General features: G+C 38.5%; 11 protein-coding genes, 2 long non-coding RNA genes and 1 other non-coding gene across 39 annotated transcripts in view; 4 read left to right on the plus strand and 10 right to left on the minus strand.

Annotated features, from left to right (window-relative positions):
• Window positions 1-62569: 62569 nt before the first annotated feature.
• On the minus strand, window positions 62570-121706 carry LOC143174264 (uncharacterized). The gene is made up of 5 exons (XM_076364939.1): window positions 121699-121706; window positions 120625-120772; window positions 120038-120483; window positions 100111-100338; window positions 62570-63242 (listed from the first exon to the last, which is right to left on the minus strand). Exons 1-5 carry the CDS (start codon window positions 121704-121706, stop codon window positions 63239-63241), a joined length of 834 nt encoding a protein of 277 aa, XP_076221054.1. The 3' UTR covers window positions 62570-63238.
• LOC116424646 (uncharacterized) lies at window positions 95711-197015 on the plus strand. Its single transcript, XM_031971356.2, has 4 exons — window positions 95711-96207; window positions 96410-96831; window positions 177334-177410; window positions 196644-197015. The coding sequence occupies exons 1-2, from the start codon at window positions 95728-95730 to the stop codon at window positions 96758-96760; spliced, it is 831 nt and encodes a 276-aa protein (XP_031827216.2). The 5' UTR covers window positions 95711-95727; the 3' UTR covers window positions 96761-96831; window positions 177334-177410; window positions 196644-197015.
• LOC116426164 (uncharacterized) lies at window positions 122788-137635 on the minus strand. 3 transcript variants are annotated; one of them, XR_012998003.1, is made up of 4 exons: window positions 137537-137635; window positions 135626-135769; window positions 135192-135268; window positions 122788-122963 (listed from the first exon to the last, which is right to left on the minus strand). It is a non-coding gene; the product is annotated as an uncharacterized LOC116426164 (long non-coding RNA). The 3 variants fall into 3 exon arrangements; XR_004234856.2 differs by lacking the exon at window positions 135192-135268; XR_012998002.1 differs by lacking the exon at window positions 135192-135268 and having other exon boundaries at window positions 135541-135769.
• Window positions 166906-257552, minus strand: LOC116425041 (uncharacterized). Its single transcript, XM_031972263.2, has 4 exons — window positions 256492-257552; window positions 230391-230592; window positions 228196-228313; window positions 166906-167703 (listed from the first exon to the last, which is right to left on the minus strand). Exons 1-4 carry the CDS (start codon window positions 256564-256566, stop codon window positions 167700-167702), a joined length of 399 nt encoding a protein of 132 aa, XP_031828123.1. The 5' UTR covers window positions 256567-257552; the 3' UTR covers window positions 166906-167699.
• A 1151-nt stretch (window positions 257553-258703) lies between these two features.
• Window positions 258704-260652, plus strand: LOC116424100 (uncharacterized protein F13E9.13, mitochondrial). 2 transcript variants are annotated; one of them, XM_031970182.2, is made up of 6 exons: window positions 258704-259402; window positions 259495-259577; window positions 259654-259794; window positions 259864-260063; window positions 260147-260274; window positions 260356-260652. In XM_031970182.2, exons 1-6 carry the CDS (start codon window positions 259387-259389, stop codon window positions 260547-260549), a joined length of 762 nt encoding a protein of 253 aa, XP_031826042.2. In that variant the 5' UTR covers window positions 258704-259386; the 3' UTR covers window positions 260550-260652. The 2 variants fall into 2 exon arrangements, with proteins under 2 accessions (XP_031826042.2, XP_031825953.2); XM_031970093.2 differs by having other exon boundaries at window positions 258704-259070.
• LOC116424317 (uncharacterized) lies at window positions 260547-262923 on the minus strand. Its single transcript, XR_004234442.2, has 2 exons — window positions 261732-262923; window positions 260547-260688 (listed from the first exon to the last, which is right to left on the minus strand). It is a non-coding gene; the product is annotated as an uncharacterized LOC116424317 (long non-coding RNA).
• A 78-nt stretch (window positions 262924-263001) lies between these two features.
• On the plus strand, window positions 263002-297276 carry TP53INP (Tumor protein p53 inducible nuclear protein). 6 transcript variants are annotated; one of them, XM_076365151.1, is made up of 6 exons: window positions 264191-264281; window positions 275914-276033; window positions 276117-277125; window positions 282929-283119; window positions 284961-285346; window positions 286957-292090. In XM_076365151.1, exons 4-6 carry the CDS (start codon window positions 282957-282959, stop codon window positions 287110-287112), a joined length of 705 nt encoding a protein of 234 aa, XP_076221266.1. In that variant the 5' UTR covers window positions 264191-264281; window positions 275914-276033; window positions 276117-277125; window positions 282929-282956; the 3' UTR covers window positions 287113-292090. The 6 variants fall into 6 exon arrangements, with proteins under 6 accessions (XP_076221267.1, XP_031826261.1, XP_076221266.1 ...); XM_076365152.1 differs by lacking the exons at window positions 275914-276033; window positions 276117-277125; window positions 282929-283119; window positions 284961-285346; window positions 286957-292090 and adding exons at window positions 295669-295924; window positions 296156-296313; window positions 296454-296521; window positions 297014-297276 and having other exon boundaries at window positions 263002-264281; XM_076365150.1 differs by having other exon boundaries at window positions 275914-277125.
• LOC116424923 (uncharacterized) lies at window positions 293324-296173 on the minus strand. The gene is made up of 4 exons (XM_031972005.2): window positions 295903-296173; window positions 294652-294789; window positions 294087-294251; window positions 293324-293712 (listed from the first exon to the last, which is right to left on the minus strand). Exons 2-4 carry the CDS (start codon window positions 294761-294763, stop codon window positions 293399-293401), a joined length of 591 nt encoding a protein of 196 aa, XP_031827865.1. The 5' UTR covers window positions 294764-294789; window positions 295903-296173; the 3' UTR covers window positions 293324-293398.
• Window positions 297199-310103, minus strand: LOC116424705 (uncharacterized). Of its 4 annotated transcripts, none has more exons than XM_076365154.1 (6): window positions 309837-310103; window positions 307899-308211; window positions 304247-304416; window positions 298031-298115; window positions 297906-297955; window positions 297199-297542 (listed from the first exon to the last, which is right to left on the minus strand). In XM_076365154.1, the coding sequence occupies exons 2-6, from the start codon at window positions 308147-308149 to the stop codon at window positions 297400-297402; spliced, it is 699 nt and encodes a 232-aa protein (XP_076221269.1). In that variant the 5' UTR covers window positions 308150-308211; window positions 309837-310103; the 3' UTR covers window positions 297199-297399. The 4 variants fall into 4 exon arrangements, with proteins under 4 accessions (XP_076221269.1, XP_076221268.1, XP_076221270.1 ...); XM_076365153.1 differs by having other exon boundaries at window positions 307899-308208; window positions 309718-310103; XM_076365155.1 differs by having other exon boundaries at window positions 298031-298109; window positions 309718-310103.
• On the minus strand, window positions 298880-301226 carry LOC116424981 (uncharacterized). Its single transcript, XM_076365149.1, has one exon. It carries the CDS (start codon window positions 300301-300303, stop codon window positions 299539-299541), a length of 765 nt encoding a protein of 254 aa, XP_076221264.1. The 5' UTR covers window positions 300304-301226; the 3' UTR covers window positions 298880-299538.
• A 3350-nt stretch (window positions 310104-313453) lies between the features above and the next one.
• Window positions 313454-325438, minus strand: Ack (activated Cdc42 kinase). 4 transcript variants are annotated; one of them, XM_031994296.2, is made up of 5 exons: window positions 325297-325438; window positions 323940-324482; window positions 322633-323859; window positions 320674-322545; window positions 313454-319637 (listed from the first exon to the last, which is right to left on the minus strand). In XM_031994296.2, the coding sequence occupies exons 2-5, from the start codon at window positions 324461-324463 to the stop codon at window positions 319538-319540; spliced, it is 3723 nt and encodes a 1240-aa protein (XP_031850156.1). In that variant the 5' UTR covers window positions 324464-324482; window positions 325297-325438; the 3' UTR covers window positions 313454-319537. The 4 variants fall into 4 exon arrangements, with proteins under 4 accessions (XP_031850156.1, XP_031849881.1, XP_031850062.1 ...); XM_031994021.2 differs by having other exon boundaries at window positions 320674-323859; XM_031994202.2 differs by lacking the exon at window positions 325297-325438 and adding an exon at window positions 325149-325285 and having other exon boundaries at window positions 320674-323859.
• Window positions 325439-325480: 42 nt separating this feature from the next.
• On the plus strand, window positions 325481-348277 carry LOC116435139 (neprilysin-1). Of its 8 annotated transcripts, none has more exons than XM_076364598.1 (16): window positions 325481-325560; window positions 326796-326932; window positions 327245-327433; window positions 332300-334095; window positions 335843-336074; window positions 339229-339267; window positions 342802-343047; window positions 344198-344406; window positions 344598-344777; window positions 344978-345189; window positions 345245-345461; window positions 345522-345704; window positions 345783-345945; window positions 346372-346688; window positions 347093-347361; window positions 347660-348277. In XM_076364598.1, the coding sequence occupies exons 4-16, from the start codon at window positions 333988-333990 to the stop codon at window positions 347661-347663; spliced, it is 2379 nt and encodes a 792-aa protein (XP_076220713.1). In that variant the 5' UTR covers window positions 325481-325560; window positions 326796-326932; window positions 327245-327433; window positions 332300-333987; the 3' UTR covers window positions 347664-348277. The 8 variants fall into 8 exon arrangements, with proteins under 8 accessions (XP_076220713.1, XP_031825307.1, XP_031850458.1 ...); XM_031969447.2 differs by lacking the exons at window positions 325481-325560; window positions 326796-326932 and adding exons at window positions 326939-327099; window positions 332154-332236; XM_031994598.2 differs by lacking the exons at window positions 325481-325560; window positions 326796-326932 and adding exons at window positions 326939-327099; window positions 332189-332236.
• Window positions 348278-360611: 12334 nt separating this feature from the next.
• Window positions 360612-576716, minus strand: part of Ecr (ecdysone receptor) — a 233166-nt gene continuing 17061 nt past the window's right edge. Inside the window, exons 1-8 of one of the 5 annotated variants that reach the window (XM_076364576.1) lie at window positions 564686-564763; window positions 564541-564602; window positions 507315-509133; window positions 454410-456036; window positions 370823-371232; window positions 369626-369883; window positions 368943-369318; window positions 360612-368488 (exon numbers count right to left, since the gene is read on the minus strand). In XM_076364576.1, coding sequence (XP_076220691.1) covers window positions 368244-368488; window positions 368943-369318; window positions 369626-369883; window positions 370823-371232; window positions 454410-454881 — 1761 coding nt within the window. In that variant the 5' untranslated portion in view covers window positions 454882-456036; window positions 507315-509133; window positions 564541-564602; window positions 564686-564763 and the 3' untranslated portion in view covers window positions 360612-368243. Of the gene's footprint in view, window positions 368489-368942; window positions 369319-369625; window positions 369884-370822; window positions 371233-397673; window positions 399869-454409; window positions 456037-507314; window positions 509134-545666; window positions 546604-546667; window positions 546927-564540; window positions 564603-564685; window positions 564764-576716 lie in introns of those variants that run through there. The other 4 variants (XM_076364574.1, XM_076364573.1, XM_076364575.1 and 1 more) reach the window with 4 other exon arrangements.
• TRNAL-CAG (transfer RNA leucine (anticodon CAG)) lies at window positions 553173-553256 on the minus strand. The gene has a single exon. It is a non-coding gene; the product is annotated as a tRNA-Leu (tRNA).

Below are 576716 nucleotides of genomic sequence, written 5' to 3' on the forward strand. Positions count from 1 at the left end.
AAATTGCAAAATTCTTCTTTTTCTTTTCACTCGATGGAAGCGAAATGGCGAGAGAAATGAAAAGACGCGAATCCATGAGTGTTCGTAACTTTTCTTTTGCCAAGCGAAATTTTAGACTAGGTTTAGGAACTATTAAAAGATTAATAAAAACATTTAAAAAATTCTGAATTTATAAAAGAAACAAAGGAATTTAATTCTATTATTTCTTCTATCTTCTCATTATTGCTATATACTATCTCTTAATGAAAATGATCATACAAGAACTCTATTCCCACGATTTATAAAGAATGAATACTCAATTCCAAAAATATTTTTAAATTAGAATTTCGTTACCAATTTGAATTGAATAATTTCCACTTTTTCTTATTTCTGTAAAGTACTTCTTAACAAAACCAACAAAACGAGTACTCTATTTCCTTACAAGAAAATAAATTCGAAAAAAATTGTATATTAGGAATTCCTTACTAATTCAAGTTTAATAATTTTCGCTTCTTCTCGTTGTTTTTATAATACCTCTTTAGAAATTCCTGACTAATTTAGATTTGATAGTTTCCACTTCCTATCTCTAGCTGTTTACTCATTCTAACATAAAATCTCGATCGGCACGAGAAATATAAGACCGATGATATCAGAATCACAGCAATCCGTTTCTAAGCAGCACTTTCAATTCTACAAAGCAACCCCCGCCACACTGGCAGTCCTAAACTTCAATACAAATTTTCCCCGGCGTTCAATCCGGCGGATAGCATCGACCGTTTCAGCTCCAACAAAAATTCTATCCCGTCAAATCCAATTTCCTTGTATCCGTTCGCTACGTCAGCCACCAGAAAATCGCTTATGCTCTACAATAGGGCCAGTTAAAGCGGCAGTATTCGCGACACCTCGGGGGAAAATAAGAGAACGTTTAACCAAGACCTGCAGATTTTATGCAGTTCCTCTAATAAAAATTGTAATGAATGTTTAATAAAGTTTCTAGTTTGTTTAGAGGAGTAGAAATGTTTCCAGGCTCGCCGACGAAAGCACGAAATGTGTGTGTTAATTAAAACTTCTTCCATTAAACTTTCTGTGACCTAACAAGCAACGTTTTTGTTGTAACAAATAAACGAAATCACAAATGGAGTGTTTCAAATTTATTTTAAACTCGACGAATTTATTCTGTGGGAAAATAGTGTTACACAAACTTCTCTCTGGCATCGAGTGCTCGAGGAAATATATGTTGAATAAATTGCAGGTGTATAATACATATTTTAATATTTTATGATAATTTTTAATATAAATTTCTTCGAATAAATATCTTTGTTTTTTTAATCTTTCTATCCTCACAAACAAACAGATAATAAACACATTAACATAGTATGAATAATTCTCAACATAAAATTTCATCTAACATCTATCTCAATATTTTAATCTCCCAATTTCAATCCCTACAAATAAATAAATAACACATTAACTTCTTACCACAACAATTCACATCGCAAATAATTCAACTCCATTGAATCATTTCAATTACCAAATATTCCGACCGTTCGAAGAAAGGATTTGCTAGGTTAGGAATCATCAGTGGTTCTCACTCACCCGCAGATCCAAGAGTGGCGCCGCCTAGGCACGTTGCTCTGCGGAACTAGCAGCAATGGTACGGTGCCCTTCGTGCTACCGCCGTTTCCGCCGCCGTCACCGGCCGGAAGCCGAAGCTCCGGTACCTGAAGGCTGCTCATCATCGACCCTGTCACGCTTCAGGTCACCAGAACGACATCTCCTCGGCGTCCCCCCCGCGGTGTCCCCTGTCGCTCATCACTGATCCCCTCTCGCCGCCCGACTGCTTTCACCGAACTGGTGCTCCCCGGTTAAGAGAAACTCCACCGGGACTAGGAAACTGACATCCTTCGTCTGTACCCGGGGATTCGATACCGTTTCACCTGGCATCCGGTGCCTGGGCCTCCGGGGGCTAAGGTAAACCCGAACCTCGTGAGTCTCGAGGATCTACTAATATCTCAGGCTTCGGAGTTCTGTCAAACTTTCGTAAAAGTCTGGTAATTGAGGACTTTAACCAGTTAACTGTGGAATTCAGTTGGAAAAACCTCTGGCTCTGCGCGCAATGAAATCGAAAAATGGAGCGTGTACTCGTCGAACGCAGGACGAATGCGCGTAGAGTACATTTTAACCCTTTGCACTCGAGAGATGACTCTCAGTCACCATTTGATTCAATGCACGGAAACTGTGAAGTTGAATATTTAGTACTTTAAATTAAACTTTGTATTGCTATGTGAAATATTTAAATAAAATAGCTCCGTTGCTCAATTTATCTGTGAATTATATCTCTTTATATCTCTTCGAAAAGTCTTGAATATTTCCAGTGAAGAACTTTCGAGTGCAAAGGGTTAACACTAGAATTACCGAGCGTTTAATACGATTGATATGTGATCTCTATAAAAATCCTAACAATAGAGTATTTCCAGTTTCTTTGGACATTCATAGTACTGAAGTGAAACTACGTCTAAAATCATTTCAAATATTCAATGCTTTTAAGGTATTAATAACTGCGAACAAATCGAAACTAGTCATTTTGACTGGTACGGTAGTTTTAGTGTTAATGAAGGATCAGAGTGAAATGAAGAAGAATTACATGTTTATGTGAAAAAATAAAGAATTCATCGCTGAAACAATTAGTATTGTGTCAAGCTTTACGATGACGTGTATACTCGTCAAACACAGTTAACTGGTTAAAGTTAACTGATGAAATTTCTTGAGATTCGAAGCTAGATTCTTTAATACATTGAGCACCATAGAAATTTCATCAGTATACTCATCAATTACATTATTTCACAAAATATTCAACAGAATTCCAGCTCCTCTTTCCAGTATCAGTGCTAAGTGACCCTCTAAATAAATCATAACCAAGGACTCCTCAAATATTCACACAACAAATCCACAATAATTAAGAAGCTTAATTTCCAGCCTCTTTGAAATCCGAGGTTTATGAACATCACGTTACTCCGTTCAAACTCCAACCCTTTGTAATATTTTTCATTAAACTTCATCCTCACATCATAAAATTTGTTCTATTTCCTACATCGAAATAGTTTCTCGATTCGTGAGTATCTCGATTATTAAATCCTTCTCAAAGCGTCCTTTATACTATATATCTCTCTCTCCCTCGAATCACGTCCTTTAATTTACATCTTCCCTATTTTCTCACATTATAAAATTTGTTCTATTTCCTACATCAAAGTACTTTCTCGATTCGTGAGTATCTCGATTATTAAATCATTCTCAAAGATCCGTTATATATATCCCTCGAATCTGGTCCTTTAATTTACATCTTCCCTATTGTCCGCGATAGGAGCTCCACATAGCTGGAGGCTGGCAGCAGCCAGCGTTCCCCAGTCGGAAATCATTGAAATTCATAGCGATTAGCGACAACGACACGCCTCATTAAGACGGATGACAATTATTAAACACCGGGTCCACTGCTCGTTAACGTCAGCCGCCGGGCCTCTACGTTCGAGTCGCTCCCTGATGAAAGATTCTTGGCTCCTCTCATCGACCGGACCACAGCTCGCTACCCCTTCCAACCGGCCAGTTTTTGCCGAGGATAAAACGTCAATCCCGGCCATGAGGCATGCAACGTTTACATAAGTGGGCTGATCACGAACATTGTGCGGCGTGATACACACACATACATCTCTACTGGTCCGCGATAAACAAATATTGCGTTCGGGTGAACTACTTGATCGCTGATTTACCGTTTCGGTTGCGGCTTATCTTGGATTCTTGTTAAGGGCTCGTAAAAAATAATTTACCGAGTCGTTCCGAAACTAGAACATTCATCAACAATTCACAATCCCAGCAATCTCTGCTTTTGATTTGAATTTTAGGTTGTACTTGCTTTGTGAGAGAAGTTTGATGAGTCAGAGTTTTCATTATTTAATTGTAAAATTGCATTAATTGTAACTTTAATTGTAGTCGCGATAGTTTTATTGTATTAAGACTGATGAACAGTTGAAAGATTGTAACTCTCTCTCGATTTTCTATGATATTAGGTTGCAGCTTATCTTGGCTTCTTGTTAAGGGCTCGTAAAAAATAGAGATTGCTGGGAATGTGAATTGTTGATGAATGTTCTAGTTTCGGAACGACTCAATCTTCATTTGAATTTTAGGTTGTACTTGCTTTGTGGGAGAAGTTTGATGAATCAGAGTTTTCGTTGTAGTTATTTAATTGTAAAATTGTTTTAATTGTAACTTTAATTGTTATATTCAGTAATCAGTTTTATTCATGACAGTATTAATTAAATTAGAATTAATGAACAGTTGGAAAACTGTAACTTTCTTCTAATTTTCTGTAATATTCATCCGGGCATATGAATGAACATGTTAACCCATCTATTGATTATTAATTTGAACCTAAATTGTTACTGAATTATATACCTACTTCCTTCAACATCCAGTCATTCATTATATAGTTTCTCTAATTAGAGAGAGAAGCCAAATTATCCATTTAATGTCAAAATTATTTCGTCAACACTGTCAATCGATACATCGATTATAGTGACAGTATTCTATGGTAGATAATCGATTGCCGACACATCCTTCCACGCATGTTGATCGACGACAAGCGGACGTTTATTAATAAATCACGTAATAAGGGCGTTGCAACGCGATGCGACGCGATGCACATTAACCGCGCAGGCAGAAGCCTTTCTTTGACCCTTTCCCTGGCAGCAGCACGTGCAGTACAGCGCGGTTCACCGAGATAAAATCACAGGTTTATTATTAATTATAGGAAACTTTGCATCGTCACCGATGCACCCGACGCGATCGTACTCCGCGATCGAGCCCCCTTGTTTTGTCGCCCCTTGTTGTGATTTCTACTTTGAAAACATCTTTTTGTGCAGAGAATAGAAAAAAGTTCGATCAGTCTATAATTATTGGCTTTCTGAATATGTTAACCCTACCATCGAGAAGTTTCATCTTGTTAATTTATGACAGACACGAGGTTGACCAATTAGGTCGCCAGAGACGTAAATTTAAATGAAAAACAAAGAATACAATTTTATTGAATCTTGTGTTGGAAATTAATTTATCGATTGGCTGAAAGAATTAAAAAAGTTTTTCAAGGAAAATTAACATTTTATTAATATTATATATCTGTAACAAGAGTTATTATTATTTATGTTATTTTATTAATATTTTTAATATAGACAGAAGGTTAATTAGCTCTAAATGAATATTGAAATTAATATTTGAAGTTAACTATATTATATTACATAATATTATTAATATTTCTCATGTAATATAGTAAGTCAAGAAATTAATTATCTCTAAATTACACCTAAAAATCTATGATACGTATCAAATCCATGCAAATGCAACGAAGTTGTCCTAATACCTCATTAACCACGTCAAATTTCAACTACTCTAGGCGATCACTAATCCCTTCCTGTCACTAATCCACCAAAAACCTGTCGAAAGTGCCAATTCTAAACATCGCTTCCCAATATTCCCTCTGTCACTAGCAAAATCACCCAATTATCCACTAATTACATGTCGGAAATTCTTCCAACGCAATCATCCTCGAAACCACCAACCACTCATCTCTAATCCCAATTCGGGGTTGAACATTTTCGTTAACAAGCGAAAGACCGTTCCCATTCTCTTGAGTCAAAGGTTCGTCGAAAATTGCAGGTGGCAGCTGGCTAATGAAAGAGGTATCCTGTTTACCGTGTAATTATCGGCACGTTAACGAAGAAAATTCGTCGTTAACGAAGGAACGTAAGTGATGGATCATGTACTATGGGAAAGATCCTAGATCTTTAACACATTGACATCTGGAAGTATCATTGTGTAAGTGACAGAGAAGGAAACATTACTTCATTAATATTTGTAACATTTTCAATTCAGTCTCGATATTAATTGAAGATGCAAATGTTCATAAAGAGAAAGTCGTTTTGCAAATACATATACTACTTCATCAATATTTGTAATATTTTTACTTTGGTATCAATATCAATTCAAGATACAAATGTTCATAAACAGAAAGTAATTTTATAAATATATTACTTTATTAATATTACAACACCTTTACTTTATTATCAATTTCAAGTCACAGATCTTTATAAAAACAACAGTAATTTCATAAATATATTATTTTATTAATATTCATAATACTTTCACTTCACTTTCAATATCAATTAAACTAAACATCACTTAAATCAATTGAATAAAAGAAACAAGATATCAAACCGTCACAATCATCAGAGTTTTCGACGAAAACTTCACAATTAACAGATTAAGACGTGAATAATTGCAAAACAAAAAATCCGAAACCAGTCATTCCGACTGAATGCGCTAGTTCCAGTGTTAATTGCGAAAATAATTGACGTCAATGTGTTAACTTCATCGTCGGCGCGCCTCGTCGCAGTATAACGAAATTACGGCGAGGCACAAAGCACCGTGATTATGTTCTTAGACGCTCAACGTTGTCAGGGATGAGACTATTGATCGCTGATAACGCGATCTCGATGATCCGCCGAGAGCAACGATACCGCTGCTTCTGGGGACGAGCCGGGATAATTGAAAGGAGGGCCGGAGTTATACGGTTTCGTTAATTAACCGGTGAACGCTGCTGCGTCTCCTTTCGACGAAGTTTCTTTGGAGCCGCTGGCAACTGTTCTTTGAGCTCGTTGATGAATCCTACGCGATTCATTGCAGTTTGTGCAACGTGAATCGCGTTTCTGTAGCCTTTTATGGACTGCGAGGTTCGCTAATGAAATTATTAATACTTCCTTAATAGCAAACGTGGGCAATTTTTGTGAAGCATTCGGGAGCTGAATGTTTTTTTTTTAATTTTTCTGTATTTATTATGATATTTATTATAAGGTATAATAAAAGCGTATATATTGAAGGTTATAAAAGAAAATTTATGTTCTCGAGAATTAATATTTCACAGAGAAATTTGCTTTATAGGAAATTATTAAATCTGTGTGCTCGACGTAGTATTTGAAATATTTTACGAGAACAAACTTTGAAGAATATTTATGGAAAAAGAGTAACACATTAGAGTGACGTAGTTCCAATTATTTGTCAAAATTAGAATACTTGAGATTCGGAGGGTGTTGTAGCCTTGTATCTGTGCAAGTACACCAATTTAATTGAAAATCGCAAAAACGCCTTCATAATTGAAATACTTGCAAAACAGTGTTAACCCTTTGAAGGGTTTTTACTCATTAAACTTTTATTCATTAAACTGTTGAATGCAAGGAACCAAAAATACTAAAGAATGAAATGGCGATAATGATGCACCGATCTTTCGTTATTTAAATAAATAAACTATTCATTAAAAATTTTCTATTCTAAATACGAAAACTCGATGTCAATATGCCGACACTCCTCAAAGGATTAACCCTTTGCACTCCAAATTTCTTTTAGATCTTTCCCTCGATAATTGTATTATTACGAAATTTTACTTGAAATGCATTTGAAAAATAGATAGTTTGCAGACAGCAGATTATTAACGACAAACGATTCTTACTAATAATATCTCCAATAACGTAATAATACAATCTATTTGAAAAATATCTTGGCAAAGAAGCACACCCGTGAAACTGATGTTGAGTCACGCGAGTCATCCATTATACAGTTTATTCTATTGTTCCCAAGAACATTGATGTTCGCCTGTTTAGATCTAGAAAATCAAGTGTTTGAAAATGTATTAGTAGGAACCATAATCAAATAATTGAATGAATCAAAATCGACGCAAACATTTACCAAATAACGTATAAAATTCAATGTGAGTGAAATTGGCAGCCGTAAATCTAGTATCAGAACTTCTGTCTCTGAGAAATCGGTGTGTTTTGAAAATAATAGGAATTTTCAGGTCACTGAAATATCCTAGTTCGCCAGCTGAACATCGAATTTATATTCTGTTTGATCAGCGCGTCACGAATGAAAAAGCTCGCGAAACAATTCCCCCGGAACATTATTTGATTTCCCATGTTCGGATGGAAAAAATGATTTTTCTGAACGACCTGCCTCGGGAGTTCTTTCAGACCCTGTAATATTTATTAAACTGGGACGCCAGGATTCCCGGCGGTACAGCTGGAACCGGGTTTTCCGTTGCAGTCTGTATCGAATCACGGGACAGGCATTGTGACATTCCCATTTCTGCGGTAACGAGCATTAATTAAACAACGGAGCCGGCCGCGAGGATCTCGCGCCGGACGACAGTCATTAGAATTCCTCATTCGCGGGAAGGAAATGGAAAAGAATTAATTAAGCTTCATGGCGCGTCTCGTTCGTGGGCGATTCTATTTCACCGTTGATTGATATGTAATTTTCTTGGTGTAAATAGCTGGCTCGTTTTTACAAACGAGCGTTGATGTTTCTTGCGTAGGATACTTTGATTAAGGGGAACGTTTGTAGTGTGAAATACCTTTTGAATTGGTCATTTTGAGAGTTGCTAATGTGAATTATAAAAATGGCACTTTTACTGCACTCTTTGGGTAATGTTTTCAACTGTTTTGCAGTGGTTAATGTTTTGGAATGGGTTTTGAATAATATTTTGTGCTATTTGGTGTTTCAGGTAATATTTTGAGTAATATTTTATGACACTTGGTGTTTTAGGTACTATTTTGCATAATATTTTATGATACTCGGTGTTTATAATTTTAATATAAAATATTATTCAAAATATTACCTAAAACACCAAGTGTCATAAAATATTATTCAAAATATTACCTAAAACACCAAGTGTCATAAAATATTACTCAAAATATTACCTGAAACACCAAATAGCACAAAATATTATTCAAAACCTAGTCCAATATTTTATGCTTGATAATATTTGAAACAATATTTTATATGTAACATTTTGGACAATATTTCAAACGGTGTTTTACACGTAATATTTTAAACGTTTTAAATACTTCGTAACAATGACTTTTAATCGAACTTCTATTAAAATTTCATCGCCCAAACAATCTCATTTGCAAAAAGACATCTTTATCAACTAACTCGAATCGTAAAAAGATCTCACTGAATTTTCTCAAACATACTATGTCACGTTTCCTAAGACTGAAACCGATATTAAATTTCCAAAATTTCCCTAGTAAGGGAGAGTAAGCGTTCACATCCGCCATTATTCGTGCAAAATGGCCTAATGTTCGTTGACCAAGAGCGAAAAGCGCAGGTCACCCGGAAAATCCCCTGGAATATCAAAGAACGAAGTTCGCCTGGCCATCGAGGCCATGAAGTAATCTCAAAATGTAAAACGTAAACGTTAAATTTGATATAAAGCATCCATACGTGAAATATTGAAAGAGAACAACTTCCTTATTAACTTATTTATGTTTCCTCATTATTTACTTGCAAAGAATGTCATCTGTATCTCATTAAAAATGTAGGAAATATCTAACGAAAAACATTCAACTGCAAAAAGTTAATTTTACATGCGATTTCTCGTTAATATTTTCAAAAAATATCGTTTGTCACATCTAAGAGTACTGAATATTTTTAATTAGAAGCTTTCGAGTGCAAAGGGTTAAAGCTAAATTAATTATGATTGTTCAAAATTCAATATTATAAAGAAAAACCGAAATATTGATGAGAAATATTAACTTCTATCAATTTTCTTAAGATAGAAGATTGTTGATCATTTTTCTCGTGTACTTTTTCCTTCTACAAGGTTTCAGTTTTAAGTAGTTCGCTTTTCACTATGTAATGATCATTTTAAAGATTATCATAATGATAATAAAGTCTAATAATCATTATTAAGCTTATTTACTGTAAAAATGTAGACCACTATCTTTCGTTTTAATTATCACACGTAATTTCTAAGTAAAATTGGAAATAAAGAAGCTATTGTCACGCGATGATACGGACTGCCAGTTAAACGTCCCGGATCTATGAAGTTAATAGCGTATGCCGAGATGAGATGCAAATGTTAATTGAAAAAAGATTCATCGTTCTATTTGAATTTTCTCGAAAGTTCATTGATTTTCACGCAAAAAACTATCGTTTTTCTTGTCCGTTCCCTTGACATCTTTTTTCAGCGGAGCACAGAGCACAGAAAAAGACGAAGAAAAAGGCAAGAAAGAAGCGGCAGTGTCAGCTTAATTACTTTTTTTCCTCGTGGACCGTCCCACGCACGCCCCCTTTCGGTTCGCATTTTATTTTTCGGTTCGGGAACGACGCACACATGGAAGACGGGACGCGACGGTTGATAATTACTGCCGGCCGTGAATTTCTGGCGACCTGAATTTCCGGATTTTAAAGTGGATGGACGTGGACGGCTAGGAACAAATAACTAAGACACCTGCTGCGCAAATACTTGAAACGTGCCTTTCTGGAGAAGATTGGGGAAAGAATTAGCTAATTCCTAAGCAATTTTAATGCTTAGGAATCAATTATTATCTTTCTATGGTAATATTTGAGAATCAAAGAAGACAAAATTGAAAGATTTTATTGTTACTGTTCATGCAGTCTTGAATCCTTTAATACTCGAGTGTTGAAATATGCAATGTATAATAATATTATTTAGCAATACTTGCTATTATCTTTATTTTTATGAAATAAGTTTCAAATTCACTCATTTTCTGAGGCAACTATTTCAAATTGTATTTTAAAAAAAGCTACTAAGCTACTAAGCTACTAAGCTACTAAGCTACTAAACCACTAAGCTACTAAGCTACCAAACTACTAAGCTACTAAGTTACCAAGAAAATTAATCTACTAAGAAAAATCAGCTCAAAACTCAAAAATAACAAAATTCCCAAATATCTCTCGCCTCAAAACCACTAATACCTCATTAGACACAAAATTATCCAGTACCTACTAAGACAATAAACCCAACAATTCCAAAACTACTTATTTCCCAAAATATTCCAGAATAACTACCATAAAAATTACGAGGTACCTACTAAGATAATAAGCCTCAAAATAAATTCAACCAAATTCGAAATACGTAGGGCCAGTGCCGAAATATCTCTAGCCCCGAAACCAGCGATGTCTCGCTGGATTCCCCACCGCATCGCTGAGATACGGAGGAACGTGTTTCCCGGATCGCAATCATCCCTCGCGACACAATCGGAATTCGCAGCATCCTAATTATCGGGGAATCCCGATCCGAAACCAAAATCCCTCGGCATCCGAGATCACGTCACTCGCAGCCGTGCCACTGGTCGAGGCCCGGGCTATCGATTGCATCGGTTTTTCGCGAGGCGATCACCGGGCAAACCAGTCGGAACGAGTTTCTCCATTTCTCAGCCACTGTCGGCTGCACTCCTGACCCGGTTCCTCGAGGATTCCTTTGGCGGGCCGCACGAGAGCCACGGGAGACCGGACCACAATGGGTTCCCACCTTTTTTCCCCCCGGACTTTTTCCTTAAACCGTGGACGTCAGCCGCGCCGGGAAAACTCGCGGGAAGAATCGTTTACCTTTTGCGTAATTTGCCGGGGAAGTGCAGCGGAAACGTCTCGTGGAACGATGGCGTTTGACTGGCGAGCACGGACTTAGTTAGAGTACCCTTGGTTTGAGAGGATATCTTTTTTCGGTTAGAGAGGCTGGGAGTCAGGTTTGAGATTGGTTTGAGATGATTGTTGTGATGTGTTGAGATTGGTTTGAGATAACAGTTGTGATGTGTTGAGATTGGATTGAGATAACAGTTGTGATGTGTTGAGATTGGATTGAGATAACAGTTGTGATGTGTTGAGATTGGTTTGAGACGATAGTTGTGAAGTGTTGAGACTGGTTTGAGACGATAGTTGTGATGTGTTGAGGTCCGTTTGAGATATTAGTTGTGAAGTGTTGAGATTGGTTTGAGACGATAGTTGTAAAGTATTGAGATTGGCAGTCAATACAGAGGAATTTATTTGGGAATTAGTATATGTAATTTACGATTTTGTGTCTGATGTTTGATAGTATTTGATTTAGTAGCTGGAAAATAGAAGTTACGTTATATCTCTGTTTTCTTTAACTTAATATGAGAAAGACTTTGTCTTCAATAAACTTCAACAAAATATTGCCAACAATCATCAACTAATATCAAAAACGATTAAAGTAATTTTACACTGGTTTATTGTGATCAGTGAAAGTTAATAGTTTGGCACGATGTGAATGAAAAATATCATTCCCACTGTACTTAACAACTAAAAACACCATAGACAAATACATCAAAATTCCTTTCAGTCCCTATCTACCATAAACATCCCCTAGTGCTACAGTACCTCCCACAAATCTCCTGTAGGATACAATCTTTTAATTCACGAAACCTTTAATTTTCTTTCCACGGAATGTTCCCCTGTACGAACAACAAAAGCACTCCGTGGCTTGCCAAGAAAGATAACCATTGCAATGAAGCATACTGTATTCGTCACAGTAATGGCTGGAACCGCTCCAAAAGTACTGAAGATATTGGAACCCACTATTCGACGACCTTTGGCCCTGGCAATCAAAATGCTTTCGAATCGAAGACCTTTTAATCTTATTGCATGGAACTGCCAATTACTTAGGATCATCCGATTCCCCAGAGGCAAGGTCCGCGGCTGATAAGCCGGTTGATTTATCTACTGGGCTGCACACGTTGTTCCATCAATTCGACTTTGTCAAATCACGTGCACCGAAAACGATCCGTTTCACGACGGATTAATCGAAAATTGAAAAAAACTGCTTGCCATTCAATGATAATGCGATCACAGAACGGTTCGCTTAACGATCCCAGAAAAAAAAAGGCAAACCGTTCAGGTTTTGCAACAACTTCAATTATCCGTTTAATGTGAAATATTCTGAAGCAATCTAACACGGCCGGCAATGCATTCGAGCCGCTAAGTGCACTTTTTTCCAACTAATTTCCATTCATCAGACGCTTTAATCGCGATCCGCGCAAAACACAAATGGCGCGATAAAAGTGTTCGATCGGCTACAATTATGGCACGTAATTACACTCATTGATCGGGTATCATAGGTACAAATAATTGTCTCGCAGCCAACAATTTATTTCCATTATGCTAATAACCGGCGTCGCGGCGTTTATTACCGTCGAGAGTTCAATTTGCGTGACAGACATGTCAGGGTAAATTTTTAATCGTCCGCAAAAACCGACGTTTCCTCGGGGATCAATCGGTAACGACTACACGGATGCCAAGATATTAATAAACGATCGTGTATGAAATTATTCACACTTTTTCTGCGATCGCAATTCGAAGACGCCACCGGAGCTACTTGAAATCAAGGAGGGATTATTCTATCGGCCGATCTAGATCTAATCTTGCTCTAATTAGCGTGTCATTGGAGATATATCGATCGCTATTTAAATTCGAAGATATCTAATTAGCCGAGATGAAAATTTCCATTGATTCTTTCGCGATTAATTAATTAAATCAATTTCGTAATTACTCGCTGCCATTCGAGTTCCATCGCGAGCAGATCTAAAGCTCTTATTACTGGACTGTTATCCTGAAAGCCATGGAGCCGGCAGCAAGATAATCCCTTCGGAACTCGTTCCGCATTCCCTGTGATCCTGTTCGCAATGGCAGCCAGCATCGTTCCATTATTCATCCTGTAGCGTATCTCGCGATCGGTGCGTCACGATAACGGGATTCGGAAACATTTGTTTCTAGATACGGTGCATTTTTTCCACCAGCCGAGTTTTTCGAAGTCACTGGCTCGAACCTCATTTGTTACCATTGAACGATGACTCTGTTCAGCTGGATTCAGCTAGACCACTTTTGGCTCTGGGCTATTTTTAGAGTAGACCTGGACGAGGTTTAGATTAGGTCTAAGTTAAGTTCTGAACTGTTTCTAGCTTGTGCTAGGTTTGAACTAGGTTGAATTGGGATTAGACTCCTAAATAGTTAGATACCCGGTTCATTATAGAATATTCATTTAATATGGATTACGCCTTTGCTAACTTTGATCTACCAAGCTGATCAGTCCACGTTAGATCCAAATTAATTTGTAAGACGTAGTAAGTTTAAGTTAAATCACTGGCTGAATCTGGACAAGTTCCAGTTAGGTCCAGGCCATACTTTGGACCAAGTGAAGTTCAAAATATTATTGTATTTAGATTATAACTACATTCAGCCTTAATGATGCTCAAGAGAATTGAAGATACAAGCTAATCTACAACCTGAAATATTCCAGGCTTGGGCTAGAGCCTTGTAACAGCTGGACTACATCCAGAACGAGTCTGAGTTTATGCCAGGTGTAAGATTCACCTGGATCTCGTATAGTAGGTCTAGTCACAGGTACGCTAGGTCAAATTTGAGTCGTATTTTAGTCAGGTTGGGATATACACTAAGCTTCGTGAAGATTCCATTTGGATTAAGTTGCCATGTCCATGTCAAGTTGAAGTTAGCTTAGCACATGAACTAGATCATGATTAGGAAAATACTGGATTCGGGTTACATTTGAATGAGATAAAGATCAAATTTGAATGTATGGTAGGCCCATGTAAAATCTAGATCACATTTTAATCAGGTCACAGTTAGGTCTAGTTAGGTATGACCTAGATTCAGCTTTACTGTGTTAAGGCTTAGTCGAGTCTACATGATCCGCAAACAATTCCCTGACTTACATGTTGCAACCCGAGAAACTGAAGTGAAACTTGTTTTATTGTGTTCGGTTGGTGTTCTGCAGCAAACACGAGGCAAAGGTTCCCTCTTCAGTTATTCATGGCAATTTCCACCGAATCGAGAAGCAACGAAAGTTACTCTGTGACGAAAGAATATTCCCGTCCGGTTTTTTTCCTGTTGGCTGGCTGCTTCTATTGGCTTCTGTACTAAATTTAGTTTCCAGCCGGAGCGATCTCTTCATTTCATGCTTTAGTTGCGACTGTGATGCACGTTTTTTCCGCGGAGGGAACGCGTTACTCGGTTTCTTTGGTAGAACATGTTTCGTCGATATTCCGGGACAGTTCGGTTTGAATACAAGTCAATTCGCCCTACATTAATCGGTGCAAATTGAATCTTTTATAGACACGTCCTTTTATTCGTTTAAAAGGGACCAAATATTTGAAAAATATTTAACTTTCGTATAGATAGAATGATGAAGCAATAATTTGAAAAGATATTTTCTAATTAATCAATTTCTCTTCAATAGTTTCAATGTAATATTTCAAATGTTCCAAAAATATATTTAACTTTCAAGTAAAGAAGATAAAAAACGATTACTTTGAAACTTTATTTTGTTATTGATCAATTCTTTTTCAATAGTTTAGATATAATATTTCAAATATTCCAAAAATATATTGAATTTCCAAAGAATGAAAAAGAAAACGATTAATTAAAAATTTTATTTTGTAATTGATCAATTCTTTTTCAATAGTTTAGATATAATATTTCAAATATTCCAAAAATATATTGAATTTCCAAAGAATGAAAAAGAAAACGATTAATTAAAAATTTTATTTTGTAATTGATCAATTCTTTTTCAATAGTTTAGATATAATATTTCAAATATTCCAAAAATATATTGAATTTCCAAATAATAAAAAAGAAAACGATTACTTTAAAACTTTATTTTGTAATTGATCAATTCTTTTTTAATAATTTAGATATAATATTTCAAATATTCCAAAAATATATTGAATTTCCTAATAAATAAAATAAGGAACTAATCATTAATATATAATTATTTAATTATTGCTTTCAGTACTTCAAATACAATTTTTGAAACAAAAGAAATTGATAAGATCCGCCTATTCTCCACTCACTCCTGACCAAATTCCACCTTAACCGAATTTCAAAGAAGAAAGTGCGAAAGTTCCACATTAACTAGAATACAAAGTGGCCATTTTCATGCTATCGTAATCTCGTTTCTGCGCAAAAGTGCGGGGACAGGTGTTAACGACCGTCCCCTGTCACCGGCGACACGACAATCGATTATCGACTCGGATCTTGCTGCTTTTTCCATTCATTGGTATTCAAGGTGTGCAGCTCACGTGTCGATGGCTCCGTAAAACGACGCCCCAAACGGGAGCGAGTTCCTTTAAAAAACGTCATTTCACAAAACTGCGCAACTGAAAGTCCCCTGTGACGAAAAGATTGTTAAAATTATACTTGATTCTAATTCGTTCTTACGATCCTATATTTTTCTGTAGCTAAGAAAACACTTTAATGGCGGAAAACAGGTACTGATAACGATTTTACTATCACCGATAATTATTTACATTGTATTTTTGAAGACAAAGTATCGTGCATCTGTTTACGTTGGCATTTATTATTACCGATAGGAAATTATTGTATTAAACATCTTATAATTTATTTATACCTATACGTAACTATAAACTGAAAGACAAAAATGAATTTTTGAAAACAAAGAGGATCTTGTTACATTCACGTTTATTATTAATAGGAAAATTATTGCAGGATATCAACACCTTAGAAACCTAATGATTTATTTATTCTAATTTATTTATACCTATATGTAACTAGAAGATTCAGAAAAATATAAATGAATATATAATTACTGATTTCTTATTGATATTCAAACAAATTTTGTCGAGCTTTTTGTCAAGTTTTTTTAGTTTTCTTATGGTGTTGAACGTGTTAAAAAATAATAATGGAGTGTTTGTTGGGTTCCAGTAATCGATTGAAGACCGTGTCGATAAGGATTCGAGGTAACAGGAAGCCGAGAAGATATTTCACCTGTCAGCCAGCTCACGCGAAATAATTCAACGTATTCGATTAGGCGAATGTTTATGAGCGACTGGTTATTGTTATCGCTGGGACATTATTCATTCCTTCCGGCGTGGCCGCGCGGCAACCGTACAGTTTCAGAAACTGTATTCAGTTTACTGACACCTTTTATTCCCCGTTAAATTACATTTGTCCCATTGTTTTCAATATTTTGATTGATTCGCCTGGCACAGGTGTTCCATGTCCCCGGAAATTATAAATTGCTAGTTTTAACATTAAAATAATTATTCTGACATTTCTATGCGACATTAAAATAAACATTGAACTTAACTCCCTTAGAAATGATAAATGAATTGCCGATTTCACCAGTAAAGTGACTTAACGAACATAAACTAATTAAACACAGAAATCAATTTTCAGATATTCCTTGTTCTATTAAAATAAGCGTTCGGTACCTTCAGAAGTTCTAACTGAGTTATGCTTTTCAATAATAAATCAGTCCAATCTTCACAATACTCATTAAATAACGAAGTAACCTTCAATTAAAACAGACGTCGAATATCTGTAGAATTTACAAATTAACTCAAGCTTCTCTCAATAATCAAACGACCTAATTCATTAATGAAGATGTTCAACAATAAAATAATACTTTCCATAAGACTCTTCATTATAAAAATGGACACTTCCATTGAAAATCGTGTCACGAAGTTAATCCGTTGAAAAAATAATTCTCTTATGGAAATCATTTAACCCGTGATATTTATTCCGTGCCGAAGCTATTTAATCGGGATGACAAATGTGTAATGCGAATTTGCGGAAAGGAACGGCGTGCCCGAAGTAATCAGGGCCGTGCTGGAAGTCGCTTAAAACCGGCCGCCGCGAATTTATAGTCTGTTGCAGTATCGCGTTGCGATATCACGTATGCATTTACACATTTATGCCCAGCCAGCGAAAAAGGATCAGATAATACGTTACCCGCGGAGCCGGCGTACGCGTACACGTTCCTGCCTTCCACGTTTTATCGTCCGTGAGCTAAATAGTTCGATTTGAATCGCGGCCAATCAGTCTTGTTACTCGAAGGTATTTGCAAAATTTATCAAAGTCCACCGGCTCGATCGTAACTCGCCCGAAAGAACTAAATTAAAGAGCGCCCGGCGAGGAGCTCGCCTGAAAATCACGTCGGAACACGGAATAACGAATTCGGAACTTGAATTTGATATTTTTGAGAGTTCAAGGGGATCGGGAATATCGTTTCTGGATAAGTTTCGAAATTGAATACGTTTCGACGGCGAATATGGAAATTCGAGGCACTATTTTTGCTACGTTTGGAAATTGGGAATATTCTTTCTCGTAAATATGGGAGTAGGAAATATTTCTTTCGATGCGTTTGGAAATTGGGGATATTTATTTCTTTGTAAATATGGAAGCAGGAAATATTTCTTTCGGGGCGTTTGGAAATTGGGAATACTTTTTTTTGGTAAATATGGAAGTAGGAAAACATTCTTTTGAAGCGTTTGGAAATTGGGAATAGTCTCTCTGGTAAACATGGGAGTAGGAAATATTTTTTTTATGTGTTCGGGAATTGGGAATAGTCTTTCTGGTAAATATTGGAGTAGGAAATATTTTTTTTTGATGCGTTTGAAAATTGGAAATAGTCTGTTTGGTGAATATGGGAGTAGGAAATATTTCCTTTGATGCGTTTGGAAATTGGGAACATTATTTTTGATAAATATGGAAAACGAAAGCATTTTTTGGCAAATTTAGAAACGAGCAATACTTTTCTAATAAATCTGGAAATTTTCAAGTGCAGAATCGCACAGAATGCAATCGATTTGAGGTAAAATAACCAAAACGCAAAAAATCTGTATATTTCTTAGAAAAGGCTATTATCTCTGATCATTTTATTTTCGATTCAACATTTTCAATATAAATTTCCTACTTTAATAAAATTCCCTTCAATTTTCGTTGCGAACTCTAACGTTTTGCATAATTCGAAAATTCTAAGGATATTATGACACCGCTTCAGTCTGATCCATAGTAATTACCACATTTTCAAACTCGAAATCGCTTTAATAACGGCAGCCGGCAGTTTCAAAATTGTTCCACAATGTCCATAATGAACGCTAGCCCCTCGCCGCAGCATAACTGCGGTAATAGCCGGAACTTCAAAGAACCCTGGACAAAGACACCCTATTCAGATGGCAAATAGTCTCGAACGCATCCCCTGGTCCCCAGGGCCAATGGGATAACAGCGGCGTTTCAGAAAGCTCATCGGGGCAGTTGGTCCCGTTAAATGACAATTTTGACATGGAAATTCGAGGCTTAACACCTAAACTATCATTCACCTGGATCAGAGTTCTACGTTGTTCCTCGGTGTTGGTAATCGACACTTTAGCAGGAATACTAGGGGCTACGACTTTAGCCTATTTGGATCAACATATTATACTATATGTTCCTCGAGATCTAACTTTCTGGTAGAACTCTTTGCACTCGAAGGGTTTTCACTAGAAATATTCAATACTTTCTAATTAGATGCAGACAGTCTTTTTTTAAGTTATTTTATCAAGAAATTACATAAAGTACAGCGGTATTTTCAATATTTTATGTATTGATGAAGTATATGAAGGTTAATAATAAATATCAAAGTTTATAATGTTCGTCTATCAAATCATTGAAAGTCGCCCCTCGAGTGTAGGATTAATTGTCTTTCATTGGATAACAATGTTTGAAAATTTGGAAGTCTTAAATATTATTTATGGGTTTTTATATATGGAATTTGTTGATAGCTTATTTAGGTTAGGTCTGAAAAGTTTATAATAGATATAGGTTAGATCTAAGATACCTACAATATATACTAGTTGTATCTAGAAAGTTCATGGCAAACACTAGTTAGGTCTACTACTGTGAAAACATTTCCAAATATAACTAGCATCTATAACAGATACTAGTTACCTAGAAACTCCATGACAAACACTAATTAGTTACCTGGTAAACAATGACTACGTCTGAATTGTACAACATAAACAACCCAGTAAGACCTAATCAAAGATGAAAATAACTAAGCAAATAATTTTCAATTTCTTCAGACATTCATTATAGTACTCAAATGAAACTATGTATTTTCAAAATCATTTCGAAAATTCAATGCTTCCAAGATACTAATAATTGCTAAACAAAAAAATCGAAACCAGTCATTTTGACTGGTACGGCAGTTCTAGTGTTAACTGGTTAAATCTACAAAAGACAACCAATACCCTACCCACGATAATCGCTGATACTCTGTCTACGATCATTTTACACATAAACATCGCTGCCTGAAAGTATCAGCTCTCGGTAATACTCTCTAGATCTCGTATGCAGCGTAACAGCTTCGAGAATACTTAGGGTATCGAAGATTATCGGTGAAGAGCTATTACACCGTCCTATCGACAACAACCGTCTCATATTAGTCGCTCGAGCGGATCTATAGCCGACGTGTCTATACAGAATCGCGTTTCCCGTGTCCCGTGTTCTGTGTCGAACCGTGATATGCCCGCCTATTGTGTCGGGAAACGGTGTGTCCCTCCCGCGCCACTTACTTATCGATCAAACGGACACACGATACACCAGCTTTAAGGCTTCCAGCCCTCGAAGGACGCGTTTTTCTTGCGAGGAAAGACAATACTCGACGAACAGCGGAGGAGAGGTGGAGCCACCGACGTCCGCCCTACTCCTAACTCGATTTAGTGTAATTCCTAATGGACGGGCTGTGCAACTTTTACGGGTCTTCTGAAAGGGAGCCGATGAATTATTGAGGCTCGCGTTGCACCGAGGACCGTGTATTATAGCCGACGACAGAAGATCCGACGATGATTCACAGAAAGAGCTGTTCAAGTGTTCCGCTGAATATTTAATAAGCCTTTGATGGATCGCGGCAAAAGGCACTGACAATTAAACTTGCACCGTGGCGGCTTGATGCTGGCTTGCAGGGCTCGAGGACGAAAGCTACTAAGATAGCTCAATATATGGAAACATGAATGATACTTAACCCTTTGCACGATAAATTTCTTTTCGAATTCTTCTTAATAACTTTGTGTTATTGTGATATTTTATTTGAATTTTATTCCTTGACAACTCTGTGTTATTACGATGTTTTATTTGAAATCCGTTTTGGAAAATGGATAGTTTGTAAAGAGCAGTAAATGATTCTTCTTGATAATATTGAAAATAATGTAACGATAGAATCTATTTGAAATATATCTTGATAAAGATGCACATTCTTTGGTTACATTAAAATTATTTTGGAGATTTGAATGAAGACTATTGGCTGTTCGAAATTTAACTGATGATTAGGATCTTAATGAGGGTTGTGTAATGGTTAATTGGAAATTGTAAGTGACATTATCAATGGGTAATTAGAACCTGATCGAGGGCTGATCAGAAACTAATTAGGATTTGATAAAGAAATAATCAGTGGCTAATTAGGAAGTTGACTGGGAATTAATCAAGGCATAATTGGGGGTTGATAAAGAGTTAATCAAGAATTGTGGTTTGGGTTAGGTGTGGGAATGATTAAAAAATAATCTCAGGTTAGGTAAGGTCTGTAACAATTAGAAGAATGATCTGGGTACAAGCAAGATGTAATGTAAACCTGACACAGATTTGATAAAATACTTGGGAAGTCATTCGGAGTTCAGAGTAAACGTTTATTCAGTTCCCTTGTAAAAAAGGAAAGAAAACATTTGAGAGCAAAGAGAAGAAAAACGAATTATTGTGATAGTAAAGGGTTCCTTTGAATAGAAGTAACTTATAGCAAACGAATGTTGAAGCATATTGATGATTAATAATCAATGTCTCACGATTTTTTAACGAATTTGTTCACCTGTTGTTCTAAAAACATTTTCTCATACGTTAGTATATACTACTGGGCTAAGAAAGTTATTAAGCTGCTAGATATTAAAATAGTCGAAATATAAGAAAACAAAATAATAGAAGGAAACTAAGAAACCTAAGAAATATGTAAGTATTGAGTACTTTGAAAATGTCAAGTAATACGTGAGTACTAAGTACTATTAAAATACCAAGTACTATACAAATAGTAAACACTACAAAAATATCAAGTAATAACTGAATACTAAGCACTACTAAAATACCAAGTACCAAGTAAATACTAAGCTCTATGAAAATGTCAAGTAATAATTGAGTACTAAGCACTACTAAAATCCAAGTACTATACAAATACTAAACACTATAAAAATACCAAATAGCACACTAGCACTAAGCAAACACTAAATAAATACCAAGTACCAGAAAAATACCTACTAAATAAGCAACAACTCCCATTAAAATACCAGTTACCACTCAAATACACAAATACCACGAAAATACCATCTATTAAGTACCAACTAGCATAAAACTAACTATAGTATAGCTAGTAGCTTACAAAATCACTGCCAAGGATTAACAATCATCCGACGTGTAAAGTATTCAAACGGGATTTCAGAGACACCGTACATAAAAATACTTTTACCAGCCAATGGAACCGTTCCCTGTCAAAGCCACGCTCGGCGCCAATAAAATCTGCCTGTCCGTGAAAACATGCGCGAGACAGGGTCACGTTCACGCCTGAAAGGGACCGCGGGAAGTTCAGCCTCGGCGGTAATGCGAGTTGCATGGATTCCCGATGCACCGTGCACTCGCCGGCCGGCGCGGCGCGCGGATACGTAAAAATATCTACTTTGTTGCACGGAGAAGTTCCATTGGCCGCCGCAACCGCCGCGAACTTCCACTAAAGTCCATAGTTCAGGGACAGGGGAACGGTTGAATCGATCGAAAACGTGATACGCAATTCCACAAAGTTCTGACTGATCTGCGTCCCATTGGCCGACGGGGACCGGTCGCGATTATCAGCGCGAACATCGCCGAACCGATGTCTCAATTAACACGAGATCGGGCTAAATTGGCCGACTTTCAATGGAGCCCGCTAATTTCTTGGAATAAACCGACATTGTTGGTTGGTCCCATGGGTGTTTATCATCTCGCGACGCGAACTGAAGGCTCGATTAATTCCGCGCCGACAGATTGCGCCGTTAATTGGCTAATTTTCAACTCGTTCGGGTTTCGCGAGATGTTCGACTGTACCTCGAGAACTGTTTAATTAGAATTATCGATTGGTTTTTATATCGTTTGTAATTTCACTGGAACACTTGACTGACAGTTGATGTAATCATTCTGTCAATTTTTATTTGTTATTCATGAAATGAGTGCTTAACTATTGCAGATGAGTTTAAGAGAACTCTTAGGCACTTCGGGTTTCTCGTTTGGTATTGTACACTTTTGCCACTTGCTAATTAAATACTACAGCCACTTTATAAATTATATTAAAATAAACTATTACAAGTTTGTTTATATAAAATACTAATGTCATAAAACACAAACTTTTTCTGTTACTTTCTACTTTTTGGCAAAGGATTTTTGAAAAATTTTCGAGACTCTAACTCGATAGTTAATGCTTAACCCCTTGGCGTACTATTTACTTCCGTTACTAAGCTCGTGTAATATTTTACTATCGACAATTTGTAAGAAATACAACAAAATTTTCCATTCTACCTCAGGTGGAAATTTCATTTGAAGATAATACATTGATAATAGCAAAATAGTTGTTTGCTTTGATCCGTGGGTAATAAACAACGTTGATTCTTGTTAAATTAGTTTAGAAATCTTCATCACGAGTCTCACTCGTCATTGTACGGCAAGGGGTTAATTACAATAACAAATGAGAACGAAAGTTTTTAAGGGTGACCTCGGTATATCCTTAATCGAAGGATCACGTGGCGAGCTAGGATAGTTAAGGGATTCTTTTAAACAGCCAGGAGCCCGCGGCAGCAACACGTACCGCATTATACGCGTACACACGACTGGCAACGTCAACAATGCCGGGAAAGTTGTCTGATGGAAAGTTCACAAAGCGACCTCCTTTGACATGTAAATCTTCAGGCGATGCATCCTCGCACAGGCAACCGAGCCACAGTTCTGTCAAGACCAAAGAACCGGTGTACACCGCACTAAATCCATAGAGTCGTGTTATAATATTACCGTAGAATTTGCAAGTTCTCGCGGAATTCCCTGAGTAACTGGCACCAACACGATGGTAAACGATACAACTTGCTTATCATCGACGACAGATCACCCAACGAGGAGCAACACCGCTAATTCCTGTTGCTCGAGACGCTACTAGCTTCTCAGTTGTGTACTTAAGTATTACTGCCAATGCCTGGGTCTTTGGTGACCCGTAGCATTGTTGTCTTTTAGTGTAGTTTGAAGTAGATTAAAATTGGGATATGTAGAAGTAATTGGAAGTTCATTTTTGGGTCCTGAAGTTAGTGATAGTTGATTTCTAGCTGCTTCGAGTGGTACTGCCTGTGACCGGGTCTTCAGTGACTCGTATTCTTTTCCTTTTTTAGCGTAGTTTGAAGTGCATTAAAACTGGGGCATGGAAGAGTGATTACAAGTAAAGTAAACACACTAAAACATCGATGAGTCACTGAACAACATCGAAAAATCTCGAATTCCAAAAGGTTAAACGTTCTGACGAGATTTTTCGACAAAAACCGACGCGAGGATGAGAAATTAGAACCCGTTCAACGATTTGTCTCAACGGACGTTAAGATCCGTCTACCGGGAACGGAAGACACGCGTTCCCCGGTTTAACTGGAGACACTTGTCCTCTCCGCTGACAGACAGTTTCGATCGACTGGTTCCCGCAAACAAACCGTCGAACGAGGAGAAAATACTTTGAACAGTTTGCCAGGTCTGCGCGCTGTAAAAATGGCCGATCCTTAAAACACTGGTGAGCGTCCGATCAGTTTAACTGCTGGCGACCAGCGTCCGCTTCGTCGTTCTTTCCTCGATTCGTATTTTCCGGCGTTCAACGTAAATAACGATTTCAATAATAATTGGAAAATTATGAAGTACATATACTTTGGAAATCGTTGATCAAATTGTGGTGCAAAATACCTGGATAACTGATTTATTGGATAGTAATTTGTTCAAAATTCAGAACAATTTTTATGAATCTTTTCGAGGGACTTCATTTTCCAAGGATTTAAGTAAACAGTTATTTTTCTGTTAGATCGACTGACAAAATTTTGTGTTAGATGTAGTCATTGTCTAATTAGTGTCATTCGATTTACTGTATATTAATATCCTCGTTCATTATTAGACTATTACTAATAATCATTATACTGTAGATCTTTATGCAAATTAAAATTTTGGAGAACGTAATTAGAATATAATTATGATGGAAAATGGTTTTTCCAACATGTTATGAAAAACACTAGACTTTCACGATCATAAATCATTCTACTACAGATCTTTATGCAAATTGATATATCAGAGAACACAATTACAACATAATGACAATGAGAAATGGTTTTCCTAACAAATATTATAGAAAACACTGACAATTAAAGTATTTTACGTATCCTTTCGTATCGTGAGCATTCTGTGCAGTTGCGAAGTTTAAAATTTCCGACGAACGCATAAAGATCAGTTCAACAATCGTTACCCAATTAGATCTAGTCCAACAGATCGCTGTTTACATCGATCATTCGATCCATCGTTCGCTGGGGAACACGGTCACGGTGAATTTTACGCGAGAGTCGCCTTTTGTCGGACCTGTACAGCCAGGTAATAGTCTTTTAATGGTGTTTGGCGATAGTTAAGAATCGTTTGGTTCAGCCGCGGGCCGCGTAATTGAAATTGATTTCCCGAGTCCCGGGCTACGCTGGTTTCGAATAAACGAGAGCTGCGAGCCTGGCTGCATGGAAAGAGAAAGATGATTGTTCTGTTAATAATTAGAGCGAATTCATTGTTCCATGAATAATGTCCTCGGCGTTGACAACGTTTCTATATCGTGTTGTCGAAAATCTATTAATGATTAGACAGTTTGATGCATGCTGCCTTTGTACTTCGATTACAGGTGGTTCTTTTATTATATGATGCAGCGTGTAATGTTTTTAAACATTTTGATAGTTAACAATGCATTTCATCAGGTTTTGTATGTACTGTTTAGCAAATTAGAGTTTCATGTTAGTTTAGAATTTTCTGTAATAACTGTCCATTTTGTAAATGGAAGGGAGACTTATTTATTGTATTATATTTCTACGAAAATATTTATATATATGAATATTTGAAAATTATTTTAATATATATATAAATATTTTAGAAAGATAGTATAACAAATAATATTCTCCTTTTATTTATAGAACAGATGATTATTACAGAAAAATATACATATACTAAAATAATTTTAATTATTCTAAATGTATAACTTTTCATAAAACACGAAATTCGACAATTCTTGAAGAGATTATTTCTAAGCTACCTAGCTACTAATTTCCTAACTGAAACTTCAATCTTTACGTTACAAATATAGATAGAAGCAAAAATAAATACGTTGAAAGTAACCAATTAGAAGTAATAAGTCTTCAAGAATACAAATCGTTGAATTTCGTGTTTTACGAAACTCTGAATATTCTCCTCAGCAAAGCAGCGCAATAAATTGTTTACCGAATTGTCACATTCAGCGTAAATCATTGAAAATTAATGATCGATAGCCGTAAATTTGAAACTGTCAACATGAACCCCACGAAAATGAAATTCCTGATCACTAGGGCGACCCTTACGTAACGAATCGACGAGCGACAGGAGTCACGAACTCTCGTTTTTCTAATTTGCTTCGATCCCGTGTCTCCCGTGTAACGGGTTATGCAAGTCTCGTACGAATCGTTGCCGAAGCGAGCGTGCCGGCACGATATCCAGCGATTCGCGGGCACGTTGGAACGGTGACTGTCCGCGGAACGTGTTTCACGCGAGCGTACGCACACAGTCTCGCGAATAAACGCGGAAAACGTGATACGTTCAAGGACGAGTCGCGTTGCATGGTGTCCCGTTCGGAGTAACCGTTTCTTGGGAAGAAGATTCTAAGTGGAAGTGTTGAACTTAAGTAAAAGTAAGTATGGGTAAAGACATTAATGATAAAAGTAAGATTTAATGAAATATTATTTGGCAGAGGTAAATTAGAGCCCAAAAATGGGAAAATGATAATTAACGAGACGTATTGGTTTTCTGGAAGAATTGAGTTTAGGTAAAAATAAGTATGGATAAAGATATTAACGATAAAAGTAACATTTAATGAAATATTATTTGATAGAGGTAAATTAGAGTCCATAAATGAGAAACAGGTAATTAACGAGACGTATTAGTTTTCTAGAAGAATCGGATTTAGGTAAAAGTAAAATCTTTTTGTAATTTTGAATAAGGACATTAATAATAAATGGTATAAAATTTAATGCAATATTTTCTGATAGAGATTTGGTACATGTAAAAAAATTTGGGAACTAGATAATCACTGAGACGTATTGGATTCCCGAAAAAATCGCATTTAGATGAAAGTTCGTCTGCAATTTTGGACACTAATAATAAATGACACAAAATTTAATGAAATATTATTCGGTAGATGTATAAGTTATTGAGTTATTGAGTTTCTCAATATATTGTCATACATTGTAACTTTAAATAACAATATCTATACTAATAACGTCATTTTCCTCGCGTGAGATATTAAATTGTAATCGTCACAAATGTATGATTTCACTAATGAACGGGTTAATTACCGACATTTCCAAAATCTCGCGTATGTAAAGGAATCTTCTATTTCCGCCGCGACGGCGGGTTCAACGGAACCGGCCGCGGTTGTTAAAATTTTCGGCAAATAAAAACACCACGCGGATCACGAGAATAGAACCGCGTGCGTGAATTTTCGTTAACGCGTCCGGAGATTGAACGATGGATCCCCTAAAAATAACAGGATCGGGATGAATACCCGTTTCGAGAATTTCGACCGTGATTTTTGTTAAATAAACTTTCACTTGAGTGGACGGCACAATGATAAAATTGATTCTACTTGTTTATCTTTTGGAAGTACGAGGGTTTTCAGAATGCGCTGTCGGAATTTTCTAGCGGAATTCGGGACAGTTTGTTTTATTGAGTTCTCGAGGATTTGTTTAGAAATATATTTCTATGATTTAAGCTCCTAAAAATTGTAATAAAATATTTCTGTATAAAAATAAAATCAGAAATTTTTAATTTTTAATTTTAGATTCGAATATTAAAATACTTTTCTTTATATTAATAATTATCACTAGTGTGACATAATTCTAATTTAACTGGTCAAAGGAGTAACAAGAAATAATGAACTAGATTTTAATTTTTAGCTTTAATATTTGGAACTGATTTCAATAATTCTTTAAAAGTATATCTACTCATTGTTTTTGTACATCAGATGTCTAATAAATAAACTAAGGAAGAATTGATATTACGGTTTATATTGTTCAATAAAGGGTGGAATTAAAATAAATACTGGGTACTTTTTAAACTGTTCCACTAGAACGACCCTTGAAGTGGTTCTCACATAATTTTCTGAGAAGATTGCGATACCAAGCCGTATCTCAGGAATTCGCTGTGTATATCTTGTTCTGCTCGCGAGCCTTAACCCTAGGAACACTAAGCCTCGAGGCCAGGTAAGTTATCTAACGACTATTCGCTTTGAATATTTTCATCAGAAAATTACGTCTCCGAAAAAAGTCTAATAACGATACTTTATTGCCGTATTACTTGTTTATTAAATATGAAAAGCGAACTAATCTTTCTCAGATATCTTAAACGAGATAAACAACATACTTTTCACGTCATTAAACTGGCAGCCTTAAAAATCATGTAATAAAATCTGTTTAGATGTAATGTTTAACTGTTAAAGTAAATGTTGATCCTCTGTAGTTACTTTTGTAGCCAAAAGTAGAGAGAATGAAATAAAAGTAAGATTCGAATAATTATTTTATTATTCGTCTTATTAGATATTTACTTTCATGTTTTATTATTGTTTTTCTTGCTGCTATTGTCACTAGTATTTCTATTATTATTGTGACTATTGTTTCTATCATTATTTCTATAATTAGTTGCACTATTATTTCTATTATTAATACTGTTATTATTTCTATCGTTATTTGCACTATCATTTCTATTATTATTTCTACCATTATTCCTATAATTATTTGCACTACCATTTCTACTATAACTCTATTATTTCTATTATTATTTCCATGGATATTTCTATAATTATTTGCACCACTATTTCCACTATCATTCTATTATTCCTATTACTATTTATACCATTATTCCCACCATCACTCCGCTATCACCCCATCATCATCAAACAATTCCCAAATTACCGAATCACGCAACACAATGTTCACCCGAATCGAACCCAACGAAATTAATAACACTCTATTCAACTTCCCCGTCAATGCTGTTTTCCTTCGTGATAACACTTCCCGTCAATCAGCGAGTGGAACCGGAAGCCAGTATTATAATGAGTGGAACTCCGCGAAAAGACTTCCGCGATAAGCCAACGCCGCAACCGTGAACAATCCCGCGAAAACTTTTCGCCGGGCCGCAAAACACGAAGCATTTTCGCACGATAATAACCGCGGGTCCCGGTTAATAATTAATTACTACCATTTTCTGGCGAACAAACTTGGCCGCGCGAGATTATCGCCCGGAATTCTCTAACAGCGAGCGGAAAAAAAAGACAATGAGAGAGGAGCTCGATAGGCGGACGACGAGAAAAAAAGAGGAAGAAAAAGATAACCACCCAACATATGTTTCCATTATTGAATTTTATGCTTGTGAGGAAGAAGAGAACGCTGCGAACATCACATATTTTTCTTTTCATTCGCTGAGGCTGACTCTGTGCGGGAACTTTTGTTGGAAATGTAGCGTCTCTCTTGTCACGTAGCACTGATACTTTTTAACCAATAACACTTATTATCTATTTATTTATTTATTTATTCCTTTTTTCTTTGATAATGTAAGTGGATAACAGGAGATATAAAATATAGTTGAAATCGATGAGATCAGTTATAAAGTGGATGTGTAATTGAGACATTTCACATTTAATGGAAATGTTGGTAATTTTTGGGAATATAATTTATTTAGTTATATTTAAGATAAGATAAGATAAGATGCTTTTTATTATTGTATAGTTTTTGTATTGTTGTTATATTTATATTATAGTAAAATTGGAAAATTGATGTTGATTGATGGAATTTATGTATACATTATGCACTTTCTGATCTCATCGATTCAATTACGTTTTTTTTATGTTTAATTGACGTAACAGACACTTTCTGGGAAATACATTAGTACTGTAAGAAGAATTTTAAGCTATGTTCTGTCATTTATTGTTCGTGAAATGTGAAACGGAATACTGTTGAGCTTTCTGTTAGCGAAATTAGTGGATTCTCCTGTCAAGATCAGACAGCCTGACGGGAATTCTTAGCTTGACGGTCGAAAAACGTCGGGTTTCATTTTCCCAGTGTTTTCCGAGAATCTCGGATCGTAAAAATATAATTCTAGCGTATTACAGACGGACTGGGAAAATTGGCAGTGCTACAGGCATCGAGATGAATCGCCTTCCGTGTACTTTATAACAGTTCGTGAAACTTTAAACACGTTCTTCTTAAGAGGATATACTTTTAAGTAGCTATCGCGATAGTTTAAAACCCAGTGATCCAATTTGTTTAACGAAACTTAAGCGTCGAGATTTTAAAAACAAGCTAATTCTCAGGTGAACGGTACATCCTCTTTCAAACCTTCTAATTACACACGGACTCAGTATTATTTCATTAAAAAATTTGTACGTATTCTCTAAACATATATAAACAACTCTATAAAGTTTGAAAATTCTACATCCACCACATTTGTTTAAACAAAATTTCAAAGACGATCAATTTTGCAATAATCCTTCAGAAAAATTCCTTTAAAGAGCTCCTACCAAAATCTCCACAACTCCAAACAAAATCTTCATTATCACACGAAAAAATTCCCAAGCATTCTCGAGATATCACAAAACAATACTCCAGAACTCAAAACCCCCAGCTCCACGGTATCCATTGAAAAAAAAAATGTCAAGCATCGGTACGACCGTCAAGCCATCAATACCCCAAGTAGAATGAGAAAGTGTGTCGACAGACGGTCCAAGTAAATCGCCTTTCTCGCATTATCTCTCCAAAAATAACCGGCGCTCTCGTCAAACCGTCGTCAAGCTGTCCCCGGACCTCCCCCGAACCCGGAAACCCAGGTGCACAGCGGTAATTTCCCAAGACGAAGTGTCTGCACGTACGATCCGCACAGAACCGTTCGAAAATCTCACTCACATGATCCTCTATCGTGCGTTCTTCACTGAACCTCTCCTGTAAACCTCGGGGAACCACTTCGAGAAGCTACAACATCCTTCCACAGATATCACAGAACAAGGGGGGGCCTCGAACGGGACGGGTTACGCGATAGGACGACGCTAATCAACAGAAGAAGAGCCTAGAAACGCAGAAGGCGAGGCTAGCAAAATAGGGGATACCGAAGGGGACCGTGTCGAATCGCGGCGAACCGTTGGCTCCAGGATTGTCGTATCGAGCGGGACCAGCGGCGGGCAGCATGGTCTCACTTCCTATGGCCTCAGCGTGTCACACTTCCGGTCACTTCGGCCGTGATCCGCGCGCGACGCGTGCATCGGCCGCGGTTGTACACGACTGACTAGCTAGACTGGCCGCGGCTGAGACCCGACGCGCCGCTGCCTGAGCGAGAGACAGTGCGTGTGGCAGAGCGAGGGAGAGAGAAAGAGAGTGGCAAGGAACGAACGACGAATGAACGGTGGCCGCCGATTTCACGGCAGAACGCCGTGACCGAGGCGACGCGACGCGAAGCGCCAACGGCCGCTACCAGGATGAATGAAAACGAGGATTCCACCGAGGATGCACGCACGCACGCACGCACGCACGTCCTTTGGGGCGCGTGCGTTTTCGCGCGGGTTCGCCCACCGTTTTCAGCGCGAAGCCGAGGCACCGATCGACGGACGACCCGACGACCGACCAGGCGGCCGACAGCCGGGAAAACTACCCGCGCTGCGGCGCTGCTGGCTCCGCGACGGGTCGCGGCCACGGCTCAGCACGAGCGGCCACGGAAACGCACGAGATTCGGGGGTCGGCGAGTACTTAGGCGGGTAGGTCCTACCCTTATCCCCTTTCCCTGTGATTTGCTTCCTGAACCCTTGCCCTATGATTTCTTTCTGAACTCTGATCGATCCGACTGGTTTATTGTTAATGGTTTAGAGAAAATAAGAAATTCCAGGGTGAAGTTTTCGATGCGCTTAGGTTAATTTTGATGAGGTGCGAGTATGTTGTTGGGAATGTGATAGGGAACGAGTTTTTCCTTTGTTTGTAAATTTTGTGTGATTTTTGATCACTGGAATGGTATGTAATTTGTATTGGAGGACATTGAATATTATGTTGAAGGGTAATAACTGATCTTTAGGTTTTTAATTGTTCATAGGAAATCAGGAATTGGTCATTTTGAAGCATCTCGTTATTCTAGGGTTATAGTATAGTTTGGTGAAATTCTAGTGTTATAGTTTTGATTAATGTTTAGCGAGTGGTTTGTTGATTAATCGTTTCAGTACTCGAAGGTAACTGAAAGAAGTATTTCTTCGAAACTCAAGTCCTTATCCGAAGTAAATTGACCGTAGATCCTTTTATTACTGATTTTTATTTCGCCCTTTAAGCTCACCCTTTATTTTCTGTAATTAATAGCCTATATGAAGTACCTTCTTCCAGAAAACGTACTATGAGTCCAATATCGTCGCAGGCAGCGAACTTATGAAACTGATATGGGATATTTGCCGAACTTGTAACTTCACGGTGAACTTCTCTTGTCTTCTTATACTTCCCATGAAATTTCTACCTCGACGTACGGTACGTACATTGAAGAATATAGAGGGGAACTGTACTCCATAAGATGTGTGCGAGAATTGGATTATCGCGGTAACCAAAGACGAAGAGAATGTTTCTTTTCAAGTGGCCCCTGAGTTATTGCCTATACATCAAACTAAAATAGAGAAAGAAACATGCCCTTCTTTACTTCTTTGGTATCAATTGATAAAGCAAATTGAACAGGAGTGAAGTAAATAGTAAGGGAAAAATGATATTCGTGTATTGAATGTTCTCCACTTCGTCCAATCCATCAACGAAGCCCAAAAAAATACTTTTATATCCCTTATATCTTAGATAGATCCGAAGAAAATAAAGAATGCCTCGCCCACTGCAAATATGAGGTTTGGGTTATTGCTTTTGCGAACGTTTCTCCTGGCACTCCCTTTTAACAATGCGGTGGTCTGTAGTAATTGTATAGGGGTTTAATATTAAAAAAAGTTAAATATGAGACAGAATTTGGGAAATATTCTGTAATATTTTGTATTAATGGTTGGAGGGCTTAGTATTTAAAAAAGTTGAATATGATAGAGTATCAGGATAGTTTAGAATATTAGAATATTAATATTGGTATTATAGAAGTTGAGAATATTAACATTAATATTATAGAAGTTTAGAATATTAACGGTAATACTATGGAATTTTAGAATATTAACATTAATCTTATAGAATTTTAGAATATTATAAAATATTGTAATATTGTAATATTGTAATATTGTAATATTGTAATATTTTATAATATTGTAATATTGTAATATTGTAATATTTTATAATATTGTAACATTGTAATACTTTACAATACCTTTTATCAGTAGCATTAAAGCTTAATACTTAAAAAGCAAGCCAAGGATAACAGAGTATTTACAAAATATTTACCAATAAACCGTTCATAATATTTTATTCATAAAGTTTGTATCTTTCTCGCACTCTCCTCACTTCACACCATGAATACTGGATTTAATTAAAATGTTCTGTTTCGTTACAATGTTTCGTGCGATTGTCCATCGTCATTCTTTTCAAGACACTGACAATTCATTAGATAACTTCGTAACGAAACATTGAACGCGTCAAATGAAGACGTTCGAATATTTGTAATGTTCCAAACACGTGGATCATCGTTTATGCTCGACGACATTCGTCTCCATTCAACGGGGACGGCATCAATGCGTAATGAAAAACACGTGATTGTAATGCCTCGAGGCATTCCTCACAATCCAATAATTATCATCGCGCATTTTTCATTCGCTGCTGTTGCACCGACGCAAGTATATCATTAGAAACCAACTAACGCTAAGTCGAACTTCCAAAAAAACTCGAACAATCATTTTTCACCGAACATCTCCAAAAACTCATTCGAAAACTTCGAAAACCTTCAATTTTCCTCGTATATACTGTTCCAAACATTGGTTTATTGAATGTTTAACACAAAATTTGAAACTTTTAACTCAAAACTTAAATTTTTAACTAAACGTATGAATTTTCAACTGAAAATTTGTATCTGTAACACAAAATTTGACTTCCTAACTATCCAAAATTGTAAAAACACAAATTTCTACGTTGATTAGGCATTCATTAAAAAAGGAAGTATAATACTTGGTAAACACGTGTACCAAAAAAACTGTATTTTCAGGTGGATAAATATAAAACTCTGATTAAGCGTGTTGTTCTGAATTTATGATATTGTAAGCCGGACGAAATTTGAAATTATAAACAGCAATTCTCGTAAAGGAGATCACTATATATAAAAGTATCGAAGGAAACATATGTTTTTGTCAGGAACGAGTCGCATAACTTTCCATCGCGAATGAAGCGATCGCGACGTTAAGATACTTTGACACGCGTAAGGGAATTATGAGAACCAGATGCCGGTTGTCTCTGTTATTAATATCAGTGTTCTCCGGTTATCTCTGTGCCTATGTGCATACACTAATCAGTCGTTGTTTGAACGTGCGGTAATTTAATTATACTCATTACTGAAACCTGCGACCAATTAATCGTCCACGTGATTCATGGGGAATAAAAAACATAATGGCACAATAAAAGTAACTGGATAACAAAGTTAATAAAAATAAGCATTATCAGATAATCAGAAGTATCAATGAAACCTACGACCAATTAATGGTCCACGGAATAAAAGAAATAATGACAATGAAAGTAAATGACAAAGTTAAGAAAAATGAGGTAATACGAGTAATGCAAGAAATAAATATTAAAAATGTTGTACTATTCAAAAAAACAATTAACGACGAAAGTAAGAATCGAAAATTCAACGAAATACCAGAATAAAAGAAGTAAGTGAAAGTAACAATAGTGTCCTAAGAGATAAAGTGATAGAGTCTCTTAAGTAACGTAAATAACACAAACATCAACTATCAAAGATATAATATTATTAAAAAACTGAATGTGTAGTAAAAATAATAAAATAATCGTTAATGCTGAAAGAAAGAATCGTTGAAGACTTATACGAAAGATTAAGGAAAATAAGATTAGATTAAAATAAATAAGAATATCATACCAATCTCTCTCCTTCCCTCCAGAATTCGGCCATCTCTCCGAAGAACTGGGAATGGGGAACCAGAAAAAAGCTTGTCGAGTAAGTAGATTTCAATTCTCGACCGATACTTTTTGCTACGGAGCGAAACTTCCGCTTCCAGCCCCGAGGTCTTCCCGGAGAAAAGACTGGAACGCTCTCCTCCAATCGGGAGGCCAGAGTGTTCTCTATATTCCTAGGATAAATTTCCTTCCTCGATTTCCCTAATAATAACAATAGGTAATGACGCATTACTTTCTCTTGCCACTAGGCTTGAGTAATTTTTTAGTATCAACAATCTGGAAGAAACGCAAAGAAATGTTCCATTTTGTTACAAACGAGAATTTACATTGGAGATAATCAGTTTATAACAGAAAACAATTGTTTGCTTTGATGATTAATTATTATTGGTTTGTAATTATCTAATGGTTCGGTAGTTAATTATTTAATACAAAATAATAATGAATAATTGATTACCAAATAATTATTGGAATATTATTAACAGCAATAAAAAAGTTTAAAGAAATATTTATAGATCTATGAAATTGTTATAATTGTCAGTAAATGAATTGTATTGTTTTACTTTTTTTCTATAAAATCTCAACTCACGTTTCCAAAAGCCGAATTCATAATTCATCGATTCAACAAACGCGAATTACAATTCCCGATGCCGCAGCGAAGCGATTAAACGTGGACGAAGATTGATTGAAGAAATTTCTGTCTGATCTCTTCTCAGCCACACGCGGTACCGTCTGTAATGGAAAACCGTTGTTCTTGTTCCAGTAATTGAGAGACTGCCGGTGAAGTCTCCTCCACGGCGGAAAATTACGGAAATCTCTTGCAGAATTTAAATCGAAGGACACGAAGGAAAAACAAGTATATGAAAATAAGTCTGTCTGAATCGTCTGACACTGATATTACCGCGCGACATGTATTCGAACTTAACGAATTAATGTAGTGAAGTAAATGTGCCAATTGCTAATCAGTTAAGGTTATGTAAACATAAATATTTAATATTTAATATTCAGTATTTAATACGTAATACTTGAATACTGAATATCGGATATTAAGTATTAAGTATTACGTATTAAATATTGAATATTAAATATTAAATATTTATGTTTAATAATCAGTACTCAATACTCAATACTCAACACTCAACACTCAACACTCAACACTCAACACTTAAAACTCAATATTCAATACTTATATTTATAATGTGCCGTCTTTATTAACCTTAACTGATTATTACTACATTCACCTCACTAAACTCCAACAATAACTCCCAAAAACTCACTCAATTCCTTACTCTCCCAAAATTCCACGGCAAACCGTAGATACTTAAATCTTAAAAGTCACAGATGACCCCAGCTGTTAAAACAACGTTATAAACACTCGTTTAAAGAGAATGAAACGTATCGAACGACAGAATGTTATCAAAAAAACTCTTCATTTAGCTCTCGAACGCTGCGTGAATCAAGCGAGGAAAAGTCCAACATTGTAATTCCATTTAATAGCAATCGGAACCAGTCCGTGGCTGAGCAATTAAAATTCATTTTAACGATAATGCATTCACATTCTAGGCGTCCGAAGCAAGTTTGCCCATCTGCTTTCGTGTAACTGCCCGCGGCTCGACGGTTTCGTACCGGGGGATAAAAGACCGAAAATTTCTCCCGCGCTATCTAATGCATAAATTACTGTACTATCTTCTGGGAACAGGCTCGTGGAACCCGTTGCGCCGAATATGAATGACTTGCGGCTGAGACGCCATTGCTAGACAAGAATTTCGTGTGTTTCATTGCGGTCCGGTGAATTTTTAAGCGATTCTGTCAGCACTAGACCATCGAATATCTTTCCTAGGGAATATTATCAGACGAAACAGTTAAAAGTACAGGAATTTAAATTTGAATTTGAAGTTTATTTTGTAAATATCGAAATAAGAGAATTTAAATACTAAGAATTCTATTTGTAATTTTTGTTTTTGAATATTTCCAAGTATTAATATTTCGTTTCGTGAATAATAAATATACAAAATGTATATTCCTTACATTTTCGAATAATTAAAAACATTGATATAAATGTTATGCAACAGAAATTTTAAATATTATAAATTTCTATTCATTATTTTCTATTTTTAGGTATATAAAAATATTAATATCACGTTTTATAAGTATTGAATATAAGAAATTCTAAGTGCTACAGATTTCTATTCGTTACTCTGTGTTCTTGAATATTTAAAAATATCAACAAATATGTCACGAAATAAAATAAAATATTCATTAGTACTATATACACTAATTTGACACAGAGAATAAATAACAAGACTCATCGTTTTATTTTTGAATATTTAAAACTGTCAACAAATGTGTCACGAAATAAAATAAAATATTCATTAGTACTATATACACTAATTTGACAGAGAAAATAAATGAGAAGATTCATCGTTTTATTTTTGAATGTTTCAAACTGTGAACAAATATGTCACGAAATAAAATAAAATATTCATTAGTACTATATACACTAATTTGACAGAGAAAATAAATGAGAAGACTCTCCGTTCGATATTGTACGAGAAATTGGTTCTAGTCTCCGTGGAGATCATCGAACGCAAGTATTGAACTGACACCGTCCGACGTTGCACGCGTAATGCAATTAATGCTGGCCAGACGTTTAATCCTATTGAGCCGTAGCGCAGGAAAGGCGTCGATTCCACGACAGGTCACGGTGACATAAATTCCGCGCTGGCAATGTTTGCGTCTGAGGCGACAAGTTCAATATTCACTCGTTCTACGTTTAATTAGCAGGTGTCGTAACGTGTGTGCGTTACCATCCTCAAAACACCGTTTTGCAAATTGTCGGAGTGAAGTTTTGTCGAGTGTGCAAATTGTTGCATATGGAGAGCCGCTCTCGACCCAACAGAAATTGCACGACATTAAGTGTAATGCAAGTAATAAAGGACAAATTGATTCTACAGTTAAATAATAGAGTACGATAAGATCAACATTTAATGGGGACCACAATTATTCTAACTTTCCCTTCGACTGAAATTTTGTTAATAGTTTTCTCAATTTTTGAAAAATTTTTAATTATCTAAATATTATTTTCTCAATTCATAAGAATTTTTAATGATCTCAGTATTATTTTCTGAATTCTTAAAGAACATTTAATTATCCAAATATTATTTTCTCAAGTTTCGAAGGATTTTTAATTACGTAAATATTATTTTCTTAATTTTTCTTTAAAAATGTTTAATTATATAAAGTTTGAATCGGGTTTGTGTCACGTTTGATATAGTTTGAGCTAAGTTTGTGTCAAAACTACTCACAGTTTAGATTTCAGATAATTCTGGCTGAATTCCGAGTTATTTTTAAGTGAAATTCGAGTTAAACAGATCGTCATTAATAACTTACAAACTGGATTGACTCGCTCATTCGTAAATATCCCTGGGCATACCACAGATATCACGATCATCCTTTCCCACATCTCTAACGCGACAAACATCCAACAATCGGCGTCGTAAACACATCAACGGATAAATTTATTCTCGACGGGATCAACAGTGATAAATAGGGTTCACCGACAATTATCGTCGATCGGATACAAGCCTATTTGCATTCTATGCAACGAGCTGAAGGCTTGCGTCATTATAAAAACCTCAGTTCAAGGACTGCAGGCATAAAGAATAAGTCCGCGATCAATCTTCGACTAAAAAGAAATCAGCGATGTGACTTCTCCTCTGCCTCGAGAACTTACGCACCTTTGAAGAAAGTAGTTGCGCGCTCTTATTCATCCACCAACACACTTCCCGCCCACGGAAACAAAACCAATCGCGATCGTCTCGGAAAGTTCCGTATTAACTACTTTCGTAGTGATTAACACTGGAACCGCTGCACCAGTAGTCAAGATGACTGTCTCTGTTCTACTTTGCAGTGACTGATATTAAAAAAGTGTCCAAACATTGAATGTTAAACTGTGAATAGTCGGAATTATTTTACAAATCGATAGCTTCACTTGGACAGTATAATTGATGTCTGCTGAAATTTAAACAAGTCTATTATTATAATTTTTATAAGGATTTACAGTATTGAAATAATATCAAATATTAATGTCAAACGTAATAGATTAATTATTATTAAATATTAGTATACTAAGTACTCTGGAAACTCTATAAAGATATAAACTATTTTAATCAAACACCAATGAAATAAAGAATTGACACAAACCTTAAATAAATAAACGAACCTTAGACATAGAATTGACATTAAGTGAAGTCCTTAAATAAATAAGGAATCTTAAACACAGAATTAATACTAACATGAACCTTAAATAAAGAAATATAGAACCTCAAACGTAGTTACCATTAAATCATAAATAAATAAAGCTCGTCAAACATAGAATTAACATTATAAAAAAAAGCTTCAGAACGCCAGGGCTAACCGGAGACGTGGTGACATTCATTTCACGAATTGAAACTCGTTGCATAAAACGTCCTCCGCGAGACCGGAAGAGAGCGAGTCCTAAGAATACTTGAAACCTATATCACTAACGGATAATCCACCGCGAGAACCGAGTAATTATTATCGCGGCGCGGGGAATAATTATTTTCGGCATTCGGGCCAGTCACGCGAAATATCTGGGAAAGTCTCGCGCGAGCCGAACGCTGCAACATTTAATTGCGTAACGCGTTAGTTACGGCCGGGAGACGTAATTCATGCCGGGCTGTCTGCGCGACTGTAACTCGCTGCGTTAATTAAACGCTCCTGATGCCGCGATGCGTGCCACGGGAAAATGTTTGCGAACGGAATTTCGGTCGGGATTGTTCGACGAGGATTAGGGTGTCTCTGGAACTGCTATTGTCGTTTGAGGACTTTTTTCTTTAATGTTTTCTGTTAGTTTGGAATCATGTTTGGAGAGATCGGCGTGGAATATGGGCGTTCTTAACGTAAAATTGGTTAGTAGCAAGGGGATGGAGTTGTTAATTGGACAATTAATATGTTGGACAATGAATTTTGGTTGGTGAATTGTTTATGGGAAGTTGGTAATTGTGTTTGTGGTTGTTTGTAGTTGTTTGTCCTCTAATATTGATAATTCTTCAATTTCTAGAGGATTTATTTTCAGGAATGTGAGAAATTTGTTCTTTATGAATGTATTATTATTGATTATAAAGTTCTTGAGATTTTAAGAAATTTGGTTTGGTAATTTTAATCTGAAAAGTTTGTTATTATTGATTGTACAGGTTTGCGAAGAAAGATGTAACATAAAGAAACTAAATGACAAGAAGCTACTAATGTAATTAGAAATAATTATATTAGAAACATCTACAGAACTCTTTTTTTTAAATCTATCACGATATTTTTCATTGCAGTTCGCAATAAACGGCTATCAGGCCTCAGAAACTAGAACTAAGTATGCAATTTGAAATGGACGAATCATAACTAAGAATTTTTGCATTTCATTTAATGCGAGAAGCGAACTGGTTACCAATTTTTGAATAATTGGTAGAAAGTTTCCCCGGCAGAAGCGGGCTGCTACAAAAATCTCCAATGAAAATGAAGGTAGAACCGGTTGATTACAATTTGAAATTGTAATACACCGAGCTGGGGAAAAAGAGCGTCTCGAAACTTCATCACGCTTCTCATTATTTATTAACTTCGCCGATTCGTTTCCCTCGATTGTGGAATACATTGGGAAATCTCTGAACGAACCGCAATTATGGTAGAGCGAGGCGAATCGGATCATTCTCTGTTTGACAATCAAGAAATAAAAGCACTTGAACATTCGTAACGAAAAATGAAGTATTTTTAATTTTTCTTTTGGAATTCAGAAATAAAGATACTTGAATAGTAGAAACTAAAAAAGAATTTCTTAATTTTTGGAAATAAGAAATAAAACGACTTGAATATTAATAGTAGAAGCTAAAAGAATTTCTTAATTTTTGGAAATAAGAAATAAAAAGACTTGAATATTAATAGTGGAAACTAAAAGAATTTCTTAATTTTTGGAAATGAGAAATAAAAAGACTTGAATATTAATAGTAGAAACTAAAAAAGAATTTCTTAATTTTTGGAAATAAAAAACACTTGAATATTAATAGGTAAAAACCTAAAAAAGAATTCTTTAATTTTTCTTTTGGAATTCAGAAATAAAAACACTTAAACAATAATAATAAAATTAGAAAAAAATCTTTCAATTTTACTTCTGAAAATAAGAAACAGAAAATGAATAATATAACCTGCATCATAGCAAATGTAAACTGAGTGTTTCACAATGATTATTATCATTGATGGTAAAATAGGTATTCCTAATGACTACCCCGCCATCGATTATAAGTGCCTCGTTGGTTTACATATTTCGATTTAATCACTCGGAGCAATTCGTTACACCTTCGACAGACACGAATTTATATCGGCGTATAATTTTAAGCAGATTAGCTTAATGCATGGCGCTTCCGGAACATAATGGAACTGTTGTGTGCGATTTTAATCCCGAGATAACTATTTGTACGTTCGTGAATCATTTGAATCGGTTGTTCGGAAGGAAATCGAAATGACGATACAGCTACGAATATTTACCGGAATCACGAAATATTTTCTTCAATCATTTTGCAAAATTCGAAAGATTATACTCAAATGATTATTAAATTATTTCTGCAAAAATATTCGGAATATTTTTGACAAACACCTCCCAAACATATTTCACAAAATTTCAACCAGATTTAAAAGTCAAAATTTAAATTATCAAATTACTCTATGGAAATATTATGAATATTCTCGAGTTATTTTACAAAATTTCAAACACCGCGTGTAAATTCAAAGATTAACATTAAATAATTATTCCACAATATTTCGATCACCAAATTTAAATTCAAATATTAACATTACTAAACAATTCTACAGCATTACAAACATCCTCGACAATTCTTAAAATTATTCCCCTAAACCTCAAACGCCAAATATAAATCTTCAATGAAATTCCTTCTAAAGAAATCTCCAATGAAATTCTCCTTAAAGAAATATTCTACATATCTTTAACTGACATCTAAAAATTCGCATTTTCCAAATAATCCCGCAAAATCTCCGTCGGACATTTTCAACAAATTACCCGCGCGGGCATAAATGTCCGACAGATTCCCTATCAGCCGCAGAAAAAAATCCACTCGAACCTTATGTAGAAAAGGTTCGCAATTTGTCAGGCTTCGCGGCGCGGGGATTGAATCTTCGGCAGAACGGAAATAGATTTTTCGACGCGGGGAACGATTTTTATTCAGCCGGTGAAAAATCGAGAGCAATCGTCCGTTCACGGAAGGTTATTATTTCCGCAATCTTCTGCATCGTGTCGATGGGTAACGCGCCCGACGTTAGCCGGGTCTCCGGCTTTCAGCCTTTCGAGCAGGCAGCTTCCTCTTTTCCGGGCACCGTGAAAATTCACGAGCGATCCGCGCCGCTGCGAAGACGATAAACAAGATGACCGCGAAACACCGCGATTGGCAACACTTCAAGGCAATAACTCGGCGGACACGCGTTGCTACATATTTGCAGAAGAACAGAGACCAAGCCACGGTTGGATGAGCTTAGTATTTCCGTCGTGAGAGGAATATCGATGACATTGTGCTTTCGGGTTTGCGCGCTCGGTCTGTTAGGCTGCGAGAAGTTACGTAATCGATTTTGGAATGTTAAGTGGAACATTTGGGATAGTGTTATCGTCGGAGAAATGGGCTTTGGGAAATTGAGTTGTTGTATTGGCGATATTGTTACAGAGTACAGAAATTATGTAATCGTGTTTTGAAACATTACATAAAAGACAAAATAATATTTTCATTGGAGATCTAGTTTTCGAGGAAACTGAATAATTGTATAAATGAAATTTTATCCTCATTAAATTGCGAGAAGCACCATTCACATAATATAACGGGCGAATTTAACGGAGAAATTAAATTAAAAATAGAAAACGCTTTTCCACGTGAGAACCAAGTTTCGAGTAAATTAAAGGTGAATAGTTAACTACCACAGAGAGCAATTAACTAATTGAAATGGCTAATACAATCGACAGAAGGTAATTTCAGACAAAAAATTAGTCGACAGTGTACAGTAACAGTTTTTCATTTGAAACCTCGGTTTCGAGGAACGGTATTTGATCTTCTGTCGGCAAACAAATGTACATGGTCCGGACCAATTTTCGAACTGAGTTTTTATTCGAAAACAAAGCTTCAAACGAAAAGGAAAAGTTGCTTTGTTTTCACTCATTTTTCCATCTAGAACGAAAGAAAGGTTCATTCTGTTGGTTTAGAGCTTTTTTAAAGAAAAAACTTCCCTTGGAACGTGCGTCTATTTGTTCTGTACGCTTTGGACATTGTATTAGATCTAAAAATAATTTTGTACTTCAACATTTCGATGCACGTTGCATCTCAGACTGTTTATCCGCGAAGTTAATAAGAAATCTTAGTCACGGGACTCGTTTCAGCATATCTTTAACATTGATGACAAACGACTCACGTGTCGTTTCGTCTAGTACCTGCAAATATCCAATAGTTGGCAACAGCGTTGATCAAACAATTTCTGTGCTCCATAAATACTCTAAATTATATATAATTTTAACGTGCTAAGAATACGCTTGGAATCGAATTGGTTCCGTGCACGTGAAGTCACTTCGATGTTCATTGGCCGGCATTACACCTCACGCGAAACGATATTTCAACGAAGTACAGTGTTCGGTAAGTTAAAATAAATAATAAATACTTAAATACGTGTGAGAATCTACTGTGTCTAGATCTTAGACATCAATCTTCGTGAGTTAAATTGCGAACGTGAGATATTTCGAAATGAAGATCTCGAATATTTGAAATTACACTTGCATTGGAAATCAGATTTCGTATTTAAACAGAAACTTAATGCTAGAGTAGATTTTCATTAAGTTCATTAAGAAATTTTTCTAGAGTTTGCAAAGAAAAACATTCTTCACTAGAAAAATTTAACGTTAACAAAAATCTGATTTCTCAATTCCTTAGACTAGCATAATATTGCTCTTTCAATATATTATCCAAACTTGTCCACTATAAAGTTTTACAAAAACCTTCACAAAACCCGTAAAAATACAATTTCTACAAAAAACCACTAAATCCTCCAGAAACCTTATATAACCAGACTAACTACAATGTAGATTTCCGAATACAATATCGATTAACTCACTAAAGGTTCAAACCACCACAAACATTCACCGCGACACGCAACACATAAAAACCTCTAGAAAACACGCAAAAGGGACATCTCCCACCGAAGAGCCCTCGAAATATCAAGAAATCTTCGTCAGTAACCGCGCAGATTAGGTCAGGGTTAAGTCTCGGGCGCGATACAGCTTAACTTTCGGGTCACAAACGCCTCAGATCAAAGCAGACGTTCCACGGATCGGTGGAACGGCTCGCGAGGCCCTTAACGAGGACACTTTCCATCCGAGGAACCCGTGGAACCTCGGAAAGTCGTCGTCCCGGGGTGCTCGCGGGTAAAAGCAAACACAAAAGAAATCTCGGAAGGAAATTGCATCGCGGATAACCACGGTTCTCTCCAGCCCTTTATGCGTCGCGGGCTGGATCGCTGTTCCTGAAGTTGCCGACAAAGGATTTTAATGATTCGCTCGATAGACTGTGCTTCGAATTCCCAGCGCCGGTCGGCTCCTACGATTGCGGCGTCTCGTTAAAAGCTCGGGATTGTTACAAAAGCGCCGGCTCCTGGCGGAGTGTCTATCCTCGCTGAAAGTTTCCACGTGTGCGGGATAATGAGGACGTCCGCGAGACACGACGTTGCTTTGGTCATTCCATCCTACCGATTTACGCGGAGCTTCTTGCTCGACGGAGTTGTCCGCGACCATTTGCGCTAACTTTCGCGAGCGATAGGCTTAATATCGAGAGAGTTGTTCGTTTGAATTATATGTGGTTTGGTGTAACGGTGGTCTGGTATTTTTGAGTTGCCGAGGAAACGGAGAAATTGTTGATAGTATTACTGATTTATTGTTAACCCCTTGCCCTACAACGAGTGAGACTCGTGGTGACGATTTTCAACAGGATTCAACAAATATATATATTACTCAGTTCATTCGAATTCAAAGTAAATGTTGTTCCTCTGTAATCAATTATTATACTCGAAAGGAAATATAGGTGTAACATATGCTTAGAATTTTTCTCTTTTTCCAATAAGTTATTAATGACAAAGCAGTATCGATCGGAGTTAAGAAAGAAATCATAGGCCAAGGGGTTAAATGAATATTATTAAGTATTACTGATTAGTAATTGTTTGTGTTATTGCTGTAAACTGTAGAGTACTATTATTATTAATAATAATTGTAACGTTACTGTTAATAATGATTATTATTACTATAATATCAATATTAATAGTAATCATTACTATTTATTAATTAGAAGAATCGTTACTAAACGAAGTTGTTGGTAATATTAATTATTATTCACCACTGATAAGAATTCGAATATTAGTAATCAGGGTGTACAGCTACTATAATAACCTATACAATTAATTATTTTTCAAAGATACGTTCTATCGACTAATCAGTCTTAACTCGCTAATGAAGCTGTATTATCACTAATAAAAATGTTCCATGTTTACGCACTTCCTCGTAAATCTGTAATATGCATCCGAGCATTCGCAGCCGCCTGAATTTTAATTACCCCATCGTTTAATAGCAAACTTCCTGCATAATGCAAGTTCACCAAACAACCTCAGGAAGCACTGCGATCTTCTAATTATCCGCGATACACTTTGTTGGCAAAGCTGCGTTATTGCTAACGGGAGGCTCCATTATTTTCACCCCTTCCCTGCACGCCGGATCGATCCTTTTTATGCAGCAACATAATTATTGCAAACAACTTCCCGGGTTTCTTTTCATTATTTTCGTGCCCGGTGCCCGAAGGACTGACTCGACTTCCTCGAGCGGAACGTCCTCCATCTTCCGCGCCCACACGCCCTACCTGGGAACAATGGCTGGTTGCATAATCAGTACCGTATCAACGAGCCGCTAGATTCCTCTGCAATCTCCTAATAGGGCGACGTTTACGCAACACGTCCGAAGAAGAATCGGTTAAAAGGAGAATTTCGTTTGCGAAGCGTCCCGGGTGCATCGCGTCGAACAGTGTGCCGGATGGCTGTTATAGGTGGACAAATTTATTTCACCTCGGTAATGCATTTCTATGGAATTCTATTGGCGACAAGGACACGTCGGTATTGTTTCGAGAACGTCAGTCTACTGACTATGGAAACAAATGAGGAATATGTAAAAAGCATAGATGTGTCGATCTATATTAACACTAGAACTACCGAGCATTTAATACGATTAACATGCAATTTCTATAAAAATTGTAACAATAGATTATTTTCAGTTTCTTCAGACATTCATTATAGTGCTCAAATGAAACTATTTATTTTCAAAATCATTTCGAATATTCAATGCTTCGAAGATATCAATAATTGCTAAACAAAAAAATCGAAACCAGTCATTTTGACTGTTACGGTAGTTCTAGTGTTAATGGCACTGCAGGTCTTGCCATAATTTCTTGAGACACTATGAAATTTAAGCAATGACATCTTATATATGGTTTAACCCTTTGCACTCTAGAAGTTTCTCACTGGAAATACTCGGTATTTTGTATTGAGATGCTAATGACATTTTCTGAAATTGACTTATCACGTACATTGAGGGAGAAAACTATCTTCTTTCAATACTTTACACATCGATGTGTTATACGAAATTTTGGTGTTTAGTACAAATTAGAAAATCTCAGCTTTTCATGCGTCTATGAATCATCCCACGGAGTTGTAATAAATCATTGACGCAACATTACAAACGTCTACGTTTCTATCGAGAATTTATTACCTGGCTGTGCGTACAACTTTTGGTACAAGTGGAAAAGTTATTAGTAATTTGAAATTATTAGTACTAAGGTATATGGTTATAGGTACTATATCCATCATGAATTTGAAGTTTAGATGCATCTTAACAAACTCACAAGACATCCTTATTACCAAGTAAATCAACTGTCAGTGAACTGTCTGCCTCTCAGTCGTGCTTTGTCCAACCGGTACTCATTAAAACATAGAATTTGTAGTCTTAATGTATGAGAATATTAACACATTGCGTACCGGAAACGAGAAATCTCGATTTTATTTAAACCTATCGTAATTTTGCAAACTACCACACCGTTTAAAGAAATATTACATTTTATTAAAACTGATTACTTGTTTAATACTTATGAAATAATAAGATATTTGACACATCATGAACTTATAAGTTGATCTCATTGAGAAATCGGCCAGTTTTCTAAGAATTAACCGGTACGCAACTTGTTAACATTTAGTTATTATAGAATGCAATGTAGCAGTTTTTGTTTGTTCAAAAGTTAATCTAGGCGATTTTGTCATCCGGCACATTGCACGCCACCGCGAAACGTTTGCGTCTGTCACGGGCGCATCAGCGGCAAGGCTGCTTATCTGATCGACAAGGCATTAAGAGTGAACCATTGCGCGAGTGTGTCGTAAAACCGGGGACACATCTCGCGGAAACGGAACGGGCGATGAAGGGAATCCTGACGAGAAATTAGATTGGATTAGCTGGACCCTAATGGCCAGCCGAGGTGCTCGCAGTAAATATTTCCCGGTGATTTGGATAAACTGCTGTTCCAACTTAGTTGCTATGGCTTTCTGGTCCGAACGACTCGCGTTCGGTGCAATTCCTATGAACGAGGGGATTTGGGACGCTGTGACGTGAGCGGAAAACGTTTAATTTGTTTTTGGAAAGTTTCTGGGAACGATCTGTCGCGGATCTGTGGGGGAAACGTGTGGTCTACAGACTTAGGGGATGCTCCGTGTGTATTGCGACTCTTTGAAGTGGAATTGTGCATTAATTGTGGTCCAATTTGGATTTTAGAGGATCCTGTTATTAGAAAACTAGTTGCTGTTCAAAGGATTTTGACTTGAAAAATTGTAGATGAGGTTAGGCCTAAAATGCTGAATGCTTAGGGTATGGGTCCAAGGAGACTTTAGAGACTTCATGCGATTTTTGCTTGGAAGATCATGATTATATGTGATTCGAAATGATTTTCACTTAGGAGATCATCACTGAATGGACTTTATGGATCAATTGTTTACATTATTTTATTATGTATTCCCAAATTATGTTGATGAACTTGCCCTCATCTATCCAATACGTCCTATTAATTATCTAGAATTGTACAGAAGGAAACCTAAATTTTAAAAACCTTCGACCAGTTTCTACTGAACCAAACAATTATCATCCTAACCCGGACAACAGGACAACACATGTTACAATGTGAACAAGCCAGCATTTCCGAAAGCCATGACTGCCACTGACCGAGACCTGTCCACTAGTGCAATGAACAACGGGACAATGACGTTTCGACGTTGTAAATATCGTCGAAAATGTCGGCGACAGGGCGGTTTGTTTGGAATGTGGCCAGCTACGCGTTTATCTACACTCGCGCGGGAACGTCAAACATCAAACGTAGCAGAAGTGACATTAATGCACTCTCCATTGTCAGCTGAACTGAACCCTGGCGCGCGTTGCGTTCAGAGTACCCTAAGTGAACATCGAAGAGCGAAACACTACTCTCTGATCATTCTATTTCAGTGTTTTGACCTTTAAACGATGATCGGTGGATCTCTCCTGACCCAAGTCTTTGAAACTTCAACTAAATATACATTAATCACGAATCATTTAAGTTTGCCAATTGTATTAGAGAACATAGAAGATTTTGGGGGTTCAAAATGATGCATCGGCAGTCAGGAAAAATGTCTTTCAGTGTCCACAAAGTACTTCGAAGTACTATAAAAGTTGCAACAAACATTTGATTTAATTTTGATAGAAATTAAAATTGAAAAATTTCGAATGTTTTAGAAAGAGATTATTATTAAGAAATTTGATTATATTTTGCAGAATGAAATATGTTATAATATCAACACCGTCAGTCTGATCAGTGCTAGACTACACAAGTCACTGGAGACCAACGTCGAACAATTTTTCCGCCGCGATGCCGCGCAAGAAGAGCTTTCTATCTATCGTAAGACGAAAGCCGGCGATTTATCAGATAATTTGCGAGCACGAACGAATCTATTTTCATTAATTACGCCTTCATTCCTTTCGCTGAGGGAACCGGCCTCTCTTTAAATGTATCCAACGATCTTAATAAGGCAAGCAGAAGCTTTCCATTAAGAGACGAGGAAAACTATGACGCTGGAAGATGGTCGACCGATTTACTAAGACCACGACCTCTTTACAACAGTTTCAATGGCCTTAAAAATCTCACTGATGCGTGACTACAAAGTGATTATCAAGAATTATTACAGTTGCCTAGCAAAATTGAGTCAAATTTGTACAAACAACTCAGTTGTTGTCAACAAAAGACCCTAATTCAGTATTTAATTTAGCACTGTCGAACTAATATTTGTCACAAACTCGGTACTACGTCGGTACGAGACGTTTGCTTTAGTTTGAACAAAGCTGAATGACCCAAGAAGCTTTAAAGAAGCTCAACGGTTCATTCAGAGACAGAACAATCACGCGAGAGAGCTCCATCGCGCTCATTCAACGAGAGAACTCTGCGCCTGAGCCAGAAAGGAACACGAAACTAAGTCTGATGACTGGGAGGATCCGATACAGGCCAGCTGGGAAGCTGTAAAAGCAGCGCAACAGTTGGCCGATCTATGATCAACCTGAATTTATGATTGGCCACGCGGTTTTGCGTGTGCAACTTAGCAATCAGCCGTGGAAGCCATTCGAGTAGATTTCCTTGGTCAGAAAACCGGTTTACGAGTGGCGGGTTCACTGGCTGTGATCCGGCTGGCTGATTACACCGCCACCACTTATCACCTCGCCTACGCCTGCGTCACTGACACTGCTGATATAACGAGATTCGTGTTAGCGGAGATGCTGTTTGCAGTTGGTTGCAACTGAAGGCGGATGCAGCCGAGCAAACAAAGGAGTATACGTGTCAAAAGTTTGTTTGGCAGATTGTGGACGTTATTGTGTAGTGTTTAAAGAAGATTAATCTTGTTTGGCAAGGTGTTCTTCGCAATAAGTGCTCTCATCAGACACACCAACGACTCTTCGAGTGTTCTGGCTTCGTCATTGCTGGCCAGTTGTCTTCAAACACAGGCAAACAACTACAGATTGATACAAAACCTTTATTCGTAATATTATTCGTAATTGCTTGTAGAAAGACTGTATAAAAATGGTGCCACAGCTTTATTTACAAGAGCCAAACGTACGTCGCCAAACTATGGGCCAATTAGGTACCCCAATCTTCTAACTGTTCTTTAGTGTTCAGTGAAGACTCAGATGTTAATGTAACATCTAGCCGACCAAGGCAGCTCTACGATTGCTTGACAGTTAACACGTATTAGTCAGCAGAGTTCCAAGTATTCCTCTATCAACTCGTTGATCAAGAAGACTCAAGTGTCGAACAGGAAATCCTCGGGTGAACTCCTCAAACCAGGGTACACTCTCTTTCCTTCCTTCTTCGTCGAGCTGGAACAGGTTCTGCTGCCAGGAGTGCTGTCAGAGATCATGCTACCGGGACTCTTGCCTCTGTGAATCCTGTGACACTTTTCTGACGGTTTCAGGACATTGGTAGACGTTCTCGAGTGTCCTTTGCTACAGAGTAGCGAAGGATTGCGACTGACACAAGACAGAGACATCCCACTGTTCCAGTGGTTCTTGGTGATCAACCTTCGTCGAAAATAGTCCTGCATCTCCAGAGACTCAGCACTGTCGGATAACAAGCTGCTTCGAGTGAAAGTGTCCCCTTGTTTCAGCTTCGCTACGCGTTGAGTTGGTTTGGGTAGTGAACATCTCGATTTAGTGAATTTGAAGAGAGGAATGCTGGGAGGATCCGGTACGCCGTCGACGAAGAGCACTGGAACGACGAAGACCTTTTCATCAGCTTTAGCTACCTCTACACTCCTTGCCTGGTCTGAGTTCGATTTAGCTTCACTGCTGTCTTCAGACGTGGATGGCTTCAATAGACTCTCCACCGAACGACGAATCACGAACTCCTTCTGGTGATACCTCAGATTGAACCCAGAACACTGGATGTCCAAATCCCTGACGTTCTTCTTGGAATCCTGCTGTTTAATCATACGATGATTGGAAGACTGATTAAATCCGTCCGACGTCTCCACGCTCTGGCCCTTCTTCGAGATGATCAAAGACGTCTGGCTGTTCACTTGGGTATAGTTCACGTAGCGGGTCCTGTTCCTTCCCCTTGATCCTATCAGCACCACCGAGGAGACATTCCGTGAAGGATGAGAACTTGTTTCACAATCTTCCAACGATCCTGAATTGTCCCTTAAAGTTTCTTCCGAGTTTCTTGCCCCTTCGCGGTTACAATCGTCGCCGAAAATCCTGCCAGTATAATGTTCCTCTACAGTAGTGTTCACACTGATAACACGTACTCGAGGAGTTCTGCTTCCAGAAGCTGCGCACAGTGATAAGTTATCTGACCCTGCTTTTCCTCTAACTCCAGAAACATATCCACTATCAGTCGCCTGGTGTTCAGTATCACAGACCAGTCTCTTGTGCCTAACATTATCCACATGTCCAACGAAGTTCACGTTGCCAGCATATCCAGAAACATTGTCATTGAAAGATGAAGTCCTACTTGGCTTGCCAAAGCTATAACTAGACTTGCCAGTCTCCAAACCAGTAGAACACCCAGGCACACTATCCTGCCAGTCAACAGCCCTACGTCTTCTACACTTGTAGCAAGAGCTACTAACAGAGGGTATCAAAGATCCAGAAGGATCCTTCCTAATGCGTCCAAACTCCATCCAACTGTTCCTCTCATCGGTTAGCCAGTTGCTGTTAGAAGCATCCCAACCAACACTCCTGTCGTCATGTCCAAAGCGGTTGTCTCTGCTAATAGCTTCCGTCATACAGAATAAATCACGGTTAAAAGGGTTAGATTCGTTCTCCGATGGCAAGAGCGATCCACTGCCAAGATTTTCAGTGTTCCCAGCTTCCCAGGAGACTTTGCTGGCCACCTGGCGACTTGGGAGCCGCATGCCGCCCACACGGATGGGGTTGTTGGTGTGCGGATCACGGTCGAAAGTTTCTGTCCGGCGTAGATAGTAGCCGGACACGTTCGAAGACGGCGAGAAGTAATGTCCCTGACTTACCAGGGACGGGCCGGCGAGATTCATGGCTCGGAACTTGCCGGTTATCTCGTTCAGCTTGTGCTGGAGAGGGCCCAGCTCCCCATCGATCCTCAGAAGAGCGTCCAGGTCTTTCGCGCCTCTGCGCTGGCTCCTGGAGTCCTTCTCCGATGGATTTGGGGGGAAGTAGAAGGATTTAATGGACGAATGAGGAGTCTCAGCGATGTTTATCAGCTCTCCGTCCGTCTGCGACTCCTCGTGATTGTCCAGGGTCTCTGTACTGCTGCTAGGTGGTCCCTGTCTCGTTTTCACTGACAACTCTGACCCCTTCCCCGGTGAACCGGCGACGTTAGACGCGTCGAGGAAGGTTACCTCTTTAGAGCAGGTCCTCAATACGTTTCCCTCGTGCTAGGTAAAAGGGGATGAGGATTTTGGATACTGGGATTTTTCTATGTGATCACTAGACTGTTCAGATCTCATTTTTGCATGTAGTACAATTCAGGACAAAAAGATAGCACATCTTTTATATTTCTATGCTTCGCGTTATAAACTGGAGGAAATGTATGCTTTATTTTATGAATAATTTTGGACAGCGTTGTGTATAGTATGCATCGTCTGCGATACTGCTGCCCATAAAGTTCTGTGAAGGTAAATGTAAATATTGTGATTCGCGAGGGGGACAGAATAATAGCATTGCCCTCAAATCTATGATTCTCAGTTGTGCATAAACTGCAGAGTAGTAAACATTCCACGTAGGTCGTAATTAGTACAGTGGGTATTATCTTTTACTATATTCTATTAAAAGTAAACGTTCATTTGTTAAGAATGGAACGTGGCAGGAAACTGAGTGAATGCGAAGTACGTACTGTATTAAAATTACAGAAAGAATGTTATTCGGTGGTAGGAATAGCGAAAGTTATGAACGAAAGCTAGAAGGTCGTTATGAATTTATTAAAAAATACAAAGCTTATATGAAGAAAGAGTCCTGGCCGTTTGCGAGGTTTAACATAACGAATGAACGAGCAATTTTCAGAGCAGCGTCGATTTTTCACACGACTGCGAGGCAAATTGCTGAAAGTGTTGGAGTAATGTGGAGAACGTGAGACGTGTTTTACAAAGTGCAGTGCGGAGGAAATGATTGAAGAAACCTCAGTTAAAGCACGAACGTAAAATAAATCGTTTACAGTTTGCGGGAAGGTATATAGGTACGAGGAAAAACTGACGAAATGTGATATTCACAGATGAAAAAAATGTAATCTATGCAAACCTGAAAAATGGAAATGAAATTTATTAGTGGAAGAATGAATAGCCAAATGTATGCATTGATTGATCAGCAGATAAATTACATATGCTACAAGAATCGCTGGAAATAAATTTGTTTTTCAGCATAACATACAATGCACACAGTGAAAATATTAAAGGACTAGTTTGTAAGAAATGAAATTTGTATTTCAAATTGGCCAGTAACATTGGAGGATTTAAATATTGAAAATTATTGCCAGTTGTATATAGAAATGGTGGACAATTTCAAAAGGTTAATGATTTAAAATAATGCAACTAAACTGAATGGAAAAAATCAGAACAAAAACGTATTAATAAATTAGATGTCTTTGCTGAAAAGAATAATTTTGAGACATTTTATTTTGAAAATGTATTTAAACGTGCTATCATTTTGGCCAACTAACAGAACATATATGAAACAAATGTAATTGTAATGTAAAATAAATGAAAATTAATGTTCATTTCACAATGTGCCTATTTGTCCTGGGCTGTACTCAGGAAATATCAAATTTAAGTGTTTTCATAAATATATTTTAATATTTCATATGTGGGATAATTACAGTTTCATATTATATTAATGTTTATATGAAAAAATGCCTTTCACTGACTAGAAGATCTCTTTAAAATCAAAATACTGTTAACCGGTTACTCTACAATTACTTCTATAATAGTATTTAATGGGACTACCTCTTTGTTAATATTTTACTTGAAAACAGAAAGAAGTCTACGCTTATTCTACATTTACATTTGTTTTATACTATAACAGTTGGTAACAGGAATACGATACTTGATTTCATTGCAACAGAACTAAAAGACATACATATTTAATACATTTTTTAACGTAATCAATCTTTACATTACCATAATGTAAATTTCTGAAGCTTTCTTTGGTTAATTGATATTAAGATATTCCTTTTAGTATATCTTACCGTATATACTTGCATATGAATACATGAAGGACAGTCTAATGACCACTATAACAGTTTGGTACGCAGGAAATAAGTACAAACAAAATACAATTGATATTCTAATACCAGCTTTAAGTACATCAACTTCTAAGAATATTCTAATAGTTGTTTAAGTCTTTGTAACACTAAACAATTGTTTTCCAATATATCCAAAATTGGCAGGCTCAAATAACTGTCATCCATTACAGGTTATACTTCACTAAATACCAGTTAAAGTACTGGAATATTTGATAACAGATTCAAATGATAATCAAAATCGATTCGGCCGAATTAACACTTTAATTTACTTACCGCGAGCACAGGCAACCTGATTCTGGATTCCAACTTTCTTGCACGATAATTCCCCTCTGTCAAATCCGTCTTCGAGGTGTCCGGCGTCGTTGCTAAAGTGACGTTTGAACAGGGAGACAATAAAGGCGCCATCTTCGCGACAATCACTTTGATTTTCCTTTGGCAAGCCAATGACGATTCGGACGTGTGGATAGCATGTTCATTTTCGATACTCTCTTCGTCAGAAGATATTTTATTCAACACTGGCATCGACTTTGACATGACAGTAACAGATCTTTTAGTCGACAAGATTATCTCTGAAGGATCTTCTTCTTTTAAATTGAAATTTCCCGCTCGATCGTGACACTCAGAATCCGTCTGCGCAGGTTCGATACGAGGTTTATCGATAATCGAGTGTTCAACGGAAAATCGAATGTGTCCTTCGCTGGATGTCTCGTAGTCACCTTCTGCGCTCGGGTGAGTAATTATTTAAGTATTTTAATTAAATTAATGGTCTTATTGCGTTGGAAATTCGATGAGATGTAAGATAATGTTTTATTCAACACGCGTGAAAGATAGTTCGACTTTCTATTTACTATAAGATACCGTTTAGACGGTATCAAAAATGCTGTCCCCTAGTTTGAACCAATTGCATCATTTTCGGTAAATCAATTAACAAAATTGAGAATTTTTACGAAGATATACAGTTTTATTTCAATGTATTTTAATGCAAACATTAGTTATTAATTAAAGTACACATTTACTTTTAAAAAATAATCTCCACTACTTCTTTACATACTCACTGGCAACTGGCAAACATTAATTACAATAAATCAACTTATTTATTGCAATTACAAAAAGATCTCTGTTTTTTTAATTATTCCTGTCAATTAATTTCGAATAGCAGACACGAAATAGGTGCACGGTAGTCTAACATGGGGTCACATTTGACCCACATCAGAATATTAGTATACAATTTGTTACTTCAATTATAACCTAACAAAATTTGAATTGTTATATAAGAGAAATAATTATATAATGATGTTAAGAAGGATATTTTATATAAATAATCAATTTAATTTGCCGGAATTGAAGGTATAAATTAAATTTTAGTACAAGGAGATGATTTAATGAGGAAATTCAGTTTTAAACAAATTATAAAAACAAACCGTCAGTTTCTGAAGCGCAAGTGTCGCTGCCTTTCTTCCCCACTGACATCGTACTGAGATATGTTTACTATCGATACGCCTGCATCTCGGTTGTTTCTGCCCTCTTTCTGTGCCACTAATATCCTCGGCGAATGGAGCGCGTCTTCATTCGACTTGTTGGTAGCATAATTTAATGAAATCGCGACGCGGTTTGACATTCCTGTGTCCCGAGAGAAGTTAACGCGGATCGAACGATTGTTTTCGAGATTCATCAGTTTTCGACTACCTTATTTCAAGATAATTTCAGTCAATTCTCCATCCATGTCAAACAACAATAAAGAAACTTTAAATAATAGGTACTGGACCACTTAAATTTCAAATTAAAGAATTAGATGACACATACATATTTCACATAATCTTAAATCTTTCAATTTTCGCGTCAAATCATTCAAATTTCAAAATAAACAATTTAAGTAATAAATATTTTGATTGTACAATCTTAAATTTCGAAATTTTTGCATCAAATCATTCAAATTTTAAAATAAAAAATTCCGATAACATACACTTTAAACAATCTTAAATCAGAGTGAACAAAATTTCTATATTTCTACTCAATGAACACGACAGTATTCCGTTTTGAATTACCAATGATTTTCAAAACACAACAATTGTTTAAACATGAATAATTATAAATTATCCTTACAATAAACGATACAAGAATGAACACAAAAAAGAATGATCAATATTTACATTTAAACAAACAAGAATGACGTGTTAATGTTCCCAGCTGAACTTCCAAAATATTTACAAACATGTACCGATCAGCGGTTGGAATTTTGCATTAACCACCCAGCGAAATTGGATACCGAAACAGTTCGAATTATTTTCGATTCTCAATCGTTCGTGCATTTCGCCTCGCGCCACCCACGCGACGCATAATCGGAATGCATAACCAGCCTCGCAACCGATGAACGAAAAGCGTTGCGCCGCACAGTGCGGCTGCCTGTGGACAAAACCCACAAAATTCGACTATTCGCATAACAAGTATGGAAGGTCACCAATATGTTACTAAATAGTCCTTGCCATATAAAATGATTTTCATTTGAAAAATACAAATCTTCTGCAAATCAATTCCGTTTTTCTATTCATATCACATTGGAATCAAAACGCGAAATATCCATTGTCATTGAAAAAACATCATAATATCCCCGTAATGCAAACAACAATCTAACCACCATATATTTAGCTGTATACTTTACAACTTTTGTCTGAAGTATTTTCTTTTATTACTTATACTTTTTAAGCTTTGTCAAGATAACGGGCGTTTAGCCGCACTGACAATGAGTGTCGCTGCAAAGTGACTGGCCATGGGAGATATGAATGATCATCGCGATACTGCGATTATTTTTCCGAGCGTGACGGTCGAACGAGCCAAAATAATCGCGGATGAACTTTGTTTATGCAACTGCGAACACGGTCCGGTGACCACGATACGCGCAGGATGACGCCGACAGGGTTTCGGATTGAAATTTTTATTGGCTCCGACTCTACCACGGTTTACTCTTTTTAACACTACAACTGCCGAGCAGTTCAATCGACTTTTCGAAGTTTCTCTACAGAAACTACAAGAGTGCATCTATTGAGACTTTAATTGAATTACAATTCAGTTCACGTATTGAAGCAATTTTTAAAATAATTTCTTGGGGAAACTTCTGTTATATTTTTAATAATTGCAAACAGAAGATACCAGGAATCGATCATTTCTATCTTCTAGAAGTTTGTTAGAAAAGGAACACATTTTGATGCTTATTCTATCGTACGTTTACTCCAGAGGATTTATCATTGATAACAGAAAAGTAATATTCAGTTTATATTTTAAACAAATGAATAACACTTAAATTTGTCAAATTCTGTGTAACATTTTCGTAATGAGTCGAATGATTGAGGTTAAGTTCATCAGTGTTTTGGGGTTACAGGAGTTAAACGATTTCTGAATTACAATTTCATAATCGGAATTATTTCATTAGCCTGAACAATCGTATTAAATAATCGAAAGATATTCAACAGAATATTTGTTAGGCAAGGTTAGAAAGAGAAATGAGAGGTCGTTGTAGCAATCGATGGGAAATGGCCGGACAGCGCAACACCTTTCTCGTGGTTTCTTCTCTCCTGAGTCATTTGACAACCGTCAGACTCATCGGTCTTCTCGGCGGAAATAAATTCTACTGTCGGACAAGTATGAATTGAACCGGCCGACGCCGGACCACGCTGTGTGGTAGACGGCAAAAAGAAGAACAGGTGCGACGATGCCCGTTCCAATGACTTACGAAATTTCTTTGAAGATGGAGGATCTTGTTTGCGAATCATTTGCGACAGATGTCACGGGTTTTCTGGTGCGAAGCACTTGTCACGGCAATATTTCTGCTGGCACGATTCGTTCGGGCTAAAATATTAATCTCAGAAAGTTAATTAAGCTGAAGACGGTATTTAAAAATAGGAAAATTCGCCATTAACAAAGTTTCAGGAATCTTTAACGCTTTGACAGAATTTTGCGCCAACGCGTGTTTCTAAGAAAGTATATTTAAACTATGAAAACACTGAATTGCAGTAAATTAAAACAAACTGAAATAATCATATTTATATATTATATGACTAACGGAAGATGTGATTGTTGAATTAGAATTCAATTATTGTCAGTAAGTAGCCGAGAGGTTACAGGTTGGAGTTAGATGGATTTTAAATTTCTTGAGAAGTTTAATTAGCTAGTTTTAAATTTATTAGAAAATTGTAATGTCATATTTGAAATTTGTTGCAATTAGAATGATTCTGTGAAAGATATTTTTGGGTCAGTGGTAGGATTAAAAGGGATTTGAAATTTTTCACTAATTAGTTGGAATTTCTTTGTGACACAAATGTGCATATTTAGAGATTGAACGTTCCATCGGACTTCGTCAAAGTTAGGGAACGCCATTTCGAGTCTCAATTTCCGGTGTTAGCCGGCGAATCGCGCGAAATTCAATCTCGAAGATGAAGTCAAAAAGTGAAGTTTTAATCGATATTCCCTTTGACGCGGATTCAAAGCCTCGAGTTTCCGATTGAAGCGGAACTCAATGGGTAGAGTCACTTGAATCAATTAACGCAAGTGCCCAGCGCAGTGTCAAACATTTTATCACACGCTTATTAAGAGCCAAAGCAATTGTACGTCGGGAAAAAGCTGGTACAGAAAGGCAGGAATACTTGAATTCTCTACCATTGAAGCTTCTACAACACTTCTGGCTAACATTTATTTTCTGTTCCGCAATATATTTACATATTTACCTCCTACATGCAAAAGACAATTATTTGAATTTACATGGAAATATCTAATTATATATAATTATTCAAATTTAAACACGTTCGAAATATATTCTCCTCTGTTATCTATACATTATTTACATATTACAATGCGTTTAAAAACAGTTACATTTATTTTAATTTTCAAAAAACTGTATTATCTTAAAAAACTGCATTACTTATTAGATTGCCTAATATTTATTTATGACGATTTAAGTTTAGGTTGAGTTATATAGTAGTCGCAAAATTTAGGTTAGATTGAAACTGAACATAGTTTAGACGTCAACAGTGAAGTAATTTCTAATAAATTTTAATTATCAGATTTACATTGCTTTGAATTATTGATTTCAATAAATTCTTCAGGTCAGATGTCAATTTTATTAAAAGGAAGCAGGACGTGTCAGTTTTGTATACATTCCCAAATGGTGATAAACGTGGTTTTATGGTTGTAACATGAAGGAAAACATATCGTAGAACCGGAAGTAGGGTGCAACCTCCCTTGCCTCAGCCATTTCGCCTCCTGATTTCCTCAGGGAATCTGTCGGAGTTTACGATGCTGACCAATATCGACGATTCAATTGATTTATGGCCACGTTTTCGAACTGTCGCTGTACACCCCATTCCATCACACGAGAAGTTCGAACGTGAGAAGTGTTTTGATTAGCTCTGACTTTATTATACAAGCTTGTTGATCGATACAGAAATACGTGTAGTAAAGCGCGTTACATATTTTTGAATAGATTTACCATATTAATTACTGTTTGTTTGTGAAATGCAATATTGTGAGTCGTGAAAAATGTAAATTACACTCGAGGGAAGAAAAGGGAAAGAAAAATGTTGAACATGGTGGTGTTATTTTAAGATTAAACGATTTCTTCGCGTTTCTTGCAAATTTGAATATTCTGGAATTTTGTAATTTCAATTATTATTCTTAGTTATATTCTAATCATAATTTTCCAATTTTATAATTTTCTAAATTCTAGTTTTCCAATTTTATAATTTCCTAAATTCTAGTTTTCCAATTTTCCAGCTCCCTAAATTCTAACATTCTAAATTCCTAATTTCCTAATTTTCAGATATTCAAATTGTCAACTTTTCAAATACAAACATTCAATCTTCGAAACTTCAAAACTTCCAAACACAAATTCAAACCTTATTCGTCCCAAAATCTCAAACATCCATCTACACCCCGCTCAATTTAATATTTCAAATCCCCTAATACACTTAAACTCCCCAACCACCGACCACAATATCAAAGGAACCCCAGCGAATAACAATCGCGAAAGAAAAAGGCAAAGCCACAAACGAGGCGTCGGAATAACGCAAAATTGGTCCACGGCGGGTTGCCGAATCGATAAAGGGATGCACGTGGATGCAGAAAAACGTCAGAGCACAGTTGAAAAGAGGCACTGGTGCGGCAAGGATTCGTCTCACCTTGGCGGGTTAACGTTCCCAACGGTGTCGGAACAATCGATGCTAGCGCGCGATAATAGGAACGCCGTTTCCGTCATGAGCGTCGCGCTCGCGTCGCATTAAATTGATCGACGCGTCCGAGATGACGTTTTCACGGGCTAACAAAACCGTTTTCCCAATAACGAATTCGTTCGCCGGAAAATGAGGGACGCTGGGGAAATGGCGACGGTGTGACGAGTGAACGTTACGCAGATGAGATTACTACCACCCCCAGCCCTGCCGCGTTTGACAGTCGCATTGATTGGCAATCGCGACGCGTTTCGCTCAATTTTCCTGGTGTTAAATTGCTGGGACACCGTGGATACTGTTAAACCGTGCTTGATGAGACTTCCGTGGCGCTGCACCGTTATCGTGCTAGTTATCTTAAGCTAGAAACATTTTATTTAAAATTGTTTCGTCTAAATTATCTATGGTTTATTGATATTATAGAACATAATTAGATCAGTCCTATTATAGAATTCATTAGATACGAAAATTAATTTTCTTTGAAACGATTTTTTGCTAAGTGGCTGTAGCAATCTTGCTAATTGGATATTAAATTCTAATGAATTTTGTCTAATATAAATGGAGGATACTCTTATTAATAATTAATTTAATTCTTATAGGATGTAGGGTATTCTTATTATCAATGATATAGATTAAATTAACTAGAACTTTATTTTAGATTGTAATCTATTCAATTGAATTATTAGATTAACTAGAACTTTATTCGAAATTAACCAAGACTCCAAAGTCAACTTTAGTAAACGTACTCCAGAGAAACCCCAAATTCATTTTCACACCCAATGTTCAGCACTCACTTGAAAAAGTAAGTTAACTAACGCTAAAATTCCGCAGCCACTCGGTTTCCCCGGGGGCATAAAGGGCGCGCGGTTCCGCGGCACGTTTTCGATAATGGCGTCGACTGGATGGTACCTGGCCGAAGGTACGGCGATTTGAATAAAACGTACTTCCCGCGGAATACACGTCGTGAATACAAAGTGGCGTTCGCAAAGCCCGTGAAATTCGCCCCGGGGCCGCGGGGGTGGGATTTACTTCTTCTTCGCGGGCCAGTTTCCCGGATGAAGAATAGCGCCGCCTGCATCGGCTGCAAATTTTTAAGTAGCCTCCACCGGTAGGGACTTTCGTTATCTTCGAACCAGAGCCGGCGCAGTCCGGGCTTTGGGATTTATTAAGTGCATCCGTCATGGAAGCTGCGACACAGTGATTATATCGGTGGGACGTGTCGGGGACATTTTAGAAGTTGCGCTGTTTATTCTTGTCGGTGTTTTAATTAGTTCAGCGCGCTCGAAGTTCTTTCCTCTTGGGTTTTCAATAAATAATAACACTTTTATTGACTCTTTGCACTCGGGAGGACACTCTCCGTTGCCGTTTGCTTCGATGCGGTAAAATTATCGAGTTTGATGTTTAGTATTGAACTTTGTGTAATGCGTCATTATGCGAAATCTGATAGTAGAATACTTTTGTTCCGTAGTTTATTGATTAAAGTGGTTACATTAGTCGCAAATATCGTCTATGTTTTATTAAAGAGTGTTGAGTGCTTCTAGTAAAAACTTTCGAGTCATTTTGGGTTAAATACGCAAAAGTAACAAGAACAGGACACCGAGAACAAACAAGCTATAATATGAATGTAACACGATGATAAAATCGTTATCTGAACAATAAATGAAATATGATTTGTTAAGTACGTCGGTATATATCGATTCGTATATACTTTTCTAATACTTTTCTTTCAAGTACAAACCTTTGCCTGATCGATGAGGGGTCAGGTTTTCATTTCTTTGGTGTAGATGTTTGCATCTAAATTATTTATTTTATGGAAGAATTGTTACCTTTCTATGGTATATTGAATAAATGGAAGCCAATTAGAAATTAATGCATTCTTCATTCAAATTTTATTTGAGAAATTTGTCAAATACAACAGTGAAAAAATTATTGTTAAACTGAATACTAGAAAAGTTATGCTTTCGTTCCATTTTTTAAGCAACATGTAATAATAAGCAATTACGATCATTTCATAAAAGTGAATCGTTGCGTCATCTAACACGAATCTGTCAGACAGTGTACATTCTTATCATATTCTCGTTTCTACCTTCTGATAGTAAATGTTACTAAACACAATATCATCCATAGGTACACTGCTGACTGATCCACAGTAGATAAAGATGTTCTGCACCTACAGTCAGTAACATCACACGCTCAAGTCGACACTGCAGTTCCCTGCTGTTACCACAACATTCTGTCTTCCCTGCTGTACCAACAACAGATCCTACAGGAACAGGTAACTCACGCAATCCTCTATCTAATACTAACAAATTACCTCGATAACCTACGTTCATTTCAATCGTGACAAAAGATTCGTATCTAATCAACTGACAAAACAAACGCTTAAATATCATGTCTTCGCTCAATCAATTTCTCTTACACGTTATCATTAACATGAAAAATTAATTAACATGTGTCTTACACATAGCATCACTATTCAGTAATAAATTATGTACAAAAATCATTAATTATACGAATGAACAAATGATTCACTTACGAATGGACGTGCACCGACTACCGTCGACAGAATTCAGACTCACCTGAAACAGAAAATGGAAAAATCTTTCGTTATTCATCGTATTCTCCGTCGAATCGCCACGAAACTGAGTTTCAAACCGGATTACAAAGCGCCCAGACCCCTTTCGCCGCGAAACATTTATTCCGGCTTTGAAATGACGAGCAAAAGCAATTGCATCCGGCTTGGTGCACCTGCTACCGGTCCTGCGCCCCTCGAAAGACACCGTGAAAAGCGACGCGCATAAAAGCCGAGTAATCTTCTTCCTCAGACCTCGTTGCCGTGTTAATTACTTCAAAAAGCGTCGTTGTTTCCCCCGCGACCGCTCCCTACGTTCATATTACCGGGTGGAACTACGGTTTACGACTCGCCGCGCGGTAATTCTTTTCTTTTCCCTTTTCTTCTGCGCGCCGCCGGTCCCTTTCGGGGTAATAATGCCGCGATGATTCGTCTTTAAGAAGTTTCCTGGGGAACGGACACGCGAAATAGGGTGAATTTTTTAAATGTTTGAAGCTGTTGGATCGTGGAATGTTTAAAGCTTTGCATCGCTGAACTTTTAGACCTTTGGGTTGTTGAATTTTTAAACTTCTGCACTTTGGAACTTTTAGACCTTCGGATTGTTGAATTTTTAAACTTTTGAACTTTGGAATTTTCAGATCTTTGAATCGGTGAATTTTTAGACTATTGAATTTTGGAACTTTTAGACCTTTGAACTTTGGAATTTTTAGACCTTTGAATCGTTGAATTTTTAGACTATTGAGCTTTGGAATTTGTTGACTTTTGATTAAGCTACTGAATTTTTTAAATTTAATGTAGAAGGGTCGTAAGTCTATTTTAAAATCTTTTCAAGTTCATGATTTTGAGGATAGCTTTCATTTTCAATTATATTTACTTTGAAAATTTATTTGGATACGATAAAAATTATATAAAATATCATTACAGTACTACAGGTAATACCAACATTTTATAATGGCCATTTTTTAAAAATTATTTCAAATATTCCGGGAATTGATAGATGGTTAACTACTGTTCGCAAGTTCAGTAGATAATAAGTTAAAGAAGACGTTGTTTAGTTCAGTTGAGATAAAAAGTAAAAAGTCTGACGTTACGAGTGAACGAAATAATTCTTCTTTATCCCTCAACAAGAATGCTGGTTACTCCTTATATATACTCTCTTGCGTTGTTCCTCGAGAAAGGTAAAGCCGGCTGCAAGAAACGTCGGTCGATGGATTTGCATATTTTATTCCCGGTTACTGCTACGGAAGCTTAGGTACAAGCCTTGTATAACTTTGTAGCACAGACTCGATGTTAACCCCTTTAATCATCATCCGAAAGCACATTTAACATTCCTTTATATAATTATAATATCTAACACCATACAATTACATTTTACACTATTTCTTTATAAATTTCAAATTTTACATCACCTTTGTATATTGTTTTTGTACATTTTTACATCTTTTTCTATAATTTACTAAAAAAACATTCCAATATCTTCACAATCTTCATAAAAGTTTTAAAAAAAATTCGCACAGATTATTTTTTTAATATTAAAGAAATCAATTAATATGTGAAAGGCATAAGAAAAATTCAGAAATAATAAATAAATAAATAGTAACTTTTTAAGTTAAAAAAAGGTTAATTTTTAAGTAGATACTCTGTCGAATTAAATTCATAAGTTAAGATTGTTTGATTCGATAATTTTTCACTCTCATTTTGTTTGTCATTTAATTCGCTCCCTTAAACGCTTTACACAATCATCCGAGGACGATAACAGAGGATCCAGCCAGTGATTAATTAATCATGCGTTCAAGACTTCACCAACCGACCGCCGTAGTGATTCGTATTATTAATGTAACCCGTTCGCCGAGCGATCATTAGTGGATCCAACGATCTGCTCGATTATTTATCTTTATCTGGCGTAGGGTGCGTTAATTTACCCCCATGGGCAGACGCGAGAGTTGAACTGACGACTCGATGAACAGTTCGGATTTCACTTGTACATCGCTGAGATTTCACAATTTTTCTGTCTCTCCTATTTTCAGTCGAACTTGTGCAAATCTTACGAAAAATCTCCAAATAATTAAAATTTACAGAATCAGAAAATTAATAATCAAATTAATAATACCAATAATATCTAGTCTCAGTATTCTGTCTTTAAAATATTTGTATGTGCACTTGCAATGAACAAATAGTTTCTTCATATTCTCACAAACAATTAATGATAAAATACACTTAACGATCACACTCATGTTTACAATTTTCTTCTCCCTTAATTCTATAAATTCTACAAAGTCTACAAATTTTTCCTATTCTTCAATTTCTATACATTCTACAAATTTTATCAATTCTTCAATTTCTATAAATTCTACAAATTCTACAAATTTTTCCAGTTCTTCAATTTCTACAAATTCTACAAATTCTATAAATTCCACAAGTCAATGATTTCAGTCCCTCGTCTCCCGCACACGGAAGAATCAAAACATTCGAGTGTACACGATCGAAGGAGCGAGACAATACAAGCGTCCGAGCGAGCGTTCCCCGTATCAAAGTGGAAATTAATATCTGCGAACGTTGACGTCCATCCCCGTTGTGAGCTCGCAATAACGTCGCGTCAACGGTGTTCAACGGTCGACGCGATTATTTCGACGTCGTCCTCGCGGAATTTATTGTCGCCAATCTAACTTCACGCTCTCTCTTCTCTCTCCGTCTCTCTCTGTTCGATAAATTCTGCGGTTCCGCCAGTCGGATCGACGACAAAGAGTCAAAGTGATGGGTAGGGGGTGGGGATCGAAGAATCCCGTGGAAACTGGGTCGTCGATTGAGGCTGGCGAGGTAAATTCTGACTACGATTCCATTTTCGCTATCGATACATCCTGCTAATTATCTGGGGTTGTTGGTTTTTCTATATTTAAGCGGGGTTGTTTTTTTTATCGAAATCATAAATTATCGACTGTGCTCAATGTTGGAAACGTTTCATACTGTATTTTTTGCATTTGGTATTATAGACTAGAGAATTATTTTAATATTCAAGTTCATTAACACTAAAACTAGACGAGACAAAATAACCAATTTCTGATTTCTTTCTTTTGCAATTATTGAAAGATAACATATTTATCTGTGAAATTATTAGAGAAATTGATTTAGCAATACGCAAACCGAATTGTAAATGAATTGAAGTCTCAATAGATGCACTCTTGCAGTTTCTATAGAGAAATTTCGAAAAGTCAATAGAACTGCGCGGTGTTTTAGTATCGATTGAAGATAAACTGAAGTTTAATTAGGATAAGAACAGAATTATTCTTCCTTACATTGTGTACATGAGGAAATCAATTTTCTAATAGTTTCAATGTTTATATTAAGTATCAATACATTCAATATTACAAGGATCTATCAAGTGTCCCTTTAAACAAATTCTAAAACAAATACTAAATAAAAAGTAGATAATTCCTACGAGCGTTCGAATTTAAATCAACCAACCGAAAATGATCTCGCAATCAACTAACTTACGAATTCCCATTTACTAACATCCAATGAAAAACTCCTAACACTCAGCCCCAGGAATCCCAAAAACTGCAAAGTTCCTCAAAAGACATTTCTAAAAATCCAGCTCAGCCGTAGCTTTTGGCAATTCAGATCAACGTGGACCAACACGACCAGTCAAGCTAACAAGCGATAAAAATTCCCGGGCCCGTCAAAAGTCTTTGAAAGGCTGCGAAAGAAAATTCGATGGTCCAATACAGAGGGAAGAAAGGATAGTGAATCGATGCTGTTCGGGGGTCAAAGTGGACAGAAAAAAGGGGGAATCTTTTTTTGAAAGGAATCAAATGACACCGTGGAGTGAGGACCAACGTGGCCATGGAAGCGTTAACGTAACACCTGCAGCTGGTATCAATTTATCGCATGAAGTATCACAGCACCAACATCATACTGTGTGCACGTGTTAAGCAAGACAAGGGGATGGTTTACTTGGAGTACTTTCCGCCCCCGTCCCCTGTCTTTCACGTTGTCAACGTGGCTGCGCCTATATAGGACGCGGCCTGACACTCTGTATACCCGGTGTGTCCAGAACACTCACATCAAACTAGTTCAAACACACGTACACGCGCACACGTGCGGGTTTCTTTGTCGAATTCCAGGTCCTCGTGGTTTCGTTTAGCAACAACTACCACGCTATAAGTTATTTGTAAGTAGTACAGGCGACTATCGATTTGGAACTTAGTTTCCCAATTTATACACTGTGATTCCAGTGACACCGATGCTACTGAAGTTCCATTGGAAATGAAGTTGAAGGAAAGTTTTATGAGTCGCGCTTTCCTCGGATGGTATTGTGTCGTTGTTTTATGCTGACTTGTACTTTGAATTGTGGCAAATCGAATTGGAAACTCCTTAGTTGGCTCTTGGATTCTGTTATTAGAGAATTCAGCATGGAATGAGTTTTTAATTTCTTAGTGGTATCGCGATGAAGATATTTTTAATTTTGCTTCGGCTAAAGTGAATCGCAAAGCTTTCGAGAAGTATAATGAGATTCTTGCGGTTCGAATGTCTGAGAAGCAATTGGAAGTGGAACGTGAATTGTGAGGTATGGAGGTTGTTATCTGTTCGCTGTTTCTTTGGACAGTATCCTCCCTCTTGCCACATGAGTCATCATCAAGATTAGAGCTATTCGAGGGAAACTTTTCGAACCCTCTTTTCTCGGCACCAGTGGATGCAGAATTCAGACTGAACGCAGCACGTAAATTCTGATGTTTCCACCGAAATACAGGACCTAAGAGACACTCCATCACAAGCTATGCTTATAAAATTGTCAGCCGCAGGCTTCCGGGTGTTCTGAAATATGTGGCCAGGTCGAACCAGACTTAACTCGTGAATTTCTAACCAGGGCATAGTTAAGGCAAGCCGAAATATGTGGGTCTTAAAGTAGGCTACCCAGACCTAACCTGAAACAAAATTTTTGGTGATCGAATGAACTATGAATATTTAACTGAGATATTCTAATTGCAGATCAGTTTAAATCGAGCAGATCAAATAATTAATCTGATCAGGAAATACTTAATTTAGGTGTAGACGTTGAAAATTTGGAAGTTATACGAATCTTGAGATTACAGAGCAAGGGAATAGATAAGTCCTTGTAAAAACAGTTTCTACTAAATGAAATTCATATTAGTCACAGGAAACCGTTGAGATCTCCAATCCTGTTAGTTCAAAGCATCAGAAAAGCATAATCTAGATCTAGCCAAATATTAATCTTAGCCAAAAATCCTCAATCTATATATATATATATTTCATTTGTACAAATGAATAAATCTATGAAACAGAAGTTTCTAGCAAACCAAGTCTAACATGCTCAATCAACACAGAGGCAACCAGATCCGTATTAGCCTAGATCTAGCCAAATATCAATCTCACCGAAAAATCCTCAATCTATATACACTCATCACAAACTTCAAATTTGTACAATTCTTGGAATTAGGTATAAAACGAATAAATCCTTGGAACAGAAGCTTCTAGGGAACCTAGTACATCGTGCTCAATCAACATAGAAGCAACCAGAACCATATTAGCCACAGAAAACCCTTGAAACCTCCATCCCCATCAGTTCAAAGCATTAGCGTCCACGTAGACAGCTTAATTACTCGCGACGATGAGGATCTCCTCCATCAACCCGTGAACAGGATACATCCCAGTGTACCCGTGTGCGTGTACACGACGTCGTGCCACGGATTTAAAAGAGTGTCCAACAAGCAAGCTCAATCAGCTACGGCTGATGAACCCTGGAACACTATTTTCACCATGTACAGCGGCCGACCATTTCATCGTGGCCTGTGACTCGGCGCTGGAGGGTGTTTCACACGGTTTCTGCATGTGTCTGTGCGTGTGCGGCCGATCAAAGAGGCCGTGGAACGTGGAAAGAGGACGCAGCGATAGGCCAGAGTGAAGAGGACGATAGACGAGGACAAACATTACTACGGATTAGACAAGGATGCAACTGCTGCTGAAGGGTAGCTATGGGAGGGGAAAGGAAGTAGACGGATTCAGATGTCTGCGGGGACACCGGGGAGAAAGGAGGATTAAGGGTGAAGGGATTAGCAGCCAAGAAAGGAGAAAGTAACCAGGTTAGGGCAAATGCGGAAACAATGGGGGTGGAGAGGAATTTTGGGGGAGTTGGGCTGGCGGTAGGTTATATGAAATGGAAGTGAATAATGGGGTGGTGAAATTAACTTCGGATCGAAGGGGATGCTTTGGTATACTTTTTGCGTCTCTTTGGTTAGGAGCTAATCTGTGTGGAATTGTGAAAAATTGATATTTGCTTGATATCTTGGGTATTTCGTGATTTCTGGGGATCTAGCGAGAAATATTACTGTGACTATTGTTGCTAAAGAGAATTGTTATTGAAGAATTACAGAATACTATTGTTGAGAGATAGTATTAGTACAAAATATTATTATTGAAGGATATTGTTAGTAAATAGGGTCAAGTTGTCGATATGTTCATGTTCCATTGGCAACATATGAAGGAAAAAGCTGTTCAAAATATCCCCAAGAACATACTTTGAGAATCATCAAAATTAGAGAGGGCGAAGCACATCGACTTTACCAGAAATATTATTACATAAACAATACTGAAAACTCTTAATCGAGTACAAAATGGGTTACATTTTGTTTCGGCGTAATTCGAACTTGATTGACTTAATTTCGTTCGACAGTTCGTAAAAAAAAGGAAGAAAAATATCCAAGCGTTAAAAGACAGGATGAATTATGGAGGGGATGACAAGGGAGCCTGCAATGCGGGGTGAATAATAAAATCGGGTGGGGACGAATTAAACGGACGAATATACAACGAAAAAGTAGCGAAGTTAAGCGGAATGCAGAAACCAGGGTGCAAACGTTGGGAGATAGTTCAGGTCCGTGCGCTGAGCAAACGATGACGAAATGTGTGACAGAGAATTGCACTTCTTCTGCGATGAGCGCGTCTCGTTACGGTTACTGTTCCAGAATGCCGTGGTAATATGCGAAATTCTGACACAATATTACTCTCCATGTTTTGCGAGGTCTCTCCAATTTTGAAGTGGCTTCATTCTGGTTTCAACTGTTCGAGGATTTATCTGGACCCCATTATCACAAATTACTAGAAATATCAGCTGTATATTAAAAAAATAATGATCTCAAATTCATTTGACACACCCAAGAAAAGGGAACATCATATGAAAACATTAATCTTCAACTTTAAATCAATCTTTAATTGATAATACCTTTTAATTTATTTTCTAATCAATTTCTCAGTTCTTTGAATTTGCTTAAATACTCTGAATCAAATTCCCTGAGGGTGAACTCAAGGGTAATATAATTTTAATATAAGCCTAAGGTAATGTTAATAATTTTTAATTAAAAAAGTTGTGGTTCATGTGTAAAAATTATATTGCGAAATCGTCAAACATCTTTTTGTAGAATTCCTCCCAGTAACGTTCCTTCGGAATGCAAGAGAACTTTAACAATTTTCCCGGTAGCCGCCGGTGTGCAAACAAAAGCCTACTCTAAAAGTGTTCTCCGTGTATTATGGGGGACAACGGCGTTCGAAAACGAACTGCCGGTAACTTCGACTATGTAACGCATTACCGCGGCTAGTAGGGACAGGATAGTTTTCCATCAACGATCGTGCCGGTGGTCGGAGAAGCTCCTTTGTTCAGCGTACCGCGATAACAAAGTTCGTAGGCTGCATTGATGTCACGTTTCATTAAAGCTGCTTCGATTTTTCATGCAGAAATCAATTGATACCGCGTCGCAATGAATTCTAGTGGATGAAAAGAATTTCATTGAATCCTTTTCCTTTGTCCCATTGACGAGATGGTGTTCCGGGTAGAATGAAATTTATCGAGTGTTGCGTAGGGAAATAAAGAAATGAAGAGTTTACGTTATTGTTGGACTTATGCAATACCTACAACTCTATAATTCTTTATGAGACGATTATTGATAGGATACAGATGAAATATTCAGTTCAAATTTTAATCTCTGATCGACTGGTGAAGTCTAAGGTTAATACAAACATAATTTATAATAGTTTAACGTAAGTTAAGCTATCTAATATTAATCACAGTTATAATAATAATAATAGTAATGATGACAATAATGGTAACAACAGCAATAATAATACTAATACCTAATTTAACTCTAACAATAGCCATTAAAAAATCACTTCCTATGTTCTTATCTCAAAGAACAATAACAACAACATCAATAATATTAGTACCAACGACGATAATAGTAACAATGACAATAACAGTAACAACAACGATAATAATAATATTAATACCTAATCTAGATGTCACAATAGTCACAATAAAATTCATCCCCCAAGTTCTCATCTCAAGGGAGAATAACAATAATAACATCAACAACAATAATACTAACACCGATAAATCTACCAACAACCATCACAAAAATCATCCCCCATGTCCTCATCTCAACGAAAAAATCTCTAAAAAGTAGAATCAAATATTTTTCAACAATTACTATCACTAAACGTTCACACTATTAAACTATTACTAAACAGCGATTAACCATAATTATCCTCCACTGAATGACTCGCTAAACGTTTCAATATCAACTTTACGATGCGACAACGTTTCCACGCGAGTGCATCTCGCTGCGAGTGCGCATCATCCCGTGTCGCTGCGCCGCGGAAACTTGCGCCCATAGATTCCCGGTATCGCGATCTTCATTAACCGGGGAAACCCACGCCATTAAGTGATTACACGAGCAACGGTCCCTCTATCACATTTTCTTTCGCCGGATTAAAGACCCTTCGCAGCGTCGCGTCGTCGCCGGAAAAATTCTGGGCTAAGCTTTATTAAATTCCGGGAAACTCCTGGGGAAATTGCGAATTACACGCCGCCTGCGAAATTCGCGGGCGAAATGGAAATCGAAATTGTACCGAACCGACGGAGGGGGTGCAGCAGTGAGCCGCCCTTTCAGCTCGGAGACAGTTTAGTAACTTTTATCGAGCCTGGGAATTATACTCGGTGTCGAGGGAATAAACTGCTCAACAATGAATCCTGTTAGGAACATTTGTTTTGCTAGAAACATACTTATTAACACTGTGCATTAGAAAAGCTACAGTATTTCCTTTGACATGAGAAAGTTATTAACCCCTTTGCACTCGGAAGTTTTTCACTAGAAATATTTGAACAGTTTCTGACGAGATACAGACGATATTTTGTGAATCTAACTCTAAGAGAAATCGCATGTACATTGAGGAACAAAGCTATTGTATTTCATTATTTCTCAAATTGATGCATTGTACAAAGTATAATATTAAATATAAAATTTTATAGTTTTACTGTTTGAAATCAAGTGGTGAGTGAGAGTCACCTCTCGAGTGCAAAGGGTTAACATATAAGTTCAATTAGAATTTTATTTAATTAGACATGAAGTATTGAAAACTACATTTGTGAATAAATTGAATACCAATGGTTTATATATTATAGTTGCTTCTTGATTTTATGGAAAGTTTAGGAAAATTTAAGAAACTATTAATGTAGGAAAATGATTGAAGGAACTGTTCAAAGGAAATGATGTTTGTATAAAGATTTTGTTTCTCCGAAGTAGGTTATTTCTGCATCACCCAGTGTGTGACTTTCGAGCAGGAATATGTAGATTTCTGTTATTGACACTGCTGGGTAATGGACTTGAAATATTTAAAATACTTCCGATGAAACTGATCCTCGCACAAATCACTTTTCCCAGTTCCTTGTCGCTCCGGTGTAATATCAAAGTTCGAGGGATCGAATCCCGCAGGAAATCTCTGCTCCCTGTGTTTCATTGAAAAACTATGTAGGAATAAGCAGACCGCGTTTCGCGAAATTTTCCTGGAGTTACTGCGAAACCAATGTTCCCCTAGCCCGCATAACAATGATTCGGTGTGAACTTGGTTTTGTCCATGGTCCTTAGGGAAATCCGAATCCTTGAAGTCTATTCTGTGTCAGGATCAACGAGAGTTCGAGGAGGAATGTTGAAAAGTGTACATATAATAGTAATGCCAAGATTTTCAAATAAAATTGCTTCGTATGAAAATTTTGAATATTTTATGGAGGAAATAGTTAAAGACATCGTGTCAAAGTTACGAAGATTTTATGGGGAAAATTATGAGCGTAATTCTTCATACTTTATGGAGGAAATTTTGTTATAAAACTAAGAATATTTTATGAACAAAATGTTATCAAAAATTTGGAATATTCGATGGACAAAATTAGTAGTTACCAATTACCACAATTATTCGAAAAGGTAATGCTCACGAATTTTCGTTTTTAAACGAGAGAATTTCCCAGAAGAATACAAAATATAATTTTGTAAATGGAATTATGAATATTTGATGGACAGAATCGTTACAAAAATGTTATCACAAAATTATGAATATTCTATAGAGAAAATTATGAGCAAAATTTTTCATATTTCATGAAGAAAATTTTGTTATAAAATTGAGAATATTTCATGAACGAAATATTATCAAAAATTCTGAATATTCTATGGACAGAATTATTACAGTTACAAATTATGAACAAAATGAATACACTTATACAGTTCCACCAGCATAATTCGGTAGAATAATACATATGAATATTCTTTTTAAAACGAGAGAATTTTCGAGAAGAATACAAAAGCGTAAATGGAATAATGGTTATCATGATTTTTCAGTGAAATATCGTATTACGTTTCCTGAATTTTATGGAAACCATTGCGGGGAGAATTACACCGCAGTTTTCAGAGAAACAACGAATGTAAATTTCGTATGAATGTCGAAAGTATCAATAGGAGATTTATGTTGTATTTCGGAGGGATTTATGTTGCAACGGCTTGTCCGCGGGGTTAGATGGCCGCCTTTCGTCTGGCACAATCGACACGTTCAAGGAATATAGTTGAATCTAAATATATCTCGAAGTCTGTTGGACCGAAGACACGGAGACTGCACTCGGGACGTGAGAACTTACACGTTCGAGGAGATAATCGATCAGATTGTAACAGCTTCTGGAGGGCGCGGGGCTCGCGACTCTGGAACTGATAAGAAACTCGCGGTGCAAGCAGAAAAGTCAATTCCCGATACGTTGCTGAACGTCGCACTCATTAGTTTTTACATACTCGGAAGATTTATTACATTTAATGACAAAGAAACATATAAAATAGTTAAAACTATTTCTTTTAAATAGATTTTCGTGCGTTTCACTAGAAAGTAATTAACTTTCCATTGTGATAATGAAAATTACATATTTTACATTGATATGAAAAATTTTATTGCTCCCTTTAATTTGATTATAATACTTCAAGTGTTCATAAATAATGGTGCGTTAAGTATATTAATTTTGTTGATTATTGTATAATCGTAATAAATAACACGTTCGGCTAATATTAATTATACTAACGGCACTTTAATTGAATTAAAAGCACGAGGTTAGGAATATTTAAATCGCGTCGGTGTCTTAATGGAAGCGGAGCTTTAAAGTAAGTTGAAAGGTTAAATTTACCGCTCGAGTTCGAATGAAAAAGGGCGTATTTCAAAACCTCCCCTAAAATCTCTTAACGAACCCGAAACTCTGTAACCCTCTCGAAACCCAATCAAGCCTTATCCCCTTCCCCGCGAAAACCAATTTCAAATCCGGCAAACCACGGATCAGAAAAGCAAGTTATAGATCCCCGAATCAAATCCAGCCCGGATCTCGATCACCGCAGGGTGGAAACCGCTAACCTCACCCCTTCCGCGATTATCCGGTGCAGCTTCTGCGATGTTTCACGAATTTAAGTGAACTTGATTCAATTCAAATCCTCCCAAAACAAACTACAACCTATCCAGAAAAATCACCAATTAAAATCAATTAAAAATAACCACTCCCACGCAAGAATTCCAACAAATCAAGCATAAATTATATTCTCAAATTCCTCTGAAATTTCCTTCGAACTATATCATTCCCTGTCTATTACTCTTATTTCCTTTTTATTCTATAACATCTTTCGTTCTATAATATTGCAACGTGCATCGTGCGAACCACGAAGAGCATTTTCCTCCGAAGGGTGCCTAGAGGGTTGTCGAAGGGCTCGCCAGCAGCGCCCCACTTGTTGGACATTAAAGAGGGGGCGATGAAGAGAGAAGGGCACCGGCCACCTGATGCTACGCCACTGCGGCATCGATCCCCCAAACTACCCCACCGACCGTCGCCATGGCGACCAGCTACCCTCACCCGACACGTCCAAGGAACCACGACCCTCGTTTCCACCCTCTCCATCTCTTGAACCGGCGGAGGTGAGTGACGTCAGGTGATAAACATTAACCACGGCGTGAACGTCGCTCGTACGTGCACGTTGCAACCCCCACCCCCTTCGCACGCTAGACTACTAGGATTTTTGACCAATTCAGCTGACCGTGGCCCCCGGAGGCAGGAAAAAGACTGGTCAGAATATTTCCCCTAGTCGGTGTTTCGACCCTCACTAAAGGATCCACCCCCATAATTCAGGGGGTGGTTTCCGATATTTCGCCCGCAAACGATCGGGGCGGTCGCCGATGTTAGCAGGTCGAGATTTTATTGCTGCTTCGATTCCTGAAGGACGGGGTGTTGATATCTCCTTCCAGAGGTAGCCGGGGAACAGGTTTTACATGAAGTTGTAGAGGGTTTTATGGGGTTTTTATGGCTCCAGGTGGGGCTGGGTTCGTTTCAAGCGTGGGAATGGATTCTTTGAATAAAACCGAGTCAATGTTGTCGTATGGAATTTCCTTGTACGACACACCGTTCGCGAGGAAACTCGGCCCGAAAAGAGTCGCAACGGAGGCGATTGAGAACCACTGGCGTGCTGTTATTCGTGCGTACGTGACAAATTTCGGAGTGGATTTTCTCAGGAACGGCGCCTCCTATCGAAAAACTTCTTTCTACAGTTTGTATACAGCATTTTATAAAGAATCAATTTCTGTCGGCAGATTTATGAAATTGCTGTTGCGAATGTTTAAAAAATCGATGAACAATGGAAAAATGAAGTTTTCCAGGGTTCATGATTTCTTTTCAAGCTATTCTATATTAAATCATTCTGAAACAATACGTGCTTCTTTATCAGCGTTCGATAACGCAGTAGAGAATTATTTGAACGGATAGAAAGCACTTAAAACGATTTCCGGACGCATTAGACGAGGATATTTACATCACAGGGAGTCCTGATGAGGGAAGTGTTCCTTGCGCGGAATTTACTTCGGCTCGTATTTAAAAGTATAATTTACGTGGCACCTGGAGGAGGGCACGTTGTAGAACAAGCAAAAAAATTTCATAAAGTACGACAGCATATATAGTTGCATTAAATTTACGTGCCGCCCGATAATTCAGTTTCGCAATTTGTTTAGCGGATCGTGAAGTATGCTTTGCGTCCAAAGCGAGGCCGACGTCTCGCGCGATGAACGGGATTTTAATAAAATTCATCGTTGAAATTTCATTTCGCAATCGATGGAGAAGAACAATGTTTAGGGGAGGATTTCCCCGAGACCCTTTCGCATTGATCATAAATCATCCTCTTCGGAATATTTCCTAGCCTCCTCGGGATCGAAACTAGGTTACCGCCAGCTTCGCCGGTTTACGGCTTATAAATATGTCCGAATTTTTATTGCACGGTATATGTCTGGAGTAAATACGGTGTCATATATTCCGATGGCAGATACTAAACAGCGCGTTTGCCTTCTACATGTTTTCTACGGGGAACCGGTACTATTCTGTACCCAATACCTTCGCATCAAACTACCCCGATTACTTAGGGTAGTTCCATAAAACGAGATCATCCATTTTTATTGTTCCTGGGGTTGTAACGCCGCACGACGATGTAGTACGACTGTTTTACATTTCAGAAACAAACGTTTCCTGTGTTCCTATATCTTCTACTTTTCTACTTTTGCTGAAAAGAGACTTCGTTTTATGAAAGATTCAATTTAAAGAGACATTGCAGACTTCTGTCTATCATTAATTATTAATGGAACTGTGTTTTTCTGATTTCTAAAGTTTAATATCAGAAATAAGATGAAAATAATATTTGATAACGGTACATGGTATTATATATTATGTTTTATTAATTAATATTACAATATACGTATCAAAGTATGAATATTTTGTTATTCCATTCACTATTATTATTTTAATTTATTTTTTAATACAAAACTACCGTGCAGCTCAAATTGACCCATTTCAAAAAGGGAAACACATTCTAATTTTTATACAAAATTAGATATGTCACTCTAATTGCTACGTAGTTCTAATGTTAATTTTATATTTACTATACAATCTTTCCTTCTCCATTTACAATTTAACAACAATTGAACCGTTTACTTTGAAAGCGACTCAAGTTCACTTAAACAAGATTAAAGAATCATTAAAGAATAAAAAGATTATGTAGAATTGTGACTATCATAAGGATTAACTTGATTTTTTTGAAAAATGGACTTAAGCCACTTTCAAAAGGACACACACTTGAAACGTCGAATAACAATAATATACAAAGACAACAATTACAATAACAGTCGATCACTTTTTCATAAAAAAAGAAGCGCAGAAATATCAAAGAGAAATGAGGAATAAAAAACGAACTTGATGTCAAGTGGTTAACCTAAATGGATAATAGGTAGGAATAACCGTGTTTATCAAGCGCGAGCGAAATGCAGCACAATGGAGTTTCTCCCGCGGCAATGGAAAAACACTCGAAGGGGGTCGCGGGAACATAACAGCGCGAGATCATGAGACGCCCGGCCGAAATGGAATTACGCATGCACCAGGCAACGGTTCGTTATTAATAGCGCGTTCGTGGATCCGAGAATCCCGTGCGAACGGAATTCACGATTTTCCTGTGCACTCGCCGCCGCAGGATAAAACGAAATAATACACCAGCCGCGTGGTGTTCACAGTCTATCATCGGTTTTCGTTTTCTGCAGGCCACGCTTCCATAACTAACGTCTCGAAAAATTGAATTCCCGACCGAGCATCCTCATTTAATCAAAAGAGAATACTTCGTATAATTAGAACGAAAATGATGAAACCGCTGCGGTACACCGTGCATTCGAAACAATAGGTTCATTTATTTCAGGGAAGAAATATTACTGTACAATTCTCGGAAATTTCTACCGTATATTTCTATAAAAAAGGAACATCAATTTTCCAGTAGAAAGTATACAAAATTATATTAAAAATAGTTGTCTAATATAGTATAATAGATTAATTTTATATAATTTTTTTCTTATAACATTATTTATCTAATGTGGTATAATAGATTAAAATTGTATTAAAAATAGTTATCTAATGCGGTAGCTGAAGTTATAAGTATTACTGTTTTATTTGTAAATTATATTAATTTCCATTTTTATACGATACCACCGTTACGTGCACTACGAGGTACCATTTTAGTCTAACAGATGGCGGTATAACGTTCGCGTCTCCTTATGTGCGCACCAACGGTCCCAAGAGAGACTCTGCAACGAGGGAACGCTGTATATCCGTATAACCAATTTCTTCCTCGTAATAAAGTTGCATCCGAGATTCCGCGCGGAATAATTTGCCTGAGAAGATGATCGAATCACGCTATTTAATTCCTTCCGCGGAACTATAAATTCTTTGGAACACGTCCCGGTTTATACGAATTTCCCGTAGCGCTTGTGGCCCGGAATAAAATCTTTTTGAATGATGTTTACGTTCCGCTTATCACATCGCCGTCGCGTTCCGTTGCATAAAATAGCTATCCAGCTTAATGCTCGGGAGCAGCAGTCCGCTTTAAGGAGCCTGTAATCCTAAATGTAATTGGACACTCGGTGTAATAAAGTCGCGTTCCTCCGACGGCCTCCTTGAAACAATAAAAAATTCATCTCGTCGCAGATTGGGGGTGGCTGCAGGAGAATCGTAACGAGAAACGAACCGCTTCAAAGAACATCTCTTTCTCCATTAAAAAGATTAAGAATCGTTTCCTTCGTCCCTCAATTACTTCGATTTCATTTCCCGTGAATAATACATGGGGCAAATGAGTAATTTCTGTAATTTGTAAGATTAGTAACAAGCTTCCTTATACTTGAGCATATTATTTTGTGGATTCGTTGAAAAGTGTTCGCGATATATTGCATCTAAAAAAATTAGATTTGAATGATCGTAAATCTTGAATTGTTCGGATATCAGAAGAAGCATTATTTTCTGAGAGGTGTTGATTCCTTTGTTTGGGAGTTGTACTTTACTGAAGAATATAGTCTGACTACGACAGACTGTTTCTACTCCCACGAAACGGCGGACACGGCACGTACACGTTTGCGTGAACATCACAATCAGACCGAGTCGAGCTCTCCCCTTTAATTCGCCACGAAATAAACTAGAAACGGAGTTACCCTCCGCGTTCACCCCAACGATCCAATTACCGAAAGAAATTCCAAGTAGAATCGGCCGACCAATGATCCGACGTCGGTTGATTCCCGAATTCCCGCTTTGATTCGTCGGCGAAATGAAATAAAGACAACGAGGGGTCAGCGCTCGGTTTCATGCGTCTAATAAAAGTTTCGGTAGTTAATTGGAAGTAGGAATCAAACAATTACGTGCTATTCCCTCGCGCGATGGCTAACTTGGATCAGAAACAGTTGGCCGGAGATAGATATGAGTTATAAGTGAGCCCAGATATGAATGAGGCTAAGTTATATCTGTCTTTGATTTACAGGATCATCAGGGTTAGTGGTCTATCGTAAGATGCTTTCGTCTGGGTTAAATTTACTTGAAGATAAATGTGTCTAGAAGAGGTTCACTTTAATCTACGAGTGTCTGGCGATCCATATCTAGGATCGAATTAAATTATGTCTTGGTTGAATCAAGGTTGAATCCAAACTAACTCCTCAATGAGGAATCCTAACTAATGCTTGGAGAGAATCCAGGGTCTACCTTAGCTTTGGGTCTACCGTATACCCTAAATCTGTCCGAACATCTTCGTCGCAGGGCAATACGTTAGATCAAAATGAAATTTACGTACATGAATGTACATTTAGCCGAAATGGACTTCAATTTAGGATAGTCTGCGCCTAGGTTCTAGTTCTATTTAAATTACGACCGAGTTGGGTCCTGAATTAGATCCCGGCTGAACCCGAGAACCGGGGACGCTAACTCCGACGAAATTCTAGGTAGTCTCAGATACTGTCGTTGCTACTATGCTATAGATCAGCGCCGGTTCAGTTCGGAATCAAATATTTCACGCGGACCTCCGGGGAGGATTGCCAGTTCCGGCGCTCGCAAAGTGTTCCGAATCAATGGCCATTCGGACAGCAATCAGGGCTATGGAGGAAGTCTCGGAGACCGGCAATTGGTCATGCATTACTTCGTCACTGGGATTCGTGTGTACATATTTCGTGAACCGCGGTGGATTAACTGCCAGCTAGGTGGTGCTAAGCTTGTTCGACGCTGAATATTACATGCTAGTAATAGAGCCAGCCATCTTCGAGGTTATTGACATTCCCGTAGCTTCCTTAACTGGATACCCAAGCCATTCTTGGAACTATGTTACCAGCCGCGGTGTCAAGTGGCAAACTGTATCAACACGTTGATTAAAAATTCATTAGTACTTGTTGAACTCCGAATCGCAGCCAAACTTTGTCCCCTGGTGCTCAGGGTCTGATTCAAGTGACCAATTACGCTGGGCGATGTAATTTCTCCTGATAGGGTACCGGAGTGTCGCTCAAATTTGTGAAATGGGAGGCAACGTTTATATTAACATTAAAATTAATAATATTCTTACTTATACTATATGATTCTCTGATAATCTAAGAATTGGTATTATTAATATTATAATTAGGACTGAAATATTGCAATTAGCTAGCAAAATGTTTCCCATGTCGCGATTTCAAGAAAGCAACATTCGACAATAGGAATTTCTTTGAAAATCCACAATCCAGTTGTAAGAAAACTATTTCTGAGAATTCCCTAGCAAATCTCGTTCAGATATCCACGAAATTCATTTTAACACTAGAACTACCGAGCATTTAATGCGATTAATATGCAATTCCTATAAAAATTGTAACAATAGATTATTTTCAGTTTCTTCAGACATTCATTATAGTACTCAAATGAAACTATTTATTTTCAGAATCATTTCGAATATTCAATGCTTCGAAGATATCAATAATTGCTAAACAAAAAAATCGAAACCAGTCACTTTGACTGGTACGGTATTTCTAGTGTTAACAAAAGATAGCTACTGCCCTCGATGATGCAAGAAATCTAGAGGACCGAGCTTAAAGAAAACTCGGTGTCCCAAGGGAATTTCAAGTAAGGAGCCCTGTTTATGCGAGGCAAGGTATTAGCTGACTGGTCCACGTAAACTTTAAGGCTGGTGTGCGCGACGCGTGGCGCAATTGACGCGACAAGATAGCAGACAGCGCCGTGTATCGGCGTTTCCGCTCGCGGAACAACACGGAAGGAAAGCTCGTGGGACGTGGAATCAATGGTTCATAAATAATCCGGGCACGTCTCGGTCTCGCGACACGATTGCAACGGTTCCGATGCACCCAAGTACTATTAGTTTGACTGGCGGTATCAAATATTACTGGCGGTAGACTCTGTGCGCGGGTGTGTGCGTCAGGATGTGCAGACGCAGGCTTGGGAAAAGTTATGGGCATTAAGCCCGGCAGAACGTGAATTCCGCCGAGGTTCTGGGATTCGATCCCCCATTTCGAATGCAAGCCCGAGCGCGCGAGCACGTCGTGTCTGGGTGCATTCATGTGCATTCATACAAGCGTTTATGCTAATAGGCCAGCGGGCCGCAAGAAAACGCGCATGTCCGATCGCGATATCGATAGCCTACCCAGTGCGAATTCCAGGGGCTGTGAACAGCCTGTTCTTCAACGTGCAAGGTACTTTGGACTAAAACTAAGGCTAGGGTTAGACTGAAGTTGGAATGAAGTGATTAGGTATGCATCATTTAGAATTTTCGAATTGGAACGAGTTATAGTGGATTGATCAATGTGGGTAGACTTAATCACAGGATTCGAGATGAACAGAGGTGATTCATGATTGAGGGAAGATTAGATTATACCTGTGTTGGCTTTGTGTCTATTGAAGCTAGGAGCTAGAGAGTGTTAATTGGGCCTAGCATGGATTAGCAACGTGAAAGGTACTCTGGTCTAAAACTAAGGTTAAAGTGAGACTGAAGTTGGAATGATTAGGTATGCATCATTTAGAATTTTCGACTTGGAACGAGTTGTAGTGGATTGAGCAATGTGGGTAGACTTAATCACAGGATTCTAGATGAACAGGGGTGATTCATGATTGAAGGAAGATTAGACTATGCCTGTCTTAGCATTGTGTCTACCAAAGCTAGGATCTAAAGAGTACCCATTGGTCCTAGCACAAATTAAATTCCAATCACCTCTAAAAACTCCAAATCTAGGTTTACCTTCAAACTTAGACTACCTCCAGCAAGCATAGAGTCTAACCTATCCAACCCAACGAAAACTAACTCTACCACTACTTAACTTCAACCTGACTGAACTGCCACTCAAACCAGCCTCTGAATTACGTTGACAACTCATTGAAAGCGGAACTGTTAAGATAAATATCCCCTCTGGCCCACATAAAACGTCCCCATTCGATCAAACTCAAACGAAGTATCCTGTAGACCGTTCTAAAGCCCGAAAAGCAGAAACTTCCCGCACATCTCTCTCAGGGAACCCACCCTGTGTGCACACTCGGCACGTAAAGTGCATCCATAGTCGGCGCAGCGCGTATCCTAGCGAAAGCAGCCTAGACGGCCAGCATGCGGACCGCGACCCGCATCAGAATCGTTCCTTCTCTTAAAGTATGTAGGTTACCGGTGACGTCACCGGCCGCCTCGTGACGTGTGCCCGAGTAAAATATGCAATGGTGCAGCGGGGCTTTTCGAGCGGTTCATTGACGTCGATGCAGCACGCACACGCGCGCGCGGCGCCGAATCGTTTCGCTAAATCAATTTCCCGCGAGATCGAAAGTCGACTGCCCAAACGGGGCGTGAAATTTATTTCGCCCTTTTTCCCGCGTATGTTTTATTCAGTTTCCATTCGACGCTCCTTGGAAATTCACGGGGAATCCTCAGGATTTCCGCGGCAGTCGATCGACACGCGAAGATCATCTCATAAACGGATGCTCCGCTTTCGAAATTCGTTCCGGGACGCTTTAATGCCCGGGTCTCGCCGGGGCAACGGGTAAATCATCTCGCTTCAAGTCCAGCAATCAGTTTTCTAAACTGTTTACTGCAATCTCTTGGATTTCAAGAGATTCCTCCGCTTTTGATTGAAACGCGAAGATTACCAGGTAAGCCGAGGATGCAGCTTCAAAATTCGTCTTCTCGGGGACGAGTCTTGCGATCGCTGTTGAATGAACGAGTCGTCTTGCCCTGGCTGTGGCAATCTGCTCTGGGGACTGTTTGCTGGAGTTTTTGGAAGCTTTGGATTCCTTTTTAGCATTGGGAATGCTATAGGGAGCTTGCGATTTGAATTGTAAATGGCGAAATCATCTTGCTTTAAACGTGGGAATTGTTTGATTCAAGTATTTATTGTAGTTTTTATGATTCTTCTGTTTTCTTCTCGTTGGAATTTAGGTAGATTCTGTAGATACCATGAATTAAGCTACAGATGACCAAATTACCTTCCTTCAAATCTAGTAATTAATTTTCAAAAGAAATTGATTGTAATTTCTGTAATTATTTATTTTCTTCGATCATTAGAATATAAATAGATTGCTTAGACCCTATAATTCAAGCTACAAGTGACCAAGTCATCTTCACTCAAATTTAATAATTAATTTACCAAAAAGTTCATCATTTTCCATTTTTTTCTCATTGAAAATGAGACGGCCACTACGAACACCGCAATTTAAATGGATGCTCAAGTTTAATGGCAGAGATAACAACGAGCTGCATCCTCCACAAATTATTTCCTCTTTAACCACAGTCCGCACGATTTATTTCTATTTCAACATTTCAATTGGAAGTCAAATAACACTCTGTTGAACACATACCGGTGTCGCAGCCTGAAAAGAGAATTAATGGTATTCTCCTCGTCGCGAGTAAATTGTACAACCGCGAGCCCGCGGAATCAATTAATTTCGTTCCAGTTGCAACCGAAATTCGATTCTGCTTACGGACTATTAAGGACGACCTTTTCCCTCTGACATTTTCCTAATAATCATGGACCCGTTGCGTCTTCCACGGGGTCCTCGTAAATGTAAGCAATTTTCGACGTGAATTATTCGAAGGCAAATAGTCGTCGGTCCTCTCCAATTACCATGCAATAACAACTCGCTTTCCTGTCCCCGTGGTTCAAGAAAAAAAAGAGAAAGATGGGAAGAGCCGACTCTCTAAATAGTATCGATAAGTTGGCTCCTTTTCTTGAATAAAGTAAACTTGATCTGTAATTTTTAGATGGCAATATTCGCGTTGACAGTAGAACTATTGAACGTTTGACATAATTTATGAGTATCTTGTTACAGGAATTTTTAAAGTTTATTTCTAACACTGTTGTGTATTCAGTGGAATTGAAATAATTTATAAGTTACTTATTATAGAAATTTTTCAACTTTATTCAACAAATCTTTCTGTATTTCATGCATTTGAACTAATATGTAAGTACCTCATTATAGAAATTGTTAACCTTTATTTTTAAAATCGTTGTGTATTTTTTAACGTGAGTATTTCTTAGATAATTTCATAACTTGAATATCTCAGTGATTTCAGTAATAATAAGTAATTAAAATTCTGATCACTAACTAAACAGAACTATAACACAATATCATACAATAAAACACAACAAAACCTTACACAACAACAAAAACATCTGAAACAATTTATAAACACTACAACTACGAACCTATATTCTCTATACCTCTAATATTTCCAACATCACACAATGAAAAATAAATATTCTGTAAACAATTCCAAATGTCGACGAAGTCGCTGCCAATAAAATTTTTAAAAAACCGGATTCACTTCGAAAGGTACACGCAGCGTTGAAAATTGCACGAACTGGTTCAAGAGGAGAACGCGAAGCCGCGGATTCCTTGGATTATTAACAAACCGTTGAGCGTCGTCGAAAATGGCGGCCGCTCGTATCTCGCGAGAACGGCTCGCCCGGAATTGAAGTGAAAAACAATTCTCTGGATCGAGTGAATTAACCCGGTTCCCCATGGAGACTTCGTGAGCCTGAGGCTCTCGTTGCAACGGGAAGACACGCCGAACGAAACAGAACGACGGAATAGAATTATTCGTATAACTTACAGGAGGCGCGGCAGGTCCGTCGTTTCGACGGCGCGCAACTTATTTAATTACGAATCGAAAACTTCACTCTCCTCGCCCCTGTCTGAATAGGACCAATTAACGGGATGCCGAAGTTCTCGAGCAATGAAGAATGATTGGAGCTCCAAGTGTTCCAGTCCTAACAATGGTAATCAACTCGGTGAAAAAAGAATCGAATATTTCCCAAGAAAATCGAAATCCGTTAATATCCAATTGTTTTCTGTGCACATTTCACGCTGAATTTTATTTTATTCTATTTTAGATTTTCATTATTATCAATAATATTTTGTTTCATTTCCTGTACCTTATATACATTTCATGTAACATCGATTTTCACTTTATACTTGTTGTACGTGTTGTTTAATATATATTTCAGTTGTATATTTTATTTGATATTTATCTCTATTTTATGTACGTTTCAAATCTGATGATATTAATATGTTGTACACCTGAGTGTATCTATTTAATTCAATATTCAAGCATCTAGTGAGTTCACACTAAAACTAGCAGTTAAATTGCCATTTTGAAATTCGTCTATAAGAACTCGAAGGATGCATCTACTGAAATTTTGATTGATCAACAGTTTAATTTACACATTACTGAATCAATGTATTTAATAATTTCTCAGAGAAACATCTTCACCTTTTGAATAATTCCAAAAAGAGAAAATCGGGAATGAGCCATTTTGATGCGTCTGGTAGTTTCAGTGTTAAATGGTAAGAAGATGCGAGGAAACGGCCGAGAGAAGGTCTAATGACACGGGAAACATCATTCCGCGATCGCAACAGGGAAATACGAAAGAGATTTCCCAGAGGAAGGCGGGAATTGCTCGAGCGTGATGATAAATGTTTTCGAAATCCGAGGAAATTTGTCTTCGTCCCCCAGTCGATGTTCGTTTTCTCGTTGAAAAAATGGTTTCCCTGCTGCCGCGCGTAGGCGGGATTCAATTATTCAAATGAGTCCATCCGAGTCGTATTACACTGGAAGGTGTCAGACTTTCGGAAAGTTCTTAACGAGTTTCCCAGCGCCGAAGAACGGCGGCGGCGTACAATTTTTAACGATGCGCCAGAGAGGCCGCGGTAACGGTTTTACCCGGCGCTCCTGTTTCCGGTTCAGATGCCGGAGGACGTCGTTCGTCTTCCTGCGGAACTCGCCCGCGGTGGGCTCGGTTGGGGGATCGATGATGTTAGCCGAGATCATAGGCGAGTCTGTTCTGCTCCTAAGCTGGCTACATAGTCTACGAAATTAATTGCTGATGAGACCATTATTGGCTTGTCCGTAACTATTCGAAGTTGGTTTTGCGTCATATTTGGTGTATTGATTCGACGACAGTCACCATGAAATGTCTGCACGTAGGAGTTAGGTCCGGAGAAAGTGTGAATGAATTTGAGTTTGGTGTGGTTGACGTTTGAATGGATGGAGGTTTCGTGTGGGAAAAGTGTGATTTTATTTGGACTAGGTCTGGGAAAAGTCGGATTCGGTTTGAGTTGAATCCGAAAGATTTCTGAATCGGTTTGGGTTAGATGTGGAAAAAGGAAGAACCATTCTGAATTATACCTGGGAAAAGTCTGATTAAATTAAAGGTATATCTGAAAGATGTCTGAATCCATTAGGGTTAGATCTGAGAAAAGTTTGAATTATTCTGAATTATACCTAGGAATAGTCTGATATTGTTTGTATTAGATCTGGGAAAAATCTGAACCATTCTGAATTATGCCTGGGAAAAGTCTGATTAAATTAAAGGTATACCTGCAAGATTTCAGGATCAGTGGGGTTCGATCTGAGAAAAGTTTGAATTATTCTGAATGATGCCTGGGAAAAGTCTGAATCATTCTGAATGATGCCTTGGAAAAGTCTGATCGTCTTGTGTCAGATCTAGGAAAATTCTGAACCATTCTGACTGATTCCTGGTAAAAGTCTGATTTCGTTCGCGTTAGGCCTGAGAAAAGTCTAAATTAATTCGACTTAGATCTGGGGAAAGTTTTAATTAACCTGGGTTAGGCCTGGGAAAAGTTGAAGCAAACAAGTTATATTTCGGTGAAACCTAAATCGCTTTTAATTAGTTTCACCTTTAACTTACCTACGGAATATATCTCTTCTCCTACACAGTTCTACCAATCAAACATCTCACTTTAAAAACATCCACGTAGCAGTGAAATGTCTCCCATCAACTGGAAAGCTCCGTTATGTTAAAAACGAGATCACGATACAAATAATTCCTGTCAACAAAACTCGTCTCCGTTTACTACGCAAGTATACACGCGACATAAATGCATAAGGACTCTCTCGGTCCATGTACATGACCCACTTCATTCCGCGGAGCCAGCCGTCTACCTCGGAATAATAGTCGCCCTCAAAAAACAACTTCAGAATCTAATTACCGTGCAATTGCAGTTCACAGTTACGTGTGCCGCGGCTGACGCGAAATTATCGAAACAATTTTCCGGGCAAGTTGATCGGAAGCTCACGGTCGGATGGAAGCATCGTAACGGTTAGCTTCCGGCAACTTGCACCGGTTCCGTCGGCGCGTGAACTTTCGGCTCTCACGGCTCGGGTCAAACGCGGGATAAACTCGGTACACCGATACTATTGATTTTGCGACGGCCGGGGAAAGAAGGGCGGCGGAGAAAGTGGAGGATAGGTGAGGTCAACCTCCTTTTCAGGCACGTTACCGTTAAACTGGCTTATGCCGGCTTATCCTTTAACGTCTGCTGCACAAAAAATGCATGTTTAACTGGTCGGACTTTTGTTGCTCATAACGTCTCTTTAGCTGTCCGGATATTGGATACTTTCGAGCCTCGCTCTTTCCTTAAAGGAAAATTGATAAGTTACTGCGTTGGCAGAACGTCCTCGATTTTTTCACTTTATTAGCATTATATTTCAATATTCCTGCATTGAACGTTTGGAGTTTTGTTGTTCACTTCAAACAGTTTTTTATTTGTTGCGCTTCTTCCGAACAGAGCATCTAAAATATATTCTGATTATCATTACTTCTACGAAAACACTAAAATAAAAATCTCTCAAACGATAAGGATTCAATGAAGTAGCCAAAGGGTTAATTTGAATAATCACTGAGTATAAAATTTAATTTATTGATAGATAACTATTGATAGTTTACATTCTACTAAGTAAATTTAGAAAAATCCAAAGACACATTTGTCTTAGTATTATTCTCACAAAAATGGTACTTTCAAGTGACTCCCAAGAAAAATAAATATTTACAGTATAAATCCTGCTAAGTAAAATTTAAAAAACCCATAGCCATTTTCCTCGTCATACTATTCTCACAAAAATGGCACTTTCAAGTGACTCCCAAGAAAAATAACTATTTACAGTTTAAATCCTGCTAAGTAAAATTTAAAAAACCCATAGCCATTTTCCTCGTAATACTATTCTCAAAAAAATGGTACTTTCAAATGATTCCCAAGAGAAATAACTATTTACAGTTTAAATCCTGCTAAGTAAAATTTAAAAAACCCATAACCACTTTCCTCGTTATACTATTCTCAAAAAAATGGTACTTTGAAGTGACTCCCAAGAAAAATAATTATTTACAGTTTAAATCCTGCTAAGTAAACTTTGAAAAAGCCAAAGACACTTTCCTCGCAGCACTATTCTCACAAAAATGGCTCTTTCACAAGTGGCTTTTAAGAATAACACGTGTATAAAGAGGACATTGAGACAGTGTGGCCGGGAAGTACAGCGTAACGCGCGACCCAGTTGATAATACAACCGTCGGAAATTCTTCCGTCTTAAACGCAGCGTCCATTATCGTTGCAAGTCATCCAAGGAAAACGCAACGAAGCGATCCTACCTGTAAGTACCTGCGTGATACACGATAGGGAACCTCCAGGAGGTTTCACGTGCCATTTCCAGGGACCACTGAGGATCTTATCCAGAGGTGCACTAAATGAAAACGTTCCCAAGAAACTTGACCGCAATTGCACGGCCCCGAGAGCCGTGCAATTTCTTTCCCAGTGGTCCTGGAAAATTGCACACGAGCGATAATTAAACGACGCTGTTCCTGACTTCTGATTCCTTAGTTCTCCACGTGTCGTGGAAAGAAGATCCCCGGAGATCTTCGTTACTAAAGCTTTCGAATTTCTTTAATGGTGCTTGCCAAACGAGAATTTTTTACCCTTTCATGTGAAATGTATTGTAGATACGAGGTTGACGTTTGTTTCGCAATTTTTGGAGAATTGAAATGGCACAAAAGGACCGAGTTATGAATAATTTTGGACACCCCTTTTGTTGGAGTGTTGAGTGCTGTTGGAAATATTTGTATGGATTTGGGACTTTTTATGGAAACAATTCCTGCACGCCGGATTAAAAATTTTATTGGGGAATATCGATCTAATATTCAGCTGTGCTTCCCGACTGTTGGATGTGGAAATGTAAAATAGCGTAGTTGTTTAATATTTGTGAAACGCGTAGGTAAACTGTGGATTATTCTAAAAATGGGTTAGAATCGGAGATCCTTCTGTAAATAATTATTATATGAAAAATATTTTACTTTTCTGTGGGTTTGTACAGAAATTGTAATGAAAATTATTAACAGTCAACCCAAGAGAAAATTAATAGACAGAATAAGTTTTTTCTTACAGAATTCAGAAAGTTTGAATTCCTTGAAACCTTCCCGCTGATAAATCACTTTAGACAATTTCGAAATTGTTTAGGCGAACGTTCCTTGTTACTGAACGATCAAAGTTGCTCGCCTTTAAATTATAACGACGTTAGGTACGCCAAGACGGGGTATCTTATTGAATAAGGAGGAAGAGCGGTTGTTTGCGGCGTTGAATTCTGCCACGAGATTATATCCAGTAAATTTTGTAGGCAATATTGTTAGGGAACTGTAGTGTAACTATATTAATTCTGAATTCCTGGGTGGTACGGTTAATTGTAAGCTGCAGCATCGAAACTTCATAAGGAATTTATACTTGAGACAACTCCAAACTCCAACGACGGAACGTAGAAGATTTCAATCGAGAGTCGAGCTTTAACAATGAACAAATAAATGTAAAAGAATCTTCGAAAAAATTCATGTATGCGTCGAGTTACTTCTTCGCCACCGTCTGTACTACTTTAGGAAAAGAGTATCGATCAAACTGAATCGAGGAACCTCGTATCTCGCAGTTATCTCAGCAAACTTCAACTCGAATACATAAATTCATGGAGTAGAAGAAATCTCACCGCGTTTCCAGTAAATTAGTCAAATGACTCGACTCCCGGGAAAGGAAAAATCAATGTCGAGTTGTCGGCAAGTGAAATTCACTACGGAATACCAGAAACACTTCGGAAAATACAAAACAAACACAAACATCTGTACCAAAAGATATTCATAAGTTTTCCTCGAAATTTAATAAGAATGGCAGACGAAGAGGACCTCGAAGAGTTCGTAGACACTGAGGAACCAGAATCTGATGATTCAGTCACTCCAACTGAATCAGAGAATCTAACGAGCCACGAAAAATCCCGGACTACAACTGAAAGATCTAAGACAGAATCTATAACCTTAACAAGTGCAGCAAGTGTAAGACAAACAAGTGCCACAGTATCTCAAAATGGCAAAAAAGGTCTCGAAGCATTGGAAGAGACGTCCAAAAGTGACGAAGGCATCATCAGATCCCAGGGAATTTCAAAAACTAGCAAGCAAAGTTCCCTAGACCAGCTGGCAGAGAAAGTATCAGTTCAGAAATCAAAGTTCGCTAAGTGTTATCGCCAGTGCAATCGTCAATTTCGAGAGATAATTGGCAAAAGAGAGATGAGGAATGAGGAACTGGAAAAGCAACAGGGTGATCTTCGAGAACGTTTGAACATATTGGAGTGTTCCATGCCAGCAGTGATGGTTTGGAACGTTTGGAGGATGACAAAGGGAACTGGGGTTCCCAGCCTGAAGAAACTTTTGGAGAAGCAGTTCGAGGGACCTGCTGCAGGGGAAGAGTACTGTCCGAGTACTCCCAGTCGACACTTCGACTGCAGAGTCAGAGAAGCTGAAGCAGAGAGGAAGCAAGCGTATAAAAGGACTGAAGAGGCTAGGACACTTTGGTCTCAGAAGATGGCTACCCTGGAGGAGAAGGAAAAGAGGGTGCAAGAGGCGAGGAAGCTTCAAGAGGAGCAGAGGAAGAGGATCGAGCAGCTGACCAGCGAGGCGCAGAAGCTGAGGGAGGCTAGAAAGGCTGCTGAGGATGACGGCTCTTGCGAGGCTGGTAACTCTTACTTCGTTCTATCCATTTTTTTAGTACCCTGTCACTAAAAAGTGAAGCCAAACTGTTGCAAAGAATGTCAAAGTTACTCTCAACCCCTAATTGGATAGGAGAATGCAGTGTCCTGGAGTGTAAGAAGAAATGGCTGGAGAAGGTACCCAGCAGTGGGTCAATCAAGTCCACAGACGTCGAATGTCTGGAGAAGCTGCAGGAGCTAGCAGAAGCGGAGCTGAGCATGAAAAGGCAGATCGCCGATTTGGAGCGTCGAGAGGGGGCTTACATGAGGACACTCCAGCAGGCGGACGAGCTCTGGGCGAAGCTGGAAGAGGACGCAGCTAGCTCTATGAGCGGCCTGCAGGAACAGCTGGGAACGAAAACCGCGGCGAATCAACAGATGGCGAATCGCATCTGTCAGTTAGAGGATGAGCTGGAGAAACTAGGGTCCAGGTTGGCGACTTGCAGGAACGAGCTAGAAAAGTATCTGAGCAGAGGCAAGATAGAAGCTTTGATAGGCAGGGATGACGACTTTGCTACTGTCAGTGACTCAGCAGCAGTGGCAGGAGTCAGGAAGAAAGACACTACGACGCCAACTCAGTCAGACATGGTGGATGAAATAGAGGCACTAAAATCGAGATTAGCCACTTGTAGAAGCGAGCTAGAGAAGTACCTGAGCATAGGCAAGATAGAAGCTCTAATTGGCAGGGATGACGACTTTGCTACTGTCGCTGATACATCAGCTGTTGCTGGTGTCCCAACGAAGGACACTATGATGTCAGCTCATCCGGACATCCATGATACTGGACTAGGCATTCGCCCAGAAGATTTTGCAAGAGAAGAAGCTGAAACGGAAGAAGTTAGGAAGTTGCTGGCTCAGTTGGGCTCTTTGTCTGAGTTGGATGATCCAGGGAGATTTTGCTCCCCAGATTTTGATTGCAATGATCTGCAGTTATCTACTACAGGATTGACGGAGGAAGAGAAGTTAGCTCTACAGGAAAATCGCGTCACTGCCAGGGAGCTGCTGGAAAAGTGTGGCTTGCTTGAAATTGCTGAGCAGATGACGGATGAACCTGTGCAATATCGGATGGTAGCCAAATCTGAAGCTTCCGAGAGTTTTGTTGCTACTTCGGCCAGGGAGACTTTGCCATCTAGGACTGTGACAGAGGAAGATTTGGAAGATGAAAGATTGGAAAGAGAGGTCTTCTATGAGGATATTGAACCTAGGAAGATTGATGGTGACGATCAGCTGAATGATAAGAGGAAGCTTAAGGAAAGTAGCATGGTTTCAGAGAAAATGGAGAATGCCTCGGTACCTTTAGATCAACTATCGAATTGGCAGAACATGGTGCACTCTATTCGTTCGAAAATAGCAGTACGTATTTTGTAATGGTTAATATTACAAATTGCATTGTAAAAATGTTTAAACACTGTTTTCTCGATTAGAATTGTCCAGACTGCAGTGTCCTAAAGGAGGATGCACGAATCCTTGCAGAGGAGCTAGCAGCATACACTGGTGTAACTGATAAAATTATTATCTATGGTCTACTATAATTAGCACTCTTGAAACTCGTTTAATAAATTAGTTACACGAATCTTCTTGTCATAAAGCGCTCGTAAAAGGAATCTCACTGAGAAATTACCGAGTATCAACCAAAATTTCGTTCCACAGAAAAAGATGAAAATTGAGGTAGAAGAGGAAGTATTCTTGGAAGTTAAAGACGACGAGAGGAATGAGTTGGCTGAGAGGGAAGTTGAAATGAAATTCGTCACAGAAAAGGCTGCCGAGCCACTATCCGGCGAGATGGAGAAAGCGGCGGAGGGGGGGCAGATAGCTCCAGAGGTAGAACTTGAACCGCGCGAGGCGAAAAAAGAAGTAGAGGAAGCTCGAGCAACGATACCAGAACCTAAGGGATCAGTTATCGAAGCGAGGCCACTTGCGGAGGTCGTAGAAGGAGGTGCTGAAGAGCGTATGGAACGGGATCCCAGGACACCACTTCCGGAGGATATCGTTGAAGTGAATGATGAAGTGAAACCTGAAGTAGGTGGTAAAGCAATGGAATCGCCGACGGAGATCGCAGACGACGTTCGGGAACTGCCAGTGACCGAGGAAAAGAAAGCTGAAGTCGAAAAGAAAACTACTGAAGAGACATTGCCACCTGACATTGAAACTAAGGTGCAGAAGACAGCAGATGCAGTTCTTGAAGAGAAAGCAATTAAGCCTAAAGTTGTGGAAGTAGAAGGAACGATTAAAGAAAAAGAGGTGATAATTGATAAGGAATTAGGAAAGACAGAAGATTTGGTAGAAAGGAAGGAAGTGAAAAAGGAAGTGATCGGTAAAGAAAAGGAGATAGAAGTTGATGAGGTAGTGAAAGTGGAAAGGAAAATGGATGAATCTCTAAGAGAAGAGGTGGAAAAGACAGTGAAACTAGAAAAAGAAATAGTGATAGAAGAAGAAGTTAAAGAAGCAAAAGTGAAGGAGGCTAAAGAGGAATTGAGAGACAAAGAAGCTGAGGTTGAAAAAGAAGAAATACCAGTTGATGAAAGAGTTGTATCGGTGAAAGAAGTAATTGTAGAAGTTGAAGAAAAAGAAATGTCAGAAGAAAAGGAAATAAAAGTAGATATAATCCCAGAAAAAGAAATAACAAAGGTTGAAGAGGAAGTAATTTCAGAGAAAGAAATAGAAGTAGATGTAACTCCAGTAGAAGAAACATTGCAGCCTGAAGAAGAAGAACTAGAAGTAGTTGTTGCTCCTTTTGAAGAAATAGAGAAACCTGAAGAAGTTATACCAAAGGAAGAACTAGGAGTAGTTGTTGCTCCCATTGAAGAAATAGAGAAACCTGAAGAAATTCTACCAGAGGAAGAACTAGAAGTAGTTGTTGCTCCTATTGAAGAAATAGAGAAACTTGAAGAAATTCTACCAAAGGAAGAAGAAATTAAAGTAACCACAACTCCAGCAGAAGAAATACCAAAGACTGAAGAAGAAGAAATGCCACCAGAGGAAGAAGAAATAGAAATACCTATAGTCTCGATCGAAGAAATAGAAAAACTTGAAGAAATACCACCTGAAGAAGAAGTAGATCTGATTCTGACCGAAGACACAATAAAACCAATAGAAGAAGTATTACCTTCATCAGAGGAATTAATAATTGTTGTAATACCATTAGAGGAAGCAGATGCTGAAGAGGAAATAGATGTGGAAGTACTAGAGGCGGAGAGAGTAGAATTTGAAGTGAAGGTATTAGAGGAAGTAAAAGTGACTCAGTTAGAAGTCGAAATTGAAATTGGAAAAGTCGAAGTACCCGACGAAATAAAAGAAGAAAGGAAGGAACCCCCTCCAAAAGAAGAGGAGATTGAAATCAGCATTGACGAAGAATGTGTCTGTGATGAGATTCCCGGTGTAGAAGCTCCATTAGAAGCGGAAGACCTTTTTCCCTCAATGGCTGAAGAATTTCCTGATCCAGTCAAAGCAGAACAGCTTACACCCATTTGTACTTGCATGCCGGAACCCCCTATTGTTAGTTCTCAACCTTCAAAGTGATTTCCTTTATTGCAGAGACGATAATGTAGCATTTATTTACAGGCGCCAGTGGAGAAAATAGAACGAGAAGAAACAGAGAAGTCGAAACATCCCTCAGTTACAGTATATTATCAATTTCTAGTATTTCAGTTACTGACAGTCTAATCATGAGTATTTCATCTGATTCTCATCTCATATAGTTCTATTTTAGAGCTAATATTTCATCCAATAGAGGCCTAGTGATATTTATTTCTACATTTATTATCAGCAATTTTTTAAACAGTTCCACAAGCGATTCTAGAATCACATTAATTTATATAATTCCGAGTTGACACTAGTTACTATTGATAAACTGATTGAGAAATACACCTCAATTTCTTTGATTAATTACTGCCTTCTCACCAGAAGGGACACCTAAAGATGGAAGTCACTCAAACAGAGCCCACTCAAATGGAAACCAGCAAAGTCACCACCCAAGCAATAACCCAAACAGTAGTTGACATTGGGATGCAAACGCAGCCATCGGCAAAATTGCTTAGACACCCGCAGCAGCCCAGAATCGTCACCAGAATTATTGACCCAGAACCAGAGATTCTAGAGCGTCTAACTCGCTGGAGAGAATCCCAACAGCCTACCACAACCACTACCACTGCCACGTCTCAGACAGAGAAGTCCAGCTTCCTTCGAATTCTTCAAACCCTACGATCAAGCGGAGCTTACTCTAAGCTTGAGTCTGAGAAGGAACTGAAATCCATTCATTATCAGAAGATGAAGAGAACTGCGGAGGCAGAGGCACGTTGCAACTGTTGTTTATGTGGGAAAACAGTGCCAGACACTATTCCATGTGAAAAGCCACTGGAAGCTCAAACTTCATCCGTGATGAGACTATTACAGGCTTTGCCCCTCTTGGGCAAGGCTGCTCCTGGAGTGGACCAGGCTGTGCAGCATGAATCATTTTGTCCTGAATGCAAGCTCAAGAAGCTTGGGGTAAGCGTGGAATTACAGAAGCGTTGTTTGAATGGAAATAATTGTGTTAAAAATATTTAACTTGTATGTTTTCTGTTGAGTGATATTCATTTTGAAAGGATGAATAAAGTCTTAGGGGTGGGAAATATATTTGGTGCAATATCTTAGAAGCTGCTGGGATTAGAAAAAGTTATAAACAATAAAATTGTATATTTTCTGTTAGTTTCAGCCAAAGGTGACTCAGACCACTCGTGATCAAGAGGTGAACGTCTGTGGACCAACAATGAAGAGACTCTCAGCTACGAGACCAAAACAGAAATCAGATGAAAGTTGTATGGCGAGAATCAGGGTTGAAAAATTTGTGCAAAGGGAGTTAGTGGTTCAGAAGATGAGTGTAACGAAGAGTGTACAGGAAACAACAGTCGCTACGTCAGTAAAGGACGCAGAGGACACAGTTGAGGATGAAAAGGAGCAGGAAGAGTATAAAGACTCAGTGGACTGCATGTGTAGCTCAATGGGGAGTGAGACTGGTGGTGGGAGGAGAGTGCGTTGTGGATGTGGAGATCCTGATTGATCTGCATACAAAGGCTACTGCAGGAGGGATAGAGGATTGGAAGAAGACGAGACGAAAATAAGGACACTCTGGTGAGTAGTATGAAACATGTATCAATGTAAATATTGGTTCACTCGTATATTAGAAACAATGTCTTTAATTTCGTTCATAGAAGACGTCCTATTTCAAATATAGCAATAAACAATTGCTATGTTGTTAAATAGTAGAACTGGGTTTTTGAAAATAAGAGAATATAAAGTGTTACTGTTTTTCTAGAAGTAGTTTAGACTGTATAGCGTAATTTATACCTAACACAAGCCACAACAAACTTGTTCAAACCACTTTATACTACTACATATTACTGTATACTACTCCATACCATTGCATACCACGTCATGTTACGCCATATAACTCTATATTGTTCTATATCACTCCAGTTAGATCTTGTTTAAAGTGATGTGAACTTGTATGACCTGGTATGAACTAGTTTGAATTGATTTGGGCTTTTCTAGGTTTAAGTTGATCTATGTTGCACTGGAATAGAGAAATATAAACTATTATGAAGTTGTATAGAGTGGCATAGAGTAATCTACGATGGTATATGATAATGTAAAGTGGTAGGAACTGGTTTGATGTGGTTTGAAATGGTTTGAACTGCCCAAAACTGCTCTGGAAAGCTTCGTGTTGGTCAGTGCTCAATAACTCACCACTGACAAGACTTTAATAATGGCCAATTTCCTATCCATTGCCTCGATTCACAAGTGGAAGAAAGGTAGCAATGAAAGGGTAACACTCGGGGCACATGAAGAGTGCAACCGAGATATGAAGTATAGGGCAGAGTGGCGGCTTCTGCTCATGCGACCACAAAGATAGAATCGCAGATGGACACAACAAAGGAAATGGTATGTAATTTCCAATAATGTGGCCGTCTCAATGGTACTCCTCTAAAATCAATAGCACCGACCTATTGTACAATAGAACGGGCGGCTCTTTCAAGCGACAGACACATAATAGGATCAAGCATCGGCGTCAAATTAAATTTCAGCTTTGGCTTAGCCAAAAATCATCCGTCCTATCCAATTACCTTGCCACTGAAGTCGATACACAAACTTACGACTATCTAAACAGTCCAACATGCACATGCCTTATAGTTAACATTAATAATAATTTCTGAAAATATTATTCTGTCGTACCCTAATAAATTTACTAAAAATATTAAGAGTATAAAACTGTACAAATTATTGTGTTCTGTGGAATATTTATAAAATATTCAGTAAATAGAAGTGAACAAATTTGTCACATTTGTAAGAGTTTCATAAAGTAATGTAAATGTTAGTCATTTATCTTGATCAAAATTTGTATAGAATATTATAGAAATGAATAACCTATGCTTTGTAAAATCTTTGCAGAAAAATTACAGAGAATTGTTTAAATCAGTCACTTGTGCTTTGTACGATTTTTATGAATTATATTCAATAGAATTCATTGGAGTATCGTTTATACAATATTATAAATTTCGTCGATGGCAAGAGAAACACTGGAAAAGAATAATATTTGACTCGACGTTTCCCTCGAACATTATCTCGGTGGAACAGTTCGCAGCGATTTGCACATTAATAGACCGGCAGTCGTTCGAAGGAGGGTCGCACGCATATGTCAGCATCTCCATGATTCACAAGATTTCGTTACAGCATAGATCACGGGCACGTGGTGCTTTTGGCACCGGCTTATTACAATTTGTCGCCGAAGTGAAATAAGACAGACTCGAACAGACATCTGCTCAAACTTGAAATAATCAGATAGCTCCAACGAAACTCTACACATTCATGATTTCTATTCACTTAATTGTCTCCTATTTTCAATTATGCAAAATTTCATATCTGTTACAGACATTAGAGTGAAAAATATTAATATTCGAATATTAAAATATTTCTATTAAACCTGTTTTAATTCCTCGGATTAAAAACAATAAAATTCAGAGTATTAAAATATTTTTACTGAATCCGTTTTTATTGATAAAATAATTCCTACTTTTCTTTGTTAAGTGAAATTTCATTTATTATTCCATTAAAAGAATAATTTATTAGAAATGAATTGCTTTTAATCTGGATTTTCACGGTGCAGTAATTACAGGAATTATTTTTATTATTTTAATGAAAATTTATTCAGAGTTTAATCCGTTGTTAAATGAAAATATAAAAATGAAGTTTATTCAGGGAAATTGCTTCGGATTAACGGTGATTGTTATCGTCGAGAGTTAAATGCGTCGAAAAGAAAATTCCTAGTTCACGCACGCCTGAACGGTGATTATGGAAACAGTGAATAAACAATCTGTGCCCTCGCCGTGCAGTCTCATTGGATATCTGACTGATCAATACTGCGAGCAACAAGTACTACGCGACGTAAGCTACCACAATCAATCATTTCACAACAGTCGAGCACAATCTGGGCTGTTGCTTATGGACTATTTAACACTCAATGTTCATAATTTATTCTGGGAATCCCAGGGCAGCGTAGGGGAGTGTTTAGAAAACAAATTCGAAACTTCAGTTTTTCCATGAAGTTACTCGCACAGCCATTAATCAGGCTTCGTAACAGAAAATAATGAATTTAACACCTGTGTACCAACAAATTGGACATTATCTAGGTCACCGAATAAAAACAAAACATTTGTATAATACGACAAAGAATAATTAGCAGAATACAATATTCAATTTAATTTAATCTATTTAAAGCTAGTTTATTCAAATATTTCACATAACAATACAAAGTTTAATTTCAAATACTAAGTATTCAACTTCATAGTTTTGCTGTGTTAATCCTTTGCACTGAAATGTTTCTCACTAGAAATATTTAACATATTTTAACACAAAGACAATATTCTTTAGAGCTAAGTCGAAGGAAAACCACAAGTACATTGAGGAACAAAGCTATTTTATTCCAATATTTCACGTATCGATGCATTATACAAAGTTCAACGTTAAATATCAAAATTTATAACTATACTGCATCAAATCAAGTGATGATTGAAAGTCGCCTTCCCAGTGTAAAGGGTTAATATATCATTCGTAACTTCTTGTGAATTTTAATGTGAATTTAATATATAATTTTCAACTTCTTACGGATTTTAATGTGACGTTCAACATTAAATATCAAACTTTATAATTTTACTGCATCAAATCAAGTGGTGACTGAGAGTCACCTCCAAAGTAAAAAGGGCTAATCATTGATCATTGATCCATTGTTTTCCACACTTGTTATATTCCTTAAAGAACACATATTTCACATATCCCTTACCATATAACATTCTTTACATCGATAGAAAACTGTGCTTTGTGTTTCCACGAAAGATTGTACAATAGTTTACTCACCGAACGTTGGCTAGAGTGTGCCTCCGTGATCTCAGGTTGTGGTATCCACGCAGCTCACCGATGCTCCCCTGTTCGGCCTGCATCTTGGCCTGTGCAGTCGCGGCTGCACTGGCGATCACGTGGTGTTGGTGTGCCGGTGCACCTGCTGTTGTGATGCTTCTGCGCGATCGCCAGCCCGTTCTGCTGCCGCCGCCGCTGCTCGGGGTCGGCGATTTCTTTTGGTACGGCCTGTGAAACCCATTCGCCGCCATCGCGGTGCGAATTAACCGTCGACAATCTCGTCTAACCATTCACTGCCAGTTCGTTCCCTTCCCCTTTCGTGTCGATCCTCTTTTTCTATGCTTCCAATTTATTTTTCAATCGACCCTTTCGTCGATCTATTTCAACCCTTATCGGACTTTAGCTTTTTATACATGATTCTCGGTAGGTTGCAGTTGATTTCGGTAAATATGCGAAAATTTCGATGTTAATTGCTCCGTTGCTGATGCTTAATTGACAAGGAAATCGCTCCCACATTTTATAGACAGCGATTTTCGACAGGATCCATTTTGTCGCTTCTCACGTGACGTACGATTGTTACGAACAAAGTATTGTTGTCACGTGAGAGGTGACTTACTGTTAAGGGTTCAAAACTACAGTGCCACTAGAATAACTGATGAGTTTTGAGGAGAAACTTTAGGCAGCGCAGAAATTAATTAGAAATGTATAGACTGCTGATTAGCGTTTAAGTTGTCAGCCATAAGCAGAGATCCTTACAATTTTCCTTTTTCTTTGAGTTTTCTAGTTTTTGGTCATTTATGTTAGTGGCACCTATGTGTACCATAGGACGAAGGGTTAAGGGTTAAATAACACCACTTAGGGACGTCTCGAATATAAGTGAGATTTAAGAATTTATTTTTTAATTACTATTAAGTGGAAACTTCTTTTTTTCGTGTATAACTATAACCTGATTTATATAAATTACCGTTAGAAAGGTGAGATGGATAATAAACAATATGAGAAATAAATAAAGAATAAATAACGAATAAACAGATTTGTAGGATTCGATTGAACTCGGGACTGACTCTAAGTTTAGGTCAAATCTAAATGCTACCCTTGAAGTTCAGGTCAGATCTAAATCAAGAGAGATTGTAATGTCAATGACAGCGTCTGCAGGCTGCATAACGGGTTAAACTGACTCGAATGTGTGTGGAAGCTTAATTAGAGACGTTGGTTGGGCTTAGGTACATGGTGCACGTATTGATGAGGATTTATGATGATTAAGATGCAGCCGATGGATATCGTGGATGATCTATGATTAATGTACTGGAAATTGGGGATGATGATGATCCATATTCGAAGGTTTCAATATGGTGGGGTAGTAGATTGAAGTGGAGTTAGAGGATTTGTGGTTAGCTGCTTCCTGAAGCACTGCTATATTATTCATTTAATTTTTTCAACAATTATTCTTTGCTAAAAGTAGTGAGTAATGTTTCTTAGTGGTTAATAGCAATTTTGAGATGTGTTCTATTTTTTTTTTAAACTTGGATAAGCTCTCAGTAGAAAGAAATTTGAAGAACACTGGTTGAATCATCAGTGCTAACTCGTTAGAGTATGTGTACTACAAAATGATCGCATTTAAATAATATAATATTCCTATATCATTCGAAACTTGTTTATTAGAGAAATTATAATACATAGAGGAAGAGAAATAATGTAAATTAAATTTAAGTCTAGTCTTAATAACTAGATCAGTTTTTCCTCTAAATGATCTAGACTCTCCCAGTTCCCCCTAAACCCATACAACGTATCGACTGTAAGCACCATCACAAACAGAAGCAATAAAAGCACGAGTGAACGTAATCCCCAAACAGGCAGTTCTCTATTCGTCCACCGAAACACCGGCTAAAAGGTCCGTTCCAGCGTCCACGACCGAGGCACTCGTTGATTAAAGGATTGTCCTCGAGGATTCACCGATGAGCCCAGCACTCTCAAATGAAATATTCATGAGATCGGAGTGGAACTATGGGTGTATATTTCAAGGCTTGTTTCCATCGTCACTGAAAAGTGTCGAGTGAGTTGGTTAAACCCCTTCAACGATCATTTCCAATCACCATAGTCATCGATCCAAAAAATACCCCAAGAATCTTGTACAAACCAAAAGTCCCATTCTTCATAAAAAAATTTAATTACAAATTTTTCTGTTAATTTTGAAACCTATAGATTATCTACAAAGTTACACATTGATTTTGTTCAGCCCCTTCAATGACTATTTCCAATCACCATAGTCATCGATCCAAAAATACCCCAAGAATCCTCTACAAACCAAAAATCCTATTCTTCGCCAAAAAGATTTAATTACAAGTTTTTCTGTTAATTTTAAAACCTACAGATTATCTACAAAGTTACACATTGATTTGGTTCAACCCCTTCAACGATCATTTCCAATCACCATAGTCACCAATCCAAAAATACACAAGAATCCTGTACAAATCAAAAATCCTATTCTCCGCCAAAAAACTTCCATCAAAAATTATTCTATTAATTTTAGAAACTGAATATTGTCTAGAAAGTTACCCCTTGATTAATACTCCTTCGCCATAAGTCAGCAATCCAAACAGTTTCCCAAGAGTCTTTCACGGAATCAAAACTTCTATTCTCCCTCAAAAAGCACGGTTAAGAATTTTTCCGTTAATTCTATAAACTAAACATCTTCCGCAAAGTTCAAAGAGTATTATCGTAAATGTAGATCAAGTAGTACAAAGGGCGGTATAGTCAAACGAACGCGAACTGTCTGGCAAATAATGAGATAACAGTTAAACACCAGCGTAGAATTCATTCCGCAAGCACTTCGGACAGTCTCGAATAAACACGCGCGACCGGAACCGGCGCGGATAAATATTTTCATTACGTCCGGCCCCCTCTTAAACGGCCGTTGTGTACAATAGAAAACGGAGACCTAATGAGTGCCTGAAAACTGCTGGCGGTCGTCCAAGTGGCCACGATTGACTTGGAGATCAACCAGATCTTTGTAACCTATGCTGCTTGAACGGTGGAAGTGGCTGTTAGGCGGACGACTTAGTACCCGACGTTGAATTCTATAGCAATTCCGCTGGAGGACTGCGAGATTAGACGGATATGAAGCTTTTGGTAGCTTGAAATCTGATTTAAGTCTTCATTAACCCCTTGCCTTACAATACCGTGTGAGACGCGTAGTGTAGATTTTAGATTTTAGACAGAATTGAAAAAATATGAACATTACTCGATCCTTTCGAATTCAGATTTAATATTAATCTTCTATTATCAATTACTATATTTTGGAGCAAAGATTTATATGGAATATGCCTTTAAATCTGTTCTTTTTCTTAATAAATTATTAATTGCAAAGTAACTGTATCGATCATAGTTGAGAAATCGTAAGGCAAGGGGTTAAGGAAAAATGTTATGTTCGTGCTTGCGAATGAGAAGTGGGAGAGACTTCAGAAAGGAATTAAGACGCTGGAATGCTGTTTTAATGGATAATGTATTGTTAGGTCGTTTTTTTTAGACTGTGTTTGGAAATTAAGACTTTGTTTCAATTTATAATTAGATGTCGGAAGTTTTTGTGAGTGTAATTGAGATTGAAATCTTTCTAAAATATTGACTGATGGTTTTAGAACTGATAATTATATATTGGAATTTTTGGCAGCTCATAATTAGATATTAGGACCTCTTTCAGATAATAATTCATTAGTAGGACCTTCTCCAGCTCATAATTGAATATTAGTACTTTCTCTAACTCATAATTACATATTAAGGCCATTTTTCAGCTCAAAATTAATTATTAGAACCTTCCTCATCTCATAATTAACCACTAGAACCTCTCCCAGTTCATAATTAATTATTACAACCTTCTCCAGCTCATAAATAAATCTTAACACCACCCTCGACTCACAATTAAACATTAAAACCTTCTGCAGTTCATAATTAAATATAATAACCCACCATTAACTCATATTTAATGCCCACAACCTCCTATTAACCGTTAGTTAAATAATCAGTTAGTCTCTGCCTCACACTCAAATTCCTACACCTCACATTAGCTCACAATTCAATTTCACAACTTCCCTCCAACTCGCATCTCACAAAAATTGTAGTAGGAAAACTCGGAGCCAGAAAATCCACGTTACAAATCAAACATTTACGATACACCGTGCCTCGAAATAATCAATCTTTGCGCGAAGTCAAACTTTTTTCTGTCCCTCGCTATGTATGGGACGCGAACAAAGTCTCCAATCGAATGGCGAATGGAAATGACATGAAGCTTCGCGTCCCGGTCAGCTTTGAAAACGAAAACTCAGCCGCGCTGTCAGATAAACGCGGTTTTTCCCGAGCGGACCGCAGTGCTCCCTTCGCTGATCGAAAAAAAGAGAGGAAAAATACGAGGCATCAGGGACAAATGACTCGACGGTCCGGTTATCATCGACGCGGAACACTTTTTATCGATACTGGCTCGCGAAACAATGCCGAGGAACAGTGACTTCCCGGTCCACGCATCAGGGAACGCCGATCGACTGAACGGAAACATCGGGAATCCATGATGCTCGCATTATTCGAGCAAACTAGGAGCTTCTCGACTTGGAAAATTGTTGACACATCGGCCGCTGTGTCACCGAAATGAATTTATACAAATTCAGAAATCAATTCTTGCAATTACTCGTTGAATCTAGGAGTTCTGTGATATGATACGGCTGGCACAAATTGTATTTGAGTGATTTATCAATTAACTAACGAGTTATATTTATTTCATTAATATTGATACAATAATTATTATAACAATATCAATTATTATCTATTCTATTAAAAACTGTTACTATAACTAATTAGTAGTTATATTGAATAATTACGTTATAGATTAATTAACAAGTTATATCTAAGGAGCAATAACCAAATTACATTTAATTCTCACTACACCCTCCAGTCCACATTCCACATGAACTATTAGAAATACGAGTCCCCCGTTCTTTAAACGAACTGAAACCAAGAACTCATTATCCCAAAATGATCCTCCTCCATTTCAATGTGCAAATTATCAAAGTCATTATCCGGAGTCTTAACTTCCCAGTCCTCATGCAGAAAACTGTACACAGTTTTGATCAATGCGACCGCCCCGTTAATCAGATCAGCTGGAATGGCTCGATTATTTATCGGCGGCGCGCCGCAGGCGGGAACAAACAAGACAATGAGAGCCGGGAGACAAAGCTTCTGTTAACACGCAATCGATGATAATCCTTTGTCCCGGTGCCAGCCGCAAGGAACGGGAACAAGCGAACCTTCCGAATTTCGGTTCAGACCCGACTGACTAATGCGGATCGTTAATTTCTAAACCAGCCGATGCGATGCCGGGGAACCCGGTCGTTTGCGTCAACAGAGGAGCATAATGCCGCGGCTGGCGCGTAGACGTTAAACACATTGTCACTGGTTGTGATGCAGGTGTTTGAGCGGCGCTTTTCAGCGCCATTATCCGCGGTGTTGCAGCCGGCGTGGGTAGCGTCTTCGACTAACGACGACGTCGTTAAATGCTGTCTGCGCGGCACCCGAGGAGAGCCTAGGTGACAGCTCGCTGGAAAACATGGTTGAATGGTTGATGAAGGATTTGGGGAGCACTGGGAGGTTTAGGAATAAGGTATCGCTTGTCTGGGTCGTGGGTATGTAGATTAGTTAGTAGGACTGAAGATTTGGGTAGCTAACTGTAGCTATGATGATTGTAGGCTTAGCTACTTCAGTGTCTTTGAAGACAGGGTTTGTTAGTTTGGATCCTCGGTCACGTAGATTAAATATGTAAATTATGTTAGAAAGCATGATTGAATGTTTGATGAAGGATTTGGAGAGCATTGGGACGTTTGGAGATAGGGTATCGCTTGTCTGGGTCGTGGGTATGTAGATTAGTTAGTAGAACTGAAGATTGGGGTAGCTAACTGTAGCTATGATGATTGTAGCGTTAGCTACTTCAGTGTCTTTGAAAACAAGGTCTAGTAGTTTGTGTCCTCGGTAACATAGATTAAGTAGCTAAATTACAAATCTAGGTTAGGTCTAATTCTATACAGTCAAGCACTCTGGTAGCGAACTTTATTTCGATCGCTGGTCTGATTAGACCTCTATTCTAGGTAGCTAAGTCTTTAATCTAATTCTAAGTAGCAAAGTCTGTAATCTTATTCTAGACAGCTAAAATCTTTAATTCCAAGTAACCAAGAGGTCAATGTCAAACCTCAATCCTAACCTCTATAACTCAGGTCTAGAGTAAATCTGCGAGGTAAACCGTGCACAGGCAACAGAGAAGTGACAAACGTTGCGTCCCAAGGTGTTGACAATTTCTCCAAGATGACTATCATAGCAACGAGACAGAAGGAATCGCAGAACCGCAAAGACCGTTCCCTTATCGCCAGGATCGATCTTCCCTGGCGCTGTTTCCGCCACGAATTCGCGACCGACATCAACAGGTTGCCCCACGACGTGAAACAAGTCGACGACGGTTCCCCAACACGAAAGCTCAATATGTCCGCGGACGACCGGTATCAGTTGCCACGGTATTGCTTTATTAGATGCTTGTCTAGTTAACGTCGTAAGAAGCTATACAGACTCGGTGGACGAAAATAATGAGGAACGTCTTGTTGTCTCTTCAATTATGCAACGTTTGGGGTGGGGAATGCGGAAGGACCTCTATTGCGCGTCATTGAGCCAGAAATTGATCCGACACTGATGACGAGACGTTTCGTGAATCAATTATAATCGGTAATCTATCTGAAGTATTATAAATGTGACTGTGGAAACACGATATCGTTGTTATAACTGTAAATGCTCATGAAATTAGTTGATTGATTTAGGTAATTAGTTGATTAGTTCTTGATAATTATTTACTTATTGGTAATTTAGATAATTAATAATTGATCATTCGAAGAATTATCAATCGCTAGATCTTACTAATATCATCAAATACTATTCAAAAAATTGTATTGCCCCAGTGTCAAATATTTCTCAATTACCTGTAATTATTTAATTTATATAAAATCACCTTCAAATACTCAGCTTCGGAAACTACTTCAAAAATCACAAAGACTCCCAAAGTACATATTACAAATTTTCACACGTACTGAAATAGCGAACGCAATATCCATAAACAGCGAAACTAACGAATAATTTACTATACAGAATACTAAGAACATTTTATACATATTTCCTAAAAACCAGCAATACTTCATCTATCGGCCGCTGTCGATAAGTCGATCCAACAGAAACTACGCGCGAGATTTCACCCGTGACAGCCTTCAACGGTTACCACCTCGAGAAGAATCAAAGAGGAATCAATTGGCAAGCGCAGCGGAGTTTATTCTCGAAAAGCGGCCCGCGCCGCGCATAAAGCTGTCAGCGAGGAATTCAATAAGGAATTTTGCAAGAATTCTGTTTCCGTCGTGGACAAACGAGCCCGCGTTCCGCCGCGGCGGCGAAAGAAACAGTCGGTTTCGTTCCCCATTTATCTGTCGCCGCGGATTTCGCGCGAACTTGACACGCGCCGCGCGAGGAAATAAAAGGCGCACTTGCCGCCGCGACGCGCGGCCTACGCGCCGCTCTAATTATACGCGTTTCGTTTCAGAATTAGACCGCCGCGCCGCATTTATAGCTGGAAAGGAAACCGATGGACACCGCGTCTAATAATAAACGTCATTATTTATAGGAATGTCGGGTGAAAGCACTGCTATGGCGAGGGAACACGAGACTCGGAGGTTTCTGAGTCGGCTTCGACTGATTGTTGCATCTATCTGTGGTTTAATCTTTCTAAGTGGGGCTCGAGTGGATGGTAGCGTGCTTGAGAGTAGTGTGTGGTTTTAGTTTGGAAGTGTTGATAGTGATTTGTGTTTGAGATTTAGTTAATGACAGATGGCTTATTACAAAGGATCTTGGGAGAGTGGTTAATTGATTAGAGACTTGTTTGGGGGTGTTTGTAGTTGTTTGTTGTTCTGATTTGTGCTGGTTGGATTTAACTTTAATTTGATGTGTCTATATAATCTGAGTGTTGCATGTATCTTTGGATTAACCTTTCTAAGTGGGACTCGAGTGGGTGGTAGCGTGCTTGAGAATAGTGTGGTTTTAGCTTGCAAGTGTTGGAAGCGGGTGGTTTACGTTTGAAATTTAGTTAATGATAGATGGCTTATTACAGAGGATCTTGGGAGAATGGCTGATAGATTAAATACTTGTTTGAAGGTGTTTTGAAGTGTTTGGAGGTATTTGTAGTTGTTTGTTGTTGAGATTTATGTGTTGGTTAGATTTAGTTCTAATTTGGTGTGTCTATATATCTATCTGTTTGTCTATCTATCTGTCTATTTATTCATATATCTGCCTATCGATCAATCTACCTATTTAATCATCTATCTGTCTATTAATCCATCTATCTATCAATTTCTCCATCCATCTATCTATTTATCTATTTGTATACGTATTCATCCATTCATCTATCCAACTATCTATCTACAAACTTCACCTAACCAAGACCAATTGCCAAGACCCACCTTTCTAATCATACTCAGCTACTGACAAACCTAATAATCTATCCTCAAAGGATGACAGTAGTCTAAGCATCTATCTCCAAAGGTTACTAGCAAAACCAGCAAAATCTAATTCACAATATTTCAAACAATCTATTATTAACCTATGGATTACTACTTAATCTATCGCTAGACCTAACCCAAAACCTCCCCTCTATTTCTAAATCCTAAGTTACCCCTAATCATCTAGATTCTAATCTACCTATTCAACACTTCAACCGAACCGAACATAATACAAACATATTCACACAACAAATCCCAGTAACACAAATGTTAAACCTAACCTATCCATCTCCCAACAGACAGATGTACCAATTAATAACCGAACAAAGGGTTCTCCCACGCTACCACTCGACCTCCCACGAATTCCAGGAACAGTTTAAAAGACAGAAAAATCTATCCCATCCCCTGCATCCGCGCGCCACAAAGAACCGCGTTTCTGTAAGCAGAAAATAATCAACAATCCGGCGCTTTTGTTCGTGTACAAACGCTCGGAATGCGGCGCCAACAATGCATACACTGCAAGATATTGTTCAACGCTCTCTGTCCCGTAACTCGCGCCGCTCCCCCCGTCCCGCTGTCAATCGAAACGTGAAATTTTTGAACACGACACAGCGTCACGTTTAATTGCCACCGAGCGAAGCTAAACGGCGAACTCTGAACAACGCCAGTTAGCAACGACTAGCACGCGAAACTTCCGCTATACTAATGAAAACCTCAGACAGCAGAACAACGTCGAATAGAATATGAACAATCCCTTAATTATCAGCTCGTTGTCCCAGTGGATTCATTAATTCGCGACGGGAATCGGACAGGGCCAGGGGTCAGTGCGTACATGTCACAGTGCGACCAAACGCTCGTTTTATGAACAAAACTCGATAACTTACAAAATATGAGTGATACAAACAAATGTTTCAGACAAAAGTTGTAAGGTATAGAGCTAAGTATATGGTGGTTATATGTTTGTTTGCGTTATGGGGGTAGTATGAAGTTTCTTCAGCGACAATGGACACTTCGCGTTTCGATTTCAACGAGTTGATTTATAAAATTTGTATTTCTCAAATGGAAATGATTCTGTATAGCAGGGACTACTTAGCATTCATTGGTAACCTTAAATTCTCGTTATCCGAATAGTCGAATTTTCAGTGTTTTGTCCACAAATGGAACGCAGTGCGACGGTATCGTGATCGCAGCTGATCACGCAACTTTCGCGTCGCGTATCGGCGCATAAAGTCGGTCGTCGCTGTATATATTACTGTCACGTTCGCCAGGAAGGTCCGCGTCGCCGCTGATTGTTTCATCGATAAACCGGGGGCGTCGTAAACAAGCGGGATCGAGTTGATGGGCTCTCGAGACGACGCTTTTAAGCACATTTCCCCGTCCGAGCACGGGAACGAGGGATTTCACTGATTCCTTTCGCGCCGCGGCAATCCTGCCTGTTCAACGTTACACGACGAGACTGTCTTAAATTCCTGCAATTTCTTCTCGTAAAACATTGAACTATGTGTCGAAGTCTTGACACTAGAACTACCGAGCAATTAGAGTGAATTTCTAATTTTCTATTAAAATTATGACACGTTCCTTGAGATTCGAAGCCTCGCTTCGTCTTATATCTATGAAAATACACAAGTTTAGTTAAGAATCTTTCGCAAAAACACCTTCATAATTTGTATATTGGAAAATAGACATTCTGAAATGGGTTAATTTAACTCGTTCAGTAGTTTCAGTGTTAATAGAACGTGTACCGATTAATTCTTAGAAAACTGGGATGCATGGTCGATGATTTTCGATGAGATCAACTTATATTACTGTATTTAAAGTAGTCGAATATCTTATTGTCATTTGATAAATTTGAAAATAATTTGAAAACAATCAGTTCTAATGAGATTTAATACTTTTTTAATTGATGTGGTAAGTACCTAAGCCAGGTATTTATAGAAAAACGAGATTTCTTGTTACTGGCACGCAATGGGTTAATAAGTCCCCGGAAACGTTCGCTAAGAAGCTTCATCTGCATTTAATTACAACAATGCCCTCCCATGGAACTTTCCATCGTCGTTCTGCATTCTATTTGGCCGTAACTTCTTCGGAAATGTAGACGAGAAGTTAGCGGGGTATTACATCAAAGCCTCGTCGATTAAAATTAACTTCGACCCTCTGAAATTTACAACTTTCCAGCTCCATTTTCCATGGAAACTTCCATTGTCGGAATGCTTGAAAAGGGAACTAGAATATCTCCTTCATTCCTCCATTTTTTTAGACCGAACTTGATTAATCCTTTGCACTCCAGCGATTCATTAGAAATATTCAATGTCTGATGAGATTAAAAGGATATTTTCTGAAAGTAGAAACTAGAAATCGTACAAAGATTAAGCAGCGATCTTTTTGTTTCAATATTTCATGCGTTGGCACATTCTATGAAGCTTAGTATTAAATATACAATTTTGTAATTGTGTGTTAAATTGAGTGACCATTGGGAGTCATTGGAGAGCGAAAGGTTATCCCGGGTTTAGGAAAAGTAATCAATTGTTACAATTTTCGTAGGAATTGCGTGTCGATCGTGTGAAATGCTCGTTAGTTCTAGTGTTAAAACTAGATTTACTGTTAATATATTAATATAAACAATTATACATGGTATTAATATAAACAGTTTATTCTATTGGTCTTAGAAACATTGACGTTCGTTAATTTAAATTTTAGAAATTGAATTTTATTTTAGAAATATAAATATACATTTATATCGTTGCATCGATAGAAATCGACGTAAACGTTTACTAAATGATTACAAAATTCAATATGCGTCGAATTGACGTGTTCTGTAAACGTAGTATTAAACAACAATGTCGATTGTTTCGTTAGAAGAAAAGGATCGGATAGTGTCCGGTGGAATTCACGAATTTCGTCGGTTTCTGTGGCACACGTTCGTCGATTACTCTGCTGGGTTTACATTAGATAATTGCATCGACGTGTCGACCGGCAGCGTGAAAGTTAACTAAAAAGAACCAGAAAATTCGAGGGTTCAGCAAACTTTCCTCGATTCGTGGCAGACTGGGCGAATTTAGAGTCCAGAGTCGTTTTTGCCAGGTATGAAACGTCAGTGCCTCCTGTTGTGCTTCTATCACATGTTTTCTGTCGTCGTAGGAAACGGGAAAATGGGGAGCGGTTATAAAAAAGTGGACGAAAATGTAGGTAAAAATACAATGTGGAAGCGTAGTTCCGTGGTCGTAAACTTGGTCTCTTAGCGAAATGAAATTTTTGTAGGAATTATCTGTAGAATAAAAACTGTTTTAAGTCTGGAAAAGATAGAATTTGGAGTGTCAAGGTTAGATCCAAATAAGTCAAACTAATCTAATACAGTCCAATCAGTTAGGACTAGTGAACTAAAACGAAATTTTTGTAGGAACCACCTTTAGAATAAAAACTTAGGTCTGGTAAGGTGTCAAGGTTATGATGTCATGGTTAGGTCGAAATAAGTCAAACTAATCTAGAGTCCAATAAGTCAGTACCAGTCTAATACTAGTAATAAACGATTCATCCTAGTTACCTATATTCTGTCGATTATACTAGCTTTCGTTAACCCCGTTCGCAGAGCCCTAATTGTCAATCTAGATTTGCTTGGCCAGTTCTGATTTGTGGTCCTGATTAGCCAAAGCTAATTGGTCAAGCCTGCTTTGATCAGATCCTACGGGTTAGGTCTGATTTGGTAAGCCCAATTGTTCAGATCTGATTGATTAATACCTGAAGGGTTGCGACTGCTTTGTTACGTGCCTGATAGATTAAGCCTTATTAGTTACGACTCGTTTAAGCTCGAATGGAGCCGCAAACCCAACTTCAAACTTCAATCTGCACCTGTGACATCATTGCCCAAGCTACCTCGAACTTACAGGTGTAAATTATGGCAGAAGATTCTGAGTCGTTCGTACAAATCGCGGGAATCGGCACTCGCTGAACAAACGAACATCATCAAATACAGTCAATCCTGTTTTTGTGCGGTAGATGACCGCATAAAAGAAACAGCAGAAAACAAAATCTTCAGAGATGTAGTATCGTAGTTTTAAGACACTGGGACAGCGAAAGGGCCGTAAAAGAGAAAGGGACTCATAGAGACCAGGCCCAAGGGTTGGTGCGTTTTTCGAAGGATGCGTAAGCGAGGATGATGAGTGCGTGAGGGTGAGTGGGGTGTGTTTGAAAATTTGTTGGAAGTGTAAGAAGAATGCTGGTGGGGGAGAGAATGATTTTTAGGATGGCGAGAGATTTAGAAAATTGCGTTGACTTGAAAAGAGAAGAGACCTGTACACTGCGAGCTATATAGTTTCTATTTATTTGTATTTTATTCAATTATCTATTCCTATGGTTTTTTAAAAATAAAACATATTTAAATACCATTAATACCACAGAAATGTTACGAAATAGTGAGAAAGTACTTTCAAACAAAGTAAGTAATTAAATTACACATAGAATCATTTAAAAAAAGTTTAATTTCTCATACATGGAGAAATTTTCTCGTAGTCCAAAACGCGCATCTTCTTGTGATGAACTGTTTCAAAATCGCTTTCGTCACTTGAAAAACAACACCGTTGGAATTCATATACCGCAGAAAAAAATCGCACAAAAAATCGCACAAAAACAGGTTTGATTGTACATTGTTCTTTTGTTTATACTTCTGTCTTCCACGCGTTCCTTCTTGTTAGCGTGAGTCGTAACGGTCATCGAGGTTCATCTCCTCATCAGATTTCTACAAAGGATCATTTTATCCGTGTATTCGCGGCGTGGCATCTATCAGGCTGCACGCCCGCGACCAAACTTGAGCCCCGTCTAGCATCGACATAACGCGGCGCAATGTAAACACCGTCTGCCCTAAAGTAAACGTGCCGGGATGCCCGTACTTAACTCGAATCAACAACGACAACGTGCAACGTTGGAAGACGAAATTTGTAGCAGTATCGATTCACGCGTCACAACCGTCGTGCAACACTCGCCCCCGGTGCGGCCGTCTGTGGACACAATGTCTACATTCGATTATTCGCGTAACGAAAATTGAAGATTAGCATTGACAGGTAGAGTTCCTGTTATGCAAAATGATTTTCATTTGAAAGATAAGAATTTTCTGCAATCAAATCGGTTTTTCTATTTATATGACGTTGGAAAACGCAAATTATCGATTGTCATTGGAAAAGTTTCGTAATATCTCTATAATATAAAGAAAAATACAAGCAGCATATTTTTTTTAGGTTAGCTCTAAATCTTACAGTACAGAGGTCACAAGGTTACAGTAAAGTAAAGCACAGTAAAGTAATCAGTAAAAATTAAGCTAGATCACATGAGTTTTAGAGATAATATCATTCTAATTATATTTAGAATTTGTTTAAACATTACTGTGACCTAAGTGCCGTTCAGAATTAATTTAAACATTCTATAATCTCGAAAGTAGTGCAATTTAAGTCTGATCAATGCCAAACACAGAGCGAACTCAATTTAAACTTGCCCCACGGATGGAAGGATTAACCTGATCGAAATCTGACGTTAATCTAAATTGCACCTAACTTGCATCAACCTATTCTATCAAGACACTTAATCTCTAAGTGATGAATATCTTTTAGCCTGTACAAATAAATGATATAAAGAATTCTGGAACTGAATTGAGTTAATAAACCAATTTTCAGAGGAGTCGTATTACTTTCGACAGAAACATGAGAATAGTTCTCATATTCTACGATAGATGGCCACGTTGATGATCTCGTTCTCCAAAGTAACCTCTTGGATCCTTATTTAAACGTCCTTTAGATATTCATTAAATTTGCTAGTGATTATTTATAGAAAAAAATTCGTTAAGACAGATATACTGTGAATTTTGTGGATTCTGTTTAATGGCAACTATCTGAATATATCATGATTATTATATAACATCATTTATGAGGATCACAAACAAATTCTTTTTATAAATAATCACTAGCAATTTTTTTAAATGATGTTATATAATAGTCATGATATATTCAAATAGTTGCCATTAAACAGAATCCAAAAAATTCACAGAATATCTGTCCCAAGCACCTGTGGCTAGAAAAGTGCCATCTAAAAAGACAATGGGTTTCCAATTATCCAGAACGTTTATCGAACCGTCTCATCTCCCCTACGATAGCCTCTGTGTCCAAGATGTCCCGATAATCCAATATATTTTATTGGATATTCGATGCCGATAACCATTAACGCGAAACCGATACCGGATCATCGTTGGTAGACTGTAAAGTTTCAAAAAAGTGTGCAAAATCACTTTTTTTTTTAAATTGTTGTTTGATGATGTTGAAGGAACTAGTATTCTCATGTACATTTACACCTAAGTCAATACTAATTTGATCCAATTCAATGGTAATATTAAAATTAATATATATTCTATATGAAAAAATAAAAGACCTAGGAAAATGTCAAAAAAGCCTAATCCAAACTCAATAAGTCCCATTTCACTGTGAAATATCAATACTAATTATAAATATCAATATTGTTCAGTAATAATATGATCCAACTTAATTACAATATTAGAATTATTATATATTCTATATCAAAAAATAAAAAACCTAGAAAAATTTCAAAAACACCTAACCCAAACTCAATCTACCCTATTTCACTCTGAAATATCAATACCTCAATATTAATTTGATCCAACTTAATCACAACATTAAAATCATACATTACACATCAAAAAATGAAAACCCCATAAAATTTTCAAAAACCCCAAACCTAACCCAAACTCATCTGCCCATTTCACTCTAAACTATCAATACCTCAATATTAACTTGACCCAACTTAATCACATCATTAAAATCATTATACATTACCCATCAATAAATAAAAGCCCCCAGAAAAATGTCAAAAAATCCCAGACCTAACCCAAACTCATCTGCCCCATTTCACTGAGAAAACTGCTAAGGAAAGTCTCCCAATAGCTCTCCAGGATGAAAGGATAAAAACGAATTGCCTTTCGATCAGCATCCAATCGATCGTAACGTAAATCGAACGGGTCCCACTTAGGCCCGAATCAGGTTCGAAATTAGGCTGCGGTACGAGGCCAGGCGGAGCTGTCTACGGTAAGCTGGCTTACGTCTACGCGAGGACGCCGCATGTTAACATCAGACCGGATTACGTCTACACCGAGTTACAGATTACGAAATTAATTCAAGGATTATTTTCCTTCCCTCGCCGGTGAAATATCTCGATTCGTATAATCCCAGCGAAGAATCAGGATTTATATTTTTCATTCCATTCGCAGCTGTCCCGATCCTTTCAAGCGTGCACTTTGCATAATCGACAGCGGATCAATCCGCAATTGCCGCAGAGGTTTCCGGAAGTTCGGAATATATTCAGAAAGGAAACTCGTTTCCTCTCGTGTTTTTATTCGAAGTGCGTCTTGTAATATTCAGGAATGATATTCTCCGGGCGGAACGTATCCCTCGGAACTTCTGTTCCTTTCGTTCTTTTTTTAATTTCTGCGTTGTTTGTCTTGCTCTGTTTACCTCCTCGTTCGTGCATTACATAACGGATTTCGGGGAAAGAAATTTCAGCTGGGAAGAAACAATTTCTGGACCCGCCGGTACACCCATCGAATTCTGAAATCCTTTTCATCCCCTCGAATATAAATTCACTGGGCTGCGAGACTTCTCTACTCTAAATAATTCATCGGATACGATGTTCTATGGTGGGGGAGCAGTCAAAGGAATCTACGTGGTGTTCCACTGTTTTGGAAGTGTATATGTGGCTCTGGTGGGATTTGCGCAGGCTATTTTAGTTTTATGGGAATAACAAGGGTGTGTGGTTAATATGAATTTGATTGTTTTATTTTGTGACGGTTTGGGATGGTGACTTGATTTTTCACTAATTTGTTTGAATGATAACACAATAATATAATAATGTAAGAAATATAATATAATATTAATTATAGTACACTAAAGGTCAGGGTTCAATAATTACTATATCTTAAGTAAGGGGTTGTTTATATTTAAATTACTGTAACTTGGAGAAAAAAAATCTTAGGATAATGTTCTTGAGCTCATTTTAACGACTGTAGCTTCTAGTTTTAATATCCGAAATTCTATTTCATCTGAGATTGTTTTATTGTTAATATATGGGCAGAAAAGTGAAGATAGTTTCTTCTATAAAATTTCGAAACCTATCTCCTGCTGTCTGAAGTGTAAAAAATTTTCGTCACGATTTGAATCACCATGATTCCAAAGACTGAAGTCTCCCCTTTACAACGACCCCATAAAACTTGACGTACGATTTTTTCTTGCCGTTTTATTACTCCTCGAATGGGCATCACCAGCAACCCCCTGCATATAGGTGATTACGATGCTGGCGGCACGCGTGTCATTCAGAGTGCGATAAAACGGCAAGGAAAAATCGCACGTCGAAATTTATGGTGTGGCTGTAAAGGGGAAACTTTAGTCTTCAAGTATATTGTAATTTGAGTTTCGAAGAAAAATTTTTATAATTCATACAGTCCTCAGAAGCTGCGGCACTTCGAACGAAAACTTCACCCTTAATTTTCGACCTAAATCTATATATTACACAATCTCCAGAAAAAAGTAACATAACACGTAAAAGTAGAAGCTTCACCCTTTAAAAGTAGCCCAACTACAACCCTCTACCATTTTTTTAACGAAATTACGATATCTCAAACTTCGACAATACTTCACCCAAAATTCAGTGAAACCTTAATATTGATCCATACTACTGACTGCATTAAATAACCATATCAACCTAACCAAAGTGAATATACACCCATAAACAACACAAATATATAAAGAAACAGCCTACTAACAATCAACCCCCAAGAAATCTCACCATAATTCAAGCACCCAATTTTTTTCACGAAAGAACAAAACCACCCCTATTTTCCTTCGCACAAAATCTAAAGTTAGGAATTTCTGTCAAGTAATGAATAACCCACATGATAAATATACATTAACGTCAAAGAAATAGGCAGTCCCCTGAAACACGTTGGGGGATGAAGTTCGCACCCCGTGACGATTCTTCGGCGCCCCGACATTTTTATGTGGCCTGATCTAATTTAAGGGTCGAACATAAGGTGGTATCCATTCATCATTCGCCCCCTCCCTGCGGACCGAGTCTTTCATCCTCTAGTAATTCGACACGCTCCATTTTCTCATCCATTTTCAAGGCATGCCTGCACGCAGCCCCCTTTATTGCTATCGAACTGCATGACTATGGAGCAAGGGGTTGGAACGGGGTAGCAAATGAGACGAGAAGGAGGGTGGTACATCGCGGAATCGCCGAAAACAAGCCTCGGGGAACGTCGCCCGTCAAGTCAGACATCCTGGGACCGAACTTCTTTGAACTTGCATCCCATTTTATCGATGCACCCCAGAAAGCAGCTTCAGCGAAGTTGAGCATTTCGCTCGTGATATTAGGCGTCTGTGTTTTTGACAGCGAGAGGGTCATTTGGTACAGCGAATTTTTCTCCTGGCGCCAGAGAGTGTAGATTTTGAGAATCCACGTGGAGGATGATAATTAGTTTTTATCTTTGATAAACAATTTTTTCTTAACCCCTTGTCCTATGATTTCTTTATAAATCTGCTTCAAGGAATGTACTTTAACCCTCCATAGGCCGAATTTTATTTCGTGATTATAACAAAATTTACGCAGTATGAAATTAATAAATATCAACGTATGCACACAAATTAAAAATGTATTCAATAGTTTTAATAGTTTTATTAAAACGAATATATTTTGTAACTTCGAAGTTACAATGACGTTGAACGTAAACGCCTGCGTGTATAAAAGTTCAAGTTGATTAATCATTTAATGTCATCCGTCAGTTTGCAATAAAAAGTTAAATAAATCAATTTAACCTAGTCTATTGATGTGTGACTTCAAAGTTACACGGGCTTATAGAGGGTTAAGTAGTAAAACCAGAGACGAATTTGACATTTATTCTGTATCTACGTCTACTCGAAAAATTAAAGATTGATAATAGACAAGTGACATTTCGTTTATATGAAAACTATATGAGTGACACTTCAATTTGTCGAATTTGATTGTAAATTTTCATCACGAGTCTAGCTCGATGTTATAGAAAACGGGGTCAATCTTCACCATTTTTCCGTACAGTTGTCCATTTTATCAAAGAAAACTAGCAACAATTATTCACTATTTGGCGTTGCAATCTTTGCATTACACCATTATCAACTTATTAACATTTTGATTCGATTATCTTGCATGTTACGATTATTTTCAAGTAACTCAGAAACGTCAGTTTGACGACTGACATGTCACTTGTGTTAAACAGTACTAAAGTTGGAAAGTGAAATATTGCTCCTATCGTTAAAGTAATAATACAGCTGAATAGAAGAGGCAATTCTACTAGGAAAGTTTATTTTTTACGAGGAATATTAACAAGAATAACAGTGAAAGGAAAGTATGCTAGTATTTTTAAGTTATGTTTTCTGCTGAAGCTATGAAGCTTACTATTGACGGCTACTAAAAACAGGTTGGCTGTACGTTTCCATGAAATAGTTGAACATCCCGTAATCGAAGTGTCAAATGACCTGACAACAGGGATGAAAATACCCAGGACAGTATTTCCTTTCTCCAGTGGACTTCCGAGGGAATAGAAATACCGAGAAGTCGCTTGGAGGCGTGTGTGAACCCAAAGGAAAGTTCGTCGAAATAAAGGCAATCATCTCTGCAATAGTTGTCTTAAACGTCTCCGGAGCACTTCAGAGAAGTTTTCGTATCAAAGTAAATGGCGAGCTCGCCGTCCAGCAAGTTTATCAATTATTGAGAGCTGAATGGGATTCCGCCAGCTTTCAACTACTTCGGTTAATCAAAAATCTATTTGTACTCTTGGCTATTCTGCCATAGCTTCAACTGCGAAGATGCCCCAACACAGTCTGCGTTCCTCATTTGCATATATCCATCCTTTATCAAATTGCCACGAAGAGCTTAGAGCTTTATATATCGCATAAATTAATTAATAATAATAAATAATTAATAATTCTTTTGTAGCAAGCGTAAAGAGGAGTTACTCATTTGATATCGCAATGCTTACACTGTTATCTAATAATTTACGCTATGGAAAATTTGCATTAATTAACTGAAAATTATAATTACTGTCAAGTAATTTGAAAGCTTCAGTGATCATCTATAGTCAACGTATTAACTAGTACACTTAAATTAAGACACCCCTAGTTCACTTTCTATAATATATAATAACAACTTCAGTCAAGTTTGCCTGATGAATCTGAATCATCAAGCACCAAGTGATTAAATAAATGTCCCAAAAAGAGGATCGCACGAAGAGCAAAGTATACTGGCAGTAATTTATCAAAAAGGAAATTCAGTAACAATCCACTGACCTCTCTTTAGTGTTGCGGCCTTCCTCGTCATCCTCCTCCTCAATGTCGTGCAGCCTAGGGCTTAGGCGATGCTGCGTCCCCCCCTCCTTCCCGAGCTCCTCATCCTCCGTTCTAATCAGTTCGACGGCCTTCTCGTCGTCCAGGTCGTCGAGGTCCTCGTCGAGGTTGCTCAAAGGCGCCAGCTCACTCGCCTGCACCACGGGCACCTTTTTCTTCGCCTGCAATTGCTGTTGCTGCTGATGCTGCTGCAGCGACTTGTCCTGTTGCTTCTCCTGCAACGGCTGCTGTTGCTGTTGTTGACACGGCTGCTGTTGTTGCTGGCACTTGTGGCCGGTGGAGCCCTTCTTGGCCTCGGGGGTGGCCCCCGAGACAGCTGCACCACCCCCACCCCCGCCGCCACCGGCGCACGGCAGGCAGCAAGACCACGCGCCCCCCACCTCGGCACCCTAGCGCCACTTAGCGTCAAAACATCCAGGGCCGGCTACACCAGGTTCTCCTCACGCCTTTTCCTCTCACTGCGGATTCCAGCCAGGCCTTCCTCAGTCAGATTTCGTGGGCTACATGGCCCTCTGCTAGCCCAGACCAACGCTAGACACTTTTTCTTGATGATAGGCTTGGCCTAGATTCTGTCTAGCTGGTAAGTAGCTTGCCACTGGGGTGAAACTCCAAGTAGAATCTGTTTTGGATGATAGACTAGATGAGGGTAGTCTAGACTGGAGTCTTTGATTAGGGCTTCTGGTTCGAGTGTACAGTTGATTTAAATTGGGTGAGGTTATCTATAAGGTTTATGGTATCTATAAGCTAGAACCTTAAATCTTGGATGATGGATGTGGTAGATTGGAATAATCTTCGGTCTTTGCTCAGTACCTATTCAGTGTTTAGACTTCGTCCAAGTTAGCTGATTGTCTAGCTCTGAGCTTGGATTCCTGTTGGATCCTGTTTTTTAGATGGTAGATTCGACCTAGATTATGGGCAGCCTAGTCTGTTGCCTGTGATTAAATTGTAGACCTTGTACTTGGAGCTTAGGCGCGATAGGTCGGGTCTTAATAGTCTCCTGCGGATTCAGGAATCCTCGGGGACTACTAGAACTGGATAGAGGATATCATGTACTGCCTTGTTAAAGGAGGATCTTCCGCTTATTTTAATTAACACTGGTGTGGGTCTCTCCCAACGACCTTGTCTTCATCGCTTCCCCTTCCCCAGATCTCCAGAGACCTTTAAGAGCCTCATGGATTCACCGTTGCGTCCCAGTTCTTGTTAGCCAAGAACCATCGTCTTAGCAAAAACTGTCCAGGAGTCTGTCGCCCACTAGCTCGTCTTAGTGCTTTACTTGCTTCGCCCTTATTGAGTTCGTGGAAGCTCGAAGTTCCCTCAACGTGGAGTTGCCGTTCTTTCCCCGGTGTGTAACTGAATTTCCGGAAATTGAACTTCCAGAAACTTCGCCGCTGTTTTAACTCTACTTGGCAAATCGCTTGTGATGCTTTGATGTTGCTGTGGGCCCGCAGTTTGCTTTGGGATTAGGCTCCCTGGATGTCAGAGTTTTGCCAAATATTTCAAGGAACGCAGCTTCTGTCTAAGGATTTGTTCCTCGTGGCTGAAGAAAATTTGATTCGTCTAAACCGCGAATACAGATTGGAAAAGACTTTCTACTTCTTTTTTACTTCTTCATCGTCTTCTTCGAGATTGGCAGATGGATCCTCGAAGTTCCAAACCACTCTTTAAAGATTCTTCGCGCAGTATGGAAATGCTGAGAGTGACTTTCAGTGACGTTTGTACTATACGATAATGTTGTAGGCCCTTCTATTGTTCACGTACAAAATTTCAAAGATGTTTCTGAGTGCTTAATGAAGGATGAGTTGATTCAGCTGACTCTCCTGGTTGCAGTAGAAGCTTTCGCAAGTTTTCTATCAGGCTATCCTCAAAAATGACGAGATTTTATTAGGAAGTTTGAAGATTCGACAGCTCTTTGACATTCACTTAAAGTTTAAATAAGTTGTAGGATCATTGAACTTATTCCACAGTTCGCGGACTCCTTTAAATCCCAATCAGGATTGATGTTGCGAGTTTCAAGACCATCTGTACCGAACTTTGCCTGGGAACATCTGTCACTGGCGAGCCAAACCGCGGTCCGCAACGTTTTGATTGATGCTCTCGAGTGGACCAGTGGTTCTTGTGTCGGAGAAGTGGCCGGAAACCGTGGAAAAATGGCCGACACTTAGTTAATCGTCGCACATTAATCAGGAGACTGATACAGACACTGAATCTACCATTAGTTAGTCTCTAACTGAAGATACTGTCACAATTCAAGTTTAATTATTTTCTGTCTAATCGTTTTTCAGCACAAACACGATCAAATGCCCCATTGAGAACCACTGCACAGTGATAAAACATTTTAACGATTCAATTCCTCGAATTACTGCGAACTATGTGTTCCCATCATTCTTCTCAGGGAGAATACACTTAAATCGAGCGTGTTTGACGAGGTTTAACGATGTTTGAGGCATTCCTTTCACTTTAAACCAACTATTGTTCCACGAGGATTCACGCACAGAATATTTTTCTCCTGTGTAATTCTCTTATTACCACAGTTTGTCCATGTTTGACTCAGTTTGTCCACTGATAGAAGCTGGGAAACGATTCAAGGCTTCTCAGACGTCTTCCAGTGCACTCGGATCACAGAAAATCGCTGGAGAATTTGCTTTGGCACTGGGTATGGTGGAAAATCCGTGAGAACGAGAATTCTGAAGCGAGCCACAGGTTTTTTTTAGTAACAATCCCCTGTTCCATTGAATAATACAACGCAGCTGAGGACGCAGAGAGGAACACAAAACTGATTGTCGATGGTGAAAGGACTCCGTGACCGCACTGCGATCTCATTCGCAGGTAACGATGCGTTTGTGATTGTTCTCTGGGGGATTCGACTTGTCTGTTACGCAGACTATTAGTTAGAAGAGAAAATAGAAACATAGGCAGGGAGAGAGAGGACTTGAAAAATCGTGGAAACTCTGAAGCAAATTGTGTGAGTTGCGTGTATCTGAATATAAATCTGTAGGACAATTTTGTTGCTTTTAGAATTCGGATTAAATGATTTTAGATTATGTTTGAACCATCCAAAAGATATGTCTGAATCAACCTCTAAGTTAGAAAAGTTAGAACTGTGTCAACCCCTGAGTTAAATATTTTAAGTTCAAACCTATTCTTGAATTACATGAATTATTTCTATTTCCTTCGTTCTTTTTAATTGTAGTATTTTTACTTTGTAATTAAGGTTTTCATTTAGAGTATTTCCCGAGTTAATTCAGTTTGGAGATCTGAATTATAATCTGTAATATTTTATACTGAATTAAATTTCTTATCAACGTCTTTTCACTAAAATATAAATTATTATTGAAAGTTTAAAAAATATTGAATGTAATTAGAGAATATCCACGTTAAATGTATTTTAGTTTCTGATCTGTTTAACAGTTTTTTTACTATACAAATGACATTTTCTCTGCAACCAAGCTTGATGCAACTAGGGTACTACAGTGTCATGGCATTTACCACGTCCTGATTATTCTCGTCATCGTAATATCAAGCCCTCGTCGAATCGCGTGTAATATTCGACGCCGTTTCGAGCAGGAAATCGAGTAGTTCCGTTCGAGTATTCGATATTAGGCGAACAGAAATCGATAGTTGAGGGGGCTGTTATCTTCTTGACCAAATACCTCCGAGCACACCGATTCCGAGAACTTTTACAGGCACTCCACGGTTCTCCATTGTTTCTATTTTTATTTTAACGAGTACTCTACCGGTCACGTGACCCCGCGATACAATTCATTTCCACTTTATTCTCAATTTCACCGCTTCCTTCAATTCAACTCTCCATTTTCCAATAATATAACACATCGTTGACACTTAATCAAATAGAACGCCCAGTGGCTATAAACAAAAATGAAGAACAGGGATATAAATAAAAAAAAGTAATAACATTTTTCGCTTGACAAATGAGAATTTATCGTTTCAATAATATAATACTTCATGAGCATATGATCAAATAAAATGCCCAGTGACTACGAATAAAAATAAAGAACAAAAGAAATGAAATTTTGAAAAGTAATAATACTTCTCGTTTGTAGTAGGAATTTATAGTTTCAATAAGATAATACTTCATTGGTACACGAGCAAATAAAATGACCGATGACCAGAAAAATAAAAAATAAAAAAAATAAAATTATAAGAATTAATAATACCTTACTCGTTTGGAGTAAGAATTTACAGTTTCTGAGCTAATGATGCAACAATCGTTGCGCGAATGAGCCAGAGAAGATTGATTTATAAGCTCGTTCGAATTCTTCGTCTCGAGCTAAACAACTCGGACCGTTATTTATCGCGAGGGAATGAAGGGTAACTTAGGGGCCAATTTACAACGGGACGTAAATCACTCGAGACGTCCAATATCGGAAGCATGGCCGCCGAATCTTATAAATAATTTGCCAGATCCGCTGCTCCGCGTGCTCAACGTCTGAAATGTCACGAAGCTAATCGTTACGTGGTCCAATTACACCCCGCCACGTGACATTTCCTGCGATATTACCGCGTTTCCGACGGCGGCCTCTTTATTTTACGCTCCGGGCTTTTCCAGGTGAGCGCTTCGCCATAGAACGGATTACGCGCGCCATAATACCTTTGTGTAATTTTGTGGTTAAACGTAAATGCGTTAATGCCTTCGTCTTGAATAAATGGAATCTGATTTGCTGCAGAGCGTTCAGGATATTTTCGGATTACCTTTGAATAATCGAACAATATTCAACGGAAGTCATAGTTGATTAAGGACAGATTATCTTTATAATGAATATAACGAGTCGTTATAATACATCCATTCTGGAAATTGTATGAACTGATTACTTCGGACAAACGATATGAAAGTGAAGCATGTTAATGATAAATTAATAGTGGTGTTTGCTTTATTTAATTCCATTGGATATTATAACTATTATAATTGTAATATATTAATGATATATTCAATATTATAACTGTTATAGTTATAATATATTAATAATATATTGAATATTATAAGTCTTATGATATATTGAACGTTATAACTCTTATGATATATTGAATGTTATAACTCTTATGATATATTGAATGTTATAACTCTTATGATATATTGAATATTATAACTCTATTAATATATTATTAATATATTGTAACTATAATAGTTATACTATTCAATACATTATTAATAAATTATAACTATAACAGTTACAATATATTAATAATATATTAATAGAGTTATAATATTCAATATATTATTAATATATTATAACTATAATAGTCATAATATTCAACTCTTGTGATACAGATTATATTTCTATTCCTACAATTATAATTCTAGAACATTAACTGTTTCAAGGATCCACGTATTATTTATACAAAATCCAGAACACCTTCCAAATTACAATCTCCTCAAATTTCCCCAACAGAACATCCCTATGACCTCAAATCTACCAAATCTGCAGCACACGTACCCAACCGTTTCCGAAGTAATAGAAACCTAACCGCTCCAACAGCTTCAAACTTCATCAAACATTCTCAAACTTCAGAAATCTCTTTCCCTGGAATATTCCCAGCCGAATTCTCAGGAGATAATCCCGAAACTCCCATTGGAATTCCATTGACGGGCACACAGTCTCGAGGCGAGGGGTGAAATTTAAATAATGCATTCATGCGGAATTTGAAAGCGTTCCCGTGTTAATGGCGCCGTATATCCGGTAGCAGGTTGACTCTCAGTTTCCGGGGATCTTACTCGGCCGCGATTCGAATAATAACAACCGGCCCGCGAAAAAATAGAATAAACCGTTTACCGGCGCAATCAAGCGCGAGACGATGCCGGAATTTTTAATTTTCCCGGCAATCCAGCCCGGGTAAATTTTTTTCCCCTCCGCCCTCCCTCTCTCGCTGTCTCTTTTTTTTATTAACCATTAAGCAGAGCAAATTGCCTGGAAAGTAAGGTGGACGATTGGCCGCGAAACTCCTCTCGCCACTTTTTACCCGACAGCTCGTCGGTGGTTCTTCAATTTTGCGTGAGAGAGGAAAAACGACCTCGACCTAGGAAATTGGATCCACAAAGGATCAAACGTGGAGAGACCACGGCGTACGGTGGTTGATGGTGGTAGGCGGGGGCGAAGGAGAGAGGGACGAGGAGCTGTGTGACGCGTAAGTACGATTGAGTCTTTGGAAATTTCCGATAAATGTCGAACGACGTAATTCGATTACTGAACGTGACACCGTGGGAGCTTGTGGGATTCGTAAACAGTGACGGTTCTGTATTGTTAGGGGTTGGGGCATGTAGCAACTAAATAGTGCAGTGATTTAGTGATTGAGGAATTTGGTAGCCGAGGATAGTTGGGAATCACTGTCGGACATCTGAAAGTACTTGGGAATAGCTGGGAACAGCGTGGAGGAATTGGAAATGGCTGGAAATAGGTGGGAATAGTTGGAGGTGATTGGAGAGGGTTGATTGTAGTCGAGGAAAGTTGAAAATAGTTAAGTATAGTTAATTGTAGTAGATAATGATTTAAAGTACTTGTGAATGCTTGTGAATACTCAAGAATATTTGAGAATACTTGAATATACTTGGACATACTTGGAAATACTTGGAAATACTTGTTAGTATTTGAAAATACTTACTAATGCTTTAAAATACTTGAGAATACTTGAAAATATTTGAAAATACTTGATAATGCTGGAAAATACTTGAAAATACTTGAAAATACTTGAAAATATTTCAAACTATTTAAAAGTCATTAAAACTGGATGGAAATAGTTCAAAATAAGCTAACAATAGTTGCAAAGTAATTGAATAATAAAAATACTTGTCACTAAATCTCAGTTACCGTGTCAGACGCAAAACTAAGTCATCTCATAATAATCGTTCCACAAATGATCAGAGAATCCATCGGCTAACGAAATTACCAAGATCGCGAGGTGGAAAAGAAAAGGAAGTCCCCCGGGCTTACATTAACCGCGTTCATTTTCCGCATCGAAGAACGTATTGCCTGTAAAGCCTCGCGGAAAACAAAGTTTACGACGTATCAGATTTTCCACGGTGCAAGGGGTGGGGGTCGGGAAAGGGGTGAAACTGATTCCCTTTGCGATCGAACGGAAAGCTACTTTCGCTGGTGAAGGAGGACATTCCATTTTCTTCGGAATCCGATTAAAGGCTTCCGGCGTATCGAATAAACAGGAAATTAGGTTACGTCATTAGGCAACACTTTCTTCGTCCCTTACCAGCTTTTCGCTGCCAATAATCTGCTGGCAGGCCAAGCTGGCGATTAATTTCACTTTAACACGTCCCCATGCGATTTCATTTGCAACTATCCTCTTCAATAATCAAGCAAAAAACTAAATGCTTAATTAACTTTATATTTTTAGGAAATATCCTGGTTAATGATTAATTAACTAGAAAGTAATATATTAATTAATGAAGTGTTTTTCGCAATTTTCCTCCTTAATAATAAACTAGTAAATAGTAAATTAATTTGATTAATTACTGTTGCAACTATTCTCCTGAATGATTGGCAAATGTTAAATTTAATGTCAAAGCTTGGTCACAAATCCTACTTAATATAAATAATTCCCAGTCCCTTGATTTTGACAACTATGTCAGCCAGTATGAAAGCCATGCAAAATTGGCGCAAGCAATTAACGTCATCATAGTTCGCATGATCGATTCCTGTGATACTTTTGTTTTATTTGCTTCATTGGGATGTTGAGTTATTATAAAATATTATGGAAAACCAGTTTTTAACGAACCAGACTTCGGAAAACATTTTTTGAATAACCGTGTCTATAAATTGCTGGCGTATAAATTGTAGCGTATATCGTTGTGAATTAATTTGCGGAATGTGGCTTTGAATGGAAGTTTGTTTATTACGTTGCAGTTTCTATATTTGTAAATGGAGCTTCAGGCAGTTATAAATGTTAGGAACCACTGGATTATTGACTTATAATAGTAATAATAATTTTATGGCGAGGATTACAATATTGCGAAATATTCCACGTTTTAATACTATAAGGGAAATGTGCCTTACATGGTCAGACATTGTAGACAATTTAATTAGGTTGATATAAACACTGAATTTACCTTCCTCAGGCTACTATTAGGATTATTTTACTAGAAAACAATGATTTTATTACGAAAATTATGATATTACGAATTCTCTTCTCTTGCAAGGGAAATGAGCTATATATAATCAGACACTGTAGAACGTCCAACTGATTGAATATTAATGCAGAATCCGTAGTTTTAAAGGTACCATTATAATTATTTTAATAACAAAGGTAATTTAATTACGAGATACAGAAAAGGTATTATTTTTCTCTTATAAAGGGAAATGAGCCTCATATGGTCAAACATACCGTGAAATTTTATTCGACGATTACTGATATTGAATTTGTCTCTTTGGAAGATCATCCGGATTATTTCCATAATTCCATACAAGATATTTATAGGAAGGCAAGCAATAATTTTTCAATATTATTAATTGCATTTTAATTACGTTCGTGTCTATATTTAGTTTTCGTATTTATCTTTAGTCTGGCTGAAATGTTTTCGATGAACATCGCTTTTGCGATTACAAATATAATTCCCGATGTCCTTTTCTGCTGGAAAAAAAAGGAACAGGGAGAATATCGGTGTCAGAGACGAGAAAACGATGAAAAAATACAGAGTAAATTCGGCGTAGCCGAGACGATAAATCACATTTATGGCCGGGTGAACGAGACGTCCGCGTACGTCAGTGCAAAAACCGCTGGCCGGAAACCGTGCGGTTCTTCGGGGTGCGTTTGCATTCAGAATTCCCTTTCGCTTCATTAGAGACGGAATTTATCAGACTAACAGAACGAAAAAGGGCAGTTCCAAAAGGGGAGAATGAGAATCGCGAAATAATCACAGTAATTTTTCAAACGGATATAAAATTATAAAGAATCGTATCATTATAAAGATCACTTTTTAAATTAAATGTAAAAACTGCGTGGAATTATTTGTAATAAGTTATATTACACGTCATTCCCAAAGCAAAGAATTATATGTATGGAAATTCATAAGGGAATATTGAAGATTCCTGTGGCCAGGATTGGCGGGAATATTCAATGATAAAAAGTAGAAATAGCTGACCAATGGTCAGACGAGAAAATTTCACGAGTTATTTAAAATTTGAATAAAAGTTCCTAATTACCTGCACGTAATATTCGCCGTACTAAAAACGAGTTCCATCGATTTTGGATCCTTTATTAAGCACTCTTTAATTAAAAAATAATTTTTATTTATCGTGCCTCGTAAATTCGCTAACCTAATTACTAAGCGTGCAAGTTCTAGCCATATTATTTAACACCGTCATAATACGATATCAATTAAAAACATCTCCACTTATCCGCAACGTATCACTCTTATTTTCCATTCCTTCTCATTAATATACATCGTAATTGCTCATTAATCATGCATCATATTACTACCGTATAATTTCCCATTATTTTCACATTCGACTAAAGAACTGGCGGTACAAAGGACGCATTATCTCCGCTGTTATTCCCTTTATTAATTCAGTTATTTAATAATTAATTAAAGAGAACTTTTTATCTACCATTTCACAAACAGAGAGCATCTAACATTTCTCGTTGTCAAAATTTACGATTATACACATTATATACTTAAAACATTCTAATTCTAATCTCGCAATGGTCAATTAAAAGAATTCAAATTACAATTTTCTAATAATTCAAAAATTATTTCAAAGTTTAAATTTCAAAGTTCATTTTCGAGCCTCAAAATCAACCGAAAGAATCAAGGTTCCCTCTAATGCCAAGCTCCAAAGACAATACCAAATCCCGTTCAAAATTCCAGTCACGTTTTTCATGGGGGTGTTTCCGGCATGCGACTTCATTATCGTCCAATAGCCCATGTCCTGTCATCAATTCACGCGAGCCGTGCGTGTGCGCAATCGATGATCGCCGGCAGGCGTAATCATCGATTGTCAGCTACTGACCGAAGTCACCCCCCCCCTCACTCCCGCCCACTTTACTCAACTCTTACCCCTTCTTCCACGGCCATGTGTCAATTAATCGCGACGGAACGGACGGTTAATAGCACGGGGTGGAAAATAAAATTATCGACGCGCACCCTGAAACGGCCGTCAAAGGAAGCATTCAATGAACCCTCGGTCTCGCTCTTGTTTATTTTCGTTGTTACGTAACGGAGGCTTGATTCCAGCCGAAGGGAAACACGCCGGCAATAGTCAGACAACGCTTATGCACAGTGCAGGCGAAGGACATCGTTTGAAAAAGTCCAAATTTCGCATGAATTCTTAACAGGTTAACTGTGTTTGACGAGTATACTCGTCATGAAAATGTTGCAGGATTTTGTGTCGTGACGAGTGTACTCGCCATGGTAAAAGTAGTGGCCATTGGCTATTTAAACTGTAATTTCTGTGAAAATCCAATGGCCACTACTTTTTACCACTGTTTGACGAGTATACTCGTCATGGAGACGTTTCAGGATTTTGTGTCATGAGTATACTCGTCATGGTAAAAGTAGTGGCCATTGGATATTTAAATTGTAATTTCTGTGAAAAGCCTATGATCGCTACTTTTTACCATGACGAGTATACTCGTCATGACACAAAATCCTGCAGCTTCTCCATGACAGTTAACTGGTTAAATATATTTGAGGAATTCATTTATGGAATTAAAATTTTCTATTTTCTATGTAAATAAGTGTTGAATGTTAGGATTGTTTTATAAAATTATTCAAAGAATCTTGTTTCTTATTTTTGGTATTTTCTGTGAGAGAAAATTTAAGATTTTAATGGACTTTCGAGTGTACTTTTATTTGTCACAGTTTTTTGAAGTTTTTAAAGATTTTTTGTAATGTATAAGAATGTATAACATTTTAAGTGAACGGTGTTATATTAATGACAGCTAATTCCCGCGAAATTTGACGCTGGCATACCAGAGGGTTTATTAGAAATCGTTATTCGATGAAATATTTGGACTCGTGAGAAGTCAGACCACACGATTCGATAATTTGTGGAGAAATTTTAGTAAATGGAACTTCGAAATACTTGTGGAAGAAATGTGAGAATATTGAATAACGAAGCATTTTGTCTTTGAGCTTCATTGCTTTGAATATTTAAGTTGGAAATTTGTACGTCTGACTGTGGAAGTCTTTTTCTACTGTGATCGTCTAGTGGTAGTTTTAATAGTTAGATTTGTATGGGCTGGATTTGTATTTAAGTTAGATTGTGAGAGTGTTAATTTTGACTTGTTATATGAGACAACAGTAAAGATAAATTGCTGATATTTAAAAATAATTTTTCCGTTGTTTAATTCATACCAAATTTTAATTATCCATTAATTTGTATATTGTACATAGTTTTCAATATATTATGTTTCTTTATCTACAATATTTTAATATTCTTCATCTTTCATTTCAACTTTTATATATTATTAGACCCAGTAAATTGAAAAAGACATGATCATCGTTATAACTATTGTTACTATGATGATTCTACGGTTTCCCGATAATCAGTTCGCATCAAATTTCAAAATTGAGTCGCGGCGCAGTGCTGAAAATTACGGTAAACGTTACCTTAATTAGAAACGACCCACTGTAAGCAAACACGCGAGCTGATTGGCGCTCGGGTTTCAACATTGATGTAATTGGAAACAAAGCGTGCCACAAAAGAGTTTCACCCCGCATTACCGAGCAATCTTTGTGCTCCCGGATACAAAACACTTCACGCGGAAGCCAATCTGTTTTCCGAAAGATATTCATTTACGTTATTCAACGTCGTCTCCCACGTACATTGATAAAACGGGAGAGTTTATATTAAAATAATACCTTTTCATTCCGCTTTAATTGGAGTTCTCTTCCTGTTGCATCACAAACGCTTTGACGTTCTAATATTCTTTACCTTTCGCGTTTCAGCGAAACTCAATTATGTTTGTTAGTATTAAATCATCTTGCACTGCGAGATGCTACATTACTAAACATTCATAAATCGAAAATACAAGAACGAACAATCATTAACACGAATAATTACCAACAAATCTATTATTACAATTAAACGTCCGTCAATAAATCATCGATTCACGACCACCGTGAACATTCCATTTCAATCACCGAAACAATCAAACCACCCCGCAATTCGCCAAGTAGAACACGCCTCCGCTGGTCAGACAAACAAAACAAAAATCCCAGATGTTTCCATCAAGGTAAACAAAATATAACATTTCACAGCGGAACAACCGTTTCCAACAGAATATCCCGTGGCGCAAAGGGAGCATATCCCAAAAAAATACAACACTCAAATAAAAGGGGATGTGAAACGATGTACACCGACGCGGGCGAAAAAATTTCAACGGAAAAAAGGGACGAAGACAGACGCTGTGGAACTTACAGCGAATGGAATCTCAGCCGCGAAAGGAGAAATTCGCTCGTTTCGTGAGTCGTTGATATCTGTTTTTCAATCAGAAACGAAGAAATGAAAAAGAAAACGAAGATGGCGGCGAAGCGAACCACAACGATGAGATTCTACCCCGTTTCCCGTGAAATTTATCATCAGCACTTCCCTCGCTCGACGAGAAAACATTGCGCATTGCAGGCTTAATTGCGAGTACCCCTTTCATCGCGGTAGCACTCGCGAACCGAGCAGCGACGGAACCTTAATTAAGCAACTTTGAATAGGTATCACCCTTTTATCAGTTTCTTCCACTGGCAGACGTAACACCGTGGGGGGAGAGGGGCAAGAATAGGATAACAAGAATCGTTGGTGCACGAACGAACATTCGTGGGGCCGGGCGGACACGTATCTCGAATTCGAGCACTTCTCGCGACAGATTAGATAAGACAGGGCACTTCTTTTCGAGGGCGGATTCGAGGGGGTTGGCGCGTTACTTTTCTTTCTTCGAGATGGTATCTTCTTCTGGATTTTCTTTCTGAGAGTCGAAGATTGTAAGATGTACTGTATGTGTGGATAATTCTATTTTTAATAATAATTTTGTGTTCTTTTTTTTGTTATTTTTATTGGTTGCGTTATTTTTGCGTATTATTGTTGTGGTTCATTGTTATTTTATAGTATTATTAGGTGTATAGTAGTTTTGAAGTATTGTTACTATTTATTAAGTTATTGTTTGTAACATAATTTTGTTGTGCTTATATGCTTCTATCAGTTGGTTATAATGGACTTTTAATATATTTTTGCGAGGAAATTTTTCATGCGAGACATTCTATATGTGTGGATAGTTCTATTTTTAATAGCAATTTTGTGTATATTGTTTTTTGCTGTTTTTGTTGGTTGTGTTATTTTTGTGTATTATTGTTGGGGTTCATTGTTATTTTATAGTATTGTTAGGTGTATAGTAGTTTTGAAGTATTTCTACTATTTATTAAATTATTGTTTGTAACATAATTTGGTTGTGTTTATATGCTTCAGTTTGATGTAATGGACTTCTTAATACATTTTTGCGAGGCAATTTCTCATGCTCGATAAGAGCCACGTGTTCTTTAAAGGAAAGTTTCAAAGGAACAAGGGGATGGGGAACGTTCGTGATCGGACAAGGCAAACTTTTTACTTTCCTTCTTTCAAGGATTGTCTTACAAATCCTGGAACTGTGTTGTATGAAATATCAGAAAAAAGTAATTTTCGCAGGAGGTAAGGAGATAAGGCTCGTTCATGGTCAGACAAAACATAAGGATTTCAAAGTTTGTTCTGCTGAGAATTGTTATCGTATCTTCCATAAGCACCTTGTAGCTGTGCTGTATCTAACTTTTAAAAAGAGTAAAGTATCGTTTGTGATCAGATAGGAAATAAACATTTACAACCTCTCATCTTTGAACGATTTTCTTGAAAGGAGATAATGATTGTCTTTGGTCAGACAGTGTACAAGTACTTTTAGTTTTATACTTTCAAGACTAATCTTATAAATTTTTATTATGTACAGTGCTGTTTCACATAAAATGCTTCAAAATGTCATTTGTATACTTGGCGAGGGAAGAAGGATCGTATGTGCTCAGACAAAGAATAAATGTTTGTAAATTCCTTCACCCAAGGATTATCTCATGAATATTCCAAATATGATTATGTATGACATTTTAAAAGTACAATTTCCCATGCAGTAAGTAGAAAGGGATCGCTAATGGCCAGACATGGAATATTCTCCTTTGATCTTTAAACTGGCGAATGCATCAGAGACATATCTTTCAAGAGGTATTTCAGAAACCACGCTGGAAAAACCACTAAATCATCGCATCTACCAGCAGAAATGTTTTCTGCAAGTCGCCTCTCTCTCCCAGTAAAATTCTCAGAAAATTCTTTGTCGTAATCCAAATTGTGATCCGAGATACGAAAGTTTTAATGAATAAAGCAGTTAACATTTTTTGGCTCGTTCGCATTGTTCATGACCTCTAAGGAATGATGCATTGCTATCTAGAGTTGACAGAATGCTCACGAAAGACAACGACTGTTGGCATCCCGCCCTTTCGCTGCTCACTTCCTGTACATCGAATAGGGGAGACTATAAAAACGTACTGACGCGTCACGGACACATTTCCATCGAAAAAAAGAGCTCTTAAAAAAAAGCAGAGCCCTGTATCAATTTTTTCCATTAAAAATCTCGCACAAATTGCATTAGGTACGGTCCTCAATTTTCTAAAAATTTTGTAACAGAGTTATCGAGTTTTTAATCTATCTACAGACTTCGCTCGGTTCCCTGGGGAACGGGCTGACTAGGCACGGTCTCATTTCACTGTGTCAACCAATTTCATTTTCAAACACTAAAATTTTCATCCGGTTCCCTTTCAACCAACAGTTAAGTATCAAATTAGCGTTTATCATATAAATTAGAAAATTAACATTCCCGTAATCCGCATTTCCGCTGATTTCTAGCAGAGTGAACTAGAGTACAGTTACCTCAAACAAACCCCATTAGTAAATTACTGAATTAGCAACCAGCATAAAATGCTCATTCGCGTCTTTCCCTTTGTACCTACATTTCTATCTTATTTAATTTACCGTCCTCCTAATTCCAAATGCAACACGACTAATTTATACACTTTTCATCCCCTAAATTAATCAATCCCAATTTACCCTTGAATCTTCCCGAAAATACCTACCATTCAATTCCGTTGTCTCCAATTTGAAATTGCACCGGAACTTCTGATCTGTAGATCGATCTGATGAAAAACCACCCCTACAAATCGTTAATCTGTCTCTCGTAGCCACCCCATCCCCCGACATCTCACTCGAATGGAGCAGAATTGTCGTTATCAACAAGTATAGCAGAATCCCGGCCGCTTTCGGTCGGCCGATTCCCCAACCCCTCGATGCCGAAAGGAGGGACCCACCCTGGGAATCACTGCCAAGATCACAACGGTTCACCCCCCGAAACTGAAACGGAAGGGAGCAGCGGCGGCCGGTGTCACGCACAGCCAGATTTGCATCGAAAAGTTTAGTAGCCGGTACCGTTAGACAACAGGTAGCATGTCCCACGACACGCGACCTGTTCGACTCGCTAGGGGATCGGGGTGGGGACGGTTTTGCTGCTCACTGGATGTTAGCGGCTCGCCTCAGGCTCGGCTCACTTCGCCGCTCGCGATTCACCAGGTCACACCGAATCTCACATGATCGTCCGGAATCTGTTCACAGAAATTAACACTGACGCACGGTTCGGACACTTCCGCTACGATATTCACTGGGACAGGCAACAGAGTTTGAGAAGGTTTGGAATTGTAGAAGGAGGTTTGAATGAAACGGATGATTAGTAGATTTTTAGCTCTGGAATTTTTGAGATGAAGATTTAAATTGGAAATGGAAATAAGAGATGTGTGTTTGTGGAGGTTTGATGAGGATTGTTTGAAGTTATTTGGAGAGGATGGTTGCAGTTTGTGGTTTTGTGAAGATTGTTTGGGTAGGAATGATTAGAGAGATGGGAAGAGGAGAATTGAGGTTTGAATAAGTTTGAGTTGGTAGGTTGGCTGGTGTTTGATTGGTATTTTTTAATGGCCTGCTGTAAATAGGTGATTAATATTAATTTCGAGATGATTGAGTGGGGAAAAGCGAGGAAAGAGAATGTGAGAACAATTTATTTGAGACTGTTTTGTTTCTGTAAGTTTGTTCAGAATCTTCTTGAAGATAATACTGATAGCATACATTTCGAGAAAGTGAAAAGGTTAATGAGAAGTTTATTTGAATTCTCCTTGTCTTGAATTTATTATCTCGAACCTTAATGCTGTGGTTTGTCAAAAAGAATCGTTAACTGTATAGCTTATTAACCATTTGACATTCAGATTTTTCAGTTGGGAACTCAAACATGTTCACGAAATAATTAGGTCACGAGTAATTAATTGCAAACAGAAAATCAAATTACATAAAGGTCGCATTCCCTGCCAGCCTGTTTGTTTTTCATTTGCAAAATGAATCGTTGATAGAAAGAAATAAAACCATATTAACAATTCTTTCAACCTGAGAATACGTTTTCAAACCAACATGACCAACATTATTTAAAACGAAGTTCCAAGCTAACAAAAATATCAAAAACCATTCTGAAAATTAAAAACAAAATCCCCACGTCATATCTCAGAACCTAAATACTTCAGAATAAAAATGCTCACTCGTTCCACCGGAATAATCCCGCAGACACTATAATCGGAAAGTGACAAGGGTAATCGAAAAGCACTCAGCAGAAGACAAAAAGGCACCCTTGCACAAAGAAGTTCGCCGGCGCCACGTGCTTGCCAAAAAAGGCCACCAGATTTTCACGTTCCTGGTGCCAAGGAACCCATCCCCAGGGTCACGTCTTCTTGATCTCAGCGAGATTGGTCCATCAAAACAAACCCGACTCGTGCATAAAACAGTCTCATTACACCAGCCGAATAAAGGCATCTACATCGACGTCACCAACGTTCACTCTCCACCCAACAAAATGCTCCAACAATTCAAAGATTCATCGAAACCTAAAAACAATACACCACAGGAAACAATTGCGATCTATGCCCTAGAATGATCAAAGATGATCCTGCCTCTTAAACACCATCAAACCTCACTACACTCCAGGGTGCTAAAGCTGCAGCTCGTGAACCTGGATACGAATCCTCTTTCACGAAATGCAAACTTTCACTCCGCACGTATTCCTTCGCACACAGACACCGATGCCTAACCCTATCGAGCCGCCAATCGTGTCCTTTTACCCTACTTTCACCCTGCAAGTGGCTGTACCAAAGTTTCCCAGTAGAGTCATCTAAAGTGTCCTCGAAAAAAGCCCTGGAATTTACGTCACTGCCACTGATCACTGATGCAAAACTACCAAGAACGGTTCACGAGTGAATGGCTCGGACTGATTTGACAGAGATTTGACAGTCTGGAGGGTGTCGAGCGGCCGGGGGATGGGGATGATGACGAGGATCGGACTGATGAAGGAGGATTTACGGTGTAATAACTGTTTTAGCGAGAAAGTTGATACCGCGAGGTGGCTCGGTGCACCCGAGCCGAGACGATGAACTCGTGCGCCGTCGTATTGACGTTGACGGCGGCCGAGACCCGACTGACGGAACGATTCTCTCTCCGGCGTCGCTGTGGCACAGTAACGTAGCATCCGGAAAAGCTAGAGGGTTTCCGTGACCCAGTGGCACCTCTGCGACGACGCCGGGTAAGTTTTTCTTCGGCGATAAATTATTCTGCGATCGCTTTAATCTCGATCACGAAGATGATAGTACGGTGAAGTTAACTTATGATCGAGTAAATAATTGTTGTATAAACTTTTAATGTCATCGTGTTCGTCTGGGAATTTTCTTTTTTAAAGGACTACTTGAGACGTTGTTTTGAGTATGATAGAATTGGGGAATGTTTTTGTTATTGATGTGAAATATTTATTATTTAAGCTTCAAATATTTATTTTTCTATTTTGCCATGCAAATTTCTGCTGTTTCTGGGATGTTAAACGGTTATGTAGTGGCTTCAAACTGGAACACGAGAACTCTACAGTTAACTTATGATCGAGTAAATAATTGTATAAACTTTTAATGTCATCATGTTCCTCTGGGAATTTTCTTTTTTAAGGGACTACTTGGGACGTTGGTTTGAGTATGATAGGATTGGGGAATGTTTTTGTTATTGATGTGAAATATTTATTATTTAAGCTTCAAATCTTTATTTTTCTATTTTGCCATGCAAATTTCTTCTGTTTCTGCGATGTTAAACGGTTATGTAGTGGCTTCAAACTGGAACACGAGAACTCTACAGTTAACTTATGATCGAGTAAATAATTGTATAAACTTTTAATGTCATCATGTTCGTCTGGGAATTTTCATCTTTAACTTGAGATGTTAGTTTGAATACAACAGAGTTATGGTATATTTATTGCACTGGTTTCTTACGTCGAGAATATTTTTGTTTGTATGAAATGTTTATTATTCGAACTTCAAAATATTTATGATTCTAGCTTGCAATGTAAACTTCTGTTTCCGGGATGTTAAACAGTTACGCAGTGGCTTTAAACTGGAGCACAAGAAGAACTTCACAATTAACTTACGATTAATTGAATTAATCGTTATAAAAATATTTAATATTACTTTTATGAGGCCATTTATTTTTTAAGGAGATCTTTCATGCAATTAATTTGTTCACGAAGAGGTCCGCGTAAACTTGTTTTATTACTCTTTTAAGGTAAAGAGTATTTTGTTATTTATATAGAATGTTTTTTATAACATCGTAAAATAGGTTATTTAATCTAGCACCGGCTATTTCGGTAATTCGATTTCCTGTTGCGAAACTCGCGCAGTAAATCCCGTGCATTGGACCTTGAATCGCGGGTATCGAGCATTTATATTGGACGCTGGATCGTGAAATTTGAAACGCGAGTATTGCGTTCTAGATTTAAATCCCTCGTCGTAAATCTAATACTTATCACCTGCAAATGTAAACTTTGTTTGCGAATCGCTGGACCCTAGTTCTGGTCATGGACCTTGAAAACTAGATTTTAAACCTTCGAAAGTTAGCCCGTTTTTAGTAGAATTTCCATCTTGAACTTCGATTTCTACCTTCGACCTCTGAAAAGTTAACTTAGCTCTCAGTTTTGAAGTTCTTTTGGACCTTACAACTTCGATCTTTGATCCCCAAAATTCGATCTAGCCGAGAATCTTGACACCTCAATATTAAACGTTGAACTTTCAACCTTCCATCTTGTACCTTTGATCTTACATTCCTTAAAACTCGTCCTTCGCAGATTTATTGCTTCTTAAACCTTGAGCTTCGCACATCACTACAATCCTACTAAAAAAAATTCCTGAAATTCCTAACCTCCAATAACAGTAACCAAAAAATCGGTCTCAAATTGAAAATCTTTGATCCGATCTACATCGAAGTTACCCTACGCCGAAAGAAGAATTCCCGAAGAATGCGGAACATTAACACGTTGAATGCCATGGGGGTCACCGGTGACCCCGACCAAATCGAATTATTATAGTTCACTCAATGAAACGACGATTGTATGAAAACATTTCTATATTATACATAATGCTACATAATACACTGACATTCAGCTAGATGAACATGGAATAGTAATAATGCAATTCAGTCAAATGATTTAACACTAGAACTACTAAGCATTTAATACGATTAATATGCAATTCCTATAAAACTTGCAACAATAGATTATTTTTAATTTCTTCAGACACTCATTATAGTACTGAAATGAACCTATTTATTTTCAAAATCATTTCGAATATTCAATACTTCGAAGATATCAATAACTCCTAAACAATAAAATCGAAACCAGTCATTTTGACTGGTAGTTCTAGTGTTAATATTATATTTTTTCCATTCGGCGTATTTTCCTCTGTGAAATCGTGCGGCGTTCAACGTGTTAAATTCTAATCTTCAAATGGCTATCTCCGAAAACACAAATGGAATCTCCGAGTTCCGTGAACCAACGCGTATTAAGCTGGCTGCTAGAAGACGCCTCGCGTTCGTCGTTGCAACGCTATTCCCGTTCCTCGAGCGGTTCTTTCGATTAAATGACGCGAATCGGGGACTGCATTCTGGCGCTGCGATGACCGGCACGTCCGCGGAGAAACAGCGCGAGCCGGAAATATCTGAATGGGCACGATAAACTGCGTTACACGCGGGAAGAAAAAGAAACGAATGCCACTGGCTAACACGTTGACTGCCACGGTGATCGCCGGAGCTTCGGAACTGCTTGAAAACAGTTACAATAAGGAAACTGATGTTCAATCTAAATTTTTAGCAACGCGAGACGCTAGATAATAGTGTAATACTATTACAAACTTCGTTTTGGAAGTTGGGAACGTTTTAGTTTGAAGTTAGATTTCTTGGGACGCTTTATTTTGGAATTGGAAATGATTTTGTTTAGGAATTTGGAGAGATTTCATTTCAAATTTTAATTCGAAGATTGAAGACATTTAATTGTGAAATTTAGAGAGATTTTATTTTATATTTCATATTGATATTTAAGAACATTTTATTGTATATTTCATATTGATATTTAAGAACATTTTATTGTACACTTCGTTTTGTTGGATTAAATTAACATTTAATTTGCTTTGTTGACTAATTGAGATGTGTAATGTAGTCTTGCTATTTACCCTGCACTCAATTAAGCGATTATCGAAGTATTAAATATTGTTTGTAATTATAATGATGTTCATTTATTTGGTAGTGTTTATGAATGCATTGGCATTAACGGCAACATCCTTATGACAATTTGGTAATTTAAATTTTAATCTGTTTGGGTTCGTTTCCGTTGTGCATTTGGTTCAGACGGCAGATACCAATTGACCGTTAATATGTAAATAAATAAATAAACAAATAATGATTTCATGATTCGATGGTATGAATAAACAATGCTGTGCATTAATTGACTGGAGCGATATGTGTCAATAACTTCGGAACAGGATCCATTACATCGCGAATATTTTCGATTTTGAACTGGCACCAAATTTTTCAGTAGAACCAGTCGACCATTAAGCAGGCCCACGTAATTCCAGCGCCGTGTCAGATCGCCACGAAAATTCCCCGCGTCCCTGCTTAATTAATTCTATTGGCTAAATTCAATTAACTCGGTGTAATTAATTTCGCGAAATCCAACGTTCCCGGCCGCGCATTAACGGCGAATAATGCTTAATTAGAAAAAAAAGAAGATGAGAAGGAGAATCATCTCGGGAAAGTCGATTAAAGCGTACGGAGTTTAAACTTTCGTGAAGAAACATTCTTTTTTTAAAGTTGTCGCGAAGCTTACTGCTTAATAGTAGTTGAGCTTTAATTGAAATAAAGGAACTAATCGTAATGAAGTACTGATTGAAAATAGGTATTAATTTATGTTACTGTTCAAAGTTATCAGTACTATTATATTAACCATTTAGTAAGATTTCAAAGTGACTATTAGTTTGAGTTATTAATAGTTGTCACTATTAGCACGTTAACTATCTGGTATTAGTTCAAAATAACTATGAACTTTAGTTATTAATTAAAATTACTACTATTACGATATTAATTATATCTACTAAGATATAAAAATGACCATAGATTCATCTTGTCAACCAAAGCTACCACCATTACGACATCAACCAACTACTATCATCTAAAAATAACTATTACCTTCACTTACTAATCAAAATCACCACTATCACATCTTAACTATATCTACTAATACTCAAAAATAACCATACATTCATCTCGTCAACCAAAGCTACCATCAGTACCACATCAACCACTACCATCTAAAAATAACTATTACCAATCTACTATTCTAACTATTCACTTACCAATCGAAATCACCATCACATCTTAACTATCCACTAATCCCCCAAAAAACCACAAATTCAATTCATCAACCATTTACTATAATCCATCACCGTCCACCAATCCAGCCTACCAATCATACCTAACAACCATTAGCACCAACTACCACCACTAAACACCACTTAACTTACCCCCAAAAAAAAATCTGCTCTGGAAGGGACTTTTTACCCGTCTCGCAAATTGCCATCACTATACCGAGCCGATCGATCGCGGGAACAATCACGAGCTTTTTTCCGGCGGAACGCGACGCGTCTATGCATTTTCCATAAATTGCGCTCTTTTTCGCCGTGAATCGATCCTGGGGCAATAGCACGCACTGTAAATCACGGGATCCGCGTTGTTGCAACGGTGGAAAGAATAAAAGCGCGCGACCCCGTTCCGTGCCTTAAATTTTCGAGCGCTGACTGCCCAAGGATCCCGCGACTGACAGCGAGGAGAACGAACGTCCAGCATTTTCATCGAACATTTTCGGGTACCCGTTTGAACACAGTGAAATTTTTATTTTCGAGTTTTATTCAGCGAGACATTGAAAGCGGCCGCGAACGAATCGCGCTGGTTTTCGAACTTGTTCGACTTTTGCCGCTCGATTTCGATAATGGACTGTTGTATAACAATATTTTTCATTGGACATTGTTCCATGGTTGTCGTGTGTTTGAGGTATTGTTCGGAATGTGAGAATATGTGTCGTGGAAACGATTTTATGGGGTTTTCTGGAATTTAGTGGTATTGAGGTGTTGAATGTTGTATTTATTATTGTTTATATGTGTTGTTATATGTTAATGTTTATGATTAGTGAATGTGTATATTTAATATATAAATTGTAGGAATATTAGTATGAATTTTTATGGGAATGTTATTGTAGTTTATGTGTTAAATGTATATTTAATAATTTGATAGGAAGTTTGAATTATACCAATTCAAAATTTGAAAAATCTGTCACAACAATGACGCTCTTATATATTCAAATCTTTCAAATTTGAGACACTGTTGAACTTCTACCAGTGCAAATTTAAGAAATTTAGAAAGTTGATCCAACTGACACCAATTCAAAATTTGAAAACTCTATAACTATGACGATACTCCAATTTATTCGAAACCTTCAAATTTTGAGACACCGATGAACTTCTACCAGCTGAAAATTTTTCAAATTTAGAAACTTGATCTAACTTACACCAATTCAAAATTTGAAAAATCTGTAATAATCTCGTATCAATATAAGATTAGAAAAATCTCTTTTTGAAAGAGAATAAACCAATTACAAATCAGATATGATAACACTAAAATTCAGTTCAACCCAGACATTTCGATTGACAAAGCACAGGGGTCAATGAGGGGTTACATAAGGAAAATAGTGTCCTTCGAGGCAGTTCACGCGCGAGTTAAGAGGAAATATGAGCGTTGCCGGGCAAATGATACCAATCTTTGCGGCAGATAGTCGTGTTATCGTTCCCTGCGTCACACAAGTGGGTAATAGTTGGGAGCCGGTCCATTAAGTCTGTCAGTTCTACTTAAGGCGAGACGATCGTCACATGACGCGGGTTACGGGACACGCGAGCCGGTACACGCATGTACGCGCGCACGCACGCACGCACGCAAAGTCAGTCGGTTATTTTCACCGGTCGGATAGGAAAGCACCGATGGCAATTGAGATTAATGGTGGTGCGGATTGAGGAGCACGGGACACTGTTCTTCTTCGTTGCAAACGACTTATTACCAAGGAAACGCTGAGTCGAACGGAAACAAGCTGACATTGCGCTAATTAACCCTTTGTGGAAGATTCTCGGAAATATACAAAACCATCAACAGATGAAGCTAAATTATACATCAATTAGTTGAACAATAGAAAAATAGGAAACTACGTGCTGATCTTTCGCTATTCGAGTAATTAAATCATTTGTTTACGACTTAGACTTACAAGTATGAAAATTTCATCTCGTCGAAATGTCGACATGTAACGGATCGTTTTTCGGTTTTTGTAGAGTTAGTTGAATGTGACTGGTAATATTTGTCATTTGTTTATGAAGGTTATTGTTTAACACATTGACTGGAGCTTCTAAATTGCTGAAGAACAATTAGAATAAAGAACTTGATTTTAAATAAGAATATTTAGTAACGTATCTAGATCATAAGGTAATATGACTACTGTGGGAATTAATCATTAATAATTATTTTCAATATCATTTGTCTTTGTTATTACAGAGTAATTATTACTATTCAAAACGCTAGAAATTCTCGTGGCAGTCAACGTGTTAATTTAGAATTTAGAATTTGGAATGGAAATTTTTGAATTCTGAATCTTAAATTTTGTTGTATGGAAACATAAACAAATATTTCGAATTATAAATGAAATATTCGGGTTAAAGATTGAGAATGAATTTTAATTGGGAATTCTAAATAGTACATTTAGAATTCTAGAATTGTCAAATTCAGTTTTTTAATGCTAACATTTTAGATACTATCAAAATTTATAACTCTTCTAAAACTAATATTTAGTTAGATCAACAGCAAAAAATGATAACTAAATTTAACAATGTAATTTGAGGTTTGAAGTTTGAAAATTTCATTTTAAAATATCAATTTTGCATTTAGGATCTTGGATAACAGCTTCTATAGCCTGGATCAAAGATATTTGCATGTCAATCCTAGTACTTTGAATTTCGGATTTATCGAGCTAATTAATTCGAACGAAAACAAATGAATTGCCCGGTGCATATTAAAGCAGTATTTTCTCGTGTGTTGTCGGATTAAACCGAGCACAGCTCTGTCTGCGAATTGCTGGGCAGCTTCGCGCCCTGTAAAGCCCAAGTGTCATTGTTTCGGCTAATGATCACAAAGGAAATTGACGGAACAAAAGAACGAGCGGGGAGTAAACAAGTATACAAATGCGGCATGAAAATCATCGCGTTCCACTGGAGGACGTGCTTCGGGACACACTTTGAACTCGAAACAAGAAGGAGAGCAAGGGGATAGCATGAAAGCTCGGTAAATAGCAATTAAAAAGCTGTCTGCAACCTTCCCTTTCGATGGCTCGTTATACCGCTCGAACAAAGACACTATTTTGCCGCCATGTAATCGATACTCCCCTTTCTAACTTCACTGTCAAATCGATAACCAAATCACACGAACGTCAACCTACAATGTTCCAAATTTTCAACTCAATTTTATTCAATTCTCAACAATTTCGTCAACGTTCTGAATTTTTGGTGGGTAGAATTTTTATCGATATACTGGATTTTTCAAATTATTACGAGGTAAAAGTTCAAATTTTTAATTGATGTAATTTTCATTAAGGTTCCAAGTTTATCAAATTTTAAATTGATAAAGTTTTGATCAACATTCCGAATTTTTCAAATGTTTGGGGGATAGAAGTTCATTATGGCCGAGAACTGCTCGAATTTTGAATAAATAGAAATTTGACCAGTACGTGAAGTTTTCAAATTTTCAATTGGTATCATTTTCATCAACGTCCCTAGTTTATCAAACATTTAATTGATACAATTTCGACCAACATCCCTAATTTTTCAAATGTTTAATAGACCCACTTTTCATCAGTACCTCAAATATTTCAAATTTCAAATAAACAGAAGATTTGCCAACATCAGCAATTTTCCAAATTTTTAATAGGTGCAATTTTGTTTCAAATTTTAAATATAACTTCCGTCAACATTGGGAACTTTCCAAATTCTTAACTACAATTTTCAACACTCCAAATTCGTCAAACTTCAAACATGTACAATTCCCATCAACATCCCAAATCCTTCAAATTCGAATAAATAAAACTTTCAGCAACCGCAAAATTTCAAACTCTGAAAACACAGAATTCATCAACGTCCCCAATATGACAACTTCCATCAACATTTATCTTCGTACAATTCCTTTCAAGCCTCAAACTTCAGCGGTAAAAATATTTTCCAAACAATGGAGGTACGATTTTTTAAATAAAAAAAAAGCAGAAGATCGTGTATTCGCGCTGAGAAATGTTTACTTGACAAAAACACAGGAAATACAGGGAGGTACATTTGAAACAGAAAATATTCGTGCTCATCGTTGGGGATCGTTATATTAATTTAACGATCAAACATTTTCATTCCTTCACGGGAGAAAAATAAATACGGCCGGCTCGCTATCGGAGTGCATTAATTAAATACGGCCGGGATGAATCAAACAAGCGTAACGCTAGCACAAACAAATCGTCATTTAAACCGCAGAACGGGACCCGTTATTCGCAATCCCTTTATGCGAAAACCGCGGACCGAAATTCTATCGCACCGCGATTGCAATTGTGCGCGAACCGGACGTCGAAGGTAACGCGTTCGAGCATCTGACTTGGATAATTGTTGTCTAAAACTGCACTCTGCCGCGGTCAAAATATTCTTCACGGTCCATTGCACATTTCCAGCGGAATAAACACCAGTGAACGAATTTTATAAATGTTCTTTTAACTGTTTCGAAAATTTGTTTGGAAAGTAGTGGAATATAATTATAAATTATTATAAAATTAGTGTAGAAGTTATCTAATGTTAATGTAGAATGAAATAGCAAATTCTTTTAAAGTTAATATAGAACTGATCTATCGTTATTGAAGATTAATATCTTATAAATTATTGTAGGATTAAAATGAAAATAGTCGTTATAGAAGATAAATATAAAGTAAATTATTGTAGAGTTAAAAATAGTCTTGTATCATAGAGAATAAATATAAAATTGTAAAGTACTACAAAATTAATATAAAAATATCAAAGGTCTATAAAATGAATATAACAAATGATTATAAAATAAATATAAAAATATTCTCACATTTCTCAACTAGATTAAAATCAAATTACAAACTATTACAAAGCTAACAATTCCTTTAAGAAATTAATATAAGACAATATCAAAGCATAAATTACTATAAAATTAATATAAAAATAATATAGTGCTTCTTTATATTATTTTTGCATTAGTTTTCTAAAGAAACACTATACTATTTTTATATTACTTTTCTCTCGGAAAATTATGCGGTGCGTTTTGTGTTAATTTTCCAAAGAAGCACTACATTATTTTTACATTAGTTTTCTAGTGCTTTTTGAAAAATTAATACGAAACGCATCGCATACTTTTCCGCGCGTCGTTCCAGATAAACGGCGTCCAGCATTGCTCGCCATTAAATTTTTGATACACGAACAATGTAGGACACTCAAGCCTTTGTCTTCCTGCTCCAAGATATAAATAGTATTCTTCTTTACTACACCGGGTCTCGATGTTAAATCAATTACAGCTAGGCTGCCGCGCGTTCTAAGAATAACACAAACAGTTGCATTTCTCATGCGCGTCAGGCTTACTGTGTTACAACTTCACGGAGATTCGCGTGCTCTTTATTTATTCCACGGATTATCCCGTGGTCACTTTGCATATCGTTCTGCGTTTCATTTGACATTTATCCCATCGCGCTGCAACATAAATAAGCTCGGCTGCGAGTGTAAACACACGCTGTCACACGAAGAAGTTAGTCGTGGAACGTTGCAATTGCAATTCTTGCCTCACTGTTGCTAATAATAAGAGAATAATCTTGACATTAATAATAAAATAGTAGTCTCCGAAATAACAGTAAACACAACAGTTTACAAACTAACAAAATAGTATAGGAATTAATAATAAAAGAATAATATTAAAATCAGCAAAAATACAATATTATTAAAATCACTAATAAAAGAATATTGAAATATAAAACAACGACACTTCGATCGATAAAATATTCGAACTAGTGATACAAATTTATTTACAAATATTATTAAAACTAATGCTACAAACAAATTTCATTTCAATAAAACAACATTGTATTTCGAATATTGCAGCTATTTCTTCGTGCCACGTGCGATTATTTGTCTTCTGTGCAATTATGCGTCTTCAAACGATCCACGAATGCAAAAACTCCGCAATCCAATTATCACACATGAGAAATCAGGTTCCAGAACATTTATCCGGGCCGCTAAAAAATCTATCGAAAAAATCCACCCTCCCATCCCCCGCCGCGACCCCAACCCCTGCGACCCCCGGCGCATCGTAACGATTTTGTTCGTGGAACCGTTCTTCCGTGCGCGTTCTCTCGCAAAAAAGAAAAAAGGAATAAATAAGCAGCGAGTCCGTTGCGTTCAATCCGCCCTTCGAGCACGTCGCTCCCCTTAATAGGGCCCAGCTGGCAGTCATCTATTTTTGCTCTTATTTACTCTTTATTATCGGCCGGCTTGGCGCAGGCCAGGTACCGATGAATCGCACGCGGAAACGAGGCGTGCTTTATGTCTGGACAGGTCAACGAATAACCCTGGTTAAAGGTTCCAACCCTTCGCGGACATCTCACCCTTCACCTAGCCCTTTATCTCGCCACTGGTAATTATCTTTTTAATCGTCGATACTTTCCCTGCTGGATTTTCAGTGACTTTTCTTGTGTAATTTCTGTTTTATTTTGTTATTATTGGGGTGGTAGTTTGTTGTTGTCGTTATTGTCATTGTTACTATTATTGTTGCTGTTGCTTTGGTTTTTATTTTTGTTGTTATCGTTGTTCTTGTGATTATTATTGTTATTGTTGTTGTTTCGTTATACTACTGCAATCGTTTTGTTATTTCTATACTAGTATTTCAATATGTTTTCAATTTCTATTGATTTCATTATCCCTTCTTTATTAATAATATTATTGTTTATCTAAAAAGTAAGAATACACTTATTCCAGTGGCGAAGGGGTTGACAACCCTAATACCAGTGCAATTTCCTTCGACTCAAGAACACTTGAATTAACCATAACAATCTGTCAAATAACCCCAAATAATATAAAATAGTTCTTCAATAAGTATTCCCAAAAATTCGAATTCTAGGGTCTATTGTTACCCAATCTAATTCTAATTTAGTTATAAACAAATGATCCGGACTCATCTTCCTTTTTGATCAATATTTCCAAAATAACCGAATATTAGCAGCATAATAAACAACAAAAATACTTCTCCGATCGGTTTTCATTATTTCCCATGAATTTTTATGTTTCACCCGACCTGGCCTGCAATAATAAACTTTCGATCACGTCAAAGCAACGGGACCTCATTTCGAGAAGGCAGCTAAAATCGATTATGTCAGTGCAGGTGCACTGACGCGAAATAAATATCGCCACGGCAACAGAGAGGCTGCAAATATAATGCATTAATGCATCAGTCAAGCATGAGCCTTCAATAAGAACGAAACACCCTTACTCTCCGCCTCTTTCTATCCAGCCGGAGGCTGGTTTTAATTACGAACTAAGAATTTCCAATAAACTTATAGCGCGAGTATTATCCCCGTTAACGTCCACACTCGAATTCCCCCCCCCCCCCCCGTTAATGACCGTCCGAGTGAAATCAATTATTCCAATGCAATTCTAATGAAAAAAGAAAAAATATACGATACGCAAACAAACCGAAAAAACATTTTAAAAAACTGTACTTCATGTTCCAGTGGATTAAATTTTTTGCCCGTTCGTTATGGAATAACCCGCAACCAGTTCGCCGTGTCAAAAATATTCATTAATTTAATTGAAGCGAGAGGCTACGCGGTATCCTGAAAACCGAAATTGGACTGCAATACAGGTTACACTGTTGCCGATGTTTGTTTCTCTCTTTTTTATATATTTTATTCGGAGCGTGCGTGTCGTTTAAATTGAAAATAATAGATTCATTTGCGATGCAAATGACGTCGACCTTAATATTTCACAGGCCATCTGCCGCGACGTTTAAATCATTTTCTTGGGAATGATCAATGTTCGCCGTTATACGAGTGGGACTTTCGTTGAATAACAATGACGATGAAATAATTGATCGTTGTTCGGTTGTTAATTATTCAAGTCATTCGTTATTCTTAGGTGATCTCCTGGTTACTTCTCAGAGTTTATTCGAAGTAAAGAGTGATGCATCTGTTTCATTCACTTGTTACAGTGTGAATGAGGAATATATTAATTATTCATTATTCGCCAGTAATAATGAGAATAAATTTATTCGTCACTCTTCGTGCTCGCAACGATGCGTACAACCGGTGGTACATAATTAATTTACACCTTTGAAATAAATTGACATAACATAAAACCTTTCCGTTCCTTCCTGACGGGTATACTCGTCACAACATAAAACCTTTCCATTCCTTCACAACAAATCTATTCATCATAAAACAAAACATTTCCATTCCTTCACGACGAATATACTCGTCATAAAACAAAACATTTTCATTCATTCAGGACGAGTATACTCGTCATAAAACAAAACATTTCCATTTCTTCAGGACGAATATGCTCTTCATAAAACAAAACTTTATAATCCCTTCTCGACGAGTATACTCGTCAAAGCACAAAACCTTATCATTCCTTCGCGACGAATATATTCATCATAAAACAGAACATTTCAATTTCTTCAGGACAAATATACTCTTCATAGAACAAAATCTTATAATTCCTTCACGACGAGTATACTCGTCAAAACCAGCTACCCGTTTAACCATAAGAAAACATGTCTCCGAAGTAAACACGTTCCTCGTTATTTCGAATACTGGCAGCGATTCCCCGGTACCTGTATATTTATCGTAAAAATGAAAAATTGCTTTTGAAACGCAATTTTCCGGAATTTCTCGCTCGGAATGTTGATGCTCTTGCCTTTATTCCTTTGTTGGTCTTTGTCCTGGCGCGCTGCGAGGGGACGCCGGGATATCCGAGCTTCGGCTTCAAACGAAATCCCTTTACTTTCATATTAATTTTCTTGGCAGCTTTGAGACGCCGGCGTCGCCGACCGTCGCCGTCGCGCGGCGCATTTTTATGCGGCGCCGTTCCACGCGACAACTCTTTACGCGCGGCGAAATCTACAAAAATTGATGAGCCGTGAAAGAGACGGAAGGAACGGGCGGCGGACTTGTTTTTAATTAAGGAAACTGCGCGCGCCTTTGTACGACAAGCGTTTTAGCCGACCCTTTACCATCGGCTGAAAGTCTCTCCGTCGTTATATCGTGTGCGATGATGGGTAGATAATTAAAGAAATTAATTCGCTGTGTTTCCGCGACGACCTCATGTTTTTGCAATTTATTTTCTTTATTGTTTTCGGTAAACTTTAACGTTGTGGAAGTTTAGAATCTTGGATGTGGCAGGTTTAGAATCTGTGGCATTTTGGAACTTTCGAGCTTTTATTGTTGATTGCATTTCATTTTTGGAGTGGTGGAGTGGAACTTTTTTTTATGTTTTAGGGTTTGGAACTTTGAAGTTTTGAGATTTAATAGTCTGGAGCTGTAGGATGTTAAATCTTTAGAATACTTGAGCTTTTGTGTTTTGATGCTTTAAAAGTGGGGAGCTTTAAAATTTTGCAGCTTTGGAATTTTGGAGCTTTAGGATTTTAAAGGTTTACAATGTTGAAAGTTGGAAGTATGGGATACTGAAGATTTTTAAATCTTAGAAATTGGAAGCTTTGGTGTAGTGTATCCTTAGAGTTTAAAGCTTTGCAGTTTGGAAGCTTCAAAGTTATAGAGCTTTAATGCTTGGGAGATTTAAGGTTTTGAAGCTTTAGAATTGTGGAGCTTTGGAATTTTTGAACTTTAAAATTATAAAGCTTTGGTATTTCCGAAACGTTGAACTTTGGATTTAAAAATTGTTGAAACTTCAAAGCTTGGAATATTTAAAATTTCCAAGCTTTAGTACTATAAATCTGTAAGAACATATAGACAATTCTACTCTTGATCAGACTATTGATCAAAAATATCTAACACTAAAAATTCCAACACAGCTAAATAATAAACAGTAATTTCTAATCTCTCCGTTAATTATAGCAGCCCAATTCGTGCAACAATTGTTTCGCAGACAATCTCTTTATTTCCATCGAATCGTTTTACGCTATTTTAATTCGACACACTAATTGCGACTGACTGTTGTTAATAAACAACTTTCGACTTTAAGTGCTCACAATTTCCATTCACTTGTGCTATCTAAAATTATAATTCCTGAGCCGTTCAATAATTCCACTAAATAATACCACATTTTACTTTCATATTGTAATTAGAACGTGCACCGATATAATCCAATAATATATGTGTGTGCACGTGTGTTTGATTTTACCACGATTTCATACATGACAAAATTATTCTGTGTAATTGGCAAACTGACTGAAAACGTGCAGCAACGTTAAATAATATTTATAATAAAGCCGTACATTAATTGACAAGTGTACTGAATTTTTGCCAATATTTACTGATCATTAATCATCGGAATATTAATGCTCGATGAATTATTTGCAATGTGGAGGCAAGTGTTCCTATTTCGCGATGGAACTACGTGAAATTAGTAGCTTGCTGTAATAATAACGCATAAATTAATACGTAGCACAGTGAACCATTGTTAACAGAAGCGAATTTCAATCCACATTATTCATTACGAGAAAGATAAACAAAATGAATCTTTGTGCAAACCAACTCCTAGCTTTTTTTATATCCCTCCTTCGTTTATTTTACAATCACGCCGACTAATTGCATTTACTAATGAATATTCAATGTTATAATTGTTATTCCGTTTGCATCCATATTCTAGAATCGAAACTGCATTGCAAATAGGGTATAAAATTCGCATTTTCCATTTAATACATTTTATCTTGAATTGATAAAATATACATAAAATATTTTATTGTATACTTTTATGTATAAAAATATATATTTTATTATAGATCCTCATATCTATTTTATTATACATTTTTATATCTTATAAATTATATCTTTTATTATACATTTTTATGATATAATATATTGTAAAATAGATATGAAGATTTATAATAAAATATGTATATATTTTTATCTATAAAAAGTTAGATTGAAATGTGTCTTTATCTTTCATATAAAATTTAACTAGAAAATATCACGGAACTTCAAGCAAGGATTTGTCTGAGAAAAACCGGATACCAATGTCTAGATAACGTGCTTTGTTTCTAGTCGATATTGCAATCGGTTCTCGAGATTCAAGTCTTCGAAGTTGAGCACGTAAGATATACCGAGAATGCAGTTGAGGGCGCAGGAAAACGCCGTGACCCACTTTCCACGCGGAAGTGCGTACAACACTAGTGACGGTGTATATATGTCAATAGAAAAAGCTTTGACGCAATGCTCAGTGTTGACCTTCATAGAAAACCAGCTATTCCTTAGTGCTAGGTCTAGAGAAAGAACAAATTATGTTCGGAGCAAGTTCAAATTAGGTCTGTGCTTTCTGTCGACTAAAGTAATTGTGAAATTGGAGTGTAAGGAGTCCAAGGTAGCTCGAGTTCGATTCAGATAGAGTATTTGTTCAAAGTTCAATTTCTATGAAATGTTATTGAAGTTCAACTTGTTTAGAGTACAAGTTTTCTAGAGGGCTACTTATTTAGGGATCAACTTCTGTAAAGTACAACTTTTTTAGAATCTAATTTTTTTAAAGTTCAACTTTGTTAGAGTTCAACCTGTTTAAAGTTCAACTTTGCTAGAGCTCAAATCATTCAAAGTTCAACTTCTCTAGAGCTCAACTCATTCAAAGTTCAACTTCTCTAGAACTCAAGTCATTTAAAGTTCGACTACTCTAAAGCTCAACTCAGTTAAAGATCAACTTTGCTAGAGCTCAAATCATTCAAAGTTCAACTTCTCTAGAGTGCAACTCAATTAAAATTCAACTTTGCTAGAGCTTAAATCATTCGAAGTTCAACTTCTCTAGAGTGCAACTCAATTAAAATTCAAATTTTCTAGAGGTCAAATCATTTAAAGTTCAACTTTTCTAGAGGTCAAATCATTCAAAGTTCAACTTCTCTAGAGTGCAACTCAATTAAAATTCAACTTTGCTAGAGCTTAAATCATTCGAAGTTCAACTTCTCTAGAGTGCAACTAAATTAAAATTCAACTTTTCTAGAGGTCAAATCATTTAAAGTTCAACTTTGCTAGAGCTCAAATCATTCAAAGTTCAACTTCTCTAGAGTGCAACTCATTCAAAGTTCAACTTTGCTAGAGCTTAAATCATTCGAAGTTCAACTTCTCTAGAGTGCAACTCAATTAAAATTCAACTTTTCTAGAGGTCAAATCATTTAAAGTTCAACTTTGCTAGAGCTCAAATCATTCAAAGTTCAACTTCTCTAGAGTGCAACTCAATTAAAATTCAACTTTTCTAGAGGTCAAATCATTTAAAGTTCAACTTTGCTAGAGCTCAAATCATTCAAAGTTCAACTTCTCTAGAGTGCAACTCAATTAAAGTTCAACTTTTCTAGAGCTCAAATCATTTAAAGTTCAACTTTGCTAGAGCTCAAATCATTTAAAGTTCAACTTTTCTAGAGTCCTACTTCTTTCAAGTTCAACTTCTCTAGAGTTCAATTTTTCTATAGTCCAACTTCTCTAGAATTAAACTTTCCTAGACTTCAATTTCCTTCAAGTCCAACTTTTCTACACTCCAACTTCTCCATACAACGTCTTTATCATCAAACTCTAAAATCCAAGTCTGCTATGCTCCCCTTTCTCTATAATTCAACTTCTTCAAAGCCCAATTCAAAGTCCAACCAACTTAAACTCGAGCTCACCCCAATTCTATCTTGGATAAACCCCAATCCACTATATCCTAATAAGAAATTAATATTCTCATCTCACGATCCATAAAGCAAAACCAAAAGTGCTTCTTCTTGACTCTCGTCATCGTTGTCAGGAACCAGAGGGTCGAATAAAGAAATTCATACCCGTAAAACACTGATGGCTGCATCGTGGCATTAGGAGAATGGCGCATAATCGTTAGCAAATCGTACAATCTAGTCGACGAGGCTACCAGCCGTGAAAGAGCAGCTCGCAGAGAGATAGTCGCTGGGGTCGATATACGAAGGAACGCTTGCGCGGTTTGCCTTTCGTCCTCTGTTCTGCACTAATATCGCGAGTTATCGCTCGTTAACGGAAAACTGCCTCAGAAACGTGCCGAATCGACGGTGCTCACCGCTGTTTCTGCGGAGCTTCTTCAGCGCAGGAAGTTCACCAGTGGCCGGAAAGTTGTGTCAGCAACTTACGACCACACTATAGCTTATGGTTTCATAGAAACTTCAAATGACAGTACATTTACAACCTGTCTAGACGTTAATCACGAACTTTCATTTTTCTTATTCATAGAAATAAAAATTTTACTTTTTGGCGCCTTGAAATTTAGATTACTTAAATATTCTTGTACCTTTGATACTTAACTGTAAGGTACATATTTTTATCATTCAAAATTATGGTTCAATATATTCTTTAATTAATTACATGATTAATACTATGTTCTTCAAGTCAAACAAAGTTACAAAATCATATTCTCAGAGAATGTACTAAATATACTTTCATCTTCGAAATTTGATATTTTTATAATTCAAAATTACGATAGTTCAATATATCCTTTAATTAGTTATATAATTAATACTATGTTCTTCAAGTCAGACAAGGTTAGAAAATCATATTCTCACAGAATACACTAAAAATACTTTCACCTTCGAAATTCGGAACACTCAGTTACAGTAATTAATTACTTAATTAGTCATGTAGTAACAATGAACTCACAACCTAGTTACACCTGACAAACTTGAAGTATAGTACAAATCCCTGGCTGAAATATGACACTCTCTGGTTTCACTTTTACTACCTAAAAATTAATGGGTTTAATTAATCATTAGTGGCAGTGTCGAGGGATGTTTGGGACGCTTTGTGGCGGCCCTTCAAAGGGACTGACCGCCGAATTCGGAGCCTCGCAGCATAGCTAATTTCGCTAATCGCGCAGGAATATTTCCTTGCCGCGGCGCGCGCGTGTGTGTAGCGCAGGTGCATCGAGTTTACCGTGACGTTCTATTTGGAGTTATCTCGAGACGAGAGTTTCGCAAATTTGCACAGCCGCTCGAGGAGACCGTCAACCGTGGAAGAGAGATTGTTTGGATGGGTGATCTATCACGTTTCCCGATTAACTTTCCTTAACCTCCTTCCGGCCCCTTGATCATTTTTATCCATCATGTCGGAAATTTTCTAATTCGTTTTTTATCTGAATTCATTGATTAAGACATTAGCCAGTAAGATTTGCTTCGCTGACGAACTTCTCAATCGTAATATTTCATTCGATCCAGCGAATCTTCAAAAAGAAATATTGAAAAAATGGGACTGAAATCATTGGGTTCCTAAATATGCGAAAAAAGATATTTAAATACGATCATTTCTTATTGTTTTATGCAGTTAGGGATTGTGTTAATTCCAATTTCTCAATCTACTTTATTTTCTTCATTTATTGCTGAGTTATTGAATTATTTTGGAAATCTGTATTTAGGTACAGTAGTATTATTTTATTATCATCGTATGGAATATTTTTATTGTAATGATTAAGAATTATTCTTTACTGTAATAGTATAGAATATTATTATTCTAATAATTAACGATGACTTTTGACTGTAACAGTACAGAATATATTTATTCTAATAATTAAAAATTGTTTTGTCGTATTGGAATAGAATAAAGTGAATCATGAATATTTTAACTTGAAGTCACTGCTTTATTATTATATTAATATTCATATATAATCGTCAGAACTTTTGTTTATTACGTTTACATAAGAAAATGTAATCCTCTTTGCTAATGTGTCAAAACGTCTACAAGACTTTTGAAATTTTATTGCGATCTTGAAATTAATTAATAAACTTAAATTTTCGAATTTTTATCGTGTGGAGGTGATCGAAGTGGTACAGGAAGACAGTTGAGATATCGTTATCGTAAATTGTATGGAAAAGAGCCGGGGAACTGAGGCTGACACAGGATTCGAACTAATTTAATAGTTTACGTAAGCGAAGACAACTGCACGACAAAGACCATTAGTTAGAAACAGGAGTTTGCGGAGCGTACAGCTCGCGCAAAGTTAATTTAACTTGCCCCCCCCCTCCCCCCACGCACGACGCTGTGACAATTCTTTGGCCGAACTAATGGAACAAAAACTTCACGCAGGAATAATATTTTAACGCTAGTACTAACGTACCAATCGAAATGACTGCTTTCGAATTTGTTGTTTCGCAGTTCTTGATGTCTTGAAAGCATTGGATGTTCGAAATGATCTTGAAAATATGTAGTTTTCCTTTAATATTATAATGAATGTCTGAAGATACTGAGAGTGAGAGTAATTTCAGACTGGAATAAATTATTATAGAAGATAATAGCATCCAAACAAATTTGGGAATAATTATCTGGATACTTTCAGAGTGGAGTAAGTCATTGTAAAAATTATGATATTTAAAAAATTACCATATAGTTATCTTAGTAAGTTCACAGTGGAACAAATTATTGCAGAAAGTAATAGTATCCAAACAAATTTGCGAACAATTATCTCAATAATTCTACAGTGGAATAAATTATTGCAGAAAATGACAGTGTCCGCAAAATTATCGAACAAATATCTCGGTAAAATATTCCGCGGTCGGAAACGTGGATGAAAAGTATTAGTGCCAGGCTTAGGTCGCTTTCAGTTCGGTTTTATCTGGTCTGGATGGTGCATGATTCATGAGGATTTCGGGAAACCGAGCCCGGTCTCGCAAAAGACCCTGATAAGACCTTTGATTACGCTCGAAGGTGGCTTCGTGATGGGTCAAGCGTTATCAGGGACGTTAAGCTACGAATTCAGAGAACGTTCTTGCAAAAAGAGGAAGCGGAAGGCTTCGGTTCAATCTGTAAGAAAAATCCTCGAGCTTCGAACAAAATGGAATTACAACGGGTATTCTGCTCGGTCGGATAAATTGAAGGATATCGTTTCGACAATTTTTACGGGGCGACCGTTAACCTTTCCGTCCGATGCGCTGTTAGAAAAGAAGGGGTTGAACAGGATTCGGGAGATAAGTTAGAAAGGATCATGCCTGGGGCAAAGAGTGACGTTCTCCTGTGTGAATTGCCAACGAGTCTGAAGAGGGTGTTCAACTTTGAACGAAAACATTTCTTGATGTTCGTGCATTCAAATTTTTAGGTGAGTGAATCTTCAAATAGTCCTTAAGGCTTTAAAATTGTTAAATTTGAAACAGTAAACTTTTGAAACAATCAAATTCTCCAACTGTCAAACTATTAAAATGGTAAATTTGGGACTAATTAATAGTTAAAACTGTTAACTTTTGAAATAGCCATATGTTTAAACTGTTATATTTTTTAATAATCAATTACCCAAATTGTCTACTGTTTGTACTATCAAATCTGCAAACAAATTTTCAGACTGTTAATTTATCGAACCATCGAATTTCCAAGCTGTCAAATTTGTATAACATTAAATTTTCAGGCATTCAAATGTTCTAAATATCAAATTTTTAAACTCTGAATTTTTTCTATATTTTCGAGGAATCATATTTTCAACGTGCTTTATGTTTTTGTAAAATTCGGGGACTGTCTGCAGCTGTAATTCTTCGGGTTATATTTCGCTCTGACGCCTTGCGCTTTCCTTCCGCCGGCAGATAATACTTCTCCGGGCGTAAGCCCGTCGGGGAGGGTTGTTAAGGCCGCCGAGGCGATGAAACGATGCTGGTATCGGTCAGCGGTAGAGATAAGGGATGAAACGGTGGTGAGCCCTCATAGGTTACGTTGCCACCATCCGAGGTTCGGTCTTATTGTTCGTGAACATATAGTTGTAGGCGTGTTTTAATGTCAAAAGCGTGGGATCTTGTGCTTCTGCATGGTTTTTTTACGATTCTGGAATTGTGGGAGAATTTCTGGGAATCGTGGCTCTAGGAGAGTTCCAGAAATTCATGAGACTTTAGGAGCTTTGACAACTTTGTGAAGCTTTTTAGAGATTTGGTGAAGCTTTCAAGACTTTTGTAATTTGAGCTTTAGGAACTTGACTAAACTTTAGGAACTTTGGGAACTTGGATAAACTTTAAGAACCTTGGGATCTTGACTAAACTTTGAGAACTTTGGGAGTGAACTTTAAGAACTTTGCTAACTTTATTAGATGTAGGGAACTTGGGAAATTTGAATAAACTTTAAAAGCTTTACGAACTTGAATCTCCTTTGGGAGCTTTGTGAACTTGAATAAACTTGAGGAACTTGCAAACGTTAAAAAGCTTCAGAAACTTGGCAAAGTTTTGACAACTTTAACAGCTCAAGTGTACTTTAAGTACTTATGAACTTAACATAACTTCAAAACGTTTGCCAATTTATCAAAGTACCAGAAGCTTTCAGAACTTGGCACAGCTTCAGATGTTTGAAAACTAGAAACAAGTTTTAATTGAATTTCAACGCGTTTAAATGTTACGAAGTAATGCAAATAAAGGTGAAACGTCTGTAGAAAAAATGTAATAAAATATCGTACTTCATTTATACCAACGGAAATTATATTTATTCCTCAAATAGAGGTAATAAATCAACGAACGGTGCGTAGGAGTAATGAGAAAAATGAATAAAATATTTTCCTCGGTATATAGTGCGGAACGGTAATGGATTCCATTTCCGAGAATTCTCAGCTGTCGCAATACACGTCGTGTTAATATGTACACTTACTGGCAACTTCAATATCGTGTTGGTGGTCTCCTTTTTCTGCGCGATACGTTGATCGTAACCTCCGAAGTGATGACTGGTTTGTCGATAAAAATTCAATTACTGCTCCCTGGATCTCCTTTCCCGCAGACAACATTTAAACTCCACCATTCTTATCGTTCCAACGTTATTTTTATCTAGTTAACTTACCATGACCTGATACTTAAGATTTAATTAGCAGACATTTTTTAAATAAGAAAATAAACGAGTAATAATTAAATATTAAACCATTATCTTTCCATCACTTAATGTATTACGATCTGATACTTAAAAAAACTTAATTACAAAAATATTTGTAAGTAAGAAAATCAACGATATCGATTAAAGTATTAAATCATTAGTTTTTCTTCAATTAATATACCAAACTCTGATAATTAGAAAAACCTGGTTAGCAAAAGTCTCTTTGAATAAGAAAATAAATGAGTATAGATTAAAATATTATATCATCGTTTTTTCCTCAGTTAATATACCACCGTCTGATAATTAGAAAAACTTAATTACCAACCATATTTTTGAGTAAGGAAATAAAGGAGTATGGATTAAAGTATTAAATCATTATTTCTTCCCTAGTTAATGAACCATGGTCTGACGTTAGAGAAAATGTAATTAGGGAAATGATTTTTAAAGGTTAAGATAAATGAGTAAACATTAGGATCTTAAATGATATCAGGTTATATTACCGAGTTACGTCTTCTACACAGTAACAAGCTGTCTTCAGAGAGTGCACGCGACATTTCTAACATGGACGAGACTCTCAGTTAACTCTGTTTATCGTCTCGACGACAAGAGCTTATTAACCCCGAGCTTTTGGACTGAACGAGAACCTAAGTAGAGGAGCCATACGTCTGAAGAGACACGTCTGACTGTATCCGTCTCAGCATCACTTTTCTACATCATTCACGACGCTGGAAAATCCCCCAAGTTCCGGTGATCAGTTAATCAACCATTCAAAATTACATTTAATAACCAGGTACCAGAATATAAATAATACACAGAAAGTCACATCGATTTTACAATAAACAAACTTTTCTAACAAACGCTTAGAAATATTTAAAACACAACAGCATAAAAAAACTAATATTATTATAGTTATGTAACTATAAATAGTAACGATCCTACTTTATCACAATCTACACAAGAGAAACTCAGAAATTTATCATTTCATATTTCCTTACAAAGATTATTATTTATAAACACAAGTATAACAATCCAAACAACTTTTATAAAGTTCCATCACTTCTATCAACACCTCCTACAGCTATACTTTAAAATACAGACAACTTCGAAGCTCAACACAAGCTTCGAAGCTTATCACAATCTACACAAGAGGAACTCAGAAATTGATCATTTCATATTTCCTTACAAAGATTATTATTTACAAACACGAGTACAACAATCCAGACAACTTTTATAAAGTTCCATCACTTCTATCAACAACTCCTACAACTATACTAAACCTCGAATTCCAACCGTCAAAAATAAAACCACCCTCTGGCAATTTACAATTCGAGCAACGTCTCCTGTTCAGCATAAATATCGCCACTGTGGCTGTCACATCGAAAACAGCTGTCCAAATAATCCGACCGCCAATATCTTCTCAACGCAAACAACCGAGCGACGCGGATCGACCCAGAAGGGACTCTAGGGCAAACTCGGCGGGGCTGTTTATGCGTCAACGAGATGCAAGGGATGATAAGAAGGGTATTAGAAAAATGAAAAATAAAAGAAGAACATTCAAACGGCACCAGAACGGCAGGATATCCATTAGATGGCGGAAAGGTCGAAGAATGATGAAGGGGCTGGAAGGGTGAGGGGGTGGGAGTGCATAACCGCAGCGACGGCAGGGTTAAAAGCAACAGGCAGCCAATCAATAATCCTCCTTCTGGCTGGGCTACGTCTTCACTAACTTCGCAATGCCCCGCGTAGACCATATCCGCGGCAATATCCGTGAGAATTCTATTTCGCTGGATCCAGATCGATCCAGCCCTCAAGGAGATTAGTTTGGCAGGTGACTGGGAACGAGTATTCGTTTCGTGAGAAAGTTTCATAGTGTTTTTCTCTTTAGTAATAATTGTTTCTGTGTTTTATCGATTTTTACGTGCTTATGCGTTAATTGTGTTGGGTCTTGATTATTTATGTATTTAACGTGCTGGTTATTTGTTTGTTTGGTAATTGTGCGGCTTTAATGGAGAAGAGTTTGGTTATTTTATAGTTTTGGTAGATTTGATTGTTGATTATGTTTGGTTAATGTAGAATTATTTGTTGATTTGTGCGTTATTTATAGATTCTTCGTTAATTGTTATTTTTCTGTTTGATGTAGTCTTGGTCTATTTGATTGTTGATTATGTTTGATTAATGTAGAATTATTTGTTGATTAGATTTCGTTAGTCTATAATTATTTATAAATCTATCTATTAATTATAGATACATGATCAATAATTATTTTCCTATTTTATGTACCTTTTATTTGTTGTACTATTGATTGTTTCAATAATCACTTATTTATTTCATCTGTTTTTTGATCTATTTATCTGTTAATCATACTTCCTTAATAATTAATTGTTCATTTGTAGGAAGCACTGAGGATGATATATAGCATACAATGGGTCGATTTAAACATAGTCGAAGTTAGGGTTAGTAGCTTCTCACCTAGGTTCTGTAATTATTTATCAAGGAAAGTTTAATTAAATGTGTAGATGGATCAGCTAAGTTACATAGGGCAAGTTTGAGGCATAGATCAATTTCATGGGGCTGAATACTTGGATTACTTAGTTTGATTAAGCGATTGCTCGTAGGGGACAGGTTAAAGGTGTTGCGTTTAGGTAGTTTGAATTAAGTGGAAGTATTGATGAGGTGATAAGTGAAAATTGGTTGTGTTAATTAAGAGCATTATTCTGCAAAATCAATGCCAAAATTACTTAATAATTAACATATCATAATATTTAATATCTACTAACAATATCTAATATTCAGTATCCATTAAATATTAATCAGTACACTATTTTTTTTAAATACTAGACCTCAGCTGAATCCCCTAAATTACCTTCTCACTTAATAACAACACTATTCAATATTCTAATCAACTAAATTAGTCAAATTATACAGTTCAACACATGTTAAAATTATTTTGATTCATTTCTAAGCCAGCCAAGTTGCTCACTTTACTTAAATGGTTTAGATAACCAATGCTTGGACCATCTTAGCTACTTAGCCCATTCAAATGATCGATATCACCCAGCACTTGCATCATTCCCACCATTTAGGTCACTTATGCAACCCATCCCACCCAGCATTTGAATAATCTTAGCTACTTAGGACATTTACATCATCTAGACCTCTTAGTATTCGGATCATTTTGAGTATTCAGGCCTCCCAGATCTCCTGGCCCATCTAAAATATCCAAATGCTACCTACAACCTATCAATAGATCATTATGCAGCTCATATTACTCGAACACCAACGTCCATCAATATTCAAATTGCCAAACAATGCTTTCCTCCATTAAAATCAATCTTTATGCAAACATTCTCCCATCAATTCGATATTTCCTGGGTCTAATGAATCTCAGGCTTTCAAGAACTCCACCCAATACTTCGAACTCATTAATACTCAATCCTGGGAGACCCACTAACGATGATGGTCACGATAAACTGTCATAAACCATCCTTTACCCCATGAAACAACTTCAAAATCGATAATTGTTCTTCCAATTAATTTTCTCATATCCGAAAGGAATTTTCGTGTATAACATCATATATAATTCTCCACATTTAATATTCATACTAAAACTGGTACTCATTAATAGACTGTACATCTTTATGCATTGAATTTTTCAAATGTCTTTGCAAAGACAGAATTGTGGTAGAAAATGGCCTTACAACAAGCTTCATAAAAATCATTACACTTTTTAATTATTTTATATAAATACAATGTATTTATTTAACTTGTGTAATATCTTTTAATCAGTATAAATAAACTAGTTCTGCAAATTTTTCATTTATTAATGTAATTGAATTGAATTCACAATTTTCATTAAATTTATTCAATGTAATTACATTGATATTAACATGTTATCAATGATGACGACATTTAGTCGCAGGAGAATGTCTAAAAATTTGCAGTCCATTTATTAAAATTTAAGGTCAGGTTGATGATGTGCTTAACACGCTCTGACTTTCATGATTTTTAAGTATGTTGTTGGGGACATGGTTTCGAACAACTTTTCCCTTCATATGTTGTCATTCGGATTGAAATGGTAGTAACATATTATTTTTCAATGGAATTGTGTGCTTCATAGTATTCTTGGTATGTAAAAATACTTGAAAGCCCAAAACTCTCGATGTATCCTTGAAAGCACAGTGTTAGCAGAGCCTGCACTGTGCAAATGCTCGCGACACGTTGATCGATGTTACATCGCAACACAAAACAACGGAGAACGCGTACGTCACGAGCAATTATCGAAAGTTCTTCAAACTCTCCGGGAGGCGCGCGAGTTAAATTGCAGGTCTCGAAAACAGCGATCGCTCGTCGTCGAATTATCGATTTCCCAGACCTAGCCCAGGACAAGTGGGAGGCCCAGCAGTGTTGTGCAGGAATTCTTCAGAGTAACGAATAAATTCAATTTGATTGTTACTAATTCAGTATAGGCAGTTTTTAGATCGATTGAGTATACAATTAAGTGTTGAATATTCTATTACTAATATAACAATTAATATATTAAATTATTGAATATACGATTACATCAATATTCTGAGTAATTAATAGAATACTTCGATTCAGATGATTAATAGAATAATTATTAATTAGTGTATTCGTCGTTCGTGAATAATAAATATATTGAAATTATTGATTATCAAGACTGCATATGTAATACGGTTTGTCCTGAAATCGAAATGATATTCAATGATATTGAAATGAGAGTAGTTTCCATTGAAAAGCCATTCAAGTTTGAGTAGATCTTACTCAAGATTGACTCAAGCTTAAGTAAGCTTTATTTAGGCGTGACTGAGACTTGAGTAGACTTTATTCATGTATGACTAAAACTTGAGTAGACATTATTCATACTCCACTCATTTCTGAATCGTTTACTTAGTCTAAACTTCAATCACTCAACTGATATCAGAGTTCACTTTATTCAGACGTGACTGAAACTTGAGTAGACCTTATTCAAGTGTGACTAATCCTTTGAGTAAGGATTTAAGTAATGATTCAGTCTAGTTATTCTTATTCGAAGAAACTTTTATTCGAATAATAGTCACCATCGAAACCTGGGACGTGTAAATTCGCCAGATAACGTTCCTGCGTTGCGAAAACCAGGCTCACCTGGTCGTGGGTCGGTTATTTATAGAGAAATTGGATTCACTGGCCACGGTTTGTTTGGATGATGGAGTGCGTCGGGGATTTTCGCGAGCCTCCAGTTGACCCCTAGGCGAAGAACCTTCTCATTTGTTCTCTGAGGCTGTGCAACGGCCGATGATCACGTTCAATTCGATCCAGGCGCTGATCGTTTCCCATCGCGACACATCCATTCGACGAACGACGAGAGATTTAACCCATTGCACTCGAAAAGTTTTCCACTAGAAATATTCGAAATTTTCCTATGAAACATATACGATATTCTTTGAATTTAACTAAGGAGAAAACACAGGTAAACTAAAGAACCAAGCTGTTTTATTTCATTACTTCACACGTCGATGCATTGTACAAAGCTTGATCTACATCAGACCTTTTCACTTTGTTATATCGAATCAAGTGTTGAATGATAGTCTCCTCTCGAGTGCAAAGGGTGTAACCCCTTGCTCTATGATTTATTTTTTAGCTATGATCAACGCAACTACTTTATCGTTGATAATTTATTATGAAAAAAGACAATCTTTATGCTTATTCTACGTCGACATTTACTTCAAAGGTTAATGATTAATAATAGAAAAGTAATATTTAATTTATATTTAAAGAATATAAATAACAGTTAAATCTCTGAAATTCAGTTTGAAATTTTTTTCACGAGTCTGACACGATATTGTAAGCGAAGGGGTTAAATAGATTTTGGTCGACGATCTTCTCGCGCATTTCTTTTCAACGTTCAAAGACTATTGAAAACTTGGAACACAAGTGTGTGTGTGTGTGTGTGTACTGGGATTTATTTCTGTAGAAGGATTTGAGGGGAATTTAGTATTTTTAATATTTTTTCCGATTCGTTTTTCATGCGCATGAGGATTGAGGGTGGAGAGGATTTTTTCTTTTTGAGTTGTGAGGCATTGAGTGAAGGTGTTTTCTGTTCGTAGATTTGGATTTTTATTTTCTTTTGTACGATACATTGATTTCAAGTTTTTTGGTATAGAGATTTTGGAGATTGGGAAATTTAATTCAGTTTTGTTCGTTGAATTCTTTGTAATATCAAAAGGATAGGCGAAATTAGAACTAAGCATTTTTCTAGGAAAAGTCTTTTTAATATTTGAAAAAAATAGAAAATAAAAATTAGGAAGTGAAGTATACAAAATAGAAAAACTCTTTAAATATTTTTAAATATTTTTATTTTCTATGCTCCATTTTCTAATTTTTATTTTCAATCTTCTATTCTCTATACTCCACTTCCTAACTTTTATTTTCTATTTTCTGACCTTATATTTTTTTATTTTCTATTCTTCTACTATTTTTTTACTTTCCATTCTTTCATTTTCTATTTTTCCATTTTCTACACTCCACTCCCTATTCTTTATTTTCCATTTTCCCACACCCCACTTCCTAATTTTTCCTAATACCCAAATTTAAATTACTCATTCGCTAATGTTAACAACATCGCCTCCTTCTGCGCAAGATTTTCAACCTTTATTACACTCTAGAGCTTAACGGCGAACGCTCGATTGAAACACATTTCGCGACGAGAAATCACTTTGCAATTTTGCTGGGGGTAAATTGCTACACTCGCAGTCATAGTCAGCGATTACAATGCGGAAACACTTGAGAACGCTGTAACCGGTCTTAACGCAACAATGGAATGAATTTTATCCGATTACCAGAGAAGAGGAAGGAGCGCAGCAGTAATTAAGAGAATTCGTTAAAGTTTTCACTCGCACACGCCCCTCTGCTAATTCCTGGCAATCCCATTCCGTACGAACTGTTTCGTAGGATGCAAATTAATCGGTGAGACGAATTGTCTTGACTGCTCGCCTTTGCTTTCATTAATCGAATTAATGATGCGACTTCATTACCTAAAGAGTCCCAGCTAAGCCACTTCTGCTACACGAATTCGCTTAATCATATAATTTAATAATTAACTAATTCTCTTTCTTCCTTTCACTTAATGTTTCATTTCTCACAAAAGGAAAAGTCCATAACAAAGCTCTCTTGAATTAAGAGATAACAATTACAGAATTTAAAGTTTTAAAAATTTCATTTCATTCTGTATTACGTAATTCTTCTTTCTCCTTCTTTCTCTTTATTTCCTTTTTGATACAAAATTTTTCTTAGGCGAAAAAAAGAGGCAACTCGAATGTCAGCGGTTTCATTTCATTCCATTTTGTACTAGGTAATTCTTTTCCCCTTCTTTACATTTATTTTTCTTTTCATACAAAATTCTTCTTGGACGAAAGAGAGAGATGGAAACTCGAAGAATGTCAGCGATTTCATTTCATTTCGTGGCAATTTTTCCTTTTCTTCGCTTTTGATGAAGGATAATGTCTATAAAAACTTCTTTCTCGAAGATTAACAGGGGTGAAATGATCACAGTATGAGGGATGAACGTCATCCGTTGAATTTCGCTTAAGGGCTTTCGCAAATGATAAAAAATGATAGAATTGATAGCCGAAGCGGTTTTATCCTTCGCGCAATATCCTGAAGGGCAGTCCTTTTTCTCCTTTCGCTGTGGATTCTTTCAGCTGGAAGATAAGCCGGGATTAACGCGGAAACTATTTCAAGTGATTTCGCCGGAAGATTGGGCCAAAGCGATGTCGAAGGAGTATGATTACAAGGGACAGATAAATCTTTAATCAGAAAGTGCTGAAAATATTGGGTTCGATCGGAACTGACGCCCAGCAATATTTTCTCCGCGATCATTCAATTATTCATAGTCATTAAATATATTTAAAATCAAGTCTCCAGTATGATACACTTAATAATGAATTTTTATTCGGCAAATCCGGTGGATTAAATTCATTTTAATTAGTATATCTAGCTAACATTCGACATGTTTCAATACAGAGCACAAGTGACTATTATTATAAACAATTATTGCATGCAAACTCACCAATGTTGACGTACAATATATTCACACAGACTGCCGATCGACTCACCTGAAACAAAAATATAAAATATTAAAAATATTTTTAACATATTAACCAACAGAAGTTCATATAAATTTCGTTCTTATCAATTCATGGTATAAAAGAGCTCTGCTCGTACCAAGTGCTGATAAGGCTTATCGTGTGGTACCTTCTTTATCAGCTGTGATAAGGAAGCTTCCTGTATAACCAACAGAACACTGTCCGTAGCGTTAATCTAGTCCTGTCTTACGTTTCTGCTGCTAGGAAGCAGCACTTGTATTGTTTCAAAGACCAACGTGGTTTTTAAAACATGCTCGTCACGAGGACTTAAGTTAAATAAAAGAATCTAATAATAATCTAATAGTATATAACAAAGAAATAATGACTCTTGAATTAGATAAAGTAATCTTCAACATCAATGTTACCTATTAACTCGGCCATACTGCATCAAATCTACTTTAACCGAAACCAAATCAAATCTAACTCAATTCAACTATTCTCATTCAATGTTAACCTCTGACATCTTTACTCAACCACTAAAACTACATTCACATTGAACATTCCTAACACCCGCGACTATATTCAGCAACAGTTCTCAATAAAAGAAAAAGACAGTGAAAGTGCCGAATTATCTAAATGAATTAAACTTCTGGCAAACACTCTAAGCTGTTGCAACGAACCGTAGAATACGATATTCATATATGGAAATTGAATTCCCTTGGATCCGTTATTCCACGGTTTTCCCGGATTTTGCGTTACAAAGCTGTTGATCTTGATCGAACACGTTCGCCCGTACAACGGACGTGAAACACGTTCGTCCGTAATAGACGTGCACGATCGAGCCAGTACGTCCTGCCAGGTATGAGGCATTAATCCGTCATTTAGACGGTTACAGAAACTCGATTTAGACTGGCGTTGGCAGAGCTCGCGACAGCCGCACCGAGCGTTTTCTAAATTGTAATTTCGAGTCTAGCGTCGTGGATAACGGGTTTCGCCGGAATTTCGTGCGCCACGCTCCGGGGCTTTTGATATTAACCCTCGGAGCATCAACCCTTCAGCGAGCTCATGTGTACTCTCCTTGTATCGCTTTAATACGAGACTGCGAGTCTTTATGCACTTATTGCATCCATGAATTTGTAAGTTTGAACTGTTTATGTTAATACTGGTAACACTTGGTATTTTGTTCTTTGAATAAGTGAAGTGTTAATTGAGGAAATAATTTAGTTCTTGTTCATTCTAGTTTGGGTTAAATATTGTCTTTATCTATTTAGTGCATCCATGAATTTGTAAATTTGAACTGTTTATGTTAATACTGGTAACACTTGGTATTTTGTTCTTTGAATAAGTGAAGTGTTAATTAAGGAAATAATTAAGCTCTTGTTCATTCTGGTTTAGGTTAATTATTGTCCTTATGCATTTATTGCATTCATGAATTTGTAGAATGTGAACTGTTTATGTTGACGCTAGTGATACTTGGTATTCTATTCTTTGCATAAGTGAAGTGTTAATTAAGGGAATAATTTGACATTCCGACTATCCCAATAACGATTATAAAATTAACGATAGAAAATCTCCAAAATTCAACAGAGGAAAGCTGACTAAACTTGGAGAACAATTTTAAGTGAAAAATTCAAAAAGTGTCCTTTGATACTTTTTTTTAGAAATAGTATTGACAAGAAATTATTATAACTATACTAATCTACACAATTAGAAATATTATATAATATTAAATTTACGAAACATGAATAAATATACATATTCCATTTATTATTCAACTCTTCAGCTCGCAATAATTCGTATTTTAAATATTCAAATTCAATTTCAAAGGATAGAGATAAACAAAGAAATATGATAATAAATAATTCTACGTTCCATGAATAATACAGTAGCCTTTAATGCAGAATACATTTTACACGTGCATTTTCTGACAATTGACAGCGTTTAAATTTACATTCCCACGACTTCGGGGTTGCGCGAGGGGTGCTCGAGGAGCAAAGGGAGATGTAACACGTTATCCGAGGATTTGTATTTGCCATCTACCCTCGATCTCCATTTGTATTCCTTTATTTTATTACCTCGGTAATCAGTCGACAGAGAATATTCGTGAAAATTATTTTACACTGCTAAAGTGAAGTCCCTAGTATTGACCTGGTGCCAATAATTGACCATTTTTCAGAAAAACATGAAAAATAAGGCTCTTCATTGACTTTTATCTAAATTAAATTGTTCGCCGTAAAATATAATCAATTTCATTGACATTTGTTGCCTGCCTCCAATTTTCAACATTAAATTATCTTCGAATAGGAATTTTAATTTTGTTATGTTGTTTTTTTCAGTTCTTTGGTTTTATACAATTTGTAGAAAATGGTATAATTGATGAATTATTAGGAATAAATTTATATTCTTACTTATTATTAGCATTATCATATTTTATTTTACGTTTAATTTTTATTTTTTATGATGGTGTATGATGATTTATTATGATGATGTTTTATGATACCGTAACCGACATTATAGTAATCACTTAGTATTTCCAGTTTTATAAGTGGTCAACTGCTAATGGACCAGATCAATTACCAGTTAACTCGTTTTAAACGATGGTCAATTTCTGGCAGCATTGAATGTTCAAAAATCTCTGCAAAATTTGGATAATGCAATTTAATTATAATATATTTAATATATAATATATATTATTATTAATCAATTAAATAAAATTATATTATATATATATATATTAAATGTTCTTTGAATTTTCGTATTCTTACAAGAAAACACCGAACGATTCCGCCTTAGTCCGAAGAGAAATTAATTCTTCCTCGTACGGGGAAGATTTATGCACGAATTTGTTCGGAACGATACCACCGCGGAAAGGATTTTCATTGTTTCTATCCGGCCAGTAGTATCGTGCAATAAAGTTTCCACCGTTCCTTTGCGTTATTGAGAACAAAGTTTCCATTTGTTTCCTATGCAACTGAATTACTTTTAATCCATTCCCTTTGAACTTTCAGCTTTGAGCTATGACACAATAAATTCTTGTTGCTTAATAAAATGGGAGAGAAAATACTGTAAACTAAACCGTGACGCGGTTGATGGATTAATCAACGAATATTCTGGCTCGTAAAAACAGATATCAGGATTCCCTTGCTTTTCGAATTTCACGCGTCAAATAAATAATCAATGGCGAAATCAAAATGGACTGTCTCCTGCGTCAAATTTATCAACATTAAAAACGGAGCAACGTCACTTATTCTTTCGTCAGTAGTAATAGAATTTTACAAACCTGTGAAGCACGATATTTAGTTGGAAACAATTATTAAAAATACAATATTCGTGTTTATTTACTTCAAATTTCTGTCGATTCCAAATATTAGAAATATCGCGAATATCTTTATTGAACCTCAAGATAACTCCAAAGAAAAATGATTAAAAGCACAACGAACATTTACTTAAAATTTTAACCCTTTGTACCCGAGAGATGACTCTCATTATATTTGACATAGCGAAATCATAAAGTTTGATGTTTAACATTAAGTTTTGAATAATGCATCAACCTGTTAAATACTGAACAAAATATCTTCGTTTCTCTTATACGTTATTTTCAATTAAGTTTCAAAAATGTTGTCTATTTCATCAGAAAACCTTGAAGATTTCTAGTGAAACTTTCGAGTGCAAAGGGTTAATAATTTTTAAATATCAATTATCACCTGTATAACATATTTGTACTCATTTTGAATTCCCATAAATATCTGAACGAATAAAGAAACATAGTCATAGTCGATTACTTTTTGGACACCCTATAGATTAAAAAATTCGTGAACAAACTCCAGTTATGAGGCATTCTAAATCCGTCATTTAGACGGTTGCGCATTTACAGGTGATCAAGGATCCGAACTATCAGAGAATTCCATGGTCATCGCGCCCGATGGCTGAAGACCGGCGCTCTAGAAGTCATTTGCAAATTTAATGGCGCAGAAAGATGCACGTTTAGCTTGCCCGATACAGCCGGCACAGGGCGGCGCCACGAAATTTTTCCAGCGACACGCGGTACACCGATCAATTCTTAAGCAACCATCCACAATACACCTGTGTGTACACGCTCACCTGCCGGCAGGTTGATGACTGCCGTATAACAGGTCGATACTAACCCGTAACTGCATTGCAGACAGGCCGGCCAACCTATTCGACAAGTCGGCCGCAAGTTTTGACGGATATCCGGTTCGTTAACAGAAACTTTTCCCTTTGGATGTTCTACAACTTTAGATAAGGCGCCTCGGTGGATTGTAGCATTATATCGAAAGAGCTCGTTATTGAAGTTATCCGTTTGATGGCTACGTTCAGATATCCGGGCCAATATTCGGATTTCTGCCAACAAATATTGCAGTTTGGGACTTGCGCCTGGCGTTCACTTCGGTTCGAACTAGTTTAGAGTTGTATGTGTCTTTGGTTTTAGTGGAGAGAATTTTCTTAGACTGGGCTAGAACTTGAGTAGATTTGAAGTACTTGAGTAGATTTGATTCGGATCTGACTCAACTTGTGGAGATTTAGTTTATGTTTTGTTTGGAGTTTAGTGGAGTTACTAACTTGGTTCAGACGTGAGTAGATGGAACTCGGAATTGATTCAAGATTGAGTAGCTTGTGAGTAATGTAGGTTTTACTTGGGTTAGATGTGGACCCAAGTTGGTCCTGTCGGGATATAGTTGATAATTACTTAGATGATATTGAAATGTGAGTAGTTTTCATTCAAAAGTTATTCAAGTTTGAGGAGATCTTACTCAAAATTGACCGAAGCTTGAGTAAACTTTATTTAGCTTTGACTGAGACTCGAGTAGACTTTATTCAAGTATGACTGAAACTTGGATAGACTTTATTCAGACTTTACTCATTCCTGAATCTTTTACTCAGTCCAAACTTCATTCACTCCACTGAAATCAGTGTTGACTTTATTCAGATGTGACTCAAACTTGAGTAGACTTTATTCAAGTATGACTCAAACTTGAGTAAACTTTATTCAAGTATGACTAAAATTTGATTAGACATTATTCAGACTTTACTCATTCCTGAATCGTTTACTCAGTCCAAACTTCACTTACTCAATTGAAATCAGAGTTGACTTAACTCAGACCTGATTGAAACTTGAGTAGACCTGATTCAGATCAACGACTTGAACGCAGATTTCTATCTGAGAGCTTTCTTCGACTGCACCCAGCATTTTGCATTTCACTGAGAATATAGGCAGCCTATTCCCAAGTGCAAGACTATCTTCCGGTTGGGCGGGACAGCAATAGCTGCCCTCGTTTATGAAATGCAAGCTATTCGCAAATTGTCCATTCTCTGCGGTCGTAGATCCCGCCTTGCCCATCCTACCCTGCCGCTGAACTCGCGCTTTACGAGTTCGTTTAATATTCGCGTTTATGACTGCACCCGTAGAATAATTTAATGGTTGTTACAGTCCTCACTCTTTCCACTTTAGTTATTCTTAATGCATAAAAGAAAAAGGTAACAATAAACAGTGTGAACCTATTGTTAACCCTCTGCAGACGAAAATCGACATTTCGATATTTGCTAGATCTGTATTGGGAAGATTAAGTCGCAAACAAATGATTTAATTACTCGAACAAGAGATCACCACAATTTCCTTTTTTCTTATCGTCTAAGCAATTGATATATAACTTATCTTCATATGGTTTTGTACATTTCAAAGAATCTTTAACTTAAGAGTTAACCCTAAGAAACATTAACTTCAAGTTAATATTATTTGTTCCAGCAGACCTGGAATCTGTTGTGATATAAGTTTTGCGTCATAAACTCAGTGTTCCCGACAGCTTCGTTAGCGTCGCTAGTTCTAATGAGCTTGAGATATAGATTGCTCATTTCGTGGAACTTGAATACTTCTGTATTCCTTATTATTAATGGAATAATCATTCTTTGACGCAGTCCAGGCAACGTTGCATTAAAATTGAGCTGATTTCACGGAAATGCTAATGGAGAACAGTTTCCCTCGAGTTCCTTGAAATTCTGTGTAGTATTGACGTATTATTGTTTTGTTCTTTAAAAAACTTTTAATTCTTCTGATCTTCGTTGCTTAGTAGTTTAGTGATTTTCAATTCAGTCATGCAGTTGTTTAAATTTAGTCTTCATGTCACAAGTTTTGTTACCAGTGAACAAAAATAATTATTTCTGTTTCTAATTCTTTAATTAACCTTTTACATTCAACTGAATTTCTGTGGAAAATATCAATAAGAGTGCATTAATTTCCTTTAATTACTTTTTCCTCTGTTTCCAATTAAAAGGTTCATTTATTCGTTTCTAGTCGGTTACGTAACCCCATACGTTCTAAAGATGGGATATGCAGGCAGAAATACTAAAAAATGTCGGCACCAAGGGAAAGTGTGGCGTAACGAGTGTGTATTGTTAGATCTACAGTGTCCAGTTGGCTTTTTCCGAGCAAAAGTTTCCCGTCAGTGGAAACCACCGAAGGTCTTGTTCGGCGAACCGGTGACTACACTTTTATCGTCCGTGCTGCTGTAAACTTCGCGTCACATTGTACGCTTCTTTGTGTTGTGATCAGTAAAGTAGCTGAAGTCAGGAAACCGAGACCAAGGAAGCTCAAGTTTCCAAACAATATAAGGTTCACTTAAACTAACGGGAAAAATGGAAAAAGCAACGAATAGAGTTTCCGTATTATCTCAATGGTATACATTTATCTGTACTACTTTGTATAACAATTTCGTCTCTATGTTGAAGGTTTTCATTTTCTTCAGTAGAAATTAAAGTTTCTTTACTTGGGATTACCAAAAATTAATAGTGATCAATCATTGGAATAATTAATATAGATATATTGTCATTGAAACGTTTGTAATGAGATATATTGTTTAAATAATTTGAGTGTCCTAAGGTAAACTTGAAAATATGAATGTAATTAATAATAATATTAATATTATTGATATCATCATTATTAATACCATAATATTACCAACACTGATATTAACAATAATACTACTATTATTATTGTTAATTTTATAGTATTACTAATATGAATATTAACACTAACAGCAATATTATTCTTGCACCATTATTATCAATATAATATTACTACCTTCAATATTATCGCTGCATCTTTATTATTAATTACATAACATTACCAACAATAATATTAACATTAACAATATTATCACCGTACCATTATCATTAACATTTTAACTACTAATATCACTATCAACATTAACAATACCAATAACAATTCAACAAAGCAAACCCCACCGAAGAGTCCATCGATAAAAGATTGATATAATTCCCCAGCGTCATCGCTGTTCATCATCGTCAGTAACAGAGCCCCATTCAAGCGTCATTTATCTACATCTATAAAAGTGTACCGTAACGTCCATTAATCAAGGCTTTATAGCACCTGTTGAAGTCACAAGAGCATCGTCGAAGACGACATCAACGATCCGGTTTTATCTCCCCACACCGATAACACCGACCAGCGCAACGAACGGTTTGGAGGCTGCCAAGGGCGCAGATGGCTCGAATTAATTTCGTAAATGGATCTCGTTCGTCGCTGTCGAGGATCAAACACTGAAACACGCCGATAGAGGTTTACCGGACGCGCCGAATGGCCAGTGGGTTAAATGTTTAATCAACGTTCATTCTCTGTCGTTCGATCACCCTTCGTTATTACAGCGACCACTAATTAGGTGCTGATGGGGGACGCGGCCTGCCATTTCGTATTCATCAATTCGACGCTGACTCCGGCACCGTGGGGCAACGGAGAATCAAGATAGATCAAATACCGTGAAAATTGTCGGCGCCTCCTGACAAAGAGGCGAACCTTCCATTCGATTGCGCTGATGAATACCCGACGGTCGTAGGCGGCTGCTAGGGGGCACAAAGCTTGCCCTAATGTGACCCTGTCACTTGGAAAGCGATGATTTCTCGGTGAACAGATACGGTGAATGTAAAATTCCACGAGGATCCGAGAAGGAATTAGAGAGGAAGATATTATAATGGATTGTTTTTTTTATTCTTGAGGAGAAAGTTTGAAAGTAGTATGATGGGTGTGTGATCGAACAAGTAGAATGGGAGAATTTGTCAGACAAGTGGATTTCTCGGTGAACAGGTGCAGTGAATGTAAAATTTCACGAAGATCCGAGAAGGAATTAGAAAGAAGAATATTGTAATAGATTGTATGTTTTTTTATTCTTGAGGAGAAAGTTTGAAAGTAGTATGATGGGTGTGTGATTCGACAAGTAGAATGGGAGAATTGGTCAGACATGTGCAATGAGGAAAATTGGTCAGACAAGTGGAACAGATCAGTGACTTAGAGGAAAGGAGAATAGGTTGATTATATGTGAGACAAGGGATCAGGTTTATAAGTTGTCTCACAAGAAGAATGAGTCGACCATAAATCAGACGAGGGAATTATGTTGAGCAGAAGTAAGACGAGTAGAATGAATCGATCAGAAATCAACCTAGGAGAATATGTAGATCAGAAGTAAGACAAGGAGAGTAAATTAAGAAGTCAGACAAGGAGAATGAGTCGTTCACAAGCCAGACAAGTGGAATGAGTCAACCAGAATCAGATTAGGACGTCGTTCACATATCAAACAAGAATTAAAAATTTTTCTATCTAAAAACCCTTTATACTAACCTTCGCCCCGAGTAAATTTATAATCATTTCAATTTAGGTCAGTTCTAATTTTTTAACACACTGAAATTTAATTAATCAAAATTTAACTCGACCAGAATGAAATTTAAATGTACATTCCAATTTAAAATGTACTCAACCAACGTGGAAACTCTGTTGATTTATTCAAGCATAGAATCATAGAACAAACAACACCGGCATTTTCCAAGTTATTTTTAATGAGATACCAGCCAGTGAAATGTACCAAAGGATATTTCCGCAAAAGCCATAACAACGATTCGAAGAAGAGCGCATTCTAGACGGTCCGTGAACGCGAGAACGTTTTCCTTCTGGTGCTTACGACCTCATGCGATGCACTCGCGAAGACGGTGCGTACGAACGGTCTGGAAAAAAAATTTATCGCCCCTTCGGTTATATATTTCCCAGGGCACGCGTTGAATATCGACGATCCAATAACGTCGGGTGACGTATCCAGTTTTTCCCATAAAATTCTCGAACAATAACACCAGATCAGTAAACAGGGAAACAGCGCCCATCACGCTTTACATTTCTGTGTTTTCAGTTCCATCAGTTTCATAACTACCACGCGATTGATAGGCACGATAAAAATCATTTTAGAGATATTTCATTGACACGTTGATTGTCACGGTGATCACCGATGACCGGAGTTTCCAAATGACTTGAAAACAATTATACCTCGTAAGGTAACTGGCTTTCAAGAAATATGTTCAACAGCGTAAATATTATAGTTTATACAAATTATATAATATAAATTATCCGTTGATAATAATGTAACTTAAGAATTGTAGTAGCAAATAATTGATAATCATTTTTATCTTCGTTGTAAAAGAAAAAATGACACATAAGAACAAATTTCTTTTTAACAAATTCAACAATGAGAGGATTATTTGTTACTTTGTTTTATTAAGAATCAGAATATTCATAGCTTCAAGGTGGTTAAAAACTGAATTTTCCCAACGATATTGTTGTTTCTAACGCGAACAAATTTTTTCCAGGTTTATTGCACCTGAAACGCTGTTGAGTTATCACGGATCCTTCAGTAGAGATTGCCTGGACGTGTACCACGTTGAAGGTAAGCCACTTGAACGTTCACGAGACTCGACGTTCCTGGGGAAATATTTAATAATGAACCAAAAGCTTTCTGATCTCTCGTTAGAACATTTTTTAAAAGAATCATTTTTGTTGGTGCTTGGCAATCCTCGTGGGTAACGAAATTATCAGGGAAGTTCGATACGCACGCTGTAAATGGAATCAAATTTCGCCAAGGTCTGAACGAGATGCAAATCGAAACTGAGGTCACGTTGGCTTCTGACGGGAATGCAGTAGTATAGGCAGCTGAGATTAGAGTCAGACTCGACCTTGCTGAAATTAGAACCTATAATCTAATTCAGAGTTGAATTTGGCTGACGATTGTTTAAGGAACTTTTGCCATTTGAAGTTGTTGATTCTAGATGATTCGTAAAATGGAAAATTGAGAAATTGTTGGATGTGGTTGATTATCTTTTAAGATGGCACGTTGCAATTTTTACTGAATTATCGATAGTAGAATTATTATAATCTATCTACTATTATTTAATACATTATTCAGTAATTTGGTTTACGAAATTATTCATTATTTAAACAATTATTTTATTAACGGGACTATTTGTTATTTAATAGATCACTGAATATAATAGAAATATTATTTTCTTATTTTCTCAAGAAGTTTAAAATTTAACGAAGTTATAGACAATTTGTAAAATGGAAAATTGAAAAGTTATTAGTTACGGTTGATAATTTTTCAAGATGGAACGTTGTAATTGCCACCAAATAATCAGTATTACAATTACAATCAGTCCACCACTCTCGAATAATTATCCAATTATCATCATGATAATACATTACAGAACACGATACAAACATAGTCCTCTCCCCTCAAGAACTTCCAAACCCAACAAATATTTCATACAACTCCTACTTTATCAAACTCCAAAATTCTAAAAACAATTACTGCAAAACTGAATATCCTCGATTTCCATGAAACGCCACTTGAAAACCTGCGTAACCGTTGCACAACAGACAAGCAACATTTTATTTCTCAGCTCCCGATCATCTGTAATTGGCAAGCACCCGAGGGCGAGCGCATGAATTTGATTAAACCCGAGTGTTAAATGGAACAAAAGGTACAATGATGTCCATTGTGAAGCTCCGAAGGGCTTCCGGACGCGTTCGATCGTTGCGGGTACGTCGAGCGTGGAGCGAGATGTAAAGTAATAGACGTCTGACCAGATATCGACTAGCACCACTTCCACTTTCGACGCGTACGTGCCGGCGAGAAAGAACATTTCCACGGGTCCGGGAAAGTGTTGCCCGGCGGGTCCCTCGTTCCGCATTCATCCGCGGACAATACATCCCCGGCGGCCTCTCACAGGGGGGTTAATACACGCTAAAGTGGTTTCGTGCTTCTTCGACGAAGTACGAACTAAAAAGCGCGCGTAATGACACGTTGCGACGCTGTCGCTGATGGCGGAGCGGTCCCGTTATTATCAGACACGTAGTCGCGTATTTTATTGCTATGGAGATTCGAGTAACGTGCCCGCTAAAACGGAGGGCACCGGGAACAAGGTGGATCAATATGCAAGTGGCATGGAAGACAACGCGACACGGCCGACGATTATCCGATTGGTAGATGAGGTCACATTTATTTAATAACGTATTATTTGTCTTCGCTACTAAGCTCGTGTGATATTTTGTGATCGATGATTCGGAAGACACGCGAGAAAGTTTTAGTGGACAGTTCATTTGAAGATAATACTAATGTATTATTTGTCTTCCCTACCAAGCTCATGTGATATTTTGTGATCGATGATTTGGAAGACACGCGAGAAAGTTTTAGTGGACATTACATGTGAAGATAATATTAATGACGTATTATTTGTCTTTGCTAATAAGCTCGTGTGATATTTTGTGATCGATGATTTGGAAGACATGCGAGAAAGTTTTAGTGGACATTTCATTTGAAGATAATATAACTGATAATAGTAAAATAGTTTTTTCCTTTTATCAGCGAGCAATGAATGACATTGATTTTTGTTACATCAATCAACACAATTTTTCATTTCATAAATGATGAAAGTGATGTGCGAATTAGATAATGAGAATAAAGGAATCTTGGGAAAGTGGAATAGGTAGACGATTAGTCAGAAAAGCAGAACAGTGTTTACATTCGCCAGTCAAGTAGAACAGGTGCAATATTTGCTAGTTAAATGGAGCAGGATCGAAATTGATGGAGCAGCTGGAACAGATAGGGCATTTGTTGTGCAAGTAGAACAAGACTGGAATCTGTCAGACCAGTAGAACAAGCCAGTGATTTAACCAGCGAGAGAAGCAATTGATTTACAAGACAGTTTGATGAAATTCAGTAATCCTAAATAATAGAAAACACAACTAACTATTCCATTATTGAAGTGAATATTTTAGTAAATAAATATTCTATAAAAAAACCCATCTAACCAATCAGTTCTTTTTATCAATGGGACAATATAGATGAATATTTTTCAAATCCGAACACAATCATAATCAATAAATTGCACTTACAAAAATGTGCAAAAACTTCAAAATTAAATTAAATTTATCGATTTCCTACGATTCCAAATTACATTGGAGACGATAAATGGAACAATGTCATTGAAGCATTTGAATTACAGTTCCTTTTTCTAATGGGATAGTATCAAACAGTTCTCCATCTTGGTCCAATTAAACAATTACGATCGCAAGGAGGAACCTCTCGCTACGTGGCTAGTTATTATCATAATGGAAGGATGAACGAAGTTGCGCTAAAGCCGCTTGTCTCAATTTCATGCGCTATTTGCAAAATGAAATCTACCGTATGATACGGCGTGCCCGTTGAAATTGCACGGCTCCGTTTCGTTTCCACCCTTAGCCGGGAACCCGATGCCCCGTTTTATTTTATTTACTAGGGACTCGCGCGCTGAACCGGTGAAATTCGTCTGGTATAATAGCGCTCGAGCAAAATGGCTAAAATGTAGTTTAAAATACAAAAGCGGAACAACAGGAATTAAACGGGAACGTCAACCCAGTTGCCGGCGAATTATTCTCGGGGTGCAATTTCTATAAATAGTAGTATCGCGATTGTGTCTGAAGAAATAGAATCTGATTCCGAGGAAATCGATAAACCTGTTCGCGTTTCTAACGAGATATAAATTTCATTCATTTCCATATCGTGTAATTGAAGAATATAAATTAGTAATTAAAAATTAACCCTCCAGGATTTACTTTTAATGTTCACTTCTATAAATAATTAATATAAAAGTGTTCCATTTAATCGCTCAATAATTTATATAAATTTGTTAATTATATTTTCAGAGAATACTGGCAATTAATTATCGAAATGCGAATGATTCTATTTGGTAAATAATTGTGAGTTCCGTTTGTTAAGAATTTCCTGGAAAGCTTAAAAGGCAATTTATCGTGAAGACACATTAATTAATTTTCACCTGGTCACGCGTACGTAACTCGAAGAACAATTCACACGTAATTAGAACGTGCCCCCGTTAGAAAGAGTTTGTCCTGTTTACCAGGAACTTGTGCACGCCAATCTCATTTAACGTAGCCGGTGTTCGACGCGAGCTATCGATTTCGCTACGTTAATTGTACCTGTCCGCCCAATAAAGCATTAAACGCGACGCCGAAAATGACTGGCGTTTAAAACAGAAATTAATTGATTCCACGGCAGATCAGTGACCACGCTGGGCGAAATCAGATTGCTCTGATTCATCAGCGGTGACTGTGCCACCCGTAACTTAATTTAACTATTTGGCTGCGGTTAGGCGAATCGAATTTTCCTTCGAAATTCACCAATGAATTTCAATCCATTAGTGACAAATTATTATTGTAATGGCAAAATCGAATTGATATCAGTATCTCTAAGAGACTCCTAATAAGGATCTTGAAACTGTCAGACCTTTGAGTAATCAGGATCCATGAATCTCTAATCGGAATACTTTTAATCTCAGTCTGAAGAAGTGTAGGTGACGTCTGATATGGGTCTGAACAGGTGCAAGTAAAACCTTATCTTTGTCTGAACAGCTGTAGTTAGTACATAACTTAAATCTGAGCAGGCATAATTAACATCATACCTGAGTCTGAACAGGTTCAGGCCCACTTTATCTTGATCTGATCAGGTGCCAGTAAAACCTTATCTGAGTCTGAACAGCTGTAGTTAGTACTTAACTTGAGTCTGAACAGGTGTAATTAACATAATACTTGAATCTGAACGGGATAAGTCTCACCTAATTTTGATCTGAACAGGTGCAATCAAAGCCATATCTGAGTCTGAATAGATATATCTAGTATCTGATCTGAGTCTGACCAGGTGTAATTAACATAGTACCTAAGTCTAACCAGGTTCAGTCTCACCTGATCTTGACCTCAACAGGTGCAATTTATACTTAACACATCTCTGAGCAGGTGCTAGGCAAACTTAGTATATCAACAAAATTGATCTACTGATACTTAATTACACTACACAGGGAACTTGATCTAAATGATATTCAACATCAGCGAACGTCTGATTGTCTATGCTACATTCACAAAGATAGAGACTGTGAATGAAGTGCATTATTCCTAATTCCTCATTCCCAAGTTGGATTCAGAAAATCTCTTCACTTGCTCTCTGCTCAGAGTGAATAACATAAAGGGTGATCACTTTGGTAAATATTTAGAGTTCCGAAAAGCCGGAACGTTCCGCGTGCCTATCGCGAGAGGCATTTGCAATTTCCCTGCAAATGAGTGTGCGGAAATTATTTTTCTCCGGCGCAGAGCCCGCGAGGGCGTGCATTTAAATTTGAAATTCTAAGGTCAACGATGCCAGCCACTTGACCCAAACATTCCCCCTCAAGGGAAAACCCGATTGTGTTCCTCATTTTCGTGACGACGCCAGAATCACGTGGCCGGGGCGCCATCAATTCCGCGAGAGGAAAATACTCTGCGAAATAGAGTGGAAAAAGCCGGGATCATTCGCGGGAAGTTTGTACATCAAAGGTGAATTTTGTTTAGTTAGCAACCACTCCGTGCGCGGGCTATCGGTGAAATTTCTGCCTTTTCGTTCTGGTGTTTCACAGTTTTATGCTTCCATCAAATGCGCCGAGCTGCGTGTAAAACGAAATGGAAGTGAATAGAATCCGCGTAACAATGGAAAATAACAGCAGATAGCTTTGGCAAATATTTTTTTTTTAAAGATCACATTTTCCGCCGAGCGTACGGTTACCGAATTCCCTTCTCGGGTTCTCAGTGCAACAGAACGCGAATCGAATATCAGTTCGATAGAACGGCGATCGCCGATATGACACGTGGAACATTTACCGGGTAAAATTATAAAGCTGTCCGTGACATGAACTGAATTAAAGCCCAAAAGGATAGCCGAACGTCTGTGAAATTTAAATTCAACCGGTAGCGAGCTTTTGTTTCAATTTTAACGTGACAATAAATATAGCCACGCAAAAAAATAAACTACCCATACTGCTGGTAGTGTTCCAGGAATTTGCATTGAAACACACGAGCACTTGTTGCCGAGTTAAACTGCATAATTCGTGAAATAACATCGGGATACGTACCGCTGGTACAAGTAGAACTGATCCTTTATTAGTCAGTCAAGTAGAACAGACAAATAATTATCTTACATGAAAAATATTGTTATTAACAATCTCAGTTTCATACTAGTCAGACATTAGTACAAAACGTTATTCATACGTCAGACATAAGTAGAATAAGTTGACCATTCGTCAGACATAAGTAAAAGAGTTTGCTTAGTCATTACACAGAAACAGAACACTGTTTTCACTTTTCATTCGAGTAGAACCATCTCCCGAAGAAAGACAGTGGAACAGGTTGCTCATTCGGCAACCAAAAGTAGAACAGCTGCCTCGTTAAGCAGACGAAAGTAGAACAGGTTGACTATTGGTCAGTCGGAATTAAAACGACCGTGCTGGTCAGACATGAGTAAATCACGCTTTCCATTCCTTATGCAAGCAGTACCGTCCCATAAGGTAGCCTAGTAGAATACGCAGCTAATTGGTCGTACAGAAGTAGAACAGGTGGCCCATTGGGCTGACAAAAGTAGAACAACGCGATTATTATCACGAATACGGAACACGCTGCTAGTTGGCACGTCGTTTTTTTCAACTGCGACGGAAATAACAGGTATCCGCATTAACATATAATATACAGGGTGTCCCATAAATATGAAACCAATGAATATTCATGAAATCCGATATTTTTGCAACACAACGCTCATAAATATTTACAAAATCCAAACTGACGATCGCGATTTCTATCGCAACAAAACCATTCGAACAAAATCCAAACCATCGAATCCATCTAAATCATTCGCGGAAATTTGTTTCAAAATAAAAACAAAAAGCCCAAAGGAGAGAGGTGGAAAACTGTGGTTTATTTTCAAATACTGCTTTAACGTCACGATTACGCGACAGGGAAACGTAACCTGACATTTACTGGGCACAGAAAATACGCGTCATGTTACACTGGCGAGCTTTTCTGTTCGAATGCTCGTTATTTTTTGTGTTTCGCGCATCAGAGCCACGTCGATAACGAACAGTAATTATTATTCGTCGCGCTCGCACCTATATATATATATATATAGATATACAGCTATAGGGAATGTTTTATGGGGTGAACGTGGGTTTCTGTTGAATCGAAATCAAGAAAGCACTGTCGCAAGCATTATCGGCAACGCTATTGTCCGATGAATATGCAGGATCCTCGAGCGGAACGTGCGCCGGATTATCGAGGATTTTATAAAGAGAATGCGCGAACAATTTTTAAGCAGCCGCACGCCCGGCTAAAAATGCAAAAGGACCTTGATCGATGCGATTCTTGCATTAAACACATGGTCCCCGTCGAAACAGAAATTTAACGCGTCCGCATATTTTCAGAACTGAATAATGGGGCAACTTTCAGCTGGAAGTTCTACTGGAAAGCTCGAATTGAAATTCCAGTTTGAAATTCGTGCTCCCCATTGTCATGGTAATTTCGGATAAATTATATTCGTAAATATATTTTCGAAGCAGCTTTTACATGGAATATTCTCAACAAGGGGAAATGAATAATTAAGAACGATGGATATCTTTTTTTGTAATTTGAGGAATGGGATAGTTTGATAGTAAAGAATGTTTTTATTTTAGTAGGAAATGGAATGTAATTAATAATTAATTTGCTGTGCAAGTTGGAAAATATGGTAATTAATAATTACGAGCTTTTGTTATTGTTTGAAATAATTTTTAAACGGTACAAAGGGATTAGTACTGAATTCCCTTGGTATTTGTTTAAAGTCTTTGCTCATCTGTTGTCATCCATGATAAAGGGCCGAGATTGTGAGCCTCTTAAGAGCAGCGTTAAACGCGCAATATTGCTTTCATTTCGCGTATATAAATCCGCTGAAGCCTGGTCTCTTTTTTCGTTCGCGGTGAAACCTTGAGTGTGGCCCACGGATTGACTTTTTTTCACGTCGGCTGAACGTAAACAGCTCAGACCGATGCTCCTGTTTCGCCTTACCTTCGCTCTTAAAGCCAAACTAATAAAACACGCGGAACTTAATAAAGTGGTGCTTTTAAAATTGATTTCCATCTTGCAGACACTACCCGGACGTTTCAAGTCTTCAGCAAACTGAGATTTAATGGAATCATCTAAATCTTTCTTCTTATTTCTTCATGCTTTGTTTAAAAATCTAAATTATTGTCAATTTGATGTTTCTGTTGTAAGATATAAATATCATTACTGCAACATTACAAGATTACTTGTTGAAGAGGATTTTAATAAATCTCGCTGCAGTTCAAGAGAAATGAATATTCTGTCCGAGATAATGAAATGGGCGTAAACAGGGAAGGAGTTCTTCCATCAGCAGACGTTTAATCTTAAAGAAATAGAATTTGCTTCAAAGAAATCACTCTTTGTCTTCCACCGTTCTGCATTCTATATTAAATTGAAATCGGGAAATGGGAATTATATTTCTTAGTTATTTCTGTGTTTCTGCATCCACAAAAAGGAGTAAATAAAATTTAAATCGAAGAAACAGGGATGTAGTTTCAACCAAACTTGACTTAACTTCAACTTAAGTTGGACTCGTGTTCAGCTTAAGTTCCAAGTCAAGTATGGTTTAGAACTTGACTAAAGTTCGGTCCAAGTTTTCACTTAAATTTAACTTAAAGTTATAATCAAGTTTCAAGTCAAGTATCGTTTAGAACTTGGCCCAAGTTCGGTTCAAGTTTTAACTTAAGTTAGACTTAAAGTTCAGCTCAAGTTCTAACTGACGTTCCAACTCAAGTGTCACTTAAACTTCACTTAATGTTTACCCAAACATTTCAGGCTGAATTGATATACAACTTATGGCAAACAGGCAGTTAGCATACAATTTTTGTAGGTTATCACATACTTGATCTACATGGGCTATTGTGAAATGAAACTTTTCCACGATTAAAATATTTGCAACATTGTGACGTAGGCAGCCAATATCGCTGGAGAAGCTTAAAAAGTTAACTCTACGGTCTCGCCCTCGGTGAGCTCGAGCTCAACTGGCCAATCGATATTACCTGTTGTTCGAACCGCAATATCGTGTTTGATTCCAATCAATAAGTGAATCCCACATTTATTAAAAAAATTCCCAAACGATTTTCCAATTAACTGTTGTACAGTGATTGAAGTTTTTCTGTTAAATAATACATGACTTAATAAAACTGTGAAAGTCCATGTCTAAAGCACTGGTTGATTTCTGTATCAACTTTTTCTATACACTAACATTTACTAATTTCCTTCGATAACAATGAAGACTAATGAGTTTGTTTAAATAACCAATATTCCTTAAAATCAAACTTTAAAAAATTTACTTTTCCATTGTTACTTTAATCGTTATATACCACTTGATTTAATCGAGTCAATTATTTTTCAATTTTTCAATTTTCCTGTCTTTGTAATTTAATGTCAACTCTCAGAGGTAAAGTAAGAACGGCCAACCAGAAAATCTGACTGAACAGAATGATGAATGCACCAGAGTAAAACCCACAAAACATAACGAAAGTTCACTTATTGTACAGAATATCAATCTTCAGATATCTTCTTGTATAATGCTTTTATTGTCTGCTTGACGCTCGGTGCGCAAAAAATCATTGCATAATACAATCAGCACGACTCTTTTGGGAATTGAACTCAGTGACACTGCTTCTTTCATGACGTACCTCGAAACGACAGAAATAGTATCACGAGTAAGAACAACTTACCTCTTTTCGTAACACGCAAGAATAATTTTTTCATTCCTTTATAACAATTGTTATCTAGTAACAAATAATTTAACATAACTACCATAACATAGGTTATTTACAAAATTAATCTACCATACACTGTTTATTACAACTTGATAATTCTTATCACGTTATAATTAATAAAAATGATTAATTTTATGGTTTTCTATTTTCAGTTTCAACTAACAATTTTTTAAATTGATCAGAAACCATTACAAGAAGCAAACGTGCAGATAAAGTAAATTAGACTTGAGTCACAAAACCAATCTCAGATGATAAGAGTTCCCTGGAAGCATGTCTGACTAAACACTGGTCTTATCCACTTGAACAAGCGCAGTATAATACCATTATGGAGTTCCTTTCCAATCTCTTTTCCCGCGTATCAACAAATAAGTAGATCGAATGCCATATTCGAATTGAGAAACCTTGTTCCACTGAATCTACAACCTGCAGTTATAGTAATTGAATCTGAAAAAAAATAACAATACTCTGAAAACAGTTTCCAGACGTTGTCTCGATTCAGTAGAAATCGTGAATACTAAGAGGACATTAAGGAAATATTAGTTTTACCGACGTGTTGCATCGTAATAGAGTAATCAGAAGTTGGTTTCACGCTAATCAGGATTCATTATACACTAACTTTTAATGTAGTCACCGGACAAGACCTTCCTAACTTAATATTACACTTGTGCGACAACACGTTGTTTACGTTAATTACAAACGAAATTCCGAGGAAGCTTTATATCTGACACTGTTTATATTAACTTCATTAACTCCACTGACATAACAAAATCATTGTTACTAAATTTGTTCGCAGCTTCATTGTTAATAAAATTAATAAAATATATCTGTCAATCGTGAGAAACACAGACCAGTGGAATAGATCCATCGATAACCAGACTAACACAGTAAATACACCAGGATACCTATATCACTTTTCAGATCAGTAGAATAGGCATATTAGTCAGACTACTAGAACACATCCCTCATGCTTAAAACTTACAAAACAACTTTCTTACAGCCAGGCTAACAGTAAAGTATACCCATCATTTATCAGGCTAACAAAACAGATCAGACTCTCATTGCACAGGTGGAACAATGTCGTTATAAGTCAGACAACTAAGCTGGTCCATTACCGAATAAATCGATCGTCTGACAAATGAAACACCCTAACTACTGCAGACACACTAAAATCCTCTACATCAATCAATCACGATACTCGCACCACTGTCAATTTAAAAGACAAAATACAAGTCACGTTACAGTTTCAAAAAAGAAATTTTTTGTTCCACAGGTGGAACTTATAATTTCCCGTTCTACCCCATAGCACCGTAATTGGCTATAAAAGCAACAGGTTCACGATTCGACGGACAAATCCAGACCATTGAAAATTTTTAATTAGCGGATCAAATGACCGTGATCAATTCTTGACATACATTTAACGAGTGAAATGCACGAGTCCGCTGCCCGTTCAAACGGGCTGATTAAAACGGACAATATTCTCCCTGTTTCCCCGGCACGGATATTTATGATCGCGAGATCTGACGGTCGAAGCACAATCGATGCCGCGAAATTCAGGCTCGCGTGTCCCGTCCGTCATATTTCGTAATTTCCCGGCGATCCGGCCGCTCGTTATTCCTATTTTACGAGCGACCCGGCCACGCCCCCCATAGGATTATGGGGATCAGTTCGCCGTGAGAAAGAACGACTGCCACGAAATTCCTCCCGCAATTATTCAACGCCCTGTCGCGGCCATTTTGGTCTTGGAATCACGACACGACACCCCTTCGATTCGCCAGCGTGGCAATTCATTGTTTAAATATTTGACCAGTTCACGATTCCCGCTGTGGAAAGCTTGATTCAAGATAAACTGCCTTGCGAATAGAGAATGGTTAGGAAATTGACCTATATAGAAGTTGAACTTGATCAAGTTTCATTCAATAGTTCTATTTTTAATTATTCTGAATTGAAGTGAATCAAATTTGGTAGGATAATTATTTAAGTTGGCCAAGTTGAGGAAAATGGAAAAGAACCATTGATTACTTGATCTGAAATTGAACTGAGTTTTATGTAAACTTGATTTGAACTTAACGTGAACCTGATCTAAGTTTAAAGTGATCTTAATGTAAGTTTAAGATGAACTTTATTTGAACATGACCTGACTTGATCTGAACTTACTATAAAATTAATCTAAAGTTTATCTGAACTTGATCTGAACTTAATGTGTGTGTGAACTTGATTTAAGTTTAAAATTACCTTAATCTAAGTTTAATGTGAACTTTATCTGAACTTGACCTGACTTGATCTGAACTTACTATAGAATTAAACTAAATTTGATCTGAACTTGGTCTGAACTTTATCTAAAGTAAAACTACAACTTTCACAAAAACGTATTATATAACTGTTACTATTATTTGATTCCACCAAAAATACATTTCTATATGAAAAATTATTTCCACAAACCTTTGATTTCTCTCTGCACTTCAATTACACTTGAAAGTCGAAGAAATACAAAATAATCGAAGCGTTAAGTTCAAGTAAATAATGTTTATTATAAAATATCCAGCTATCATTATACTAAAGCCATCTTTACCCAACGAAGAGCCAATAAAAGTGTACACGTGCTTCGAATAATTCAATGAAGTATCTGCCGGCATAATATTGGAAGAGCCTCGCGAGTAATCTTGTTCGTTATTCTACGCTATTTCTAATTAGAGTGGGATATGGGACGCAGGTCGTACCAGAAGGAAAAACGTGTGACCTCTCGCGTGAGATTCAATCGAGTGAATTTCGCAGAATGTTGAGCAGGCAGGGACGCTTAATCGTCCGGCCCACGGCCTCGTTATTCGTTTCCAATGTGCATACGAGGGTCACGGAAAGAAGGGAATTGAGGGATTTCATCGCACAGGCAGTCGGGGGTAATGTCTCCCGATCTATCGATCCAACGACTCAAGGTTCGAGGGCTCGTAAGTTTCGTAATACTTTCGACGAGCTCCGTTTACCGAAGCCAAACTTGGAAATTGAAAGTAGACGTGCTTAACTTTTAAAAAGATTCCCCTTCTTAATTATTAACGAATCCTTCATCCAATCTAATCAATTTTTCGTTTAGCGAGGAAACTTAAGATGGACTTGCTTAATTTTTAAACGGATTTTCTTCTGAAGTATTAATTAACTCTTTATCCATTCCAATGAATTTACTTTGGTAAATGAATTTCTAAGTAGAAGTGTTTCGTTTGATTATTAATAAATTCTCTATCGAGTTTAATCAATCGTTGATTGATTAATAAATGATTTTAACGTTGATTGCATTACAAAGAGTTAAAGGAATAATTAATATTTCATTTCTTATGATTGATAGTAGTTGTTTTCATTCTCGAATACGTACATTGTCTGAATCTCTTCTTTCGGTTTTGATACTGTAATTTATTTTCGTGTCTGGGGCAGTTATATCGAGAATAAATTTGTTGTCTCCTGTCGGACATAGAATAAACGACGCCAGGAAGAATTTGCGATTTTAATTAATCTCCTACCGCGGAGGATGATTCGTCGCGACCGGAAAATTAATTAACGCCCCTGTCAGTTCTAACATGTACAAGAAGAACAAAATCGTGAAAAAGTTTAATGAAATATCTAGTCGGAAAAATTGATGGTAACGTAAACGGATTTTATAATTTATTTATAGACACAAATATGCATTGTTGTCGATTGTTTGGATTTATTTAAAAATGCATTATTAAAAAAATGTTGTTTCTTCCATTTGTAATTTAACTTCACAATTTATTATACGCCCAGTATATTCTTGATTAAGATAGAAACGATAAATGCCATAGATTCTTCGAATAATTACTCGGAATTTGTTTAATGCAGTTGCTTGAATTCTCGGAAAGGAATTCCACGAATAATCATACCAAGTTCCAGACAGGAATATTCCGGCCTTCCCAAGTAACCGAGAGAAATTGGAGTACATTAAAAACAGCACTTATTTTTGCGGTTCCTGAACAAACCGACGGCCCACCTTCATTAATACACACAGTACAATCATTACGATGGAAGAGAACAATTTCCGTGCTACTTTCTAGAATAAATATGATCTCGATGCTTTTCATTTCTCCTTTCAAGCCGTATCTTTTTACCACGATACATTCATCTCAATGAAACATGTATACTTATTTATTGGAGAATCTCTCACTTCTAAACAATCTTCTTTCCTTTTTCCTAATAATACAATAATAACAAAGTAATATTAACTATTTACCGTCTAGTCTAACTGATAAATAATAATACGGTAAATCTAACAAATAATATGATAAATAATAATAATATAAATGATAATACAGTAAATCTAACAAATAGTATGATAAATAATAATAATATAGATAATAATACAGTAAATCTGACAGATAATATGATAAATAATAATAATATAGATAATAATACAGTAAATCTAACAAATAATATGATAAATAATAATAACACAATAAATACTAATCATCTATTCATTACCAATCAAGTTCAACAACAAACGTCTCAATCTTTTCCCTTACCTTCTGCAATGCATGGGTGCAACAGGCCAGCTCCTCCTCGTTCTAAGAATAATAGCAGGAGGTTTCGCATGGCCCACGACAGGCGCCGAGGTACGTCCCTGGTTCCTTTTTCCCCAGAGATGACCACCGCCGCTGCCAGGGCCCCCTCCGACACCCGGTATACCGGGATGAGGTCCACTCTCACTACACGCTCGCCTCGGCCACATCTCACGTTTCCTGTCGTCGCACTTCATCATTTTCTACTGAGAAAAATTCCTTCCCGCTCACTCGGACACAAGGATAATACGTCACCGTTGGAAACGATTCACCGAAGAAAATCCACGACCGAAACGAACGAACCCACCACACGCCCACGGGAATAGTGACTTTCTTACCACGCCGGAAAAAATTTCTCTTCTTAACGGTCGTTCCTCGCTGAACCGAGATCCTTCGAAACTTTCCTCGCCTTTGCTCCGTCAGGAATTCCTGCGGACTCTGTGGCGATCATGCTGACGACGATCCAGTTGTTTTAGTACTAGTGTTGGGCTTTTTTGGCTTGCTGGCTTCTCTCCTCTTTTGTCTTCCGAGCGATGAAAAATCCTCTAAGTTGAATCAGTTCGATTGGACCCTCAACGGAATCCAATTTTGGATCCCCAATTTTCTGCTATGTGTGGTTCCCTGGACACTTTCGCCATCGAATCATCCGGTAAATAATCTTCTTTTCCCTAGTCTCTGTAGAATTCTCTATTATTTTTATTTTCTTTGTTGAGGAAATGTTTCATTTCCTTTGTTCTCGATGCCGCATTTTTCTGTTTCGAATGTTTTTGTTGATTCAGAGGTGTATGATGCTACTTGTGTGATAGCTTTCTGAATTTCTCAGTTGGTTTCAGTTGGATAAAAACATTTTCACCTTTTTCTAGACTCGAACCTGGGACCTTGAGATTTGTAGTCAACCGTGCTATTGGGCAAGCCAAAGATGCTTGAGGTGAAACTGCGATGCTATTTCTCCTATGTGCAGTACTTTAATTTCATTCGAAGTACAGACTGTATGATAATCAAAATACATTTGATCCTGAGCCTTGAAATATAGTAGAAGATTTCGTGAGAGATTTGATGATAAAATTTCTAAAATCCTGTGCGAGTACTATATCTTCTGTTAGTATTCTCTTGATGCTACGTTCTTAATCGTTTCGTAAGCTTGTAAAAATCTAAGTCCGATCGAAATGGTGCGTATAAAAGCGGAGTGTTTGGTCCATTAGACGAGACGTCGAATAATTGTGAAAAATTTGTAAAGACGAATACCCACGATTCGAGAAAAATAGCGATTAGTATAATCTATAAGTAGAATCTGCCTACGTAATAAATTTGTATAGTATAGGAATTTTTAGTGAGGTGCTAGTGACGGTTACGTTGAAAATTTTAGACCTCACGTTGCACAAGAAGCTCCCTGCCTTTTCCGATTTTACGTCTGCAGGTGTAAAAATTCAGATATCAGACATTTCGATCGTTGAGCCAACCGATAGTGATTACGAGCCAGAATTTTACGCCGATCAGTTCTCGTAGCATCACTCTCCTCCTCAATGTCTGCTAGTTCCATCTGAAATTGCAGAAGAAATCCCGCAGTGAGCTATTGTGACCCGTGCGTCGCTGCACCTGTCGTAAAACCGGAGAGACTCGAAAGATCTGCATTTGCAACGCGACTTTATGATTCGTGGAACGGTTCGGAGTATGACGCGCGATGTATTTTACGAGATCGGATGCTGCTTGTGCCCTTGGACTTTAAAAACGCGGGCACGATAAAGGGTCTGGGATGACAAGGATATAGAAAGATGTGGAAGGATATGGTCCATGAAATTTTGCAGCTTGTACGGATATGCATGATAACGGACGATGGTAAAAGAACAATTTAAGTAAACTGTTATGTTCACATGACTTTATGGACAGTAAGACAAGGGACGTTAAGTTTAATCTGTCGCAAGATTGAGTAACGTTATGGACATTATTGAATCAAATTTTCTGAGCTATGGGAGAAGTGGTATAGTACAGATAAGTGGAGCTTCTATAAAAACAGAGTAAATATGTAAAAGTAACTCTGTAAACATGACTTGGAGAAAATAACTGGACATCATAAGGAACAGTGGTTATGGAAAATAACTGAACAAACCAGTAGTAAAGTCTATTATTATAGAGACAAGTAGTGAAACCTGAGATTTATCAGCCAAGCAGTGAATTTTATATCTGAACAGGAAAGTAGTAACATCTATCAATGATCAGCCAAGTAGAAAAGGACTACCATTCAGTAGATAAGTAGTAAAACCTACGATTGACCAGAAAAGTAATAAAACCCACGATTGACCAGACAAGTAGTGAAGTCTATATCTGAACTATAAAGTAGTACCATCTATCAATGATCAGCCAAGTAGAAACGGACTAACATTCAGCAGACAAGTAGTAAAATCTACGATTGACCAGCCAGGTAGTGAAGTCTACATCTGATCAGACAATCTGAAAATCCCTTTAGATTGATCAAAGCGATAGTCAAGCTCTCAAAGCATCTCGTCCCACCAGTAATGTAAAATCATTGTTCCTGAAAGTCGTATAACCGAAACACCTATTGTCTTCCATTTCTTGAGCTTAAACGATCCATTAAGTTCCTGCGTCTTAGCTCAGGTTATATAACTTTCCGAGGATACCCTGCAACGTTCCCCATAAAGTTAAAGGTTGCTCGAAGTGACTGGAAGCTAGCCTGTTAGCGCTGATTGAATCTTCAAGGCACGTCCCGGCCCACGTCGTTCGAAATACCTGTCGAATACCATGCCTCCCCAAACAAAGGGGCACAAACACGCGTTCAGACGGGCAACCGAAGTAATTTGATTCAATTTCTGTGCACTTGGCCTGCGACAGGCAATTTCGCTCCTCAACAAGTGGTCAAATTCCAGGGAGGACTCTTCTGAAATCAATCGAAGCGAAATTGCCGGCCTGGAGACTTCGAATGTTTACCAATAAAATCAGCTCCGTCATCCGTGGACGCCAGCTGATTATTCTAACCGAGACGTCGCGTCCTGAACGCGGAATATTTCAAAGAATTTTTACTGCCAGGTCAAGTTGACTTGCCACTCTGACTCTGTCTACGTTAAAAGGGTAATTTCTTAAACTTCCGAGCTCTTGAGAGCAAACATGAGAGGCGGAGACAGTACGCACTGCACCGGTCCCTGCAAGACGCACTGCAGGGAACCGGATTGTAGGTTGCTGCTTCTTTTTCCCTTTGCCAGCCTCGTGAATTTAAAATGAACCATCCTTGCCCGCAGAGTGAACCCTATTCCAGCTGGGTTGATGCATCGGTTGGAATCCTTTTACCGATCTTTTCCAGTCTCATTAGCCAGGAGATTAACCCTTTGAACTCTGTAGGCTCCAATATTGCACCAGGAATAATATTAGATATTTTAATGAATCTTAAAGAAATTAGCCTACAATTATTAGATCTTTCACACATCCAAATTTTTCACTAAGAAGGAAAATAAAAGATCTAAGAAACGTTATAGCAATTTTCATTTTCGCTAGGGACACTATAAAAGGTAGTTGCAGTTGCTGATAGATTACAAAACCATCTGGAGTGATAAGGGTTAATATTGAAAAGTTGTTTAATAAAAGTTCGTTTTAGATAGTTTTGCCAAGCAATTGAACAGGCTTTAGTTAACACATTTGAAAGAGATTGTTAATTGAGATTAACGTGTTTTGCAGAAGAAGCTTGTGTGATATTCTTGTGAATATTCTAAGTAGAATAGGTCGACCAGTGATTAGACAGTGTTCCTTTTCAAAGTAATAAGCTGAGCATAAAGAACTGCGAATTAATATGAACATATTCTAATGGAATAAATCGAATATCATTATAAATACACAAAGTAAAATAGGTCAACCAGTGACCAGACGATGCTCCTACCAAATTAATAAACTGAGCATAAAGAACAGCGAATTAATATGAACATATTCTAGTGGAATAAATCGAATATCGTTAAACACACAAAGTGGAATAGTTCAGCCAGTGATCAGACAATGCTCCTATGAAACCAATAAACTGAACATAAAGAACTGCGAATTGATATGAACATATTCTAATGGAATAAATCGAATATCATTATAAACACAGAAAGTGGAATACGTCAACCAATAGTCAGACAACGTTCCAATCAAACTATACGTAATTTCCAACGAACCAGCAAATCAGGAATGTTAATTACACCGTCAGTAGGATTTCTTTCGTCCCACATAACGAGAAATTTCGTGGACCGAACACGGACGCCAAAACTAATTTTCGACCACGTTAATTTGCAACATACTTGCGGCCGCGAATCATTGTTCCTCGCAACAAAACTCGAACCACCGCGCTGCAAACCAACCCCGGCAACCTAATTACAATCGCACACATTGAAATTAAGTGGAGCCAGCCACTGGTTGAGCATGAAAACACGGTTTTGCAATTCCGCCGATGGAAAACGGACGAGTGGTAATTTGTTTAAAATTAAAACACGACGACTCCGTGTCGCTGAAACGACGCTGCAGTTATTTTCCACGGCTGAACGATCTGAATTGCAACGAGCGGTGCACTCGAGTGCAGCTCGACGACACTCGAAAGGAAATTCGAGACGGCTGCGAGAAAAGATGGTTAAGCAAACGGCAGACTGCGAGTAGAGGACCGTTACCCGCGTGCTAGTTAGGGAAAGCAACCGTGACACGGCACACAACTGCTGGACTTGTTATTTCATCGATCCTTCACGATTCGCGTCTCAACATTCTGTTTTCCTTTACCTCGCCGTTTCCTTTTCCCCAGAAAAGATTGGCTTCGTTGTGTGGCCGACATTATCGATTCCCACCGGGAATACGAAAAATATAAACATCTGTTGATTGTACCGTTTGTTGTGAAAGACAATTTGAGACACTTAACGGTTTAGAAACTCCAACTAAAATGTTTCGATCGAAAGAAGTATAAAACTGATCAGAATTGTTTAAAGCCTGATATATACTACTTTCTAAAGATTATATTGTTTATAAAAACCTCGGAAACTATGACCTAGGAATTTTCATGAAATTTGATATATTAGTTCAGTGTAACTTTGTTAGGATTTTAAATTAAACAATTATTTTTCGGTTTATTACTAAGGTTCAACATTATTAATATTACTTTCAGGCTCCATTATTGGCGATTATTATTATTATCATAATCATCATTTTAAGACTATATTATTATCATTACTTTCAGGCATTAATCTTGCACTATGTTATTATTAAGTTTCATCCTTTGATTACCTAATTACAATATAAATAAATATTCTCCCTCCAACATCGTCCTTTGACGCCCACTGCGTCCCTTAATCCTCTGAGACATCCAGTATAAATACCCAGGACACCCCGGCATCCTGGCGCATGGATCAGCCCCCTAACTCGCCAATAAACGCCCTAATTCCATTTCCACAGGAACCAGCAGCAGCAACCGCAAAAGGTGTCGAAAACTAAATACGACGAAAATTTGTCAACGGGGACAAACGTTTCGCTAATTGCATTCGCATCACGCGAGCCGGTAGCCAGTAAATAGAACGGGGTCCGCGGAGGCATTCAGCGTGCTCTGAGCGTTGTTACGGAGTCAATGCAGCGTGGGAAGGATCGTTGGACAGAGGCGCGAACAAAAACGTTTGCCCGGGCAGTCAATGCCGCCAAATTGGTCCGCCCAGTGATTTTTGCCTCGGCACGCTCGATTTCACGAGAAACTGTCCTATCAGTCAGGTCGAAGTTCGACCAGGTGAAAATTATGAAATGGGATCAGCTGATTGAACACGAGCTGAAGTTTGCTTGCAGGTAGCTAAAAAGGTGAAAGGGAACTCGAGATTCCAGGGGACACTATTTTCTTAAAAATTGTCTTGCCAGTGATTCTTGGTTAGGTATCCCCAATTTTACGAGAAAATGACCTACCAGTCAGGTGAAAACTGAAAAATACGATCAGCTGGTTGGACATAAGCTAAAGTTTGCTTGCAGGTAGCTAAAAAGGTGAAAGGGGATTTGAGATTCTTTGGTTGAGGATGGAGCACTGAAAGGTGTCCAGGGGACAACTTTTTCTTAGATATTGCCTTGATGGTGTGAGGAGAAGGACATCGGAGAAACTGTACCGCGGAGGCTGGAGGGAAAAAAAGGACAGAGGTCCCGAGGCAGCGAAATAAACATCGGAGGGGAGAGCCTCCAGCTCGTAAACCTGAGGATTTTATGAGAACGCCGTGTGGAGGTCGAGGAGTCGTGGGACGTGGGTGGATCTTTATTGCGACTTTTCATCGGCGGTGATTCATTACATGAAAAATAATTTCAGGGTGTAGGTCGGACGCTATGGGAAGGGAGCTGATTTAATCTTCCGGGGCGAAAAATCGTGTCGAAATTTAATAGCGGTTGATGGGAAGACGAGTGGAGAACGGCGCTGTTGAAAAGGGTAAAGGTTGATTCGAGATAGAAAATCTTTATTACGAAACTTTCCACGATGTATGGAGAAATAGGTTATTTTACAGACACGTGTTATGGACTCTTGGGGATAGAGTGGGCTGATTAATGTTATAAGTGCTTTGGAGTAAGTGGACTAAGTGCTAAGTAGTTTGCTAGAGGCACTATTCAAACCATAAGTGCAGGTAAATAATTGATTAAAGTAGTTTAAGTACACCACTGATCATACAAGTAGTCTGAGTCAAGCATTTATGAGACAAGTGATTCAAATAAACCAGTAATTTGTCAAATAGATTGAAGAACTGATCAGACAAGTATTTGGAATAAAACATTTATGAAACAAGTAGTACAAATAAACCATTGGTCAGAAAAAATTGCTTGAGAAAATTCTTCAAAACATTAATTTTTGAAAAGTACTTCCAATAAATCATGAACGTGGTTTAAGTCAACCCATAATCAAATAAGTAGTTCAGTCAGTAATTAATCAGACAAGTAGTATATAGCTTAGGATACCGATTCATATGATTTGTTGGTAAAACTGAACCATCCTGCCAGGAGTTTTTAAAACATAAACGAACCAGTACAGAAACTTTAAATTTCAGTTTGTTCACGGATAGAGATGAAGGACAAAGCTTTCAGTAATTCCAGTGTGACGTCCACTAGGAATAATTACCGCGATTTATTCATCAAAGACACAGACGCGTGTGTACTCTACGGCTTTCTGTGCTTGGCGGTAAAAGTGAAGCCGGATCGAGGGTCCAATTCTCTACGGTGATACGATGAATTCCCATAGTTTCCTAGTTTCAACAGATCCACGGTAACAATTTTCAACCGCGCGGACTGGGGACCGCGAAAATGCCTGATGATGAAATAGAAATTATTCATGACCAGTCTGTCTAGAAATAGACAACTATGGCGCAAGAGATAATTGGAATTAGAGACCCACATAGCTGGATCGTATGAATTCTGCAGGAAGCGTTCCACATTTTGCATAATAATTATCGAACATTGATTTACAAGCTAATGCTCAGTTTTTGTTTAAATTTCAAACCAATTATAGTAGTATTAAAATTCAAACAAAACATTAAACAATATTCTATTAAACTTTGTTTCATCTTTAATTACATTTTGCAGTTGACTTTTTTAATGTAAAAACTACGACAACTTATTACTCACAATTACACAGAATTCAGTGAAATAATTATTAATATAACGAATAATTAAAATACACATATTTCTCGTTTCATTGATGTATAGCATCATCTTTTCCAAGAAAAATGCAGCTGTGTATTGCATCCTCGATTATTAGAGAGTCGTGAACAAGTGAACGTCGATACGTGGCAATAACGAGACCCATTCCAGGAAGTCTGGGGATAATGACATCGTTCAAAGGCTTTGAAATATCATTCCAAATCTTTCCTTAATTATATCGCTGTCTGTCGAAGTTCAATTTTGCTGTTGACTCAATTTGATCCTACTAGAATTTTCTAGCAGGAGATTCATTCTTCTGTGCAAATATCCTTTAATTTCAGAATGACAACATTGTCTTGTCATAACTCTGGAAATATGTAGTTTAAATGCATGACTCCATAAAGCAAGCTACAGACGATGAAATTTCGATCTGAGGCCTAAGGGGTAGTTCGAAGAACTCGTCTTGTTGATATCGATATTTTCTTATCAGATGTTGTTCCAGCCAAGTTTCTGTCGAGGTATGTATAGATCACTAACTTTTCCATTTCGACCGGCAGAATAAAATAGAATACGAAGACGACTGGGACGACGAAGCAACATTTGAAGGTCCAGTAACCCTTTTCTGGCTCATTTCTAATCAGCACTCCTTGAAATCTTGGAACGACACCATTTTTTTCGCTCCCTTTGTGCAGTGGGACCGCTAATGGAAATCCACTGTAATTGGAAACAATGTGGACCTCTATTCACACTACCAAATTATAGAAACTAATCTCGACTCTCGTTAAAAGTGAAATTCTGCTGATTGTCTGACCAGTATCTGGGTTATTCTACTTATGCCAATGATCATCCTGTTCCATTTCATGCCTAATGATTAATCTATTCTACCTCATGATCAGTGATTAACCTATTCTACTTGTCTGATCAATTACTTGTTTGTTCTACTTGTCTGATTAATGGTTAACGTATTCTACTGCCTAATCTTTTATCTCTTCTGTTGATCTAATTACTAATGCATCTCTACCATTCGTGAGCCCATTGTCCACCCAATTCTAATTTTATTAATTATTGTCTCACTCCACTTGTCTGACCAATTACTGTCCTCCACTTTCCCCAAACTTTCTAGACGAAGTCCTCTGCGAAATTTGAATGATTCTATTACAAGTTCCTTTTCCTACTTTTTTCCAGTTCTGGGACTCCGTTCGCCAACTTCAGAAGTTCACATTAATCCACTGTCCCTCATTAGCTGCCCACGTGAAAAATGGCCTGACCAAATTCTAACCAACTTCATTGCTCGCAGCACCTCGTTCGTCCTGACAGTGATTCATCAACGTTGCTTTGGCCGAGGTTCACACGAGCCGTCACGAGGAAAACTACTTTCTCTTTTCTTCCCTTCTCGGCCCTCCACCCTCCTGCCACACACGTATTCTACCGTGAAGCACATTTTGCGAGAGGAACGGGCTGAACTTGTAATAAGGAAGGGATAGAAGCGTTGGAAGAGTTCGTTCAACTTCCCATGTAGCTACGGTCAAAGGACCGTTGGAGGAACAGAAAAGTTGCAGCGCTATCGATCTTCTGTGATTGCAGTCTGCCTGGCAGTCAACCTGCACTACTTTTCTTCTTTACGAAAGGTAAGAGATAGAGTGCATGTGGGCTTCAGATTCTGCTGGATCACATTTTATTAAATTTTATAACAGGCATAAACCCTCCACTAGTTCTTTCGTAACAATTTCGTTCCTTTTAGAGTTTCTAAAATTGCATTTGAAAATTCTGGAATATTGTTAATGACGTACTTACGAGTTCTTTACTCTGTCGTTTGTTTATCTATTCATCGTTTCATTCAGATTTTATATAATTTTGTTGGTCACATATTTTTATGTATTTATATAACTTAAATATTTATATAGTTTATATATTTATATATTTATATGTTTATATATTTATATAACTTATATATTTATATGTTTATATATTGATATGTTATATATTTGTATATTTATATATTTATATATTTATATACTTATATATTTATATATTTATATATTTATATGTTTATATATTTATATATTTATATATTTATATGTTTATGTATTTATATAACTTATATATTTATATGTTTATATATTGATATGTTATATATTTGTATATTTATATATTTATATATTTATATACTTATATACTCACATACTCATATATTTATATATTTATATACTCATATACTCATATATTTATATATTTATATATTTATATATTTATATATTTATATATTTATATATTTATATTCAGCCTTTCCATACTCAATAACACGCTCACTTCCCAAAGACACGTAGTTCCAAAAAACAGCGAAACGCTATCACCGACATTTTTAATAATATCTCAATTTTGCATATAAACAGAAAACTCCAACAGGGCTAACAAAACTTTAATCAACTCAGAAATAATATTACTCCCAGTAAAATGGAGTGACAGAGAGAAAAACTCTCCCCAGCCCCTAAGATAATCCTACTAGCCACACCGGCGTGACTCGAGTCCACGTTTCTTAACAACGTATTCTAATTGTATAAAAAAAAAAAAAAACAGAAGTGAGTGCACCGTACGAAATACATTCGCAGAGATATTCCACCGAGGCTTGCGATGAAACAAAATTTAGGTGGTTCTCGTTGCTCTTGTTTTTATAAACACACCCTTCCCGTTTCGCTGGGAACGGTGGCGTCGCTGATACGTCGAGAGGGAAAACAGAAAAACGGAGCACGAGTGTTCCTTTTAACGTGTCCGTACGGCTCGCGAAATTGATAATTCTAGCACACCGTGCGCGGCGATCTCATTTTCGTATTATTCTGCAGCGACGATTACTTTCGAAACCCGTTTCGCGAATATAACGCGGAGAACGTGGCGACCAGGTGTTCCGGGAACAGCTTTCGCTTTGGGAATCGATAAATTCTTCGCGGATTCTTCGAGAGTCAGTGTATTTTCAAGGAAGATACACACAGAATTTTCGTTCCTTCGTTTTTGCTGGCTTCAGACTGCTCCGTTTGTTTCCTTTTGCCACTTAGAGCGTTCTAGAAAAGGGTTGGACGATAACGATCCGAGTGTACAGGGTGTACGTGAGTTATTTTCATAAGATTCAACTTGATTGAATTTAATTTCGAAAATTGTATGTTAGATACACTGTATCTATCTTTAGATAAATTATATTATATGTTTAATTTTAAAATTAACCCTTTGCACTCGAGAGGTGACTCAGTCACCGTTTGATTTTATGTAGTAAAACTATGAAATTTGATGTTCAATATTAAACTGTATATAATGCATTGGTGTGTAAAATATTAGGATAAAAAAGCTTTGTTTCTCAATTCACTTGCGATTTTTCTTTGAGTTAATTTGAAAATATCGTCTGTGTCTATTGAGAAAATGTTAAATATTTCTGACGAAATACTTCCGAGTGCAAAGGGTTAAGTTAACCTTTACTATAAAATACTTTTGGAATTCAATTATTTCTTGACTCAATTCAAGTAAAATACTCGATAAGAATTCAGTACTTAATGTTGTTGAACAGGTTAACTAAAAATTAAGCTGAGATTTTCAGTATGGCAATGAAAAAATTATATTAATACTTGTTTAAAAATAATCGATTAGTCAATTTATACAGAAAGTTCATTATTATCTGATTATTTAAGAATGATTGTTTTTTTATTCTACTGGAAGTGAATTCGTGTTCAGTTCGATAAGTAAATATTTGATAATTATTATCGCGACGCCTGGTATGTGGAAATTCAAGTATGTTAGGATCACTGCTGAGGGAAGTCTGCACGGTTGAATATGTGTTACCTTACGGTTAATGCACAGCGGCCTGGCCTCCGATAAGGCAGCTGAAAATTTATGGTGGATGTAGATCCTGCTATCAGATATCTACGCACATGACCTAAAATCTGATATCCCGAGTTAACGTTACAATTTTGAGTGAACGTGGTTATTCCTGCCTCGAATATTCAGTGACGACCGTCGTCATAAATTCATAGAACTCGGACAGATTTACTGAATGTAGGTTTATCCTTTGTTTGCTTGCTCCAAGTTTGCTCTGGGGTGCAAACAATCTACCACAAGTGTGTATAAAGCTGTCGTCGTTCTATACGTTTCCGGGGATACCGTTTTGTCGGCGTAAAAATGGGCTTTCACCATTTGTCTGACCCATACAATATCATTCTACTTGTCCGGCCAATAAAAACACATTTCACTTGAATAAACAGGATTAAATATAATTCCAACTAAACGTTCACCAAAAATGCTTTCATAGTTTTATGGCCATTGTTAGTTTATTCCACTTGCTTTATAATAGCTCCTATTTATCTACTTGTCTGGGTAGTGGCTATCATGTTCTACTTGACTGAAGATTGATAACCTTCCGTTGTTCCTGATCATTATCTCCTCATTCATTTTGATCGACCAATCATCATTTTCCACTTGCCTGGCCATTCACTGTTATATTCTATTTGTCTGGCCAATAAGAACACATTTCACTGGAATAAACAGGATTAAATATAATTCCAACTAATACGTTTACCAAAAATTCTTTTATAGTTGTCTGACCATTGTTAGCTTATTCCACTCGCTGTATAATATCTCATATATATCTACTTGCCTGGCTAGTGGCTATCATGTTCTACTTAACTGAACACTGATAACCCTCCATTGTTCCTGATCATTATCTCCTGATTCATTTTGTTCGATCAATCATCATTTCCCACCTGTCTGACCACTCACTGTTATATTCTACTTGTCTGCTTAATGTCAGCTCCATTCTACTTTTATTAATGATAATTAAATATTACTTATGCAATCATTGATTGCTACTTTACTTTTGCAAATCGTGTGCTCATAGGGTCACATTGTCTGATCGAAACCACACCTAATCTACTTAATCATTCGAAATGGAATCGAACTGAAAGCGTTTTAAATCGTATGGTTACACGCAGTGCCATTTAATGGTTCAGTGCATATATTAACAAACAGATTAATTCGTAGATTACGTTTGCATTGTGTTCAGATAGTAATGGGCCAGCTTATCAAGGTATTCAGTTTTGCTGGGACGGTTCCGTGGCAGTTGGATATCAGTTATATCAGCGCATCCTGGATCAAGCTGTGAACTGCGGATTTCAATGATCATTGTGCGCATTAGGTCTGCATCAACGTGACGAGATATCGGTTAGCCTGATTATATATATTAGACCCGCATCAAGTGGCTAAACATTAATTATGTCGACTTATTTTAACACCACTGAGACAAATAACGTAACGCTCATTCAGCGAGACCTTACGGTGGCGTATGAGGCTTCAGCGCGCAAGTAATGAACAAAATATAGCGCATACAGTGCCTGTTTACTAAATCCAGACAGCCAGGGATGTAGCAAGGTAAACATTTCCTCAAAGAGGAAAAGGTGAATCGAATTTTCTGTCAAACAAACCGAGCTACTTTTAAACATTGAAAGTAGAAAATAAATAAAAATAATTCTAAACTTTCTAAAATAAACGATAGTTTCAAACAAATATTTCAACAAAGTTACGTATACATTTATTTTTAAGTATGAAGTAAATAGTACCTCAAAATGCGGAGAAATTTGAAAAGTATTGTTAGATGTAGTTGAAAAAATTTCTTTCAAAGAATAATAATTAGTTATGTATATTTATTTATGTTCACATTTATATACATATATAATTTGAAAATAAATTATTTATAACTAAAAATAATATTCCACTCAGCATTGTCTTCTCTCCTCGAATAATTTGTTTCAAGGAATAACAATTAGTTCTGGATATTTATTTATTGTTAGATGTAGTTTAAAAATTTTGTTTCAAGAAATAATAATTAGTTGTAGATGTTTATTTATGTTTATATTAATATACATGTATAATTTGAAGGTAGATTATTTATTACTAAAAATAATATTCCACTCACTGACTTCCAGCAACAAATAATTCGTTCCCCGAATAATTCTATTTACCAATAAATCGTTCAGCGAGTCAGCTGCTCCAGTGAGCCATTTAGCCAAAGATTTAGCACGCGACAAGCGTAGCGTAAGAATTCGACGCGGGGCGAATACTCATCCCCGTTTCGTTGCAAATTTCGAGGCACGAGGCCGGAATACAGATAAGAAGGGAGCTTCTATTAATTAAAGGCAAAGAAAAGGCCGATTCTTTGCACAGTAATCCTCAGAACTTCCTCGTAGTACAAGCATTGTTTTCAAGCCTCTTTAACATTCCGACAGCATCAGACACACCCCGCTTCTAACTTTTGATAATTCCCTTGAAGAACCACTAGAACTTCTCCCAGAACAAGCCAATTCCATTTTCCCGTGGTGCAAAGTCAAAAGACGAACAGTAAACAGAATCTTCATGCAAAATAAACATTTCTTAAGGTGATAACAAAAATAAACGTTGATTAGAAAAATTATGTATTACGAATCAAAAATTAACCACCAGCTTCTGCCTTAGGAATCTGAATAAGTGACAAATAAAATAATAGTGTAATAAACTTTATTAAATAAATTTTTATTTTAAATTTTCATAACAAAAATAAACGTTGATTAGAAAAATTATAAATTAAAAATCTAAAATTAAACACCAGCTTCCTGCTTAGGAATCTGAATAAGTGACAAATAAAATAACAGTATAATAAACTTTATTAAAAATATTTTTATTTTAAATTTTCTGAGCTTAATAATTATTCATATTTAAATATATAGATTACCTTATAGATTCCATACGAATTTCCCATAAATGCTAAGAATCCACTGTATAATAATCAGGCAAACAGATCGATCTATTTTTAGGGGATGATCAATTAGGGTTGAATAGATCGAAGCTTTCGAAGTCAATCGCGTCGGTTCCACGACAGACACTCCTGCCACTTTTCGAGGAGACATTTCGGTAACGGGAGAACCACGAGTGCTATCCACAGTCTCTCAGCGCGTTGAAGAGGCTCATTGGACTAGGGTGTACGTGTGTACGTGTAACATGAACCGTTTTCCAGGATGTGTAACTTAATTACTTAAACCGCTCCCATTCCGAAGGTCCATGATGCAGTCCCATGATTTACACCGGTGGAATATGCTTGTAGAGTATCGTTGGCCATGCTGGTCACGGTGCTTGTAAAGCTTCAATCATGATTCATAATTAAGCGTATTCATTACACCCTCGGTGGACTAAGTTAATTAAAGGCCACGTAACGTTCTGTGGAAGTTCGCGTGGCTCAGCATCACCGATCTCGTTAGAGAACTGTGAAGCCATATGAAGTATCTTTCGTCGTGATTGTGGAAATACTGATTTTAATTGAGATTATTTAAGGGAATGTTTGACTTAAGTGGAGTAAGATGATTTTGGTCAGACATGGGGAATTTTGTATTTTGGATAATAAAACAGGGCTGTAGATAGTTGTAGGAGGTGTTTTATATGTTTCTGAAAGCTTCAGAAATTGTAGTTACATAGAAAACAATGAATAAGTGGTATGGATGTTTTTAGTCAGACAACTAAATGTTAATGTTCATATAAATAGTGTAAAGATAGTTTCGGGACTGTATGTAATCACATAAGTAGATTTCCAATATTTTAAAAAATTGAAAATACCACAGTTACTTAGAAAAATTGATTTATAGTCAGTAAGTAGAATAGGCTTTCCTCCAATCAGCCACGTAAACAGTAAACTCTGGAAAAGTAGCTTAAAATCTGTCTGAGAACCACACGTCCTAATCGAAATAATTCTGCACGCTGCCGCAAGCTAGGGAACCAAATTATTCAGGAATTAATTAGCTGTACTTGGCAAGTGGAATAGGACAGTCTGTAATCAGCCATTGACATTCAGAATCCCTACATCTATAGTACCATAATTCAAAACAATGTCCACCTAGAATGTCCTCTTACATACTCCTAACAAAATAAACATATTAACAAATTAATTCATCAACAATTAACAATAATAATCCTTCACCTCAAATAACTCACTGTCAATGCCATAAACATTCACGTAGATATAAACATTCACAAACTAAACCTCGAGTCTCAAACTACCCGTAAAAACCTCAGAGTGGAGCAAGTCAATCACTGGTCAGCCAATACAGATAAACTCGAGTGAATCCTGTTGGCAGTGGGGTTACGTGCTCGGACAGCCCTGACAAGTTTTAAAGTTCGTCTTCGGGGAGGCATTTCCACTGAGATCGGAGGGCGAATATTCGCGACCATTCAGACTGTTCAGCGGCAACAGCCCCTAGCTCTGAAGTCCTGAACCCCCAGCAATCACTTTGCATATTCGAGTTTCTAAATATCGGGTGACCTTCTTTTCCCGGGTTGGCGAGGTTAAACGAGGGCGCCGAGTTTTTCTGTCATCCATCGACCTTCATCCCCCGACTCCTACTTTCGCACCACCCCCACCCACCCTCACACACCCCCGCCGCACCCCTTGGCAACGAGCTTTCTACACACTGTGCAGCGGACCTTTGTCCCTACAGCGGTTTGCGTTCTATCGCACGGGTCGCGGGCCCAAGCGACGCGTTAATTAACAATTCCAAAGTAACTTCCGCGTCGACTGCTCGCGAATCGATTGGAGAACACCACAGCCCCGGGTTTCTCGGTCGAGTACATCGGCTTGATTTCCGATGTGAGAAATTAGACGGCTGGTAATATTCGATTCGTCGCCGCGGCGAGCGACCCGATCGAACCTCGGCCATTCCAATCATTTCGTTGGGAGGCAGACTTTCGCTTCTCCGCCGGCTTCCATTCTTTCCCGTTGCGAATTAATCGGAAAGCAAGTATTGGCAATTCCCACTCCGCCGCGGGTCTATGAAAGTCGAATTATATTAATCTAGAGCAGGTCAGGTGTTCGTTGAAATTGCGCGGGCGAGACTGTTTGCTTAATTGGGGATTAGTTTGCTCACAGAGCAAATTGGTTATTAAAAGTGATTTACGCCGAGATAATTAGGCACCTGGGGAAGTCAACTGGTTGATAGTTAGCTTTTACTGACCTGATATGATAGACTATAAATTTACGGTTGCCCAACTTGGGGGGTCTTGAAATAGTGTAGCCTGATTTAGCGGATGCTTAACTTGGCTGGTACTAAATTGGGTCGCAGCTCGCTTGAGAGATCCTAATATGATAAGTACCTTATTTTTTAGGTACGAATATGATAGATATTTAAGTTTTCAGGTGCTAATATGATATATTTCTATGTTTTAAACTCTAATATGATACGCTCCGTTTTCGTAGGCCCCACTATGATATAACTTCTCAAATCGTAATATGATACATTCCTATGTTTGTAAAGCCTAATATGATAGACACCATTTTCCTAGACCCTGGTATGATAAGTACTCAGATGTAAAGGCCCTAATATGATAATTACCTAGATTTAAAGGTCCCAATATGATGAGTACCTAAGTTATCAAGCCGTAAGATAATAAGTATCTAAGTTAGCTGGCCTTAATATGATAGGTACCTAAGTTATCAGGCCCTAATATGATAAGTACCTAAGTTATCAGGCCCTAATATGGTACGTACCTAAGTTATCAGGCCCTAATACGATAAATGCCTAATTTGTTATCCCGTAATATGATAGATACCTAATTTGACAGACCCTAATATGACAAAATCTATTTTGTCATCCTCTAATGCGATAGATACCTAAGTTAGCAGGTCCTAACATATCGATCATCTAGCTTCACGATTCTCGCTCAACAGGTTTATAAATATTAACCAAGTAAGGGAAACAATCGTCACGTCCCATTTTAATATTCTTGCCTCCCAGTAGGTAACTTAGAATACCATCCCCGAGCTAAAACTTCCCTCCGCCTTAAGGTGCCACAAGAGAATCCTGAACTTCGGCCATCCGAAGGTCGCAAGCACCCTCCTGACTGGGAAACTTAGCCCAGGCCAGTTCCATCAAAGTTTTTGCTGGCTGTAACGGCCAGACCAGTAATTTTCCCAAGGAAATTCGACCGCGATGTTTCCTGACAGCCTCCTCGATAGCCGCCTAGGGTAGTTTGCGATTGCTCATCTCCTGTTACGCGTTTCTCGATATCACGGCTGGCTGACAGTACCCCTAATTAGCCGGATGGCTGATACGCCACCACCGAGGATTCTTCGGTTACAGAACCTCGGCGAAATTGTTTGCCCAATCCCCTATTTTCTCAATGTAAACCTTCCCTTCTCGCGTACTGCTGCGGACGCCATTAGCGTGTAACGATACACTCCGGGGGCACCGTGAATGATACAAGGATACGTTTATCCTGCTATCAGGAGCAGCTTCACAATATCCTTTATTGTGAACAATGAAGGAAATATATCGAATAATTTTAGGCAAAGTAGACTTGAAAAGGATTTGAAGTAGCGATAGGGTTAAGTGTTTTACATAAATAAATAATAACAGTGAGTAGGTAGTATGATTATTTATTCAAGGTAGTGATAGGGTTACTTATTATAAATTAATAAATAATAGAAGTCGGAGAATAGAATAATTATTTATTTAAGGTAGTGATAATGTTGATTATTATAAATTAATAAATAATAGAAGTCAGAGAATAGAATAATTATTTATTTAAGGTAGTGATAGTGTTAATTACTCTAAATTAATAAATAATAGAAGTCAGAGGATAAAATAATTATTCTTGACTAAGCTGAGAAAAATATCGTCTCGACGACACCAGAATATTCTACTGCACACGAAACTGCGGAAATCACAGAGATTATTGTCAGCGAGGTGTTAATAAATGTACTTGGTGTTAAAAAACGACCGGCGAATGTAAATCAGAAATTCAGGGACGCGAGGCGTTTCGTAGCTTAAAATTCAACGCGACGGAATTTAAGTCGTACAGACGTCCACGTGAAGTATTCCGAATGAAGGGGGGAAAAAGAATTAATTCCTCGTGCGTTCTGTCACGTTCCGCGTTTTTATTCACCCCCCCCCCCCCCCAGTTTTCCATCATTTCTTTCGAGGGCTATTCTCAGCGAGAAACGGGAATCATCGGCGAGGAGGAACGAGTTACTCGGCGCTCGACTGATGTTAATTGAATGACCGCGATATAAAACTGGCTCGGACACGAGAGTTAATTAATTCGGCCCTTAATTAGTGCGATTATTCGTCGTGTATTCGCGGGATGATGTTGTTTGCGCGATTTTTTAGCGTAACTAGGGAAGCCGACAACGGTTGAACGTAACGAAACACGCACCGAGATGAAATTGTGCTACGACCAGCGCAGAACTCGCAAATAACGTCGACGTCGCTGTAAAGCTGTCTGCACGATACGTCAAAGCAACGGTCTATGATATGGGATGGAATCTCGATGTGACTCGGGGGTCGAACTTCTTTGATTATGTTTTCGTATCCTGACTATTCCGTTCGATCACTGGAACCTCGCAGAATAATTTGAAAAGAAATTCTATGTTCGTGTAAAAAGTTTACTACGACTGTTTATAACAATATTTTAAAGAATTGTATTTTTTTAAATAGTTACTGTAGCGGTTGAAGTAGGTATCAATTCGTAGTTTATTTTTTGCCGGATTGCTTCGTGAAAGGACAAGAAATTGTGGAGTAAGTAGATTTAGACAGTGTGTGGTCAGACATCGTATAGAATGACAGAGGAGAGATTTAATAGGGATATAAATTTGCTGGTAAGCGTATACAGTTTCTTGTATAATGTTGATTGATCATTAAATAATCGTTGCAAGTAGATTCGCCTACAATGGTCAGACATGTTCTCAGAACTGAATAAGAAAGCAGATTATAATTCATATAAACTGTATTCCAGAGACGTACAATACCTTTCGCGACGTAAATTCGTCTTCTGAAGAAGAATCCCTAATGAGCAGTAGATTTACCTTGTATTGAGTCAGACGTCCTTCTACATCTAAATAACGAAGTCCTTATCCACGTGAATTATTCAGCAAGAAATTTCTCTTATATTTAACTGCTTCTTGAGAAAGGTCGTCACTGACAACCAGCCATGGCATACATAAAAATTTAGACACATTATAACGTAAACAGTGGCGTAACAAAATAATATTCAATTCGAAATAGAAATTTCCACATGTATCAGCGTGACAAATGAGAAATAGCAGTGTGTGTTGTTTACAAAAATGACGAATGTGGTGCTGTAAATGTAGTGGAATCTCTGGGGGTGAAAACTTCGAGGGTGGACCACCCTCGAGGTAATATCGGGGGCGAGGTTACCGTCGAAGGTAGCTATTCATGTCTATCCAACTTCTGACGCTTTTACAGGACATTTGCCACGCCACTCGGAAAGGGGAAACGAAATTCTCCCTGGCGAAAACACGCGGCCTACGTCCCCGAAGTGGCGAACCCCCGGGAAATCAAACGAGTTGCAGTAAACGCGTTTTTCAATTTCGGAAAAAAGATGAGGTGCAGAGAACCGTGCCTGGCCTACGCTGGGAAATGTTCACGAATGTGATTAAAGGGGTTGCATAGTAAACGGTAGGTTGTGCAATTTATTATCAATTACGATCACGTGACAAGTGGATAAATAATTGTTCGTTCATCGATTAACAAACACGAGGCACAAATGGATTTCCAATTGCCTATTACTGAACGCAACGAACCTAGGATTCTGATTATTAATTCACAAACCATTAGTTTTCAGTGTCTCTTGTTGTCTGATTATACGTAGCCTATTCTACTTACTTAGTCAACACTAACTTTGTAGTATTATTTGCTCATAATTATCTACTTAAAGGCAGTAAGGGAAATTTATATATATAATATAAATTAGTTTTTAGTGTTTCTTGTCTGATTATACGTAGCCTATTCTACTTACTTAATGAACACTAACTTTATAGTATTATTATTTGCTCATAATTGATCTGATAGTGAATTACCTGCTTAAAGGCAATAAGGAAAATTAATTACCTTCTTGATAGTACATTTATTACATTTGGGCGGACCATAGACATTCCTATTCTACTTGCCAAACAATAACATTCCAATTGCATTTGGCCTCTTCGAAGACATTTCTGCACTACGCAACTGAACTGAGAGTCCCCTATACTACTTCGCCAAGCAGAGACAATATCATTCTACATGTCTGATAGAAACGTACGCATTCCACTTGACTCATACAGTGTCCTTTCAATTTCTAACGGAACGAACTTTTTCAGAATAATTTTCAATCTGCGCATTAACGTTTGCTGCAACGTAACGAGATGCAAAATAACGTATCGAGCAATAGTGCTCCACCAGTCCTGCCAATATCGAAATTCAAAACATGTAGAACGAAAACATCATAAAACTTTACACGAGTGGGTGGAATAAAACGCTCTGAATTTTTTATCGAGAAAAAACAGGCCAGCAATTTCAGCTACTCTGGCGCAAGGATAGCATGGCCAGCGGGCCGATAGTTATTTAATTATTCAGCCAGAAATTCTGGAACACCCTGAATTTTCAGTTCTTACGGGAAGAAGGCAGACGCTGATTGACAGTATCGTGAGCGAGCATAAGCGAGCGTCGAGTGCACTCGATATTGAAATAAACTGGAAAGTTTCAATGGTGATCCGGATTGAGGGTTCAATGGCGGTGCACTTTCTCGGGTCACAAAGTGGGTCGCAGATCCTTTGATTTTACTTTTTCCTATCGCACGAAAATGATTTTAAAGTCTTAAAAAAAAAACGACGATCTTTTTATAAAACGTTTAAAACGTTTTTTATCGAAATCCTAACTTTCTCTTTATATCTGCCACTTCGAGGAATTTTTTTCTTGTGATTAAAATTTCCTTTTTTTTTAAGAAGAATATTTATTTTTAATTTTAGAATTTGTCAGTTACGAAAGATTTGTTTGCTTGTAACTCGAGGGTAGGTTAATTTTCGCTGTTAAAGAAGAATGGAAGATATGATCGATGTCATCGGGCGTGATCGAGATTCATTATTTTCGTAACACTTTGACGGTGAAGTGGGACGACAACCAGGACGTCTCAGATGGTTGGCTGATAATATTATCTGGCGTAGTTAGCGAAATAGCCTCCGTAGCAGGCCATTTCCTTCCAATAGATTGTCATCAAGCGATAGTGGTGAAAATGTCAAATATAGCGAGGGTGTCCTGCTAGATAGGAAACTTGTCTTACACGTTGATTGGTTTATCATAATTATTTTCTGCCATGTACAAAATATGACGTTAGGATAATAGAGGATAACAGTCTGCAATATTTATTTAAATTTTGGAAAGGAGATGTTTCTATTACAAATACTCATTTCTACGAAATTAATTTCTCTTCTTTTGTTTGTAACATTGATTGTAATTTTCCAATTAAAAATTGCTAAATCACGTACGTGATTGGCTACTAATTGATAATTTCTAGAGAGGAAATTAGACATCGATATTCACTATCTATAATACTGGCAACGATGACAGCGTGACTGAACGCAGTTAGCAATATTGCGAGGCGATGTTAATTAAAGATACCCAGTGGAAATGCTCGCTCCAGTGAACCAAATGGGAACGTTGATTTGAATAAATTACAACTTGCAGTTATTCTTGCCGAGTGAACTGATTATGACAAGAACCTCCCCTTCCTTGGAATTACCATTCACAAAGCAGTAATAATGTTGTTAATGTCAAATGAAAGTTGAAATTGCGCCACAATTATTTTGAATCGCCGTCATTTAATTGCGCAAAGAGTTATAGATATTCCTGTGGGTCTGCAATAATTAATGAGAAGTTATCGATTACGCGACACGATAACGGAAATGAACGTACACATTATAGGCTGATAACAGACGGACTAATCTACTCGACATTAAACATATTAAACATATTTATTTAACGAATGTACACGATCTGTCGACGAAGCTAGATTAGATTGACTGAAATCAAAGTTCAGCCCTGTCTCTGGTAATTAATCGTCGAATTAATCTCACTTTAACTACCCCTCGTCAATTTACATCGTCACGCATTGCATGGAATAGTTAGAGACAATAACCATTAATATCAATCATCTCAATGTAATCATAAATAGATTACAACGATTCATAGATAATTCACCACTATTCAATATTCACCACTCACTAAATTATTCCCGAAATATTTTATTCCACATACGTTCATTCAACGTTGTTTCTGACTTATCACTGACTACATCTACTGTAATAGAATAATTCCAAAAAACCTAACAAATTAATTTTCTATCAATCTCTACGTCAATACCACACTACAAAAATTCATTGTATTCGAGTAATTATCTTTTCCTAACATGCCTGACCATAAACACACTCAATCTACTGAATACCGTCAATCCTTTCGACATCACGCTAGCAAGAAGTATTCCCATAAAGATCTCTCTCCTAAATCATCGAGTCTCTCGCCGAGCAAACACAATCTACTCAACGGGAACGACCTGTCTGATTATAGACCGTCTCAATCTACTACCGAAAGCCATTATTCTCGAATGGACAGTCCAACGGTCAGACGATTTATACTCAGGGCAAATTAGAGGGCCCGCAGGAGAACCCTAGAATAATTCTGGCGAGGGAACGAGGGCATAAAACGCTTCCCAAGTTACACCTAATTTTCCCAGCACATGTTCCTCACTAGTAGAACGGCAGGGGTGGATTCCACGAAACGATGAATCCAGCTGATAGGCGTTGGCCAGCCGCGGTGTTCCGGCAGAAGGAAAGGAAACTGGGCGAAAGTCGTTAAACCATCCGGAAACTACGCGAGGGCGCGAATATCTTCACCGCTACTTCTGAACCTCGAGCCAACCGCCCCTCAGCCTGGTCATCAATCGTTCTTCACGGTCCCCTTTGTCGTTCGAGCAAACAACACGTGTGTACGTTGCTTAAAAGCCTCCCCCAGTAACATAGGCCTTATACAGGGTGCTTACGAAATAGTGACAGGAAAAGGAAAATATTACATACGTTATATACAATATTATATTAATTATATTATTATATATATATATATATATATATATTATATATATATTATATATATATTATATAATATTATAGTAATTACTGTACTATAATAATTAGCAGTAATATATATAGTATACCGGTGGTGGTTTACTATTAGATGATATTTGAAAATGTGGATCTTTAGTAAAAAGAGAATTAGGAAAACAATAATATATTTAATAAGATAAAGGAAATAATACGGACAACACGTAAAATATACAACACACGACTCTCGCACCAAAAATGTTCTACTCCGCTGTCGCTCACCAAAATGTGCTTCTCCACTGTCGCTCACCAAAATGTCCCTCTCCACTGTCGCTCACCAAAATGTGTCCATGCACGCATTTCCACTCGCTTTTATCACACACCCCCATTCGCTCTGTCTTTCTCACCCTTGCACCCTTCTCTCTCGCATCTTCCATCCATAGTCAAAACTCACGCAGTCACGTACACACTTTTCTCACGGTTCAGTCGCTCAGTTCCAGATACTCTTCCTCGCATTCTTTCAGCCACTCGAAATTGTCTAAACGCAGTCACACTATTTCCCAAACATCCCGGCGCCGGTCCGTCGCAATATGACCTGGTCGCCCTTACGCACGCACAACAAACCATTCATCCTACAATAAATATTCTCGATACTACATATATATACAAGAGAAATATCTTGGGAAATATTTTGATCGTGCGAAATAGAATTACGAGGGAACTGTTAGTTTAAATATTTTATAGAAAAAGGAGAGTATTATTATATCTGAAAGGTTAAGTGTAAAATAAAGAATAATATAATTGCCTGTATGATACTTTGCTTTCGAAATAATTTGCTAAAATATTTCGAGTATTTTATAGTCTTGCTAAGGCGTCTGGCCATGGTTGTCCATTTCTACTTATAGAGAATAGCAATACTTATTGACTGAACTTTTGAAGTTATCTAGAAAATGAATTCCTACAAAATTATATTTTACCTACTTTCTTAATCTGGATTTACCGTTCTCCATTCTGGACAATATAAATTGTTAAAAAACGTTGTATATTCTTTTACAACACTAAGTAAAAAATTCAAAATTCTAATTGGTCTGTTGAACCTATAGTCTTGATAATGGTTACCATTTTCCAGTCACCCTGTATATAAGCCACCCCATTGCTATGTCCGCTTCCCCTTTGTACGCGAAGACAACAAAATGCGCCGGGCTCACGTGCACGATTATTCGACGGCTGTTTTTTTATGGATGACAGCGTGAATTTTTGCTCGCAGAAGACTTTGTCGGTTAGATGCGTCCCGCTTTCGCATTTCTTCTTTAGGGGGACGTGATCTCGCGAGGGTTGAACTGTAGATCACGGTATATTCGAGAAAGTCACCTTGCGGAATGACGGTATATTCGTTGCTGACGCAAACCGTGTCTCGTCCCTGATTTTTTTCTCGGAGAATTAACGTGGGGACAAATACGGCGGGGGCGGATGAACGTGGGGTGCGATTTGGACGCGGTAAACGTCTCTTCGAGCAGAATTTATCAATAAAACTAAAACTCGAGTCAAAAATTAAACAATCAATTATTTAACATATCACTTCCACAAAATAAAATAAAAATCCTCTTGAAATACATTAAACTCTGCAAACTGTAGAATTAGAAAAAAATAAAACACAACCAGTCTACTGCTACAACGATCAAGAGTTCAACAAACAAAAATATTAAAAATTTAATTTATAAAAATATAAATTACCCGAAGAAACAAATATTCAGCTGAACAAAAGTAGAAACAATATCAAAATCAACTCCTTTTCCCCAATGAGACCCTCCATAACACCAAACCTAAAAATCAGAATATCCTCAAGGAATTTATTAGTCACGGGTCTCCCTTGACCCGGTCGTCGCGTGAACTCATAATTCAATAGCAAAGCAAAGAACACGATAAAATCAACTCGGCAGTCAGAGGCAGCCCTTCGGGAATGATTTATTACAAGGATAAAGAACAACGCGGTTATACAGGGTGGTACCACTAGAAACATCAGCCGGAGTGAGTGACGTAGAGATAAAGTTGTCGGCCCGGGGGAGCCGGACGCATAATCGTGGATCAAACACAAGAACTTTCCCTGGAAATCCGTCGCCATGTTGCAGGAAGGGGGGAGAGGTGGACTCGATCTCAATCTCATTTCCGGTGCGACAGTGGAAAGGATTAAAACGCGGAGAAAAGCCGAGTTGTTGGGGGCACGCGATGGAAACCAATTAATGCGATCGATCGGAATTCGTTGATTGCTCGAAATAGTCCGTGGAAATTATTCCAGTCCGCGTTGTCGATACCATGGCGTCCCGGATGCTCGGTCTTCTTCCCTCGTCGTGTTCGTTCGCCACTCGAAATTGACCAACCAGGACGTCGAGATCCCCGAAGAGAAAAATTCGCGGGAGCTTTATTGGTTCCTTGCTTGAGCTCGCGAGAGAGGTTTTCATTTTGGAAATGGGAGACGGCGATTTCGAGGCGTGACTGACAATCTGATCGAATTAAATTGGCTTGATTGTTTTAGAGTAGTAGACTGCTTCAGAGTGAAGTGTAGTAGTCAGTGTTTAATCAGACAGAAGTGAATTGGATTATTAGAGAGATTCCATTATTTTCCTTTTATAGATTATTTTTCTAGTGAAGAGATTCAGGGGAGATTTGAAGGAGAAACGAAGATTGTAAGTAGAAATGGACAGTATGCTTCCAGACGTATCGTAGAGTAAAGAATTCTATAAGGAAAGAATTTTTCTAGAAAATTTCATACGCGTACCTGTGAAGCCTGAGAAGCACGTGGCGAGATAGGGTGCAAGTAGAAACAGACGTTACCTAATCAGACAGAATTCTGTCACGATTGAGAATGAAGAAAGGGAATCCGTACAATTTACTTCAATTGCATGTAGAAAGCAACGTTGTATACGTTCATACCTTCGACGCAATGATACAAATGCAGTCAGTGAAATCAGACAGCATTTAGTCAGACGATAGGAATTTGTTTTTTGATTTCTACAGTCTATTGAATCAGTTCACGATTAAATGAAAGAGAATAGGATCAATATAAAATAATCGAAGAAAGTGAATCGAGACGACGATTGATCAGACAATCCCAGGAGAAATTTGCGCCATTAGCGAACGCTACGATAATAAAATTCTCGATCTAGAAACCGGTCTGTCGCGATACCACCGTAGAACCTAATCTTGTTCGCGTGTAACGGATCCTCGAGCTCAGGGTCGTAATCTGCTCGTATCACGTCGGAGACTCATTCGCGATTAAATGCAGGTCAGTAAAAGCGACGCAATAGAACCCGAGCCGAATCACTTTTCCAGGGAAAAGATCGATAATTGGGATGACCGTGTAGCAGCGCAGGAACGGTACTTCCCGATGATGATCTTTTATTTTCACCTGATCGATCCGTGCCAACCGTTCTGTTAGATTTTAATTGAACCCGTTAATGATCGGGATCTAAAACGTTCGAAGGTCCCATTACGTGGCCACCATTATCGAACATCATTCGACCGAAACGTTTTGACAATCACTGACACGTATATAATTCCAAAACTCAGTTAAAAAGAAATGTTTTCAAAATGATTAAATTAATCAAGGAATATTATGATAAAATTATATTAAAATCATGATTGAATATAACGGATTTTCGTTGTAATTTACTACGAAGATTTGATTGGAAAAATGTAAGAAGTTTTCAGTGGAAACAGTCGGTACTTGGTCAGACAACGTTTTTACTGTTTATTTCAGAAACGTTCGATTTTTGATTTGTAGTACTGTGATTCTATAGTTACTATAAGTGTCTTTTGAAGTATAAAACCATCTGATCAGTTTAATATTGATTATTTTATAAATTTATAAATTTTCAATGGTCTAAGGTTAATGAGACTGTTGGGATGTTGTAAAATATGTGATAAATTGGAATTATAAATAGATTCTGTGAATTTCGAGTGAAACCAAGTTGGGAAAAACCATCAGCTGCTGAGGACTCGTCATTTCTTGCAGACGGGGTGCATAAAATCGACGTTCGCAGACCGGAAATGTCCTTGGTGGTATACCACCGCAGAGTAATTCCACACGTTCCCAAATTCTCACGTGTCCAGAAACGCGATATCATGGACGAATGACCGCGCATCACGCGATTCCCCGTTGACTACTTACTTTACGGTCACTCGGTAGCTGGTGAATCACCGGAATACTGCGTTTCGGTGGAATATTCAATCGGAGTAACGCAATTATAAACACTATTAAAAAGAGAACGTCTACAATATTTAAAAAAAAAATAATAATGATTTATCAATAAAAATCTTCAAACAAATTTTCATAACTCAATTTTTATATCTTCCATAAAGAAAATATTTTTCTATAACGTCTGTATAAAATAAAAAATTAATATAATATAATTGATTGGTTTCTTGAATGTTTACAAAAATATTTTATATTATATTTTTATATATGTATTGGAGTGTATACATTTTTAACAGGTTTCGTGAAATTTACAAAATTATAAATTGTATGAAATCATTTATACTTAAATTACATTCGGAAATTTGTTTAAACAAACGTTGTAGATACTGTCTGTTCCCCGTTTGAATTCAGAAAAGTGTATTCCGGTGGAATTAACATTTTTAAAAATTAATCGTGAATGGGATAAATTTGCATACATGTCTGTAGTGTGTAGTTCCAAAAATGGAATAAAAAACGAGACCCCAGGGTCGCTGGTACGGACGCCCAGCGGACCGACGAGGCTGAAGAGAGTTTTTCAACTTTCCCACGTACGTGACGTTCCCGAAATTTACAAGTGCGTAATGGAAAATGTTTATGAACTCGAGTACTCCCACGCCCTTATGAAAATATCGCTTCATTCCGAAACCGAAGGAAACGTTAGAAATTCGTCAAAAACACGCAAACCCAACGATCTCGAAAGCTTAATTTATAAATACATTTAAAGCTAAAAATCTATAATTAATAAATACAACGAAATCTACATAGGAAAATGCAGGAAATTTGAACTAAAATAAATTCATGTAATTACAAGTCATCGAGAAGCAAACCAATGAGACACAATATTAATAAAATTATCGAAAAGAATATAAAACATTTAATTTATAATAGATTAGAATCAATTCCTGCACTTAAGAATTATTGTTAATTTCATAGAATCAGAAGTCATATCAATAATAACAAAAAGAATATAACCGTTAAAAAAATTGCAAGAAAAATATGAAACATTGCATTCATAGTAGATTACAATCAATTCCTAAGCTTAATAATCCTGATTAATTTCATACGAAAAATCATTTGAAAAAACACATCCCCAAGACGCAGTTCAATCAAAGAAATACAAAAATCTCCATTCCAATGAACATCGAGTTAATTAAGTTATAATGAAGTTCAACAGTAAATTCGCTGCGATAATCAAAAAGAAGTATACTCAGATATTTCCCCTGCTTGCGCGTGTCAAAGCGAAGTATCTTCGAAATGAAATCTGACTTCAACAGACCGTCGCAGCGGTCGGCTGTATAATCTATTTTAAAAATCCGAGAAGAAGAAAGTTTTCCCGGGCACGGTCTCGGAATCGATATGCACACGCGCCGGCCGAGGGGAGCAATCTGGAAAACTCGATTTCCCGGGGACGGATAAATCGTAGAAACCAGCCGAAAGTTTCCTCCTTGCGCTCGGTTCGCTTATGAATATCGATAATCCACGAGAACCGAAACAAATTCGTCCGTTATAAATTTCTATCACTTCCAGAAATATTGCGAAAACTATTTCTACCGGAAGTATCAAAAGACACTCTTTCAATTTTTAACTTAACCAGTTAACTGTGGAATTTAGTTGGAAAAATACTTCCGCGCGCAATAAAATCGAAAAATGAATTTATGAAATTCTTCTAATCAATTTATTAAAATTACTTATATTATTATATTATCAATTATTACTGTTATAATATTATTATTATTATATTACTCAGGTATTTTATGGGTATTTATATCACAATTTTTCGCTTAATTTTTGTATGGGTCCCAATTTACATGTTAGGTCTCTTACCATAGACATTTTATTATTTAAATAATCGTGCCACGATGGTTTCGAGTGTTTCGTACGTCAGATGTTCCATTGCTATTCCGTCGGTTTATATGGGGCAATAAACAGGGGTGTTCGTTAAACAGCCGACACGCGATAACAAGAACAAGATAACGCAAATATTTTTAGAATGAAACGTGCACCGGTCGCGTGAACAAGAATCAACGTGGCTATCTTTAGGCCTGATTTACATTGACGATCCAGTTCACGGTGTAAATGGTGTTCGGCGTGGCAACCCCAACAGAAAATTTATGCGCGAGCCCTAAAAAATGAAGCCAACAATTTCAATCCGACGATAATATCAAGCTGCGCGTGTGCATTATTTTCCGACGTTTACCCGGTTAAATAATTTCCAAGCAGATCCTCTAGGTTGTTAAACAATTTAACATAAAATCGTTATTCAATTAGAATTTGTAATCCCTTGGAATTAAATGAATTAATTATTCGACGAATGAATACGGTGAAATAATTGATATCTACATTGAATCTCCGTGTAATTAAATATTGTGATTTTTATTTGGAGAACTCCAATCCAATTAGTCGCATACGAAATACTTTATTTAAACTTGTCCATCAATCAAGAATTCCTTTTTATAATTCAAATTGTGTGAACGGATAATTAATGGTTTAATTACATTCCCATGTAATTAAACATTGTAATATTCAATCAATGAATACAATTTAATAATTCATTAGATATGAACTGTTTTGTTTAGCCTTATTCACTCTTCAAGCCTTCTTTTCTATATATCCATAATACAGAATATTAATTAATTACTAAATTAAATCTCCATTTAATAAAGCCTTATAATATTCAATTAAAAAGTCCAATCCAATAATTCATCGAATATTAGCAATTTTATTTAACCTCATTCACTACTCAACCCTCCTTTTCCATGAACTCCATCACACAAAATAATAATTAATAACTAAATTAAATCTCCATTTAATAAAGCCTTATAATATTCAATTAAAAAGTCCCATCTAATAATTCATCAAATATTAGCAATTTTATTTAACCTTATTCACTATTCAATCCTTCTTTTCCATGAAGTCCATCATACAGAATGTTAATTAATAACTAAATTAAATCTCCATATAATGAAACCTTACAACATTCAATTAAAAACTCCAATATAATACCCCATCAAATATGAACAATTTTAACCTGATTCACCATTCAGCCCTCCACAATTCCACCGTACGAGATATGAATTAATCACCAAATGAAACCATCATAGAATGAAACATTCGAATTACCATTTAGAAACCCCACTTCAACCCTCCGCGAAATCTGATAAATTTTTTTAACCTCATTCCCCATTCAACATTTCCACCCCGATTACATCGCCGATGTAATTCGTTCGATCGATCAACGTTCATCCGATTTGTTCCTAAGCTATCCCCGATAATTAACGTTTCTAATAATTCCCTGGCTAACTGAGTCTCGCCGCGCACTCGGCACAATGACACAAAAGCTTTTTCATCCCCGCGCACGATCCGACAGCGTACAACAGAACGCGACCATTGTTAAACAATGCAGGCCGCCGCGTGAACTCCGTTAAACAGGGGCAGCGAATTCCGTTTTTCCGCGCGGAACTAGTTCATCGTTATAAATCGTTAATAGAGTTCACGCGGAACTCCCTAAGCAATCTGCTGGCCGGCTCCGTTCCCCGGAACTTCCGTGTAAATCCAGAAATTTTCACGTCCGACTATTCCGTCGATGAAGTCTCGCAGAAGAAGACTTAATCCTCGAGATTATAACAAATCGCAGGCGTTACGAGCACATTAATATCTTCGCCGTAATAAACGGCTGAGCGTGGGGGCGTAACTCACCGCTGGGAAAAAACGCGAAAACTTCGTGTAATTAATGAGGAAATATTGTGCTAGCTGGGTATATACGAGGAATCGTTGCACTGCGATGAAAGTTCTGTGGCCTTGAACATTCTTGCTGTGTGTGATTACTTGTTTGTATCGTTTATTGTTTGTTCTTTAATTAATGTGAATTGCTTTTTGAATTCAGTTGTTTTATTGCAGTTGGTTGAGATTCTTTTGATTTAGTTTTAACGGAGAGTTGCGAAGGTTTTAATTTGATTGTTTAAACGTTGAATATTGGTAGGATGGAATAAAATTTGATATAGATCGATAGCAAATGAGATTGTGACAATAAAGAGGAAAGGTGATTTAATTATATGAGAGGGATTATTTTGAGAAGTATGTTGTTTTCATGGGATTGTATTAATTACCAAAATAATTTGCGTGTAACTTCGTTCACGGTGTGCTTGAAATCATTACGTTAAGAGGAGTGTTCTACTAAAATAATTAAAGGGCACCATTTGCTTCGTCCAATTAGAACGACTTACGTTCTGAATATTCATTTATAAATAATGTTATTCGACTGATGGCTTGAATATTCATGAAATAGTACAGTGCCAATTGTAATTTTAATTTTGTACGTAATATACAAATTTAATTAGTATCTACGTGAGTATATCATTTATTTTCCAGATGTGAATATTCTTATGTAATGAATTCTGTTTTTATTGATGGTAAGATTATTTTTTGTTGGAGCCTTTGCAATAATACCAATTATAATTCCAACTTCCTACGTACAATTAAAGTTTAATTAACTTCTGAAGTGAATACATAATTTATTTTCCAAAATTCAATATTTTTATATAATAAATTCTTTTTTTATTGATATTAAGATTATTAATTATTGAAACCTCAAGTACAATACCAATTCTAATTCCAATTTCCTACGTACAATTACAGTTTAATTAATTTCTTCAGTGATTGTATTACTTATTTTTTTAAATTAAATATTTTCATACAATAAATTCTTTTCTCATTGATATTAAGATTATTAATTATTGAAACCTCTAGTGCAATACCAATTCTGATTCCAATTTCCTACGTACAATTAAAGTTTAATTCATTTCTTTAGTGAGTATTATTTATTTTTCAAAATTAAATATTTTCATACAATAAATCACTTCTTTACTGCTAGTAACATTATTAGTTATTGTAGCTTCCAAGGCTTCGATACGAAAGATACTGTATTATTTCCGAAACGTCCAAAGCTCGTCGGACGAAACACTCGTGTTAGTGGAATACGACAAGCTTTGTGCTCTGCCGTTGGATGGTTCGATAAATTTTAAGAGCATGACACAACCTAATGTCGAGCGTCGTATCAACTCCTCGAGTGCAACATCCGCACTGTCGGGACCATTAATTTCCCTGCTTTGATCAGTTAATTGCCCGGCCTCAATTGTGTCAGTTTTTGATTTATTATTAAAGGAAAACAATCTAATCACTCCTGGAACAATGTTGATCGTGATGAGCATCGTGCAAACGTGAAAATATTCATTGCATACGCAGGAGGACTTTAAAGTGCAGTTAACAAATTTCATAACATCGTTTCTCGCCCAGAAATTAAAAAATATTTCAATGAATCTTCTAGTTTCCTTTAATCTAATAAATAGAATAATTTTTATTCTGTATAAAACTGAAAAATTCATTTTGTTAGCTCTAGAAATCAATTTTTCTCGCATCTTTAATCCTTCGAAGTATCCATTATTCCCGACTCTCCTCCATTTTCAAAATGGAGAACCCAAAATGGCGGGGAAATATTCAAATTTAAAACAAATTCGAGGTCGATTGAAAGCCACTAAATCAATTCTTTTACCTAGCATATTCTTGCCACAAAATATTCCAACAACACATCAATACTCAAAGTTACTTAAGAATCTTCCAACAACTGAAAATCACCTCGAACAACCTAACCTCAAAGCTCCAAACCTCGATTCCCAAAGAATCAAACCCCAAGCCAACACAGAATATTCCCATGAATAAATCAACCTTCACCAAAATGTCAATCACAAAAAATAACCTTCGATGAAAAACCATATCAATTTTATAATTCAACCATCAATAACAAAAGTTCGCTAGAATTAACACGTTGAATGTCATAGGGGTCACCGATGACCAAATCGAATTACTATGGTTCACTCAATGAAACGATGATTATTTGAAAACATTTCTATTATAAACAACGCAACCTAATACAGTGACATTCAGCTAAATGAACATGTAATAATCATAATGCAATTCAATCGAACGATTTAACACTAGATGGATCAAAATAACCCATTCCTGACTTCTGCTTTTACCATTATTAAAAACATAACAGATTCGCCTCTGAGAAGTGGTTCAACAAATTGATTTAGCAATACACAAACCGAATTGTAAATCCATTGTCGTTTCGATAGATGCACTATTGCAGTTTCTATAATTTCAAAAAGTCAGTGCTTGGTAGTTCTAGTGTTAATATTATACTTTTTACATTGTGCATTTTGCTCGATGAAATCGTGCGGTGTTCAACGTGTTGAAAGATTCAACTGAATCTTCCACGTGCTACATTTTTTAACCCTTTGCACCCAGTAGTTTTTCACTAGAAATATTTTAACATTTTCGGATGAGATAAAATCGATATTTTGTGAAACTAAGTCGACGAGAAATCAGGCGTACATTGAGGAACAAAGCTATTTTATTTCAATATTTCTCAACCTGATACATTGTCGGAAATATAATATTAAATATCAAATTTTATAGTTTTACTGTATGAAATCAAGTGGTGAGTGAGAGTCACCTCTCGAGTGCAAAGGGTTAAAAATCGCTGTAACGTCTTGCACAAATTGGAAAGGAGGTTTCATTAATTTTTGACTGACAACAAAGATGTCCGAAGGCGAGATACTTAAAATGGCGGTTTTCGAACTGGTTGAACAGAGTGTTCGCCGCGCGTGACGTGTCCCGGGGGACCGGTAAAGCCCGACAAATGCAGATTTCATAACATGACGCGCTTTGTAAACGTGCCGTCGAGCTCTCTCCGCGTCTACTGCAGGTCTTCGACGCGTCGGCAAATCCGTCGAGGGCATCGAGATTACTCGGCTGCGCCCACGGGGAAAGGGAAATTTCGATGTCCCGTTGCAACAAGTTATCTCCGATCAGATCCTATCAATCACGATCGCGTCTGGCTTATCTCGCGATCTCTTCGACAGCTCCCAGCGAAATTTTCATATTTAAGACACGTCAAACTTTTTCAACAGGTTGCTCGATCGAGGCACCATGGCATTTCGAGATTAAGGAGTTTGATTGAACGATCGAATGTCAACTTTAGGGAAATCGAATTGCGAGTTTGGAAGGTTTATCGCTCGGTACCCTTTTTCGTTTCGATATTGGAACAGTGTTTTCTTAATTGAAATATTGAAATAGTAGGTTTTTCATTGAAATATTGAAATAGCAGGTTTTTCATTGAAATATTGAAATAGTATTTTCTTAATTTAAATATTGAAATAGTACAATATTTTATTAATTGAAATACTAGAATAGTATTTTCTTAATTGAAATATTGAAATAGTACAATAGTTTATTAATTGAAATACTGGAATAGTGTTTTTTTAATTTAAATATTGAAATAGTAGTTTTGTAATTAAATACTGGAATAGTATTTTCCTAATTGAAATATTGAAATAGTACAATAATTTATTAATTGAAATACTGGAATAGTGTTCTTTTAATTCAAATACTGAAACAATAACTTCTTATTTAAATACTGGAATAGTGTTTTTCAATTTAAACATTGAAGTAATAGCTTTTTAATTTACTGGAACAGTGTTTTTCAATTTAAATATTGAAATACTAATGTTTGATTGACGATCGCTTCTCGTTGGATTCGCGATTAACAGGAAATATCTCAAGCAACGAACACCGAAGTTTCCCAATCCAAGTTGACTAACTGATTTACCTATATCTTCTGCCTCCTCTTTAAGTACCATGATGCAACATTAGTCAGACATTGGCCCCACATTCTTTCCTCCCATAATCGCCTTCACACCTGGTGTACACATGTTCCTCTTCCTCTCACTGTCACTCCCTTCGTCGATCACAAATATAAATCCTCTCAAAAGTCTTCGCCCAGGTTCATCGATAAACTCCCCAAGAATCAACAAGAAACTTCATTCTCTCCGACCATCTCAAACTCTTCAACAATACTCTCTCCCTCGTAGCATCCCCATATGCACTAAAAACTTCTTCGAATCTTCCAGAACGAAACAATCAGCAACCTCTCGATCCTCCGATTCCCATTCGAAATCCCCGAAATTTTCTCAATCAGCTACCACCTTTACGATCAAGGCGTATACACCCCCACACGTGTTACGAAAATACAATTTCCACCCCCTCGCACAATAAATTAATCCCACTGTCGCATGGGACACTAGAATTTTCTTTGTTCCCGACGTTCAAAAAATCTCCCGACGCGGATTTGTAGCGTGGTTCGTAACTCGAGCGAAACGCGTAGGGGTTGGCGAACGATCGCGCCCCTAATACACACGGCGAAGCCGAAGGGGCGATCGAAGGTGCGGCACACGCGATAGTCTCCGAGGCAGGGAAACGGCAGCAATCTTAAATCCGCACTGCCCGGCCGCAATCACGCGCGACTGTCGACAAAGCCGTCGCGGTCACAACAAACCCTGCGGAACGGGGGTACCACGAGGGGTGGCGTCGCGACGCCGTCGCCACGGCGACATCCGCCCACGGGCCGACGAAACAAACCATAAAAGACGATCCGATAAGACAGTACGTCGAATCGATCCGAAATCCTCCGGAGTTTCCTATATTACCCGCGTCTCGCATCCGTTGTACAATCAATTCTCGTGCTTTCCATCTGACAGTACGTCGATCACTTATTAACGATTACCTGCTATATCAGATACAGGTACTTAACTCTAACATGCTACCTTGTCGATGGTAGGTATGCGATTAGATACAGTGCTCTACTTTATCTTGCCTAGATAGTAGATCTGCGTTATCTACTACAGGTGAAGCAGGAAACTACAATTGGTAGGTTTGTTTAAAAATGAGAATCTTTCTGAAATTTTTGTTTATTTATTCATAATTTGATCTTGTTCGAAGTTGCTGCAGGAGTTTATAGTATAGTGTGCGACATAAAACTGGATATTATGGTTTTTCAGTTTCGGAAGTGAATTAAAATGAGCATGTTTCGGACAGAGAATCGACTTCGTAGAAATTGAAGAGCAAGAATCATCACTTACTACAGGTGAAGCAGCAAACTGCAATTGGTAGATTGTTTAAAAATGAGAATCTTTCTGAAATTTTTGTTTATTTATTCATAACTTGATCTTGTTCAAAGTTGCTGCAGGAGTTTGTAGTATAGTGTGCGAGATAAAACTTTTCAGTTTCGGAAGTGAATTAAAATGAGCATGTTTCGGACAGAAAATCGACTTCGTTGTAATGGAAGAGCGAGAATCATCACTTACCCGATAGCCGGCCATTCTCCGTCGGTGGTGGTTGTTGGGGCAGATGTGCTTTTATTCGGCAGGCTCAAACGTGGCCCGATGCGCAGCGTCATTGGCCGTCGTCTTCGCAAAGTGTAATCTGTAACAACGATGCCATGAAAGATCTAGGTACAGTCTGCGGGAGGACCACGCCATCTCCAGAGATTGGGTAATGCGAACCCTGGAGCAAGGTTGCAGGGGAGCAGGAATCAATTTGAACAGATTGCCGACTAGGGACTGTAATGGCGGTGAATTCCGACCTGACGGGTCCCGCAGGGTAGTTACACGTGGAATCCCAATTTCCTTGCTTATTCAGGGCAAAAGTTTTGATCGAGTAATCTTTCCGTGGGTGATCATAATTTTTTGGGAAATCTAATCCCCGGGTTCGCGAGGTCCGGCGTGTTATTAGTCCGGCTTGACCCTCTGATTTTCGAAGGGTTAATTACCAGGAGAATCTGATCTTTCGAGGTTACAAAGCTTGGTCAATTAGTAATTAGACGAATGTGACCCTTCGAGCTTCTAAAACACATTCGTTAGACGAACCGTTCGAGTTTCTAACGGAAATTATTAACAATCTAGCATTTACAGAAGTTAGCATATTATTAGCAAGATAAATAATCTTTCAATCTACAGAAACCAGGAATTGATGGTTACAAAATTCTAACCTTTCGAGATTATGGATTTCACTGAATTATTCATTAAAGAGATTCAACCTATTAGTTACCGTAGCTCAAATGTAATTAGAAAACTGCAACTCATTTACAAAGTTGATTAATCAGAAAAATTCGACTGTAACAACTTCTATAATTAACAATTTTACACAGTTCGTTCAGAAACTTAATAAGCAATTTAAAAATTCTCTCTTGCCTTCGAGATTATGGAATTCGCCAAATTATTAATTAGAGAAATTCAATCCTACAATTTCCGTAACTCAAATATAATTATAAAACTGCAACCCGTTTACAAAGTTGATTAACCAGAAAAATTCGACAGTCATAACTTCTATAATTAACAATTTTGCAGAGTTCGTTCAGAAGCTTAGTAAACAATTTAAAATTTCTCTCTCGACTGTCCTTCATCCCTTAGTTGCCCACTAAATTAATTGAATTGTCAGGGAAGTTACGGTTACTTCAGCGAACTTCTGTTACGTTAACCGTCCGTGAGCAACGAATTAATGGAAGGCACAATGGAACAATTAAGAATGGCTAAACGAAGCACGGTGGAATGCGTGATCCTTTAAATGCAGCGGATCGGCGATATTTCCGGGACACGTAATGAACGGATGTTGAATGGCTGTGATTCAACACGTTTTTCATTTATATCCGCGGGAGTGAATTTAACGATAGCCAACCGACCTGAAAATAGATTTAACCATTGTCGTGGCTCGCGGCTCGATAAAGCATTCGGAATCCGTCAGTAATTCGACTCCGTTCCCGCGGCATTCCTACTGAAAAAGTTATAATTGCGACAAAAATTCGCTCCGCCGGTATTGCAAAGGTAAAAGAACACCGGAGCCCGGTAATACGTTTCCTCGTTAGAGAAACATCGCGCCTTTTCCATCCACGGCGACATCGGTTAACGTTAACATTCAGCTAAATTAGAAACACGTAAAAAAGTCACGTTCATTTTAGTAAAAATAAATTTTCCCCTGTGACAAAGGCGCTTCTTTAATTCTCGAGGTATGGTCGAAACATCAAGTCATCTACTTCGTTGGTGTTATTTGTAATTACGAAGCAGTTAATTTGTTTGGTATTTTTTCTTATGAAATGATTGAAATGTATTTTTGGTATTAGTGAATTTAGTAGTTTCTTATAAAAGTAAAAGTGTATTAATATTTGTAGAAATTTTATGTGGATCATTTTGATTGATTTGATAGTTTCAATAGTAATTTTATTATAGATTATTTTGCTTATTTAATGGAAAACGATGGGAAACGTTTGAAGTTATACTTTTATATAAGGTAATTACAATATTGCAAATAATTCTAGAGAAGATTTCTGATCAAGGATTGGGGAGGATTGGTTTCCAGAAAATCCGTTATTATTGTTTCTTTTTGATACGTTGAAATATTTCGAAATAATTGGATTGTGACCTGTTTCGAGCAATCTCTGATGCACGACATGATTCACCAATATGGGAGCGAGAGGTTGCACGCGTGTAGGGAAATTGAAGTTTACCGTTGGCGGAGCACAGGGAGTTCCGCCCTTGAAAAACATGCGGCGACAAGTACTGCGGGTGCGGGTTCGTCGGGGTTGGAGGCGTAGTTCGACTGCTGGGGACTGACATCGTTGTCCAGGGGGGTGCTGCATCTTTGCCGACGTTGTCCTCCGCAGCCGACGTGGGTAACTCATTGGTTACCCTTACTTCGATTCCCACAGACTGAAAATAAACGAATTTCAGCTTTATTAGCAGCGTGATTTCGCTGAATTTAAAATTTATAATTCTGAAGAATTTGGAAGTTGTGACTTGAGAGTTTAAGGAATTTAGAATTTGTGATTTCAGACTTTACAGGATTTAGAATTTTAAAGGACTTTGGATTCGAAATTTTGAAGAATTTTGAAATTGTAATTCCGAAGAATTTAGAATCTGTGATTTGAGACTTTGAAGAATTTAGAATTTTGTGATTTGAGACTTCATAGAATTAAAAATTTTGAATTTTGTAGGACTTTGGATTTGTAAGTTTGAAGGATTTAGAAATTGTAATTCTGAAAAATTTAGAATCTGTGATTTGAGACTTTAAAAAATTTAGAATTTGTAATTTTGAAGAATTTAGAAATTGTAATTCTGAAGAATTTAGAATCTGTGATTTGAGACTTTAAAGAATTTAGAATCTGTAATTTAAGGCTTTAAAGAATTTAGAGTTTGTAATTTTGAAGAATTTAGAAATTGTAATTCTACAGAGTTTAGAATTTGTAATTTTGGGAATTTAAAATTTGTAATATTGAGAATTTAAAATTTGAAAATTTATTTATTTGAAATTTAGAGAATTATTTGTGTTTTAGATGAAAGGACTTGAAACTAAAGGAACATTCTATCTTCGTGTAACTTTTTGAAAACATTGAAACGTTATTATTCATACATAGCTAGAATTCTACAGTGTGCTTCTAATATCCTTGTAATGTCTGCAATTGTTCCTTTAATGACATGTTTGTTGCAGCTGCCTTTCATTCTGTAACAACTGGACCGTGGATACTTATGCAAACGTACTTATGTAAATCCTAGTGTTGCAATATCTTTATTCTCTACCTTATTTCCTCGTGCTTCATCTTATTTTCCTTGGATAATAAATTTTTCCACCATTATGGAAACAGTCAATGAATAAATTGTTACTCTAGGGTCAAAATAAAACTGCAAAGAATTAATATATTTCTCTTAATAATGATACTTTCAAGAGATCATAAACAATTAACAATCTTTATTACTTATTAATTCAATTCATGAACTACTATTCCTCAAGCAAAATAAAACTAGAAAGAAATAACATCTTCCTCTTAACAATATTAATTTTATAAAATCATAAAGAATCAAACATTTTCATTAATTATTAATTCAATCTATAAATTATTATTCCTCAAACAAAATAAAACAGCAAAGAAATAATATCTTTTACCCAATAATAATACTTTCAGGAAATCATAAACGATTAAACATTTTTATTTATTCCTTTTATATAAGTATACTATTGTTCCTGAAAAAATATCTATAATTTTATGCATGTAGTTCTGTGAACAGATTCTAAGATCCAAGGAGAAAGGTAACCGAAGGAAGAATGTGCAATAAATTTTCTTGAGAAAGAGATTCTTTTCAGAGGGAAACTAGTTTGAAGGTATTTACGTTATACACAGTGAGAAGTCAGTCGTGCGGCGTGGTACACTTTCAATGTGATTTCCTCCGAAACGATTTCTCCCATGAGGAATGCCTACATCAAGATTTACAATAATTTCCTTCTCTCGCTGGGAACTTATAAGATTTTTCCCGCGGAACATTACACAATTTACACGAAATTACTTTTATCAGAAAACATTTTAACAAAAACATTTCAATGGCTTACACAAAATTTATTTTCGAAAGCAATTAATGTTTGGCACTTTGAAGGAAATCATTTTTTAGAATTTCTGTCACCAGTAAAATTTGTTATTAAATAACATCGAGGTACGTTTCGATTTTTTTTCTGTACGTCAAAGGGAAGCTCAATTTTTGAAACCCAAAATTTCAAAGTCCTTTCATCCCTCCGACCAAAGCGTTTGTCGAAATGTGAAAATACGAGACAAAGATGTTTCCGAGCTTCATATCGCGCCACAGATATATCGAAATCATGCTCTGACAATCGTACAATGTCCCCAGACAGTTTTTTTTAAAGTCGCCCCAGTTGCAATGTTAAAATAAGAATCAAGCTTCAGTTAAGAAAAAGAAGATAATATAGAAAACATCTAGAATCTAATGCTATTTTCAGTGTTTCTTGAAAAAGTCATTTTCTATGATACTTCCATTCTCCTAATCACAATCCTCGTTCAAATTTACATAATCCTCCACAGTATACTTATAGAATAGCCTCCCCATCCTCGTCGCACATAAAATCTCACGTATTACTTCAGCAAAGCACTAAAAAAGAAATAAAAAAGTACTACACAAAGAATCCACAGTGTATTTATAAAATAATAAACTTCGTATCACCGCGAATGTCACGTGTCGTTTCAACAAAGTACCGAAGAAAAAAGAACTACTGCACTGATAATCCAGAGACTATTTATAAAACAAAAAACTTCCTCTCAACACACATAGAATCTCACAAATTATTTCAACAAAGCACTAAAATAAAACAAGAAAATTCACAAATAATCCACAGAATATTTACAAAACGAAAAACTTCCTCTCATCACACATGTAATCTCACAAATTACTTCAGCAAAGCACTAACAAAGCAAAAAAAAATATACTATACAAATAATCCGCAGAATATTTACAAAAGAATAAACTTCCTATCATCATACATGAAATCTCACGAACTACTTGAACAAAGCACTAAAAAAAACAAGAAAATTCACAAATAATCCACAGAATATTTACAAAACGAAAAACTTCCTGTCATCACGCATAGAATCTCACAAATTACTTCAACAAAGCACTAAAAAAAACAAAATATACTACACAAATAACCCGCAGAATATTCACAGAACAATAAACTCCTTGTCATAGTGCATAAAACCTCACAAATTATTTCAACAAAGCACTAAGAAAGAAAAATACAAAAAAATACTACACGTATAATCCACAGAATATTTACAAAACGAAAAACATCCTGTCATCGTGCATGAAACCTCGCCCATGAATTCAACAAAATGCTAAAAAGAAAGCTGAACGAACACGACGGACCGGTGGTGCAGGAAATGGGTTAGAAAGTAATGAAAAAAGAAGAGAGAGTCGAAGCCTTTTCGGTTTACGTAACACGCGTGATAGCGAACAGCTCTACTGGTGGCTGCTGTCATTGATAGAAGCCCTTGGGGGCCACGCTGTTCCATGTCATCGAGGACGTAATTCTTCTCTGGTTGGAGAAAATCATTCGCGTAAAAAAAAGGAAGAGCAGTAGCGAAGAGAAAAAAAAGGTCAGGTGGTGCTGGGTACGGCCAAGGCCTTCCGCGCACTCCAAAGGAAAGAAGTCAAGCAAAGTACCGCTTTAAGGGCGCGCACGCCTTCCGCGGGAGTTTCCACGGCAATTTTCCCTCCTTCGTTCGATAACTCGATTCACCGCGACATTAATAACCTTACGGCAGAGCAGCGCTCTAAATAATTAAACGCTCCCTGGGATAGTTTTCCTTTTGCGCTCCCTTTTGTCCGGGTCCCTGCAGTGATTTTTCGCTTGATCCCCTATTTATTGGGTTGAATTCGCTATGGGGAATCTTGGAAAGTGACGTGTGGGGAATCGTGGTAGAATGGTGATTCGATTTGGAGGAGATTGAAGTGGATTTGGGAATTGTTAAGAATAAGATAAATACTGGAGACTGCTTTACAATGCTCGAAAATAAGAGAAACGCTAAGACGCTGAGGTACTAAGACACGAAAGTATTAAGATACTAAGATATTAAGATACTAAGGTATTAAAACACTAAAGTACTAAAACACTAAGGTACTAAGACACTAAGGTATTAAGATACTAAGGTACTAAGGTACTAAGGCACTAAGGTACTAAGGTACTAAGATACTAAGATATTAAGATACTAAGGTATTAAAACACTAAAATACTAAAACACTAAGGTACTAAGACACTAAGGTATTAAGATACTAAGGTACTAAGGCACTAAGATACTAAGATATTAAGGCACTAAGGCACTAAGGCACTAAGGCACTAAGGTACTAAGATACTAAGATATTAAGATACTAAGGTATTAAGGCACTAAGATACTAAGACACTAACGTACGAAAATAATAAGCTACTAAACTACTAAACTACTAAACTACTAAACTACTAAACTCCTAAACTACAAAACTACAAAACTACAAAACTACAAAACTACAAAACTATAAAACTACAAAACCACCAAACTACAAAACTACAAAACTACAAAACCACTAAGCCACTAAAAATTTGAACAACTAAACAATAAAACGAAGCATATACTATAAATCAAGACATCAATCAACTTCAATAAAGAAAGAAACCGATAAACAAAATCAACATATACTGCAATCCAAAAATGTAGTGACAGAGTAAAGTGTCTATCTATGGCTGACCAATTCTACTTCAAACGACTTCTGACTTATTTCACTTTTAAATTGGAAGCTGTTTCGCGTGGAAGTTGTAGAAGAGTGTAAGGGAAAGTTTACTTTACCCTGTAGTTTGTTTGAGAAATTTGTGTTTATTGAAGTGGAGAGCTTATGGCTGACTTGATCTACTTGTAGTAGTGTGAGATTTCTTAATATTTCGTATAAATTATATACTTCGAGAAGTTTATATATAATTCATGTTTTCTTGCGATCGTTCATGATCTTGATATAAAATTACTGGAATTTCAGTTGTAATGTATCTAGTATGTCCACAGCTAACTGTTTCTACTTGTGACACTTTGCCATATCTTTTTGCTACGAATAATTTATTGTAACAGTTTCCTTCACGAAGCTTCATTTTACTATCAACCATTGAAGCAATATGAAATCCATCAACGCAATGCCTGACCATGTCTGACTATTTCTACTTAAAGTAAACACCCAGTTTAACACAATATTAAACAACATAATGATCACACGACGATAAATTTACATCAGATCAACCTCAACCAAACAGCAATTTATAAACGCATTTCAGTAGAAATCCCCGTCACTAGTCAGACACAGCGATAAAACCTTTTTCGCTATTAATTGTCACCATTAAACCATCGAACACATTTTTATCGACGATCTCGCGTAACTTACGGTCACGTGGAAAACGCGTTAACGGTAGCAAAACTTCAAAAACAGTTACAAAATCCCGTGACATCGTTCGAAACCTATCCAGCGGGCCATCCCGTTGAAAACGACGATTGCTCCCAGTAGTGATCAAATCTGTCACGTTCACGAAAATCGAGTTTCCGAACGGTGAAAAAGTCCTCGGAAAATCTGGCAGCTGCGCGGCAGAATCGTCGAACGGCAACTCGTGGCCGATTCGAAAGTTTCTGCTTTTTCCGCCTACGCGGAGACGTATTGATTCCTGCTGTTCAGTCAACAGGTGCGCTTACGCCAGGGTTCTCAGTTTTATGAACAGTTGAAAGTGTGCCTTTCATCTCCGTCGGATCGCATAGTTTCTCGCAGTACTTTAGCCTGATCAGTCGCAGCTTCGACGACGCGTCCATTGTCCGTTTAGTTTCATTTTTTCCTGTCCTTTTTTCAAGAAAACTATACTTGAGAGACTTATAAAGTTCTATGAAATTATTGGGGCGATGGAAACTTTCGCGAACGACTCTTGGAAAAGAAGCAGGGATATTATTACGAGATTTTTCATTTTGTTTTCTGCAATTTGATGTTTTATGGATTCTTTGAATGATTGCGTCGATTCCTTGCTCTGAGATTTACTTTTCGACTATGGTTGGTACTACTACTAAGGTACTAAACTACTAGACTATTAATTTATTGAGTTGCTGAATTACTGAATTAGTGAACTGCTAAACTACTAAACTACTAAACTACTAAACTACTAAACTACTAATCTACTAATATACTTCGGTTTATAGTATAATAATTGGTAAAAGAAGAAGAATATCTAATTTGAATTCAAAAGAATTCATCAATATTTATGCCTGTTACACATTGTTTAAAATTTTCGCCACGAGTCTGACACATTATTACAAAGCAAAGGATTAAAAGTACTATAGAGTGATTTTATGTAAATGAATTTGCGACCACAGGATTCTTTGTAAAAAGAAAACGAAGGAGAAACGTGAAGTACGGTTTTTCTCTGGAGGGTTTCGTTCTTGAGTAAAATATGCTTTGAATTTCGTAACTGTATTCGCGCGTCATCTGCATATTATGTGTTCGACGAGTACTGCATATTCAAAGCCGATTTACTCGAGGAGAATGCATCGCGACGGGAAAAGTTATTGGACATTTTTTATTCAGTTCTGATCAACGAATCGAGTTTGCTGAGACTTACGTTACCTTTTGTGCTCCGATAAGGAGTTATTTATGAATAATGAAATACCGTAAATTCCTTGCGACATTGATGAGAAAGGTGTCAGCGTAGCATAGTGACTGCTTAATTTTTTGTTAATTTATAAGTTCGACTACTTGTATATTCGATTAGACATAGAACCATCGATTTTGGAATTGTTTACAATAATAAGAACATCGAAGATCACTTGAGAATCTGTAAAAACAATTGAATTCCTATGGTACTGAGATACTAAAATACTAACTTACTAAGGTGTTAAAACACTGAGGTACTAAGACATTAAGATACTAAGACACTAAGGTACTAAGGCACTAAGGTACTAAAATACCAAGGAACTGAAATACGAAAATACTAAGCAACTAAGGTATTAAGGCACCAAACTACTAAACTACTAAACCACTAAACCACTAAACCACTAAACCACTAAACCACTAAACCATTAAACCACTAAACCACTAAGCCACCAAACCACTAAACCACCTCAAACTGGACAACTAAACAATAAAACCAAACACACAATAAACCAAAACATCAATTAACTTCAATAAAAAAGTGAACCAATAACCAAAATTAAAATATACTGCAATCGAAACATCAAAAAGGCGAAGAACAAAAATAATACTAGAGAATCGTACGAATCGTTGAAAACGTAAGCGTACTATTCGATAATCCCAGGCCCAGCCCCCGTCAAATAAAAATATCATCCACGTTGCACGCGTTTGTTTATAGCGACAAATATTTATCCCTGTCGCAGGGCGGGCTCTATTGTCCCGCAGGCCTCCGACGTTAATTGCGTATCGATCGAGACCTGGCTGGCCAACTGTATTTTCTTCGCCGCCACAGGGGCACCTGGTGTGTCTTCCCCGTGGAGAATCCTAATTACGGCGTTGTTCGGCCGTCGCGCTTCATATTTATTCAGCTAATCGCCGGCCAGCCACGTCCACGTGTCGCTCGTGGCGAACAGGTAGCCTTGTATCACAGCGGAACACGTCCGCTAGCCTGTTCCAACGTGTGATCCAACAATCAATGCAACGACTGCGAATTAGATACCCTTTTGTTGGTTCGTGGAGGCGGGATTGTTGAAATAAATTGTTTATTCACCGGGAGTATTGAAGATAATAATTATTGACTGTGATTCGGACTCTTTTTTGTTCATTGTGGAAATAAATGATTCATTCGTTTGATTTATAAGAAATAATTATTGACTGTGAATTGGATTCTTTTTTGTTGATTGTAGAGATGGGATTGTTAAAATAAATTATTTATTTACTTGATTTCATAAAAATTATTAACTGTGAATTGGATTTCTTTTATTGTAGATATGGGATTATAGAAATAAATTATTTATCGATTGGGATTATTCAAAGTAATTGTTCTGCGACTGTGAATTGTATTATTTTTTATCGATTATACAGGTGGTATTATTGAAATTAATTATTCATTGATTGGAATTATTCAAAATAATTGTTCTGTCACTGTGAATTGGATTCTTTTTCGTAGATTGCAGAGGTAGGATTATCAGACTGAATTATTTAGTGATTTAGATTACTGAAACATGATTTAATGATTACAGTTACTAAAATAAATTATTTAATCATTAAAATTATGAGAATTAATTATTTCCAAACTGTGAATCAGATTGTTTTATTGATTTTAGAAATGAGATCCCTTTAGCAAGTACCTTTTGCATTAATAACAGCTGCACATCGACTCAATTCGATAAACAATCTGGCGGAAACTTTTGAACGCCGCTGTAATAAGAAAACAGGGAGAAATCTCGTGATCTCGAAAACATTTGATCACCGAATGCCCTACAGTTCGGTGGCATGTCGGGATTAGGGGAAAATGGGCGACAAAAGGCAACGGTGGGTAAAATAAATATTGCCTGAGTCATGCTGAGCAGAAATAGCGAAAGGGAGGCGTGTGTAACCTTAAAGAAACTGTTAGACAGAGATGACAGGGGTGATGGAGTCCCGGAAAAGGGAGGCGAAGCGCTGACTACGCGAAAATGAGTTTGGAGAGGCGCGTTAAAGCGCGAAGACGACGCGAGCCCTTGAGATAAGGGCTGCTTTCTTTATTAAACAATTTCAACACGGTGCCTGGGCAAACAGAATTCAGAAAAACTCCTCGTGAATTTCTCTCTGGGAAACTGTTCATCGAATTTCATTGATTCACCTTTTACTTCAATTTAGAAAGTTTAAGGTAATATAATAATACCTGTCAACCCTTTGCACTCGGATGTTTCTTACAAGAAATATTTAACATTTCTTTACGAAAAGATGATGTTCTTCGAGACTAATTCGAACAGAAATCACCAGTACATTGAGGAACAAAGCTGTTTTATTCCAACGTTTCATGTATCGAGGCATTATACAAAATTTAACATTAAACATCACATTCTATAGTTTTACTGTGTCAAATCAAGTGGTGACTGAGTGACCTCTCGAATGCAAAGGGTTAATAAAACATAAAACACAAAAAACAAAATACACGCAAAAATCATCAATGAAAACACTCATAGATCCCATTCAATCCATCACCCTTTCACCCCGTGCCCCATCTATAAAAAAATCCACAGTATTAACCACAAACTACCTACAACCTCGCTACATCGCTACAAGTGATGGGTTGGAGCCTTTCTTACTTTTCGTTCGAGTGTAATATGTATCTGGAAACTTTGGAACACTCAAACCCATCACTACAACTGATGGGTATAATAAACGTCGACCGATCTACAGACTCTTTTCACCCTTTGCAAGCGATCGACGTTTTCGTTGGTGCGTGTTTCATATTCTAACATAGATATTTGTTCATTTTCAATGAGATGGAGTTATTCTATCCATAATGGAGTCCGCGTTCGTGTCGCGGGGATGAAATTAACCGAGGCGGTTTAACGCGTGGACCTTTGCCTCACGTTTTCGGATAATTTATTCCGCGCTCCGGGCTGTTTGTCGCCGGTCCGGGACTCTCGGGACTGCGATTCCCGAGTATATAACCACCTGGAGCAGGGTGAAAGGGAGAACTCGGTGAATTAAGTTTCTGGGAAGACGCTGCGAGAAAGGTCCTCGCGGCGTCCAATTATGCAGCCTTTGTAGAACGACGTTTTTTAACCCTCGTTCTGTTTCTGCCCTCGTTGGCTACTAGACACTGTTGCCTCGGTATTCGGGAATGAAAAAATTCAACTTTGAGTGGTGAACGGATTTGTTTCGATATTTGAGAATAGATAAATTCAACTTTAAATGATGACAGGATTCGCTTTGATGTTTAAAAATGAAAAAATTCAACTTTGAATGGTGACAGGATTTATCCTGATATTCGGAAATGAAAAAATTCAACTTTGAATCGTGACAGAATTTGCCTCGATGTTCGGGAATGAAAAAATTCAACTTTGAATGGTGACAGGATTCGCCTCGATATTCGGGAATGAAAAAATTCAACTTTGAATGGTGACAGGATTCGCCTCGATGTCCGAGAATGAATAAATTCAACTTTGAGTGGTGAATGGATTCGCTTCGATATTTGAGAATAGATAAATTCAACTTTGAGTGGTGAACGGGTTTGTTTCGATATTCGGGAATGAAAAAATTCAACTTTGAGTGGTGAACGGATTTATCTCGATATTTGAGAATGAAAAAATTCAACTTTGAGTGGTGAATGGATTTGCATGGAATTTCTGGATATTGAAAGTTTCAGTTGTAATGAGAGGGTAACTTTTGGTGTAGTATTTATGGAAATGGTTGTGCTGTTACTTTTTTCTTTGAATTAAGGATTGGTGTTTTTGTGGAGAGTGTTCTATTGTTTTTCTGTTTTTGGTTCAAAGAGATACTTGTTACACTTACTTATTTATTTATTGTATTTTACAGTATTCTACAAGACAGACAATTGCTATACTGTCTAATGAGGGTGTCAATTAAACTTGGAATAAAAAAGAAGAAATGAGAAAGAACTGGAGAATATCGGTTCTACTGTATCAAGGGAATTTCTATGGTATTGGTTCTAGATATCGATAGTCGACTTCGATTAATGGAAGGTCTGAAGATTAATGGTTGTCTCTTAGCTAGGATAAGTGGAGATTATTCGGTTGTTACGAGAGAATTGAGAGCAGATGTGGTATTAATGGTTGAGAAACATTTATTGATGACTTTGTTACTGACCATCTTCCGTTTATACTTCATAAGTTCGAGTCTTATTATATTCTCCGTTATCTTTTCTTCTAAATCTGTTTCTAATTGACATTTCGTAATTTTTATTAATCGATACTGATACTGTTGTTGATATATAATATTCATAACAGTTGAATCAGTAAATATTAACATCTTAATTCTTAATACTTAATAATCTTTAATTATCAATTACTTTACTATGGACATTTAATCATTTTGATAGAATAATAATTATATTCCTGACATTTACTATTGCCACTTTCTTTCGATCAATGATTGAAATTTAATACTCGCTAAATACTCTGTGATCGTGTTGCTGATACACGAAACATTTTTTACAACATTTTATCAATTCCACCAATATTCTGCTAATATTACCCGTCCAATCGATCATTGACAGTGCAAACAATCAATACTCCAGAGAAGCCGCCGTTGATACTAAAAAAAGATATATTTGACATCAATTGATACCATTACGTCCATTACCATAAACGATATCTTATGTCCACTTCTATATCCATTAACAGACGACAGATCGTATTGTTTGTTCTGCCGTTCCTCACGTTGACATTCCTTTCTTTCTCATCTAATTCCTTCCCGCCGTAAGGAAAAAAAGAGGATCCCTTAAATCCCGGGATAACGAAATTGCTGAGTTCCCGTGGGGAAGATTCTCGCCATTTATTCCCCATTCCGACGATAACATATTCCCCAAGATTACGAAACTGCTCTATTGATCTTGCCAAGCAGGTGTTTTGCATCTATTTAAAACCATCGGGCAACTTATTTAACGAAAAGTTTCACAAATTTATTTATATTATTATTATTATTAGCCAAATCGATAATTATTCACAATATATTCACTATCCACTAACATCTAGTAACTTATTTGAAAGCAAAGTTTCAAATTTATGTTGATATTAATATTGTTGTTGTTGTTGTTGTTAGTCAAATCGGTAATTATTCACTATCCACTAACATCTAGTAACTTACTTCAAAGGAAATTTTCAAGTTTATTGTACGATTATTATTATTGATTATTTTATTTTCAAATTCTTATAAATAAATTCTTCAAATTTACCTTACTTATTCATATTATTATTATTATTATTATTATTAGCTATACCAATTTATTAATCATTGTTTATCCAATATTCACCGACACCAAGGAAATTGTTAACAAACATACTCCCTCAAATTTATCTGATTCATTTATGCCATTATTAGTACTCTTGGCACCGTTAATTATCCACGCAGTATTTTTGCTAAATTTTTCATCTCAGTCATGGAGAATGCTAAAAAATTAGTGGAGGGTAAAACGAGCTTTGTTCACCTTCATTCGACGTGTCTCTTTTTGCCCCGCCAGTCGCGATACCTTTAATAAAAAGCGGATAATTAATGCCCGCGATTTTATCAGATGCAATTTTCTCGTCGACCGCAATTGCTGCTACGAATTCGCAATTAAAATGTCTAGAGTGCGGTGGATTACTGCCTGCCAAGTTTCGACGGACCTTTCGTCGGGAAAAAAATGGTTTTCCTATGTAATAATCGGGTTTTCGTTTATTCCGGAACGATAGGGTCATCCTGGGATTGATTCTGCAATCAGTCTTGCCACGTTATCAGACAATTCGCTTCGATGTTGGTACACTGATACCCAAAATCCCTTCTTACGTGCACAGTCGGTCGAAAAAGTTTCCATACATCCGTTACATGTTGGATATTATTTATTTGTGAGCTGAAATTTGAGAAATTTTGAAGAAGAAAATGGTGGATGAAGAATTTTTAATTTTTTCAATGGAAGAGACAGTTAAATTGAGAATTTAATGCTGTGGAATTTTTGGAGATATTTTGGGGTGGACAAAGTTTGTTGTTATTATTAATTATTGCAGGAAGTTTCGTGTTTTAGGAATCCTGTGTTAGGTTGATACATTGATATTATTTGTTTATGAGCTGAAATTTGGGAAATTTTGAAGAGAATTGAGGATTTAATACTGTGAAGTCTGCTGTGGAATTTTTGGAGATATTTTGGGGTGGACAAAGTTTGTTATTATTATTAATTATTGCAGAAAGTTTCGTGAAATCTGATGCGGAATTTTTGGAGATATTTTGGGGTGAATGAAGTTTGTTATTATTATTAGTTATTGTACGAAGAATTTGTTTTACGACTTCAGTTGTATTTTGTAGGGAATGGATATGAAAAGAGGTATTGTAGTTTTATTAGAATTTGTTTCATTTTAACTGATGAATACAAACGAGTGTGTTCGAAGTGTTGATATCATATATTGTTTATTTTTAAATCCCTGAAAATTGACAGGCGAATGTAGATTTGTAGGGCTGACTGTATACGGTGGCTTCGAAGAAACGTACGAGGGAATACAGAGGAATATAAAGATAAATTGAAAAATTCGCGTACCGCGTGTAATCCTGAAATTGCTAATGAATTCTAACGTTTACTTAACAAAATACACACGGGTATTAATAAAAACATCTTGAAATGTTTGCATTTCGCGAAAACGCAGTTCAGTGAAATTGCCTTGTATTTTATTAATAATTCCGTTAATGGAACCCTTTTTCTGAATAATTATCTTCTTAAACCCATTGATGACCATTCATATAGAAAGTTATTCTCTTTGAATAACAAATCAAAATGATTCTATACAATATTAATTAGTTCTCTTTATCGCTTTATTATTGCGCGCTCATCTTGCTCAAAGATTCGCATTAGGTAGCATTGTTTGTAATATAGTAATCTTTTCAAATAATCGCCAATAATCGCAAATAATTTAATTGAATGAATACTAGTCAGTAGTAATTCTTAGTATTAATTCTAAAATAGAATTAATACTAATTCGATCTGATTGGGGGTCACCGGTGACCCCACGGCATACAGCGTGTTAATCCCTCATGATGTCAGCTACAATGATGAAACGTTGGGAACAAATTCCTACTGGACACGACTCTCACCCGAAAGCCACTTCTGAATGTAACATTTCCACTTTCTTTGACGAGAATAACCAATAGCGTGCGAGTGTTCGACGTTCTCTTGGCTAAAAGGAGGTGCTGATAAAATATTAAATCATTTGATTGAACCACCCTATCATTGCGCACTCATTTCGCTCAATGTCGCCGCATTAGATAGCATTGTTTCTAATATACAAATCTTTTCAAATAATCGCCATTTAATTGAATGAACTACAATTCGATTTGCTTGGGGGTCACCGGTGACCCGTACCGGTTAATTTTCAGAAAACTGAATTGTGCGGTTGGCAATTTTCACTGAGGTCAACTTATTTCACTATACATAGAAAAACTCAGCTATCATACTGTTATGTATTATATTTTAAACAGATAATCAATTCGAAATTTTATATTTTTTCAATGCTGTGGTAATTAGCGAAGTTACATAGCTAAATGTCTTTATATAAAAACGAGATTTCTCGTTACCAAAACGCTATGTGTTAAAACGAAATATAGGTATAACATATGCTTAGAACATTTCTCTTTTTCCAATAAATTGTTAATGACAAAGTAGCCGTATCAACCAGAGTTGAGAAAGCCAAGGGGTTAATCCCTGATGATGTCAGCTGCAATGATGAAACGTTGGAAACAAATTCCTACGAGATTTCTCGTTACCGGTACGCAATGTATTAAAACGAAATATAGGCATAACATATGTTTAGAACTTTTCTCTTTTCCAATAAATTATTAGTAACAAAGTAGCCGTATCAACCAGAGTTGAGAAAGATATAGGCCAAGGGGTTAATCCCTGATGATGTCAGCTGCAATGACGAAACGTTGGGAACAAATTCCTACTGGACACGACTCTCTCCCGAAAGCCACTTATGAATGTAACATTTCCTCCTTCGTTGACGAGAATAACCGATACCGTGCAACAGTGTTCGACGTTGTCTTGGCCAAAAGGACGTGCTAGAATCCTAATATCCGGCCGTTGCACGATCACGTTCCCACGGCGGCGCGAGCCCGTCGACGAAGACAAATTGAACGGTACGCCTGACAGAATTCCGTATCAGCGGCCCTGACATCGCCGCGGTAGAAATAGAATTGGCTCCCGTTCAGACAGCCAGCCGACGAACAACCGACCACTGATAAATATGATCGCCGAGAGTGTCAGGATCATCGCTCTCCGCGATTCCCCGCCGGAAATGAAGTTTACTCGAACCGATTCGCTATAGGTTTCTTCGTTGGGACGTTGCTTGATCGTTAGTTTTGTTGTTTTCCTCATTATTGTATTGATTAATGAGTTGTTGCTTAATTTTTCTTTGTTGGGGAGATTGGTTGATCGATTGGTTGAGTTTAGCTCATCTATCATCGCGTGCAAAAGTTGTAGAGAGAATACAACAGTCTGGAGAGAACTTGATCGTGTAATAATAATTGATAGCATTCGGTTAATCCTAATTTCTAAGTTATGAAGCACCGGTTAATTTCGTTGTTTTCTTCATTATTGTATTGATTAATGAGTTGTTGCTTGATTTTTCTTTGTTGGGGTGATTGGTTGATCGATTGGTTGAGTTTAGCATGATTTGTTGGGGTTAGTGTTTGAAGTATATAGAATATTAGTGTGATTCATTGGAACTTGAGGGTTGTATTTGTGAAATTGTAGTTATAGATGGTGACAGTATCGTTCAACTGTTTTGGTAGAGTGTTAGATTTTTTAGTGATTAGTAATTCTGCGTGGAATTGGAATATTTAGGTGATGGGTGTCGAAATGGCTAAATGGCACTATTTTTGGAAAGCTTGAGGGTATAATATAATCAATTCTTCTAGTTTGGGAATTTTTAATTGAGAATTACTTTTGAATCCTTTGGTAGATGTCGAAATGGGAAAATGGTACTAGTGTTTTCGAAAATCTCGAAAATTTGGCACAATCAATGTTCCTAGGAATTTCCAATTCAATTAAGAAATCAATTATTCCTAAATCTCTATTACAAATACTTGATTAACTGATAAAATATCAGATATTTAACAATTATTATTATAGCATTTATAAAAATTTACAGAATACTAATATCATCTTCTTAATATTTGTAACAGCGTTAGCAATATTACAGTTCAATTTTCGCAAATAGAAAAATCTAGTCGATCCCTCGACAACTCTTTCTTGAAGTTGATGGCTGCTTTGTTCATATCACCCATTGTAGTATCGCCTGTTCATTGTCAACCATTATTCAGTGCCATTGAACGTAATTGACTATTCCTCTTTAGCGTCAGACTCAGATCCAGTAGATCATTGTGCAGCGCAAAGACAAGGAGTTAGGCTAATTGCGATTCATCCGTGGCCGATGGGAGATTTCATTAGGCCACACTGTTAATGAAGCGCGTGATATATCATCGCGAGCAATCTGAAAGGATCGAGATCCGAATAGAATCACCCTGTGGTAAAATTCAAATTGAAACCATCATTCATTTCTGACATTTACATTTTATACAATCTCACCACGGTCCCCTAAAATTGATTAAACCCATGATGAATTCAATTAAATTTATAATAGAGCAGCATAAAAAGTTTCTTCTTTCATTCGCGAATTAATAATCAGCAAAAATTTAATTAAACCTAAATAAATTAATCATCCGACATCTAAATTTGTTTGAAGAAATCCAGCTCGACGTTACACTTTTAATATTATAGATTATTTAATATTATTATTTAATAATTACACTGATGATATTATAAAATGTTTAATATCACAAATTATTGCAGTTTTGCTAATTACAGAAGGTCCAATAATTTAATTATGTCACTTTGAGTGTAGTGGAGCATTTTTAATTAATTAAACGAGAATAGACTGAAAAGGGCTTCAAAGAAATGATTAACAAACTGTCTTTTCCGAGTTCCCACACGAATTTCGTCGTAATTAACGCTGACGCTTTACGATCCCGACAAGTTCCTTCATTTTCCCGGGCCTCTCGCGGTATAATGGATTAATATCGAAGTTCGTTGTGCCAAATCACTTTCCATTGAATTATTAATAGTTGGATTAGCGAGAGAATTTCGTGGTTCCCGGTGAACAAGTGTGCTATCCTTAAAAGCTTCGTCTCATTCCGGTTGTGGTTCTGCGGGTCAGAGGTCAATGTGTGTCGCCATTGCGCCGGGGAAATATATATTGTGGTCAGCGAACGGGAAAAAACAGTGGAAAGAAATAAAAGAAAATGTGAGTGGTACCGACTCGAATTTTCACTGAAATTTGAACAATATTGAGAACTCGTGTTTCGTTTAAAGAGCTTTATTATCCTCGTGATGTTTCCGTGAAAGCTGATGTTTTAAATGAATTTCTCGACTGCAGTTTTAATGAACAATTTTAATATTTTAAGAATCAATAAATCATATCAATTTGATAATTTATTTAAGTATATTGCCTACGTCAGTCAGAAGCTCTATTAATCAAGAGTTTCAATTACTTTTATTAATCAATGTAGTTATTTTTCATTATTTAAATTTATGGACTTAGCAAGTGTATTTGTACTTCTACTAGTTTAAACATTCTAATCTTTGGTGAATATTATATTTGTAATTTGCGTTATTTGTGTACAATTTTGAAATTTAATTTGTAGAAATTAGTAAAGTATCCTTAATGAAAAGAAAATAAGTCATTAAAATGTTAAAGATAGAGTCTTAAAAATTCTTCGAATTAATAGATATTACAAATATTTTATAAAATTGAAAATCTATTAATTACGAGAAAATGTTTAATCATATGTTTACAACACAGGGAAGAAACCATTGAATAGAACAGATTCGATACAATAAAAGTTGTTTAAATAAAAATTACATATTTGCAGGAACTCATGCACATCGACTAGCAAACAAACATTAATAAATACTGCTGACAGTTTTTCGTGTCATTCGTATTCTCCGTGGAATTTTATTTTAATCGCGCATCATCGACTTCCGCACGCAATATCGTCGAATTAGCGCCCGCCATATTGGAAAATTCTTCACTGTGATAGAAAACGTTTATGCCTTTGATTAAACCGAACACTTTCATAGAGATTTCTATGTTCTATATACCGCTCTTTCTTTTCTCTAAGTATTAATATATTCCCATTTTCCCTGGGAGTTTAATATAAAATTCAATTTCATCGAGTGAAAAGAAAAAAGTCGATGACTGCTCCTTTAACGTTTCCTGTCCAGATAGATTCATCAACTTTGAGGATATAAAAATTTAAACGTCATAAAATAAAACTACCAAATTTAATATCCGCTTAAAAACTTAATGAAATACTTTTATGAACTTTGCAAAATGATATTTTGCTTTTCTAACCTTCCTTTTCAGTTACATTCGTCGACTTTGAAAATATAAAAGTTTAAACATCTTAAAATAGAACTAGCAAATTGAATGTCAGCTTAAAAATTGAATGAAATACTTTCATAAATTTCGGAAAATATTTTGCTTCTTTAACATTCTTCTCCAGTTACGTTCATCAACTTTGAGGTCATAAAAACTAAAACATCTTAAAATGAAACTACCAAGTTTAACGTTCGCTTAAAAATTTAATCAAGTACCTACAGAAAATTTTTACAGCCAATAAATTAATGTGTATTATGTCATTTCTGGTTTCTTGGATCGTTCCTCAACATTTCTCGACGTGCACGTACATATTTTACATTGCTCGAATGATTTATCGCTACAATAACGTCGGATATTTGTTTCTGTTTGTTCCCTCGATCGTTTACACTGAGAATATTTCGAAGTGCCTGAAGAAAACGTATCATAGCCGCGATTTGTCTTTGGCCCGCGAGACAGCCACGCGAAAATCTGCGGGAAACAGGCGCGGCGGCGTGTTTGATCGCCGTGGAAAACGCGGATCGAGATGAAAGGTCACGAACTTGCGCGTGAAATGAAGAAGACGTGCATTTGTACGCGTCGCCGAATACATCAGAGAAATGGAACGACTTCTGCTAAAGTGCTAGAACTCTTACTGTCTCCCCTTTCCTTGTTTGATACGCTTTCTGTAAAAATCCAGTGACTTGTCGTGGAACTTCTGACAATTTGTATTCGTTGTTTCATAATGAAATAGTAATGATTAAAATAAAAATAATAAAATTAGATAAAATTTCTCCATTTCACATTTTATTTCAGTTCCTTTGACTGAGATAAAAATAATTTAAATAAAAATTATTATTAACATTTACTGGATAGTAACTGTGTTGTTAAATGGTAATTTAATTGAATTTAATCTTTTTGTTAAAATAGATGCGAAAATAATTAATTTACTATTTTCAGTATTTATTGAGAATAAAATTGATTTTATTGCTCCATGGAAATATGCGCCATTTCTTTATATAAATTGAAGGGAAATATTTCAAATGGAAATCAAATTATGGTTTCGTTAAGGGAACATGCTGAAATATTGATCAACAGAGCAAATAAAATTAAATTGACGACGAGTGACCTAATTTTAATGAATCGAAGACGCTTAAACGGCGCTTGTGGCCGTGGAACGTCCGGCTTGCCTCGTTTCCGGTACTCGCTGGGAAGTTTGCGGTTTCTTTGTGTCCCGTAATGTTGCCTCGATAGTTAGAGAAGACGATTACAGACCACACATACGAATTTACCTTGCTAGTTTCCTTTAACAATACTATTTACAGTAATTCTTCAATAAATTTTCAAATTTTCTGAATTTAAAATGCAACATTGATTACTCTAAAACTTCATAATAAATGTTAAGCAAGATTATATTAAAAAATAAGGAACACTTATATTTGCTAATGCTATTAACAGTTAAAATGAACTATGTCGTAGAATATTTTCTAGAATGGCGTAAAATAATGTCAAGGAACATGGCGGCGAAATTAACTGGAACCTGTTTTCGACGTAATCAACGTGATTAAAGGACCGCTGGCCGCGACGACCACATACGAAGTCCGGTACAAAAACAGATTTACTCGTTAAGAAAGTCCAATGGTTAACACGTTACCAGTCTTATGACTCGTAATGACCTGAAATAAAAACTATTGTGCTGGACGTGAATAGTCGAGAGCGACAAGAACCAGAAATAATAATTAACTTGGACCCCATTTTGAAACTAGCAGAATAAAAGTATTTACGGTCCCTGGAATTATTTAAAGAATTATTTGAACCGTTTATTTTCACTTAAAAAAGATATAATGTTCATTAAGGGATGAAAAGATTATGTAGACTTGTAACTGTTACAAGGATTAACTTGATTTTTTTTAAAACTGGACTACCTTCAAAATAGTCGGATTGTTTAGTTGATATCTACTTGCTGCTTAGTTGTTGCTTGGTTACTCCTTTGTTACTATTTATAGTTATTGATATGTATAGTTATTTATAGTTATTGCTATTTGTAGTTATTTATAGTTATTGCTATTTATAGTTATTTATAGTTATTGCTATTTATAGCTATGTATAATTATATACAATTATTATTTCGTTACTGCATAGTCACTATTTAAAAAGTCGTTCGACACAAACTTCCCACTTAATTCACGAGTATTCACAGTAAAAACATCGTCGAGGTTATGTTCTCCAAAGAGACGTGAAAATTGAAAGCACAAGAAAGAAAAACGTCCCGCTCAACATCTTAAGTTTCATGGGAATTTTAGAAGGGCGATCTCAGGAGAAAGCTGTCTTGTCACCTAATAATTCATGGAGATCCTCTGTGACGAATGATCTCTAGAGACACTCCAGAAGCTCTCGCTTGCGAATGTTGTCGATAGAGCCCGAGTACATTTTACGATTTAGGTTGAAAGCAACATTAACTTTATGTCGCGTATAAAGCATGAGAGGGCGTTGGTTTATGGTCTACGGTGATACGGACCGGACGAAGTATTCTTAATTACAACCACCATTGCCTACCGACCTCTACAATTGAACATTGACCAACGTTTAAGTGGCTCAAATTTAGGAGACATCAAGGCACACCGCAAATTAATTGTTAGTACCTCTCCTCATTAATTCTTCTCTGACGTATTATTATTCTTTGGCGAATAGAACAATATAATTCAAATGAAACACATTTTCTCGTCGTGTGGCTTAACCAAAATGGCGTCAGGTGTGACGGAAAATGGAAATAATTTTGAAAGTATCATGGATCAACCACTGATTCCTTTAACAACGAAATTTGCATGTCAATTATTCCTACAAAATATTAATGATAATGCATAGAAGTACTTAAAAAATTTAGATATATTCAATACAAATATAATATTCGTTTCATGAAATATTTTCATTTATCTCTCGGTTAGGTCGAAAATATTGATAAACAAGCGCGAAGCAATTAATCAGGATGGAAACATGAACTAGAGTGCTTCACACGCGGAAAGATAATTAATATTAAACCCGAGAGAATCATCTATCATCGCGTAGAAAAGTTGCCGAGAGAAGGCAACGGTCTGGAGAGAACTTGATCGTGTAATAATAACTGATAGCATTCTATTAATCCTAATTTCTACTGGGTTGATCGATGTTTAGCATAAACTAAGAGTTCCCACTGAACAATCTCCTCGCGCATCTACTTTCATCGTGTTTCTGTTAAATGCCACACTCTCGACGTGTGAACCTGGAAAACGATGAAAGTGGACAACACCTTTTTAGTCCTTCGTTCGCGCGTGTTCCAATTAGGGCGACGATAGACCCTTTTTTTCTTTGTTTTCTCGTGCAGTCATTGTTTCATTACGCTGCGGAAGCTGGTCTCACGCTTTTTTTACAGTTATCGACGTGTACCAGCATGACGAGCATCAAAAAGGAAAATATTATGACGCCGGTCTGTTTTAGTTTCGAACGTTTCAAACGTTTTTATTTCACGAGTACGATCTGAAGTAATAACTTTCAAATACTGCCAGTCGTAATATAAATCGATTTATTTGACAATTTTCGAAATGCAAGATCAACGAAGGAAATAAGTAATTAGGTCAAATTAAACAACTCCTTTATTTTTTCAATTTCTCTGCAATATTTCGACGAAAACTTTCTGTCTAGTAACAACTAAAATAATTCGTTTATCCTCAAATTTCGAAGATACAAAATTCAAAAATAAATAACTCGTTGAACTAAATCAAAGAACGACTACTCCATTTTCCAAATTCCTCTAGAATATTTCGACAAAACTAGCAACCTATTACTAAAATATAAATTCATTTACCTCCAACTTGCAAGCATACAAAATTCCAAAAGAAATAACTCCTTGAACTAAATTAAAGAACAAATCTTCCAAATATCTCTGCAAAAGCATCGTCAAAACCGTTCCATTCACTGGTGCGTGAAATATAAATCTTAATCGTCGTATTTTCGCGATCTTCCCCAGCGAAGCAAGGATATCCAAGATAAATACTGTGCTCAAGTGACACGGCAGACCCCCGAACTCAAGGGCGCGCCTTCGAAGATGACCTTTGCTGCGCGATCATTATACGTAATTGCGGCTAATTGAGTCACCGTCGAACTTGATTCCCGCCCCGGAGTCTTCCTCTTTGGCCGACGACGTGTCGACGGCAGGCATCCGCGATCGTTGTTCTACTATTTTGGATAATTCGAGAATACGACGGGGATCGGAATTCTACCTGGCGACCCTCGATCGATGTTCGCCGGCCCTTTCGAGTGGACCGTAGAGTGGTTCTGCGGAGCCGAATTCCCTGGCAATTTGTCTTCCGACAATTTACCGTCTCAGCGCTAATTCCTTAGATAACAATTAGAACTTTGAGATACCGGTAACCCGAGCAGGAAATTTAAACTAATTTGCGCTGCCTGCGGAACAGTTGATCAAGCTTTCGACCCGTTTTTCAATTAACGAATCCTTCGAGCGAAGATGATATTCCCGTGAAACAGAAATTCCTTGTGATCGTGAGAAACAGGAATCAGTTGATGGAATTAAGGGGAGAATGTGGATATAGTTGTAATATCGAAATCGTGTATATTTCTGTTATTATAGTATCTTTTTATAAATAAATAATATTGAGTTGGACCAAATAAAGATAGTTGAGAGATAGGTAGCTTTTAGGTTCTGTTCATTTTATTCATTCAGAAGCATATCATTTCTAAGAGTATTATTATTCATTATTATTTATCAGTACATTTTATGAAGTAGAATCTTTCTAAACCTATTACACGAAGTGCTTTTAAAGTAATGGTGAAATCCTTTGTTGGCTCGCGGCCAGAAGAAAAATGGCGACCAAGAGAAGTTGCCCATTAGATTCCAGCAAGTTTACGCGAGACACCGCGGTGCCCTAACTCGATTTCCCAACTAATGGCTAACGTCGAATGAAAATAATTACGGCGCCGCGTAATAAAGCTCGCCTATCTGCCTACGGGGCGCAACGGCGGTTCCATTACAAGCGCAGGACACTATGTGTTCCCACAGGAACTTCCGCCGGAAACTGTCTCGAACGGTTTCTGCCTTAAACTGCCAGTATCGACCAACGGGCCGTGCACATAACCTTGTTTACTGCGACTGCCAGCCATAATTTTAATCCGCTGTTCCGTTTGTAAACCGGGATCCGGTTCCGTTGGGATAATATTTGAAAAGAAAACACGCGGCACGGTTTCGATCTGTGCACGGCGCGCCGTTGTCGAAATGCAACCGACCGTGACAAGATGGCTGAACGGAAAATGGCCGCTCTTCCGCGAGTCTCGGGGAGAGTTTGGAGATTCTTGTGAAGATTCGTTGGAATGGCTTTGATGGTAGAATTTTGGTGACTGTTTGGGGAATCGTTGGTTGCAGAATATTGTTGGTGGTTTGGAAATGTATTTGTAAGGGGATTTTGTTGTTAATTGGGGAATGATTGATAGGAGAATATTGTTAATAGTTGAGAAGATTATTAATAGGAGAATATTATTAATAATTTGGAAAATTATGGATAGGAAAATTCTGTTAATAGTGAGAAAATTATTGATAGTAGAAATTTATGAATACTACATAAAAAGCGATTAATATTTTATAAAGTAGGTACCTGATTTAAAAGTCTGTTGAATCTGATTTAAAAGAGTTTTAATTCTCAGGTGTTTTAATGGTGAATCTGTGAAATCATATTTTATTACTAACAACTGCAGCATTTTCCGGGAATTATTATTAAGCTGGCGCACGAGACAAACGAATAATTCGACGTATATCGCGGGGTAGGATGGACACACAGGAAAGTGGCGAGGAATTTTCAAAGGGAAACGTTTAACAGCCGTTCAAACCGAAAACTGAGAGTCCGGCATCATATTCTGAAACATGTTTCACTGATATTCCATAATTATACGGTGCAGTTCGTTAAAGCAGGGACACTAATAACTTTTGCCGTCGTTAAACGTACTGAAAATTTAATAAGGACCGCACTTTATCACAGAAATAGTTATTAATCGGCGTACCGTAGTATAATTAGTATATCGGCGTACCGTAGTATAAAGAAGGAACTCGTAGTATAATTTACATTCAAAACATCTCCCTTTCCATGAAAAAATAGATATACAAACTTGAAAAGTTATTCCACAATTTATTAGACATCCAACAGCCTTCCTCTGAATTCTAAGAAATTAAAATGCATCGAAATTACAATTTGAAATTTTAATTCCTACAGAGATTGCCATCTTGCTCGTACCATTTTTGTGTAGCGTATTAAATGCACCGAACGCTAAAACCAATACATAAATAAATATATTAAGAATATAATTACCCTTTGTATTTTATATTGCAACATATAATTTCAATTCGAGACTTTACTATTACTATAAAAAAAGAAGCCGAAAAATAACCAAAGAGACTTGATTCCAAAATAATATTAAACAAACATGAAAAATAAATTAGAGTTAAGACTTAAACTTAACAATGTAAAAGCAAAAGATTTACAATCTAAAGCTTAAAATTTGAAGTTGAAAACCTGAAAGCAATATTTTATACTTTTCCTTCATACAGGATTATCTATGTTCCAGGAAGGTAAAGCGAGAACCGTAAAATCTGTTCAAAGCCGTAGAGGCAAGAGCTACGTACAGTAAACAAACAAAAATAATATAAGTACAATTCGGTACGAAACAAATGCACCGAAGCGATGGAAAGAGGTATTACAACAAAGAGAAACAGTTCAATTCCTCGGATTTCTTTCTGCCCAGAATTCCGCTTCATCGCGAGTTAAATCCGTTTCCATCCTCATTATTCCTGCCGACAAATAGGAGCAACTTCCGTCATTTCCGTTCGTCTTAATCGAAACTCCGTGACAAACGCAGTTCGGCAACAATCGCGGCGCGAGACGCTAGTCGTATTGTTCCAGTTCGAAAAATCACGGATCGCTCGAACGGAACTTCGGACGATGTTAATCGAGCGGAGGGAGCAACAGATTGTTCCGTCGCTGCCAGGAAACTCTCGCGAAATGCATAAACGGGGTAAGGCCGGTTCGAACGGGAAAAAAGATCGATCGATCGCTCGCCGCGCGGCTGTTTTGCGGGTGGCTTCCCGAGGAAAGAAGAGGGAGGAGAGGAGGGAGGAGTGTCTTCTTCGACTTGACGGCTTTTCTTTTTTTATTTAAAAATAACCGGAGCACGAAGACGAGCCCGAGATGCGGATCGCTTCGATCGCCCGAATAATGATATTATATTCGCGATTTAGAGGGTGAAATTGATACTCTTTAGCGAGGAAACTTTTAACGAGGCGAACATGTGCTCCGCATGGCAAATTTGCGCGCGAGCGCACGCTTTCGGGACCGTAATTAATACCTTTAAAACGCGTTAGCTGATTAACACTTTGCCGCCAATGGATATTTAATCATTCTCTAGTGATTCGTTGGTAATTACTGGCAATTTCTTGGTAAAAGTTTTGCTGACATTTTTAATTGTAATCATAAGCTGTTAGTGAAGTTTTCTTGACACTAAAACTAGCGAGCAATTGCATTGACCTTTTTGGAATTTATAGAAACTCCAAGAGCGTGTCTATTGAGAATTGACTTGCAATTCAGTTTGAGTATTGCTAAATTAGTTTCTTTAATCATTTCTCGGAGGATGTGTTATCTTTTTGATAATTACGGAAGAGGAAATCGGGAATGAATAATTTTGGCCCAGTATTGTTAGTGTTAAATAAGGTAATGGAATTTCTTTTGGAATCAGTGCTACGATGAAAAGAATAAAATACAATGATATTAATAGATTCGTTAAAGATATTTCAGTAAAAGCATGAATCATCGACATGATCAGCTAAAAACTCCAGAGCACCCAACAGCCCGAAGTTTTCGGGAAGATGTTCCTCCCAATTCTCACCGTTACTCACCAGCCTCGAGTCTCCTATTTTTAGCGATAAATCCAGTTTCCAAGCGATTTCGCAAAAGTTATATTAAGCCTAACCTGGTTCATTGATTCATGAACCTTCTACTAAGTCAAGACAGTGTAGCATCCTTAAAGCTTCCCTCCCACGAGTCCCGAAACTCGTAGACCCTCGACATTGCAAAAGAAAACGGAATCCTCTTAGCCGAGAGGATCCCGAGTGAACAATGCCTCTATGCAAGCTTCCAGATCAAAGAGGACCACCGTTACTCACATGCTGCATCGGGTACGCGGCGCTACCGACGAGTAGATCCCATGCCCAGGCGAAGATCCGCGTGCAAATGTGCATCGGCGTCACTGCCAGGGTGCGAACTCTGACCACCCAAGAGCTACGGTGTCACCATCGCGACCATTCCACTCGTATCACTGTATCACCATTATCATCATCAACAGCACTCGCGAAATCCCCGGAACAGTCTTCGTGCGCTGTCTCCCCGCCATCGAAGCTACATCGTCCCCTAACTGAACTGCCTTCTTGATCCACAGCTTCCGGGAAGAATTGCTTGCCAGCGTCAACCGCGACGCTCCCCTAAAAGGACTTCATTCGGAGATTGTTCCTTCGCTCCTATAGAAAGGCTCGACACCCGATTCATCAAACTGGAGCTTACTTAGGGGATGTCCTCCAGGAACGGGAGCGTTTGATCAATCGATACCGTTCCCTATTCGATCTGTTCCACCAAGGAAAATATCCACGCCCGGTTAGTGCACAGTTGATCACTGAAACTCTTTCACTTTCGATATTCTAATTTCCTAGATTCTTCTAAGTACTTCGCTCGAGATGCTCGTAGCTTTGATTATGCAACAGAGAACAGTCCTGTGATTGTCATACGTGTTTCCAGCCACTCAACTACGCTTGAATCGTTGCATTGTTGGTAGCTACCGATCTTAGATGATGAAGTGTACAGTATTTAGGAGACCGTAGCCGGCTACCGCCTGTACACGCGACGAGCTACTTGTTGATCGACACTAGCCCACGAGCACCACACTAGCGTTCTGGTAGAATTCCACTGGTTTAATGTTTCATTGGTTTAGAAGGGGATTGATCCTCTAAAGTGGCCGATGATCGAGGGACACTGAGATCGATGTGTTTCGAGGATTTTCGTTTGTGGAAAATTTGAACAGGCAGATGTGGTCGAGAGATTCGTTAGAAATTTCGTATGTGAAGCACTGATTTCTGGGTTCGAGGTGGTTAATTTGGCGAAAAATTCTGTGAATAGATAGCTGTCGAGAGGGAATCTCTTCCGGAACACTCCACGGTACACTCTCGTCTGAGGGACTGGGCGACACTGACGGAAGAAACGCGCGCGTGCCGCTTGGAAACACATAGGGGACGCGGAACGCATGTCAAAATGAGTGTCTACGGGAAGGTACACAATCGTTTTCGAGTGGTCCCACTTTAACCGGTTGGACGAAATTGAAATAAAATATTGGTATTGTGTCGGCGGGTTGGGAAGACGAGGTTCCGACGATTTCACGAATGAAAGTTGGATTGGCCGAGATTGGATAGGGAAGATTGGTGTTTGGTGTTGGATCTGAGTACTAGGTCACTGTGACATGTGTTACAGGTGAATATTAATACTCCGTAGATGAAGATCTGCATAATTTCTAATGAGCAATGATGGAAGAATTTGTGAAAAGCAGTTGATTTTTTGAATTTGATAGGGAGTTTGGGAGGAATTTGTTGTTTTAGAATTAATAGGTGTTAAATGCGAGTAAAACTTCATTTAAAAAGTAATATCTGAAAATATTATGTTTTAATTCGTGAGATAATAGACAGCATATGAGTATAAATGTCTTGTGTTTCACAAAAAGGAAGATGAATGTCGGTACCGCTCTTTAAATTTACGCGGTACAATGTTTTACCTAGCATATCTTACCACCATCTGTGAAATTAAGAATAAAATCATTAAAGTTTCTTATTTTTGAGGATTGTAACTAAATATACATGTATAGTTTGGGTTTTAATTAGTATTGTCATCATATTAATGATTTGTTTAATCCGTTACACGATTTTTCATGTAGGTTTGAACTTATATTTGGTTTTATTTTGAATTTGAAAGCTAAAGCGCTCTGAACGCATCATTTTCAAATCATTAACGGTTTCATAGATGGTGGTTCAACGGTCTTCTGGAACGACGCCATTTTGTAGATGGTTACCGACGAATGGTACATTTCATCTTGACAATACCAGCATTAGAAATTGTCGTTTACATTACTTTATTTATTGCAAAAGTATATATTTTATTGGAGTTTAATTTCCGTTCTACTTTCGTATTTAAATTCTACTCTCTAATATTATAAAGAAGTGCTTAAATCGTGCACCTTGCATTAATTTACTGAACCTAGGAACTAACCTGGCATAGACGACTTTATTCAGTCTTGTAGATAAATTTATATATACTTAACTATAAATATAGGTATATTTAAAGACAGTTGAATAACGTACATAAATAACACAAGACAAATTTAAGTTTTATTCATTAGTTAGACAATCAGCTGATGCTCGACCAGCATTCGTAGTAGTTCTTTTCTTCAAGTGCTGCTATCTAACAAAGATAGAATAGCCATTGTGCCAAACAGCTGATTATTAAATCAACATTCTATGTAACAAATACAGTAAAATTATTTAAGAAACACGTGTAAATAATTTTATCTTATAAATTTTGAAAAGTGACTGTAACTTAAGTTTAAGAAACTAATTTAATTTATTGAAAATAATGCTACGTTTTCATAAATTTTTCACAAAAGGAAAATGTTCAGTGATTGGTATGGTGCATGTTGGTGCATTACCTGGTATAAAATTTTATTAATTTTAATACATCATGACATACACTAGAAACAATATTGTACTTTATAAATGTGTTCTAAGTATTGAAGTATTAACCTATTAAAGTAATATATACTATTTAGTTCTATAAAGAACTGTGTTAAAAAAGAATTTATTGACTACTGGTTTTATCACTATTGGTTTTGAAATGCCAATACATGGTTTATCTCTACCTCTGATATAGAGAAAGTATCTACTGTAAATAACATTCATGAAAACAGCATATTTTTCACATGTTTAATCAATGAAATAACCATATGTTAAAGGAGTTTCTCACTTACAATGTTCATTGTCTCAAGCAAGTTAATTGGGCTACTAATAGCCAACTAATTTTGACCAGTAGATATTTAATGAATTATTAAATGATTGTTTTCAATTAATACATTACAGGAACTCCTTTATACAATCATAATGTGAAGCAGATTATAAATGATGCAGTCAGAGATGCCACAATTTATAAAAACTGTAGTGTTGTAAGTCTAATAACATAAGTGTACTCAACTTATACCTAACCTTATTAGCTCTGAACTTGTTTTACTTGAATTTGAGGATGGTATCTTAGTGGAAAATATGCATGACATTCCATACGTAAAAGCTAAAAATTTAACTCCTGAAACTACTGCAATGATGACCAGAGTTTGTACAGAAATTAAAAAAATAGTACCTGACAATATACCATGTGGTGTACAGGTAAAATGAATAGTTCAACTTTTGTGTCAGTGTCTATTATAAGGCACTACTAAGAATAAGTGAAAATAGATTCTAGCAGGGTGTAACAAGGAAGCAATTGCTGTGGCCAAAGCTGCAGATTTTCAGTTCATCAGGGCAGAGGGCTTTGTCTTTTCACATATTGCAGATGAGGGTTTCATAGATGCTTGTGCCGGTACTTTGTTACGGTATAGAAAACAGATAGATGCAGAAGATATTCTAGTTTTCGCTGATATTAAAAAGAAACATAGGTGATTTTTTATATTAAGTGGCAGGGAAACTAATTTGACACTTACTACTCTTATTAATTTAAGAATTGTGATATCTTGAATAGTTCACACACAGTCACTTCAGATGTCAGCTTATCAGCGACAGCGAAAGCAGCAGAATTTTTCTTAGCTGACGGAATAATACTGACAGGAACTGCAACTGGCGATCCAGCCAGTGCAACAGAGCTTTCAGGTACTTTCCTAATGTTGATCAACATATTTATCTCATCTTTTTTTTAACAGACACATAATTTTTTATTCAACAATCATACAGAACTTAAAAAAGTGGCAAAGGGCCCTGTACTTGTTGGTTCTGGTGTCACAATAAACAATATAAACAATTATGCGTCCTCTGATGCAATAATCATAGGATCCCACTTCAAGGTCAATGGAATCTGGAGCAATACAGTCGACGAAAACAAGGTTAACGATTTCATGTTGAAAATGAAACGGATATCGCCGAACTGAATTAAAAAAAAAATATTTATTTCATTCACAATATATACAAAAAATACTATATTTTTATATCACTTTTCTCATTACTATATTCTTAATATATAACTGCATCTAAGATCCTCAGCCTCGAGTCGTTCACATCTTCTATTCTCTGTAACAGAACAACTTTGTCATTACAATAATTGATGATCATCGGAAGTATGAACGCACACGCGAACAGAAAAAATTAATTACATGCCGAAGCGGAAATACACTCAACCGGTTTCATAAGTAGAGCCTGTCCCGCACGGTGCATGAATAGACTTAATGGTGGACTGTACACCCAACCCCCTAACCAAATTCATCATGACAACCCCGCAAATTATACACTGCCCCGAAAACTTTCCCCCTGTTTTCTCCATAAATTTCTCAAAGAAACTTCCCCCGCCGGTGCCTATAATTTCCCTTCGCATTCCCACTCCCGAAATAATCGAAATTTATTTAAACAATTTATGATTGCAGAAATCGCGTCTTGGCAGACCGATTCCCGCGTTTTTATCGGTATGTGCCAAATGTAGACGACGCGATGCTCGTGATACCGAGAACATGCCAACCGGGAAAATTCAGAATGCGTCCTCGTATTTATTAATGACAAATATCCGCGCGACACTTCCGCGATGCACGCCGCGTACGTACACAAACAAATATTTGCCCCGCGGAGAATGCATAATGCATCCGTGCAGCGCGTAAACGGCGGTGGAAAAAAATATCGTTAACGCTGCACCGGGTCCCGAACCCGAGCGCAATATTTCACGGAGATTAAAAAAAGAAACTCTCCCCCTCGGGAGAAAACGAAATTCGACCGTGCAACAACAATGATTGCAATTATTCTCGTGCACCCCTTTATCGTAATTTTGTCGCGCGACGTTTTCCGTCACGGCGCGCCGGCAATTATCTACGTCGGCAAATATGGCGGCCATTAAAAATCCATTATCCTTGCGTTCCGCCGGTTTATCTTTGTTACACGATCGGTCTCTACACCGCGATCCATTTCGAGCAGGATTTATAAATAAATTATCCACTGTTTAAAGTGACTAACTCCGATTAGAATTTTACAATAAAATTGAACCCGGACGAAGATTCCTTGAAAACTACCAGCAGACGAAGCTACTATCGATTGCTTAGATCATTGAACAAAGTAAACTGCGTACTGACCTCTGGCTATTCGAGTAATTAAATCATCCGTTACTTAGCGTTCCAAATCTGAACATTTCACCCAAAATGTCGGCGAAAGGTTAATGAAGTTAGTCTACTATTTATTCGTTTCAATCAGTGGCTGATCACTTCGAGTGACAAACAAATTTCAAAATCCGAATCCCATGGAAATGGAATACGAGAGGTGCTCGGAGTCCATTATTATATCCATCTACGTGTATTTTTCCGAACGCATCATTCCGCAGAAAATCAATTCCGAAAAGTAGAGTACACAGTGGTGATACTGGGTCGCCGGCAACAAAAAGTTCTCGTGCACGCTTGGATACTGTCGTGCATTGACTCGTATCAATCCAACAGGGAAACGGAGGGATCCCCCAAACAGTATTGACAGGGCTGGCTCGCGCAGGCGTCCCGTTGCCAGTGAACGAACGCTATCATTGTGTGCGCGCCGTAGAATACACTGGTGTATCCCGATTTCGTTCTAGTGACTGTAAAACCCGCATTCTACCCCCGTACTTCCTGTCCACCCTCTTCCCTGTATTTACAACGCGTATCTCTAACGAGCGTCTCCGAGCGGAGCTCTCAACCTTCCGATCTCATTCATAAATAATGATAAGATTACGCGAGATTTAACCCTTCGCGGACGAATGACCATTCCGGCGAGACCAGATGTTCATATTTGGAAGACCAAGTCGCGAGCTAATGATTCAATTAGTGAAACGGCAATAGATTACCGTGTTGTCTCCCGTTTTCCTATTAATTAACACGTTCGCCAGCGTTTGTTTCAGTAGCGATCCTCTATATTTTATTCAATCGAATAAATCTAAACAAAATATTAGAACGAAATCGAAACGAGTCATTGAGTTCCTAAATATATTGTCGTTTATAATATCTAATAATATCTGTAGGATCAATTTCATGTCCACGATGTAGAATATAGGATTGCGACCGTCACAAATATGTGAAACTAGTAGCGAACTCGTTAAGCAATCGATATATAATTTAACGTCATCTGCTGAAGGTTTTGTACATTTCAACGAATCTTCGAAAGGTTATTAATACAATGGACTTAAGTCATCAGTTTCCACTATGACTCAACCATACAACCCGGTGCGACATCCGGGGCGCGATCCTCGAATTGCTTTTGAGGTTAGCCCTATTTTTTAGGTTAGCTCGATTCAAGTTCAGTGACTCTTGGTAGGTTACGTTTCTTATTTTGAGAAGCACTGGCCGCGGCGATGCCATCTTGCCAGCTACGGCTAGGCGATGTCGCTGCGAACGAAACTGCTTCACACGGGAACGTAATGGCGATGGGCTGGCACGATTAGCCCCCCGAATCACCGCGAATCTTTACGCTGCTTTCCATCGGGCAACGATTCTCGAGCGGCCGCGGGTTTTCGCGGACTAACGGAAATTTAATTGGACGCAGGTAAAAAGGAAGTTTTCCAAGCTGTCTCTGCGTTTAACAGCGACCAGCAGCTGTTCGCCCAGCTGAGCGTTCCCCCACCCTTCCGACTCGATTCACAGCAGGATCAATGGATTCTGAGGCCCCGGGGTTCCTATCAATTCGCGGCGCGGCGGCGGCGGCGGCGGCGCGCGCGCGCGCGCAGGGCGGAGCGAGCTCGTAAAAATAAAGATCGTCGTCTTTGTTTAAACTTTCGAAACGTTGAAGTTACGCCGGATGACGTTGGCGGAAACTATTCCGGCCGAGAACTCCGCGCGACTCGAAGGCCAACGTAAAAATAAAAATCATCCGAAACGGTTGTTCGGTGTGCGGTCACGCAATTCGAGAGGGACGTTACGATTCGGGCAACCCGCGCGCTGGAGGACCGTCCCCCCTCCGATCGCCGTTGTGAGTAATCCGTGCGGTTCACCGTTCAGGCTGGAATCGCGTCGTTAATGGTATAAATAACGGTCGCCGAGCGTTTTAGATTATCGGCCGCGCTACATATTTCATACAGCCTCGCCAGCCAGACAGCCCTACGTCTCCGCATCGATTTTCCGGTCGCGGCGAGCGCGTTTACGGCGATCTCGCGGGCTCTGTCCGTGCGCGAGCGCGCTCGCACGGTCGAAATTACTGCCGAATCGTTCCCTCATTGACGAAAATAAACCAGTCGATCGACCGATGCGTTTAGGTGCACTCGGAGAGGAACGGGAGTCAATCGTATCAATCAAATCCGCGATAGGAATTGAATTTTCGGAATAAATAAAGATTGATAATGATTGCTTTATCGTTCGAGATGATCGTTGGCTCTTCCAGACAAGGTGGATATTTGACAGATAACATCTCAGGGAGCAGAGAAGAGGATAGGTGATCGATGAAGTGAAGGGTGCCCCGGGCCACACGCCGATACGCCCCTGATATCGCTTTAAAAGCCCTCCCCGCGGCTCGACTCCCCACCCTCGCTTACCGTGGCTCTGCCCCCTCTCCACTCGCCCCTCCCTCACGGCAACGGCTTGACTGCCCAGCCAGCCAGCCAGTCGAAATCAGCTGACGACTATTACTGCGGGCAGTTGCTACCACGGCTCTTCAAACGCAAGACTGTTCAGGCGAGTGGCTCTTCATTTCTTCGTAACGATTCTCTCCTTCTTGCTCTTCTTTTATTTCCGTGTCGTGTCGCGTAGTGTCGTGTAGTGTCGTGTAGTGTCGCGGCCTTCGACCCCTTTCCATGCAACCGAACAGAGGGGAGGGGGGTCGGAGAACATTATCCCCTGTCCTGTGTCGCATCCGTGTTAGCGAAACGGAAAACCACCGGACAACACTAGCAACACTGTCAAGCCTAGGGAAATAGAAAACGTCGGACCGTTGTCATTTGTCTTCTCGCTGTGTCGCTGTCTCTCTCTCTCGTCTCCTCTCCGGCGACCGTGCACTTTATTACGTTCTTTCCCGTTCTACCTGGGTCCAACGCGTCCTCTGTTTCTACCTGTAGCGTGAACCAGGAGGAAGGACAGGGTTCCGACGAGAGAGAAAGAGAAAGAGGGGGAGAAAGGGAGAACAAAAGGAGGAGAGCGAGGAAAACGACGGATATCTTCGAACCGACGGGACTGTTGCCCAGAAGTACGGCTGAGAATCTGTCCTTTGTGTGTGTGTGCGTGTGTGTGCGCGTGTATGTGGGACGTGCGAGTGTATAAAAGAGGATGAGGATATGGTGTCCAGGGTGTAACGCTGTGTGTGGGTTTTCTCGTTAACTACCTTACTCATCGAAGGAAAACTACTCGTACTTGCCTACACTGGTTCTCTTTATCTATTCGTTCGAATAAAAGAGAGAAAGAGAGAGTGTATGTATGTGTGAATGTGTGTCTGTGTTGTGTGTGTGTGTGGATATGAGAGAGTGTGAGTGTGAATTCGAGATCAAGGTCGCTGTCACATACAGGCTCGAGCTGTACTATTACTTGGAATTTTGGCTCTTATTTGAACGCCGTGGTAATTTGCGACACATAGATACTCGCCTCCGGTCGCTTTTGAAGTAAAGCAGCTCTTCACCGCGGTCGATGTTAGGATGGGTGACCCGCGGGCCGTCAGTCTGTGTTTTCCCCCCCGTCCTTTTCTCTCTTCTATTGCATCCCGTCCGTTCATCACTGCAGCATCTTCCTTTGTCGCTCTACACACACTAATCCAGAATTTTACCTGTAGGGTGAAAATAGTGTTGGGAAAGATGTTGTGTTGAAATGTTATCACAATTCTATCCTCCCTCGCACAAAATAAGTGTTTGTGAGTCAAGGAAAGTCTACCAAAAAAAAATAGAAATAAAAAGATAATAGTTTTCACTATGAAATAAAAGTTAGAGGAATAGCTTCTAGCTAATAAAACTACACTAAAAAAAGTGTGTTGTGTAGAGTGACGTTTTTCATGAGACTTTTATCGACAGAGATTCCCAACCCTTGGATCTCCAGAAGTAAATAAAGAAGTGTTGTATTATAGTAGTATATTACATAGAGAGAAGAGAAGAGAAGAGTAGTAGTGATATTAGGAAGATAGAGAGATATAAGTGTGTTGTGTACAGAAACAGCACAGCAGCGGCCTTGTAGCGCGGTCAGGATCGAAGTGCGAAGAAACCATTATATATACACACTAGAAAGAGAGAGAAAAGAGAGTGGCGTAGCTTTTTTCTCTATGTGTGATGTTTTCGTGTGTATTGATGCGATAGAACACGAAGGATTGAGAGAGAGAGAGAGAGGAGAGACGATAAATATATATAGTAGAGTAGTGGGGAATTCGATCGAAACAATGCAGTGCAGGAGCGCTTGGTAACCGCGCTTGATCGACGCACGGGATTGTTAGAAGTGCAAGGGCAATGGCAGTGGTTGTCACTGGATCCCTCTGTCACCAACCAATATTCCTTTCTGTGCTGCGCGCTCTCTACGACACTCTAGTTCAGAGAAACAACCCCCGTGTGTATGTGTATAATGTGTGTATGTGTTGTGTGGTTGGTTGTTGAACAAGTGACAAACTAGACACACACCAATGTTGCCCCGGACGTGTTGCGTTCGTCAATTGTGCAATGCCGCGCCGATTCACGAACAGTGCGTTGAGCCAACGCTTGCTTCTATCCCCCGTCCCGATATAGCCCTTTTCATCCACAGTTTCAAACAGACGGGAAAACATGGTGGACCCCCTTGGATATCCCCCCTCGCACCAAATATACCATGTCGTTTCTTTCTCCCTCCAATCTTTCTCTCTCGCGATTCGTCGAACGGAACCTCCTGTTTACTTGAACTATAGCGGGATGACGAGAGGGAAAACTGTCAGAGTGAGGAGAAGAAGAAGCAGGAAGGGCTGGGGCATGGAAAATCTCTTCCTCCGTTCCGTGTGTCTTCGGTTTTCTTTGTTCCGATTCAGTAGTGCTGTACATTCTGGGTTTTATTCTGATCTCGAACACGCGATAGCGAAGCTGGATTACTGGATCTAGATCGAGTGGATATATTAGATCATCCTGGTTAGTTATTACATTAGATAATGGCACGTTGAGTCACCGTGTTTGAACATTCTTTGACGTAGTGTCTGTTAATCATAAGTTTTACAATGTTTAAGTTGGGTTCGACGAGGTTTGACTTTTTACGGAGTTCGGTTTGATGAAGTGGATTTTTAGCTGCCACTTAACCAACGAAACTCGATGCACTGGCTTCGAAAGGATCGCGTTTCAGAGATATTGCGTTTATTCTTAAATTAAGAACACCGGATAGCTTTCCTCTGTCAATGTAGCTCCTTCGACGAATTGTCGTTTCTAGGTTAAGCGGCGTCGAGTTAGTTACTTTTAAATTAGGTTGGATAAAAAGAACACTGTTCCCAACCAACCGAACACTACCAGTTTCAAATTAATTAAAAATCGAAACCGTAATCATAGTTCTATCAATCTTTTCTCGTCTAGAACAAAGCTTGGTAAATGATTATCGTTCCCGTTGAACCAGACACGACCCCAAAACATCACGCATCTTGATTGACATTTCATTAGCCCCGTCCGTTGGATGTAGGATCGTTTTGTGCAGTAATTGATGGACGGACTGCAGATTTTACGCATTTATTGCGCCCTCGATAAAGCTCAGCGAAACGAAAAGCTTAATAACGATTAATCAACATATCATTTCAGCCCAAAGAAAATTCTCAACATATAGAACAGAAAACTAACGATACAACGATCATTCATTTAACAGTAACAGTACACTAACATTAAAATAACCCAGCCAAATTTTCCATCGTCTCGCTCACTTCCAACACAAACAGAATTGTGTAAATTCCACTGAAATCAGCTGTCCATTGACGTCACTGAGAACTGTCAAACTCCGAAGCCGTCCACGACAGACAGTCTACAGTAGACTCCGCGCAATACCGACTCACGGTGGCATCCGAATTAGGCGTGCATCTCGCGGCTAATTCCTCGGTTCAATGAATTGACAGGGTTCGAAAGTTCCTACGCCCTCGGGCTCCTCTATTTTGGCCTTCATCGATTCGAGGGTATTATTAGAAAGCTCGCAAACTCGTGCAGAAATTTCATCATCGCCGGTCCGAACCGTTTCGCTCGTCGAACGAAAACTGGTTCCCAGGTAATCCCACGTCCGCACCATCACTCGTCCACCATTTCTTTCCGCCGCGCACCGTTGACCCCGTCGGTCGTCCCTCGCCCCACGAATTTCCCGCGGCGCGTTCGTCGACGGATGCCAACGGAACCCTCCGTCGCCCCGCTCGTTATGTAAACTATCGTCGTTACATAATTCCGCCGAGATAAAAACGGGAATGTTTCTTTTGGCACGGGCGTGTGACGCGACGAAACCGCCGAGCCGAGCCAAGCCGAGCAAAGCTGAGACAATGACGTTCATTGATTCAACGCGTCGCCGAGAACGTTTCTCGGAAACTTGCCCGAGACGATGACTCGTGTTCCACCACTCTTGGAAACCCTAAAGTCCCCCATACACGTTGAAACGTTGCAACGATGAAGGCGTCGCTATGGATTTGAGTCTTTTCTAGTTTTCCTTTGACTAGAATGTGTATCGTGACATGTGACGTTGAATGTTTCAATGTCTACGGGGACCTTGACATTTAACGACGGTCTACAGTCGACCAAATGTCGAAGACCCTAATCTACAGAGAACCAAGGACAACACACTTGTGCCATTTGTGACGTAGTCAAGGACTTCTAGGTTAAACCGTGAAAATAATCGAATAACTTTCCCAAACCACCCCGCTTTCGCAACATTTCCCCACGCCTTCTTTCGTGCGTTTTCCTCGGACGTACGACTGACTTCGCCGTGACATTTCCATAACAATACAAGTCATCATTACTTTGCAAACGTTTCGTATTGTTAGAATAGACAGTGCGCCAGACGTGAACTCTTTGAGGTTTGCTGCGATAAAAACTGTCCCAGCGTATCTTTCTATGCATGCTGGGGAATCATTTAACACTAGAACTACCGAACAAACTACCGAATCGAAATGACCTATTCCAGATTTCTTCTTTTTCTTCTAAAGAAATAACAGGTGCTTCTCTAGAAGTCATTAAAGAAATTGATTTGGCAATATGCACATTGTATCGTGAATCAATTAAAGTCTCGATAGATGCACTCTTGAAGATTCTATAGAAGTCATCAAAAAACACTTTCTGTTCATTAAATTTTCTATCAATTCCTATATTGTCCGATTAGTTTTTCAATTTTCATTCTTCCTCTTGTTTCAGTTTCCCTAAGAAAAACTTATCATCAATTTATTGATCTCTATTTTGCAACCAGTTATTTGACTAGTTAAGCAAAGTGCTGGGTATTAGTGTTCACCCACCTTAAAACCTGAAATTACTCATAACACATATTTCAATATCTTCCATCCTTCTCATCCTTGTATCTCACATTTCCCCGCAACTTGTTTTCTTTGCCTCGAAATCATGCGCCTCAATGAGTTAATGGCAGTGGGATCACAACTCACCTCATCATTTATGAATCAATTATCCCACCTCAAAATCGTGAAATTACTCATAACACACATTTCAAAAATCTTCCATCCTTTTCATCCTTATATCTCACATTTCCCCGCAACTTGTTTTCTTTCCCTCGAAATCGTGCGGCTCAAAGAGTTAATGGCAGTGGGATCAGAACACTGTCTTCCGCGAAACTACACGCAGCCGTCTGTCTCCGTCTTTCCGCCGATGCCCGATGGAAAAGGTTACGGGAGTCCCTTCTTCTTTGTATTCCGTATAAAGAGGCTCTATGCGATGGAAAAGAGAATGTCCGGCGGACCCCTCCGCCGCAGTCGTGTTGGTTCGCCGTACGTAAGTAAGTACGTACGAACCTACCCGACTCCGTGAGCTATCATTCGTTTGTGCGGATACCGTTAGACGTGAATCGATGATTAGGATGCTCCCCGCGAGAGGCTTAGCGCGGTTTGTTGGTTAACTTCAGGAGATTCGGTTCACGCGCTGAGCGAGGATCGCGTATTATGCGGGGGATACTGAGTATCTGGGAATTATGAGTTGTCGTTGGTGATACGGTGAAAGATCGGTCCTGTGTTCAAAGATATTTCTCGTGCGAATGAACCTGTGATTCTCTGATGAAATGTTCATGACACTTTCGAGTATTCGGCAATTAGAATTGGAAGTGTTTGTGTTTAACCCTTTGCACTCGAGAGGTGACTCACCACCTAATTTCATACAGTAAAACTATCAAATTTAATATTTAATATTATACCTTGTATAACTCATGAATTCAAAAAATATTGAAATAAAATAGCTTTTTTCCTCAATACATGTATATCTCTTCGAGTTAGTTTCACAAAATATCGTCTTTATCTCATCAGAAAATGCTAAAATCTTTCTAGTGAAAAACTTTCGAGTGCAAAGGGTTAATATCTCAGTCGTTAACTAATGCCACGGGGTCACCGGTGACCCTCGACTAAATCGAATTAGTTCATTAAATTAAACGATTATTCGAAAACATTTCTATGTTAGAAATCATGCTACCTAATGCGGTGATATTCACCTGGATGAACGTGCAATGATAATAAGAGTCAATCGAATAATTTAGTATTATGTTTTCTACATTTTGTGTAGTTTGCGATATGAAATCGTGCGGCAGTCGACTCGTCAATGTATTGTGCAGAATTTTGTGATGGGCATTGGTCGCGAAGAGTTGAAGCAGTGAATGTTGAATGAGAAGCTGATGGTTCTGTTTATTTCGGTGCTGGTAGAGTTTTCATTCGAATTGCGATGAAGTGGGGGAAAAAAATCGTACTGGGATATTTTGAGGTTCGTTGTGAAGGGGAGACTTCACTTTAGAAGAATCTTGAAAAAAATTGTTTGAATTTGGTATAGGTCATCGTGGGAAGAATCTTGAAAAAAATTGTTTGAACTTGGTAGAGATATTTAAGCTTGTCGCATTTAGTAAAATTTGAAAAGAAACGATGTGACTTCAGTTCTGGCTTGTTCCATAGTGAAATAGGATTTTTTGAAAATTTGACCTTGTGACGTTAAAGTAGAGGATTCACCGGTCAAACTGAGCTAAGATAAACTTTCACATGATTTTTTATATTGACATTGATATTGACAATTAAATTAATAAAAAATTAAACCGTCTTAAAATTTCTTTATAAATGCTAAAAGCATGCATTTATTAAGACTTCAATTGGCTTATATTTCAGTTTAGGTATTACTAAATGAAATTCTTTAATCATGTTTCAAAGTGTCTGTACCTTTGTAATAATTATAAAAGAATTTAGAAATTGGTTATTTTGTCCCAGCTGATTGATGTTGTGACTTACTAACGTAAAGTTTGTGTATTCGTTTCATCGAAATTGGCTGGTTTCTATTATAGACATTGTCAGGAGCAGCCAACCATGCCGATTATCGCGTCAAACGTCGCAATTCGGTGTGAGAGTCCCGTTAGAATCGAATTAGGAGCCCACGCCTCGTAAAAAAATTTAGGCCATGGAAAATGACCGCGTGACAGTTCTCTTTAGCGCGCAGGGGATCTCATTCTACTTCTCCACTCAAGAATTCAATCTCGCGAAAGTCGTTCCTCGAAGACTTCTTCAGAAAGTTGGAGGAAATTGAAATTTCTGCAAATAAAACTCCGGTGTCCTCGGTAAATACACTCGGAAAGTAATACAAGTAATAGTACCATCTCGAGTTCCATCCGATCTTCCTCTATCTATAAAAATCTACGAACTTTCCAACAATAATAATAACACAATTCATTGAATTAACATTTAACGTTGAACTACTCGAAATGTTAATGGTTCCTTAATCTACACGTGATTCACCTTAAGTGAATTCGAAAAAGTTCCATGTGCATCTCATTGGAAAACAATGAATGTTTCCAGTGAATGATTCTCGAGTGCAAAAGGTTAGACAGGAACCGTTTTCATCATTGTTTTTTTTTTTATTGTTGGAGATTTCGTGAAATTTTTGAGAAAAACGAAATGGAAAGTACAGAAGATGTGTATCTTCCCGTCGAAAAGATCGTTTCTCGGGATAACGGTGTCGAATATCAAACAAAGATTATCAATCACAAAAAGAGAGGCTGAAGTCACACGATCCGGCGATTAGACGGGGCGCTCGTGCTCCAAAGTGCACCGTAAAAATGCAACAATAGTCCCGATCGCTTTTCCTTTGCAAATCGAAGTACGCCACGCAACCGCCGACTCGAATCAGCGACTCGCTGACTCATGACTCATTGCATTTTGCGCGGCAGCCAAGTCTGAGACTCGGAACGGTTACCGTAATTGCGAAGAAGAAAAGCCTGCTGAAAAAAAAATGAGAGGCAAGCATTGGAATGGTTGAATAAAGGAATGTACGAGGTTAAATGAATAATGTGTTTTAAATGTGACGCATTATGATGTTATAATATATTTAATATTAGAATGATTATATTTCAATTATAATTCAATTTTTAGTTACAATATATTATCATTGAATCTTGCAACGTATGATTAAATTTTTATCTCTAACAGGGAGGAAAGAATTATTATACTTCAATTATTAAATTTTCAGTTACAATATATTATCATTAAATTTTTAATTTCAACGTATGATTGAATACATTCATGCCTCTAACAGGAAGGAAAGAATGATTGAAATCATAATAATTATTGTATCTCAATTATGATTGAATTTGTAGTTACAATATATTATGATGAAATTTTTTAATTGCAGTATGCGATTAAATAAATTCATATCTTTAACGGGAAGGAAAAAAGTTTCTTATCATTAGGGACGTTAGATTGTTTCGTTCGTATCGTAGCGCCCGATATCAATGAGTGATTTCCCAGAAGCCGCGTCCACTCTGCCAATTATTTTTCTCCTACGGAGTAAATTAACCTATCTGCCTCTCCACGCAGTCTCACGGCGATCCACGATTTACTCGCGTGATCTATCACGCCAATTAACATCCCACCCTGTCCGCCCCGCTGCTGGCCGCGATAATTTCTGAGCCTCGCTGCGCGCAAGGGAAGCTTCGATGCGGATTTGTGTGAAGACGTAAATTTCAGAGGAATTACTGCACCGTGTAACTTAGAGATGATGACCTACACATTTTTCAGTTCTTGGGGTAATTAAGATTGTTAGTTTATCTTCGAGCGAAATTTTTACATCTTCACCAAACCTAGCTCTAACCAGGTCAATTCTATCGAATTGCTTAGCTTCATCCCAAACTTCACAAATCCCAGATCATCACCCCCTAAAATCTGATCAGAGATTCAACACATATTTTCAGATCAATCTCACTTCAACATCTTACACCTTCACAAACCCAGCTTCAACCAAATCAACTCATCGAATTAGCCCATACCAAACTTCCTAAACTCCAGATCATCATCCCCTAAAATCCAATCAAAAATTCTACATATACTCCCAGATCAATCCCCATCAATCTCACCTCAGCACCTTGCACCTTCACCAAACCCAGCTCCAACCAAGTCAACTCATCTCAAACTTCAGAAATCCCAAACTATCATCCCCTAAAATTCAATAAAAAAATTCAACTCCTACTCCCAGACCAATATCACCTCAACACTCCACCTTCGCAAACCCAGCCCCAACCAAGTCAACCCAACCAATCTTTGCTCTCAAATTTCACAAACTCCAAACCATCGTCCCCCAAAATCTGCTTAAAGGACAGGTTCCATCCATCCAGGTCCCATTATTCCCAAGAGCGCTCGATGCCCGCCTCCAGCGGAGCCCGCGTTAACAGACGGCCGGTTAAGTTATTAACGCGACCGCTACTGCGCCGCGGAAACACGGTGTAACGAAGTTAATGTGTTGCCCTGCGAGTATAGATATCGCCGGACAGATAGGCGCACGTGGTGTACACACGGTCTCTCTCTCCGTCTTTTTCTCCCTTTTCCCCGTCCTCTCTGTCCAACCGCCTCGCGTATACGCGGCCGTTCACTTCCGCCTACTTAACTGCGACGTCTGGGCAACCTTACGCTGTCGAGCCCGCATCAATTTGCGGTTCCTGGCCGATTGTAAAACAATTTCCTATGCAGTCCCCGGCTGAGCCACCTTCCCTGACGCAGACCAGGCAGCTTCAAATTTAGATTCGAATGCGATTCCGCGCGGAGGAGGGCAGCTGACTTGTTTCGGGGTTCGCGAGACGCGAAGTTGGAGATTCATATTGTTTGTGTTCTTTGGACGCGGTTTTGTAACTGCTGCCTTCTGTATGGGAAGAGGTTTGATGGCGTATGGAATAAATTATCATTTGATGTTAGATGATCGGATGTTAGAGGGTTTCGGGGGTGAACGGTTTTCAGTGGTTTTTTTAGGTGATTATGATTCTTAATTATGGGGATTGTCCTTTTGATTTTTAATTGGTTCTAATTTGATCTTTCGCTGATAATTTCTTGAGAGTCGAAAGATTGAAGAAATGATGAAAGACGATGAAAGTTTTCTTTGAGAGTCTAGTATTGGCTTGATGATCTAGAGCTTTTTGGTGAGTCATTGACTGTGAATTTTTGTTTAAATATTCTATCACTTACGTGATGTTTCTGTTTATGATTATTGGTATGAATAAATATGACTATTGGTGAATAACTGAAGAAATGAGAAGGTGGTAGAATTAACCCTAATCGTATCACGTGTTTTTATAACGAATGTGACTTTCAGTCACTTATGAGAATAAAAGGAATGATTAAAATGTTATTGTCTGTTTATAAGGTGCAAATTTTAACCCTTTGCATTCGAGAGACTCTCAGTCACCACTTGATTTGCAAAATTATAAAGTCTTATATATAATACTAAGCTTTGTATAATGCATCAGTATGTGGAATATTGAAATAACTTTTCTTCTTAATTTATATATTCCTCATTAATCAATTTCAAGTCTGTATCTCATTGGAGAATATTGAATATGTCTAATGAAAAACTTTCGAGTGCAAAGGGTTAAAGCCCAGAAAAACTTTTGGAAATCCAATATGAAGTAATCAGAAAATTTAAGTGAAAAGTTCGAAGGTGACTCAAAGTCCGATTAGGGTTGAAGTATAGTAAATGAACGAAAGAATGCAATAGAGTTGACTGAGTCATTTCGCGTGAAGATTGGTGGCGATCCCGAAGCAGAAGCGCAGAAAATGGCGGCCGATCGCCGGACGTTTCAAGGATCAACGTTTTCCCGACGCGGCACCCGCAAAAACCGAATCGTTGTCCATTTACGTGATTACGTTCAGGGATACTTGGCATAATTAAACGTCGGCGTGACGAAGGTAACAGCCGCGCCGTGTATATACACACGGTCTCGCGAGGACTCAATTGATCGCGGCGGGAAGCGACCGGCGAAAAGAAAAGTGGAAGCGGCGAGGAACCGGGTATTTATATCACCGTTAAAAACGTTATTTCGCGCCGTCGAGAATCGTAATCGAAATTGACCCAATTTTCGAGGCAAACTGTGAAATGCAGATTTCGAGTATTTTTTTAGTAAATAATCGTGCGATGGGACGCTGTTCAATGGGAATTTTGGTTTCTAAGAGTCATTGGGTTGATAGAACATTTAGTTTTTGAGAATTTAATTTTGATATTGACCTAATTTTCGTGGTAATCGGTGAAACAGAGCTTTCGATCATTTTTTAGTAAATAATCGTGCGATGGGACGCTGTTCAATGTGAATTTTAGTTTTTATAGTTATTGGGATGATAGCACATTTAGTTTTTGGGAATTTAATTTTGATATTGACCCAATTTTCGAGGCAAACTAAGAAATGCAGTTTTCGATCATTTTTTAGTAAATAATCGTGCGATGGGACGCTGTTCAATGTGAGTTTTGGTTTTTATAGTCATTGGGTTGATAGAACATTTAATTTTTGAGAATTTAATTTTGATATCGACTCAATTTTTGGGAGAAAATGGAGAAAAGTTGTCGAAATTTTTTAATAAATAATCGTATGATATAATATTATTCGATATGAGTTTTTATTTGCAATATTCATTGTATAATTGGAATTTTTAATAACTGGTGTGTAGTTGCCCTCAGTTTTTGAGAATTTAATTTTGATATATGTGACATAACATTATTCAACGTGAATTTTGATATTTAATATTCATTGAGTAATTAGAAATTTGAAATAATTATTCAATGAGAAAACAAGATTTTTGTATTTGAAAATTATTGTAATGTTCACTGTAAAGAATTTGAATCTCTAATGTTCCTCGCAAGAAATGATTATACATCTTTTTCACAATAAGATGATGTATTTTAATGTAATAAGTTTGACTGCATAGATGATCCACGATGGCGCAAGAGCGAAATGCTAGGAGAGTCGAGGCACGGTTCATTCTACGCCGGATAAAAAAGACAGTTGTGCACGCACAGTTCTTCAAAGTGGCTTTATAGATTCTTGGGTAGTGTTGTAAGAATTTCCATTGCATCACTCTATCGTAACTGCTGCAAGCCTTCAAGAAATTGACTTTTTACTGTTGCTTAGCTGGAGATCTGAGTGTGTGTTCTGTCCGCCATTAGCAGTCTTCGAATTGTTATTAACTGAGAGAGTACCATTGCATGTTTTTCATTTCGATAAAAAGTCCAGAGAAAAAATACAAGAATTTTAATAGAAATTCGTTCCACTTTCTCGTCATGTTGAACTTCTACTTTATTTCACATGCGAAACATCTGAACTGAAGATTGTATATTTTTACGAGTTTCTAGGATCTAATTTTTAAAGGATTTTTCAGGGACCAGTATGAGTTGTAGATTATTTAGAATAGATATATGTTTTGTAACGTTTTAACATTGTATTTGAGGATTGGAGAAATATGACCAGTTTGAAAATTTGATTTTACTTCTAGGAATGTTTCACTGTTTCTCAAATAATTTTAGTTGTTGAATTTTATCGAAGAATCCCAGTGTAATTTAGATTTCAACACTTCGACACCTCAGAATTTCAACACTTCAACACTTTAATACCTCAAAATTTCAACGTTTCAGCACTTCTAAATTTCAATACTTTAATACCACTAAATTTCAACACTTTAACACCTCTAAATTTCAACACTTTAATGCCTCAAAATTTCAACGCTTCAACACCTCTAAATTTCAACACTTTAATACTTCAAAATTTCAACACTTCAACACCTCAAAATTTCAACGTTTCAGCACCTCAAAATTTCAACCCTTCAACACCTCAAAATTTCAACGTTTCAGCACCTCTAAATTTCAACACTCTAATACCTCAAAATTTCAACGCTTCAACACTTCAGCACCTCAAAATTTCAACACTTCAACAATTCAACAATTCAACAATTCAATTTCAAAATTTCAAATGGCAATTTTAAAGGTTCGATGTCATCGTCCAGAAGATTCGAAGATCACCACAATTTCATCGGCAAATGTTCCTTATCGAATCTTAACAAAGTATCCCGGCAGCGTGAAGAATAAAAGAAGAGTAGATAAGCGTTGACTTTCGAGTCACGCCACCGTACAGTGCGTGATTCCAGGTGAAACATGCGCAACGGAACAAGTCGTTCGCGTAATCGAAGTCACATTCGCGGGAATCTCTAACCAAATCGGGAAATTCCATCAAATTTTTTCTCACCGCAGACATTACTCGACTCCCACTTATCAATTAACCACTTAACTGTGTTTGACGAGTATACACGTCATCTTGAAACTCTTAACACTAGGTTTACGGAACGTGTCAAATTGACGCATATTGGATTTTAGAAATATTATTTCGTAAATGTTTACGCCGATTTTAATCGATGCGATCACACTGACATGTACCCCAATTACCTACTATCAAATCTCCAGTTTCCATAATTTAAATAAACGAGTATCAATTCTTTTAGGAATAATAGAATGAAGTGTACAATAAATGCCCGTAAACCTAGTGTTAATAGCGCTAACCTTTTCAACGATGGATTCTTTATTTCTTGAGACAAATATGTAATTCTTCTTCGCTTTAGTATTTCGTTAGGATATATTTTAAGTGCATTTGGCCTGCAATTAACGAGTATACGCTTCATTATTTAATTTTATTGATACACTTAACAGGTTCATTCGTATTACAATTTTCTTTCCTCTTCGCGTCACGTTTCCGTTTCATTTCTTTTCCTTCCTTCTTTCTCTTTCATTCAAATTCGTTCGACAAAAAGTCGGAAATCCGATTGGCCCGTTGCGTCACGTGTTTCGCGTTATCTATCCACGAGTGGAATTAGCAAAACAGATGTTCGACGATACGATTACACCGTGTCGGGTTACTTTTTCTGCTTCGACGTGCCGCAAAAATCATTCTTCGACTGTCAACTAGCGGGAACACACAGCCACGTGCCATTTTGCCGGTGACTGAACCGAATTTCGTGATTTCTTCGTTGACCAACATCGTCTTCCACGTTTGTGTCCAGTTTCATTGAGTAATTATTTTCTTTTCAATAATCAATTTAATGACTGAATTTCACTGAGCAATTCCTTTGTTTGTAATAATTACTTTAACGATTATGACCCGTTCGGTGATTATCGTGTTCTCAATATTTAATTTAACGATTGAACTTCGTTTAGTGATTATTTTATTCGCGGTAATTAATTTAACGATTAAGTTTCATTCGGTGATCATTTTATTTTCGATATTTCGTTTAATGGTTAAACGATCGCGTTGATTCAAAGTGAATTTAATCGATACTTGGACGTGCTATAAATTTAATCAGTAGATTAGGGATTTTATGAATTTGTAATAAATTAATAAGAGTTTTCGTAATTTTGGTGTTCTGGATAATGATAGGTTATGAATTTATGGGATAATAGGTTCTTGCTATTGTTAATTAGTAAATAATGAAAACTAATTAATTGAAATTATACATCTATGAATATTAATATCTGTATAAAGATCTACAATCTGTTAATTACACTTATAATTGGTCAAACTTATTTAGAGTTGTTTCAAGCTTAATTGTAAAATTAAAATTGCCAAAGTTAATTATAACTATTACAGAATTCTCTAGAAATAATTAAATTTATTCCAAACTTAACCAGACTCGATTAGGCTTTACTCTTCAACTTCCATGTCATACGAATTCACGACTCTTAGCTGACGCAACTTTTTGAATACCTTTCAAACTCAATTTTCTCCGTGACGCATGGAACGAATCGAATTTTAATAAACTCATAAAATACAAGAATATCAAAAGACCATTGTCTATAAAAAATCTTGATCATATAATCTCTGATTAACAAAGCAAATTCAGCATCAAAATATTCTGTTGACTTAATTACATTTAAATAAACTTAAACCACCTAAACCAAACTAAGTATACGTATCTTCTAAAATTGAATAAAATATATCAACTTTTAATGAAACAATAAATCTCCTATTCTTTAATTCTCGGTTTAATTCATCAAAAATTTCTCTCGATCAAAATAGTTCCAACGTATCGTCAGTATCAAACACATTCGCAGATAATTGAATCGTTCGTATTCAGATCACATCTAAACCGAACTATCTGCACACGTGACGAAATTTAATAAAATATTTCAACCTTCAATTAACCAATAAAAGCATCTGTCTCTCAGCTTAACTTTCGATTAAACAATTGAACATTAAGAACACCTGTTCTGTAATTCAACTGTCGATTATACAATCAGACAACACAAACACCTGCTCTTTATTTCAACTTCTATTAAACAACAAGAACACCTGTTCTCCGCTTCTCACTATAATTAATCGAATTTCTCCCGTTCGAAATAATTGCAAGAAATTCAACAGCATTAAAAATATCTACAGATAATTGAATCGTTCGGATTCACATCACGACTAAGCCAAACGACACACTCGATGAAATCTAATAATATACTTCAACTTTCAATTAATTAGCGAAAACGCCTGTCCCTTAACTCAATTCTCAATTGAACAATCAAACAAGAAAACCTCCTAGTCTCCAAATTCTCACTTTAATTAATCAAACTCCTGTTCGAAATAATTCCAAGAAATCGACAGTATCAACCATATCCACAAATAATTGAATCGTTCGGATTCACATCACGACTAAGACAAACGACACACTCGACGAAATCTGATAATATACTTCAACTTTCAATTAATCAACAAAAACATCTGCTCCTCGACTCAACTTTCAATTGATCAATCAAACAACAAAACCATTTATTCTCCAAATTCTCACTATAATTAATCAAACTGCTCCCGATCGAATTAATTCCAAGAAATTGACAGTATCAACCGTATCCACGGATAATTGACTCCCCGATTCAAATCGGCCTGTCGAGGAACCGTGATCGCTGTTCATTGGATTGATGTGTTTACAATGGTGCACCGTGTATTCATTGGTCGTCGCGTCGACGTAGACGACGGTCACGCGGTGATTTGATTAATTGATAATTTGATTGATAATGTGACCGTAGGGCGACCGATGAAAATAATCGATCGAATCGTATCGAGCCTGTTTCCTTAGAAAATTCGCGGCCTGTCAACCGGAGTATTGTTCTTTAGAACCTGTTACATCATGTTACACAATGATCACGTGACCGTGGGCTCCGATAACAGGACTGTTTATTGAGGCGCATTGTTCGGCCGCGGTTGGCCGTGGTATTCCGAAGATCTACGTTGCGAAATACCCCGGAGAAATGAATGAAATCATCGTGCGAAGAAAGTTTAATAGATAGTGTAACGCCGGTAATCATTCCCCGTGCGTTTCGTAATCGACCCGATTAAGTGTTATTATACCCGCGACGAGGAGGAAAAGCGTTGCCGTTCTAACGAACGCAATTATTTCAGAGATAATGCGACCAGCGATAAGATAAACGATTCGGGAATTTAATTCGCGAGATTTTTTTTAGTTTTTTGTTTTAGAATTGTTTCGTGGAAATTAAATGGGACGATGGTGTGAATGATATATTAATATTTTTGTTGCAATGCGGTTTGTGATATGAATATTGATATATTATTTATAATTATTTGAGAGATAATGCGACCAGCGATAAGATAAACGATTCGGGAATTTAATTTGCGAGATTTTTTTTAGTTTTTTGTTTTAGAATTGTTTCGTGGAAATTAAATGGGACGATGGTGTGAATGATATATTAATATTTTTGTTGCAATGCGGTTTGTGATATGAATATTGATATATTATTTAATATATTATATTACTATTATAATGTAACATTCTAATGAGCATCTCACCATTCTCACACACGAAAGTAAAACAAAAGAAACTCCCACTGAATAAATTCATTAGAAACCAACCATACATGCATCACATTACCACTTTAATTTAATCTCACCGTTCTCACACACGAAACTAGAACAAAGGAAATTCCCGATCAATAAATTCATTAAAAACCAATCATACGTGCATCACATCACCAATGTAATTTAATTTGCAATTCAACGCAACCAATTTAATTTAACAAAAACAAGAAAAAAAAAGAAATCGAAAGGAGAGCAAAGTTCATCGAAACACAGTCACTGGTGTCCGATCCGCGCAACGAGTCTCATGGCGCGGTTCCCACGCGTACGCCATTGCGCAACAATCGTAAAATAATCGCGTCGGCCGATTCGAAATCGTTATCGTCGCTCGCGTCGTCGTTTCTCGCTGGATTCATCGCGAATCACCCAGACCACCGTGCTGCACGCGTTGTCCGATGTGTAACAGGCTTGAAATAATTATAACATGGTGACCATGGACCCGATACCCGCGCACCGCGGTTCTTACTGCAACCTGGACACACACTTTCCACGTGGACCTTCGCAATTACGCGATTCGCGACGAACAACGTCCGAGAATCGACGAATTCGATTAATCAACACTAAAACTACCTGACGAGTCGGAATGACGCACTCATCATTTATTCTTCTCGTAATCATTAACACGTTAAGCGCCACGAAAATCTTAAGCGTTTTCCCATAGAGTTTGTCTTCTGTAGCAAAGAAAAGTAGGAACAATTATGAATTGTAACGTTCGCGTTACACTATTATCAACTTAGTTGCCTTATTAAATATTTTTATTTCACATCGGTTGTCTTGTACGTTACGATTGTTTTTTAGTCATTCAGAAGCGTCAGTCACTAGTGACTGACATGGCGCTTAACGTGTTAACCCTTTGCACTCGGAAGTTTCCCACTAGAAATATTTTAACCCTTAGCACTCCAGGTTGTTTTGTAATCTATCAACAACTGCAACTAATTTTTATAATATTCCTAGCGAAAATTAGAAATGATATAACATTTCTTCGATCTTTTATTTTCCTTGTTAGCACAAAATTTGGATGTGAAAATCGAATAATTTTAGGTTAGTTTCTTTAACCCCTTGCCGTGCAATGACGAGTGAGACTCGTGATGAAAATTTCTAAACTAATTTAACAAGAATCAATGTTGTTCATTACCCACGGATCAAAGTGAACAACTATTTTGCTATTATCAATGTATTATCTTGAAATGAAATTTCCACCTGAAGTAGACTGGAATATTTTGTTATATTTCTTACAAATTGTCGATAGTAAAATATTACACGAGCTTAGTAACGAAAGTAAATAGTACGCCAAGGGGTTAAGATTCATTCAAATATTTAATATTATAACTGGTGCAATATTGGAGCATACAGAGTTCAAAGGGTTAACCCTTTGCACTCGAGAGGCGACCCTCAGTCGCCAGAAGATTTAATACAGCAAAACTATAAACCTTGGTATTTACCATTAACACTAGAACTGCCGAGCATTTAATACGATTAATATTTAATCCGTATAAAAATTGTAACAATAGATTATTGTCAGTTTTTTTAGACATTCATTATAGTATTCCAATGAAACTATTTATTTCCAAGATCATCTCAATTATTGAATGCTTTTAAGATATTAATAATTGCGAAACAAAAAGATCAAAACCAGTCATTTTGACTGGTACAATAACTGGTACAAAATAATTATTTCCCAAACTAGAACATTAATTGTGTCAGTTGTTTTCTAAACTCCACCGCATTGCTTTTAAGCGACTCTCGAACTCAAATAAAATATTCTTCTATTCAATAAGGAATTTGTCGAATAATAACCTTTCAATCTCGAACAAACAAACATGACACTACCGTCCCATTACCCATGAATTCGTGGAAAGCTACCCCTTTCAGAGCTAGCGATTCACGTGTCAATACGGTCTCCGGTGGTCCCAGCGAAAGAAAAAACAGGCCGCGTCCCGTAACCCTTTGTCAGGTCCATTTCGGCGAATATTAAGTTTCCCCGGTAGCAAGAGGATTTTTGTTTGACCGTATACCGGGGGGTTCCTCGGTTTTCGTCGTTGCAGGCACTGAAGAGCAAGGAGAACGTCAAGGATGCTGAGCAGCTTGGCAAACTACTTACTCGGAGGTAATATCTCCGCCGCGCAAGATTCACGGGAAGGGACCAATAACGAAACTCCGGAGTCCCTTCCAGTAATGACGAGGCTCAGTCAGGTGGAGGTTGAAGGGGAAGATTGGATCCTCATTGACCGTGCAGGTATGTCTGACCTTTTTCAAAGGCGGCGACCCCTTCGGCTTTTCAGCAGGATCGAAAACTTGTTCCACCCTTCGGACCTATTCGCGCTTGCAAAATGGGACCCGAGTTTTTCGAGCCACGTGTCAGAATCGTTCAATACGGTTTCGACAGAAGTCAACGCCCCACGGTTCACGAAGGGTTCATTTATCCCTGTCGTTTAGCCCTCGAGGGCAAATGAACTTCTGGGGAATGTTCAAAGTATCGCATGAAATAATTATTGTTCGTTCATCTGGAATTATTTAATAGGGAATTGCATTGTTGATGAGTAAAGATGAATATTGGATCGAGAAGATTAGGATGTTTCGTCTTTTGCTTATTTGTAGTTAAGGATCTTTCAAAATTTAATTAATGCTTTGTTTTAACCTATATTGCTACAGTTTCGAGGAAACTTAGAATCTCAGAGATACGTTAATTTAAAATGTAAAGTTAGCTCTGCTTTATCGACTGCTGGAACTGAGAGCTTCATTTTGTATACTCCGTTCAGTTAATTCGGTTAGAAACTGTTTTTTAAAAACAAGAACCGCATTTGCGCTGTTGCGCTGTTGGGCTTTCTTCGACCGTGTTTTTTTTTAAATCTCTGGTACTCAAACAGAAGTCCAAACTAAAATGACAAAATCGAATTCCTTATTCTTTCTCGCAAGTTACAAATTTCGGTTTGATGTTTAACCCTTTGCACTCGAGGGATGACTCTCAGTCGCCATTTGATTTCATGTAACAAAATTACAAAGTGTTGTATATAATACTAAGTTTTGTATAATGCATCAACATGTGAAACATTTATATAAAATAGCTTTGTTCCTTAATTTAGGTATGTTTTCTCATTAGTCCGTTTCAAATAGTGTCGTCTGTCTCATCGGAAAGTGTCAAATGTTTCTAGTGAAAAGCTTCCGAGTGCAAAGGGTTAAAAATATATTAATCATCGACGCTTCCGTTTCTACTAGCTGAAATTTAGCCGGCGTACAATGTGTTAACACACTATCGGCGGGTAACATCATGAGCTTGACTCACACGTATAGCGGGCGAAAATTAGTTTCTTTTTTTTCTTAAAAATTAATAAATTTAGGACTAAACACTGGTCAGGCTTTACGAAAAACAACCAAAAACATCATTTCTGCCCAAAAATTAGTGACAATGAAAAAAAAAACAAGCATTGGTAAGTGTTTTACTAACACTTAGCGTACGTTCTGCATAAAAGGTATTAATACCCTTCCCGCCGATAGTGTGTTAACCCCTTGTCCTACAACAACGAGCGAGGCCCGTGGTGAAGATTTTCAACGTGACTTTTCAACAAATATCTATATTACTTAGTTAATTCGAATTCAAAATAAATATTATTCATCTGTAATCAACTGTTATACTTAAAAGGAAATATAGTAATAACATATGCTTAGAATTTTTTTCTTTTTCCAATAAATTATTCATGACAAAGTAGCCGTATCGATGAGAGTTGAGAAAGAAATCATAGGTCAAGGGGTTAACCCCTTAACGCACAGTTTTTTTGAAAAAAATCGGCCAAAAAAAATCAATTTTGATATACTGCGCTTTTGTTCCATGGAGAAAGGCTATAGTTTATTCTTGAATAAATAAGTGTAATAGCTTACAATCCCATGTAAATGATAAATATCAATAAAACGATTTTCTTTCTTTACTTTCACATTGTTATTTTCACAGTTTGGCCTGTTTAACGCGCTCGAATTAACTCGAGCGTGTAAGTTAAGGGGTTAATAACGAAGTAGTTGTATCCGTCGTAGTTGAGAAACAGATCGCGGGCAAGGGGTTGATTACTGTGTTTGGATTTGCAGTTGAGGGCGCGACGACTCTGGAAGATTCGTGGTACGTAATGCCACCCGCATGTTTCACACGGGCGGGACCCGTGAACATAGAAACATCACCGCTGGAGGACCTGCTGATCGAGCACCCCAGCATGTCCGTTTACCGAGCCACAGCTTCTCCGGTCGACCCCGACACTCCACCGCCTACCCCAAACGCGCCGGAAGACCGGGACTCCGAAAACGACGTTCTACCCCCTCTTGTTTCCGGCCCGACGTCGGCAGCCTCGCCGGAACCTAGCCCAAGAGGAACCGAGGACAACCAGGAGAACACTAGACCCGCCATTCGCGACGACAGACCTCCCATCAGTCGTTCTCGTACTGAAATGATGATAGTCCAGCTTCGATCAGCGCAAAAGGTGCTCATTCTTCGTTGCAGCATGACGCTTGCCACTCGAAACGCAGAGCGCGCCATTAACACGTTGAACGCCGCACGATTTCGTAGAACAAAATGCACAAACCGGGAAAAAATATAATATTAAATCATTTGATTGAATTGCGTTATTATTATCGCACGCTGATCTTGCTCAATGTCACCGCATTCGATAGCATTGTTTATAATATAGAAATGTTGTCAAATAATCATCTTTCGATTAAATGAACTATAGTAACTCGATTTAATTGGGGGTCACCGGTGACCCCCATGGCATTCAACGTGTTAACCAGTTAACTGTGGAATTTAGTTGGAAAAACCTCTCGTTCTGCGCGTAATAAAATAAAATGGAGCGTGTACTCGTCGAGCGCAGGACGAATGCACGTAAAGTATATTTTAACACTAGCACTACCGAGCATATAATACGATTGATATGTGATCTCTATAAAAATTGTAACAATAGATTATTTTCAGTTTCTTTGGATATTCATCATAGTACTGTCAAACTATTTATTTCCAAAATCATTTCAGATATTCTATGCTTTTAAGGTATTAATAACTGCGAAACAAACAAATCGAAACCCGTCATTTTGACTGGTACGGTAGTTCTAGTGTTAATGAAAGATCAAAGCGAAACAAAGAATTGCATGTTTATGTGGAAAAATAAAGAATTCATCGAGAGAATTAGTATAGTGCCGAGAAACGAGAAATCTTGTTTTTCTATGGAGACACTTAGCTATGTAACTTTGCTGATTACCACAGCGTTAGATAAATTATTCAACTTGATCCAAATTGATTAGCTATTTAAAATATATTACATAATAATATGATATCCGAATGGTTCATATATATATAATGATATAAATTGATTTCACTGAAAATTGCCATCGTTACGGTTTTCTGAAAATTACCCAGTACGCGATGTGTTAACACTAGAGCTACCATTAAACTGTCTTTTTGTAATTGCCGTGGAAACCTGAACAGTGCAATTATTAACTTCAGTTGGCTTGCAATTCGGTTTGTGTATCGCTGAACCAGTTTCTCGAGTACTTTTCCAGAGTAGTTCTAGTGTTGATTTTAACCCTTTGCGGACGGATGTCGGCGTTCCAGTGAGATGGAATGTTCGGATTTGGAAGAGTAAGTGGACAAATGATGTAATTCATCGAACAGCAAGAGTTAAGCACGTAGTTTTCTTTTTCTTCTATTAATTAAGTAATTGATTGATTTAGCTTCATGCATTGGAGATTTTGTATATTTCGAAGAATCTTCGTTTGCAAAGGGTTAAGCAAATATGTATGTAAGAATCGTAAGACGTCGCAAGTCTCTATTGCTAGGTGTTTCCCAATTGCTTAGGTAACTTTCAAATTCAGCACTTTCTAGCTCTTAACACTAGATTTACGGGACGAGTCAATTGTCTACTCTCAAACCTCTAATTTCTATCTAAACGAACGGATAACAATTTTCCTAAGGACGACAGAAGAAACTGTACAGTAAACGTCAGTAAATCTAGCGTTGAAAAACAGTTTCACAGTTTCGATCCCATGGTCTTTCATTCGTAACTCGCTGTTTCTAACGAGGGATATGATTTTTTCATAGGTTCTCGAGAAGAGGACCACGCAGTCGCTGAAAAGAGGCCGTCTAGAGAGAAGCAACAAGCTCCGCGAGGTGTTCAGCGTGAAGGGGAAGCGTCCCCGTCGCCAAGACCGTTTGCGCATCCAGAACAGTGGCGCGAACAACAACCGGAAATGCTAGTCATTCGATCTCAGGCCAAGGTGTACTCCAAGTACCTTCTTCCTAAAGCAGAGAAAAAGTAAAACCTCTAAAAACGCGAAAAAAAATGAACAAAAAAGAAGAAGATAACACATAAAACGAAGACTTACAGAGAAGACACGAAAAAGAATAAAAAAAGAAGAGAAGAAGAGGGAGGAGCAACGAAAGGACGCGAGACTAATCTGTTTAACCCCCGTCGCGATCCTTGTTCGTGTATACCGACGATGTATCATTGCCTCGTGGACGAGACAGTCACGCGGAAGCGCGTATAAACCGTCCGCGGAGGAAATCCGGCGAACTCGCGGAGGATCCTACCCTCGAACCGACTGCAAAACAAAGGCAACGACGTTTTTTATCTCGATCCTCCAGTTGCGAAACAATGAAAAAGCTCCTGTATCACGAATATTCGCTGCCGAACGGTTCAACTCGGTTCCAAGGATCTCTCCGAATCACTCAGCATCCGCAAGGACCTTTCTCAAGCCTCGCGAAAGCAGCCTAGGCAGAAATTCGAAACAGAAATACTAAACTGCCCCAGGGCTTCACGTGTCAGAAGATATTTAGCTTCTCCCGAGGAATCAGTGTTCTTGATGGAAGACCTAAGTCCCGCTAGATTAGGTCTAGTCTCAAATGGTGCCGGCCCTGCAGTTCGCCGGATCTTCTCTACCGACAGTGCAACTAGGTAGAACGGTTACCGATCAGCCTCCAGCGATCCTCCTCTCTCCATAATCGCCGTCAAACTCTACCGCGGCGATAACGTATTTTAAATTACCTAGTAGCAAGCGTGGAAGCTAAACGATCAACCTCGGTGTCAACGGGAAAGACGACAATCGAAGTTTCTTGAAATTTGCTAAGAGAGCCACACGTGTTTACAGCTTGCTACGAGACATAGCGGTAGTATGTCACGGGACACGGCGAGAGGAATGGAAGAGAACAAAATGGAGGAAAGAGCGGTCGCGCGAGGCTTGGTCTGGGTCCTGGTACTTCGTCCATGGTACTCTCTTTAATCGCGTGTATATATTTTCAGCCTCTATTTAGTATGGGCAAAATGTGTTTCTTACTCGTAATCGTTAACGTTTAGTTTTATTTAAGACGTCCCCCCCCCCCCTCGGTATCCCCACCGCCGAATTATAGCGAACAGAATTTAGCCTGTAACCCTAACCCCGAAACGGCCACGCCCCCCTCGCTTCGATTGGTCCGTTTTTATTTCGCGAAGGGAAACCATAGAGAGGGCGGCATGGCGCGTTTTAAGAAAGACGCAACAATATACCGGACACGTTTCGCACACCTTCGAGGAAGAAAATCGCAAGCTAGGAAAATTCACTTCGGGACCACGGCTTATTAGGCTCGCCGCTGTTTCATTCGCGCTGGATATTCGCGACGTAATAATAACGGGAGGACCCGACGAAACCGCTGGAACCACTGAGGAGAACTTTATAGTCGAATTAATCCTTTAATTACCGTGCGCGGTTCCACGGTTAAAGGATTAATCTGCGGATCAGATAGTCGAGGAGGTTGGATGGTTCGTTTGTCTCTGCACTCCGATGATTCCGCCGCTGTCAAGCAATTCCATGGTCGCTGTTCCGATGACCGAAAGTCTTGCTTTCGAAAGGGGAAACTGTAAATACGTGCGCCTTCGTTTATCTTTAATCCCGTTGATTCCTGATGTAAATAGAATTTTAACCGTATCAACGGGGTGCAAACGGCGAACGAACGAACGTGAGAATCCTTAGGCTAGCGAACTCGTCGGACGTTCGGACACCGAATAAATTCCACCGTGGCCGAGTAACGTAGTCTCGGGGGCTCGTTAATAGAAGTTATGTTGGCCGCTGTCGGCGAGGCGGGTTGTCCGCGACTAAAAAGCCAGTACGAGCCCAACAGAAGCGAAGAGTAAAACGAAACGAAACGGAGGGACGTGCGTCGAAATGATTGTCACGAGTCATGGAGTAGACACTAAGCAATAAACTTTCTACGAAAACGCTACCCGGACACTGCGATGTAACATCTATTAATGGGTGTCCGAATTGAAGTGAATATTTATTTAGCACGTTCTAATACATGATATCTCGAGAGATATTGGCGCATTGTAACGTAGGTTATCTCGTTTCACCGCGACCTGGCCCAACGTGTGGCATTGGCGTCGCGCTAGGCTTCGTAAATAGCAATGGAGACGGGACGACGATGACGACGGATCTTTTCTTTTTCATATGTTAGCCAAACCAGAATCCCGATGACGAAGGAAATGAATACACAAAGGAAAAAATATGTAGGAGGTTTCTATCTCCTGTTTCTCGGTTCTCGCCTCCCTTCCGATTCGCTCGATGACGGCCCGTCTCCCCCGATTCAATCATTCCCAAGTGATCACTGAGATTTCAGCGGGAAAGAAACGGTCCCCGCGTAGCGGACGCGCGTTCTGGCGCGTCCGATTTTTTCAAAAAGTGCTCTGCGAAAGGAAGAAAGTAACGAAAGGGGAAGGACGCGCTGCGATTTCGTTCGGAGAAACACGCTTCACCCCTCTTCGGCGGATCTGGGAGCCTGAACGGTGCGGGAGTTTCGGTGACGGCGGAGTCCTCGACCTGAATTTTAAAGCCGCGATACCTTTTGCTAAATAAATCGACGATTTTAATCGGGCCCGCCGGAAATTTCTTCTGTGAAGAAACGAGGTTTGGGGGCGCTGTCTTAGGGTGTCTCCGGGGTTGGCGCTTGGAGGTTACGTGGTCTGGGCAATTCTGATTAGACTACCTGAACGGATGATTGCGATGATCAGACCACTTATAGATGATAAATTAGTTCAAGGCTGGGCAAGCCTGTGTTCTAGAGCCAGTCTAAAGGTAGACGACTTGCCTGGCTGTAGTTCTTCCTAGGGATAGATTATCTTGAGGTCCTCGGACAGAGTGATTCGAATCATCTTAGGCCTGGATAACTGTAGGAAACTTTTATGTCTAAATCTTCTTAAATTATCTTCATCACTTTTGCATCTAGGGTGTCCTAGATCTGAGCAACTAAGACAGGTCGTTCCCGACCTAAATAGCTTAAATGACAAATCTCTAGACACCACTTTAGCCTTACGTTATCCTTAATAATTGGAAATAGGACACCCTAGATTTAGACTAAGACGTAGTCCTATCTAGCTCTAAATCTCTACTGCTAAATTCTCCTGGTGGCTGGAAAGAACAGTCTTTGACCTAGATAGTCGACAATGTAGATCTCTGAACTCAGACCTAGGTGATTCGAAACGTGACTCTTCCTGGATCTAGATCTCCTTAGCGTTAAGTTGTGCTAGTGCTAAATGGCTAAAAAAGATTGGTCATCCTGGACCTAAACGATTTAGAGGATAGATGACCTCGGAGTCACTTGGAGCTGGGTAACCGAAGAACCAAGGGAACCCTGGAGCTAGACGCTCCTAATTTCTACCGATCCAATGGAAACGGGGCATGTCTCGGTCAGAACGTGTCCTCGTTCGTAATCGCTTCGCCGTGACTCGAGAAACTCCTCCACCCGGCCCGTTCAAACCGTGTATCGTCCAAGGCTAGTAGCAATAGAAATGGTCCCATGAAATGGACCAAGCGGAACTCCTGTGATTCAAACTGAATTCGACGTTCTTAGGACGATCCACTTTTCAAAGAGAAATTTCTACTTCATCCCCCGAAAACCAGGCTCGCCCTTTGCGGCCCAAGATCCCGAAGGACACAGTTGGATCCGCGTTATCTCTTCCGCGCCTTTGCCCTCTTGAATAGACTGCGGATATTTATGCAGATCCAGGGATTTCAAGGAACTAACCTCTAAAAGATCCGACTAAACCGTATCTCCACTAATTTCTCCTGTGTTCAGACGACGCATAGTGTTCATAGAAACGTTCGCCGCGTTGCTTTCTAGATGTTAGGCGATACGAGTGCACAAACATCGGCAGTCTGCTGTTCGATCTCGAGCTCCCGTCGATTCCCGAACGACTCGAGACGGGACTCCGGTCCAGGATAACAAAGATTCCCCTGTGTCCAAGCGTGTTCAGTCTCCTCTGGCCCACGGAAGATTACGCTTTCGTGGCGAAAGAAATACAAAAAATTCTCTTGGATCGCAACAGGGTCGGTTCTCGTCTCCACGACGAAATCGAGCGGTTCCCTCGTCGCCGCGACGAAACGAACGGCGTTATAATAATACGCGCGAGCTACGTTCCGATCAAGATGGACGCCGGACTGCACAAAGCTAGACAAAGAATGAGGATCCGCGGACGTCTTGCTCGCGCTCGGATTCGTCCGGGCTGATTTCGCGGCAGTGCTCGGATTTATTGTAATTAATTGAAACGCGATTCGATTACACGTCACCCGACGCGACTCGAGTGTAACACGCTGCTTCGATTGCGGATTATCTTTTGCAGCGGTCGGTCGCGACTGATTTCCACGAGTGAAATTGTGGCGATTCGAATGGTATTCACAGAAAGTAAACCAGCAGCCGAATAAGAGGAGGATAATACTGAGGTTTCATTCTCAGCCTTGTGTAATTAAATTACATTTTGCCCAACTGTGGTTACAATGTGTGTACAAGTAGGAAGTCTAGCCGCATTAGTAAACCCCTATTATCGGAACGATCCGGTTCATCCGAACGTTACTCGAGGACCTCGGATGAACAGAGTGTTGTCCTAGTGTACGCACATGCATTGTAAATCCACGTGAAACTCTCCTCGGAAGACCAGTGTTCGTCCTTGCGTAACAGACATTAGGGAGATAAGAGCCTAAATCTTTTGCGTCCTGGTCGAGCTAGAAACGCGGAGATCGACGATCGTCATCCGGACACGTTTCGTACATTCGTTCTGTTTCTGTTTCTGTTCCCTTCAGTTGTGCCGTTGAAGGACCGATTGTATAAGTTGAATGTATGCTCGTACACCTTGGCCCATTATAACTGATGATTAATAAAATATTTTATGTCACTGACTACGTGGAGGCGTTCAGTGACCATGATAAACGGACGATCGTGATTTTATTATTCATCTCTTTTTCTATCTCTCTTTTCTCTCTCTCTCTCTCTCTCTCTCTCTCTCTCTCTCTCTCTCTCTCTCTCTCTCTCTCTCTCTCTATACGTGTACAGGGTGTCATAGAACTACTGCGCATAAATGAAATATAAATATAAGAAACGAAAGAAATGAAAGATAATCCAGTGAACATGAGTAAAAAATTCCATAGTTTTGGATATAAAAATAGGTTTAGTTTAAAAATAAATATATGGCGACCATCGGATGATATATTGATAACGGGTTACACGAAAAATTTTGTGTCTATTCGGAAACGTCCAAATGTCTTCAAAAATATGGAGTTTCATTTAAGAATTGTTTCGTGACCTTTGCAGGATGTTTCAAGGTCGGGTCACGGTCAAATACATCATTGCCACTTTTCGAGATAATTCAATGTTCTTGATTCGGTTCCCATGTATTCCTCTTTAAACTAAACCTATTTTTCTCTCGGTAATTATTAAGTTTTTTCGCTGAGCTTTTTTACTCGGCTCGGCGAGTTGTACGCATCCTATCATTTGTGCGCAATAATTTTGTTACACGCCGTATGTATATATATACGTTTATACAGTATATCCTGAGAACTGGAGCGAGGCGATCGAGAAAAGTATTTCTATTGATATCTGTGTTTTGCTATCGAGACGTTCTTGAGACTATGCGAATTACTTTGTAAGGTAAATGAAGTTTAAAGGAAATTGGATTATTTTCTGTTGGAAAGAAGATATATTTTTTAAACGTATTCGTCGATTCAAGGATTATTCGAAATTGTTGCATTCCGCTGGCTCCGATACGTTATCTCGGCTTAGTTGTATCCAACAAACGCATCGAATAAGGAATTTCCATGAAAAATTTTCGTGATAAACCTGAGCTTACCATTGTGATATTCTATAATACATTTTCTTCTAATTTTCACTTATTACCAAGAACTGAATATTTTATTGGACGATGAGAGCTTTTAGAATTTTTACCGATTAAGTGTTAATTAAGTGAATCGTGTATGTACCGTTTTTACAAGTCCTCTGGTTCGTTATTATAGAACAATATAGAGACTTTCCTTCGAGTAATAAAATAATATTGCAGTTTGATTTTTGAACAATCAAGAGTAAACGAAACAATTTGTATGCGTACGCGAATCTAGAGCATACTGATCAGACGTCAGTATGATTAAGTACCATTCCGTGAAATGTCACTGGACCGAGATTCATCCTTAAAATTCAGACATTCATGAGCTAATAAAGTAAATCATGTTTTTCCATATATTTCATCCTTCTAATTAGTTAAGTATCCACTGAATTCGTCGTCAGATCTTTTTAAGTCTGAAATATAACCGCAACTGTGAACCGATCGAGGCATCCTTTCCTTCGAGGTAAGGATCGATTGCAGATTACTCTCGCAATTCAGGTTCAGAGACATGTCCCTCATTATTCCTGTGCAACGTGGAACCTCGTAATCCATGTCGATTTCCCTGGGCTTTCGATTTTTCGAAAACAAAAGCTCCAGACTGCAAATTACGCTGACCAGCTCCTCTTCCAGCTGAGGGTCACATGAAAACGAGACCATGCCTGGTTCGCAACCAGGGGCACCTGTCAATTATTATTTAATTTAACGATTAAAATTCTGAAAATGAAATTCATTAAATCGTTTCATTTAGGAAATTTAAATTCATCGTATTATTTAATTTATCACATTTAAATTCATCGTATTATTTAATTTGTCAAACTTAAATTCATCATATTATTGAATTTATCACATTTAAATTCATCATATTATTTAATGTATCAAATTGAAATTCATCATATTATGGAATTTATCAAATTTAAATTTATCATATTATTGAATTCATTAAATTTAAATTCATCATATAATTTAATTTCAAAATTTGATAAAGCAGACAGAGATTTACTAAACAGATATTTACTATTTAACTTAATATTTCATATTAATTAATTCAAGTAACCTTGAGTGTCTTGGACGGTCTCCCAGCGAATCAAAGCTTCTTGCAAAGGTTTGTAAAGCTGTCTTCTGCTGGGGCAACACCAGTCTGCTACTTTAGCGTCCAGTAGAGCCCTGTCTTCGGTGCCTAATTGGCTCCAGCTTAAAAACAGCTGCTTCAGTCGTGGCACTGTTATAAAATTCAGAATAGAACACTTAAAAAAGTATCTTCACTGCTTCTAATTAATTAAAGATTCATAATGGCAACTCTTTCAGCCTCATAATTTAATTCGTTTCAATTTAATACAGCTATAAGCATGATATTACATTTTAAAAACTACTATTAAATGTACCAGTGATCATTTAACTTATTTTCTAGGTTCATCATTTATTTCCAAACATATTAGAAACCTTCCATCTTGAATATATTATTTTCTTCCATGTTTCCAAATAAATATGTAACTGTTTCAATTATTGGCCTATTATTTACGAAAACAGAGCAAATCCCAAGAGCGTAGTTTTTGGATTTAATTATTTAATGGGACGTTTTTCTTGATGAAACTCTTTCTTGTGAGATTAAACGTACACACCTTCAGGGATCAGAACAAATATCGTGTCACATATCTGCTCAAAGGCAGACTCCTCCATCAATTCATCGGCGCTCTCCTCGTTGTTCACGGTGGTCGTCGATTTAGATTGCATCGCGTTCTTCGATTTCACCGTGACTCCTGTCATTTCCGATTTCAATATTGGAAGACATGAAAAACAAAATGACCTCACAATCGTGACAATTCATTTCGTATACAACTTCCTTGAGTGCGATGCGTTCGAAACTCGTTTGAACACACCTTTCGACTATTATTATAGAAAATTGAATTTTAACGGAAAGTACTTCGAGAAATTACTTCAAATTGAAATTACATTGAATTTATTTTATTAAGTTTTCCATTTTATTAAAAGAATTCCATCGACCTTTCCTTATTTCTAATGCATCTAAAAATACTGCATTTAATATCAATCTTTCTAATTAATTCTTAATCATTAATTCTTAAGTAATTTATGATTAATTCTCCTTGAGCCTTTGTAATGCAATACTAATATATTTGTGAAGTATTTATATGAATTCTAAATAATCCGCAATATTAAATAAAACTACAAATAATAATTGAATATTTCAGCAAAATGAAATTAATAAACATTCATTTATTGTTATTATTCATTTATATTTATTTATACTCCGCCGGTAACGTTGCGAGTGACACAGGAACGCTTCAACTGAGTCAACCCCTAATCTACATAACAAAAATTTACATTGAACATCCAATCTATTTTCTCAACAATATTTTCTATTTTTATCAACAATTGATACTATCAACGACACTGTCGGTAAAATCAGATTCAAGCCACGGTTCGCGTTCAAAGAATCCCGAGAACAAAAGTTCCAAGATGAACGACAAAGAACAGTTGTCTTTCGGTTTGCGAGGGATTCTCGAAGAATTTTCAAGAATCAGAGATGTCTGGCTAACAATGAACTATTTTTAACAATTGTCTACACGCTTCTCGTGATTTCCATTCGAGAATTATTCTAATATAATGGAAATTTGCAGACGTACGTCGCTTTGAAAGCTTACTGCGAAGCTCACCAGGAGACTTTAACGATGGAGAAGGAACGTTCCGAGAGGATTAGGAATAATTTGGAGATGCTCTCGAGAACGTATTCCCTTTTGGAGGAACGGTATAAAATCATGGCTGAGAAATGGAAAATGGAGAAGGAGGAACTTCACAGAACGATCGGGGATCTCAGACAGCAGTGTGACCATTTACGACTCGTCGTTACTGACCATAATGGCGTCGACCAAGAAGGTATTCGATGATCTAATTTCTTTCCCATTGAAATCACCTTCTGTTGAATTGGCACAGTCATTACTGTGTATTATTTGGAATTTATCCATTAACCAGCACACAAGTAGAAATATGGAGTTTCTTAATTAACACATGTTTGTTTCTTATTATTGAGTTCTTTAGATATGGAATTAATTTGGAACTTGATCTTTAATGGATTAATTGGTTAATTATTGTGTTAATGTTACCCAGTCTGTAGACTGAAGGATGAGATTGACGTTCTAAAGACTAAATTGATGCTTCAAGAAGAGAAGCATACAGGGGAAGTCGCCATTTTGAAGCAACAACACTCTAATGAGATACACAAGTATAAAGTGTTGTTACAGAATGCAAAATTGACTGCTGCATCGGTATTTAAATGTTTATAGTATTATTGATTGGCTTAGAATCATTTATTTTGGAAGTATTATTACGTTGACCTCACGAATAGGTTAGAATCTATTAAATTAATTATTTACTTCAGTTTTTCACTTATATTTCTTTGGCGCAGAACGAAAACAAGAAAAGAGGTAGACAGAAGAATCCGGGCAAGAATAAGAAAAACACTAGTCTCTTCAGGTACTTCTCCAATTCTATTTACCAAATAAAAGATATATCTAAATATATAATTTAGATAACAGATATCAGTCATTATTTCATAAAATGAAGTATCAATTAATAAGATACTTTCCCATTGTGTTAGAAATACAAATAATGGAATAGTAAAAGAAATTAATAATAATGAAAAATTCTGTATTAATATAAAAAATATATTCCAAGATGGCCGGAATTGGATGTCGAAAAAATCAGTACTCCCACAATATCTGCAGTCCAATAATAACTTACAAATACAACAATACCAAATTATCTATAAAATTAATCTGATAATGAAAAATATATTTTAATATAATAAATATATTCCAAGATGGCCGGAATTGGACGTAAAAAAAATCAGTATTTCTACAATCTCTGCAGTCCAATAATAACTTATAAATATAACAATACCAAATTACCTATAAAGTTAATCTAATAATGAAAAATTGTGTATTAATATAATAAATATATTCCAAGATGGCCGGAGTTGGACGTCGAGAGAATAAGTACTCCCACTGAAGTTCAAGGGGAAATCATCACCGGAGCCGAGGGGAGCAAAAAGAGGAAATTGTATCGTGAGGAAATCGGCGTCGCGATAAATATCGTTCAGTCGGAGGAGGAAATGACACAAGCATAGGCGCATAATTCAATACGACACGTCGGTCAGTAGAAAATGTATAATTAATGATAATTTCACGTTTGTACACAAATAACGTTTCGCTTTTCACACGTCGATTAAACTAGCAACATTTTTTGGTTCGATTTGCTTCTTAAATAGATTATATTACACAAGCATTCAATCGAAAGCATCCCGCCGCGTATCCTTGACACTGACAGATCCTTTGGAAACCTGTCGATCCGAATCATTTGCTGATCTTACGGTTCAGCGAGTTCCAACTGTTCGTGTAATCTATCTTAAGGTGTCCGTACGTGTTCAGGTCGAGGTGCGGAGGTGGCACTACCGGCATCATTGAACGATACTCCGGTGCCGGATGACGTGCGGTGTCTGTAAGAAATTAATAACATTCGGATGATGAATATCATCGTGAACCAATGGATTTGATAATCCTGGAATTCGTTATAAATATTTGTAATCGAAAACTTCGGGAGAATATACGATCATCGCGGTGTTGGGTTTAACTAAAATTTTAGAAATGACTGGTTAAACAGTGAATCTGTAAATTAATAGTTTAAACCAAAGAAGTCTTTGAAAGAATATCAAATCATTGTCACGTCGCCGTTAACTTGTTAAATTTAAAAATATTCATTAAAAGTTTTCAGAAGTGATTACAGCATGAAAATGATTAATTCTTAGTGTTCGAATAGTTTACGTTTATTTAATTATCGATGACTTTCACTGAAATCTTACCTAATTCTATGGGGGTCATCGGTGGTACATGAAGGTCAACGAATTCAGATCTGAAGATATTTAATAGACATCAATAATTACTTAATTCACCTGATTGAGCGGAAAAATTTATTTTTATATCATACCTATGTAGGTCCCTCATGGATGTGGATTTACACCTGTGCCTGAATCGTCTATGGTCCCCCATGAACTCTGCTCCATGACCTATTTCTAAATCAAACAGCGATACTACTAACAATATCTCGAAAATGAAGAATTTCCATTAATTTATCAATCGAGGCCAATCGAATGATCACACATACATCTATATTTCTCGACACGACTCATTTCACTGGAGTCGCTTTCTAAAGACGCTCAGAGGCGTCCACGGTCGTTAACGTGTTAAGAATGTTCCAAAGTTGCGCAAGGCTCGTAACCTTGAGTTTTTGCCAGCGAATTTTATGGGCGCATAAACACGAGTCAGGCCTAGGGATAATATTTCTCGGGAAAGTGGTAAAACGTATCGATCGATGTTTGGACAGGCTCGTTTACTTTCTCCGTTGTTTATCGTGCGCTGTCGTTGATCGCCGCCTCGTTCCGGTAATCCCCTGATTAATAGAAGCGCAGCAGAGGTCTTCGCGGCTAATAGGCTTGACTTTAATCGCTCGGCAAGACCGGACGCCCACCGATGCGACGCCTTCAGCATTTCGAGTCGTAAACCTTGAGTTGCATTTATAATTTGGAACGAGGACGATGGGAATGGTACAGTTGCGGAGAAACTGGCGATAGAATTTTTTTGCTTAATCCTTTTGAAATTCGAAACTACAGGTATTCAGTGCTTGGAATTTATTTCTGATTGTTCATTCTGTATCAGAGTGATTTGGTTACTCTTGTTATTCGTAATTTTAATGGTTCTCTCTTAGTTCTCGTGTGATTTCTGTGGCGTATTCGAATTCTTACAATAGTTTATTCACATTAATTTTTCATTTGAAAGTTTAAATTTTTCAAGCATGATGATTTTGCTTAATCCTTTCAAAATTCATAGTTCTATTTAAGGGAGGAAATACCTTTAGACGGATGAAAACGAGCTTATCTTTATGAATTTTTTTGTAAAGGAAAGGATTGTTTTACATTTTTGAAACTTTGGTTATCATTTATTATATTCTTTCTCTATCACAGCGCATTTTTTGTTTTTCAAAATATTTAAAAATGGCGGAGTTATGTCCACGTTTTTCGGGAAGGTCGTGGTGCGACTTATTAAATGGTGTAAGCTCTAGCATTGGCTACATTGATTTCAAACAAACCAGCAAGACATATTTCGATAACTAACATTTACAGTTTGTAGGTGAACCTAAAAAAAGTGAAAAATATTGAAAATTGAAAAAATGGCACGCTTTTAAACAGAAACTTCGAATTTTACATGAAATTTTTGGCTATATTTTGCACCAAAAAGGTACTTTTATTTACAATTTATTACATATCTTTAGGTTCATATAGAAGACAATATTGTTATAGATATGTGTGCAAAATTTCAGCAAGATTGATTGAGTAGTTTTTGAGTTATTGGTTCCACCGATTTCGAAAATGTAGTTTCGAGATAAACACGTTCAAAGTTTCGATAAGTGATAACTCAATAATTTCAATGACTTAACAGCTAGTCTGCGATACCTGCGCCATACAATATTCTTTCTGTTTCCTCATAGAGCTGATTTTCCTCTATACATTGCTCTCTTCTTGCTTTTCGAGCCTCTTTGGTAGTTAATGAGGTGCGTCGCTCCTGTCGAATTACTCTCTGTTCGTCGATTTTGTCGGCGTATGTTTTTGCTTGTTTTCCAATTACAGTATTCAAAGCACTCATAGTTCTTAAAACTGAAGCATATCCTTCGTTAAATAAGCCAGCTGCCAAATATGCTGCAATTTCAATAATTTTTATTCCTGAGTGCAGGTGCTTTGGAGCGAACCGCCAAACAGTTGAGTTGAAACTCTCGTTATTGTTCTGAGTATGTCCGCCCAAGCACCTCTCAAGTAGATTCTCTTCAGATAAATCTTCGTAAATTGGTAGGATGTGCTTCTGCACGTCTGGATGCGGTGGTGCAGGATGTTCTATAAGGTCCAAATTTGCTCCTGTAACTAGAGCTTTCTGCCACTTGCAGCAGCTGTCATTTCCTACCGGGCAGTATTCGTGCCTTGGATTTTCTTCGGTGGAGCATAAGTGATAATACGAGGCCATTATAGCTTTCTTCATATTTTCCACACTATGAATATTTCTTCGTATGGCTAAGCCATAGTATGCTGTGAGTTTCCTGATAAGCGCATCAGTCAGCTTCCCTTTTCCACCGAGGTTTTTTGTTTTTTTAATATTTCGAAGCCGGCTGTATGATAATTTTTCTTGTATAACGCAAACAATGTAAAGTAACATGTTTACAATGATTGAAAGGAGGGAATTATGAAAGGCGGGTCCTCCGCTTCTAGCGCGTGAATATATACCTGCGGTGGGCTACCGCCTATGAGTCTCGATAGCATCAGAAGGGCTCCGAATTTCGCTTTAAAACTTTGGCACCATACTCTTAAGATGTTATACTAACATCCTATAGAAAAAAAAATATTGAGATTTTTTAAAGTTCTAAATGTATTTCCCCCCTTAAATGTTCAGTGTTTGGAATTGATTTCTGATTGTGTCTTCTAAATTAGTGTGACTTAAGTTTGACTGTCTCTTGTTATTTGTAAATTTAACAGTTCTCTGTTACTTTCCATTTTATTCGCAATAGCACATTCGAATTGCCCGAATATTTCTATTAAATTTATTTTTAACGTTGTATTGATAATTATAGACACTTGGAATTTCAACAATTAATAAAAAATTACACTCGAGGAATTAAATTCGTGTGCAAAGTACGGAAAGAAATGACGAAATACCCACAAATCACCATAGAATTCCACGAATTTTTCTAACCTAAGACGCTCGGAAATTTATCGACAAGTAAAAGTCGTGTTTCGCAAGGAAGTTAACAACATTCAGTCGCAATAACACAGGAATACGTAACGAAGAATTATCGTACGCGCGACGATGGTCGAGAGTATCGTTCCGTCTGATTTGCAATTGAAATACGCAGCCAGTCGAAATAAATTAAAAACCGAATGAAAAGAACGTCTACGCATGGATTCAACGCGGAGAAAGTAGAGACGTCGAAAGCCGGTTGGAAATAATAATTACGCGTCGAACGTCAAATCGTACGGTGCATCCGCGCGACATAAAACGCGGAACGCGCGCGATTCGCGACTTTCTAGGCGAGCGATAGAAATCGGGTCGCGCGACAAATGGCGAGCAGCGGTGGGACCAAGTTCAATATGCACTAGGCGGTAACCTAAATAAGTTGAAACTGTTGAATTTTAACTGTAATTTAAATTGAATGAAAGTAATTATTTTGTGGGACCAAGTTCAATATGCATTAGACGGTAACCTAAATAAGTTGAAACTGTACAATGTTAATTGTAATTTAAATGAAATGAAAGTAATTATTTTGTGGGATCAATGTTAATTGTAATTTAAATGAAATGAAAGTAATTTTTTTGTGGGACCAATGTTAATTGTAATTTAAATTAAATGAAAGTAATTATTTTGAGGGATTAAGGTCAATATGGATTAGGTGGCAACCTGAATCTGTTCAATCTTAATTGTAATTTAAATTAAATTATAGTAATTATTTTGTGAGATTAAGGTCAATATGGATTAGATGGCAAACTAAATAAGTTGAAACTATTCAATTTCAATTGTTATTTAGATTAAATAAAAATGATTGTTTCGTGGCGGCGAGCACGTTGCCAATTTTCCGCGAAATCGATTCGTCACCGCGCGATTACTGTTTATCGCGTTTTTTCCGCGACCATTGACGTCGCCGGAGAAATATTTCACCCATGCGACAATTATTTCAAGGTAGTTCCCAAGGACGATGACTATTTCAACGAATATTCCGAGAACGAAGGAGAAATGTCGGTGGAAATTCAAAGTTTCTTGTCAAAGTGATTATCTTGCTTTCTTAAATGTTAAATTAGGAAGATAACGATTTACATTTTTGAAGACCCTGATCTTTCTCCGTTTTAACGCCATCCTTTCTCTGAAATTAGAAGTTTCACTGATGAAGTTAATTTCGCGTCGCGCTGGGTAAACATGTATCTTGATTCAATATGGCGGCTGACCGGAGTTACAAGCAGATGACACGAATCCTTTAAAGAAATTAATTGTAATTCCTCTTTCCTTTCTCTTTTGGATTTTAAAGATTTATAAAGGCAAATGAAACGATCTACTTATTCTTGCTTTAGTTAACAGTTTCACTGGAAATATCAACTTTTCTGGGGGCACATTGGTTTCTGTGTAAATTCAATATGGCTGCCTTGCGGAGCAGTTATAAGGAACGCAAGTTTTTACTGAAATTATCATTTTCTAAGTAACTAAATAAAATGTTAGGTTCGAGAAAACATAAAATAGATCGACCAACTTTCACGGTTAATATTTTTAATGAATTCTAATTGAATAGTATCACTGGAAGTCATATTTTTACGCGAAGTTTAGTTTCTAAACAAGTTCTCACGAAAAGTCTTACTTTCAAGGTAACAAAATAACATCTAAGGTTCAAAATAGATCAAATTGATCAACTAACTTTCACAGTTAATATTTTCCATTAATTTCAATTAAAATAATCCACATTTTGTACATAGATTATTTCCTAGTAACCAAACCAGTCTTCAGGGAAACTTAATTCACTTAAAAGCAACCAGATAAAAACAACAGAATCAACTGATCCGCGCAGTTAATACTTTTAATTGCCTCTAAATTGAATAGTATCATTAGAGTTCATATTTTCATACAAAAATAAACTAGCAACCAAACAAGTTTCTACCGAACCATTCGAAGCAACTTTCGAAGGAACAAAACGAAATCCCCATAATTCAAGACAGAACAAAATTGATCAATTAACTTTCACAGCGAAGAATTTCAATGAACTTGCATCGAACGCCGTCCGAAATTAACATTTTCGTACAGCGAAGGGAGAAGTTGCTTCCTGGTGGTTCGAGGAGCCAATTTCGAACGGTACTTCCGGTCTAATCCGGAAGGGAAGCGTGCCCGTTGGCTGAATGCGATCGGCACGTGCAAGTCCGCGATGCAACGTTGAAATTGCATAACGTTTTCGCGGGCTTTCCTCATGCGAGGCACGATAAAGGCGTGCGCGCGTAATCGTGTCGCCGCATGCAAGAATATCAATTAACGCGGTCGGAGTGATGAGGAGAAAACTCACTCGACCGCCACATTGTGGCTTTTGGTCACGAAACAGGGAACGAACCGGTTACGCCTCGTTTTACGGAGGGAAACATTGCGTCAGGTCATCTCACACATGATGCGTTCCGTCACCTGTCTAATCCGGCGAGGATCTTTTTCTGGTGTTAGGGATAAAAAATGTCTAAATCGTTGGAGAATCTTTTTTTGTTGATTGTTCTCAGGTTTCTTTATGGTTTACCTTTTTACTTTCATAAAGAGCGTTGGCTGGGAGTGGGTTTTTTTAATAGGAAGACACGAGGAACTGAATATTGACTAGGTGAAAGCGATCGGAGAAAATCCGTATCTCTTCTAATCAAGCATCAAGTTGAAATTGTTATGGGTATTGCCAGTCGCTGGTTAATTGGTAATTGAAATTTCTTGTGCTTCTTAGGGGATGTGATGTAATTTCCTTGAGTTTCGAATACCATTTTTGGAAATACTCTGTTCCTGGTGCAACTGGTTTCTCGAAGAATTAAGTTCTCAGGGTTTTAGATACTTGAGCTCTCAACTTCTCAAGCTTTCAAGTTTTCAAGTTCCCAAGTTTTCAAACTTTCAACTTCTTAAGTTTCCTACTTCTCATGCTTTCAACTTCTCAAGTTTCCAACTTCTCATGCTTTCAACTTCTCAAGTTTCCAGCTTCTCAAGCTTTCAACTTCTCAAGTTTCCAGCTTTTCAAGCTTTCAACTTCTCAAGTTTCCAGCTTTTCAAGCTTTCAACTTCTCATGTTTCCAATTTCTCAAGTTTCCAGCTTCTCAAGCTTTCAACTTCTCATGTTTCCAATTTCTCAAACTTTCAACATCTCAAGCTTTCAACTTCCCAAACTTTCAGCTTCTCAGCCTTTCAACTTCTTGAAAGTTTAACTTTTCAAACTTCTAATTTCCCTAACTGTTCTCCAAACTTTCAATTTTCCTAAAATTAATCTTCCCTCGCTTTTTAATTTGCCAAGTTTCCAAAAGCAACAGAACATTCCCACAGTTATCCTATCAAACTTATAGTACTTAAACGCCTCGATAGAGCGTACAGTAAAGAGGAAAGCAATTAATCTTACCGGAGAGAGGCGTGTAGACCGGAAACGGTGCGACGTAATCCGGTACCTCGTCCTCGTAGATCGGCTGATGATAATAGCAACTATTGTTCCCTGGCCTAGGTGGTCCACAATACAATCCTTCCACGAAAGCTGGTGCGTCGTAGCCCGGTTCTCTCACCGAGGATGAATACCTACAATGTTTCCCCTGATTCCAGTCGTTTCCCATCGATTGTTCAACGTGATATTGTTATTTAACGTGGAAAAACACTGGCGCTGCCCTTGCACTCACACGTTTGTCAACCACAAAATGAAAACATGAAAAACAATATTTCTTCCACCCTTTCTTTCCATTAAAAATGAATAAATAACAATCCGTTCCTATTCATTTATCGAAATAAAATCATTCATTTCCATATTACTTCGAACAACTAATAAATTATAGAAAATTCTGGTAGCAAAATAATTCACACGATTTGGTGCAGAATTATCTCAATTAACACCTGATTCAGGTAGATTAATCACAGTCACGTATAATAAATACCGTTAACACTTCCCAGAGAATATTCCTACACTAACAACGGCTTTCAAAAATTATGTAAACGCGAGGAATATTCATAATATCGAACACAGAAGAGCAGACACGACTGTTGTTCGTTATGCGTATTACAAAACCGGTTAAGGCAACATTCGAGCAACACGCGAGCCTCCTTTTGCATAAACAATCGACTAATCGAGTCATGCGCAATCCGTGCCATGGAAATTGCGCAAGAAACGGAAAAAATCGACGTGTAATTTAACCTGATAAAATAATTAGATGATTCCAGGCTCGATCTCATTAACAACGTACATTTTCAATTATTTGTACTGATTAGTTTAATTTAATAACACAGGAATAATATTTAATTGGAATTTAAAAGAATTGAGTAACATTTGCATTATGTTAGATTGTATTTGGAATCTTCACGAGTCATTTGGAATCATCACACGATATTGTAAGGCAAGGGTTTAATATTGAAGTTATTTAGATAATTAAATTTATATGATTTATATTAATGTGACAAAGAAAATCATCTGGTAATCAAATTTATCAAGAAATTCTAATTCAAAGGAAAATCAGTAATCTCTAAGTTCAAATAACTTATAACTATTTTATTGTTGCAATATTATTTATATTAATATGACAAAGAAAATCATCTGGTAATCTAAGTTATCCAGAGATTCTAATTCAAAGGGAGATCACTAATCTCCAACTACATTCAAATAATATACAACTATTTTATTGTTGCAATATTATGAATATTAATATGACAAAGAAAATCATCTGGTAATCGCTTCCGTCACAGTTGCGCAAAGGAGCACAGCATTGTTTACGGGCGCGATAGGATTTTTTCTTTTCTGTTGTTCACAGTCTGTTTAACCCAATATATTTTTCATGGCTCCGCGAGCCTGCCCGCGAAAGATCGTATCGGCGGGCGTGAAGTAGGGCACGGTGTTCTTGAGTGTGTTGCGCACACGTCGCGCTGCGCTTATTAATCTGCGCCTTCGCTGTTGCTTCTTTGGGAACGGAAATCTGAATTTTTTTTAAAATGTATTTTTTTCCGAGAAGTTATCGAGAAGAATATTTTTAGAAATGGAATCCTTAAACTGAATAGACAAACGGTGATTAGCTTAGGTGATCAATACTTTCAATTTCCAATGTTCCATATTTCCAAAAATTTATAAACAAAATAGACTTCGTTCTACTCAATGCTTTTCTCTCTAATCTATCTTCTTTTTACTCTAATTCATTTTTAACATCGATAAGGAAGCAGCAAGGATCAATCTCCATATTTAATTTCTGTTTTGAAGTTTATATTCCCAAAAATCCTTAAAGGGGGTAGACAAACGGAGTAGCTCGCAACGAATTGCACAACGAAGCTCGTCGAACGGGACAGAACTGCATGGCAATCTAATTGCCGGAAAGAGACCCTTCCTTCGATCGTAATAGGCATCCATCAGCGATCCAACACGGTGCAGTGAACCCCCTAACAGCGATTTGAAACGATGATTCGATCGGAATCGGTGAAAGGCAAAATCCCTTGAGCCGTGGCGCCCGTCGCTTAGTGAATTTTTAATCCGTGAAAGACATTCCAAACGCCACGCGCCGCCTTTTGTTCCGGTTCGAGCGAATTAAACGTGAGCTCAACAGAATTATTGGAATCAGAATTTATAGTGGTCACCTGTGTGCACTTGGCATGAAGAAATTTAAATAGATTTCTATCATTTCTATAATTTTATTTCAATTAATTCAGTGTTGACTGATCTGATTTTTCTGCGGTATAAATGTTTATTTCGGTCAGATTGTTGAATTTAATTATTGTAGGTTCTCTAGGAAAGATTGGAATAATTGTTGAAGAAGGAAATTAGTGATGTGGATCCAATCGTATTGAAAATTTATATATCAGTTAAGAGTTAGAAATTATCCTATTTAAATAACTGAGAAATTTGGGATGGTAAGGGATATGTAATTTACAAATTTTAAGTAGTGGAAGATGAATAATTGAAAGGTTTGGAGTGAACGAAGTTAAATAATTGAGAGGTTCGAAATAATCAATGTTAAATCATTGAAAAATTTAGAACAGTACTAGTTAAGTATAAAAAAAATTAAGAACATAGAAGTTAAATAATTGAAAAATTCAAAAGTTCCAAAAAACGAAAGTTGAATAATTAAAACACCCAAAGTTTGAAGCAATGACAGTCGAAGAACTGAAAAATTCGAAGCAACAAACATTAAACAATTCAAAAATTCGAAACAGCAAAACCCAAACAATTAAAAAACCCAAAAGTTCCAAAAAACTAAGTCAATTCAAAAACTCAAAAACCAAATAATTATAAAGTCCAACAGCTCAGTAAAACATAATTCAAACCTAATCTCCGATCAAAGAAGCTCGACGAACCCAATTAGCAGACCTAACCCGACGAAACCCAACTTGGCCTGAACCCTGGCTCCCAGCCCTAAAAGGAGTGCATAACAGTTCTTGCACCGAGTAATTCTTCAAGAAGCTCGCGTGGCTCATTATACATTGTAATTTAACCTTCAACAGATGAAGCTGAATTCTATATCGACTGGTTAATTAACCCTAATTGAACCGCGATGTGACTTTCAGTCACATTTGAACTTTCCATTTAAATCTTTCGACTATTTCATATTGCCTTTCCAACAATTCTTTTAGACTTTTAAAATTTACCCCCTATAAACAAAAACAATAACATTTTAATCATTCCTTTTATTCTCATAACTGACTGAGAGTCACGTCGTATGATTCATTACAAAAACACGTGGCACGATTAGGGTTAATTCCATCACGTTCCATTGCCCAATAATCATATACAAAAACATCACGTAAATAATAGAATATTTAAACAAAAATTCACAGTCAATAATGACTCACCAAACGGCTCTAGATCATCAAACCAATACTTGACTCTCAAAGAAATCCAGCAAAAGATCAAATTAGAACCAATTAAAAATCAAAAGGACAGTCACCATAATTAAGAATCATAAAAACCCAGAGAACCACTAATTATTATCTGTGAAGTGTTCTAAATACGAACGTTTTATATCATCGAAATGTCATTCGTCCGCAAAGGGTTAATCGTCGACTAATTCGAAGGTAATCGACTCATCACTCACCAATATTCAGATTGAGCACGGGTCTCGTGTGAAAGATGATAGGCAGAGCGTCGTTGGTGCCTCGGTGCCTGCTGCGTCAAGCCAGCTACGCTGTGTCTTCGCAGGTACGCGTAGTTCTCCAGGTCCCACGGGTCCACGTAGTGTCTGCTAGCGCTTCCGGAGCTGCAAGCGTCTCCGGAGCTGCCGCCGGATGTAGAGCGCTGGGAACCTACCGAATCCCAATATATCGAGGACTCCGCCGGCATTCTCATGGCGCAACGTCTTCCGATTCCCTTTTGTTAAACTGTATCGACCTCTGGTTCGATTGAGTCTTCTGCAAAAATTCCCAGCGATTAGGACTGTTCCCTTCCTTAAAAGGTCGAATGCCATGGGGGTCACCGGTGACCCCCAACCGAATCGAATTACTATAGTTCACACAGTTAAACTAAGATTATTTCAGATCATTTCTATATTATAAAAAATGCTATCTAAAGCGAAATCTAGCTATATGAACGTGCAATAATAATGCAAGTCAATCGAATGATTTAATATTGTATTTCTTCCATTTTCTCTATTTTGCTCTATGAAATATTTTGCTTTGTGAAGTTTAGTTTGAAAAATCTCTCATTGCGCGCAATAAAATCAAATGATGAAGTGTATACTCGTTGAATGCAGGCCGAATGCACTTAAATATATTCTAACGAGAAACTAAAGCGAAACGAAGAAGAATTAAATGTTTGTCTCAAAAAATAAATAATGTATCGTTGAAAAAGTTAGCGCCATTAAGAATTTTAACCCTTTGAACTCTAGGCTCCAATATTGCACCAGTTATATTAAACATTTGAATGAATCTTAAGAAAGCTACCCCAAGATTATCAAATTTTCCACACAGCGAAATGTTGTGCTGAGAAGGAAAATAAAAGGTATAAGAAACGTTATAACATTGTTAATTTTCACCATGGGTAATATGAAATTAGTTAAAGTTGCTGATAGAGTATAAAACCATCCGGAGTGCTAAGGGTTAAGATGACGTATATATTCGTCACAGTTAACTGGTTAACACGTTGGATGCTGTGGGGGGCACCGGTGACCTCAATCAAATCGAATTACTATCGTTTTTTCAATTAAACGATGATTATTTGAAAACTTTTCTGTATTACTAGTGATGCTACTTAATGCAGTGATATTTAGCTAGATGAACGTGCAATAATAATATTATTTTCATTTTGTATATTTTTCTCGGCAAAACCGCGCGGCACTCAACGCGTTGACCTTCGTAGTAATATTTTTCAATTGGACTGGAGATGCTTTTCTGTCGCAAAAAGAATCCTCAGCGAGTTGAACTTGATATAACATTTTACTTGAGTTCGTTTTTTGGAATTTTGAAAATGGTTGTTGAATACATTTTGATAATTTTGTGATTATTTGGTGATGAAGTTTTTGGAATTTTGAAAGTGGTTGTCGAATAGATTTTCGTTATTATGTGATTAGTTAGTAATAAAGTTTTAGAAATTTTGAAAGTGGTTGTCGACTGGATTTTGTTAGTTTTGTGATTATTTGGTGATGAAGTTTTTGTAACTTTGAAACCGGTCGTCAACTGGATTTTTGTAATTTCGTGCTTATCTCATTAACGAAATCCTAATCTTGTAATTCATTACCCGAATTCTTACTTTCTATTAGACCATCAGCAAAATTCGCCAAATCCTAATCGACAGCCAAAAAGTCTCCAGCTCTCTTAAAACCGATTTATTACAACACTCAAAATCCTAACATTTCCGAACTACTGCATCCAAGCAAAACAGCGGTACAATATCATAGACAAATCTCTATCTTCCATTACCTGTAACAATGAATTTACATCGAACAATATCTCATGACATCGTCAACCAGACATCGAACGATTTACCGGTAACAAAGGGGATTCCAACTTTTCACTAAAAGAACACTGAAACGGTTCACCAGCGTGCAAAGTTTCCCGGCAGCCCGCGGATAGTTTGAATTTTCAAAAATCCCGACCGATTCCCGTCCGCGAACGGTTCGCAACGTTGCCGAGCAGATCCGTTTCCGGTGGATCGATGAGGAGGCGCATTGTGCGCTGCGCGAGCACGATTTCGCTTCTGGATCCGTCCGGGCAGCCCTCGAACCGCGGTTCACTGTTCGTCTCTCCTACTACCGGTCAGGTGTACCGCCGATCTCTTCGAAGACAAGTGAAACCGAAGACTTTCACGCCTGCGCTACCGTTGGGCCCCACCTTCTCCCTCGGGCTGGTGCATCATACTGTTGCACCGTTGCACTTGCAATTGTTTGTGCGTTACCTGCACGTATCAGTGATCATTGTTTGGCAAGCGGCACTGGTATGCAGTTGCAAACGGCCGGTGGGTTGCAATAACTACCGTAGATCTAAGATAGATACCCGATTTTTAGCGGATATATTTGCTGCTAGAACTCCGATCGGGTATCTTTTTCATCGGACATGGATATTAGGCACTTCGTAATAACGATAAATACTCTTTGCCCAATGTAGGTGCTTGATTGTTGTGCGATATATTTTCTATGAGGTACCTGGAATTTGAATCGGGTATCTTTTCATCGGACATGAATATTAGGCACTTCGTAATAACGATAAATACTCTTTGCCCAATGTAGGTGCTTGATTGTTGTGCGATATATTTTCTATGGGGTACCTGGAATTTGAATCGGGTATCTTTTTCATCGGACACGGGTATTAGGTACATAATAGCAGTAAATAGTATTGTATGCCCAGTGCAGGTACCTGATTTTTATAATATATATATTTGCTATAAGGTACCTGAAATTAGAATCGGGTATCTTTTCATCTGACATGGGTACTAGATCTAAACGCTTCATATTGGTGATAAATAACATCACACACCCAAGGTAGGTACTTGATTCTCAGAAACTATAGTTATTACAAGGTACCTGAAACATAAAGAAAGCAATAAGTGTGAAATATATGAAACAAGTACCTGTTTCTCCCAAATTTAGGTACGACCAGGTACCTAAAATTGGAATTAATTACCCTCCCAACAAAAATAACTAGTAAAAGTATCTTAGAGAATAAAAAGAAGCCTCTTCTACTTATGATACAGATCTAGGTCTCACCGGTTATCAATTTTATACCTCTCCCAATTAATCAGACACTAAACATTTATGAACTTAATAAAAGTTGATATTTCCCGAACGCTCGATGAATCGAACGTTCCATTTTCCTAGGAAAAAGGCTCCCAGTGTCTATTCGACTTTTTCCCGGAAAATGTAATTATAGACGATTGCAAAGCACGACATAATTCTCTATTATCATTATGCCCATTTCTGAAAGCGGCGTCGGCCAAAAAACCATGCAGGCGACATTCCTTCGACGTTCGTTCGATCGCTCGTTAGTTTCTTTGAAACACATCTATGAGCTGCGGGTATTATTGCGCAACGAACTTTCATTGGCCTTTTGAAGAAACGATCGTCAACCAGATTCCGCTTAATTATATCAGCCGAACGCCGGGCCCGATCGAATAATACCTCGGGCGGATCAATTAAATTCCGCCGCCGGAGGATTTGTACAAGAAACACGCCGGCCCACGCTGTCGGCCCGGATAACCGGATAATAATTCCAGTCGGGGAACCTGTCTTGTTAAGTATTTCGTGCACATAACTGACCTAATGCACTGTGCATTGGTTACACCGGGTTGCTCGTACAGTTTAAAAAAAGGTTTCCGGAAAATTACGTTGGAAGGGATTTTGTGAGTAAATAAACAAATATAGGGGCGGTGAGATCATTGTATCTGAAAGGAATTATGTTTGAGAGCGACTGTGTCTGAAGATAATTAAATTTGAAGAAAATTGTGTCTGGAGAAAATTAGATTTGAAAAGAAATTGTGTCTAAAAGTAATTAATATTGACAGTAATTGTCTCTAAAAGTAATGAAATTTGATAATAATCGTATGTCTGAAGAGAATTAAATTTGAGAATAATTGCATTTCTAAAAATAATTAAATTTGACAATAATCGTATGTCTGAAGACCATTAAATTTGAGAATAATTGCATTTCTAAAAATAATGAAATTTGACAATAATTGTATCTCTGAAGACAATTAAATATAAGAATAATCGTATCTCTAAAAATAATTGAATGTAGAAATTAAGCATTTGAAAATCTGAAAATTTAAAAATTTGGAAATTATAAATTCAAAATTTAAAATTCAAGATTAAATATTTCCTTCTCTTATTCAAAACATGCAACGAACAATAAGAGAAAACTTTGGTGCAATTACTCTGCGACGAATGTCATTAAAATTAACCGAGTCACAAACGACGAATCAGCAATGAAATAACACAGTGAAGGTTTAAATTAGCAAACTAACTTCACTCTACACGTTCGCGTAATTAATCATCTGAACACGTGATCAACAGTAAACCATGAATAAACCGTTCGAATTTAATGACGGGAGCACAAAGAATCCACAGAATTCCGTATCTCGCTCCCTCGTGGCTTCTGTAACCGCTATCGGACTGTTAAGATAAACATTATCGCGGTCACCAGCAGCTATAGGACCGTCGATCAAGGAAATTTTAACCCTTTGCACTCGGGAGGTGACTCTCAGTCACCACTTGATTTGATACAGTGAAATTATAAAGTTTGATGTTTAATACTAAACTTTGTATAATGCGTCATTCTATGAAGTATCAAAGTAAAATACTCTTATCCCTTAATTTATCGATTAAATTATTTACATTAGTCGCAACAAGCATCGTCTAAATTTTATCAAAGAGTGTTGAATATTTCTAGGAAAAAACTTTCGAGTGCAAAGGGTTGATATTCATACGCACCGGCGAACGTTCACGAGGCTGTACGATTCGGTCTATCGAAAATCGAAGCGGCTAGAAAGTCCTGCACTTTCTTCTAACGTGGCGCACAATGCATTCAAGCGAACACACTTCTTTGTCTCCATTGCTTTCTCGTGGAACGCGTTTAACCCTTGATCCAACCGGAAGTTTCTGTTTCAGTGAGAACACTATAATTCTTACAGACTCTTCAGTTCTAATTTCTGAAACAGAAGTCTGAATATTTCGACTAATCATTTCAGTACAATATCAAGCTCAAAAATATATTCTTGTTAACGTTTATATATTATTATCATAAATCTTCGACATTCTAATTATTTGAACTTCTAGATCCGTGCAACCTTTCCATAAATGAACAACATTAAATTACTCTAAACTCTAAGTCCTGCAATCTGTATACAAAACATTGTGCCACCCTTTAAATAACGTTAATTATTTTATTTCATTCTCAAAAATCAATATAAACAAAACAGTTATTAATTTAATCGTAATAGATAATCTACAAACAACAAAAATATTGAACATGAAAACTGATTTCCCCATTTCTACGAATAAATTCTCTAAATAAATCTAATCTTCAATTTTAGAAATAAACCGAGCACTATTTCTTTAACCTTTCCTCCTGCATTCCATCAATTCTAAATACCATCTAAAAACCTGAACTCCCAGGAGTCCCAGAGATCTGTTCAGAAGCACGAAGGAATAAGAAAAAAGGTCCATTGTCTCTTTACGTGTGTTTTATTTGTGAACATCGAACATTTCCTCGGTTCGCGACGGAAGCCAAAGGTTATACACGTGCTCCGTCGTCCCGGTACGCGTCTCGGAACCCTAAGACAAAGAAGAGTTAGGAGATAGTCTGGCTTCCGACGAAAAAAAAAACAAATAAATTAGGACTAAAGTTCGTTTAAAAAAAAAAAGAAAAAAGAGAGAGTCTCGATTGCAAAGGGAACACAATTTGTCCGACGCGTTCGCGTTTGTGACACCACCAGACTATCCCACCTGAACAGAGAATTCCTTCGAGTTTATCTCGCCCGCGATTGCGGAATGAACGAGTTCATTGTTCACGTCGGGGCGACAGCGAATCGATCTCGCGGCTCGAAACGAAAACAGGAAACGCGGTCGTTATTGGTTCTCGTTTTGTATTTCGATATCCTCGGTATTACTTTCGCTCGTTTCTTGTGTGCCTTTTCTTGCCGGGAACACTGGAAAAATAGCTTCGAACGATTCGATAAAAAATAGGGACTTTTGTTGGACGATCGATTCCTGTTACCGTTTCGTGGCTCGAACGTTGCGCAGAAAGTAATCGACCGGGTCACCGATGTAATGTGGGGAATTAAATATCAGTGAGAATCGGAATATCTTAGACATTAACATCGGTGTTAACCCTTTGCTTCTGAATTGGTGAAAGTTGATCTGTGAAATTGGGAAATTGTGTCTCGAAGGTTATTAAATTAATGAGAGATTTAGGATGTATTGAATGAATAAACTGTTTGTCGATGTTTATTAAATTAATAGGAATTCATTTAGGATCTGTTAAATTAACAAACAGTCTGTCGAAGTTCGTTGAATTAATGAGAATTAATTTAGAATGTATTAAATTAAAGAAACAATCCCTCGAAGTTTATTAAATTAATAAGGATTAACTTAGAATGATTGAATTAACGAATGAGTCCTTAAAATTCGTTGAATTAACAAAATTAATGAAAAATCGAAAGTTGAATGGATAATTTAATTATTTAAATAATGAGGGATTGATGAAGAGATTCTGGCAGTTTAACATACTCGCTACCATTTGTTTCGATAACAATTCCGTCGACACTAACATTCTACTAAATTCAAGTATTCCAAATAAACCATTGGAAAAGTGGAACTAAAATAATTTACTGAGTACCTAAAGGTAATCTGAACCGTTTAATTTGAACGTGGCTCACATCTCTATAAAAAAAAAAAACAAACAAAAAAACTTCATTAAAAACGAACAAATAATACAGAATTGCAACTATTAACACCATTAACTCGATTTCCCCAAAATCTCAAACCACTTCCAAAGCAAACGGCGTATAGACTGCAAAATATTATGCATCTATAACAAAGATACCTCAAAGAAATCCTGCAACAAGAATTATTTAATAAAAATGTACACGCTTAATTCGTAATTCACCAAGAGAATCGGATACCGTGCAATTCCAATTTGTATCTGTATAAAATTATATATTTACATAAACATTCGCAGTCTACAGCTTTAAATAACAATATCTATATACAAGTTATCATTGTTACATATTGCCATTTAAATAACAATATCTACTTACATAACCATTCGTTTTATAGAGTTTTCCATGCAAAATATAGGATTGTTGGTAGCGAACGTTAAATAAAATTCTCACCGGCAAAGGGTTAACTTCAAGGTGGACCTCGACACTTTCGAACACACCTTTCCGCGCAATCGTGCGACCGTCGAACCCCATGTACCGTCCGTTGCAACGAACCTGCCACTCTCGTCTGAGTGGTCAGATTCGAGCGCGCACGCCTGATTGGCCGAGGCGCTCACGGCCACCAATCGGGCCGCGCGGAGAGCCGTTCCCAGGCTCGCGATTGGATCACTCGGAGCGACTGTCTCCGCCCCTATGACGTCACGAGCGCCAGGTTCCCAGCAACCGACGGTACTCGCACACAATCTAGTTACAGCATTAAACTCAGTCGCTAAACGTCTATGTACACTCCCAAGTATTAGATCCGCCGGAAGGCTCTGTTCGTTTTCAAATTAACAGAAGATAATGCATCTTCGAAAGGGTAATTACGAATTAGATGACAGAATTAAAACTATCAAATATTCTGAATTTTGTAGCAGTTAAATTGTTAAGTGTATTTTCAATTGTTTTTTGTGGTATACTAAATCTTGTACAGAAATCTATTTGTCTATTCTTCTTATGTAGATCTTTACTTTCACTTTTACTTTATGTACATCTTTATTTTCATAAATATGCTCTATTTTTTGTCGGATGTCAATAATATTTACGGTGTAACAGTTGTTTTTAACACTAGAACAACCGAGTGTTTAATATGTAATCTTTATAAAAATTGTGACAAGACTTTTCTGGCTTCCTCGTGTGTTGATTATAACATTCAAGTGAAAATATTTGTCTTTAAAATTATTTTGAATATATAAATAGTATTAATATTTTTAGGATATCAATAATTATGAAATAAGAAAACTAGAACGTATTTTGATAGAGTAATTCTAGTGTCAATTATTCTTTTTACATAAATATATTTCAGTTTCCGTTAGGTATCAAGAATATTTATAACAATTCTTTCCAAAAAAGTGGGCTACCTCTCCTACTCTACATTACCCTTTCCACTCGAGAGACGCCGCTTAGTTTAACCTAGAAAAATTATTAAATATCAAATTTCTTATAACACAATTAGACACGAAATATTGAAATAAAATAATTCCAACCCTTCGTACATTATTTCTAATTAATACCATAAAAAATCTCATCGATAATTCATTAGAAAATAATGAATGTATGCAGCGGATAAATTTTCGAGTGCAAAGGGTTATTATTTACCGAACAATATCATTTCTATCGTCACCAATCACCTCTTTCCAACATGATAGCAATTTATGCATTCCATTTCTGTAAAATCATTCATCTTTGGAAACTTGAGAACATTATTGGACAGAACTTTCCGACAGATCTAATATATTACGCGAATACGATCTACTCGTCGATCTATCTCTAAAAAAAAGAAAGGACAACACGGGAAAGGAAATGTTTCCCCATCTATTCTCTGAACAGTACCGCCTAGAGCCTTTAGTAACGCATATCACAGTTACAAATTCAATATCTGTTATTCTCTCTCTCTCTCTCTCCCTCTCTCTTCGTCTCTCTTTTCTGTTCGTTTTCCTTTTTTCAATATTTCTCTTGCGTTTCTCGCGCAGCGCAAATTTCCCCCGCCCCTTGTGCGGCCGAATCGGCGTTTCTCGCCCCCTACCCTTGTGCCGTTTTATCGCGTGATCGACGTACACTCTCCGTTTCCAATCCGGCAAGACATCTTTTTAAGGCCGGAACTGTGGCAGACCTGGTTGCTAAGCTAGCTGCAGTGTTTAACACGTTGACTGCGAATTTGCGACTGGGAAATTGGTTATTGAAACGTTGGGTTGTGATGTGAATTGTAATGGGAATTGGAAATTGAAGTATTGGGTTGCGATGTGAATTGTAATGGAAATTGGAAATTGAAGTACTGGGTTGTAATAGAAATTGTGACTAAGGTATTAGAAAATTTGTAATTAAGGAATTGTAGTATTGGGTTGCGATATGAATTGTAATGGAAATTAGATGAAATTGAAGTGTTGGGTTGTAATGAAAATTATAACTACGAAATTATACAAACTGTAATTAAGAAATCAGAAATTGAAATATCGGATTGTGATACCAATTGTAATGGAAATTAGACAAATTACAATTAGGAAATTAGAAACTGAAGTACTGGGCTGTAATACGAATTGTAACTAAGAAATTAGAAACTGAAATATTGGATTGTGATATCAGTTGTAATAAATTTGTAATAAAATTGTAATAAAATTCCATAGAATGCAGCTAATACAATAAATTCACAAAAACCCCTGTCTGCTGATTTTCATAATTCCTATGAGCAAGAACCATCATCTATAGCAATGATTGCAGGTTTGCAGTCCAGCAACGAATTGTTTAACTTCGGCACGTGTCAGAGATCATAATGAAATTTGGTTCATTCGATAAATCACTATGAAAACTAAGTTCCACTTGAAATTCCATCAAGCACAATGGAAAAGTCAGTGTCACGTGTACTCGGATGACATGGCAGTCAATGTGTTAATCGAAAATTACTTCCTAGAAGCAGTGATCCGCTGGAAGTCTTAAGTTGCCGTTTGTTAATCGAACGAACCTGAAATTCTCGCATCAAATATGCAGCAAGGAACGCGAGTGTTCGCACAGTAAAAATTTCAGTATGAAAATAGCTATATCTCCTTGGAAATATGAATACATTCGCATACGTATATTCACTTACGAATCTAATTATCTTTCTTTTTTTTTATTAACAACAAGTCGAGATTTAGGAATCTCTTAGGGTTAGGACCCGACTTCGATTAGATTAACGCAATCATTCAAATGAGCTCACCGAATGATAACCAACCCTAGAATCGTTAAGCCTTTTGTCATATAAATCATCCATTAAAATAGAAATTTGCATAAGCGCGTGCAAAGTCGGCGCAGCCCGACGTTTCCACTGTGCGAGCACTTTTGTCCCCCACCATTTAAATCCTAACAGATAATTGACTCGCGAGAATGGGCTAGCAGAAAAATCGAGCGAAAACGAGAATCGTATCGACGCCTTCTCTCAGAGAAGAGAACTACCTCTCACTTTTCCATACACTATCGCTCAAAAATATTTAATCACTTACCATCGAAATTACAAAAGAAAAGGCACCCCTATCTATCTAATAAAATAATAATTATAATATCCAAACAAATTTACATTTCTACATGTACGATAAAGAGCTTCGATATTCCATTAATTCCTTCGAATTCTCCTATACCACGAACCGTATAGAAATCAAACGATCCAATGACCAAAATACTTTTGAGCAACATCGTACGTTCGAACGTTAGTCAGTCGTTTACGAGCACTTTCACGGGAACACGCACGACTTCCAATCGTATAAGGATTTTCGCTTTTACGCGAGGAATACCGGTAGATCATAACCGGCCGAGTGGATCCTCGTTGACCCGGTTCGCTTCCGGTCACGCACACCTAATTACGCCAGTTAATTATCGACGCGAAGCATTCCAGGTTCCGGTCATTAGGCGATATGTATACTGCTAGTCGCGCGAACGAATTTCTCGATCGTTGGCCTCTTGTTCAACCCTTTCCTGCACGCTGAATAATTACCAGGAAGACGCTCGCAACACCATCTTAAAATTTAAATGAAATACTGTTACGGTAGACGAATGAAACAAAAAGAGAAGAGAAGACTTCATCGTAACTCAGCGCAAGATAAAACGGCAAGGAAAACAATTCCAATATTCGCTGGTCAATAAACGCAACGAGAGTACATCGATCATTAACACATTGGATGCCGTCGAGGTATCAATGACCTCAACCAAATTTACTATAATTCATTCGGTTAAATTATTTGAAACCTTTTCTACATTATACCACCTAATACAGCGACATTCAACAAGATAAAGCTGCAATAATAACGTAATTCAATCGCGTAAGTGGATACTACATTATTTCCTATATTTTTCTCAGCAAAATCGCGCGGCACTCAACGTGTTAAAGAGAACAAGAAAACAACACGTCTGACAGTCTCGAAGAAATTCCGATTCGTTCGCCGCCTCCTAACCCCGTTTAAAAGCTATCACCTCGCAGCGACGTCGCAGTCGCAGAAGCATAGTCTCTCGCGCCTACACGTTTCGAAGCGGAAGCTCGTTTCCCTGGAATGCAACAATTCTTTTAATCTGTCTCGTCCCGGTGCTCCTGAATGTACAGTAACAATTGAATTTCGGTTTCCTATGTACATCGTCGTGAAGGAAAAAATAAAATGTCTTTTGCGAACGCGCGAGCACGTTCCCCGCGGAGACACCGGCAGCCAGCGAGCGCAGCCCGTAGCCTCGTTCCGCGCGTATGGCTGTGTCGCTTACAAATAAATATATATATAAATATATTTATATATATATATATTTCTATGCGTATGATCGCTATAATTGATTTACAACATCTCCGGCGGCGATCGCAGCGTTTTCAATCCGCTTTCATCTGACCTGGTCCAGCAATAGGGAAGCTGCTAGGTCTACGTCGTATTCAGTCTGTTTCAGAGCACCCTCGCACTCCTGTCTGCCTGCCAGACCCAATCTGCAATTAAAACAATCAGCTGAACGAGTGTTTTATATGTCTAACCCAATTGCGACACTTGTACGGTATACTGTGCGCGATTTTATAGCTCTGTGAAAGGCATTACTACGCCTGGCGTGATTTATAGAATCGTAAATCGGTCGGAGGAGTTTTGTAAACTCGACATAAATATGATGAAACGTTTCTTGCGAGATTCATGATCCTTTTCCGCTGCTTCTAATTTGCGTGAATCTTCTTATTAAACTGATGTTAGTGTCAGTCACTGGTGACTGACGCTTTTGAATGACTAGAAAGTAATGAACATATAAGGCACCCGATGTGAAATGAAAATGTTTCATAATGCAACTAAGTTGGTAATATTGTAATGCAAACATTGTAACGCCAAATAATTAACTATTCCTGCTTTTCTTTGCTGCGAAAGAACGTGTTAAGATTAGAATTCGAGCCACGTGGATATTCATATGTTCAGTCGTGTACAAGATACTTCATAACGAAGCAACTCTATTTTCACGTTAATAGTTCATTTACTCCAACAGATGTTATACTTCTATGCAATGGCGGCTCGTAGCTAAAATTCGGGGTGCTGCACCAGAAAATGATTTTAGCCTTCGCTTTAAAATATTTGTATCTTTTTCATAAACTGGGGGATGGCTACTGACATTGATCTTAAGGATTATATATTGTACAAGTATAAAGAAAGAATTAAAGAAAAAAGGATATTTAATTTATAAAAATATTTCTAGCGAGAAACTTCCGAGTGCAAAGGGTTAAATGTTTTCGATATCAAATGGAAATTGAGAGTGTGAAATGTATTCGTGATTTCCCATCGACTGCATTTCAAAGAATATCGTCCTCGTCTTACCAAAAAGTGTTAAATATTTGTGAGAAACTTCCGAGTGCAAAGGGTTAAATGTAATCGACATCAACTGGAAATTGGGGGTGCTACAGTTCCACAGTGCCTCTACGCTATCCGCCACTGTTTCTCTAAATTCTTCCCGCCAGAGGTAGTATCTTTTCTACAATCCAACGAACTAACCTCACAAGAGACTCGATCTTAGCCTGCCTGTCCTTGAGTATTTGCTTCGCAGCCTGGTTAGTGTCCCAGCCGGTCGCTTGCAACGCTGTCAGTATCTCTTGCTGCGAGGCGTCGGCAGTCTCCCTCTGCACCTTCATCACTTTGTTGGCTCGAAACTCGTCGTTCAGGGACATGACGAGCTGCTGGGAGGCGCCGGTCAGCGGAGGACTCACGCCGGAAGGGTACGCGGACGTGGAGGGGGCTAATTGAGTATTAACGACCGTCTCGTTCATCTGAGGCGGCGTGGCGCGTATCACGGGTGCTTGCGGTATTACCATGGCAGCCTCCTGAGGCGCGTTAGTGTGCGCCAGCTGCAGCAGATTGGGACTATTCGCTAAATTGCCCGCCAGATTGGACTTCATTACGGTGCACTGACCGTTCTGTACAGATTTCATCGGGCTCCAGGCGGGCGGAGGCGGATTGTACACCGGCGGTTGCTTCAGGTGAGGGCTGAAGTCGCAGGGATGACTCTGCGCCGAGAAGCTCCTCGCCTGCGCGGCCGACTGGCGTGGCTGTTGCTGCGAACCACCAGCAGCTCCCTCCAAATAATGACTATGACTTAGATTGCTAGAGTCGGGGGCGGACGACGCACTCGCAGCGTAGTAGTTCCTGAGGATATTCTGTTGGACGGTCTTGTTATACAGCGTGTTGAACTCGTTCTGGGACAGCTGGTCCAGGTTCGGCACCGTTTGCTTCAGCTCAGCGTACACTTGCTCGGACAGCACCGCGCTGGCCGGCTTCGCGGCCACGTTACTAGTGTGCGCTTGCTGGAGATCGTTCTGGATCTGCGTGATTCCATGGTTCACCTGAGCCAGAGGAAGGTTTGGCAAGTGGCTGGCCTGGTTCACCGTGGACGCAGAGTTTTGCGCGTGATTAACATTCGGTTTCGACACGTTGCACTGGCTAGCTAGATTGCTGGGTGCTATCTGCAGTAAATTCAGGTTCGTAGGTGCATTGCTCAGCACCCGGTTCACGTTAGCCTCCGCGCTGTAAGTGTTCTGGGACACTTGCACCTGCTGCCAGATCTGACCGACCATTTGATCAGTCGTCGTCTCCAGCATCCGTTGTTCGGACTGATTACGTGGCTGTTGAATGTTGGTAGTCTTCGACTGCCAGGAGTTTTGCACCTTGGTTGGCAGGTTGCTCGACCTGTGGTCAATCTGCGGGGATTTCGGCTTCGTCGACTGAGGCGGCGGTCTTAACGTCGGGATCGTGTTCTCGGGAAGTTTGTTCACGGAAGAATACGGCTCGGAGGAGCCTGCAGCTTCCTGGCTGGCGTTCGTGTTCTTGCTGGCTTCTTTCTCGCCAAGGTGCTTCTCTAGCTCGGCCAAGAACGCTGGGTCGAGCTTCTTAGGCGAGACAGTGCTGCGAGTGTTGATAGTCAGTTCGTTGAGGCTTTGAGCGAGATCATGGTTCGATTTCGGTTTCAGTGGGCTTTCGTTTGGAGCGACAAGCGGATGAGGTGGCGCCTCCGTGCTTTGAGAATTCCTGCTGGACACGTTCGCGTAGGTCTGCTGCTGCGTCTCGTCCTGCAGGTCCTCCGGCCACGTGGACCACCTCGCCATGGGCGGACTCGGTTTGTCAATTTCGCTGTAGTGGTGCTGAGAGTACACGTTCCCCTCCTCGGCGTCGACGTTCACGTTCAGGTTAATACTGTCGTTCCGGTTCTCCTTGCTCAGGCTTATGGAATAGTGGTTCACGTCCGAACCGGCCTCCGGCGTGAAATAATTTGTACTCTCCTGGCTACCGGATGCATCCTGGTTCTGGACGTTCCCATAGCTCTGGGTCTTGAAGTATCTGCTGCTCACGTCGGGCGGCACTTGGCTGTAGTACCTGGAATGAGGCAGCTTCATGAACACCGACGACGTGTCGAACGGATCCGAATACGCCGGGTCCACGTTTCCAGGGAAGTTAGCATACGTTCTAGGGTCGTCCTCCTGCCAAGACGTCTGCTGTCGCTCCAAGTCATCTATTGGCTCGTCTAGAATATTGTTCACCACTCGGCAACAGGCAGTGTCCGACTGCGCAACACTAGTGTTCACCATCTCCTCCGGGGACAAGTCGATTAGGCTGCCCTCTTGGCTGCCACCTTGGCCAAGCGCGTTGGTAGATTTCACTGGGCTGGAGCGGATGTCGTTCTGAAATTTCGTGTAGTTGAACTGCTTCCGGGATCTCGGCGTGCCGCAGAAGAATTTCTTTTTCAGATGGCTGTCCGGGGCAGTGGCAACACCCACAACATCTGGCGGCTCCATGGGATTACGCAGGTAGACGTCGTCTATGTAAATAGGGCTGCCCCAGCTTTTCCCGAAGGGTGCACCGTGGCCAGTGTGGATAAAGGAATTTTCTAAGGGTTTGCTTATGTCCTCCGGCTGCCTGCGGCGCATAGGGTCGACCAGGCAACGGGGGAACAGGCCAATTTGAAAGGTGCGCTGATTCTGACCCTTCCACCAATAGTTCTCGGGCCGGCCATCCAGGATTACTATTTGATCGCCTTGCTCGATGGTCATTTTGTTCGCTTCCTCGAAGTTATTTACGGCTTTCATCAGACTCGGGATCATTCCTGTAAGGGACGTCTTCAGGGACGCGAACATCGGCCTTTCCGCGGGATCCCGGGTCCAGCAACGTAGCATTAATTGGTACATGACAGGTGGCGTTGCTTCTGGCTCGTGTAGCCGTTCGCCATCTTTATCGATCTTCCGCAGGATTTCGGAACCGTTTAACCCTACCCACGGCTCTTCACCGAACGTTAACATTTCCCATAAAGTAACGCCGAACATCCAAACGTCGGACGCGTGGCTGAATTGGCGAGCTTTCAATGATTCCGGCGCACACCATGGGAACGGTACTTTCTTGTGCTCCGTCATGACGTAACAGTCTTCCTGCTGAGGCAACGCTCTCATTAGGCCGAAGTCGCCGATCTTCACTTTGTCCACCGAGCTCAGTAAAACGTTTCTGCACGCCAGGTCGCGGTGCAGAAATCGCTTCGCCTCTAAATACGCCATTCCCGTGGCAACTTGCAACGCGTAGTTGCAGAGAGTTAATACTGAGATTCGACCGCATTGCTTTCGCAAGTAGTCTAATAACGATCCGAGAGGCGCTAGCTCAGTCACCATCATCATTGGTTGCGACAGTACTACACCGTACAATCTATAATTGAAGGTAATGGTAGTAAAAAGTAATACATAATTAATTACACGTGATGGCAATACTTTCACTTTAATACATACCTAATGAGGTTCTGGTGGTCAAGCGTGTGCATTGATTGGACTTCGGACACAAAGTCTTCGATAACGCTTGGCTGTGTCAATGCATCTGCCTTGAGCACTTTCACTGCAACGGGCAGGATTCTCCCTGAAGGAGATGTCCATTCCCCACGTCTAACTACACCGAAACTTCCATCCCCTAATTTTGTAGACAGTGTTACATCCTTGTCTTGTATGAGGCATGTTAACACCGAAGACCCTTCAATAGGTTGGGATGACCTTTTGTTGGTCTTCGTGCTGCTGCCAGGTCTGATTTTGGTGATCAAGTTTTTCTTCCATTGCGTGTTCCTTTTCTTCTTAACTGCATCTAACAGTCGCCTGATACCTGGCTTCCCTAGTCCTATCTTCTCAAGGTCTTCCGGTTGCACATAGTCAAAGTGATGCAGTCTGGTGACTTGTAATTCATCACGTATTCTCGTGAAAAACTGTGACAGCTGAACATCGTGCAACAGTTCCTGCAGCCATTCTGTACCCTCATCATCTGCCATGTTCAGTTATTCTATTACCCTGTAATCAATAAATGTGGTCAGTTGAATCTTATCAACTATAAACACACACCACAGGCAGCAGGCACAATAAAGAAAACAGGAATAAAGACTAGACACACGTTAAGAAAGCAAAGCACATTTATTTCAATGGTATAATTTAACAACAGACAGAGATAAGGATAGGTGATAAGAATAGGCACAAACAGTCACATAAGGTATATTTCACATACATACATACATGCAGTTACAAACAGTGCACAAGAACAAATTGGAAAATGATTCAATTACCCCTGTAATTCAGTAGAAAACCAGTGGTATAATAATGGTACAAAGTATAAACCACAGTGTTTACCATTCACCATAGTCCCCCCCAAAACAGGAAACAAAATGTTTAACAGTGAAGGGAAGTCTGCCATACCATGCATAGCTTTGTGAAAGCAAAAAGACCAATCAAGAATTCTCCTCGCATATCGCGAATATCTCCATGATAGTGAACTACGACGGAAATCCCAGAAATAATTAACATCCCGCCTAACCAATTAGAAGCCCGCTTCCACTGACCAAACAACCCATAAGAAAACACCGAGGAAAACAGAACAAAACAGCGAAGTCCAATAAAAATGCGAACGATAACAAAAACCACTGGTATCAAAACAGATGGACGTAAACAGGCTAATTAACGCACCGATTACGATGCGTCGACGCGCACTCGGCATGCGTCAATTGCAACATGGATCGGCCGAAGGAGCGAGCGGGGTTCGGGTACAGGACTGGCCGAAAAGCTGGGCCCGGTCCAGGATGGGCAAGGCAAAAATATCGTCGGTTTGGTTCACCTTTCAACGGAAGAAGCAATTAAGTCTCCATCCTGTCGGCGAGGGGAGTCCGTTTGTCCTCCGGTGCGTCGGGAAACACAATCCCCGGGGTTCGACGCAGCGAAATTCGAGCGGAATCATCGCCACCCGAGCCTCCGCATCCTTTTTTTCGGTTTTCTCTCTCTTTTTTCACGCGCTGGACGTTTCACAGACGCGCACAGACACCGGAGTGGATGCTGATCGAAAAAGCACGAGATGGGGAGACGGAGAGATGAAGAGAGAGAAGTATGTGTAAATGTATGCGTGCGTATGAGAGAGATAGGTATATGTGTATGTGTATATATATGTATATATAGAGAGATTGAGAGAATGAGAGAAAAAGATTGGGAAAAGGGACCGTGAAACGGACCTCAGAAAAAGGACGAAAATGCAAAGGCGAGAAAATCGCGAGAACCTTCGCGTCCAAGTCCCAGTCGCACACAGTCCGAGAGACTTTCACCGTACGGATTTCTCACGCAGCGCATTGTTGTGCACCGCGACTGCTTTAACCTAAAACGCCGCGATTCCGCTACCGTCGACGGTTCCACCGAAGCGGGCCAAAATCCGGGGAAGCCCAGCAACGTTCACATCTTGCGTCGACCACCCGCGAGCCTTCCACCTCCGGCGATTTTTCAACGGTTCTGTTCTCGATTTGGAAATCTCACGCGAGTCCCAGAGCCAAGGATGCAAACAAAAAACCCGACCGACCGACGGAACACTATTTTGCTACTGCCACGGACCATGCAACGGATGCAGCTGAACGCCCGTTGCTGAGATGGCGCCATCTTGCACTGTCGCAGAAATCGATCGGATATTTGAATACGAGAGTTTTTCTATTTGAGGGCTGAAATGATTGGTAAGGGTTGATTTTTAATGGATGAGTGTTGATTCTTTTTTTTAGCGGTGAGAGGGGTTTCGAGTGATGCCTGCGAGACGGTAGAATGAGGATTTTGTGGGGCCTAGGGACTTTTTACACCCTAGGGAGCCCTATGTTTGAATGACCGTTACGGACCGCGGGAATATTTGAATTGCGTTGGGACAATTGTGGATATTTTGTAGTGTTTAGTGAAGTTCGATTGTTTTATTGGGGCAATTTTTGTAGGGGAAGTTAGGACATTCTTCAGGTTTGTTACCTGCTTTAATTAATTTTGATTAGTTTATTTATTCATTGATTTAGGTTTTGAGGAATAGGATTGGATAGTTAACGATTTTATGGTTGGATCTCGAGCAGAAAGATAATTGTTTAATAATGTCTTAAAGCCCAAAATTACTTAGAATTAATTCAATTGATTTTAAACTTGTTTAATATTGAAAGTATTCTAAAGTATTCGAATATATTTTCTCCTGTACTTATGTAACAATTTGAAAGTAGTAACAAATGGAACTAAGAAAAACGTATAGTTCATTAATGGTACTTCCACTTTTATGTTTGGAATTTCTAGGTAATTCGAGTGTAGAATGATAATTTTGTTTGGTTGCAGACCCTGTGCACGTTGGTCGAATGGCAATGACAATAATTATGAACTTGACAATTATAATTATTGTGTCACCCATATCCATCGCATGCAGCGCAGAAATTCCTCTCTCGCATTCTGATATCGGCGTACAACCGTCTTTTGTGCGTGCATAATGTATTCAGCGCGCGTTCCAACGAGACGTCGTTGCGTCACTCTGTTCAATAATTCAAAAAACTATTGCAAATTCGATTATCTCCTGTTGCGTCTTGTCAGAATCGAATTGTGCAGATTTCTGAACATTCTTTTAACTATTTTATTTTAAATTAACGTATGTACAAATTAAATACTTAAAATTAGTGTTTCAGCAATAATAATAATATTTATCGTTATATTGTAAAAGAGAAGAGATGTAGATATAAATTCATGAAATAGTTGATATAACCGACTGATTTCTATTATTGTATCATTATCAGTGGCAAAGTTATTGAGACCTTTGCGTGACTTTCCAAGATTACGATAATGACGCGAATCCACAATGACGGCGCATGCTTGATATCGACTTCCAGCAGCAACAGCCTTGCGAAACGCAGTCACAACCGCAGCAGCAACAGCAACAGGGAATGAGTGTGAATGGGATATGGGGGATAGAAACAATTCTAATGGTGAGAAAACCGAAAAAGAGAAATATTCAAATCTGCACCGCAATTTTTGCTAATTGAAAACGCCCACCTGTCCAAATCTTCAAACGATTAATTTGTAATTTGAAACTTAACAAAATTAGATTTAAAAATTGTTTCTTTCAATCTCCTGATTTGAACATTTAAAAATTGTTTCACTGTTGTTTCCTCGTTTTCAATTAGACAAGTATATTTTAATACATATAATTTATTTATATTGCAATACAAAGTACTCAAATTCTCTTTTGCAATTTACTAATTACACAATGCTTCTCTATATAAAAGAAACCTAATCAAACTTGCACCGCAATTTTTCCAAACAAAATATTTCCAAATCTACAAACAATCAGTTTACTGTTTGAAACTCCCGAAAATTAAATTCAAAAATCCTTTCTGTCAATCCTCTAATTTGAACATCAAAAATTGTTTCACTATCATTCCCCGTTTTCAGCAAAGTTATATTTTATTCCATTTAATCTATTTGTATTGTAATGTAAACTTTAAATCTATATTTCTGCAATTTTCTAATTACACAATAATGCTTCTCTTTCAAAATTTGTTTTACGATTCCACCGTGCTCGAAAATGAGAAGCTTGAGCACCCTTCCGGTTTGTGTACAATTTTCACATCCCCCTATTAGCGTGGTCTCTGAACAATCGAGCGGGCAGCGCCGAGAAAGGAGTAAAAAAGATATGAAAAACACGTCGCGGATAGGATCCAAACAGGAACGTGTCGCGCAGGTAGTCCGGCCGGCCGAAATGATTCGAAAAAATCGAAAAAAAAGCAACGAACGCGTTGCCTGGCTACCAAAAACAGGGGCAAAAAAGGGACGAACGAAAAATGCGCTGTCGCTTTGAGGCAGCGCGCGAGGGGCGCAGCCGCGCTGAAATTCCATCAGTCCGGCATTGACCGTCGCTCCGTGCCTTTTCCCGAGTTTTCCGCGTTAGCGGAGGAAAATAAACGAACGATCGAACGGATTTCGAAAGATATTTATTGTATAATTTGAAAATTGTACAGGAAAATCGAATTTGTCGAGCAGATCATCTCTGACCACGCTTTGTCTAGTGTATTGTATTCCTGTTGCATTGTTTTCCATTGTCTTCCCTTTCAAAAGACCTTTACTTTGCTTTCTTTATTTTTCTTTGGAGATTTTTCCTTGGTTTTTCTTTGTTTTTTATTTAAAGATCTTTCTTCTCTTTAGTAACCTTTTCTTTGTTTCATATGAAATTTTTCTAATGAGTTTTCTTTGTCTCCGCTTTAGTGATCCTTCGTTTTCTCTTCAATTTTTCTTTGTCCCTTCTTCAGTGGTCTTTCGTTTGTTTTACGTTAATCTTGTCTTTGTTTCTGCTTTAATGATCTTTTCTTCGCTTTCTCTTCAATCTTTCTTTGTTTCTTCTTTAGTGATCTTTCCTTTGTTTCATCTGAATGTTTTCTTTAACGATTTTTCCTTTGTTTTTCCGTCATTTCTTCTTTGTAAATCCTTCCTTCGTTTCTTCAGCGATCTCTTCATTGTTCATCCTTTAAAGATCTTTTCATTATTTATTCTACACCGATCATTTCTCAATTTTTCCCTTTAAAAACCTTTTGATCTTTAATGATCAAAAGAAAATGAATTTTTCCATTGAAAACAACCGCGACAAATGAAATTTCGCTGCAATTCCCGGCGGGGTTGGATTTGTTCGCGCGTGACAAGCCGGTAATTTTTTACGCGTGGCTTTTTTTTGTAAATTCCGGCGGCATGTTGATAGTTCGTTCTCGCGATCCGCGGAGGTTCAAGTGGCCGTTTGTTTAAACGCCGCGACAAGAGTTCGTGGGGTGTTTTCCCGGAAACGCGGCGCCGCTTGTTGCATCTGCGATGCGACGTTTCGTGACAATTGCGTGAACAATTGGCGGCCGGCCGAGGGGGTTGGCTTTGTTCACGCCACCCTTTTGTCGCGCTTCGTGAATTTCAATGCGGTGGAATTGTCAAACGTTCCTGTCTGACGAATACAAACCACCCTGTTTATGATTAATTCTACCGCACTGCTTAATTTATTATTTTCATTTTAATACTAATGTAATTTTTATAATTCACATGGTTTAAATAGTTGAACTTCAGTGCTGTAAATATATTGCCATAGCTGATTTTATGATGTCCAAGTAATTTATATTTATAATTTTAATTTTAATGCGATTATTATGATTTAAATATTTGAACTTCAATGCCGTAATATATTGCCGTAGCTGATTTTGGGATACCCAAGTAATTTAAATTTACAATTTTAATTTTAACGTGATTATTATAATTAATATGATTTAAATATTTGAATTTCAATGGTTATTTAATTAAAATATTGTTATAGCTGATTTTGTGATATCCAAGTAATTTGAATTTATAATTTTAATTTGAATGTAATTTATGTAATTACTACTATTTAAAGATTTTACTTTGAATCTTCTCAATATACTGTCACAGTTAATTCCGTGACATCCGACTAGTTTAAATTTATAATTTTCATTTTAATGTCAAATGCAACCCCTTTATATATTCTCGTCATCTAATTGTACATTGTAGCTTTCGTTTAAATATTATAGAATCAGAAATACATTTTGCTTCCAATTCCTATTTGTCTATTTATTTTATTAATTAACAAATTCATCGCTTACGCGTTGAATAAAATTGTTTCTTCCTTAATTTACAATTGTCACGTATGGAATTTGTAATTTATATTTAATTCATTCGAATTTAAGAAACAACGGACGCATGCGTTTGCACAAAATTAGCAGAAAATAATTATTGCCCCCCATCGCATCGATGCCGCAACTCTCATCGTGTTTGCCTCACCCTCGCCCCTATTTGCATCCGCAAAGTGCATTGCAAATATTCGCCAAATAACACCGTGTGTGACCAACCGCTTGTTGCATTCACCGCGGGTAAATAATGCAATTACCGAGCATGCCGAGATGCCAGCTTTCAGACAATTTGTTACAATATTACACGGAGACAATAAAGGTGGACCGTCCTGAAATTATTTAATAAATAAAATTCTACACTTGCAGTGTCTGTATTCCCAGAAAATGTTGTATTATACATAGATATTACAGTATTAAAGGAGAAAATAAACTTTGCTTGATTAATTTGATGATTATTCTAGATAGTTTTGTTCACTGTGTGATTATCGTAGATAAAATTATCTATTAAATTGACTCTCCAATCAGAATTTAATTATTTGATTTATTTCTCTAATCATTCGAAAAGCTTTATTAGATATTTAATATTAATTCTCCTAGAATTATTTATTTCAATTAAACGTCCATTGCAGATTTCTATATTCAAATTATTATTCTATCAATACCGAGCTTCCTTTACAATTTTAATGCATTTGAAGTAAATCAGAATTTCTCCACAACCATTCCATTAAATAAAACATCCAACACAAATGTCAATACTCAAATTATTATTCTGTCAATATTAACTCTTCCTCAATTTTCTCTTTTACAATTTAAATCCAGAAACAATATAATAATTCCTCCACAATTATTCAATTAAATAAAACATCACAAATCTCAATATTTATTCCCCCCACCAATTTCCTTCTTAATTTCGCACTATTATATTCATCAAAATTATTATTCAAGAAGCAATTGTGTTCTTCAAAGATCCACTCTCGCGGCGGAAAATTCCGGCACTGGAGTCCGAGAGGAAAGGGGGCCGCAGGGTTGAAAGGGTTTAACAGACGAGCGACCCTCTCAGCCGGATAGAACGTGAATATAATTAGTCGGACGCGTTTTGATTAATATAATTAGCTCGCGTCACGAACGATTTATTTCGCATCGACGGTCAATTTAATTTATAATCGACACTGTCCATTTTTATTCCGTTGCTTTTCCTTTTTTCGTGACCATTTCGAGTCTCGAATCGAAAACTTTTTAATTGGCATGCACGGGACGCGCCGATTCGCGATTTAATTATGAAAATTACCGTCCGCCGCAGATTTACGGTGGTCATAATTAATTTCGCCGGAACGGTAACGCGAGGCTCGCGTGTCTCGATTAATTTACGATTTAAACCGGATCCTTGCCCTTAATTTCTCGTCTGCGCGCGGAATGCTACACGATCTAAAATAAACGCGCCGCCATATTATAGGAATTGATGTAAAATAGAGGTATTAATAGAAAATCCGCGACACGCCGATCGATACGGTTGTGGGGGGTAAGAAAATAATTTTCAACTTACCACCGACTTTCAAGATGGGAATTGGATTAATGATTCATTTGTAAGAGAAGTTTCGACTGAGGCATCGTGCGATGCGCTCAGTGCTGGAGTTAATTTGACATCACATGATATCAACCGGAAAATCTAAAAACAAATTTTGGTAATTTAATATCTTCAATGTTGCTTCAGAGAAAAATCGATTTTCGGAAATAGACTGGAAAGTGTTCGTAATAATTTATCTTGGAAATTTATGGATTTATTTTCATAGAATTATTTTCTATGTTAATTATCCTGAATTTGTCGTGTGTAATGCATCTAATAGATACAATAGTAATTATAGTAAACAATGATTTTTAAAATCAAAGTAATTAGAAATGACGATTTTAAAATTACAATAATAGTTACAAAAGAAATTAAAGAAAATTATTATACTTAATATGATTATTATATAATAACAAAAAGTTTCTTCATCCCTAATATTTTTCGATTCTATTTATATATTACTACAAGTTCACAAACACGGTTGAAAATAATTTTTCCTTAAGATGTCTGCCTCGAAAGTGTTAAACAGCGTCTGGATTATCGGAAACAAGGTTCGAACGCCGCGGCTTTAATTGAAATCGACCGGTGTTAACGAGTTTGTTGATTTTTCCCAGAATACCGTGCGTCGTGGCAAACATCGTTTCCCGTAGGTGCGGACGGGAATTGGCAAGAAGAGAATGGCGAGAGGAGGGGTGCGGAACGTCGAGGAGGGTGAATTTGCGGAGCAAACAGACCACGGTGTCAATGCACGTATCTTTCTGATCGACGGACCGCTCCGCCCAGGGTAAAACGACTCTGTCCACCCTTGAAGTAATGTGAGTGGTCTAATTCATTAATACAGGGTGCCATCGAAATTGTGATGGGGCTGAGAAAGGGGTGAATGTGAAATATTAATGAAAAGTTTGCACGATGTCAGTATAAAAATATGCGCATAGTTTGAAGGATTTTAAATATATAGCAACGTTTGTTAGTAAATGTTTAGTTTAATATAGGGTGTTATTAAAATTGTGATGGGGGTGAGAAAGGGGTGAATGTGCAATATTAATGAAAAGTTTGCAGGATGTCAGTATAAAATAAACAGTTTTGAGAATTATAAATATCTAATAATATTTATCAATATAATATATAGTAATATATATTTAGTTCGAAATGAAATAAAAATTTTAATAATTCCATTAATAATTAACTTATAACATTTTTTATACACTTAACGAAGAATAAATGATTCAATAACACTACTAATAATAGCTGACTGTTTTAAATAGTGTAACAAAATAAACTCAACAAAAAGTGTTAACCCTTTAGTCCTCAGTGACACACTGTTTATTACAAACACATTCATTCCTCTTCCAACTATATAACTTAACTAACAACATTCCAAAAATAAATATCTCCAAAAAGCTTCTCAAACCTAAAGGGTTCACTATCCAACCAAAAAACACCAAACCTCCGCATATTTCACAAAAACCTTTATATATATTCCAACTATACAACTTATCTAACATATTCCAAAAACAAATACATCCCTCGAAAGACTTTCTACCCCAAAGATTACCCCGTCCGAGCAGCAGACACCCCCAAAATTCCGCTTCAACCGGGATGAGCGAAACAGTAGCTCAAACACAGTTTCCGCGAACAAAGCCGATCGCGTTAATAGACGCCGCAAGTTCATCAGGAAATCGAACGGTGCACAATGCACCACCTGTCAGCCCCCCCAGGTCCGCCAGATTGTAAACAAAATCGAGGGGTTGCCCGAGGGTGAGGAGAAGAAGCGGAAGCTGGAGGGGGAAGGTGGCGCGAGACTGCGAGAGGTGTCCGTGGTGCTCGTCAGTAGCACCGCGGTCACAGATCCTTTCGGAGCTGAGAACCAATCCCATCAGCTGCGAGAGACCCTGCACCTACCACACGTCCATCAACATCTCGAGCAACATCCGCTCGTCCAGCCGACAACGATCAAACAGACTGAAAGTCGATCTATCAATTTGGAGGATCATCTTAGAGGATCGTCCTGGTAGCTAACGCACGAAGTGTCCTTCATCGATGATCAGCAAAGTGGATGATTAGACGACCCTGACTCCTCGCGAATCAGAGGATCACCGTTTCGCCTTGGTTTCGTTGTAATGGTACATTGATCGCCGCGGAGTGCATCACACGCACCGCCTTGATCGGGAGCAGCCGCGATGTCAACGTTACACCGGTCGTTGACACAGTTCCCGGGTTGAGAATCGGACGTTTCTCCGTCGCTCCAGTTCGCCCAGAACCGACTGAGGACCACCGAGCCGCTCGGCCCACAGGACCTAGCATGAAGTCCGAGGGCAACAACGGGTACATCAGGGCCACTGTCATCAACGAGCAGAACGATGGCCCGACTGGCTCCGCTCAGGAGACACCTGCCGCTAATCCTGTTCAGGTGAGAGTCTTTTCGGCTGAGGACCCGGGCCGTTCTGTTTCGTTTACAACGAAAGTGTCGGGTGGGATGAAATGATTTATTGAGGATATCTTGAGGAATCTTTTTGGTATTGTTGAAGGACGGATGGTTCTTTGAGAGGTTGAAGAAATTGGGTTGGTAATGTGTGAAATGAATTTAAATCGATTGGAGTCTTGATGGAATTTCGGGAAGTTAATTTTGGAAGGTAGTTTTAGTGTTAAGGGGAGTTTGCGGGGGTTCTTTGGGTTTGTTTGGGATCTTTGGTTGAGAGACTTCTTTGAGTTGGTTTGTTCTTTTTGTTTAACCCTTTGCACTTGAAAGTTTTTTGGTAAAAGTGATTTCTTTGGATTTATAATGGTCGTTAGGGACAATTATTTTCTATTGTACCGTTTTTCTAATTGGAACGTTTGGTATTAAGTTTCGTGTAATACAGCGAAACGTATTAAAATAAAGGAGCTTTGTGGAACCATTGTACTCGAGAGTTTTTCAGAAGAAATATTTAATATTTTAACTAATGTGAAATGATTTATGTATTAAGAAATAAAGTTATTTTATTTGTATACTTTACATATTGATGTATTACAAGATGGTTAATATTATATACAAGGTTTCTAATTTTGGTATATTAGAGCAATATATATAAGTATAAAACTAATTAAGTTACTTAGTCACCCCTCCAATGCAAAAGGTTAATGTGAATTTCGAGTGTCTGTAGCTTGGACTTAGTTGGGGAGCTTAATTGAGGGTTTAAGACTCGTTGGGGTGTTTCACTTAGAGCCTGAAATTTTACTGAAAGTTAATCTCAATTTTATTTAGTTTTGATGTAGATTTTAGTAGAAACAGTAAGGAATATTTTAATCTATATTTAGATTACAATTTCACAGAAACAATCCTAATTTAAATTCAACCCAAATCCAATACAATCTCGTCAAATCTTATCACACCATCTCCAATAATTAAGCTGGCTTCAAACTAATTTAGACATCAACATCAATTAGTTTCACCAAATAAATAACAACACGAAATCAATTTAATTCCCAAACCTTTAATCCTCTTTATCTCCATAAACCACAAGAATCAACAAATCATAAAAATTCCCCAAATCTACTGATGTCCCATCAGATCACTGACCCAGTAGCTAAAGCTCAACTTAGCCCTGTCATCTCTTACGATCTGCAATAATTAACTTTTTTAATTTTCTGTTCTAAAATTTGCAGCCAAGTCCAAAAATCGCACTTAGACCTCACCAATTAGCTTCACCATAAAAATAACAACACGAAACCAACCAAATGCCCCAAAACCTTTAATCCTCATCCCCATAAACCACAGCAATAAACGATCGACGAAACATCCCCAAACCTGCTGATGTCCCATCAGATCACTAAACCCAGTAGCTAAAGTCCAACATAGCCCTGTCATCCTTTATCATCTCCAATAATTAACAAACTACAGACAGATCACAAGAATTCTCATGTCTCTGTTCCAAAGCTTGCAGCCAATCCCAGAATTCTCACCTACACCTCCCCAATTAGCTCCACCATAAAAATAGCAACACGAAACCAACCGAATTCCCCAAAATCTTCAATCCTCATTATCCCCATAAACCACAGCGATCAACAGATCATAGAAAATCCCCAAATCTACTGATGTCCCATCAGATCACCGAACCCAGTAGCTAAAGGATGTTCCTTTTGCTCCTATTCCACCGAAGATGGAATTGTCGTTACAGGTGACTTACGTGCCACATGGCAACACCACGATCACGGCTCTCCATCACCCTGGAAACGATCGGAGGCCGATCAGCGGCATGGCGAGGGCCGCGTCGATCACGCGCAGATGGAGAGAGCCGGTCAACAGGCAGCAATTGCTCGGTGTGCTAGCCGTCACACTCCTCGCCAATTGCCTTTTCATTCTTCTGCTGCTGGCGCTGAACACGAGCGGCGAGTGCGTGCAGGAGCCCCGTAAGTTGAATTAACCCTAAACGGTGCCCGGTTACCGGCGATCCGGTTTAATTGGCCGGTCGGCCGATTGGACGCGTCTTTCTAGTAATGGGCTAGGTGTTAGGGTACGACTGTATGGACGGCCGTTAGGGTATTAGAGGATCAGACGTTGACGCGTGGGCCGGTTAGGTGTCACCGTTATAGTAGAATGAGATAGAATTAGACGGCTCGGATCGGCGGCTGCGATGTCAGACACTGGTTATTGGAGTGGAGTGGAATCGATGTACAGGGTGGTCCAAAATTGATGTCTTAATTTTTCTTTTTGTTTTGAGTAATTTCGTTTGCATGGTAATTGGTGGCTGAGAAAGTCAGATGCTGGTTGTTAGACTGGAATTATTGTACAGGGTGGTCCAAGATTGATGTAATAATTTGTCTTTTTGTTTTGAGTAATTTCGTTTGCATGATAATTGGTGGCCGAGAAAGTCAGACACTAGTTATTAGAGTGGAATGGAATTAATGTATAGGGTGGACCAAAATTGATGTGAATTTTTCTTTTTGTTTTGAGTAATTTCGTTTGCATGATAATTGGTAACTGAGAAAGTTAGATGCTGGTTGTTGGAGTGGAGTAGAGTGGATGTATAGTGTGGTCCAAGATTAATATCAGAGTCTTCCTTTTTCTTTTCTTTTTGCTTTAAGTAATTTCAGTTGCACGATAATCGGCGGCTGAGAAAGTCAGATTCTGGTTATCAGAGTAGAGTGGAATTAATATATAGGACGTTCCAAAAAGAGTCATAATTCTTCTTTGCTTTAATTTTGGAGTAGATTCATTTTCAAAATATGAGACATGATTTATTCTGGGTTTTATAGATGGAACTGTGGTAGAATAATGGTAACGATGTTTTTTTAGAATAAATTATGTATAGCATAGCAAGAGTTCGTAGAAATATTCATGAAAAAGTGGATTGATAAAAAAAGGGAATAACATAGAGGAATACGAATTTTATTGATTCAATTCTACGAAAGAGTGCTTCACATTTCCAGCACGCCCTATATAGTAGATACTATTTATTACTAGACAGGAATAGATATGAACAGTCTACCGATCTCTGCGTAGAATCTCATTTTTCAGAACAGAAAATAGAAACGAAGGAGGGGTTATTTTTTTCTACTTAAAATTAGTCTAGATATTCGTAATACTCATTTTTCACTCAAGGAGTGTCCATTAAAAATAGAACCACCCATATTTATATATTACAGGAATACAATAAGAAACGAATGAATTGAAATAAGAAAAATTGTCAAAAGGATAATCGCTACGATGGTATAATATAGATGATTAAAGTGTCAGAAATTGATCAAATAAAACCACCGAAGCAGTTAAACCGACTAGTTTAATTCGTTTACAAAGTAGTTCACATCTGACAATTTTTATTAGATCACAAGTCTTAATAACGTAACAATATGAACTCAGGTTAGATCTAACATTGAAGTAGAATAGTCTCAATTCATCCTTAGAACCCTGCTGGCAGAATGATGATTCAATAAAACTTTATTATTTCTTTACATTTTCTAATACCATTATTGATCACTTAATATCTTTCACAATTCTCATCCTCTCTTAACGCGTCACAGACCACAATGGCTTAATAAAAAGCGTACTGATTACCAGTATGATCTTCAACTTTTATCAACCAATTAAATAACATTCGCAATCAAAAAGCTATTTAAAAAATGAATCCTCTCTTTCACTTTATTTCTCTAAAAATTCCAAAATTAAATTCAGAACTAAATTCATAAGACAAGATAATTATAATCACAATTGACATTATACAATTCTCCACATAATAATTATTGCTTTGTTACTTTTTAAACAGTGAATACTTTTTAAATGATATTACAATTTTTCTCTGCGAATTAATACAACTGGTTTGCTCTGTTGAGAAATATTCTTCAATTTTGAACAGTACGAGTACGCTGTATTATCTTTTGCATTTCCAAAAAGAAAATTGAATGATGTTCTCTCTTTTATGGTTATTCGCCGGGATCTCTCTCGACATAACATTTTTCCCTCGACACGTCGGGGCGTCGTAAAAACGTGAAGCACGAAAATTGCGAGCAGAAAGAGGTTCACGTTCGCGTCAGAAACGAACATCGATCAGCCGAATCGAATCGAATTGAGTCGAGGCTATCAAGTTCCACTCGAAAAGGCCCGCTTCGCCGTATTACCTCATAGCCACCGGCAGAATTAATCGAATCACCGACGCCCATAAGCGCTCGGCGAAATGAGATTGTAATATATTTATATTATCCTTTAAGTGTTCCATTAGATAAACTATTATCGAACGTTATTGCTCCCGTCGAGATGGACGTGGATTTTCTTTCATACTTTCTTGTGGAAGTGCTAAATTGTTCTTTTAAAAATGAACCCTTTTATATTTTAAATATAATCTTCATTATATTTTATATTAATATTATTACTTATAGTCTTCTTTATATTTTATATTTAAAAACGAAACGAGTGATAAGTGAGTGGTCCGTTAAAAATCTTTGAATTTCAATCGACCGTTTTCTGTTTTGAAAGAAAAGACGACACGAATTGAAATGATTTGTCTTTTGAAATATTTTAGTTGACAGTTTTATATTTTCTTGGGCAGTCTTTTAAATTTTTATTTATATTTCTTTTATTTTAAAAAATAAGAATAAACACACACAGAACTGTTTTAAAAATAATCACGATAATTATAGGTAGACAATTTATAGATAATCAAGGAGAATATATTTCAGATTAAAACCAGTTTACATAAAATAACCACATTCATTTCCAAACTGACCCAATAATACTTGCAATTATTAAGAAAATTATTACGAAATCGATCTATAAATAGATTGCCAGGACAAACTGTACATTGTATTTCGTGGGACATCAATGTGGCCCATCTGTTCCCTTGTCAACCAGAAGGCCACGCCACATGGTAGCATCTTCTGCAACTACGAAGACGCAAAACACCGTAACAATGGCGCTTTGTGTCAAGCAGCACAGGCGGCCATGAACATTTTCGCGCCTAAGAAACAGTTTCACGCGAATTGTTTCTGTAACCGTCGAAATTTCCATGTTTACTTTTTTGTTTGGCGACTTGAATGCTGCCACTGGATAGAAACATTGTTTTTCTTGCAGGTCCGAACGTCTGCATGACGGAGGAGTGCGTCAGAACAGGTAAAACGATTAATTTTATTCGAACAGCATGTGTCTCTTTATCTGAAGTAAATAATATCTTATCGAAGGAACGTTAGCGAGCAATTGACTTTTACAAACGAGAGACAATCAATTATTTAACTGTTGGAAAACTGTGAGAAACCATCTAGAAATTATTTTGATTAACACTGAAACTACCAGATCAAATTGACTTGTTGAAATTTTTTTATAGAAAGGGTGCATCTAATTGATTGTGACTTTAATTGATTTGCAATTCAGTTCTCGTATTGCTAACTCAATTTCTTTAATAATTTCTCGTAGAAAGGTCTGTTATCTTTTTAATAATTGCAACATGAGGAAATCAGGAATGAGTGATTTCGATTATTCTAGTAGTTTTAGTGTTAAATATATTTATTTTTATACATAGAGGTTTGATGATCAGCTAACCAAGTAGTCCATTATGCAGATAATATTTTATAGACATTGAAATCGACTGAAATTGTAGTTTTTTTATTTGAACGTTTTATTGTACTGAGCTTTGGAATTGGATTCGCTGTCGAAGAATTAAATTTATTTGGGAAAAGATATTGGATTTGTATATTATATGATGAAATTTATTTGGGAAAACGAATTGAAGCACATTGGCTTATCCAATAAATAATAAAATCAGATTAGATAGCGCAGTAATCAGAGCTGCAATATTTCGCGGAAATAAATAATGGCGAGCATGAATCACGTGTATCCAATTGGTCGAGCGATTAACCCTTTGGGAATTGCATTTCATTTAATCCGATCGGAAATAAAATGAAATATTCTTTTAAAAAATGTACAAAATATACAATGTTTTACATTGTCTTTCGGTCGAAATAAATTATATTTGAAGAAGTCATTGGAATTCAAGTTATTAAAATTAAAACTATTGAAACCAAAATGTTTGAAATACAAGTGATTGAAACTGAATTCATTGGAATTCAAGTTATTAAAATTAGAATTACTAAAATCGAACAGATTGAAATAGTAATATCGAAATTGAATCGAATTCAAGTTATCAGAATTCAAATGATTAAAATTGAAATGACAGAAATTCAGGTTATTGAAATTGAAATGATTGAAATCGGAATAATTGAAATTCAAGTTATCGAAACTGAAATGATTAAAGTTCATGTTACTCGAATCGAAATTATTAAAATTTACGTTCTTGTAATTCTATAATTTAGATTGCCTGTCAATTACAAAAATCAGTTCACTAAAAAATTCATCGCCATTAATCACACATTCAGAAAAATAGAACAATCGAACAACCAAGCGTGACTCGACATCAGTTTTATTTGCAGGTGTGCTTTTCAATCAAGACATTTTTCAAGTACAATATATCGTTATGCTGTTTTCAATATTATTAATAAAAAGAATTCTTTGCGCTGCTTTCTGTAGACTAACTATTTTTCAAAGTGTATTTCAAATAAAACATTTCCAATGATACAGAATTGTCGAGAGAAAGAACTGCGAAGGGAACTCGAAGTGCAAAGGGTTAAGGGGATGAATTCGCCCCTCGCAAGATTGTTAGCGAACCGAACTGTTCGCGAGATCGAAAATCGAATCGCGACACCGCGGATCTGCGGTCCTCGGTCAACAAGCAATTCCACAGGGATCGGTTAATCCGATTTCAACGGCGGTGGCCGTTCGTCATGGGGCGGGAATGCAATTCCCGGCGACCAGTAATCAGTTTTCGCCAATCTGATTGCGTCCCCGTACCGTGCCGAATATTCGGTGTCCCGTGTATTTTTCGTTCGCGCCTGATAAGCCAATGCTTTCAATAGCGACGAAGGTAAACGATCCACAATTTTTTCCGCTGCCGGAAAATATCGACGAAATTGATTTCGGAACTTTTCGTTTCGCTTATCGAGCTTGGATTTGAACATTTTACCATAGCTGGCAATAGAAAACCATGATCGAATGATATTCGAACGTTTTAGGAAGCTTTTTGTGTCATTTCTTATGAATTCGTGTGATTAATGGAATTACAGTTGTTAAATTAGAAGATGCTTCAGGCAATTTGTTTTTCATTTTAACAATAATGCTCATTTGATTGTCATAAGCTTGATTACAATGTTTCTTTAATTTTCATAAATTTAATGATGTTCGTTTAAACTGAATGCAAACTTAACATTAAAATAGTAAAGGAAAATCAATATTGATTTCAAGATAAAGTTAAATTAAATTAATCTGTTTTGTTCGCAGAATTAGAACGTATTTTAATCAATCTTCATACATATAACAATAACGATCGTTTATACTCAAATTCTAATGTAATGCAAAATAAATATTAAAACAGTAAAGGAAAATCAATGAAGAAACAGTGTGATGTTAAATTTAAATTAATCGGTTTTGTTCGCAAAATGAAATGGCTCGGGTAACAATGTAAAAATGATGAAAAAGTTCTTATAAAACTTCTCTTTCGTGACGAATGCAATTCGGGGGATACGAAACGTGGCGAATTGTTCGTATTAATATTTCTATACGGAGCATCGTATGTTAATAATTATTATCAAGGGTATTAAACGTAAAAAACCGGCCGGCGGTGAATGAAGAGCATTAATTAAGCTCGAATTCTACGCGAAAAAGGCGGAGGAGAACGGTGTGCTCGACCTGAATTTTAAAATTGCGGAGGAACAACGTGCGAAGGTATGCAAAAAGTCTGCGTGTACGTGTTCGTACGTTGAAGCATAAAAAAGAAAATGAATTATCCGACACACAATATGGCGAAAGAAAAACACGTTTTCGCGTAGCGCGAACTTGACGTTGCTTCACGTGAAAAATAGTTGAGAGAGGTTTAATCGACTTCCTTTTTGCCAGGCAATGATTAAAAAAATCTCGAAAAATATATCTCCCAAGGGGAATGGATGTTTCGTAATTTATTTAATTGAAATCCATTACAGAAAGTAAAGAAGCTGTTGTCGATTTATAAATTCGAGTTGAATTAAATGCTTCTTGCCAAAATTGATCGGTTTCATTTGATGGCAAAATAAATGGCCTGATTTTATAATTACATTTTGTCATTAGAGCACGTGATCCCGTTATCTGTAATTAATCCTGAGATCACAGCGAGCCCCATTTCACTCGGTTCTGCCATCCATATATTAACGGACTGTATAATTCACCGGGTGGCACTAATGAATCCATCGAAAGTGAAATAGAAATTAATGAAATTTCGAAATTTTGATTGAAGATTAAGTTTCGATTTCTATAAAATAGTCTGTAAAAATTACAGATCTAAAGATCCACAGTTTAGCCATAATATTATATGTTCAGTAATAAACTTTTGTTTAATTTGATTGAAACAGTAGGATAGTTTAATAAGCTGGTAGTGGTACGCTTCGAATTAAGTTACAAGTCAATTTTCGAGTTAATTTTCGAGTCAATTGTCAAGTCAATTGTCAAATCAATTGCCAAGTCAATTTTCAAATCAATTTTCAACTCAATTTTGGAGTCAATAATCAAGTCAATTGTCAAGCCAAATTCCAATGATTTATCAAGTCAATTACACGCTTATTTCAGCGGCAAGTTTATTATCAGCGATGGACCGTACCGCAGCGCCTTGCGTGAATTTCTTTCAATACGCCTGCGGCGCTTGGAACCAGCTGCACGTGATACCGGAAGACAGAAGTTCCATCAGCACGTTCGAGGTCCTCGCTGATCAGCTTCAAGTGAGTCTGAAACGAGTCCTCGAGGAGCCGCCGAATAACGAGGACAACAATGCCACCCTGAAGGCGAAGATGTTCTACAAATCGTGCATGGACATCCGTGGGTACAACGAAAATTTTTCTCGAACGCGTTCTCCGATCGAACTTCCTCCTTCCTTCGCATAAACACCAAAGAGAAAGTCACTAAAACGTGCCGACGAGTAATTCGTAACATCCTGTCAAATTAATTCACCAGAATAATTACCTACTAATACTTTCACAATATAATATCACTTCCAACAATCTCCTTAAACAACTGATTACCATTATATTCCAATACCTCCATTTTTGTCTTCCAGAAAACTGTATCTTATGTACAATATAATTTCACATTTAAATACCTGTGATGCAGACAATGAATTTAATACTACCATACCGGTCAAGATTACTGGTTTCAGTTTTCTTAACATATTGCATGCCATGGATTACTATGATTTATTCAATTAAACGATGATTATTTGGAAACTTTTCTATATTACTAGTAATACTACCTAATGCAGTGACATTCAACAAGATAAAACTGCAGTAATAATAACACATTTCAATTACACAATTTGATACTAGATTATTTTCATTTTGTATATTTTTCTCGGAAAAATCGTGCGGCACTCAACGTGTTAATTACAGTTCAAAAGCGTTGAATATTTGAAATGATTTTAAAAACAAATAGTTTCAGTTAATTGGTAACAATGAATGTCCGAAGAAACTGAAAATAATTCATTATTACAATTTTCATAGAGATTACATATTAACAAACATCCCCTTTGCGCCATTACAGAAAAAAACTAGCCTTCAAAAACCCATCAATCAAACGCACAAAATGGCGGTCCACGAACCTAATCTCGTAACCTTTTAATTAATATTTCTTTACGCCAGACACTAACAGCAACAAACACCCCTCTTACGCCATCAAAAAACAGAAACAAACCTTCAAAAACCCAACAATTAAGCCCACAAAATGGCGGACCACGAACCTAATCTCGTAACCTTTGAATTAACCTTTTAATTAACATTTCTTCACGCCAGACACTAACAGCAACGAACATCCTCTGCACGCCATCACAAAAGATAATCCAACCTTTAAAAACCCAACAATCAAACGCACAAAATGGCGGACCACGAACCCAATCACAAAGAATCACTCGTCGGTGCGGCCGATGCGAACAGCATCAATTCGAAGCTTCACCCTGAATATCCAATACGTTTGATAGCTCGAATCAGAGAGATCGGCGACGCTCCTTTGAAGAGGACCCTAAATCACCTCGGTGGGTGGCCAGCAGTGGTTGGTCCATCCTGGAAACCGCCGGCGTTCTCGATCGAGAAGCTCCTGGGTCGCTTGCGCGGCGAGTACAACGTGGGCGTGCTGCTGGAGCAATGGGTCGGCCCGGACGACAAGAACTCCTCAGCCAACATCCTCCAGGTGCGCCGGCAAAGTAAGGTCCCTTGGTCGACGTCTCTGCACAGTATGACAATCGCGAGATGTGAGAGAAGGGACGCTGGGCGGTAATCAAAGCTAAACTGGCTTCTTTCGAAAGACATCGAAGCGATTTCTCGACGCACCAGCCCGTCCGAGGCGCATCCTCTGATCACCGAATCGATCGCTGTTCACAGCTGGACCAGATGCAGCTCGCTTTGCCCAGCAGGGACTACTACCTGAAGAAGAGCAGCGAGGCAGCGTTGAAAGCTTACCACCGGTACATGACCAGCGTCGCTGTGTTGCTGGGCGCGGACCCTCAGACTGCTGCGGAGGAGTTCGAGAAAGTGATCGCCTTGGAGAAGCAATTGGCCAATGTGAGGAATTCGGGTGTTTGTTGCGGAGGTTCTGCGTTAGCTCTTTGGTTTAACACGTTGAACGCCATGGGGTTGCCAATGGCTTTCAACCAAATAGAATTAGCACAGTTCACTCGATTAAACGATTAATCTCGCTTGCCGAAGGTTTCACGAGAACACAGTGGAATCTATCTCCTACCTAACCTGTGATCAAACTCTAGGCCTCCCTGCCGGAAGCGGATAGACACGACACCTCCGCGATTTACCGGAAGCTGACCCTCCGCGAGCTGCAGTACGAGATACCGCAGCTGCAGTGGCAGGTGTACCTGCAGGAGTTCATCAACGCGAACGTAACCGAGCAGGAGCCGATCGTAGCATATGGGATGCAGTACTTCGTACAGATGGGTCGCATCATAACGAAGACAGACCGCAGGTACCTGCCCCGCGACTGCTCTGTAAACTTGACAATTAATCGACACGCCTTGTAGAACCCTGCACAACTACATCCTCTGGAGACTGGTGATGTCCATAATGCCGCACATGATAGACGAGTACCAGCAGAAGAGGGTAGAATTCAGGAAGATCCTCCTGGGGATACTCAGCGAGAGGAACAGGTGGGCCGAGTGCGTCGAGTGGACCAACAAGAAGCTGGGCATGGCGGTTGGAGCACTGTTCATACGTGACAACTTCAATCACGAGAGCAAGGTGACTATCCACTGAACCTTTACCACGGAACCACGTAACTGTCGATGATTCTGGCATCAGGAGACCGCGCTGGAGATGATCCGCACGATACGGGAGGCGTTCAACGAACTACTAGCAGAGAATCACTGGATGGACGACGAGACCAGAGCTGTAGCTAAGAGCAAGGCTGACTCGATGATCGAGAGGATAGGGTATCCGGAGTTCCTCAAAGACCCCGTGGAGCTATCCAACGAGTACGTAACGGTGAGCAACTGAAGATTCTTTGTTATTCCTGCTAGGAGTGAGTGAGACTATCGTGGAGATTGTCTTCTGGGTTTTCAGCTAAACATATCTGAGAACCAGTTCCTAGAGAACGTTCTGGCTGTGCTGAAGTACGACGCTTACCATAACCTCCAGAAACTCCGGAAACCCGTGGACAAGGAGAAGTGGTCCACTGAGCCAGCTGTGGTGAACGCCTTTTACAACCCTAACAAGAACGATATTGGTAAATGTCTTGTATTTTAAAACTTTGCACTTGAGAGGTGACTTACGATTCCATGCGGTGAAACTAAAATTTGATAACTCTTTGCGGACGAAGAGTTTTAAGTACTAACGTTTGCAACGTGTGAAGCTGAATTACACATTGAATGCTTAAATGGTAGTAAATCATTCGTTTGTAATTTAGTATTCCAATTATGAAGATTTCGTTCGCAATATATAATCTATCAATCCGAGAAATATTGAAATAGCTTTGTTTCAATGCGTGTGATTTCTCTTCGAGTTAGTTTCACGTGTCGTTTGTACGTCATCGGAAAATGTTCAAATATTCCTAATGGAAAACTTCCGAGTGCAAAGGGTTAAATCTTGTACTTTCGTTGTTCTTGTACAAAAACCAGAGATTGTTTATTTAAGTGTCTCGTTTGTGTTCCAGTGTTCCCGGCGGGAATACTACAGCCACTCTTTTATTCTCAGCACTTCCCGAAGTCATTGAACTACGGTGGCATCGGCGTGGTAATTGGCCACGAGATCACGCACGGTTTCGATGACAAGGGGCGACAGTTCGATAAAGATGGTAACATGATGCACTGGTGGAATAACGCCACTGTGGGCGCTTTTCGGAAAAGGGCTGAGTGCATTGTCAATCAGTACTCCAGTTACAAGCTCCAAGATGTCGACTTGTACATCAACGGGAGGATGACACAGGGAGAGAACATCGCAGACAATGGAGGACTCAAGCAGTCGTTCAGGGTAATTGATGTAAATCCATGTACTTCCAAATAGGGACACGAATCGTTCAATGATAGTCATTTTACGAAAGTAATATTAACCCTATGCACTCCAAAAATTTGTCGCTAGAAATATTGAATTTATTTTTATGAGATATAGATAACATTTCTTTCAACTAACTTAACGAGGAATCTGTTCACAAAATAAGGGGAACAATGCTATTTTATTTCCCCATTTCACGTATCGGCAGATTACTGAAGACTCAATGTTAAATACGGAATTTTACAATTTTGATGCAACAATCGAGTGGTGACTGAGAGGCACCTTTGGAGTGCAAAGGGTTGAGAATTGTACTATTGCAAATATTTTATTAGCGAGCAAAACTGCAGTCGAATGAAACCGAGTTCTATTTCCTCGAATCTCAGGCATACAAGAAATGGGTGTCCATTCATGGGGAGGAACCTCTGCTTCCTGGCATCAATCTCACCCACGACCAGCTGTTCTTCCTAAATTATGCTCAGATCTGGTGTGGGTCCATGAGGCCAGAGGACGCTCTAACAAAAATCAGAAGCAGCGTTCACTCTCCCGGGCCCATTAGAGTTTTGGGTCCTCTTTCGAACAGCGAAGACTTCGCTAGGGCCTATGACTGTCCGCCTGGCTCTCCGATGAACCCAACGCATAAATGCAGTGTTTGGTGGGTTTGCTTTATAGTCAGTGGATAATTAACACTAAAACTATCAAGCATTTGCACCGTCTTTTGAACATTTCTTTATGATCTATAAGCGTGAATTTATTGAGACACCAGTTGGCTTGCATTTCAGTTCAGGTGCTTCAGCTTCTTTAATTCTGTACCTTTGCAGTAATTCTCAAAGAAATTAGGAATTGCTTGTTTTGACACATCTGTCAGTTCCATTGTTAAGAATGTAATGGATTTTTATAATTATAGAGTTCTCGTGGAAGTTGGTGTTTAATGTTGTTCACGGTGGTTGCAGGTAATGGTGGAGTCGTCCCGAGACAGGGCGAAGCAGAATGGCACAACAATTTTCTTACTACGAGTCGAAGATGAAGAATTCCGAAGAGGACGTCGCAAGACCAGCTTGTTCAGTTCGTTTCAATTGTCAACCACGATGGGACCACAGAAGACTAGCATTTAATCGCCGTGGTACACCGTGGCGTGAATCTCGTTGCACAGAAGAAGTTCTGCGGAAAGAACTCGATTGTCCTCGAAGGAATGATATCGGGGCATCGGTGCGAGTGTGCATTGAGCGTGTCCGGATGTGCGTTTCAACGTAACAGTGTCAGCCTAAAATCCCACGGACAAAGAGTATATACTATAGCTATTATGCGAATCGTTTTGCGGCGAAGAAACGGAGGCAAACGGGAAACAACGTGCGGCATTCGCGCGTATTCCGTCTGTGCTTGTCCGCCGCCTACTACCCATCGGTTACATCGTTCTCCAGATGTTACAATTATTGTTAATTGAAACTCGGACACGACCGACGATATTTCAGCGAAACTTCAAATTGTGTACAAACCGACGCTAATGGATTTCGAAACGTATTCGAAGATATTTGCTTGAATCTAATGGATCTAACGTTTATTTAACGAATAAAAACTTTAATATGAAATCATGTGGTATCATTATTCATCACCTAACACCCGAGCACACTTAATCCTTTATATCGGAAGCTTTTCGATGGAAACACTCGAAAGATTCCAATGAGACATCGGCGATATTATTTGAAACGAACTAATGAGGAAACGTACGTAAATTAAGAACGGAAGTTATTTTATATGAATATTACGTATATTCATGTGTTGTACGAAACTTAATATTGTTTATAACATTTCGCAATTTTGTTGTATTAAATCAGATGAAGAGTGATAGTCAACTCTCGAGTGCAAAGTGCTAACATCTGATTTGGGAAGTTGATTGAGTAGATCCAACGAAATTTCCTTGTTTAATAATATAATTATAATATACAAAAATTGTAAACTATAATCTATAAAATTATCGACTGCAATCTGCAAAAGAAATATTCCTGAAAAACAAAAAGATTGTTTGTATTAAACGTTTTTCTTATATTCGTAATGAATAAGACAAGGATAGAAGATTTTGGTAGCAAGCGACAGTAGCGCCATCTAGCGGCCGGGCATTTTCGAAGCTTTTCCCTATCCCTGCAATGTGTAAGACAAGGACAGAGACAGTGTGCGACAAGGACAGAGATAGTCTCTTTCAAATCCACCTCCTTCGAAAAAGCATCTCATCAGTCCCTGGTACCTACTCGTGAAGCATCAGGACTAAAGAGGTATCCTAAATGTAGACGAAAGTGGCGCCACCTAGCGGTGTAGCCATGTACTACACGCGGCACACAAATAGGAAAAAACAACGGTATCAGCAGCGAATTTATTAATAACTTGATTTCGACGAATAATTCATTAACATTTGCAATTTCATATCATAAAATATACCTTCCCCTACATTCACATAGCGCTTTCGATGGGATTTTGTGTCCCGTTAATTATTTATTGATTATTCTTTAGGACAATGTTCAAATGTAACTAAGAACTTTTAGACACGTGCCAAATGAAACATTTAATTTCTTACTTAATAGGGATAATCGATGAATGCTTTTGATTGCAGAAATTAGAGTAGATCTCTAGAAACATTTTGGTAGCAGTTTCAATGGCAGTAGAGCTGTAATTAATGAGTTATTAGCGATTTTCAGAAGATGTAGTGGGTGCGAGAAGGACAGTAGCAGATAATTGCTATCGACACTTGGCGCCACAACGGTCAAACTTCTAGCCAAATGGTATCAGTATTCTCTACTAGGTGGCGCCACTACGTTTGTCTAAAATGACAAACATAGTAGTACGGGAGAGAGAGGGACAGAGATAGTTGATATTTCGCGCCATCTAGCGGAGGTGTCTGGTATGATTTTTGCCAAAAAGTTCGAGAGTTTCCACGGTAGATGGCGTTAGTAGTTAATTGCCGTATCCTCACAACCATAATACCTTCCAATAATCGCTAATAACTCATTAATTACTGCTCTACTGTCATTAACACTAGTACCAAAATGTTTCCAGACATCTACTCTAATTTCTTCAATCAAAAACATTCACCGATTATCTCTATTAAGTAAGAAATTAATTGTTTCATTCAGCACGTGTCTAGAAGTTCTTAGTTCGATTTGAACATTTTCTCAAAGAATAATCAATAAATAATTAACGGGATACAAAATCCCATCAGAAGCGCTATGCGAAGGTAGGGGAATATCCAGTTTATTATATGAAATTACAAATATTAATGAATTGTTCGTAGAAATCAAGATATTAATAAATTCACTGCTGCTACTTTTGTTTTTTCCTATTTGCGTGTCGCTTGTAGTACATGGCTGCCACCGCCAGGTGGCGCCACTTTCGTATGCATTTCGAATACCTCTTTGGTCCTGATGCTTCACGAGTAGGTACCAGGGACTGATGAGATGCTTTTTCGAAGGAGGTGGATTTGAAAGAGACTATCTCTGTCCTTGTCGCACACTGTCTCTGTCCTTGTCTTACACATTGCGGGTATAGGGATAAGCTTCGAAAATGCCCGGCCGCTAGATGGCGCTACTGTCGCTTGCTACCAAAATCTTCTATCCTTGTCTTACTCCTTACGAATATAAGAAAAACGTTTAATACAAACAATCTTTTTGTTTTTCAGGAATATTTCTTTTGCAGATTGCAGTCGATAATTTTATGGATCATAGTTTATAATTTTTATACATTACAACTGACAATTTGTGTCGAGTTAATGGGTTATTAAACATTCTATCTCAGTAGTTGTGCTTTAATCAATTGTTTAAGAATGAAATTACTTTTACATACCTTCTCGTGTGGCGATTCCAACTTTCGAGGACTCATTTTAAAGGGTAAAGAACGCAGTTTAACTTGCCCTATGACCCATTTTTCAATTGTGATCGACATAGCTTTGTCGCTAATAATTTATTGAAGAAACAGAAAAATTCTATGTATATTCTGTGTCTGCTTTTGCATACAATGTAATAATTGATAACAGAAGAATAATACCTAATTATAATTCGAAGTAATTCAATGATATTTCTATTTAAATTCTATTTAAATTCTCCACCGCGAGTCTCACGATATAGGCAAGGGGTTAATTTAAATATTCTATTTCATAGTTTCGCTGTGTCAAATTAAGTGATGACAGAGTCACCTCTCGAGTGCAAAGGTTAATTTGGATTAAAAAGAATTCAGTAATATTTATGTTAAATTGCGTTTGAATTCTTCACAGCGTGTCTCGCGCGATTAACCCTTTGCACTCGGATGTGTTTGACTAGAAGTATTCAACATTTTCAAATGAGTTATAGGCGACAGTTTACAGACTGACTGACAGATTTTAACTGAATAGAAGATATATAAGTTATAATGTTGAATTATTACTAATGCTAAGCTAGCGAAAGCAAAAATGCCCGACGTTCATATATCTTTAGTCTAAACAAAGGCGATAGAAAGGCAACCAGATGTGTCTGGATTTTGTCACACGAAGTCAAGAGACTCCAGACAAGGCCATGAACGGTCTTGTAAAGAACTAGACGGGTTTCAAAGTTATAATAAAGTCACACAGTAAAATATATACCGTTTCATTATTTAATCGCCCATTTCCAATAGTTAAGAACCAAAGTTACTGTTTCTATATTTCACGTGTTTATATAGTTTAATATTGTGCGTAAGATTTGATAATTTTGGTACATCAAATCGAATGCTGAGTGAGAGTCACCTCTCGAGTGCAAGGGGTTAACCAAGGGAAGGGAAGGGATCAATGAAACAGATGAACCTTGTATTTGTTGAAAGATTTATTTCTAGTATTGGAACATATCATCCATACATAGCACGGTCAATACCGATCTCGCTTTTATTTTTTGTTTCACTTGTAAAAAAGGTGGAAATAAAAGTAATATACAACAGACAGAGGGCTCTTCCTTTCTTCCTTTCTTTCACTTCCGCTCGAAACCCGGAAAAAAAGCCGTCGCGAACTCCCAGTGAACCGACGAACCGACGGAACACGTCCTTCATGGAGAACTCGAAACCAAAGAAACCAAATGGAATCGCTCGACAATGATCGCGAACGGAAAGGAACCGCTCGGGCTAGTCGATAATCAACGGTAACCGGTCCGCGATCGCGATCGAGATCGCCGCTCGAACCCGGACAAACAAGGGAAACGGAAATTACAGAAACTAAGGATCGCTCGATCGCGAACGCGATGAATGCTCGTCCCGTGAGAGAAAGGAAAGAAGAGAAAGGACGTCAGCCGGTCGGAGAAAGTTCTTCCTATTAATCGTGAATAACAATATGGCTACCAGCGGTCGTCCGGTCTATGTACATGCAGCGAGTGGAATACTCGATCGGTTTTTCGCCGGGAAGTGGAGCCGGGAACGCCATTTTCCCTTCGAGAAATAAGTAGAGATAGCGAGACACAGTATTCCCAAGATTATACCTGAAAATCGGTACTGCAACCGGACACTAATCGCGCAGTGATGTTGATTCAAAGTTGAGAAGAGATCCGAGCTCGGAACAACGCGAGAGACATATTAATGCAACGTGAAACTTATTCTTCACTTGTTCCAACTGAAACCTTCACCACTCGAATACCACGGTTTCGCCGATTAAAACGAGTCCAAACACGGTACACTTCGGAACATGTTTACTTATTTAATAAATTACAACAATCTATTTCCTTCTAGTAAATTGTGATTTAAAGTGTGTCGTGTTGGTACTCGTTTCACTCGGGAGAACCTCACGAATGCGTAGGTGGAAGTTTCATTTAGAAACAGAGCTTTATAGAGAAGTTCGATCATTGCATTAGTGTCTCTCACTACTGTGTATTATAACTACTCGATCTTGTAGAGAGGACTCTAATGATGAGGATGATTACCAGGTACTCATCGCGAGAATACTGTACTTGCTACAGTATTCGATGTTCTCTGTTTCCAAAATAAACAATATGAGTTCCTTACGTTCCTCTTTTTATGGTTGAATACCGTTTACCCTCGAGCTTCACGAAGATTCATTTATGCGAACACGCGAGCCGATTATTCGATTAATAACGGAACGATTGAAGAGAATCGATAGTCAGTCGGATGTTTCGAAAGAAAGAAGCTCCCGTTCTTGCTCCGCCATCGCGTGTTTCTTCTAAAAAAAATAGTCATCTCTTTATTAATGTCTCCCCCTTACTCACTCTCTCTCTCTCTCTCTCTCTCTCGCTCGCTTTCACTCGCTCTTCATCACTTTCTCTCCCTTTCTCTCTCTCTCGCGTTCTCGTTCTCTATTACTCTACACCCTGATGCCCTTTGCGTGATCGATTATATGAATTTTTATTGCGTCCACGAGGTCGGATACGTCTCTTTGTAGTTAATTTCTCATTTATCCCAGAAAAATATATATGTTTATATGTATATGTATGAATATACGTACACGTATATATTTTATTTATATACACAACAGAGCCTCAACAAGGAAACATCCCGATTCTGCGGAACACAGACTGAAAACCTAACCCGAAATCATTTTTATCCTGCGAATTCAAACAAGTCCGTTGAGATATTAAGCCACCCCGTATACGACGTCGTTTCCTATTCAATTTTGCAACATCTTTTTCAATACCACTTCGAAAATGGCATCGAAAGATTAATCGAAAATGCAGAGCGGTCGAACGCGACGGTCAACGAAATATAAATATTCATTTTTTACAGTAGACGTTGGCGTGAAGACGACATCATTTACAGGGTGGCTTAACAGTTCGGCTCATAAAGATACTGAAATTGATCCTTGTTAAAAGGCTAGCTCGCTTTCACGTTGTTCTCATGGTATTCCTCTTTTGTTTGGTTTCTCAAAAAAATGCTGATATTCGGCTCGCGTGTTCTCGATCGGCAACGAAAAGACTATTTTCATCGAATATGGCGTTCGCGGTTCCTCCTCCCCGTGCGATCCAGCAACAACGAACGTAAAGACGGAGAAAGGAAAATAGAACAAGAGGTACAATGTACAAAGCTAATTTACAAAGGTGTCGTTCGGTTACCCTCTGTATACTCCACGGCTCGTTTCTTCGTCCCTGCGTATAGTATTTACACGATGTACTGTAGGCTCACCGTGTAGAGAGACTCCGACGCCATCTTGGTTACGCTCGGGGCGAACCTAACTTCGATAATGAATTTCTTCGAAAAAATAACCTTTCAGACAGTTCGTATAAATTGAAATCTATCAGTTCAATGAATTCTTCACGTAGAATCGATTAGTTTCAAAATGTTCTTCAAACCAGACGCCATATTTGATCTGCATGTGCACTGGAATAATCCATATACTATGTGTTTGTGATCATAGTAATTACAATATTTATTATAATTAATATTGGTAATGTTGTATTATACTTATAATAAATATTATGATATTACAGTGTAATAAATTATAGTAAACTCCTTTTGTTTTTTTGCGACGTTGATCGAGTGACTATTATGGGGAATTTCAAATAAAATCGATTCTTCGTGCGGAATAAATTGGCTGCCTCGGTTGGCGAATATTTCCTTTAAATATGGCGTCGTTGCATCGGGGTCTCCCTTTACAGTGAACGGACAATAGATACTCTGTTTGAACTCTATGTTTTTTTCTGTGTCGTTTTCGTCCGCCCCTCTCCCTCCCATGCGCGCACCACACGCACTCTCTCCGCTCTTTGTCTGTTTCACGTGATATAGCGGGGAACGCGTTTGCCGCGTTCAAGGTCACCATCTTCATCGGTTTCTTTAATAACAATGATTTCAATGAAAATCGATAATTCTCGTCTGCCCTGAACACAAAGCGTCTTAAAAAATAAACACACTCGATTATATATCATCGACAGACACCAAGATTCTATAAATATACATTCTTCAATGCTTTCTGGAAGAACGAATTAATTAATCAATAATTAATACACAAACTTTTCTTCCTGACAACATATGCATTCGAACCGCATCGGCACGATTTCTCAATTGTATTACTTTTAATAACAAACGATTCTCGAACTATGTAACCGTAGGCCAATAAAGAAAAGTACGCACTTACCAAAAAATCAACAGTAACATACAAAATATTTTACATCAACTGAATACTTTTCGTATTATACACTTTTGAAGACAGCATTTGCGAATGCAGATTTATTGCGTCCATTTGTTCGACAGATTACAATTAATATTGCTGGTGAAGCCTCCTCTTCGAGACGCCTCGCGCAAGCCGACAATATGGCGTCTCGAGAGTACCGCGTACAAATGGCGGGACCCGGTCAACCTCGAACGCAACAAAGCGTCCGATCGCCACGAAACCTCCCTCTCCGTGTCGTCTCGATTTCTCGCCTGGCACGCCAGCGATCGCTAAATTTCTCGTCGTCCGCGTTTGCTGCCATTATGCAACTCCCTCCCCCGCCCCCCCTCCTTAATCAAAAGGCTTGGAACACCGTGTAAGAAAAATAAATTCTCTCCTCCGTTCGATCGTTAGCAGAATAAACTTTGAACGTCTCTCAGATTCTTCAGGAAAATAAATATTCTCAACGACGCTCCTCGTCTCATCCGTATAAAGTTTGTTGATTCCGCGTGATGCCTCTCGAATAAACATTTTTTCCCCCACGAAAGCAAATTCACCGAAGGAAACGAGAAAGAAGACAAGAAAAACGAAGGAACACTTAAAGGGAACAAAACAGTGAAAAGAGTGAAAACCGAATGTACAGACCGGTAAAATTGCACGGAAAATTTCCATCGAAACGTCCCAATGAATCGGCGAACAAGAATCAACAAAATCAAAAATCATTGGATCGCGGATTTTCATGGAAACCTGCCGAAACTCCATGGAACTCGCGAGAACGTATACGAAACGCTCGAGGTACAATTTCCGATGTTTTCCCTGTGAAAAAATCATTTTCCAAAGTAATTCCGAAATTCTACAACTGCACTCCCGACTCGAATTCACATGAAAATCCGCAGAATCACGTTTCCGTGAAACTAACGTGGAAAACCACACCTCTGAACGAAGAACAGAAACGAACTCGACGATCCGCGATCCGCGAAAACGGTCCTCGGTCCTTTTCTCTCTCCCCAATAATATATTTGTCGCCTGGTCTCCTCGCGAGAAAAATACACACCGACTTTTAAAAGACAAATACATATTCTCGTCCGGTTTCCGCGCTCTGTACAATCAGGACTCGTCACTCTCTCTCTCTCTCTCTCTCTCTTTCTCTCTCTCTTTCTTTCTTTCTTTCTTCTCTCACGCTCTCCCACTCTCTCACACTGTCTCTCCCTCACCCTTCCTCGCACGCTGTTTAAAATTATTGTACAGTAGTTTTAATTAGTAGTTGTTAGAATACAATATTGTTGATGTATAATTATGGCTTGCTCGCATGCCCAACGCGGTGAACACGTGGGTAAACTAGGCACGCGCGAATACGACGGGCAACCCCGTGGATTTCGGAACCGGGGAATCCCTTATCCGAACCCCGTAGAATCCGAGAAGCTCGTTCGAGACACCCCCGGATTCCCCATAGAAGATTATCGCGCGAGTACGATCATTAAAAGTTTCCAATTCAGCATTGTACAGGGCGTTCCAAAAGTGAACCAGGATAGAAAAATGTAACGCAACGGGTACGTCGAGTATTTCGATTGGGACTTTCATCGGTTTTGTGACATTTTTCTCTGTCAACGTTCGATTCTGCACTTAGACAACGCGGTGTACGAGCTTTTAAGTATCCGGGGAGTCCCCTGACGCAGTCGACGGACAACGAATCTTGGGCAGGACTGGTTTCTAGGGACCTTCAGTCCCTGGAATCGCAGGATCGACCAGATCTGACTAGATCGCTTAATTTTGTAAGATTTAAAGCTTGAACATTGCGAATTTCGATGCTTGCCCGCTCTCTCCGTTGCCACCGACAAGTTTTAATGCTCACGAGACTTACTAGGGACTTCGATTTCCCCCTAGATTCCATCCGCCATCTTCCGCTTCGATTCCACGCGGGTTTCCCTTGAAATTCTCGCTTTCACCGTGGAATTCGGCGGGTTCCGTCGACTGCGACGCTATTCGCGCGTGCCCGACGAATATCTACGTCATGTAACCTCTATTAAACGCACACGGGCGAATTTAAGACGAACCTCACCGCCGCATCGCCAACCTCGCGGAAAAAAACTCCTTGCACCTGCGCCAGTTCTTTTTCTTTTCTTTTCTCGTTTGCTCTCTGTTTTTCTCTCTTCCTTTCCCGCGTTCTGAGTGGAGTGCACGCCAAGTCTCTCCCTTTCTCTCTTTCTCTCTTTCTCTCTTTCTCTCTCTCTCTCTCTCTCTCTCTCTCTCTCTCTCTCTCTCTCTCTCACTCTCACTCTCACTCTCGATCGTTCATTCTTTCCCAAAATCACTCACACAGACACAACACACGAGGAACATTCTCACTCTGAAAAGTTTCGCTCGAACGCAACCACTAAAACTTTTGTACATACAAAGTATCGTGTTGCCAATTGTGAAATTGGCGCGCTAGCGTGCGCGCACGCGTGTTCGTGTTACTTTTATTCTTACGTGTATGTGTGTGTGCGTGTGTGTATGTGGTAAGACACGTGTAAGGTGGTAGTGCTGGGAATCCCGACGCGACACACTACCGTCTCCAGTTTCCAGCGACGAACGAGCAAATTCGACTAAGTTCCTCTCCTCGTAGAAAAATGTCTCTCGCCTAATTAAAGTATTTTGTAAATAAATTTTGAACCTCGGCCGCGACTACCGACTACAACTTTCAAATTTCGAGACGCGACCGGGGGAAATTCAACGAACCTACTCAACTAGAATCACATGCAGCATCCCCTGCGAGCTCGATTAAATTTAGCTTAACGAAGTAACTTTAATGTGTTAATTAACATTAACTGGCACCGCTCAAGGACCGTTCGCCTCGAATTACCGAATTTCGACGAATTCCGTTAACTTAGGTAGAATCTAAAAATACAGGGATCAATTCAATAGCAACAATTTCGATAGCCTAACCGAGTTGATCGATTATCTTAGCTCAACAATCTTAATTTACGCGATACCAATGTCAACAACCACCCGAACCGCACGCAAGCCGCGCTTCAACACTTCGACGACAAAGTATTTCGATTCATATATAATTCCTTAAATTATATATCAATTGCTAATTATTCAAACAATCGTTGGATATGTAAAGCTTCCTCTTGTCAGCAATCTCAAGATGAAAATATTCAAATCAGTAACTCCAACTCGTACTGCTCGTAATTTCAATCATTTCTAACTACCAACCAAATTAAAAGTCAATGTATCTTTAACATCGGTAGTTTCCTCTAAGAACGTTTTAGAGATTGGAAGCATATAGTAAAGACACTTTGGATTCTAAAATTCGAATTTTAGAAGATCGTAGAACGATACTTTTAGAAGTAAAACGTTTAATTACGAAAATTAGGGCTTGAGCGTTTCGGTTCAGGGTGGGGACGACGACCTTGAGCAGGCAACCGAAGAAGGTTCGCACCGTAGGGACACCGAATTCCCATAAACGTCGAAAATAACGCGCTCAGAAGCAACGCTAACCCGATTCCCATCACTGTAGACGAAACACCATATATGTAACTGTATACGTGTGAGTGTAAGTGTCAACCTAGCGAATATACAATATCATTGTATATATATAAAACACTCCAAATAGAAATAATTACGTTCACCAATTCGACGATCAAAATCGCGGAATACTTGTCCCCCATTGTCTTCCCATGCCGCGTTAAAATGCGTTCGGTTATTCCCCTCTCTTCTCGTTATTTCTTATTCTTTCATTCTTTCTTTCTTTCTTTTTTTTTCGTTTTTATGATTTTCTCGTTTTCACCTAAAACGTACAACAATAATTCAGTCTAATACATTCCGAAAGCACCAATTTCGTTATAGTTCTTCCATTCCAATGTGGCCGACAGGGCCCGGAGCCTACGTACGTTTCGAGGCTCAAAAAGTCCGAAATATCGATATATATATATGTATAATACGCCTAAAAAAAAGACAGAGCCGAAATTCTACGCCCGTTTTACGTCGCCCCGACTAAAATTTCTTTTTTTCCTGCTGTACGACACCGAATTCTCGTTTAACCATAATTTCGAATACTTTACCGTTAATTATCTCGTATAGGTAGAATTGTAATGTGAGTAGATTCTAGGAGAAGATACTAGGACAAGTTTGTTTTCCGTGTTCTTCGAGCTAGCGCACGCTTTATGCGCCTGTGTCGTCATCGATCGGACTGGTGCTCGTATAGTTGCCTGGTTGTATAGTTGTCGATCGTCCCAACGTTCTTTCAACGTTGCTTCGATAATACTTGTAACTTTCATCCAGTGTAATTTCGATCGTTGTTACTATAGTTTCATAGTTGACAACTATACTACAAGAGAAACGAATAATTTCATCCGAAGCTCGTTCAATCATATCACAAATGAATTCTCCGAAGGATACTTGAGCACTTTTGCCATAAAGCACATTAGTTTTGACGCTTGATTCAACGACTATACCGTTGTATAGTTGTCCACTATTGCTCGACGATTGAGACTCAAGCCTAATAATTTTTCAATCCAACTGCTCGAGCAAATAATAAATTTCAACGACGAGCGAGTAACCAATTACGCAACTATAGTCTTATAGTTGCCGATTAATTATTCGATATTAAACGCTCAAGCCAAGTGCGCACGAGATTAAATTTTTCAATGAAAAAACACGTTCGTGCCGCAAGGATATTCCACTATACGCCATTACTCGGCAACTATACTATTCCCGGGACAATCGACGATCGTGTGAAGTGTTCATTGTGTTGATTCACACTAGTATCGTCCATGTCGTGTTCTTTCCCCCCTCCACGTGCGTCTGCGTGCGTTCCCTGTGTGTTGCAAGTACAAACGTGAGAGTTAAGTATTAGTAGTAGTATTAGTAGTAGTAGTAGTAGTGGTAATAGTAGTAGTAATAGCAGCAGTAACAGTAGCATTAATAATAATAATAGTAGTTAATAGTAGTAGTAGTAGTAGTAAGTCGACCGGGTGCACATCCGACGAGGGCAGGTCCTAAAACAGTGACAAACAACAACGCTCACGTTCCAATTACCAAGAAGTACAATCTCCGCGACTATACGGCGCCTTAGTGGTTTCTGACGTCACGCTTTGCCACTCCCCCTTCGCCCCACCCGTTGCCAAGCATTCAGTCGTACGCCCCCGAGCAGCGGCGTTCAACCACGATTAACGCGTTCGCCACCGTTCGTTCCGACGACCGAACGTTCCAATGTTTCAAATAAAATTCCAAATAAAATATTGAAAAAAGTCGAACTGAAACAAACGCTTAAACTCCTAAATACACCGCCGTATTTTCGAACTTTAAATAACAATATCCACATCGATTCGAGTATATCCACATCTCCGAACACACGATCTTGGTAACGAACATTGTTCAAGTGTTCACCGAACTTCGGTCAGTCTGCTGGCAGCCCCGAAAATTTTGTTAGTCGATTGGTTAGTCGATTTGTTAGTCGATCGATTTACCTGATCTCGGCGAATGATAGATCACGAGGCCCCTTCCGCGAGCTTGCTCGGTATCTACCGGGACGAACATCCGTCTAGGGACTTTTCGAGCATACAAAAATTCCCTAGATGCGTGTCGCGACCAGGATGAGAGCGACTGGTGGATCCCGAACGAGATTGTTGGAACAATGGCGACCGAAGGGCCGGTCCCGCGAAGAACTAACTTTCGCGTTGATTATTTCTTTTGTTTGCTTTACTTTGTTTTCATCGATTTTCTGCACGCACAAAAGTGCCCGAGGGAATCGTCTCGCCGCGAAATGAAAACGGGCCAACGTTTCCCCGCGACACCGGCCCATCGAAGATCCGGATAGGTTGAAGAACACCGTACGATTAAAATTCTCAGGGCTCCTTACATTTTCATTATCCTTTCTCGTTACAAACAAGCACATGTAACAAAATACAATCGTGACGAGAAAACAAGAAAAAAAAAAGAAGAACAGGCGAAAGAACTCGAGACGGCCGTTCCCATTCTCTTCCCTCCCGTCCCGCGACAAAAAAAAATAACATACGAACTACCGTAACAAAGTATAATCATTTAACTTTATTTATAATAATCATCAGCTGTGGTTAGCTTCCTCCGTTCGTTTCTCTTTCTCTCTCTCACTCTCTCTCTCTCTCTCTCTCTCTCTCGCTCTCTTTCTCTCTCGTCTCGGTTTTCGTTTTCATTTTCATTTTCTTTTTCCATTTCTACAGCTTCCAATAAATTAAAAACGGCTCCCTCCGTGCATTTCTCTCGCGATTAACAACAAGAACCTTTCTCACTCACCCTCTTTCTCTCTCTTTCTCTCTACCTTTCACTCTATCACTTTTGCTTTATCATTCTCTCTTTCTCTCTTTCTCTCTCTCGCTTATTCGGGGGTCCAAACAAGTTGCCTCCGAAGCAGAAAAATACCATACCCTCGACCGTCTGTCGGCGACACTTACGAACGCGGTGCCGAATATGTTCGTTTTCCTTTTTCGCTTCTACCGCGAGCGACGACAGTATCGGGTTACATGTACGGTGGCCGACTGCCGTGCCGCCTCCCCGCGGCGAGACCCAGGGGGCGCGGGGGCGCGGGGAAGGGCGGGGCGGGGCGGCGCGGAGAGGGGCGCGTCCAAACGTCCTCGATGACCTTTTCTGTTTACAATGCTCGGACACCCAGCGGAACGATAGGGCCCGACAGAAAACGTTCCTTTCAGCAGGAGAATTTCTCGGACGGTTCCCGGAAGTCTAGCGAACTCGTAAAACCGTAGATTTCAACGGACGCTGGGCCTTGTCGGGGCCCGAGGCCCGTACGCGCTAAATTTCGAGGGAAGTTCGACGCTGGAACTATCTTCTAACAACCGAACGTACCGTCGAGAACACGTCAGCGCGTTCGAGGGGATCCTTAAATAAACCGATTTACTTGTGCGTACTTTGCAACTGAACACGAATGCGCTCTTGCGATTCGCAGAGGCACGGGGCCATTTTGATTTATCCTGGAGTGTCTAGGCTTTCAGTGCCTCTGAAGAAAATCCTGACGAATTTGTTTCCCACTCCTGTTCAACGGCGTGGCGAAAGAAACATACAACTGTTTCAGAAAACCATGACTTGTCTAGTCGAGGCCAGCGAATAGCGTCTTTTTCTGAAAGACTCGGACTTTTAGTGTGCGAAGGGAACCAGTGGACTAGCCACGGCCCTGGCCGAGCTCCGTTTGAAATTTCCGCAGCGAGGTGCATGGCCAGCGAGCAGGATTTTACGAGTTTGCTAGACCCTCGCAGGACGCGTATCCCTCGCGACGTTATTGGTTCTACGGTCTCAGGACGCGTTCCGTCGCGGGCAGGGGGGCGTGGGGAACAGAGCAGCGGCGGCGGCAGCGATCACCGTGACTACCAACCCGATCCCCGAATATTTACACATACGACACGGTCTGCGTCTAATTTTATGTACATATAGGCAAAAGAGAACACCTAGGAGAAACGGACAGATCAGGGTACCCAGGCGGACAAACAGTAAGAGAGATTCTCTCCGCGCATACGTGCGAATACATAAAACCAGCCAGCGTGAGCGTGTGCCCGTGTGTGTGAACATATTTTTTAAATGTCACTCTCTCTATCTCTCTCTCACACTCTCTCTTTCTTTCTCTCTCTCTCCCTCCCTCCCTCTCTCCCTCTCTCTCCCTCTGTGTATGTATCTGTAGGTAGGTGTTGTGTGCGCAAAGTGTATGTATGTGGATCAGGTGTGCGACAATGCGGATCGACACGTTCAAGGAGTATTATTTAAGTTTCTCGTTCACCGTTAAAAAAACACAGAAACTCGAGAGTCTACGCTTGGCAGTATCATGAACAAATCGCTCGCTCGTCCTCGTCGAACGCGGCTGATTCGAAATCGAGCGGGCGTGTGTATAATATTAACCTGTATACATGTACACCGTGTTTATATACTTTTCGAGTGATCTCTTTTCCTCTGAATCGTTCTCTCTATTTCTTCTTTTCCCTCTTTTCTTTTCTTTTTTTTTTTTGTTTTTTGTTTTTCCTGTTTCCTCAAGTCCCCATCGAATCGGTTCTTTTTAACACTTGTGTCGCTGTGTGGTGTGTCATCTTCGTGTCACTACATATTTATACACACATATACATACACACATGTGTGTACACATACGTACATTGTTGTACAATTATTCTGTTTTTGAAAGCGGCTTGTCCTGCTCGTCGGCATTGAAGTTCACGAGGAGAAACGACTACGACATTTATAGACAACGAGAAATCGACGTCAACGTTTAACGCCCTTGGCAGTGATCGTAGAATTGCGTGTTATCCTTTCTTTTTTGGGTTTCCTCAGTTTTTTGACTTTTTTTCTTATCTTTTTTCCTGTGCTCGATGTGTGTTTGCGGGTTCTCTGTATCCGTGTGAGTACCTGTCCCTCCTACATCTGTGTGTGTATCTCTCTCTCTCTCTTTCTCTCTCTGTTCTGTGTGTTTGTGTGTGTGTCTATACTGGCGTGTACCTTCCCCTCTACTCCCCGCCACTCCACTCGCAGCCACGTTCGCGGTCTTCTACCGCCATCACTCTCGTCCTCTCACTCTTTCTCCCGCGACGCATGACCGGTTCCTGATTTGCCGAAGGATGCTGTTCACCTTGATTCCCGAGATCCTCTTCTCGGCCCCGCCGCCCCTCCACCGAACATTCCGCCGCGTTCCCGGTCCCCGCTACCGACAATTCCTCACCCGAGGCGAATCCTCCCGACAACGTGCACGAGAGGAGACTCTGGGCCCCTCGCGATTCCGCTTTTTGGACGGGAGTCCCGGTGCCGGCGACCCTTCGGCAGCCCTAACCTCCAACGAAATGCCTGACGACCTGCCGTCGACGGTCCGCGACGATTTTACCGCGCGTCTAGGTACAGGGATCGCGTCGCTCCAATAGGAGCTGCACCAATACGACGCACCGCGGCTATTCTGGCACGCGGGACCTTATCTCCGACATTCTTTCGAAGCATTTTTCTGGCTTGACGGTGCTTTTCTTTGTTGCACGCAGAAGACGATCGCGATATTCGAATAGGCGAGCTGTTGTTAAGATGTTTTGGGGCCTGATTCTGGGGCCTGTGAAGGGAGCTTTGGTTGAAAGCTGGACTTGCTTTTTGTGTGACTGAATTAGGTTTGGTAAGAAGTCCCCTTGTCTTCGGTGGATTGTTTGCTACTAATATAGGAATAAATGTTATAAATATTGAATAGAAAAGAACTGTAAAATGAAAGAATCAAGTATTCGGAACGATGAACATTTTGGAAATAGTTGCTCTCGAATTGCCCGAGAAAATGAGATGAGACTTTTTACCAAACTAATAGCTCTGCAATTTAACAATATTCTCATCAGGCCCCGAAAATGTACGAATCTGAACGTACTCCAGTTCATTTGAATTTTAATCGAATTCTTAATGTGATATAGAAAGTTCATTGAAAATCCTTGTAATTACAAGTGCTTTTTGGGCATGAGGCCCATTTCCCCCACTACAGCTCGCCTGTCACAAGTGCAAGTCGCAACGAAGTGCCGGCCATCTTGAAGCGCGTGCCAGAGTGTCCGCGATAAGAATAATTGCGAACGGATCACGTGTGTAGATGACGGTCTACCTAGGGCGAATCGAAGGTAAGTCCCCGAGGGAGCACGATTCTCGCGCACGCGCGTCTTACGCTTAAAAACGTTAAGTATTTAACGGGTGTCTAAATGAACTGTGTCCGGCCGGTCGCCGACCCACCGACGAATCCATGGATCGGCGACGCTAACTTTAGAGATTGTACAATAATAGGCAATGTCTTCGTCACAATGTGCTGTTTTGCAGGAAACTCCATACTGTCTTCATTTCACACGACATTCACGTCTCATTCTCTCTCTCTCTCCCTCTCCGTCTCTCTTTCTGCCTCTCTCTCTCGTAAAAACGGCGACGCCTTGAAAAGCACTCGATACAGATGCGCGAGTGTGTGGTATAACAATGCGGAGTACAGGTGCGTGCAAGTGTTTTTTCGTGTCTTGTCCCCTCTTGTACAGCCCCCCTGCCCCCGTCCCGATGCGCTGCTGGCGAGCCAGGCATTCCTTGTTGTATTCCAGATCCTTTTTACGTGTCCATGATCTTCCTCATCCCTCGGCGATCGAGAAACTCGAATCCTTAGCGTACCTCTCCTAGTAAGATTTCATCCAGGTGTCCTCTATCAATCCTAGCCCACTTCTCTCATCGCAATTCACTAAGGTTCCGATTCTCTAATCACTGTCAAGGCTCCAAGTGATCCAAAAGTCGAATCCGAAGTCTCAAAACATTTCGTTCCGGTATCATCCGATTTTTGGCACTCGCCTGGGCCAGACTTCGCATCCTCGAACGTCTTGCACGAAGTTAGCAACAGAGGCAATTTCTTGAAACCAGCCAGCAACGCTTCGTAACGATTGTCCAGGGTTTCTGAAGATCATCGAAGCGCGGGAGAAGATGGTGATCGGTCCACTCGTCGTTTGCTACCCTCTAACGTCCTTTGCTCACGGTGTTTCTCTTGTACACGCTCTGCGGGTCTGGCAGTGTCCGCCTTGCGGCGTTTTTATCTAGTGTACACGGTTTTTTTTGTCGTTTTTCTGATTTTCTACGCTTCCCAGGCCGGCCGGGACGTCCGGGGCCGTTCGAAAATGATTGTTCGCCTGTACGTTCTTCGGTTTCAGCTGCTTCTCTTGCGGACGTAACCTGTGAACGGTTAGACGTGAAACACACGGTGATCCTGATCTTCGGAAGTTCTCGCCTCTTCGCGCACGATCAAACTTTCCTCGGTTTTTCGTCCGTTCGACCAGCGACTGGTACTTACTACGAAATACAACTGCGTACGATCAGTTAACAGCATAGAGTTACAGTGCTATAACATCGAGAATCTTAACGTAACCTGTAGAGTGATGATTTCCGCGTGTGTGTTCGCTATTGATTCGTGTTCGGTTGAGTCTCTGTCTCAAGGAGCAGAACCTACACACCACGGCTGCTGTTTTCTCGATAACCTGTCCCTTTCTCTCTCTCGCTCTCTCTTTCTTTCTCTCTTCCCCTCCTGTTATGAGCGATCCACCTTGGTTATTCTTCTATTTATCACGCCACGATAACCAGCGAACCCTAGATCGTCCTACGAGTTTCGCGACTATGTCGACCTGACACCACTAATCGAACCCTTTACATCTCTCGCGACCCTGTTCCGTGTTTCTCCATGTTTCAAGACATCCGTCCCGTAAATTCCCCGCGAAACCTGTCCCCGGTCTGACCACCCCTTCGTTCCTGTTCGCGCGTTCACCGAATCTAAGCGATTTCTCGTTCTCCTTTTCATCCCCCATCGTTTCGCCACATTCTCTCCCACTCATTCTCACTCTTTCTCACTGTCTATTCTCTCTAACTCCGTTGATTCTCTAGCTCTCGCTCTCGTTCTCTCTTTGCACAGATTCACGATATTTAAACTTGATTTTGTTGATTCGTTTTGTCCTCTCTCTTCGCGTACATTTTTTTTCATCGTTTTTTCTTATTAAAAAATTAAAACGGACGGTTAAATTTCATGGTTTCGTTTGTCGGTGAGCCGATGTCCGCTGCTGAAGGCACAAGGCTTTGCACTTGAACTCGGTCACCTAGCCTAGCTTCGCTGACTTACTACGAACCTACTACCAAACTAGCCTCGCTTACTTACTTTTTTTTTTACTTACTTCCTACGGTTCTCTACTACGTTATTCCACCACGCCTCTCCTCAATCTCACTCTTTCTCTCTCTCTCTCTCTCTCTCTCTCTCTCTCTCTCTCTCTCTCTCTCTCTCATTCTCTCTCTCTATCTATCTTTCATTCTTTTCATCTCGCGTGTCACACACGTTCTAACCTCATCTCAGCCTGATTCACGAAAAAGAAGGAAATTCCGGACGCGCGCAAATGCCAAAGCCTCGATCCTCTCGTCGCCGGGAAACTCTGTACCTGCCTGACATCTCAACTTAACGATCTACCACTGAACTTTCTCTCTTTGTACACATTCATCGTATCTCTCTCTCTCTTTCTCTCCCCCCCCTCTCTCTCCCTCTCTGTTTTTCTCTCTCTCACTCATTCACGCACACTTTTGTCGCTCTCTCTCTCTCTCGCTCTCTTTCTCTCTACCCTTCCGTTTCCCCTGCTCGTATAAACAATGTACATGCTAGCAATATATTATTATGCTATGTGTGTGATATAGACTCTATGGTATTCATTATGTATAATCGTATCATCTCGTTATTTTCTTCTTTTTGTCTGTTACTCCGCTACCCGCAAGAAACAGCCGCGCTCGACCGCGGGAGTCCGCTGTTCAACAGCTGGCCCCGGCCATTCTGAACCTCTCATCTCTCCTCGACAAAAGCGCAGCTCCTCTTGCGGTGCGATCATCATTCTCATCATTATCATCATCATCATCATCATCATCATCATCATCATCATCATCATCATCATCATCGTCGTCGTCGTTATTATCATCATCCCCGCTCCGCTCTCTTCGTCGATCCACCCTCTCGCAACCTACAATCGCACGCACGCTTCATCGCACTCACGCTGCATCCCTTTCGCTCCGTTTCCTCTAACTCTCTCTCTCTCTCTCTCTCTCTCTCTCTCTCTCTCTCTCTCTCTCTCTCTCTCTCTCTCTCTCTCTCTCTCTCTCCCTTCCCTGTGTCCATAGCTCGTAAGATCTGTACTTAAACCGTCCCTTCAGCGGTGGCCGGGTCCGCAGCGACCCAACCCGAAACTCTACTCCATCCGAATCGTCCCCGACGAAAGCGGCGCGCTCTCGCGAAATGTATGTTAAAAAAATCTGATCAACCCCCGGAGTCCGACGAGACCCGGCCACCGCCGGGTGCAAAAGTCGTCGGAAACGGTCCGCTCGCCTAGAGGGGTCGCATGGATCGCGTGGACCACGCGCAAACAAACGCCTCTCTCGCCTTAAAACCGTAAACCTTATACAATTAGAACATTTACATATCGATTCCGGGAGTAGCCAGGTAGAGGATTATAGTAATAACATAACTTGTAGGTAGCTCCTTATTACAGTCTCTGTACGAAGCAAGGACACTTCCACCCTGCCAGGTGTCACACCGCGATCACGGGTACAACCGGATCATCATTATCATCATAATCATCTTTCTCTCTCCTCTCTCCTCTCTCCTCTCTCTCCCTCTCTCTCACTCTCTCTCTCTCTCTCTCTCTCTCTCTCGCTCTGTCGTCAGCCACACCAATCCCCCGTTGGTACCACCGCGCGGTCGGTTCGCGACGCTGAGGGCAGTGGCATTGCTCGGGTGCACTAGTACAAGTGTAGTGTCGTGTGTGTTCCGTGTTTTCTCTCTTGCGGTGATGTTCTTCGCCGCGCTCCAGCGTCGTCCTCGACCGAAAGAAAGCGAGTCGCGCGCGCGTGCGCGCGCACGTGGACTCGGATCGTCCCCGAAACAACAACAAGAACCGTTTTTCTCAGCCGATCGGCGCCGCGGCGGGCGCCGGTGACCGGCCACGGGGGAACTAGGGTGTCACGTCCCAGATCTCAGCGAGGAAAACTGGCAGCTTTTTGTTCTTCAACTTCAGGTTGGAGCATATCTCGCTGTTCAGGCTGCCGAGGGTCCGCAGCTCCGTCAGCACGGACAACAGCTTCGCGAAGATCATGCTCGACTTCGGCCTGCGACGGTTGTCCACGTACACCTTCAACGTCTCCAGGTAGATCTCCTGGATTTTCTCTACTTTCCAGCTTTCTAGGAGGTTCGGCCTCTCTGTAAAAGAACGCATCCGTTTCCTTCTTTAGTTCTGTCTGTTTCAGATTAGGGTGACAGTGATTTAAGTTAATGAGTGAAATGAAGAGGAAAATGGAACAAGATTGCGAAATAAACGTGTAGTAAATTTAATACGTCCACTACATAATGAAAATGAAATTAATCCCATGTATATTCTTATTAGAAATTATAAACATTATGTTTAGGAACTCAATGACTCATTTCAATTTCATTTTTCTAATATTTTGTTTAGATTTATTGGATTCAAGAAAGTATTATAATCGAGGTGTTAACGTTGTTTTATCTCCCTTTCAAGTGGAAAGTTTGACGTTGTTCTGTAGGATACTTTGGAGAACAGGTGATCAAAGGGACCTCAAACTTTAATTGGTAGCAACGACCAGCATCTCTGAGGACACTGGGGCTAAAGGTGAATTAGAGACTTATTCAAGCTCACCTGAGAAAATGACAATGGCGGTTAACAATGCGTACTCCGCATTGCTCACTTTCAAGGCGTACATCTGCCTGCAGAAATGCAGGAGGTCCTCGATCGTCTCGCCCATGTCAGCCATCTTGTAGAGCTCCTTCGTGTACGACTGATTGTTGGCGAATATTATGCTGTCCGTCTGCACGTCGTACTTTCTCGCCATGCGGAGCATCATCACCTCGCTGGAGCAGGCTTTCAGCAGGGCGATCCGATCCTCGAGCAGCAGTTCGTTGAAGCCGGGCAAGAACTTCGAGGACTCGACGATCAGCTGCACCGTCAGGATCGTTATGTCCGTGAGCAGCCTGTATGTGTAGTCACTGAGATTCTCTCCATCCGACGGTTCGTTCTACAATTAAACGAGTAACGATGTGTATATATTCTGATTAAACGACCAGATTAATTACTACGAATTTAGGCAAACGCTATAATTATACAGTGGCACTCGAACGCTTTGTGTTCCCTTAAAGACCCGCGTACCACTGTATTTTTTCCTCTCTGTAATCACCCATTCAGTATTCGCAACGCGACTATAGGGTGGTTGCTCTGACGGTGGGCGTGGCTAGGCCCCGCCCACCGGGCTCGCGACGCGGTGGGGCTAGTCACGTGGCTACGACCAGAGACTTCTCCGCTAACAGGTTGCTAACTCCACTCACCGTGATCCTTTTCAGGTTCTCCTCGCTGGGCTGCTCGTACGTATTCTGAAAATACACGAGCCTGTGTATCAGCTCCTCCTGTTCAGGAGTGAGAGACTTCACGTAGCTGGAGGGGCTGACAGGGGTTAGGATGCCGCTGCTGCCGGACGTGGACAAGGCCTCGGCTTCCGCTGGCTCGATCTTCACGCCCATTTGGTCGCCGCGGATCCCACTGCTCGACGAGCCGTTCATCGTTGTACTGTTCGGGTTGTCCTTCTCCTGCGATCAAAAGCAGGTTCGACAATCAGAAACTGGACAATCTTAATCCCTTACCGTGATTCAACGAGTTGATAACAATTTCGACAACACGAATGAGATATCGGTTGTCATAATTATGGCCCGGATTTTGACCGGTTAATGGTATGGCAAGGGCTTAAGCCATTGTCCAATTTATTTTTCAACTGTGATCGATACAACTTTGTTAGTAATTATTTACCGAAAAAAGAGAAAAATGGTTTTAGGGCCGCGATTTCCAACTTAGGAGGCGTGGCTCCCGAGGGAGGCGCGGTCTATTGCCAGGGGAGGCGCCAAAATTTGGAATGTTCATGATTTCTCAACCAAGTATCTATGTCTTTTCAATAATTATAAAAGAAAAAAATTAGCTGTGAATCATTTTGACCCATCTCGTAATTCTAGTGTTAACCTTTTGAACTCTGTAGGCTCCGATATTGTACCAGTTATAATATTAAATATTTTAATGAATCTCAAAGAAACTACCCTAAAATTAAATTCCCCACACATCCAAATTCTGTACTAAGAAGGAAAATAAAAGATCGAAGAAATGTTATAGCATTTCTCATTTTCGCCAGGAATACTATAAAAATTAATTGCAGTTGCTGGTAGATCACAAAACAACCTGAAGTGCTAAGGATTAACCCTTTGCAAACGAAGATTCTTCGAAACCTCCAGCAGATGAAGTTGAATTATATATCGATTGCTTAAATAATAGAAAGAAGGGAAATTATACACTGATCTCTTACTGTTTGAATAACTGAATCATTTGTTTGCGATTTACTTATCCAAATATGGAAATTTGATCTTGCCGAGATGTCGGCATTCGTCCGCAAAGGGTTAAAAGCTAAGCAGCCAAGGAAAACAGATTCTTTTTAGGGAGGCGTAGTAGCATGAAGGTTAGAAACCATTTTAGGGGATCGTCACCTTCTGCGCTTTCTTCTCCTTGCGCTTCACTGCGCACTGGTACTCCGGCACAACGCACTCCGGCCTCATCCCGACGGTCAGACACTTCTTCAGCCTGCACTCCTGGCACTTGCGCCGCATGTACATGTCGATCTCGCAATTGTTCCCGTATTTACACTGGTAGACCGCGTTCTTCGTGATGCTGCGCCGGAAGAACCCCTTGCAACCCTCGCAGGTCAGGGCGTTGTAGTGGTAGCCGGACGCGCGGTCCCCGCAAACCAGGCACAGCTCCTCCTGCTGCCGCGGCGTCGGCCCTTTCTTCTTCCTGGCGTCGCACCCGTCCGCCCCGCCTCCTCCACCGCCTCCTCCGCCTCCTCCGCCGCTGCTTCCATACCCGTTCAAGGATCCAGGCTGCGACAGTTCGTCCCTACCTGCGGTCACAAATAAAACGCTGCGTCAATGGGGGTTCGTGAATTTGTCACACTCGGAGCATCGATCGTTTCATCTTAATACCAATCTTTTAAGGTAGCAAGCAATGCGATGGCTGGGTCAGGCGTGACCCGCCCTGTCAAATTGAGCATTTGAATGGTACATTTGTTTTTTGTGTATCTAAGATATTGTAAGAATTATGTACATTTTAATAAAATGGGGAATCTTAAGGAAGTGTTAACAAAAGTTATTTTATTATTGTCTGTAGGTTCATTCTTGTTTCTATGCTTTAGTAATTGTTTATTCACGATTAGATATTAGTCACTATTCATTATCATGGTTCGATAATTTCTGAAAATTGCCAGTGGATCTCTCGTTCCACGTTCCGACCGTAAACACCAAAAAACGAACGCTCTTTCTGTTTGACGAGTATATACGTCACAAAGTATTAAATGTTCTTCCTACTTGACGAGTATATTCGTCACTGAACGAACGATTCCTATCATCTTGCGCTGAATATCCTATACACAACTCTACCGAAAATTACCATCATTAAACGACGAGTATATTCGTCACGGGAAAGGAAATTTCCATTATTCCGCGACGAGTATATTCGTCAGGAGAAAAAGGATTACCGTCATTACACGAGTATATTCGTCACGGGGAAGAAAATTACCATTCGCCCTCAACGAGTATACTCGTCACGAACGTTTAATAGGTAGATACTCCAGAACTCTGCTGTTGTGGAATAGCTCCCTCTCGCACTGGACCCCTCAATTTGTCCGGGCGAGTTCCTCGCGAGGTTTCCGGCGATTACGGGACGCGTTATGCGGTTTGTGCACGCGTGTAACACCCGGTGACTCGCTTCGGCCGCGAGGAAACGGGTTCCAGTAACCTACGTGGCGACATCGCCTCTATTACCCTCTTTATCCGTGAAACCCGTCGAATGGAACGCTGCTGCCGCCGCGCGTTAGAAGTCACGGTCGGTGAAAGTACGCCGTGCTGCACGCGCGCGCCTTCTCTCAGCGAAGCGGAATCGAACTCGCCGCGGATGGAAGCCTCCGCGACTCGCGCGCGAAACCGACTGTGAGATCAGGGTAACCGGCATCCTCCGCTCGAAACGTTTCCGAACGAAGCCAGCGAATTCTTCGCGGCCATTCTAACAACCTTATGAACTCTATTCAACACCTTTGCACTCCAATGCTGCCTATTTATCTATTTATTTATCCAAGAATATTTGGGACTCATTGAAACGTCACCTTTAAATGGTACAATTGTGATACTACAAATGAATATAGAAAAAATTGTTAAAACAGATAGGGGTTGCAATAAAATGTCGAGTTTGACTCAACATAGGATTGCTAAGGGTTAACCCTTTGTACTCCGAAGGTGCCTCTCAGTCACCACTTGATTGGTGCATCAAAATTGTAAAATTTCGTATTTAACCCTTTGTACTCAGAAGTTTTTTACTTGAAATATTCAATACTTTCCGATTAGATGTAGACAAGATTCTTTAAAATGAATTTATCAAGAAATCACACATAAATTAGGGAACAAAGCTATTTCCTTTCAATATTTCACGTATTGATGCAGTGTACAAAGTTAAATGGTAAATACAAAAGTGTCTAATTTCACAGTGTCAAATCATCTAGCGTCTGGGAGTTGCCTCTCGACTGCAAAGGGTTAACATTAAGTCTTGAGTAATCTGTCAATACGTGAAATGTCGAAATAAAATACCATTGTTCCCTTTATTTTGTGAATAGATTCCTCGGTAAGTTATTTTAAAAAAATGTCATCTATATCTCGTAAAAATAAATTGAATATTTCCAGTGACAAATTTTTGGAGCGCAAAGGGCTAGAACTGCCAGGTGAGTCAACATGACTTATTTCTGATTTCTTCGTTTATAATTACTGAACATTTACAGACACTTCTTCGAAACATTATTAACCCCTTGCCTTATAACGTGTCAGACTCGTGGCGAATATTTTCAATATGATTTAACAAACGTAAATATTACTCGATTCATTGGAATTTAAAGTAACCATCATTCTTCTGTAATCAATTATTGACGAATTGAATCGTTGTAAATCTAGTGTTAACAACAAGACGAAAATAATTGGAAACGAAATTTCTTTTACTGTACTTAAAAAAATCATATTCAATCAAAAGCTTCCACAACGATATTCGATCTGACGATCTCTGATTTGTAACCAATGGAACATTTAATCCCTTTAATTACTTGGCTCGTATGTAAAGAAATGAATTTCCTGTCGATTAAACGGGGAGCCAGTGATTTTTACACCTAACGGACGGAGGAGCTGAAGAACGACGAGAAGAATGTTCTTATTGGTTGCAAAAAGTCGAAGGCAGTTTCTGAACGCCGCCGGGTAGAGACGCTACAGGACGGCCACCGAACCTCACCCGGAAGTACTGATCGCCGTGAAAACATCCGCCTGGAACAGTGAGACACTGACCGTGCTAGGTGGTCACTCGGTTATTACCCCTTCTTCATGGCCGAGGCAACTCAACTGGCAATCCTTTCGCGTGTGATAACTTAATTCCTGCTCGTCTTTCAGTCGGTTTGCTTTCGCCGGGAAAGTCCCGAGCCTGTCCCCGCTCTGTTTCCCTAGTTTCAGGGACTTTTCATTCTGTAACGCTGTCACTAGACTGCCAATCCTTATTTCACCCTCTTGCACTACGATTTCTTTACCAATCGTGCTCAGAGATATTTTATTGTTCATAATTCATCAGAAAGAGGAAAATTCTGCATTTATTTTGTGTACGTTTATTCCGAAGTATTAGAATTAACCCCTTGTTTTACGGTGAGACTCGTGGTATAGATTTTCAATATGATTTAACCCTTTGCACTCGAGAAGTGACTCCGTCACCACGTAATTCGATACAAGAAAACTATGAAGTTGAATATTTAATATTTCAAATTAAAGTTTGCACTGCAACGTGAAATATATAAATAAAACACCTTTGTTGCTTAATTTATCTATGAATTATCGTTAAATTAGTTTCAAACAATATGACCTATATCTCGTCAGAAAATGTTGAATATTTCCATTGAGAAACTCTCGAGTGCAAAGGATTAACAAATATATTATTTAGTTCATTTGAATTAAAAGTAAATATAGGTATAATGTATGCTTAGAATTTTTCTCTTTTTCCAATAAATTTTTAATTACAAAGTAATTAAAACGTAGAAGTGCATAATTAAATAAAAATTATCTACTAAACCTTTATTATATACTAGTGTGTAATGTTAGGATATTGTAATTATTTTATTATTGAGATTTTTACTTGATTCAACAAGCAGTAGAGAAATTTAAGCATTCCAAATAAAGGAACATAACTAGATTTTTGTAATGGAGTATATTCATTAGAAATATGTCAATCAACACACAAGTCTCTTTAGCCGTATTGAGCAGAGTTGAGAAAGAAATCATAGGTCAAGGGGTTAATGAAAAAATAATATTCAATTTGGACTTGGAAGAGTTAAGTGATATTTATATTTGTACATTCTATTTGAAATCTTCACCACAAGTTTCACACTTTATTGTAAGACAAGGGGTTAATAATCAAAATTCTATTAATAATTTTATTATAAATTCTTTTATTCGAACGATTATTCAGATTAAATATTTCATCTGTCATTTGCTTTGTCCCTTTGTCTTGAATAATCGTATTTCAGCAGCCACGCATTTGGGAAATAAATCATTTGTCCGATGAAATTTTTAGTCATCTGTGAATTCATTCTTCTGTGAATGATTTCCCAAGGAATTCCTTTCTTTGTACTCATTGTGTATTTGATATTCAGTTGGCATTTTGTAGATTGTTAAATAATACTCATACGTTTCATACAACTCAAATATAATATTATTCTTCTATTATTAATTATTATACATTGCAGCAGAGATTAATATACGATATGCCTCTAAATCCGTCCATTTTCTTAAATTATTAATAACAAAGTAGTTGTATCGATCATAGTCGAGAAATAAATAGCAAGGCAAGGGGTTAATAATAGCAAAATAAATTTCACGTGTGCAGTTGCGGGGAAAATAACATTGCAAGGGGTTAAGAATCACTGCGACGCGCCGTTGGAACGTTAGTCCACCGTGGAACCGCTGGAACTTCGACGGCAAGTTTCCAAAAACGATCCTCAGCCCGGGGAATCCCCGACAGCGCGCCACGGGAAACCGAGAGGCCCGATAAATCAGCGGAACGGCCCGACTCGGTGCTTGAAAATCGATGCCATAACGAGTTTGTGTACATTTTGGTAAGTAGCACATAACGATCCTATGTAGAGCCGAACGAGCGCATAGCATTCTGGTTTTTCTGCAGCTTACAACCGAGGCCAGGGATCGGCATCATCGAAATAAGCTTTTATTCGCGTAATCATTCGAATGAAATCTTGATTTCGTTATTTGCTGTGTAGATTCGTTTCACAAGAGATTATACCAGTAACAATATATGTGGAAAATAAATTATTCGTTATTCGATAATAAATAATATTACATTTGGTAAACAATATTATTATTTGAGAATAATTGGTACTTTGAGATTGTTGGGTTTTATTTGGTTTCATTGTTAGTTTGAACTGAAATTCCTTTGTTATTCTGTTTGAAGTAGTTCTAGTGATTTGGAATTTGCTAGATAATTTTTCTTGATATTTGATGTATGATCTTGAAAAAGATTCTACGATCATCTATTTCTATGAAGTAACTTATATATGATGGTTCACAGGGTGGAAATAAACAAGGTGTATTTTGAAATAGGGTTTATTTGGTTTCATTGTTACTTTGAAAAGAAATTCCTTTGTCAACCTATTTGAAGTAGTTCTATTGATTTGTAATTTGTTAGATAATTTTTCTTGATATCTGATGTATAGTGATCTTGAAAAAGATTCTAGGATCATTTATTTCCATCATGTTTCACAGGGTGGAAATAAACAAGGTGTATTTTGAAATAGGATTTATTTGGTTTCATTGTTACTTTGAATAGAAATTCCTTTGTTATTCTATTTGAAGCAGTTCTATTGATTCGCAATTTGCGAGATAATTTTTCTTGATGTATGATATATGATGATCCTGAAAAAGATTCCAGGCTATTTCTATCAAGTGGTGGCTCATATATGAAGACGTTTCACAGGGTAGAAATAAACAAGGCTTGAACGACAGCCTTACGATCTAACAGGTCTTGTGAAATCATTGTTTCTCGTGTTCCACGGTTACGCAACGCGACACCTCCGTCCACATGATGAACAGGCACGCGATGCAGATGACGCCGAGAACTGCATCAGCAATGAAAATATGAATAATCCAAACGGAATCGAAACAGTAGGACTCAGTCCAAGAATCAGCAGGACGAAACAAATCCAAGTCACTTCTAAACAAAGTATTCCACGAATCCAGTCTTAATGAATGCAGGGGATGAAATAAAAATGGCTACCATTGGAGCTTAACCTATAAACAAAGCCCACTCCAAAGAATAAAAATCATGACTCCTAACTGATTTCCCCGTAAAATCCACACACAATCATTCAACTATTAATCACTCCAAATGAAAAATCATCCATTCACAAGTCAAACAGATTAGTCCCATTCCTACCATTTCAAATTTCAAAGCGTTCAGCCCGTCACAATATAATCAAATCCACCAAATCCCATAAAATCGAATACAGTCAAATGTCTCAAACAAAAATCACTCTCAAAAATCAAAACCCCCTAACACCTTCATCACCACCCCTAAAAATCACCCTAAAATCCTCCACCAAAAAGAAACAACAAAAATATCATCTTCACGTGAGAACGTGCTAACACGATTCCCGATAAACCCAAAAATCATCCCAAAATCCTCCATCAAAACAGAACAACAAAAATATCATCAAAAAAGAACAAAAATATCATCTCCCCGTGAGAACGTGCCAAGATTCTCGATAAATCCAAAAATCACTCCAAAATCCTTCATCAAAAAAGAACAACAAAAATATCTCCGCGTGAGAACGTGCCAAGATGATTCCCGATAAATTCGACGCATCCCGATAAAATTCGAACGCGCGACAATAACATCGCGTTCGAACTATATTTGCTCGGTGAACAGCCCGTCCGTCCGTTCGACGAGCGTGTGTATACGTGGCGCGAAAGAGAGCGAGCGAGAGAAAGAGAAAGAGACAGGCTCTAGAGCGCGGCTCGACGTGGCCCGGCTGTTTCTATACTCTACGCAGCAAGGTTTCCGTGCTAGTTAGTAGCTCTCTCACGGCAGAGCAGTGAGCGGCCTTGACTCTGGCTCGCCGCGAGTGGATGCCTGTGTAGCCACAGGTACACTGCCTATACACGTTCCCTTGCACGTGTCCTTCTCGTTCCCCCGGCACCGCGACAGACAGCGAGTCTTCGCTTCTCTCTTCACCGGCCAGCGCGCGTCTCGTCCCCCCCGCCACGCCCCTCGGAGCACCGTGCTGCGAGAGACCCCTCCCCCAACGCCCCGCTGTTCACTCTCTCGCGACGGATAGGTCTGTCTCCGTCGCGCCCGCGACACGCGGGTCCGCCCCTCTCCGTCTACCGGAGCGCTCTGTCGCGCTCCGCCGAGAGAGGAAAGCTAAAACGGGCCAGTGAGCAACCGCTTCACTGCCGAGAAGGCGAGCCGCGCGGCTTCCTCTCAGCGGCCCCTCGAACGAGGGAAGGAGAACGGAGACGTGTCCTGGGATAGAGTTCCTTTGAGGTTGCGCGCGAGCGAACCTTCTCCGCACGGACTGTATAGCCTGTTTTTTGGACGACCGGCGCTGGCCACATGGAATATCTTTGAGAGCCTCTGGCAATGGGGATTGGAGTTTTGTGATTGGAAATTAGATTTCCTTTTTGGATTTTGGATTTTAATATAAAGCTGCTGGTTTGGTTACTGGTTTTGGTATTCGCTGGGAACGCTGGATAATTTCAGCGTTGCTTTGTTATTTGGAAATCAATTGGGCCAGTGGGGATATAATGCTGACGGTTCAGGAATTTTTGGTATTTCGTTTGATGATGCTCTGTGAGTAGGTGAAATTGTTAGGATTGCTGAATTTTCAGGTGATATGATTGTGACATTGTTAGGACAATAAGAAGCTCTGTCGAATGGGAAATAATTTAAGAATCTTTTTATTAATCAATATCGAGAGAATGATTGCGTAAATATTTTATGCTCACAGATCAAATGGTCAGGTGGAATTAGCTCTAGTTTTTGAGACTCTTTAATTCACTCTTTCTGTGGTTTAAGGAAATTTTTCTGCTTTTTACTTCGCGGGGTTGATCGCTTCGGCGAGTGAATGGCTCGGTTAATGGAAATTCGAGGGGCTCGGGAGCAGCAGGCACGCGGCCCTGGTGACTACGAGGCTGGGACAAGATGGACGACTAGCGGCACATCGCTCTAATGCCGGTGACTATCATTGAAGTCTCCGGAAATCTTCGCGCGCTGCCACCGGCTGGCAGTCGCGATTTTATTCACGAAATATCGCAATCCCAGTTCAATCTTTATTCCCGTCACATTTCACGGGGACTCCGGGAAATTAAAATTCCTTGGCGAATGCGATTTCGGCATCGCGGGTGCTGACAGCCTAACGATTTCGACGAACCTGACGACTTCATCGACGAAACATTCCTTCGTCGAACTGAATGCTGAAAATTCTTTTCGGTCGTGTTAGGGTTCGGATAATCGAGGTATTCCTGTGTGAGGATCTTGGAAACAAATTCGTCACCGTGGAATAATTATAATATTCATGATATGGCAGTTATTATAATCATTCCTTCGTCGAACTGAATGATGGAAATTCTTTTTGGTTGTGTTAGAGTTTAGTCGGATAATCTTAATATCGCTGCATTAGAACCTTCTTGGAAGCTCGTCACCGTGGAATAATTATAATATTCATGATATGGCAATTATTATAATCATTATACTAATTATTATAAATGATTTAACGCTATTAACGAAAATGGAAAGGTGGTTGAATCAAAATGAGCCATAGTAGAAGTCAGTTCTTGAAGATTATTCGTCCTAGAGGAATAATTACAATAATTAATTATAATAAGCTATAACAATAATTATTATAAACTATCTAACAGTGCTAAAGTAATAAAAGACTGGGTCAAAAAAGACCCATAGTACTGTTAGATCCAATAATCAAGATCCTATCACACTAGAATATTTTCAGAGACAAATTCGGGATAATCATAATAATCAATTATAATAAACTATAATAATAGTCACAAGAATATTCATATTCCAATTGCTCCAATGCTTACATTAATTATTACAAATGATTTATCACAAACTACAACAGATAAAGGCGAATATTGGGTCAAAAAAGACCCAACCGAGTAATCAAGCTTTCAGTGCATTAGAACCCTCTGCTCGCAGACTAATTCGTCGCCGAGGAACGCGAATAAAAAGCGACAGAGAGCCGGGGAAAAAAACGAAGAAATGGAGGAAGAATGTCGGGCGAGCGCGAGCGCGAGCGCGAATGGAAACCTTTTTTTCCCCCGTGCAACTGCGCCCATATTTATCTCGCGATTGCGAATATACAGCCGTTGCGTGTTTCGCCTCGGCCGTGCTCGCTTTTTTCCCTTCCTTTTGTTTTCAGATCTTATCGAATCGCGTACCGTGACCGGATATGACATCCATTAGTTACGTATGCGGCCGCGTGTATCGCTCGGACGACGGACAGCGCTGGGTGCCGCCATTCGAAGGAACCCGCGAGGGCAGGGCAAGGTCGCCACGCCAATTTCAACCGGCTAATTGCGATTTTTCGCGAGATCGCGATCGAAACTAACCCTTTGAACACTCGGGGACAGTTTCTGTCGTACGAACGTTAGAATACTCGGCAGGTAACGTTTCTTTCCTGTGAACCATTTCGATTAACCCTATGCAGACGGAAATTCCTTGAAGTATTGAAAGCGTTTCCTAAGGGAAATTAACCCTTTGCGGAGGAACGTCGACATTTTGGCGAGATCAGATGTTCATATTTGTAACACTAAGTCGCAAACAAATGATTTAATAACTAAAACAGCATGAGATCAGTACGTGGTTTCCCTTTTCCAATGATCTAAGCAATCGATATATAATTTAGCTACATCTGCTGACGGTTTTCTGTATTTCAAAGAATCTTCGTCCGTAAAGGGTTAAATTGTACGTCGAAGTCTTAAATGTCGCAGAAGAGAACTAATCACTCTTTTGTTATTTGAACGGATCAATTGATTGCAAAACTTCGTATTCGGAATATGAAGGCTTGATGTTAAAATGGCATTCGTCCTGGAAGGGTTAAGAGGCGACTTATAATTAGAGTCAGTTTCGGAATATTATTTTCGTAATAGTGTACACTATATACAGATTTTTCATGGTAATTGTATCTTTTTATTTGTTTGTTTGACTTCGTCTTGGAATTCATGTAATCGAAACATCTTGGGGTTTACGAATATATTTTAGCGCTTGTGCCGCTACTTTTAACGCGTAACGAGTATACCCGTGGAAAATCTTGACATGTCTCTATGACGAGTGTGTTCGTTGCAACAGAAAATCTTGGTATTTCTTCGTGACGAGTATACTCGTCGAAAGCAGCCAACTGGTTCCTCGAATCTAGCGTTAATAAACAAACGATTGGGGGGTCCGGAGGCAATAGTTTCGATCAGCGAGTCACGTCACGATCGATTTCTTCGGTGTCCATTGAAAAATCACGGCACACAAAGGGACAATGGACAACTGGCCACGAAGACGACGAAGACGAAGACGACGACGAAGACGACGACGACGACGACGACGACGACGACGACGACGACGACGACGACGACGACGACAACGACAACGACAACGACGACGACAACGACAACGACGACGACGACGACGACGACGACGAAGAAGAAGACGACGCGGAGGTAAACGAGAATGAAGAAGGACAAAAACGAGCACAGGAAATCCATGAATCATCGACGACGAATTTATTTTCGTTGGAGCGATCCTACGCAACGTGGACGATTTCGAAGGCCTCGGGAACTCATTTCGTATTCTCCGAGGACCGCTCTCGCATGTCGAAACATCGCCGGGGAGGATTTTAAGAGGGTATTTCCATTCGTGGTTCGACGATTTTAGACGATTCGCGATACGAAATGTTGTCGAGCTAATGTATTACAGATCAAGGGTTTCGTGCGCATGTGCTTGGTAAATGTTTCGGTGTGACATGGAACTGTGAGTTTTATGTTGTCGGCCTTTGTCATTTATTGGTTGCTATTATTTATTATCAATATTCGATAGTATTACTGTTATTATTATTATCCATAATTACTACTATTTTTATTATTTATCATTATTATTAGTTATTACTACTACTATTACTGTTATCATTATTAGTTGTTACTATTATTAGTATTATTTATTGTCATTATTAGTTACTACTATTACTATTATTGTTATTAGTTGTTACTATTATTAGTATTATTCATTGTTATTATTAGTTACTACTATTACTATTATTACTATTACTTGTTACTATTATTAGTATTAGCTTTATTTATTCTCATTATCAGTTACCACTACTATTAGTATTATCCATCATTATTATCAGTTACTAATATTATCATATACTGTCATCATTAGTTACCATTATCCTCATCTATTAATCACTACTATTATCACTATCATCAAATAAATTACTTCGCCTTCTCCGATACAACTCCCACTAACATCTATCACCCTATTCCGCATTCCCCATAGACCGACAATCGCCTCACGATAAAAACAACGGACACCTCTGTCCCTCAGCTTACACAAAACATCCCATCATCCTCCCAAAAGATGCCATCAACGTTCCATCGAAAAACCAACGAGCACTCGCAGTGAAAGTTATTAAAGCTGAATTACCTGCAAGCTAAGTGGGCAAATTATCTTTAAATTATCGTCGATGCAAATCACGGGAAGGCGAATCAAGGTCAGCCCGGGTCACGAAGGGTTAATTTAATCGTAATTCAAAAGTCCTCGAAGAAAAAAAAAGAGAAAAGAAAAAAGAAACACGGCGCCTTTCAACGAGAATGGCCCCTCGAGGCACCGTTCCGCCGTTCGATTCGCTTCGCGAGACGCCGGTCCGCGAACCGACGCCGGCTGCGGCCTGCGAGAGCCGTGTCCCCGGCAAAAACGATCATTTTCCCAGGGAACAGTGCTCGTTTCCGAGTAATGGGAGTTAATGGAACAAAATCATTCCCAATGTTTCCATCGCGACCGCCGATCCATCTGAGCGTGACATTGCCCGGCAACGCGGTACAGGATTCATCCTTGAACCGGAATATGGCCGTCGCCGAGATATCCATCGACGATTTTTTACACGGACGTATATACGCCTATCGAGGAACCGATTTACACGGAATATCACCGTGTACATCGGAATCGCGGATCTTCGCACGTGGAACCGTGCAAATCGAAAACGAACGAACCCTGGATCATTTGGTTTGTCACAGGTTTCACTGGATTCGTCGAGACGTTTCTATTCCAGAATTCTCAACGATGTCTTTCATACATTGATAATCTTGTTGCATTATGCCTATTAGATTACTTCGAAATGTATCACTCTATATAGAATGGTTAACAAACAAAATTAGTGTACATATCGGTGTAAGATAGGTAAAAACAGAATTCATCGCAGGAGACTTTGCCAAATTTCTGAATTCTTTTCCAGCGCAAGTCGTTAACCCTTTGAATGTGATGACAATTATTAAAGTACGCGATTAGTATACGCGTTTCTTAGCATTATTCGATCTGGTGAAACCGAGGAATTGCAATTACGATTATCGCAATATATTTAATTGTTTGAATTAAGATAAATCATCGATCTTCAGATGAGCAACCGAATATTTCGCCCACAAGGAATGTTTCGGCTGAGAGAACTCAAAGGGTTGACACTAACACTGAGCAGCTGATTGACTTTTTGAAATTTATAGGAGCTCCGAGAGTGCATCTGTTGAGATTTTAATTGTTAAATTAATTTATTTAATCATTCATTGGAGGAACATCTGTCGTCTTCTTAATAATCGTAGGGAGGAACCAGGAATTGTTTATTTTGACTACCTGGTAGCGTTAACGTAAAATAAAAGTAAAATGATAGAAATATATTAATTCATTAGTTCGAAAGAATATTTTCTGCGTCTCATTAGAAAATTTCGAATATTTCTAAAAACTATCGAATAAGGGTTAATTCTTTCAAATCTAAATTAGAATATTATTTGTCTATTATTAATCACGATGCTGCAGAGTAAACGTATATTTAGAATAAGCTTAGAATTTGTTTCTAACTAATTACGAATAGTAAAATAGTCCCGTTGACCGCAGTTGCGAAAGAAATTACAGCGCAAGGGGTTAACAACGGTACTGATTCTTCACCTGCAGCCAATAAATGGCAATTTCGCTCGGTAGTTTAATATTTTCTCAAAATTTTTGTTCAGAATCGAAGCGAACGACGGTGTGGTTCGTTTTCAACGAGAGACTTTCGCGAACACTTTTCCCGCGCGCGCCCGATTTACTCTGGATTTGCAAGCCGATGTCGCAGATCCTCGGGACCCTGTTACGCGAAAGTCGCCACGCGGACGCACCGGATACGGTACTTTTACCGGAGGGAATGCCATCTTCGTACCAGCACAGAGAAAACGCTGACACGGTCCGACGTGGCAGCGCTTCCCAACCTGTGAATCCTTGGGAACTTAGATTGTATACGGGGTGTCCGGAATAAAACAATTGTAATATGATATTTTCGGAATTTTAAATCATGAAATAAAACAATTAGAATGTGGTACTTTCAGGATTTTAAATCATGAAATAAAACAATTAGAATGCGGTACTTTCGGAATTTTAAATCATATATGTGGTGTCCGGAATAAAACAAGTATAATATGATACTAGGGATTTTAGATTTATCAACATGGCGTTCAGAAAAATTATTGCAGCATGGTCCGCAAGATTCTGGATCATATATAATGTGTTCAAACAAAATATTACAATATGATCCTCGAGATCTTAGATCATATGTGCCCAAAAATATATTAGAATATGGCCCCAGAGATCTTAGATTATACATAGAGTATACAAAAAAGAACATTGCAATATGATTCTCGGGATCATATACAAGGTGCTCAGAAAAATATTACACTATGATCCTCGAGATCTTAGATCATAAACATGGTGTCCAAAAAAGCACCATTACAGTATGATAAAAAGAATCACACAAAATAGAAGGACTCATTTTAAAGCATACACCTTCTACTTCAACAACATTAAGTTACTCTCCCCAAAAAATTGCCGCATAACAAATGAAAAAAGTAAAAATACTCCGCAAACTCCAATATTTTTATCGAAATTCTAACCACGACAATCTTCTAGCTACAAATTTCCCCCTTTCCAACGAGTACTTAAAACATTCTGTACTTACGAAAGTTACGACTGTTCTAAGAACCCAATAATTTATCTAACGATAACACTCCTACTGGCATACAGTCTACTTTCCAGCGTGAAACTTGCAGCCAGGAGATTATACTTTACTCAAGGCCTACACTCAAGTCTAAAAAGAAAACGTCGGATCGTTAAGCACCTTGTTCGAGCCTCGCGTGAACTTGAACCAGACAGTCGTCGATCTAAATTGGACGTGAAACGAAGGTACCTGGCCCAAAGACGTTTCATTCAAAAGCTGCGCTGACCTCGAGACGATGGCAAACCTAATTAACACGGATATTAACCCCTTGTCTTATAACAATGTGTCGAACACGTGCTGGAGATTTTAAACAAAATTTAAAAAGCATAAATATTAATCTTTGCGAATACAAATCGAATAGTACTCTTCTGTTTCGAATTGTTACATATTCTATTCTCGATAAATTTTTAACCAGTTAACACGTTGACTGCCACGGTGGTCACCAATCATCGGAACTTCCAAATTGCTGAACAATTACAATAAAAAACTTGATTTCAAATAAAAATATTTAGTAACATAAGTAGCTAGTAATATGACTACTGTATTAGTAAATCATTAATAATTATTCTCAATACCATTTGCCTTTGTGATTAAAGAATAAGTATTGCTATTCAAGACGCTAGAAATTCTCGTGGCAGTCAACGTGTTGACTGTGTTTGAGTATACACGTCGTAAAGCTTGACATGATACTAATTCTTTATGAATTCTTTATTTTCTCACATAAACATGTAATTCTTTCTTTCGCTTTGATCTTTCATTAAAATATACTCTGCGTGCGTTCGACGAGTACACGCTCTATTCTTTTATCTTATTGCGCAGAACGAGAGGTTTCTCCAACTAAATTCATCATAGATGAAAAAGAGATCGTAGGTCAAGGGGTTAACTGGTCACAGGCGACACGGGGGCAATATATTTGCACGGTTCGTTTGAAAACCACGTTCGGATTGATACCAAAAATGGCGTGGACGCACGGAACGTCTTGGCCCCCGGAAACTATCCGCTAACGCGATTGACACAGCGAAGCATACCGAAGGTGCCGCAAGCAGGTGCTGAATATAGACCGGCGTATTTTAACCGTGGGTAGTCTAATTACTTCTCTTGATAGCCAGCCAATTCCAATTTATTTTCACCTTCCAATTCGTTGCGAGTCGGTTTTGCGGAGGCTGCGGGGCTAGCTTCCATCTACAGTCGGGAGGTGACTTGTGTAGCGGAAAGGTTGCCTTGGACTGGCAGAGGTCAGCATGTTGAAATTATAGATTGTCGATTGTTTATTATGTAGAATAGGGTTGTCTAAGTTTTTAGTTATCATGGGTCTCAGTGGAAGACGGATTGTTATGGGAAAGTTAATTGATAGGTTTGATGTTAACCTTTGTACTCCAAAGGTGCAGTTACCACTCGATCGGTGCATCAAAATTGTAAAATTTCGTATTTAACATTAAGTCTTGAGTAATCTGTCGATACGTGAAATGTGGAAATAAAATACCATTGTTCCCCTTATTTTGTGAATAGATTCCTCGTTAAGTTAGTTTAAAAGAATGTCATCTGTATCTCATAAAAATAAATTCAATATTTCTGGTGACAAATTTTTGGAGTGCAAAAGGTTAAAGGTAGTAGCAGTTTAGCTACCAATTATATTGTAAAAAGAATATAGAGAAAGATTAACTGATCAATCAGATGAATTCATTAATTAAACGATGTTTTAGTAGTTGTTTAAGGTATATTATTTCTCGTCTGTATCAACTCAAGAAATTATTTATTTACCATTCTCATTTCAAATAATCTTTATATGATCATATGTTTATTATCTCAGTTTAAGAATTATTCCCATTTTTTGTTTAACATTCTGATTTCAGATAAACTTTATATGACCTTATTTATTATCTCAGTTTAAGAAATTGTTTCATTTCTTTATTTGAAATAAACTTCATATGACCATATATTTATTGTCTCAGTTTCAGAAATGATTCCCCTCTTTAGTTACCATTTCCATTTTAATTAAAAAATGCCCAGCTTCGGTTAGAATACATACAATAATTTATTATCCTAGTTTCAGAAATGATTTCCCTCTTTAGTTAATATTTTCATTTCCATTAAAAGATTGCCAACTCCGATTAGAATACATATATTTATTATCATAATTTCAGAAATGATTTCTCTCTTTAGTAACCATTTTCATTTCCATTAAAAAATGCCCAACTCCGATTAGAATAAAGTTTGAACCGTTTCAAGTTGGGAGACACTGTCTCCACAGGTTTCTGATATCGTTCCCCGTGTAAGTAAGTACGTGGCTCGTTACCATTCCACGCACCGCTCACCAACACACGCGGCACGCCACTTGACGACCACCGACGACCCACTTCTCCTGTTTGGCCGGTCGTTTTGTTGGTCGACGCTCGATCCGAAGCGGTTTTCCCGCGTCGGGGAAAAGTCGCGACGGATTTAGCGAGCGAACGAGATCGCGATCGATCCGATCGCGTTGCTCTTGCCATCGTTTTTATCGTTTCCGCCGTGAAACGCGGTTAAAGTCTTATCATTTCAGATCGGGGGTTGAATGAAACCATTCATGTCTCTAAGTTGAAACTTATTTACCCAAGCTTTGGATATTTTGAACTATTTTCTGCAACTTCGTATATTAAGAGCTTAATTTTTGTTTCAAAGATCAATTTTAATAGACATTTTACATTTAATCAATATTTTGCGAGATATACCATTGAAGAAATATTTAAGAGTGAAAAATGAAAATTTGGAATGTCTTTTATTTACCATTGTTCGACGAATTGACAGCAGAATAAATGCAATGAGGAAGAATAACTAAAAGTTCCATTTTCATCTATGAACTTTATGTTTTTGGGAGCAGAATATTCTGGTGCAATCCTAGATTTCTAAATTATATTCTTTTCAAGAATATTTCTGAAAATCACAGTTACAGAAGCATCATGAATTTAAACGAAACGAACAAATTCGATTTCAACATGGCAATATAATAAATCAATATACTAAACCTAACTAGAACCTTTCCTATCTTCCCACAAAGAAATATTCCATACTTCAAACAATCTCGTTCAGGAAATAAAAGCTATCCAACACATCACTATAATAAATTAAACCACCTAAATAACAGATACAACTTATTTCCAACGACTAACAAAATAACTAAAACTTCCTTCAATGTTCTCCAAAAGCAGCTACCAATACTCAAAAAAACCTTCCCAAAAATTGATTAACCAGTTATTAATAATATAAATACTGTAATAGTAAATCATTAATAATTATTTTCAATATCATTTGCCTTTGTTATTAAAGGATAAGTATCGCTATTCAAAACGCTAAAAATTCTCGTGCCAGACAACGTGTTAACTGTGTTTGACGAGTATACACGTCGTCGTAAAGCTTGACACGATACTGATTCTTTCAGCGATGAATTCTTTTTTTCACATAAACATGCAATTCTTTGTTTCGCTTTGATCTTTCATAAAATATATTCTACGTGCATGCGTCCTGCGTTCGATGAGTACACGCTCCATTCTTTTATTTTATTGCAGAACAAGAGGTTTTCCCAACTGAATTCCACAGTAAACTGGTTAACACGTTGAACGCCGCACGATTAAAGCAAAATACACAAAATAGAAAAAATATAATATCAAATTTCATTGAATTGCATTATCATTATTACATGTTCATCTAGCTGAATTCCACTGCATTATGTAGTATTGTTTATAATATAGAAATGTTTTCAAATAATCAACGTTTAATCGAATGAATTACAGTAATTCGATTTGGTCGGTGGTCACCGGTGACCCCCACGACATTTAACGTGTTAACCCTTTGCACTCGAGAGGTGCCTCACTCACCATTCGATTTCATACAGTAAAACCATGAAATTTGTTATTTAATATTATACCCTGTATAATGCATCGATTTGAGAAATATTGATATAAAATAGCTTCGTTCTTCGTGCGTGTGATTTCTCTTCGAGTTAGTTTCATAAATTGTCTTGATGCCATTAGGAAATCTTGAAATATTTCTACTGAAAAACTTCCGAGTGCAAAGGGTTAACATAATCGAGGTCTTCGAGTACCTTGAAATTTCGCGCGTCGAGGATCGAAAAAAAAATCACGCGATTATTAGACTGCGGAGGGAAATTGGTGTCGAGTATGGTAACGAGGGAAGTCCCAGAAGCCTCGATTTACACCAAACTCGACCACCTTATAAGGATCAACCTGATACACCAGATTACAGCGGCTAGACGTTCCTTCTACGCGATCGAGTCTCTTCTTTCCCGAGTGAGAGTGACCCACTGACCTCTTCCTGCCTTTCTCCGTCTCTCTCCCTCTCCCTCTCTCTGTCTCTCTCTTTCTCTCTCTCTCCCCCTCGTTCTCTTCTCCCCTGTTGGCCCTTTTTTCCCTCCTCCTCCCACGAGACTCACCTTGGAACACTTCAACGAGATTACACGTGTGGAAAAATGAAGGAAGCAATCACCTTTGGTATTTCCTGGCCTCGAGCAGGTGGCCACGCCATGAATTCGTCCATTTTTCGGAGAAACATTTACAGATAAAACTGAACCCTTCGTGGTTCGAAGATGATTCTTTGGAAATTGTGATCGTTTTCTGGTGAATCGATATTCTGTTAACGTAAAGGGGAAGTTTATATGAAATTAAATATCTTCATAGTTTAAATGTTTCGAATTTTGTAGGAGTTAGAATATAGAAATATTCAATTGTATATGATTTGTATATTATAATAATATTGTAATATTATTAAATGATTATTAGAATAGGATAGTGTTAGGTACTTTGTGTGTTAATTCGTTATATGACGTTTAAGTTACCATTCGTTTCTAATATGGGTTATAATCAATTTGAATTTTTATATTATTCCTATGAAATAATTTGTAATTTATATTGTTTCCACGTTATAATTTCTACCATGTTTATATTGTAATTTATATTATTGCCACGAATATTTATTTCACAGCAACGAGACACTGAAACGGTTTCACGTTCGAAAGGTACCATTCGATGTCGTGATCCAGAAAAGAGGGAAACAGAAATTATTCTGTAAGTCGTGTCACGACTTTAATGAAAAGTCTTTCGACCCAAGGAACTTGCTCGGTGCCTCCGTGCGACGACGTCAGGAATTTTTCCAGAAAGAAAATGGCACTGTGTTGGCTAACAATGCGAACAGAAGCTTCAGCGATGTCAATTGCTCGCAAATTGCAGAGTGGTGCACGATAATTGCACCAAGCTCAACCGTTTCTGCTGTTTCTGTGTTGCGAGAGGATTTATTACGAGGCAACGTAAGAGAAATATTTGGATTTCGTTTCCTTTAGTTCAGGAACCCTTTCCGCTGCCATCATTATTAACGGACGGCTGAGCAAATGAATTTACACGTTGAATAAGTCAAATTCGGCCGACACAATTTCGTCCCTAAATTCACCGATGAATTTCCAATTTTTCAATTAAGAAATTTAATGTAACAATAGGATTATCTACTTGAACTGACCTTTTCAAATTTCTTTATAGAAACTAAAGAAAATTTCCCAAAGTGTCTGCTCCTTTTCAGTAATTGTCGAAGAAAAAATCAGAAATGGGTTCTGACTATTTTGGTAGTTGCAGTGTTCAATCTGGATTATTCAATCTTCATGCACAAAGACAACAATGGCACCTAGAGTTAAATCCTCCAAGAAATCTTTGTCTTCTCTAGTATAAACGTTTACCATTTTCTAGTATGATCTCAATAATCGCTCGGTAGTTGCTCAATAATTATAAACTTTGTCCCTAAATTCAACAATTGCTTTCCAATCTTAAAATTCAGAGTTTTAAATCAATTTTGATTAAATTTTCATAGGAAGATGGAGACGTTTTGTAACCAGAATAAACTTAAATCCTCAAATAAATCTTTTTCTTCCCTCTTATACTCGTTTCCCATCGCTTTCTGCTATAATTTCAGTAACAGCTCAAAGTATCCAACGAATGTAGCCATCGATACGCGAGCGTCGCCGAAAATCCGCGAAAAAAAGGGAAAATTACCGGCGAGAATCGCTGTTGATGTCCGAGAAGAAGAAGAAGATGATGAAGAAAATCGAGCATCAAACTCGTTTCGCAATCTCGCAATCGCGATGCGTAATTCCTTGCGACCGGTGACGAAAGTTTCCGAGTACGCGGCGCGGAATGTGAAAGGACGTAAAATTTCTGCACGTTTCGCGCGGTTTTGTCGCTGGAGGGACCATTAATTTGCGTGCTGTTTGCTCGTCCGATTCGCATGTCTGGCTGTTTCGAGAGGAACGCACCCGGTAACGCGGGAATATGTGCTACGAGAACCATCGTTGCCGATCGGTCGACCGTCTCACGAAATCTGTAACGCCAAACGCTACTTTTTCAAACAAATTCCATCGTTCTGTAAGAAATTGTCATCTCCAACCAGATATACGAGCGCAAAGGGTTAACACTTTGCACTCGGAAGTTTTTCACTAGAAATATTTTAACATTTTCTGATGAGATAAAATCGATGTTTTGTGAAACTAAGTCGACGAGAAATCACGCGTACATTGAGGAACAAAGCTATTTATTTGAATATTTCTCAAAATGATGCATTATAGGAAATATAATTAAATATCAAATTTTATAGTTTTTTACTGTATGAAATCAAGTGGTGAGTGAGAGTCACCTCTCGAGTGCAAAGGGTTAAAAGTCGATCCATTGTCAACGAAAATCGAAATTTTTCTGACGGTAGTACCAATGTCGAAGCAAATATATATTTTCAAAGTTATTTCTCTGTACGTGATTTATAATAAATATATGGATATTTGCTTCTTCAAGATATTTTTCAAACAGGTTACACTATTATTCTCGATATTATTAGGAGAATCGTTTATACTCTCCACAAAGTGGAGATCTATCTATTTTTCAAATGCATTTTAAAGAAAAGGTAATAATACAGTTATCGAGAAAACAAAAGAAATTCAGAGTGCAAAGGGTTAAAATTCTACGTTCTCTTTTGTTCACTGAATTTTCAACTCCCACATTGTCCGATTAATTTTTCCAATTTTCATTCTTACTGTTGTTTCTGTTTCACCAACAATTTATCATCTAATTCGTTTATCTCTATTTCCTAGTCAGTTATTTGACTGATTACTGGAGAATTGCCAGTACGGTTAATGTTAAGCTTGTACTCGACAAAAGCGTCGGGAGGGTTAAGTGTGTCGGCGGCGGAGGCGATTTTTACGAGAGCCGTACGAATGAGTTTCTTTCTCGGACGCGCTCAAGGGCCGGTTCCACGCGTCTAACGGTTCCTCGTCGCCGAAACCGTGTGTCCTGACCGGGCCGGAATATATTTACGAATGTTCTAGCGCGTGTTGTCCGTGGGGCCCGTATTATCATCCGGTTCGGTATTCGATGACCCATTTCGAGGGGGACGAACCACGTGCGGCTGGTGGAAGCCCTACAGGGTCCATGACTTTTCTAACCGATATGAATGACAGTCGTGGAATTGTGAAATAATATAAATGTATTAACCCTCTACGGGCTGAATTTTGTTTCGTGATTACAACAAAATTTACGCAGTATGAAATTAATAAATATTAACATATGCACACAAATTAAAAATGTATTCAATAGTTTTAATAGTTTTATTAAAACGAATATATTTTGTAACTTTGAAGTTACAATGGCGTTGAACGTAAACGCCTGCGTGTATAAAAGTTCAAGTTGATTAATCATTTAATGTCATCCGTCATTTTGCAATAAAAAATTAAATAAATCAATTTAACCTAGTCTACTGACGTGTGACTTCAAAGTTACACGGGCTTATAGAGGGTTGATATATAATATAAAAAATAATATAAATGTATTATTTTTATTTCATGATTCACGACTCCGTTAACCCTTTGTAGGCCAATGTAACTTTGAGGTCACATATCAGTATATTGGCAATTAAAAAAATTTTTTAAATTAAGTGAACAGTTAACTTAAAACATAACATGAAGAAACATAAAACGAAATACCAACATTAAAAAAAAACACTTACAAATAACTATTAAACAATACAAAACAAAAGAATCATTATTTCCCACTGCAAAAACATTTCTACCACCTATCACCAACAACCAATCCCTCGCCAGTTACCAACAAACAAAATGTTCCATCAGCCGATTCGCTACAATCGAAAACACTTCGGTCAAAGAATAAAAAATAATTATCATCCCATGACTCTTCTACATTTTCATTAGAAAAGTCACGGTCCCTGGTTTCCCCTTTTCTCAGCCAACAAAGGCGAACACACACAGAGACAGACACACAGAAAACACACGCATATCCCTGAACAAAGTTCCCCGGTCTGCCTAGCGGAGGAGAGGTTGCTCATCGACGCGTGATGTTATTTTCATCTTACGCTTCTCGGGTTTATTGCATCCGTGTGACGTCTGTCGGGCACAGGTACCACGTACACCGGCTTTAAATAACGCTATGCGTCACGTATATGTCGGTGCGATGCACGCGGCCGAGCTATTGTGTTTTCGTTTGCCGCCGCCACCGCCACCGCCGCGGCCGCCGCACGATGAACCGGAAACTGGGTCACGGTCCTCCCGGCTTCCCTGCCCGCACCGTCAATGATTCACGGCTTCTCGCCGAGAACTGGACATTCCGAGGGTCGAATCGCTCGAGCTTTCGATTCATTAGGAAATTACTATGATCTCAAACAGTTTCGCCCGCCACTTGACTTGACCCGAGAAAATGATAAAATTAACCCTTTACTCGAGGGGCGCCTTACAGTCACCACCTGATTCGACGCAGGAAACTTATAAAATTTTTAATTCAATATTAAACCTTGTGTAATGTATCAACGCATAAAACATGGAAATAAAATAGTTCTCTCTTAATTGTACTAGAGATTAACGGAATTTAATTGGGTATCTAATGTTGATGTTACTTAATTTGATTATTTCATTATTGGCTCATAATTGTAAATAATGCAGTTTATTTAAATGCAATTATAACGCATGGATAATCCTAACCTGTAGATAAGGAAGAATATATTTCAGATTAAAACATTGACACTTCAACACTTTATTTGACAACGTTTGGCACACACTAATATTGTGATTCAATGTGACATAATCATATTATAAATCATTACAGTTGAAATTAATAAAATAACAACTGTCTCACAATTATTTCGCTAAGAATAATTCGACAATATTAACAATATTTAACAATAATAAAAAATAGAAATTTATTGCAACAAATTTACTTCTAAGATAAATACATTGTGAATAGGAAAATAGTTTTTCGCTTCTCTCCATGTACAATAAACAATTATTGTACCTATAAGTTTTATTAACTTATTTGCTTTCCTATAAGGATAATGATTCTACGAAACAGCGAGAAAAATGGTCATCGACAACATTTAAATCACGGCCTCCTCGAAGTGGCTGGAGAACGGAATTTGAAATGGGACTGATTAATGCGAAGATTAGAAAGGTTCGACTGGCCCAAGGTGGAATTTTGAGTGATCGTTTGCCCATAAGGAGATTAGAATTTCGATCGAGGCCTGTTAACGTTTAGATTATAGGAATTTAAAGTTCCCCGTAGCGGGGGAGATCGGAATTTGGGGCAGGGGAACTGGACTTTAAACTTGATGACCTAAGTAGGCGACTGAGCGGTTCAGAATTGGGTAACCAAATGATCGGACAGGCGAATAAATTAAATTCTGATGCGAGCAACCGCATAAGCAAAAAATAAATCACTGATATTCCGTTAAAGAAACTGAATAAATTTGATTTTCATCTGAGCAACCGCGCGGGCAAAAAATGAATCACTGATATTCCGTTAAAAAAGGTCCGGGTCACTCGTGACCCACGCCTACATCTTTTGCTGAAGAAAATATCTGGAACTGTTTGAGAAATGTGCTTTCCATTGAATACTGTCTTCAAATTTTAATGTTCAAGTTTAGACTAATTTTCTTTTTAAGAATCAATTATAATATGGAGTGAAGATAATTTTGATATTATATATATTGACTCAGAAGAAAAAGATTGAAATAAAATCCACTATTTCAGAAACGTCCAACCAAATTTCTAAAGTAAAAGAAAATGCATTCTGTCGTGTTACAAAGCAAAAAACTATTAGCCCAGCAGGAAAAAAGAATATTGAAATAAAATCCAATATTTCCAAAACGTTTAACCAAATTTCTAAAATAAATGAAAATACATTCCTTCGTGTTACAAAGCGAAAGGCTACTGGCCCAGTAAGAAAAATGAATTGAAATAAAATCCACTATTTCCAAAACGTCCAACCAAATTTCTAAAGTGAATGAAAATACATTCCTTCGTGTTACAAAGCAAAAGACTATTAGCCCAGCAGGAAAAAAGAATACTGAAATAAAATCCAATATTTCCAAAACGTTTAACCAAACTTCTAACATAAATGAAAATATATTCTTTCGTGTTACAAAGCGAAAGGCTATTGGCCCAGTAAGGAAAAGATCGTAAGGATCTTTGGAAAGTGAGAAGGTCAGCTCCCTGGGAGCCAATAAACGACCTTTGAAGGTGATCGACCTGCTCGTCGACCGACATATCGCCCCCCACACCGGGTGAAGCGGCATTTTTCGAAATGTCATGTCTGATTTCCTTTTCTCCGGGTTTTATTGGTAAATTGGGTCGAGGCCAGCCGAAACGGAAAGAGAATCGACGATCCTCATAGGACCCCGTAAAGGCGGTTCGTCATCGATTGCGCCATGTTGCACCATACCTGACACCGGTTGCGCAATTCTACCATTTTCTCAACGCGCACCAGTGTCGGGAGCTTTGTTATTCGTCCGGGACGCGGCCGATCTCCCGACGTTTCATTTTCGTCGCAATTGGTGCAGCGTTATTTATGTTTCCCGGTCTCTTCCTGGAATTTTTTTATTGGCGGACACGTACTTAACCTATACGACCGGCGCATTCGAATGTCCCGCGTCATCTCGCGCAATGTATTACGATTATTCTTCGAATTTTGTAACTTTATATTGGAATTGGTAATTGAATTTTTGATTTCATTTTGCAATTAATGAAATGCGAGGATTGGATGTATAAAGTTGTTTTAAAAATGGAGGATTTGATTTGTGTCCTGTGATAATATTCGTAAAAGGGAAAACATGTGTTGCAATTTTTAGTATGTATATTGGTTATGTTAAATACTAGGTAGCTCTAGTGTTACATTTAAATTGAACTTTGAATTGTAAATTTTCGCGGAGCTCGACGCAACGGGAGATAAGATAATGGATCTGTTAACAATAATTCCTTAACATAGGAAATAGAGTACGGGACTATTAATTATCCTACATTCTCGGACAATAAGAAGATCGGTTCAATGCTAATTCACACGAGCTAATGAAAAGTTTCCTTTTGTAATCGGAATAGGAATAAATTCTTCGAATTCTGATCGTATCCTTATCAATTTTGAATTTCTCAGTTGACTTATCTCTGAAATACATTGTAGCTTTATTTCTGGAGAAACAAATAACTTCGTGGCGTTATTATTGTTCAGTAGCTTAATACACGGAGGAAACAAGTATTTTCTCAACTGTTCACGATCGTCAACGTAATTTCCACAGGAAAATAACTGCTATCGAAGGATCACTAAAAAAACTATCTTAGAACAACAAGAAAAACGAAAATTCCTCGATTTCGTTGCACCGGCTCGATGGAAACGTTTTTGCATTTCGAGACACAGCGTCGGCGGCTATAAAAACCGAACACAATGGAGATAAGATTTTAAATACACGAACGCTAAAACATTCTCGAGTTACTCTAACCGCGTCTTATCGCTCGAGAAGAAAGATAAACAGCGGCCGGCCCCCCTCGCAGTCCGCGAGACCCTGTTGCGTGCAGTCCGAGACAGTTCGAATATTCAATGAGCCGAGTCCCGCTCGAATGACACATTTTCCCGCTTTTCACTAACCACACGCAACAAATCAACCCCTCGCAACGTCCGGCGTCTCGTGGTCAGTGCCTAGAGTCATCGTCGCGAGCCCTTAAGGTCAGTTCACACCGCTGAACTAGTTTCGGAGCAGTCTCGGATTATTGAAAGTATTCAGATAAGTTTTCCAGAGATTATTTTGTAATTGATCTGTTATAGACGAACTGAAATTTTGAGAAACTTGTTTAGTTTTGATGGGGAAACTAGAAACTGTTCGCTTGATTGGTTGACAGTTCCAGAGCTGAATCGGTGGAATTCAACTGTTATCGAGAAGCTTCCACGAATCTTAATTATGAAAGATTATTGATACTCCAAGCTATTGTAACTTCGTGAACAGTGTGATCTGTTTCCTAAATTGTGAAGATTTAGAAGTAAAAAGGTTGAAGAGTTCGTTTTGTGAACACTAGAACTACCGAACAAATTGACTTTTCCAAATTTTTCTATGGAAACTTCAACAGTTTATTCATTTCTGTAGTAATCTCTCCGAGAATGATCTGTTATGTTTCTAATAATTGTTAACCCCTTGACGTACAATGACAAGTAAGACTCGCGATGAAGATTTCTAGACTAATTCAACAACAATCGATGTATTATCTCCAAATGAAATTTCCACTCGAAGTAGAATGGAAAATTTTCTCGCATTTCTTCCAAATTATCGATAGTAAAATATTACACTTAGTAGCAAAAATAAATAGTACGTCAAGGGGTTAAAGCAACCAGGAATGGGTCATTTTCATCTTTGATGCCAAGATGAATTCCTCCATAGATTCCTCCAGCCAAATTCTCAATTCGAAACTCTCGAAACTAACCGGAAACAGCACGAATCGCCGAACAAGATGAATTCCATTGTCAAACTAAAATCCAAACGTATCCGAAACCCGTTGCTTCAAAACCATTATCACAATGCGACCACCATGTGGCAGGTCTCAAGTAATACCCTCCCAAAGTCCCAAATTCCCTAAACTCTTGACCCCCGCCCAGCCCGTCCCCATTCATCAACTCACGCACCTTCGACGGCACTGGTGAACGGCGACGCAGGATCGGCGATGGTGGGCAGCACCGTGGTGGCGGTGCTGGCGCTGACGGTGGCCCTGTAGTGATCCCCATTGGGTTGGAGTCCCCTGTGAAGATCCAGGTCCCAGAGTTGCAGCTCCGCAGTTCTGACCGCAGTGTTCTCCGGCGTGGAGGGTTGGAAGTTGGGTGGGGGCGAGAGCACGCCGCTGCTGGACACTTCCGGGCTGGAGTCCTGCAGGTTGCCGGTGTGCCTGTTGCCCCATCGCCGGCGTACGCCCGCGACGGGCAGCCGAGGCACCGTCTGCAGCATCTCGCCAGCCTGCTCCACCTTCTGTACCAACGTGGTGGCGGGGGCGACAGCGGTGGAGGCGGTGTGCTGCTCCTTCGGCTCCACCGTATCAACTTTCTCTAGCGACTTCCGAGGGAAAAACGTGCCACTCGCGACGCGGTCCGTCCGACAGATCACTAGCACTTAGGGGATCCCCTGAACAACAGGTTGGGGATTGCCTCGAGCTCACGGGGAAGACGCGCGTGTGCGCTTAGAAGTTCGTTCCTCTCCGGCAGTGTTGTGTCCAACCGGTAGCGTCACTGTTTACGGTAGACCACGGTAGACACCGCTACTACGCTAGTCGTTGACCCCGATAATTCGTTCGTCGACCGAAATTGCGGCGCGCAAAGGGATACACGAGGTCAGGGCAGCCGTGAAGCATTGATTCACTGTCAAGAGTCCATGGTCCCGCCCCCCGCTCCCCGCCGAGCGGAGAGGTCTTACGCATCGGCTGCCAGTCTCGGTTGGCCGCGTTGCTGCACACACCGCACTGCTCTACGCGTGCACACGTAACCGACACGGCGCGCACACACCGGAGCCAGTCAGTAGGAGGAGGCTACTATCGTCTTCGTTTCGCCTCGGTTGCTCCCGTTTCTCTTTCTCTCTCCACCCCCTGCTCCTCCCCACGCTCACTGGCTCGCTCGCTACTCCTCGCTGTGGCTAGGCTACTCTTTCTCTCTCCCTCGGTTGGGTTCTAATGGCGGCCAGGCTGCCGCGGACTGTCGGTCATCGATGAAACGGGGTCACGATCGCGCAAAAGGGAACGCAGCAACGGGTGGGTGAGTGGGACGGAGGGAGAGAGAGAGAGGACGCAGCCAGACACACGGGGGTCTCCCCTGGACTCGCTCGGACGCGTCCGTCTCGTCTGCTCTCGCGGCAACGTCAACCAGCCGAGTAGCCGTGGTAGAAGTGCATCATTTTCACTGGCGAAATTCCCGTGCCTATCTTCCCTCCTCCTTCGTCCCCGCCCCCGCGACCACCTCCTCGGGCTCTCTTGCTCGGTTTATCTGAGACTGCGCACAATCAACGGGAACCGATGGCCAGCAGCACGGTTGTATATCGAGGTCAAACAGGCTGGACGTGTGTACACGTTCCGTTCGAGCGAGTCTCTTTTCCTCCTCGCTCCACTTTTACGCTCCGGCGAAGACACGCCGCGAGCACCACCCCGCGGACTTGTCCACTAGATCCCACGACCTGTCCTCCTACCTTTTTTCTCTCCTCCCCTTTCTTTTTTTAGCCTACCCGCTACCCTCTAGGCTATCTTCCCGAAGCAACCCGGCCGAAGTTTCTCGACCCGTGTCCTTCTCGAACCGACACCCGGTATACTTTCCCGGTTTCTCTCTCCGGCACACCGCGCTACCCGTCCTTGTCCCGCCGCGCGGGTCCACTAACCGAGACAGACGCACACACTCTCGACACCGGAGCAAGGGAGCACGACACAGCACGCACGCACTCCTGCGCGCGCGCACACTCTCTCTCTCAACACAGGTCTAGCCGCCGGAACGAACCGAACTGCGTCGTCGACGACGTTGACGTGTCCCGCGCTTCACTGGACCTCATTGTGACTGGCACACGTGCGCATCGGGACACTTCGGATCGACTCTCGTGGTTCACGGTCGGTGGTACCGTTGTCAATTCACTTGTCACTTGTCCACTGGTTGCAACGTCTAGTTTTCGGTGATCCGCGACGGATGTCTCACGGGGGATTCCATCCAGGATGCACCGGCACCGACTGACAGGAGGTTCACTCGCCAGTCGAGTCACTTCGACGTGTATCTCTGCGGAACGCGCGCACGCGCTGACCAGCGATGCTCAACCGTCGACGGTCCGCCACTGACTGAACGCGTACGAGCCTCTCTCTCGCGGCGTGCAGGCACGAGGGTGCCCGCCAGGCTCCCGCGTACCTCTCGACCGACCGTCGACCAATCAACGCGAGCCTCTAAACGCTACTTTCACTGTCGCGCGTACCCTGCACCGTAGGGTGCCCGATACCTGCGCAGCGCAAACGCAGTGCTCGACGCTGCGCGCGAGACACTCTCTTTCTTTCTCGCTTTCTGGGATCCCGTGGCTTTTTCACCCACGATTTTCGGGGAAAGGCTGCGGCTCGCCCTGTCACGGCCTCCCTGCGACCGCGTGGGTCACTTTTCCACCCCGCACTGGCGAACCACTTGCAGCGGGACCTTGGTTTACGTCGACGCTGCGTTTTCTGGGGTTCCGCGCGGCTGCCGTGGGGGTTACGATGATTTCAACCCCTTTGGCCTATGATATATTTCTCAACTCTCGTCGATACGGCTACTTCGTCGTTAACACGTTGAGTGCCATGGGGGTCAACGTTGACCCCCAATCAAATCGACTTTAGGTTCGCTCAATTGAACGATGATTATTCGAAAATATTTCTATATTATAAATAATGCTACCTACTGCAGTGACGTTCAGCTAGATCTAATTGAATTACTCGGTACTTCTGTTAACCCCTTGCCATATTATTTTCTTTTGCTACTAAGCTTATGGAATATTTTATGAACAATTTGGAAGAAATACAATGAAATCTTCCATTCTACTTGAACAGGAAATTTCAGTTGAAGATGATAAATTAATAATAGCAAAATAGTTTGCTCCGATCCGTGAGTAATGAACATTTGTTTTAAATTGACATAGTAATCTTCATTACGTGGATCACTCGTCAGTGTACGGCAAGGGGTTAAAGCAATTATGCGTTGCTAGAATCTTCTTTGAGTATTCGTGGTTCTGAGTATATTTGCTGTCTGGTTTGAAACTCGTAAGGTTATTTCATTGTGTGGTTAATATTATTATTACTATTGTTATGTTATTGTTTTATTAGGTACTTAAGATCACTGTAATTTAATTGGATATTTAATGTCAATGCTACTTAATTCCATTGAATTCGACTTTAGTTTTAGCAGTTTAGATCGTCTTAGAATTGCACACAGGTTTTCATATGATGGAGATCTTTATGGAATTATTTTTTAAATACGCTGTGACTCTTTATAACAGGTAGACTGTAGTGTGTCTGGAGTAGTTAGGACATAAGCAGCTCCTGTGATAGTTGGCTAATGAGTTTGCATGCTACCTGTGGTAAATGACAGGCAGCGGAACTCCGTTTATGTAGACTCATTGAGGGACTAACTTTTTGCGCTGTTTGTGACTTGTCATTTGAATAAGTGGAGCTTGGATTCTTTTTAAGAATCTTTTCAAACCACGACGATTTTTATGAGCTTGCCAGTGACTTGCGGGAACAGTAATTTGGAGTCTAGTGAATTCATTCATTTGCTTGAATAATGAAGATAGCGAAATTATTCTAATTCTCTTTGCAGTTTAGATAATGCATAAAATAATCAAGTGTTTATAGAAGAAATATTAGAAATTAGATATTTCAGCTGTTTCTAGAATGTACAATATAATTCTAGTTGATTAGAATAATCAAACAATTAAGTCTATCATTCCATATTCAAATTTGACTCTCAAAGACCGTCACCTCTTCAAAACGAGTACGCTCGAAATAAACGTCGAAACATTTGAAAACGAGCACCGCGATACATCGATTCCTCGAAAGTCTCGAACCGTCGATTTTTCCACTTAACGAACGCCCCGTGCCTGGCCGTTCTATTTTTCCGGATAATCCGCGCGACCGGACGCGCGGGGTTAGAATACATGTGCATTCCTCGGATCTTTTTTTATCGCGTTCGCGATAAAAATGCGAACAACAAAAGGCCCGTGTCAAAGGTCGGGGCGCTGACTAAGAATCGAGGACGATAATTCGATGGGAAAGACGAGGAATCGCGAGGAAGAAAATGCTCCTCGAAATCGAAATGTTTTCGATTGTTGTCCCTCGCAGGATCTAATCCGACGAACGAATTTTACATAATTCAAAATATAATTATTTTAGCATCAAATTTACGGACGTTTATTCTGCACTTTACTCTATTGTTTCTAGAAAGCTACGTGTTCATATGCAATGCGAAAGTTGTAGCTTCGAAACCAGAGTATTACAATATGTATTCGCATAATTGATTTAAACTGTTAATAATGTTGAACAAATTAGGTATCCGTCAAATCTAGTGTAAATTGATTTTTCAGGGTACTCAAAATGTATCGCAAAGGTAAATCAAAATGAAATTCTCGATAGAAGAAAGTTTAATAATAAAATTGAATTTCTAGTGATCAATTGACTGTTTCTTCGACATGTAGTTTAAATTTCAAGCATCTTCCTGCTTTTTCTGATTTGAAAATGGCTGACGCTTGAATGTAGAACATGACGTGCCTTGTTTTAGGTTGAATGGAGCTCTCAATGACTCATTAAGTATAATGAATTATAATCTTATATTAAGAAATGTTTTAATCATTTTCGTTGAATAATAATCCTCGAATAACAATAAAAATTAATTCCTATAAAATGATGAAAATTGCAATATGTTATCCAATGCGATTCGCTGATTCAGATGCTAAAGTAATAATTCCCATTGAAAACTTAATTAACAAACTTTTCGACAAACGTCTAAAGAAACTAGAAATAAACTATTGCTACAATTTTCAGCAACTAAATATCAATCATATTAAATTCTCGATAGTTCTAGCATTAATCAAAATGACTAATTTCCTTGTTTCGTAATCATTTATATCGCAAGAGCACCGAACACCGAAATGATATTCAAAACAGTTTCACTCAAATACAACGAATATCTGAAAAAAACTAAAAATAATCTATTTTCAGATTGAAACAATCCAATTTTTATAGAGATTATATGTAAATTACATTAAACACTCGATCGTTCTGTTGTTGCATTATTCCACTTCTCCTCCCACGTTGATCAATTCGACGAACGAATGACTCAATTACCGTGACCCGTCGAGAAATCGTTCCCTTGAACCGGAAAACCGCGCCAGTATCATTGTGGGCGGAAGATTCACGCGGAAAATCTTCCGCGATCGTACGGATTTTACTACGACGCCTCTTCCCCCTTTCCCCTGACCACTTCGCCAAGCGAGTTCTCGATTATTCACGCCTCCGTGCAATCGGCGCGGATTGCATTCACATTTGCATTCTTTACCGGGACACGTCGAGAACTCGTTTAGCCGGCCGGACGCGGCAGAGAAACGTTCGTAACGTCTTCAGACAAGGATTCCCATGAATTTTAGGTGAAACTGAGGCTCGGGATTATACCAGCTGTTTGTTTCTTTTTTTTTAGGGTTGTACGAGTCGATTTTTGCAAAAAAAACGAGTATAATCTGTGTAATATTGAATAATAGTAGAATTTATCGAACAAATATTATTCGATTTGTTTGAATACCAATTAAGTGTTATTTCTGTGTCATTAGTGATTATTAGAGAAAATTTTGATGAAGAATATGTGTAGAGTTTCTCTAATTTTCAATGAATTATTAATAAAGTAGATAACGCTAACTGTAATTGGCTACGGAATAAAGGTGAACGATTTATATGATGAATTTGGCTTAGTTGAGACAGAAACGAAAGAAAGACATTGGAAAACTGATTAATCGGAGAATATAAGAATTGATAGAAAGTTGGATGGGCGAGAGAAAATGTGGAATTATTATTGAAAGTTTAATAAGTTCACTGCGTTTGGTATACATGTTATTTTAAAGATTGAAATGTAAAACTAATTGGAGTTAGAAAACTAATTCTAAAACATTGAATCAGAAAACTAAATTTTCCAACGATTAAGTAGAAAACTAATTCTTTCAATGATGAATTATTTATTTTCTCAGATGAACGCGTAATTCTTCTTTGTTTTGATTAATATGCGTTTGATTAATACAAAAATCACTTTTTCATTGTATTGTGCATAAAACGAGAGATTTCTACAACTAAATTCCACAGTTAACAGGCTCACCATTTGCCATATAATGACAACTGACACTCGTGACGAAGATTTCCCTATTAACTTAATAAAAATCAATGTTCTTCATTGTCCACGGGTCAAAGCGAACAATTATTTTCCTATTGCTAATGTGGTATCTCCAAAGTAAATGTCCACTTCTATTTGATGAGTCGTGGTACGTTAATGTCAAAAAAGAAAAAGAAACAGAAACATAAAAATAAAATGGAACGGAAACAGAAAAAGAAAAAGAAAAAGAAAAAGAAAAAGAAAAAGAAAAAGAAAATGAAAATGAAAATGGAAATGAAAATGAAAAGGAAAGAGAAAAGAAACAAAAAATAAAAATAAAAGAGAAAAGTAAAAGAAAATCATGTTAATTGCAAAATAAGATCCCGACCACCCCGTTCATCCACCCGGCACCGAAATTCCTGAATTATATCGAAAGCCACGGCTTCATTGAAAACGGGGTCACGGGCCACAGGTTGTGTGCATCGGTGATCTGCGACATTCACCGTTGCTTCCCCGGTGAAAACGTCGAGGGCGAGGTGAACCAGCGTGCCTGTATACGTTTGTGTGCGGCGAGCGGCGCAGGTGTGTCGGTGTCCGAGCGCATGCGCCCCCGTTGGCATTTATTCAGGGTGTAACAGGTGGGTGACGTCACTAGGCTAGGGTAGCAAACCGCTGCCCTCCCCCCTGACCCCCAGGTAAGTTAACCCTTCGAAGATGAATGCCGTCATATCGCCTTTCAGACGGTAGGACCTCCGTTATACGAACCCACGATGCATTTTTAACCCTTCGCGGTCGAGGATTCCTTTGACGCGTTGGAAACCTTCGGCAGCGAATTATATATGTGAATATATGAATATTTAAATTGACAATTCCATCGTGATTCTATTTTGCACGGTCAAGATACTTTCCAAGATATTTCCCTTGTATATTTGTCATCGACACGTCAAGAGACTGGGAAATACTTCTGTTTACCTTCAATATGAAGTTCTTATATTTATATTACTATAAATTTAATTACTATAAATATAATATCATATAGTTTATATTATTATAAATTTAATTACTATAAATATCATATAATATAATTTATATTACTATGAATTTAATAACTATGAATATAATATAATACAATTTATATTACTATAAATATAAGAACTTTTTCATATCGGAAGTAAAGGGAAGTATGTTCGAATTTCTCGACGTATCAGTGATGAATAGTTTAATCGTAGTTAACGTCTTTCATGGCTAATCCTTTTTGTGCAGGATAAATATCAGAATTTATAGGAAGAGAAGTGTGCATTTAAAATTAGGGAAACTTCGTTTCGAAGATTTTAATATTCTTTTCAACGATTAAAAAGTGAAGAACGAAAAACGACGCCTACATTTCAAATCAAAGCTGCAAATAAATTCTTTAAACAACAGATCAGCGCAGAACTGATTCCAGAAAATAGTCCTCGAGAGTCAACAGGTTATCCGAAAATCTGGAAATTTTCGGATCCAACGGAGTCGTGCTTGAACTTGAAATTAATTGGAGCTCCATGCAGACGTAAACGTTTCGACAAGAGCGCACCGAACATCTGCACACTTATGCGCGGCGGTGTGTTTGAATTGCGTCAGCAATGATCTCGTTGTAAAACGCGATAGAGATTCGCCGAGGACGCGTGGGTGTCGCTTCGCCCAGCCACGGCTATCGGGGGTGGGTCACGGCCACAGAAACGGGGACAACCCTCGGCTCACCCTGGCGGGCCTGGAAAAGCGGTTGCAACCCCTACCACCCGTTATAGAATGACTTCGGAAAAGTTGGACACTCTGTCATCACTTCCGAAAATTCGGATTTTGAATCAAATGTCGCTACTCTAGCTATTTCTTCACGCAAATTGCAAAAGGTTATCGTACGTAATTGTTATAATTACCGAAGTGGTCTAAGTGAAAATTTAAAAAATGAGTTGATCAGATATTTCGCATTATATTTTAAACTAAATTAAAAGAAGATATATGGCTTAGAGCACTTTCATAATTATGGATATATATATATATATTATTAGACTAATTAACGCTAGAACTACCGAGCGTTTGATATGATTAATATATAATTGCTATGAAAATTGTGGCAATAGATTATTTTTTAGTTTCCTGAGATATTTATTATAGTGTTTCAGTGAAAGTGTTTGTTTTGAATATTATTATTTGAGAAAGAAAATCAGATTTTACTGGCACGTAGTGATGACGTATAAATATAGGATTAATGAAATGTTCTAACAGGAAAGTTTGTGAATATTCGAAAGTTGAGTCTGTTGGTTTCAGTGACAATTTGGAATATTTAATTATTGTCGGAAAATTTGGAACACCCTGTATAGAAATAATACATTTCGCATCCTGCGTCCCAATTTTCGGTTCCGTCCGTCTGGTCACCCTACCCGCATCGGAACACCCTTCGGTCAGCTGTACACCGGCAGGATTCCTTTTTCTAAAAATAGGACCGTGAAAGAAAGTTGGCCTGGGGTCTAGGTCGTTGGGTAAAGCCGGGTTCAACGACAGAAATCCCTCGGCCGGGAAGCTGAGGCCGCGTTAAGAGCCTGGCTTGGCTGGATTTTCAGTGGAAAGTACACAGAACATTCAAATGCGCGTCATTTTGAGAAATATTGGGAAGTATTGTGAAACATTGGGAAACATTGAGAAATTAGGGGAGACAGGTGTATTTACTAGTTTCTTTTGTCTAATTTAAATGAAGTTTTGCTTCAGTTGCTTCAAATAACAGTTAAGGAGAATGTTATAGTTACTGTAGAAGCTGTTCTCTAAAAAATTATTGTACAACAATTAAGAAAACTACTCAAGTTACTGCAGAAGCTGTTTCTTCAAAAATTATTGTACAAAAATGAAAGAAACTATTCAAGTTACTATAGAAGCTGTTTCCCCAAATTTGTTCTACAAAGATAGTTGCCATATGTCTCTTTTTCCAACTTTATCCAATTTTTCTCACATGATACTCCACAATAAGGGGTGAATACGGTGTTCGCGCGCGCGCGCGTATGGACGAACGGAAGACGTCGAAACGAACGCCTATTACAGGGAGTGCGCGATGCGTGACTAATGGAGGCGGCCGTAAAAAGAATCGTGCGAGATGCTAGGAATTCATTCAGCAGAAGTCGAACGTATTCAGGCTAAGCCTTTAATAACAGGGGATTTTAAAGGTCGCCGCCGCCTCGCACCGTGAACGATTTCACTCGGCCTGTTGCGCGGATTCCTCCGCTGATTGAAATTTCACGTGGGGCCGCCAATGTAACAGAATCTAAATTTCAGGGATACTGGTTTGCCCATTTCTTTTCCTGGAAGATTATTCGTCACAGAAAATTACTGTTTTAAGGAAACTATTGTTTCTAAGAAATTATTCTCTTAAGGAAATTATTTTTTCTAGAAACTTTTCCTCTCTGAAATTATTATTATTATTTTTAGGAATTATTATTTACAGAGAATTATTATTTTTAGGAAATTATTATTTATAGAGAATTATTCTCTCTAAAACATCGTTATTATCGAAAATTACTCTTTGCAGAGAATTAATCTCTGCAGAAAATTACGCTGCCTAGAAACAAAATTAAAATTGCACCACAAAGGAAATATGTCCACAATCGATTATTCCAATCCTTTACATCAATGTATTAAATGTCCTCGAGGACAAATTGTAAATTATCTGGACGAAAATAGAATAAAATGAATATCAGAACAAGCAATACTGAAAGTGAACTCAATTCCTTTTTCTTCCGCATTGAGAATTTCCGCGGATCATTGCGGCGAAAGAGACTTTTCCGACAGGACGTTTCTTCTGTCTCGCGAGGAAGGAAAAACGCGTCGACCTCGATCGTCGGAAAAAAGGGGGAAAAACTCGAGGCGAAGCCGATCTGAATTCCAAATGAGCGATTTTCGTAGGAATAAAAAAGAATCTTTGCAAATCGTTCATTATGTAACTAATTTGCTAATGTAAATTCTATTGTCGCTGAAATGATGAATAGTCAATCAGCTCGTGCTACCTGTTTTTTGCAATTCAATCTATTGAACTTGCGTACCGTTTATTTTATTATTCTCATATAATATTTATACCAAATAATTCGAACAAATAATTTGCTTCATCGTAATGTCATGTGTTGATTACTTTTTTAACTTGAAATTTAATTTGCACGATTATTTAATGTCGCCTTATCTAGTTGGAAACATTGTTTTATTGAAGATTGTTTTCAACTAATTAATGCAAATAAATAATTGTACAAATTAAATTGCAAGTAACCAATTAATTTCAAATAATTCAAAAATAATCCTTTTTCAATATTTTTACCATAAAACTGTAATCACGTGATCACTAAATATAGATCACTCTTTTCTATCATTCAATTTCATTTTCCTCGAGCAACAAAGGGATTTCTATTTTTGAAATACACCATTTATATTAAATAAATCAAATAAATAAATTTCCAGCTGTCATAACATCATTTGTTCATTACTTTAATTCGGAATATAATCTCCCAATTATTTCACAGTAATTTCAAATCATTCAAAAGCCATCCTCATTTCAAACCGTTTACCATGAAACTATAATCACGTGATCAATTCTAAATATAAATCACTCCTTTACATCGTTCAATTTCATTTTCTTCGCGTAACAAATGAATATTCGCCGCGTGTTCCGGACGAATTCAATTAAACGAGAACAAGGAACGAGCCAGGAAGAAGAGAGATACGCGGTGTACAGAGAACGGTGGTCAAAGATCTCAGGTTTTGCGGCCGGGCAACGAGGAAACGGGCACCGCAACGATTCCGCGGCCTCGCCGGATCGTTTAGCGTCGTTCACGAGCGAGCCTTAATCACGGTGACCTCGTGCCACTGTTTACGAGCGAGCCGGCACCGCGCTGATTTTACGTCATCGATTTTACCTTTCGTCGACCGAGTCTCTCGCGCGCGCAACGACATCGTATTTATTATTAATATCATGCGCGCACGCTATTCCGCCGCGCGTTGCGCATTCCGCGGCTGCATCGCGTACGACGGAACGAGAATAAGCGAGCAACATATTGCGGCTAGCGATGGAAAATATCGATTTTTCTCCGTTGCGGTTTGGAATTCGGAATCCGAGCGGGGCTCGTTCGATTCGTTACAGACGCAGGAAAATTGCCTGATCTGATTTTCTCGTAGGAAGCTGTCCTCGCGAGGAATTCGCGTTTGAAGCTGTTTGAAACTGTCCGCGTGCTGCAAACTATAACCGTCTACAACGGAAGATATCGACTTTTTTCGGTTGCGACTTGGAATTTCGAAGCCGAATGGAGCTCGTTCGATTCGTTGATCGCAAACGCAGGAAAATCATCTGATTCAGTTTCCTCGTAGGAGGTCCTCTTCGCGAGGAATTAGCGTTTGAAGCTGTTTAGTGCTCCTCACGTATCGCAAACTACAACGTCTCGCGGCGCAAAAAATCGACTCCTCTCGGTCCCAGCTTGGAATTCCAAATCCAAACGAAGTCGGTTCGATTCCTGAACTAACCCCGCGCGAAATCCATCTGATTCATTTTCCTCGCACGACGCTTCCTTCGCGAGACAATGGCGCGAGAAACAACTCGCGCAACCTTTCCCCTTCAACGTCGAATATCTCGAGAACACGTCGTCGCGCGAGAAACCGCCAAGACACGTTTCCGACGCAATTTCTCACGGAGAATCGTTTACTTAGCCCACCCACTTCAAAACGTCGCGCTCCGAGCATGCAAGATCGATTCAGTCGGCTTCTCTAACCACGACTTCGAAGACTGACATGATCATCGAGAATCCTCTCGAACGAAAAGAGTAAATACATCGTCATGAAACTTCGCGGCGTAGCGTGTCAATGTCCAAAGAACGTGCGTGAACTTTTTTCGCGCAAGAATAATCACGTTCTTCGAAGTCACGGCGGTTTTTTAGCGTTACGAAGTTCCGCCCGATCGTCGGAGCAAGAAGACCGCATGACGTTCATTGATATAATCCGAGAAACGCGTCGAATGGCAGTGGTGAGCTTGGGAGGAGACAACGGTGAACCGGTGATGCAAGGCAGAAGGCGTAGGCCTTGGCGATCGTAATCGTTAGTCACCGATAATACTGCTAACGAGGCCTCCAGCGTGTATATTCATGCGCAGGCCGCGGCAAAAAAGCTGTCTCTCGTGCTCTTGACACCCGGTCACCCCTTTGCCGTTGCACAATCACCGTCTCCGCGCCATGTTTCCACCTTGCCTATTCTCGCGTCTCATTTCCAGAGCGTGGGAACGCCGCAGTTTTTCCTGTCCGGTGTCGCCAGCCGATTAGACCTCAGATTTTCGCCGAATCAAGCCTTTAACACTTTTCAGGCCAGAATCTTCTTAAGGTATTCCAAATTTAGAAGAAAAATGAAGTATTGGAACCTCCGAGGAAGCTGAATTTTGAAGTTTGTTTCAAAATATTCGAAAGATCTGCTGTAGAAACTCAAATGATGCGTAGAGTTCATTCAATTTTCACGCGGAATCAAGCCTTCAACTGGATTCCTTGTCTCGCAATTATCTATATCTCAGAAGCACCGAACATTCGAAGTAACATTCAAAACAAATACTTTCACTGAAATACTATAACGAATATCTGAAGAAACTAAAAATAATCAACTATTACAATTTTTATAGGAACATAGCATCCTAATGTAATCAAGAGGCTCGCTGCATCAGGATCAACAGGTGAGCTGATTTTTCGCTCGCTCGCGGCTGCCTCGGCGACCAAAAGGCGACTATTGGCAAGCAGAACCGCGTATTTCTGGAAGGAAGCTGACGATGAGTCATTTTTCAGCAAACGGATCGGTTTAAGGTTCATTCGCATTTCTTCCGTTTGCACACGTGCGGACGATAGACGACTATCAGCTAAAATGCATCGCTCCTCTCTCTTTCCCTCTCTTTCGTTCTTTTTCTTTCTCTCGCGTCACTGTTTCTCTCCCTCTCTCTCGCCACGATTCCGACAACGTGACATCAAGTAAACGAACACCGAGCGTCGTGTTATTTTTAGTGCGCCTCGACGTGCATGAATATTTTCGATTTTTCGTGCCAACGTACTTCGCCGCGTTGCAAATCATTCTGCGACATGTGACGCGACCGCAATACACACGAACGTACTTTTTCTTACTCGGCACTGCTACTTTTTTCATTTAAGCGAGGACACCGACTACGGGCGTACTAAATTTAGGTAAGCTTGGCGAAATTTTTTGTTAATAACTATCGAGCGAAAAATTGAGGGATTTTTTTTCTCAGAATTTTTCGGGGCTTGAAGATTCTTCAGGTATACTCAGAAATTCTGAAATACTTCCTGAGTTTTTCAGATATTTCCTGAAATTCCGAGATATCTTCAGGATTTTTAAGATATTTAGATATTTTTAAGTATTTTCAGATATGCTCAGATATTCTCAGACATTTTCAGACATTCTCAAATATTCTCAGAATTTTTCAGAATTTTTCAAATATTCTCAGATATTCTCAGATATTCTCAGATATTCTCCGAATTTTTTACAATTTTCCAAATATTCCCAGGAACCTCCCTCGCATTTTAGGAGATTCCACGAGCCTCCCCATGCATTTCAAGAAAATCAGCTAACAATGGCCGCAGGTAGCACGTGCGCGACCCGCTGTAAGTCCGAAACAGGGATGAATCCCTGAATCCCTGACCCGAAAGCGGAGCTCGTTCGTCCCGGTTCCCGGACAGAGACGAAGTCGTCCTCCTCCTTCCACCACGCAAAATCCTAGGGTAGCTACACCTGAGACGAGAGAGAGGGAGAGATAGATGGGCCAAGGTCGCGAACACTGGGTGAGAAACTTGGAAAGGGGTGCGAGGAGTGCCGAGTGGCGAAGGAAGAATACGAACAGTTTCAGAACCAGGCGAAATTCCGAAGAGAAATTCCCTGTACTATTCAAACCTACTGCATTCTTCATTTTTCGAAATTATTCAGAAATTATATGCTGCTTATAACATGATCTGTTTCTGTTTATTTTCTCATAAGAATTTGTTATTTTTCACATATGTAATTTTTTAATTTTTCAGATATTCTCAGATCTCAGACATTTTCAGGTATTCTCAGAATTTCCATTTACATTCGTGTAACTTTTGGTGCTAAACGAAATCTCAGATTCCGATCATTCTGTATAGTTCGATAACAAACATGCAAATTATCAACATTCCCTGTAGTTAATTTTATAATCGTTATAAAGTCAGTTCAAAATACACAACCAAACTTGGATAATAATTTTAAGATCAAATTTCAGGTGTCTTTCGACATAAATCTGCATGTCTTTAACCCTTAGCACTCCAGATGGTTTCATAACGTGTCGGCAACTCCTACCAATTTTGACGGTAGTCCTACTGAAAATTAACAATGTTATAACATTTCTTAATACCCTTCTTAGTACAAACTTTGTATATCTGGAAGATCTAATCTTAAGGTAGTTTTCTTAATATTCATTAAAATATTTAATATTACAACTGGTGCAATATTGGAGCCTACAGAGTTCAAAGGGTTAAATTATTACTGAGTTATTAAACTACTATCATTAATAATACACATTTCAGAAATCACTTATTTTCTAGTACTTGCCACTAGTAGTGTTTTACAAACCATTAACCCTTAGCACTCCAGGTTGTTTTGTAATCTATCAGCAACTGAAACTAATTGTTATAGTATTTCTAGCGAAAATGAGAAACGCTATAACATTTCTTCGACCTTTTATTTTCCTTATTACAAAATTCGTATGTGTGGAGAATCGAATAATTTTAGGGTAGTTTCTTTAAGATTCATTAAAATATTTAATATTACAACTGGTGCAATACTGGAGCCTACAGAGTTCAAAGGGTTAAGTTAACCCTCTGTAGGCCCATGTAACTTTGTAGTCGCATGTCAGTATATTGGAATCTTGTCGATTTATTTCATTTTGCACTCAAAGTGGTGAATAAAATTAAGTAATCAGTTAACTTAAACTTTTATACGCTCAGACGTGAAAGTTTCACGTCATTGTAACTTGAAAGTTACAAAATATACTCGTTTGAAGAAATTATTGAAACTATTGAATACATTGTTAATTCGTATTCATAAGTGGATATTTATCAATTTTTTATTGCATAGATTTTGTTATAATCACAAACAAAAATTCGGCCCATAGAGGGTCAACACGAGAATACGAAAATCTACGAGTCCCGTCGGTTAACTGTTAAAAACCATGGAAATCGTCGCGTCTGCAAGTTGACCCTGTCCCGTTTCTAGGATCGCGGGGGGCGCGTGCGCGAGCGCAGGATCAGTCCAAGGATCAACCAGGTGGAGAGAGACCGGCTGGCTGGTGTGCCCAGCAGCCCTAACCTCGATTCGAAGGCCCGCGGCGGGACACACCTGACCTGGATCAACCTAGAAACCGAGTATCCGGGGATGACCGGCACCTTGTTTCGGGTTCAAGTTCAAGGCTACCCCCTAGCCGGGTCAGGAAGCCGTTTTCCTGGGGCTTCCAGCTGAAAACGCATCGAATTACGGCGTTCTCGTAATTAGCACATTTACCGACGTTTATTCTACACTTTATTCTATTGTTCCTAGGAAACTACGCGTTCCTCTATATAAATCGCGAAAATTAACTTCAACGTAAGAGTATTGCAATGCAATCAAAATCGACTTAAACTTTTAGTATATAATGTTGAAAAAATTCAGTGATCGTCGAGTTGACGGGTTTTGTGAATCTAGTGTTACAGTAATGTTTTTCTTAGTTTTACGGGAGGTTATGGGAAGATGAAGTTAATTGATTAATATATAGTATTTTTAATAGTATAGTAATACTCGCTTAAATCTTGGAATTTCGGGGCCAGGAGAATTTAACCGAGCAGGAAAGACAGGAGGAAGCTATCTGTTTCTAGGAACTGACTCGAGTAGAGTTTGGTAAAGGTAGAGAATCGATATAGTGAGTGGAAGTGGGATAGATAGTCTGAAAACTGAGGGTTGAGACGCGGGACTTCAAAGCGACGCCGTGTCCGTTAATTTGCAAATATGTAATGAAGCATTATGATGCTTGAAGAAATCCTCGCCCACATTATTTTTCAATATTGTTACATTCGACTGAAAAATATAGGAATACTTTTGTAAATAAGAAAAGGATTATATTGCTCGAAGAAATTCTCGGTCAGATTATTTTCCAATATTCTTACACTGGACTGAAAAATATAGGAATACTTTTGTAAATAAGAAAAGGATTATAATGCTCAACAAAATTCTGATCCACATTATTTTCCAATATTGTTACGTTTGACTTAAAATTTTGACTTAAAACAAAACTAATTTTTGAAATAAGGAAAGGATCATAGTATCTGATGAAATTTTCGTCCACATTATTTTTCAATATTGTTACATTCGACTGAAAAGTATAGGAATACTTTTTGCAATAAGAAAAGGATCATAGTATTTGAAGAAATCTTCGTCCACATTATTTTCCAATATTGTTACATTCGACTGAAAAATATAGGAGTACTTTTAGCAATAAGAAAAGGATTATATTGCTCGAAGAAATCCTCGTCCGCAAGTCGACAACTGATACATCCGTCGATTTCATTCGAATAATTCCGCGAGTCATCGTCGCAGTAAATAAACTGAGATTTTTATTAGGTTTCTCGGTCGCAAGGTTCACGATCGCCGCGAGACCGTGTCCGGAGGCCGGAGAATGAAAGTAAATCGAAAACGTGCGGCTGAGAGGAAGTCCAACAGGAGGATGTCATCTGCTCGTAACACATTCTCGCTCCTCCGCAATTATGCATTGTGTTCATCGGCACAAAAGAACGGCGACGCAATCGAAACACGAACCGTCTCGAACCTCTTTGACTAACCTCGAAACCACCATTATGTATTCCATTTTCTAAAAATTCCATTCTTCATTATTTTTAACATCAAACTTGAAACGTCAATTATTTAGATTACAATATTTCAAAACCTTCTTGTGCATTTTCATAATTTCTTCAGCAACAACCGGAATTGAAATATAATTCAAATGAAATGAACTGTCGATAGAAGAAATTTTGTTTTGTAAATTATTATATAGAAATTCTAAATCTTCCAATCAGACATTATTTTTTAGGATTCAAACGGTGTTGCACTTCAATTCTGTTAGCAGATTATTTGATTTACATTTTAAATATATTTTATTATATGTTTCAATTTTTTGCGTTATTTCATTACAATATACAACATAAAACTTAGAACACCATATATTACAATAAAATAACGTAAAAATTGAACCATTGCGTAGTACAACAAAATACATTTAAACAAGAACAACTTAAATATCAAAAATCTGACAAAATGAAACTGCAACACCGTTCGAATTCTGAAAAATAATTTCACCATAATATACAATACTTCAACGTTACAATTCTTATTATAATGTAATCTTATTATTTCAATATCTCAAATGCACTATGCACATTTTAAATGTTACAGTGAACATAAGTGAACTCGGCGAATATCATATATTTCATGTTTATCGAGTAAACTCGCGTATCAAACGATCGAGAACCAGATGACACGAGACGGTCAGCAATGACTGGTAAAAATACCGGTCGAGTGAGTAATTCTGTGGAAGGAGCCAGGAGACGGGCAGCTCGGTGACAAAAGAAAACGTGAGTCGATCGGTTGCACATGCACCTCGAATGGCCTTGAACAATCGCTTCCCAGTGAAACCGGTCGCTTCTTTTTCTGCGCGACAACTGACAGACTTCGAGTCTCTTAACTTCTCACCCTTTACATCCGAAACTTCCGTTTCAAAAACTTTGGGGGGAAAACAGAATTTCTGCTAGTGAACAGACTGATGTTATTACTTTCAATTCGATATGATAATTGGAAAGTGTTGTTTGGTATAGTTTGGTTATAGTTGGTGTATGGAAATTTAAAAAATGAAATATTGAAGCTTAAGATTAATAAACTTATTATGAATATATTATAATAAATTATAATAAACTTATGATTAATTCTTATTTCTCATATTCTTTAATTTGTACATACAGACATCTAATTAATGACATTTCATTTAGATTGATATTAGAAAATATTCTACTTGATTAATGATATTTAATTTGGTATAATATTAGAAAATATTCTTTGATAGTCGATATTATCATATAATAAGTTCACTAGCCGCGAATTCTTATTATTCGTTTCTTTTAATTTGTACGTACAGACATTTAATTAATGACATTTCATTTAGATTGATATTAGAGAATATTCTTTGCTATACTACATTAACATATAAATTTAATGTTTCAATTTTTATTCCAACAGTTTCCTATTCACAGACGGATTATTATATCGCAAGTATTTAATAAATATGGAAATTCCTACTCCCCTAACGTGCAAATTAACCAAATTCGCGAATTATCACTTATGAATATTCGATCATGTGCTCTATAAACAATCAGCCTTTCCCGTTCATATATAAATGATCGGAATAAGTGCACTGTGTCGGTCTAGTAAAAACAGAAAAGAAACTTCGGATTAACGTACCCGATCAAGCGTTCCACGAAACTGTTTGTTCTCCCGCAATGGAAATTTATGGAAATATAGACATTTATAGAATTAAAGCGAGACTTACTTCCTCCATTAACAGTTCGATTACGTCAAAAACGAAATAAATACGCCTGTCGCGCATTACCGCTATTTATGAATGCATAAATCGGCCGGTTAATTATATCAAAATATCGTATTTTCCGTATGCACACCGGATGCACTAATATTGACGAATAGCCGCGAGAAAAGGAACAGAAGAATTTCGATTAAAATTTAACCCTATTGCGATACTCGGTTTTATCAGTAAGTTTGACATTTTATTGAAAAAATAGGACGTATATACTGACAGTAATGATTATTAGACAATGTCCATCTATTTATTCAATAACATTTCGAATTTATAGATGCAACGAGGCTTGAAATATTTAATTAATTAAATAATTATATACAATAGTTATGCTATACTGGTAATAAGAATTATTAGCGTTATTCACTGTACAACAGTCAGCAGTCTCTTAATTATTTCTGAATGTTAATTGAATATTAGATAATAAATTAGAAATATTTCTTGAAAGAATTTAAAGACGAAAGGGTTAATACAATATAATTAGTACGAATTTACCAACAATGAAAAATTGTAAGAAGGTGAAAAGAAACTTTTGCATATTTTTAATTGTTACTTGAATATTGAAGAAGAAAATCTAAAAGAAATATCTGTTTTCAGAATTTCCAAAGCATTTGGAAACGAAAGGGTTAATAATCCACTTTCCAAATAGACAACAGAATACTCTTTCATTTTAAATAAAACAAAATTTAATTAGAACAGATTAACTGACAATCAAGCATTAAAAGAAATCAAAAGGAAGTTCTTCATTACTTCTAAATGTTAACTGAACGTTAAATTTGAATGATTTGTTTTTATGAATTTTCAAAGAATTTGAGAACGAAAGTTTTTTAATAGACAACAAAATACCCTTTCATTTTAAAGAAAACAAAATTTAATTAGAACAATCAAGCATTAAAAAAAACCAAGAGGAAGTTCTTCATTATTTCTAAATGTTAATTGAACGTTCAATCTGAATGATCTGTTTTTATGTGTTTTCGAAGAATTTGGGAACGAAAGGGTTAACAACCCACGCTCCTAATCGCGGCGCGTCGGTGTCTCTGATGTCGGCTGGCCGCGCAGAGGAAACCGGACATGACTACAGAGTCGCGTGAAGCTTCGTTGAGTACCGCGAGGTCTCCGCCACGCATCAAGGCTCCTCCTCTGTCTGTTTGCTGTTTTTTATCTTGATTTTTTTTCATCTCTCTTCTTTTTTAATACCCTGCCCGCGTTTCTCATATTCACCCGTTTGATCGTTGCTCGTTCAACCATTTCTACAGTGCTCTTTAATTAATCCTCTGCACTTTAACCCTTCCGCCGGGGTTTCGATTTTAATCCAATTAAATATAAACCGACGATTAAAGTATAATTGAAATAATGGTTTTTGAAGAATAGCGTTTTTACTTTTGCATTTGTTATTTCATGTTCGATATTATTTTTTTAAAAGACACTCGATATTGTTAAAGTAGAGGCTTCGGGGATTAAAATGAGCTTAAATAGATTTTTTTGAGAGTTCTTTTCACGAAGTTACATTAATTTGGGGAATCGATGAATTTTGGGGATTTTTTGATGGTTGAGATTGTAAATTTCCAGTGTGGATGAATTTATATTGTAAACTTTGATATTTGAATTTTTAATATACTATGTTGACGAAATGTTTCAACTTTTTATATCTTCTATTCAGATCACTTCGTTTTCAGTTCATTACTATTTCCTCTTCGATAAACGCATTTTTATAATGGTTACCTTGACTGGTATAAATAATAAATAATTTATTTAACACTAGAACTACCCCCAGTATTCAAAATTTTTTTCACAATCAGTATTTCAAATTTCTGTTGAAAACTGCGAAAACCGACAAATCTGAAACCATTAATTTTGGAAAACGTGATAAATCTAATGTCAATTAAAAATATCAATTTTCCTACTAACATCGAACACAAACTTTATAACTCCAATCACAGAAAAAAGACAAATCTAAAACCAGTAATTTAAACAGGTACGCTACTCCTACTATCAAATAAAAATATCAATTTTCCAATTAGCATAGAACACAATACTGTACAAACCCGATAATAATAAAAGAAACCAAATAGACTGAAAATCCCGCATTATCGCGGGGCGTGCGATGTGTTAATTTATGTAAGATTTCCCTTTACGTGACTTGCTGACAGTGTCATCGATATTCTAACAGAGAATAATAAATATTCATAACGAGAAACATCGTTGAGTGCAAAGGGTGAATGTACACAGACGCAGTATTCCCAACAAAAGGAGAAAACCCCGTAAAACCGAGCAAACTCTACGAAACAAGTGGACGTTCCTCACTCACCGGTGTCCCGCCATCGTTCTCGCGTGAACGTCGCCGACAGTACTCACCTGTAACAGAAAAGAAAAAGAATCGAGGAATCCGATCAGCGATTTATCAGAGTCAAGCGAATATCTCGGATCGCAGTTTACCGATCGATCGGCCGGCCGTTCGCACGGTGAATCACGTCGTCCGGTGGATTCGGATTAATTAAAATATCCTTTATCGCGGGATTTCATTTCAACGGACCAATGCATTCGTTCGAGACGTCTATTATTCAGGATTAATTAAAATACCTCTTGCCATAAGATTTCACTTAAAGAGAAACGCGTTCGGCGAACGATATATATGTTGTTTCGGGTTCGTTAAGGCGCGCGCGCCCTTTCGTTCGGTATTAATTAAAATATCTGTTAGCCGGGGATCCATTAAAATATATTTTATTCGAAATTAATTAAAATATCTCTCGGCGTATCGTTGAACTGAGCGACATTGATTAATTCTCGATTAAAATAACCGGCCGTTCCGAAGGAATTCTATTTAAATAGACGTGATAACAGTAACGTTTCCTCGCGTGAACGTTCGATCGAAATCGTGCCCGAGCCACGAAACAAGGCCGCCGGTCAATTAAGCGGTTAATTAAATCGCGGCGTCGATTTCCCTCGATTTGTATTAAGAAGAGGAATTTATTTCCGGCGGCGATTCCAGGGTATTACGTACTCGGCCACCTGTTGTTCGTGAAACGCGCGCGCAGGTATACGTGCGCGAACGGGGGGGAACCGCCTAATCGTCTCTGACACGGCCACCCTAGCCAGCAAGTTCGAAATTTCTTGTTGACACGTGATATAATCGATAGTGATAATCAGTGGTGATTGATACGGTGTTTTGGCTGGTAGATTAGATTAAAAGGGTGGTAGAATTGTATTTGGTTGTCGGTTAGATTAAAGGGGATGGTGGAATGGTATTTTATAGTCGATTAGAATAGATCAACACTAAAACTACGTTTGATCTATGATGATTAGATATAAAGGTATGACGATGAAATAAAAATCGGTAGAATTATTTTGACACTGGAATTAGCAGATAGATCGAAATGACCCATTCCTGTTTTCTTCATTTTGTAATTATTAGAAAGATAACGGATGTTTCTGTGAGGAATTGTTAAAGAAATTGATTTAGTGATGTGGAAACTGAATTATAAATTAATTAATGTCTCGATAGATGCATTGTTCAAGTTGCTATAGAGGAATTTCGAAATTTCAGTTTAACTGTTCGGTTTAGTGTTAATGGTAATAGTAAAATAGTATTTGATAGTGGGTTGCATTAATAGTAATAGTAGAATAGAATTTGATAGTAGATTAGATTAAAAGTGATAGCAGAATATTATTTAATAGTGGAACAGATTAAAAGTGATAATAGAATATCATTTAATAGTGGAATAGATTAAAAGTGATAGTAGAATATTATTTAATACTGGATTAGATTCGAAGTGATAATACACCAGTATCTAACAGTAAATTAGATTAAAACTGATAATAGAATACTATTTAATAGTAAAGTACTATTTAAAATAATATTCACCACTAGATAATAGGGAACAACCCCTCTTAAAGTAAGCGTACAACTTTTAAAATCCAATATTCTTTGTATTCAACAATTTAAAACAGTATAATAAGCAACACTATTCGAAAATATTTCGAATACCATTTAAATAATACCTTCAGACTGAGAACTTCAGCAAATGAAACATTCCTCTTTGAATAACCTAATTATCTTCCCAAACAATGTTATCAATCAACAACCATAACGTTCAAATAATTCTTCTGATTAACCATTACAATTTCCAAATAATCCCTTCGATTAACCGTTCCAACTTTCGAATAATCCTTTTAACCCTCTGCACTCCGTAAGCGCCTCTCAGTCGGCAATTAATTTGACATAGCAAAATTGTAAAGCGTGATATTTAATATTAAACTTTGTACACTGCATCTATATGTCAAATATCGAAAGAAAATAGTTTCGTTCCCCAATTTATGTGCGATTTCTCGTCAAGTCAGTTTGAAAGAATGTCGCTAGTGTCTGATTAGATAATATTGAATATTTCCAACGAAAAACTTCTCGAGTGCAAAGGGTTAATTAACCATTGGTAGTCTTTGAATAATCCTCCCCTCATCGTGATTATTAAACATAACGATGTGGAACACCTTCTCACTGTTTCCGCCGAGACACACTTCTCTCCCGGGTGCACGCTGGGAAACAGAGGGCTCTTGCACAGGAACTTCTCACGGGCTCGCGAACGGCCTCGACTGATCCGAGTCTTTTGTGAAAACGTTCCGACCAGCGTCGCGGGATTACCATAACAAAATGTACTGATTACGGGAACGAGTCGAACCGGACTGACCGGCCAGGGGCGAGGGAAGAAGGTTTGACAAACAAAATCGTCCCTCGCTCTCTGGCCCTCTCTCTTCTTGCACGCGGCGACCAAGAGAACAGGTAAACAGAATCTTATACCGTATGAAACTGTTTATTTCGGAAAAAATCGAGTTTTTTAAAGAACCTTTAACACGTTAACACGCTCCGTGCCACGGAAATTTCGGTCATATTTTGTTTATGAACTGTATTGATTATTTAAATAAAATATCAAGTTATATTCAAGTTTCTTTTTTAATTTTATATATTTCGATATCGTTTCTTGATGCTTTCTGTGCTTTTTAACGTATACAGCTATTCTTGACCATGTGTTCCTTAAAAATATTTTGTTACAAAAATTAACGTGTACCACATGTGGTAATCTTAAGCGTTTCCCCATAGGGTTTGTCTTTTGTAGCAAAGAAAAGCAGGAACAATTATGAATTGTTTGGCGTTGCAACGTTTGTGTTACACCATTATCAACATAGTTACGATATTAAACATTTTCATTTCATGTTGGTTATCTCGTATGTTACGATTGTTTTTTAGTCATTCAGAAGCGTCAGTCGCTAGTGACTGACATGGCGCTTAACGCGTTGAATCTATAAAATGAATAATCTATAAAATCTATAAAATTAATCGTCGAAAAATCAGTTGCTTCTATGAAGGATTCATAGCTCACGGTTCATTAACTTCAACATAATAAAACGTACAGTAACAACGATAATAATGATAGTAATAATAAACATCACTGGAGCCACCTGAGTTATTATACTATATTATAATAATTACAACGATACTGCGACAGATAATAAATATTTGGAACCGAGCTCTTATCGGGGGATTTATACGGGCCGCGGTATCTCGACCGCCATTTTTTCTCCCTCGATTCCACGGGGAAGCCCCGACCGACTAATTACAACGTAAAAATTTCCAGCGTTACCGCGGCGGAATGAGCAACACGATCGTAAAAAAAGCAAAACGCGGCTTTTTAATTGTTCCGTTACGGAAGGTTAATTGGTAATTTCTCTCACGGTCGCGGAACGTCTCACGCGGATCTCTGCTTTTGTCAGTCATCCCCCTTTCGCCGTGCGCCGGCTAGAAAAGAGATTTTTTTATTCTTTTCGCAGGCGCAACGTTCTTGTTCCCTCTTTCTTTGCGGGAAGAACATAAATGAAAATGAAATTGAATTCGACGAACTGACCTTTTGCGGTCGAATGTCGACTTCGGGGTTTAATGGATAAAATCGAGAACTGCTAAGGGATAATTATTAAGTTATATAAATGAGTTGAATAGTAATTATAATCATTGTAACTTGGATAATAATTATGTAACTTGAATGATAGTTATGTCTTGGATAAGAATTCTATCTTGAATAATGATTATTTCACTGATAATGGATTGACGTGTATTTGAAAGAGTTAGGGATGAATTATGGTTAAAATATTATTTATATAATATTATTTATAATTATTTAAGATTATTTGTGAAGATAATAATGACGATAAATACTGCTAATAACTTAACTAAAATATTTCTTTATTTCATATTTCGTGACTATAAATGAATCGAACTACCAAATGATCCCAAACTCGTTTCCATCCAAGACACTACCATAATCAAACGTCGCGATTGTTACCAGCGCATCTGCACCTTCAATTCATTTAAATAACAGTCGAGGCACAGCTTTTCATTATCTCATCATTATATTATTTCTTATTTCGTTACTATAAATGAATCGAACTGCCAAATGATCCCAAACTCGTTTTCATCCAAGACGGTCATTACCATAATCAAACGTCACGAGTGTTGCCAGTGCATCTGCACTTTCAGTTCATTCAAATAACAGTCAAGGCACAGCTTTTCATTATTGCATTAATTCATTGTTTCATTATTTCTTATTTCGTTATTATCACAAATGAACCGAACTACCAAATGATCCCAAACTCGTTTTCATCCAAGACGGTCATTACCATAATCAAACGTCGCGAGTGTTGCCAGTGCATCTGCACTTTCAATTCATTCAAATAACAGTCAAGGCACAGCTTTTCATTATTGCATTAATTCATTGTTTCATTATTTCTTATTTCGTTACTATCACAAATAAACCGAACTACCAAATGATCCCGAACTCGTTTCCATCTAAGACACTCATTACCATAATCAAATGTCGCGAGTGTTGCCAGTGCATCTGCACTTTCAGTTCTTTCGAACAACAGTCAAGGCACAGCTTTTTATTATTTCATTAATTCATTAATTCATCATTATATTATTTCATTAATTCATTAATCCATTATTATATTATTTCGTTAATTCATTAATTCGTTATTATATTATTTCATTAATTTATTAATTCATCATTTCATTATTCCTTATTTCGTTACTATCACAAATAAAACAAACCACCAAATGATCCCAAACTCGTTTCCATTCAAGCCAGTCATTACCATAATCGAACGTCGCGAGTGTTGCCAGTGCATCTGCACCTTTAGTTCTTTCGAACAACAGTGAGGGCACAGCTTCACCGAAACGAATGACGGTGGCGAACGCGTTAACGAGCAACGTCATCCCGTCGATCGGCGATCAGGGTCGCGTATTAGCATGCTCGGGTGTGCCTTCCGCGCCCACTCCCGGCCTTGAAGCGTTCTCCGTGAGAAATCGAGGGATGGGGAGGTGCGGCGCGCGAGAGAGAGGGTGTATGTGTGTGTGCGTGTGTGTGTGAGAAAGAAAAAGAGATACCAACGAAGGAATGCTAAACACGGAATGCAGGTCGTGCCACGCGAATCTTTCCTGTACCAGCCACGTGCTCGATACGTTGTGAAGAGTTGGGTGTTAATTGATGATAATTTCTCGTTTGGTTCATTGATATTGGGCCATTCTGTAAATAATGCTTTTTTTCGGGAAGTTCTTTGAAAATTGTATTGGAGGATTGATCGAAGAATGGAGAATGGTTTTATGTAATGATGGACTGCAATGTTGACGATTAAAAGAATTCTTGATCTGATTGATTTGATTGATTTTTGATAAAAGGTGGCATTAAATAAAATTAGCTGTGCGATGACCGAATGTTTAGGATTGTAGAATTACATTATTGTTGAAACGGTGATTTATAGAATTTGTTAATGGGATTAAGAAAGATTGATTGGTTTAACTTGGTTACTGAAATTAATTAAAAATCAATTAATTAAATAGTGGAACAACTATCTGTTGATAACGATGTGTATTTGGTGAAAGAGCTGAGTATATAAATATATTGTTATATGTTATAGATTATGTAACATGTGTGTTAAATATATAAAAAATATAGATGAGACACAATCGAAGAAAAGTGAAGTAAATATTACGAAGACGTCACGTCGTGTGCTGTAGGGTAAAGGGCGAGGTTCAGCGAGTGAATCCGCCGTTATTAAACCTTACACCCAGAATAACCGGTGCCGTTCAGGGCCTTAACCCATAAACCGTTAGCTTTGTTTCCCGAAAACTTGTATACTGTTTACAAAGTGAATCCGCGAAAAAAATGAAACGAACGAGTCGAATTGACAATTCAAGTTACAGATTAAATTTCAAATCACAAATCAGAAATTCAAATTCAAATTCAAATTCAAATTAAAAATTCACCATTGAAATGTAAACGAAGAATTACAAATGCAAATTAAACATTCAAATTCATAGAAATCACGTGTGACCCGTTCAAATGCGAAAGGGTCAGATTTCGACTGCATCGATGCTCGTTTAAAAACGCTAATTTCACCGTGTTAATTAGTCATGTTGTGACAGCTGCTTACCGTTGTTAATGTAACAACTGGCAAACGACGAGGGGAACAAAGGAAAAAAAGGAAATCATGAACGACACTGTTACTGCATAATAAATACGAATTAATCTTATCACTTCTCCTTCTGATTCGACACATAATCTCGCACCGTGAGAAAGTCGAGGAGAAATTGACTCGTCGATCATCGAGTAACAGCATAAACGAGAGAGAGAGAGAGAGAGAGAAAGAGAGAGAGAGAGAGAGAGAGAGAGAGAGAGAGAAAGAGAGAGAGAGAGAGAGAGAGAGAGAGAGAAAGAGAGAGAGAGAGAGAGAGAGAGAGAAAGAGAGAGAGAGAGAGAGAGAGAGAGAGAGAGAGAGAGAGAGAGAGAGAGAGAGAGAGAGAGAAAAATGAGGAGATAGTCTACGCCAATGCGAGCTCAACGGGAGAATAAATTCTGCACGGTTCGCTCGAAGGTCGAATGTGGGCGCCGAAGATGACGGTGCCGCGACGACACCGGGATGATGAATTTACCCGATCCAGCGGCCGAGTTCGGCCTATGCAATTTCCGACTGACGTGCGCCTCCGAAAATAACAATGGCGCGCCGGAAAGGTAACGAAACGCAGCGCGAAATCGAAAATCTTGCGGAACGATCGGTACTTGAAATGAGGATTAACCCTTCGCCCTACGATATCGTGTAAGACTCGTGGCAAACATTTCAAATGGAATTTAGCAAATATGTCAATTCTTTCGATTTCGAAATGAATATTATTTTTCTATTATTTTCTAATGGTTTAGAGTAAACATAGATGCAGAAGATATGTGGAATATTTTTCTTTCTCTAATGAACTGTGAACAATACAATAGTTCTGCAGTTGCGACAGAAATAGAGCAAGGAAAATATAGATTGGGGGTTTTGGAGTTAGAAGCATAGACGTGGGTACCATTTTTGGGAATTATTCGATTCTGATGTTTCTAGATAGAAATTTATATTGAAAATGAGGATCGTCAGAGAAGAAATAAAATATTCTTATTGAAAACACAAATGTGAAGATTTTGAGATTAGAAGCATAGGCGTAGGTACCATTTTTGGGAATTATTCGATTCTGATGTTTCTAGATTGAAATTTACATTGAAAACGAGGATCACAGAAGAAATGAATAAAATATTCTTATTGAAAACACAAATGTGAAGATTTTGAGATTACAAGCATAGCTGCGGGTGCCATTTTTAGGACTTATTTGATTTTGATGTCTCTAGATAGAAATTTACATTGAAAAGAAGAAATAAATAAAATATTCTCATTAAAAACAAATCTAAAGATTTCCAAATCAGAAGCAAATCGCCATCATTCTCGAAAATCGTTCAACCATGATCCCTTTCACTAAAAATGGAAACCGACAAAATTAACGAAAATTTTTCAACGTTCAAACGGGTAAACATCATGGCTCGACTTTCACTGGCATAGGCGTGGACGCACCGTGACGAAAAGAAAAATTCAAAGGTCATCACACGGTGACGTCGTTGAATCCCGATTATTTTCCTTCGTTATTATTCTTTTTTTTCGTTCCCCTTTCTATCCCCTCCCTACGATGACATTTTTCCCGCCCATTTTTATCGCGCTTCATAACAGGCTCGCGAGACGACTACGGCCGCCACCGTGTTATTTTTAGCGGGGTATCCTTTCGCGATTATTATATCACACCCGATAAATAATTATCGTCGAACAAGACATTATTATACTCGCCGCGACAATAACAAGGGACCGAGCCCGGTATTCGGATAAAATAATGGATATCAATCGAGGGGACGATTGTTTATACGAGAGCTGGCTCGCTAATGGCGGAATAATAATTCTATTAGTCGGATCGTTTCCTAGAAACGTCGTTTCTTTTATCCCATCCACCCTTTCCATCCCTATTCGTCGACGGAAGACGGAATTCGTCGCAATGACTTCCGAAACAATTAACAAGTTACACGTTAAGCGCCACGGAAATCTTAAGCGTTTTCCCTTAGAGTTTTTGTTTCGTAGCAAAAAAAAGCAGGAACAATTATTAATTGTTTGGTGTTGCAACGTTTGCATGACAATATTATCAACATAGTTACGTTATTAAACATTTTCATTTCCCATCGGTTATCTTCTATGTTACGATTGTTTTCCAGTCATTCAGAAGACTAACATGGCGCTTAACGCGTTAACTGCGTTTGACGAGTATACACGTCATCTTAACCCTTAGCAATCCTATGTCGAGTCAGACTCGACATTCTATTTTATTGCAACCTCTACCGGTTTTAACCATTTTTTCTATATTTATTTGTAGTATCACAATTGTACCATTTAAAGGTAACATTTCTATGACTCCCAAATATTCTTGAATAAATAAATAGAGCGTCATATTAAGCTGTAATTGAATGAACTAACGTCGACGTGAACCTCAAAGTGAGAAACCAAGAGCACTTCGGACCGCAAAGGGTTAAAGCTTGAAATGCTACTAATTCTTTCAACGATGAATTCCTTATTTTTCCAGATAAACGTATAACTCATCGTTATTTTGCTTTAGTTTCTCATTAAAATATACCCTAGGTGCATTCATCCTGTGTTTGATGAGTAAACATTTCATCTTTTTATTTTATCGCGCGTACAATCAGAGATTCTCGAAAGTAAATTCCACAGTTAACAGGTTAAACAATATTTTTCGAAATATACAAACAATCAGTTAAAAATATTCGATTGATAACTGATTAAGGAAATAGAAATAAATTGAACGATCGGTAGAACAACTTAAAAAATGGCTGAGGTTTTTTAATTTTTTCGTATGAGTTCGTTGATAATCGAGGAAAGAATTGGATTATTTTATAAATTGTAAAACGGATGGTTTTCGTGAGTTATGTAAATAAGAAATTTTCTTCGAAGTATTTTACGAAGGTTTTCGAGAGTTTCGGATTTATTTTTTCGTAGAAATCGATGGCACGAGTTGAAAGTGTCTTAATGGACGTGGATTTTTATGGATATCTGTTTCTCCAGTTCGAAGCAAGCAGTATCGGAACGAACTGATCGTAGAAGAGCCACGCTGACCTGCGCAATGAACGAGAGATAGAAGGGAATGGCGGTCAGGAGTGATTGGGTCAGATCAGGTCATGGTCATTGGCCCTACGAGCGCGGCGAAATACGATTACTACTCTGTGTCGCAACGAGGATAACAAGTGCATTCGTTTGAGCACACGAATTTTCTAATTTCGATTATATAATTCGAATGATAATAATTATAATGATTTGGTATTGTAATAATTATAGTATAAAAATCTAATTATATTCTAATTATATTATAATGATACAATTATATTCAAATTATATTATAATGGCACAGTTATATTCAAATTGTATTATAATATTAAAATTATATTCTAATGATATTATAATATTCTAGGAATTATTATAACATTTACGAAAACCGATGAAACTGCAGAGATTTCAATAAATTTTCATATTCAAGTGCAAATCACAATAAAATTCTGTTAAGTGCTGTAATTTGAAATTCTAATTACTGCTTCACACATTAATCTATTCACCGTATTAAAAGTACCTTATTAAAAATGATCCCACTGGTCGACCTAGTTTGATACTCCAATAAATTGATCCCAGTAACGTTCATAAGTTTCACTGGACAAAAATGAATGATCTTGAATAAGATTCTATCTGTTTTGAATTCAAGACGTTCGATATCTCTACAGTCAAACTGGAGATCAGGCTTTCTAATATAATTTAATAGGCACTTACCGTCATTGTTGACTCAAGTTTAGAGAATCAGGTTAATCAAGAGTTTGTCGAAAACAATTCTATCTTAGTTTAATCAAAGTCACTGGGACAACTGTCTACAAGTTAATGATTACACCAGGCTAGAGCTGTTTCCAACGGAGCCTAGTAACCTAACCTAGTATTCCATCGCCTTAATTGTTAATTGATTTCAATTGCACGAATCAAAGATCACTTTTCCCGGTCAGAGAGCAATGTTAATGGTACGCTGATCATTAAGACGTCTCACTGCGTATTGATCATTACTTCAGGCAAGGTGTCGCTTGGATCGAGCCGATATCGCACTTTATAATTTGTTTTAGACTCATTTATATTTAATATTCAATATTTAAAATGTGAAATTACTAATGGTAATTATATTAGACATCTGTTTTTACTCGTCCCCTAAATGAGCAGTCTCAAAAGTATATCAATAAGAGAACGACATTAATCATTGCTAGACCTAGATGATAGTGAAAGATATTAAAGATATGAAAATATTGAAGAAAGTATTACAAATTGAATCAGATATTAGTGAAAAATATTTAAAGCATTAAAATATTGAATAAAGTATTAAAAATTAAATCAATTATTAGTGAAAAATGTTTAAAGTATCAAAAATTGAATCAAATATTTGTGAAAAATATTAAAAGTACCAAAAATTGAATCAAGTATTAGAAAACTGAATAAAATATTAGTGAAAAATATTGAAACTATCAAAACTTGAATAAAGTATTAGAAAATTGAACCAAATATTAGAAAATTGAATAAAATATTAGTGAAAGATATTGAAACTATCAAATATTGAATAAATTATTAGAAAATTGAATAAAATATTAGTGAAAAATATTGAAACTATCAAAACTTGAATAAAGTATTAGAAAATTGAACCAAATATTAGAAAATTGAATAAAATATTAGTGAAAGATATTGAAACTATCAAATATTGAATAAATTATTAGAAAATTGAATAAAATATCAGCGAAAAATATTAAAAGCACTAAAGTATCGAATAAACTGCTAAAAAATCGAATAAAATATCACTGAAAAAATATATAGATCAGTGATCTAGGGTTAATTATCGGCATCGAGGATATGCGAATGTACGCGCGGGTTCCTCTTCGAAAGGGACGAAATAAGGGGGATGAGAGAAGCTGGGGCATTAGAAGCATCACTGACCCGACACGTCACGCGTAAAGGCCAACCGTGACGCGTGCCGGAGATCGCGCGGATCGGGTCAAGGTTGCATACTTCGCGACAGTTCGCAGTTTCCACGGAGGGAAATAGGGAAAATAGGGCACCGGTGACGAAAGCAACACGTTAATACCCCGGCCGTGACGACAGCGAAAGGACCACGCTCCGCTGGAACTATTAAGCGCGGCTAATGCTACTCAAAGGCAATTTCCGATGGCTCCTGGGGACTTTCTAAATCCGGCTTTCAGTATTCTTGCTTCGATTCTACTTATAGACGCTATCTCACACTTTTACCTCCGAGGCTCGGCGATATCGAACCGGCACGCTCGCGTTAACCCTACCCGCGGTGGCGGCGGCGGCGGCCGGGTCTGATTTGACCCAGATTTTCCGAGACACCATTCAACTCGTCGCCTTTACCTTCGGCTGTCAGCTGTGCTCTCCACGCGTTATCTTCGTTTAATTTACACGCAGCCTGTTCATTATTATCGATTTATTAATCATTTTTATGGGAATTCGTATTTTCTCGTGTATCCTAATTTATGGAATACCTAAATATCTGAATATCTTGAAAAATATTTGCTGAAGCAGTTATGAGCAATGTTCTTTTTTAATAATTTCTAATGTTACGGGTTTACGCTTTTTTATAGTGATTATCTTTGTATGACTTTTTTCCATCTTCGGTTAGTATTTCCATGGTGTTTTCGAAGTGGGATGATCTAATGTCCTTTAATTATACTTTGATTAAATTTAACGCGTCCTGAGTTCCTGAATTGCTCGAAAGCGGTTGCAACGCGAAAAGAGTTTGACGACGTGAATAATTAGATAATTGTGTGAAACAAAGATTGTGGTATCAGGTAATTAGTAATTTTTGTTTGTTTTTCCTTGAATTAATGGGATGCTGCACCGAACGCGAGGATGTTCCACGAAGGAACATCGTTCACTGACGTCCTGTCCCAGGTTTCCAAGAAAACTGTTGTTTTCTTTGTCCACGGTGCACCGATGTATTTTAATTATAGGGTCGCGGCGTTAATAATAAGACAGAGAGCGTTCTGAACCGTGGTCAGATGCCCGTGTTGACGCATCGCCGTGTCAATCGAGTCATCAACCTGGCCGGTCAAGTGTAAAGGCCAGTTGTGACGCGAATCAAGGATTCCAGACGTGCCCCGGAAAGGTTACACGGTGCACAATACGCTGATCTGCGTCAGAAGGGTGCGCTTCTGACGAAAGCGAGCCCTGAAGATCCTCGAAATGTCATGAGTCAAGGGACAGGTGTATTTTCCGACGAAGCAAACGAGAGAAGGACGCCGGGTATTTGTCTGAATTGATAGAAATATCAACTGTTACTCTGTTGAGAGTGTGACACCGATTATTCAGATGATAGTTGGTTAATTGGTGAGGTTTTTACATTTTTCAAGTTTTGAACTGTAGAATGATTTCTATTTGGAATTGGTAATTTCTCAAGTTCTGGACTTCAGAATTATTTCGGGATTTTTAGATTTCTGAAGTTTTGAATGAATGGGTTCTGAATTTGGGAATGTTGTCGTTTTGATATTTTTCAACGTTTTATTTTGGAATTTTTCGATCTCTGTTTCTGAAGGTTGTAACTTTGGAATTTTTCAATTCCATGAACTTCTGAATGTTTCAATGTTTCATTTTGGAATTTTCCAATTTCAGAACTTCTGAATGTTGGAATTTTCCAATGCTTAATTTTGGAATGTTTCAATATTTCATTTTAGAATTTTCCAATTTCTGAACTTTTGAATGTTGCAATTTTGGAATTTTTCAATGTTTAATATTGGAATCTCTCAATTTCCGAAGTCCTGAATGCTGTAATTCTGGAATTTTTCAATGTTTTATTTCGGAATTTCCCAATTTCAGTATTTCTGAAATAAGATTGAAATGGCTATTGTATTTGATGATAGATTATTAAAATAAAGTGTCTCGCAGCCGAATTGAAGAGTGTAATGGACCCCGGCGCAGGGTCGAGGGTAAACCGCAGCTGAAAGAGGAGCGGGGGTGGCTGAATGGCGCGGGAAAGGGAAATATGTCGATATCTGACTATGACCTAGTTATCCCAGTTTCCCGGGAAATCGCGGCGCGTAGCGCGACCCGTCCATTTCGAAAACCGTGCGACACCGTTGCGAACTTTCCGAACAACCACTTGAAACTGGCCAGAAAATAAATATTAATAACTTTCATACTACTTTATAATTTAACCTTAATTTAATTCCCTACTTCTCTTTACTTTCCATTATACTTTTCAAACAAACACTTATAACTTGCCAAAAAATACATATTAACTTTTCCATGCAATAATAAATTACATATAGAATTAAATCACGAAATAAATGATAAATTCACAAAATCTGATTCAATACATCACTATTATATATCAAAATTATTAACCTGTATTTTCTAGTCAGATTCAAATCCTTATTTGAAAAGTACAAAGGCTAATACAGTTACAAATATAGAAACAAATCTGAAATTACCGAATCAATTTTTATAAGAATTCTAATCGTTCTCATCGTAATCAGTTAATTTACGATATTTTCGTTTAAGTATTCATACTGTCCAATCAATTATATTCGCCTCGATTTTCATCTGTTTCTACATTAAGTGTCTAAATCACCAATTTCCAGATCCAAATCGACGAATCTGAATTTTCCGAGGAACGATAGAAGAAACTGTGCAGTAAATCTAGCGATAATCAGATTACGTTTCGCTCGGTGTTGGTTCGAGGTATCCTCGCTCGTCGCTCTAGTTTTATTCGCCGAGACAGCGCTCAGTGGACGGGAACCAGTCGCCGGAACGGGGCAGGACGGAGGAAGAAGACGTGGGTAGTCCCCGGCTGGAGTCCTCACATTTTCTCGCCGAAGGACGCATAATCTGCATCTGGATTATTTTCATCTCGATGCGTTTTTGCTTGCTCGACCTTCCGCCCCTGTCCTTTGCGACCGATCCCCGCCTTTGTCTTGTTCTTCATCTTTGTCGGAGAGCTCTCTGATCTACGAATGATCCAGCGAAGGATCGATCATCGTGTTTTCTTTGAAACCGGACTTCGAACGGTTATTTTATCGATTTCATCGGCATAATTAAACCTGTTAGCTGTTTTTGACGAGTATACTCGTCACGGAGAAATGGCACTATGTATCACGCGCCATGAGTGGCGGTTAACACGTTAAGTGTTAATTTGTTTCGTTGTTATTCTTTTGTAGCAAATAAGTAGGGACGATTATTAATTATTTATCATCGCAATCCTTGCAGTGCACTGCTATCAACTTCGTTACGTTGTTAACACTAGAACTACCGAGTATTTAACAAAAGATTATTTTCAGTTTCTTCAGACATTCATTATAGTACTCAAATGAAGCTATTCATTTTCAAAATCATTTCGAATATTCAATGCTTCGAAGATATCGATAATTGCTGAACAAAAGAATCGAAACCAGTTATTTTGACTGGTACGGTAGTTCTAGTGTTAACACATTGCGTACCGGTAACGAGAAATCTCGTTTTTATATAGAAACTTGGCTATGCAACTTCGCTGATTACCACAGCATTGAAAGAACTATAAAATTTCATTCGAACTTATCTATTTAAAATATATTACATAACAATATATCTGAGTTTTTCTATATATAGTGATATAAGTTGACCTCAGTGAAAATTGCCATCACAATTCAGTTTTCAGTGTTAACGCTAGAACTATCGGTTCCTGATTTCATTTCTTCCAGTTATTCCATAGATAACAGACGCTTCTCTGGAAAAACCACTAGAGTCTAGTCAGGAAAAACAACTGAAGTCTCAATAATTCTGTTGAGGTTTTCTACAGATCAATTTCAAACAGACAATTCAACAGCTCGGTAATTCTAGTGTTAAACATCTTCGACATCAGTTGTTTTTCACGTTACCATTGTTTTCAAGTGACTCAGAAGCGTCAGTATCGGTGACTGACATGGCGCCCAACGTGTTAACCCTTTGCGAAGATTCTTTGAAATGTACCAAACCTTCAACAGATGAAGCTAAATTATATATCAATTGTATAATTGATGGAACAGAAGGAAATTGCATGCTGATCTCTCGCTTTTCAAGTAACTGAATCAATTTTTTGTGACTCAGTCTTCGAAATATGAAAATTTCATCTCGCCGGAATGCCGACATTCGTCCGTGACAGGTTAACCCTTTCGCCACGGGTGCCGTGTATATAAGTCAGTCACTTGGTGCATCACAGCGGCTGACGCCGTGTACATACGGCAGCCACTTTTTGGTCCACAGAGGCTGACGCCGTCTAGATGCGGCAGTCACTTATTGGTTTTTTTATATTATTATTTCATTTCACTAGCGAACTCAAAATAAAGCTATAAATACATTGGTGGCGAAGTATGGTTCACTTGCGCTTTCGCGAACGACGACAAAGTATGGTCAGTCGCGTCGTCGCGAAAAGTAGCGAAGAATGGTACATGTCCGCCGTCGCGAAAGGGTTAAATTCGACCGAAACCGGTCCACCGTGCTTTCCGCTCCCTGTCCCGCGATTATCGCGTTTTCATGGAAGTACGCCGCAGAGGATCGGGTCAGGGTCGTGGGTCCGCGTAAGGGACACGGCCGGTGTCCATCATGGACGGAAACTGGGTTACGCACGCCCACCCCGTAACGAAATTACGAGCAGTCGAACATTTCGACGAGTTACGGTCGTTCTCCGAGTGTTCCTCTTTTTTCAATTCTCCAATTGCAGTTTTATTTAGCACTCCAGAGATGGAAGGGGACTCGGGGTTAACCGGATTTAAATCAACCTGACTTTAGGGACATTATCAGGTGATTTAGTGGACATCATTTTACAACCTGAGAGGACTCGAGGACTTCTCGATTCTTTCATCTTTGCAGTTGATTCAGTATCGATTAAGCATTAACTGGAAGTAGGTCCAAGGTTTGAAAATATTCCTGATGTTCTGGGAAAGTGTAGTTCAAAGGGCAAGGTGTTCACTTGTTATTCTACAGTGATTTAACGTAATTTGAGTCTAATGTAATTTAATTCAAATATGGACGACATTCTTTTAAACTGATGGACTATCGTAAACACATTAATAAACAAAGCTTAATATAATGCATAAGACTATAATTTTGCTATATCGAATCAAGGGACTAAGGGTGACTTTTCAAGTGAAAAGGGTCAATACTGAGACATTTAAGGCTATAATTCACAATTCTGTACCTGCCCCATTGATATAACCCCATGAGACATTTAAAATCCGAAGTTTATCGAATCCTAATTTTTCGTATATGTACAATATACAATCCTCTATAACGCGATTAAAAAATCATCGAAAGATAATTATGAAAATGTGATTTTCCATACGAAACTGCTACAGCGGATCAATTTAATTCAAGTCAGACCAGTATCCAAATTTCACGCGAAATTCGTAAATGTGGAATTCGAACACGGAATATTCGGAATATTCGAATAAGTTCTGCTTATTCGAAGTAATTGCTTCCGATAATTCATTAGCAGAAGTGTCGCAACACGCGTCTGGTAATGACAACGCGCGGCGCCCACGTAACTGCGGCCGGGGGTAAGTCGGTTCTGCTTGGCAACTCGAAAGGAGAGGTCCCCGCCAGGCGAGTTAGACCGGCGGAAAAGGAGGAACGAGGTTGCGCAGCTAGAGGAGAGAAGGTTGAGGTCTGAGTTCGAGGCCAGCTTCCTCACTTTCCCACACTCGCGGCGGCTCTGTTACGTGGCTCGCGTAATGCGCCGCCTGTACACTCGGGGCTCACCTACATTCCTGATTCCGAACCAACACGCGCGGCTACACCTGCGGACGCTTTACAGCCTCCGTAACCTTCTCCGGCGTAGAATCTGAGCTCGAGTATTTCTTTGACTCTTCGATTGGGCTCCCGCGGTGCCCGGGTCTGGCCTGACCCTGGGCTTTCCGGATCTCTCGCGGAGTATAGATAACAGTTCGTGGATTTTGGAAGATGAGTGGGAACTTTGAAGATGGATTTCGAGAATACAGTAGGGGATGGGTTTGGAGCTGTGATTTTTAGTGAGTCTTTGATTTGCTGCCGGTGACCGGGTCAATTTGGACCCTGGGCTTTGTAGATTTTGATGGGGCTTGAATGAAGATTAGTAGATTATGGGAGAATAGTGGCTGGGGGGCTTAGAGGATGATTGATATCGAGAATATAGTAGTGGTCGATTTTGGAGCTGTGACTTTTAGTAAGTCTTTGATTTGGCGTTGGCGGTGGCTGGGTCAATTTGGACCCTGGGCATTCCAGACTTTGATCGAATTAGAGTAGACGTATGTAGATTTCGGGGGAACAGTGATTGAGGATTGGAAGATTGTTGCTATTAAGAATGCGATGCTAAAATGTGGAATAACAGTGATCGATGTTCTTTGTAGACTTTTTAACCGAACTCTAGCGATGCCCGGGTCAATGTTGACCCAGGACTCTGCAGACACTGTTTAGATTGGAAACTCGTGGAGCATCGAAGAGCCGAGGAGTTAGAGCATGGCCACCACGGAGAATATAACAGCGAATGGCTTTATAGTCGTAGAACCTTCGGTTCTGCTCGATTTTGTAGCTCCATAACGGTGGAGAACGCGTGAGAAATCGGCCGCCCGGCGAGCCCGTATTCCAAAGATCCCCGCGATAAGTGTCGTAGCGGCGTGATACCGTACTGGATCCGAGGTCTGCCATTTTCTTGGCAGAGCCTGAGTGCCGCATTCCGACCTGGTCGTGTGAAAATCCGCGATTTCTCGGTGTTCCGCCGGCACGGGCCAAGGAAAACAAAATAAAGGAGGGGGACCATCGAATTCGCTCGAAAGCAGCGAAAGTTCTCCGGATGATCCCGCAGAAAATTCGCGAATTACACGGGGATTTTCCGAGGGACCGTTCAACGCTGACTCCCTTTCCAGCGAACAAAGGCCGGGGGCTTAAAGAATCAACGTCGATTCCTCTTCATCATCGTAGATCCTGACGAGATTCTGCGCAAACGTTAATCAGAGCTATCGACCACGGTCCTTTCTCCCGATTTCTCCGGAATAAAACAGTTACCGATGAATCCTTATGTAAGTCTGGCGAACGTTCGCCCCAAGTTCAACACTTGAGAAGAAATACCAAGCACGTAATCGACCTTTTTGTAACCTTTATTAAACGTCAGACTCTCAGACCTGGGTTGCTAAATCACCGAACGCTAATGGTTTTCCATGCCACGTTATAGCGAGAAGTATACCGTCACGTGGCGGATGACACGCGACGAGGATTAACTTGTTTATAGGTATGTTGAGACTTCAATTGACTTGGATTTCTCTGATAACTCCTGAAAGGAGCACTCGTCTTTTCAATAACTGCGGAAGGAGTAATCAGAAATGAATCACTTTAAGGATATTCGATGATTCCAGCGTTACGCAGAGGTGTGCACCGGTCACCGGCGTTGTCAAAGCGATTCGCGAGTCGCCGGGAATGAGCGGCTATCCAGTTTCCACGGTACGTGAGCTGGAAACGCGAGAACGACGCCGGCCGATCGCGGGCTCGTTCAGGACGAAATCCTGGTCAACGGTCAATGTCAGGAAACGTGTTTCAGTAACGCCGGAGACGGGACGAGAAATCGCGCCGGGGACAATGTTCCGTCTCAAGGATATCCGCTCTCCGGGCCCGTCGCGACTGGAGAGACAGGACGGATCGGCAGAAAATAGAAGCCGCCGCGCACAGACCAAATAGAGGTATCGGGACGGGGCGAGCGCGGTAGGAAAGCTTCAGACCGAGTCGTACCTCCTTCTCTATTTATACGACTTAGGGTCCGGCCGAATTGTTCTTTGGAAATTAACCCTTTGCACTTCAAAGGTGCATCTCAGTCACCACTCGATCGGTGCATCAAAATTGTGAAATTTCGTATCTAACCCTTTGCACTCAGAAGTTTTTCACTTGAAATATTCAATACTTTCCAATTAGATGTAGACGAGATTCTTTGAAATGAATTTATCAAGAAATCACACATAAATTAGGGAACAAAGCTACCTCCTTTCAATATTTCACGTATTGATGCAGTATACAAAGTTAAATGGTAAATACAAAAGTTTCTAATTTCACGCCTCTCGAGTGTAAAGGGTTAACATTAAGTCTTGAGTGATCTGTCGATACGTGAAATGTGGAAATAAAATACCATTGTTCCCCTTATTTTGTGAATAGATCCCTCGTTAAGTTAATTTAAAAAAATGTCATCTATATCTCGTAAAAATAAATTGAATATTTCTAGTGACAAACTTTTCGAGTGCAAAGGGTTAAGTGTTACATAGGACTCTGCTATGATTGGGAACCTTTGCAGGCTTTGAAGTGTAAGGTCACCTCGTGGCAACAGTATTTTGTCCTAACATTGTTCAGTTGACACTGATATAACGCTTTATGTAGTTAGCGAACAGGACGGTAGAACATTGATTTAACTTTGCTATTTTCCTTGGGTCTTTCCTGACCCTTCCCGTTCACTTATAGAACTTAGGGTTTAGCTGAATTGCACCTAGGTGTCTTAGGTTTCCATGATTGTGAACCCTTTAAACTTTGAAGTATGTCATCTCGTGGCAAAAGTATTTTGTCAACGTTTCATATAATTAGCAACCAAATGACTAAAAAGTAGTCTCATCCGTACTAGAACTACCAAACGAGTCAAACTAAAGCATAAATCAATCGAGATCTTAATAAATCCAGTTCTCTAATTCGTATAAGGAAATCCATATCATGCGATTTTATTATTAACGATATCAATCATTCTCACTGAATCTTCAATGCTGACATTCATTATCAACGTCAGCTACCAGAGCCCGTTAAAAACAGACTGAAAGTTAACCAAAGACGAAATAGGAAAACGATTACAGTGCAAAGGGTTACTCGCGACTGCGAACCGCTGTAACCGCTGGAGCTCGAGAGACACGCAATTAGCTGCTCCTGCACCGCGACGGCGGTCGCTGTTACAGTAGGGTTCACACCCGCGACACTGAACCCATTCGTGGGAACACGAGCCAGCCATCAGCCTTCAGAGGGCCAGCGTTTTTTCATTAAACTATTCAGTTACGAAGATTCGTAGATTCCCTAAAGCCGCGGACTATTTCCAGGGAGGACGCCAAAATTTCTAATAAAAAGTTAATGTTCATACCATAATATCTACAAATAAATAATCTTCACATCGTAATATAACAGTACCAATTCAGTGAAGTAATGTTTATTTCATAATAAAGTTATTATTATTTAAAACGTGTCTATATTGTATCTATTAAAAGATAGGCGCGGAAAAAATTTTGTTTATATAAATGTCTACTAATTTCAATAATTTTCTGCAATTTTCAGTGTCGTAATTGCATCATACGAAGCTACTATTTCAAATTACAAGTGTTGAGCAAATGAAAGTGCTGTTAAAATATAGAATTAAATAACATCGATACGAGGTTCAGAACGAAGAACCAATCTCAATATTTCGATTGTTTTCATTGTCATTGTTATTATTCTATTTTATTTTAATCCGTTACTCTGTGCTCGTACTGTTCTCATATTCCAAACGGTTCTGAATTGTAATCAATAAATTGATTCCGATAAGATATTCTTCGAATCGCGACTGCCAGCTAAACGCAGACTTAGCCAGGAGAACCCGTGAACGGTGAACGGAGGAACGAAGGCAGAAAGAGAGACAGAGAGAGAGAGAAAAAAAGAAATAGAGGAGGCGGAAGTGCTCAAGGACCTCGGTGATCGCGGAAAGCCAAGTCCCGTGTCACGAAACACAGACTCCAGAGCGCGCTAATCGACGCTGTTTGTTTAGATCCTCGCTTCTGAAACCTATTGTAGAAACAAATTCTTTCTACTGAGTTCCTTGTTCGCCAGCTTAACGAGGAAGCCGATCTATCGTTCTCCAAGCCAAGTTAAACCCGAAGCTAGGTGTGAATGTGCAGTTCTGTGGCTTTTAGAGTATTCCTCGCTTTTTGCTGAAGCTTCAGCTTACCACTAAGCTAGAACTACCCTAGATCCAATTATAAATGTTTATCTGAAACTTTGCTGAGCGAATAGTACAAATTAGGAAAAGCCTGTTGACTGCTCATTAGCCAAGTTAGCTACCTGGCAGCTGGATACTATGGAGTGACCATTGGAGAGCACTGACAAATTCATCGTCACTCTCGAGGCAACTTCCACTAGCAAAACATGCTCTAGAGGCTTTCTTACTGTTGATGTGATGTTGAATAATATTGAACATCGAGTTTTCTAGTTTCTAACTAGAAATTTTATTTAGTTACCTAGCGATTGGATGCTTTAGAGTGACCATTGAAGAGCTCTGACAAATTTATCGTCACTCTTGAAGCAGCATCCACTAGCAAAACATGCTCTAGAGGGTTTTCTAGCGTTGATGTGATGTTGAATAGTATTGAACATCGCGTTTTTTAGTTTCTAATTAGAAATTTCATTTAGCCTAGATTTTGGAATTCTTCCTACTATCAAGTGTCCTTTCATGTCAGTACTACCTTCGAATGAACACGTACGTTAGGAGACAAAACCTGCTCTAGACCAACGGGCACTTCCAGCAAAACGAGAACGGGGTGCATTGTAATGGAGGCAAGCCTCGGAATAACTCTTCTAAGGTAGTATAACAGATGGTATTGATAAATGGAAACGGTTCGAGCCGTAGCTATAAAGTCACGTTGAAATAGAGACCTATAAGAAGGCGAGCTATAAACCGGCATTCAATACATTTATAGTCGTAGCTACTTTTAAATAGAAATTCTTATGCAATCTACGAGAAAGTACCTCGGCCAGGCGCGTTACACGAATGGAATTTCATCGATTATCATGCTAATTCGTTTATCAACCAATAATTCTTCCCGACCGACGATTCCTCCTTCAGGAAATAGAAGTGTAACTCCGAGCAGCCCATTAACGTTTAATGGCCGAACGGATATTTCAGCTTTGACTGCCAGAGGAAAAAATCTTTCGAACAGAAAATCGTTTCACCTTGACGGAAAACTGCGTTCTACGTCTAAAGGTTCATCCTTGGCAAGCTTTATGACCTTTTTTATCACTCGCCCTGGTGTCTTTTTCAATTTCCATGGTTGCACAGTGAAACCATCTTAAGATGGACACTCGGGATGGTTCAGTTCGTATCCATTTGCAAATAATGTAAAGGATTTATTTATTTATTTGCAAATAGTCTGGATTAATATCATCTGATATCTTATCGAAGTACTAATTATCCATTGCTGATCATCGATCAAACACATGAAAGTTTCTTACTATTAATTGTGGATTATTTAGAGGTGTATTGTCTGCATTGGAAACATTGTTGATGAACACTTTTTGTTAACAGTATTCTCTTGACACAAGGATTAGCACTTGGAATAGTGTGCTGCAGGGTATATGAAATGTAAAAACACTAATGATGGTTATTTAAACTTTATACAGGTCATGGCTAAGACATGTTTGGCTGACATGTGACCAGGCTCTGGGGTACTTCTGTAATTTTGAAGGTCACTTGGCCAACTTACACTGAGTAACTAATATTGAAGGTCCATGTACTTTGAGTGCAGTCTAGTTTTAATTGCCCTTTTTGGTAGCAGCAGAGACAAGTCTATTACTTTAGAGTCTATTGTCTTTATTCTGGTGTGCAGTTCTATACCACTTAGGTGTATGTCCTTGCTGAACTGGGGAGGCTAAACACAGCACAGCACTTTCTTACTGTAGCAATTAAGATGATGCACCTCTTCGATGAACAGTTAATCACTTATGTCCAATTTGCATAGTATGTTTACTACAAAGGAAGTACAACAACAGTTGCAGGGACAAATGGAACTTATGCACACTGTGTACTGGATTCCTTGGATCACTCATTCAATGATTATAGAGATAATTCCATAACACTATAACTAAGTGTCATAGTAACTACTATCAATAAAGCTACTGATAATTCATAATTTTTCGTACTTGCTGCTCTAGACACGTAATTCTTGTACGTGGTAAGCAATATTAGAGTTATTCTCTTCATTTCTGTCGAAGTAGCTTGTGATACTGTTGAAATACTGCCTCACGATTTTTACTAGTAATCCCTCGTAATAACTGCAACTACTACTGCTACTAGTATTAGTACTGCTACTACTATTAACACTTAGTATTAATATTGATACTACCTAGTTTATTAATACTAGGTAGTAGTGGTAGCTAATATTACCTAATGCCAGGTAATACTATTACTGCCTAGTATTAATAAACCTAGTAGTATTAGTATTAATACTAGATAGTAGAAGTAGTAGTAGTATTAATACTAGATAGTAGAAGTAGTAGTAGTATTAATATTAGATAGTAGAAGTAGTAGTAGTATTAATATTAGATAGTAGAAGTAGTAGTAGTATTAATACTATCTAGTAGTAGTAATAGTAGTAGTATTAATATTAATACTAGGTAGTAGAAACAGTAGTAGTAGTATTAATACTATCTAGTAGTAGTAATAGTAGTAGTATTAATATTAATACTAGGTAGTAGAAACAGTAGTAGTAGTAATATTAATACTAGGTAGGAGAAGCAGTAGTAGTAATACTAAGTAGTAGTAGTAGTAGTAGTAGTAGTGGTACTGGTATTAATACTAGGTAGCAGTAGTAATAGTAGTAGTACTAATACCAGATAGTAGTAGTAGTATTAATAGTAGGTTGTAGCAGCAATAGTACTACTATTACCTAGTATTAGGCAGTATTAGCTACTACTACCACCTAGTATCAATACTAATACTCGCAGTGTTCTAAATAATATATACTCTACATTCCAAATACTACACGAATACCAAACATCCTCAGACAGTCTCAGAATAAGTTGCAAAGAATTAATATTTTAATTTGCAAATTTCAACGTGTAAATATATTTCACTGTCTAAAAATTGACTTTCTACATCTTCAGTATGGCTTAGTCGAACTGCCGCTGAATCCGCGAGGCGGACCAACGTGGACAGTAAAAACTGGTCGAGCGAGTGCGCCAAGTAAACGCCATTCCTTACTAGCGTTCTCCTGTCCTCGTAAACCGAGGACGTCTCTTCTCATTCCTAACCATTAGGTATCGAGTATTCAAGAAAAAAATAACATTTTCTATACCGGACACATCGAGAACTGAATTTCGACAAAATTCGAATAATCCTATTAATAGCTATAATTCATTCGAAATAAGATTAACACGAATTTCCCCTATTTTAAATTAATCAATCCATAATAATTAACTATCTCTCAATACTAAACTATACCATTAATTTCTCTCTGCTGCACTAACAATATGTTCGATCATTTCCTTCCAATCTAACAATACACATAAATAACGAATTAATTAATTCGCCATTGTTATAAATGTAATTTAATTCCAATCGAGTTGCATACAATTACTGGGAATATAATATCTCCGAGCCGTTCCCGTATCAAGTATCTACGTAACGGATCATTTAATAAGATCAATAACATTTTAAAGGTATTAAAGAGATCAATTATCTGTCATTGACTCTGCACGAAACCGATGACCGATAAGGCGAATTAAAAGTACACGTTATCGATAACCTCATTTTTCACGTGAACCACTCTTGCCCACTGTTTACCTGATCCGGACGAATGCATCGGTAATGCCTGCCGTTGACGCGCGCCGATCTCAGATATCATTTCCGATTTTTAATCGTTGTATCGGTAACGGTTACAATTAGAAACGAACGTTTTCTAAATTAATTTGATCGAAACGCTGCTTACCTATCATCCGATAATGAATTGGCGCGAAACGGATAGCTATCTCTTTAGGTTAGAAACACCGAGATCAATATCGGGGGCCATTGATCGCCGTTAAAAAATATGACATGCAACTGTTATGCGCGCGGCTGTTTTACCTGGTATCGTGGACGTGTTTCTTTAAAGCTGACTAATACGCAGTCGTTGCACTTTATCAACAATGAATCACAATTTCGCGCACGTCCAGCACAATTTTATTGCATCACTCGATTTTCCGAACCCGCGAAGCGGTAACGTGGCGCCACCCCACGACGCCGCGCGGCACTACCGATGATTTCAAACGCCGCGCGCAGATGGCGTCACATCCTCTAACAGGAATTGCGCGGGATTTATGAAACGTAGGAACGATGGAGATCGTAGAACACAAGATCGTTGTTTAACCCTTTGCACTCCAGAAGTTTTTCACCGGAAATATTCAATATTTTCTAATGAAATACAGACGACATTTTCTTAGATCGAATTAACACGTTGAATGCCATGGGGGTCACCGGTGATCCCCAACCAAATCGAATCACTATAATTCATTGAATTAAACGGTGACTGTTTGGAAACATATAGTTCATTATTTGACAACTTTTAAATACTCTGATGTGAATCTTGGGAAGTAACACGACTTTATATAAATATTGCAATATTAAAGTTTAGAGCTTTGAGTTATTATTAAGGTATCATTATTGGTAAAATATCAGTGATCAGATTACTAAGTTTGTTATTAGTGAAATATCAATCGTCAAATTGCTAGATTATCATTAGAAAAATATCAATGCTTGAATTACTGAATTCTTATCAGCATAATGTCACCAATACAATCATTACTGAACGGTTCCGAAGAATTCCAAGTACTATAAAAAATCACAGGGCAGCAAAAGCTTCAACTTCAATTATCAAATTACTAGATCATTATTAGCAAACTATCAATTATCAAATTATTCAATTCTTATCAGCACAATATCGTCAACTGACTCCTTACTGAACAATTCCAAAACTCCAAAGTCTATACTAAATCACAGAACAACGAAAGCTCCAAGACAAAAGCTTCAACTGAAGTTTAGCTACCCGAAGGGTAGTTTACCGAGACTCATCCAGAACTGGAATCTCACCAGGAAAAGTCCGCCGAGAATCAGCATCCACTTTGCATTGAAAATCTCGATATCCCTTCGCGGTTGAATGCAGACCGACAGATCGGAATCCGCGTGTCCGCGAATAATCGGAGTTGCAACCGGTGCAGTTCAAGTTACTTACCTGCCCGGGCAGGTCGTGGGTACGAGGAGCTGTTATCTGGCAGCGCGATAAGGCGAATCGCGATAAGGTAAAAGGCAATGTATGGCGAGGCACGTCCTGGTACCCGCACCTCGAAAATCGGCGTGACTGATACCGCGCGACCTAAATCAGCGAACCCGGCCATTGGTCATCGACATCGCGGCGATTTCTTCGCGATCGAATATCGAATTTCCCCGTCGAACCTCGGTTGACAATTAGACCGTGAACCTCTATGCAAATTCGAACGTCCGAGAATGCAATTGGAGAAACAAGATGGGAAATCGGTTTTCCCAAGAGTGTTTTCCTCGAATGTTTTATACATTTTCTGCTGTTGCGTTCGATTCTATACGATTCTTCCATATTTCTTCGATGTGTATGAGAATTTGGAGTATGATAGTAATAATAATATTGTTACAGGAGTTATAATAGTAGTAATAATAGTGGTAGTAATTAAACTGCGAAAATAGATTTTTCTAGTGAGTACTGTATCATCACTGCACTTTGGATGTCACATTTGCATTCTATGCAATTCCGCACTTCGAAATTTCTCCAAAATGCATGAAAATCCACAGTTTAATAGTGATAATAATAATATAACAACAAAAATAATAATAGTAATAATAATAACCAAACCATGAATGTTCATACAAATTCAAATATTTCAGAGTTTCACTAGAAAAATCGGATCACGAGTAAAACTATTTTTCATAATAAACATCAAATATACCAAACACTATTAATAATAATAAAGCTGCGAAAATAGATCAATTTTCTCAACAAATACTGTACAAATTCGCACTTTGCATATTTTATATTTCCTCTCATCCTACTGCATCCGCAACTCTGTGTTCCCAAGTTTCCCAAAAACGCATAAAAATCCACAGTCCAATAACACCTCACGATCACACCGTTGTCTTTAGAGTTCCAACGAAAAATGATAAAAATATTTGAACGCGAGACAAAACAGTGCGTTTACCACGAGTTTATCCGAGCATCGGTGCTGTTTCCCCGCGATTTGTATTCGGTGTCGTGGTAGAAGTCTATTTAGTTTCTACGAATAATTCCCTTATCGTCCGATCTCGATCTGCCCGTATTATTTTCTTCGACGTCGTTCCCGTGAAATTATATCGGTATCGAGCGTCAAGGCCAGCTAAGTAGTCCCGCGGCGGTGACCACCGTTTTCGTTCTAAATCGCAGCTGCAAGCCGGTCGATATCGCGAAGCACACCTATAGCCTGATCACCGAGTGTGTTTACGTGGAAACACGCGAGTCCCGGTTGCTTCCGGAAGCGAACTCCGTTGGCTGATCCGGCGCACGCTTCGAGAAACGACCGGCCAACGATCCGACGTCGCTGAAAATCTGCTACCTTCGGGATCGTTCGCTGCCGTTAACCCTTTTGCGTCCTTCTCGAGCAAATCGCGCGACTGTTCTCGTGTTTTCCAACATTCTGTGGAATTCTACTAGGGATTTGTACGTGAGTAATTGAAAGAAAATAATTGAAATTAATTAATTGAAACAAATTAATTGAAGTGGAATAACTGAAATAAAATAATCGAGGTGGAATGATTGAAATAAGACAGTTGAAGTGGAATAATTGACATCAACGATTTGAAGTGAAATAATCGAAGTGAAATAATTAAAATGCAGTCACTGATTCCTATTGTACCTTTCAATTCTTATAATGAATTCCATTTCCTTTTCTATTGACGATCTTTTAAATAAATAGTCACTATATTTTCAATGTCATCAGTTAATTTCAATCACTACATTGCAATCATGCTTTTCTCTATGATTATTTTTTATAATTCCAAGCTTGATTTCAACGAAGAAAGCTGAATGAATTTCGAAGAAAAATTGAATAATTATAATATATAATAATAATAATAATATATACAATTTTGTATGCAATGCCATGACGTAGTATGAACGAAAGGGTTAATGACTGTATTTCAATAATACGATGACTAAGACAGATTTCAACGAGAAACGAAAGAAAAACGAAAGAAGAAATGACAATATAATGTAAGCTCGTACACATAAAGGGTTAATTCCGCAAGATAGAGGAAAGAAGGATGTCCGAAGTGAGTCATACCGAAAAATCCTCGCTCGCAATTTCGATCGGTCGCTGGGAGAACCTCGCGATGTGGGTCAGACATGGCCCGCGCAGATGATACGCCGATAGCGTTCTCGATAAGCGAAGCGACTGACTGATTACGTACCGACGACCTACATCAACGCCTCCCGTTCGTGTTTCTTTCGCTCTTGTGCAACGTACCACGATAAACTTCGTCTCTCCCCTTCGGACTGCATTATCATTCGACGACCATCTTTATTTCTCGAGAAACTAGACTACACGAATAAAATGAGTGGCCTTCGGTCGCACTGAAGTTCGAGAAAGTCGAGAAGCTGGGGGGACTTGAAAGTGTTCGAAGTATCTGGAAGAATCGATGACGTTGGAGGATTCGTAAATTCGACAATTTGATGACTTGAAAATTCGAAGATCCGATGCTTTGAAGACTTGGAAACTTGGAAATTTGTGAACTCGAGAATTGGGAAACTTGGAAACTTGACGATTTGATGATTTCGGTACTTGAAAATTAAAAAATTTGGATATTTGAAAACTCGGAAATCTGATAATTTTAATACTTGGAAATTAGAAAGCTTGATAATTTCAGTACTTGAAAATTCAAAAATTTGATGATCCAAGAATTTGTATGTTTCGAAAGTAGGAAATTTGATACTTTCAATACTTGGAAACTAGAAAACCGGAAAACTTGATAATTTCAATACTGAAAACTTCAAAAATTTGATGACCCGAAAATTTGAACATTTAAAAACTTGGAAATTTGATAATTAGATCATTTCAATAACCGAACACTTAAAGCCCTGAAAACTCAAAAATTTACTGATCCAAACATTTGGACATTAAGAAACTTCCAAATTTCACAACGTGAATACTCCAAAACCCGAAAATCTGCCAATTCGACTAGCTTCAAAACCCAAAAACGATAAAAACTGAATAAACATGGCAAGAAATTAGAATTCAGGACCACTGCAAGCCACGTCCCAGCGTCTGAGAAGCCCAGATCGAATAACTTCGAGCGGATTTCGCTTTCGTGCGAGTAACAAGAGAGAAAAAAGAAACGCACCGAGAAGAGGGAAGAAACGATACGCGAGACGGATCCTAGGTTACATAAGAGAACGAAGAAGAGAAAGATAAAAATAAGCAGGGGAAAGGTGCAGGGGGGCGTGCAGAGTGAAAAAAGGAGAGAGAAAGATATACAGGGAGGCTCGGGTGGGAGGGGGTGCAGTGTTTGCCGACTGAAGCACGGAGTCGCCTCCTCCGGCTGTCTCGCCTGATAAACGGCTGATAAGTGAACCGTGGTAAATATAGAACGTCTCTATGCTCTCCTCGGTCACGTTGCACATCGATGTTTGTTTGCCGGTGCGCGGAACGCCACGCCAATGGATCTATCGCGTGGAAGCTCGTTCCGAATCCTTGGAATTTTCCTTTTTTTTTTAACCCTTTGCACTCGAGAGGTGACTGTCACTCACCACTTGATTTCATACAGTAAAACTATAAAATTTGATATTTAATATTATATTTCCTATAATGCATCATTTTGAGAAATATTCAAATAAAATAGCTTTGTTCCTCAATGTACGCGTGATTTCTCGTCTACTTAGTTTCACAAAATATCGATTTTATCTCATCAGGAAATGTTAAAATATTTCTAGTGAAAAATTTCCGAGTGCAAAGGGTTAACACGTTAACCCCTTCTATAATGTCGAGTCAGACTTGGCGATGAATGTTTTCGATCGAATTCGAGGAAATTAAATGTTGTTCATTTATTTTTCATATGAAGGAAATGTTATATGGCTGTTATCGATCTTTAACCTTTAGAATACACGTGGACAGAATAAACAACGGATTCTTTTCTTCTTTTAATAAATTATTAATGATATTGTAGATTTATTAAGCAGAGTTGTGAGAGGAATCATAGGACAAGGGGTTAAGCGTCGTCAGTCACTGATGTCCGATACTTCTGAATTACTTGAAAACTATGCTAATGCACAAGGTAATCAATGTAAAATGAAAATGTTTAATAACGTAAGTAAGTTGATAATAGTGTAATGCAATGTCACTTGGCCATTATGTTAATAATTGAAATTTCTGCTCTGAACTTCAACAATATTTTTGTAAAGATGTACTTTCTAAGCAGAGATTGACATTAGTGTTTATAAATTTTCGACTGATAAATTTTGATAAATTTTCGCAAGAAATTATGCAGAAGAAAATTGAGTGCTAACATCAGCTAGATTTTATAAACATTGGTTCGTAAAAGTTTGTGGCAGTTTTGATCGGTGCAATAATTATGAGAACACAACTATGATCCGTGCTAACGAGGTTTTCTAAGAATAATAGAAAGTGTCCAGAAAGTGTGCAATAAGTGTTCATAAATTTAATGTTATTTATAACAGCTACAATTCTACGTTATCTGTCTATTTTCAAACGGTCCTTTTTTCAATGAATTTAAGCCACTTTCAAAATGAACGTCTCATGTAGTCAAAGGGTTCAACTATGTTCAGGTCTGGGTTAGATGTCTTTGTGGCCTCTGAAACAAGTTCAACCAGTCGATTGTTCGTGGACTGCAAATGTGTCTAATCTCCATCATTGTCTGGAATCCCTCTCGGTTACTCCGCTGTCTTGGCAGCTACCGAACTCTACCGTCGTGTTGCAAAAAAATCAATAACCAGCTCTGTCGGTCCGGTTAGGCACTTCGTTGCGAAGCAATGGCATCCCCTTTCCGAAACAGTTTTGCCGACAAAATGGCGCGTCTGCTTTGGACTCCGGTAAATACTATCTCTTGGTTGCCAACGAAGTAGAAAACTAATTTATGATTTTTCTTCATAAATTATTTCACGATTTTTCAGACAACATTTCAGCAATTCAATATAGAATTATTTCATTATGTTTTTTTATACATTATTTCACGATTTTCTTGACAATACTTTACTAATCGAACAGAGAACTATGTCATGTTTTTTAGAAATTATTTCACAATTTATTTTCATCAACTGTTTCATAATTTTCAAATATATCCTAGTTTTCATCTCACTTCATTGATTAACAGATTTTTAACGAAGGAAAGCTAGAAAAGTTGAATCCTTGTAGTATAGTAGTAAGCATACTAATAAATGAGGAATTGAAATTTATTAAAAATATTTAGAATTAGATTGTATTCTTAGAGATAGAATCGATTATTAAAATATTTAGAATTATCAATTTCTAATTTGAAATTTCAATTTGAGTTAGGAAACTACGACATTGAACGATATTGGAAGCTATTGGAGTAACAGAACAGTGAAATAAAATTTCGCTGTAAAATTGACAGACTCATCGAATCGAACTTTCAATTTCGCGATTAACGCAACAGTTACGTAAAACGCACTCGAACCACGCGCGAACTTGCCAGCCGCGTGAAACAGAGATGACGGGACGAGGTTAATGACAATATGTCAGGTTCCTCCCACGCGTCGCTCCCGCTGGCCCATATAATTATTATTCCACACACAGTCGCGAGTCGGACCGTTTAATTGCTGATCGACAGAGGCCATTTTCGCCAAGGAGAAACTACAGAATGACTTGCATGAATAATAAATAATTATTCCTCGGAAATCAGCTTTTGTTAATCCTTATATTACCTATCAAAATGTTCGTATTCGTTTAAATTCCAGTATTAATAAATATAACGTAAATTTTTGCATGGATTTTTCATGTTCGATTCACAGATCGACGTGAAAGTGAAAAAAGAAGGTCGACGGTAATTTTGTCTAATTTTCAGGAGAACGTAAGATTCTATAATTACGTATAATTATATAATTGTACAATTACACGCAAGAAAATATAATAGTACCTATGGAAAATAGAAGAATATAACGAGTATGAGTAGGTAAGTGTCTCGATGCTGACATAAGAATTAAATATCAAACTATTTCAAATTACAATCTCCCATTTTATAACACAAATTCTCGACACAGCAATCTTTATAATAATTAATTGTACACGTTGTTCAAAATCACTGGTCTTGCATTTTCTCCTAAAATTCAACCGAAAATCTAAATACTGAACAACGAAGAGCACACCTGACTAAAAAACAAAGCACTCAGAAGCTCGGTGTGCTTTATAGGATGGAATTTTTCGTTCATTCGAGCGACGAGTTGTTTTATTCGAATTTCAGCATGAGGTTCGAGCAATTGCTAGCCTCCGCATAGATTAGGCCGTCTGTGTCAGCGTTCGTTGTGTGGATCGTTGCACAGCACACACGTGCTGCGTGTGTCGGCCGCTCACGCGAACCGTGGGCATCGTGCACGCACACGTTCGTGCGACGCCACTCAAGGCCGTATCTGCATCCTGCTGCAATTCGCAGCACCACCCGCTATTAGCCGCGGAAATCCACGACGCGTTCTCAGACGCGTGGAAAAAATGTCGTAATAACAGTAATAGATTCATTGATGGCAACTCTTTGACGCGAACGAGGGAGTGATAATAAAAGTAATTACGAGGTGGGGTAAACGCACCAGTAATTGCGTAACTAAATAAATGGAATTGTTAAATATGTTTATGTCGTTGGATATGTTTATATAGTAAATATTAAGTATATTCGTATTCAATATGGCACTTTGACACGAAGGAAATAATGAAGCTAGTTTTGAGATGGGACAAATGGACCAGTACCTGCATAATAAGTTAAGGTTGTTAATTAATAAATGTATTTCCACTAACTATCAAATATTTATATTTATATTATAAATATAATGTGTTTTTAATATGTAGCTGATGATTCATTGGTAAATTTACCTTTTGGAAAAGTTGGATACAAAATTGTATACAAATTCAAACTATAGTAATTTTTATAACATTTGGAAATTTTCCAAAGTAATGTTTATAATGTTCCTTTAGTAGAAACCGTTCTTTATTATAATTCTGTTCTTTTACTTACATTCTTCAAAGTTTCAGATCTTTCTTAGAGATACAATGAACCAAAGATCTTTCTCAATTTCAATGGATTGATTTGAAATAATCTAAGTGTCAAAGAGACTACAGTTAAATATACAATATTAAAGTGAATACAAATTACAGCGGAAGAGGTTATGTACAGTGGAATATTATCAGATGCAGAAAGGATAGTGAACAACTTGTGTTCCAATGTTTCCTAGTAATATACGTGGCAGTTTCAGCTGCGAGAATTTTGAATTTTAAATTTGCATTTTTCCTACGTGGCTGAAAGTAAATGTTCAACGACCGCCGGAAGCAGAGACAACATGGTAACCTGGCCTCGAAATACGTAGGCCGTGGAAACGCGCACATTATGGTAATAATGTACGAACTTTTCCCCAGCGTTATCTTCCCGTGCCCATTACAGACATGCGGGCTCAATCGGCAGCTAGCACTCGGCTGTAAACAAAATGGCCGCTGACCCTCGTGTCGCGCCAAAAAATGCTTAGAACCAGGATTCGAAGGAGACTACGAACAATTTATAATAGTTACCTACATAGCAACTGTTACTTCAGCAATTGTGGTTTCTATTTCGAGAGAATTAATATAAAATGAAATATGTTCACTGATAAAATTGACAGATGCAAATTGAAAGCATTTCTTTTTATGGATATAGGAAAGTAACAGCTTTAACAATGATCAATAAGGATTAAAAGTGTTCGAAAAATTTCGTAAGAGAAAAAAGATATTTGGAAATGAACGAAATCGATCAGATAGCGCCTAGTCTCAAAATTGAGCAGAAGAAACCGGTTTATTAAAAAAATAATCATTACTTCGTAACTGGACTACGGATTGTTATGCATATGTGCAAATTTCGAGATTGTAAAACTGTATAGAACGCATTGGACAGAGAAAGATATATACAATATCCAAAATTTACTTCCTTGCGTAATGCTTTTTGAGGGAAAGTTATTTGGGAAAACCAAATTCTACTTTACTAATTAATAATCTCGAAAATTTGAATTTTTGTGAAGATCCCCAGCCTACTTACGACTTAAGAAATATCAATTTTCCACCGAAATTCTACCGTTCCACTTACACATTTCCAAAAACGTGAATTTCCCATAAAAATCGTCAGTTTACTATACAACTTTGAAAAAAGAAACCCTGTTTCATCAAAATTCTGCTGCAATTCCACATTCCGGAAACTCTAAATTTCCACGAAGACCCCCAGTGCACTCTTATTTTCATGTTTTCCCGTGATCCTCGTTAGAAGAGTCACGGTCCCCGTTTTCTTCTTCTCCGGCCGACGCGCTTCGATCGGACGTGCTTTCGCATCGATGCGTCACGCGAGAGCGGTGCAGTATGGCAGTAGTGCAAGCAATCACTTGCATTGACGGAAGTGGACACGAGAGACAAAGGGGGCGGGCAGGGCGGCGGCGACGGCGCGAGGGGGAGGGGGTTGCGTGAGAGGAGAACGCGGCCGGTGACGTCACGTCCGGTTACTCGTCGACGAGTTCTCCACTCTCTTTTTCTCGCCGACGATGCGACCGGGAGAAAGAAATGCGATCGCGACCGTTGAGTTTCCATTTGTTTCATTTATTCCCATTGGTAATAGTGGATGTTCCATTATAGAACAGAAAATATTCTATTTATTTCAAGATAGTTTCTTTAACCCCTTATAATATCGTATCAAACACGAGGCGAAGGTTTCTAATATGGTTTAACCCTTTGCACTCGACAGTTTTTCCCTAGAAATATACATTTCTCAGCGAGATATGAACGACGTTCTCTCAAAGTAACAAATGGGGAAACTAAATTAAGAAACTAAGCTATTTTATTTGAATATTTTCAATATTGCTGTATTATACAGAGCATAAGATTGTATATAAGACGATAGATTTGATGTATCGAATCTAGTGTGACTGAGATCACCTCTCGAGTGCAAAGGGTTAAACATAACTGTCATTGAGTCGTGTTCAGTTTAAATGAAACATTATTGTTCTTGTTAGCAATTTGTATGGTTTATACCAAATCTATACATAGAAGGAGCATGGAATGTTTTCTTTTACTAGTGCATTACTAACGATAAATAGTTCTGACAGATGCACCTACGAAATTCAATTCGACTCTGCAAGATTCTTTGAAATATATAAAACCTCGAACCGATGAAGCTAAATTACATACAAATTGCTTAAATAATAGCAAAAACGGAAACTACTAATTTCTCCAAGTAATTAAATCATTTACCCGCGACTCAGTCTCCCAAACACAAACGTTTCATCTCCGAAACGTCAACTTTCATCCGCAACGGGTTCAACCCGCCGCGTACATCCATGAAATACTCAAACTTCTCGCAGTGAACGCGTGAACCTCCCCGAACCCAAAGAAAAACGCAGACCACTCACCTATCTTACTGTTGGGACTGTAAGGATCGTAGCTGCCGGTGCTGACGGGGCTCGCGTAGCCGTTGTTGCTGGTTTGCTGCTGATGCGCCAGCGGGCTGGAATGGGCCAACGGCGGTTGCTGTTGCTGCTGCTGCTGGTTGTCGGTCAGTTGTTGTTGGCCGCCGGTGAACACCACGTGCTGGTTCTGCAGCGTGGCGGCCGGTGACCCGGGACTGTTCGCGGACAGCCAGTCGTCCTGTCGGGCGTTTTTGTTGCCAGCGTTCGCGATACCGGCGAATAGGCTGGCTACGACCGATCCGGTGATCGACGAGCCGGTCGCCGAGGTGCCGGCCAGGTGTTCCGGCGTCTCGGCCTTGACCAGCGTCAAGGACGCCGCGCCGGCCACCACCGAGGCGATCGTGCCGACCCCGGCCGTAGCGGCCGCCGCGGCGGCGCCGTTCGTCGTGTCCATGCTGGAGTCGCTGGTGTCCATGCCAGACGTCGCTGGATCGGCACCGGCTAACCTGGAAGCGGCTGCCAACACGACATCCCCGGCGCCGACCACGTCCGACGCCTCATCGTAACGCACCGCTACGTTGCCGCTCACTAAGCTGGCCACCGTGACGGGTCCTCGGTTCACCCTACCCTCGAACCTCCTCAATGTTCCTCGGTCTTGCACTCGCCTGCACTCTCGGACAGCTTCTCTACCCTCCTCTCCGACTGAGGAACCTACCCTCTAACCGATCGGTCCGGGATACCGTAAGTAAGGATCTGCCTTTTTCTTCGATGATGGAAGTTTGCTTTTAGGAGATGCGTGTTGTAGGATCCTTCGCGATGAGAAGTTTGCCGGTGATTATCCTTTGCTGATTATTCCTGGGTAGATATTCTTATAGCACTCCTCAGAGGATGAGAAGTTTGATTAAAAGGGACTGACGGGATGCCACTTTGCTGACCACTTCTGGGGATTCTGATAGGACCCCCGAAGAGATTGCTGATCACTTTTGGGGTAGGTATTGTTATACTTCTCAGAGAAGTTTGGTGGTTGAAGAGGATGCCACTTCTTTGCTGACCACTTTTCAGGGATTCCGATAGGATCCTTGAAGAGGAGAAGCTTGCTGATACTGGTAGGGTAGCTAGTCTTCTAGGATCCTTGCAGGTACAGGTTTGGTGAAGAGGATCGATGAGATTCCTCTGCTTTGATGGTCTACTTTCTGGGATCCTCTAGGTCGGTCTCTTTGAGACCTGTTCACGAGTCCGAAACTGACAGGAGGACCGATGGGAGTTCTTGTTCTGTTGGTTGATCAAGGTAGCTAGTCTTCTAGGACCCCTGGAGATGATGAGAGGCTTGAGAAGAGAATCCAGGGCTCTTGATTGTTCGGTGGGTGGCGAGAGGCAGTGGTATCTAGAGATCGGAGGATCCTGCGATAGTGCGTTCGCTTTTGATCGTTGGATCTGTACGCGGGTTCGATGTTCCTACTGATCGCCTTCGCTGGCTAGCTTTAGGGTCTGCTTCCAGGCGTTCGTCTTGCAATTTCGCGGGTTCAACTCGTTCAGCCCCGTCTACCGCATCTTGACGCGCGCCTCGAACCTCGGCTGCAGATGCATGCTGGTCGCGACCAGTCGGCGACCGTTGCTTGCTGTAAGGTATCTGGAACAGGAGACAGTAGGGATTTATTAGACTTTATTTTGATCCGGTCGATAGTGGTAAGATATTATCTTAATGCTTTGACTGCTACGTCACGAATTAGAGTGACATTTTTTAGATAAACTTGAACATTAATTTCGGCGAATGAAATTCGCGATGCCGAACTTGAATTTTCTTCACTCGAATCTTGTTGGATTATGAGTTGACTTTTCAGTTTATATTTCATTGGCAAAACTGTTTCGACTGCACAGAAGTTTTGACAAGTGTTCGTTTAGCAAAGTGTCATAATAAATAGTAAATTCACATTTATTTAAAAATATGACTATAATCTTGAAAATAGAATATTTCATTTCAAGAATCAAGGTATCTGTATTTGACTCGAAATATTTCATTCATGCTAAACAATATTAAACGTTCAAGCTTTACAATTTTCCTGTATCAAATCAATTGGCAAGGGTCAAATTTAATATCCATGAAATTAACAAGTTTAATAAATCTAGAATTAAAGTTTATAATTTTTAAATCCACAATCTACAAGACGAATATTCAACGCCATTGAAGACTCAGTGACAAACGACAGATTCCAATGTTCTATCGATCGTTAGAATCACAGCGAATCAACGAAGAAAATCGCGAAAGCTCCCGAAAGAATCCTCGAGACCGCACGAACATTATTTCCAAGGGGGAAAACGTTCGGTACGACAACCGCCGGCCGATGCGCCACGCAATTTCCGTCTGCGCGGAGAAATCTCGAGTAATGACACGCTTCAACGGTCGGGCGAACAGCGCGCCGACAAAATGGACGTTCCGTGGATATTCGGTCTCTCGGGGAGATCGGTAGCATCCTTCAACACTAAAACTTCCAGATTGCTCAAAATGACCCATTCCTGATGTCTCCTTTTCAGAATTATTGAAAAGATAACAAATGTTTCTCTGAGAAATTAACAAACTAAATTCTGAATGAATTAAAGTCTCAATAGATGCATTCTTTGAGTTTCTGTAGAGGAATTTGAAGTCAATTTTATTGCTCAGTAGGTTTAGTGTTAAATCTGTTTGTTTTGTAGTTGATTAGAAATATTGAATTATTGAAGAAATTGATTTAGTAACATGCAAACTGAATTGTAAATGAATTAAGGTTTCAATAGATGCACTCTTCGAGTTTCTATAGAGGAATTTCAAGAAGTCAATTTTATTGCTCGGTAGGCTTAGTATTAAATCTGTCTATTTCATAGTAGATTAGAGATATTCAGTTATATTACATGTTGGTAATTAACGAGGTTATCGAAGAAGAATGTACTGTTTTCCTGATAATTGTCTTGTGCGGATTATGTGCAATTTATTTAAATTTTGATTGGCTCGTAGATTTATTTGTATATTACTAAACCCGTTTATGTGATACTTGATTAGAGAAATTGAATGATCGAAGAAATTGATTTACGATTGCACATGATTGCATCGTATATTCCTTAATAGTGAATGACTAATTACATTAACTGTACTATTTTAATCTATCACGTCAGAAATCCACGAATAGACGAAAGTCCAGAGTGTTCCAATTCATGACGCACGGAACACTCGCGAAGATTGCCATTTTTATTCCTGAAATAATCAATTCCTGCGTCAACGAGCGCGAACCATTGATCGAGCGTGGTCGCAGTGTTGCTCGACACCGGCCGCCACGCGTGAATTAAGTAGTTGAGAAAGAACGGGCCTGTAACAAGGTAGAAATGACGTTCAACCGACAGGCCGGTTGAAACAATGCAATTGCAAATTGATAGGATGCTCGGCCATTGTAGGACGCGTTTTTATAGGCGACGAGGAGTGAAAGTGGCCGTCAGTTACGTAAAAGATGAGCGGCAATTCGTTCGTCGTTCGCGAATCGTCGAACGAGATTAAAATTCCCGAAGACAAGGGATCGTAGAGTTTTCTCGATGATCATCAGCCTTCTATTCGGTCCAGGGATCAATATGCAGCGAGATCGATAAATAACGAGATCGTTCTTGCAATTATTAGAAAGATAATAGATGTTTAGTGAGGAATTATTAAAGACATTGATTTAGCAATACGCGAACTGGATTGTAAATCAATCAAGGTTTCGACAGATGCATTATTGGAGTTTGTATAGAGGAATTTCAACAAGTCAATTCGATTGCTCGGTAGTTTTAATGGTAAAAATGGAAATAGTACTGATTCTTTCAACTCGTTCCTTTTTCGTCGAGAAGCGGGAAGGAGATTGAAAGTAACCTTGTGAGCAAGATGGCGCCTCTGTGGACTGTGATGCTTCGAATCTTTGGAGAATGCGGTAAAAGATTCTTTTTACACTTTAATCTTTGCGTTCATAGAAATGTGAGATATGGTGAATTGAGTTTCATGGTTCTGTTATGGAAATGTAAAATCTTGGAGCTGTACTGTAAAGCTTTCAATTTATATTGATCTTATGAATTTATTATGATTACCATTGTTGCTACTACTGATATAACATTAATAATAATTATTATTACTACTACTATTATTCTTGTTGTTAATTATAATTATCACCAAATACTATTATTACTAATATAGTACCATTAGAACATTTTAATGGTTGATCTGTGGTGATTTTCAATATAGTTTCGTTGATCGGAGCTATTCATTTTTCAAGGTTTTGTTCAGATCAATAAATAGTAATGAAGTAATAGTACTATATTAGTAATAATAATATTAGACACTAATTATAATTCCACAAAATCCACATAATCGCGTACTGTTCGATATTCACGTATCTACCAACCGCGTGAAATGAATATCACTCTACCTTGGCAACGCAATCAATGGATCCTCAAATCGCTAACACTTCCTCGGTCACGTGACAGGCCGACCCGACCGAGAACACATATCTACAGGTACTTTCACTCGGTTCCCAAAACAACGGAAAATCATCAACTGAACTCAACAACTCATCAACCTTTCCCCCATTCACGTAAAAACAACTTCGCGCGCCAGCACACCGCCAACAGAAACTTGCGACGAATTCTCCAACAACCAGCACACCGTCGCCCGATATTATCCAGGTCACCGGTTCCAAATCAAATCCAGACGACGTCGACATCCAAAAGGCCACTGACACATCAACCACTAAAGAAACATCCTTCACAACACATCAACCACTGACTTCATCGCTTTCGCTCCTTATTCTCCTCAACTTCCAACAACCAAACAATTGAAACTAATCAAACTTTATCACTAAAAATCATCTCCATTCAAAACGTTCTATTTTATAACACTCAACTCGAAAAACTTAACACACACTTGCAACTGATCAACGTGTATACGTTAACATCGTCCTAAATACCAATTATTAGAACTTCGGCTTGTTCCAGTGCCACGAGGATAATATAAAGAGTGAATCTTCTAACGAAACGAGAGAAATACTGGGAAAATTCATCATCCCCATTGAAAATGTTCTATTTTATAACACTCAACTCGAAAAAACTTAACACACACTCGCAAACTGCACGATCAACGTGTATACGTTAACACTGTTCTGAATAGCAACTATTAGAACAACTTTGGCTTGTTTCAGTGCCACGAGGATAACTTGTAGAGTGGATCTTGCGACGAAACGAGAGAAATACTGGAAAAATTCACGAGACGCGCAAACGGGGATTCCCCGAGCGTAGCCGAAGGGTTAGCGGCGATAACGCACGCCGATCCGAAGCGAGCGGCCGCGTTGCGTGACGCAGTTGCCGAAACTGCGGCACAGCTCTCCCCCCATCAGTGGCGTTGGGCCTTGAAACGGTCTGTTATGGTGGGACAACGGAGCCGGGACCCGGCTGGGCCTGTGCGATCGCGCGCGCACGCGACTTTCTACGCAGCTCCGCCGCGGATGGCCCCAAAAAGAATACTGAGGGAGTGGAGGGGCTCTACCCTGACCCCTGCCAAGGATGGATATCGTCGACGTCACGTTTGGGCATTGTTTCACACTAGAACTATCAAGTAGTTACACTGATTTTTCCAAATTTCTTTATGAAACATATAACTATATATTTATTAACCCTCAGCAGTCCGCATAGTTTTGTGATATGTCAGCAATTCCTACTAATTTTCATAGTAGTTTTACTGAAAATTAACAGTATTATAACATTTCTTAGACCTTTAATTCCGTTCTCAGTACAAACTTTGTATATTTGGAAGATCTAATAATCTTAAGGTAGTTTTCTTAAAATAAAGTTGGGATTCTTTTGGGTCGGATTATTTGGGAATTTGTTGGTTTAACTTGTTTCTGGGTATGGTTTTTCTTGGTTTCTTAGTTGTATTACTTGTGATTCTTGAGATTGTAAGGATTAAGGCTAGTTTAAATTGGGACTTTGTTGGGTGTAACTGTTCCAGGTTAGATTATTGGGGATTCGTGAGTCTGAATTAACTCCTTAGGTTAGATTGTTTCTTAGTTTCTTCTTAATTCCTTGGTTTCCTGTGATCCTTAAGTCTCTAAGAATTTCTTAGCTGAAATTCTCTCTTTGTTAGGTTTAATTGTTTCAGATTAGATTATTGGGAATTTATTAGATCGAATGAACTCCTTTCTAGGTTTAATTATTTCTTATGAAATGTTGAGAACTTATTTCGAAATTTTCAACCCATCTCTACAATTAACAAAGTTTTGTTAAATAACTGCAGCCTAATCAACTGTGTTCAATAAACCAACCTAATCCTCAATAATCCATCAAAAAAAGAAACTAACGTTCCACTTCGTACCTACATTCAATTCTTAATTCCCCTTAAAAACTAATATCACTTAAATGTGTAAAAATCAGTTTAAAACTTCCAACTCATCTCTATTAACAAAGTTCGAACATCATAAATAAACATCCACATTTACATTCGATCGTTCAAACACGATTAAACCAAAATTCCACGTTAAAGGATCATCGTCCATTCCGTGGTACGATGGCAATCTATTAAATAATTCCAGCCTAATTAGAGCAACACAAAGGAGAACAGTTCGATAAATGCATGTCGGACGTTGATATCGAAATGCATCTCTCCCGGGACGGTCAATTAGAAAGCCGGTTCCGCGAGGGGCCGCTCGTTTAACCTTGAACAGGAGACGCAGCAAAATTTCGAGGCTCATTCTCGAGAGGCCTTCGTCAGCGGGACCTCTTATCCCAAGAATCGATCTATCGATTCTCTCTCTCTCTCTCTCTCTCTCTCTCTCTCGCTCTTTAACCAGAGCAATCAAGACCACGCCGCTGAAAACAGCGATTTATTAATCACCGGGCAGCTCCGATGTCATCTCGAACACGCACGGTCGACTTCTGACAATGGCGGGCCGTGTGTCACCGGCAGAGCCCGCGTACTCGCGCCACGAGTCGGCTAATCGATTATTAAACCCGTCGCCGAGCTGCACGATACACCGGCGTAATGCAATCTTAATATTTGAACGTCATGTGCCGGCACGAAGCGATTATTTGTGGTCGCTGATCGTGTTAGCTCTAGTTTCCAGCTAGTAATCATTCGACTGTGGGTCTCAATGCAAATTTCAGATTTTCGGAATGCAATTCGGGAAATACAATTGTTGTGGAGAATGGCTGTTATTGAGGAAGTATATATTGTAGTGGGGTTTGGATGTTTTATAGATTTTCTCGGTTAAGCGTTCTGTGTGATTTTGTATGTAGAGATTTAACTGAATAAACGAGAGTATTGATTGTTCTTTGGTGGATGAAGGGTTTCTTTGGGGTTTCTTGTGTATTATTTGAATTGGAATTGTATTTCGAATGATGGTTTGAAGGAGTGTTTGAAGAATGAGAGTTGATTGTTTGTGGTTGATGAATTTGGTGGTTCTTGGAATTGTTTGAGGTTTTTGGTTGATTATCTTTGGTGGTCGAAGGTTTTCCTTAGATTTTGTATTGTTTTAATTCAAATTATATTTGAAATGATGGTTTGTAGAATTATTTGAAGACTGAGTTATTGTTTGTAATTGACGATGTTAGCCCTAGGAATTTTTTGAAGTTACTGACAAATTTCCCTTGATAGTTAAAAGGTTTCTTTGGATTTCATTATACATTCTTTTAACTCGTGCTTGAAATTATGGTTCGAAGAATTATCTAAACAATGTAATTGCTTAATGATGTTCTCAGCTCTAGCTATAAGTCCTATTAAATTATCTTCGATAATAAAAAAGCTTCCATTTTTTATAATTCATGAATTTTGTTAAATCTAGAAGTAAATTTAGCACCCATTCAATTAATCAACTGTAAGTCCTATTAATTGAAACTAGAACGATTAGAACACAAGTATAGATAACACATCAGTGGCTCCTAGCTGTAATAATAGAATGCTAAAATTCATTCAACCGTTCGCTTTATCAAATGAAAGTGGGGGCCAGACTATTTCTGGTGGCAGAGGCTCGGGATGGGCGTCGAGGATGAATGAAATAGCGTTTTCGCGATAACCACTTCCGGTCAGGAAGGTCAGCCCCGTTGCACTACTTCCTGATCTTGCACGACAAACGATTGTTTCACTGATACCGAGCCCCTTTCAACTCTGAATTGCATTATTCAAATAAAAAGAACTGCGAGCTTCGTACAGAGAAATCATTTTCAAATTCCTTTAACACTTTGAACGTCGCACGATTTCACAGAGGAAAATATGCCGAATGGAAAAAATATAATATTAAATCATTTGATCGAATTGCATTATAACTATTCCACGTTCATCTAGCTGAATGTCACTGTATTATGTAGCATTATTTATAATATAGAAATGTTTTCATATAATCGTCGTTTCATTGAGTAAACCATAGTAATTCGATTTGGTCGGGGGTCACCGGTGACCCCCATGGCAGTCAACATGTTAACACTTCGCAATCGACAGATGACTGTCAGTCTACTTGCTTCGATACACCAAAACTATCAAGTTGAATATTTGAACTGTTTATTTTGAAAGTGGCACTTAAAAAAGATTAGAAAACTATTAAAGAATAAAAGGATTATGCAGAATTGTAACTGTTATAACGGTTAACTTGATTTATTCGTTATTATACGAATAATATATAAATATTATTATACATGATTTATTTATTATGAATTCTTTCAGCGATGAATTTTTTATTTTCTCACATAAACATGTAATTCTTCTTTGTTTCGCTTTGATATTTCATTAAAATATACTCTACGTGCACTCGTCCTAAGTTCGACGAGTACACGCTTCATTTTTTTATTTTATTGCGCGCAGAACGAGAGGTTTTTCCAACTAAATTCCACAGTTAACTGGTTAAATGCTGTAATTAGCAAAGTTACACAGCTAAGTGTCCTTACATAAAAACGAAGCATACATTCGTCGAAAATTAACACTAAAACTACCAGACGGGTCAAATGACCCATCTGTTGTCTTCTTTTTGAAATTATTAGAAATATGACAAATTTTTCTCTGAGAAATTATTAAAGAAATTCATTTAGCACTACGCAAATTGAATTGTAAATCAACAAAGTCTGAACAAATGCACTTTTGGAGTTTCTATAGCGAAATTTTCAAAAGTCAATTGAACTGCTGGGTAGTTTCAGTGTTAATTGCACGCCGGATAAATTTTAGCTACTAAAACCGCGAGCGTCGGTAATTACATTGATAGATTTTTAACCCTTTGCGGACGAATGTCGGCATTTTGCTGAGATGAAATGTTCAGGTTTGGAAGACTAAGTCATGGAAAAATGATCTAATTAGGCGAACAGTAAGAGATCAGCACGTAGTTTTCTTCATTCTATTAATTAAGCAATTGATATATAATTTAGCTTCATATGTTGAAGGTTCTGTATGTTCCAAAGAATCTTCGTCCGTAAAGGGTCAATCAAACCGAAATTTCTAACTTACGAAAAAGAGTAAAGAATTTGTAGCTTTACTTTGGATTTATGTTATATATATCTAAAATGTTGCAACGAAGGATTGACAATTAAACGATAGACTAAAAATCCCCGATTATTATTTCCCGTTAACAGATTACGTTTTGCTGGAAAGATTTCGCGAAGGGTGCAGTCGAGAATCCGGTTCGAGAACCCTTGGAGGTCGACTGGTTTCTCGAAATAGATATGCACGATGCAAATTCGATCGTGGCAGAGCCTCGTGGGACAAGATCTCGCGGCGAGCAGGGAACTCCCAAAAGTTCGGGGTGAAAACAGGCCGAAGGGGGTGACTGTGTACGGGAGAGCCGTGGTGCGACGAGTTTCGCTTGCCAGCGTAAATATCGATCGGACTGCCGTCCGCATCCCTTCCCTCGTGCCACTGCAAGCTATGGGGCTCTACGGTAGGGAGGGAGAGCATAACCTTCGACACTAACCCTGACCCACCCCACGGTACTCGGCCGCTGATTCGTCTCTTCCTTTCCCGGCGATAGTGGTTAGGTAAATGTGGGAATAATTATTAGAATTGCTGATCGTCGTGGAAGTGCGAATGGTTAATACGGCGTGAATGTGGTTTTGGTTATTTAATTTGTAAGGTGAATGTTTAATATTTGATGCAATGGAGATTTTGGATACTTTTAATTTGAATGTTCAATATTTGATGTAATATAGATATTGGAGACTTTTTATTTGAATGTTTGATGTAAGATATGTAATATAATATAAATGTTTGAGATAAAATAGTTAATGTAATATAAATATTTAAATTGTAAGAGAAATGTTTAATATTTAGTGTAATAGAGATATTTAGCTTGCAATGCAAACATTTAATATTTAATATAATATAAATATTTAACTTGAAACGTAAATGTCTAATATTTAATACAATATAAATATTTTCGATATAAACGTTTAGCATAAAATATTTAATGTATCTACTGAACATTTTTAACATAACTGTTTAACATAAAATATTGAATACAAATATTTATATAATTCTCTTATAAATATACTATTCACATGGTGCCCACTTTGCAACACAGTACCAATTCTATACTAATTAAAGTATAATTATATTATTATAATAATTACTTTCACAAGTGGCAAGTTCAATATTTCACTTCTCATAGAAGCAAGCTTTCACAAAACTGAAGGGAACATAATCAACCATAACTAACGAGATATACAGACATTTAATAACTATTTACAGTTAACAAGTTGCTGAATATTTTATTCAACTGTAGTCAGCACTCAGGAACATCAAGTACAATAATGTCAGCAGAGAAAGTGTTAACAGCGCTAATGCAGTGAAAATTGTGGCCAGCCTCCTGCCCCCATCCCTAGACTACCTGTTGATGCATAATTTTCCGTCGGCTGTCATCGGACCACTCCGTGAAAATTTTCGAGCGTAGTCGGATTCGATTCGAGATTGGACGCGCACGTCCCGAGCCAGACACGAATTCAATATCCGTGATAATATCCGGCTCAGATGCCATTCACAGTGTTTCAATATTAACAAATATAAAATGATACGGAATAGTGGTAAATATAATAATATTTTAATTTTAATTCGACTAGAATTTAGTATAAATATTCAGGGGGAAATACTTTGATAAAGAAGATTAAATAGAATAGCAGGAAATAATTTAAATGTATAGTATTAGTGGCAACAAAATGAATAGCAACAAATAATAATAAAAATTGCAGGAGATTTGTATATAATAATACAAGAGAAAAAATAAACAATACATGGGTTCATTGGTTAGTTACAATAAAAATTATTTCCATTATTTCAGTACAATTTACTAGTCATAGATCAGACAAATATTTCGATTACTGTAAGTAGAAGTTTCTAGTCATAGATCAGACAAATATTTCAATGATTATAAGTAGAACTTCCTAGTCATAGATCAGACAAATATTCGAACAATATAAATCACTATAACTATAATAAAATTGAGTCTCAATTGTAATGCAACAAAATAAACAGCCACAGATTCCAATTGCAACAGTTTTCTAAATAATTGTCCTTATATCATAAATACACTCTTTCGCTTGTCTTTACAATATAATACAAAAACAATCAATCAAAAAATCATTACAATTAGAATCATTTAAACTGCTGTTTTTATTTAGAAATTTATATATTATTATTTATCACTTACATTATCTATTTCATAAGAATACCCTTTTATTTCTATCTTCTCTCACGATTGCCACACAATTCCAGAACGAAGGGGTTGCTCCTTGTTACTATAAATCACTTCGGGACATTTTTATTTTCCATAAAGAACTGCTGTCTAGCAAGGAAACTGGGTTGAGCGAGTTTTTCGCAACGAGCCTGGACAACTAACCGAGTCGTTGATATCCAGGGTCGATCAATAAAACCGCCCCCGCCAGACGGATCCTACTCGCCACCCCCGAGGCCAGCTTCCCAGGTTTCCTCGAGAGCGCAGTGCACAGTGGTCTGCAGTTTATAATTAACAGGAGGAAACTCGAAAATTCAAGGTAAAATAACGTACACTGCTAGCCAGAAATAATTCGACATTCGATGAAATGTGATATTGATTCTTCAATTTGTTGTAACCATGAGAAAAAAAATCGTACGATAATCTACCTTGACTCATTTTACAGCTTGAAGCCTCTACTTTTGCAATATTTAGTGACTTTTTAAACAAATATAGTGTACGTTATAGACTAAGCGAAAAAGTAAAGATACTTTTTTTAACCAATGGTTTTTTCAATTTGAACGTCGGTAAAAATTTTGAAAATTTTTTTGTTGACTGTATGCACCGTGGATTTGTAGATTGGACTTTTCCGTTTCCAATGACTCCTTGAACTGTGCTGTAGGATTTTTGTTTGTGAAGTTATGGCGATGAAAGTGAGGCTAACTTTTTTTAATATAGTTATATTATATAATAATAGTACTGTATGAAGTTATTGTAATTTTGTTAGCTTTGTATTTTTGTTATATTCAATATAGTACATAAAAATACATGGAATATAATATTGAATATATGATGAATAGGAAAAATGATTTTTGAATTTTTTTCTAATTTTCTTTTTAGAAAAAGTTGTGAAGACTGTGCTTAGGTTTCAATTCTTTGGTTCTTGGGAGACGTAGTTGTCATCCACCCCTTTTGCTTCGCGAACCAATCCAGGCAGGAGACTTTTGCATCCCCTAGCAAAGGGAGCACTCGTCGCTTGTCCCAGAAACATTGTGTTCTGTCAGCAAAAATTGTTTATTGCTTTTTGAACGTAGAAAGAGAATATCTAATTATCAATGTACTAATTGTACTTTTTAAGGTGATTCATGGATGTCAGTAAAAATGATAAAAGAATGAAGTAAATAATTTTTAACAGAAACTTTGTTTCATTAACAAAAAATGTTTATTGTTTTTGAAAGAGGATATCTAATTATCACTGTACTAATTGCCAGACTTTTAAAAATGATTTATAGATGTCAGTAAAAATGACAAAAGAATGAAGTAAATAATTTTTAAAAGAAACTTTCATCAACAAAATTTGTTTATCTTTTTTCACGTGAGATAGAAAAATAAAGTTTGAAAGATTGTTGCAAAAGTAGAAACACTGGTGTAAAAAGAAAAAAAAACGAGATAGTGAAATGAGCAGATAATGATCAGACCATGATGCACTGTGAAATATTCAAGGATGCATAAAGTTACGTTGCACTTTCTTGCAGAAGGTACAGTGCAACATGTGTTTTCGTAATCGATCATAAGTTTCAATAAATCTTTGTGTCTAGGATCTATACGGAGGACTTATATAAATTCATGTTTGGTGTGTTGGGCAATTCGGGCGTAACAAGAAGCGAAAGATCGGCAAGTGAAAACGGACGACCGTGGTCAGCCACCGGAACGATTGTCCTGGAAATTATCTAAAAATGTGCGGTACGGAATATTATTGTTTTTTTTTGGGTTATTATAGTGATTTGGTTTCCCTTTGTCGAGCACCAGGAAAATTAAAGTTTGAAGCAGCGAAAGACAGTGTTCTGACAAAATGGAAATGCACTGTTATGCAGTTGCACGATATCAAATGGGGTGACATATAACTGACGTCATTTTTCAGCACTGTTAATAATTTATTGCAAGAAGAAATTGTAGTTTGATGATATTATATTACTGTATTATAATACACTTAATATCACTTCACTCTATTATTAAAATTATTTTCTAAAACTATTTTTCATTTGAAAACTATTTTTCCTTTGAAAAATACCTCTTCTTGAAGAAAATGGAACATTCTCTATATAATAATATACAGTATTATAATATGTTACAATATTTCTTTAGATTGTACAACATTTGGAAAAATTGAGATAAATTTCTTATTCCCATATTTACAGTATTTTCCACAAACTTCAATTATTACAAATCTTCAATATCACACCTGTTCAATTCTCCAACTTCTGTTTGAAAAATTCTTAAAATCCAAAAGCATTCACGCGCACGAAAAAAATTCTTATTTTCCACAAGCTTCAATTATTACAAATCTTCAATATCACACCTGTTCAATTCTCCAATTTCTGTTTGAAAAATTATTAAAATCCCATAGCTTTCACGCTCACAGAAGAAGAGCAGGGAATCGAGGTGGAGCAACGAGTGGGACATCTAGGTCAATGCCTGGCCTAGCTCTAGGATGCGAATCCCGGCTGCGACCTCCGAGCAACAAATCCCTCCCTCGCAACCCCCGAGCTCCTCCCAGACGAGCCGTGAACCCACCAGGAACTGCTCGAGGATGCAGGAGACGGCGCGCGAGCCTGTTACCCCGTCGAGTGGCGAACGACGCCCTTGAAGCCCGTTCCGTTTCAGATAGGATCTGCAGGTCAGACGAACAGGCTGAACTTTAACCCTAATCACTGGTCCACGAATTTTTCTGTGAATACGAATTCTTCAGGATGTACTTAAGGATACAGATTTATATTAATTCCTTTAGTTATATTAATTCTTACACTCGAAAATTTTTTTACTAGAAATATTCAACTCTCTTTGGTAAAATATAGACGATGCTTGTTGCAAATGTGAATAATTTAATAAATTAGGGGACAAAAGTATTTTACTTTATAATTAATAGATTAATAGAAATAAAATTTATAATTTTACTGTATCAAACCAAGAGAGTCACCTCCCTAGTGCAAAGGGTTAATTTACTTGATCTTACTGATTTAATTTGTTAATAATTAATTTCATATAGTTCAGTTAGAGGTGAAAATGGAAGACTTAGGTTTGCTTGAAGAGCTCTTATTTTAAGGACACTTATTGTAGTTTGTTCTATCGTTACTAGAAAAATTGTTCATGTAGATCTTGGAAGTTAGAAGTCTAGAAATGAAGAAGTAGGTTATTGGACGAATCGTAAATAATGTTTATACAATGTAATATCGCACAACTGTTAAATATAGTGATAACATCTAAGAATCTAGAAAGAAGGTTTAAGATCTGACCCGTCATTTGACCCGTCTGGTAGTTGTAGTGTTAATTTTCGACGAATGTATGCTTCGTGTTTATGTAAGGACACTTAGCTGCGTAACTTAGCTAATTACATCATTCGACCAGTTAACTATGGAATTTAGCTGGAATTTGTTTATGACTTAATCTTCGAAACATGAAAACTTCATCTCGCCGAAATGTCGACATTCGTCCGCAAAGGGTTAAAGGAACAGGGGATGACGAAGGATTCTAACTGCAGCTGAACCCGGCCTCGATTCTGTCGAACCTTGGTTTAAGTCGGAGCTGCAGTGTCCGCTCTTTGTTAGCTTTCTTCAGGGTCCAAGGCGAAAAGAGGAGGAAAAGGGATTTAACGGGTGACTAGAGTCCGCAATCAAGGGAACGGTGTAGGTGAGACGGACGCAGTTGGCCGCAGCCACCCAGCAAGGATGGAGAAAGCGGAGAGGAGGACATGTAGGTCAATGCCTGTCCTCGCTCCAGGGTTCGCATCCCGGTTACAACCTCCGATCAACACCACCCACACCCACCCTGCAACATTTTCCGTGTCGGGACTGTGTCCAACTAGCACGCCTCCAGGAAGGCCGCCATAGTTCGTATACGGGGTGGACTGGAAACTGGTGACTTAGTGGATGGATAATGCAATTGTTCTAGGGAATATTGTATAGTGGTGGTTAATCAATTTAAGATTGAATTAAATGGGGAGAGAGAATATCGAGAAGCTAATGCATGAAAGTGGTTTAGAGTAGAGGTCCAAGTTTTGATACTACGATATTTTTAAGATTTATTGATTGTCTAGGTGTGTTGATTAGGTAGTTAGGGTATGTAGAGATCAAAGTCTCAGTAGTACAGTATTTTAAAGAAAATATCACCTAGATGTCCTGATCAGCTAGTTAGGGTATTGAGAGATCAAAGTCTCAATACTGTACAATATTTAAAAAAAAAATATCACCTAGATGTCCTGATCAGCAGTTAGGATATATGGAGATCAAAGTGTTAACACTATATCCAATATTTCAAAGAAAACCTATCACCTAGATGTCCTGATCACCAATTAGTGATTACCAACATTACCAACACATTACCAACAACGCAACACTCCCAAAACATTCTACCACCTAGACAGTCCCAATCACCTACAACCACCCCAAAACACCCTAAAACACAACGAAATCGAGTATTCCGAAAGACAACCTCCATCAGCAACGAACCTAACGCAATCCTTTCAACGAAGAAGACGCCTGCCGACTACAGTCGCCCGAGCTGCTAATCGTCGCGCAAGACACCTGGGCCGACTGCACTCGAAGGTCCCATCCGAAGCTTTCCGCAGTTACGCGTCCAGCAATTCGAGTCAGCCTTTAATTAATCAGACAGTCTATTTCGCGAGCAGTCAACCCTTTCCCCAGCCGTTCCGCCACTTACGCCCCACCCTGTATGGACGTCTGGCTAGCTGCCGTCCTCCTCCCGGCGACGCGTCTCACTCTCTCCTAGTAACTAGGCCATCAGATCGATCCTGCAGCGGCACCGACACAGACGCCAGCACACGACCGCCGTAATCCACTGCCACTACCACGCCGACCCGTCCGTCCGTCCGTCGTCTCAAGTTTCTCCCCGCTCGGACCGTGTTAGGTCTGGGTTAGATCCTCACCGAGGCCACTCCAGACCTCGGATTCCGGCTGCGGAAACGCTGCCGAGCGAGACTCGCTGCTCCCTCCTGGACACCCCGGGGAAACGTGCTCATCTGGTCACGTGCGCCGCTCCACTACAGTATTCGCTTTTCGAGTGAACCCTTTGCACTAGGAATTTTTTCACTTGAAATACTCGATACTTTGTAATTGGACGTAGACGGGATTTTTTAACCCTTTGAACTCTGTAGGCTCCAATATTGCAGCAGTTATAATCTTAAAGATTTTAATGAAGCTTAAAGAAACTACCCTAAAATTATTCGATTTTCCACACATTCGAAGTTTGTACTGAGAAGGAAAATAAAAGATCGAAGAAATGTTATAGCATTTCTCATTTTCGCTAGGAACACTATAAAAATTAGTTGCAGTTGCTGATAGATTACAAAACAACCTGGAGTTCAAAGGGTTAAAGGTAATTTATCAATAAATCACACAAATTAGGGAACAAAGTTAGTTTTTTCAATATTTCACGTATTGATGCAGTGTACAAAGGTTAATGGTAAATACCAAAGTTTATAATTTTGCTGTGTGAAATCATTTGGAAGTCACCTCTCGAGTGCAAAGGGTTAAAGTTAATTTATCAATAAATCACACAAATTAGGGAGCAAAACTATTTATTCCGGAAAGCAACGTGTTTCATTTTAAGATTCTAACACTCTGTTACTTAACACTGTAATATTTACTGATGTTCATGCTTGATCCAGCAAAGCACTACTAACTATTAGCTCAATTCATTCTCAACGAAGAACTGCAAATTCTGTACATGTAGAATCACGTCACATCTAACTTCTAACTTTTCTCCGCTAATTCAATCGATTTAAGTAGAAATTCCCTAAAAATCTAATCCACTTTATTTACATAATTGATCTCATCAACTGCCTCACACACTTTTTAGTCTCAAAAACAATCTCCCAGAACACAATCCTAACAAAATTCATTTTCCCTCAAACCCCAAGAAAACCCATAATCTATTTTCCCTCTCAGAAACCATACAATTTCGTCCTCGGTCGACTATATTGCCAGCAAGGACTATTTCCCAAGAGCATCCAATGAACAGTCAGAAGAAAAAGTGAACCAATAGCCAACGGTGATCGTAAAAATCCAAGGAACAGCCTCAGTCAAAGAAGTCGGCGAAAGAATGAAATCGACGGCGGGACGGCTGCAGAGGCGAATATCTCGAGGAAGAAAACTGTTCACGGTTCAACAAGTGTTTCGCCGAAACGTCCGTCGAAGGCGTCCCGTCCGAGTCCATCTGACCTGGATGCAAGATTCATCGGAGCCCAGCCAGAGAGCCAGTGAATTTTTCCACTGCACCCGGCGACGAGAAACCGATGATCCCGACTATCGTTGACCCCGATCCCGAGCATCGGGGCCGAGATTATCGCGACGCCGCGCGATATGTAACCGGCCTGCTCGCGGCAGCGTTACGACGCTCATTATGTAATTGTTACGCCGGCCAGACGTTTAAAAGGAACCCTCTTTATCTCGACCGGCTTGCAGCGAAGTTTCAACTGGCAATTATCTCTGGGCGCTTGCCACGTGGGATTGTTCCGTGAAATTTCGTGGGTTTTTGTATTATTGTTAGGAAGAGAAAGTGAGGAGGTTAGAAAGGAGCTGTATGCGAGATGCATTCAGCATCAGGAATTTAGTACTGAGGTGCAATGTTGTTTGGAGGGTTTTAATTGGTTTGGTTTTATACGTGAGGGTTGATTTGGAAGCTTTTGATGTTGGGAGAGGAGTTTTTTGGGGTTGAGTGTTGTGATTAGATGCTTAGGGATGGATTGGAGTTTCAGGATGATTTTTGAATCTGCAGGTTAGATGGCTTGGTTAGTTGTTTAGGGAATGTGATGAGAATTTTTGTATTTGCAAGCAGTTTTTGGGGTTGTTGTGGATGTTCTGATGTTTAAGTGGAAAGTCTAGGTGTCGTGATCAGTTGTTTAGGGGATAGTATGATAAGAATTTTAATATTTGGGATAACTTCATGAAATTACTGTAGATGTCCTGATCAGTTACTTAGGGGATAGTGTAATAAGAATTTTAATATTTGGGATAACTCCACGAAATTACTGTAGATATCCTGATCAGTTATTTAGGGGATGGAGTAATAAGAATTTCAATATTTGGGATAACTTTATGAAATTACTGTAGATGTCCTGATCACTCATTTAGGGGATAGTATAATAACAATTTCAATACTTAGGTCAACTTCATGAAATTACTGTACATGTCCTGATCAGTTATTTATGGGATACTACAACCAAAATTTCCATAGTATTTAGAATACTTTTCACCAGTTGTAGATGTCCTGATCAATTCATTAGGGTACATCATAAAAAGACACGTCGAAGACAGAATTAAAAAGTAGCAATAATTTGATCCAACAAATAGACAAAAGTTACCGTCCAATTTTTGTCTATCCGTGTGTCAAGCGTCGTGAATTTGGTGAGCCCTCGGCGGCGTCCGCGACGAACTGGGACGTGACCGCTTTTCCCAGACTGCCGATACACTTTTCAGGAATCGATAGGGATCGACATTGTTCCGAATGAGCGGCGTGATGCTTCTACAATCGTAGTTAACGCGTACACCGTCTGCTGACCCACTTGCTGGCACGGGCGACGCCTGACCAGCCCGTAGCGCACCGTGATCGTCGAGGAAACGTGAGCGTGTCGCTTTACATCCACGGATTGCCGAAATCCGAAGAATTTCCAGTAACAGAGAAAGAGAAGATAAAAGGGAAAAATAATAGACGATACAGAAACCAAGGGAAAATAATACAGAAACAGAGAAAAGTAAGAGGAGGCAGAGTAAACGAAGTAATACAGATGAAAATAAAAGGTAGAGGGAAACGATGATAGAAAATAGAGAAAACTCAAGGAAGATAGAAAATAGAGAAAAATCAAGGAAGATAGGAAATAAGTAAAATATGATCAGAGATAGAGAAGGAATAAAGGAAGATAAACGGAGAATAGAATAGAAAAAATGGAAAAAAAAGTGAACCAGCAGTAAGAGGGGAGAAGTTACGTGCGAAGAGCACGAGCTGAGAATGCAGCGAAAAAATGTTCATTCAATGGAAAATAATTTCGTCCCTCTCTCCCCTTACTCGAGGTGCGCCACTTGTTTTCCAACCGAAGCCCGTTTCCACTTTTAATTAACGCCGTTTTGTTCGACCCGTCAGTTGAAATCAGGAACAAGCGTGGGAGTACGGATTAGAAAATGATCTCTTAGAATTTTAGATTCGCGTGCCAACGGATATAATATTAATATCGTTAAATGTACACTACCGCGCAAGAATACTTCGCGTACTGTGGAACTTTTTACAAGCGATTGTAACTTGAAACATTTTTTCTTAGACTTGAGCAATGGAACTTTTAATTATGAAATGAGTGAAATTTCTGGAAATCTACTTTATTTGAAGTGGTGTAGAAAAGAAAGTGAAAGTAGAATTTCGAGATAATTGTAGAAATTTATATTATTTCATTTGATTTATCGGGTAGGTAGTATTTAAGTATTTGAGATATTTTTATTATATGAATGTAATAATAATAATAATAATTATTATTATTATTATTATTATTATTATTATTATTTACATCAAATCAAATATTCTGGTTATTTCAAGATTGAAATATTAATATAATATAATACAATATTATATATATATATTTGAAGATATACATATTATGAAGATTTATAATTCAACAAACATATAATCAATTACTATACTTAAGAGCAAACATAACCATAGAATATGCCTACAATTCGTCTCTTCTTCCAATAAATTATCAATGACAAAGTAGTATCAATCAGAGTTGAGAAATAAATCATGAGGCAAGAGGTTAAGAGCGAACATAGACATAGAATATACTTACAATTTTCCTCTTTTCCCAATAAATTATTAATGACAAAGCAACCGTACCGATCAGAGTTGAGAAAGAAACCACAGGGCAAGGGGTTGATCCAGCGATCCGACGCTTTTGAACGCCACTGTACCCCGCGTTCCTTGCTCTATATTTAGAGCAGCTAATTGTTTCCAACAAAGATTTTCCATCGTCGCGGCGCCATCGCCGGATGGTAATGACCTATTCTTTCGCCGGCAGATAACGATCATCTGGAGCAGTTATTACTGAAACGCGAAATCATTCCGCGAGATACGATTCACCGTGTGGACCCGGCTAATTGAAAACGTCGGATGAATGGTGAAGAATTGTTCGCGGAAACTGCCTCTTCTTTTCTATTCCTCTCGTACCGCCTTTTTTCTACTCTGTTCCTGTTTTTTCTTTTTTTTTTCTTGTTCTTTATCGTCGGGACACGAAGACACCGCGTTCCTTGAAACACCGAGGGCAACCGGCGCCCGTGGGAAACACGGCCAGGATTCTGCTCCACTAATTATTTTCTTCGTTATCGTAATGAAACCGCGTAGCAGAGACGTTGAGTCTTTAAAATTTTATGGGCGCCGTTCAAACGAACGCGAGGCGTTTGATTTTACGACGGTTCGGCCACGTTTCTCCTTGGAATTCACGTTCTCGCTGCGCGACTGCGCTTTTCGACGTTAGGACTACCGAGTTTAACCCTTTGCACTATGATATAGTGTCAAGATCGGGATGAGGATTTTCTGGCGAATCTGAGGAAATTTAATGATGTTCTGCTTATTTTTGTAGCGCTTTTTAATGTAAATTGCACGTTAGTTTTAAACTCTGGAGCATACGTGGAGTTAGAATATTATTCGTGTGTGGGTGACGAATATTTGGAAACGGAAGGGTTAATGTACTGTTCGAATCTCAAATGAAATTCTTTTTAATCGGAAAAATTCATGGAATGAAGAAAACTGAGGAAAATTTGTTCGAATAATTCAGAGAAGAAAGGGTTAATATATTATCTTGTCTAGTATATTGTTTGAAAAGCTACAGATTATGTTCGATAGTCAAATGAAATTCTGTTATCAAGCAAAATTATCTACCCCAAAGAAATAATTATTTTCCAAACGATTCGAAAATAAAAGGATCAACAGGTTATTTCATCTAGTCGCATATTGCTTGAAACATTCATAAATAACATTATTTTCATTAAAAAAAAATCAACTGAACGAAAGAATACGAAGAAAAATCCCTTCGAATAATTCAGAGAGAAAAGGATTAAATTTACCCCAAACAAATAATTATTTTCCAAACGATTCGGAAATAAAAGGATCAACAGACAAAACCAGAGGAAAGAGATCAAGTAGACCAGTTCGAGGTCCAAAAGACCATCTAACGAACGAACGAATGAACGAACGAACGAACGAACGAGAAGAGTTCAAGGGAAACTGCTGAGTTACGTTCCTCCGGTGTCATCGAGAAGACTCGCGAGCTCGCTCCGCTGACTCGGGATCTTCGCTTTGTCTCTGGCCGAGTCTATCGAGCGAGGCGAGCCTATAGCGCGGAGTTTCTTTCAAACAGCAAGAGAGGGACGGAACAAGAGCGAGAGAGATCCCTGTCGATCGATGTTCCCGAGAACCGCCATCAACTCCGACAGAACCGAAAGCAAAAAGAAAGTTTTTCGGGTCTCACGCTCTCGCTGGCTCGCCGGCAATCGAAACTATACGACTTCTAACAGTGATCTTTAATATACAATACGTAATATACAGGGTGTTGATCATTTAAAATACAAAGTTTGATATCTAGCTTGTTTGAAAATTTGATTATTCCAATGTTAATGAGTCTTTTAATTTTGTGCGAATCGTTTGAACTCTATTATTCTTAATCATTTGTTGTGGTGCTGATAGTTACAGTTAATCTATCAGTTTTGAGATTTTTTATTTGTGATTTCTAGTGTTAATGTTTCGTGTAATCTTTAATAACGCGAGGAATTTGGAATCTATTATTTCTTTTTTTAATCTGGTGATTCTACTGTCACTAGTTTCACTAATTTGAAATAATCTCCAACATAAATACTTTAAATTTTACATCCATGTTTAAACATTCAATCGTCCAACTGTCGACGTTTTCGGTAACTCGAATTCTCTCATTTCCAAGACTAATCCCTCTAATCTAAAATCTATTTTTAAAGATTCCATTATTTCACTGGCAATGCTTCAACTTCAACACAAAAAGCTTGAAATCCATTCTCAAAAATTCAGTTTAAAATTCCACCCTCGATAGTTCCGCTACCTCAAAGTTCCTCCTTACCAACATTAACCCTTTGAAATGTTCATATTTGCAGGACTAAGTCGCAGACAAATGATTTAATTACTCGAACAGCAAGAGATCAGCACGCAGTTTCCTTTTCTCCTATTAATTAAGCAACTGGTATATAATTTATCTTTATCTCTCGAAGGTTTCGTACATTCCAAAGAATCTTCGGCCGCAAAGGGTTAATCCTTCCCCCAGTTCCCCAGAAAACATTCGAAATCTATCTATTGTCAAGGGTTCAGTCGTTCGAGTGTCAATTTCCAGCTCGACTCGAGTTCCCGAGACCGATTTCCCGGCAGGAAAATCGACGAGTGCGGCCATGGAAGCGTCGGTCGCGTGGGGAGGGGGCTGAGGAACGCGAAATCGATTTCTCGGTTATTCCGCGGGCTGCACACGCGTGCATGCGCGTTGCAACTAGGGCAGAGGCGACGCCGACGCCGACGACGCCGCGAAACGAATACGTCTGCGGCGATGAAAAGGCGAATATCGAAACGCGTGAGCGAAAATGAGCCGCACGGGGTTGGAGAACGACGGAAAACGGTGGGCCGAGTGGAGGGGGAGAGGGGAGGGGAGGAGGGTGAAAGAGACGAGAGATGAAAATGGAAGTGCATTAATGAAGGGGGTTTGAAGGATTGAAAAGACTCGGCGAGCGACGGAATATTGCGAAACGATGGGAACACACATGCGCGTGTAATGTTTGAAACGGGGAAGAGAATTTTTAGGGATGAAAGTATTTGGAAGAGCATCGTTTTTGAGGAACGCAGGTTTTTAAGGGGGATTGTTTTTGGGGAAAGTGTTTGGAAGAAGTTTGAGGGACGGAGAGAGACGGAATGCTTGATTCGTCAGAAAATGATGAAGTGTTTGGAGGAAGATCATTTTTGAGGGATGAAGCAGGTGAAAGGGTATAGTTTTTGGGAAATGGAGTATTTAGAATGGAAGAATCTTGGGAAATGGAGTATTTGAGATAGAATAATTTTGGGAAATGGAGAATTTAAAATAGAAGAATTTTGAGAAATGGAGAATTTGGAATGGAAGAATTTTGGGAAATGGAGAATTTGAAATAGAAGAACTTTGAGAAATGAAGTGTTTGAGACGATGTACTTTTTAAAAAATGAAGTATCTCGAGCGGAACAATTTTGAGAAATTAAGTATTCGAGTTAAAATAATTTTTGAGAAATAAAGTATTCGAAGACAATACCTTTTAATAAATGAAGTATTCAAAACAGAGCATTAGAAAGCGTATAATATCTTATAAATGTTTCTCAAAAATATTTACATTCTATTTATATTCTTCTAAATATTTTCTTATTTCGTAAAAATTTTGTTTCTGAAAAGCAAAATATTCAAAACAAAACACGTTTGGAAATGAATTGACGAATCCACTTAACTACCTACTAACTCCTTCAACTCCATCAATCATTTCTTCAGATAAACATGTAATTTTTCTTCGTTATCCTGCAGCTTCTCATTAGAATATATTACACCTGCATTCGTCCAGCGTTCAACGAGTATCCACTAGATTATTTCATTTGATTGCGAGGATTATCAACATTAATTTTTCAAATGAAATTCCATAGTTAACAGGTAGAGAGGTAGTTCGCGTCGCCACGGAAACATGGCGGAAGGAACGAAGATAACCGGCCACGAAGAACACTCTCTCCGTCGATGCAACGAGCGCGCCTCGACCTAGTTCATAGAACAAGGCTGAATGCCAAGTCGCGCGAGCACGTCTCCGCAGCTACGATAGCGTGGAGGATCCGGGAGGCTGGAATCGCCGCGCATACCGGCTCAAGATAAGAACGAACGTCGCCGGACACGTTTTCCATGCGCGAGCCGGCGACAACGGGGAACAAAATCGTGGGGAACGTGAATTTTCGTAGCTAAAATGTAAGAGAGTTGCTAGATAATCATTCCTTAATAACTTCTGTCTTCAATTAAATGATATTTTCGAATTTTTAACGGTTCTATGGAAATATTGTGTTTAATTTTATTATTGTTTCTCAGTTTTATCATTCTTGTGTGTTAAATTGTATAAGAATACATTTATTTGAATACATTTGTTTCTTTGATTCTTTAACAACTTGTGTCTTTAATTTAATGAAATTTTTTTGAGCTTTGAATAGTTCCATAGAAATATTGAATTGTGATTTTCATTGTTTTATTTAACTTTATTATTTCTGTGCTTTAAATTGTAAAAGGATTCATTAATTTGAATACAGTTGTTTGTTTGATTCCTTAACAACTTGTGTCGTCAATATAACAACACATTTCTATGTCTTATAAATATATCTGAAAAATTAATAGAACGAAACAAGCTAAGAAAACTTTCTTCGAACAATTTGGAAAGAACACAGTTAATATATTATCTTATCTAACTGTATATCGTTTGAAAAGCTATATATTTTATTCTTCTGTCAAACAAAATATTCATCGAGTAAAATTCACGAGAAATCACATGATCGAAGCATCAGAAGCAAGATAAATAATAATCATAAGCGACAGAAAATTTTATTTCATCGCTGCGCGATTTGTTTCGTTAACACATTGCGTACCGGCTAATTTTCAAAAAACTGCTACTTATATCACTATACATAGAAAAACTCAGATATCATATTGTTATGTAATATATTTTAAACAGATAATCAATTCGAATGAAATTTTATATTTCTCTCAATGCCGTGGTAATTAGCGAAGTTGCATAGCTAAGTGGCTTTACATAAAAACGAGATTCCTCGTTACCGGTACGCAATCTGTTAACGAAGGAAATTTCCTGCAGCAGCTGGAGGATCGAATCGAACGATCGAACGAGAACGGTTCAACCTCGAATCCGACGTACTTCGGTGACCTGCAAAGAGCATTCTTCTACGAGCTCTATCGGGTCGCGAGACCGCTATTAATAGTGTCTTTGATATTAAAATAACTCGGTGACGCGACATCATTGGTCCATTCGTAGATCACGGCCAAGGATATTCTCGCGTGAGAATTCTTTTCCTACTCGAGTTCAGCCTCGAGAAGGTCGACGTCTCTGTATTCGGTTTATCTAATCGATTCTACGATGATAATTCATTTCACGAAGGTACAGGGAAAGGTTCACTGAAGGAAAATTCAAATTGAAGATCGAATTCGAAGGAAACATTTCATTGAGAACATCGATCTTCGATGATTCACTTCATAATGTGACGTATGACAGATTGGAGGTGACGATTGCTAATGGAGTTTGAGACATTCATTTTACTTGGTTCTTTTGGGTTTCTGGATATTATTCTTCTCTTAGGAATTATTGCAACTCTTTATCTTTTGCAAGAAATTATTAATGATCAAGTATAATTGCGTTGTTAAGGAAACAAAGAATTCAAGTAGATGAAGAGAAGACTAAAATAAAGGAAATAAAATAAAGGAAAAATAGAGATTCTTTTGTGAAGATGGATTTTGTAGAAATTGTGAGAAAGTAGAATGTTCTTTGTACTTTAAAAATTTTACCAGTGTAGTAGCATAAATTATACTAACTTTGAAATTGTTAAAAAACAAGAAACAATGTTAAGAAAGTAATGTAACAAATTATACTTCAAAATTTTTCGAAAAATAAGAAACACTACTCTGCTAAAATTTGTACAAAAACCACCCTCATAGAAGAGTCTCTATTTTCCCAACGATTCAACTGAGAAATTTCAACATTTCTATATTTTAATGTTCATTTTGATCTACTAGAATTCTTCATTTTCTTAAGCACAATCAATGCAACTATACTTCTCAAAGAAGAAATAGAAGAAACCTGAACACACTCTACATCGAAATCTGTTCCAAAGTGTAATAATTTCCGAAACTGTCGAAGATGCAACGCAAAAGCTGCGACGCGTTAAAAACGAGTCGTCAGCGAGGGTACAATGACTTTTTAATGATTTTCAATTGACGTCACGTGTCGCCATCTTTCTCGGTCAATATGAGGAGCTTGAACTTAAAATGGCGGAGGCTATTCAGGGTCAAACGGCGACGATAATAATCGCTGCACGTAACGCGGGGAAAATAAAGGAACGAATACGAATAAAAACAAAAAACATAAACAAACTATAAATGAAAAGAAGAAAGTAAAGCGTTACTCGAGAATAATATTACAATAAAATCATACGTTCGACATCAATAATACATTTAATCATAATACAAACAAAAAAACGTAAAATAAATAAATAAATAAACCACTGGAATACTTTTATTATTCCCAAATTCGAGTAACAAATGAAACTGTCAAAACTGTCGATGTAAAAGCATGTGGACACAGAAACAATGCCAAAAGTGCAACAAAAACGATGAAAAATTCAAGTTTATTGAACAAGCGAACCTAACCTCTTCGAGCCGAGCGCGAGCGCGGGAAATTTGAAAAGCCACGCAGTGCAACGTGCAGCGAGATCCACCGATAACGTTCGATATCGAATTTCCTCGCGAAGTTTCGTTGCTGAGGGTCGTAAGATGCAACTGGGTCTTCGAGTCTCGAAATAGCGCGTGCAGGATGCATCTTCCGATGCAACCGCGTTGCGAAAGCAGCGCGCAGCGCAGCGGAAGTCTGTTTTCTGGGCAATATTTGATATTCCGAAGAATATCAGCGACAAGAAATAATATTTCTAACGAAAGTTACGAAGTGCAATGCAAAAGAATGCAGTCGTATTTGTTTGACACTACAGTGACCTTGGGAAGTTCTTCAAAGGTCACTATTAAAATTTTAAGCGACTATCTTGATTTGGTATTCTTGCATCTGTCGTCGAGTTATTTTTATTTTCGTACAATCGACGCGATTTCATGTGATTGATAATTTTGTTTCTTTTTTGCTATTTCAAAGAATAATATTGATAATGGTAATAACAAGAATAATTGTTTTTAATAAAGTACAGTTATACTTTACCATTTATTTTTGAATATGTGTGTAGAATTCTTTATCGACGAAAAACATGAAGTTTTCCAATTTTATTTGTTGAATGACATTGTGAAATAATTCAAATGAACAGCGCGCTTCGATTCAGGCGAAAATGAAACGAACGACGGGAATAATTCTCGAAGCACCGAATAAAACTCGAATTTCAACTAACAAACAAACGAATGGAGCATCGTGGGACGTCTGCGATTCTTATTTCCTCGTGTTTTAAACGTTTGAAAGTCGAGAGACTCGAGTAAACAGTTTTGAAAGGTGCGCGAACATTTAATTTCTCTTGACAACAGATTTTTCTGAGTTCTTTTTTTACTCTCTTTTTCTATTTTCGGCTTGTTTCGAAGCATTTATATTTCTACTTTTTGTATTTAGTTCCAGTTTATTGTTTAGAACGTGTTTTATTTGTTATGAGGATTTTAAATCGAAGAAGTTAGATTATTTGAGGCAATTAAAATGATTTTTGACGGCTCGAAGGGAAATGGAACAGAAATTTGATGGACAAAGGGGAACAAAGGGTGGAAATTTGTTGTTCGAATTTTTCCTGGGGCGAGATGCGAATTTCAAAATGGTTCCGTTGCTCCCGGGAACGATGGAAATTAATTTACGAGTACCAGACGCGTCAGAACGCAGCGGAATCGGTTACGCGCCTGAAAATAGCATGTGTTCCGAAAACATTTTCGGTATCCGCGAGAGACCGCTACAACCTTCTTTGTAAACGAGTGGATATCCGACCGTGAACGAAATTTGAAATTCGTGGGAAATTCGATTGAAGTTTCAATGAAATTTTGAAACTAGCTCAGAGATATTTGAAGATGATTCGAATGGAATTCGATAGCAATTCGAAAGAAAATCGAAAGAATTCGAAAGCGATTTGAATGAAATCTAACAGAAAGTTGAAAGAAAATCGATTGAAACTCGAAAGAAGTTTCAAAGAATTTTAAACGAACTTCAATGAAAATTTTCGAACGAGTTTAAAGAAATTTGAAGAAAGTTCAAAACGAACTCAAGAGAAATTAAAAATAAATTTGAAAGAAATTCGAAAGCAATTCGAGAGCAATTCGAATGAAATGCAATAGTAAAATGAAAGAAATTCAAAAGAAACTTCCAAGTATTTCAAGTGAAATTCAGGAGAAGCTGGAAAGAAATGTCATGGCTCGCTTTTCCAATCCCGTTTCCACCAACTGTTCTCCGCGAAACTTTCCAAAGTATTTTTTGATTAGAAATGTTCGACCCGTAATGCTATTTCAATTAAAATTTCTCGCTGAAATTCGAGAACAGAGAATTTTAGATTTAGAACGGAGAAACGGATAATTCCAACGTTGCCAAAATTCCTCGGGTTATTTCAATACAGCGAATTCAAGTTTCTTTCAATAATTTAATTAGAAAAGCGGAAATACGATACGAAACTGTTTTTCCTAATGAATACTATAAAAACCACTGCACTTTTGGTGTTTTATATATTTCTTTAAATTCAGTGCATTCTGCGCAACTCGTGCATTTTCAGATTTCCCATGGATGCATTGAAAATCCAGAGTTTAGCATTCACCGTTCAATGTTGCGGGGTTTTCTGCATTTTGTAAAATTGTTAGCGCTATAAATTGAAAGTCTTGCTTTCGGTAGCGACGAGGAGGTCTCGTTTCGACGCGGAATCGATAAACCTTGCCAGACCGGTCGCAAATTCGCTTCTTTAATGCGGCTTTGCCCTAACGAGCTTAATAACTACGTGCAAGTACCGCCGGAGATGTTTACGGGCCCCCGTGAACCTTTCAGAACCGATCGGAAAGTTGATTTCTTATACCTTACTTTCGAACGCGTCTTAAAGAGAAAATATTAATAAACAATGACGATGAACCACGAAAATACGAGAGAAATAAGAAGAACGCGATTTTCGAAATAGAAAAACAAGGGAAATAAAATTGTAGGAACAGAAAAACGAGAGCACTGAAATTTTAGAAGAAATAAAATGAGAAAGATAAGCCCTTAGAGAAATAAGAACGCGATTTTCGAAATAGAAAAATGAAAAATAAAATTGTAGGAATAGAAAAACGAGAGCAGTGAAATTTTTGTAGAGATAAAATGAAAAAGATAAACTCTTAGAAATAGAAACAAGGAGAAAATAGAATTACAGGTACAAAATAAATAGCAATAGAAAAATGAGAAAAATTTAATTTCAGAGACAGAAAAAAAATAAGAAAAATAAAATCCCAGAGATCGAAAATAAATAGAGAAAGGAAACTGGGGAAAATAAGATGTCAGTAATAAAATACGAAAAATGAAATTCTAGAGATAGAAAATAAATAGAAATATAAAAATAAAATCTTCAAAATAGAAGAATAAGAACACAATTTTACAGGTAAAAAAATCAAATTCTATAGATAGAGAACGAATGGAAATAGAAAAGTAAGAAAAATAAAATTCTATAGATAGGAAACAAGGAGAGGTAGAATGACGAGAAAAATAAAATTCTAGGAACGAGGAAATTATTCAGCACCCTCAGAACATTTTCTAAAGATCCAACAGACTTCCCAGAAACTCCCTTTCCTTCAATAGAATATCTTGCTACTTCTCAGCAGGATTTTCCTAACCCCTCGCGCAAGTAGGACACCTCTGAAGAAAAAAAGAACCGAACAGAATTTCCTTCGGTGACTCGATAAAATATTTTCTCCCTGAAATTCGCGGACCTTCGTCGAACTTCCGATAGAATCTTCTTCGCCGGTCGACCGAAAGTTTCGACCATCATTCAAATACTGGAAAACACGTGATCCGAATCGGAGGGAGATTCAAAGGGATCGAAAGAGAGAGACGTCGAGCTTATCGCCGGTGTCGAACTCGGCCGGGCACGTTGGAAACGACGTTAAGCCCGCTAAATGATCGATTAAAGGCGGCGGCACGTCAAAGGTCCACGTTCCATCGCGGCTAATTGCGTTCCCCGTCGCGAGTGTTCGAATCCGGTGGCGTCGATCGGTGGTCCACGGTACTAATCCTTTACGGTTCGAAAAATTCCTTGTTTTTCACGCTGAAACGTGTACTAATGTTTTTTTCGCGCTAAATGTACCATCAGTTGCTGGGAACTTGGCACTCGTGACGTCATAGGGGCGGAGACAGTTGCTCGTCGCGCGACCCTATTGGTGGGCGTGAGCGTCTTGGCCAATCAAGCGTGCGCCTTCGAATCTGACCATTTAGACGAGAGTGCCAAGTTCGCTGCAACGAACCTGGCATTGTCGCTTGAGTGGTTAAATTAGGAGAGATTGTTACTGGTTCGTTACTGTGTCTGTTGTAGATGTTTCTATTGTATAATTGAATATTCTGTGGAGATTCTATTTTCTGATGGAATATTGCGTGAAACTTTTATTCTGTAAAGTTTCTATTTTATAATAGAACTTTATGTTAAATTCCTAGTTTATGATAGAATATTCTGTAAAATTTCTGTTGTATAACAGAATAATCTACAAAATTTCTACTGTATAATAGAATATTCTATAAAACTCCGAATAATAGAATATTCTATAAAGTTCTTATTTAACAACAAAACATTCCTTAAATCCTCATTTTACAACAGAATATTCCACGAAGCTTCTATTTCACATCGCAACAACGCTGAAAATAAATCGCAAACGATTGAAACCAACTCTAGATCTGGATTGCAGCGAATCGCTGGGCCCAGGGATCAAGGTTCGCTCGGGTCCGGCCGAGGAGCAGAATCGCCGTGCAAAATCCGCGGATCAAAAGCCGACCGGTTCGAAAGGGAACGAAAAACGAAGAGACAGACGGAAGGAGACAGAGGCCTGGGTTAGATGATGGCGGGCCTGCCACGGTTTTGATCCCGAAGGAATGTCGTTTGCCGTGAGAGAGAAACGAGAACCGGCGGGTGGGGCGGCGGTGGTCCAAGATAAGAAAAATCAGCGACGGAATTTATGCTCTCCCTGTGCCGGGAGCGAAAGTGCGCGTAGCGGAGAACAGAGCCAACGTAATCGGCCTTGAACCCGACCGATCGACCGACCGACCGACCGACCGGCCGGCCAGGATCGGTGATCTCGGCCTGGCGACTACGTCCTGATAAAGAACGGTGGGGGCGTTTAACACATTGCGTACCGGTAACGAGAAATCTCGTTTTTACATAGATACTTAACTATGCAACTTCGCTAATTACCACGACATTGAAAGAAATAAAATTTTATTCGAATTGGTTATCTGTTTAAAATATATTACATAACAATATATCTGAGTTTTTCTGTGTATAGTGATATAAGCTGACCTTAGTGAAAATTGCCATTACAATTCAGCAACTTCGCGAATTACCACGGCATTGAAAGAAATAAAATTTCATTCGAATTGATTATCTGTTTAAAATATATTACATAACAATATATCTGAGTTTTTCTATGTATAGTTATATAAGTTGACGTTAGTGAAAATTGCCATCACAATTCAGTTTTTTGAAAATTAGCCGGCACGCAATATGTTAACACTAGATATCGAGCACTTAAACTAACCTTTGAACATTTCTTTACGAATGCAAACGGACTTATTAACCAGTTAATTGTGGAATTTAGTTGGAAAAACCTCTCGTTCTGCGAGCAATGAAAAAATGGAGCGTGTACTCGTCGAACGCAGGGCGAATACACGTAGAGTATATTTTAATGAAAGATCAAAGCGAAACAAAGAATTGCATATTTATGTGAAAAAATAAAGAATTCATCGCTGAAAGAATTAGTATCGTGTCAAGCTTTACGATGACGTGTGTACTCGTCAAACACAGTTAACTGGTTAAGACTTCAATTGGCTCGTATGTCAGTTTAGGTGTCACCAAGTCAGCTTCATTAATCATTTTTTAATGAAGAATCTGTATCTTTGCAGCAATTGTAAGAAGCAGTTAGGAATTGGTCAAAGAAATAGGTGAATAGTTTTGGTATCGTTCTATAGTATGTCCAAGGCAAGCGGTATTTGTTAACATCTGAAATTATTGTAACTTTGTGAAAAGAAATCGTAAAACCGTACGTATGGGCCCACTGTGAAGCTTAAAGCTTCTACTTTAACATCACATCGTGATTTTGTTTTGAAAAACATTTTACAGCATGTACCAAACAAAAAATGGGGATACTTTTGATCAGAGCAATTGTTTTAATTCAATTCATTCAAACGTGTGTGAAAACTGTGAAAAATTTTTCTCTTGATTGATTCTACCGCAGTTGTGTAAACTGAAGCTTCCCCTTTCCATCGACTCCTTAAACTATATTTTACGATTTTTTCTCGCGAAGTTATGGCAATTTTATGGACACAATTTTTGTTAGCCCATTTATGACAAATGGTTTGCGACTTACATGTATAAACGTTCGTCCACTGAATCAATTGAACGAAGATTAGTCACTCACCTGAAACAAATACACGAAACATTAATCTCCGGCAGTGATATTCGTTAAACAAATATTTCTAACTCTGGTATATTTCCTGTTTAAATGTCTGCTCAAGAGAATACTTTCTCTCAGATCATTTGAGTAATTGAATATAACTATAGAAGTGTCCCAATAGTTTCGAAATGGTTAAACTATCCATGCACAAAGTTAGCTTGACCCGTCAACTCTTCGTTTAAGTTCGATAAATAAGTTTTATTTACAAAAGTGAACAGTCTTGTTCGTTCCCAGCTCGTAAGGAGCCCTGAATACGGCGATGGTACCGTGCCAAAAGCCGAGACACAACGAAAATAATGTCCGCATCGCGAAAAAGCCTTCTGTCTTCCGCGACAGAAATTTCGCCAGCATTGTCTCCTGAATTACGCGTTGTTTGTCGGCCGATCCGTTCCCCGGGATCGCTGTATTTTGATTTCCCGCTCGACGATACTTCCCAACGTCGCTCTCCGCGGATCGTAACGGGCTATAATTGTCCACTATTCTCTTTGGAACAATTCGACAACGGATTTATGGAAACGATTCACACGCCAAGAAAATCTTGAGTGCTTTATGTGTTATTTACGTGTCGTCGGACAGAAGTTTTATAGAATATTCTATTATACAATAAAAGTTTCACAGGATATTCTATTATAAAGCACAAACTCTCCAGAAAAGTCTGTACTACAATGCAAATTTTGCAGAAAATTCTATTACAAAATAGAAACTTTACAGAATGTCCTATCATAAAATACAAATTTCCCAGAAAACTCTATTATAAAATAGAAACTTTACAGAATATTCTGTTACGATATAGGGATTTTTCTGCATATTCCATTATTTTGTAACAGACAATAACGAAGCAGTAACAATCTAACGACAGACCTCCGAAGGAAAATATTGGAAAAACGCAGCGTACGCTCGTCAAACGTAGTTAACTGATTAAGGGAGAGGCAAAACTTTCCGTCAGACTCAATAATTCATCCGCGCCGACGGTGGGACATCACGACGGAGCCTACCTGCGTTTCTACACCCAATTCCGCCGCTGCGGAATGCGGCGAAGAACCCGTGGAACGTGACCGGGAAGTTTGCGGGAAATTCCCGGCGGCCGTGGAAGCAGCTGAAGCCGAAGAAGGCGAAGAAGGAGACAGAGGAGAGTCGAGGGTGACCTGGTTACCCTTAAAAGGACCTTGCCACAACTTGCAGGAGCTGGCTATCGGATTACCGCGTCGCCTTTTCCTTTCAAGACCGCGGCAGCCGCCATTTTTACGGGCGCCGAGCGACAGGCGACGGGCTCGTTTCCGACAACGCGACCTTGTTACGTCGAAAACTCGAAAACGGGACGCATACGGTCGAAAACAATAATACAGTCGGATTCCTTATGGAACGAGGAACAAAAAACGTCTGTTGCACTTTTCACGTGGGACGTTTCGTTCCCGAGAGAAACGAATTTGATGGATCGACGCCAGTGCGAATTTTAAAGAGACTGCGCCGGAATAACGCGAATGAGAAATTTGAGGCGAAATTCTGCTTGGTTTTGGCAGTTCCTTGTATATTCTCTTGGGTGTACTTTGGAAAGTATAGAGGAATTTAAGTTTTGTAGTACAGTGAACGTATAATATTTGATAAAATTGAAGGAGTGGTATATTGTGAGTTCAGAATTGTTGATCTTTGAAGTTCTAAACTTCTGTAAGTTTAGAAGAGAAAGTGGTAGAATGTTATGTCTGGACACATTTTAAAGATTAAAGCTTTTGCTTTAGTTTTCTGTAAGTTTTTGTCTATGACGTTTCTCCCTTGTGTTGTGGGTGGCAAGGTGAATATTGGGTTTCAGTTCCGAAGTTGAACGCTTGATATTCGAAGCGTTGAGCAGGATAGTTTGGTTAATTTTCCTGTCAAACTCCCTGAGAACCCAGTGGTTCTCAGTTGAGGTTATAAGAGGGATGAGGAAGATAAGTTGAATGGTGTTTGAGGGATGTTAGATTTAGCATCAGTTAGAATTGGGTGAAACGTGGAGTGATTATGTTACGTAGGAGTCAGCGGTTCGCAGTTGACATGGCGGTAGAAGATAAATAAATAAATTAAGCGAAGGAATTCCTGATTACCGGTACGGCACAGCTGAGTTGCGTAAAATCGCGAGCGGATCGAATAAAATGGAAATGAAAGTGAAAGCGCGGTGATCCGCGGCGCCTCGTGGAAACCGGCCACTCGAAACCGCGGCAGAAGGAAAGAGAGAAAGAACAAAGGGGCTAAAGATCAGGTCCGGGACAGTCCGTTGATTTACGAAGCGAGTGATCCATCGATCATGACCGGGAAATGTTGGAATTACGCGGGACAACGCGTGTTTCACTTGGAAACGCACACTCTGAACGATTTCTGATTGCAAACCTCGGCGAACGAGATGAAAAGAGCGTCGAATGATCAGATTATCATCGATTTGAATAAAATCGAAATTAACCTCTCAGATCGAACGTCGCAATACTGACTTCAAACTCTGATATCCAAACTCGAAAGTCGCACACGAGTAACTTAATTACTCGAATCGCAAGAAGCTTCTATAGCTTCCTTCTGCCGAAGAATCCAATATTTCGATGCATAATTCCCTTATTACATAAACAATTTCTATCAAATTTGAAAAGTTGGACGATCAGTTGATAGACGAGATCACAAAGTGCCTGAGGTATGTCAAAGTTTGATCTTCCATCGGTTTCAAATTAACATCCAGAGATTCTAAAGTCGATAAGCAACACTATCAGAACGGTTTTGTCTAGGGAACATGTTTATTTTTCACATTTTTAATGAAAATTGAATGAAAATGTTTAGGTGTACGTGCATGGTAGACACGAGGGAACGTGTAATTACCGAGAGCGACACGTATAATGAAAGGGTTGATGGATTTAGAGGCGGTGCATCGCGATAAAACGGCCGCAACCCGAAATATGGAATAACAAGGCGCGCCGTGACCTTTCCAACCGGGATTACGGCGAACATTCTCGCGTACGGCCGTCACGAACCCGGCAAGAAGAGAGCCTGGAAGGCCGGGTATCGATCCCGGCACCGTCGCCGGCCGCCCCTTTCCCTCGGATTGCAGCCACCCCCTCCTCGTGCACGCGGAATCCGCACACGTGGATCGAAAAAGGCAGACCCACTTTTACACCTGCGCTGCTTTGCCTCGGGATAACGAACGCAGGATTTCGACGGGCTGAGAGAAACACTCTGGCGCGTCCGGCGAACTGTAAACGGTCGCCAGTGGTTCTCAGTTGAGGTGATAAGAGGGATGAAGTGGATAAGTTTGATGATAGTTGGGGGATGTTAGATCTTGTATTAGAACTGGGTGAAATCTAGTGGGATTGGATTTTCTGGGAGTCAGTGGTGCTCAGTTGAGGTGATAGTAGAAGATGAATGTGTTAAGGGTAGTGATAAATGAAGTAGGTAGGTTTTAGTTGGACGAAGGTTGAGGAATATTGGGTTTGTATCAGTTACAATTAAGTGAATTGCGATAGGATTCGGTTATGTGGGAGTCAGTGGTTCTCAGTTGAGGTGATAGTAGAAGATGAATATGTTAAGAGAAGTAATAATGTAGATAGATAGGTGTTAGTTGGATAGTAGACATGTGACGTTAGCTTCGATTCTAATAGAGATACAGTAAATGCAAGGGGATTCTATGTAAAGAGACAGTGGTTCCCATTAAAAATGATAAGTGATGAGGAAGATAAGTGAGACGGTAGCTAACTGACGTTCGAAGTGACAATACGCAATGCAATAAAATGCAGTAGTCAGCAATTGTCATTAGAGACAGCAAGAAGAGATCCGACAAAAAGTGAAACGATAATCAAATGACCTTAGTTCTGGTCCAAATCAAACCAGACCAAACCAGCGGCTATCCACATAGAACCCAGTGGTTCTCATCGCATACCAACAAAAACAAGCATCCGATCCAAACGTCATCAAACAATTCAAACAACCCCTTAAACATCAACACTAGCTCTCAGCACAAAATCACATCCACCAACCCTCAAACACTCAAATTTCCCTCGCACCATCCCTTCGACCTCAAACCCACAAACCATCAAACCCCCGACAAACCTACAAAACCAAGAAACCCATCAACGTCATTCATCAAGATTCCAGCCGACCAATTCTCATTGCGTCATCGATCAGGTGCATCAACCCAGTTCCAGCCGCACGAATAATCCCGGATGGAGGGAAAGGGTTACTCGAAGGCATCTCGCGTTTCATTGGCGAGGAAATCGATCCAATTAGCGCTGCCTGATGAAGAGCGGAGAGCGGGCAGAGGGATGAACGGAAGAAAGTAAGCACGGAGAAAGGGAAATACGCTCGCGGGTTAAATTATCATGCGAACGTTCGAGTGCCCGTGCAATTAGCTGATGAGATTTTCTTTCTTTCTTTCTTTCTTTTTTTTTGGATGCTGGGGGTGGGAGCGGAGCTGGAACTCATCTCTTATCTAACCGGCGACGCCGACGGAGCGGAAGCGCTTGAAAAACCCCCCGAAGGCGGGCTTGTTAACCGGCCGATCGATAAACACGGTTCCCAAGCCGCGCTCGATCCACTCGCGCTTTCGCGGGACGAAAGAGAAAGATGGACTGGTTTCCTCGGCGCGTCCGTTGCCCGTAACGGGCGCGTTACGCCGCGATCTCTATGCCAGCAGGTTCCACGCTCGTATCGGGGACGTCCCACGCGTCGATCCTTGGATCGGCGATCGATTTCCATCCGACGGATGCGAACCATGGAAATCAACCCCTTCGTTTGCGTTGGACAAACGAAGCTGGGGAATTCGAAAAATTAGGAAACTGTAAGTAGAGCAAGTTGAACTTTGCCACGGTGGTCACCGATGACTGCTTCCAAATTGCTGAAGAGCAATTACAATAAGAAACTTGATCTTGAAATATTTAGTAATATAAGTAGCTAGATTATAGCGTAATATGAGTATTGTAATGCTAAATCATTAATAATTATTTTCAATATCATTTGCCTTTATTAAAGAATGAGCATTACTATTCAAAACGCTAGAAATTCTCGTGGCAATTAACGTGTTAACCCTTTGCGGACGAATGCCGACATTTCGGCGAGATGAAATTTCATATTCGAGATACTAAGTTGCGAACGAATGATTTAATTACTTGGATAGTAAATGACCAGTGTATAGTTCCCTTTTTTCTATTGTTTAAGCATTCGAAGTGTAGTTTAGTTTCATATGTTGCAAGTTTTGTACTTTAACACTAGATTTACGGACGTTTGTTCTATACTATATTCTATTGTTCTTAGAAAACTGCGCGTTCGTCTATATGAATGGAGAAAACTGTAGCTTCAAAACTAGAGCATTGCAATGCGTATTCGCGTAATTGCACGAATAAAGATCGACTTAAGCTATTACTAAATATTGTTTAAAAAATTCAATATCCGTCAAATTGACGGGTTCCGTAAACCTAGTGTTAATGAATCTTCGTCCGCAGAGGGTTAATGTACAAACACAAGGAGACTTCTCGAATCACAATGACCACGTTACGATCTTCCGAAGAAGTTCGAGATAAATCATTCTAATTTCTCAGTGGTGTCGGTGTTCAGTTCGAGACGCGAACGTTCGAGGCGAACACAAGCGCGCCGCCGTTTCACACGCCCCGGCGGGTCAGAAACGGTGTGCATGTCCGAGGAAATGACGGCCGCTGCGTCTAATCGGTAATATCGGTGCAGGCGAACGTACACGTGGCGCAACTTCGGTTACACGGTGCAGTTTATCGACCAACACGGACGGGAAAAATCGCCGTGGCGGACACTTGATCCTATTTTCTTGCGCGCGACATACACGCCGGGCACAAGCGCGCCCGCGAAACAACCGTGCTGTACGGTGGCCAATGAAATTGCATCATTATATGCACCTGCGATAGAATGTTTCCCCTTAACCACTCGCGCTGGAAAGACGTGCCACGCACGTCGAGACGTTTCTATTCAAAAATTCTCAACGATATCTTTCACACATTGGTAATCTCGTTGCATTACGCCTATTAGATTACTTCGAAATGTATCACTTTATAAAAAATGATTAACAAACAAAATTAGTGTACATATCAGTGTAAAATAGGTAAAAACAAAATTGATCGCAGGAGACTTTGCCAAATTTCGGAATTCATTTCCAGCGCAAGTTAAATCACTGCCACGCTTTTGGTTTCAAAATTCCATCGAGAAACGCGGTCTTTTAGTTTAATTGTTTGCTTTAAATTGTTCAATAAAGGATTGTACAGAAAATCAACTTATGTAGAGTGTTACGTCATTTTTGTTCAATGTGTTACTGAAGAATGAACTTTAGGGTGAAAAACACTAATGAGTCTCTATTGTTTGAAATAGAATCATTTTTATATTTTGTAAAGAATGGTGAAGCAAATTGTTATATAGTCTTTTATTGGGAAGTAAAGGTATTAGTTAACGTGATAATTTAAAACTAAAGATATTCAGTATTGCAATGATTTTATCTTTTCTCAGAGTTCTCTTTATTTTAGACAATTAATTTAGAGGTTAATCACTTAACCAGTTAGTTTTAAGATGTAACGGGTTATAACGTGGTAATGATTTTATATTCCTTCAGAATCTTCTTTGTCTTAGGTTATTAACTTACAGTTAGAGGTAACAGGACAATGTTTTTATATTCCTTCAGAGTTTTCTGTTTTACATTATTAATTTACAGTTTAATCATTTAACCAGTCACTGTCCAGATTCAACAAGTTAAAGGTAACACGACAATGATTTTATATTCCTTCAGTTTTCTCTGTTTTACATTATTAATTTACAGTTTAATCATTTAACCAGTCAGTTTTAAGATTCAACAAGTTAAAGGTAACACGACAATGATTTTAAATTCCTTCAGTTTTCTCTGTTTTACATTATTAATTTACAGTTTAATCATTTAACCAGTCAGTTTTGAGATTCAACAAGCTAAAGGTAACACGACAATGGTTTTATATTCCTTCAGTTTTCTCTGTTTTACATTATTAATTTACAGTTTAATCATTTAACCAGTCAGTTTTAAGATTCAACAAGCTAAAGGTAACACGACAATGGTTTTATATTCCTTCAGAGTTTTCTCTGTGTTAGATTATTAATTTACAGTTTAATTATAATGCAAGATAGAAGCCAACGATTCGAGGAAAGGAGCGGAAACTCGAAGTGCAACGAACAGAGGAGGCGATTGTGCGTCCGAGGATCTTTGTGAAGCAACGATAAAGTCGAGGGGAGACGACACACCGGTCGGCGAAAGGTGGGAGTGGCAAGGGTCGCGTAAAAGCCAAGGTAAAACGGAGTTAAATTAATCTCGAGCCCACGCTCGCCGCGCGGGAGAACAGCGACCAATCGAAAACGGCTGTCGATTCTTCGAAAGAAGAATTCGCTGAGCAAACCGTCGGTTATCTAACTCTGAATTATCCGAATAACAGATTAGACGAATGAATTCTTACGTTTACAACTTCGAAATGAATCAGGTGTTTTTCATTTAATCAGATATTATTTTATTTTAACTTGGAATATTTCTTTGTCAGTTTCACTTGTGCATTGAGATTATCAGAATGTCGAATGTTTTAAGAATTCAAAGGCGTTTGGTATAGTTTCTGAATAGTCGATTTGTTTGTTAAGTTGATTTATTATGAATGTATTTGTTAGGTTTGTTTATTATGGGTAGTGCATTTGTTGCGATATTTATTATGAATTTATTTTTAAAAGGCATCAAATTTCATCCTATATCAAATGCTGGTGACCATTTTGTCAATGATGCTACGTTTTAGAATAATCATGGTAAATTTATTTTTAAAGGCATAAAATTCATTTCTACAACAAATATTAGTTTCCATTTTGTCAACGATGTCTTTTGGAATAATCATTGTGAATTTATTTCTACACCAAATATTTGTGTCCATTTTCTCAACAACGTCTACATTTTGAATAATCATTTTTTTCCACGAACGATCCGTTTTAGTGTCCCATTAACCGCTAACACGTTCGCAGCGGTTACAGTTAATTGCAGAAGGTGAATATTGCGTGAAAAACAGCGAATTTCTAGTGCAAAGCCTGTAGAACAGTTGTGGTCCCTGATCGAGAGCATCAAGGACACAGGGACGAAAACCACGCCAATGTCGGGGATCTCACGAGAGCCCGTCGAAAATAAGTAGAAACGGCCGCGCGAGTCGGGCAAGTTCAGGGTGAGCAGGAAGCAAGCAGCCGCGTGCCAACGTTCTCTAAACAATCGGTCGGGAATAGCAGTTTCGAGCGGCGAGGAACTCGAAAATTGCAGAACAATATTGGGTTGAGTCACAAGGTTTATTGTTTGGGTGACTGTAACCTTGTTTCTACAGCGAAACGTAGAAGCATTGTATTTCTAGCACTTGGTCGAATTAAAATAAACATTAAAATAAAAATTAGTGAAGCAATCACTTAGAATTGAAGATATTGAAGACAATTACAATAATGTAAAACGATTGACACTGAATAAGAATGTTTAATAAATAAGCAAATAGAATAACCTAAAAACTATGATACCAAATCATTAACAATTATTTCCAGAATGATTTACATTCATCACGAAAAATATTAACGAACTCCTCACAACAGTCTTCCAAAGATTGAAGTACAACAAATGCCTAATTTAACACAAAACAGCAACATATTTACTGCTGTATACTATTCATTTGAATCCACCGAAAATCTATCTCGAACAACACTATCAATAACAGTAGTTACTATCAATTACACACAAACCCCGCGATATTATTAACGTCAATCATTATTAAACACGAACATCCATAATTCCGGCGTTAATATTTAATAAACCCAAGACAGCGCATCAGCCTTCCTCTCCGGCGCCCATAAATAATCGACCACCACAGTTCCAATCTACCGGTGCGGCGTGTCTGCCGTGTAAAAACAGAATTGGATGTAAGTAGAAAATGCGGTATTGGTCGGACGCGATCGGCAAAAGGAGAAGGAAGCGTAAAAATAGAGAGGGTGATGGAAAGGTGGTGTACCGGTATGATTTCTCAGCGGAGGATGGCGCTGTCGGTCGGCCAGGGGGTAGATCGCGTTTTGAATAATAGAGACTGCGGTCTATTTATGCCCTGAAATCAATACCCCCGCGACTATATCGTTGCCAGAACACGCCGCCAGACCGTTCGCTGTCGTTCCTTCGTTGTTCGCATGCACGCTCCACTTGTGAACGCGTCTCATTGTGCTCGACGGAACCGCTCCTATCGTCGACCGTAAACCGGGCTCGGTGTTGTTCAGGCCCTTTTCAACTGGTCGCCTCCGTCCGCCATTTTGTCGGGGCTTTCGAACTTCTGGAACGTCGCGGACACCTCCCGGACACCGAGCCGCTGCGCGCCAGCGTGATCGAGCGAGAAACTGGCGATTCAAGCGTGATATTTATTCGAAGAACTCGCTCGTCGTTGTTTCGATGAGAACCACTGTTTCTCGTTGGTTGTCGTTGATGATTTTCAGGAGATTAATTGTAGATCTTACTGATAGCTTTGGAACTGTTCTGGTAATCTGGTCAGTTGGACTTACGTTGAGAACCTCTGGTGATTTATTAGGGATATGGGAATGTTTGTTTGATAGAGGATAGAGATGATGTTCAATCTTTGTCTATGATGAGAACCACTGTTCAGTGTCAAGCACAAAGGGACAAGATCAAATGAGAATCACTTCGCATACGATCGATCAGCAAGTGCACTTCGTCAGCGACGCGTCAACTGAGAACCACTGGTTCCAGTTAGCTACCGGAATGGTTGATATCACTCTAAAACGCGTTTTCGTGTCCCGCGTCCTCGCGAGTGTCAGATCAGCAATTAGGATTCGGTTGCGGACAAGTCCTGCTCGGTTTATCAGCGAAGCACCGGACTCGAAAGGGTCACCCGGTATCGGCGCCGAGTAACATCATTAGTTTTCTACAAATCGCACAGGCATCCGCAAATATTGATGCCCGTTAAGCAATCAGACCCATAACCTCCATAAGAGCCCCGGCGAGAGGGTCCCGAGGCGTCCTTTTTGCGCGGATCGCCATTAATTACAAGGACTTACTCAGCAGTAAGCGAGCGTTCGTGAAAAGGAACCGGTCGTCCGCCAAACCAGAATCCGCGCGGAGCCGGACAAAGAGGAAGAGGGGCCTTCGAGGAAAGGAGACGCGGATATATATGTTGCTTTCACCGCGAAGCAATTAGGGACGCCATCCAGGATCGCAATTAACAGGCCGTCGATTATCAAGTCCCGGAGAAAAATCAAGAATCCGTAGCCTGTTTAATCCTTCGTCCTCTGATCCCCTATCCCGCCCGGGCCGCTTCCCGACCTCCGAGCGTTTTATCAGAGCTGCGGATCCTTTCATAGCAGGCACGATCGCGTTAAATCGTTGAGATCGGGTTGCGCGATGCAATAACTTTGCCACCAGGTTTTCCGCAAAGCTGAATTGCTAACTCGGTTGCAGATAAGCTCGGACATTGTAGCTGGGACACTCGGTGCTAAATGTTATCCCCTAATCTAGATTTAGTCTGATCCCTATATAGATTAGTCACTCGAACTCTGTACACTTGATTCTCATATCTAACTGCATATGACTGACCCAGCATTTGTAAACAAATGGTAAATCATTGATAACTGATGGACGCAGATAATCCATACCCTAACTCCACAGTTAGCGCCATCCTAACTAGCACTAATACCTTAAAAGTCTCAAGCTTTACATTCCCTAATCTAGACCTAGCCTGATCCCTACATAAATTAGTCACTCGAACTCTTTACACTTGATCCTCATACCCAACTGACTATAACTGACCCAGCCTTTGTAAACAAATGGTAAATCATTGATAACTGATGGACACATAAATAATCTAGACCCTAACTCCACAGTTAGCATCCTAACTGGCACTGGTACCCTAAAAGTCCCAAGCTTCCCAGAATTCCAATCCCCAGCAATGATCCCCTGACCTATTCCCAAGTCAGTCTCTCATAAACACTACCCTAAAACCCAAAGCTTCCACACAGTCAACGTTGATCAGCTAATGAAAACACAAGCTGAATCCTAAAATAATCCGATTAGCTACCGTACCAAGAGCACCAAGGCGAATCGCGAAGCGTTCGAAATTCCCGAGTCCCAGCCTAGATCCCGAGCACAATGCAGGCGTGGGCGGTGGGGCGAAATCTGCGCGTGCACGTGCGTCGGGACGCAAGAACGCGAAGAATACCGGATATGGACTAGACTACAGCCAGACAGCCCGGAATGGAAATCAATACAGTCTCAACACTCGTCGGCTTCTCTCCACCACCCCCGACCGTTTTCCCAACCTACCCCATTCTACGTCTGTCTCTGTCCTTCCCGGGCTTTTTATCATCCGCCACCCCGCTCCAGTCCCCGGACCAGCCCCGACAACCCTCTTGTCTTTCTTTCCGGTGGCATCATTGGCTGCCGGAGCAGTTTCCTCGGCCTAACGCAGATTACACGCCGCCTCGCACAATGGATCTCACTGGCCGGATGCGCGGGGATAGCAGCCCCGTCTGCTGCCTCTTTTAGCACTAGCTTTGCGGACACTTATTGTACAGGGTGTTTCAAGAATATGTGTCATGATTAGCGCAGCTGAAATTTTCTGATCTCTGCTGACAAGAAGTGGCGAAATTCAGTTGCGAGGATTACAGTCTCTTTTAGCGCTAGATTGGTGAGCACTTACTGTACAGGGTGTTTCAAGAATATGTGTCACCAATAGCGTAGTTGGGATTCTTTCGTTTGATGACTGGTGATAGAAAGGCAAAATTCATTCTGACATTGAAGGAGTAGAAATCTGTTATTGCAATTCTATTCATTGAGGAGGTAGAAATTTGATAGAAGTCCTATGGTTTACTTCAGACCTTTGAGCCATCCTAGTAGCGGTCGGTAATGTTTTTTATACTATTCTTTGCGAAGATGCTCTATAAAAATTGTATCATCATTTGATTATTTTCTGCTTCTGCAGACATTCATTATAGTACTTAAGTGAAGCTATTCATCTTCAAGATCATTTCGAATATTCAGTGCTTCAGATACGAATAATTGCGAATCAAAAACTCGGAAACCAGTCGTTTCGACTGGCACGGTAGTTCTAGTGTCAATCGATCAGACTTATAAACAAAACTCATACTCTTCCATCTCTTGGAAACCCTTGTTGCTGCTGTATCATCTCTGGAGACCAACTCATCTCGCAATTTCTCCTGGCCGCGGTCCGGGGAACTCAGTTCGGTGCGCGGACTCGTCGCCCGGCGGTGCGCTGGCTTTTTTAATCGACCGGAAAACGGGAATCGATTCGCCACTGGGTCATCCTCCGATTCTGTCGGTTGGATGGATCCAGGGACAGTGGAGGGGGCCGACTTTTTTGTATCGACTCGCGGCCTGGTTTTCAACGCGGTTTCAAGCTGGGATTGTGACTGTCGTTGACAGCGGATCTTTGTGCGATTGCCAGCATGACGCGGAGAGAGTTAGCACGTTGGATGCCACGAGAAGTTTTCGGATTTTCTGTGTTGCCTTGTACTGTTGTTCGCAGAAGATGTTTCTTAAGCATTCTGGATGGTATTTTGATTATGTTAATCAGAAGTATTCCGTAAGTATTAGAAAATATAGATTGTAGGGCAGATACTTGCAGAGATTATAAGTAGATTTATTATTAATGATTAGACAGTTACTAAATATTCTTATAAATATTTCTATTTCATTAGTAGTCAGTTGAAAATATAGAAATAAAGAAAAATCAAAAATTTCTGCTGACAAAATTAACGAAAACAAATTATCTGCAAAATGTAGGATCTTTTAATATTTTTGCCAAACGAAGATGGTTTAAAAATTCATTTTAAATATTTATAATAATTCAATTCAAATAGAAATAAGAAGACAATGGAAAAATCATAATTTTCTGGTGATAATGTAAGATTTTTTAATAATTTTGCCAAACGAAGAAACGACGATTTAAGGATTAATATTCGTAGAAATCTAACGGATCGAGGTATGGACAATTTAGTTAATCGATTATTCTACCGATTACAAGACACCCCTGTCGCTGAATCTGAGTTTCAGGGTCCAGTGGAGGAACAACCGTGAAAGATAGAAGTGATACAGCCCGAGGATCGTCGGCCGAGCAAAAACAATGCCGCGAAAGGGAAAAAAAGGACTGCGGCTGGCAGAAGATGAATCATTGTTCCACGAATTCGTCATGGGAACGTTATGCAAAGGTAAGTACAGGAACCGGGGATGGTGGAGGTGCGACGGATGAAGCGATCCGAAAGGTTCCCGTTGTTAAAACGAGATAAAGAAGACCAAACATGGACTTGCCGGTGATTTCAGATGGCGACTGATTCGCGATCCTTTTACGGCGCGATTGCGCTGCTACGACAGAGTCAGTTTCGCGACACGATCCCTTAGACTGCCGTTTCCTATGCAAAAACTACGATCATTGGTAAATTATTTGATCTAACATGAGAAAAGATTGATTAAAACTTTACCATTATTTCAATTTATCTATTACTAAATGAATTTAATAATATTCATTAGGAAAACCATCAGAATTATTCCAATTACGATTTACCTATGTTTTAATTAATCTATTGCTAGACGAATGTAACAATATTCAATAAACCATAAGAATAAGTTTCCTTAGATTTCAATTAAAGTCGTTTAACCCTTAACCCAGAATGAAAACAAACTAAGCTTTCCAACGATGCTCATCGCAATTAATACAAACGGAAACCAAATAAATTGAGGAACTAATTTCAAAATGTCACACAGTATATTATGCAACGTTTATTATTGAACTTCAACTATTCCCATTTCCCTGCAATCTCGTTTCGACGTTCGCCAGCCGGGTGCGAAGGGTTAAACGATCGAAAACATTTCGGTCGTAAGGGTTAACGCGAGAAGCTAGGGTAAGGTCACGGACGAGGTCAGAAGGGGGTAAGAATTCACCGGTCGTGAAGAGGGGTGAATCACGAGGGGTGACACGCGGTGGCCGCGCGGCATGTGGTCGAGAGGCACGGTGAACCAGATATTCGAATGGCATCGACGGCTCGGCCGGGTTGCCGCAGAGCGGGAGGAGCACGGGGCGGGGCCGGTGGCAGGAGGGGGGAGGGGGCAACTGGGTATACGAGGTAGTGGGTATAGAGCGGGGCGACGACGGAGATATCCAGGTCACAAAACAAGTGTCGTAACCGAGCACGCTGGCACATGCTCCTGCGAGCACGCTCGCGTCTCCTCGCGCCGATTTCGAGCAGCGAAATCGGTAGCTTCGAGCACCGGAACGTGAGCCTCGAAACTGATTCGATAAAAGCGAAAGGAACGACGGTGAATCGTGTTCTGAATCGTACGGGCGTGGGGAATGGGTGTGGTTCCGCGAGTCACATGCTGACTACCGCATGCTGATTGGTCTGGAGGCTTGTGGGCGGAGCCTGGGCGTGGCTTGAACCTAACTAGGCGAAGGTCATGATGGTTTTTAGGAGGTATGAATTATTGTTTCGCGAGGAGGATGTTTTTGAGTGTTGATTTAGGAGGAAATAGGCCGGACTATTGTTCTGTTGTTATACAAATTATTGGAGTATGTTTGTTAGGGTACAGAGTGAATTTTATTGTTAGTGATTAATCTATTTGAAGAAAGAGCACTGGAAAGATGATTCACGGAGTGGTATGCTTTGAAGTAAATCGGATAGGAACGCCTACTGGGCGTGGCTTGGTTGAATGGGCGGGGTTTAATAGAAGGGGGAGTTAAGACGATGTTATGAGAGAATTATAGTGGAGTAATTTCGAGAGGATTGACCTATTAAGTTAATGATTCTTATATTAGCTGGGACAAAAATTGGTTTATGAATGCAAATTGTTGCGAGTGAATTTTGAATGGAACTAACTGATTAATCATTCATCGAAATTGATGTTTCACTTGAACAGAATCGACACCGCGAGCGATTGACCGGGGAGTTGGCTCGAAATCACGATCGCAGTTCCGTGGGACAGGTACGAGGTAATCGAAGCACGTGTGAGCGGAGAGCGTCGAGAATTCCAACGAGCTTTCGCTAACTGTAAAACCGAACGCTTCTTTTTTTATCCATTCAACGTATTGTTCGCCATGTCGCGATCATTGGTCGTCGCAATAATCCGATGAAGAATGGCTGTCGATCGGTATTCCGGAATCATTGAACAGGTTAAGGTGAATGACTAACTGAATAAATCTAACTAAGACGACGCAAAGACAGAAACGAAGTGAGCAAAGCCAACGTTTACATTGTATTTACGAGTTTCATAAATAGATCACGAACGACGATCATTTGCAGAACGAGGAAAATGGAGAAACATTAATTATCGAAATTAACTCCTCGTGATCCTATGTCCAAATTAACTGGTCACTTAATTCCATTCCAATTTTCGTTGAACTCACTTTTAGTCTAATTAAAAATTTAAACCATATCATAATCTTATCATTCCTGTGTTCGATTAATGTTCTTAACCCTATATCACTAAACTGTGTCTTCACTAAAGTCTCTTATTATCATACAGCAATTATAAAAGGGACAAACTTTACCATTTCTTATCTAAGATCTAGAATTCAATGAATCAGCAAAGTGCCATATTAATTACAATTCCAATGAAGTTCGATGGAAATTTCTTGAAATTATCCATCAGTTACGAATGTTTAACACGAAAACTGTCAAAATGTCCCATTTACAATTTCTTCTTCTTGCAAAGATTAAAAATCTAACAGTTGTTTCTCTGAGAATTTCAAGAAATTCATTCAACAATAATTAAACTCAGCTTTAAATCGATTAGAGTGTTAGTAGATGCTCTTGGAGATTCTATGAATTTCAAAAAATCAATGTAACTGCTCGGTAGTTTATGGTAATTGATCTGATTAAACAATGATCAATATTAGAATAGACTACTGTAGTCATTAGAACACTAATATTCCCAGTGTCTCCCAGATATTTCCTCCGCCGAAATTCGGTTTCAGCAACACTTGTCGCAGTGTTCCCGGTCATGAAGGCCCGAAACGAATCGGATGACGGATCGTTTGCGAAACGTGGCTGAGATCGAGGAGAAAGGCGACGCGACGAAACTGTGCGACACGAAGTTTATCGGTGTCGTCAGCTAGCCGAGCGAGCTTCTTAGAAAGCTGTTAAAATGCGAATTGCGTGGCCGTGAACGGCGACCGGCACGGGAAATTCGTCACGTAAATGCCGGCCAATGACTCTGCGCTGCCCTGCGATCCGAACGACTCGCCAAGGTGTCCGTTAGCTCGCCGCGATGGTGAAACGGCGGATCGTCCGCCGCGGCTCGAGCAACTTCAACCCTTACGTTGCTAATCAAAATGATCTAATGATGGAAATACTTCGAAAGAAATTCGCGAGTAAATAAATAAGAATAAACCTCGAAGCTAAAGGTACAAGAAACGGTACTTCAAAGGAATTCTGTGAAATTTCAATGATTTGAACAGTGCAGACTTTGTATAAACATTTTGAACGTGTTTCGATCATTTAATTTGAATTTTAATTGTTTGACATAACGATCTTGACCGTTCTATATGTTACTCGTTTTCTTGTGAAAATTATGTGTGAATAAATTATCAATTCATTAATTATTAATTTTATGAAATTATGTGAAAATTATCTAGTTGTGTTATGATACTTTTTAGTCATTAGTGAGCATCATTACAGTGAATTTGTTAACGAAAGAATTGAACGATGCTAAATATTGTAATGAAAGTATATAACAAACATCATGTCGGGGTCTGAATGGACCCAGGCAAGGTACTGCAAGAGTTAACGCGTCCTGATGTATCATAATGCAATGAATTCTCTGTTTTCTTACTTTTCAATGCTTCCTAAACGACTGTACCGCGGAAACTCGACGCCGTCGAGATTTTATTGCTACAGTATAGCAATAGGTATTATTTATAATAACGGCGATAATAATAAGCCGACACAGGAAACGACGAGCAGAAGTACAACGTGAATTAACGCTGGACGATACGCCGAGCGGAAAACTGAAAATAATAGTAACGTTTGTTACGCACGCGACGGTTCTGATGACAGTGTGGAAGCGCAGGAGAAAAGGCTAAGGAAACGATAAAGGAAGAGCACGTGAAGATAATGTGAAAGAAAATGATGATGCAGGGTTAATGAACGATTCGAACGGCAATTCAATCTTTTAATTGCGTTTTCAGTCGACAGCGAACGGTTAATAATTAATTATTAACAGCTGCCATTGAATTGACAATAGAAAAAATTTCGAAGTTAATTGCAATTGAAATTGCCACTTAGCTGACTAATTAGAATTTAACGATTGTTTGGTAATGAGAAAGCTTCCAAATATTTGAAATTTTTCGATTATAAAGAATAAATTGGAAATGGTGTGCTGTTAATGGAATTACTGATTGGAATGATTAAAATTTGATTAACCTTCGAATATTAAAATTTGTTTAGTTACGAATGAGAGTAACTAAATAAAATATCAATAATTTATATTAGAATGTAATAACTTCAACTATATAATAATTGCAAGACTAAACAATTCCTTTGTTTTTAATTTTGTACCATTTCGTCTGAATATCGACCAGTTTGTATAGCAAATCAAATTACTAATTACAATTATTAAAATCCTATTAATTTTCAAGTATGAACATCTATTCAGTTACAAACAAGATGAAACCCAGAAGGTAATTCAAATCAGTAATAAGTCCAATTACAAAATTAAATACTTTCTTTTCTCTTTTCATTTTGGCCCATTTTCTCTGAATATCGACCAGTTTGTACAATAATCAGAGTACTAATTACAATTATTAAAATACGATTAATTTTCAAGCATTAACTTATGTTCAGTTACAAACAAGATCAAACCCATAAAGATATCAATTATTCAAATCAGTCCATAATGAAACCAATTGCAAAACTGAATACTTTCTTTTCTCTTTTCATTTTGGCCCATTTTCTCTGAATATCGACCAGTTCGTACAATAAACCAAAGCACTAATTACAATTATTAAAATACGATTAATTTTCAAACATTAACTTATGTTCAGTTACAAACAAGATCAAACCGAAAAAGGTAATTATTCAAATCAGTCCATAATAAATCCAATTGCAAAGCTAAATGCTTTCTTTTCTTCTTTCATTTTGGCCCATTTTCTCTGAATATCGACCAGTTCGTACAATAAACCAAAGCACTAATTACAATTATTAAAATACGATTAATTTTCAAACATTAACTTATGTTCAGTTACAAATAAGATCAAACCCAAAAAGGTAATTATTCAAATCAGTCCATAATAAATCCAATTGCAAAGCTAAATGCTTTCTTTTCTTCTTTCATTTTGGCCCATTTTCTCTGAAAATCGGCCAGAGGCGACGCGTCCGCGGCGAGTGAAAGTGAACGGGGCCCGAGTCCGGGCCCGGGGCCGGCGTCGAATGTCGAGCGAACGATTGTAAAAGAATCCCGCACGATAATTTCCGTCGGACGGGGAACGGGGAAGATCGACGCGAAAGATACAGGCCGCGAGAAGGTGTCGGCCACCTTTCACTCGCTAACGTGCGACTGGGCCCCCGCGTATCGGGCCCAGGCCGCTTTTCGTCCACCGAACGTGCTAATTATCGCGCGAGAATGAAGATTCCTGCAGCCAGATATCACGGGTAAAAGTTCCCTCTTTCCGGAACCGTGGATCAAACGCTCAACAATCGAACCGGCCGATCGAAAAACGTTCCGTGGAATTCCCCTGAAAGTGGAATTCTTGTTGGGCACATCCGGTGAAACAGGATGCAGGAACTTCCGGTTCGAGCCAAGGAATTTAACGAGCAAAATGTTTAGCATTTGGAAATTTTAGAACTTTGACATCTGAATTGAAAGTTATTGGGCACTCGGGACGGTTACTGTGGTGATGGTTGGGTCTGTTGAGGCCCAGAATTTTTTTCAAGAAGATTCTATATTGGGATTGAGAATTGGAGTGAAATTGAGTTTAAGGTTCATTGAATAACAGAGGGTAATAACAGTGTAATGGTGAGAGCAATTTTGAGAATGGTATTTTTCAAATTTGGGTTGAATGGGACCCAGAATTTTTTTAATATGATTCTACACTGGAATTGAGAATTGGAATGAAACTGAGTTTAAAGTTCATTGAATTATAGAGGGTAATAGTTAGTAAAGGCAATTTTGAGAATGGGGATTTTTAGATTTGGGCCCGATGAGGTCCAATTCTAGGCAAGAGATGATCTTTACCTACTTTATTGTATCAGACACCTGTACTTCAATTTCTTAACAGTTAATTACACAACTGTAACCATTTTCTATTAAAAAAGTATTGAAAATACACTATTTTTATTCACCAAATTACTATACTGTGTCAAATTAAATATCCCCAGCCTCATAAGTATCATTCACCAATAAAGGCTACAAATATTAAACCTGTTGAATTTCATTAACTTAAAAAGAAGCTACAGTTCACCCTCCAGTGCACGGTTAGGGTCTAAGGCCCAGAGTCACGCATTCACAGCAATAATTTCTTTCCCGACAATCTTTATCATTTGTCTCCTACTAAATCATTCATAATAAATAACCAACCTCACTATAAACCATACTAACTACATTTATCAATAAAGAAACTGCAACAAACTACTAATAAAAATAATCTGCCGAAAAAGTAATACTTACTAACAAAACTATAAACAAACCGCTGTGTCCCTAGGACTGTACCAGTGCACTGTCGGATGAAATGTCCATCAAACCAACAACACGACAAACGTAAAACTGATGACACCGCTTACCTCGATCGCACGTGTAGAACAGGCCCCGGGTTCCGGCTAGCAGATCAACCGCGAAGAAGCAAGAAGTACTCGAACCGTACGCCGCGTAAAATCCTGAATCGTTCACACTTCGATTACACGATCCCTTTTCTCCGCTTCTCTCTTCCGTTCACACAGTACACACTATATAAATGTACATGTACACATATATACACGTATACGTATATATATATCCATATATATATATATTTATATCTCTATATCTCGTCCTTACTGTTCAATTATTAACCTCTCCCTTAATTATATTATATCACTAAAACGTCGTTATTTTTATATACCAGTATCGGTACTGTTATTATTTATATATATATATATAAATTATTATTATTAATATTATTACTATCAATAATATTATTATTATTCTTGTTATCAATATTATTACTGTCAATTATTATTAATCATTAAATATATCTGTGTAATGCAGGTACTTCGCTGTCCTGGTTCGTAGAATCGATTAAAACGGGGTGCTTTCCGATTTCCTCGGGTTCAACGCGGGAAGGATTGAAATCGGGCGCGTACGTGCGTGTGTGTATGTATGTATGTATGTATGTATACCGGGTGGCGACAGGGGTGAGGTACCGTTATCAGCAAGAGGATTCACCGTCGAATATCTCTTCCCCTTTGACTCCTCCTCGTTTCTCTTCGGAACACACGAATCCAAAGGATAAGGGCCTCCGTCGAGACGCTCGGTGATTAATCAACCCTTCTTTATCGAGGGAAAGAGACCGATCTCGCGCGTACGTTACACTTGCGCATGGCACACGCTTGTACGTAGAGATCTTGCTCCAGGGAAGTCGTAATAAAATTCTTTTATCCGTTTTCCAGCGACTGTAGATCCCCAACGGTTATCTCGTAAATTGTCTCATTTGCTTTTATATGTATACATATGTATATTTATACATATACATATATAATATTCATTCATTTATTCGCATATATATATATATATATATATATATAAATATATATATACATATAAGTGTATGTGTGTTCATGTATGTATATATATAATAACGTTGTTCTGATCAAATAATATTTTTTTCCGCTCTCTTTTCGTTTTCTTCTTTTCTCTTTGTCGTCGCTGCTTCCCTTATTTGTAGGTTATGTTCTCCGGAGGGGCCTAGGCACTATTGCGCTGCGAAAAAAGAGGTTTAAGGTTTGAAGGTACTTGTTCGTACGAGGTATATGTTCTCAAGGTAGAAGTTCTTCCTTTTTTCTTCCTTCTCTTCTTCTTCTTCTTCTTCTTCTTCTTGTCCTGCTGCTTCTTCTTCTTCTTCTTCGTCTTCCTGTTTCCCGGGGTCGGAAACGTTACGTTCCTGTCGACCGACGAACGTCGAAGGGGATGGGACTGGTCTTCAAGGTTCCGGCTGTTCTCGCCCCCCTGTCTCTCTCCTTCTCCCTCACTTTCTTTTTCCCCTCCACGGCTCCTCGACTGTTCACGGCTGTCTCGATCCCTTTCTTTCTATCGCTCGCTCGCTCACTCGCTCGCTCCCTTTCTTTCGTTCTTTCTCCCCCCGATTCGCTCCTCCGCCCCTTTTTCTCTTCCTCTTCCCCTTTTTCTTCTTCTTCTTCTTCTTCTTCCGCCTTCTCTTCTTCGTTTTCTTCTGAATGGTGAGCCTTTTACTTGACGATCGATGGCAAGGCCCTCTACGCCACGGTAGGGTCACTCACGCGAGGTCAGAAGTCGTTATCACCTCCTCGAGGCCGCCCGCTTGCCAGCCACATCGCCGTGGGCCCGGTAGCCGCCCTCCTCCCCACGACGATCAACCGCCACCACCATCTGCAACGAGAGCAAACGGGAATTGTCTTGTGAACCTTGCTTGCAACAGTCTTTTAGCGAATCGTTCGGAATGGGAGATGGTTTTCAGGGTTGTTTCCGCGGTCGAAGGTTTTTGACCTTTGCACTGTATTGCGTGGAGTGCCGTTCGATTTTGTGCAGGATAGTGGAGGATAGTATTTAACTCTGTAGGCTCCAATATTGCACCAGTTATAACATTAAATATTTTAATGAATCTTAAAGTAACTACCCTAAAATTATTCGATTTTCACATCCAAATTTTGTAATAAAGAAAATAAAAGATCGAAGAAATGTCATAGCATTTCTCATTTTCTCTAGGAATACTATAAAAATTAGTTGCAGTTCCCGATAGATTATAGAACAACCTGAGGTGCTAAGGGTTAACAGGTTTGCCACGGTCACTGGAGCTTCCAAATTGCTCAAGAACATTATTAAATTACAAGGAAGAACTTGATTTTAAATAAAAATATTTAGTATCATGAGTAGCTAGATCATAGCTACTGTGATAATAAATTATTAATAATTCTTTTCAATGTCATTTTCCTTTGTTATTAAAGAATAAGTATTATTACTCAAAACGCTAAAAATTCTCGTGGCAGTCATTGTTAATGGCGACTCTTTGTAATCTGCAAATTTTCCAGTGAAAATACTTGATGTTTACTAACAGTTAACCTGTTAACTAACATTTAAACAATCTTTTGAACGTTTCTTCATAGAAACTACAAGCGTGAATGTATTAACGTTTCAATCGGTTTATACTTCAGTTTAAGTACTACTAAATTAGCTGACTTAATAATTTCTTAAAAAACATCTGTTTTACAGTCATTCTAAAAGAACTTAGGAAATGGTCATTTTACCCACCTGGTAGTTCCAGTGTTAATATCGAAATTTACTTAGCAAGAAATCGCACATCGATGCGTTATGCGAAAGTTAATATTAAATACCGAACTTTAGTTCTATTAAGTTACTACCATTTATTAATAACAAAAGCTTTTTGATTACATACAGAGACCCAATCATAGTTCTGAATGCAAAGGAACTAATACAGTCTACCATTATATAGAAACTTCGTTAACCCCGAAAATTAATCGAAACATTCTGTCGATACATGTGGAGGTTGAGAACCCCTGGTCCCAGGAGCGATGGCGGGAAATTCAATTATTCGAGGGAGCAACCGTTGCCGTTATAAATTCCGAAAGTTCGCCGCGTTTTCACGTACGGATCGTTCGAGGGTCTCAGACGGGCGCCGCGCGCCAGTTCGGCCGTGTATACGTGGAAATGAATTTTCTGGCTGCTGAGAGAAATGCACTCGCGTCGAGAGTGGCGTGCCGCGCGAGCCACGGCCGAACGCGGCCATTCCATTTCGAAAGATATTACGTCTGCGCCTCGCTTTCTTCGCCACGAAAATTCCGAGGATATTCAGTTCACCGTGACGCTGGGATATTAATTGGTTTCATCGAGTCTCAGTACTCTCAGACACGGCTGGGAACGAACGCAATGCAACGTCGACCGATCGATAGCATTTGGAAACAACGTTCGTTTAAATCGACGAGAGAACCTGAAGTTCGAAATCGACGTTGATTTTACTGAGACTTGGCTGGGAGGTGATTGGAATTATTAATGAAGTCTTTGGTCAGGTGCAATCGAATGAATGGAGGAAGTTAATGCTTATTGTAGTTGAATCTGGTTGGTCATTTTCGTGGAATATTCAGTTGTAAACCTGAGAGTTGACTGGGAGTTGACTGAGAGTAAATTAAAGAGGGAGAAATTTATTATGGTTTAAAGTTCATTAATTTTCTGTTTTTGGATACGTTGTGAATGGAGAACTTGGAAACATATTTTGCTGAGAGTTGATGGTACTGAGAATTGACTGAGATGGGGAGAAAAGAATTTTGTAGAATGTAAAGTCATTAGGTGTCTCAGTTTCTGTGGAATGTAGATTTAAGTGGAAAGCGAGAAGCTTAGATTTTACTTTGCTGAGACTTGTTGGGAGATTATTGAAACAAGAGATTCATTAAAGGAGCAATTCAAAAGGGAAAGTTAATGACAGTTCAAAGAGATCAAATTTACACTTAAGTGATCCTGTTTTTGTGTACCACGAACTGAGACTGAGAAATTGAGGGACGACGAAACTGAAAACTCGAAGAACTGGAAAATCGAGAAATGGAGAACTTGAAAAATTGAAAGACTTACCGTAGATTTCACGGAACGCGAACACAAACGCGAAAGCCGAATTGAGCTGAGACCAAAAACTGCGAGTGTTTCACGCAACAACATCCAAAAACAGCAACGCCGTTGCGATATCTTATGCAACAGTATTATTCAATAGCGCCGACTGCGGATTGTACACAAAAACCTGTTAGACAGCTTTTACCGTGCGCGAGAACAGCATCGGCGCCACGAGATATATTGTTCTGTAAATAACGCGAAATCGAATAATAATATTCGGCAATAAACTCATGATAAACAATCTATCGTCAGATAACAGGTAAAATTATCTGCGTGACGCCATGCGTGGGCAAAGTGCGCATACATCTGTGGAGCACGGTAATAATGGGAACTTTCACTTTCAAATATAAATTCAATTTAATTATTGCTGATTCTAACATACATCATTTACTTTATTAGTTACTTTTCAGTTTATTCTTATTATTTCAAACGGTACTGGTTGAGATTTCATGGTGGTGTCCGCTGTTTTGAATTGTCATTTGCTTAGAAACGAATGATTCTCGACCTCTCGACTTCTGGATGATGTACAGGGTGTTTTCGAAATCGTGGTACGGTAGGGGATGGGTTTGTTTTATATAAAACCATAAGATAATATGAGAATAAATATATGAATGCGAATGGAACAAAAATTAAATTAAAAAGAGACATAGAAATAGAAATAGAAATAGAAATAGAAAGAAAAAGAAAAAAAAGAAAAGGAAACAAAATTAAATCGAGACAAAATAGAAATGAAAACAAAAATGCAAACAAAAATAAAAATAAAAATAAAAATAAAAATGAACATAGATATAAAAAATAGAAATAAAAATAGAAGAGAACATAGATATAAAAAATACAAATAAAAATAGAAGTGAACATAGATATAAAAAATACAAATAAAAATAGAAGTGAACATAGACATAAAAAATAGAAATAAAAATAGAAGTGAACATAGATATAAAAAATACAAATAAAAATAGAAGTGAACATAGATATAAAAGATAGAAACGAACACAGAAACAATAAATAGAAATAAAAACAAGAAACTACCTCTAAGTAGAAAATAAAGAACAAAATTCATGCTGTGCATACTGCTGAATATTTCATTCGTCCAACCTGTCTGATCATAACTAGCAGTTTCCACTTTTCGCAAATACCAACACAGAACGTCGGTCGCAAAACAAAAGTCGATTATCCCAAGAGCAAAATGAGAAACGTTAAGAAAATTCTCATGATTTTTCCACGTGAATTCCCTTTCTGTTCGATTATCCTATAATTTAAGGGACACCCGGTACACAGAGCATGTCGATAAGTACACATGGTTCAAGGTGTAAACGGAAACCCAGCTGGGCGAAAGTGAACCCCAGCGCTGAACCTCTTCTCCATCGTCGGGGTTAACGCGAAACGGCTTGTGTGTTTTATTTACTATTTTTTCAAGGGGCCCCATTAAAAGGCAGCGTGGGGCTCGAGTCGTCGATACCGGGCGATAAACTGAACTCATAGTGCAAACATGAACGCCGCATTGAACAAATGAGTAAAAGACCTTCTAAATCGGTCTTCGCCGTATATGGAGCGTTTTACGAGGTTCCATCAACGCGCCATATTGGGTTTCTATTGGGAACTTTGTAATGCACTGCACGGGCATACATAGGGTGGCCCTAGAATCTGGGATCGAGTCGAATGTTCGATTAACCCTTCGCGCTCTGAATTTCTTTTGGATCTTTACCACGGTAACTCTGTATTATTATGACATTTGATAAAATTGAGAATAACATAATAATATAATTTGTTTGAAAAATATCTTGGCAAAGCACACCTGTGGATACAGTTGATGTCACGTTTGACATAGTGCAAAGGGTTAACCCTTTGCACTCGAAAGGTGACTCTCAGTGAAGTTGAATATTCAGTATTTTAAATTAAAATTATATTTTGCAATGTGAAATACATATATATATCTCGTGTTTCCACGAATACGACTGGTTTTTCTTATTTTGCAATATCATTTGAGAAATGAATAGTTGCTCTTCGATGATGTAAGAAATACCGGTAGATACTTTGAAAAGTGTGATTTTTTTATAAGTGCGAAGTAAGAAACAATACTGAATAGTTCTACTGCTAATTTGTGACTCTATTGTAAAAGCAACACGTCTCGAGGCGAGATCACGTGACCACCAGGAAAAGTGAGGTTAACGCGGCGATCGAATTCCACCGGTATGGTTCAATTTCACGTTGACGTAGGTCCGGGCACCAGCATTGTTCACCGTTTCACAGGCGTTTCTCGCTCGATAATCTCGAAAGGGAAGTATATTCAATTATTAACGCTATAGTAACCGTTTAACATGTTAAAACAATATTAACCGTTTAATATACGAGAACTATATTAATTATTTGATACACTAAAACTATATTAAATTACTAGAACTATATGAGCCATTTAATATATTCGAACTGTATCAAATTATTAAGATTGTATTAACCCTTTGCACTCTAGAGTTCTTCGCCACTACGAACGACAGTTTCTGAACTAACTCGCAACAGAAATTCCACACAGATTAGAGAACAAAATATTGAAATAAAGTTTCAATTAAAGAACGAAACCCTTTTCTTCCAACACGCGATTCCATCAATTCCAACATCCAACTCCAGCATTCGATTCCAACAATCAATTCCAATATTTTCTCTTCAATATTTAATTCCAACTCCCAACTCCAGAATTCAATTCCATCGCGCAATTCCAACAATAAACTACAAAATTCCCTCCTCGACATTCAATTCCAACGCCCAACTCCACCCAGAAATTCCACCATTCAACTCCAACCATCAACAAAATTTCACGACAAAGCCAACCGACGACCCCTAGCAATTGCAAAGGGTCAGCCATCGAAAACACTTCCACGAAGCAAGAGAAGAAACATCAATTCCAACATTGTCTCTTCAATACTCAATTCCAACATTTTCTCTTCAATATTCAATCGCAACGCCCAACTCTAGCGTTCAATTCAATCGCGCAATTCCAATGATCAATTCCAACAATTCCTCCTCGACATTCAATTCCAACGCCCAACTCCACCCAGCAATTCCACCATTCAACTCCAACCTCTAACGAAATTCCACAACAGAACAAACCAACGACCCCGCGCCCCTAGCGACTGCAAAGGGTCAGCCATCAGAGACACTCCCACGCAGCAACAGAAGAAACATTGCTTATAGGATGGCCCGATGCGTTTACGAGGTTACCACGGGGGATCGAATTCCACCGGTCTGGTTCAATTTCGCGTTGACGTAGGTCCGGGCACCGGCATTGTCTGCCGTTTCACGGGCGTTGTTCGCATGCGTGCGTGCCGGGACCTGGGGCAGGCAGGTACGCAGGCAGGCAGGCAGGCAGGCAGACTTCACGTCCGCATCCTTTGTCGCCGGGTCTGGCCTCGCTAGCCGTGAAGTGGCCACGCAGAAACACGCGCGGCTCGGCCGACGACGACGACGACGCGCGAGAAGGGTGAAATGAAAAGCACCGTGAAACCCCTGCGCGTCCCCGCTCGGTTTCCCGTGGCCGTTTCCCTGCGCGACGCGTTCAGGGCCGTCGAGCACGAAAACGGAACCCACCGCGCGCCGTTTACCTTTTGCCCGCTCGATCGGGGCCACCACGCTGATTTATAGGGTGTTTACCCTTCTATTTATGGGCTGGCTCGAGCGAAGCCTCCGGCGAGGGACGATTGTTGCCATTCCGTCAGCGTCGGCCGGGAGTTGCTCGAAATAACGTGTACATTCGATTACATTGTTGTGATGCTGGCTAACCGTTTGCACTCGCGGGGCGACTCATAGACGCTAGATGAGTCGATACAGCAGTTAACCCTTTGCACTCGAGAGGTGACTCACCACTTGATTTCATACACTAAAACTATAAAATTTCATACTTAACCCCCTTGCCTATGATTTCTTCCTCAACTCTGATCGATACGGCTGCTTTGTCATTAATAATTTATTGGAGAAAGAGAAAAATTCTAGGCATATGTTACGCCTATATTTCCTTTTAAGTATAATAGCTGATTACAGAGGAATAATATTTATTTTGAATTCGAATGAACTGAGTAATACATACATTTGTTGAATCGTATTGGGAATCTTCATCACGAGTCTCACTCGTAGTTGTAGGACAACGGGTTAATATTAAACTTCGTATAATGCACCGATTCGAGAAATATCCAAACAAAATATCTTTGTCCTTCAATGTAAGTATGATTTCTCGTCGAGTTAGTTGCACAAAATATCGTCTTTATCTCATTAGAAAATCTTAAAATATTTCCAATGAAAAACTTCCTAGTGCAAAGGGTTGACACTGACCTTTGTATAGTGCGTCTATAAGGGAAATATTGAGAGTAGCTTTGTTTCCTAATTAAGTGTAATTTCTCGATGAATGTCATTTAGAGTGAGACGATTCATTTGAAAGTGAATGTTCATATATCAAGTGAACTTTAAAATGCAAAGTTAACCTTTTGCTTTGCAATAATTCTTTTTCGTTGATTTGAATAAGATTTAACGAACATAAATATTACTCCTTTTGAATTGGAATTGAATAGTATTATTCTCTTATCAATTATTACATTGTATTATATTTTTTTATGTTATGCGATAATAATAATAATTGAATTTGATAAAATGAATTTATTCAGTATCAAATGAATGAATGAGCTTGTAGAAATTTATGTAACACGTGTATATAATTATGATGATACAGTATTATTTATTTTCATTGTCGTGACTGTATTATTTCATTCTTATACGATGAAATTCGAATAATGAAGCTTCGAGGGGGCAAGTGAATCCTAGAGCAAAGGGTTAATAAAGCCGCGGGCGTAATTTATTCGTGTCGGCCGCTGAATTATCATCGACGATATTCGGCTGCCTGCCTTTCTATAGGGGCATTCGTTCTCGCGGATCTTTCGCGGCGATCTTCCGCAATAATTCCAGGTTCCCGGTTATCCGGACGCGCCCCGTGTCCCGTAGATTCCTCGAGATTCGATCTAAACGCGAGCCGCATGGGCCACGGGAAAAAAAATCCAAAAATCGCGGATCATGAAGCATAAATTCTCCTATCTTCATGCACTGTTGAAAGATTTCGAGAATTCCTTCTCCTTCCTTTTGTTATGGTTAATATCATATCACTGTAGCCGATGTGCTTGTATTGTATTATCTTCATTTAATTACGATAGTATTATGATCTTTTCAGTATATTCTTACTGTTTCAATATATTAAATTACTATATTATTATTGTTGTTATTTTCAATGTATTACTGTTTTAATATTATCTTCATTACGATAGTATTATTATTGTTCTTTTCAATATACTACTGTCTTATTATTATTACTATCATCGCCATTGTTATTATTATTTTCAATGTATCATTACTATTTCAATGCATTCAATTACTATATTTTTATTATTGTTGTTGTTGTTGTTATTATTATTATTATGATTGTCCTTGTTTTAATATTATTTTTGTTATATAATTCTCCTTGCAGCTTCTTTAACACGTGTCATTTAATAAGCTTCCAAGTGGATATTAAAACAAGTGCCAAATTAAAAGTAAAATATGTGTTAATATTTACATTATGTAGTATTTATTAATACAGGAGTTTTATATACTTGAATCCTCGTTGCATACGCATATCTCTATTCTTCCCACCCCCTCCTCGATCCACCAGCATCCACCCCTTCGAATTTATCTGTAAAACTGATCTGAAGCTCAGGAATTTAGCGGAATGCACGGGCGAATGGCTTGGATTTCATGGAGACCGTGCAAGATAACTCTCGAGGTACATTCTCGTAGCCATGATTTTCCCATAGCAATTTTTCTGGATGCAATGCACCGAACGAAGTCTCACGATAGAACATGAAGTGAGTATGAAAACGATAAAAATAGAGGATATGATAAATATAAGAAAATGTGGGAAGTACGAAAAACAGATGCATTTAAGATGCCAGATGAAATTACTTATGGAGACCGAAGTTTCAATTAACTTCGAAACCAAGAATCTTTCATTGGAATTATCACCTACGTCTATACATATTACCAATATTTTCTTTACTTTTAGGGATCTTTCGGATAATCAGTGTGGCAAAGGGAAATTTGTGGACAGGAGTGAAGCAGACAACAACTGAAGAAAGTAGATAATAATAATTGACACATTAACCCCTTGCCTTAGAAAATTTATTTCTCAACTATCATCGACACAACTACTTTGCCATTAATAATTTATTCAAAAGAGAGGCAAATTTTATGAGAGATAATATTTCATTTATATTCACAATAATTGACTAATATTTATATTTGTTAAGTTCTGTTTACACCCTTCACCACGAGTCTCACACGTTATTATAAGACAAGGGGTTAACCGATTAACCCTCTATGGGCCGAATTTATGTTCATGGTTATAACAAAGTGTATGCAGTACAAAATTAATAAATATCCACATATGGACGCAAATTAACCATGTATTCAATAGTCTCAATAATTCCATCAAACGAATATATTTTACAACTTCCAAGTTACAATGACGTTAAACTTTCACGCCTGAGCGTATAAAAGTTTAAGTCAACTGATTACTTAATTTTATTCACCACTTTCAGTGCAAAATGAAATAAATCAACAAGATGCCACATACTGATACGTGAGCTCAAAGTTACATGGGCCTATAGAGGGTTAAGCGAATCGTCGAATTTGGGGTTTCGTCGCAGAGCACGCGACGCGGACGCGACGAGAGGATCAGAACAAGAGCGGGCGACCGGCCGACGAAGAGAGACGCCGGAAGGAAGAGGTCCGCCAGGTATCGTAATACAATACTATTAGTTGAACTTGAGCTACTTATGAATGACCTTGTCTGGTTCAGGCGCACGGACACGCCGTCATCGTGGCGTCGGCGGTGTCCTTAGTCGCTGGTGTGCGTGACTGTGCGTCCTGTTGTGGCTGCACTCATTGTGTCACCCCCCCCCCCCCCCCCCCGCCCCTGGGTCGTGTCGACCATTCTTTTTGTACCGCGAGACAGTATCAGTACACTGAGCCGGGTGTATCGCAACACCCAAGCCTGTTTCGTCTGGTTCGAAACGTTGTCACTGTTGCAAAACACCGGTGTTGTGTTTCGCCGGTTTCCACGTAGGGTGAGCGTCAAGCCGCGGACACGCGGCTCAGGAACTTGCCACCTTTTCTGATGGTTCACGCGTGAATGTATGGAGGAGGGTTTGGAATATTTTTATGGAGATTGTTAGGGTGCAGGTGCCGTTGGGATGAAATTTGGGACGATTAATGATGGCCAGTGACTGGCGAGAATTTTTGGGCATTTTTGAATGGGGAATTTTAAGGGGTAGATATATATTTTGTGGAGGATTTGGAATTTTTGTTTTTGGCGGAGGTTGTTAGGGTGCAGGTGCTGTTTAATGATGGCCAGTGATTGGCGAGAATTTTTGAGACATCTTTTAATGGTGAATTTTGAGGGGTAGATATATATTTTGTGGAGGAGTTTGGAATTTTTCTTTATGGTGGAGGTTGTTAGGGTGCAGGTGCCGTTGGGATGAAATTTGGGACGATTAATGATGGCCAATGATTGGCGAGAATTTTTGGGCATTTTTTAATGGGGAATTTTAAGGGGTAGATATATTTTTGATAGAGATTCTTGAGGTGCAGGTGCCATTGATAAGAAATTTAATAATATTCTTTGAATGATAATTCTACTATCATGCTACCCAATATGATTTGCTGATTGAGAATTTCCAATTGCAATGGTTAATTAAGAAACACGAAACTATTAATTAATCTTCACTAAACTGTTCAGCATAAATTTATATTATTATAAATATCGCAATATTAAATAACACTAATACTAATAATAATATACAATATTCCATTATCCCTACAAATTTATAACGTCATCATTGCATAAAATACCCGAAACACAAAATAACAAAATATCCATTTACCACAGTTCTCTCGACAATCCAGAATCTATCCATTAGCATTAACCCTTTGCACCCGGAAGTTTTCCACTAAAAACATTTTAACATTTTCCGATGAGATAAAATCGATATTAACTAAGTGAACAAGGAATCACGCGTACATCGAGGAACAAAGCTATTTTATTTGAATATTTCTCAAAATGATGCATTATAGGAAATATAATATTAAATATCAAATTTTATGCGAGTGAGAGTCACCTCTCCAGTGCAAAAGGTTAACATTACCGTCGAAAACTGAGGAAAACGATTCTAGGTTTGTTTTCAGTCACCGCTGCCGAGAGATCGACGACGATCCACGGGATCGAAAGTCACTGTCGGCGAGTTCGCAGCGGCGTAAATATTTATCGGGACACGAGGGGTCACGCGGCGGAAGCGGTAACATCGGCTGTTGGTATAGGTCAGTTTATTTTCGAGCGGAATACATTATCGATCCCGTGGCCCGTTAATCGCGTGTGTGTACGAGAACGCTCTGTCTCTCTGTCTCTCTCTCTCTCTTTCTCTCTCTCTTCCGTCCCTGGTCGGCCAGCCTTGTCCCCGTGCACCTCGTTTCCCCTTTTCCCGGCGCGAGCCACCGAACGAGAAAAAAGGGGCAACTGGACGACGCGTCTCGCACGCTGGAACGTCGATTATCCGAACTAATTGGGAAGCAAGCCTGCCCGGAGAAAGGATTTTTCGGATAATCGGTGTGGCAATGGGAAATTTGTGGACAGCAGTGGAGCAGAAATTATATTTTGCGTTGTTTACGTTTTGTTACGTGTTAATGGTTCGATGATTTATCATTGTTTGGGTTTTATTGGTCTTAGAATTGTCGTTTTGTAAGTATTTAAATTGTGAAGGCGCTTTTGAGAAAGATTTTCAATCGACGATTGAGATGCATTGTATTGTTTTTAGGGAAATTGATTAGATTCTTGGAAATTAGAGATTTAAGGGTAGATTATTAGGATATGTGTTCATATAATTAGATTAAAATTCGATAGAATTTGGATCTAAAGAGAACTCGAATTTTTATAGAAAATTGGGAATAAGTCAATTGCTCGGTAGTTTTAGTATTAAATTTGTTTAATATTGTGATCGTTGTATTATACAATTGTATCAGTAAATTTCAGTATTATTATTTAATGTGTGTAGTTATTTATAATATTATTTACTGTTCGATACGACGATTCCTAAATATGTTAAAAAATCGAGATAGGTACATTGGAGTATATTGTATGTAACCCACTTATACAATTATTTTAATTTTGTTTTATAAGAGAAATAATTATCCTACAAAAGAAGTGTTTACCGTTTTATATAATTATTTTTTATAATTACCCGGGACAGCTGCGCTTCTCGGTTATTGCTGCGACCGTTTAACCCGCTCGTGGCCTCGCGTGACGCGACGACGTCGTCGACGACGCGGACCCATGGTTCTTCCCGTCAGTGGATTTCACGTTTCGAAGATGGAATTGTTTTTCAACGTTCGTTTTCCATTTTACGATAATGGGTTCGTTTATTTCGATGCAGCAGTAACGGGGCAGAGAGTGGATTGGTCTCCAAGTGGAAAAGGACGTGCACGCACAGACAGAATTTTTATGGGATGAATGAGTTTCTTGATTAGCTCGTTGTCAAATTAAGGGGAGAATGGTGAGCTCCTTTTTGTAAGAACCTTTTAAAGGACTCAACATTCGGAACAAAAGTGGAAGTGGAATAAGACGTTCGTGTACAGACGTATCGGTGGAAAATAAAATTTTGAGCTATTTGATCAGGTGGTCTGTATACGTCTATTCGATGATGTAGAATTCCTTTTTCATGATTTTAAATAAATAAACACAGTTCAGGTTGGATTAAGTGATAAGTGGAATAGGACTTTCATGTAGAGACGTGTGGTTGGAAAATAAAATTTGGAATATTTTGATGAGTTGAACTGTGTACATCTTTTCGATGATGTAGAATTCCTTTTTCATGATTTTAAATGAATAAACACAGTTCAGGTTGGATTAAGTGATAAGTGGAATAGGACTTTCATGTACAGACGTGTGGTTGGAAAATAAAGTTTGGAATATTTTGTTTGAAATAAACGGTTCTGGTTGGATTAATTGATAAGTGGAATAGGACAGGCGCGCACAGACAACATTCTCAAGTATTAAATTAGTTTTTTTTTCATTGTAATATATTATGCTTTTTGTGAACTGTTTTCCTTTTGTAAATCTTTTGGGGAAGTTGAGTATTGGTATTTAAGAAAATATTGGAAGTAGAATGAGACATTCTTGTACAGACCAGCAGTGAAAATATAGACTTTGGTATTTTCCTATGTATAGTTGCGTAGCATGTCCCTTGATTAATATAAAATTCTTGCATTTCTTCATTCGAAGGTGTTATGTGTATATTTAGTGCGCCTGACCAACAAGTGGAATAAGACAGGAACGCACAGGCAGATATGTTACAACGGATTTAGAGATTTAAGTAGACGGAAGCCCCTCGGAAACTGGAACGTCTACGCATTAACCGGGCAGATTTACTAGAAATATACTACTGTCACGTTGTTATACAGGGTGACTCATGAAACAAACAATTTTCTAAATAATCAATATTGCTCTCCTCTAAATAACAAATTCAAATATCAAATTTAAAAAAAGGAGAGAAATAAAGAATCATGAAATGAAATTCCTTTGCGTTCATTGAAAACTAAAATCAATAAAAAATAAACAATTATACTAACAGAGTCAAACAACTGATTATACGTAAGAGACGTTTGTCTGTGTATACATGTCTCATTCCACTTACTAGTCTTCCCTTCGCTAGATTTCGTCCATCACACAAAAACATTTTTATTCCAATATTTTTTTTATATTATTTATATTATTGTATTGTATTACATTGTTTATTCTAACCTGGCAAAAATAAATGAAATTTATATCTTATATTATTTATATCACTGAAAGATTATTATTATCTCGTTGAGATATTCATATTTAGTGAACTCTGAGATAAATTAATCAATGATGATTGCACAATTTTTCGAATTCTGCTATGACGGCAGGTACCCCGTTCATGGTGCACGTTTATCGATATCTCGGTGAACGAGACCACTCCCCATAGCCTATTAGGGATTCACCGTGCACACGCCGAACAAAAATGCATCCTCAGCTATTGTCCCTCGTCCCTCGTCCTTACTCCACGCTAGCACTGCACATTCCCCGGCTTCGCCAGAACCGACGGACACGTCTTACGGGTTCACGTGCCGCGCAAAATTATTTCTGATCATCATCATCATCATCATCATCATTATCAATGAGAAACCTCATTATTTTAAACATGATAAATGTACGAGTGACTCAGAGTAATAGTAGTCTGAATTAAAGTTTCTCGACATGAACATCTTTTGTTAAATGTTTTTGGATTAATACTAATGTTACCACTATTAACTGCTAGTGGATACTAATGTTACAATTATTGAATACTGGTAAAAACTTTATTAGAATTGTTATATACTAGTAGATACTAATATTGTAATTTCTGAGCGAATACTAATATTATAAGTATTAAATACTAGCTGATACTAATATTATAATTATTAAATACTAGTTGACATTAACATTATAATTACTGAATACTAGTAAATACTAATATTACAACTACTAATATTAAGTTACCAATAATTAATACTACTAATAACATTCCAAAATTGTGATTTAATTAATCCAAAAATATTTCACAAGAACTTTCTTTTTTATTGCTCTGAATCACCCACATATTACTCCAAAAAATTCATAAACCACTACACTGCAATCGAAAAATTGCTAGCCTTTGGACTCCTGTAACTTTGTAACAAAAAGTCACACGACATTCTGCCTGGGCTCATTATAAAACATGAAGCTTCTACTGTCGCCTCCCATAAGCCATTTCCCCCTACAATGTCTTCGATTTATGCAACGGCTGAAAAAGTGAACACACTTTTTCATTTTTAGTGTTTTATGGGGGAAACTCTGATCGAAGCAGAAAATTCCTCGCGGTTGTCGAGGGAAAATTGCATTCAGCACGTTCGCGGCAGGTGTAAGGATCGATATTGGCATTAGCCTAGACTAAAGGTTAGCACTCCTTATCTCACGCGAATGTCGCGTTAATAATCCACAGTAGACCACCCTAACAGTTCGAAGAAAACGAATTTTTCTCGTTGCACTTTTTCCTTTTGAAGTTTCAAGTATACAGAGCATTATATCAAAGAGATTTCATTAAACGAAGTAACTTAAATCAAAATTTTGTATAATTAACTCAATTTTTACACAAAATTAAACATAGCAGTGAAATGATACAAAATTTTCAGAACTGTGGGATAATCCTCGTGGTATTTCAATTACTGAGTTAATTATAAAGATTTGAAGTTGATTTTTATCGCGATAATCTTTTATTTCAAATTATTAACATTTCTGTAATACTGAAAATTTTGGAAAATCAAAAAATGAAATTATAATCGAAATGGAATTATAACTACAATGGAAAATTACAGTTTAGATGATAGATTGTTGTTTATAAGCGAAGGAGAATTTTCCATTTTTAATGGTCCAGGCCTTCGCAGTTATGGCAGCAATTCACTAATGTTCCTGAAAATTGAGTTTTGAAATTAGCGAATAACTTCATTATCTTCCAACATGTCGACTTCGATAGAAACTGGAATATATAGGTACAGCTCCCATTTACATACCCTGAGAAGATTGGAATTCTTTACTTATCAATTATTTACGTAAAAGATGCACGAATTGTATCTATTTTTCAACGTGTCCGAGCGGAGGCCCCTTAATTCGTACAGTTGAGTCGATTTTCGAGTTCTGACTCACCGAATCGCGATAATTTAACGATCAGACCCCGCCGCGATAGCTCGACGATCCGGGGTTATTATATTCCGCGTCGAATCCTCGGTTCTCGATCTCGTCATTAGCAAGAATTAATTGGGATTGCATATCGAACAGGTTTCCAAAGACGAAGGAACCGCGTTAAAGTCCAATAGAAACCGATTTGTCGCGATACTTAATGCAGTGATAATATAATAATAATAAAATAATGGCAGCGTAACAATAACTCGATAATGACATAATAGTACAGGAATAATAAACTAACAATGTAATCACAGCACAATAAATAAACATAACAATAAAATAACGGTAATGACAATAACTTAATAATATAATAATAATTTAATAACTATATAATCATGATGCAATAAATAAATAAATATAATGTCACCTGTTTCACGTCTGTTCCATGGTAAAGTTAAAAAAAATTCAAATGACCATATTTATCAAAGATATTTATCTAGATTCTGACGTAATTTTAGAGTGGACATATTGAACGTTTTGTATTTGAAATATAACAGCTATGATTTTCCAAACATTCAACTCTTTTACTGAACCTATATGTCCAGTTTTCAGTACGATAAAATCCCATGGAGCCCTGGGTTGAGAGCCACTGTCTAGGAGTCTCGTTCTCAGGAACTCCCGGTATGGTGGGAGCAATGTTTTCAGATCGGTCAGTAGTGTCAAGGGAAAGCGCCTATAATGCAATCCAGGGGCGTACTGTCGTTCGAGAAAACATCCGCCCAACACCGAGGCTGCGCTAGTGATGTGCTCGAGTGGCTCGAAAACAGAGACACAAGTGTAGTCATCGCGAAGGTCACAGATCTTGCAATTTAGATCTTTAACACTACAACTACCAAACAGTTAACCCCTTGCTTTACAATATCGTGAGAGACTCATGGTGAACATAAACAGAATTGAACAAACATCAATACTACTCAACTCCTTTGAATTCAAATGAAATATTCTTTTGTTACCAATTATTCAACCGTAGTATTTCTCATTTCCATTAAGTTCACTGATAAAGTTGTACTGGTCACAATTGAAAAACAAATCATAGGTCAAACGGTTAAGCGGATGCTTCTATCACTTTCAAACTGTTTTTCTAATATCAAAAGTTTAGATCTATCACAAACTGACAAAATATCCTTAAGAATACAGTGAAACCTGAGCGATAAATGCAAAGTGTTAAAAACAATTCCTGATAATCGTTCCTCCTCTCAAAAAACTAATCGAACTCAACGATCAAAGATCAACACCCCCTCGAACCCATCGCTAGCAAGTTTTGCCTACAACACAGCGCGCACTCGGTCACTCGCACTGTCCAGAGCGGCGTGCATCGAGCGGCTCGGCCGCGCGTGTTGTGTACAGGCAGAGAAGAGACAGACGGACAGACGAAGCAGTACACGAACCGGCGAGAAGGAACGGAGGAGGAGTCGCGAGAGAGGAAGGGAAAGAGGAAGACAGACAGAGGGACAGACAGAGAGAGAGAAGGTTAGCTTGCGGCTGTATATGTGGGCTAAAAATGATACGCTGGCTGAGGTGACGTCATGCGAAGTTAGCCCGTCTGCCGACGACTGCACTGGCTGCAGCTTCGCAGTTGTTACTCCCGGCGGCGGTTCCCTCTCGCGCGAGCGCGCGGACTCCAATGTCGCCCCGGATCCTCTTCCTCAGGGGTTCTTTATGCGCGACCGCCAAGATCGATCACCCGGTACCATTTCGGAAATCACGCCCCTCGGCCAGCGTCGATCCCCTCGCTCGGCCACGAAGAGATGCGACTGGCCCCAAGGTCGAATTCTTTAGCGTACACTCATGAACAACTTTTTCACACGCGCCGCATGACCTCGTCGATGTTTCCGAGCCGCCTACGACGCCCTTCCGACGCGTCGCGCGGTGATCTTGCTCCGGTGGTGTTGCTGCGGAACTGGAATCGCGGATACTTTCGGTTTCTGCGGGATGGGGTTGTTGATATTGATGATTTTTGTGAGGAATGTGGAGAATAGAGGAATAGGGAACGTTATTATTGATTTGGTATTTTGTTGCGATAGTTTTCTACTTTGTTATGAAGCTTCAATGCTCCGGTCGAGTTGGTTCGGAACTGGAATCGCGGATAATTTTGATTTCTGTGGGCTGGGGTTGTTGATATTGGTGATTTTTGTGGAATGTGGAGAATAGAGGAATAGGGAGCGTTATTATTGTTTTGGCATTTTGTTGCGATGGTTTTCTACTTTGTTATGTAGCGTTGATACTCCGGTTGAGTTGGTTCGGAACTGGAATCGCGGGTAATTTTGATTTCTGCGGGTTGGGGTTGTTAATATTGTTGATTTCTGTAAGTGGTCTTATTGTTTAGTATTAGAAGAACCCTTCCGTGTTTTGGTATCTTCCTACGATGTTTATCTGCCTTGGTATGTAGCGTTAATGCTCCGGTCGTGTTGGTTCGGAACAAACCTACCTCTGGCTACCCCAGAACATAGCAGCATACGTGATACACATAAACACACTGTACTTCTGCAAGCTTTCCCCTATACTTTAAAACTTGCAACGAGTAATTTACATTTGCTTGATGCTCCCGGAGTCGACATAAACAAATTCCGGCATAATGTCCGTCGATACGAGCGAATGCCCACGGATTTCTCCGTAAAACGTCCGCGCACCGTGCTCGATCGGCGAGCCATTATTATCAAACGAGTGTTAAAAATGAGCCGAGATGTGTTATGCAGCTGGCTGAAAGGGGTACATTATTCATTTGATCTCTCCGGCAGCCTTGACGCGGCACGCAGTCAGCTGATGTGCCGATCAACTCTGATATTCATGGTGCCACTGGAGCAGAATTTATATTCCACCGACAGATCCAGCGAAACGTACTGGTTAAATGAGAAGGGAACTGAACGAAGTTCCGCGTACGAGGTACCTAAATGCGTCGAGATCCATCAACGTGACGGGTTTAGTTTATGCTACATTCCATTTATGAAAAAGTAATTCGTCAAGTGTTAAACCCACGGTATGCTACTTCGATAGCAGTTTCCATTTATCATTCGAAACTAATGAAACACTATCTATCCTCGAAAGTTTAGAATGTCGAATTTTATAATTTACAGTATTCAATTTAAAATATTCGATATTGAATTCCAACGAGATTCAAAAGATTAACAAATAAAACGTTTTTTAAATACGATATTAACACTAACTGTACCGAGTCAAATGACTGGATTTAAAATTCTAGGTTTTTTTCGTATATGTAATTTTAATATCAATTCCTGTATTGTCCGATTGCTCGGTTTTTCAATTCTTGCCTTTCCTTTTGTTTCTATTACGAAACTGTTATCGTCTAACTTATTTATCTTTATTTTACAGCCAGTTGATTGATTACTGCAGAAAAGTGCCGATACGATTAGTGTTAATTGACATGATACAAACAGTTACATTTCCAATGCCAATTCCAATGTTTAACAGAGCCTTTATCACACAGAATATCACGTTTCCAATTTCCACCAAAACAAAGATTGCCCATCGCGTTATCTAATTCCAGTGCTAACGCAGTGATTGAATACTGAATTCCAACAGAATTCAAAGGATTAACAAATAAAGCCTCTAAATACCACATTAACTAACACGGTACAAACATTTACATCTCAAATTTCCCCCGAAACAAAGGTTGCCCATCGCGTTATCCAATTCTAGTGCTAACGCCACTAATTTTTATAGTATCTCTAGTGAAAATGAAAAATGCTATAACATTCCTTCGATCTTTTATTTTCCTTCTCAGTACAAAATTCGGATGTGTGGAAAATCTAATAATTTTAGCGTAGTTTCTTTGATTCATTAAAATATTCAATATCATAACTGATGCGATATTGGAGCCTACAAAGTTCAAAGGGTTAACTAACACGGTACAGTTACATCTCAAATTTCCCCGGAAATAAAGATTGCCCATCGCGTTATACAATTCTGGTGCTAGCGCAGTGATTGAATATTGAATTCCAACAAAATTCAAAAGCTTAACAAATACAGCTTCTAAATACCACATTGACTAACACGGTACAAACAGTTACATCTCAAATTTCCCCGGAAACAAAGATTGCCCATTTCTCTCTCCCCTCTCGTTATCCAATTCTAGTGCCTCGCGCGGCCCTACCCTAGGATCACGTGGCGCGTGGCAGACTGAGAGCCACTGACCTAACCTCTTTAGAATCCCGGCGATCGGCGAGGACGCGGTGGTAAACGTTCGCACATTCTGCATCGGTAAATAAAACTGTCCCGAGAAGTCTGGTTTAGCGCCAAGCCGGTAACTTGATGAAGACATTCACGCCGCGGCGAGACGGATTCGACACGCTGCGAGAGCGGGCAGCGTCGATCCGCGTCGCGGGCGGCGGCCGAATGTTCCGGCGTCGAATTAATGGACACCCGTAAATTCTTCAGGACTGCGGCCATCCCCAGCGCCACAGGGCCAGCCGGTTGGCAATGTCATCGATAAATCTCATTAACGTCCCGAACGGTCGGAAATAGCGGTCGTTCGTGATCTCGCCGGGCAATTAGGACCGGCCCGCGGAGGAGACGGTGTTAACCGTAACTGCGGGCTCGTCTTGGCAATGATTTATCGGTGGACAACGGCTGACAGTTGCGTCGTTCGACAACCAACTCGAATTATCGATTCTCGGCCGTCGTATTTATAGAATATTTATTCAGAGAAATTTCAGGAAGGGCTCCTCGAATTTGCTTGTCCGATCGTTGACAGTTGTGACAGGATAAGTTAGGTTATGTTACTGTCTAGTTACTTTCAGCTAGGAATACATAGAGACTTGCTGCGATACAGATATTGATGAATTGTTAATGGCTTCGGGAAGTTTTAAGTGCAAGTTGAACATCGAGCATGGTTATGCAGCAAGTCTGATGGGTTATAAAGCGGACTGGAGATTTGGCAGCAGATGCGGCTATTTAGGTTAGGTCACTGACTAGTATTTCAATTGTTTTCTGAATTTCTGAAGACACGCGACGTCACTGCAGATGAAATCGTCTGCTTTTGAATAATAATGTACTTATGGATGGTGATATATACGAATATATCACTGACTCTCTTTTTCTCGCTATGGAAAATGAACATAATCTAAAAAAGGTTAAAGTGAGATTCGATGGAAATAGTCCGCGAGTCGTTCATTATGCGTGAACTAGCCGAATAACGCAACAGAGAAGACGTTTTGCCAGGAATGGAGGAAATCGACGCTAATTCCCGCTACTCCGGCTAATCTAGTGACCCCCAGAGACCGAGTCAGCCAGAAATACCTGGCACCTAGCCGACACTTGCGTAAGCAGACCGCCGAGCAAATAGTTATTGACCTTTATTGCGACTAGGCTCTCTGGCCAGTGGAGATCGAGAGTCTTTTCAACTCGGAAATCTCTGTTCCCACGAATTTTATTTCGAAATTCATCGATACGAAAATATCCCTAGATGAAGGAAGATCTTGTGGCCACTCGACGTTTTCTGGATCTCTTGTTCTTTCTCAGTGTTCACCGAAACTGATCAGTTTCGAAGTATTTTACTTGTCTCGAATCTTTAATAATTCTCTAGATCCTTTTCTTCGGTAATTCCCTATGTCAATTCAAAATTGTCTTAATTATCTAACCAGTCGATCCTCCAATCTCAATGTTCACTGCAATTGCTCAGTTGTGAGGTATTTCGTTTGGCTTGAATCTTGAATAATTCCCTAGGGAAGATTCTCAAGGAAGTCTGAAGGCGTACTTTCAGTCCCACCACTAGAAAATTCATACTCAAGCTTGAAATTCTCTAGCTTCCCCAGAAACCTTTCAGTCTAAAAAGGAGTCAATCCACAGTCTTTAAAAGTGGACTCTTTCTATCACTTTTTCATCGTACTTCACTGGAAGCATCGCTCTCATTCATCTCTCAAACGTTCCTCGGCCTCTGTGAGCTGCCCGTGCTACCCTGCTCCACTTTCAATCCTTCCGAATTCGATTCCGTGAGCTTTTCATCGGCGAGTTTGCATAAATCATCATCTTCTGGATCCGGGATTGAACTCGGATAAGCATTTAATCGTGTTTGGATTGGCGTAATATGGAGCAAGGTATGGTTGGATCTTAATCGATGTTGGAAATAATTAATCAGTATTTGTTGCAATTGATGGATCAATGATATTAAATTTACTGTCGTTGCTAATTACAGTTTCAGTGTTCATTTCCAACCTAGGAAAATTGCCTAGCTGGTGTTAATTTCCTATCCATAGAAATTCTCTAGCTAGTATTATTTTCCAATATAGGAAAATTCCCCGACTAGTATTAATTTCCTATCTACAGACATTCTCTAGCTAGTACTAATTTCCAACATAGAAAAATTCCTTAACTAGTGTCAATTACCAACGTAGGATAATCCCCCAGCTGGTGTTAATTTCCTAGCCACAAAAATTCTCTAGCTAGTATAAATTTCCAACATAAGAAAATTCCCCAGCTAGTGTCAATTTCCAGCAAACAACAATCTCCTAACTAGTGTTAATTTCCTACCCACAAATATTCTCTAGCTGGTATTAATTCCCAACATAGGGGAACTCCCCGGTTAGCGTCAGTTCCCGACACACGAAAATTCCCTAGCCAATAATTCCCATCAGTTAATACCGGGAAACGAATAGTTGCGGTCGATTTTACGTAAGATTTGGCACGGTCCGGCGGCGTTCGAGAAATTAAAGGGGTCTAGGGATTTATCGCGTGCCGTCGAAATCTCACGCGAGGGGCAGGGGGCCAGCGGGCGGAGCACGTTTACCGAGAAACGGTCGGTCAAAACACTCTTCGCGAAATTGGGACGCGTGCCTATTTTTCGGCGGGTGACGCAATCAGTATGCACCGCGGGTGCATCTTGCCCGGACGGATGCTTTCCGCTCGATCAGTAGCACAGCGGACCGGGTCAAGCCGGCGAACATTTAATTTTATCGTGTCCGGCCACCCTGTACGCGCGAGTTCCGCTGATGGGTTCAAATAAACTGTTCGGACGAGAAACGGCCGGAGAAAAGAAACCTCTGCAATCGCAGAAAGAATCTTCTCGGAACACCGTTCTGCCGGGCAATATCGATCAGAATTATTAATCGTCCGATTAATTCGATTCATTCACTTGCTGGAATATTCTTGTTGCATTCCTACCACTGGAAATGGAGAAATAAATGTCTAGTATAATTATTCACAGTATCATAATTACACCATCTACAAGTTTTAGTACTACCCCTATGTCCTTGAATAATTGATTAAAGATCCATGCTAAATTAATTTAATGAGATAACATTGATGTAGGATTTATAGTAGAAAACTAGAAACTCGCGATTGAATTGGAATTTTACGTGATTTAGGATGAAAAGATTGAAACCTCGTCATAATTAATAGATTTATTTAAGTTTCCCCAATTGGTGTAATCCTTCTTTCTTAGGTGTAATTTAAGGGAATATGAAATTTCAGGAAATCTAGAATAATTTTGCCCACACAGGGAAATTTAAGACAGGTGTAATTTAATTATCCTACGTTTCTATGTTGCACCAATATTCCAAGTTTCGCTAAATTGGACCAAATTATTCTAGATTTCCTAAAATTTTCTAAGATTGTATCGGATTAGCATATATTTCCTGAAATTTCCCTAGATTCAACCGAGCTAATTCGAAGCAGAAAAAGAAGAAGTCCGGTAAATGTGCCAAGGAAAGGTGTCGTGCAAATTCACGACGTCTCGTTGCATTTCGCCGCGAAACGAGCGGATACCGTTGACCCGGCCGGCCGTGAGAGACGATGTTGCAAGCGGGGAATTAAATTTACGCGAGGCCGCGAGCGCGCCTCACCTCCGGCCAGTGAAAACAATCCGTCGCGGATCTGTTCAAACAATCCCGAACGGTTTCGTTTCCACTCATATTTCGACGACGAACGTTCTACGCATCGCGTCGAACTTCACTTCCTCCTTTCTTCGAAAATCTCACTGAACGTACGATCCTAACCTAAGATTTCCTAGGGGCACAATCCTAGTGACAATACTGTTAAGAATACTTCTCTGGGGAATAATAATCTGAAACGCGACAAGATGGAGATTTAAAGAAAATTTAATACTCTTCAAAAATCAGTAGAAATGTAAGAAAATCTCTGGTAAGGGAAATATAGTACAAGTCTCTTTTTAATTTAGACGTTGCTATTCAAGGGTAGAATTTTGTATAAATATTTGTTAATAAAATTCTAACTTTTTAAAAAATTTACAGCATCACAGTGATCACTAGGAATATAAGAAAATTCCTGGCAAGAGAAATATAGTTCCAAGTCTCTTTTTAATTTAGACACTACAATCCAAGGGTAGAATTTTGTATAAATATTTTTTAATAAAATTCTAACTTTTCTAACAAATTGACAGCACCACAATGAAAACTAGAAATATAAGAAAATCTCCAGTAAAATAAATATAGTTCCAAGTCTCTTTTTAATTTAGATATTACGATGCAAGGGTAGAAATTTGTATAAATATTTCTAAATAAAATTCTAACTTTTCCAAAAAATTGACAGCACCAAAATGATCACTAGAAATATAAGAGAATCCCTAGCAGCGGGTATATAATTCCATGTTTTTCTTCTAGAAACTACTCCGAGGTTTCACGTTTGCATAAACGTTCGTGGGGTAATAATAACCCTAATTAAAGTCCAGGCATAATTTTAGGGGATTATTCCGTCGTATCAAGTAATTCCCCTAGACCTGGGAAGCACGAACCCCGACGTTTTACGGCGAGGAAAGAACGTCGCGTTTTAAAAGGATCTCGGCGAGCGGGTTTTAATCCCTTCGGCAAAGATCTGCTAGCAAATGCTTCGGTGGCCTGGTTAAAAATGCATTTCTGTACGAGAAGGGCTTCCCCGTCCCAGAAGGGGGATACCCGTACACGGACAGAGCCAATGGGCGGGGGTCGGTAACACAGGGAGCCCGGCGACTTCGGTCGGTCAAGCAGACTGGAATCGTGCCTTTAAATCCTTGAACATCGAGACGCCAACCGAAAAAAGAAAACGAAACTGCTGGCATTGGCTCGGTAATCACGGGTCACCGGGTCATCCCCTTCCTACGGCGCGTTTCCCCTAGACCGGAGAACAGACTCTTGGGGATATAATTAGCTCGTGAAAATTCAAATACATTTATTCATTCGTTTAGTCATTCGTTAGCTCGATAATGAAATTTATTTTTATAAATTTTCCCGAGCAACGTGATGATTAACCGTTTGCGGACGAAGATTCTTTGAAATATATAAGAAATCTTCAGCAGATGAAGCTAAATTATCTATCAGTTACTTAAACGATAGGAGAAACAGAAACTATGTGCTGATTTCTTGGTGTTTGAGTGATTAAATCATTTGTTTGCGACTTAATCTTCGAAACATGAACATTTCATCTTGCCGAAATGTCGACATTCGTCCGCAAAGGTTTAACCCTTTGCACTCGAGAGGCGACTCTCAGTCGCCGTTTGATTGAACGAAATTGTTAAATGAAAAATTCAATATGAAATGTTGAAGGTATTAACGCATGAAACAGAAATAAAACAATTTATAGTTTATGCAAGATGTTCCTTTATGTAGGTTGCAAATAATATTGTTAAACATTTCGTCGGAAAATAATGAATGTCTGTAATGAAAAGTATATCTAAATTATGAGAGCATTTGTTTGAATTTCTAGTATTCATTGCACTGACGAAGTGGAAGTATTAAGTTTCCTAATTTTGGATTTTCAGTGTTTGAATAATTAGAAAATTAAATTAAAGATAGTTGTATTAGTAGGTTCATTCTAGTGGTAAGATTTGTAAATTAGTATATATTTAAATATACATTTTCAATGCAAAGTATTAATTTTTCTAATAATTTCGGATATTTCAATGTGTTTGAACAATTAGAAAATGAAATTAAAGATAGTTGTATTAATAGTTTTATTCTAGTGTTAAGATTTGTAAATTAGTATATATTTAAATATACATTTCCAATGCAAATGGCCTTCCATGTTATCTATATAGTTAGATTATAAATATAGTTATACTACAACCAGCTTCATACAAAATACAAAGGGTACGTGGAACATAAAAGATCGAGAACCCACACTGGCGGCGGGAGATTCAAATGAATTTTTCGCCCGAGTAACAGTTTCACGGGAAAATATTAGTTTTTATTGAGCACGGTGCTTTCTAAACGCAGTAAAGTGCAGGCTAGAGGCTCCAGAGAGCTAATGTCAACGACAGAATTAACATGCAGTCGAAATAACTAGTTTCCGATGCGAGGAACGATGAACCTTTCTCGACAAATGCCAGAATCTCCGTTAAAGCGATCTTTTTTTCACTCCTCCCTGTTTCGCGAAGAGTAAACACCGTTGGCTAAATATTTTCCTCGCTCGTGTACTCAGTTGCACGCCGAGAGAAAGAGAGAAGAGCAAATAGGTGCAGAACAATCCTGATAATTTGACGAAACACGGAACCGACGAGGGCACTCGTCATTTTCTAGGGTTTTCTTGCTGTCGCTGGTTTCTCCTTGGAATTAACGAAGCTTACTGTTATTCGTTTCAAGGGCCTGTCGGCGTTAAGGAGCTCCCACACGACAGAATCAATGTTCGAACGATTTGTTCGCTTTCGAACAGTGTTCACTATAAACACGAATAACAGAGAATATTAATAACAGTGAATATTGTAAACAATTCTCCACAATGTCTGAGATAGTAATGATTTCATTTAATGAGAAATTCGTTAAGTGATCGGTAGACAGATTTCTAACTAATTGCAATGTTATTTCATTGTATCGGTATAACTTCGAATAGAATTATTATTGAATATGAAAGTACGGCTGAATGTTGCTGAAGTGACAGATATGTTATTAATTTCTTGGTTCATGAGTTCGTTATTTATTTCGAGTGGTTCGTTGTTAAGAAATTTCGAAAGATCGGCCGAGTTTCGATCGTCGGACTAGGAAGACCCCTTAAAGACAGGGTACAACAGTGGAGAAATGATTTGTTCGTGGGCGTAATTCGAATACGCGGTAACAAGTACTTCCCCAGTCAATTGATTCAATTGATATAACCCTGTAATGTCCTGCATTACAAATACGCGGTGAAATTTGTCTTCTCTGCTTCCCCTTTTCTTCTCCGTTTCCCTTTTTCCACGAGAAATCGTGGAATTCGACGTCTACCGTCACCGACGCGGAAAAAGTGAACAATGTTACCATCGTTAACAACAAATAAAACATAAAAAATACACGACAAAGAATGGTACCTTTGGGAATGTTTCGAAGTCATTTTTTCATCGATTTCGAAGCTTAAATAATATGGAGTGAATTATGGTAATTTATTTTTGTACCAGTATTTAGTCTACATATTAAAGAATTAATATATCAATATAATACAATATTAATTAATATAATATAATATACCATATACATTAATTTTTCAATACACTTTTCACTTCACATTATTTAACAAAGCTCCGAAGCCGAAGAAAAATGGCTTCGAGACATTCCCAAAAGTACCATCCTTAATCATACGATAATCTTACATAAACAAAACATTTCTCTGATTTAACTACACACCGTTAAACGTCATCCTTTAGCTGCAAGGTACACGTACAATTTATTAAAGCATCCATATCTCAGTTTCGCGGAAAGTATCATTCTTCGCGTTTCCCTGGTTTATTTCCTCTATTATTCTGATTTATTGGCAATTACGGCGCGGAGTTCACGGTAAATTTGATTCGTGGCAGTGCGCGGGAGGTGGACGCATAAAAATTTGTTGCAATTTCGGAGGTGGCGACGATAAAGCGCGTAAATAACGCGCAAAAATCAACCGTCCTCTCCATTCCGACGGCCATTATTCCGCTTCCCATTTACATTCGCTGTTTCGCGAAACCGCGGACGAGCTAGACTTGGCCTAGTTTCGAGTTGGACGAACATCGGCCGACTTTGAATTATCGCCGTGCAACTTTTCGACCTGCGCTTCCCCGCCGCTGCAAGAAAATGACCCCAGGGTACACGGGGTTAGCGGTTCTCAGCTGGAACGAGGGAAAATCATTTCTCCGATCGACATCGTTATTCGCCGCTACTCTCGTTCGTCTCGACGCGCTATTCTTGAAAAATGAAAGTCATCGTATCCTTTTCCATTTTACCTAAGCGCCATCTCTACTTCTTCCTAGCAAATATACCTAACCTCGCTAACCTAATTACTCTTCTATTTAAGCTCCCTCCAATTATTCTCCTATTAATTTCTCGGCAGATACTTGGATTCCCTAATTCGAACCTCGAATTTCATTTGAATTACCCGATTCAATGCTTGAATTTCAGTTCTCCTTTTACACTCGCATTCCTAGCCTCGTTAACCTAAATTTTTCTCTATTTAACTCTTTCAGCTTTTCGTTTTCCTGGTATTTGATGGGATCTACTGAAATTTAAATGTCTATTTTTTATACTATCGTACAATGATCTCTTTTTTGAGAATGTAATATTATACAAGAAATTGAAGAGTTATTGTTATTTAAGAAATGAAACTAATAAAGAATTAAAAAATACTTAAAATATAAAACAAAAATGAAAATTGGCGATGCATCGTTCAGACGTTCGCTAAGTTTAAACCGATCCTCAAGAAGCGTCCTAATTAAAAGCCACAATTAATCATAAACTAATAATAAATTACGCATCTTTCATAAAACTGTTAACATTTTGCTTGCGCAATATTCCGTATCGCCCGGCGTTTCAAAAATTGAAGTAGATAATGCGAGTGCAAACACGAGTTAACTCGTAACCGATCAACAATGCGTTAACGAGGCGAAACCTCTAAAAATCGTCCTCCAAAAAATCCTCGATCCCTCCATCTGAAAAAACACTCAACCCCATTGTCAACCAAACTAATTCCACGCGAAGAAAAAATCCACGATGCACATTACCAAAGCGAAACCTCTAAAAATCGTCCTCCAAAAAATTCTCAATTCCTCTATTTCGATAAACACTCAACCCCATTGTCGACGAAACTAAATCCACAGCGAGAAAAAAATCGACGATCGTTCGGTTGATGTCGAAATCGAGAACGCCAAAGGCTGTCTCGTTTCTTTCGATCTTTTTCTTGCCTTTTTATTCGAGCCTACGAGAACTTGCGTAACTGAAAACTCGTAACGATGCCGCGTCGGGTAAGAACGCGCGAGCTATGGCCGCTTATCTCGGCCGATTCTCGTGCGGCGACACGACGTTCGAGGCCATGGATGTGCACTGTGATAATGCACGGCCGTTATCAGTGCCTCCGGGACCGGTCCGCGCGGTCGTGCCTCCTTATCGGCCGTTATCGATGCAACATCGGATAAAACCGCGACGCCGCACAGTGGTCTGTTTCGACAATCCAACTGGACGACGTCTAATCCTTCGCACTCGAAAGTGTTCTCGTTTTTGAAATCGGTAATATTTTTTAACCGGTTAACTGTGATTGACCAGTATACACGTCATCGTAAAGCTTGACACGATACTAATTCGTTCAGCGATGAATTCTTTATTTTCTTACATGAACATGTCATTCTTCTTTGTTTCGCTTTGACCTTTCATTAACCCTTTGCACTCGAGAGGTGACTCTCGATCACCACGTGATTCGATACAACAAAACTATGAAGTTGAATATTTAATATTTCAAATTAATTATTAAACTTTCGAGTGCAAAGGGTTAAAATATACTCTACGCGCATTCGTCCTGAGTTCAACGAGTACACACTCCATTTTTCGATTTTATTGCGCGCAGAACGAGAGGTTTTTTCAACTAAGTTTCACAGTTAACTGGTTAATTAGATATAAATGATGTTCCTTGAAACTAATAATTGGGAAAACGTACGTAGACGAATCCTTTGCACTCCAAAAGGTTTTCACTAAATAGACAATGTCGTTTGATGAGATGTAAACGACATTCTTTGAAATTGACGAAGAAATCAGGTATAAATTAACCCGTTGCCTTACAATAATGTGTCAGACTCGTAATGAAGATTTCTGATAGATGAAAATTATCAAATTTAATATTTAAACTTTTATTATTGATTTATTTCTCAACTATGATCGATACAACTATTTTATCATTAATAATTCATTGAAAATCAAAAAAAGTATATTCTGTGACAATATTTGGTACAAAGTGTAGTAATTGATATCAAAAAAATATTTCATTTGAATTCAAAGAGATTAGATAACACTGTGGTTTGTTCAATTCTGTTTGAAATATCATTTTCAATAGAATTATTTTATTGGTTATGATTCACCAGAAAAAGGAAAGCAATTTATGCCATATCTACGTTTAATTTAAAGAACTATGATTAATCATTGAAAAATGATATATCATTTGAATTCAAAGGAATTAGACAACATTATGATTTGTTCAATTCCATTTGAAATCTTCCTCGCGAGTCTCACACGATGTTCTAGTGGTTAAACTGAATTCAAAGTCTTCATCACAAGCTTCACTCGTCATTATACAACAATGGAGTTAATTTCCCCCAAAAATCGGCAACGATCTCTCACGGGAAACAAGGGAAAGGCTGAAACGAGCTTGAAACAGGCTAGCTGCGTGACGAGACTGGTCGCAGCAGAAGCGTTCCTCGGGACGAGTCCGTACCGATTACAAATTCAAATTTAACGACTGGCCGCCGCCACTTGGCAATTTAAATCTTCAGATATCGCTGCTGATTGAAACGAATCCGACCGGACTCTGAGATTGGAAACGGTTGTTTAATGTCTGCCAGACGGAGCTACACGCGGTGGAGACACGTTTCCGAGGAATACGCTTTCCATAATACGCTCCGATCCATTTTTCCCCTTTCTCCCCACGAAATTGTTTGCTCCATCGACCGTGATCGCTTTCGATCTTTCTTCCACTCGCGAGTCACTCGTCGAACGATCGAATCGTGTTAACAGTGAACCTATCAGATGGTCAAAGGGTATAGCATTACATGGGGGTCAACGGTGGCCTTAACACTAGTTTACGGGCATTTATTGTACACTTCATTCTATTATTCCTAAAAGAATTGATGCTCGTTTATTTAGATTGTGGAAACTGGAGATTTGATAGTAGGTAATTGGGGTACATGTCAGTGTGATCGCATCAATCAAAATCGGCGTAAACATTTACAAAATAATATTTCTAAAATTCGTATTAATTTTTCTAAAATTAGTATTAACACTAAACCTACCGAGCAGTTACGTTTTCTTTCTGAAATTCCTCTACAGAAACTTTAACCCTTTGAACTCTGTAGGCTCCGATATTGCACCAGCAATAATATTAGATATTTTAATGAATCTTAAAGAAACTACCCTACAATTATTCGATTTTCACATCCAATTTTTGTACTAAGGAAAATAAAAGATCTGAGAAGTGTTATAGCATTTTTCATTTTCGCTAGGGATACTATAAAAATTAGTTGCAATTGCTGATAGATTATAAAATCATGCTCAGGATTAAGAGTGCACCTATCGAGACTTTAATTGATTAATCATTCAGTTCGCGTATTCCAAAATAATTTCATTAACCCTTTGCACACGAAAGTTTTTTACTGGAAATATTCAATATTCTCTGATGAGATACAGACGATGTCCTTTAAAACTAATTAATGAGAAAACATATGTAAATTAAGAAGGAAAGTTATTTTATTTCAATATTCCATATATTGATGCATCATACAAAGCTTAATATTATATATAAGATTTCATAATTTTGCTAATCAAATCAAGTAATGACTGAGAGTCACCTGTCGAGTGCAAAGAGTTAATAATTTTTCAGAGAAACATCCGTTATGTTTTCAATAATTGCAAAATGAAGAAATGTACACTGTAGTTTCAGTGTTAACCCTTTGAACTCTGTATGCTCCAACATTGCACCAGTTATAATACTAAATATTTTAATGAATCTTAAAGAAACTACCCTAAAATTATTTGATTTTCACATCCAAATTTTGTACTAAGGAAAATAAATGATCGAAGAAATGTTATAGCATTTCTCATTTTCGCTAGGAATATCATAAAAATTAGTTGCAGTTTTTTTCCATATAAATTGTACACCAATTTTCCTCTACCTCAAGCAAGAGGGTAGTTAAACAGTAAATTTCTTTCTTGATTAGTAGCAATTGATTCATCAATACGCAAACTGAATTGTAAATTAATTAGAATCTTAATAGATAGAATATTAGTTTCCACAGAGGAATTTCAAAGTTGATTTAACTGCTCGGTAGTTTGTATCAAGCTCTTTCCATTGGACAGATTTCTTATTAAAAAAAGTTCCTAATGAAATCTATGTAACACTGTTTTTACAACATAAAGAGAAATCGCGTAGAAATATGAAAACGTATGGATTGGGAAACGAAGCTATTTGATTGTAATATTTCATGAACCGAAGCGTTCGATAATAAATATCGAGGGGGTAATACATTTCGCGAATTTATATCCTGTAATCCCAGGAAAACGCTCGTTGCAATACGAGACAGATGCACCTTTGCAACGGAACGATATCTGTGCGCGCGAACGTAAAAAAAGAAAAGAAAAGAAAAAAAGAATCATTTCTACCGCGGAACGAACTGTTGCGACGCGAGCAAATAAACTCGGAGTAGAAAAGTGGATCGGTAAATGTCAAACACAAGATCGAAAAGTTTGATTTAAACCATGGGACGGATGATAAATTACGCACGAACTGCATCGCAACATGGTTGCACTTCGTGCAGATGTTATCTCACCGTCACATAAATTAATCACACGTCTGATTCGAGTAAAACGGAAATATTCGGGACGTTCGTCTAATTCGAATTCAGCTTACCAATTGAGAATCAAGAGAAACCATCCGATCTCTTGTTCGTGAGCTACGTGAGCCAATAAATTAGTCAAGGCTGTAATAACTGCATATTCATATTACGAACAGGAATATTTGTATCTGATGTTACATTTAACAAATTTCAATATTATCAATTATATTTTTTGGTTTCATATAGCTTTTGTCATAATTTCTAATATTTAACGAATACAGATATTTATATTTAATGTTACATTTCAGAAACTTAACTTCATTGTTATCGATTATATCAATTCGTTGGTTTATTACACGTTTTATTATAAGTTTTAATATTTAATGAATACAAATGTTTGTATTAAATATTGAATTTAGCAAATTTAACTTCATTATCATTAGTGAAATCAATTTCTTGGTTTCATACAACTTTTATTGTAGTTTCTCGTATTTAATAAGCTTTTACTCGCATGAAATATTTATGTTTGCGCAACCTTAACCGCTCAGCTATCGGTGCATTCGCTTTTCATAGCATTAATTTGATTTAAGACTTATGGAGATCGGCAAAAAGACGTTTCCATAAGGAAATTCGCTAGCGCGACCCGAGGGAAAGAAGGAAAAAAGGAGATCCGAAAGGATTAACAATTTCTCGCGTGCAATCGGATGTCGAGCAGCTCATTAGAAATCTGTCGCATTTAATTTGAAACGCGGCGAATGATTAATCGCTCGTAACCTGTGACGTAACATAGTTGCATTGTCCGTGGGCGTTGACAGGCGGCCGTAAACCAATCGCGTGCGTCCTTTCGATCGAAACTCACGCATCAACTACGATCACCTTGCGATCCTCCGTTTGCCCGTGGAATTTCAGGTCACCCCGTAAATAACATAGCTTGTTTCATGCCAACTTCTGGCGTAAGAAATAAATATTTACATGTTTTTTGAAACTATCGACGTGCTGATCGTTTTCGTGAATTTTTTTATGATAACCTTGATAACCAAAAAAAAATTGTGTTCACATATTTTTTAAACTGTCCACGTATCGACCATTTTTTCGTAATTATGGTAATTTTTACTGTAAAAAAATTGTTTCTGCGTATTTTTTCGTGGTCGATGTATTAACAATATTTTCATTAGTTTGTGGCGGTAATCTCTACTGTAAAAAAAAGGTATTCACATATTTTTTAGTCGTCGACGTATTGACCACTTTTTCATCAATAAATTATAATTTTTACTGTACAAAAAATTGTTTCTACGTATTTTTTCATGGTCGATGTATTAATATTTTCATTAGTTTGTCATGGTAATGTAAAATCTTCTACTGTAAAAAAATTGTATTCACATATTTTTCAATCGTCGATGTATTGACCGTTTTTTCATCAATTTGTTACGGTAACTTTTACTATGAAAAAATTGTATTCACGTATTTTCTCATCGTCGATATATTAACAATATTTCCATCGATCTTTCTCTGCAAACGTCCATATGAAAGATTAATATTTACGTACTTTTTGAATCGTCGATGTACTGACCATTTTTCGATTAATTTTTCCATGCTAACATCCCACGTGAGAAATTAATATCCACGTATTTTTTAAATCGTGAAAGTATCGACCGTGTTTCGAATAATCTTTGTAATTCTATTTTTTAAAAAATTCGCTAATTTTCCGTTGAAAAATTCCTAATTAAGTGCATAACTCATGAAATGGCATTATATTTCTAGAATTTCTGGTCTCTAGATAGAATCGATTCGATCTAATCAATTAAATTGAGCTTAATAATGCGTTCGATTGACACTGAGACGATGTAATTATACAATACGACGTATTTTGCCCGGTAATGTCACGAGTCACTGCACTGCACCGTCGAAAGAATAGATCGAGTTGGAAAATGTTCGTCGTTCATATTCATTGCGATACATGCATATAAAACGTGATTGGTTTTATACACCGGCAGATCAGCCGAGTGAAACCTTTATAAATAGTGAATGACAATTACGTTGTGTTACTTTCGGTTCGATGCTGGGACACCTACGATTATATAACTATATAAATTTTAACGATTACTCTGAAACCTCCAATAATGTTTCCGATAAAATGAGAAAGATTCTTGACAATCCTAAAATGACCAACTGAATTTTTAAATATACAGTTCACACTCTAAATTTACCCTTTACCACTCAGAATTCACCCTTGTGCAAATTAAAGTTGTCTAAAACGACATTTCCTCCAGCCGTCCTAATAATAAAATTCAATATAGAACTACTGCTTCATAATTAAAAATTCGATTACACTTCTAGAATAATGAACATGAAATACTCATTTACATGTAGTGTCATTTATAACCATTTTCCTTCTACTATTAGTGGCCATTTTAATATATAAATATTCATACAACAATGACAACGATTTATAGAAGGAATAATTACCAGAAAATGATTAATATCATTTTATTTATAAAATACTATATTATCAATACTACTATTAACAATATAATTACTAATATAATCAGTATGTAGCACCTATGAATCCTACAACTCTCACATGTGCTACACAAATATATATACATTAATACTATCAACTCAATCAACAATAAATAATTCACAAATGAAATTTATAATATACTATTAATTACATTATTACAGGACGATGTAAATACTGACAAAACCTCTATCTCAAACCAGGTTATTAATCTCATTCCCAACACTCCGCGAAAGCAAAGCCTTACTCCCAAACACGCAATGACCTACTGTCAAATCTTCAACAAATGAAATTTACAATATACTATTAACCCTTTGCACTCGGGAGGCGACTCTCAGTCGCCACTTGGTTTGACGTTTAATATCGAACTTCGTATAATGCATCACTATGTGAAATATTTAAGTAAAATAGTTTTGTCTTAATTTATTGAAATATTTAAGTAAAACAGTTTTGTCTTAACTTACTGAAATATTTAAGTACAATACTTTTGTCTTTAATTACATTAGTTCCAACAAACATTGTTTCTATTTTACCAAAGGGGGTTAAATATACCTAGCAAAAAACTTTCGAGTGCAATGGGTTAATTACATTATTACAACACGATATAAATACTGACAAAACCTCTATCTGAAACCACGCTGCTAATCTTCCCAACACTCGCGAAAGCAAAGCCTCGCTCCCAAACACGCAATGACCCCTACTGTCAACACAGAGAATCTTCCAGTCACCTCTATCTCCCTACAACGCAATTCTGACCACCCAACTGGTGTCTGCCACCCCTCGACTATCCAAAACTCAACAATCTCCACCTTTCTCTTACCAGAAACGAAAAGTGAAAACCAAAAAACATAAAAAAAAACAAAAACAGAGAACAGCGTCGCCGAGCTCCCCGACCTACTCCCGGTCGCTCCGATACGCGACCTCGGCGCGCACATTCGTTCACGAACCTACCTCACCGCCTCGCCCCCGAGGGAGAGACACATGTAAACAAAACTCGGTCCGCGTCCTACAAAAGCCGCGCACCGGTGCGATCGGGCCAGTCGTTCGGCGGGAAATCAACACTCGTTTGAAGAAAAAAAGGGGAGACAAAGGTTGAAGCACGGGTAAAGAAGGAATTAGAGGTCTAGAGCGAGGGACAGTGACACGGAATGCTCTAGATTGTCTGATTAGAACAATTCTGAAATCATATTGTTCACTGCAACACTGGTTTCCATGTGTTTTTCTGGCTAAGATTGAATGTAATGGGGATCGTAATGGTTTCGTAGGTTATGTTTGAAATATTTGTTACTTAGTTGTGTACATGGTTTTCAGTTTTGTTGGTGTTGCAGGGAAATACTTTTGCTTTGTTTGAATGGATTTTTTTAATAATTATAGGGATCCGCGGTTTTCAACTTGAGGCTGACCTTGTGGGAGATAAGGTGTTATAGAAAGGTCACAGGTGGAAAGATGACCTTTGTTAATTGGTATTATTAATAGTAGTTTTGTTAATAATTAATATTGAAGATAATAATAGAGATTACTTGATTGATGAATCTATTATTAGATTTCGAGGTTGAGAACCCCTGTGCGTGACCAATGTTTCTCAAGCATAGAAATAAAAACATTCACAACGTGTCGGTGATCATTTTCATATTCTCCATCTATCGAGGTGAAATGTTCGAAAGAAAACAGAATGCGATTTTCTAAATGAAGAGAAAGCTAGTTATATGAATTTTTAAGATCACGTGTCTAGTTAAACCTACTCAACGCGTTCACCCTAAATTTACGCTCATCCTACATCGACACCCACATGCAACAGTCGCATAGTTGAAAATCAACAGCAACATTCAAACAATATTCCCAAACCCGATCATCCCCAAAATCGCCAGGTTCCTTACATCTACTACCGAACACTTCTTTAACACTATAAACCTACTTACTCAAATGAACAACACAAACCTCATACAAATTAATCCCATCAACTGAAACTTAACAAAACCCGCGAACTAAAAACTAAATACAACTCCATAAACAACCTCAACTTCCCTCAAATTCCTCCAACACCCACACTAACTGCCCCACAAACCACCCTCTACCCGCCAAACAACCTAAAACAATCCATTAAACACCACACAACATTACCAACCCCGACCTTCAGTCAAGAAACCGACTCAACCCCCAACCCCTTCGAACTCGACAACTCTACAGCCAATAACGAACGTATGAAATGAATGCGCGATAATAGTACTCACATAACAACGCGGTGTACACCGTGAAATCCTGTTGGGCCGCAGCTACAGGCACGGCAGCGGCGGGGCGGTCCCTTTCTATCGCGCGGCTCACGCAGGCCCCCCGAATCGGAAAAACACACTTGGCACAACGCGGCAACACGTGCAACCACACGTCACTGGGTCGCCGAGGGCTCCGATCCAATGGCGGAATCCGTTCTAAACGGTTTTCGGGTATCTCCAGAGCGGCGCGCGGCCGGCCCGGCCCGGCCCGGTCCGGTCCGGTCCGGTCCCCCGGTTACGTGCGAACAAACACAACCACGCGAAACGAGCACGGCGACGGCCACCAAGAGGGAGAAACTATCAGCGAAATCCGTGGCACCGGTTCGGCCGGCCTCGCCTGCTCGCGGAACCACGCCGTCGTCGTCGTCGTCGGTTGGTCTCCGTCGTTTTCGTCGTCCTCGTTCCCCCGCTTCGTCACTTGTCGATTCCCTCTTGGTACGTCTCTTTCTCTCTCCAACCCTCTCTCTCTCTCTCTTTCTCTCCCTCTCACTCTCTCTCTCTCTCTCTGTTTCGCTCAGACTCTCCCGCCCACAGCTACTACCGCCGCACTCTCTCCCATGCACGCTCTCCTACAGGCACACACGCACGTACACTTGCTTTCTCTCTATCCCACTCTCTCCTATCTCTGTCTAGCCGGTGTAGTGTGCGCGCGCGCGCGCTCCGGGTTTTTCGTTCTCTATCTATCCGGCTGTTTTCACGTCGGCACACAGGGAGGACACTAGGCGGCGAAAGTGTGACGTTCGAGTTTCGTTTGTTGTTGTTTGTCCGTGGTGTGCGCGCGACCGTTGCCTCTCTCTGTTCTTTTCGCCAGCGGTGCTCCTGTACTCGTCAGACGACGACGACGACGACGATCGACGCCGCCGTTAGTAGTCTTATCCGTGGTTAGACCCGAAGCGAGCTACGCGCACATATGTATATATATATATATATGTATATATATATATACATGTATATATACATACACGCACCGGGAACGGACGGACCACCGAACAGGAATCGATGACTGGAGGCCACCGAGGCCGACGTGTCGCGGCGTGCGTCGCGCGCGTGGATCGCCGTGGAACGAAACGGACCGGGAGACACGGTTCTACTTTTACTTTTGCCCGTTTTCGTTTTTTGGCGTAACTGTTACCGCACGGTTACAAACTCCGCTCACCGCTGAGAGTGCAAGCGCGCGACTGCGGCGCCGTACGCCGCGTATGCGCCGGCAGACTGTTTCCGCGGCTCGCCGCCGTCCTCGACAGCGGCGCCATCGGCGAGCCACTGCCCCGGCACGCCGCCCGCGAGACGCGCGCCGGATTTCGGCGAGGAGGAATACGAACGCGGCGAGAGAGGCCCGTGCCGGACGCGATGCGGTGGTTTATGCGGGACTCGAGCTTTCACCCTTCGCGGACCAACGGGCTCCGAACTTCAACCCTTTGCTGTCGAGAGCGACTCATAGTCGATAGATGATTCGATACAGCGACATTGTTAACTTTGGTATTTTTCATTATAGTGAAATATTGAAAGAAAGCTTTGTTCCATAATTTATGGGTGACTTGTTGATATATTTATTTTAAAGAATCTTGTCTATATTTAATTAGAAAGCATTGAATATTTCTAGTGAAACTTTCGAGTGCAAAGGGTTGACCCCAATAGTTGAATATTTTCTGAGATACAAACGATATTTTGTGCAACTCTAAGAGAAATTATATCTATGAGGAAGAAAGCTATTTTATTTCAATATATCTCAAATTGATGCGTCACATGAGGTATAATATAATATAATAGTCAATTCAGAATATACAACTAACCTCAAAAACAATTCCAATTTAAAAACTCCAAAGCTATCTTTTAACACCTTCGGTAGAAATAGCCTTCAAGTGCTCGCAGAGATAAAGTCACTAAACCCGACCTAATCTCTCTTGAAAATGTGATAGTTTTTAGTTGTGCCGGTCATGCTTGCTAAGTACATCATTAGACAGGGTGTTAATGGCGGCCGGGGGATGACGCAACGACGAAAATTCCGAGCGTTCACCGGGCTCGCGTCCAGCGCGGACACGCTGCACGCGTGCAGCCCGCGACGTGTCGTCGTGTGTCCGCGATGAATTCAGCCAGCTTCGGCAGCTCGAGCTATTGAGTCACTCGCTATAAATTAATAAAGGCTCCGCTTGTTTTGACGGTGGGACGCGATGGTTATTGACCAGCGAAGCAATGAACCCGACGGACGGTGTGTCGTCGCGCGATTTCTGAAACGCGGGCTCCGCTCGTTTCTGACAATGAGTCATCTCTGGTTTTCGAGAATGGCCGGCTGCCGAACGCGGCGACGATGTTTTCGTTGACTGCATTGTCTTCCGCGCGCTAACCTGACGCGGGAACGAGAAACCGAAGGTGAAGGGACTGAACCCTTTCGGTGAAGAACGGTATACAGGTGTCACGAACAGTTTGACCCTTTGAACTCTGTAGGCTCCAATATTGCACCAGTTACAATACTAAATGTTTTAATAAATCTTAAAGAAACTACCCTACAATTTTTAGATTTTCCACAAATTTTGCACTAAGAAGGAAAATAAAAGATCTGAGAAATGTTATAGCATTTTTCATTTTCGCTAGGGATACTATAAAAATTAGTTGCAGCTGCTGATAGATTACAAAACCATCTGGAGTGCTAAGGGTTAACATGAAACTAGCAGTTAACTCCTCGTGGACAAATGATTTAATTAGTGAAACAGCAAGAGATCAGCACATAGTTTTCTCTTAATTAATCAAGCGATTGATATATAATTTAGCTTCATATGTTGAAGGTTTTGTATGTTTCGAAGAATCTTCGTCCGCAGAGGGTTAAATTGACTTCTCGAAATTTCTCTATGGAAACTTCAAGAGTGCATTTATTGGGGCTTTAACCCCTTGCCCTATGATTTGTTTCTTAATTGATCGATACAACTACTTTATCGTTAATAAGTTAATAAGAACAACAAAGTTTAATGCTTATTCTATATCCACGTTTACTTCAGAGATTCACGGTTGATAATACAAACGTAATATTCAATTTACATTGAAAAAGAATTGATAATACTTAGATTTTTCAAATTCAATTGAAAATTTTCGTCTCGAGTCTGACACGATATTCTAGGTCAAGGGGTTAATTGATTTATTTGCTCTAAATCAGACGTTTACAAAACTAACTCGTGAAAACTAACTGCGGTCGCATAAGAATAAACAGTTGTAGGATTGTTATACGTAAGTAGTTTATTCAAAATTCTGCGTTCAAACATAGTTGAATCTATCAGCGAAATAAAGAGATTAGGAAATTGGCGGCGACACTTGTCATATGGGAGAAAAGTAAATTTTTAGTTTTCTGAATGTAGTCTGAGGGAGCTAAAATGTTGAATGTCCATGGTTATAAATGATGCCATTTTTGATTGGGTTGAGGGAACTTATCGAGATTAAGTAGGTTTGTAGAGGAGAGCTGTAGTTACAAACTGAGATATCAAGCAAAGCTATATCTTATTTCGTTGTTGAGATATAGACGAAAGTTCAATAGTCCGCAGGCACCCTCGTAGGCGATCGGTCAGGTCCCCGGCGCGCGTACGGGCCCGCGTGACTGACCTACCTCGAAAATTGGGCCACTGGAGCAGATCCAGTCGGCTAATGAAAAAAACGAAAGAAAAACACTAGAGAAAAATGATCCCCAGGTATTTCCCGCGGAAAATGACACGGGAAAGAGGAGATTTTCGTCGAGTTGGAGACATGACAAACGCTATAAATGAGCGCGCAGAAAAGAGACAGAGAATTCCAGGTCGACGATTCTCTTGGAAATCGTTGATTAGCAATCTATTAACATAAGAGACAGTTACTAATACTAATTAGTATTTGCCACTTTACTATTTCCTACGTCTACTAAGCAACGACTTCATATTTACTATAGACCGATAACTAATTAACAAAATAACATAACATAGAGAAACAGCAGAGGAGACAACCAGTAATCCTAACTACTAATACTAATAAACCAAGTAACTAATTCACAAATTCAAACTCGATTTCTCTTGCTTTCCCATTAATTCAAACTTGATTTCTCCAAACATCTTCAAACACGCAAAAAAATTAAGAATCAATCCAACTCCAAAATCAAACCCCATGCCCACCAATACCCACTTCCATCAAGCTTAAACAATCTCAGCCCCTAAACACATGCATCCCTCAGTCCCACCAAAGATTCTACTAATCACCCCAACAACCCAAACAGCAAACGAACAAACCAAAATACAACCTGCAACATAAATCCACCAACATACCATCATCGCAAACCACCGAAACACCTCCAATCTCAAGTTCCCCACGCATCCCTCAAAATCCCCTCACAACAAGTCACAGCCACATTCTCAAAATGCGGAGCGCACAGCTACATGTCCCTGGCGAACACAATAACCCGAAAAAAACAAAGGGAAAAACGACAACAAAAGAGCCCCGCGGACAGCGAGACAGAAACGAGAGCATCGGGTAAGAGGGAGAAGGAGGAGAGAAAGAAAGAGCCCCCGGGAGAAACGAGAGGAGAAGCAGTGGAAGGTTGGTTGCATTCTCTCTGCAATCTGTGGTAGGAGGCATGTAGGACGAACGGATGGAGAACGCCGTCGTATTACTTCGCTGCGACGCGACGCGACGCTTTCGACCGTGCTGGAGAGGAGAGGCACGCTGGTGGGGATTGTAGCGCGCGGAGGCAGCGAGGAGTGGGGCGAACGGAGGGGAGGGGGCGGTGGAGGGGACGAGAGAGATAGAGAAAGAGAGAGAAAGAGAGTGAGAGAGAGAGAGGGACAGCGAACGGTCGACGAGATTGTCGGACGAGCGAGGATGAAGGTGCCTGGGCGAAAAGAGGAGCTAGGCGAGAGCGAGACGGAGGCGAGACCGGCGAGTCTCTTGGACAAGTGAAAAACAAAAGTGCATCTCGGCAAGATGGCCGTCGCTTGAACGACTCTCAAGGTTACGGGACCGGCGTGCAGGGGGAACGGAGTGGCGGCGGCGGCAGGCGGCAGGCGGCTGCGAATCGCCGGTGTCACGGTGTATATGTGTGCCAACCCGATTGGCTTTAAACTTTAAACGGGGACCCCGTTATTTATTTCGACGGACCCCGGGCCCCGTGGGTTCGCCGGTTGTGGGAATTTTCGGGCTCGGTTAACCCCCCGATTTTTCAGCTTGGACACTCCGTTGGATGATTCCGTTGTTCTTGGGGATTTGCGGAGGTATGGGGGATTTTGGGGTGATTGTCGGGGTTTAATGTAATAGTTGATGGGGTTGTTGAAGGGAATTATGTGTTATGTAATTATGGGAGGGATGTTATTTGAGGGCGATTTTTGATGGTTCGTTGGAAGTTTTGGGATTGGTTGGATGTGGTTTGGTGTGATTGTGTTTGTATGTGGTTATGTGGGAGATTTTGGGGTGATTGTCGGGGTTTAATGTAATAGTAGATGGGGTTGTTGAAGGGAATTATGTGAGGGATGTTATTTGAGGGAGGAGATTGTTGATGGTTCGTTAGGGACGTTTTGGTTTGGCTTGGTTGGATGTGGTTTGGTGTGATGGTTTTGGTGTGGTTGTGTATGGGGTTTTGGGGTTTGGGGTTTGGAGGTGGTGGAGTGGATTGTTTACTGGGGTGTTTAAGTGTTGATGGGACTGATAGTAGTATGAATTGGCAATTGAATTGTTTAGAGTAGGTTGAGAAGTGATGTAGAGAATGGGGTTCGCGAATTAATTTGTTTCGATAAAATTTGAGTAGGTTGAATGTTAATGTTCTTGGTTAATCACGAAGTCGATAATTCAGATCCTCGAATCATACCTCAAAACATGCACAATCCACTTTCACATACATGCAAAAATTCCACTTGGAATCCCCTGCCATCCACACAATTAATCGCCTAATTAAATCAAATAATCAAGTTTCTCCCATAATTAGTTACACCACAATAACCATACCATACAAAAACACTCCTTCAATCCATCCGAAATCCAACAATTCAATCCAAAAGCTTCAAATATACATCTGACTATTACTTAAGTAGAACCTGCCAGCCACGATCAGACATTCCCAATACAACACTGAATAAATCTTCAAATATCTCAAAATCAAAGTACGTTATAAAAATACCCTAGCACAAAAATATTGCATCAATATCTTTCTCAGACATCTGAAAAATATTTTTTAAACCACACATTTTAATATCAATAAATTATTAGATAATATTGAACACATGTACAAGAAACGTATACATTCAATTTTCTTTCTCATAATTCTTTCATCGAATATATTATACATATATTATACAACATAATTTCCTTCCTAATTATACCACAAGCTGAAAAACACCCCGTGCAATTTCGTTCAGGGAAAAAGTAGCGACGCTGGTCGCGGAACGATTTGATTCAGACAAAAAACAGTATTCGTACGCTCGGTTCACGTTGCTCTCGCCTTACCCCTGTTCTCATCTGCGCTCCGACCAAGGTTACCACCACCACTACCGCGTCCCATCCTTCAGCTACACGCGTCGAGAGGAACGCACACCAGCCCGCTCGCCGGAGCCCGGTGAGAAATGGCCCAGGAATGCGCGAGCGTGAAACGCGTCGCGCGGAATCGGTGCACTTGCTTCCCCCTCGCTCCTATCCTGTCGAACGCGCGAAATTTACGAACAGTCTGGATTTAACCCCTTAACCCATCCGAGACTAAGATTTTTTCAAAGGCGATCAAGAGTCAACACTCTTCGATTTAAAATTGAAAATTTAGATAGGACACGTCGGATTTCATCGAAGTTTTGAGCTTTTCGAGTTGAATGTAACAGGAATGTTAATAATTCTATCGATTAGCGTCGTCGATGTTATTTAGAGAGTTTAAAATGTAACTCTGACTGGAGGAGTAGTGTTTAGAGATGAGGATATATTTAGATTGTAGAATCATAGAATTGTGAAAGGAAATTTGGTAATTAAATTCAATTAAAACTATAAAATCTGAATTATTAAATTATTTATTAAAATCTTAATTCAATTTTGTCTCGATACGTGAAATATATTAGAATAAAATAGCTTTGTTCCTCAATGTACTTGTGATTTCCCTATGAGTTAGTTTCACGGAATATTTGTTTCGTCAAAAAATATTGAATATTTCTAGCGTGAAACTTCCGAGTGCAAGGGGTTGTTTTATTTTTCTCTGAAGAATGGAATAATATTCCAGTGAATAAAAGTTAAAGAATAATATCCTATCTTATATAATAGTATCTTAATTATTGCGTTTCCATGTTTGTCGTCGTTGAGGAATAGTTAATCACATAGGCGTACACATTCAACATTAAACGGAACAACTAAAAGATCAACTGTTGCGTAACCTTGATTCAGGTCATCGACGATCGACCGTTGATTAAAAATTCCATCGATCACCGGAAACGATGTGCTTACCGCGGTAACGATGGCGATCGAAATTCTAACGAAGAAAAGAAAAAATAAATTTGTCAGAAGTGGGATTCGAACCCACGCCCACTGAAGTGGACTGCGACCTGAGCGCAGCGCCTTAGACCGCTCGGCCATCCTGACCTGTCGTTCCGCATGCGGTAAAGAAGAAAAATCAAAAGGATGAAACCGGCGTCGCTGCGCCGAGAAACTGGTCTGCCGTACTAAATTTACCTACGAGCTAGGCGAAAATAGCTACCCGAGAACCAGCCGCGGAAGGTTTCAAGCAATGCACCGACAAACGAGTTTTTTCCCCCCTCGCCGATTATTTCGTCCTCCGGGGTCGAGCGACACGTCGAAAATCATCCGCTCGTATTCGTACGGAACGCGACGCGAGCAGACGACACGTTGCGGTAGGTCGAAATTGTCGAGGCTGGGACAAGGGGCAGCCCTTCTTTCGTCGCTCGCGAAATATTCATCCCTTTGCGTTTCACGATTTGCTTCGTCGCGAAGGTTCATTTGTTTCATTCAAGTTTTTTGATGAAATATTGATGGCGATTTATAGAATGTATGGGGGTTGAGAGTGGAACAAGTAAAGGAGCAGACCTTCTTTTATTAATTTTCTGGAAAACATTAATCCATTTGTATTTGACGATATTCTTCGTCGCGAAGGTTCATTGTTTTTTTATGAGATATTGATGGCGATTTATAGAATGTATGGGGATTAAGAGTGGAACAAGTAAAGGAGCAGCCCTTCTTTCATTAAATGGCTGGAAAATATTAACCCCTTGCGTTTGACGATTTTCTTCATCGTGTAGGTTCATTTTTTCTTTTATGAGATATTGATGGCGATTTATAGAATGTATGGGGGTTAATAATGAAACAAGTAAAAGGGCAGCCCTTCTTTTATTAAATGGCTGGAAAATATTAACCCCTTGCGTTTGACGATTTTCTTCATTGTGAAGGTTCATTGTTTTTTGATGAGATATTGATGGCGATTTATAGAATGCATGGGGGTTAAGAGTGGAGCAAGGAAAGGGGCAGTCCTTCTTTTATTAAACATAATATATTAACCCTTTGCGTTTGACGATTTTCTTCATCATGAAGTAGAGAGGCAGTCCTCTTTTTATTAAGTAGTTAGGGAATATTAATTCCTTGCTAATTTTCTTACTGTAAATGTTCATTGTTTTCTGATAAAATATCAGTGACAATTTTTGCAATTAATATAAAGGAATGCGAGGAATGAATTAATAAAATAACAGAATTATATTATGATAATCTGTGAAGTGTATGATAGAAAAGTAAATATTGAATATCAAACTTCGCAATTCTATAATTATGTAGTTACACGAGATACTGGTTCTCAAGGCCGAAGATTCCGAACCACGAATCTCCGAGCAATTTTAATCATACGGTTCCATGAATGGCACAAGTGTTCGTGAAGATGAATGACAGATACGGTTCGCTTATCAAACCGAAACGCCTTATCGAACGTTCACCTCCCGGACGGATGACACACGAAAAAAGTCTATAAATTGTTTGACAATCCTCGGCGAAACTTTATTTTTATTTTCGATTACATAACGCGACATATAAATAATCAAACAGCAAAACGTTCCTCAATTATATACACCAATGGTTCCTCATTTGGATGACCTTGAAACCTCTTGTCAGGGTTATCACTACAAAGAACCTTCATCCTTACATGTTACCCTCAATTATCCTTTTAAAAATGCAGACTAAAATGCTTTCAATTTTAATATAACAATACTAAAACAATAATCTAAACATAACGTAACAATAATACATCAATAATATAATAATAACATACCAACAATATACAAATAATATAATAACAAAAATAACATAACACCAACATCCAATCAAAAATACGATTTAAAATCGCCCATTAACACGTTCACTGCCACGAGAATTTTAGGCATTCTATACAATATTCCTTATTCTTTTATAACAATGACAAATCTTATAGTAACCCATTCACAGCTAGCATGAAATGTGTGATTTCATTTGTACTTTGAATTTATTTTGCTTTATATTATGATACATTTCAAATACAACCAAGATTGTACCAAACTGGCAATCTCTCGCTACGAGTATATTCGTGACTGGCAGTGAATGGGTTAAACAAAACCTATCCAAAATCACCAATCCAACAAACCAACCCTCTCACCGAGCAACCCTCAAAAACATAAAAAAAAACACTAACCAAAATTTGCAACTGAAAACCCGAATTCAGCAATACGTTGGTCCACTGTAAAACAAACGGGGCAGCCGTAAACAATATAATCGTCCCACATTGTTCCCCCGAATTCGCCCTTTACCTTCGACGGTGCGCCCTCCAGACGTCCCAGGGAGACGGGGAGCACCTGTGCCGAAAGGCCAAAGGGAACCCGTCGAAATCGAGTCCCTTCCAGGCTAGACCCAGCGAATTGCAGTTTCCGGTGCAGGGGCGACGCGTTATGCCCGCATTGAGCGTCGCTGCGTCTCAAGGCCGGACCGTCCGAGAGCTAAGGACGACGTTATGTTCTCACTCACCCCTCCCCCTCCGACACCCCCCACTCGCATCGTCGTTCACTACACGTTCGTCCTCAGTTGTATGCATTTCCATGCTCGCCTCCGTGATATCCCCCCTCTCTCACTCCCCTCCCACTTCAACGCGCCGCTAAACTCATGCAGCTCCATCTACCGTTCAATCCTCAGATCATATACAGGGTGTTACAAAAAATAAAACCTTAGAATATTGATGTAGGCAACGCTGAGATAGAGTGACTCTGACGAGCACAGATTGAGGTTTTTTCGAGGAAATTCGAAGATTGAAAGTTGATTTTTATTGTTTCACGGTATGGTAGGAAGAATGGCTTGGTAGTGGTAATACAGACATGATCGAAGAGTATGAGTATTGTTGTCTATAATGTAGTTTTACGTGTCGAACGTTATTACGGAAAGAGTGGAGCGATAAGATTGAACGATTGTGCTCGAGCGAGCCAGTGGACTAGTTGCGAAGCCACTTGTGTGAAATCGATATTAGTAACTATTACTTATGGTTTTAACAGTTGGAATTTTAATGGAAATGAGAAGTCGGTTGAGGTGTATTGCGAGAATAAGTGTTTTCCTTAGTTTCACTAGTATGAAATCGATATTACTAACTACTACTTTTGCTTTTAGCAGTTGGAATAGTGTTTCTGATAGAAATGATAAGTTGGTTAACACTAGAACTACCAGTCAAAATGACTGGTTTCGATTTGGTTATTTAGTAATTATATCTTCGAAGCATTCAATATTCGAAATGCTTTTGAAAATAAATAGTTTCATGCGAGTACTATAATAAATGCCTGAAGAAACTGAAAGTAATCTATTGTTACAATTTTTATAGGAATTGCATATTAATCGTATTAACCCCTTGGCCTATGATTTCTTTCTCAACTCTGATCGATACGGCTATTTTGTCATTAATAATTTATTGGAAAAAGAGAAAAATTCTAAGCATACGTTATGCCTATAATTCCTTTTAAATATAATAGTTGATTACAGAGGAATAATATTTACTTTGAATACGAATGAACTGAGTAATATATATATTTGTTGAATCATGTAGAAAATCTTCACCACGAGTCTCACTCGTTGTTATAGGGCAAGAGGTTAAATGCTCGGTAGATCTAGTGTTAAGGTATGTTATGAAAACGAATGCGTTTTCCCTAGTTCCCGTTTAGAAGTCAGAGTTGACAGTGAAACCGAGATGAGCAAACAGGCCTACAAGCAATTGTGCTACCGTTCGCACGAAATCCCTTTATTCCCTATCAAAGAACGAATGTACAAGGAGTCCGGCAAAAAGATAGGTTAGAAGGGGAGCCCGTGAACCTCGGTTTCCGCCATTCCGGGACGCCATCTTGACAAATGACGGTCTCCGGCTGAAAGCGAAAGAGATCCGTCGCCGCGCAAAAACCGGACTACCACGTAGCCGCGCGCGAACGCGAGCGCATCGAACATCTGTAACTCGCAGCAACAAAACTGCTAGGCGGTCCCTGCGAACCAGTCCGCGCGGCGTGCTGACATCCTCGACAATGCTCCTTCAATAAAGTCTTGAAACTGTCCGTTTCTTTCGCGGCCGACCCCCCACAGGTGTCTCGCGCAGTTATTATTCCTGTGGACCCGTTTCCCCGTTCGCCGGCCAGCTGAACATCTACCGGCCGCTCTGATCTCCATCACAAAAGGCGTCCGGCTCGCCCGGAGAAGAAAAAACGATGCAACCTGGCTGGTTGAGACGCGAAGCTGCGTTCGAACATGTTGCGCTCGATTCCTAGGTCGCCAATCGGAAGATCGGGGATATAATAGCAGTTTGTAGCTTGGATCGAGTGCTAGGAGCCCTATCGACGAATATTTGTAATTATTACTACTAATGGTTAACTATTAGAATTGTTCTTGACTTATATTCAGCATCTGCAGGATATTTGGATGTTAGTTGTGATAGTTTGATGACGGAATGCTGATATTCGTCCTTGGGAGATTAAGTTTCAATCTTATGAGCTCGGTCTTTATTCAGCGCAGAATGTAGGGGTTGATTGAACAGTAGTGAACTTTGAGCTGTATCTCGGGAACGAAGTGAGATACAGATCTGCGTGGGGTATCGGATTGTAGCTGGATCTGTCCTTTACAAGCGTGCTAAGCTTCAATAAGATTGATCGACGCAATCAAGAATAGTATCGTCTAGAGCGAGACTCGATGCGCACGCGACGTCAACGGGACACGATTGCGATGCACAAGTTTCAGCTCGTAACGCACGATTGTGCAATTATGTAAGAAGCTACGTATAGATCGTCTAACTAATGAATCGTACTTTCACTGTTTCGCGTTTCATTCCGATAGCTGCGTTCGTTCTCGAGATACAGGCGGAAGTTCGGTAGCTTTTAACCGGTACTTGGCAGGTATATCTGATTGTTATCCGAAAACAATTGATTCCCGAAGCAACGTCAATTGGAATTTGTTCGGTGAAGTCCTCAGTTTGAAGTTCGACTCCTCTGTCAACCTCTTTCAAGTAATTATTTCTCCCCCCGGTTTGTTGTTTCCATTCCGAACAAAAAGCGGCTAACCCTGCTAAAAAGAGACGAGCGACGCGCCGCATGTCTTGCCCGGATTCCAGATGCCCCGCAGGAAAAAATCCGCTGCATCGGGCAGGCCTATAGCTTTCGTAGCCTATTATTCGACCTTGGCTACGCGCTCGATGCCTGCCTTCCACCTGTTTTCACCGGAGAAAAAACGAGGATGAAAAAAACCGAGACGGGAGGAACGAATGTGACCTTGATAGTGAATCCTCCTGAATTATCCTCGGCGAATCCAGTTCCTCGTTACCTCCTTCCAGGAAGCGGTCGCAGGCTCGAATTGCATAACTTTTCGGTTGCCATACTCAGTGTTGGTCAGAGGCACAATAAACTCTGTGCCAATTCGATACAATTTTCCAGAGAAAAAGTGTTATTCCTTCGTTTCTCGAAAGTCTGATTTGGGACTTTGTAACTTTTATTTCTTTAATATTATTATTATTATTATTATTATTATTATTATTATTATTATTATTATCATTACTATTATTATATTATTACTATAGCATTATATTATTATTATTGTTATTATTATTTCGCAATTATTCATTACATTATTCGCAATTCGATTAGAACAGTAAAATTCCACGATAAAGAGATAAATGAATTCAGTTGAATTTTTAATTGGTAGTGATTAATCTACTTTAATATAGTTTTAATACCATTGCCTCTTTAAAACGATGAGCTTATACGGTTATGACGTCCCAAAAACTTCCACCTTAATATCGAGGATGACGTCCATTGGCGTCTCCCCGTCGACGACGCGTTAATCCGTAGCGTTCGAAGATAGATGCGCCGTTGGAAATTGGATCGCAGATAAAACGATAGTATCGGGAAATGAATTCAGAATGGCGGAAGCCGTCTGCAGGATGGACGCGACTCGGGATTCTGAAGCGGTTTTCTTTCATGCCGAAGACTTCCGTTCTATGCGAGGAATGCGAGTATAGTAACCCAGTGACATGTAAGGAATCCTAACGAAGCGGAGCCCTTACTTCCTACACGCCGGTGACTCAGAGCGACGCGCGAAAACGATGCTGCGCTCGCGCGCGTATCCATTATTCCGTACCAATACGACTTGGCCGAGCGTAGCGGAAAAGACGGTCTATCGCGTAGTTTAGAAGACGTTCCGTATCTTCGTTTTGCAACGATCGAATGACACTATTCGTTTAGACGAATGTAAATTTTCTATTGAAGTTCTGGAATTTCTTTTTCTGTTTTTAACAGAAATTCAAATGGTAACGCTTTGAAGTCGAATTTTGATGCTTTAGAAATATTAATGATAGAATGACACTATTCATTTAGAGAAATATAAATTATCCATCGAATTTCTGAGGTTTCTTTTTCTGTTTTTAACTGAAATTTAAATGGTGACGCTTTGAAGACGATTTTTGGCGCATCGAAGGCTTTAAAGTTTTGTGTATAAAGTGTCGAGTTGTAAATAATTAATTTAATTATTGAAGTAACGAGGGAGCGATACATGGTTGTCTTCTTTTGTAGATTTTGAGACATTAAAACATTATTTTGCTTTTATGTGCTTTTCTGTAGTTACGTTTTCTATAATTCTAACTTAATCCAATTCCGTAATCATACATCTCAATAGTTCCACGAATAATTTACATTTTATGTTTAAAAATCAAAATCACTCGTTCATGTTTATACTCAAATATTATTGTTATTCACTTAATCAACCTGACCAAATCTTCAACAAATGTGTTCAATTCTACGTGTTCTGCTACACCCTGTAGATCTGCTGCCGAATTATTCGTCGTCGATCCTGTTTATTAACTGCGAGGGACCCTCTCTCTCTCTCTCTCTCTCTCCTTCTCTCTCTTTCTCTCTCTTCCTCCTCGCCTCTCCCGATCGGGACGCGTTCTCCTTGGGACGGCGGAGTTACTCAATCCCGGCCGCCATCGTCGCGAAACAAAACTGCAACGACGCGTCGGGAATAACAGCCGTTTATTTTCGCGGAATCGTCGATCGGTTCGCGCGAGCAGTAATAAATTAGAAGAATCGTGCCTCGAGCCACGCCGTCGCGGTGCCTGGGTCTACTGTGACCCGGATGCACCATTGAAACATAAATTAGAGATGATTTATATGAAAATAACTGTTCCGTAAGGTATGATCGAGTAAGAACAAGTTTTACGATTGACAAAGTGTAATAAAATTTCTGTTAGTCGACGAATTTGATGGTCTTGAAGTTTCTAAAAATGTTTGACTGTATTAATGAAAATTTATAACTATATTAAAGATATAGAATGACATAGAAAGATATAAAAAACATTTAACTTAATTAACAAACAAACACTCACTTTCCGCGACAAGTTTCATATACGTACTTCTCAAAGATCTTAAATCAGCTAATTAATCCATCGAAATTTCGTTAAAATTCGTGTGACAGAGACTGTACTGTACATTTAAGAGATGATTTAACCTTTACCGAATAAACAGACGAGCGAGTCCTAATTTACAGTTCCACGGTTTCGATTGGTTACTAGTAAAATTCATCGATCAACCAAATCCTTTAGTCAACCAGTGACTATTTTATAGTGTATGTCTACCATGAATAAAAAAAAAATCAACGAGCAGAGAGTTGAAACGCGATCAAATTCTATTTTACATAATCTTCAGTCCTCGTGTAGCGTACATGTCGCAACGCGACGAATAAAATGAAAATTAAATAAGAAAAAATGAAAATTCATCGATCAATCGAATTCCTCGTTCATCCAGTGATTGTCTTATACCATGAATCAATGAAAAATCAACGAGCAAAGGGTTGAAACGCGATCGAATTTCATTTCGCATAGTCTTCAGTCCCCGGGCAGCGGACGTGTCGCAACGCGAAGACGAAAGGAGTCGGCCGCGACCGTCAAGATGGCGTCCGGCCGCGTTAAATAAGAATCGTCCGCAAGGTGAACCGTTTTACGCAACACCCGTTGACCGCAGGAATATTTCCCGCGAGGGACCGCCGCGCCGCGGGAGCGTTTGAAATTCCGCCCATGGAAACCGGTCCGCGACGCGTCTCGGTTCCTTTCCTCGATTTCGACGGGCCTGCCGGCGACTTATTTATAATCGCCTGGCCCGGCGAGCGACGCACAGTAAGGCAAAACGGCCATTTTCTGGAGAAATCTCGATAACGTGACCCTTTGCACTCGGACATTTTCTATGGGAAACATCCAACGTTTTCCGGTAAAACGTTCTTTGAAACCGACTAATGAGAAAACATGCGCAAATCAAGAAACAAAGCTGTTTCGAATATTCCACATATCGATGCATTATACAAAGCGTAACACTAGATTTACGGAACCCGTCAATTTATATTGCATTTTTTAATTATTTATTTAGTATCAGTTCAAGTCAATTTGGTTCGTGCAGTTACGCGAATACGCATTGCAATAGTCTGGTTTTGAAATTATAATTTTCGCAATATATATATAGGCGAACACCTAGTTTTCTAGAGACAATAGAATAAAGTTTAGAATAAACGTAAATCTAGTGTTAATATTACATATAACCTTATAATTGTACCATATCAAATCAAATGTTGTCACCTCTCGAGTGCAAAGGGTTAACACTATTTCTACCAAAGACAAACGACATTCGAAATTTTAAACAACTTTATCGTTAGTAATTGGAGAAAAGAATGTTATACTTATTGTGTGTCTGCGTTTATTGAAAATGGTAAAGGTTGATAATAGAGTAATATTTGATTTGTGAAAATAAATGAATGAATGGCATTTGGATTTGTCGAATTCAATTTAAAATGTTCATTGTGTTCCCTTTGTTGTCAGTACGAGAAATCTCGCCATTTCTTCGTGACAAGTTTATCGTTAATCATTTCGATAGGAACACATTCGTGACCTTCGATTTTCGCTATGTGAATAGTCGAATTTCGGGGTTTTGTCCACAGGCGGTCGCACTGTGCGCCACGCCGAAAAGGAGACGTTGAAGGGTGCCGGGGCGAGGCCGCACCTTAGATCATGTACAGGGTGTCCCGGTGGAAATGCTGGTGAACGAAGGGTTGAGGGTGCTCAGGGTAACGGTGAAATATTTCGGGAAATAAGTTGTTTGACGATTTTGTACTTTACGTCTCACGTACATCGCATCAGAAATGTTGAAATATTTGAGAGTGCAACGGGTTAGATTTAATTAAACATAAACAAGAAGTAAACGTAAAGTTTTTCCTATTTCATAGCGAATAAACAAGGATAATATAGTGGTCGTAACTGTGTAAGAGGTCGTAGTTCAATGGGTTAATGGTGTAAGCGACAGTCGCTTGTAAAAGTTCAAAAAGCAAATCCTTTCAATCTATTACTTAGACAATTGTAAAACAGAATTTATTACGAAAGATTGAAAATTTATATTATATACCCACATACCAAACTTATAATTATAAGTTCACATTAAATTCGAGAACTTTTTAGTTGTGGTTCCTGTTAGGCTACGTATCAGTTTTATAACCGTCGTTTCCTGGGTGCTATATCCGTTCCAAAACAGCACTGCATTCTCGGAACGATCGTAATTCCCTAATCACTAATATGAATTTAATTTCTATAATCATTCTTCAGCCACGTGTGTACTACAACAATATACAGTGGCGTTCAAAAGTTTTCAACCAGATCGTTTCTAGAATGTTTCTTCGATAGGATGAATTTGATACTATTTCTATCAATATTAATAAACTATAAACAATAATTGCTCTTACTGTGTCCTCTCATGCAATGTCTCTTCATACATCATAACAACAAAACATCTTGAAGCCTTTATTATCTAAGAAAACTTCCAAAAACCACCTGTGAAGTTCTGAACATACTGAATTATTTATTTCAAAACAAACATATATAAAGAATAATTGTTAATCTTACTGCATCCTCTCATGCAATGTCTTTTCATACATAACAGCAAAAACTTCTTAACACATTGCGTACCGGTAACGAGAAATCTCGTTTTTATATAAAGACACTTAACTACGCAACTTCGCTAATTACCACAGCATTGAAAAGAATATAAAATTTAATTCGAATTGATTATCTATTTAAAATATATTACATAAGAATATCTGAGTTTCTCTATGTATAGTGATAAAAGTTGACCTCAGTGAAAATTGCCATCACAATTCAGTTTTCCGACAATTAGCAGGCACGTAATGTGTTAAAGCATTCATTATCTTGAAAAAGTTCCAAAAACCATGGGGATTTCTGAACGCCACTGTATATATAATAGAAGCCATGTATATATTGTAGGTACGCGTATATGGTCTAAGGGCAACGCAGAGAAAGACGCAGAAGCGAAGAGAACCACGCAGCTTCGCGCTACCACGAGAGAGAAAAAGAGAAACAGTGAAAAAGAGAGTGAGAGAGAGCGAGAGAGGGAGAGGGAGAGAGAGAGAGAGAGAGAAAGAGCGAGAGAGTGAAAGAAGAACGAGGGGAAAGGGGACAATGTGTGCAACTGCAGTCCAAGGCCAAGCGATCGTGACTGGTTTAATGGCATTCGAGTCTCAGCCTCGAGTGCAATTATAATACGCTCGGGGAATGCGCATCCACCTTTGGTCCTCTGACATACACACGACTCGTATGTGTTCGTCCAGTGCCCTACGCCCTTGTCTAGTTATCCCTTATGGGGCTGTTCGATTTTTGAATTGTTGGGCAAAGAAATTCGTGGGCATCGTGTATGGTGGAGTTTTATTTGTATGAACTGATTGAGGCGTGAACTGTAATGTTACTAATAATGAGTGTTCGAATTTTTATTTTTATTTTTTTTTATTAATTCTATTTGTATTAACTGATTGAGATGTGAACTGTAATGTAACTAATAATGTGTTCCTACGATGGGAGGAAAAGTAGGATAACACTGATAATCATTTTTCTCCTTATTGTATTATAATAATAATGATAATGATGATTGCTATTGTTGTTGGAAAGTTGACTGAAAGATACTGAGAAAAAATGTAGAATTATGGTAAGAGAAATAGACAATTGGTTAGATGCACGAGACGTCTGTCTGTGTGTGCATGTCTCATTCTACTTAGAGCTGATTTTCTTCTCATCTCGTAGGTGTGTAACTTGTTCGATCACAGAGAGCTATGCAATTTTCACATTTGAATTATGAATCACATAATAAAAACACTAATAATAATTCTTATTAATAATAATAGTATTATAAACATGATTATTAAAAAATTATTATATATGACTATTAATAATTACAAACTATCATCATTTCTAGTAATTAGTATTAAATATGTATTTAGCATAAATTAATATAAACATTTCGAGAAATGATCACAAGCGAGAATAATAAACCACAATCAAACTCACCCACTCGATTCGTCTTCATCTTCCTAGATTGGTCCATCATCGAAGCAACACCTTGGAATGATCTGTAATTATAAATAAGTTGACCAATCAGATCAATGTACATGATTGCAGTCAGAAACGAATTGATTAAGAGTATTAATCTTACGAAATGAAAATTCTTCAATTTAGAAAAACTGTTCAATTCATGCTAGGGATCGATGAACGTATTAGATCGATTCGATCGACAGTTGTCGATGGTCTTCGATAAGTCCCGACTAGAAGCACGAGATAAATGGATCTCGACTGAAGAGTACAGATAAGCCGCAGATAAGATTAACCCTTCCGCGATAGCTGTAATTTTCTCAAAATTGACGGATTCCCCAGGAAATTTCTATTTGCACTGCGGACCGGCTGCACTTCTTGGCAGATAACGCGTCGGGTAAACTCTTTACTTGTAACCCTCAGATAATTCAGTGTTGGATCATTCCATAAGTTATGCCGTTCCTTATCTCACCTTCTTACATATCTTTCTTAATGCCATTTCAAGAATAGTATTAAAGAATTAATCGAAAAATGGAAAATTAAAAATTAAAAAATTAAAAAAATGTAGTTATTAATATTTCACGTTAGAAGTAATATAAACAAAACAATATTATTTATTAGTGACATGAAAAATTAAAAACTCAACAATTGGAAACATGTAGTTATTAATCTTTCACGTTAGAACTTAGTATAAACAAAACGATATTACTTACTACTAATATTTACTTACTACTAAGTGTTAACTTCAACTGTAAAAAATTAATATTTCTATTATCATCGGTCTTCTACTATTTTTCAATTAATGTTTTAATACCATTCATAAGAAAGTTGTACGGGTTTCCATTAAAAAATTCGCGAGGAAAGAGAATTTATGGGATGACCTAATATTCCAAAGGAGACGAAATGAATTTTTACATCCGATGTGATTTATTGTGTATGGAAATTTCTTGTTTGCAATCTACTAACAAAGAATGGACGAACTTGGTCATACTACGTCGACAATATGAGAGAAGGGTTCCTCTCGTACTTGCCCGGACATTTCGCAGACGGTTCGCCGATTCATTGTTTCCTTTTCGAAGTGATTAATGGATCAGTGAAACGCCAACAAATCTTCAGACTTATCAACCCTAATGTATCGCGAAGGTCCCTCGGCGCATCATCAATAATTCACGGGTCGCCGTCCTGGACGAACTAACGCGAGCGAAGAACCGACTCACCGGAGCAATACGACTGAAGGTGCATGCAGATTCATTTTTCTCTTCCCCATCTTTAAGTAATTTTCAATTTATTTAACAAATTGATTTATTATAGGAAAGTGTCGTAAGATAGTGAAGAATGTTTCCTTTACAGTCATGATAACGTAAAAATAGTTATTTTTAATTCTAATAATTTTAGAAGATTTATTTATAATTGTAACTTATGAATAATTAATTTATTAACTCGATAACTTATTTACAGTCGTATCATAACCCAGAGTCAGTAGAAGTAAAGAATTTATAAACATAGAAAGACAGTCTGACTCAACAGTTAGAGCTATCCTATTCTACTGATTGCACGTGACTTAAAAAGTCAGTAGAATAGAGCAGAGCGAACTATTGAGTCAGACTTAAGTTTGTGAATTCTTTATTTTTATTGATTTTGGGAATCTGGAAGACTTGACTCTTTGATTAATAGTTACTGTTGAGTACTATTGAGTTAAATGCAGTGTTAAACCCTAACTATTGAGTCAGACAACCTCCTTAATATAAAATTCCCTACTTCTATTAAATTTAAAACCAAGCACACCTGAATTTAAAATACAAACCTACTCTAAATTATTAGAGATTAAAAATCAGCAGGTTAGGACAGCCCTACCTATTGAGTCAGACAACCTCCATACTATACTTCCTTACTTCTACAGCATTAAAGCTCTAAAATACCTAAACAAGACTAATACATCAACTTTTTCCTTAAACCCACAAGAAAATCCTAATGTTGACAAGAACTAGAGCCGCTTGGTTCTTGCATGCAACCCTGTAATTGCAAAAGAAATCGTAGGGGCTCGGGGTTAAACGGCAGCAAGTGTCCCTGTGGCCTGTAGGTGTGCAGGCTATACACGCAAGATCGACTGTACAGGTAATGGCCGGGAGCGCGGTGCTTTGCCGAGCATCGTAAAGTGGGAGCAAGAGCACCAGGGTTCAAGAACACCCGCTACCACTCCTTGATCAATACCAGCGGGATGTTCTACGTCCTACCGCGAGTTCGGAACGCAGTGCCGGTACACACGCACGCATCCCCGACGCCCGGCGTCGTCCACCGGGACACCGTGGTTTTCTCCGGGTCCCGGTGAAACACGAGCGTGTAACGAGCCACCTTGTTCGTGAATTAATTCGTACCTCGGCTAACGATCCCCGCTGCGACCACTTCGAGAATTTGATTTCTTACCACTCGTTCCCAACGTATTTTATGTCCCTCCTATTCTAAACGTTTGGTACTGCAACTTATTTATAGATGATCGCTGTTATTGATGATGCGTATTATAGATGAAGCTGTTTCCGATGGCAGAGTGGTTGGGTTAGTGTTTGAGATTCTGCGTGTTTAGGTTTTGTCGAAGTTTGAACGTGTTTTATGATGTTTGACGATGAGGATTTGTAGTAGAGAAATCAGTTTTCTGTTTGGCAGTGGTGGGTGATGATGAATTTAGGGATCATTGCTGTGGAAGTGTTTCACATGGTAGAGTATTGGGAGTAGATGTTTGAGAGGGTTTGAAGAAGATTGATGTTGCTTCATTAGGAAGAATTGCGTTGATTTCTACACGAGGAATTTGGAGATATGATAAGAGGGTATTGTGATTGTTGAAGAACAAATTGTGAGCTGTGAACGATGGCTAAGAAGTGGAGGAAGTTTCCTTAAGACTCTCAAGGTTCAGTTAGTTTTGTTAATTGACGAGTGAGCCTACGATTCCTATCGAATCTCGAGATATCCATCTCCGATGGTTATCGGAAATTCCGAGGGTTCTGACTGGATGTCTCCGCTTCATACATTCTCAAGACGTTTACTCTCTCCTGAATACCGTCCAGGTTGGGAAGATCCTGAAGAATATGTTGAAAATTCTTCGAAGGCTTCAATAGAACTTCACCACTTACGAAGAACGTCACGTTTCGCTGTGAAATTTTTCCAGAATTCCACAACATCCTCCGTTAATTCGTTTGCAATAAAAATTTATTCAATTTCTTTGATCCGTCGCGAACCGTCGCCTCTTACACTTACAAACGCTGTTTCAATTTTCACTCATTAGAACCACGAAAAATGTATTACAAATTTCCAAATTTCAATTCTATAAATCTCCAATTTCCAAGATAAATTCGAAGATAGTTCTTTCATATTTACTATATACTTAAAACTAAAAATTGAAAAATTAATATTACTTAAAATTAAAAAATATGAAAATTAATTGTATATTTCGTAGCAATATTAAGCTACAACCTTCCTCCAATTTCCAAATCATAACCGAAAAATTCCAACTGTCTAAAGTTTTTCAATTTTCCAAAGTCTTTTGTCAAACATTCCAGAATCAAACCAAAAAATCTACAAGTTTGCACTTTGAACACTGTTTCACTATGATATAGCGGATGGAAGCTAAATCACAGCCCCTACCCAACGGCTGAGGACAAGAAACTATCGTTCAGCCTGTATTTTTAAACGCGAGCACTGATTGTCAGCGCGCGTTCGTTACGACCCCGTCTCTCTCGTGTCACGTTGACTTAACGAGACCCCGGGCCCGTTTAAAGGGTACCAATAGAGCAGATTTATAAAATACGCCTACGAGTGCACGCGCTGCGGCCTGTTTATGCCGGTGCAACGTCTCAGCAAGGTCACGCGTGATCGTTCCCTCGTTCGTGAATACTTCCAGCCATGCGCTCTGACTAAACGTTGCTCGTTCAGTCAACAACCGCTTGGTACACAGAGAGTTTCAACATTTCCAGTGGGAAAAATTGTTGGAAACGATACCGTGTATTTTTTGCCTACCCGTTACATAAGAGGATAACATTGTAGGAAGAAACGGCTTGCGAAAAACAGAAGCTTTCAGGTTTATGAAGAATGTAGGAAGACTGCTGTGGGAGTTTTTATTACGAAATTATGGGAGTTGGAAGATTTAATGTTATCTTTTTAATGTGGTGAGTATATCTTTATAAATTTGGGGTGCCTGTTTGAGTTTCTGTTTGAGTTAGTCTAAAAGTGGCTCAGATATGATGATGTCAGAGATGGGGGGCCCAATATGTGGGTGCAACATGAAAATTAACGTAATTGAAATGAGGACAGTTTGAGCTCACCAAGAGCCAGCTTAAAAAGTAATATACGAGAAATTAATGTAAGGCTCAATATGGAAAAGTACTTAGTATCGAAGAGACATTGCTATAGGAGCACAATATGTGTGTTAAAAATAAGAATGAATGACAATTTAAATGAAAAAAGTTTGAGTCTAATTCAGAATTGCCTCATGAATCAATATAAGAGATAAGTAAGGCCCAATATGGCAACACACTTAGAAATTAACATGACCAGAATGAAGCACACACAAGCCGACGTAGATTCAGATACGACACTTACTCGAGTGGAACAATTTCAAGAGGTACTTGGGCCCAACAGGAAAATGGGCCCAGTTCAAGCTGAAATAATCAGAACCTGTTCTCGCCTCAACGCAACGCAGCTGAATCGATCGTCACGGGAATCACGTTTGGACCAAACCTGACCCAAACCTAAGCCAAACGGGCCCAACAAAACAGGACCAATTTGGGTCAGTACAAGAACGGGTCCAACGAGAAATTAACACGACCTGACCTAACACATTAAGAGAGCATGTTTTAAAAAATATTTTCACGTCAACCAGTGTAACTTGGGTCCGGCGCGGACGGGCCCAACCCGGATCTAACCGAGCCAAATGAACGAGCAGCGTCGAACAATGGGGGACGAGCGTGCCGATTAAGGACATCGGGAATTAACAATAGAGAGGGAAAAAAGCGTAGAAAATTACAGGGACGAGAGGTATTGGCTTAAAGCCAGGAAATAACAGGATAAAAACAAGAAGAAGACCTAACAATTCAATCACCGACCTCGCGGAGGATCTCCTCGCGTTTCATAATAACATCCTATCTCGAGGCTCGAAAAGAAAAGCGCGCCGGGGCCCAATAATCATCGGACTCGTCCGTGAAAAATCCAAATCATCGAGCCGTCCCCCGGGACACGCAACATGCAGTCCTAGATGATTTCCTGGCCCAAAGTCGGCCCAGTGTCGTGTCAACTGTCCCATGGGCCTTGGGCCCTGGGCCCAACGCAGATATCAAAAGAAGAGACAACAGTGCTATGGGTATAACAAAGGACTGCAGACATGAAGTAATAGATATAATTGAATATTCAGTTATTTAACCTTATATTCATCATTAATTATCAACAACAATTGCATTATGATAATGAATAGTAATTGCAAGACAATATCGTAATAATATTAATAATCAGTAGTAGTCGCCATATATTATAACAAATTGATAAGCAACTATCAAAATTATCATTGCTATTATTATCATTATAACCAACGTTTGTCAATCAACCAGTATACTTTCTCACTCCCCGAAACTCAAGGAAACTCGTCGAATCCAACGACTCAAAAAATTCCATTTTATTTCTTCTAATTCCAATTTCAACAGGCCCCTTTCATCCGAGGCACCGAGCATGTACGACGATCCTGGCTGCACATGCGGACAGGAGTTTTTCGACGCAACAACGTAACAATTTAAGGCGAGGGGTTAAAGTCGGGGCACCGGTTGATTAAAGGTTAAGTTAGAAATTGCGATGCGGCGGCCACTTAAACGCGATACAGCTTCATCCCGGTACTAGCCAGCACGCTTATACATGTGTTTGTGCAACCGTCAGCGATTAAACGGGCTCCGGCAAACAATTTTCCCTCGAGTGGGAGGTTTTCCTTCTTTTTCTCTCTCCATCTACCTCTCTCTCTCTCTCCCTCTCTCTCTCTCTCCCTCTCTCTCTCTCTCTCTCTCTCTCTCTCTCTCTCTCTCTCTCTCTCTCTCTCTCTGTTGCGCTCTCTCGTTTGGAGTTTTTCTTTTTTAATGACGACCTTTAAATACCGTCGGTCGTTATCAATAACGTTCCCGTTGGTCGTCGACGGTCCCGAACGGACGGGGTATAACGTCCTCGTGCTAAAAACGACGCAATGTCACCGCGCGCGAAAATACGCGGCAGGTGATGCACGCCATTCGCGGAAATCGGTCGCGCGACTAAAAATACGCCCGCCGAAAACGAAAGTCAAGTGTACGGCAGCTGCCGTGAACGATTGTCGTGCGATTTCCAAGTTTCTGCGAATTTCTGGGACGACCGCTGTCCCGGGAACCGTTGAACCGCCGACCGGGCGACGCCGGGTCGCTTCCGACCCGCGTGGAAACGATCGCGGAGATCTCGAGGGAATTCTTTTCTGTTTGGCTTGGTAACTGTGGGATTTAGTTTGAGGAATCTCGCTTTTGCGCGCGGTAGAAGGAGAAAATGAAGCGTGTACTCGCGTTTTGGGCTTTAAGGTGACGTGTATACTCGTTGAACGCAGAACGAATGCATCTGGGGTATTTTAATGAGGAACCAAAGCGAGAAAGAAGAATTATACGTTTATCTGAAGAAACGAATAATGAATGATTGATTGTTGGAGAAGCTAGTAGCGTTTTGGGCTTTAAGATGACGTATATACTCGTCGAATGTAGAATGAATGCATTTGGGGTATGTTTTAATGAGAAACCAAAGCGAAACAAAGAAGAATTATTATATGTAAGAAATAGTTGTATGTAGGTTAAGATAGATAGTATTTGGCATTGTCGTTGTTAGATATCATCGGCTTTTTCTTTGGACGTTCGAAGATACGGTGAACTGGAAATTTTGTTGGGGTTTGAGAGTTTGAAAGTTTGGAAATTTGAAAGGTTGCAAGTTCGAGAATTTTAAAATTTAGAATTGTGAGAATTTCGGAATTTGAAGATTTAGAAGTTTAAGGTTCAGCTAATTTAGACACTTGAACATTCCGACGTTTAAGAGTTTAGTAATTTGAAAATGTAGAGATTTTGGAATTTAGATATTTGGAGATTTAGGAATTGATCTGTTTAGAAATTTGAAAATTTCAACGTAGCGATTATCTGCTGCGAAAGGATGAAACGGGACGCATTCGAAGGGAAACCGACTCCCGCCGTTCTTGTTTGCAAAAGCGACCGAGCAAAATACCGATTTCTAATCTTTGTTGACTCTACTCTCGAGATCCACGACGACGTTTGCCGTGTGATAAGGGCCGCGCACACTTCTCCGTGCGATTTCGATTGTCCCAAAGCACATAGACACTCGGAAAGTAGCGAAAGTGATAGATAACATGCCGGCAACATGCTGTTAAAATCGCAAGAATTAGAAAAAAATAAGGAAAAACTAATGGATTGCGCAATAATAACGTATAATCATAATAATAACACAATGTTTCACGTATAAAAATGGTCCCACGCCAGTTGCATGTTTATAAAATCACAAAAATCAGAAGAAACAATGAAAAATGAATGGATTCCGCAATAATAATATACAATCATAATAATAACACAATGTTTCACGTATAAAAATGGTCCCACGCCAGTTGCATGTTTATAAAATCATAAAAATCAAAAGAAATGATAAAAAATCTAATGGATTCCACGATAATGACGTGTAATCACACTAATAATACCGTGATTGTAGATCGCAGTTCAAACAAAACCGCTTCGCAAGGATTTCCGGCGCGCGACGTATAAAATTCCGGAGGTCAGAGTGTACAGGCGTATTTCCACGAGCGAATTGAAACCGACAAAAGGGACTGAGAAACGTGACGCAGCCTGGTCCATTTCCAGAAGGTTAAATCCATTACCGTCTCGCCTCTTCTGCGTCGCAGCAGAATTAACCCTTTCGACCCCACTTTCTACCGTTTGAATTTCTTAATTTTCCCTTCGTAAAATCGATAGAACCAAGCTGCGCACGAAGTGCATACTAATTGTGAAATTTGTGACCTTTTTCAATCAAGACGTACGTATCGTGGGAAATATTTTGGACTGAGTGCTAAAATACTAGACCTGCATTTGGCTCAAGTGTATTGAGTCGAAGACTGTTACCAGATCTGAGTTAGATATTTAGAAAAAGTCATAAACGTTTTGCTTAGCCCTAATTGGTTATCAAAATTAAGAAATTTCAGTGAAGAACTTCATAAAGTTTCAGAAACTTGGTTTGGTCTAGGAAAGTCCTTATAAAATTGTTGCCACATTGAGGTTAGGATTTTAGAGGATCCTGAAGTCTTGGTTAGGTCTCCATAGAATTAAGAATTTTTAGTTGGGTCTTCATAAAGTCTAAAACTCTTAGTTAGGTCTGCATAGAATCAAAAAGTTTTAGTTAGGTCTCCATAGAGTTCAAAACTCTTGATCAGGTCTCCACGCAATCAACAAATTTAGTTCTTCGCATAGTCATGAAATATCAGCAATACATGAAATCTTGACACAATCAAAAAATCCTGCTAGATCCAGGTTAGATCCTCATAAAATTTGAAATTCCCGCCAAGTCAAAGCTACAGTGTCAAGTCTTCACGAGGAAAAAGAAATCCTCCTGGGAATAGGTTAGGTCTTCACAGTATCCAGGACCCTCATCAGGACATCAATCGACGTGAACGATAAAGAGCTCGTCGCGCACAGGACTCTGTGGTAACGTAGGCACCAATATTTCCCCTTTCGTTGTCCACGTGGCATGGAGATGGTGCTCGGGGATGGTTCGAGCCGCTCCGCAGGGTGGGCACGCCCGTTTCTATGACAACAGACGCGCAAAACCCAGAAACTTGCCCGTTCCTTCGGCCCCTTACGCAGAGACGCACGTCCCCATAGAAAAATACCCTATCCAGTCTCTATCTGCACGACTGAACGAACGAAAGCAAGAAACTACTTTCTTCGTCTCAATCATGGAAACCTTGGTACACTGGACAAAACCTACAAGTAGAAATTACAATTTACTATTGAGAATTTTTCAAACTAACAACTCTTTCCATAAACAACCGAATTATACAATGACGTCTAATTATAGCGAAGACAATCAAATATTAATTCTTTGATTATTCGAACAATCGAATCATAGTTTTGGAATTAATATATTTTAAATACTAGTAACGAACAGAACCAAATATCAGTAATTACTTAACATAGATAATTGATCAATCTACTTGTAGCTTTCGATATTAGATATTTTCAATACTAAAGACCAAACATCAATCTCTTCTTTGAATAATTATATTATTCTCTAACCTTTCTATCCTAGATGTCGAAACTTATAATTTCTCATTGTTATTAGAAGCCAATAATAATTTTATAATTTATATACATTATAAGTTATTAAAACTCCTTATTAATAATACGTCATTATAATCACGCCTTGAATATTTCCATGTTAGAGACACTTACGTTTATCATTGATAAGGAGAGGAATTTCCAAATTTCTATTAATTCCTCGCACCCTTTCCTCCAAATCTGTTTACGCATTTTTCTGTATGTGGCTTTATGTCGCAGTTGCATGCATCAGAAAATTCCAGAAGGTGAATTGCTGTTTAGGACACCCGGTTCCGCGCGAGGTAACGACGCAGTTTCCCGATTCCCCGTCGTTAAATGGTTTCGGTACTCTTCCTACCATTCATCTGAGGCCTCGTTACGCATTCCCCGGCTTCGAGACCGTATTGCGTCCGTTTTAATCCTCGCTACTGCGAACGAAGCAATTCACGCGGCATGCAATTCGATTCCAGCGTAGATGTTTAGGATTGACATTTCAGCACAGACGAAATGTTAATGACATTCGAAATTTTATTGTACACCTGACGATATCTGAATCGATGGAAACGAAAGTGTGAATTATCTCGAAACAAGAACGCAATGTTTCTTTGATGCTTTTTTTTTAGTCACAGTAGAATAAGACATCAATGTCTGACCAGTTATCTGACTGCGTATAACGTTTGTAAAAATAATTTTAACGCTTCGCAATTGGAAATATTTTTCAGATCACTGATGGAAAATTGAAAGGTTTAAACTGCAATATTGCAATGTGTTTGTGCAAATGTTTATTATCGAACAGATTGACGCGAAAGTATTAATGTTGCAATTTGAATTAGTTTTGTTGAATTTTTACGATGTAAGAAATTGCCTAGAAGAAAATTTAAACTTCGACAGTGGAATTTCATTTTGAAATCTTTTATTCGCGCGTGTAACTAACAAGGGATGACGAGTATACTCGTCACAACCCAAAATACTCCCATTCCCCACTACGAGTATACTCGTCACAACCAAAAACATTCCCGTTCCCCACGACGAGTATACTCGTCACAACCAAAAACACTCCCACTCCCTGCGTATCCCAGCCAACTGATGGAAGATTCAAATCATCCCCAACATCTCAGAGTCTTTCGAACTTAGCAGTTTCCCCGCGAACCAAAACATCCCCGTCCACCTGAAAGGAGCTTCCTTGCGTCACCGACGGGACACCAATCAAATTCCAGGCCGAGTACCGTAAGAAAGAGAGCGGTGGATGTGCGTGGGGTAGGAAACGGGGTTGGGGGTCCTTAAGAGGAGAGACTCGGGGTTGTTAGCCGACGGCTCGAAACGTCGTCGCGGCAGCCCACGCGTCAGACCTCCCGCGAGGTTCTCAACCTTGTTTACATAAATCATCAGAAACGCTCTGGTTCGAATCTCTCTTCCTCTCTCTCTCTCTCTGTTCGGCTCTCCCTTTCTCTATCAACGAGAGCCTCAGCTCCGACCGTCCTTCGGCCGATCCAACGACCCCGCCTCGAATAAACTCGACAGCGAATAAAGCGTGCCGACACTCTTGCTTGCACTGTTAACCCCTTCCCCTGTAATGTCGTGTCAGCCTCGCGATGAAATTTTTCGAGCGAATCGGTGAGATTTCAGTGATATTCCTTCGTTTCCTATATGAACCGAATGGTACTTGTTTTTTATTGATATTTAACCTTCCAAGCATCGAATTCTTTTGTTGTTAACATTATTAAGGATGGAGCAGTGTTATCGAGTGATCTTATCTCTTAATATCAATACGATCAACCCTTTGCACTCGAAAGGTGACTCATTCACATTCGATTTGACACAACAAAATTGCAGAGTGTTATATATATAATATTAAATCGTGTAGAATGTATCAATATGTGAAATATTCATATACAATAACTTTCTTTCTTAATCTATGCACGTTTTCTCATTAGTTAATAAATTGATGTATCGAGAGAAATTGCGTAGTGAGTATTTTCGACGTGTTACAGACAATATTTTGCAGGTTACTACGTTTGGTTTAAACGGATTTGAATGTTTACATGAGAATTGTCTAAATTAGACGATTTAATTTTGATTGTATTCGAGGGAGAATACGAAGATACTATGGAAACGATATTGTGGTTGATGAAGGAAGGATTTTAGAATGTTCTCCTTCCTAAAGCGACGATCCGGAGCAGCGTGCGACGCAAAAAACTGCGAAACAGGGGCCAGACGCTGCGGAGAACGAAATAGAGCCGCTATCGCGTCGGAACTTGACGGGACGCCGCTTCTGCGTGCCCACGAAACCCGTCCGACACGCAAATAACGGAGTTTTTCTCGTGGGAACGCCACCTAAAAATACGCGGCGACCCGCGGGGGTGCGATATTTTCGCGTGGCCACGCCGCGATCGTTTTCCTACGCAGGGACATCGGAGTCCCTGGTCTTTGATCGGCTTCAACCCCTTGACTTCTGATTTCTTTCAAGGACAGCCCATTTTAAAGCTTTATTACTCTCAGGAAGTTGGCTAGAAAGAACAAAGAAAATTCTACTTTAGAAGCTTATTAAGTATTTTTTGAATCAAAGTGCTTTCTATTGATTTGTTTACTTGTTTATTTATTATAGTAACATTAATGGAAAGATCGAAGTGTCACGTTAGAGGTTGGATAGTATTAGGGAAACAGGATTGTAAGGGGTTGGATATAAATCTACTATGGAAGTGCTATGCTATTATTGATTACATTTCAGAAATGCATGAAAAATAATATTGTGATACTAATGCAAAGAAGTACATGATCTAGAATGTTTCCCTTATAATCAGATAATCTAGA

Source organism: Nomia melanderi, chromosome 2, assembly GCF_051020985.1.
Source record: "Nomia melanderi isolate GNS246 chromosome 2, iyNomMela1, whole genome shotgun sequence".
In the NCBI taxonomy this organism is placed as follows: domain Eukaryota; kingdom Metazoa; phylum Arthropoda; class Insecta; order Hymenoptera; family Halictidae; genus Nomia; species Nomia melanderi.

Bases quoted from the DNA above. Each gene is read 5' to 3' on its own strand.
- LOC116424646 (XM_031971356.2), top strand. From the start codon at position 95,728: ATGCAAACGCAGCCATCGGCAAAATTGCTTAGACACCCGCAGCAGCCC. The intron at 96,208-96,409 runs GTAAGCGTGGAA...ATTTTCTGTTAG, and splicing joins GCAAGCTCAAGAAGCTTGGG to TTTCAGCCAAAGGTGACTCA.
- LOC143174264 (XM_076364939.1), bottom strand. The intron at 120,484-120,624 runs GTTGGTCTGGGC...AAGTGGCGCTAG, and splicing joins ATCAAGAAAAAGTGTCTAGC to GGTGCCGAGGTGGGGGGCGC. The intron at 100,339-120,037 runs GTCAGTGGATTG...TGGGTTTCACAG, and splicing joins GGCCGCAACACTAAAGAGAG to GCCGTACCAAAAGAAATCGC.
- LOC116425041 (XM_031972263.2), bottom strand. From the start codon at position 256,566: ATGCACATTTGCACGCGGATCTTCGCCTGGGCATGGGATCTACTCGTC. The intron at 230,593-256,491 runs GTGAGTAACGGT...GTTTATTTTCAG, and splicing joins CCGCGTACCCGATGCAGCAT to TCTGTGGGAATCGAAGTAAG. The intron at 228,314-230,390 runs GTAAACTTCAAT...TCGTTGTTACAG, and splicing joins CTCCCTGTGCTCCGCCAACG to ATTACACTTTGCGAAGACGA.
- LOC116424100 (XM_031970093.2), top strand. From the start codon at position 258,995: ATGCTACGTTTTCATAAATTTTTCACAAAAGGAAAATGTTCAGTGATT. The intron at 259,795-259,863 runs GTAAAATGAATA...AAGTGAAAATAG, and splicing joins ATATACCATGTGGTGTACAG to ATTCTAGCAGGGTGTAACAA. The intron at 260,275-260,355 runs GTACTTTCCTAA...ACAATCATACAG, and splicing joins CAGTGCAACAGAGCTTTCAG to AACTTAAAAAAGTGGCAAAG.
- LOC116424923 (XM_031972005.2), bottom strand. From the start codon at position 294,763: ATGCAATCTAAATCGACGACCACCGTGAACAACGAGGAGAGCGCCGAT. The intron at 294,252-294,651 runs GTGTGTACGTTT...ATTTTATAACAG, and splicing joins ATTTGTTCTGATCCCTGAAG to TGCCACGACTGAAGCAGCTG. The intron at 293,713-294,086 runs GTTACTTGAATT...AATAATTGACAG, and splicing joins GACCGTCCAAGACACTCAAG to GTGCCCCTGGTTGCGAACCA.
- TP53INP (XM_031971872.2), top strand. From the start codon at position 295,508: ATGAACGACAAAGAACAGTTGTCTTTCGGTTTGCGAGGGATTCTCGAA. The intron at 295,925-296,155 runs GTATTCGATGAT...AATGTTACCCAG, and splicing joins TAATGGCGTCGACCAAGAAG to TCTGTAGACTGAAGGATGAG. The intron at 296,522-297,013 runs GTACTTCTCCAA...ATATATTCCAAG, and splicing joins AAAAACACTAGTCTCTTCAG to ATGGCCGGAGTTGGACGTCG.
- LOC116424981 (XM_076365149.1), bottom strand. From the start codon at position 300,303: ATGTTACTTTACATTGTTTGCGTTATACAAGAAAAATTATCATACAGC.
- LOC116424705 (XM_076365154.1), bottom strand. From the start codon at position 308,149: ATGAGAATGCCGGCGGAGTCCTCGATATATTGGGATTCGGTAGGTTCC. The intron at 304,417-307,898 runs GTGAGTGATGAG...GAAACATTGTAG, and splicing joins CGTGCTCAATCTGAATATTG to GTATTCATCCTCGGTGAGAG. The intron at 298,116-304,246 runs GTAAGATTAATT...TGTTTGATTTAG, and splicing joins GGTCTACACGCCTCTCTCCG to AAATAGGTCATGGAGCAGAG.
- Ack (XM_031994021.2), bottom strand. From the start codon at position 324,463: ATGGCAGATGATGAGGGTACAGAATGGCTGCAGGAACTGTTGCACGAT. The intron at 323,860-323,939 runs GTATGTATTAAA...CTTCAATTATAG, and splicing joins GACCACCAGAACCTCATTAG to ATTGTACGGTGTAGTACTGT. The intron at 319,638-320,673 runs GTTAGTTCGTTG...TTTTAATTGCAG, and splicing joins AAGATCGAGTCTCTTGTGAG to ATTGGGTCTGGCAGGCAGAC.
- LOC116435139 (XM_076364598.1), top strand. From the start codon at position 333,988: ATGAAGTCCGAGGGCAACAACGGGTACATCAGGGCCACTGTCATCAAC. The intron at 344,407-344,597 runs GTGCGCCGGCAA...CGCTGTTCACAG, and splicing joins CCTCAGCCAACATCCTCCAG to CTGGACCAGATGCAGCTCGC. The intron at 344,778-344,977 runs GTGAGGAATTCG...ATCAAACTCTAG, and splicing joins TGGAGAAGCAATTGGCCAAT to GCCTCCCTGCCGGAAGCGGA.